The following is a 539,047-nucleotide window of genomic DNA, read 5'->3' as shown; positions in this document are numbered from 1 at the left end:
AATGAAAGTCCTTCAGACCTGTTTTCAGTCCCCTTTGAAACTTTAAATTTTTTTTTTGTTGCTGTTGTTCTCAGGGTCTGTAGGCAGTAGCCATTTTTCTAAGGAGGAATGGGATATGTAAAGGAGAAAAGTTGGACTTGCTGTGTAAAGAAGGCCCAACTTGTTCATCTTGCGTCTTCTAACTAAAAGCCACAACATTTTCACTTGGTATTTTTTCTGGAGATCTCAGAAGAGATCAAAGATCTGATAATAATTTTCTTAGCCCTCAGTTGAAGGGAAATTGTGTTGATTTTCTTTTGAAGGAGAGCTTTTCCTCCTAAAAGGGTCATATTCTCTCCTGACCTAGGTCTTTTAGATTTTGATGAAATATTAAAGTAGAAAATGAGGCCTTTGGTTTTTGCACATATTTAACAAACAGTGTGCCCTCAGCAGGCCCAGACTGCTGGCCATGGCAGTTTAAATAGCTCTGCTGCCACCAGGTCTCTTGTCCCACGAGGGCTTTTTCACCAAAAGCGGAGAGCGTGGGGGACGATGACATTTCACGTATCTCAGAGCCAGCGCTGGCAGCCTCTGCTCCCCGTCACTGCTGCTCTCCCCGCTGCATCCCCTCCCTCGTGCTGGAGCGATGCTGGTGCGGCCGCACAGCAGAGGGGACCAGGAACCGCTCTGCGCCGCAAATAGCCCATGCGGGTCGCGGAGGAATTTTTATTCAGGATTTGTTTCCCCTGCCTGGATCGCTGGAGGACAGGCTGACATTCATGCCAGCGCCACTGTGGGGATGAAGGAGAGGGGAGAAATGAGCTGTCACTTTAGCATCACCGACACACAAAAAAATATGCATCAAAATGAAGCTTGGCACCGTCTATATGGTTAAAGCGAAGCATGTGGCCAAGTATTTGCAGAATCTGGCTTTTCTTTATACAGTAACAAAATATTGTGCAGGGTTTGTTTTTTTTTTCTTTACCAGTCACCTTCCATGAAAAACTCCATCTGCTAAACACCACCTACTGCGGTTTATAGCTCTGCAAAGTAAACTTGTGCATGGGCTTTGTGAAACAAAATGCCCACTCGGTGTTGGAGCTGTTTGAAATGAAGCTCACAGCAAATGGACGCTAATGTTACAAAAAAAAAAGAGAAAAAAACCCAAGCCCCACTGTGGAGGAAACTGGATGATGAGTTTCTTAATGGTGTATTGAACACTCGGAGCTGCTCAACAGGAAAAAAGTTAGACAATTAAGGCTTTTATGACAGTATCTTCCCTTTAATTTTGGCCTGCTTAATTGGGTAATCCAATTGATCAGAAAGTCCTAGGGAACCGAGTTAAACCTAATGACACTTAATGACATTGGCGCTAGCGTAATGAGGGTGGTAATTACACAAAAGTTGGCTGCCTGTGGATGCCTTGGTCACGCTTGTGTCTCCATCTTCCAGTCTCAAGCTGATTCTGCCTGTTCCTCTGAAAACTCTGTCACATCCTTCTATAGCACATATATATATGTGTGTGTGTGTATACATATATATATATGTACACACACACCAGTATATACTGGATCGGCATCACTGACTTTCAGATTTGCGGCTTGCAGCTTCCACCGCAGCAATTTGGGGGTGTGGGAGACTGCCCCGTTCCTGGCCCTGAGGCTGCTCTGCTCAACCCCCTTGGCTCACCCAGGAGGACGGGCTCCACAGGGCTCCCTTAGCGTTCCTGCTCAAAAAGGCAGCCGCTCTACACGGGGGTCGCAGGCCTGGGGGACAGAAGGCAGGCAGCCGGCCCTGCGCCCCGGGAGGACGTGAAGCACGGGGAAGCGGGTGCCTTGTCTCAGGGAGCCCCCGTGCTCCTCCGGGAGCTGCCACTGGAGAGCAGAGAAGCCGGGACCCCCCCCCCCCCCCCCCGCCCCGGGCAGCTCCAGCTCCGGGACCCCCTGCCCGCCGCGGCAGCGCCAGCCGCGCCCCCACGCGCCCCGCGAAACCCCGCCCCGCCCCGGCGGCACGCCCCGCCCCCTCAGCGGCACGCCCCTCCCCTCAATGTCCGGCCCCGCCCCCTCCCCGCGGGGGCGTGGCCCTCCGCGTCCCCGCCCCGGAGCCGCCCCCCGCCGGCGGCCGGTGCGGCGCGGGGGGTGCGGCGCGGCTCGGCTCGGCGCGGCTCGGCTCGGCTCGGCGCCGTGCGGGCGGGGGGCCGCGGCCATGGTGGAGCGCGCAGACGAGGCGCCGCTGCTCTTCTGGGCCGAGGGCCCCGCCGTGTCGGCGCCACCGCCCGCGGCCGAGGCGGGCGGCGGCGGGCGGCGGCTCGGCGGCGGCTGGAGCGCGGCTCCGTGGGCCGGCGCGGGGCCGGCGGAGGCGGCGGGGCCGGCGCGGGCGGAGGCGGAGGAGGACCAGATCGTGGCCGTCTTCGTGGTCACCTTCGACCCCCGCACGGGTGAGGGGCGCCGGGGGCGGGCGGGCCGGGGCGCGGGGGGCCGGGCCGGGGCCTGCAGCGGCCGGGCCTGGGGCTCCCGGTGCCGCCGGCGTACGATGGATGCTGGCCGGGGCCGGGTGCGGGTCCCGCGCAGCGCCCGCGGGTTGCGTCCCTCCTCCGCGGGGACCGCTGCCCCGCCGCGTGTGAGGGCAGTGTCGCCGGACCCCAGCGGAGAGCGGCCTGCGGGAGCCGGGCTGCCCTGTGCCCCCACGGGAGCTTCACGGCACGGCTGCCGGTCCTCCGTGCCCCGGCCGGCCTCCCGAGGAGCGCCGTGCGCCAGCGGACCGGGGGCCGCGGGGCTTTGCTGAAAACGGAGTATAAGGGGGATTGCATTTGCTCTCCATTCTGCCGAGAAGAACTTCTGACGGGAGCAAGGCGCCGGTGCTGGTGCCGCTCCGAGGAGAGCCGGTGACCCGGGCAGGGACGGGCATAGCTCTACTCCACAGCGGGACACGGGACAGGGATTCTGGGGACGGCTCTGAGGCACCCCCTGCACCCCGCACAGCGTCCAGGCCTCGGGCAGAGCCTCTGCCCAGCGCTGCCTGGGGAACACCAACCTGTTAGCAGCATCTCGAGAGCGTCCTTCGGTCTCCGTGGCGCGGCGTAGACCTGCCTGCAGCTATCGGCGATGGATGGCGGTTATGGCAGGCGTAAATCGGGCAGGCACGCGGGGCATGATCCCCAGCAGCAGCAGCTTGGCTGTGTGTTTCTTGGTGACCTGTGCGTTTAGAGGCTGGCCTCTGGTGGGATCTCTGAGACTCTTGGAGCTTTGAAGTGGAGTGCTGCGATCCAGGAGGGCAGAGGAGAGGGGCAAGGGAGTGTATTTTCCACCTTTCACTGCCACATCCATCTCCCTCAGCACTGACGGACTTTGGTGTTGTATCACTTCTTTTACTGACAGAGGTTATTCATTAAGTCTGCAAATCAGTATTTCAGAAAACATCTTAACTTTGTTTTCTTAGTCTCGCTGCTCTAGCGGTATCTATGAAACAGGATGTTATGACAGAAGGTTAGCACCCGCCTTGTATCTGTTAATGCAGGTACTGTGCTTAGGGGTCTGATCTTCTGAGACAGATTGTTGGGTCTTTTGGCTGCCTGGAGCCAACTGGGGGTGCAAAGACAAGAGTGGGGCATAGCTGAAAGTCTTGGTACGATCAGAAAGTTTAGGAAGTAGCTTGGGAGATGCGGGAGCCCATTTGCATCCAGATCTGGGAGCGAGCTCCTCTCTCCTCTGTAGACAGACACTTTCTTAGCAAATCCATAGCAAAATTACTAGAGATAGGCAAGAGCTCTGTAAAGCATGGTGGGGTTCTTCAGTGGAAGGGGGAGGTAACTGAGCATGACATCATGCTCACAAGAGGGCCCTGATAGTGAAGACTGAATCCTGGTCTTGAACTGAAAATCCCAAGGAAGTAGTGAAGAGAACGGAGGCCCAAGTGTGTCAGAAATGCACACCGCCAGACTGCGTGGCCGCCATGTCCTGAAACACCAGAGGGCTTTCGAGAAGTTACCCGTTTCATACTGCACCAGAGAGAGGTGTCTTCAGTCTAGAGGTCAGAGGCTCTTGACTCATCAAAATCCAAAATGAGATTGGATGTCATCTTTCCAACAGGAGTTGGAAAGGGGAGGTGTTTCTCATAAGTATCCAAAACATGCAAGAGTCCGGATGACTGCAGCAACAGCAGCTTGTCTTTCAATCTGAGAGCATATGCGTTCTACGAAATGGTGAGATTTTCTTAGTTGGCAGAAAGCTGAGCTTTCTCAGGAGTTTGTCTGAACCAGCTGTTGCTTTGAGTGAAGTCCAGGGAAAGTTGGGAAACAGCTCTTCTCACATCTGATGTGCAGTTAATGCTGGGTGTCATCAGCCTTGGAGTAGTCTGTCAAGTCCAGGAAGATTCAGCCTCCCACTGCTGCTCAGCACTGATGCTGAATGTAAGGAGAACGATAGGACTGTGAGGAACACATCAACAAATGTCAGCTTCACAGGTGGAGGGCAAAGTGCCCTATAGAGGATGTGGACTCAGAATAAAGATCGTGAAGCTGCAGTGGTGTGAACTTGCTAGGGTCAGAAAGAGGATATGGGAATTCCTGGGTCAACCACATCACATGGTGTGAAGGACTTCTGTAATGTTCATAAGGGTGTCTGGTCCTTGTGTGTGACTTAAAGGAGATCACCCACTCAGTGTCTGAGCTGGAAACCTGCTTGATCCTGTCCAGGAAAAGCACAGCAGACCTCCTTTGGTAGCTTGCTCAGGCATGTGAAAGGCAGAATTTCTGGTGGTGGCTGGGCAGCTAGTTATGCCAAGTAATGTCTCCTCAAATACAGGTGAGCAGTTGGGTGAGAGGTGTTTTACTGTAGAAGGATGAGGTGGTTACTATGCTAATAAAGAACATAACAGCTTTCTTCCTAAATTTAGAAGGGCTTGAAGCAGGCAAGCTCAGTGTTGCACGTGATGAGTTCACTAAGGTAGGTTATGGGGTTGCCAGGCCACTGTTACAGTTCCGGTGTCCCTGAGACTCTGTCGATACTCGTGTGAGTGGCCAAACATAAGAGCCAGATGCAGCTTCTAAATCAGTGGTGCTCTCCCCACCTCCAGCATGGTGAACCTTGTGGCACTTGAGAAGGAGCTCTTCTCACTGCTATTACAAAGATGGCTCTTGCACTAGTACAGAAAGTGAACTGTAAATTACGTGCAGCATGGTGGCAGCCTGGGAGCCAACCGTGCCATCTTCCTGCCCTTTGTCAGTCCCCTCCTTCAGGGAGTGACCGATTGGGAATGTTTTGACACCTCAAAAAGTGTGAGCATGGGGTCTGTGCGAACACTGCCCCTTAAAGAGCACAGTCACAAGGGGCTTTAACGAGGCTGCTGAATTTCCTAGTGCAGGTGTTCCCTTGGGTGGGTAGTAACAGAAGACCCAAGACTGTCTTGGGCAGCAATGGGGATACATCTGGTAGGTGTGACCTACTTGGCATCAGGCTCAAGCACGTGTGCTTTCTGCGACTCATACTTGTTTGGGTAAAGCAAGTGAAAAAAAATAGAACAATAAATTTTGCTTTGGGAGGGAGATAAAAAAAGATGAAGCAAAGTCCATGGCCACATCAACTCTGTCAGATCAGCATAGTCGAAAAGAGGCTGAACCTTCTTAGCCCTTTTTCTGTGATGGAAATGATGATAGTCAACCTCGTGGAGGTCCCACAGAGTCTGTTGGCTTAAAGGGTGAGGTGAGTAGCGGAGGGAGATGAGGAGAGAAGAAATCTGTTTTGCACCAGTGAACATACAAATATTCTGTTTTTCTGTCCCGCATTTCTTCCATGCAGGAAACTGAGCCAGTGTGACGGCAAGGTCACACTTCGTGCTTCTTGTGTCCTGGCACAACATGGTAGCATTGCATAGCTGGGGACCCTCAAGATCTTGGGAAACATCTAGTGGTGAGGAGGGCCAGGTGATGACCACCAAATGCTAGTGCCGTCCTCATTTCTGTAAGGATGTGAAAATCCAGGGGAGAGAAAATACAAGAGCAAGAGGAAGAACATCCTTAACTTTGCACACCAGAAACTGAGAGTGCTGGTTCTGACCTGGCCTGGAGCTGGGAGATAGCTCTCAAGAGATCTCCAGATCTGCAGATTTGACTCTCAGCAAAACCACTTGCTTGCACTCTAACACTGAGCGACTCTCACTTGGAAAGTTCCCTGTGCGCACGAGAGCTGCTTTCTGCGCAGGGAAGGGCAGTGCTTCCTGTTTTTCTACAACATTGCTCTCTCCTCCCTCCTCCGGTTTCTTGGGCAGGCTGGCAGTCGCTATCGCGTCTGGGTGAAGTCTCTCCTTTGTTTGCTCTACTGTTTTGCCAGACTGACTTTCTTAATTTTTTTTTATCTCTGCGTTTGTTCTCCGACTGCCACGTCGCCTGTACGTTCATAGGGCAAGGTGGCGTGAGGAGCTGCCAAGAGCGCAGGTGTGGGTTGCTTGTGACAGATCCCAGAAAAAAAAAAATAGCTGCGTGATATGCGAGTTGGTTTTGTGGTTACACGTAGGGTAAGGATCTGTTTCAAGGCATCTTTTCCTTATTTACTGCTGCAGAACAGATGTTGTTTGGGCCATGTCCACTTCAACACCTCTGTAGTGGATATTATACCTGACAGTAGTGTTTGTGACTAAACTGAACAAAGTCAAACAGTTTCCTTTGCTCAATGGTGCTCTTGCATATTGATCTATTAATCTATAGGTGATGACCAGTAAGCGATTCTCTACGATGCAAGACTTAAAATCAGATCTGGCCTTAACCACTATTTTGTGGTTAAGAGGCAAGTCTTAAGAGTTGACTTCCTCACTCTTCCTTCCACCAAAAGGAAGCATGGGGGTCTGCAAACAGGATGTGTGGGAGTGACCTCTGGGTCCAGCCCATGACTGGTAGAGAGGAAACCACACTAAGCTGGGTTATCTGTATCAGAACCAGGAATATTGTTGAATTTAAACAAAAAAGGAAGCTTATCTCTATAAATGCTTCATAGCATGAACCGTGGTATGAGTGTAGTTTAGCAGTCATCAATTAGATACTGGTTTTTACAGTAGTTTGAGTTTTTGGATGCTGTAGACAAGAACCCTCAGTAACTCAGGTGATGCCTGCGACAGGAGGAAGCCAACAGGGCTGGAAGACCTAATGCTTTTGCAAGATTTAGGTGTGTTCTACAAATGTAAATGGGGTAATGAATAGATAAACTTCCACCAAACAGTACCTAAAATATGTCTCTGCTGGCCCACTACACCCACAAAGACCCTCTGCGGAGAGATGCTGACACTCACGTTCCTGTTTTACGTATTGAGCCAAATACAAGACCAGTATTGGGTCTTGTGCCTTTAAAAAGAAGACCAAACACACACACAAAAACCCCAAACAACAAAAGCCAACATCTATATATAATATGCAAAACCTACAGGGGACCAAGCAGGCTGACATGATGTCACTGGCTTTCTCTGCCAGCCTTTCACACGCCTCAGAGGCGAAGATGCTTTACAGCAGAGCTCTGTGGTTTCGTGTGTGATTGCACAGGGCTGTGCTTGGGATCACGAGGCTGATGCTGCTCCCCAGCCAGCCCGGCTCTGCAGGAGAGGTCTACTTGTGGACTAGAAGTGGTTAGTGGGCTGCAAAACCTCTCCTGTTGCCACGCTTAACGCTGTTGTTTTTTTGAAGTCCTTGCCAGGCAGGGTTGGGGGAGGTCTGCTGAATACAGTATCTATGTGAGAAGAAAAATAGCCTATTTAAATGTCAGTAGCTAAGCCCAATTCCTGTGCGAGAGTGCATGCATATGCTTGTGCAGTATGAGTAATGACACAACAGACAGGCTTCAGAAATGAGGCCTCATTTAAATATCTCTAAAAGTCTCAGCTGAGTGTAAGGCCCTTCCAAATGTACACTGTCCATGCAAGCACAGCTGGGATGCGTACCCCAAAGGGCAGTGGAAGGACTGTACCAGTGGAAAGCACCGTCAAGGTGCATCTGCCATTGCATTATACTGAAGAATATTTGTTTGCTTTGTTGTTAAAACGAAGTCGCATTACTTCAAATGCTGTTGCTATGGGCAGGCTGACGGAGAACAGGAACTCAGTGGGTAAACCTGGAGCACATCTCGGTGCAGTGGGAGCATCCAGATGAGCGGGTTAGGCTCTGAAGTGCTGGCATGGGAAAGCCTGAGAAGCCCCCCTTTTTTGTCCGTGGTAGACTTGCCAGCGGCAAGGACTTCATCAGCTTTAGGGACTTCTTGTGACTTCTCTGATATCATCTGAGATGATATCAGATGTTCCAGGATCAGGCTCCTCTGGTGGCCTTTTCCACTGAACAACTGCATGCTTTCTGGCTGGGCTGGGAGGTGACAGATGTTTGCTAATCTTGATCTAGCTTGTAATTTATGTGCGGTTTTGGTTGGTTATTCTAGCATGCACAAACATGTTGCAGCATTTGGATCACCTCAGCCTCCGTATAAAGCTTCAGCTAACTCCTCCTATCCTAAACTAAACATGAGACATTCCAGGGAGAAGTAGTGATGATTGGGATGCTGGCTTAGGGGTTCTTGTTTGACCAGCCCTGCCAAGCATGGCCGAAGGAGGATGTTGATGATCCTATGAGCTATCACAGAGACTCAGCCTAAAGAGCAGCAGTCTATACCTGGGGTTCTTTCTATAGCGGTTACTCATGTTGACAGCCTGAATGGAACAGCATTAATACCATAGCTCATCCACTGTCAGGTAGAATTGTAGCTGCTCTGTGATTAACCATATAAAGGATAAACCCACAAAATAGCACTAGCTTCAGAAACAGCTCCAGAAGTTCTGCAATATCTGGGTGTTGTAATGTTTGTAATGGCTGCAACAAGTAATGGTTGCAAGAGATGTGTGGAGTATAGTATGTCAGCTACTGTCTGTGACCGTTTAGGAGTTCAGGAGTTGCATTAGTGCACTGTTACTGGCATCCCAGTGATGTAAAAGCAACAACTTGCTGTTGCTGGTGTTTGCCCTTTAGAAGCGAGTACTGTCTCCAAGTTTACCCAAAGAAATTTGCTTCTCTGCAGGCAACATGGTGGAGTGGTGTTTACCCCAAGATATTGATTTGGAAGGTGTGGAATTCAAATCCATGGCAAGCGGGTCCCACAAAATCCAGTCAGATTTCATGTGAGTATGTCTGAGCTATATTACTTCTTTCTCTTAGCTATACATCTACACCACCATCCCTTAATTCAGAACATGCAAGAAAAATACCATCTATGAAGTTAAGTTCCTGCATAAACATGCTGCTAAACTGTATCTAGTTGAGCCAAAGGTACTCTTCAGATACTCTCAACATGATCTGAAGTACCAGCTAGCTGTGTGGGATCTGCTGTATGACAGCTTTGGCTGAGGAGGTCAACTGGTGAATGGGGCAGGCTGGCTTCTCAGTGGTGTGCAAATTTTAATACGTATTGGGCAAATCACACTGCGCTGCCACTATTGGGGCTGTCAGCAGAGGCCTAGGGTGAAGGGGAAAGAATGGCAGAACTGAAGTGGGAAGGATTTTGCAGGAACTGGACTTACAAAAAGGTTCTTAATTCTGCCAGTGCTTTTGGATCCTTTAAATGTTGTAATAAATAGTCCTTGCTCACTTTCTTCTTTGGAAAGGACTATTTATTTGGAAGGACTGTTCATTTTGTAATAAATAGTCCTTCTCACTTTCTTCACCTAGCTCCTTCCTTCAGTAGAAAGACATAAGCTAGGAATTTTCTGTGTTCCCATCCTTTTAGTAACCCGGTGTTGCAATGCAGCAATGTTTTGCAATGAATTGCAGTGTCACAATTCCTTTTGGTCAGGAATAACAGTTACTTTCTCAAAGGCACCTGAACTGAACCCTTGCACTAAGCTAGACTATGCTTCAACGTGCTGGCACCCAAAATTTGACTAGGTAGCTAGACTATACTCACAACTTCATGCAGCGCAGGCTCTTCTTCCTTGGGAGAAAGGCACTGCATTGATTGGGTTCTGCATCCTCTGTTAGTCTGCCTTTCAAGTTCTTTCCCTACCTGTGTTCCTTACTAGCCTGTGACACGGCTGGTAGGGGCTTTAGTGGAAGAGGCACTGGGAACTCTTCCCTTAAATGTCCTGTCGTGTTCCTGAGAAGGCTAGGACACCTGAAGACTGCCCGCAGCCCTGCAGATAGCAGGGTGGGATTTCAGGGGTTTCCCTAAAGAAGGAACTGTGTTCCCAAATTAGTATTTTTAGTGGTCAGTTACCTTTATTTCTTCTCCTTCCCTCTTTTTAACATTAACCTTTCTGTCAAATGTTTGTCCCCAGTTATTTCCGGAAAGGGCTCTGTTTTGGCCTGGCCTGCTTTGCTAACATGCCTGTGGAGAGTGAGTTAGAGCGTGGTGCCCGCATGAAGTCCGTGGGGATTCTCTCCCCTTCCTACACCCTGCTGTATAGGTACATGCACTTCCTGGAGAACCAGGTCAGGTAAGTTCCCTTGGGAATGGGACTGGCCACTCCTCGCCTGGGAGAGGTAACATTGCCTCGATGGAGAGCCATTTTAGGTGTGAGTAAGAATTTGGCTACAATGCTGAGCTATGATTTCCTTGAATGACTGCTTCTCCAGAAAGAGTTACAGGTTCACAATGGGAAGGAAAGAAGGAACTGATTAACAGCGGTCTGCTAACAGGCTAGTCAGATCCTATCCAAACCCTACTTACTTTGTGGGGATGTAAGTGTCAAGGGGAGAGTTGAGAGGACAAAAAGTTCCCCTTTTCTCGTTCTGAAAATCATTTTACTAAGGGCTCACAAAAGGCTTCTAAACCTACGATGGTGATCCTGGCTAGGTGTGTGCCTCAGCTGTGTTGAGTGGGCCTGGCAGGCAAAATGATGATGGTAGAAGGGAAAGCTGTTCCTACCTGAGCATATTTTAAAACAGGATCAGTCCTATGCGTACATCAGCTTGCTGTCTGCTTCAGTCTTGCCTGTATTCTCTGGCTGCACTGAAAGCTGGTGTTACTCCTGACGCTTCGGCTGCCCTCCTGGATAAGTCTGTGCAACTGAGGTACCCAGGGCTCCTTTGCTAGCTGGGAAGGCAGACATTGGCTGGGGGCAAGGCACTAAGTAAGTCTGGAGACATTACATTACATCTCCCCTTTTTTCCTTTCTTTTCCAGACACCAGCTGGAGATGCCAGGGCACTACTCCCATCTAGAGGCATTCTATGATGACAAGAAAGGAGTACTCCCTGATAGCAAGGGCACCCCCGCCTCTCAGCAGCCTGTCCACTGGCTGCCGTCCATCCACAGATACATGTACCCAGAGATGAAGGTGAGGCAGGTGCTCTGAGGCTTGCAGGAATGTGCAGTGTGCTGCTGCTCCTTGCTGGTGTCTCATACTTCTTTATATAAGCAGTCACTCCAGTGCTTTGTAGGCTGCTTTTAGATAAGATTTTATTACTTGGGCTGTTACAAGCTGCAGTTCTGTGTCACTGCTGTGTGCTGGTCTTGCTCCCACATTTAGACTTAGCATCTGTGCATGTGTCCCTGTTTCACCTCTGAGCTGTTTTCTTCCCTTTCCCTCCACCTGCAGATCACACACCCTGCTGGCTGTATGTCTCAGTTCATCAAATTCTTCGGTGAGCAGATCCTTGTCCTCTGGAAGTTTGCCCTGCTGCGCAAGCGCATATTGATATTTTCACCGCCCCCAGTTGGAGTTGTCTGCTATAGAGGTATGTTTCCAGGGACACCGCAGAGCTCTGATCTAGTAGGCTGAAGCACTGCAGAAATGCCTGTGGGAACTGAGGGGATAGGCATCGTGCAGGTCTTTAAAATGCATCACAGCCATTCCTTGTGAAGATACCGTTCAGCCTGCATTTACCCATTTCCTACAAAATGCTTTTCTTCAGGCCTTTTGGGTAGGGACATACCTGCCACTGTCAAATACAGTTCCTGTCAACACAGGAAAATAAGAGTGCTGAGTGAATTTGTGGAATCTAGAACATGGGATTCCTATGGGAGAACTGATTATTTCCTGTCCAAAACAGGACGTCCCCACTTGAGAAGTTCTGGTGTTCAGGGGCATTTCAAAGTTCTTACCATTGTTTTCATAGAAGTGTGCGGGAGAACTGGGTAAGTGGGGTTCAGAATGCCCTGGGAGGGAGTACCGAAAGCATCTCAGGATGTACTTCTCTTGTCCGCAGTGTATTGCTGCTGTTGTCTTGCCAATGTTTCTCTACCTGGTCTTGGAGGAACTGTCCCAGAGTCCAAACCATTCTTCTATGTGAATGTGGCAGACATAGAAATGCTGGAGACAGAAGTATCATATGTGGCCTGTAAGTATGATGGATTAGGCGTGATGTTTTTAACTTCAGGCTGCAAAATGTCTTGAGACACCAGGCTGTGGGATAAAACTGATGAGAAATAGGATGTGCATGGAATAACTAACTACGAAAGCAGGAGAGAACAGTTGGTCTGCTGGGAAAGCAACATGCTGCTCTGAAAATCTTCTCAACCTGATTTTGGCAGGTACAACAGAAAAGATCTTTGAGGAGAAACGGGATCTCTATGATGTCTATGTGGACAACCAGAATGTGAAGACTCATCATGAGCATCTGCAACCACTCCTGAAAATTAACAATGCTGACAAGGAGAAGTACCGACGGCTCAATGACCAGAGGTAATAATAGACATCTGGGTGGTCCTGGTCCTGATAGGAGAGCAATGTGATGTGGGATGAAGAGGACACTGCTCCTTTGTACTTTCCTTCTTGTCTTAGTATTTTCAAAGTTTCCCACCGCTTCAGCTCATCTCTTTGAGATTCTGGTTCCACTGTAGCTGACTGGTATGAAAGCCTCTGGGCACTCTGCACACATACGATTATTCTGCTAGTGAGCTGATGGAGCAGATAGAAGGCAGGAGGAGAAGCAGAGGTTGTGACTCACCATTGGTTCACCACTGATCAGTAGCAGAACTGCGAACAGCCTGCTTTCTAGTCCAGTGCCTTACAAAGACTACCCTGTTGCCTCAGATATCAGGGCAACGGTGTTAATCTGACTTGTCTCCAAGAAATGGATGTGAAGTTTTTAGTTGTAATCCTTGTCTTCTCATAATGCTTTGAGGTTCACTGTAGGTATGTGCATTTAATCCGTCTCCCTTCTCTCAGGCAGATGTTAATGTATTCTCAAGAAGTGGGTGAGGATTGTAGCTCCTGCGAAGAGGACCTTTTCATCTTGTGAGTGGCTACCTCTAATACTTTGTTGGTCACTGTTAGGTTTAGGGAGCCTCTTTCACTGATTTCATGTTGCACTGTATGGCATATTATGAAACATCATGGTTAATGTAATTCCATAGTCAGCTCTCTTCCTCAAGGGATCCAAGAACCAAACTGGCTCTTCCTCTTCAGATCATCTTCCTTTCAATTTGAGAAGCCAAATGCAGCCATATTAGTCTCCGCTGGGGTCTCTTAAGTGCTGGGAGGGAGAAGGAAATTTTAAAAACACAATTAGGAATGCAAGAATCCCCTCCCATTTTTGAAAAAATAAGCACTATAGGACTTTTCATGCCAGAACATTTGGCTCAGAAAAGGACAATATCCGTGGGAAGCAGGCACTGTACCATGCTGGGGGAGGTACAGGGTGGAGATAAGACCTGCATGTGAAGGATTGGCCCATTGATGTGACTGGCTTTGTACTTGGCAAACAGAGGAACCAGAACTGGGTGTAGAGTATGAGGTACAGAATTAGATGAAAACCACACCTCTACCACCTCTGAAGCCCTTCACTGCCTGTTGCTATTGTTCACAGTCTGCAGCAGGTGAGAAGTAATGGGATGAAACTGTGTGAAGGGCTGTCAGGGCAGAGCTCTGATCGTTGAGCTGCACAGACATAGTCAGAGCTCTTTTTGAACTGCCTTGCATATTCCTAGGAAAGCACTAGGTAAGAAGTAGCTCTCACTGCTGTGTTCTGTGCCAGTAATGGAGAATTTATTTACCGTGGCTTACTAGATGGATGACAACACTGTTTCTTCCTTTGCATTATGGGAGCTATAGGTCTGATGTGCCCACTTGATTACCACAAAGTACACATTAGTTGATAACGTGGCTTGCTTCTGAAGAGTGAAATGCCTACCATAAATCAGCCAGACAGAAGCACCACTGTAAATTAGAAGTTACTGCTTTATCTTTGTTTATTCTGGGTCATCCGTAGGGTAGACAGAAAACTACTACAGTATCACCTAAGAAGGTGGGGATCTATGATTAAAGGGGGTTAAATGCAGTTCCGGGGCTCCGCTGCCTGTTTGGTAAATACGCTATCTTTTTTGGGGTCCAATGCCATCATCTTAGCTGACTTTATCCTATAGGTTTTTCATGGAGCAGAACAACCGCATATTTCAGACGCTGATGGAGGTGTCAGCCAGCCAGGACAAGACACTGACAGCTGACCACGCACGAGGCATGGGCCTGGATCCCCAAGGGGATCGAAGTTTCCTTATGGACCTGCTGGAAGTGTATGGCATTGATGTTATGCTAGTCATTGACAACCCCTGCTGCACTTAAACCAAGGGCAAGAGAGATGGGGAGCAAAGATCACTTTTTAAAGACTACCAGACATTGCTTAGGAAGATCACTGGAACTCACCACAGCCACTGGACGGATCTAATTTTATTTAATAACTTTATATGGAGAGTATTTATAATTTTAAAACAAAATGTGATTTTATTTTCTCCCTCTCAACTTCCCAGTGAGTACCTGCTCCAGGTTTTTTGTTTGGTTGTTTTTTTTGTTTTGTTTAGATAGGACCAGTGGCACGTTTGCACCAGTCCTCACTGTTGCCAGTGATGGCTAGGTTTTGGCCTAGCCTGGATGCCTGAGGGGTGAAGACTTCAGGAAAGCACTTTGTCTGATGGGGACCAATGTGAAACGCTGTAGCTGAGCTCTCAAGAGTTGACTGGAAAACCCTCCTTTCGTCCTCTCTTCCACTTGGGGACTGAAGAGAGCTTCAGCACAGGCTGTTAGTGGCCCAGTCTCATAAAACATCTCCTGTCCTACCATGTTTATTGGTGGGGACAGTTAAACCAATGATAAAAAAAGAGGACTCCTCAAAACACCCCTCACCCAACTTTTAGCAGCTGAGTTGGAATAAAGCCACTCTTCCTCGTCAATGGCAGAAGCAAGTTTGGGATAAGGGGGTGCTACAGGATCTTATGACTTTGCTTACTGGAGTGGCACGGTTTCACTTCCAGCATTTGAGGTGGTATAAACTGGCAAAGACTATACCTACCTATCTCATAGCTGGAGAAGAGCACTGTCTCAATCCCTCCTACCACTTCCTCTGGTTTTCAGTTGTATCACATGTGCTGCTTTGGTTTAAAATCTTCAAACCAGCAAGATGGTCTCCCATTTAACAGGGACCAACATCACTGAGCCACCTTGCAGTCACTATCTTCTCCAGCCTCAGCTCAGATGGTGCTGGGCCGGGACTGGGTTGAATAAGTATGCTTTAACTCATGTCACTAGCCCTTCCTTTGTAGCAGATGCTACTTGTCACTCCTTTGCTTTAACATTGTCTGCTGATCCTCCTTTTGTCAAGCAGCCTTCAGCACTGCCTGCCGCTGTCCTTGGCTTTCAGTGTGAGACAGAGAGCAGTGTGTGACCTTTCAGCTGGAATGGCTTTGCAGTTTGCAGGTAGTTCCCTTGGAGTTTTGGCGTTCTTAACTGGCTCAGCTACTAGAAGCAATATCTAACAGCAAGCCTTTTTTTTCCTGGGCAGAGAAGCCGTAGAACCAGATAAACAGTGTTTCTTATTCTTGTGCTGTGGAAAGAATTAGATTCAGTTCATGCAGGACCAGTGGTTACCTCCAGGAAGACTATCCCGGTAAAGAGTAATCCCTTTGCCCTGTGAAATCCAGGAAGGTTATTGTGGGTTCTAGGTGTGACATACTGCTTTGCCCAAAATCCCGCAGCCAGTAGTTGCATCAGCTTTAAGCTAACTGTTCTTCCTGAACTGTGGCTATAGCTAATTAGCTGCTGCTTCTACCATAACAGACTTGAGCACCCTTGGAGCCTTTCTGCAGTTTGTAGAAATGCAAACTGTAGCTGATGTATCCATTTATCCTAGCATTTTATAGGATGAGACAGAGCCTGAACCATCAAAGTCTCACCCGCTAATTCTTTTTAAAGCAGGTGAAGCAAATGTTCTCCAAGTAGACCCTCTGTGGATTGTCTCCCTCTGGAAGGAAGGAAGCTGGCATGTCCTGTTTTTCCTTGAAGGCTATCTGCAGCAAAGGGGTAGTTTTGCTTGTTGTGGATTCAGAGGTTTTAGTGAGGTGTGGGATCAGGGGCCTCACAAGGCTTATTGCACAGTTCATGGGTATGAGCTTCAGCATATTATGTTACTGTGATCTGCCTGTCTCTGAGCAGTCGCTCCCTTGCCTGCTTTTTCAGGGCTTTGGATGTTTTTGTACAGGAGAAAACATGTGCTGCTTGTATTGCTAGTTGCTCAAAACTGTAACTTAATCATCCTTAGAAGGTTGGGGGAAAAAAATGGAGAAAGAGGAAAAAAACAGAGCTGAATATAATTTAATGGAAAGAACAGTCTTTTCTTTAGGAAAAGGCTTTGTTTTTTAAATTGACACCTCTAGTATAAAACTGGACCACAATCTCCATGCTTTTTTCTAACTTCCACTTCAGTTTTAACATGTTGTCTGCAGTGAAGATCCCTGAGGAAGTATAGCTGGCACTGTATTGCTGTCACTTAACTTCCTTCAGATATAAAAAAAGGAACTGAAACTAGTCTCTAGCAATTCTTCCTCTCACTTTCTTGAAGGTTTGCTACATAGTTTAGCTGTGGTCAGCTGTTAATGGCTTCCTGTTCTCTTCGATGTCAGTAGTTCTTTTGCTGAACTAAATAGAAACAAACCTTTAATTTGTCCTTGAAATTTCACACCCTGCATTAGAGTGCTATGTTCACAAGCTGTCAGAACATCAGGTCTACTAGACAGCACTGCGAGAGCCCACTGAGCAGAACCTCCTGAAATTACTATTTGATGTTTATTAAACCTCTGCTTTCCAGAAATGAGGTCTTCAGTTGCTAGCAGTAGTGTGGGTACAGAAGCATCAAAGCAAGTGGATTACTGCAAAAGTAGCATCCATGCTACATCCCAGCTGGATGGCTACAGCCTATTTTGCTCTTCCTTGTAATTTTGCTTCTCTACAGACTCTCTTGGCAGGTGACTGCTACAAAACAGACTTCTCTAACCCTTCCTTGTTTGATTTGCTGCAAAAGAACTTTCCACCTGCACTCCCCTTTTCTAATAGACATTGCTTTTTGTCACAGGTGGAAAATCCTTGATAAATGGGAACATAATATAAACAAATGGCTACAGCTTGGGCTATGAGGGCTTGTTCAGTAGGCCGTTTTTGTTTGGAAACGACTTCACTGAATCTTATCTTTCCAGGAGATAATGTAATTCAAGGTAAAACAGTTAAGTGCATACATTTAAAATCCCCTCCTTGGCACTTAATAGTTGCTTTTTTGAATGCTAGCAGCTGGGAGACAGTTAGTTGGTGTATTTTGAATTAAGAAGAGGAAGGAAACTGTGGCATAAGGTAGGATATTGCTGATTATGGCAAAAGTCCTCCATTTGAAGTACTTTGCCTTTACAGTGGTGCCTTTAATTTCTCTGGTGTGATGTCTCTGGTCTGTTGCTTGTGATCAGAGCCCAGACTCAACGGTGGTTACAGTAACCACGTATATATTCTGGTAGACACAGTCCGGTATGTTCCTCTCTAACACCCAAGTCATAGCACAACCATTGCAGGTTCTCGGTTGGTACTTGCTTTAAACAGGAGTTTAAACAGGAGAGGAAGAGCTTCATAGTTGCATCTTAACTCAAGTTGCACTAGAAATGTATAATCAAGTAATGAATTATTACTACTCATACTATCTGGATTGGAGGGTAAAGCTTGGGAGAGAAATAAAAGCTAGATTTTCAATTGGAACAAGGGATACCATGCCAGACATTTAAATCATGCAAATGTCTTCTCACCACAAGGTTAGGCCAAGCTGTATAGAGCCAAGTACAACTAAGAACTATAATGGATACTAGGAGAAAGGCATTTTACTGAATTAGAGTTCAGATTTGTCTTAGAGACATGCTAATACCTTCTTTTCTAGCATATATGGCGTAGTTACTCCAATGTATGTTAGAGCTAATGGTCATGTCTGTCACAGGAGATGAGCTCGCCTATCCAGCATCCTTAAGGGTAGAAGAAAGTTCCATCACCTTTTCAAGGGAAAGTAGCTTACCGTACAGCTTATTCTGTAAAGCAGTGCTACTGTAGTACTTCTTCCATTTTAAGAACTGCCAAAGTTAATGGGCAAAAGGCTAGGAGTAACTGTGACCCTCTTGGTGACAGACTATGCAAAGGACAAGCACGCTTTGCTCTGGGAGGGAGAAGGGCAAGAGCACTCTGTCCTAATGCAAAACTCAAGGTACAAAGCATGCAAACGAACCCAAATTCTCTCCTCATAGCTATTACTTCTAAGTTAGTTGCTGTCTCCTTTCCACTCCCCTCCCCCAAGCTAGCGGCCTAGTGATTATGGGAGAAGGCAACACATGTCTTTTGCGAGGGACTAGAATGTACTGACTTAACAGAATGGTATGTCTGTCTAAAAGAGAGGGTACTAAATGCCTATGAACCAGGATCTCAGGTCCTGGTTAATGCAACATGCTATTCAAATGGGAACGCTTAATTGTGGTTAAAATAAACAGGTGCCTTGGGCTGGTCCATCATTAGGTTGTTATCCTTCCTTTTTATTTATGTTACAGTATTTTAAGCCCTTCTAGACTGGACTGTAAGTTGAAGCCAAGATAAGTGTTTTCAGGAGCATGCTACTCCTGCTTCCTGTCTTGGAGTTCATACAAAGTTGTTTGTCTTGCTGTCAGACAGAAACATGAGAACCGAGTCCTTTCCTCAACACTGTAGATAGTGGGCTCAGCCCCTGCTTATTTTATGTAATGTTTTCCTCACACCTCCTCTCTGAACGTTGCAATTCAGAGGTCTAGAACCACTCCATAGTGGAAGACCTCTGAATTGTAGAGGAAGGGGAAAAATGACTTGAATGGTATTTATACAAGCTACTCAGTTTATGCTGATATGAATATTTAAATATCAGCCTGTGTCTCAGATGATCCTTGGTGCTTTAACATCAGAGCAGCATTAAAAATACCAATTCTGGAGGGAGCTCTTGGTTACCCTCAAGCAAGGAATCACATTGCAATGGGAGCTGTGCGTCTGATACTATGGAAGAGAATTAGTCATTTTCCCTGTAAAATGGTACAGATGAACCAGAAGCTAGTTCTTATCATCTCACCCCTTGCAGCAGACTGGTTGGAGTTCTAACAGCTCTGATGTTGTTTGCATCTTGCAGATGTGTGGTTGCTCCCATAGGCCTGTGGCTGTGTAGAGAAACTGCTTACTAAAACATGGGTATTTTTTTAATACAATTAAAGCTTACCTTTTTGAAATGGCTGCTGCCTTGTCTTTCCTGCCACTTGAGCAAAAGCATTGCTAATTTTATTACAGAAGCATCAGCTTGATGAAAAACCACAATTACTGAGAACTGCCCCTGACTCTGAATGAGCCAGTGGCTGCAGAGCAACGTTCCAGGTGTCTCTGTGGCAAGCAAAAAGAGCAGAGCACAGCCAACATGTTCCTTGGAGAGTATCCCAGGGATCCACTGGGCACTATTAATTGCTGCAGATCAGAACACAGACAGCGCAACACAGGCCCTATCACCAGCATAACTATTAAAAAGAACTAGCAGGCTTCTACTCCCCTAGATCTTAGTCAAGAAAGGGATGAGTGCTTGCCCCAAGAGCTTGGGTAATTAGTTTCTGCACACTATAGTCAAGGGAAGGACAGCATTCGGTTTGGTTCCGGCATCACCCAGAAAACCAAGCCTACTTCCCCTTTCAAAGCAATTTTTCCTTTAGCAAGTCTCCAGCAGAGGATGCTGTTGCAGCAGCATGCAGCCAGGATGCAGTCCAACAAAGCTGCTGGAAGTCAGTTCACTAATGTCCTTATTTTGATTACAGCAAAGAATTGACAGATGAACTTAGGCTAGATCACAGCATAATATGGGAATTCTGTACAAACAACAGTAATATCAGAAAAATAAGGATCAAATTTTTTTCTTCCAGTAAGCAAGGCAGAATCATGTGAACTTGTAAGTTATAATAAGAAGGGCAACAGATAACCTTGCCCAAATCAATAATATTTTCTTTCAGCAATTGAAGTGAAGCTATAAACAAAAGCTCAGAAAAGCAACAAAGCTAATTACAGTACTGGGGCTCCAGGGAATGTAGGTTGCGTAAGGAGTGATGAGCACTGTTTACATTAAAGAGAAGAGCAACCAGGGACAATGAATAAAAAAGTTATTTGGATGCCCTTATTTGTGTTATACTACTATAGGAATAAAAGGAATACTTACAAAGACTCATTTTGGCTTGTTAAAGAGTCTCTCCACATGTACTTCATACAGCTTTGGGTCAATGATGACATTTTCCAATTTGCTTCTGTATAACATACCTAAACTTGATCAAAGGAATCTATTTCTACTATATTACTAACTGGAACTCTGTGCTGTTGAATCTGGCAAGATGAAAAAAAATAACATAAATATCTTATTCAGATACATATGGGAATTTTCAGACTTCCTCTGAAGCTTTGTATCACCCATCTCCAAGTTATTTTGTGACAGAGTAGATAACCAACCACCTGCTTTAATGTGGCAATTCCAACATTTCATAGACCTCCTTCACATTACTCCCCCCAAATAAATTTTTCCAAGATCCCAGGTTTTGCGAGATTTATACATGGGTAAAGTAGACCTAAACTCTTAAAACACAAGGACAAGTATGCTTTCATTTTACTTTAATATACAATTGCATTAAAGCAGTAGCATCTGGCACACAGCACTCAGCCTGCAGTGCTGTAAATGGAACACTGATGACTTCTTTGGGGGAAAAAAAAATGCCATCAAGTTAACATGCATTTCTTAGAATTTTCATTTGCATTTTTAACCCCTTGGAGATTAGCCAAATCAGCTACTTCCAGTGGAAGTACCTTGTGCATAAAAATAGCCAAATGGCTTATTAGTCTGGTGAGGATAATCAAGTCAGTGAGGTCTCATGTGCCTTGACAAGACCTTGATAAGACTGGTAAACACTGGCCCCTTTGACATGAATTCTCATTGTACTGCTGCGTGGAGCACCTCCTCTCTCATTCTGGGGTCACAGAAGAACCGGAGTTTCCGGGGCAATAGCTTCACCTCCACAGGCATAGCTTCATACTCCTCATTATCAATGCCAAAGGATCCCTCAGTGCCCTGTGTACAGATAACAGTGCTGATCAGGGTTAAGCATCAAACAGACTATTGCAGAAATGCTGTAATACTGATACCTGATTTTACTAATAGACTACAGTTGAATATTTAGCTGAGTCTTAACCAAGATGACCCCCTCCCTATGCCTTCCAGCCCATTTGGTCTCAACAACACAGTGAGAGCTATCCCTCACTGCAAGTAATATATTAAGAGTCTGTTGCATAAGATGTTACCTCACTTAGTTGCTAATTGGTGATAATTGAATGCTAGGGAGCTTTAATGACCCACATTGTTTATATTGAAGGATTCTTTGCTATTGGAACTACAATTATATGCACTTAGATCTTGGTCTGCCAGTGGTGACGCAAACTAATCTGCAGAAGTGCCTGTTAAATAACTCCTATTAAATCCATGTTACAAATACCTTTTGGTATTGTTTTACTATATTGATCTGAAACGTGGGATGCAAAGTAATTCACAGGTCAGGAATTACTCATCAGTAGAATTTTCTTGAGCATTTTCTTTAACGCTGATAAAGTCACCAATAATTAAAACCATTCATCAAAATGGCAGGTTGAGTTTACCTAAACAAATTTGGTGACTGCTTTGCACACACTTGACTCAAGGTAGGGCTGTATTACGTGGATACTCAAACTAGCTCCAAGTGAAGTGGTACACCAGAACAGCACAGATCAGAGAAAGTAGCATAGGTCCTGGAAGTCAGAGGTATAGCAGTCCACCTGGATCAACATACCCACTTCTCTGCAAAGCTGGTGAGACTCATCCGAGCTGCCTCCAGTTCCTTCATGAGAGCTAGGTCAAGGAATTGAACAGCACTGCTTTGTGCCATGCACACACGCAGAATGTCTTCACAGCAGCTGCAGTATGAAGAGCTCATTTTATACTACAACCCTTACTTACGGCTCAGCTGTGCTTAGCCCAGCAGTCCGGACTATTCTTTTAGAATCACAAAACTGCCATGATGTGAGCTTGATTTAAGTATTAGGATGCTGGCTAATCATGACATCATAATTCATGATTTTCACTTTGTAGCCACAGATTTTTTAACTTTTTGGCATCTTCTATTCTTAGTAGGAAATTCTTTTGCTGAATGATAGATCATTTGAAGATAGGAATTATCTATGAGATTGATTTCTTGTTCTTGCAAAAACAAGAAACGGTCCTCCCCAAGGCTGCAATAACAGCCTCTTCTTTCTAAGAGGCAACAAAAGACTAATCTAAACTACACAGGCGGACACAGTTTTGGCTTCTTTTTCAGCCTCATCTATTCAAAGTTTCGAGACACTTCCCTGTAGTAATCTGAGCCCCACTGCCTTTTGTCACCCTCCTTGGTCTCCGTAAAGCTTCTAATATTTACCTTCTCTACAGCACAGTCCCTTCTAGAGTAAAAAGCAGATGAGGAATTCAGTCTTCAATACTAAGGAGAAGGTGGTGTGCATATGCAATGCACCTGAGTAAGAGACCCTTTACAAACACCACCATTGTCTACATAAAAGGTCTGTCACTATTTACTGGCAGAATGAAGTTTCCCCTCTGGTTTACAGACCACTTTCCAGTATGTGTCTCCTAGTCAGGGACTGCGTTGCTGCACTGAGAAACTGAGTGTCTCACTGGCAGCGTAATCAACCTCCCAGATTTGGAGTAGGGATTTCTTAATGTGCAGCATCAACTGGCACGAGGAAATAAAGTGATGGAGTTTTCCAACTCCCTCAGCTTCTCACCTCTGGAAGTTGCAAGATGCATCTGCTGGCTTGGATGCACTGATTCCCTTCAGGGCACATATACGGATCACGCATCTTTTGACTTCTGCTCAAACCAAAAGAGAGGCAAGGTAAGGAGATGATTCTCTAGGAAACAGCCGTCTTTAGGGATGACACGTCCTTGTGGGTTGCTAAGTCACTATGCATTTAGTAAACTTGGAGGTTATGTGTATATACAAATATTTGTGGGTTTAACTGTGAGAAAGTAAAATAGACATTTCCTCTTCTGCTGCAGTCAATATACGTAACAGTATGCACTGACAACCTCCAACCAGCTTCAGCTCCGAGGCTCACTGAATATATTTGAACACATAGTTTTGTATATTTGAGCATACAGCACAGTTTTGTGCTCCTCACTTACATGCTGAACTGCACAATTCCTGCAATGACTACCATCTCCTCATGTCCCATGCACCCATATAACTTACCAGCAACCTAAGCAACCCTAAGACAAAAAACCTGACAGAATTACAGTTATACTGAACCACTAAACTACCATCTAAAAAACAAACAAACAAAAAAAACCCCCTCTTCTCACATCAACACCAGACAGCATGAAGTTTCTTACTAGCTGCTTTTATATCATTCTTGTGAAGAAACCCCCAGAACATCATCATTTTACCCATTCCAAATAATACACCTGTTTTTGTCAGCTATGCACTCTCTTCTGGTGCTTGAGATTCTTATTTACACACTATACTTAGAGAAGTGCTACTTTCCTACTTCTGTGGATATCAAATGGAAGCATATAGAAGGCAGTTGCCTTCCTTAGAAAGCTGGCTGTAAAAGTGCCATGTGATCTTTTTCAAGACTTAGGTTGCTGTTCTGTCACTGAATCAATTGTTAAAGAATAGTGCATTGCAATTCCTTTTCCCAACGTGTACAGCTGCAGAATAAGCATAAGCTCTTGGGTATGCTGACCTACCTCTGGCCTCCTGACTGAAAACACACATAACCTTTTGGCTGACATTTGACAAAGGGTACACTGCACCCCAGGCAGTAACCCCTCAGTTTGGGCCCCTCTCCAGACAGGCAGCCACACACAAATAGCAAAGGGGACAGCAGAGAGTTACAGTGTTAACGTATCACAGCTCTCAAGCATGGCAGAATTATCACAGATATTCCCCCAACAGGCAATGCCAGCTGTCCCCAACTTTTCTGTGTATTCTGTAGACTGATATGAAAGACGACTGTATTTAAATATTGCCCAGGAAAAGAAGTCACAAAAACATGTCAGAAACTCCCTATACACCAAGCCTTCTGTGCCCTGAGGAATGCAAACGCCTCTTAAAATCACAGCAAATCCCAGAGAAAGAACATGAGAAGAGAGGGTTGAAACAGGAGATGATAATCAAAGATAAAGGAAGAAAAACTAAGCCATGAAAGGAAAGGGCAGGGAAGTACGGAAGCAAGATTAACTGTGGAAAGTTTGTTTTTAATCAAATATGTATATACTAAAAGATAAATGAATGAATGTGAGGGAATTAAACATCCTCCTGGCAATATAAATTATAAATCATTGATGGCATGCAATACTATCAGTTTATACAGTGCTGTACAAACAAGCAGCAAGACTCCCTGCCTAAGGTTTCACCTGCTCCAAGTTTGACAAACAAGGTCCTAGATATTGCACTCAGGTGAGCAAGTAGGTTTTTTGGTCCACGAAGGTAAATAAGGCTCTACATAGATGCAATTAGGGGGTCAAGGGAAGCTCAAAAGAGACAAGACATGGAACTAAAGATCAGTCAATGGAGAACACTGGTAGAAGCAAACAGACACAATTCCACTTGCCGTGATTGCCTCTTTAGTGACCCAGTATAAAAGGATCAGAAATCATTTCCATTTGATTCCACTCCTTACTTAAGACAAGCCAGCAAAGTTGAAACAGGAGCAAGACCAAAGCCTAACAGCAACAGTTCCAATTGACTGTTTTATCCCACTCCATAAGCTGAATTACAAAAATACAGGCAGAGAGAGAACCACAACACCTACTGCAGATAACACACACAATTTTAACCTAGTTCTCATCTCCAGAAGCAGCCAATGTGATATGATTCAGAGTAAGACTCTCTAAGCAAAAATCCAGTCTTCTGCACCATAGCTGGTAACTGTATTCATTCCCTGGAGTGACAGCTCTCCATACTTTCATATACAGAATCTAAGCTGGCTATCAGGATGTGGATTACTGATGCTACACTTCCCATTCCTGCTCTCCTTCCCTCCAGCAGTTCTTAGTAAGCACCACAGTGTAACCACCTGTTCTTCCCCCACCTTATCTTAAACATCAGCCCTACCCCTGCTGCAGATGCTCTTGTTCACACAAATCTGATCCACAGCTGGAGGGCACTTTTATACACCTGGGATGACTTACTCCTTTCTTTGAAATCCAACAGCAGTTGCCCTCCAGCACTCTGATGCACCCCCCCCCCCCCCCCCCGCCTGAGCCTGCATGGTAGTTTCCCACTGAATGTGCAGTTTCTTGTGTGATCCATCAGTTCTGATCAGCTCGTGTCAGTGCCCTCTTCAATATAAAAAAAAACCTTGATATCTGCACTGATAAGGTATTTTCCCAAAAAACCTTTTCAACCCCCAAATTCTGGTGGAGTTTAAAACTATGCATTAAAAAGAAAAAAGAAAGAGCTTCCTCACACATTTCCAAAGACAAACCCTGTTGGTGCTAGGCAATGGGGAGCCTCTAATAATGCGCTTGATTCAAACCTAGCTGCCAAAGGGCATTGTGCGGTGAAGAGCTTCTCTGAACACCCTGATCTTGCCTTGCAAAAACAGGGCACATTTTTTCTGTTCTGACTCCTCTCTGCAGGACTAACCAGTCTCTCCTGCTGCTCCCCCACCCCATGCACCCCTCCTTCTCTTTCTTTGTCACGTATGGACTTTTGGCACTATTTAATCAAAAGAGCTTGTTTCTTTGAACTTTGCTTGAACAGCAGCTCAAAACTTTTGGTACTGCCTCTAATTAGCTCTAGCCAGCAAGGCATGTTACCTCTCATCAGAGGCTTTTTCTGCACGACAGTGTAATTGCAGTCAGAAAATGCAACATACTACTGTGTGAAGCATGTCCAGTCCACATGGAAGACATTCTTTACAATGGGTGTACACTCGAATACCCCTCCCTTAAATCACACAAATTCATCCACATTTTTTCTGCTACCAAAGTGTCCAAGAACCCAGCCTAGCATCTCCTTTGTCTCCCTCCTTTAAGAGGCCAGATTCCTCCTGCTGCTAATGGGAGAATCTCCTCCTCTTTTCCTTCTGTAGCCTTCAAAGCAAAGATTTCAGTCCCAAGCAACCTATGGTCCACATGGCTCATACAATTTAAAAACAGTTGCAGGTGGTAACCAGACCTACTGTGTATGCATAGGTCAGAAGATCCTATACCCACTGAGGCTCATGGGATGCCCAAATAAGGGGCCTGCTGCTGCTATTAGTATCATAAACAAGACGTACATGCATGAATTATTAGGGTGATGACCAGCAGGTAAAAATTTGTTGAACTCTTGCCATTGATTTCACTAGAGGGAGCTCTAAGACTAGAAAACAATATTATCAACTAAAAAAGCAACATGCAGAAGAGCACTCTTGGACCTAGTAGGAAAATCTGTTGCTGGTAAAAACTGCACTGAAGGTGCAATGTGTTTGCTAGTGGGACTGTATGGAGAAGCTGGAAAAAGCAGCTCAGATTTGTGTCTGGTGAGAGCAGGAAGAACAAATGCACTACAAGACAACATTCCAAGCATAAAGGAAGCAATACATGTTCACTTTTTCTCTATAGGCTGCTTCTTCATACCTGCAGCCTTCTTACTCCATGTGCAAGTAGCACCAATACATTTGCTTAAAGTCCCTGTTTAAGTTCTCTTCCAAAAGGTCTTCCAGCTCAGACCTAGTTTCTCACAAGAGTTATTGAGTCAAGGGAGCCCTTCACTTAGAAGCTGGGCCTGTCTAATCAGAGTTCAAAAATTTCAGGTACCACTAGTACAAACATATCAGCTCTGTGACCCACCTCTCAATCCACTGAGCAGCTAGGGCTAAAAGATTCTGGGATAAGTCTGTATGGCTGTCTCTAAAACTTGGTTATGGCAGTATTATCCAAGTAGCACCGATCAATAGCAGTGGGGAAAAAGATGAAAGGTATAGCAAACTCATAAGCTAGGAAGAACTCCAGGTAGACTGCTCTGCCTTGTTTCCAGAAAGAGAAAATTAGTAAGAATTTAAAAGAACAAAATCAGTAATCCTCATGAAGCATTACTGATTGGTGTTCTTTGCAGTCCTCTGCTTCTGAATTTTGCAGCACAAGATCAGAGAAAAGCAGCACACTTCTCAGAATTAGTGTTCCAACTCATACAGAGACGGTCATCTTTTTGCAGCCTTCCCATACTCACCCTCTGTTTACAAACTGGCCTTTGCTAACAGTATCTGCTTCAATGCAAATATCCATGAAGTCTTCAGTCCGCTATGCAAAAAAAGATTCAGAAATGAAGCAGTTAACACTGGAAATGCCACACCCACGATACTGCAATATGTTCACAAAATGCCCAGTCCTTTGTCCCACAAAAGGAGGCAGAAGATGCATTTCTGCATTTCATGCTTTTTCTCACTCTTGACTTGAGATTTGGATTATAAATTATAGATAGTAAATTCTCATTGATGACTATTCAACAATAAATACCACAAGAAGTGAAATAATGATTCACACGTTTGACTCCCTGTTACACTTCACACACTTATTAAAGACAGTAACAGCAGATCACTTGGGTTTACTTCTGTTGACAAAGATTTCTAATCAATGGGTCTTTCATGACTAAGCAAAAGGACAATGATGCAAAATTTGGCCACCAAACACTACAGTAAGATAATTTTAAACAATATAAATTGGAAGTCAAAGTGTTCTTGGTATAATTCCTTTAAACTTCTTACTTAGCTTCTTTTCTTTTTATAGCCTGCCCTTAAACCAAGTATACAGTAAAGCTTTTGCCAGGAAAGCAACTTTGATTAAGATGCAATTCATTTTTCATTTATTTACTTATTTAACATTTCTGTCCTGGCAAAGGTCCTAATGCAGGTGCAATCAAAATGACAAAAGTAAAAATAAATGCATCTATTAGTATAACTTGTTTTATTTCTTTTCCGTATCTGCAGAGGTAGGCTTGGCACTGTCTGAGCTGCACCTGTATGACTTTATCAGCTTCTCTTCAACAAGGCAGCCTAGGCATGAATCTGAGGTGAGACAGAAAGATGGGAGTGGCTGACAATACTCTGCAGATATGCCCTAGCATCGATTCGAGAGAGCTGTTCTTCAGCTTTGATGGCTACAGGGACAATGGCTTCAAGAGTGGGACTTAAAAGCAGTTGTAAGAGGTCCATAGCTGTAGAAAAAAAGAAGCAGTATCAAGCTACTTCCAGCTCTAGAAACAGAAAAGTACAACTGCCCTAACAAAACCTGTCCATTTCTCTAGGCTATGCAAGAGATCTGAGAACCCTACATCACTTCTTTGTTCAATACCAGTATTAAAGTTCATCTTGAGGGCAGAAAGTCTGTAGCAATGAGATAGTTTTTCAGTTCTTGGTAGGTCTGTTTTTATTTTACATCACTGACTCTAATCCAGTTCAGCAACCAAAACTGTTTTGTTCAAGGGCCATCCAGAAACCACTAAAAAACCAAATACCCTGGTAGTCTCTGTCTAGTAGAAGCTTCTACCATTACTAGGACACTGGTGGTCCAAATCATAAGCCATTGATGAAGAAGAAACTAAAATTTATGTGGTACATTCTAAGGAGAAAACAGGAGGAAATTTTAAGACTAGATTTGCCTGAGGTTTTTTTTGACTGATCCTACAAAGATAACATATCAATATAACACAAATTTTCAGGTTCTTAAAGACCCTGAATTCTGAGCAAGAAACATGTTGTAGTAAGTTCAACACCTCCTGTTAATTTGGGTGTAGTGGCAGTGGTTTCCTGCAGCCATAAGGAAGACATGAAGGGCAGCTCACCAGTACAAGATCACTGTGTTAGCATTTTCCAGTAAAATTAAAGACTGACATCTATCCAAACAGCTTTCACAGCAATAAAATTGCACCAAAACACAGACATAAGCCAAAGACAGGTTTTAAAACAGTGAATGAACAGCATGAGCATGTTGAGAAGGTTATGACAGGAACAGTTCCCTTGCTCCCTTGGTTCTACTCTTCCACAACCACCTGCATTTCCTGTCCTTCAACTCAGTGTAGCCCCTGTCCTTTCTCTCATCCCAGTTCTTTTTAACTCTTTGCTCTGCAAGCCAAAAGACAGAGAAGAAGCCACAATTCCAGGCAGACATTCAGGCTCACAGCTTCCTTCCAGCACCAGCTGATAAAATAGAATCACTCTCCCATGGGTCAAGAAGGACAGGAGTGCCTATTTTGATGCCTTGTTTTCTCCTGGGCAATCCTAAAGCTTCTGTTTGGCTAGTGAAACCTTCTCGTTATACAAATTCTTCCTGATCCCACTGTGTCCCAGTTTTACATGGGTCTCCAGTGCTTTTACACTGGCTCTGAAACCTGCCCATTCCTGGATTCAGTCATGGGCCCCTCCTTGCATGGGGTAGTAAGTTTTAGTTATATAGACACAAGACTGGGAGTTTAGCAAGAAAGGAAAACTGTGTGGGCAGGCAGCATTTGGAATCCAGCTATACTATGGTCTTACTGTCAGATCAAGCTGCCTGTTCCGAGTGGCAATGGAAAGCTCAATCGTTGATAGCTTCAGTTCTTCCCAGTCCTCCGGGGTTACCTCCTGGGGGATTTCTGCAAATCAGGAAGAGAAGATATCATTAAGTGGAATTTAATTACACAGATCATCATTTCACTGCTATGAAGCATGAAACATCAATGTGCAAAAATCACTCTGACCCATTGTGACCACTAGCTTTGTTTGTTTCAAACGTCAAAATCTTAAACAAGGAAAAGGGAGCTTGTGAGTACTGAAGGAAAGAAAAAAATACCACCAGTATTCATACAGCACCAGGAAAGACTATCAAGCACATTACACGGCAGCCCTCCGAGTCCTTATGCCCAAGGATTAACAGATCTCCTGCGCTAGTATTACAGGAACATTTAGAAAACACATGAAGCACTGCTACCAAAAAACCAAGATTCCAATGTTCAGGATGCAGTGGTAACATGTATTTTCCATAGGAGGAAATCCCAGGGCTCAGTTCTCATATACAGGTCACTTAGTCCACACTTCTGTCTAAATCACCTCTGCTAGCCAAGAAGGAATGAGAAGGACTTTGCATCACTCTAGATTGTGCAAAATACACACTCCCCTTCCTTCTGCAGTCTGCCACATGCACTGCCTAGCTAACAACAAAACCCAAGAGAGGCTCACAGAGCACACAGAAGAAAATTTATAGTACCAAAAGAAATTTAATGTACTAAGACAAACTTAAGGCTTCTGCATGGCCCAAGTTTTATTGTTCTATTTTAAGTAACATTTGTTGCTCTGTGTCAGCAACTTCCCTCACCCAGAAAAACAAGGGCTGCTCCTCTCTCACCAGCCCGCTAAGAAGCCATTCTACAGGGGGAAGATTTCAAGAAGCTCGTCCATAAAGCCTCCAAGGATCACCTATGGAGACTTCCATAGCAATGGCAAGCAACTGTGAGCCCAAGGAACGCCCTGAGTTCTTTACAAATGCATTTTTGTTTATGAGACCACAAGCATCGACAGGACTACTCTGTTCCATTTCTGGCAGATATCACTGTAACTATCTTGACAAAGTCACAGTTTTAATAAATAATAATAATATAAAAATGAGAGAGCAGAAAAGTAAAGCAGAACCACCCCCTCCCCTGTGATCTGTTAGAGGAGGAAAGCCTGCCTGTGAGTTTATGCCAAAATACACACACCTCACCTTTTGGAGGAGATGACCAGTATAACCGAAGTCGTCTGTAAAGCCTCACATACAAAGGAGGTCTGGATGGTTTCTCCTCTGGCTCTTCGGGAGGTCTCTCAGTTGGACCCAGATACATGAGAGCAGCTTGATGTTTCTGAGGCCATTCCTTGGATTTACATGGAAAGGAAAGACAGAAGATAAAGGGCCTTTTGTTGAGCACCTACCTGTTTATTCTGTTTAGTCCTTCAGCCTATTTATTCTGTGCTCCCAAGTACTCCTTCAGAGCTACCCAGATCCCACCACTGTCTCAGCCTACCTTATTGCTCTCCAGCCTCCAGATAACATATGTGAGATAACATTTTTGCAGCTTGGAAAAGACTACCCACAGTTCCCAAGTCTACTAACCTACTCCTTCCCCACACAGAAGTGAGGTATTTTCCCCTCTATAAGCAGAGGGTAAAGGGATGTTTTCTTTGCTGCTGATGTGTGGCAGGGTGACACAGCTGCTTCTGGCTGGAGGGAACAACCAAAACTGGCAAGGTCAACATTAATGTTTGAAAGCACAGTTGGTTTCTGCACGACACAAAGGCAACCTCAAAGAGCAACTGCACAGCGGGGTCTAGTGCAAACAGGCAAACGCTACAGTGCTGTGTGCAGCCAAGGGGCACTAAAACCTGGCAGACCTTTGTTCTCCAACAACTCAAACAAAGATCTGACCTTATAGTCAGGTGCTTATAGACAGCAATACAACAGGTCTTAAGGCAAGTCAGGTGAGCTTTATAAAGCATCTGAAGGGGGGGGAGGAAAAAAAAAAAAAAAAAAAAAAAAGTACCACATTATTCTTGGTGATATTTCAGATTCCAATGCCAGAAACTGATGGCCTACAGAAGAACCTTAGCTCCTGAAATACTTCCAAGTGCTGACAAAGTTTATTTCGTCTCATTTTGTTTTAAAAATAATTTCTGAAATGCTCAAAACTAGGACTTATGGAGGGAATAATATGATTGGTTTTTAAATGTATATATTAAAACTACCCAGCCAAGAACCCACATGTACTCGATACAATTATTTTTCTATGCACAAAACGTTAGAAGTAGTTTTGGATCATATAGCACAGGTTGTGAAGCTCATTTACCTCACACCTCTGAGAGCAAGGAAAGACTCCACTATCATACTTACATAATAAACAGGGCAAACAGAGGTTCTATCAGTAGGGCAATACACGAACAATAAGTATTAATGATTAAAGGGAAAAGCAGCAATGCTGTGATAATTTAAGCCTGTATATTTTAGAAAAGATGATAACACTCATAACAATGCCCCTACCAGTATCAGAGGTAAGCTCTTTCCCCTTACACTGTATTCAGCTACAGGTCATCCTGTTTCAAAGGACAGCTACAGCAAAACCAGAAAAGATGAAGTGCACAGCAAAGACAAGCTAGGAAGAGATTAAGCTTAAAAGCCTGGAGCCATTTCTTACGGAAATTAACAAAATTATAACATAGGAGGCACATAAAGCAATGAATATCACAATTAGGGGAGATCACGTGAAAACTTTTCTATCTTAATAGGAGAAAAATCAGGCATTTCTCTTTAACCTTCAGCAGGTCAAACAGATCTTTTTAGTGTACAGTGAATAGCTCACCAGTGAAATCCACTATCGCTGCCACTAACTGAGGCTAAGGACTCAACAAAAGTGTGATAGGGGCTTGAGAGAAGTGAAGGATAGGTTTCTACCTAGAATGCCAGCACACAGAATCATCATCTCAAATTTCCTGGGGGCGGGTGGGTGGGGGAATCTTTCATGGACACATTACAATTTAACTTCACTTTACAGGAGCTGTCTACACAGGAAGCATTGGCACTATCACAGACAGCATGGCTGGACTGCACGATCTGATCTACTGCACCAGCTCCTGGGTATTTCCATGGCCTTTCATGAAGCTCCTTGTATGTTCAGAGAACAGGAAAAGCACGTGAATGAAAATGCCTCACCTTTCATGCAGGTCAAATTTTAATCTTTCCAGGATCAATTTTAAGCAACAGAGGAATTTAAGGTGAGATATAAACTATTAATCTTCATGTTCATTTTACTACACATGGAAGTCTGATTATCAACGTGCATGAGCAGTCCAATTATAGCCACTTCTGCCAGATGAATAAATCAGAATGAAAAGTTGTCATAAGAAAGACCTGAGAAAAGGTGACAGAGCACTTTAATGGTTATCTTCAGCACCACTACTGCTCTCTAGTTTCAAAGGTGGTTACTGGTTCCCCCTGGTGATCTTGCAGCAACAGATACTCAGTAAAGAATTTTTTTTTTAGTATTCCTCCTCCTCTTCATCTCTTCAGAAATTAAGTCTATCAATTGGTAGGTTCTTAGTAAGTCGAGTTTCACTCCCATTCTATATTGTTACCAGAATCCTTCACAAAAACTTGCAGATAAATTATACAAAACATAGTCAGCTTTTTAGTTTCCCAACTACAAAAACACTTTCCTTGCAATTACTCTTTACCTTAAATGTACTGAAAAAGTGAGCTGCTTTGGTTTTCAGAGGTCCAAGGTACCAATACCTGAAAAAAGAACACAGAACTTCTAAGATATCCAGGGGTCGATACTGGGAAAGAGAGAAATCTTGCATGAAGTCAGAGTGCACAAACTTGTTTGCCACTTAAGTTAGTGCTCCCCTACAACCTTTAGCTTTGTGATACTATAAGACAGTTTCTACGCTCACCAGCAGCTTAGCAGTGACATCCCTTTCCCAAGTTCCAGATCACCAAAATACAGTATATAATCTTCGCTACAGGCAGTGTGACATCTCAGTAGCAAAATTTTACCTAGTTATGTGACACAGCTGGGAATTATTTAAAGGTCTGTGGTCTAACAGCTGGTGGGATGCATCTCCACAACATGCAATAAAGAATGAGGTTGGAGGAAACAAACAAACAAACAGTCAACAGCTTCAGTGACGAGAGAACAGAGCCAGCAAACATCAATTTGCCCCAAAGGATTCTCAGATCAAAATCAATGTTTTACAAAACAAAAATCCTGCCAGCCATAAAGTATTGTATAGAATCTAAAGATGTGACTATATTTAGGCAGGCTTGGCACACATTTTGATCACTGTCTTCCACCAAAGAAGGTCAACAAAGCACATTAAACACCATCAGCTCAAGAGTACTGCAGATTTAAGTGTATCATTAACTACTAAAGCGTGCAAATGTCACACCACTCCCATCAAGTTGTGAAATTGTCTGTAAAATAATAAAACCTCAAAAACATAAACCAGCACCATACCTCCACCAGGACAGTGCTTAGCAGAGGGGTATCTAGACAAATTTCTGGAACTGGGGCTTATGGCTTGACTCCCTTCATAGTAGGTGCCTTCTTTTAAGTATATGATCAGTTGTGCTAGAATACACCAAATGTTCATTTAGCCCAATAACCCATCTCCGATAGGGACCAAAAGTGGATACTTAGGGAGAAGTATAAAAACAGGACAAGCACACATGGTCCTTGTCCCAAGCACATTCTGAGCACCCATTCATTTGTGGCTGAAGTGCTTTCCAAGCTAGGCACATCTTCTGTGCATTCGAAAACATTCATGGAAGAGAATGAGGTTTGAAAATGTTCACGCTGCCCCAAGTACAAAAGGTGCTGTCATACCTCCAGCACTGAGTCCAAAAGACCCTTATGAAAAGGAACTGCTGCAGGAAAAGATGTGAAGGCTGACACTAGGCAAAAAACAGGGCATGCGCAGGAAGCCTAGTGAGAGCGCAGAGGGGAGAGAAGTGCAATTCCTTAATCTTGGGGCTGCAATGAACAGGAGAGCCTGCAGCATTGCCAAGTCAGCACCTACACAAGCTACCAAGCATGTCCCTTGCTTCCAAGGGACAAACACCCTGCCCATTTACTGTATCCCCCCATTCCATAGCACCTCTCAATCCTACTCAAATATCTGCTCCAGAAGTCAGACTCCAGAGGTCTGCTATCTCTTGCTTCCTGACAAAGATACCTCATTCCCAAAACACATTGTATTTCCCTATAGTTGTGCAGCACAGGCATGTGCTGCAATTCCTCCATAACAGTCTGAGAAGTGAACTGCTTTGGCCCTGCTGCTCCTTCACCAGCTAGTGCTAGTCATTTGATACACAGACAGTGGCATATTAAATATCCATTTAGAGAAAGCCCAACAATTATTAGTTTAGCATTCAGAGAACAGTCATCAGACAGCACTGTCCACGCCATTTGTGGCAGGAACTGAAGGGCATTTCTACTGCATCCGATGTCCCATGTTGGAATTGAGTTACAGAGTCTGCGTGCGTCTTTTCATTGACAACTGATGAAAAACAATGGCCAATTACTTTACTTAGACTTTAATCAAGGGAGAGCTTTTCCCACTGATACAATCTGAATAAAGTTCCAGAAGTGGCCACCACAAGGCAAGCAGAAAGTAAATACTTAAAAGAACAGGTCAGCACCAAATAAGTGTTTATTTCAAATGACAAAAATGCTGAAATGTCTTACGTTCCCATGTGTGTAATGCGAGACCTAACAGGAGTGGGTGTCTCTGCCTGTCAAATGCCTACGCTCAAAAAAGACTTCTTTACAAAAGGGGAGTATGCCTTTTTAGGCAACAGATGCTAAAAAAGGTACAGTTTCAAAAACCAGTATTTTCTTACTTGCTAACTTTAACTCCTGCATCTCTGTAAGATCCCCATCTTAAACCAGTCACTGCAAACACAGGCTGTTCCTTTTCTCCCTGTAAAGAAAAATAAACATTGCAAAATTGCTTTCTCTTATCATGTTCCCAATTTTGTTTTTTGCAGCTAGGAAAATATAATTTCTATATAAAAATTGATTTCTGATTAATCCCAGAAGTGAAATTTCACAGAAGAGGTATGATAAATAGCTAACAGCAATAAAGATAAGCAGAATTTAAGTGTTATACATTCCATCTGCACCCAGAGAGGAATATAACAGGTGAAGTTTTGAAGAGGTTGATTGAGTTTGACTGCACACCCGGCAATAGCCATTTTATTTTGTGGGTATTGTCAGCCAAAAGCAAGGAGCTCTGCACAGTGACACTAAGTTCTTGCTGCAGAAATGTCCGTTCTACAACATAACAGAAAAATAATATTCAAAGACCATATGGGGCATAGTCAAAGTTTTCCCATTTCACATTTTTCAGTTCGTAAAAGAAAGCTATTAACTCCACAATACATATGAATGCATTAAATCAGCTCAGACAGCTATTGTTATCTCTCACCATTTCTACAGAAATATCGGTGTTAGTAAGTTTTGCATTCATCAATACTCTCTGAGCCTTAAAAGATGATGTTCAGGCATTCTAGTGTTTTCTCCAGTTTAGACTATCTGATGTCATAGCATACAGTGGAGAGATGACTGCCACCAGAACTGCTGATATCATAAATAAAAATTAATGACAGCATTACACAGAGGAAAAGCGGTCCATGCAAACAGAACAACATGAGAATAGGAAAGTTTTAGGAACACTGGGTGCCAAATAAGCAGATGCTTTTACCTTGATCTGCAAGACATCAAGTGGAACTGTCTCTCCCTTCAAAATGGCCAATGTAGCATTAGTAATATGTCTGCAAAACAAACAGGAAAGAAGCAAAGGAAAACAAACAGGAAGGAAGGAAAAGAGTAAGCTTTAAAATTACACTTTTTTTCAGCAAACCCCACTATGAGTCCAGGTGGGGCTTTTTTGCAGCAAATACAACAACGCAGGGAAAGAACACTGACAAAGTGCTGTACTTCCTTGAAATCAGAAAGCAAACTGAGTGGCTGCAACACACGACAAAGCCTGCATTCTAACAAACAGCAAAAGACCTGAAAAGCAAAAGGAAGTTCTCAGCCTAAGCTTTTCAGAGATTCCTCCTTCTTCAGCTAATCTGGCAGATCACACGCCAATTCTGTTACTTGCTGTTTCGGATACTTAACACGCTAAGGACCCAAATCATGGTTTTATTTTATTGGTGGCAAGTATAACAACCTGGGAGAGAAGGGGATGGTCATGAGACTGGTCTCAGTTCATGTGGCTAGGATTGAATTGCCTTAGTATGTTAATTTGTTTTGAAGTTTTTATTCAATGTAAATCTACCTATCAGCAGTCTCATGTGGTTTTGGTCTCCACTAAGTGATGGACAGTAGCTAAGGCACTTTCTCATTTCAAGTCGTAAAGCGTGGCACTAAAGATTTTGTAACCAAAGTGTTCAAGTTCATAAAGAAGTCTCTATGTTCAGACTTGAAGCATCTATTTCATTAAAAACCCCTTCCTTGTTTTCAAAGTTGGGTAAAATTTAAATTCCACACTGCGCACATTTCCAGTGTCTCAGCTGGACAGGGAAAAAAAAACCCCAAACCAAATGCAGTTTTCGGATCCAGCCCAATATTCATGTGAATCAGCAGGAGAAATTGCCCTTGGCTTCATCAGGTTTAGAATACTGAGACAGACAAGGAAGCTGTTCTTCCCTCAGCCCTTCTTTTCTCCTAGCTCTTATCTTTCTGTAAGACCTTTACAGTTCCTACACTCCAAAGGTAAGATCTAATAGTGCTGAAGGAACCAAAGCCCAAATATTTCTTTTTAAAATATCACTTCTGCACTTCTTAAGTCAGGTTCTGTTACTGGCCTGGGTTGTTAAGCAGCCTATTGACCAAATTCCTTTCAACTTCACCAATATGCTGCAGTCTCACCTGCACAGTTCATTACCTTGGTACGAGAAGATCATTCATTTCAAACAGCTTCTTTAGGACCCAAACATAAATTATTATTTTAATCTTAGCTGCTGATTACAGCCTTGTCCATCTTGCTGAGCTTCAAAGCACTCTGGTAGTTTTAATGAAGGATGTTATGCCAGTTGGCTCGTGGGTTTTATGTATGATGGATATCAGCAAGGGTTCCGCAAAGAAGAATGTTAATGAGTTACTGGGAGAACCAGAGTGAACAGATTTCAGGAGCAAGGAGAAATATATTCATTAGTATGGGAGGAGAGGAAGGAAAAAATTGAAAAGAAATGAAGTGTGGGGAAAAGAAAGCTCAGTTGACTAGCCTTTTTACTTTAGAAGTACACAAAACAAACTTACAACAAACTGAAATGCAGGCAACACATACTGCGAGACTGGATCATATCCAGGATGCCGATAGATAAGATTCAGGTTGTTGGAGAGTTCTCAGCATCAGTCCCATCACAGGGATGGGCGAGAAACCCTGCAGAAGTCAGTAGTGGGATCCAACCTTTCCCATAAAGATATTCTTGTACGCCTTACTTTGCAGGTGCTAACCCAGTTATATGTGGTTTCTAGAATTCTTAAACTGGAGAAGGGACGGAAAGAGGACTTCTTTTTTGTTTTATTTTGTCATATCCTTGCTATATCCTTGTCATATCCTTTCTGACTATTCCTAGGAGGCTTGATCCTTTTAATCTTTTTTTTTTTTTGAAAACTCTGAGCATCACACCATCACAGAGAAATTAGCCACAGCAAATTATTTCATATTCTAATAATACATACATTTCCTTCTTTTAATTTTAGTCAGTTTTTCGAAGTCATTAACTCAGGCAAATCCAGAGAATCATCAGGCTCTGCCCAGAGACTACCAACTTCTATGTAACATAGAAGAAAAGTATCAAGCTACTGAGAAGCACTGCTCCTTGAAAACAAACAAAAAAAAGCCCCCTTTCAGAAACATGTAATACTTACTGGACTTGGTTCGTGCTCTCAGGGTAGAGCGTGTGGCTCAGAGTGCAGGTCTTCCCAAGAGGTATGAATCCTATAGGAATCTTACTGAAGACAGCCTGGACACACGAGGAGAGTAAATTAATATTTGCATCAGCTGAATGAAGCTTCCTGTGTGGAGATCACAGCTGTGTCTGATACCACCCCTTTGGCACTAAGCAGCCAGGCACTTCCTTAAATGAGGCAGTAATACATAATGACTCAGAACATGGCATCCAAATCTGTGAACCCACCACTGCCAACTGGGTACAAAGGAGCTCTCTGTAATCATTAAGAGCATTGTTACATGCAGGTTGGCAGCCGTGTCCTAACTAATGCATGGATTCTGTCAGCAATCTGCCATCTTTCTTAATACTGACAGTGGCATCACAAGCTCTGACTCTCATTTACCATTGCAGAAATCCCCCTCTGATAGAGTAACCTTGCATGGCAAAGAGATTTTCTCAGTTAAGGAAAGGAAATTAATTGATTCCTCTGGCATCCAAATCATGAAGCAGCAGAAGGTCTAATTTTTGGAAGTCATTGACCGTGTTATTTTTCTGTACCACAGTTCAGCAAAAGGGCTTGTTGAAGGAGCAAGTTATTACACTATATCTCATAATAAACTGTGCTTCTTGAAGCGTGTCAGCAAATCAATGTAAACTACCATATATCACAATGTACCATCTCCCTCCTGGGCACTGCTACTAGCAGCGCCATGATACTGCAAATCCGCACCGCCTAAATAATACCCCTCTCACTTCATGCCCACCCGTTCTCCCTTGCTATCTCTTGTCACCTGCAAGTCTTAACACATCTCAAACACTCTTCTCTCATTTTCTTCAGAATTGTTTTACAGCGTGCAGATGACAGGCTATTTGCAGCTCATGCAGTCATGCTCTGCTCCCCTCGCTGCTAGAAACAGCGTTTTTGGAATACCTTGCACAGGCTCTTCTTATCCAGGCAATAGTGGTATGACATACCCGAGTAAAAAGGGAAGCAGAGCACAGAGTGAGGGGGCTGAACTGCAGATCTCTACTCCTACGACAGAGTGATATGAAGGACAAGAATTCCCTGACCAAAGACATAAAGTGACACACTGGCAATACTACAATGCAGTATTCCACCCGAAATAGTGCCAAATGCAGAATTTTCTACGCTACTGCTAATCAAGCTACATCAATGTCGTAAGTCAAAAAATAGAGAAGAAAAACTAGCCAGTAAAGCCTCTAAAACTTTTCTTCCAGTATCTTTAGATTATAGAGGTCTCAGGGGCCAAGTATAATAATATTAAATTTTAAAAAATGGTGTCTCAGAATTGATACAGCCAGCGCCCCTTTAAAAATATTGGCTTGGTTGCAGACTTTCTCTTGTCACATTCAGACAAAGCAACTGCCTAAACAGATACAATTCTAGCTGCCAAGGATATCATCATAATCTTGTCTGGATCATTTAATTGAATTTTTGCCAGCTCCTGCCAGAAGGTTTTGGGAACAATGATTCCCTCCTTTCTTCAATAACACTGTCCTCCCTCTTTAAAAAGAAAAATCTCTCTCATTTCCATTCAGAGCAATCCACCTTGAGAGGTTAAAATTTGCTTTCTGCAGCCATCTGCATAGGTAGGTATTCACCGCTTGAAAAAATGGCAAAGCAATCATAAAGCAATAGGAGCATGGCCATAACTGAATTCGTTTTCAAGCCTGTACAAATACAAGAAAAACATGTACTTTCGCCCGATGCTTCTGCCAAACAAAGCAGCATACACAGCTGGTCCACAGGTCTTTGAAAGTTGTGCATTTGGCTTCTCCACAATCCCTGCTCTGACGCTGGAAACTTCCCAAAGCCGTGTCTTGGGAGCAATTGCACTCCCTGAGAAAGGGAATGAAGAACAACGGGCAGAATTGCAGGACACTAGCATGGCTGACGTATTACGCAGCAAGCTGTCTCCAGATTAGTAAGCAACATATCTGTAGAAGACAGCTGAGGACAAGAGATCACAGTGGATGCACAAGACACTTCCTCTATGAAATAAACAAAATTTTAAAAATGACACTTCCTCACCTCATCTGCTCTGCGGAGAAGTCCAGTTATGACCTGAAAAACATGGGAAATGTTCAGCTCTGAGAATTTTGTTTTTCAGTTACACTAGAAAGCTACGGAATTCATACCCATATTTACTCTTTGGAAAAGATTTAAGGAGCAGCTACTCTTTTATGGAAGGTGCTACAGTTGCTTACATGGGAAAGGAGACATGTTCAGTGTGCAAACATGGTGGAAATAGCAGGGTTATGAGTGTGCATGAGTATATGCTGGCACCACAACCAATGCCAGTGTAAATGTTTTAACATTGAATAATGCTCTGCATAGTGCAAAAATAGCACTGGTCAGTGTGCAATTAACAATAATCAGTTCTAAGGCCACAAGAAACTTGCAGATGTATTCTGACCACTTTCTCTTAAGGTCACTGCATTCCATTTAGCCATTGCCTTATGAAGCCAATAGTTAGCATTCCAGGAAACACGTTAATAAAATACAGTCTTCCTTGAAAAATAGAATATCCCCCAGTTCTGCTGGTAGTTTGCTCCTGTCATTAATCATCTTGACAACAGGCATTTATTAAATATATACCATGCTTTGATATCACTCGCACGTAATTTTTAAATTATTTGATTCCCACTTAGCAAAACATGCATTCCTCTTGGGGAGTACAGATAGGAATGAACTTTGAAAATTAAACCATTACACAGAAAGAAAAAGTTAGAATCATGTCTCCTCAAATAATTTTCTCATTCTAGAATAAAATTCTGGAAGATAGTTATGTCACACACTCTTTCTGCCCCAAATCCCATCATCACTTTTAGACTAATAACAACTAGCAGAGTTTTCGCATCCCCAGAAGAGTATAACATTGACTGAAAATACAGATACTCAAACAGACAAATCTCTTAATAGCTGTTATGATGTTGCTACATTACAAAGACTCAATCTTCTCACCCTCAGCCCGACTATGATTCTCAACAAACCAGGACAAAGCTCCTGCAGTACCTCTTGTACTGTGCCATCTCCTCCTGCAATAATGATCAGATCTGTGTTTTCCATCAATTCCAGCAGCTTTTTTGCTTGTCCCTCATAATCAGTCTGAAGAAACAGAAATCCAAACATGAGAACTCAAGTGACTATTTCTAGGACTTCTATAGAAAAAAAAGAATCATCTATCCATTTGCTTAATAGTTATTCTCATATAGGCACACAGTACTGTATATTACTTACATTCACTGAAATTTCAACTTACAAAACAAGTCTGCTGCCTAATAAAATATGTGCAAGCAAACACACACACACAAAAAGCTAAATGAAATATCAGAGTAAATCTTATTCAATAGATCTAGAATATTGCAGCAATAATCACACACTGAAACAAACCCACAAGCAAACCATGCTCTTGCAGAAAAAATCTCAACATCTTTAGGAGTCAAAGTGCTCAAGTGCATCTCCTGAAACACAGAATCAGCTACATAAAAGGCTACTGCCTGACAGCAAGCTGTTGACAACGGGTTTAGCAGTAAAGAGTACACTGACTTTCTAAACCATCAAAACTGTTTTCTGCAAAACGAATCTCTCTTACAGGGACATCTCAGCCTCAGTTACTGGCCCAGCCCTGTTTTGGTAACTTGTCAGGTCTGAAGCTACAAAGCATCAGTTTAAGTCTTGCAAAATATTTTTTTCTTTTAGGGTGTGACTATGTATTTTCAATGATCAGAGCGGGGCATTAATAAAAACAGCATTTTAACACTAAACCTTGTGAAAAAGATTCCAAGACAGAAAGATACATATTAGACTACTTCACTGCTAGGACAGAGTGACTATTAAACAATCTACATATCACAGCCTCAAAAACCTGCAAAAAGATCAGAATCCCTTCATGTTTACTTTTTCTTCTCTTTCTAAAGAAAACCTCTCTGCTAATTCACACCATTTAGAGCTCAGTGTTCTGCTTTTGCTATGGGAATGTTGAATTATTTGGGGATACACTGAGATATTTTCAGTGTAAAAATAAAAGGTTATTTTTAATTAATCTGAACAGTTCCGCTGCACTTCCATGTTCCTCACTTCTGAATTCTGCAAGTTCAGGCAGAATTGACAATTTCAACAGCGATGGGCATGCACCACTAGCCAGCACTCAAATATTTAGAGAGTTCTCTCTTGAACATGAATTATAGAAGGGCTGCTTTAGACAGACAGACAAGTACATGTACTGCTTTAGCTGAAAATTAAAAACTCAGTACACAGTTTGTAAATTAACTGTGAATTAAAAAGAAAAAGATTAAGTACCAGCTTAATATCTCAGTATTTATTTCTTCCCACGAGATGTCTACAGGACAACTGAGAATTTTAAATGCATCCAGAACTGAATTTCAATTCTTCAAGAGGACAAAGCAGAGCAGACAATATATCTATATTAACAGAACAGTTCTTACCTTAACCACAGTTACATCCAAGCCAGATAAGTGCAAAATTGGAGCAGCATTCTTTTCAAAAAGGTTCCTGGCTTTGCTAGAAAAAACACAGTAAAAATGATTTCATTAGTCTGGTGGCTAAAAAAATTTAAAAAGAAAGAAACAAATGAATAACAAGAAGAAATCTACTTAAAAACAGAGCGTACAATCTATACAATCAGTCACTCAACCTGCCAGTCAGGAAAGATGAGATTTCATTTGGTTCAAATGTATTACATTTCTAGACTCATATCTCAGATGTCAGCTTTTTGTTGCAGTTTTAATAAATGCAGAAGGTTATCTATCTTTCTCCAAAAATAATAATAATAATAAAAAAGAAACAAGATCTCCAGAAAGAAATTTATTAGAAAATTAATGACTTACAGAAAAACAGGCTTTAAGACCACAAAGAAGGCCCATTTAGGTTTTCAGAAACATTTAAAAAAAATATTCACTGTTACATATTATTAAATAAGTTTAGAAGCAAAATTTTAGCTGACTTTCTTTTGTTATGGGACTCATGCATTTTCTGCCTATAACTGCATAATAAAATAATTATGCCATTAACTATAAATTGCTTACAACAAGTAGAAACATGAGACTAGGAGTCAGAGACTTAATTTATTAACACATTGAATTTTCCAGTCATGAGTGTTTTGAACAAAAGCACATAAGTCCAAGCACTTCCATGTCAGATATATAATTCCTTTCATATTGTTATTGACAAGTCCACACCCCTCCCCAAGATTCAACTGATACGAAGCTTAGCTGATCAGCAGAAACAGGCACGCATCATATCCAAGATAACTGTTTTTCTGCTAATGAGTATGCAAAAATAGCAGCCGACCTCTTCCAGGAGTCTTGCTCTGAGCCCATATTTAGCCTCTCAGTTTGTGGGCACATCCCTTTCAAGGACAGGTTCCCACAGAAGTAAGATCACTGCTGGCTAACTTCAAGTCTTGAGGCAATCAAGGTCATCTCTTATTTCTACAGTTTTTGAGGACAAAAATGCATCACATACAAAAGCGTGGAGGAAACACGAAGGAATTCCACATATGAAGGACTGACAAAGGCCGAAACACAGGATAAAAGAAAAATTAAAAATATACATATGTTTAGAAATCATTCTTTCAACTCAAGCATCTAGTTCTATTTCTCATCCCAATATTTTTGGTGAAATAAAGTTGGCATAGTTACATAGCACCAGCTTGGCATCAAAGGGAGGCAAAAATGAGCTAAAAAATCTGGCTGGCTTTTATAGTGGATAGCAGAGCAAAAATACAGAAAGAGTGCCTCACAGACGAGTGTAGGTAAGGGGCAATTTTACCCTTTGCAAGCTGCTGGGTTGAGGAACACTGTTGCTTTCTTCAATGGCATACTGGACGGGATCAGCTGGTTCCCAAAAGCCTAAGCGAGATAAAAAGAGCAGAGTTCAGTTTATCTTTTAAGCACATTGGTAGAACAGTTCAAAATAATGGATCTCTACAAATGTCAGTGGGCTTCCAAGCCTCACGACATTCAAATGACTTCCATCTTCAGCCATTGAACAGGTCTCCTATTCAAAGACCTGCACTCTTAGCAACAGCTCACACCACTATCACGAGTACTTTTTAGCTCATTTTTACAATTCCACCATCATTTCATTTTTGTCAACCTCTGGTTTTCTGCCATGGGCAGAGATCCAGGGAACTATCCTTGACTCCAAGGTTACTTGATTTTCCTTCCTTACACAATTTTTATACACCTGCCTGCCACCTTCTTTCTGCATCTTCTTCCACTTCCGTCCTTCAACTCTTATATATATCTTCTGCTCATTTTTGTATTTTCTATTCTTAAGTTTTTGAAGATATGAAAGATAACCACCAGAGAATTTGCCCAGACCTATAAGCAAGCTCACTGTTTCGCAGACATTTTTTTCTTCCTATAAAAAACACTAAATTCCTCTTCAACTTTTGATCCAATTCTGAATAGGTGCCTCGATTTTAAATTCTTTGAGAGTTGCTCCATACAGCCTCTTGTACCTTTTAGCCATTTGTACCTACTTCCATAGCTTTTCAGCACGAGAGGCAAGAAAAGGCAAAGCTTCCACACATTACTTCCCACTCTGTAAACCTCTTTAAGCTTAGCTAAAGGCATCCTCACTACCACACCAAATCAAACTGGTTTTGAGTACAAGGATGACAACGTATTCAGCAGTACCATCCAGAAGCCCCAGAAATAAAGTAGGAACAAAAGACTACTGCGCTGAATACAAGACACAGTCAACTGTCCCTGGTTTTTTTACCCCCTTTATCTTGAAAGTTAATCCCCCCAGCAGGAATTTTTATATTGAAGAAGGTGGACACTGTACACAAAGCACAGTAGATTTTAGTGAACATTAGCTGTTTAAACTTGTAATTAATTCCACTTGCCAACTTTGCTCAGGAAACCTCAATTAAAAGAAGTGCGCAGCTGGCTATCTTGCTTAAAATATTCAAATTCCTTCTTCAAGAAAGGAAAAGGATGAGAGAAGTTGCTGAGAGTAAAGGAATCTTCAAAGAAAGGGAAACAAATCAATAGCTCTTAAGCTTTACTCAAAAATCAGCTGGAAAACAGACCAACTTCTTTTATTGCAATTGTTGGGTGGGAATTGGGAAATATATGGGACCTCTAGCATTTTATAGCTGTTAGAAACAATTAATTATTTGCTTGGGGGGCACAATGTGATGTATTTGCTTGCTCTAAACAACCTAACAAGGCTCATAAAGAATTTATGAGTAATGACATAATCACTTCTTTATGTAATATACTTAGACATTTGTGTTACATACAGGGGCATTTCTAAAGCAAATGCTCATTTTTAAGACAGGAAATAAAAAAAAAATAATATAACATTCTAGAAGTCTTTTTTTCAGAGCACAACATAACGAAAGACAACTTAAAAGACAGACATTAAAAATGCTTATTAAATATATATATGAAGGTATAATTTAGGAACATCAATGCCTTTTTCACTTCCTTGTCAAATGCACACTTCCAGGTATTGCATTTCTGGACTTCTAGAGATGATAATCACTATTTTGCAACTATGAAAAACCCTTGATACAAAGGCTTTGTAATGCTTTATGAGTACTAACAGAAAAACTACATTCCTTTACAGAAAACTATCCCTAAAAACTAAACCTTGTCATGGTTTAGCCTCAGTTGGCAACCAAGCACCATGCAGCCGCTCGCTCTCCCCTCCACCCTGGTGGGATGGGGGAGAATCTGAAGAACAAAAGTAAGAAAACTCATGGATTGAGATAAGAAAAGTGTAATAATTGAAATAATAATAATAATAATAAATTGTAACAACTTTTGAAAACAATGAGAGGGGGAGAGAGAGAGAGAGAGAGAGAGAGAACAAAACCCAAGGGAAAAAAACAAGTGATCCAACTGCTCACCACTCACTGACTGACGCCCAGCCAGTCCCCAAGCAGCGATCGTTCCCCCCAGCCTGCTCCCTGCAGTTTATATACTGAGCATGATGTCATATGGTATGGAATTAGCCCTTTGGCCAGTTTGGCTATGCCCCCTCCCAGCTTCTTGTGCACCTGGCAGACCATGGGAAGCTGAAAAGTCCTTGACTACTGTAAGCACTGCTCAGCAACAACTAAAACATCAGTATGTTATCAACATAATTCTCATACTAAATCCAAAACACAGCACTATACCAGCTACTAGGAAGAAAATTAACTCTATCCCAGCCGAAACCAGGACACACAGAGCAAACTGTTTGCCAGCTAAATGCATCCTCTTTAACATGCCCAGAGTTCAGTAACAAGAAGGTGAATCAGCACAACAACATCTGCAAAGGAAGTCCACAGCCAGCTAACGCTGACTTATTCCAGAGAAGAAGGGGTAAAAGGTTTAAAATATGATAAATGGATTCTTTATTATAGAATCCTTCTATGATCATTTGCCACCCCAAGGCTGTCATCATAAACTGATATTTAAATTCAGACATGTATGGTGGAGTCTTTGCATGAAATACGGCTGTAGTGGATACTTTGGCAGGAGGGTGGGCGCTTCATCAATTTGGTATTGTAACAGGCTTAAAAACTTAAAAATCTGATGTAGAAATAATAGGGAAACCCCCCACTTCACTCAGACTAAACTCTTTCTTGGGTGAGTCTGCTTCTATTTTTTCCCAATGCTTATACAGCACTATAAATGCAAGTAGCATTTTTCAAACAATTACAGATTGTTGTTATTCTGAAGAACACACCAGACATTTAATGCCTTACTGCTGTATTGCTGTGTGTTTTCAAGCAGTATTTGGCACTGACACATCAGCAAGAATGGAAACTACAGCAAGGATTGATTACTAGGCTTTCTGGTTCACTCCTTTCTAATGCAGGAGTCTTCTGCAGGATATGTTTCCAGGCTTTAACCACTGAAATTGTAGGAAGCTCTATTGACAGTAACTTTTGCACTTTCATTTACAAGAATAAGCAATAATGGAATAGATCCCATCACTTAACAACTGGAATTAAGAAACAGGAAAAGTCAGAATTTCCACAACAGAACTATCTTCTTGTACCAGTCTTTCCTTAGCAGTTACACCTTTTTGACAGCATACACACTTAGGTCTTTTAACTTCTCCTTATATATCATTTCATCAGTGCCTTTTAAAAAAATTTTTTAATTTGGTCAGCATGCTTCAAATACTGAGGTATTAACTGCTATTTTTGGCAATATAAAAAACCTGTCACTTTGTTTTTATGCAGTAAAATTAATATTGAAAACATAAAAATCAAGAAGAACTGATACTATGAGTTGGAAATGCATTTGACTCTGAAGCTATAAGTATGATTTATGAAAGCAGTATTTTCAGGGAAAGATTTTTCTTATTCTTTCATGAGACCTGAGCTCCCTTACATCTATTCTGGCATGAAGTTCCATTGCCCAAATCAAGGTGCTGTGAACTGTGAATATCTTTCCCTCAACAGCAGGCAGGCTAAAATTGGGATTATTCAGGTGCACCACAGAAGCAGAGTAATCTCAAGGAAAGTTCTTTAATGAGAAAAATAATTTTCACCATTCTTCTCAGGCCCCACTACACAGCAATCATGGGAGCAGTGTTACACCCTGCAAAATCTTTAAGATCTGGCATAGAAAAGCAGGTTTAGAATAAACTTTATTTGTGGGAGATAAAAAGACTCTTAAAATCCTACACCACACCACCGAGGTAATCAGAGCCAGTAAGCAGTACCTGTACAGTGATGTAATCCATGGGCAACAGCACTTGAAAGTGCCCATGAAAGACTGCTTATTAAGGACAAGATTTCTTTATGGGAATACTGCAGTATGGGAATTTGCTCATAGCTGCCCATGCAGACCAATAACTACAAAATGCAATAGTCAATGTACTCAGACAGTAACTACCCCTTTCTCTCTGAATACCAGCTTTCTTGTCAGTGATCAGCAAATGGGTTGTCTCCATTAAATTCCCAGTAGATGGGTCTCAAAAACGCTAGGTCAGTCATCACACTTAGTATTCTTGATAAAGGCACTCAGGCTCAAATAGACAAGGGCAAGGTCTCTCCAGCCAAGCACTAACATGAAGCAGTTTGCAGTGCTTCTGCCCGACTACACCCGTTGTGGTGGATCTGAGATTTCAGTTTCCTGTCTTATCAACAAATCATCTTCCCACCAGACCTTTACGGACACGGAGTAATTACACCTGCAGAAATGGAGGTCTGGGTAGCTACAGCAGTAACTAAGATTACCGCAACGATAACACTGCACCATCCATTGCAACAGCAGTCAGGGCACGAAAGGTACAGTACCCCAGCTGCAGGCTGGAGGCCTCGTCCGCCCTTTGGCACTTTAGCAAAAGAACACAGAAGGCATCATTATAAGGCTTGTCACGTAGAGAGGTCCTGCTGGGAAAATCTCAGGAGCCCTGCACAACCAAGATAAGAGGGAGATTTTAATCTAATTTTATCACTTTAAATGGTATTACCTGGGCTTCTTGGCATGCAGCTCTTCGTAGCAGGTTATCGCTATTAGGTAAGACAGAAAAGAGAGTGGACATTAGGTTGTGTAAGTTTAAAACAATTTGTTCATTTTTAAAATGTAGGTACATACCCTTTTTACACACACTTTGACAGCACTAAAATAAAAAAATACAGATTATTTAAGACCTATTTAACACATTTTAAGGATGAAACACACCCATTTAAGCACACATGCATAATTTTTTTCTGCATGTGCACACGAACACCCTTTCTATAGTAAAGAAAAGCAGAAAACAAAGACCAGGATGCCAAGCGTGCTGAGATTACATAAGCTATGAGACACTGTATAACTGTGATTTATTTTTAAATTGCCACATTACTGTATTCCAGATGTAAGGTGTGGGTTTTTTCAATGTTAATACTGCCTGTTATTTACACTGAAGGGACTTACCATTCAGGCAGTATAGAAGGGATTTAGAGTAGACTTAAGTGTAGCTTCCATGGACTTAAATCTTTGTGTATTATAATTGTGAACTCCCCTCTCCATCAGTTCGTAAGCCAAACACATGCTAATGCAGCACCTACCACCCACCTAGGTCTGAGCATGGCCTAAAGCAGTAACTTTGAGAGGTGAAAATCACTCAACTCACCTAAGTGAAGTTTAAAAACAAAGAAGAAAATATTGGTATTAGATATGTCACTGATAGTCATTTCAGAAATAAATTCCAGACTAATCCTTGTGCTTGTCATTGGTGACAGACAGCATGAGCAAGGTGGCAAGCAGGCTATAGTTGGGCAAGCAAACTGGAGACAGAGCTACTGAGGAACAAAATTCTGTTCTTCCCCAGACCAAAAAATGCCCTATTGGTCCTTGCAGACAAAACAGGGAGTCCTGTTCTGCAGTGCCCGAAGTCTCACCTGTCCTCTAGATACCAGACACTCCCCCTCTCTGCTAAAATCAAAACACTCCTTCAGCTTGCCCTTGCCAATACCTGGCAAGACAGTATATTATTGTCTCAAAAATATCAAGTACAAAAAAAACCCCAGTTATAGTCAGCATACCAAAATGAATACACTACACCAGTTAAAGGGATTCAAGGCCGACCATGAAACACGATTGACTAGGAAAGCAGCACACTCCTGCCACAAAGTGTGTCTCACCAGGCCAAATCCTGCAATGGAAATGGCAGAAGAGAAGGCAAGGCCTTGCTCAGACCTCTGGACCCAAACACGAGTGAAATCTATTCAATTCCATGAGTTTACGGTATTTATCTGTCACTGGAGCTATGTAAGCTGCTCTTTTTGGCACCATCAAAAGGTGCTGCAATGCCATAAAAGGAGAAGTAGGGTGACTTCAGGTGAGATATAAAGTTGGGTTCTGAGAAAATAACTCTACAGCAAAAAAGCCACAGATTTATTCCTGCTAATAATAAAAAGACAAAGGAAGAATTCAAGCATGGAAAAAGAAAATACATGAATAATACCTCACCAGGATAACAAGTAACTGGAACGTATAAAAAATTTTCCTCAGAGGCATGCTTTTAACTGTCATGTTTGCTCCTTAAAACCTAAGGAATAAGTAATTTGTATTAAGCACCTGAAATACTACTTAGAGGAGCGACAGACTTGTTTTTGATTGCAGTAATATAATGAAAGTGCACTACTTAAAATAACTGTCTCTGAAAAGGTTAGCGTTCCGAGCTAAACAACATTGTCACAGCTAACTCCAGTTCAATCAAGACAGCATGACAGGCTAAGTCCACACTGCGCTGCTGAGGGCACAAGCCCTCATACAGGGACTTTTTTCCCCCTCTGTGACTATGTGTGGCCAGAGCAAACACAAAGCAATTGTGATTTCAATATGTAAAGTTGAAATATTATGGGATATCAAGAAAACCCCACCATCAAATGATGGCTGCACAGTTGATGCATTTGAGAATTACTGTCCTAACCTTATTAACAAATTCTAGTCAAATCCATGTTATCCGTTTACGTCACATTGATGCTATTTTGTTCAGAAGTCAAGCGGTGTCACATCGTCAGCCAGTATGTTTTCCTGGTGCCCGCAACCTTATGCTGCAGTGTTAATCGCCTTTGAAATGGAGTCCAGCACAACTTTTCAAATGCAAGCAAAAAGATACTGTGCTCTCTGTCCCAACCTCCAAAGACCCTCAAAACAACTGTCAAGGATGCAAGCTTGATTCAGCTCAACAGAGTCTTAACCATAAAAATTAGGCTTGACAGTTTAGATGTCAACATTTAAGCTTATTTTCTCCTGCATTGAAGCTCTTACAGAAACAGAAGTGTACTCTGACACATATCATTTTGGTGTCAAAGGAAAGGTTTAGGTTCTGAGACCAGGGGAACCATTTACTGTCCAGTAATTTATAGGTGATTTGTCTCACCTCCCCAGCAGCAGAGCACCCAGAATCCCATGCTATCTCAGCCATACTCATAGGATTCCCACTGATTCAACTAGGACATATATTTCAAAGTCATCTGAGTTTGGCTTAAAGATGTCCCAAGTTTGGCTCAAAGATGCCAGGTAACAGGAAAATTTTTATTTCCTTAAAATGTTATGTCAACACTTAAATATATTCACACTTAAGAAAAAAAAGCACAAGTGCACTCACAGGGTTGTATCTGTGAGAACAGCAGTCCTCCTCCTGTATCACAGCTCTTGCCTTTACTCATCTCATATGGCTCACCTAAAGTACCACAAGTGGGTCTGGAAGTCCTCTGTGGGTCATACCAATTAATAAATACAGTTAGAAAAATTTTAAAAATAGCAAAAAGGTAACAAAGTCTTCTGTCTCGGTACCTATTAGATTATCAAAATATGGCTGCGTACCAGCTCCCAGAGAAGAAGAGACTTTAACAATAAACATAAGATTTTGTTGATTTTTTGTACATTATTGACTAACATTACGTAGTAACAAAGCCTTTTCAACGACACTCCAACATGAGCAGGTGGAGGCTGAGGGAAATTGCTGCACTGCCTTAAAGAACACACAGAGATTTCTTCTGCCTTGCACCATATCCACAGCAAACTAAAAATCAATTTTTATTTTATGTTTCCCCTAAGGGCTCATGGACACAACTCAGGCCTTAAAGCAAAAGTGACGTGCAGTATTGCATCTGCTGGCCAACCCAGGGCTGCCTTCCCACTGTGAGAATTAAGCATCACACAGCTTACAACTGGGCCAACTTGCTTAAGCAGTAAAAAACTGGGAGACAGAAAGGAATGAGCAGTGGCAGTGGGGTATGGAAGAAAGACAATGTCCTAAGCTGAACCCACGGACAGAACTTTGACTGGTTTGACAAAGATATCAGTCAATCCTGCAAGGCCGGCAGCCACCGCAGCACAGACTCTTCGGAGAACAGAGCAGGCTTACGCCAAAGCAAGGAACCAACGCAGAAAGAAAGGAAGAGCAACTGTCCAGAGCTCACCATGCACCAGCCATGTCAGGCTGCCAGAACACACCGGGCTGTGAGAAGAGCACAACATCTGTACGACCTGCTTGAACACAGGCTGTTCTGATTTGTCTGCAACATCTCTGGCGCAGGACTGCTCCTGCCCTAAGCATTTTCAGCTAGAATAGGGAATTCACACTCTTACATATAAGCACACAGATCCACGCAACGTAGTACGTATGGTCCTCCAGCTGAGACTGCACCCTCTGCCCAAGTGCCAGCAGAGGTCAGGGCTGAAAGGACGGTTCCCACGATGAGAGGTTGGTTCCCACAATGAAAGGTCAGCCAGGGCAGCAATGAACTCAACAAGGAGAAGACAGCAAACTTGAACCAAAGAAGCTGTTTGAGGCCCACAGCTGCGGCAAGGGTAAGCCTTCATCTTAGAGCCAACCAAAGCAACTCCCTTAAAAGTGACCATACTACAAAAGTATAAAGAAGCTCAGGTCTGAGATCCCATTTCAAAAAGGGTTACCAGCATTAAATCTAAGACTATTAAGTACATTCAAGCAAGAAGACGCCTAAAAACTCTCCAGTTCAGTATCTGCATCAAAACACAAGAGTTTTGTGAGGGGAAACTTGACCAAAGCTGTGCACATAGGATCAGTCCTCAAGAGCTGTAACGGAATTCCTAAAAGAGATTTTATCTTAGCAGAGAGCTTTTTGGCTGCTTCCAATACAGCAAGAGCACAGCATCCTTTTTGCTGGATATTAGCATTTATTTCCAGCTTGGCTTTGGAAGGGCATGAAAGACAAATCTTAGTTTGCATCAGCTTTACCCAAGACTCAGAATTTATACTCAGTTCTTCTGACAAAGTTTTGATGAAATAAAGTCAGCCACTCAGGAAGTGTATGCAGAAAGGTGACAAAGTGAGTTATCAGTTGGCAAACACGCAGAGACTAACATTCAAATTATAGATAACAATAACACTCAGATTACTGGCAAGCGGTCAAAGGCCCAGATGCGTTGCCAGCATTTTCTACAGAGAAAGTCAATAACATATACAGAGTAAAACCAAGTATCTGAGGAGTCCACTGCCTCAGTACAACATAAACAGTCCCCGACCTGACAAAGTGATAATCACTTACCCACTGACACCACTGTAACAGTCTGGCCAAATCTGACAATCAGTTAAGCTGATGTCCATTATGGCAGAGATTAAATTTCTGCTGATTTGACATAGCTTGTGACTCACTGCACCACCTGGACATATAAAGAACAGCAGCAGCTCGATTCAGGAGAGGTGACCCAGGACATAAAGGTGAGAGAGGCTTCCAAACTTGTCGGAAATTTTAAAACAATCATATGGTATCTTTACTATCTGTAATCAACCTCATGCGCATATGTTAAACAGAAGTACGCTACTGTGTATGAGCATGTATCTGACAACCTCCATACCCTCTAAGCTTTGATCTAGTACATTAAATTCAGTGTCCCTCATATCTGTAAGTATGATATACTATAGATTAAAATTATGCTAATACATAAATTCATGCAATCCAGAGAAATTAAAGGGAGACAACTTATATGTGACAACATTGAGTGCTCTTCTTAATTCTCCAATATTACAGGAGTATTTGCTATCCCAAATTTAAGACAACAGATTTTGAAAACATTCTTTTATGAGAAACAAAGGAATTTCAAGGCTCACTAAAGTTTTGTAAGAATAGCAATAGGGTTTTAGTTAACAGTAGTTCAACCAGACATAATGTCTATCATTTTACAAATGAAAAACCTTTGCCACCTCCCGATCTATGTCTCTTTTGAAGAGGCACCTTCTGTTATATTACATACTTAGAAGGGCTGAATCACAAATGGGGATGGGGCATCAGCACAAGGTTTCCTCTTCACTCTTCCCTTTCATCCAAAACCCCCTTACTGTTAAATCAGTCAATATTTGAACAAACACCTCCAAAGATTAAAGGCTAACACACTGATCCAGAAACCAAATGCTGCATGAAGAAAGTATCATACAAGACTGGGCTAAGCAGCTCCTCGACCTTTACAGTTATCGTCATCCACAACCTTTAGACTAACTTGGCGATGAACCATTACACTCCAATGCCCCTCTTTCCTCTACAGCCTATGGGCCACAAGGGCGTCCACATCAGATCCCACAGCACAGTCTGCAGGGTGCAGGACGGGGACACCTGGGTCCACTTCCAGGCAGGGAAGAGGCACAGGGGACAACTCTGGAAAAGGTAAGATTCTTCTTGTCCATATTTGTCCATGTAGCATCCTCCAAAGTCCTAAGGAAGTACTCCAGAGCTCTTCTGTCCCTATGGGCACATAGACACTGACTATAGAAGAGTTGCCATTTATTAGCAGGACAGATTTTTATTTACAATGGCTCCACTTAATGCAGGCATCATAGCCTCTGCATCCAAAAGAAGAATGAACCTTGAGAAGTCAAAAAAGCGAATTATCTTCTCCTTGCAAGACAAATATCTTAGAAAATCCACAATGATGCAAAAGCGAAGAAGAGGGATGCAGGATGGGAAAAAACCCCCAAACTTTCTTCAGCTGCAAATAAATGAGCAACATCTCAGACAACTAATTCCAAGAAGTCAGAGGCTAATCTGAACTGATGCTGTGCTAAAGCAAGCCCCTTCGTCAGAAACTCCAGTGATGCCAGAAACCAAAGCACAAGACTTCACTAAACCTTTAATGTGTTCTAAAAGGGCAAATATAAGTCTAGTCAAGTATGCCTCATGCATAGTAATTTAGCCCCTGATGTCGATAACAGCAAGTCTCACCACCAACACAGCCCTCATTAACCTCTTCAAGTGTTGCCTGCAGCACTTTGTGCATGGGGTGAAAGGCACCTCTCATGCTCCCCCGCATAACTGGTACATAAACAAAAATACTGGGGAGAGAGAATGTATGAAAAAACCCACCAAAAGCCATTACCACATTTGGAGGCAAAACAGAAGCTGCAGAGAGGGATCTGGCCTATTCCCTGCTGTCCAGCAGCCACAAGGTAAGGCCTTCACTGTGCACAGAGTACCACGAAAGAGCTGCTGAGACCACCTTTGAATTTTTACACTCTTGCCATCAGGTTCTTCTGTCACTCCTCGTTTTTCTATTCCCTGGCTAAAACAATCCTCCACAGAGATCAAGAAATGGCTAAACGGTTGTCACTTTTTCCAAACAGTATTTAAATCTCTGAAAGTAGTACTTTACAGCTGTGCTTCAGTCTACGTCAAAGTCACACAGAGCTGTTTTTCATCACAGGGTTTCCTACCTTGCATTTCCAATGTCTGGTAAGGAAATGCTGTATCTTCCCTTACAGATAAAAGGAGAGATTGAAGAATGGGATGGGTAAACATTTTTGTTCTCCACTACATCATCTGGGTTAAACTACCATGCCTACACTCGGTGCAAATAACCTCTGAACACTGAAATTTAGACACCAAAAGTTCCCTTTCTGTCTGCCTTTCATATTTTCCTCCTTATTCACTACTCTATCATCTATGGTATGCTTCATGTTTAACATGTTTTCACAGGTACTGCACAGGAAACGAATACAGCTGAAACCAACAGTACACAGGCACATGAATTCCCAGAAACCACAGACATAAAGGGGAGACTGGTTGTGTCCGATGCTGCTCCTAGGCCTCCTCAAGTGCCCACTCTTCATGTGCACAAGGAGCAGATTTAGTCTTTTTCTTAATGCTCTATTTCAGTAGCTCTCTATAGTACCCAGGCCTGACGTGCACTTTGCTGTCATTAGTATCTGTGGCAACAGAAGACCAGTGAAGAGGCCACTTACATCAGCAGGGTACCTGGGAAGGTCACAGGCTGCTCTGCCCCGCCAGCCAGCCCCTCATATGAATGCCACTGAGCAATTTCTTCCTCCTCGTTTTGTACATGAAGTTTAGTCTTTTGGCTAAGAAGTATCTAGAATGATAGAACTTTAAATAATTAATTGTTTACATGTCACTATTTTATCTGAATTCAAAGTTCAAGTCGTCAGAGGGAAGAGTGGAATGTAAGCTCAAGGATCCATTGACATTACATGAAGGCATCAAAAAAACCCCCAACCTGTTTAGCACAAATACTTCTGCTTACAACACTGCAGTATAGAATCACAGAACAGTTTGGGTTGGAAGGGACCCTTAAAGGCCATCTAGTCCAACCCCCTGCAAGGAGCAGGGACATCTTCAACTAGATCAGGTTGCTCAGGGCCCCATCCAGTCTGACCTTGAATGTTTCCAGGGATGGGGCATCTACCATCTCTCTGGACAACCTGTTCCAGTGTTTCATCACCCTCATTTTAAAAAAATTATTCCTTATATCTAGTCTGAATCTACTCTCTTTTAGTTTAAAACCATTACCCCTTGTCCTATCACAACAGGCCCTACTAAAAAGTTTGTCCCCATCTTTCTTATGAGCCCCCTTTAAGTATTGCAAGGCGGCAATAAGGTCTCCCTGGAGCCTTCTCTTCTCCAGGCTGAACAATCCCAACTCTCTCAGCCTTTCTTATACATACTGTGTACTTCTCTTCTGTGTGTTGGCCCATGTAGGCATACACATGAAACCGTGACCTTGTTACCACCACTTTCACACAGTTATTCTCCATCTTACCACAGCCTGCTCTACAATTAGCAATTACAAGGAAAAAAGTGTGGAGGGAGAGTTTTTTTGCTGCTTGCCCTGCAGTCAACCGAGCCTTAGTGCTTCAGGTAACAAGTAAGCAACTAAAGCAGATGTACCATTCAAAACAAAAGTCCCTAGGCAAAAGGAAATAAAGAAGGAAAGTATAACAAACAACACAAATATTTATTTTTTATTATAAATAAAAAATTAAATAATTTTAAATAAATTATATTTCTATTTAAATAAATATTAAATTAATATTTATAAATATAAAAATAAATAAATAAATAAATAAATAAATGAAATTATATTTCCTTTAAATAATTTTCCTAAGTTTTCCACCGAGGCTTTGGCAGCATTTTAATGTAAGCAGAAAAGAACAGTGCTAAAATCATGACTTAACAATTAAAACATCATTAAGACAGTGACAGGATAAACAGCAGCATCAAAAGTAACAATTTTAAAAAATAATTTGGCTACACTTGCATTTTAGTCAAGTGTATTAACCATAATCTTAAAGGACAGGGATTAAAATATAAGCCTAGCTATTTAAAAATTGTGAAGGAGGATTTTGCTTACTATAAGGAACATGTGCTGCACAGATAAACAGTGGAAATGACACCCTGCTAGGTATGACTTATGTTAGCAGTACGGGCTCCTTCCAGCTAGGTGGGTGACAACAGCAAAGCACACGCACCAGCGAGGCACAGCACGTGGCCACTGCCGGCGCTGCACCTGAAGACAGACACAAGTGCTCATGCAAAACAAATCTGGCATCTTTTATGAGGTGTGTGGCACTGCTAAAAGAAAAAAAGGAGGTGGGAAAACCCAGGGGCACACAACCACCATGCTGTGATGGCTGCCTTCTGTGCATGAAGGTGGCTTCCCGTCAGCCTGGTACCAGTGGTGTAGTCTAACAGTGTAGTCTATCAGGAGCTGGTGGAAGGCCAAGGCTTACGTAAAGCTGATAAGGGGGATTCAGGCTGGAAAGTGGAATGTCTAAACAAGAATTACTGTCCTTGGGAGGGAAGCACATCCTGGAGAAATATGTAAGCTAATTAAGATGTTTTGGGAACCATCTGAAACAACTAGTAGAAGTGTGGTAAGAAGCACCCTCACACGAACTATCCTCGTTATAATACTAAAAGCCACAGCCCTCGAGCTGGAGACCCTGGCCCAAGCAGAGACCCCTCACCTCTGAGCGTGCGCAGAATATTAAAGTAGCGCTGTAGCTTTAAGTTGAAATAAGAGAAATGTAGACCAATAGAAAACTGCTTTGTGTAATTACTTATGCATATGTATAACTAGACTGTATAAATACTGTACCTGCATGACCAAACTTTGTGCTAGCTTTGTGGAGCTACCACCTAGCACCCACCTCTGCGCAGACATGAAATAAAATACCTCTGCCCTGTGTGTATATTGGCGTCTCGCACACCGAGTAAACGGTCTCACACCTGTGGGATAACAGTGGCACCATTTGCAGAGGCAGGGCCTCCACTTGCATTCACCGTTACAGTACTGGCTAAAAGCAAGCAACTGATGACACGCACTTGGCTGACGGCAGTTTTTTTTAAGTTAGAAGAGAGAAATCTTTCTCCTCTCTAACCGGCCCCTGAATGATTCAAGGCACCCTGACAACACCTCTGGTTAAAACTGCCGCCTGAACTAGCCCCAAACTTACAACCAGGCCAAGGTGGGAAGTCACAAAAAGGCACTGAGCCTTCCTAAGTGCATGGCTGGTGGAGGGGGAGGGAGAGCCATCCCCCCAAGGCGCCGGAGCCCCTCCGAGGGGAGACCCCCCATTTCAACAGCCGTGAGGAGAGACTGCCTTAGGCAGAAAGCCGGCAGCCCGGGCATCCGAGGCGATCACGGCAGCGATGCCCTCACCGTGCGGGGCCCGTCGCTTGCGGAGGCCCAGGGGTACAAGGCCGGGGCGGCGGCGGCCCCGCTCTCCCGCCCCCGCGGCCCGGCCCGCCCCAGCCGGCAGTTACCAGTGCTTCCCATAGAGCCAGTTCCCGCCCCAGCTCAGCAAGCAGACCCCGAACGTGGTTTTCTTCCAGTGATTCCTCAGCGTCGTCAGCACTTTCACCGCCCCGGCCATGCCGCCCGGGGCAAACCGGCCGCCCCGGCTCAGGATGGGCCGGCGGGAACCGACGCGCCGCCGCCCAGCCCGGCTCGGCTGGAAACGGCTCCCCCGGCACCGGCGTTCCGCGCAGCGACGCCCTCCCGGCCCGGCGGGGAGGCCAGGCGGTGCCGGCGGGGCTCCGGCCCTCGCTTTGGGGGGGCTCTCCCGGCCCCCGCCGTGCTGGTTCTGCTCAACCTTCCCCCCGCGCATGGAGCCTGGGGCTGACGAGATCTCATCCCCCATCCATGTTATTGTGCCCCCGCCTTGGGCCTTGTGTGCCCCCAGGTGCCGTCCAGGCACCCTACCTCAATTTAAAAAATAACAAAAAAAATCCCGAGGAAAGGTGTTTTCACACCCACCCGTGTCCCGGCCCTCGCAGCCTCGCTGCATGGTCGTCCTCCAGCCCGCGAGGCGACCCGTAGCCATGGGCTCTTGGCAGCAAGCCCAGCCACCACCAGGAGCAAGGGGAGCAGGAGACTTTCTGCGTAGCAAAGGACAAGAGTGAACAGGTGGTTTTTCCCACTGATAGAAATATCCAAGGTGGACCCCCCAAAAAACAACCAGAAAATATTTCTGAAGGTTCATCTAGAAGAAAAGTCGGCTAGGAAGTACCTGGGGTTTGCTGTTCAAGCCCCACCAACGGGACGACCACGTGCACCAAGAGAAATGTCTCCAGCCACGCGTGGAAAACAGACCATCCTCACAAGGCTGCCGACAGCCGTGAACAGCACCAGCGTCCTGCCGGGGAAAGGCAGAGACACGACCAAATGGCAAGACCTGACCTCATGATGGGAAAAGCTTTGGGACGATCTAGTGGTGGTGGCCCCTTCTAGCATTAACTCGGGCCGTGGCTTCCCATGACGCCTGAAAGATGAACAGCCTCAGAGATGTCAGAGAAGTGCTGAGTGGAGGCATGCGTGGCTAATATTCAGAGGGACCCTGTCCTATGAGAAAGGAAGACAGATGGCGGGCCATTCAAAATGAACCATTGGCTAAATAAGAGGTGTGAGGAAGCAACGCTGCTTTTGTAGACCACTGCCCTCCTCTTGACAGGGACCTGGGCTTGCGGACCCAGGACAACAAGGACACAGTTCTGGCAGGGACCAGCAGGTCAGGGTAATGAACATAAGGCTGGACAGAATTTTTTTCTCAGAATGTTTTTTCCCTCTTGTAAAATGCCATTTTCAGCAAAATCTGAACATTTACAAAACTCTCAAAGTCAATAAAATGGCTTTTCTGTAAAAAGCTTCCCCAAATCCTTCTGCTTAATGATGTCCGGATGGGATGTGAGTAGTAACATAAGGGGGCTGCTTGAGGCCAAATTTGGGACTCTGGGTATGCAAAAGTCTGTTCTGCAAAAATCAAGTTGATGCAGAAGATGGTCCAGAAGACACTCTGCTGTTAGAGATAAGGGAAGCAGATTAAACCCTATGGATTAGTTTCCCTACTTTTGGGTTTTCTTTTCCCTTCATTTTGTAGAGTAGAAGATTTGGGGTTTGTTTTTCTAAGAAAAACATTAAATGATCAGCTCCTGATGAATATTTCAGGCACACCCTCATCCAGTAGCCATCACGTCCTACTTCAATATTCTAGGTTCATCTGTCCAGTGCATCTCAGTGTGCTGAGTACATGCACTTGATGCGCTGCTGAATGTTCCAGGTGGTGTGGAGTGATTAAATGCCCTACTTTTTTTTTTTGGTGGTGTCCTACTTTTTGTGAGGATTCAGGTGCTGTGACCAACTGCTAACAGCAACGATAGCAACAGATACTAGTACTCTCATCCTGCTTTCCTTAGCTTATGAAAAGATTGTGTGCTGATAAATACTTTTCAAATTCATAATTCTCATGAGGTGCCACAAATAATTGACAAGCATCTGTAACTTCCTATTTCACAACCAAGTCTACTGAGTACAGTTATGTTTATTAACGATGCTTCCAAAACAAGCTTGAATTTTTAAAATAAAGCCTCTTTAGTATGCCAATACATGTTCAGAGCAGTCAGAAAAATGCTTAAATGTATGAAAGATCTGACTGTCTCTAAGATGGCTGAATGGAAATTTTCCTGAGTTCATATGCGTGAAAACACATCAGAGTTAGTATAAATGAGAAATTTTAGCTCAAATACTAGTTGTCTTTCAACATCCTTAGCAGAGGGACTTGACACTGCTCTGAGCAGGGTGGCTGGACTGCATGAGCTCCAGAGGTCCCGTCCCACCTCCACCATTCTGGGACTGTGTGATGTTATCTGAGAATTTGGGCTGGTGATTTAGAGATGGGGCTTTTTGAAGAGAACTGCCCTTAGAAGAAAGAAACACTGCAGACAACAACGACAGATCGTGCACTTGTCCCATTACCTGGCTTTACTTAGATGCAGCGTCCATTCCGAAATCCCTCCTGACAAACTTGTACATCCTAGTTTTTGGCTGTGGCCATCTGATCACCCTCAAGGTAGTCACACCTGCCACGCTGCTGCATGTACCAGCTACTTCTCTTTTAGCTCTCCTAGTTTTCTGCATGTCACATCAATAGAAGTAGGTATTAGAGTATGTGCAATAGAAAATGAGAGGATAAAGTGTTCATCTCGATCGTCCTCCAGATTATATGCTGTAGTCATTTTTTAGGCCAAGTAAAATGACTGCTACCTTTTTCAGAAAACTGCTCAGAGGAGGCTGGAATATGTGTTTTGTTTTCTTATGATTGCTAGATGGTTTGTGTAAAAAAGAGTCATTCGAAAAGCTGCTCTGCAACTCTAATGCTTGACTGGGGATGTGTCACCTAAAACTATCACAGAAGTTGTGTGTGAAGACAGGTGAATGCTTCATCCTGGTTACTCATGTCTGACCCACTTTTGAAGAGCAATTTTTTTATCATCCTGTCTCTACCATCAGTGCCAACCCTGTTAGCAGAAGAAGCCTCATACATGACCATGCTTCAGGGACATGTTTGTTTGTAACTTTAGAAAAGTCACATGCTTGACCATCTCAATTCTCTTCTTAGCCAGAGAATACGGGTGAAACAGTAGAGATTTTTCTCTGCTACTTGGCAATGCCCTACAATTGACAAGGAGAGAGAATGATTTAGTCTCCTTTTCTGTCCAGCACAATCTGTCCTCAAGTCCATCTAACTCATCTGGGTTGCTGTTTTTCTCTTGTGCTTGTTTCTCTGGGAATGGGATTGAACATATGTAATCATTTTACTGAAGTCACTGGTTTCATCACTTGGTATGTAGTTTTGAGTGGGACCTTTGAAATCAGGAACAGAAGTCCTGTTCACAGCCACCACTTAGTACCAGTGGCTTTCATGGTCTGAAAGCTAATTCTAGCGATGTGGTCTATAGGTAATCCCCGTATGGCTGAACTGGATGTCCCCATCCTACATCTCCAGGAAGCTCTGTATCAGTGCTGAACAAGGGCAGAGGAGAGTTTTTGCATGATGGTAACATGAGGGATATGTGCCTGTGTGTGCATAAAAGAAAGGGACAACCCCAGTCCAATATCGTCATTCTGTCGTCCTTACAGCAGCGGAGAATTGAGGCCCCTCTGCCTGCTGGTTATTCTGGCATTCGTGACTCAGCTAAGGATGGGCTGAGGGTATCAAATAGCAGTGCTGTCAACCACATCTCCTGCCATCATGGTGATCGTATGTCTTCAGGTGCTTCCTTACAAGAAAAATGCAAATAGCCGCTTGTATTGCAAAGAGACCAAATTTATTGCTCTGTAGGAGCTGTGTGTTTGCCACACCAACGTAAGTCCATGTTCCTGCCAGACCGAGGCAGCGTTGTCTCTGGTTGTAGTCTGCCACACACACCCCCCCTCGCTTTTTACACATGATTAATATCACTGTGGCCAGAGTGACAGGGAAGAGCATCTTCACACAACCTTCAAGCTTTTGTGCAGCTGATGCGAAAAACCCCAGACTCTAAATCTCTCCAGGCCTCTGGCCCAGCGAGGGAGGTTATAATTTGCTTTAATTCCACAACACCTGAACACCAAGCATGATTTAAGGTGGGGAAGAGCCCTTTTCCTTGGTGGATGGGAGCAGGACCGACCGAGTGTCTCTCCAGATCAGGCTGTGGGATGGGAGCTCCAGCCTTGCAGGTGCATCCACCTCCAGCTTTTCTCTCCCCACAAGCTGTGGGCACAGGGTGGGCTGCAGAGAGAGCTCTTCCTCTCCCTGTCTGGGGGGGTTCCTGAGCTAGCTGAAATCTCTGGTGGGCTTCCCAGTCAGTGTTTCTCTGCTTCTGTTCTCCAGGTTTTGTGTCCAGGGCCTGAAGCTGTTCTTCCACCCCGTGTCCCAGGTCCCTCTCCATTCCACCCCTGGCCACTGTCCTGTGTAAGAGAGGGGAGTGCTGCAGCCACTGAAGATAATCAGAGAAAGTTCCTGCCTGTGAGAGCACAGAAAGTTCATGATGGATTCTCTTGCCCTCATTTCCAGTTCTGCCTGGAGGTGCGAGTCCCCGGGGTAGTCATGTCTGCAGTCAGTGCCTGCTCTACTGGCTTGGAGAAAGATCTGAATCACACTGTCAGGGTTTTTGGTTGGGTAACTCAGAGAAACTCTGTGTGAGAATAATCTCTCCCCTTCCTTCCCCGCCACACTCTTCCTTGGCTCTTCTGTAAGCAGAACACGACATGAGCTTCACCCTCCCTAGAAGGAAATTCAGGAGCGTGCCTAGCATATGTCTACAGCACAACCCACCACCTTTATGCGTGCCCCCTCTTCCCACAACCGAACTATTACACAGAAATATTCCCTGATTCTCAGAGTTTATTAACCTTTTTTCCAAGGGAATGAATACAGATATTCACAGCTTTTGAACAGCAGCAGAAACCTATTAAGTTGCTCTGTGGCAATCTTGTCAGGAACTTGTTCCTTTAGCAGAGACACATTTCAGAAGGCTCTGCACTCACTCCCAGCCTATTTGGATTCAGTAAATGCAGGTGCCACTGAGGCACTAGGGTGAGCAGCCCTGCACCCTAAGCTTTAAAAGTAGCAGGGTGACAGGCAAAAATTTCTCTAAGCTTGTAGTCTCAGAGCTGGCCAAAGACATTAAGTAATTCCCAGCACAGTTAGATCTCCTCTGGGTCTGCTCCGAATGAAGGAACAAGGACAGCCCCCCAGGACCAGGACTGATCCATTCACCCAGCAGCACAAACCCAGGCACAGAAAAATCTGAGCAGCTTCTGTGTTAATACTAGCTGCTCCACACTCTGATTTTCAGTGAAGGTCTCAGAGCTACACTGAGGACATCAGTTTTGTTACTGGTATGGGTTCCGATCCTTAAGAAAGTCCTGCTGACCCAGGCCAAGGTCACTTATCTCTGAGCTGATGCTCTTATGGTGCTGCTACAAATTAAGGGACTCTTCATAGTAAATAGTACAATACAGGGAGGGAGAGAGACTGAGAGGGACAAATGGACAGTGCAGACATGCCCACAGGATGTGCATGCCTCTCTAAGCAGCATCTATTTGGAAGGGAGGTAGCTGTCATCCAGCGTGCTGGTAACACCTAACTTCTCCTGGGCTTACATCTGCAAGCAGGTATTTTCATTTCTGCAGACAGAACCTCAGAGTGGGTGCTTTAAACCGTGAGAATCTCCACTCAGGCATTTTGCTTCTGGCAGAGATTGATGGTCATTGTTTAATAATTAAAAAAAAAGTAAATTCATATTTTCTCTATTTATCCCTGTTGTACAGCTGGATGAGAGACAGGGTAGGAAATTAAGGCTTTTATACTGTTTCTTGATTTCAGTGCATCCAGAAATGTGATGTTACATACTACTTACCTATGTTTACATTAAGATATCACCTACCTGAAAATCCAGCTGCTGCTATTTACCATCCTGGTTACATCCTATAGCCTGATGATCTTATAATCAGAAGAACTCTTGAAAACGACTAATACATCTGTAGCAATGATTCATTTTTCACTGAGGCAGTGACATCCTAATCTACGGACCAGATGGAGTGGGGCCTTGGGCAATTGTAATCAAAGAGCAACAGCCACAGTTTGAAGGAAGGAGAGATTCCCAGTTGATTTCCTATTAAATGCTTCTATTTTCATTTTGTTTTGACTCAATCGTGTGCATCACCATGGCCCACTGAACACATCTGGCTGACATCTCAGATCGCATACCCAGCACATTACTGTGTTTGCTCAAAGTTTCACTTCTTCCAAAGTCAGTGGCAGTGCTCTGTGACGACAAGTTGTTTTATCCTTGTCCTTAAGTGGAGTTGGGGGAACAACAGAATCAGTCACAGGCAAAGGCGGGCTGAGAAAATCCATCACTGTAATGACAAACCACTCCCATTCCTCTTCACCAGCAAAATATCTTTGCCTCTGTAGAAGCTAGAAGATTAATTGACTTGGATTCTGGAGCACAAAATATAGCCACTTAGGAAAAGTATAATCCCGCTGAGTTACATAAATTGCCAAAAGATTTATCCCACATCTAATACTGACAATGACCTTTGCTTATGAATTGTTACTGGCCATTTCATTGGTCTGTGAAAGAAAGGTCTTAATGTTTTGAGGTGTTGATGAATGCCTAACTGTACTTTGATTTTTTTTTTAAATTAGTTTAATTAGAATAAAATCTGATATTCTCCTTTTTCATTGTCTCCCAGCTTTCAACTATTTCAAAGGTCATCTTTTTACTCTTCCCATGAGAAAAACTTGCTGGAATTACAGATACTTTTGTATATACTGTTTCCTTAGGTTTTGGAAGACATTTGAGAGTTCCTCCAAACACGTCTTCTGTATAAACTGTAGCATTTTCAGCAAATGTATTTCAACAAGCTCTGTGGCTAGTTTGGTTTTTGTACAGTTTTACATTGCATTTATCTTCCAGAAAGTTACTAAGTGATGTGGTTTTAAAAATTGTTTTTATTCTTGTGTTATTAATTGATGTGCTAATTATGACACAGGCATTGCTTTTGAATTCCATGTAGTTTCTTTTGCCTCATACAGTGTAGTTTCTTTGAATTCATATCACATTGTGATCTGGTGTTAGTTCAAAGGCTGGCTTTGCTTTTCGTGCTGTTTAGACATTCTTTTCACTTAATATGCTGCTTTGAGGATCTATGATAAGATGATGTTGAGGGCAGCATAAGACTCTGGGACTTGACTAGGCTCGATTAGAACAGCCTTGTATTTTACATTACATGAAAGCGGTTTGAGCCACAGTTGCCAGCCACTACTCATTAGCTGTGCTCTCCAAATGCACCAGTGTTATTGACTCTGTTTATATGACATGTTTTCTTGCTTTGTTTTCTTGCTTTCCCTTTCTAAGAACAGATGGGAAAAGTAATTTAAGTACTGAATGCCATAAGGTACCTGGAGTAAAGTAAATTAAGGAAATACCACAAGTGAAAGAATGAAGCAGTTAAAGCACTAACGGGAGATTTACAATTAAGAATTAACGGAGAAGATAAGCTTTGCCAAGAGACAGAAATCACTTGGTTAAGAGTGAATCTTGCAGAGGATGGACAGGGCTCTGACGTTACGGGTACGTGGAGAACCCCAAGTCATAGAAAAGAGGAGACTCAAGACGTCAAACATGTAAAACAGTTTATGGATTTATACACGCTGTAGCAGGTAACATAAGTTGGAATAATGTCCACTATATGATGAAAGATGCAAGGAAAGGAATACTAGGGATCACATCGCTTTACAAAAACATGTGAATACCAAGAGAAGGAACATACAGGCTGGGTAAAGAAAACAAGGACAGCACCACTTGCTTAGATGAAAATTCTGTAGCAAAAATGCACAATACAGCAGCCAAAGATGAAATGGTCTGACTGGAAGTAAATAGGACATTTATTTTTTAACTGTTATACAGAAGCAAATGGTTTGCCAGAAATACTTTTAGAAGATGCTTGTAGGAAAGTCACACATAGCAGAAAGTAAATATGGAAAACAGAATGGACAGTGATAAGCTTGTTAAGCACAAAGCAGTATGTGAAAAAAACTGGAAAACAAATGGGAAGTATATTGGAAAAGGCATAATTGGTAATGGTGACCCAGGAAAGATCTCAACTGAATACAGAGCAGACATGGAAGAGTCTCCCTCCCTTAGCCTCATGCTACCATCTCCTCCCTGCAATTCTTGACTTTAGGAAAGTTACCCTTAAATCAGAGGCAAAAAGGGGATCTTAACAGGGTCATTGGCGGGAGGTTGTTAGAACAGGTACTGTCACATTCCTTTTTGTAGGGACAAAGGATAGTATCTTCTAGTGCCAGAACTGCTAGGACAAAGCTAAGCAAACAAAACAGAAAATTCTAGATAAAGCAAATAATGTATGAATAAATGACATTAACATAAAAAGTCGAATGAGTAGATCATGGGTGAGATGACAGAGGAGGGTTTGTCCACACAGAGAAGGAAAATGTGTAAAGATACATTGGGAATGTCAGTAACAGAGACATTTGCCCCTAATCTAGCTGCTTGCAGCAACCACCTGGAGCACTGCTGCGTGGTGATGTTTAATGGATGTGCAATGTCGATGTTAATACAGAGTCTGAGAAACTGAAGGGGTTGATTAGGGGACTCTCTTCTAACGGTTCACAGCACAAGAGTTAAGTTATGCACTTATTTCTCCAAGGACACTATTAGTGGTGCTGCAAAGCTATGCTCAAAGCTGCGAAACAATGACTTCTGTGCCACAGATGCCAATGAAACGTGATGTTGGTGTGTTCTAGTAAATAAAAGAGATTTTGGCTTTAATTCACAGAAAACAGTGTTTGCTGAAATTGACCATGCCACACTCACTGAGATGGTCAAGCCATTTCCCCTTGGGAATTAGTTTGCAGTTAAATGCACAGCTGGCAGGCATTTTGGGGGCCCAGACCCACTCCCAGCTACCTGTGTGTAAATGCAGTAGGTGCAGCTTATAATTAGATTTTGTGTTTAATGATCTGACTTAGAAAAACAACTGACCAAATATCTCTGCCTACTTTGGACAAAAGACAGTCTGTGATTGCCAGAGATATAGCTGAGAGTGAGACCATGGAGGAAATAAATAACGTTATTAGCAGAATTACTCTTAAAAATTATGTAGAAACTCATTAGTTAGGGTCAAAATGGATGTGTGAAGGTCCTTCAGGGACTGAAAAATCTAAGCAAAGAGCCAGCAAAATATTCCACAGACCATTAGAGGCACTGGGGAAGCTGGTAAAACTCACCATATATACTGAATATGCAGGCAATTTAGATGGTTTACTTGGATGACGGAGGACAAGCTGGAGAGCTGTGCATCTGCTTGTGTGTGTGTATGCTAGTTGCCATCACTTTAAGAAAACGATGGGACACGACCAGCTGTGTATTCACGGGAGATTGTCACCTCCAGCACACCATTAGTTACGTGATCATCTCCAAATCCAAGAAAGGAGGGAGGAAGGGGGCAATGAGTCTGTTTTGTCCAGGAGAGGTGGGCAGCTGCAGGATCTGCAGGTTCATGGCTAGACTACTGCTTTGTCCCAAGCCAGCGTTGCAGATCCAAGCAGCAGTAGCAGATTCCTTGCACTAATGCTGATCCTGAAATGTCACCAAGCATCGATTTAGAAAGGAAGATATGGTCTTAAGACTACGGCTTTGATAGGCAATCATCCCTGTCACCGCTGTGCTGTCAGGCTTTTGTTGCCATTACACATGGGTGATGAGAGCTGGACAAGATGTAAGGCAGAGCTCTTGAAAGCCAGGCACAGTTTGATCACTTGGACTTGTCAAAACTCTCACCGTTCACAACCCAATGTATCTACGGGAGTCCCATAAATACGTTGGGTCATCTCAGGTGTGGGTGGTGAGTCCCACCTCCACCGCCGCATCCTGGGCTGTGGGGAACCACAGCTGCTTGCCCGCTTGCACCCCGGGCAAGGCTTTGTCCCACAGCCTCACAAGTGGATAGGAGAGCCTGGACCAAGCATCAGTCACCAGGTATTTCACCGTAATGAAATGTGTATCCTGGTAATTTCGAAATAATTGTATCTTAGGTTAATAGCTATTGATATCTTCCCTCACCAAGTTTATTTACTCCATGACATAGTTACTGTGTCTTAAGCAGAAATCACCCTCAAGGTATCATCTAATTATCTTCTCATAATTCTGCAAATCTGTTTCATATTACCAATAATCTTATTACTACAACTGCAACATTCATTAAGCAAACAGAGGACAATAAAAATACATACAATAATAGCAATCAAATTAAGTTTGAATCTCACAGTGAGTGATGGATAATTCTGGAGCAGATTGTTCTCATAGATTTTTGCCCATTATTTTCTGAGAAAGGTTTAAATAGCTCAAGAAAATCCTATTTCAATTACAGGGTTCTTTTCTTGAGTCTGGCCGTTTTACGTGACCCAGTTACTACAAAATGCCACAGTCAGGACCCAAAATGGTCACAGAGCCCTCCCCTTATGAGCAGGGAGACCTCTCAGCAGAGACAACATTGCTGGATTCCCATGGCAAACACCAGTCCCTCCACAGGGACTGCAGGGGGGCTGCTGGAGACACCGTGAAGCAGAACTCTGTGACAGTGATCCAAAATCTCTTGGGTACATCAGATGCTTCCAGGTGACATACTGAATGGTCTTGCATGGGTCTAGGAAGCCATCACTTTCTTCTTGACGTGTAGCAGCTCCTGACGTTGAACTGAGCAAAGCAAAACCACAGAGGAGTTCTGAGCCATCCATATTTAAAAGATTTGGGGCCTGATCCTCAGCTCGTGGAAGTAAATGGAAATGCATTCATGAAGAGCAGACGGCGAGATTTTCAAGCTGTTGTTGCCTATCAGCCGTGCCAGGTTATATTTAGCTCTGTTACACCTGCACAGAGCCACTTGAACGTGTATCAAAACAATTCCCATCCCTAGCTTTGATCTGAACTGTCTAGTCCAACAACAGATCATCATTTGTCTCACTGGTAAAATAACTGCTGACAAATGTAAGGGTTTTTTTTCAGCTGCAAATGCATGACAATATATTTGGAACATTTTATGGGTACACTGCACACCTGATGGAAACATTTATGACTGCTTCCTCTCTGGGTACATCAAAAATATCCTCATCTAACTTCACTATTTTTATCAACTCTACTCTTATACTTAATGTTCATTCTGGCCTGGAAGATTTTTTTCTGAGTATCACAGATGAGTTTGTGACCTCTTTGGTATGCTCAGCCAAATGGCTAAAAAAGAAATCCACCCCCTGAAGTAAAGTAGGTCCCATTAAATCAATGAGGGGATGGTGTGTTACATACATGGTATGTTACATGCATGTGTGTATGTGCAAATTACCATGTGAGAGCGGGCCAAGGCAGAGATAGGTGCCTGGATTTATTTTGGACTTGGGAGAGGTTACTGGTCATTGCCTTTTTGTGCTGGCCCAGCCCCTTTCTACTTTGTATTCCTCCAAATAATTGAAATCCCTTTTTGTTTTAATACGCAAGTTTGCATTTACCTCAGTAATTCAGTATTACTACGGCAAATATAATGGAAATCTAGAGGTACGCAGTTAGTTACATTTTTCAGTAAAGTGGGGAAAGGGATAACAAATAAAGGCTTTTAAAAACACAGAACTCTCCTGGATCCATAGAGAAAGAACAAAATGGGAAGTTGGAGGATAATATCCCACCTCTGCTGGTATAACTGCCTGTAAATCTCTTCTCCTTTTGCCATTCATGTTGTGTGACTCTCCTGTCTGGTCTACACTTGCCTATGACTAAGTTCCTGTGGAGTAATACATCACAGATGATGTATGCAGCCAGTTTCAGGAGAAACAAGGGGGGTCCTAGGCCACAGGGGCTCCCACTACACTGTTAGAAGCGACGCAAGTCTTCTGGTGTGTGAGGCAGGGCAAGAGGTCGAAGCTTCCCCTCTGCCCAGCTCCCCCATAACTCACGTCCTGCGTTGCATGCTGCCAGCATTTGTGCTGCTGCGATGCTGTCTGGGCTCAGTCAGGAGATGCAAAAATGCAATCAACTTAAAAAAAAAACAACAAAAACCCAAAAAAACAAATGAATGCCCCTGGTTTAGCATTTGCTATGTGGTTAGGAGTGATCTGTCAGCCCAGCGCTCCGCCTGGCTGCAGGTCCCACTCCGGACCCCGCTTCATCCTCCTCCTGCCTAGTGTGGGGGTACCCTTACTCTGTCTGCAGGTGCTGAGGAGAAGAGATGTTTCTTTTTCTGAGAGAGGAGTTTCTGATCTCCAACACCCTCACACTGCTTAATGGGGGCTCCCCGGGAAGCAGAATCTGTCGGAGATCCCTTTCTAGCCAGCCCTCCTCGGGGCTGCGGGAGGAAGCAGGGACAGAGCGATACCTTGCCAGCTCTCGGCGTGGTCCGCAAGTTTGGAAATGAACTGTGAGAAACTGGAAGTCAGTAACGTGGTTCCTCCTGGCTATTCTCTTGGTGGGATGGAAGCTAAACAGCAGACCTCGGGAATAGGGTTTGCCCTCAACCTCCTCTGATCTCTGCAAGCAAAAGGCGAGTGTTTTCTGAGCTGGCAGGAGCGAATGTGACAGCAAAGGAGAAAGGAGAGAGGAAGGAGAACGAAGGGCTCTGCACAGAGGTGACACCCTTGAGGGCAGAGCTGGCTAGCTGAGACCTTGGCCTGTTTGCAACAGCGTGCGCTATTTGTGACTCGATGCGGGCACAGTGAGGCAGTAAAAGGCTTTTTATTTAAGGCGCTGACACTTCAGGAGAAAATGAGAAAAAGAGAGGTGCTAAAAGAAAAATACATTGCTTTTCATTCTTCTGTCCTCTCTCTTCTTCCTTAAATTTTATGGGATGAACTCGCTCAATTTAAGTACTTGTCAGCAAAGGTCTGACAGGACAATCAAGAGCCATCCACAGTGCCGGCTGGGAAAACCGCCGGGGGACCAAGCGCTGGCAGCCACCTCGGCACTGCCTGGGGGTCGGGCACCGCTCCCCTCCGCCTCCTCCCCGCTCCCCACGCGCACCAGGCACTGAACCTGCTGCCAGGCACTGAACCTGCTGCACGACCTCCTGCACCCCCGTTATCGAGTCCTGCGAGCCCCCAGGCCACAGGAGCGCACTCTGTGTTCAAGAATAGATGAGCACATGACTAATAAATGTGTGACTCGGATCTAGCTCTGCAGAGAAGTCGCAAGGCTGGTGAAAATTAATTTGTTTTTACTGGCAAAATGGCAAAAGGTGGCTCTGGGACTGTTTTATACAGACTGGGAGTATGCCACCTGCAGCGTTTGTAGCAGCACTACCTTAGTAGCCCTCACAATAAGCGCTTGCAGACGTTAGCCTCCATCCCTGCTTACTGGTGGGCCAAGCAAGGCAGGCAGGTGGGCTGCAAGGTTTCCTGCGAGACTGTTCGGGATGGTGCTGTTACAGCTAGAGGTGGGAGGCAAGCGTGGCTGACTCCCCATCCTGAGACACAGCTTCCCTCCGGGCATCCTCCTGACTCTGCAGATATGTTTTAAGTTGCCAGGTTTAGCTTGGGAGCATTCAGATCCTACCTCAGGCAATGTGGATCTCTGCTCTGAGAGGGAACGTTTCCATATCATCCTCCCCGGTGGGCTCCTCTTCCGGGCTCAGACCCAGAGCGAAGGTCTCACCGACCGCAGAGCCGCCCAGCTGAAAGGCAGAGCCAACGCGACGCACCTTTGGCAGGAGCGGCGATGGCAGCTGCGGTGGGCAGAGGTGTCGCCCAGGACACGGAGCTGCTGCTGCCACCTGCGTCCACGGACTTGGCTGGGCCTCCCGGGAAACTGTGCATCTTCGTGGAAAAAGCTGGACTCTGAACATAATATTTTTAGCCTCATTTCCTGAGGAAATGAAGATTCTGTCACTTCATGTCTGCCCATCTGTCCCCATCAACTATCAAATCCACTGGCTACTTGCAAATGAGTTTGATGGAGCATTAGAAGTCTCAAAAATATTTAGATTTCTAATTGTGAAAATCAGTAGCTGGGAAGAGACGAGAAGTGCAAGGTAATGCATGAATCTCCATCTGACGGAAGGGAAGGAAGGGGGGACTCGGCAGTCAACCATTCTGTTTGGAAGCTCCTAATAAACCTCAGCACATGGTGTTTCTTGCCGCAAACATGGTGGGTAGAGAATTCCCAAAGGGAACAAGCTAGGTTAAATGAAGCAGAAACTGTAGCCTGTCAGAGACACCCCAAATGTGAAGCTGAAAGGTCGAGGCTTTGTTCAGTTCACGGAGCAACTTGTTTCACTCTCAGCCTCCTTTTCTCTGACAGGTCTGTGGGAAGCTTGTAAGAAAACACAACAGAAAAGGAGGAAATGTGCTTTTCTGTGAAGAAGGATATTCGATTTTGTTTCATGTTTTACCTACCAGTTGAGGGTGCGTGTGTGTGTGCATGTGTACATGCATGTGTGCGCTCACTTTAATTTAAATAAATTTATTTAGCTAGCTGAAGACATTGAAGTACTGAGCAGCTTTCTGTGCACAGTGGTTTCAAACATACATGGCCAACTCCAAGTGCTGACTGTCGCTGTGAAGGCTTCGCCTGTGCATTTTATTCCCTTCTCTCACCCTTCGGCTGCCTCCGCTTTTCCTAATCGCATGCTCCTTATGGCAGGGTTTATTTGTCCCTTTATGTTCCTGGCATACATTTTGAGCATTGCTGTGAACACTTAGCGAAAGCCAAAGCAAGATCCCTACCGCCTCCAGTGCTCCTGCTTAATAGCTCCCCTAATACCCACCACCACCTTTGGCTGAAAGGGTTGTCTCAAGGGACATGACTGGGGGGAGATGATGGCCCAAAGCTTAGACTCTGTGATCTCTCTCCAGCCGTATCTGCTGGCAGTACAGCTCTCATGCCGCCGCGCCTGCCCTTGGGCCACCAGCTCATTCCCCAGTAAAGAGCTGACCTCTGTCAGAGGGCTTTGCTATCTCGGCCAACGCAGGCTTCACTCTGAGCAGCCAGCTCCAGGTGAGGTCCTCGCTGCCAGTGACGGCCACTTTGAATTTCAGAACTGAGAAAACCAAGGGGTTATCTGGGGATGGGAAGAAATAGCAGGGAAATAAGCGATCAAGGGGAAAGTGCAGTTTCTTACAAAGAAGTGGTCAGTGGTCAACCTTTGCAAGTCAACAGCAGACGCAGGGTGGCTGAGGCGTGCTGGGGACCCCGGGCAGCATGGGCCCTGCGTGGTGAGCCATGGGGTGGCAGCAGTCTCTGCTGCTCCTGGCTGGGGATGGACTGACTGCTTTGTTTGACACAGGTTAGCAGGCTGATAAATTCATAACTGAGCTGGCGTAGTTCTTCCACTCCTGCCTGATGCAAATGAACAAGACCACACTCCCTCTGAGCAAGGAGGGAGCAAAAATTTTAGTAAATGTAGCTTGTTAGGTGGTCTGGTTTTGGTCTCTGCAGGAAAAGAGCTCAGCCATGACTCTTTAGAGGGCCCCTGGGGAACAGCCCAATAATGTAATGGAATAATGAGTGTGGAGCTATGAAAGCATTTCATTACCAGCGTCCTCACCCCATGCAGCCCCACTCTGCTGCAGTTATCATGTGCTTTTGACAAGAAAGGTCACTGTGAGATTATCCTGCCTCTGAAACAGAGTGGTTGCATTTCAGTGAGAGGGTCCTTGCTCCTGCGTGGGCACAAAGCGTTAGCAGATACCCCAAAGCAAAGGGAGAGCTGTGCTTTGGGGTGCTGCTCAGGGGCAGAGCAAGGGATTTCACTGATCTGAAGAACTGGAGTTGTTGCCCCCATCCCTCTGCTTGACCTGCTGAGGCCCCACTGTGTTGCAGGGGAAGCCGATGGGTAGACTTCTCTCTCCTAAACCCAATTCTTAAAATATTCACTACTTTCCTTCATCAGTCAGTAGTTACTTCCCTTCACGACCAGGTGGAGTCTTGAATAGATGGAGGTATCTTTGAAGGCGATGGCACTAATTCGAAGCAGGAGTTGGACCATGAGGGATGAGCTCCTGCTACGCTTCCCAGCTGCCAGCTGCCGAGCGTGGGCGCCCGGCGCGGCGGGGACACAGTCCGTGTGAGGCAGCCTCAGCCTTTGCCTTCCCGACTGAGACAGCCTAACAAGGGCACAGCAAGCCACAAGGCTTGTGTGGTGTCCAGTTAGTTATTCAGATCCCTCTGTTCTCCGTTTCCTCTGTGGCGAACTACATTTAATGAGTCTTCCCTTCTCTTGCTCGCTGTCTGCTTTGTCTAGCTGCATTGCAGGCTCCTGCGCGGTGCCACGGCACTGCCCAGCGTCTCCCCTCGTGCCACAGAGCGGGACCCTGAGAAGCGAGCAGCAGCCTGCAAAGCACCATCGAGCCTGCAGCAGCAGGGCTGGGCGGCCTGGGCACCGCAGGGAGCCACAGTGCACTGCGGGGTTAAAATTCAGCCCTCACGTGGCTAACGCAAACCTGGCGTTTTATGCACAAATCTTTCCTGAAGTCAGGCCACTTGCTTTCCGCAGCGCAGGCCTTTCCACGGTCACATCTCTAGCTCAGCCTTCAAGGAGCAGCCGGCTCCTTCAGTTCACATTCTTCTTCCCCCTTCCCCGTGCAAGCGCTGGGCAGCTGAGCCCTCTACCCCCGCAGCCACACTCCGAGGCTTTCCCTGCCATTGCTGCCACGAGAAAGGGCACCTGCTTTCTCCCTTGCCACAAAGCGAGCTCTGCAGACTTCCATTTTTAGCACCGATGAATCACGCTGCCTCTGCTGATGGCAGAGAGCAAAGGCCCGAGCAGCCCCTACCACCAGCGTTTGCTGCTAACCAGAGAAGTTTCACTAAGCAGATGCGGATGGCTGGGTGGGCGGCTGTGCCTGGTGGCGTGGGCAGAAGTAGGCAAGAAGAGGAGACTTTTAATCAAAAGGGTTTTAATCCCACATGGTGCCAAACATGCCACTGTACAGCCTTTGCTCCCTTCATTTGCCTTGGGGGGGTTGCCAGCTTCCGCACCCCCCGGCCAGCTCTTTCCTCCTCTTGCTCTCTACTTCGCCCCACAGACTTTATTCGCAGGAGCAGGCAGGTCATAAGCACTGGTAATGCAAGCGATTTCACTTGAATTGTGGCAAAAATAGGCACATGCTCCGAGTTCTGAGTTTAGTATATCACCAAGATTTCTCACTTCCTCAGCCGTTAGTGACAGGGAAGAGGTCAAGGAATTTCTGCTAGTACCGATGAGGTTTTTGACAGAGAATTCCCTTTTATGCTCCTCCATTCGGACCCTTCATTTGGTTCCTTACTGCAGTTGATATTTTAGACAGCACCTCTTTGGGGGCATGGACTCCATCCTGAGAACCGTAGGAGATTGTTTTTTGGCGCTACAACCTGAAGTCTCTTGCTCAAAAACATTCAGCTCGGGAAGAACTATCAGCTAGAAAAATGTGTCACCTGGCAGGACATTTTAGGTGCCTCCTTATATTTGACTGTCAGGTCTTGATAGGTATAAGTGCTAAATTAGGTAAAAACAGCCAATGCAGATAACTTCAATATTTAATACCATACTTGACAAAATAATTGCATTTTAAAAACATCTTGCCTGCATTTTTTGTAATAATTCAGTTCTAGGTTAATTAATTTAAAACTTACTGATTAAAAAATTTAAAAGTTGTATTTTTCTGTTTGATCCACTCATTTGCTTTTCCTCTGCTAGGACAGTTGAAAGCACTTTTGTCCATTCCTCCAAATGTCTTGTTATACATTTGGGGTAGTTTTTATACCTTTACATTTGTTACGAATACCCTGATCTTTGGGTGTTCAAGCTGGGACACCTGCAGCCCAGGTTGCCTGCAGCCAACTCTAGTTGCACGCTCAAAGCTGTATAGAAAATGTATGTCTGATTCGTTATTGTTGGCCTGAGGACACAAGTGCAATGAGGAAGCACTAATATCAGTGCAGTGTTGTGCCTGCCAGGTTTCCCGAAGCCTTTACAGCTGAGCACTGAAAACCCGAAAGACTGTATTTCATATTTGGTTTTGTTTGTTTATTTATGGGGTGAAGGTGGGGGCTAAACTACTGTGATGTCTCTATACATTTCAATCAAATCACAGACTTCTACACGTTAAGTGGCTCCAAAAGGGATTAATGGTGTTAGATTAATGGTATATGCAGTTCCCAAAGCTCGAGCAGGAATCAATCCCTTCTATGACAGGCAGAAGAACCTCCTCATAAATAGTCAGGTTGAGATACTGGTTGTTTTTGTAATGTTTTATACAGCATTTCTGATCAGAAGCCATATAATAATTACTATTAGTGGTTTTTAAAGACCATTTCCAATACCCCATAGCTCAGAGGGTACCCACCTTCCAGTTCTGCTCTTTGTCCTCTGTCCTTCAGCTGGGGATGGAGGTGGTGAGACGTATCCAGCCCCACTCCTGACACAAGCAGACACAGCCGCTTAAAACACACAACATGATTTTTTTTATTTGTTTAATCAGTTTACATTCCACAATTGACAGTTTACTTACTTATTTATTTTTTAATTTTCCATGAACAAGTTGTTTAGTTAGTTACCAGACAAGATTTTAATTGATGGAAATACAGTATTCTGTGTCAATCTGGATAAAACCAGAACCAAACAAAATCAAAACAAAAGGACAATTGTAAGATGTAGCCAGTTTTCTGGCAAAGTCCTGTGATGCTTTCTGCGACTTTTGTCTTTCAAAGTTACAGGGGTTTGTTCATTCCCCTGTTAGTTCCCTGATCTCAACCCTGCCACTAAAATGATCCTTCAGGACCATGGTCCTGCAAACACTGATGCACGTACACAAACACTTGTGTGTCTGCAGATTAGCACCTTGGAGCAACGGAACAAGACGTTTGGGTTTGTTTCACGTTTAAACAACTTCTGTTCACCTCTTCTGCAACAGATTACAGGAAGAAATGGAAAGCACAATACACTTGATAAGATGTCGCATTACTTGTGAAATTAGCCACCACGTTCAGACCTTACCAGAACGACCTAACGCAATAGTCAGTTGTTGTTGATGTATTGTTAGCACCGATGGCCACAGGAGCCACTTTGCCTCTTGCCAGCAGCACAGAAGTCCAAACCTCGCAGGACATGCCACCCTCTGACAAATGGATGTTACTACCCAAAACTTATTAAACTCTGCGCGGATTGACTAAAAAGTGCTGCACTTGGTTGAGCGGCTGCATACGCAGTTGAAATATCCTTGACAATGCCCAAAACATAATCAGAAATTACACATTTTTGGATTTTCAAAGTATGCCGACTTTAATATATTTTAATGTAATTCCCAATCTAGCAAAGCAATTAGGCATGTGCCTAGCTTTAAGCATGGCAATAGCATCATTAATGGGACATTCATGCTTGAAATTAGGCAAGTGCTTACGTGCTTTATGGGATCAAAGCTTTGTAGCAGTGCTCTGATGAAGTCAGGATCCTGAGTGTCCTAATCCTGGCTTTCGCATTTACAGTCACTGCAGATTTGGATAAACCAGCTACGGTCTGGATTTTCAAAAGTGCTGAAAACAGAAGGCTCCACCTGCAGCTAGTGGAAGTTGTGAGGGGGCATCAAACCACTAAACATCAGGTCTTTTCCCAGGCTTTTGGCTTCCTGTCTCTAAAATGGCTATAATACCACCTGCCTCAGACAGGTCTGGTGTGACTCATACTTGTAAAATTTTCTGAAGAGAAAATATGCCAGATAAATGCAACGTATCAATGCATTTATCTGAATATGCCTGAGTATTGTGGCATTCTAGGTCTTTTCTAATCCAGCTTTGATATGGGTGTACTGCACTTAGAGGAAACATAAACACCTGGCCAGGATGCATCTGCATGACAAATGTCTTGTACCAGTCATACGATTTTACTTGGGAATGTCCTAGAAAAGTGCTGACATACTTAAGTTCGCAGGCATTTAAGTGAATTATTATCCTAAGCCTCCCAAACTGTCAGTTAGAGACAGTGGTGATTGCAACTTTTGTCATCACCAAAGGATGGTTATGGGAGTTGTTTAATTTCTTTTGAGCAAAAAGATGCTTTTCCTTAAGGAAAAAAGGACCAATGAGGGAGTCAAGGAAGGGGAACCCTCCAAAAACTTTTGGCCAGTGTGGTAGCTCATGGCTAGGGCGAATATTACTTGTGGCAGAAGAAACCCTAAAGAGCAAATATCTGCATGAGATGCATCTACTGTGGATGGAGGAGAGTCCAGTGAGTCCGATTTCTCACCGACCCTTGTGCAAAACACTAGTGTCTTCACACAGGCGTGTGTTTCTCCATGCTTGCATGTATTTGCTATAGGAGTGTGTGATGGCACAAGCGTGAGCCCGCGAGGAGTCAGACCCACAGCTCTGAACTGGCCAAGTGGTTCATGAGCAGCACGGTGGGAGCTCGCAAGGCAAGGTGAGGCTTTAGCTCTCTGGTGTGAGATGGCCGTGTGAGCTGCACCCATCCTTCTGCCGAAACCCTAGGATCGCCCTGGTGCCAGGCGTTGCTGCTGTCCCGTGGGAGGCTGTGCGTCTGCTCCCTGCTGCAGGGTCACAGGAGTGGTTATGGCTTTCACTAGGAGGAGAGACAGGTTTTTTAATGAGAAAGTGGAAAATTATCCAAGAAGATAATCCAAGTGCGGCGTGGGGAAGAGGGGCCAGGCAGGCCCCTCATGGCAAGCTACACCCTTGGCAAAGTCAGCCCAGCAGGGAGGAGAGTGTGCGTGGCTGGACACGCAGGGCTGTTGTAAAGAATGGGAAAGAAAAATAAACTGGGACAGAGTCACCCTTTAGAGCCTCCTCCCATGCGGTGTTGCACACTGACTTTATCATCTTTTCAAAGGAGGTTTCCTTTGACAGTAAAACTCGGAAAAGTCTGCAAAACCCTTGTGGGACACAGTGATTTGACAGCTAAAAGAGCAACCTTTGAGAGTCCCACATCCCAGGACTGTTGCCATTCCTCTCACAGAGAGGGACTGAGGGAGGGCCATGATGAGAATTTAGGAACATTCTGAAAAGTCTTGCAGAAAAGGGTGCTGTATCCTTCAATTCGATTTATTCTCAAGCTCCTCCTCGTTTCCAGAGTTCACTCTTAAAGCCTTTATTTCTTTTTCACAGACATCTCAAATAACAAAACAGTCACATATGCAAGAGTCAGTATGGAATGGGATTTAGAGAAAAACGTCTTTACAGGAAGCATCTCTATATTCTCACACAGAAGGAGGAAAAGGGGGGAGAGAGAGAGAGAGATACATATCTGGCTCCTCAAAAAAGGGAAAGGGAGAACAGGAGAGGAATGTCAGGATGAAACAGTACAGCTTGGTCAAGGAGGTACCATGCTGAAAAGTAACTTTTGATCCCTGGAACTCAGTTTCATCTTCCACTTTCTTGCTAAAGTCTTTCTGTAAGTACTGGTACACAGTATTGAATCTTTACTTTACACATCCCTGCAGACCAGCTGAAGTCCGTTTTGCCATAATCTTAACAGTATTTTTAAAAATAAAGTGGTCCTGAGAGATGGGTGAAGATTGTCAAGTCACTGACTTAAATTTAGCTGTAGCAACAAATAGTAGTGACCATACGTTGGCACAACATCCAAAGTTCACTGGCTAAGTTCACTGGAGTGTTCAGAAATCAGTTTAATTCTCCCACTCCTCTGACTGTGTTTGTTTTATTCAGGTAAAATATGGGAATATACAAGAGCTCCAAAGTTCTTATACTGGATTAAATTGCTGGTCCTTCCAGACAGAATTGCTATCAATATGCGATTCCAAATTTTGGCTCTGAGAGACTCTCACCATGAGATGGAGATGTATGTTCAGCCTTGTCAGAGCAGCTTTCTGAATAATACAGTCACAGTTCATTCTCTTGTTGAGTCCTCAGTTTAGTTTTTCTGAGGACAACTATAATCCCAACAATAAGGGATGAACTTGCAATCTCTTTAATCTCCATGTAAGCTGTTTGTAAAGCAGTTATTAACATTGAAAAAAAAAAAGAAACTACCCAAATTGTACCTTGGAGGATAATTTTTTGATTGTCACTACCAGCTAGATGACTTTTTTCAGGCCAGCTTGGGGATGGAGCAAGAAAGTAACCTTTGAACAGCTTAGCTATTCAAAGTTTTAGGATGTAAATTTGCTCTTTGAACTGCTTCAGCAATGCCCAGGACTGGCAGAGAAAGGTGAAGAGTTCAGACCAAAGATCTCTGACCTCCAGCACTGGGACCACCCAGTAGTCTGTGGCTGGAAACCACCACGAGGAACTCACCTCAAATGCAATTTCCAGGGGTTGGGGAAAGCCCTGTCCTTTCCAGTCATGTTGTGGTTTGGGAGGGGAAGGCTGCTGTGAACATCTCCTTTTGCTCCAACAGTCTTCCACAATTAACATCTGCATTTTGCATGGTGAGCCAGGCCATGCACCTGAAGCACAGGGCCATGGCTGATCTCCATATGGATGTTCTTCTGCACTAGGTCTCTGATTCATCTCACCAGGATTTAAGATCTTTTAAGATCTTGGGACCACCCAAGATAGGTGAGTGGTCACTCTATGGAGTGAGAGGGAGCTCCTAAAGCTGACTTAGATGTCAGTTTTACAGGTTCACCATGTAGAAGCGATTGCCTCTCTTCATTAACTATACAAGAAAGCAAGGGACATGAGCCCCATTGACATAAAGAGCTCAATTAAGTGCCTAAGGTTAATGGGGACGAATGCAGGTCAGAAAATGCAGGCCTTTGTGTAGCTTGACTTCATCCACAAAGGTGCTCCTCACAAACGTACACCTAGTGCAGAAGAACAGCATCTGTACAAAGGGCCTCTTAATAAAGGATAAGTGAGTCTATTGAGAGAGCTAATGTGGAACAGAAATTCTGCTGTGGCTTTTTCAGTCCATTTCTTTTCCTTAAAAAAGCCCTTGAGACCCAGTCCTGTGACTGGATGTACATCTGTGGATGCGCATGCCGCTGACTTTAGTGTGGTACCCCTCCTCGACTGGCGCAATGGCGGAATGAGGATCTTCCTGGGAAATAGTACTTTTTAATTTGTTTTGATTTAAATCTGGGATACATGAGGATTGTGAAAAAGAAACAGTCCTTTGCCTGAAATTCTGTACATCAACCTCAGGTTATTTCAGGCAATCATGAAGCTATGGACATTTTTCATAAATTTACAAATATATATACATATATATACATATATACATGTATATGTGTGTCAGACTATGGGCTAGATTTACCACTGCATTATTCCAGCCACACACAAGTATAATGGTTGTTTTTTACAAAAAGAGATTGGTATAAAGTTGCAGTGACTTAGCAGTGACTGTTCCTGTGTCTACGCAAAAGATCCTTAAGTGGGCTGACATATAAGTACAGCCCCCTTACCTAAGTCCCCTCATCACATATACACATAAATAGGACACAGTCTTACAGTTGTTAATGAAGCAAATTTCCCATTGATTCCAATGACCTGTAATCAAAGCAAATTTTACTTGAGAAAGAACTGAAAGTTCAAGCCCATTTTAGGTACAGTTTACAGCTTTGAAAGTTGTAACATCTGTCATACTAGGCCTCAAAATACTTAAAAATAATTTAAGATACCGCAGAAAAATATCTTCAAAAGTCCTCAAATATGCTTTTCTGTGTAAGTAGGGGAAATTTTGTCCTGCAAAAGATCAAACAACAAATACATGAATGTAAACACTCTAAGTGATGGAAATTGCCGAGTAAAAATAGTAACAGCTTAAAGTAGATGTCTATGATTGTTGTTGGTGCCCAGGAGTTATAAATAATTCAGTACAGTCTAACTGAATAGTCTAAGGCTGCACTTTCATTTTATTGTTCTGATTACTCGAACCTTTTTCTTATGATCTATATTGTTAATGAATAACCCTTCATAAAAAAATACAGCCTTATGCTCTACAGTCACATGAAAACTATCCTTGAGATAAAATGTCACAAGAGCTTAAGCAAATTAGGAGCGTATATGTTTTTTTAAAAAATATGTAGGCACCAAAGGCATTTAGTGTTTTACTCCTATTCACCATCTAAGGAGGAACTGGATGCTGAGGCTTTTTTGTGTAGCTGGCCCCAGGAGACTGAGCCGTATCTGATTCATGCTCCTTGGTGTCTACATCACTTTGAAACTGGGGCAAAACCCGCAGGTCATGCAGCTTTTTGAAGACTTGACTCTTTATCTCATCTACTGCAGAATCACTGTTACCGTTTGGGTATTTCTGACCAGCTGGCAAAATAACAAGGCCACTTGAAGGAATTGCCTTTACAGAGATATTCCTGTGCTCTGCTGCCACAGGTAGGGCTCAGAGCCACAGGGATGTGAAGCTCCCTGCTGTGCCAGCAGCATTAACCGCGGTCTTCGTGCTGCCGACAGCCCACAGAAGCCCTCTGCAGAGGACAGAAATAAGACTCAGGTGGTGTCCTGCCATGGTGTTGCCTCTTGGCACAGCGGGATTTTTACACTAGGGGGTCATAAACTTCTCTGATTTGGAGATGCTGTGGTGCATTTTTTTCTCTTGTGACTGAGGCCATCTGTTAGAGAAGCACCTTGCAACAGCGGGTTGCAAGAACCAATCTTGTGAATACCAAGGCTGTCCTTCTGATGGGACTTCAGGTTTTTCCCCTCAGCCTTACACACTCAGAAGGTGACACCCGTATGTATTGCACACAAGTGGTTAGTACCAGGGCCTGTGGCACTAGAAGGTAGTAAGGACTTGTGGACACAATTGTGTTTTCGGAGGTAGGATGGCTAGCTCAGGACTGACTGGATCAGAAGTAGCTCTGTAGAAACCCTGTATTGAAGAGCACTGATGGTCAGCTCTGGAGAGTCTTGCTGGGGTGTTTCAGGATGTTACTGCCCTGAGCTGTTCACTGCCTCCCTTTTTGCTGCATGTATCTGCCCAAAGGCAAAATAGGCAGAAAGAAAAATGTATTGGTGTCTCAGCTGCTTCCTTTCCCTGCATCTCTGGGATCTGAACAACATTGGCAACTCTTTCTTAAATATCCAAATATATTTTGGTGGCAAATACCCAATTTTTCCCAGTTGTATTGTGCTTCCCCACATCTTTTTAGCAGATAGTTTCCATGCGATCTGCACAACCTAACACGGACGCAGATGGCATATGAATTGCATTGCAACTCCTGAGTTAAGTATAAAAGAATAGAAAACAAACTATTATGCTGCATTTTGCCATGTATTTTCTCACTATATAGTACACATATTTACAGGTTACTAGCACCCACATCATGTGGGGTATGCATGTGTGTATGTCTAAGGAAGGAGGGGAGTGAGGGTGTCCATGTGTGTACACCCTACACAAGAAAACTTTTGAAGTCGCCTTCTGCCACTCTGCAGGAGTGTTAATCAGTGAAGGAAAAAATATAAAAATGCAGCCCTAGAAGGGACTGACAATTCCTGCTGCTGAGGCTGCAGGCGACATTGGGTCACCCTCACGTAACTTTACCAATGCCCGTCAATTCTGACCTATAGCAACTGCTGTTTGGTTTCCTTTTTTTCATTCCCCCGCCTCCCCCTGGAGATAACCTATCTAAGCCTCAGTTATTTTCATTGCAAGTCTTCCCTGAGCAAGGAAGGACAATTGATCTGTGATTCTGGAGTGCTTTACTAGAGGTGACCAGCATTTCATTTCCCCCTTGTGCCCTATATTGAGGCAGTCATCTAAGCTCTTTCTCCAAGTTAAATCCTAGACATGGGCAGGGCATACTGCAGTTAAAATGACAGCATTGTATCGGGCTCCAGTTCTTCCACTGATGTCAACAGGGAGCTTGACAGAGCCCTCTCGCACCAGCAGTAGGTCATTTGTTTTAAAAAGTGTTGCAATCTCTATCTATGGCTCTGAAGACGGCTGTAAGATTGGGGTATTAGTGATTATTGGGGGCAATGGGGCAGACAGGATGGAAGCCCTAAATCAGGGAGGAAGAAAAAAAGGTAACATCTGATGACTGTTTCTTTCTAAAGCCAAAAATTAGGTTTTGTGAGTGTGAGCACACATTTCATTTTCAGTGTTAGCCAGGACAGCACTAAAATATTTTCTGAGGCACCTGATCCAAAACTCACTGGAGCCAAGGGAAAGCTTTCTAGGGACTTCAACAGACTATGGAACAGATGCATTATATTCCTGGCTCTTACTGGAAACAGTGGGGCTATAAGTTTTGAGCGAAGCCCTGTTTTTATGAGCTTTCCAGTTTACACTGGCAGAACCAAGATCTTATGGATCTGGCCTGGAATTTGCAATCAAACTTTAGGCTTGTTTGAAACTCAGTACCTGACCTTGGAAATTCATCCATCACTAATCTTTACATGCTGTTTGTGCTTCGTGCACACTTTTTACTCTGTCTCTCAGTCGTGCCTGGCAATTGTTCAGAGCTGTCTCAGTTTTTCACCTTGAGTCTTCCCTTGCTGGCTGGATGAGCACAGCAGTATGGGCCATGAAAGAGTGCAAAACCTGGGGGCAAGGAAATGCAGTGTTGGTTTGTGTGAATGTGCCTGAGCACTCCTATAGCCCTTCTAGGCCTACGTAGAGACACACAGAAGAAAGAGCCTGAATAATGTATGTCTTTATTTAAGCTATACTTGGTAACATATTATTTCCTCTCCATTTCACTGCTGGCAGTTAGCTTGGCACTCAAGAATTAAGGACAGATTACAGTGATTTTCTTCTGAGCTCTGCTTATCAGTGGGGCTCCAGGGATGAGCCTGATTCGGAGGCACTGCATGGTGGGTAAATGGACAGTCATGGAGACACAGTCTTCCAGGAACGCTTGGGCATCTGAGATACCCCCTGCATATCAATCCTCTCCCTCACCAACATTGTTTAATTCATCATCCAATGAACCGCACGGCTAACATACCGTAGCTAAAAGTGGCCCCAAATGACTCGCATCTACAGGAAAGCAGAATACCTGCACTCTCACGATTCTCTCCTGGGAGACTGAGGATCCTCTGTTTAGAGGACTTTGAGGTTTTTTTTTTCCTTTCATTTGTTACCGCAGCTGGAATAACATTTTAAAAAGTAATGGCAATTTTTCAAAAGCAATATTTCAAAGAAATTGCTCTGGTCACTAGTGGTTTGCGATCCAGTTGTGACTGTCCCTGGGGTAGAATGAAAGAAGAAAAAAGCCCAACTGGAAATATAACTGGAGGGACTACTATTTAGATCAGGGAAGATCAGTTGTGGTTTTGCAGAGAGGGAGAAGGGAGAGATGATATATACAGGTGGTCAATATGAGTCAGGAATTTTAACACGCAAACAGCTTTAGCTTGAAGAAGAAGGTGTCCTATACAGTACATAAGATACAGAGCACATGGACTCCTGACACGTAGAGCCCTCACGTATACAGTGCTCCCAGCAGTGATGGACAGCAGAACCTCCTGTAGCTAACTCGCTACGGTCACAGGACAACTTCACTGTACAATAACTGAGAGTCACTATACACAAAACCTCAGCCTGCAGATCGCAGTGGGTTGAGCCAATTCATCCTGCTTCCCTAGGACTGGCATTTCATGATGTCTGTGTTCACTGCAGTCAGGTTCCTCTGTGGTCTCTGGAGCACAGAGACGTGTTGTCTCAGCGGTGCAACATGAAAGGCCACGTGCGAGAGAGAGCCTGCCAGCTACGGACCCCGCGTTACCAGCCTCACAGAAAGGGAGACCAAACACCCACTTGTACATCAGGCTAGGACAAGAGTGTCACGTTATCTGCAGGGGTGGGATAGGAAAAGAAGAGCGGGGGCTGGGCTCTGCAGGAAGCTGAACATCATCCAGGAAAGCACATTCTTAACTTTAAGCATATGAATAGTCTACCAAAGTTAAGGGGATTAGTCACATGCTCCAAGTAAAGCACATGCTTAGGCGCTTCGCCAGAGCAGAGCTGAGGGATGGGGTCAAGCCCCTTAATGCTGGGATCAGAGCTAACAGATTTCTAGTTAACTACGCCTCAAACTAGAAAACAAGACACTAGTCAAAAAGCTAGAATCTCTGTTCAGAAAGATATTTCAAAGCCTCCCAAAAATGCAGAAGCTTAGACTAGATGGGAGTGTGCTTTGGCTCAGGATAGATGGAGACACTAACCACTGCAAATTTGGATTTGGATGTATTTTGAGTCAACCCTGCTCTAAAGATGAGTCTGAGCCAACAGAAAGCGTGGTGGGGCTGTGAGCCCCCTTCAAGGGTATCGAAGCACGCAGGGCTTCTCCCAGTTCTGCGAGTAGCACGGAGAGAAATGCACAATATCCCAAGGGGGTTTTGCCCTTATTTGAGGCAAAGATGAGAGAACTGGTGTTTGGACAAATGGTCCCTTTGGGGATCCAGTTTGAGATTAAGGTTATATGATCATCTGCTGCTTCAGACACTTACTCCCATAGTTTTTAAGATGCTTCACAGCCACACAGGCCTTAGAGAGCCTATGCTATAGTGAGTGAAAAGTCACAGAACTGGCCTAAAGATCCAGGGTTTACACTTTTCTGTTGTAAAGAAAAATAATCGTAACCCTCTGCCACCATCACCACACACAGACAAACACACAGGCTCATATACAGCGTGTAAACCAACACCATCAGAGACTACTTCACCAAGGCAGAACTATTTTCATGCCAGCTGCAGAAAGAAAGCAAAGCTTTGAGAATCCATGAAAGAGCAAAATTATTTCCATTTCTTTAAATCTTACTGCTATACCTCTTTCAAAACTGTATCTGGAAAAGAATACACCCTGTGACCAGTCACGGGCCACACCAGACCGTACATTGTCACAGGAGCTGTCGTACTGCTTTCCATGCCGCAGGGCCTGATGGTGGACACCAGCTAGATACCTCTGTGCCCTTTAGTTTACCTGAGTCACTCCAGGTATCTGTATCCACGTGAAACACCTTCCCTATTGCACTCAGCACTGCAGAGGAGGAAGAAACTTTGTGTTCAAAGCTGGTTTAATGAAACAATTACCATTTTTCTAAAGCGTTAATCTCTTAATAAGAAGTTGTTTTTTCTCAAAATTGCTCATATTTTGAAAAATTTCACAAATTTTTTTATAGGTCTCTTTTGGCTTTCAGTTATTGATTTTCTGCTTTCAGTTTTCATTTAGCTTTCCAAGAGCTGTTTTTATTTTTAATTTCCTTCTTCACTCCAGTAGTAATTCATCAGCCTCCTTACCTAGTAGGCACTTGCACAGTCAAATGGTTTCAAAGCTTTTCAAAACCACTCTATTTGAAAACCTTGCCAGAAAAAAGAAATAAACCAATGTACTTAAAAAGGAAGTTTCTTCAAGAGGCATTTTCAACATGAATAAATAAATACTTTCTCCAGTCAGATCTAATGGAGAATGAAATGACAAAACTTCAGTTGCCAGGGATGACACTTCAGTGGCAACACACTGGCTTGGCAGCTGGCATTGGCATGTTTGGGGAATTTGTAGACCGGAGAAAGCAAAAGCCAGGTAGTTGAGCAAGAATGAAAGAAACTCAAATCTACCCTACTCCAAAATGCCCTCCAGAAACTTCATTTCTTTGGGCACTGTTAATAAAGCAACATCATCACACAAGGTGTAACGAGGAGGGGAAGCAGGGCTGGAAGGGGAATGGCTGGCTATGCAATTGTATTGCATAAGAATTCTTTGTTGGTTGGATTTTTTTAACCGAGCAAAATACTGTTTCTTGCCAGCTGTGTAAAAGGCATGACCCGGAAATTTCTGTGGAGTAGGCACAGTTTCAACAGGTTGCCTCCTTCTCCTGGTAAGTTTTTGTAGATGCAGAGGATGATTTTTGTTGACTAATGAGGACTGATGGCATGCAGCTATCATGTAAGAAAGGATTGCTGGTACTATCCCTGAATTAAGAGCGTGTTGGGTTGGGTTGGTTTTGGGGAGGCCTTTTTTCTTTGCCCTGTCTCCCTTTGCCTGTGTGTTTGTCAGTGGTACCCTCACTCCTGCGTATGGCCATTCGGTCATCGCCTCTTCAGACTCCATTTGGTTACACCCTTGGACCTTGGCCCCACCTTCCCCTCAACCACTGTTATCCTGCAAGGACCCGCTGCCCCCAGCCAAAATGCTTTGCTTCCCCTAATGGCATTCACCCGCCTCTCCAGACTTCGCTGTTCATTTAGTTCTTCTGGGACCTACGACCTGAACGATGGGAAGAGCAGACTGAAGGAAAAAGGGGACAACGGGAAGAGGAGGAGCAGGAAAAAGAGAAAGACAAAAAAAGAGAGAGAGAGAGAGAGAGTCCCATTTGTGGATTCGCAATTATATCATACAATGCTTGAGCTCATGGGAAATGGATCTCCGTTCTCTGCATCTGACCTTTCCGCTTCCATCTGTACACAGTTCTCCCAAATGGAGAGTGGAGATGTCCAGTGAACCGGGGCAGTTTCCAAAGACAAGATGTGGGAAGGTCTTATTTGGCATACATGAACATAACAAGAGGCGTCTCTTACTTCTCCCTTACAAAAATTAGCTCCCCTTTTCTCCTCGGCAATGGCTTTTGCCCAGTTGTCTTAAACATCTGAAATGGAAACTCAATGAAATCCCACTCCAGCAAATACCTGGGAAGAACAACTGCCAGGGCTCCCCCCACCTCCCTTCTCCCTGGTCGGTCTTCACTTGGATCCACCACCCTGAACTCTCAGATGCTCCGTGGAAACAAAAAAACATCCTGAAATTCACCAGAGGAGACATGCTGTCTCAGACCTGACGGCTTTCCTCACGCTTCTGCAGTGGCGGTGCCTCAGTCTTGGGCCACAAACACAGCATGGATGGTTTAGTGGACAATCACATTGCAATGTTTTAAATTTTTCTTTTTCTTAAAAAAAAAATAAATAAAAGAAGAGGGAAGAAAAATTTATACACACATGTATCACAGCATTTTCAAAAGGCCTTCTGCTGCATTTACGTTAGCAGTTCAGCCTCAGTTGTAAGCCTGGATGTAAGGCAGCTGGAAGATTAAAACCGCATTGTTGGAAAGTCCGCTGAGATGTCCTCATGGAGTTTTTTTGTTGTTTTCTGTTTTTATTTTGTTATATCTGTTTATTATTATTATTATCACTTGTTTGCTTCTCTCTAAAGTTTGGCAGGCAAAGAGAAAACGCTTTTCTGCTTTTCCCCACACATTCTGTCCATTTTGTTTTCTGTGTTTTAAGCAAAAAAACCCCAAAAAACCCAAAATCAATGACAGGGCAGGCTTCTGTCATTTTGTTTTAAGAAAGAAAAAGGAAGTGGGTGGGTTTCTGATAATGGCCTTGAGGAGGTACATTGTAGAGGTGGCTTAAATGCTTGATTTGTTCCTTTGCTTGCTGTTTGCATTTTCCCTTCTGTCTGCAATGGACAGGTTTTTTGTCCCCCCCCATCCCACCCTCCATGTCCTGTACAGATTCTGGTTCCAGATCCCCCACACGGACCCCCTGTTCCCCTTCCCAAATGGCAGTAGGTAGGTGCAACTGGATGTTCATTCAACCTCTAAGGTATGATGCTGAAGTTAAGAGTTGGATGGAAGAGCCATGTGAGAGAAAAGCTTTCCCATCGCTGTGAGAAAGAACGAAGCAACACAGAGTCCGGTGGACATGTGAGTGCCGTGTTGGACTCAGCTCTACCTTGGCACTGGCATTAATTTGAGATTTTATATATATATATATAATTATATATACATATATATGCATGTATAGTTATACATAGACATATATATATATATGAATGTGTGTGTGTGTTTGCTGTTTGTTTTAGCACACTGTCCCATTCTCAGGTCTAGATTTGGGGCAGTTGGTCCTGGGGACAGGTTGGACAGAAGGGGCCAGAGTGCAGAAGAAGCCAGAGATAAGAGTGAGGCCCAGGCCCCCCCACGCACAGAACATGGACCAGCCATAGCCATGGCTGATGTCGTCGGGAAGTCCGTACAGGTAGCGGGGGTAGCGGGAGAGCTCAAAGTTGATTCCAGCCACGCACGTGCACAGTGAAATGATGCAGAAGGTTCCTGGAGGAGAGTGGGAAGGGGAGAAGGAGGGAGGAAAAAAACAAAGAGAAGTTAGAAGAGTGATAGACATACCACTTTCCAAGTCGCCTGAGAAGAGCTGGTGCAAGCAGTAAGGAAATACCTAAGGGAAGATGTTTGGATAGAAAGTGGCTTAGTCTAGTGGCTCCACAGGGAAAGAACTGAGTGCCACCAGAGCCTTGAATATTGAACTGGTGCTGAACAGAGCTGTATGGAGAAATTTCAACAGGAACAGTTTTTTCAATATGAGCACTCCCTTGGGAACCAGAATGCTTCATGAAACCATTGATTTTTCTGGAATTTTGCTTTAGACAAATACAGAGTGAATCATCACGTTTCAGTATTTTTTTGGGGGGAAAAAAAGCTTGCATTTTTTGTTTAATTTTAGTTTTTCAGTGATGGATTTTATAGAATAAAATTTTACAAAATACTTGACATATTCTGGCTCTGTTGAAACGTACATTTGAAATGACTTGGGAGATTTTTTCAGACTTTTCTTATATCAAAATCTAAAATCTTTCATTATACACTCCCCTTTTAAATATCACCGTCAAAATCTTAAAATCCCTCACAAAATTCAGGTTCTACCCTCTGCATGACTCCAGTCCCAATCTAGATGCCCTCTGCAGTGTTGGGGAAATCTTCAAAATATCCTGTTCTTGTTTTCCATCTCTGCAGCAATATTTCATTTCTTCCTGAGAGCACTGTGAGGACAGGCTTCATAACTCTGTCAGGTGGTAAGTGTTATGGAAAGACACACGTATCAGATGAGGCTGAACCTTAGCCCACCCAGATGAGTCTAATTTTGATCTTTGGCCTCCAGCTTCATCAAAGCTAAACTCTGAGCTCCTGAAATGTCATAGTTGCCACCCACACACGAAATAATGGATAGCTACAGACACTACACGCCTGTCTCAAGAGATAACAACTAAAGTCAACATAAAGTTGGTAGTTTAATTTTCTTCTCTAATTCCTCCCTATGTGGGCCTCTCTGAGTTGCCTGGAGAGCCCTAGGCACAGAAGGCAACCTACAGGACACATGCTATAGTAACACGCATGGTCAGCCCCGTGTGTTGTCCCACTGTTCATGCACACATCAGTAGCATGCTACATGTGCTACGTGTGCAGCATGTCCTGCATCTGTTCACTAGCAGCTGCTGGCAAGGAATCTCCTACTCTTCCTGGTCCCATCTCTAAGATAGCACGATCCTCTAAAGCAGTCACAGCCAGCCTGGTTTTAGTGTCAAGCTCCTTTCCTCTGGTGCCCTTGCCTCCTTCTACTCCTTCCTGCCCCCTCCTGCTTCTCTTCTACAACACTTTTCCTGTTGTTTCTCTGCTGCTCTGCTTTTTTTAGTTGCAGTTGTATTGAAGAAATGGATTTTACACTCCCCACTATGCAGACACAGGTAAGATTATGTGGTGAATTCACCTGGAATTAGTCTCAGAAACTGGGGGCATTTGTAGGAGCATATGTACACCACCAAAAATGTGTGGACTTTCTACCATACCCACCTCCTTTACTTAGTGGGAACATCACACAGGTCTAGAATCTGCAGGCAAATCTCTATCATGGACCTGCAGTGAGACCACCGTCACGGCCCTCTCTCTGTTCCCTGTTCTGATCATTGGTTTGTCTATTTGGAATGTCTTTTCTCCAATGTGTTTTGGAGTGCCACTTGTAGATACTCTCTGTTGTAAAGGTCAGGGAATGTGGGAACTCTGGGTGCCTCCCCTAATGCTATATATAGCTGCCAGATGGCCAGGTTATTCATAAGTACTCATATTATGATAGTGCCACAGGGTACAGTCAGGACCAGTGAGCTGCTGCGGTAGGTACTATGCCTATTTAAATGAAAACGACCTTCTTGCCTCTCACCAGCACCCAATTAGTCTATAGTCAGTGCTCTGGACTTTTGCAAAAGCCTTGTGAGAGCCCAGGCTCTGGAGCTGTCTTCAGAGATGCCCTACGCTGCTTCGAAGCACAGAGCAGGATAAACGGGGAGGTCTCCCTCCCAGAATCCCTTACTCAAAAATCAGGTTGGTTGATTAGCAACCACACATCTCTTTCCATGTTTTACCATGTCACTTAGGTTAGCCAGTAACATGAAGGTGTCTGGCAAGAACGTGGTTGTTCCTTGTGTGACATGTCAACATGACTAGTACATTGTGGTATCGGGAAAAAAAGGATCCATCAGAGCCACGGTGCTCTGAACCAAGCTCTGTGGTTCATTTCAAATGGCTGTGGTTAGAAAATGACATGAAAGGCCTCTCTTTGCTAGCAAGAACATGATAATTTCAGCTCTCTTGAAATGTAAGATTGTTAAGAGAGGTGGGTGGGAAAATCTGTGCGGCCAGACTGAAGCTGCATTTGCTAAGTACAAAAGGAAAGGAAATAACTTTGGATTTCAAATACTCCCCGTGCTTTCATGCTTTGTCCTGCCTGTTTTGATTACAAGCTCTTCAATGTAAGGAGCATTGCTTACTCTTTGTATTCGAACAGTGCCCAATATATTGGCACTCCACCTTGCTGGGGGTATTCTGCCCCATAACAAACGAACAATAAAGAAGAATGAGTAACAACAATAGAGAATAAAGCAATTCATGAGCATGAGACTTCTTTAAGAAAAGGCTGCCCCTGTCCTGCCCCTTCACTGGAGAATGTGCTTATCCCGCGATGATAGATAATGACCGCCGTGCACAACGTTAGAGGATGCATAGCATGGTCCTCAGCCAGTCACTGGGGTGCTTCTGCAGGATGTCTTGTACTGCACAGGTTTATCAGCCTCCCTAGTGCTATTCATTACAGACACAAAAAATGCCATTTTATACCACCTAGAGGAATCTTTATGGCCATTATACGAGTCCTATGTGTTGTTTGTATTCAGCCGAGCAAGGAAGTTCCCACTTGTAGTTAATCTAGCCTCTCACCAGGAGGGTTACTGATGAAAACTGACTACGGTTACTACCTCAGGACTGTTTGGTAGCTTTTCCTCATGAACTGGCAATCACAACACAAAGGATCATCCTTGCAAATTGCACAGTTTTTGGCCATCATAGTGAAAGAGTCGTGGTTGGAAGGGATGCAGAGACTGAGCTTACTCTTGGAAATGCAGCCTCTCCTAGTCCAAGTAAGACACAGAGCCGGGATGGCAGGAGGAGGGAGGCTGTCGCTCCTGCCCATGACACTGCCTGCACGATGGACATGGCGCTTCAGAGGCAGCAGGATTGCAGTAAGTCATGAGTATCCCCAACCCTGAGATTCTTTCTCTCCCCAGAAAATAAACTGAACCCTTATTTACTTTCCTGGTAGGCTCTTGCCATCAGTGAGGTGCCCCCCTACATGTGCACTAATGCCCCAGATCCCCGGGCAGCTGTAGCAATACAAACTTTTCTTTCTTTGTGAAAAACGCTTCCCATAACTCTGGCCTGAGCAGACGACCAGACCTGAAGGCTGGTCGTCCAAGGCTCGGCACTTGCGCTGTGGCACTGGCACACAGAATGGGAATGACAGGCAGTAATAAGAGCTCACCGGGGATGTGCTGGTATGTGAGCTGGACAGGGGAGATAAAGACCATCTCCTTCAGCAGCTGGGGAGAGCAGAACGCACTAAGTTCTTTGTGCGGGGATTTACATGTTATCATCCTAAGCGAAACATTAATGAATAAGACAAGGCAACAGCGGTGTTTTTGACAAAGGAAATTCACGTGTCACTGTGAAATGCTTCAGTCAGGTGAGAGACGAAATTTCACGTAAAGCCGTGTCTGTGCCACAGAAACTGCTGTTTGACATGTAGTCAAACCTCCACCCTGACTCCTCGTCAGACAGCCGCCCTTCCTCTCGGGCTGGTTTTGACAGTGCCTGTCCTGCTAACGGACTGATGATCAACAGTGGTTTGAGCACCTGAGCTATTAAATACCTCATGGCTGTCCTGTACTTTTCCTTCTTCTATAGTATGGAAGAAGAATATTAAACATTGAACTGAATGTCTCCTCCATTTAGACTGGAAGTTTGTTTAGGACAGAGATGAACTTATTTGCTATATATGTGTATAAGATTCAGGTCCTGCTGTCCTTGCTGCAGGGGCAGACATGGTCAGGAGAGGGATGGCTGGGAAAGGTAGTATTCTGTGTGGATTATGAGTCAGAGCCCTTTGCTGTAGCTGTTCTTAAGCATGGTTATATCAAGAAGACCTGTGGGCCTCTGCTGCTAGGAATTATTTTTTTTCCCGTAAACATCTCTTTTCTTTCCGATCAGCCCGGCTGTGCAAGGGGCTGCAATGCCTCCATTTGCAGTTTTCAAACCTCACCTCCAGGGGAGAGCAGAACTGCTTGTGAGTGAACTGATTTAAACACAAGCAGGCTCAAACCATCCATACCAAATATGTTTGAATTTTGCCTCATGCTAGTGCCCACCTGAACCATGTCAGAAGCCACGTCCTTTGCCTACAGAGCCTGCAGGCTCGGCTTCCAGAGCGATAGAGCTTGAGGGATTTCACAGGGTCCATGGTGTTTTGTGAGACAAGAACTGCTGCCTTTCTTAGATACGTGGCAAACGAAGGTGAGCCTTCGTGGTGCTGGTGTGCAAACAGGCCCCGCTATCAGGAGCTTCATCTAAACATCCCTGTCCCTGGTATTAAGGATGAGGAGTCTGACTGGAGCTGTGTCCACCCCTTCGGCTGGCCGGTGCCGTCCCCTGCCCCGCGACACAGGAACTGACCATATGGGCACTCCTTTCGTTTAAACCATCATTGGAGGCAATTTAAGGTAACGACTTCTCTTGGCTTGGAAAGGTACTGGGTCATTTGTGTGGTCCTTCACTCTGCCATGTCTGGAGGAGCAAAAACTTCTTATCTCACCAGAACACAATTTATAGGAGTCCACCTCACTACGCCTTCAGGGAAAGAGGGAAAGAAAAGAAAAAATACCTTTGGTGGATGTCCTCACCTTAAGAAGACATCATCAGTTTGAATCCAAATCCAAAAAGCCAGTCATTAAAATCACAGAATCACAGAATCGTATAGGTTGGAAAGACCTTTAAGATCATCAAGTCCAACTGTAAACCTAACACTACCAAGACCACCACTATACCATGTCCATAAGCACCTCATCCAAATGTCTTTTAAATACTTCCAGGGATGGCGACTCAACCACCTCTCTGGTCAGCCTGTTCCAATGCTTGATAACCCTTTCAGTGAAGTAAAATTTCTTAATATCCAGTCTAAACCTCCCCTGGCGCAACTTGAGGCCATTTCCTCTCTTGTTACTGGAGATCTCTAATCACTTGTTACCTGGGAGAAGAGACCAACACCCACCTTGCTACAACCTCCTTTCAGGTAGTTGTGGAGAGCCATAAGGTCTCCCCTCAGCCTCCTTTTCTCCAGGCTAAACAACCCCAGTTCCCTCAGCCGCTCCTCATCAGACTTGTGCTCCAGACCCTTCACCAGCTGCGTTGCCCTTCTCTGGACACGCTCCAGCACCTCAATGTCTCTCTTGTAGTGAGGGGCCCAAAACTGAACACGGTATTTGAGGTGCGGCCTCACCAGTGCCGAGTACAGGGGCACGATCACTTCCCTACTCCTGCTGGCCACACTATTTTTGATACAAGCCAGGATGCCATTAGCTTTCTTGGCCACCTGGGCACACTGCTGGCTCATATTCAGGTGGCTGTCAACCAACACCTCCAGGTCAGTTGCCAGGTTCTGCCAGGCAGCTTTCCAGCCACTCTTCCCCAAGCCTGTAGCATTGCATGGGGTTGTTGTGGCCCAAGTGCAGGACCTTGCACTTAGCCTTGACCTGGGCACCAAGCCCACCTCTGAGACCCTACAAATAATTTTTTTTATTATTTGGGAAACATTTCTTCCATGTCTGACAGAACGATGCTTGTCTTTTCCCTTTCCCCAAAACCAGGCAGAAATGACTCATGAACTAACTGTGCTGTCAGATGTACAAAGTAAACAAACTAAGAAAACCTGATTCTTTTCCCCTTCTGTTTTTTGCAGAGATAGAAATGTCAAGTATTACTTATAAAAACACCAGTAGATAAAAAGAGAAACACAAAGGTATGGATTTTAAGATGTCCTCTGAAACCAAGCAGTTCTCAAATAAATGCGAATCTCTGCCTTTTAAAGTATTTTTAGTAGCTGCCATTGATGGCAATTTGTGGCCACTAATGTCTTTGGAAGGAGTGCTGTTTATTTAACTATCATCACTTTTTTATTAGAGGGTTATAGGGGAAAAAAATCTCACAAGTGAACAACATTATCTTTACTTTCTCTCTGCCCTACTAGCTTTTACTATTTTCAAGGTACATCAAACAAACAAATAAAATGAGGTCTGATCCTAAAGTGGAGTGTGTACCATTAGCTATTTAAATTATATCAAAATCAAATGAAATTATTAAAGAATAAACTGAATTCCCTCCCAACACAGTGATGACAAAAGCCTTTTGGAGGGAGCAGCTTTGCAGTAAACTCCTTCTGTGCATGGATTAAACGCCTCAGCAGCACGCAGCTCTTGAGAACACTTTATTGCTCTGTGCATACACGCATAGAATATAAATTATTGCTTAATTATGTACTGTTCCAGCAGAAGCAGCTTGCAGCATCACCGATAGGTTGCAGAATAGCAAGGGGTTTACTGGAAAATTGCCCTTATAAAAAAAGCCGAGATGGAAAGAGAAGTCTGACTGGGTGATGGAGATCCAGTGCGGTGTCCTTGTGAGACCATAAACCCACCTGGGTTGGAACTTAATACATTTTTATTTTATACTAAGAACCAGAGTAAACTGCGGGGTCTATAGCGGTGCTATGATATTGCATTATAGTCACTGTCAGAATGCGGTTCGCATTTGGCCTTTGGCCTCATGCCTCAAAATGTACCAGCGGCATCCGTAACCCACCAGAGCTGTACACCTGCTGTGTGTTATTTCAGCAGCGGTGCCTGTCTGTTGAATTGCCACTGCACAAGCCGTAATATGTTATGGCATCAGAGGACTATGTATCCTCTGTCACAACTGCAAATACTTAATGGGTACCACCCTTAGGTTCATGCACATCAGTATAGTATATGGAACAATATTAATCAGTATAGTATATGGAACAACATTACAGCACTTGAGGGCTGATCTCCAGTTTGCTATGCTGGTACAACTGACAGTCAGAATATATTGCACATTACAGCACCCTGCAGATTGGCACATGGTGACATTTCTGCTATCGTATCCCACGGTGCATGGGACTGCACCAAGAGTGGATACCCCTGCTGTGTACTAGCACAGCCGTTGAGCACCAGCTATGAGCAAGCACCCTCTGAAGTTATGAGTTGGCACATAAGGCAAAAGCAACACTACTTAGCTAAAGGCACGTTGTCTTGATAAAATGGGATAGGGAGAAAGAGGGGAGCTGAGCAAAGCCTGGGTTGAATAACCGTCTGATTACTTTAGCAATGGTGATCCTATGCCCCACCCAAAATAACCTAGCAATAATAAAGTGACTTGACTACAGCCATTAAGCAAACATAATGGCTGATGAACTTGCAGCCACAACAGAGGAGGCAGCAAAAATGGTGCCTGTTGTAGTAGTGGGATGTGATTCAGTATTTTACTGGGAGCAGAAGGGAGAGAAAGTCAGAGGCTCTCTTAAAGTCAAAATGAAGAAACAACCTAATGAAAGGTTAGTGAAATTATCCCATCCCTGTGCTGACAAACACCATGCTCGGCAACAGACAGAGGCTGCCGGCAGGTTTGTTTCATCCCCTGCAGTATGGACCTCCCAGGAGGGCCCAGGCAGAGGCTAAAAGATTAAATCGAAAGGGGCACTGGAGGTCTGAGCAAACTCTAGTGACTCCATCACATCTCAGATTTGCCAGATGACAAGACACATAAGTTTAGTATCAAATCGTACCTCAGGCAGGTGCTTCCCAGCCTAGCGTTTGCCAAAGCTGAAGAGAAACTTGTGGGGTCAGGTTGGGTTTGCCTTGTCACATGACATCTCCCATAGCATGGAGAATCCATGCACCACATTGCATTTGGTCTTTTAGGAACAGGTCATTCTGCCTGTCTGCACATAAGGTCTTTTTCTTCCAGTCAAAAAATTGAACCTCTCTCAGAAGGAACCTCAGAAGGAGCCTCAAAGGGTTTGTGGAATCCTTCTTTTGTAGGAAACCTTAAATTGCTGAAAAGTCTTCAGACAGATGTTCTTCAAGACAAGTGAGACTGGAGAACAGACACAGCACAAACAACTTCAGTGCAGCCTTCTTCCACGTTGCCTAGTGTATGCCACTAAAAATACTCTTAGAGAATACTTTCAGGGCTGAAAGGACAGAGTTACTCGCATGCCTTTTTAATCCTTTTCTTTGCTGAAGACACTACTAAAGAAGACATTGGGAGCTCTGGGTGATGGTGGTGGCTACCCAATTTGGATATTTTCCCCTTCCGATGTTGGAGAGAAGCCTATCCATTCATTTTTTCAAGTGACAAAAGGACTCTTTGGTTGTACAACTTTCAGTTGTTTGTACTGAATGTGAGCTGAGGATCTTTGCTGCAAAAGGCTCTGGGGTCTATTACTATTTCCCTGAGCTGACCTGCCAGGAACAGAAAAATCCTTTCTGTATGTGCTAAGTAATACATTTATTGAGATATAATAGCCAGAAATCAAAATAAGATATAATTGTCTTGTCAACAAGGACCACTGAACGCATGCCACCCCTATGAAGTTTACATCATTCACGTGAATGCTTGCAAGCAACAAACTACCTGACCCCTTTGGTACTGCCTTAAAGGGTCACAGGCTGAAATCTTCTTTCCTGTTGCAGAGGAAATACCTCTGAAACCTCTGCAGCCCATACAAGTACGTAGGCATGACTTATCTCTGTAACCCTTGGAAGAGCCAGGTCGGGCAGAAACGAGGAAGGCCCCACTCATCTAGTTTCTGCCAGGTCCAGCTGCTTTTTCTGTGGAATTTCCAGTGGCCAGCTGGACTCTGTCCAGGCAGATTAGACCAAGCAAGCATAGCAGTGATTTGTCCAAGGGGACTGTTGTTTTTCTAAGTTGACAACCTGAGGAGCCGAGAAGCTGAATCTAAGCCTTGCTTCATCCTCTGCATTTAACAACATCTGCCACACACAGAAATTTGCTCCGCTTTCCTTCTGTAAAGAATTCTTCCTGTCTAGCAAATCATGACAGTATTACTCTTCCTTCTGTTGCATGTGCAGTCTTTCCTCTTTGATACCAGGCACACAAACAACTCAGCAAACATTTTTTTTTATAAAAACCAACCCAATAATAAATTGGAAAACAAAATGCCAGTTTTGTTTTCATTGTATTCCTTTGGCCTTGATGCCTCTTGCCATTGGAATGCAGAAGCCAGCAACAGATCACAGACCTGGTGACATTATTAAGGGATAAGGAAAAAACACAGAATTTTGAAATACACATAACTTGTTTTCCAGGACTGTGGGTAGGACAATCTTCTGTATTTCTATTGGATCTGTCTCCCCTACTTTGCTTCTACTTTAATTCACCTCTGTCAGCCCCCCAAAGACCTACTGACATCCTTGAGAAGCAAACTAGATTGCATGCCTTTACAAACTATGCTAGGTTTTCTGTTCTCGTAACTCTAGAAGGTACTGATACTTCTGCCAGTACCTCCCATCCTGGTGAGGGAGAAATTGCAAGTCAGTATAGCTGACTTAAAATGAACACACACAGGAGTATGAATAGTTCTTTTTGTTGAAAAGCCAGAGTGAGCTGACTCCTTAATTTACTATATGCCAAGTTCAGGGAGACCGATTTGAGTTAAGACTGAAAAACAATGTTTATAGGTACACATACACTACTTGCCCTGTCTTTTGCTCCAGACTATGAGATCTCTGCACCTCATAACGAAGCCTTTCCTCTCCTCCTAAATGCCAGTGCTCTTCTGTGGTCAGGTACAAGGTTGCTGGAATTGCTTGTGTTGGTATTTCTCCCCCAGCGTGCAAGTGCACATCTAGGAGCATCAGAAATGAGCCACAGGAAAAGAAATGCAACACATTTGAAGGTTGACTTTGAAGTCAGCTGATAATGTTTCCATGGAGATCAAATGCTATGGAGTTGACAATGAGTTCTCTTGTTGTGCTGTTCCTTCCAGGAAAAAAAACCACCCACCTCTAAATGACTATCCCCTGCAGTACCGCTGTGTTATTGATTTGAAAAAAACCATTTCTATATTCCACCCCACCTCCAGTCTCTTATGGAGGTGTTAATTCATAGGTCCCTGCATTTCAGGGTAAAATTTGTCAGTATTGACCTAAAGAATCAGCTAAATTCCTGAGGTATTGCAAAAAATGGCATCTAATGAAAATAGTATTCTGTGAGAAGAAGGACATAACTCTGCTTTCAAACTTATGCTGTAGGGGATGCAAAGAAGGGTGTTATGATTCCCCTTGAGGAGTATTACGACATGAAATTATAAAAGAGCATTTCAGCGGCAGGTACGTAGTGACACACAGAAGCCCGTACAGTGAAAGTAGGTGATCCTTCGTATTTCCAGAGTCTCGAAAGTAGGTGATCTTTCGTATTTCCAGAGAGTGTCCTATTTTGTTTTCAAAATGGGTGCCAGCATTAATAAATAAATGTCAAATGTGTTCTCAGTGCACCAGTAAGCATGGAGAAGTACTAGAAGTAAAGACGTAACATGCTACCCCAGCTCTGCCTTTTAAGCATAATGTATGGTGAGCCTTGCCATGCCGTCAGCTGAGCAACTGTTTCCTTGCTTGGAAGCGCTAAACAGGCCACCCTGACATCATATTAACACCCCAAAAGATGGCGAAGGGGATGTATGTTGATGATTTCCTAAATGTTTATTTTTGGAGTGAAAATAGGAAATTAGATAACATTCAAAAGGAAATTGATACTAATTTCTAAAGGGCGATTACTAATGGTTAGTCCGTCAGGACGAAGAAGCACCTCCAGCCCTATCCACGTATGTGGACTGGACATCTATCTGTCCAGTGGACCTATACCCATATATATATGTATCTGGACGTGTATCCATCAGTGTCCAGGTTTTGAAATACATAAGAAAAGAAGGGTCACTCTTTAGGCCCCAGGAGCATAGCCTAAAAATGGGACCAGAGATCATGACTTGCAATCCCGACTATGAGGGTAAAAAACTGTGTAGAAGAGAAGTATTTGAAAAGAGGGACTGACAAATCCTGAAATTGAGGAAAAAGGGCATTTTTTAAAAAACATATAACTCTTATTACCTTAATATGCAGTGTTCGGCCTCTTTACGTTACTGCCTGATGGGCACTGAGGCACAAAGCCTGCATAGCTGCTCCGAGCTTGTCTCATCACAGGTCCATAAAGACCTTCATCAGCTCCTTTTCTGCCTTCCCCAACACCCTTGTACTGTGTTTGACCGTTTTAAACAATCAAGAGCCTTAGAGAGGTTTAAACATTTAAAACCTATTAACGCTGTAAATTAAGTCCAGTTCATTCCAATTCAAGATCTTAAATCACTTTAGAGCGTATGCAAAATTTGACCAAAAGGACAAGTAGGAAGAAGAGCGTACGTGTGTGGTGTGGGAGGCGTAGCAGAGGGGGGACTGACCTTGTTCCTCTGAGGCTTGTTTCAAAGACTTTTGTAACAAATTTATGGCATCTCTTGATACAAACCAGCCTTTGTCTCCCTCTGGAGGTCAATCCACATAAATAAGTTCTTACGGTGGTCTGCAAGAAGTTTTGCTGAATTCTAAAGTTCCTCTGCAGTTACCCAGCAGGTCGAGGGAGGGGATTCTGCCCCTCTACTCCACTCTAGTGAGACCCCACCTGCAGTACTGCATCCAGCTCTGGAGCCCTCAGCACAGGAAAGACATGGACCTGTTGGAGCGGGTCCAGAGGAGGCCCACAAAAATGATCAGAGGGATGGAACACGTCTCCTATGAGGAAAGGCTGAGAGAGTTGGGCTTGTTCAGCCTGGAGAACAGAAGGCTCCAGGGAGACCTTATTGCAGCCTTTCAATACTTAAAGGGGGCTTATAGGAAAGATGAGGATGGACTTTTTAGTAAGGCCTATTGTGATAGGACAAGGGGTAATGGTTTTAAACTAAAAGGGGGTAGATTTAGACTAGATATAAGGAGGAAATTTTTTTAAATGAGGGTGGTGAAACACTGGAACAGGTTGCCCAGAGAGGTGGTAGATGCCCCATCCCTGGAAACGTTCAAGGTCAGGTTGGACGGGGCTCTGAGCAACCTGATCTAGTTGAAGATGTCCCTGCTCATTGCAGGGGGGTTGGACTCGATGACCTGTAAAGGTCCCTTCCAACCTAAACTATTCTATGATTCTATGATTCTATGATTATGAATTTAGTATCTCCCACAGGATTAAAACATGATTGGCATCTCATTTTTTCCAGTGATCCAAATTTTTTTGAATTATAAATACTTTTCAAACTGGCAAAAGGTATTATGCCTTTGCGAACACTGTATTTATGCCAAGCTTCACTGCTCAGATTGCAGGCACTTATTGTATACCTCTGTTTTAGTAACGATCACATGATGTTGCTTAAGCTCTGTATGCATATAACTGTGCACATATGTGTGCATTTGCACTTGCCTTTCCATATGGAAAAAAAAGATTTTATGTAAACTTTCTAAAGCTATTCCTTTTGGGAAAGAAGCACATGAAACTGGATTTTCAAAAAATAATGTTGTGGAAAATAAAAAAATAAATATGGTCACAGAAAATATCTTCAGTGTCATGACTGATCATGTCATCACAAGTAAACATCCTGAAGAATGGGTAGAGACCTTGATCATTACTGAGAAATAGAAATCCTAGGTGCCCTGTGAGACCCACCGTATTTCCAGATGAACTCCAAAGAATGTCTTTTACTTTCTCTTTTTGTTTATTTTTCTCTTTGTCTCCTCTTGGCAGCTGCTATGAAGGTACTTCATAACTGCCTAGGAGATGTCAATCACAGAGCTTTGCCTTACACTTGCTGTATTAAATTGCTCCGGTTTTGTTTCTTAAAATATTCAGCAGTAGCATGATTATTTTGAGATGGCAGGACCACAGTTGTGTAGGATAAACACTCTTATTTTCTACCGCTATGTGCTATTTTCAAAGTACAGTGAGTTAAATTTGGGACGCAAATGACTCAACAGCTGGTAATGATCCATGGCTGCAAATACACAGATGCCTCAGTTGTCATCTACTAACATATGCACAGCGCAGGCGAAGGAAGCACAGCACACAGGCTTGGGGATTTTGAAGACAAGACTCTCTGCGGAGGCGGGAAGTGAAAGAGGATACAGAAGTGTGCAGCGCATCTGTACTGACAACTGTGCTGCACGGGCTCCCAAGCCCTGTTTTGAAGTCCCCCTTTCTGATGGGGTTTGCGTCCCTCAGTATCAGCCTGGTCGTCAGCTCCTGAACACAGCGGGTAGCGCTCTGGCAGCTGCTGGGCTCTGGCACACATGTTGGCACACACCCCTGAGTGCGTCCTTGTCCCCCCGGCACCTTGCAACAGACCCACATGAAACATGGCATAGCTGGGGCAAGAGAAGGTGACCCGGTGTAAATGGTCAGTCCATCCTCTGGCTGCGGGGCTAATAAAGCAGGTTGTTGACTTACCCCTGGACTGAGGGAAGGGATATTTCTGAAAAGGGAGGAGGATGGAAATGATTTATAAAAGGTTGTTTCTCCCTAGATTACAATACAAAAGCAGAATGCACTCATACATTCGTAAGTGGGTTGTTCTTTATCTCTTTAATAAACATCTTTTCTTGCGTATCTGAAATAAAGCGTTAAATTGTGCCAGCACACCTGCATAACTTTATTTTTTCTTCCCTCTCACACATCTTTCCTGCCTGCTTATCTCTGCTGCAGCAGCCAGCATTGGAAAGAATAGGTCTTCACCTCTGCTGTGGGAAAAGCTTTGAAGCTTTTGTAACCCTGACCTAAGTCCTGCGAGTGTGGACGTGCTGCAAAGAGCAATGTCTCCGCAGCCCTCTAAGGTGGGTCAGAAGAAACCCAAATCAGCGGCAGAAGTGGAGCTGGCAAATGGCGCTTGAATCCCCCAGACTGGCAGATCATCACTGGAGAGAACGGAGGAGGAGAGGATGAAAGAAATCCCTGATATTTCTGAAATCAAATGCTAGGACAGAAAATCAGAGAGGAAAAACTCCATAGCACTGCTGTATGTGTACAGCAAGACTTCCAGGCCTTTCAGTGCCAGTAAAAAAGGGAATTTCAGACTCCCGAGCAAAGCCCCAAGCCCAGTATTTAATGCAAAAATGTCACTAGGCAAAGACAAGAAATGAGCTGCTATGTGAGACTACAGATCATTTTATTACAGATCTGCATGGTGAAGCTAAATCACATGAATAAGGGCATTTAGCAGCTGGAATAATTTCCAAATAGACTAATTAGAGACTGAATTATTAATGGTAAAATTTATAATTGGCTTAAAGCAAGGTTACAGCAAGAAACACACTTGACTTTGCAAAGAATAATGAATATTTGCAAGGCTAGTAAAATTATATGCTTCTCTAAGGAAACTGTTAGCAAACAGGGAAAAAACCCTAAAGTTATCCTAAAGTACATGTCACAAGACAAAACTGGCAGAGACCAGATAAGAGTGAAGAGAACAGGTAAAACAGTAAACAAGTGCAGAGATTATTTATTGCATTTATTTACCGTAAATTTGGAACAAAATAAGGCAATGCAGAAGTCTCTCCCTGAAGGGCTGCCTTGTTAGGCATGCAGTAAAACCCCTAACTATTTCACTGAAATGTGTTCTCAATACAAATTACAGACTTACAAAAGGAAAACAGATGAATGTGCAGCTGAAGGACAGAGCTCCGATAAGGATGATAAAACATCATTCTTTGTAGGTCTTTTAATACATTTACAAAGGCAAGTGATGTAGCTTTGGACAGGGATGTAATTTGGCCAGGGATAATTTTGTGCTGAAGCAAGTACCAGAACAAGATATTGGAAGTGCCATTTTATATTTCTAGCTGGGACAAGGGACAGCAGTTCAGCAGGGAGGTGCACTAGGTAGGGAAGGAGAGAATGCAACCACTGCCGAAACACTGGAGCGTGCCACCACGGGGCAGCCCTGCCACCCCACTTTCCCCATGGCAGGCACTGATGAGGAGGAAAAGGGCTTTGAAGCATTTAGGTACAAAGTCAGCCCTGCCCTCAAAACTAGAAATAAAGCAAGCCATGTGATGTTTCAAAACAGCTGACTGAAATGAAATCAGCGCTCAACTGGGAAAACAGCAGGCTATCAGAGATGGTCTTTAAAAGCTGATTTTATAAAGCAAGTACAATGACAGAAGGTGTGGTGAGGTTGGGTTTGCATGGTTGTGGAAGGACAATCAACCTAGCAGAATCTGAGATCCTGAAACAAGAAAATCGTATGAATGAATGTGTTGGAGAGCAGGTGGAAAAACCAATAGTTAGATGGATATATAGCTTGTCTGCTTATCATGATACAGGAAATATTCTTAAACAACTTAATGAAGAACTGAAAGGAGGGATTCCTGAAGATACAGGAACTTGCCTTGGTAGAGTTGCCAGTGTGCCATTTCATAGCATCCCAGCTCTTTGGAGCTGGAAGTAAAACTGAAATTTGGCCTTGACCTGGCAATAATATTAGCTGCTGTTGGGGGAGTGAAGACACCAATCAAATGAATTTACAGGTTTGCCATGCCACAAATGCCCCACATGTATTTCCTCAGATGTTTAACTGAATTCCTTTTAGACTACTACTAGGTACTTGATGAGCACGAAAGCATCAAGTTTGCCACAGGACTCTGACATTTGGAAGTAGCGTTACAGATGCTTCTAAAGTTCCAGAAATTATTATAAAATTACAAAATTACTGGACGACATGCCCAGTATGGAGCTTTTACTGGTGCACAGGTTTTCAATAACTTGCTTGTAGAGAAAACACAAGAAGCTGCAAGAGGATGTGCTTGGAGTCATGTATAATTTGAGTATGAGCCACTTCTGTAATAGAATTAAACAGTCTCAAATAAGATGCGTAAAATGAACTAGTCTTAATGAAACTTAAGAGCACAATTCCAAATGGCAAAACTCTCAAAAAGAAAAACTCTCCTACCTTACAGGATAAAATCATACTGACAATACTGAAATGAAACTACAACAGGCAGTGCGACTCTGGGTACAGGACGCTATGCAATAGTACCATCATGCAAAATGAGGTCAAAAATACTAAACATAATTTGCAGTATCCATCTGGCTCTGTACAAAATGAGGGACTGAAAAAAAATCCTACTGTGGTCAGGCAAATGCTATCATTCAAGATAAGGAATCCAAGTACAAATGCTACAATAAATACAGAAAATTATGCAAAAGAACTTCGGAAGCCATAAGAGACCTGTGATTGTTGTTGATACAGATACACTTGGACTAAACAGAAAAGATGAATTATTAATAATTTTTAACTTCTTACAAAACATGCTGAATAACAGTGTAAAACACACTGTAAATCACAGTTTACATGTCCTGGATTCCAGATGAGCTAATACCAGATAACGGCCTGCATTTCACAAATTACTTATTTCAGCAATTTGCTTGAGAAATTAGATCAAGGACACTAAAGCAAGTCCTTATTAGGCACTGCCACATGGGCTAGCAAGAAGACCGTTCAGTAAATATAATAAAGAACCAGAGGTCCAAGGAAACCACGTCTGGTCTTGTTAGATTATCATAGCACAGTGATTCTCAGTACTCCATTGAGATTTCCTGTTCAAAGAATAACGGGCAATAAGGGACAAAACCCATAGATATGGTAAGCCAGGAATGTTTAAGCATTACAGAAGAGCTATTTGTCTAGAAATTAAAACAGAGCAAATGCTACAAACATAGCCAAGACAAGCGGCGTGGCAAATGGAAGGGAAAGTTAGATTTCAGACTGATTATATAGCTACCAATTTAACAGTCTCATCCGTAATGAGGTCAGATGTCATAAGCCTCCCAAAGCATTTTTCCCACTATTGGACCAGAGAAAGAGTTAGGCAAAACTGAGAGGCACTCGGTCTCCGTGCATTTTGAGGACCAATAGGATGATAAGTTGACAGCATTCACGTCATGACAGAAGGAATAGCTTTGTATTCAAACACCGTCCAGCAATAAAAAGGTTCAAATTAAAAGATTCATTGGCTGTAGAAGGAATGACTATGTAACATATGACACAGTCTGAAAACATTGATAGCTACTGACCTTTAGATTAGATGGCTCTAGTTGTGTATTTTAGTAACTGACTGCTTCAGTTTGTAGATGTTACTTTATGCACATTTGCTGTTAAAAGAAATCAGGAAATGTATAGCAGTTGCCACTGACTTGTGCAAAACAAGAAAGAGAGTAACCTGTTGTAACCTTGATCCATGTGTCTACGCTGGAGCAGAAAATAAGTTTGATCTCTCAACACATCTTTATTAAAAATATCACACATCTTGACAGAATTTGGCAGGTAAAATAATCTGGTACCTCTCATTTCAATTAGTTTCAGATTCCAGCTGCTAGATCTTGTTATTATTTTGTCTATGCAGTCAAAGAGCATGCTACTATCAGATGGCTTCTTGCACAGGTACTTCCACACTGTGTTCAAGTCAATTATAAACCTTTTGTTAAACAGCTTCAAGCAATTGGCTTGCTGTGGCATGCTGTGTTTTTCTTGTTTTTCAGACCTTGAGTCATTCTTGTAGGTCTTCTGCAAACCTCTCCCAGTCTTTCCACATCCTTCTTTAGTACAGACACGAGATTAGGACGTCCAGAAATAGTTTTGCTTTCCCCAGAGATAACCCCACCTCATGCTCTTATTGTGTATTGCCATCAAAACTGGCACATTTAGCAGCTGCATTGCACTGAGAGCTCCTGTGCAGCTGGATGATCCCAGCAACCATGATCCCAGAGACCTTTTCAGAGCCGCTGCTTTTTGAAAGGCAGCCTCTCGTTCTGCAAGGATGACTGACACTTTTTGTTCCTAGTTCCATGACCTTGGATCTGTTTCCACTGAAACGCATATTGTTTGAGCATACCAAAAGATGGCTTTGTAAGCTATGAGTGACCCATCCCATTATGCATGGTTACACTGAGTCTTGTTTCACCTGAAAACTTTTATCAGCCATCTTTCAAATCACTGACAAACAAATAACATTAAGCCAATAAGTAATCTCTGCAGCTGCACTAGAAACTCTCCCATATATAGTGATAATTTCCAATCACTAAACAAAACTTAGCTAGTTTCTAATAAATTTAAGTTTTCTGTATTTATTTAGTATAGTCCTAATGTTTTAATCTGAATGTTGTGCTGTAGTAAGTTAAATACCACACAGATATCGGAGCTTATTAGAGCAAAATAGCCCCCTGTGCAAACTAAGCTTTTAATTACATAAGAAATACCAAGCTAGTTTGGCAGACGCATTGCCCATAAAGTATTGACACCCACAACAAACCATTTACAGGCATCCACACGTAGACCAGTGTGAAGACTATCAGACTTCAAATGTGTTTGTGGGCACCGAGAGAGCTAATGTCTAAGTCACCAGCACCAACAGCAATGGAACATAAATACTTGTTACTCAAGCACTTAACTCCTCTTCTGGGACTACAGAAGCTTTCCTGTATTTCACACACTTGCTGTGTCACACCACAGCTCAAATGAACAGGCGGCCAAATGCACTGAAGTGATGAACTGCCTGGGGGGCAAAACCCCAGCCAAACAAAAACCACCAGCAGAGAAAAGAAGAGAGAACAGAAATAGTGCTGTTCACTTTGAGACATTCACCCAGCACTGTGTCTGGGACTTGACTCTCACACCCTTCATTTTAAGTAACTGTGTGCCATGAAACCTGCTGATGACAGAAAGTTGGATGGCATCTGTAGTAAGAAAAGCTGGAACATTACATGGGAAACGTTGGATGACCTTGAGGGCTGATGTAGTAGAAATGGGAAGAAGCTCAAAAGCACAGAGTGCCAGGGCATGTATCTGGGGAGTAATAAACAGAACCTCTGCTGTAAATTGGAAGATCATCAGTAGGAAATTACAAAGGAGGAGAAAGGCCTGGATCTATTATCCAGCTGAAGGATGACTGTGGGTCTCCAGCATGACGCAGCATGAAAAAGGCAAATACAACCACAAAATACTTCAGGCAAGGGATTTCCAGCAGAGAAAGGGAACCATCACGTCACTTACACAAGGCATTGATGAGATCTTGTTTGGGAATGGTCCTTCTCGTCCGTATTTGAGAAAGGCAAGTACGAACAAGAACAGATGGCAGAAAGGACTGCTGGATTGATAACTGGTCTTACAGAGAAAAGTCTACAAGAAATAGCATATGTAGAGTGGGACAAGGAAAACAGAGGATGCCATTGCTCTTCATAGGTACATCAGAGAAAGAAAAGAGACACATGAACTAAAGGTTACATTTGACTCAAGAACAACTGATGAGGAATAAATATAGGTTAAAACTTTGAACACAGTTTCTAGTTATCAAAGTAAAGCGTCCCACTACGAAATAGGATAGTGGTGGGAATAACATCTGCATAATCTTCAGATTTTTATTACTAAATTTATTAAGCTTATTAAGTTTAAGGGTGACAGTGTTACTTGCAACAATAGAGCACTGCACTAAACAACTCAGAAGTCCATTTCAAGTCCTGTGACTTATGGACACTGTTTTGTGATAGAAGTAACATGTAACTACGGATGGGTTATCCTTGATGTACACCAGAAGGAGCTCGGAATGAAACCAAGTCCAGATCACCTAAAACAACTCTGAAAACATGTTTTCAGTGACTTAGAAAAGGAGGGACATGTGGAAAGAGGGATCATGAAAACAACAAGGAAAACACATTTCTTCAAACACCAACATGCTTACCTCCCATGAGGAAGAGAAGCCCCGCCACATACTGCATAAGGCCTCGATCCCAACAGCACCCCAGCACCCCGATAATCCATCCAAAGAGGATGATGGCCACAGCCATGCCCATGAAGCCAGCTGTCATCCTGCGCAGATCTGCAGTCGGGAAGACAGAAAAACAACATGCATGTGAACAGTGATAAATTAGCATCATCAGAGGTTCACAACAGTCTTAATCCAAAATGCTACTGATCTGCAAGGTCTTCAGTGTGTATTGGCACAGGATGATTTGAGTAAGGATGGTTCAGAGGGAGGACAATCCATAAATTAAGATACTAGCTCTGGCTGGGGAGAGAGAACAGCTGACCATGTCACCACACAGTGAAGCTCAGTGCAGATACACCCAAGTGACTTGTGACAATTTGCTCAGGAATTAGAAGTTGTAAAATGGCCTCAGTGCAACGCTATGCCTAATAGCTCTAGTCTCTAGGTACTAGTACAATGTCTGTTTAAAACCTGCCTTCTCATCTCCATCCATTACTCCACTGGATATACCTGCTCAAACTGATACGCAAAGCGGTCTCTATGCTTTGCTCCAGTGCAGACATGATGGGGGATTCACCTCAGTTCTGGCCCCCTGTGTGATCTTGGGCAAGTCACTGACCCCTCTGGGCCACAGCTTCCCATGTGTAAGTTGGGCCGTAGTGCCTTGCTGTCCAGCAGTGGTGAGTGTGAAACTCGGTACCCGCAGGATGGTGAGGCACGCAGATATTCTGGTGGCAGAGATAATAAATGCACTGCAGATCCATGGCTGGGGCATAGGACACTTTATTGCCCTCTCTTGTGTCTAGATGGTGACCTTGTCAGACGATTTTTGGTGAGGATGTTTTTGAGTGCTCCAGGGAGCACTGAGAGTAGGAGGAGGGCAGGGGGCTGGAGTGAAGCATTTTGTGCTCTGCAAGTGGAGACTGAGTACTACATCTGATATGGGTGCATGGAGTTGACCTGTATTTATTTCATAAGTAAAGGAAAAAAATCCCCAAGACCTAATAGAAGGAACCCTTAAATTAAGACCTGGCTATATTGCATATTTGTCTTCTGCAAAAAGGATGGGACTACTGGGATCCCTCCTCCTGCATGTGCTGGGAAAAAAATCTTCACAGCTGGTTTTGATGTGAAATCTGGGCAGGGAGACCACCTGGCAACCGAAATAGCAAGGACTATGAGAGCTAAAGAGCATCTTTACACCCTCAAGTAATGGAACAGATGGGGGCATCTTCACTAACATTTGATTGTTCCCTGTCCCCCCTCATACACGCACAGAAAGTTTAAGCACTGATATGTCAAAAGTATATGTGCAGGGAAAATTCCAGCCAAGTCAGCTCTCCAAACATTTGTTTCTTTCTTGAAACAATTTTTTTTTTTTTTTTTGCATAGCAATGATTTCACTTTCTTTCAAGAAACAGAATGCTTATGACAGGGGGAGGAAGATTTGAAAACTGTGAATCATCCACCAGTCTCTGTGCCAGCTTTTCTCCTTGGCTGGCCTTTGACTGTTTCTCAATTTCTGATATTTTTTACCCTTTTCCCACAGTGGATCAAAAGGACCACCAATACCAGCAGTACAGATTCAGTAAAATTTGTGAACAGTGATAAATTAGCATCATCAGAGATTTATAAAATTCGTTATCCAAAATGCTAAGTGTCCACAAGGTCTATAGGTGTGTTGGGACAGAATGATTTGATGCAGTGGAAGGCAGTTTACTCAGGGCTGTGTTCATTATAGCAATTCTCATGCAAGATCAAGTTGGAGAACGCAACCCCTCCCTATAACCGGTTCCTGTAGATTGTCACTGGTTTCTGCAAGGAGTCCCTCTGACAACATAAAGATTACCAGGCCTTCAGCCCACCAGTGACCAGGGCCCTTTTAAGAAGATGCATATCTTAAAATTCGTATTTTTATCTTCAGTTTTGTGACTGTGCCACCAAAACAAACAAACAAAAACTCTGCACAAAGCATTTGAATATGTTCAAGGAGAAAAAAGTAATGCATTTCCTGCAGAAACTCGTACTTCCCACAGGCAACGCTAGTCTCTGTTCCTTGGGAATTTCTCAGAGTGCTTTCTAAAACAAGCAGTAAGTGTTAGTAAGCATCTTTGATGGCAGAGTGTCTTCCTACTTTTCAGTCCATGAAGGACTGGGCTCGATTTGAAAGATAGATAACATAAGATGTTTACTGTTTCCTATGTCATCTTCAATAACAGCACAACATGTCTCTCAGAAGCACTGCACAGCTGTCTGTGTCAGCTCTACAAAACCCTTCCATTTTAACTTGCGACTGCTGACTCTGGGTAACACCACTTGCTCGTCCTCATGGAATCCTTCCTAGGAAGCATACCCTAACAATCTGCTTTTAATAAGCTGATTTAAATAGCTTTATTCAGCTGCAAGATGTCCATAACTCCTCAGACCTACCCCAATGACTAGCTGATGGAGCCAGTTTTCATAGGCTTCAGAATGGATGACAAGCATCCCCACATCCTATATACCAAACAAAGGAATGGTTTTTACCCCACTAAAATCAGTGTGAGTTTTGCCATTGAACAGAAGAGTTAAAGTAGCAGGACCAAGATTCCTAGGCCCAGTTTTGAGGTTTGCTTCCCTTGACCTCTCTTCCTGATGGAACCTGAAATTCCCTTTCTAACAACACAGCAAAATCCATCAGCATCTCAACTCTGGGCTTACATTATCTCGTGAAAAAAAACGAAAGCTAACCTCTGACAGACACTTAATACCACATATTAAAAAATTCAAAACTGAAATTCTTTATGAAATCTTAGTTCTTGCAAGTTCAGTGGGCTTAGTTTAAGATTGCCACTGCTTAGGCCAGTTGCAAATGTACTCCTCACAAGCTCATCCATTAGGGCTTACCTGAAATAAATAAAATACAAACTTTCTTTTCTATTCAAAACCATCTTGGCTTTTGTTCTGCCATAACCTTCCTCGAGGGCAGCCCTCGCAAATGGCAGTGCTGGCAAAGGGCGTTGCAAAGTTGGTCTCATAAACTGCCTGCGCTTGTCCAACAGCATCTTCCTGGTGCTCCTCACCTGTCAGAGCCCACATTAAGTCAGTGCTGGGAACAAGTCTATTCAAAGTTATTCTTCTGTGGGAAGGTACTTAATGTATGTAACCGAATCATTACCTTCAGGCTATTTAGTGAGGAGAAGGCCAGGGAACAGGAGCTTATATTCTCTGGACTCAAACCCCTATTAGTGGTACCTTTTATGATTACTGTTCTGTTGGTGTGGTGCTCGACATGGAAAGGACAGCAGAAAAGCAAAGATTTGCATTGTGTACTCAAGGCAATATACAAATTCTTTCTGCTAATTTAGGAGTAAGGGATGCCATATAAGTAAACAAAAGCTCATCAGTACAAATTGATGAGGTTTTGTCTGGGTTTGATTGGCACTGATAAGACCTTTCCTGAATACATCCTGCAAAGGTAAAAAGGGTCATGCTTTGTCATGTAACACCACTTTATGACATTTGAGCACATCCTGGGTTTGGTTTTTTTTATTTTTCTGAAATTGCTTTTATTTATTTTTAGACTATGAAATGAATGGTTCTCTACACTCTTTCTTTCTTCAAAAACCTCTCTGAGTAACTACAGCATCTGAGGATCATGGCGTGACAATCCCAATCAACTGAAGGAGTGACTATGCCAGCAAAATGCATTGTTGAATCTTCTGCAGCCAAATGGGAGCTGCAACAGCAAACATACCTTATCTTAGCTCACTCATGTGCACTGCTTACCTGGTTCTACAGCTGATCCTCTCCTGGATACCCATCCCAAGTCCTCACACTGTAGCAAAGTGCACAGATTGCAGGGGTACTATGAATCCCCCTTCTCCACCATCTAGTAATCCAAACTTTTAGAAATGTAGCTACATGGTGCAAGTAAGGAAAGTATTACATTGCTTGTTCTTTAAGACCTATAATACAGAAGTTGATTTTCAATGCCTTGCCTGTATGACCAGTAGTTTCAATGTTTTACTACATAGACTTAGATACCACCATCACTTGTGGGTGAAAGTGCAATATTATCTTTCCATTCATGTTTTAGAGACACCCTATTCCTCCTGTTTTCTTTTTTATATTAACAGACTAAAAGCTATGTGTGAGTATCTTCCCCTTGGGAGTACTTTTCATGCCTTAGCACTGCTACAGGTGCTGCTGCATGTAATAGTCAGGGAACTCAATCCTGACTCAAAAATAATGTGGATCATCAGGCAAGAAATACAGGCATCATGTTCATGTAGGCTGGAAACAACAAATTTCTTGATTGATAACATTGGAGAAGGGACAGGGAATGAAGTAATCCAATTCCCATGACTGAAACTGAAATGGTGAATTTGAAAGCCACAAGCTTCATGAATCGTGATGAAAAGAGAAACATTAGCATTTTAGACAACCTCCTTAAAATAGAGACAGATCCTCATAAAACAACATGCATTTCCTAAAAGCATTTTAGTCTTCCGCTGGAGAATATTAACTCTAAAGGTTTTCTGAAGATAAAGAAAGGCAGAAGAGCTGATTAAGATCCGTTTATTTCCAAGCAGCATGTGGTGGAAGGTTCTCTGTCAGTTTGCAAATGCCCCTGCCCTTCATTTCACCCTGATATCTGTCCATCTGTATTTGTTATGAGCAATAAAGTAATTCATGCTGGTTGTCACATCGTGGAAGAAGTTTCACACCCCAGCAGCTGCAAACATAACATGTTCTGAATCAGCGTTGCTTCTTGAAAATTTCAATATGCCTTTTTGACTTCTGATGTTCTGTCCTCTTCCTTGAAATCGCAAGTCATCCTTCTAAAGCAAGGTTTGGTCTTACTGTTGATATCTCTCTATCTTTCTTTACACAGAGGAGTTTAATAATACTTCCAAAATATTAGAGATTATTTTCCTTACAACATGAACAGGAAGGAAAATATGAGTCTCTTGTGAAAGATGGGGAAACCAAGACAAGATGAGAATAGTCAACCTGCCCATGGCTACGTGAAAAGGTTGTGAAGGAGCATATAATTGAATCTGTATTATCGGGCTTTCTGGCTAGCCCTTTAACCACACAGCACTGCTTTTGCTTTCAGAACTGCTTGTTCTCAAGCGTTCGTTACCAGATCAAACTACAGTGCTTGTTATCAGACCATCAGAAAGTGCAATACTGCTCCAAATAGTGTTTCAGATAGTCCATCCTACATCTCCTCCTTTCTTCTCCCTCAGGGAGAAGACTAATCAGGGACTAAGGACCCTCAAGTCTGTATCCAGAATATCTAGAACAGCTTAGAAGACACTCTGAGTATAGCGCCGTTCTTTCCTGAGATGTCCCAACAAAAGGGGAAACCGAAGAGGAAATCACAGATGTATTTCTGTGCCCCCCCTAGGACCAAATGTCAGAATATAGTATCGCCATGAGCAGAAATAGACTGGGATAGCATAACCCTTTAGCATAATCCTTCATTGCAGGTCACTTTGATCTATACCCTCCTGTACTAGATTCATTCTCATTTGTCTTTACCGGTGTGGGATTAAAAACATTTGTACTTGAAAATAGTCTAAATCACTCCTTTCTCATCTTTTTCCAAACAAATATATGTATTGGAAATTGTTCAAGAACTGCACACAGCCCAAGAGCACAATTTACCAGATTTCACTAAGCTTTGTTTAAATGACTTCTCTTACAAAGGATCAGCAGCACAGAGGTACCTTTCTCTGACATCATCCCTTCTCTTACCTCACCCCAAAACTACAAGGGGGGCAAGATGTAAAATTGGACAGATGTGTCTTTTACTGAATGCCAGCCCTAGCAGCTCCCAGCTACAATGAACAAGTGAGTATTAACACAGGTGATTTTGAGTGGCATCTTCTGGCTCTCACGATTGTCTCCGTACAGCTTAAGACTGTATTTTGGATGAGGTTGGCAAGTAGAGGGTAAGGTTTTAATCTTTTCTTTCCACTTCAGGTATGGAGAGATAAGAAAAGAAATACGTATTAGTCTACCTGAGACTCAGGTAAAATCTCTGAGTGCCTTTTACTGAATCATGTGGCAACCCAGTTTTCAGTTTAAAGATTACTCTAATGCAATCACAATGAGTACAACCCACTTCAACAACAGTAACAGTGGATTATATTTATATGTAAGTACTCTGCGCCAGAGAGTCACTCGGAAATATGCATATCACAAACACATACACTAAAACACAACCCTCTCAAAGCTGAGAAAGAGCAGCAGTAGGCCCTCATAAAAAGAGAAACTGGCACTCTGAAGGATTTAGGTGAGCCTTCATACCACAAGAGGTGCAAGGGTGTTTATAAGATATATGCGTAACTTCGCCTAAACCAGAAAATCCCATCATCTTCTCTTGACTAGAGCTTGTTGGTTGTGTGATGAAGTGCTAAGTGTTTGGTTGCCAGCACGTATGAACTTGCCTATATGGAAATGCTGATAGGAAGCTTCACAAACTGGCTGCGGTCTGTGCTAGTTAACATGTCCCTCAGGGCAGGGTGTAGAATGAACATCCTGACACGTGATTTATTCTTGTCAGGACAGACCACCTATCTGGATTTCCTCTGTCAGAGTTCTTAAGTGTTCTTACAGTTATTTAAAACAGAAACAATCACAAAAGGAAGGTGCCAGCTGTGCACTGCTGGCACTTCAGCCTGCCTTCCTTCATAAGAAATCCCACAACTCCAGAGTCAGGTGAGCAGTTCATCAGAGGAGGAATGAAGTCCTGTCTTCTACAAAGGCTGACACCTTCAGAGGTTCATGCTGACAAACAGCAAACTCCATATGACACTGCAATTTCTTGTCTCTGGTGAACCTTCTCATAAAGCACCAGAGAGGGAGGGGGTGTCCCAGACCAGGTCACACACTGGTGTGTTACTGTCTGAAAGCAATTCCTCCAGTATTTGGGAAAATTACAGGGGCCTAAGAAATTCTGCAGTGGCTGAAAGCACCATCTGGAGCTTGAATATCAAGTCCTGATTTTACTCTTGCCTTTTGCTCATGTAGAGCAGAGAGGAGACAAAAGAGAACCCATAGATAACAAGGGAGAGATTTAAGGAGGCAACAGAGAAGGAAGGAAAAAAGTTTGTTTAAGTGCAGGGAGAAAAAGGCAAGAAAAAGTGTCTCGTGAGGCTGAAAAGCTGGATTTGTCTTCAAGAGACTTTATGATATGGGTATTAGAGAGGTCAATGCATAAAGGAGGCATTTGCACAGAAGAAATTTAACACATCAGATGGAGCTCTACTGTAGAAGGCAGAAAACTTATGTTAGGTCTTCAGAGAAAGATGGCTATGAATACCATCCCATAGAAGGGTTCAGCCTTTTGCTCCAGTAGGGGAAGTAGGGGAAGTCCTACTTCCCCTTCTGCTGAAAAAGAAACTTTGGCCAGAGAAGAAAAAGGACTTTATTATCTGTTGTGTTGCTACTCAGCTCTGAGTGACAGCACGCTAGGAAGGAAACAAAAGCTTTGCTCTTACAACCCCTGATGTAGTGGGCCAGAGTAGCTGAGCCTATGACAAAGCATTATTCCACTCTACTCTACTCTACCATACCCTATCCTACCCTACCCTACCCTATCCTACTCCAAGCCATTCCCTCCCGTTCTCTGATTCTGGAGAGGAGATCTTTTTTCTCAGAAAGTACCTGGAGTTGAGAATTTCTACTTATTCAGTGATGTTCAAGAACTGATCTTGAAGAGCCTTTCTCTCTCCAGATTTACTATCTGGGCTTTTAGCACTACAATATATGATCATCTAGGAACATTTCCAAGCTTTGGTCCCAGCAGAGTACACTTGTAATTTGCCCAGTCAACCCTTTCATCCCTCCTCTCCCTCTCTCATTCCCTAGAAACAGGGAAGAAAGTCTGAGGCGTCTGCATTTTTGGCCATCCTTCTTCATATTCATAACTTTAATCCTTCCTGCTCCTTCTAGGTGAGGCCACACAAAGCAAACATTTCCCAGTTGTAGCCTTGCCAAGAGGCTTTTCGTTACACAGCTTTCATGGATTATGCAGGTGTTGAAGAATTTGAGGCACATGTAATAAAATGGCTTCTACTAAATTTCAATGTGAACTTTGGGACTTTATCAGAGCTGTGCTTTTTTCTTTTTTTTCCCTGCCTGTTCCCTTGAAGAACTCAGGGAGTACACACTTCTTTATGCTGGTCACCTCTTTGTGACCTCTCCTTTGAGCCACCACACCACAAGTACGATCTTGCTGGGAAAGAAGAACAACACAGTCCCTCAGCAGCACATTAACCTGGGCAGAGGGATCATTCCTGGAGGATGTGAGGCACCATCTCCCTGCACCCAGCACCTCCAGCCCCGGCAGCAGTGGGAGAAGCCAGGTGGAAAGCCCAGCTTTCTAAATGGAAGTTTTCCTGCATTCTCCAATGATCTGGAAGAAAGCTGCGATGGGCTCTGGGTTTCAGGGCGACACCCTTTGTTGTAAAGTGCTTTCAGTGCTGGTGAGAGAGGCTCTGCTCTGACACCACTGAAGACTGAACTACTCCATTTATCCCCCCCACTAGGTACAGTGCACAGGAGGAAATGCAGAGCAGGGCACCAGGGCAAGCTTCACCACGCAGCCCTGCCAGGGTGTCACAGGCACCTAGAGATGCCCTGGGGGCAAGCGGTCTCTCCAGCACCCCTGCCTGCACGGGACTGAGCATCTAGAGTGAAGAGCCCAGTGAGCCTGTGCTTTCCCTGAAATCAGTGGGAGGGTTGGGTGCTCCAAAGCTTTCCTCTGAAAATCAGACTTTCTCCTGTCTCCCAGGGGTGCCGTGGAAGCCAGTTCACTACTTTTTCTTCAGAGGCATTCAGATAATAATGATGTACAGAGTACAGTAACAGTTGTGTGAAAATAATCTGGATACAGAAAGCCCTATATCCTATTATGTATAGTAATGGCTTTATTGCCTAGTTTACAAAAGTCTCCTTCCACAGTGAGCAGACTCTGCCCTGTTACACTCTGCTTTTTATATGCCAGCCACCATCGCAGTATCTATATGTCCACTAAATACATGTAGGTTTATTAAAATCTAATCTTCAGTTAGTATCTCTTGAACCACTTCTTGCAAAAGTGGCCAGGGCTCATCAGGGCCAGAAAGAAGGAGAAGAAAAAACAGAAACACTTTTTTCCCTCCCTTTTTCTTCCAGTGATGAGAGAAGAGAGGACAAAAACAGATGGAGAATGGAAGAGACTGATGAGGAAAATTAAAGAAAAGTTTGTATTAAAGATGACAAATGGAGCGTGACAGGAAGCAAGAAACATAATTGTATGTAAAACCCCAGTATCAGGCAGTGTTAAGGGTCTTTTGTAAAACGCAGATTTACCCTAAGCTCCTGCTGAAGATAAATGAAGTTGGAGGTATGCAGGAATGGACCACAGGAGGAGCAGGAGGGGTAATCCAGAAAGAGACTTGGTAATGCCTCCTCTGTTTTACCTTCTTCCCTCTGCATTTGACTTCCCTCCTCTGCTGCCCATCCCAGCCCAGCACCAAAGCCTTGCTCACATTCAGGAGCAAGTAAAACATTATCCTAAAGGTTTTTCTTCCCTTTCAGCCCCTGCCCCAACCACTGGTGCAATATTATGCAGCACAAGCCTGAGAATAACCCCATCATAAAGCATTCAGAGCAGCAGGTTTGATAAATGGCCAGCATGAAAAAGGCTGGAGGTGGAGGGATGGTATCTCTGCTTTATCAGTGCCCTAGCACTCTGCTCAAACATACTTATTCCACGGGTCCCAGCATTAAACATTTTAATTCAGGAACTCTGAAAGGTGTATTCTTGTTTTTAAAAAAGACCGTTTAATGCAAGTGAGGCTGGGCTGGGGGCTGGGAAGAGAGGAAGAAGGATGGGGGAGAAGGAGGGAGGAAGTATAGAAAGACATTTAAAGCTGTCAGAAAACACTCTCCCTTATGGAGAAATTTTGATTTTGAAGTTTACTCTTCTATTAACATTTAAATTGAAAGGCGTTTCTTCCAAGCTCCACATAGGAAACCAGAAAATCTGCATTTAAATAGATACCATTTAAAAGTGGGGAAAAACATATATCAGCATTGAATGCTTCTCCATTTGTCTGAAAAGAACTTCTCTTATAGATGATTATTAATTTTTTTCTTTTTTCTTTGTGCATGCTAAAAAGAGAAATTGGAAGTACATTAAAATTCTGCTTGGCACGAGAAGGAGGTGGGGGGATGGATGCTTAATTGCTCAAAACCTGGGTTTTGAGCTCGGATATTCTGTGGGAGGGCCTCTGGAGCCTGCAGGAGGCAGTCCAGCCTGCTGCCAGGGACAGGGCCAAGTGGGTCCTCTCCTGCCTGGTCCTGGTGCTACAGCAGCCATGCCGGAGGGGCTGCACACTCCCACCGCAACGCCCACCTCACCGGGGACGTCACCAGGGCCCCCAGTCCCAGCTGGAGAATCAGACTTTCTGCAGTTTTGTTAGACACCTCTGTGCCTTCAGGGCACCATCTAGTAAACAGGGACATGCACCTCCCTGAAAACCACCTAAGCATGGCTCTTACGTGTGGTGTTGAGCAGCATGTCCTAGGAGGAGAGCTCACAACTGAGGAGTCAGTGGGGGTTTGGGAGGCTGCGCTTAGAGGGTTTGGAAAGAAGTCCTGGGGCAAGAGATTTCCTCCACAAGTTGATCCACGTTTCACGTCGTGCTCTCGTCATGTGTGTTGGCGCCTGGGGCTCTGCACAGTCCATCACAATCCCAGAAACCTTGTATGAGATTTGGATCTGGTGTTTTGCACAGCGCTACCTCCTCTCCTGCAGCAAAAGCAGCAAGAATGAGAAAGAGCAAAGGCAGCCTCCTGAGCACGTTCCCCAGCGCACACACAGAGGTGGAAAGCTGGGAATGAATAAAGGCAATATCCCCACATCGCGTGCATGTCCTCCCTACCTCCTTCCCTCACCTGTCCACCCCTGCCTCCTCTCTGCCTGAAGTGGCCAACCTGAGGCTCAGCCTTGCCACGTGCCAGGGCCCCACATCCCATGTGTTGGCTATCGGCTGACTTACAGAGGGATGGGCAGGAGCATGGGGGGGAGCAAGGAAGTTCCTGCCTCATGAGAGAGGGGCCTCTCACCAGCTGTGTCCACTGCAGAATCCCCATTTCTTGGGTTTTGTTGTGAGTGGTGAAATTAAATTTCACCTACGAGCAGCATTCAGAGAGCAACAAAGAGCAACCTGTGTGTGGTGCTCGCTCTAATGCCAGGGCACAATGCGCCTCGTTGCCGCTGAAGAATCCCCAGGACAATCTGATTATTAATATTCATTTCTTTTTCTCCGCCTCATTTTCAAGCTCATTCCTCCAGAAAAGGTCAGACACATACTACCCCCCAGCAGTATGTTATCGGCCACCTTGAAGGCCTTTTCTGCCATATCAAAAAGGGAATAATCAGGAGTGAAGGAGGATTGGTGCCCCAGAGGCTCAGCTACAGGCTCTGGTGGCTTTCACCTTTAGGTCACTGGTCTGAATCTAGGTCAAGCTGGCGCTGGCTGTGAGCTACAGTCGAAAAGCCAGGCAGTGGTTCCTGTGAAATAGCAGCTCCATACAAACCCAAAGGACAAGTACCCACACCGTGCTTTGGCTCTTTTTATAGAGTAACAGCACAACACAGTTTTAAACTTTTGGTAAGGTCTGAGCACTTCTCCTCCTCCTCTTCCTGCCTCTCTCATGGATGGCTCCAGTGCTTCCAGCTGGCCAGTAGGCTGACTTTAAAAAAACAAGGTGGAAAAGCCAAAGGAAAAAATGAGGCATGAGAAGAATGGTTCAGTGATCCAGATACTAGCGGAGAGTCTGTAAAGATGCAGATACTACTCTCTGCTGTCTCACAGTCTTGCATGGCAAGAAAGTCGGGCTTTCCGTGCCTCAGGTCTCATAAACTGGGATAATCTCATTTTACCGAGATGTTTTGAGGATTAATGCATTAAAGATTGTGAGCTAGGTTCTCTGTAGTGATGGTACCAGAAGCCCTAAAAATGCCTCGGACAGATAAAAACTTTGCAGTAGGATATGGGAATTTTTTTCAGTGGTGATTTTGAATACAGTCTGAAAAAGCACAGAGATGTAAATAAGCAAAACGGTAGCTCTCGTCTGTATACAGGCACCTGTAAACTTGGGGAGAGCAACTGAATGTCATGGCTATTTCTTGGGCCAAGATGAAATCTTGGAACCAAGACCCACAATCTCCCAGCTTGACACTGGGTTCCCATCAGACCCCATTTCTGCAGCGTGATCCTGTCTCTAGTCACTGGGTCGGTTGAGTGACTGGATTTCCTGTCACTCAACACCCGATCAAATTTGGCCAACTTGCTCTCATTGCCTCTCCATCTCCCCCTCCCAGCTTGCCGGGATCTCACAAGGAACAGCCTCGTTTTTCCTGAGGTCTCTAGCTAATTTTTTTCCTATGCAGATGGCAACCACTTTCTGAAAATATATACGTGACAAGAAGAAATGTTTAGTAGAAGAAGCAGGTGCCTGGAAAATGGATTCCCATTTGTCCTTCCCTCCCCCTCTCCAAAACCCAATCATTTCCCTGTTAATAAGCTTGCTGGCTATAATGTGGCACTAACCTTTCAGAACTGATGCCAGTGACATTTTGACAGTTCCACATATGGGCCTGCCGAAAGCAGAAGGAATATAAATTCGCAATTTGGTAAAAAGCTGGGTGAGCAGCCAAAGCAGCTTGTGGGAAGGAGGAGAAAACCGCCAACCAGCCAAACAAAAGCCCACTGCACAGATGTTACGCACAGCAAAAGAAAAGCGCATCCACAGCTGGATGTACCCCAGCAAATACGTGCTTGGAAAAAAAGCCTTAGGCACCCATTAAGCCTAGTCTAGCCTGAGATGCCTCCCAACAGATTCTCCTCACGTGGCAAATTTAGGGAAAGTCTTTCCTAGCAGAAGGGAAATGGGACACGGCATTCAATCTGTGCAAACTATCTGGTTAACATCAGATGTCACAGGACTCGGCAGTTGCTCTAACAAGGAATCTTCAATATTTCTGCCAATGTGATCAGCCGTAGGGAAACAACTGTTTTCTAACACTGTTTTGTGGAGTGTCTTTGAATTTACTTTTCAAGGTATCTCTGCACAAAACGTCACTGACAGTTCACAGATTGGCTTGGCTACTCGGTGCGTGTATCACACACCATACATCTTCCCCAAATTACATCTATATTGAATCCCATAACATTTGGCTAAAACCTAACTTCCAGAAAGAGGTCCAATCATCATGTGACAAGATGAAGATAAGAAAAATGTTTCACTTAACGGTTTGTTCAGGTGGTTAGTTAACCCCCACTGTTAGACAGGCAATCCTATTCTTTCATTTGGATATGTCTGGTTTCTGCTTCCAAGCACAGTTATTGCTATGTGCTGAAGTAAGTGGTGCTGTGATCACTCCCTTCCTTTCTGATCCCCATTTCAGCAACACTGAAATAACTTTTTTTTCTGAAATCAGAGGACTGTGGCTTTTACCATGGTTCACTGATGCCTTGGTGGAAAATGGGGAGGTGTAGTCACTGTATATGTGTATGTAAATAGTCATGTGTAGTAATGGTATAGCTGTTGTACATGGCTAACCAGTGATGCAAAATTACTATTTAAATATAATGGTTTATTTGAATTTTCTTTATGACAATGTGGGTCCTCTGGGCAGACCAGGCAGGGAGGCAGCACAAAGGTCCAGATAAGCATACCCCAGCTTGCAACTGAGAGGCAATGAGGCACGTTCTTCCCATCTCCAGAAACACAGAGCCAAACATGGTGCCCAAAAGAGCTCTAACAAACTCCAAAACGCTCCCTAAGCAAGGCAGTGGGAGCCACTGGTCAGCAGCTGCTGATGGAGGTGAGCTGACACTGAAAGCACAACTTCAGAAAGCTGGGTGTTTGCACAGGCTGGGAACAGCAAGCTGGATGAAAAAGTCAGATTTACTATTTTTGAGACATTTTCCCTGAAGTGTTTTCATGCTGAAGAAATAATAGTAGGGTAGCTGCTGGATCACTGTATTAACCACGCTCGTGGGGAGTGTGAAGCCTAAGACCTTTCTGAAGTAATGTCACTTGATAGGCAGGGGACTGTGGCCAAGGCTGGACCATGCGTAGGTGTTTCATGTGATTGATTGCAGGATACAGATGACTGCTTCCAGCATGACATTTGTAAGGGGTTATGCTTGATGGGATTGGGAGGATGATGGGGGTCAGAATTGCAGGGTGTCCAGCAGTTGTGACAGACAGCATGCTGGATTTCACCATGGCATGCTTGATCTGAAGTCATTCACCTGTCAGACTTCAGGAAACAGCATGAAGTTGCTTCCAAAGCCAGCATACCATACTTAGCTCTGACCGCTTCTGGCAACACATTCCTTCATCTAAAATAACTGGTAGGATCCAACTTGGCATGTGAGACTACCTGGTCTCATCAAATAAAAAAAGTGGGACTTAGTCATTATTTGGCCACAGCTCTGCAAGCAGGTAGGGTTTCCACACGCGGCATGGGACAGAGCGAGCCCCTGCCTTGTTCTAGCAATGCTGGTGACCCAGAATAGCCCATAGATGTTCATCCAAAGCTTTCTCCTCAAGTCAGCTTATTCCCAGTTTTGTCAAGGGCCTCCCTGCCCAGCACCCAGTTCCCACCCCCCACAGGGCCTCATTTGCTTCTCTGACTTCCTGAGCTGCTAACGAGCTGTGCTGCTATTTGTGCTTTTTCAGGAAAGACCTATCCTTGCACAGGCTCCCCTGATGGCAGCTGCAGCGGAAGCACCGGTTAGCGGCACATTTTTCTACAGCACGCGTTAGCACTCCTGCTGCTGCTATCATTACAAGAGCCTACGCCAAACCGGTGCAACTGTGGGAGATTTTCTGAGAAATGACCTCACGTTAGTGGAAGTTGGCCAGTTGAAACAGCCTCCGTGTGCTGACTGACAGGGTAGGAGGATGAAAAATCTTGCAGCTGTATGTGGTCTTACAGGACCTGTTACCTTTTCACAGAAAGCACCCCTCGATCTTTGCTAAAGAAAACAGTGAGTGCTGCTATTGCAGCAGAGTCCTACAGACAGCACTCTGCCTATAGCTCCAGGGTCCGACAGAGTGGTGTGGGGCCATGAGATGTGGCTTGAGGTCTCTGAAGGGACTGATGCTTGCATGGTAAACAGGATAGAAGGGCCCCGATTCCTGAGGATACCACTACATGTTCTACAAGATTATCTAAGATCCCCTAAAACCAACAAACTCCCTCAACACCACCAACAGACCCTTCTGGCGTTCCTTCATACCATGTATTTTTCAACTGCCATCCCAAACGGTGGATTACTGTTGCTGCCATATACCCACCAACCCAGAAACTGAAGTCCCTGTGCACAGTCGCTGAAGTCTGCAGGATGCACAGCAACATAAGGACGAAGGGTGCTATCTGGCTTTACCCTACCTACCTCATCAATCAGCCAGGAGCAGGGCTGATTATGTGTTTGGAGACACGCAAAAAGAGAGACGGGGAAAGAGGTGACAGTTATAAATGTTTTGTAACCTGAATGTGACATTAATATATGTATGCAGTGTGTTCACAACATTAGGTATTTATGCACAACCCTAATAAATACCATGTTTGACAGCAGTTTCACAAAACCACTCAATGATCTAGAAGAACTTGCCATGAAACAGTCTCTATTTTTACTGAGAAAAAAGAAATATCCCTGCACTTAGATCCTTGACTTACTGGAAATCTAGAGCAACTCCCATGAGCTCCATATAAAGTTTAATTACTCACAATCATATTGAAATGACCAGATAGCTAAGTGATCAAAACCTGCTCCATAAAACACATGCTTGATTTCTGCGCCCCAGAAGAGAGTTTTAGTAAGCTTCCAAGTCTAGAAATACTGATATAGGATGCATGGCGTTGTAACATCTCCACCCAAGGGACTCTTCTTTGTGGAAGGTGCAGCTATCCTGTTTCTTTCACTGGGTGACGGTCTGGTGGCTGCACTTGGAAGTCAGAAAGTTCGCCATACTACATGGCTTGCTTTATGCATTCACCTTAAAGGCTGAGTCTGTGATACTGGTGCAGATCAGAGATGTTTTTAACACAAGTTGGAAGCTGACTGCCAAACTACCTCGACTTGCCAAACTACCTCACACTGCCCAGGTGCTGTGGTGCTGCAATGTGGAGACATGCACACACGTGCTGTAGGTGGTCCATCCCCCTTGCATGGTACCAGAGCAGCCTTGAGGCTGCTCTCATTGATGCAGGGCTCAGCCATGGCCCCAGGATGGTAGCATGCTAGTCAGGACTGGCTGAGGCCAAATTCTCCATTTGGCCAGATGTACCATCTCCTGCCCCTCATGACAAAAACTTCTTTAAGACGGAGAGGAAGACAAGGTCCTATGTTAAATCTACACAAGCAGCTCAGAAACAGTCTGGTTGGTGGTGGTGAGGAGCAGGGAAATGCTCACCAGGGCTGACCCCCTGCCCTTGGCAGCTGCTTTCAGCCAGGGTGACAGCCCCAACCCCATGAGTGCTATGACCTTGCCACATCACAGCCAGGTCTAGGCCTGGCCAGGGACACCCCAAATCTCAATCCAGACCCTGCCTCTGAGCCGACAACCCAGTTGGCCGTCAGATCTTCCTGGCCACTGCAAGCCTGCCTGGATGCTGTCCTCCCCAAGAAGGAGCCAGCCCCCACAGCTCCCTGGCAGCAGAGCACCCCAAAAGCAGTGCAACACAGTGTCTGTGTAGTTATCTGCTCAATTCTGGTTTTCTACTGGTTTTGAGATGTCACAAAAGAGGGAAATTTAAGTATCACTTAAAAAATGTTGATATGTTCCATATAAAAAAATCAAAATGTCTCAATGTCTCGACACTGAGGTGCTTGAGCATGTCCAAAGAAGGGCAACAAAGCTGGTGAAGGGTCTGGAGCACAAGTCTTATGAGGAGCGGCTGAGGGAACTGGGGTTGTTTAGCCTGGAGAAAAGGAGGCTCAGGGGAGACCTTATGGCTCTCTACAACTACCTGAAAGGAGGCTGTAGTGAGGTGGGGGTCGGTCTCTTCTCCCATGTAACAAGTGATAGGACGAGAGGAAATGGCCTCAAGTTGCACCAGGGGAGGTTTAGACTGGATATTAGGAAATTTTACTTCACTGAAAGGGTTATCAAGCATTGGAACAGGCTGCCCAGGGAAGTGGTTGAGTCGCCATCGCTGGAGGTATTTAAAAGACGTTTGGATGAGGTGCTTAGGGACATGGTATAGTGGTGGTCTCGGTAGTGTTAGGTCTACAGTTGGACTCGGTGATCTTAAAGGTCTTTTCCAACCTATACGATTCTGTGATTCTGTGATTCTGTGGTATGGGCATTTTCTTATAATAAAATTTCTGACTTTTCATTTCCAACAGCATTTTTTAAAATTGCACTTACATTAAAAAGAAAAAGGAGAAAGGATTGGTAAGGGTTAAGTAAGACAATCAAAGCATCTCAATTCAGCCAAATTCTCTTGGCTGCTCCAAAATAAATTGTTGTTCATTTTGCTGAAAAACTTCTAAAAGCCACCTGCAGCCCTTTCACCATGCTGTTTTATTCACTTTGCCTTTCCAGCCAGAAAGCCCTTTATTTCAACAGCTCTGTCCGTCAGCGCAGCACCTGAGCAGTGGCAGAGGGCTAATAATATCACTGGCAAGAGCGAGAAGGCTAAACTTGGAAGCCAAGCTTTGACAGGCGAGTAAAAATGGAATTAATTCTCAAATATTTTGCTTCTGAGATGACATATGGTTTCATTTTCGTGCCTACCCACAAGTGATTCCATTGATTTGGGATCTGAAATCCTTGTAGCACATTTTCTCACTTTTAAGAAGCTTTTCAGTTCGCCTGTATTGGCTGGTTTGCTCACTTCCTAATGGGTCTCTCTGGATCTGATACAGCGTTTGAAGCTGTGATGGGTACATATGTGAAGGAGGGGGAACAAATGGAGGGAAAGGCCCACTGTGCATTGCTAACAGTCGCACGTTTCCAAAAAGCTGTGGTTAGGAGATTCCTAATTCCGTTAACCTCTTTGATCTCATCATGCAGTATGAAATACCAAAAGGTAATGAAAAGATAGTAGGCAGGTCTGCTACGTTTCCATATCAAAACACATGCCTCAGCCCAGTACAGAGCAGGAGACAGATACAGTAAATACACTTGTGATAGATGGAAAAAGCATATTTTGATTGGGAAAGAACAGCTTTCTTCCCGGTCGTGTAGGGCTCATGTATGTGCAATAAGAAAAAAAATCCAGAAAACTCGCACTGTATTAGGAAGTGATGCACGCTGGGGCCAGGATTCACTTCTGCTGTACTCCGCTAGGCTACAGGCATGATTCATCTCCCTTTTTCCCTTAGTTATTAGCAGCTGAGCAGAAGGCAGACAGATATGCCTCAGATGACAATGATATGCTCCTTAAAAGAGCCTATCCTGCCAAATGCTCAGTTGCCAAAAGATGGGATGCATTTTATCACAGTCCAGGATCCCATTCTCCTTTTCTTTAACTGGGGCTTATCCACCTAGAGAACTGAGACGCATGTCCAATGCATGCAAATATCTGTATTTTAAGAAAATATACCACCCTTCCCCTTACAGCTGCCAACCTGCTCCCTCCAGCTATCTCCCTCTGCCTTTCCTCCTATCTGTCCCTCTGTCCCCATCTCTGGTGCAAGTCCCCTCCTTTTCTCTACCTGCTGTTCTCTGCCTCATAGCGCTCTGGTTTTTCATCGTCTTTCACTCCTCCTTTCTTAACGCACACCTCCCTTCCCTTTCTAACGTTCCCCTATAATTTCCTCCCATCTCCTTTCTCTCTCTCTAGGTTGACACATCTTACCCTCCCAGTGACTTTTAAGACATCTGAAAAGCTGTAGTCAGGTATCGGATTCCTTATCAGGTCAAAAGAAAATATTAGGGAAGTCAGTGGCCAGATGTAATGATTACGGCTCAGTGTGGACAAGAGTGACATCAGCCTTTATGGTCCCAGATGAGATTTAAATTGTTGGCAAAATGCAACATCATTGATTTTCCACTTTCTCCCTTTGTGGTATCTCTCCAGGGCTGAGGTAAGAGAGCTTGGGTGCCTTATCTCTGCATTTCTTACCTTAATGTAGTTGCTTTCTCTTATGCATAAACTCAGCTATGAATATCCTGGATTTCTGCTGTTTGATATCGTCCTCTACTATTTTTACCCATAAGTTACTGATACTCTTAACTGTAACACCACTTGATGTTTTGCTTAGCAATTTTCTTACTGTGCTTGTTTTAATTTTTTTTTTTTTTTAAATCACACATAACAAGATGTATAGGAAATCCAAAGAGAATCCTACCTTCTGATATTTCTAATGGCTTGATGACCTGAAGTACCAGCTTGACATTGCTCCTCCTAATTTAACCTTTTTTAGGACCTGTTCACTGTGTTGCTGTGGTGTCACACACCCAAAGCATGGTAGTGACTTTGGCTTTTCACCTTCGATCAACATTTTTGTCTAGGGGCTCTATAAACGAGCCTACCACTACAGCGAGGGGTGCAGAGGATGCTCAGCTGAGTCTCAGTGTCTCTGTGCTCCAGGCTCCATTCTCCCAGCGGCCATGTCCCAGCTACAGGGCTGCCATCCCCAAGCCACAGTGGGTTTCTGTGTCCTGGCATACCCCTGCCAACCAAGACCTCTTCCTTCAGGGGAGGGACATCCCCAGTGCCACCGAGTCCCTGCAGCCCACCATCCTGCTGTGTTCAATAAGCCACAGAGGAAACACGGCGACTGCTTGCGCTCCTTTATCTGCACCTCCAAGTGACCTGAGTCTGGCACAGACCCTGATAACCACAACATCTAGACACAGCAATCATTAACAACTTAGCTTAATTACATCCTAATTTCTTTACGTAGAGCCTATGAGCAAGATTTCAATTAACTTTAACTATATATAAGTTTAATGCATCTCTATCATTCCATTAAGATGATTTGGGACAAGATAAAGATAAACATAGATGTTAACATTCTATAAAGTATGAGATTTTTAATTAATTTTAACAAAAAAATTAATTATCAAGTTATTTATAAAGGCTCATAAAATTCATTTTCCAGTCACAGAATGTACTTTCTGTACATTTGGGATAGGTTTGTTCTGTCTCTCAAACAAAACAGAGATCCTGAACCCCTTTTGATCTAATCTGGTCTTACCATGGAGTCATAATCAGCAATTCTTATTAAAAAGAGCTTTGGAATCCTCAAATCAAAGACCCATCTAAGTGCGAAGCCCTGTTAGAGTTTTCAGTGAACATTTTTATTAGCATGCAAAGAGCTAAATAAGGTTTAGCTCAGGCTGTAGCCTGTTTGACTGAACCAAAACTCTTCTTGCTGGGAGTAACAGCTGGAAATATGCCAGACCCTTAAAATTAAGCCCCTTTAAAGTCAAGCTCTGCTATGGCCCATTACAAAGTCACCACATCCCCGAGACAGGGTTTGAAGCTCTGCTGGCACATAATTCAGTAGGCATTTTCAAGCGAAGAATTCCATATGATAAATCTGAAGATGAATCCGTCTGTAGAAGAGGATGTGTTCTGAGTCGAGACTTTGGATTCACTTATTAAGCAGGCAGCTCGGCTTGAGGAAATGCCGGGTCAGGGTTTGCTAGCCATTAAAGCTGCCCTGTTTGCTGGCTAGTTCTTAATTTTAAGCATGACTGCATAAGCAGCCAACAGCCTCCCATGTGCTGTAGCACCATCCGCCGCTGTTCAGCCAGCAGCCAGGTTTCCTGGCTGCAGAGCTGTCACTTGGAGGGATGCTCAGAGCCCGGGGGTGGCATCTCATGGGCCCCACACAGAGACAGCCATTGCCCACATGTAGGGCAGAGTCTGACTGCACCCACCTGCAATTACTTTTACGGGGACATTTCTCAAACCACGGGGATGTTTGTTAGTCCCTGCCATTTCCCCACAGATGGTTTTGAAAATGCCTAAAGGATTTGCTCCAGAGGATGCTCCAGAGGAGCCAGACTTCTCTCTCTGGTGTATGGCAAATGCACTTGTACCACTGGGGTTGGGGCACTGGGAAGACCCATCCCTGAATCTCCTTCACCCCCCCAGACAGACATTGTGATAGAGGGAATGGCTGGGCTCTCGGGTCAGAGGCTGGGTGCTGCCTTGTGGCAGCCATGCTAGCTGCCATCCCTGTAATTAGTGCCGTTAGCGGGTTGCTATGGAAGTTTCCTCTCCCTGGAGAAGGTGTTGGGGCACTGCTCAGAGGAGACAAAGAAATTAAGGAGGAGGAAGGGAAAATGCAGATGACTGAAGGAAAAACAACATTGCCCATCGAAATTCCCCCCAGAGCATTATCTCCTTGGCCAGAACAGACCACACACTTAAAGTCAGGACTCATTGACTGTGTATTTTGTCTCCCGAGAAATGTTCGCCTTGGCATGACTAATACAACAAGCAAACCCAGCACAGCAGAAATGTCACCAAAGTCCCTCCCACACAGGACCTGTGATTACCATAAACGAACACTCTTAACCTGCTTCATCTTTAACTGATAGCTAAAGAAAGCCAGGAAGCAGGAGGAAACTATGCTGAATTTTGGCATCTTCTTGACTCTCAGTAAAAACATGGCTTCTGAAAAGAAAAAAAAAACACCAGGCAAGTTCAATTCCGTTTGTACTACTGATTCCCAGCTTCCAAGCACTGGAGAGAAACAGAGCAAATCCCTCGTGCGACCATACCTCCCAATTCGGAGGAGAGTGCAAACAAGACTGAGGGAGAGATTTAGTTCCCAGCCCACACCAACTGCTGCACCGGTGGGGAGAAGCAGCTGGGGGGAGAAGCTGGGAACGAAAAGTCTTTAAATAGTTTTTGTTCCTCCAGAGTCGCAGGGGGTGAGAATCCATAGTCTAGGTAAATCTGGATGTAAAACGAGCAGGGACCCAGCTGGAATCAGTTTAGTGATATAAAGACACATAGTCTTAATTAAGGGAATTGTGATTTGCCAATGAAATCCCAGCAGGGCGTCTGTCTGCCTGATCAAAGACTCGACTTTCTGATGGAATCTTAAGTGCATGAGCCATGAAATTACTTTTTGAAAAGGGAACATGCGGCACAAAGAGGCAGAGCGAGAGGGGAGGAGGTGGAGGGGAGGAGGGAGGGAGGGACAGGGAGCGGAGCAGAGCTCCAAGTGATGCTACTGGGAGCCTCCATTCCCTCCCTCCAAACAAAGCTAGAGCGGGGCACGCTGAAGAAAAAATGACGCCAGACTGCCAGCAGAGTCAGCGTCTAAAATCATTACCCAGCTCGCTGAATAAAGACACTTTCCTAATTTGCTCTTCAAAATTATTTTTTAAAGTGCTTAGCAGAATTTGGGGGAAAATGGTTACTTTTCTTTCTAAGTAAATTCCTTTTTCCCACCCCCATGCCCCTCCTTATTTGCCACAGACTAGACAAAGGCACCTACTTTTTCTGCTCTGAGCGTGATTTTCTAACAGCCCCAGAGATCAAAAAAAGCAAGGCTTTCTCCAAACATTTCCATTTTGTTGCAAAGGAATGAATCAATAATAAATGCTTCAAACTACCTGCTCCAAAAGATATCAAGCTTTTCAGTGTACATGGGAAGAGTTTTGGATCAAATCCCAAAGCAGGCAAATTCTGCATGATCTGGAATTATAATGCTGTGGGGCCCTAAAACACTGAAAGCTCTGTAAATCAAGACACAAAGTTGACAGAAGAGACACAATCTACCAGCTTCATTTATCATGTCTGTACCACATGAGCATTCCCACAGCACTCAATAAACTTCCCAAATCCCATCTCCTCACGTAGCAGACTCAGCACAAAGCTACATGGGATTAACGCAGGACAGCCTCAGCTCTGTTTCTGAAGGTCTGGTGAGGCATCCAGAGGACATCACGTTTCCAAACATCTTACACAGGTCTTCTCTCCTCTGACATTTAAATGTGTATTTTTTAAAAAGCTCTCTTATTGCCAGACTAAAACCCAATGTAGTGATTACGGAAACTATTATATCAGAAAAAGCCAACTGTCACCTTGCCATGCCATCTTCCTCAAAAGTGACTACAGCAAGTGCTTCAAAGGAAGAAATAAAACACCCATATGCACCTGCTGTGCAGGGCAGGACTCCATTTAATGGAGAAACAGTCCCAAGCAAACACACTGGGCTGTTTTACTGGTCAGGCAACAGCATGGACCTAATAAATCACAATTGGTGTACTGACACCATGCCAGGATCTAAAGTAAAAGAGACAATAAGCAATCAAGCCCTATGAATTTCTAGCTGTGTTCAAAATATCTGGAGGAAAGCAATGGATGTGTAAAATAAAAATAATAAAATAAACATTAAAGCAGGGTGGGAAAACACTCCATTTTCAAGCATCTCCAACAGTTTGTGTAGCAAAAAGCCTAAGGGTTTCTGACAAGTGGCTGCACAGCACAGAGTGCAGCTCTAATCCTAGCCAGTGGCATAAGGAACATGGTGCCTCCACTGCTCCCCAGTTTGCTTGGTTCTTACTAATGTTGCTAGATCTAAAAGGAAAACAAATCTCAGCATCATTCACTGAGTCAGCTTTAAAGCTCTGCTTTGGGACTGTGTAGCTCTTGAGAAAAGCTGCAGGTTGAACAAATAAATAAGTGGGTCAGAGAACACAAACATTTACCTTAATTACCCTATTTCAACATGTGGGTGTCTCCCTTCATGCCCCACTCAATAAGTGTCAGTCACCCAATTTATTTAGTAAGGTATGGTTAGCTATGCAGCGGCTGCATACTGCCCAGTTCTTGAGCCTAGAGGAGGCTTCCCCAAATCAGAAGTGGGCCTCCTGGGCATGGGTGCTTTGCTTGCAATGATGGAAGAACTTTTGAAACTTGCATTGGTGAAAGAAATATTTTCCTCACTGCTTTTTCCCCCACAACATCTGCTATCACCAGGCCCCTCTCTGCACAGCTTCACCGCCGTGGGATGAGCGAGCCTCCCTCACCGCAGCTGCGGCCACCAGCTCCCTTTCATTCAACCACCTTCTCACTTCTCGATCTTTTCAGATCTCAGAGAAATGGATTTTCTCTCTTGCCTCTTTTCTCTCTCCCCTGCCACTCTTACTGCATGCTGGCTGTTCCTATACTCTAAAATTTCAAAGAGCAAGTTTATGTAAAAATACAGCTCAATGTATAAAGGAAGGTGTTTTCCAGGAGACTATAACAAAAAATGTGGGGGTTTTAAGGAGGATTAACAGCCATTTCACATATGTGGCTTCTTCAAAACACTTTCCTTCTCGCTATTAGAACAGGCTTCACAGCGAAGCAGCAATTCACAAGCTCAGGTTTTCCAAGCAGGTTCTGTGTTGTGCTTGAGGGGCTAATTAGAAACACCAAAATACACTTTTAATTCATGTATCTTGAGTCATAAACTGCTTGCTCTGCTGTTCACCCCCCAGCATGCTTGAGATCTAGAGGAAAGCATCCCAACCTAACAACTCCACCAAGTTCTCATCTCAGTTGCTCACACTTTATTTTCCAAGCCAAAGAGCAGTGGGTGACAGCTCAGTGTCAGGAGTAAATCTGAGTTTCAGGCTGCCTTGACAGACAGAATTCCCTGTGCCTGGGACTTCATGTTTTCTCAAGGTTTCTGACTCGGGAGCACCCAGCACCAGCTGCTGAGCCATCACACAAGCCAGGATGCTGCACGTGGCTGGTTACTAACACCATGAGCGGTTAGATCCTGAGTAAGGGCAGATCAGCACGGCTCCACTGACTCAGCGGAGCTAGAGTGCTTTACAGCAGTCGAGCATCAGACTCATGACACACAGCTAGATCTGTGTGCATGTGTACACAGCAGCTGCGCACATAGAGCTATTAATGCTGAAATAAGAGACTTGCAGATTACGCAGCCTTTCAGAAGTTTCTTTGAAACGTTTCCTTTGGGATACTCTTCTGTATTTCCCTGAAAAACCTAAGTGGCCAGAGTCTTGTAATGCCATGCCAAGTGCTCTCCATCACTATAGGACCAGATCAGCAGGAGGATGGTTTTCTAGTTAAGGCAAGGAATGAATACTTGGGAGGGCTGAGCCCTGCTCCTGGACTTTGGCCCTCCACCCTGGAAAGTGCACTTCCCTCCTTCCTTCCATCCATCCCTTCTTCTCTCCTTCCCTCCATCCCACAGCATGAGGCTTGTCTCCTTTTCAGATGCTCCAGTTACACCAGACCAAAAAAACCCCAGGAGTGAGGTGCTCCTGCCCTTCACAGACCATGGTTTTTTTCTGCTCTCCTGGCTATGTATCTCTGAGTGCTTCTGCTTTCTCAGAACTCTATCAGTTCAGACAGCAATTTCTCCTCTAACGGGGCTGCTTGTAGAGAAGATGTGATCAGCAGTCGCTCCCTGCTCGCAGCTTCTAGCTCTGCTGGAGTTCATACCTGTTTTTCTCATCCGTGGGGACCTCCTCTACAGCAGATTCCCCCTCCCCTTCCTTATATAATGCAAAAGTCCTAATCCATCCCTCCCCACAAACACTCTGCTTAAAATCAGTGCTCATTGTAGTTAGTCCCCAATTCTCAAAGGGCATTAATTGCTTTGGGCTTCACCTCAGAGCTGTTGAATACTGATAATAACAGGTTTGCCTGGGCTTACTGCCTAAATAGCTGATAATTACAGCCCAAGAACAGCAAGGAGCATGCTGTCTTTCTGCCACAGCCGTCTGTCTATCTGGTTTGCTAGGCATCTGTCCACCTGTCTCTAGACAATTGTTCCTATTTCTACTTGACTTTCTTCTCCTTCTCCATGTCTCTCTCTCTTTTTTATATATTTTGCTTTTCAATCTCTCTTCTTTGTCTTTTCCAGAGCTCTGACATCTTTGATCTCTTGTCGACAGGGAACACAGCGTACTGGCTACACGTTCAGAGATCCAAACATTTTATCACCCCCCAGAAGCAGCTCAGGATGTGACAGGTGAAACGTCAGAAACAATTACAGAAAGAGAGAGGCTTTCCAGCCCCACAGGGGAACCATCCGGTCTGCATTCTGCGCTTCACCTCCCGACTCTGCAGGAATTGGAGAGCCGAGCTGCCGCAGCACCCATCCAGAGAGACAAGTGGAGAGATACAAACATACAGGCAAGATGCTGAAGGTTTGAGGTGCTAAAGGGGGGGTGTCCTGCAAGGGAAACCAGTTGGATCCTCATCTAGCTTCCTCTTTAGCTGTGACAAGATGCAGTCATCTCTGTGCATCTGAGACAAATGTGCCCCCGTCAGAGGCAGTTTTCATATAACCTCATTGTGCTATTGTGACCATCTGCTCCCTCACCCTTGCCAGGCTCCCGTGGACCATGAGGATCACCGTACACTGACCGGGGAGCCAGGCACTGAAATAGAAGCACAACGTTACAAGCCAGAAGGGCGATGCGGGAATTCAGTCTCTGCTGTAGCCCACTGCACTGGAAACCCAGAAGGATAAAAAGAGCACAGAAGCCTACTGGGAAAGTGGGCCAAGAACCAGGGTTGACATGTTGGTTTGCAGACCATGGTACGAGGCCCACAAAAAAGCAGAGGTGTGTGTAGTGGCACATATCAACAGTGCCTGAGGCCCCTATAGCTCACAAAAATGCAGGTGAAGAAACCCATGAGAATAAAGGCACACGCAGGAATCGGTGGAATCTCTGATGTCTCCAGAGTCTGCTGGGTACAGTTGAGAGAAGAAAGGGTTGCCTTGACACAGCTCTGTCACAGCATCTGAAGAGCTACAGGCCATCTGGGACTGCCGGGATACGTTGTTCGTACAACCCGGAGCTCCCCTACTAGGACTGCCACATGCTGAGGGCTTTTCTAACAAAGGAGCTTACGGACCTTTCTATCCCCTCCTGGTTGCCCGAACAGTGCAGATGAGCAGCAGAAGGAGCCCTGCACACTGCTGCTGCCAGAGAAGAACTGCAATGTGTTTACACACTTAGTTATTTTGGATGAGGAACTGGATGGATTTTGAGGAGCTCTGGGTGAAGATCTCTCTCCCTTCCATTATTAACTCCCTGTTTGCAGGCCAAGAGGCCAGAGCCTGTCCCTGAAAAACCTTGCTGTTCTGCACTGCCTCCTACCCCACAAGAAAATCACTGCCTCCTCCACTGCCCTCCTGGTCAGAGACCTCAGGCACACGGCAATATTGCTTTTTGCTGAGGCACTAGAAGGAAGACCCACCACCAGCCCTTCCCAATGGCTGCTATCGAGCAGCTGCCTCAGCTCTGGGAGGATGGGCAGAGACCCCTCCAGCTCACTCTGCACCAGGTAGGACCGAGCTATGCCCCATAGGGTGGCACAGAGCAGGGTGCAAGATTAGCAGTGACCACACAGCAGAGGCGTAGTTGTACTGGTGTTTCCTAACAGGGTACTGTGGGATACCGCGCACCTCTGGAAGAGTGATGCCGCTGCGATGTCACCCTGTCAGTCTTCACTAGTGCAAACAGAAAGGCTCTAGGCTGGGAACCCACAGGCATGTCAGGGGAAGTGTTATACCCACAGGGAGTCAGCCACCCACATGTGCTGCATATGTATTAGCCACCAAAGACTGGGAAACACAAGTGTTCCTTAAGTGGGCAAACAGTGAAAGGAAAAACTAGCCCAAATCTTTCAAAAACTCTAAAAAAGCTGTCATTTAAATTGTCCGTGAAAGTTCAGCTCCTAACTCCCCTCCTGCCTCCACCTTCTCCTCTGCATGGCTTCTAAGCAGACAGCCGCTGGGTGCTGGAAGGAGCAGCTCACCTCTGCCCTAAGAAATTATCTCACCCAGCTCCTGCTCCTGCCAATTGTACAAAATGGTTTTCCTGCACCCTCTTCTTCCCTTTCTTTTCCTCCATAAAACTGATCCGGCAAATAATCCTTTTGCTTCCTGACAAATAGCACCATTTGCCTCCCGTGTGCGTGCACCCTGCCAGATGGCAGGGTGAAACAACTATCTGCACAAGGAAGCGTTCTGGCTCTCTATGCACGGGAAACAAGCCAAAAGGAAAAGGAAAAACACTTTCAGATGATGTGCCTCCTGACACAGACTGATGAAAATCCAAGAGACCAATAGTTCAGCCTCTTCGCACTTGTCCCTCATTTAATTTTTTCCTGTGCTTTGATCTGCAGGAGTAGAGGACTGCCAATCAACAGAGGCTGGAGGAGAAGCAAAGATAAAGGTCCAAGCCCTTCTGGATGCTGAAATAGTGCTAGAGCTCCATGTCTTTGCTGCTGTTTTCCAGCCCCATGGCTGTTTTAAAAAATGGATGGGGGAAAAGAGAGCCCTTCCCACTCTGGCTTGACAGGCCTTCTCTGTAAGTCATGCACCAATGTCCAGAGGTGGGATGGAGGCTGTGCTTGCCTGAATATTTGTTGCAATGTCATGGACCTTGTTCCCTAACGTCATTCCTTGTTCCCTAACGTCACTCAGGGTATCTGGGACATGAGAGATGTTTAATCACATTCTTGTCACAACATTGTGGTCCTTTGCTGCAACTAACTGTGATGACACGGATTGTGTCTTCCAGGTCTTCTGGTGAAAACAGCCTCAGCAGAGCCTGTATCTTCATCCAGCCTGACCGGAAAGACTTTACCCCAGATTCAGACCTGGATCCACAGCTTGTGGGAACAGGGATTTAAGCTGATGCTGCTCAGTGTGTATACAGCAACATCATCAGTGTGGCCTAAGGGTAGGCACCTCAATGATATCCTCCAGTGTCCTGATTTAACCAGCTCTCAGGCAGCCTGCAGAAAATATTCCATATTTGAGACCCACCTTTAAAAATAAAGTTATGGTCTGTGTGTGTGTTCAGATATGACTTTTCCATGTTGTTACTGAAAGAAATTCAGCTTGAAAGTCTCCTTCAGTTCACACTGTACCTAGGAGGACAAGGATGAGTTGCCTGGGGAGTGCAGATCTCTGTATTCCTAGGCCGTCTGGAGAAGAAAACAGCCTAGCATCTTAAAATTTTGAATGATTCAACCTTTAACAGCAGTGAATGCAAAACAAAACGAACCTGTCACCATTTTCTCCAGTGATGTGCCATGGCTTATTAGGAAGGGGTTATAAGCTGCTTTCCAGTGAACTTGTTCTCAGAGAGATAAGCTGACTAGTGGGAAATCAATCACTATGAATTTTGATAGCAGTGCCTGCTGAAGTAATTACTTCAAACATCAATAATTCTGCTCACCTGCCTGTGCAGTTTTCAGTCATGCTGAAGGTTAGCTTAACGCCATGGAGCTCCTGGGGACTTTGTTTTGTTTTGTTTTTGTTTCCTCTATCCTTTTCCATCTACTTCCTTAAATATTTTTTTTTAAGCTGATGTAATTGAAATGTCATGTTGTCCGTTCCTCTCTTTCTCTGTCTTCTCACCCGAGTCATCGACATGAGTTTGCTCATATCAGAGAAATTGTCTCCGCAATTCTGTGTGCGCAGGAGCTGCCGCTGATCCTTCCTGTCAGACTTACCAAGCATTGAACGCTCACGTCACATCTCTCCTCAGGTGTTTCTGCCTGTGTTTAAGTTAATATGTATTTAGAGAGAAGGTCAAAACAACTTCCGTGCCAAACGCTCTTGAATTGAAGACCATCACAGTGGCCTCTGTATGGTGTGATTTTAGTACCCACGCAGATAAGCGTGTTGGTTCAGGTTTTGCCACGCAGTACACAGACTAGGTGCACAGACAATTCATAATTTAAAGCACATCTTTCTTACAAAAATGTTAAGGTGATACAACATCACCTAAAACATCCCTGACTCAAAATTAATTCCCCTTGAAAGCAAAAAGAGAACGGTTGGTACAACATGTGTGTACATGCTTGTGTGTTCAGCAGATGGTAAATTAAAGAGGGTATTACTCCACAGAGAGGCCTAATATTTCATCCAGTTACTAAACACCATGATAAAATTATAACATCACCCAAAAAGTGTATCATTTTCATTTTAAATATAATGTATGATCTGAGTTTTGGACTACTGTGCTTCACAGACTGCAACCTCCTCCATTTGCCACATCTCCTAAGCTCCTGGATATCTCCTGCTGCATTATGCTAAATATCCTTCACGTCTCCCACTGCTGCCCCTTTTATACCCAAATTTCATGCAGCCCCAGTAGTTCTGCTCTCTCTGCTGGAGCAGCAACATATTTATTACTATATTATTATTGTATTTCAGCTCCCAGCTATAGTAAATTCCATCCTGCTGTAACCCCTACCTCCATCTACCATTAGACAGCCTGGGATTCCCACAGACTTGGCAAATTTGATAGATTTGTTTATCAGCTCATCAGAACTGATGCATGCATGGACTTACTGCCTGACTGCAATTGAAAGCTGGCAGAGATGTGCTAGGGGGTACTCTTCTCACTTTCCTTTCCTTATCTTTCTCCATCCTGTGTGGGGAGCAAACAATGGTGATACTCCACAGACTATTTCCTATATATGCAGGCTTCATTCCCATAAACAGCCCACTCCTCTCAAATTAAACATTTTAGAAGTTCCTTTTAATGTCAGTTATACTGAGCTGTGAGGCCTAGCTCATACAGATGTCCTTTGTTTACGACAGTGATTGATTGAATATGTGTCACGGCTTTCAGCGGAGAAAGCCCTCCACAGACCCAATTTCAGATCCAAAAAGTGTCCTGCTGACAATTGCCCGCATAAATCCAAGCAAGGAAAGAATGAAGACTAAAAGTAAGTGCTTTCCTGTCCGAATGACAATTCACACTCCCGGCAAAGGATGACATCCATCACTCTAGCACCACTTAGCCGATCGTTGCAGCCACGGTGGGAAGGGGAGAGCAGGCCAGGGAAGAGTGCTCAACACCATGGATAATCAGGACTTCTTCATGCAGGCTCCTTACTCGTCACTTAGCTCAAGGCAGCCACATGCAAAAATAAAAACTGCACCTTTAGCTAAATTCTAGTCCCATTATCTTAATACGGCTTTGCTGAAGTCAGGTAACTGAGAGCTGAATTTGGTCCATATTGTCCATAATGACAAATCAATATTTGATGACCTCCTGTGAGAATGTCTTTTCAGTTTATCAACAGGAAAGTGCTCTTGGTTGATCTGACACTGTTTATCTCATTGTTATCAAACCTCCTCTGAAATTAACTGTTGGGAGACCTTTCTCTCCACCTCTCCAAAGAGAAAATGAAGTGAAGAAGAGAGAGGCTTTTAGTGGCTGAGGAGAAGGGGATTTCAACACAAGGGGAGTTCAGCCAGTGAACAACAGGTCAGCAGAATGGTTCCTAACTCTGTATTTTAAAACAGAGTTTACACTGCTCCAAAATACATTTTGGAATCTCAAAAAAATTATTTTCTGTCTTTGAAGTAGCAGGAACATTGCATGGCAAAAGATCTGAGATTTGTGATAATTGTTTAGTACTTTACATCAACATGTTTAGTAGGGATCTATGAAAAGGAGTGAAGAGGGAGGTGATTAAACCTCCAAAGGATGCCACTTATTCAGTTTCATCAAGAGTGAAGAAGATGATACAGACTTTCAGCTGAACCTGGCAAAGATACGTGAATGAGCACAGACGAGAAATGAAACTCAGTGCTGGGCTGACAAATGCGCGGTACCAGAAGGAATAATCTGAACTTATTGCACACATTACTGGTTTCTAAATTATCTAGGAACTCCACAGACAGTTCAGTGTGCAACAAAGGCAATCTTCAGGACAAATTAAATATCAAGATGTATGAAGAAAGGAACAAAGAAGAACACTTGAAATATTATAATTTCATGGTAGTAATCCATGACAACCATGCATGGGGAAGAATTTAATAAAAAAAAAAATTGAAGGATATGACTGTAAGAAAAAAATCAGGGGGGTCAGTTCCAGAAACTGCAATTGTCAGAAGACTGGAAACACTGAGGGGGGAAAAAAAAGATATTTTAAAGACTGAGTCTATGTTCAGAAGAACAAACTCCATCCTGGAGGGGAGAATGGCATGAAAACAAGAAATGGTGAAGAAAAGTTAAATTAAGAGATCATATTTCTCTCTTTTCTTCCTATGAGAAGAAGATAAATTAATCACTGGATTGAAAAACGACAGTTGCCTGGAAACCCACTATCGTGACCAGATTACATTCAATAAGGGCAACAAAAGGTCAGCACCTACTAGTAATACTGACGTATACATCCCACACACATACAGAGTACGCAAATACCTACAAATACTGTTAAGGCTTCAAGAGAAGGTATTTGAAGAAAATGAAGAATTTGAGTGAAACTGATAGGGACCAAAAATTAGACAGGTAACATCACTGAAAAGTGGAAGCACTTTATAAAGAAGAGTTAATTAACTAGTCAAAATGCTAGTCTTACAGTCAAGAAAGCTTACAAACTTGGATAAGAAAACAATGGTTGTTTTGGTGGCAAATAAAGCAGTAATTAGAAATAAAAGCAACATATGGCAAAATGTAAGGCAGCAGTTACAGGTAGCAGTCAACAGAAATGAAAGTTATGGGGCGTAAGTAATTGATAAGGGAAGCTGAAGACAGGGGAAAATGCCTGGCTGACAGAGTTAAGAATGACAAAATGTAGGTGTCTGAAAATACTCTGGGAACAAAAGAAATCTGAAGAAAAGTGTACGTGTGATACTAGTTAAAAGTGGTAAAATTGTTAATGCCGAGGTAGCAAAATGTCTTATAACCATTACTGTAGCTATGTAGTATACCTGTTCTGAGTTGGCAATAATTAATTCCATTAGTAAATAATGAATATATGGGGAACCAGGGGAACCAGGGACAAGTTCTGTGGGCCAGACAGCCTATACCCACAATTCTTAAAAAGCTGGCTTACAGACATCCCTGGCCTCCTGATATTAATTTTTAATACACTGTAGAATATCGAGGAACTCAATATGACCAGGAGACTCCTAATGTTGAGTCAATAGTCAAAAAGGGCAGGGGAAGAAGTAAGGGTTCTCAGCCTAACAATACTCTCAGGAAAGATCAGAGAAATGCTGAGTCAGTATAAAATACTTAAAGAATTAATGGGTATCAATAAAATTCATGCCAGGCAACATAGGATTATGGGGACGAAGTCTTTTTAAAGCAATATGCTTTCATACTCTAATTAAATTACAAACTCGGTTGACAAAGGTAAATTAATACCTACAAAAATTTTGCCTTTTGTAGAGCTTGTGACTTATTGTCTCGTATCATTGTGATTTCAATTGCGTTATACATTAACAATAAAGTACCTATTCAATGGATTGAGGACTGTCTGAGGAATCTCAAAAGGAACAATGAACAAGGAATCATCATTCAGTAGGAGGATTTGGTGTGAAGTTCTGCATAGATCGTGAGTAAACAGAAGATGATTTTACATCTCATCCCTGATGTGGAAATAAATGCACAATACTTGAGGTGAAGTTTGCAGAGATTGGTAGAGGAGCAGACATATAAAATAAAGTGGATCACTTCTAAATTATACCTGTTCAAACTGAATATATTTTAATTCAGCCAAATACAGAGTAATATATCAAGGACCAAGGAACGCAGACCACATCTACAAAGCAAGAGACTGCAACTGGGAAAGCAGGGACCTTGAAGAAGATTAAGGTTCACTGTGGATAAGCACAACTATAGAAAAATGGGTGAATGCAAGCCTGGAAAGTGAAGCAAGACACCAAACTACAAATGAGGCACAAATTACACTGCAAATGTTTAACTACTGGAACAAACTACCAAGAGAAGCAGTAACTTCTCCATCTCTCAGTCTCCTCATACCAAGAGTTGATGTCTTTTTGGAAGATATGCTTTCACCAAACATAAATTATCAGCCTCCATACAAGTGGAAGTCAATGAAATGAAATAGCCTGTGCTCTACAGAAGGTGCCTCCATACAATGTCGTGACTCTTGTGGCCTTGAGCTCTTTGACTTTGCAAAAGGAGGCTTTTCAATGAACCAAAAGGGTAGCAAACTAAAAAATGCAAATAGGAGAGGTTTTCAAACTCGGAATGTGGAAACTTTTTTCCATACACTTTTGGCTGACTATGCTATAAGCTGCTGAGTTCTTGGTCTCAGCATGGATACTACCTGGAAAGTCAGTGCTCCCCACAGTTCTGGTCTCTTTGTGGGCTTCCAGAAAAACTGCTGGCTCTGTGCAAACCCTGACCCTCTGTAACCTGCCATGACTCAGGTCTTAGGGGTGAGGTAAGCCGAGCCTTCTTGCCATATCATAACAGAACTTGGGTTTGGTTGTTTTTTGTTTTGGGCAAGAAAGAAGTGTAGTGGGAAGGCACAGGAGAAGCACTGCTACTCTCATGACTGAGTCTGTACCCTCACAGCAGCGTGGCCTTTGGAAAGGCACTGAGGGCATGGGCCACCTGAGGCAGATAAGTAGGAAACAGGAGCCATGGGGCAGCTGGGAGAGCACATGTGCCCCACAGCAGAGAGCTCAGCAGGATGTCAGTGTGTAGTCCCATAACCAGAGGAAGAAAGGGACCCTGGCCAGCAGCAGATGTACATCTCAGGGCAACTTTCCCAAGCAGATTTTCTGATGTTCAAGAAGGTGTGGCCCCTGCAGCACCCTTCTCCACAGGGCGTTCTCTAACCAATTTGGCCAAAGAGCTTCAAACTTAATTAAGAAGAAGAAGAGGCACTAACTCTCTCTCTCTCTCTCAGTGTTAGTATGTAAACCCTGTTTCCTTAGAAAACCAGAGTAGAAAAATTCAGTATTTATAGTCTTGCTTCACACCTATACTAAGCCCCCAACAAAGTAAAGTGGCCAAGGAGTGTGCGCGTAGATGTAATTTACTCTTACTGTAAATGCCTAGAAACAACCTGTGTCTACATATAGTAAATACAATCACCTCAAATACACATTAAGCTATCTAAATGCAGTTTTGACAAGTATAATTCAAGGTATAAAGCACCAAGACACACAGGCCTTCAGCACATATGCTAAAAGGATGTCTTATTTGCAGTACAGAGAAGAGTTATCTCTGTTGTCGGGTGTGAGGGCAAAGAAGAGGTTAGTATGAAGAGGGGTGGGCAAGAGGGAGGAGTGGGGCTGCAATGTGTGTCTGACGCTGGTGTGATTCATCATGACAACTCACACTGCCCTATCCTATTCTGCTAGATCCACTTGACAACCTTTATGCTGGTATTGCACTCATCAGCATGGGGCAGCTGGGTTTCAGGAGTCCTATCTCATGATGTTAGTGCTGAAGTAAACCAAGCCATGCCCATGACACCATCCTGCCAAGTCATGGGCAGTTTCTGGGCGTGAAAGGAGTATTGTGAGAAGGCACTGGAGAAACTCAATCATAGCTTTGAGACTGAATCCTCACATTAAAGCAGGCAGCTCGTCAGCTACAGTAACAGCAGCACCCAGGCTTCATCTTATGCCCAAGGACAGATTAATTAGCTCTGGTTTGGAATAATTTTTATATATATATAAAAAATATATTACTGTGATATACATATTTATATACATTATATCTATCTGTGTGTACCTATAGATAAGTATATGTATATGTATAACAGTGGGCCCTGGCAATGGGGAACCCCAAAGCAAGAACCTCTAATAACTGGACAATGAAGACAAGTCCAGGAAAAGAGCAGAAGTGGGTAAGAAAGAAAGTGTGAGAGAAGGAGAAAAAGTGAGTAAGAGAGAAAGGGAGACACTGGTTATGTGCAGAGAGCCTGTGAAAAGGCAGGAAGGATATGAAAGGGGAAGGGGTTTGGAAAAGGGCTTTTGGCTGTAGCAGAACATGGGGAAACAGGCAAAAGGGAAGTACAGAAGGAGCTGAACATAAAGAAATGCCAGGGAAGCCGGAGAAGTAAAACAACAAACATCAGAAGGGAATTCATGGATGAAAAGATAGGAAGGGAAGAGGACATCTTTCCCTCCCTGCTCACTGGTATAACTTCCCCATTACATCTCATATCTTTTATTCTCTCTCATGCACTTCCTTCTATTCTTACCACTCCCTTATAGATGTTTCTCTTTAGAAGCATTAATCTGCAGAGATTCCTTCACTATGCCCCTGCCCCTCCACTTCCCTCCCACCCCAGCACACAGGCATGATAAGAGGAAAGACCTCTCACCTCTACCTCTCCCCAGCGTGAGCTTTTGTCAGCTTATGAATCACTGCCAGGTACACGACACAAAGACAGAACAATTTACCTTCAAAGAGAAAGCCTCATTCTGAGAAACCCAAAGTTTGTTTCCACCAGAAGATGTCCCCCAGGGGATGGAATTTAGCAAATCATATGCAGTGTAATATTAATTTTTGTGTGTTATTTCAAGATGACATGCTGTCTGTTACATGACTGTTTTTTCTTAACAGGACTATTCCACTGGGAAGAAAATTAACTCTTAATAAGCATTTCTCCTGTACTCTGTCACGTTCCCATTTTCTCTCTTCTTCAGTTTCCCTCATATACTCCTTCCATCTGCCTTCCTCATCCTCTTCCCTGATCTTTGTATCCCACTTCCATCTTTCTTATTCCTACCTTCATTCTTTTTCTTCACTTCTCTTTTTTCTTCCTCCATCCTGCCTCTTTCCCCTTATTTTCCTATTTTATACTTTCCTTCTTTTATTTTTTCCTTATTCTTTTATTTTGCCATTTTTGCCTGCTACCTCTCCTGTCCCACTCAATCCATTCTCCACAGCCTGCACCCAGAGAAGTGCATGAGAACAACATTCAAGGCATTTCTATAGCCACAGAGCCATAAGGGGAGCCAGCCAGCCTATTTAGAAACCCACCCAGCCAGCCCTATAGAACCTTCAGTGTGTCAATGTTATTCTGCAGGCCAGTAATTTCAGCTCCATAAGGGAGCCAGAATAAAGGAACCAGAATAAAAACCAGCACCCTCTGGCACTGGGTGTTCAGCATCTTGGGGGACCCAATGCAAGAATCTGGCTGGGGCTACACAGCGCTCCAGGCTTTGAAATGGATGCACAGAGAAGAGATTGGGCAGGATTCATTGCCCCTAACTTCAGGTGACTTTAGGATAGGTGTCTTGTCTAATCCTGCTATATGTTTGTGCTATAGTCAATGGGAAGAGACAGGGGGCACTTCCAAAGAATGAATTATTCCATAATAAATAGTTGTCTCAGATGAGGTGGCTGTCAAGATAGCCTCAAAAACAGCTTAAATTAATAGCCTAACTTTCAGACAGTAAAAGCTAGGTAACATGAAACACCTGAGATAGAGAAGAAAATAGAAGGGGAAGTCTGCATGAGGGCAGAAAAATGGCAGAAACTGGAGGAAAAGCAAAAAAGATGGGAAAACTACCTTGTTTACTAGTGGACAGACCAAAAAAAATCTTTGCTAAATCAGCAGTACATCGAGGGCCAGAGTTGCAGACAAGCTGAAGCCCCACAGCTCCCATTGATTTCTCCCACATTTTGGACTGCTCAGCATTTCTAGAAGCCAGAACCCTAACACCTCTCCTGAGCTGGGGACTAATCTAAGAGACTTGTCTTTCACGGCTAATGCTCTGGACGTCACCCCCAAAATGCTGACTTCATTACATTTTGCACCTAACCGCTACTGAGGAAAACACTGGAGTGAAAGAACAGAGAATTAACACTAACGGGTCTCACAGAAAAACGGTCAATATCTGAGAAATCTCTCAGGCTATTTCCCTCACACCATTTTCCACTAGTATAATTTAATCTCCTGACAGCACGGGCGGTCAAGTCCCAGAAGGGAGTGCATGTGCGCACACACATGCTTGTGCGTCTGGCTGCTGAAGCGTCAGCGATTTAACTCTACAGCGATGTATACAGCAAATTGCCTCTTGCCAAAACTGGAAGCGCAGCGTCCTTTTCTGGGGGGTATCAGTGCTGCCTTTTGCAGCTGGCGGGATTTGGCGTCTCCATGTGTTTATCCACAGCATATGAAGATATATGATTTAAATCATCAAACATGGAGTGAAGCTGAGTGCAGTGCTGCTTAGCCAGTGCTACAGTCTGCTCAGGTTCATATTCAAGGCTTCTGTACCAGGCAGGATACACAAGAAGCACGTAGGAGACAGGGTGACAGGCAGGAGATGGAAATTTCAATGAAATTAAGGAAGGAGGAGGCAAACATAAACCTACAGTATACGCTACCAACAGTTGTCTGAATAATCAAGGCTTTCTACGTGCAGCACATCCCAAACCATTGCAAAATTGGTGGGTTTTATAAATGGCTTAGACCGAAGCTAGTGCATAGGAATGATTTTCCCTTGTTTTTTCTAAGTGAGGGACCAAAGACGATGAGGGTAGCATGGTGTTTAAAATGTTGACTCTGACTTAGAAACAGCATGCCTACATGCTGACTGTATCAAGCCTTTTGGATATGCCCAAAATGTTTGGGGCCTACAGCCTTCAAAACTCCAGATACTGGCTTGAGGATGGCTGGGAGGAGAGCTCAACGGAGATACCCTCTTCAGCTCTTTTAGTCTACAGAGTATTTGCTGCACAGTACCTGGGGTGTTAAGGATCAAACCCCTTGTGAAGTACAAAATGTATCTACAGAAAGAAAAGACAAGCAATTTCCAGACTGAATGTTTTCATGATGAAAAGGGGATATAAAACGCAAAAAAGAATCAGTATAGTGTGTTTTTTGGCTTTTTTTTTTTACTTCAGTTGTGTATAGCAGCTTCAAAATATCCTGTGGGCTAGTAAATCAATACAGCCCCTTTGCCCAGGAGTGCTTTTGGTTTGGTTCCTGTGCCTAGCCTCTCAGCTACGCTGCCTTTTCACTGGTCTCTGACAAGTGAGAACATCAGGGCTTTTGAGCTGATTTCCTTAGGACATAATTGGGGATGCTGGGAGAGGGCATCCTAACAGCAGACCCTCAACCCAGGAGCTCATCTTCTTCCATGGCCCTGCCCAAACTGAATTTGATCAGCATTCATTTACATGATTTATAAGGAATTCTGGAAATCTGATTTTAGCATAATGAGAAGGTCGTTTCAATTTTCTAATACTAGCTGGTGGGTATAACTGTGTGCTATTCCTACCATAGCCTTATTGATCAAAACCAAGTGACTTTTCTGTAATTGTATATTAATCCGTGCTTGAGACTTTATTATGTTCTCATGGGTTTTCTGCCATAAAAGCGATTGCATTGCAGATACTTAAGAAAACAAAACAATAAAATGAAACTATTTGAGAGTCATGGATGCCTCTAACTACTCTGTGGTCACATGTAATCTCTTAAGTTAAAATGTAACTAATTTGGAACATTAATATGACATTTCTTTCTTTTAATTCCGTGTTAATAAGTTTGTATAGGAAATTTCTGTCTTGGTTAAGAGAGCCAGGGTTCGAAGGAAATGCAGTGGCTGGAAAATATCTCAAAGGAAGGAACAAGGGTGGGACAGTAAACATTTGCCTCACAAGCAGTGGTAGCGCACAGAAGCACACATGCACACAAGCCCAGAGACACATAGAATCAGAGAATCGTTTAGGTTGGAAAGAAAGACCTTTAAGATCATCAAGTCCAACTGTTAACCTAACACTGCCAAGTCCACCACTAAACCATGTCCCTAAGCACCACATCTACACGTCTTTTAAATACCTCCAGGGACGGAGACTCAACCACTTCCCTGGGCAGCCTGTTCCAATGCTTGACAACCCTTTCCCTGAAGAAATTTTTCCTAATATCCAAGCTAAATCTCCCCTGGCGCAACTTGAGGGCGTTTCCTCTCATCCTATCGCTTCTTACTTGGTTAAAGAGACCGACCCCCACCTCACTACAGCCTCCTTTCAGGTAGTTGTAGAGAGCCATAAGGTCTCCCCCTCAGCCTCCTTTTCTCCAGGCTAAACAACCCCAGTTCCCTCAGCCGCTCCTCATAAGACTTGCAAGACATCCATTCCAAGTTTAATTTGTATTTCAGAGGAAGTGGTAAATACAAACAATAGCAGTGATTTCTCTATTAAATGTGCTTTTCTGAAAAAATTTGGCACCAGCGATGAGAAAATGTGAGAGGGAAGAGGAAAAAAGAGACAGTGGTCAGGCTGGATCACCTTGCTGAGTGAAAGGAGCCAAGCCAATGTATGTGTGTAGATAATTTAGTGTTTTGTGGCAATTTTTTCCCCATTTTACCTTTTCTCTCTCCATTTTAAGGCGAGGGGTGATGTACGCTCTAGCAGCTACGATGACAGCAAAAGGTGTTGTCAGCAGCCAGAGAGACAGGTGAGCACCCACGCAGCCAGCGACTGCCTTCGCCCTGTGTCATCACCCCCCGCACTCACCAGCCAGTTCCAGTAGACAGGGACAGCTTACTTCTACCATGTCAAGGGGCATGTTAATTAATTAATAATGTATAATCTGTACTGATCTGCTGATTAAAACACACCTCCGCCGCAACCTTTAAAGAACAGCATGACTCAACTCAGAACTTGCCAAGTCTTGTCTTCCAACTCATCCCAGTCACCTCCAATGAATAGGCAATAGAGATCTACCAACTCATCCCAGTCACCTCTGATGAACAGGCAATAGAGATCTACCATTCCAAACGATGTGATCTTTTTCCAGATGTATAGCTTCAGAGAGGTGTTTCAGCAGCAGGAGACAATTAACACAATTTTTCTTTCTTTCTCACCCATGTTGTATATGCATGTCCTACTATAAATATAGGTAATGGTGTAAGATTCTGTCCCCTCAAATTTCCCCACATTGTACCCGATTATATTTTTCCTGGAACAAATGGAAAAAGAGATTATTACAGAACAAAGAACCCAGAATGGCAGGTACTTTTTGAAGCCTGACAGAAAGTAAAAAAAAAAAAAGGGGGGGGGGGGGGAAGTAGGGGTGGAGTAGGAGCGGATAGGAGAGAAGGAAGCTGAGCAGGTTACCCCAAGAGGAAAAAAGCAAGAACAGAGACAGGATTAAAAGAATGAAAAGCAGGGGGAGAAGCACTGTTAATGGAGACAAAACTGATGGAAAAAGGAGTGTCAACAGAGGGAAAATACAGAAAGCAACACTTGCAGGTGGCATTCAGGGAAAACACAGTGGAAGGCAGGCACGGATTTACCTGGAGAGGCTGAGGGGATTGAAACCCCTTTGGCTCTACTTCCCTCTGTGCCTTTCCTTCCAATGAAAAATACTGCTTGTGGGCCAAGCTCTTAAGTCTCTTGTCACAGATGAACTGACATGGCTGAACAAGACCTCTCCCCACTCCTCATTCAGGTCAGGGGGAGTAATGCAAGGAGACAGAAAGGGAAGAGGTGACAGAAAATGGAGCAGAGATGGGGAAAAGACAAAGATGGAAAATAGATGATAGAATGACAAAGCTATTGTACTCAGGTATAGAGAACTTCACTCTCAGGAAAGTAGGTAATTTGGGGCTGTTCAATAGAATGATTAAGGAAAGATAAAGACTATTACCTAATCTCATTTATTTAATAGGGAAAACTGAAAAAGCTAAATAGGATGGCTAAATAAGGAAAATCAAAAAGGTATGTGCATAAGGTGTCCTTTGTACAGCAGGATCATAGAGGATGCTAGTCAGGTACCTGGAGCCCACTGTGCAATATCATGAGACACAGACCTCAAAATGCTCTACGCACAAGGTGACCACCTAAAAAGCACGTAGGGAGTGCAAAAGGCAAGCAATAGGTGGTGGAGGATAAGAGAAATTCCCCAGGTGGACACAAGTGGGTGCACATCTGTCTGCATGATTTTTTTCTACCATATGCACTTAAGCAAATATTTAGGAACAATGGGATGAAAATGAGCATAATAAAAACCAGAGTGATTTCCATGGAAGCTGTTCTGACTCTGAAGCCTGCCTCTGACCCAGGCAGAAGCTCCCTTACTTCCATATGTCATTTAAACTAGAGTGAAGACTGTATTTGGGGAAACAATCGTGAAACATGTATTACGTAGGGAAAGGACATGCGGTGATCACTAGCCCTTGGAGAGGAACCTCCTAGATCTTGCTTGTTCGGCTATGATTGGCACCGTCTCCCTCTCCTCCTTTCACACACAGGCTCATGAATGATGTTGAGGCTATTAATCAGTATCAAGTCCCCAGAGCTCCTCCTGCTCTGGAATGCCACTGATGAGCAGATGGGATTTTTGGCAAGAAGTGACCTGGCATGAAAATGAACAGAGGAGGAGAGTACTAGAGGGGAGGGGAGGGGGAACTGCCTGAAGCTCTCCATTTAAAAGAATGGAGGAAAAGAGATTTTTCTTCTCTGCTGATACCATATTCCAATCTACAGTCATATAAGGAATTATCAGAAGCCACCTGTGCACATCAACACGAGCCAATTTCCCTCCTTAAGAGCCTGGTATATCTACATTTGTGTAGACATATCGAACTTAACTTGGGTAATGCTAGCACCTAGTAGCTATAGTAGCTATAGTAGCTATATAGTAGTATAGTATAGTAGCTCAATACAGGTTAACTAAAAAATGTTTACTCAGCATCTTGGGTAGGCTTTGCTGCTCACACTGATGTCCAGGCAGATGCCATGCTAGGAAGACCCTATCTGGCTATTTTAAGCTAGTGTGGCCACATCTGTATGAAATGCAGCAGTGGCAGCCTAGAAAAAATGCCTGACCCAAAGTCTTTTGAAGCCTATTGCTTCTTGCCCTTCCACATATCCTTTTGCTCAGAAGATAACAGACAGGCTTCCCCCTGACACTCCCAAAATTCACATACAGGAGGTGTGGGCTCACAAATCCTTCAGTCATGAAATGCGCAAAACACCTCAAGAAGGTTTTCCACATTAGGAATTACAGGAATTAGTGTCACTGTAAGTGCAAAGAAGATTCAGCTCTTACAGGTCAATGGACACTCAGTTTTAACCCTGTAAATCTCACCAGTGGTAGTGGAAGCTGGGAAGACACATCCCAGGTTACAATCTGCACCTTTAGAGCGCTACAATACTGAAAATCACTGTTACACATCTTGGATTCAAATGTGAATATAATACCTGAAAAGGCAACAAAGACTATTTATCTTATTCACATTTCTTCCTTTTTGAGAAATCTTACATCTTGTTGCAGTTACTAAATTAAGAACACAATGGCAGAATGCAGAGTTAGTCTGGCAACAAAGCAGTCTGTGTGCAGGCAGCCTAGGAGATGAGCACCTGCTCAAGGATCATTAGTGAATGGAGATGGAAATACTTCACTGCCCCACGCTCTCACTTCAGACGCACTTTGAAGAGACGTGTGGTGCATCGTTTGGTGATGCATATGGCACAGTAATGCTTCTTTCTATAGCTCATGCCATACAAGGCTCACAAAACAGTTTACAAATACTAACAAATTAAGCCCTGTCTCTACAACATCAGCGTTATCATCTCGCTTGATTTTATCATCAGTCTCACCACTTTGCTTGTTCTACTCTGTTTCATGTGAAGCCCTGATTCTCAGAAGTCAACTGATATCCAAGATCCGTAGCTATATAATTGAGCAGGGGTTGGTAAAAATCAAGTCTTATGATTCAAAAATCTGAAGGTAATTGAAAAACAGTTTCCACTTAAGAAAAAAAAGTCTTGCTTCTTAAGTCAATTCTCTTATTGCATAGCTAGCTTCTGATTTCTAATTCTTGGGCTGGTAAATTGGAACATTTCTCCATTAATGGGCAAGTAGTCTTATCCCGAGCTGGCAGATCAGAAAATTACAAGGCAGCACTAAACCTGGCCACAGTGTAAGTGAGTTTTCAACACAGCTAAATTCTGTTAAATACTGCAGGGTTGAACTGTGCCTATAAAAAGGGCAAACGATGCATTTAAGAACAAAGCGTGGGCAAAGTCTGAAGTAAAATCCAACTGTTTTACTCTCAGTCCAGTGTCTCAACCAACAAACATGCTCTTGTCTAAAGAAGGAATTCAGCAAAAATCCTCCTATTTTTAAACAAAAATCTGCAAGCCCACCTGCAGAGCTATTTGAGGAAAGAAAAAACTAGTGAAAAACATTGGAGCTTCTAATATCTAATTAGGGAGCTGAAGAAGAAAAGGAGTACATTTTTAGATATACATTTGAAGATATTGCCTCCTATTTAGATTGCCATAAACTAGGAACAGTTTCCTAGCCTGAGCAAGAACAGCAACTGTTAGAGACCTTTATGCTGCGAGCCAGTTCAAAAGACAGGAGCAGATAATAGCAGGAGCAGGGAGCTGCCTAGGAGCTGAGGAGTTAAGCAGATTTCATTCCCATTCATTGCACATCCTTAAAAAGTCATTATAGATACATCTCTGGCATAGCTGGGACCCGGAGGCTTTTTGTTTAGCTTGCAGCGTACGACACGAGATGGAGCCCACACCGTGTTGTTTAGTGCCCACTGAATAGGATGATATGAGTTTTTTCATGCAGTGAGAAGGTTGCACATCATTCCCAGTGAGTAGATGGCTACTGACTTTTCACAGATGATACCTTGCTGTACAAACAAAGCAAGAATCAGACACTCTCCCCTGCCTTGTCCTGCTGTCCACCTCCGTCCCACTTCCCCCTGCATGGGACTGAAAGCTGGAAATCTGGAGGAACAGAGCAATTGATTTATGCCATCTGAAAGTGAAGGAAAAGAAACAGCAAAACAAAAATTAAGCACATGCAAAGAATAAACAAACTGTCCCTAAAAAAGCTTCAAAAATAAAGAAGCCTTTGCAAGCAGTTTAATTTCAACACCTATCTTAAGGGAATAAGAGGACTGGATGGCGTCAAGGTCCATAAAGCAGATTATAAACAGTTACACAAGAGCAACACCATATATTGTAACATGCAATTTTATAGAGGCCTTCAACGGAAAAGAAAACACCGGGTAGTTGAGGCTCTCTTATGTGCCTGCAAAAAGTCAGGAAAGAAGAGATTGTGTTAGGAATTTATAAACTGCAGAGGAGAAAGAAGGCACAAGAGAGAAAGAGCTAGTAAACATTTTATTTTAAAATACCATTTTATTTGTTTCAAAAATAATTTGGTGGGTTGCTTCAATTTATTTCCCGGTGAAACAAATGAGTAAGGCTTCTGTGAGCTCTATTCAAGGCGTAGCTGTTAAGTAACGGAAAACACCCCCTTGAGTAACATGTAATCAAGGCAGGAAACGGGGAGGGATTTTAAAAACAAAATGCCCTACACAAATTAGTTACTAGCCATCTCTTAGATGTCTTCTTTTCTCTTTTTAGCCCTAGGGAAGAGAAGGGGTGAAAGAGACAAAGAAAATAAGAACAAAATTAGAGAGAACAATGTTTTGCCCTTCCTTGCATCTGTCAGGACAAGAGTGAAAGTTTTTCTTGGAAGGTGAAGGTCCGGGGAGACAGCTACGACATACGGGTGTGCAAGCCCAGGAAACCAGTTTCCTCAGATTTCTCATGATGGAGGAGCTTGACCTCACGTACCCTGCATTGATCTGCTGGCTTTTCCACACATAAAAAATGATCAGATTGAAACTAGGCAAGCTCACCCAGGGGATTCTGCCTCTAAGCCACTGCTGTTTGCTCCCAGATCGGCAGGCAAGGTAAGCAAACTTGTCAGAGCAACAATACAGACACTATGGCCAGGCTCGCTGCTCGTGACTCTTGCGCTTGCTGCTGTAGTGCCTTTTGAACTGGGATGTTCACAGATCCCACCTCCTCACTAACCAGAGCTGAACCCATGAGAACGAGCACTGAGTTTACGCCAGATAAGGAGGACATTTACAGATTGTAAAAAACTCTGTGTGAGCACAGAGTACCCCTCCCAAACAACCTATAGCTTCCTGGGATGTCAGCATTATCACCAACACTACACATATCGGCCACACAAAACTGTGCAAAGTCACTGAGGACAGAGCGTGGGCACTTCTGATCCCAGAAGCGTAGCCCCTCGTAAACTGAGCCAAAGAAGCTTTCCCTGAGTGAGACCTACCAAAACACAGACAAGCAGTTTAGCCTCTCTACAGCAGTTGGTGGCAACTACTGGCACTTCATTACAAATGCATTACTGGCTGTAAAATGGTGATAGACTGAGACAAGCACACCGCTTTATTACCCTGGGCTGCGTGACCTCCCCATCACCAGAAGCATTGGAGGGAATTGTAGTGGGGGATCCAAAGGCTGCTGAGGACACGACAGGATGGAGAGGACTCCTACAACAAACAGCGCTGTCTCTTATTCCCCCTTGGACTCCTCCTCCTCCTCCCCCAGTTTGATCAGTGGTGCCCACGGCAATGTGACACCAGGAGGGGCCCCATCCCCACAGCGCTGCGGGATGTGCCCTGTTTCACCTGGTGGCTTTGTCTCCTCCGTGCAGTCCCCAATGGACCACTGCCATGAGGCTCAGGTTGCACACCCCTCAGAGCAGAGGTCTCTTCTGGTACCTCTGTGAAGAGCCATGTATGGCTATAGTACGGTACCGGCACGACGGTGGCACTGACACTGGACGACTGAGGAAAGACCAGAACCATCCAAGTACTTTAACCTGACTCCTGTTTGTTGTTGTGCTTTCTCTTTGATGCAGTTTCATTACCTGCAAATCCCAGTACTGCTGAGCTCTCCGCTGGCATGGGAGTACTCTGCAAAACTTGTCTTTCAGAACCTTTTGAGAGACAAGGAGCAGATGTAGGAAAAGGGCATTATTTTCTAGAGGAAATGTTACCCCTCAGCTGCCTCTGAATATAGTGAAGGAACCAAAATACAGGGCGCTGACTATAGCCATCTGGAACATGTGGACCGGGTTAATGAGAGGAGAGAAACCATCCATGCATGTAAGGAATAAAATCTGTCCTGCAGCTGAACAGTTTCATAGACTGAATCCCTTCTTAAGAAAGTTTATGGTTCCCCCTTTCCACAATGGGAAACAATAGTCTTTCTTCTTTTCTCTCTTCCTTTCAGCTTCTCTTTTTCTCTCCATTGGTGGCTATTTTGTGCCTGTGTGGACCACATTCCCGTCTAGTGTAAAATCCTCTGACTGCAAAACAGAAGGTTGCAGCAGAAATACAACTGGCACCGAGTGCCGATTCCCTCATTTCCACCTCTGTTTCTTTCTCTCCATGAGTCAAGCTCTTGCTCCCTGCTTCCACACATGCATACAGCATGGCACAGCATGCTTTTGCATAAAAGCAACATTTTGTTAAAGCAGCCCGAATTCTAAGTGACTTCCTACTCCAGCTTTTACCCTAATGCTACTCTCTTGTCCTAAAACATGTAGCTTTCATGTAGCTTTTCTCTAGGTAGTTCCAAAATAACACTTCCTAACTGTACCATATGGCTGACAAGGGACAGCCAGCCACAGGTCACATTCAGACAAATTCCAGCAAAGGCTTAGTCTCTGCAAAGAAACATTTAAGAACCTTTTATTAACACTGCTATTTGCATTAAGCTATGGGGTCACAACCTCAAATAACAGGAAACATTTGCCAAGGGGGCAAAAGGCAAGACCAGCAGCCTAGCTGAGGTCTAAATCCCCCCTGTTTTACTCTGGGTTATGGTTTTGAAGCCTTCATGCCCCCTTTTTTAACTAAGTAGCTTTATACACCTAGTAGTCCTACTACTAAGATTAATTTCCTTTCTTTAATTCTAACCACCAGCTCAGTATTCCCAAATGCACTTACCTAGGAAGAGGTAACTATGCAATGACAAATCTGTCCTTTTGTTGTTCATGTCATTTCATCTTTCACAGATGCCAGCCCTCAATATCATATGGAAGATAAATCATCATCTCCCAGGAGTCCATAAGAACAGAGCCAAGAAGCTTATTCACTTGAGACCTTGTTTATCTCCAGTTCTGATGAGTAACACAGTGAGCAATGCATAGCAAGGAGGGACTGATGCAATCTGGGTTAAAACCAATATTCATTAGGTGACAGTAATGACCCTCACTCCTTCAACAGAAGCATACAGATGCTGTGGGTCAGAATGTTGCTTTACTCGTGTCTTTTATTTCAAATGAGATAATGCTGGTGAAAAGTGCTATGCTGACAGCCTTAGAGATAGCAGTCCACCATCTGCATATCGCAGGTAACACAGGAAAGCAACGGCGGTGATGAAACGTCTGGAAAACATGACCAAGAAGGTCAGAGTTTGAAGGGAATTCAGGGTGTTTAGCCTCCAGGAAGCTGAAAGGAGATACAGCAGTCTTCAGACGTGTGAAAGGTGACTGCAGAAAGGCAGGCGATAAGCAGTTCTCCTTGTTCACAGGGAACAGGACAAGAAACAAGTTTGAATTGATTGTGGTGAGCAAGATGTGGGTTAGACCTTAGGAAACTGTCTCCAGTGGGGGCTCACCATGGGAACAGACTGTCTAGGCTGACTGCAGGGCTTCTAGCGCAAAAGAAGTCACGCAAACATCTGGCAGAACCGGTGTGAGTGTGGCTGGTCCTGCCTCCGTGCAGGGTGATGTCCTGCCCGGCCAGCGGAGATCAGATCCAGGCCTTTTTCCTGTGGCTCTCAGATGCTGTCATTAGAACCTTTGCCTTGCCAATGTGCTTGTACCCTCAACCGGAGACGCCAACACCAAAGTTTATGGGCTATCTCCCTGTCTATACCATTCAGCCCGTGGTCATACTGGTCAAAGTGCTGCCGGAAACGCTAGCCAGTGCAATTTGCACTTTAGTGTCGTTGGCATCTGTCTATTTGCAAAAGAACTGAGATCAACTAATGCACAATATGGCAAGTGATCATTACAAAATGCCTGAGACAAACCAGAAGGGAAAGGAATCACTTCCAAAAAAATGGCTCATGATGCAACCAGGGAGTGTTAAAGGACACCTGGACTCCAGGGGCATTCAATCCACAGTTTGGCCCAACGAAATTGCTGTGCACAGCTGAGAGAGAGACTTGCCAAGAACTTCTCCAAATCTGTCTATAACCTTATCATAATCCTGGCAACTCCAGATAGCTCTGAACTGCACTTGGTGGCTATGGACCATAGTCCTTCCCTTTTGGTTATGTCCCTTGTGCCTAAAATATGAGATGTAAGTACCTACAAGCCAGCAACTCAACTTTATCCCAGTTGCTTGGTTACAGAGACTTACTGGCCCCTTTCCTCTACAGAAGTACTTGGAGAGACTTTAGTGATCACTTGCAACTGGAAAAACAGTGGCCAGCAGTGGAAAAACTGGGTACACCTACCCATGCATTGTGGAATGTGTAGTGGAAAAAAACTGATGAGAACACAAAAAAGCACAATTTTTTAGAGCTCCCATTTGATTCCAGAAATGTTACCATCAGCCTCAACAAAGTAAAAAATGCCTTTATTTTTACCAGTGCCACCATCATCCCTGCTGTGATTGCCACTGGGACTCAGTGCTCCTGGAAGCAGAGTGGTAGGAATAGTGTCTGTGATCTCTGATCCAAATTCCTCTGGCTCCCAGACACCATGTTCTGCCTTCTGACCACAGCGTGTTGGGAGAAGCAAGAGGAAAACAGAAAGATGTTGGTGTCAGTGACAATGGTCTCTTTGCCAAGAATGATGAAAAATAAAGAAGATGGCATTGACACATCATGACTATGGTGATGATTATATTGCTTGGAGTTAAACAGAGGAGGGAATAAATCAGTCTCTGTCACTGACAGGCATGACAAGAGGAGTCTGTAAAGCACATGTAAGCAGCACTCAATTTTCCATTTTGACTATTTCTCCTCTTCCAAGTTCCCCCACCTCTGAAGTTGTCTGTGAGTGCAAAGAGAAGTGGTACTCTCCAGTCAAGGATAAGCTGACAAAGTTAATTTTCTTTACTTGCTCCCAAATCCCTGATTCATCCACTGCATCTTAAAAGGCAGTTACTAAGCCACTGGTCTAACTACATTGTTGTTATTAAAGCACAGTCTTTGGCATTGTGGTGCAAATTAGCATAACGGCATCACACCCTGTGGGGGCATTAAAACAACTGCTTTTATCGTTCCAGTTTAGGTCTTCAGAGATGGAAGCCTCTGCTTGTGAAACTGCTCTCAAAAGTCTCATTGAAGTTATCCTGCTGTGTCCTATTAGGATGAGCCAAACTCCAAAGACCAAATTTGTGATTTTCTTTAGATAATACTGAAAAGACTGAGCATGTCCTAGCTCTCTTAAAATGTTAACTCATTTACAACTACCTTGGTTTTCCAGTTCTGTAAATACATTCTATCACAAAATGATGATCTGGTTAGTTACAGTGACTTGCAGCAGGCAAAAAGCCAGTATATAAGTGGTTGGTCCTGCACTTTGTAAACTGCCTAAAATGCAAACTAAAATTATTCTTGTACACAACTGCAAGAGAGTGAGTTCCAAATCAGCAATTTTTCAGTTGCTAAATAGCTATATATTATGTACACACATGCCATCATTAATTTTTTTGCAAAGAATAGGAATTCCCTCCTCTGAGTGCATGAATGTGAGGATCTCTGCTACACAGTGAGACTGAGAGTTCCCTGCTTACAGGAGGGACCAACTCTATGGAAATGCCCTAACTGGAGAAGGAGTTCCAGCTCCAGTTCTTTGCAATGACAAGGTCATTAGAAAGGCATGGTCCACTTTAATTACCTGCAAGTAGACTACTTGGTTTGCAAACATACTGGACAACAGCGCAGAGACATGAGTTGGCTCTGTCTAGCTCTGTATAGATCCAGCCAGCTTACCAGCAGGGGTAACCATCATGCAAACACACTGTCCTGCTTCCAGACCAAGGCTGAAACTGTGTGCGTGTTCAGCACCCAAGTTATGAGCCATTTGTTATGTACATAGCTCAAAAACAAGGTTTTCTCTGCCCTGTCAGTTGTGTAGCGGATCCTTCCTTTCTGTGCAGAACATGTCTCTGCTGGTGGAGCAGCCAAGAAACCTTCAAGGACAGAAGTTCACCCTGCAGGATGAGGCCAGTCCTAACTGCCTTCCCAAGACTCACTATGCTCTTTTTAGGCAGCTTTTCCAGCCTGGCTGCTCTGGGAAGCCCTGCCCAGGGGTGGGATATCCACCAACAGGCTTCCTGTTTCACTGGGTCTGTGCATCTCAAGAACTGGCTCATCCCTGGGTAGCACGTACTGCGCAGGACAGACCAAAAAGCTTGGTCAAAGACACCCAAGCTGGGTCTGGAGCTGGTTTGCTTTTGAGAGTGGAAACTGTAATATGGTCTGTGGTTTCCCATACCTGGAATTCACGTTAAATGAGATATTGGGGAGTTTTCAGTATAGAGTTAGCATCAGTACAATTAGAGGAGTAAGCTTTCAGTACTGTTCCCCTGACTATTTCAGCTGTATCCACTTCAAAACAGTTAGTTCTTTTTCAGGCCAGACCAATTCAAAAGACTATCAGGCCCTTCGATGTAGGGATTTCTCTTGAAGCCCGGCCCTTGGATCTTGCTGAGTTTAAGTGGTTAAAATAGCAGCCGTAGCATTTCTAACTCTGGCCTGGGGACTCCCTCTCCACCGCAGTGCTCCACTTCTCAGTGCTAGAGTGAATATCGCTTCTATTCCTGTCTTTTGAGTGAGTCTCCCAAAAACACTGAATTCCAGCTGTGACAGTACGGTACTGGGTAGCAAACTTCAGCACACAGGTTCCCCAGAGACGTGCCACAAACCATGCGTGTCTTGCTGAACGTCAGCTCTTTGTTTGTGAAGAGCTGCCTGTTCACAGAGTGCATATACTCCCCACCTAAAAATACATTGCATGCCCTCTTAAAATTACCTTTTTCCTCAGTAGGCAGTTGCTACTGCTGTCACAAGGAAATAATGCGCTTTTCAGCAACTGGGGGAGCTTGTGCAGGATGGCCAATTAGAAGGAGGAGTCCACAAGCCACTGTCTTTACATTAAAATATGGTTTACAGTTGTGAAGGAGACTGAGAAGACCTGTAGTGCAGTTGCTTAGAAGTGGTTGATGTTGTGAATTACACCTAGTCCAAGATGAGTAACAAGTCCTACTGTAGTCCGGCTTAAGTGGACCAGAACAGAACACGTATCGCACAAGGCTAAATGCCATTTCCACTCTAATTTGAGTGTTTGGATGAGAACATCATACTGTGTGCTTTCTAAGCTGGTAGGTGGGTGATACAAAGTCACTTTTATGCTGCTTGCCCCTGCTTTCCTCCTGCCTTGCATTTATGTAGCTGAAATATACTGTTTTCCTGTTCTGACTTTGCCAAAACAACCATGAGCAGCTCCAGTTCGCATGTGTATCTTGCAACCCTAACAATTAGCCCCCAAAAGAACTGAGGAGGCAAAGAGGCAGTATGTCCTACCCCTTTCTTCAGCTGTCCCGAAGCCTGAGAAGCTTCCTTAAGAAAACACATCTCACAGACTAGCAGCAGACCAACCACTCAATACTGCTACCTCTGTAACCTAAAATCCATGATCAAAACAGCAAATACTGGCCTGTGGTGTCAGCTCTCCCGCTACTGTAATGACAGCTCCGAATGAGCTGGCACCACACACAGCCTTGATATGAAAGTAGAATAAAATATGAGGCGGGAAGTGAGAATATCAAAAGGAAACATGAGAGGATGCTATGCAAGGCAAGGCTCTTTGAAAATATGCTGAAGGACTGCGTGTGAAATAAGAAAGGTTTTCAGCTTCCCACTGTGAAACCTCTCTCTCTTGTCCTGCAACGGGGGCTCGGTAGGGACTGACCCAAGCTGGGTAATTTCCATCCTATTGCCTGCACAGCTCTCTCCAAGAGTCTGACAAATTATCTTTATGATAGCCTTGCAAATATAATGACAAATAAAAAACAACTGCAACCCAGACGAAGCAGTGAAATGTTAAATTCCTGCAAAGTGTGGTAGGCAGCACTAGTGGGGAAAAGGGCTTCGGAAAAGGAAGCCGAACAGAGAAGACCACAGGCAGAGAGCTGAATGGGGCAGGTGAGTTGGGTTGAGGGAGTGAAGGAAGGCTTGTGGCATCTGAAAATGAAGAAGAAAGAGCTGGGTAGGAGGGAGGAGAAGGGCAGGGCAGATGCAGCCACACAGCCCGATTCACTTAAATGGTAGCTACAGTGGCATAAACCTGAGCAGTAATGGAGTGGTGAGTCAGTCCCTTGTAATTAGCCCTAATTGGCAACATAGCTAAAGAAGGAGTGGGGTAGAAATAGCAAAGCAAATTCTGTCCTATTTGCACTAATTCAAATCCATAATGTGTCGTTCTAAAGAAATTCATCTTACCAGTGTTTTGTTCAGAAAGACTAAATAAACCCTATACTGTATAGGCAAAGGGCTTTTCAAACCACATGGAGAATCCTTCAAGCTTGCCATTTTCCTTTTACAGTACAGCCATTTTCAGATCTTCAGGATTAATATCATGGGGGTTTCCATATTTCTAGTAGTATTGCAGGAGGCGTCACAACTGGAAAGGAAGTTATTTCTCATGGCACAACACAATCACTAAAAAACAGCATCAAACTATTTTCCATTCAATACAACCTATTTACTTGACAAGTTAAATGTTTCAATGGCTACAAGTTGAGAACTATGTTTCTTTGAAGACAGATAGAGTTTAGTGGGGAATTTTCATCAACAGCTATTTTACAGAAAAGAGATGGCCCTGTGAGTCAGGACACTGGCCTCTGGGAACCTGAATTCACACTTTAACTGAGCACAATGAGTTTGATAATTTCATTCTCAGCCCAAAAGAACATTGATACATCTCACAAACACACATCCTTATCCAATGTGAATGGCAACTTCTCCTCAAGACCTAGGAGTGGAGCACAGAAGCAGTTACTGTAAGTGAAACTGCCTGGCAGATTTATTATGTTTGCAATGGGGTCTTTCATCTGGCTACCACATGGTAGCATATCAGTGATATTGCCTCTGTTCCCTAGCTAATTAATGAGAACTAAAGACAGTCATGATGTACTTGCCAAAGAAGAGACACCTTTCATCCTCATGGTGATGAGGCCATTTAACGTCTATGATCCCTCATGGAAACTGAACTACAGTTAATGTTCTGCTATCAGGAGTAATGGGGGAGAGGTTGGGTTATCGCAGATAACACAAAATTGGTCTTGCTAAATCAGTGAGGAATGTGATACAGAACCTGGGGTCTCTGTATGGAGCCAGCTTAAGTCCGAATAGGCTTACTAACTCCAGATGAACATTATCCCTCCTGGACTGGACTACTTGCCACACAGTCTCTGGGGTGGGGTTCCTCATGGTTTGTAGTGTTCCTGGTGCCAGGAATCCTTCTACCAGGTGGAGGACAGAGCCTCTCCATGTGTGTGGAGCCTGGCTGGGTCTGGAGCAGCTGGAGCTTCTAAAACCAGCTGGATCCACAACTGCTCCATGCAGAATCACTCTCCTGCCACCGCTCCCTACCCCACTACCCCCAAGTCCAAGAAAACCCCAGAGACACCCAAGCAATTGCACTCTTGGTGGAGGTGATATGGCCCTGGATGTAATGCAGCTTCATGCACACAGCACTGTGCCTCACTTAATAACCTTTCTGGGTTCAGGCTGCCTCTACATCCAAAGCATGGACAACCAGCAAGCCAGCAAACACCTTCCTACCTGTTTACCCTGTATCTTGCAGCAACAGAGGCAAGGCCAGGCTCTCCCAGCCACTGAACTCACAAGGGGAAATGGGAGCCTTCCCAAACTGCTCCATCCATGCTGACAGACCCCAAACAACACCTGCCAACATGCAAAGCTGAGCACAAACTTCTCCCAAAAGTTGAAGAGAGAAGCAGAAATGACACTGAGGTAAAGGTGGAATTTATCTCTTGGAAAGTGGAAAAATCAGCACAGCATGTTCTTTGCTGTCAAGCTCATCAGCGCTGGGAAGGTATCTGTTCCAGAGATGCTACCCAAAGGCATTTATCTCACAGTTGTAAGTACAAGCCAGTAGCCTATCTTGGGATGACAGTTTTTGACAAAAAATATACCCCATCCTAGCAGAAGGTCTGAGCAGAGATGCGAGGGGAAGGAAAGGAATGGGAGCAACAGAGCAAGGGAGGCAAGTGAAGGGGCAAGGACAGGGAGCAGGGGCTCATTGTTTCACTCCCACACTTCCCATTGGGAAGGACAAAAAAGTGGAGAGGAACTTTTTTTTTTTGTCTTATATCAATTATTCTTCCTGACTTCAAGCCTTCAAAAATCAAAAATCAAATGGGCTCAATGGTGCAGGCTACCTCCTGAGCCACAGAACGTCATGCCAAACTGACCTCCAAATGTACAGGTTATTTACAAACTAATGGAGGCAGCAGGCAATTCCACTGCTGCAAGGGCTCTTTCCAGCAAGAGGCAGATCAGAAGACATCACAGGCTGATTTAATAGATCATTGAAGGCCAGCGATTGAATTACCACGTCAGACATCAATCTCGCTCCTCGGTCAGTCTTTATTACAGAGAAACAGTTACAGAAGGACCTCTGTGAAGAAGCCAGAGAAAGACCTGCATTTCAAAGCAGTGGGTGAGTCAAGGTGGAGAAATTATACCTGTGATTCACCACAAAAGAAAACTGCTTGTTTCACTCAGGAGGAATTACTGACCAACCTAGGCAGAAGGGGAGGCAGGAGAGCAGGGTGGCGAGGGAAGCAGTGCTTAACTGCTCTTCGGATTTTTATCAGTGTGTACATGATTTCCTTCTCCTTTACTAAAGATCCGGCAGCATCTTTGGAAAAACTTGTAATGGGGTGTCCTGCTGGAGAAAAGGGAAACTTAATTCCACCTGAAACCCTTCTTCCTTCTTTCTAATTCTCCTCATTAAAACAAGAACAGATGTCAATAACAAATGCATCTCTGTCTCTTAAAAACACTTATTTCCTGCTTGGGCCCCAAGCCTGGGAGATAACAAATGTTCTCAATCGCTACCAAACAGTGAAGCTCAGAGGAAGGCCTTGGGGATGATTAGACACCAAATGTCACCAGTCCTGATTATCTCCCCACCACTGACTGCCGCAGAGAGGCTGCGATTGGGATTCCTGGGGGTGGAGAGGAAAATGCAGACTAGAGAATGCAAAAACAAAGATCTCAAACAGGTTAAGGAAATCTTTCTTCAACCCAAATATGGTATTTTGATAGGTCTGGAGCTAGTCCCATCAAAAATGGTGAAAGGGGAAAATTAGAGCTATATGGGGGCCTGGGAAAACAGAGGCCCCCATTCTGACCTTCTATATTTCACCTTCCTGTACAACAATTTTCTTGTCTTCTTTGTCTTTTCAATCCAGGGCCTACAGGGTGATTAAAATGATGTGTATTCATGCACACACTGTATGCTGCCAATCAGCTACCTGAAATACCCACTCAGAGATGCGTAGGTGTGGGGATCAAAACAGGAGAAGCAGGGTTTGGAGGAGTGCATTTGGCTGAAGTCATGGGTGGGAAGTCTAGGCCTGACTCTCGGCGGAGTGTAGCTTCAGGAAGGCTGAAGGCTGAGACTAAAAATCCTTTTCTACAGGATGTTGCATGCTAATGAAATACTGGCAAAGTGTGGTATTCGGGGGGAGCCTGGTCACAAGTCAGTAACTGAGTTTCACCACCCAGCCCTGGCATTCAAGCACCAAGGACCAACCTGGGATATTCTGTGGCAAAAGAGTAAATATAGAAAGGTCTAACAGTATAGAAGCCTAAATGGAAAACGAAAGAATCATTTTTACAGAACACCGAAAGGTCACTTTGCCCTTTGGCCTGTTGTTTTTGCAGCTCCTAGTTCCTCCTAACCCTGACAGCACAAGACAGAAGAGGCATACATGTAAAAGACATGTGGTTTAAAAAAAAAAACAAAACAAACACCAACATTTGGGTAAAAAACTGGCTGGATGGCCAGGCCCAAAGAGTGGTGGAGAATGGAGTTAAATCCAGTTGGCGGCCAGTCACAAGCGGTGTTCCCCAGGGCTCTGTGTTGGGGCCAGTTCTGTTTAATATCTTTATCAATGATCTGGACGAGGGGATCGAGTGCACCCTCACTAAGTTTGCAGATGACACCAAATTGGGCAGGAGTGTTGATCTGCTTGAGGAAGGCTCTACAGAGGGACCTGGACAGGCTGGATCGATGGGCCAGGGCCAACTGTATGAGGTTCAACAAGGCCAAGCGTCAGGTCCTGCACTTGGGTCACAACAACCCCATGCAACGCTACAGGCTTGGGGAAGAGTGGCTGGAAAGCTGCCTGGCAGAAAAGGACCTGGGGGTGTTGGTCGACAGGCGCCTGAATATGAGCCAGCAGTGTGCCCAGGTGGCCAAGAAGGCCAATAGCATCCTGGCTTGTATCAGAAATAGTGTGGCCAGCAGGACTAGGGAAGTGATCGTGTCCCTGTACTGGGCGCTGGTGAGGCCGCACCTCGAATACCGTGTTCAGTTTTGGGCCCCTCACTACAAGAAAGACACTGAGGTGCTGGAGCGTGTCCAGAGAAGGGCAACGAAGCTGGTGAAGGGTCTGGAGCACAGGGTCTATGAGGAGCAGCTGAGGGAACTGGGGTTGTTTAGCCTGGAGAAAAGGAGGCTGAGGGGAGACCTTATGGCTCTCCACAACTACCTGAAAGGAGGTTGTAGCAAGGTGGGTGTCGGTCTCTTCTCCCAAGTAACAAGCAATAGGAGAAGAGGAAATGGCCTCGAGTTGTGCCAAGGGGAGGTTTAGCTTGGATATTAGGAAAAATTTCTTCAGGGAAAGGGTTGTCAAGCATTGGAACAGGCTGCCCAGGGAAGTGGTTGAGTCACCATCCCTGGAGGTATCTAAAAGACGTGTAGATGTGGTGCTTAGGGACATGGTTTAGTGGTGGACTTGGCAGTGCTAGGTTAACGGTTGGACTTCATGATCTTAAAGGTCCTTTCCAACGTAAACAATTCTATGATTCTATGATCAAGAACTTCTCCAGAATAATGGGAAATCTCAGATAAAATTGAAGAAGAGATAAAGGATAAATACACCCTGTTCCACCTCCCTCCCTCCTCTTCTCCCCCAAACACAGCCGACAGGAAGAGGCAGGTAACAGACTTTGTCAGCTCCTGATCCACATGCTCATTTTTGATGGCAGAGAGAGAAATTAGAAATTCAGCTCTCACCCACCTCCACACACCCACTGGAGCTAAAAGCGATAGTTCAAATTAAAACGATGATACTTCCTTTTAGTCTTGAGGGGGGTGGAAAGTTTTGGGGATGGGAAGAGCAATTTCACACTGTCTTTTTCTCTTTTTTTCTTTTTCTTTTTTTTTTTTTGATCAAGTGTGAGACAAAAAAAGCTGTATTTGTTTTGTTGGGTTGTGAAAGGTGTGGAAATAAGCATTCCATGGGATAAGTAAAGAGCTGCCTCCCCCTTCCATCAAAGCTTCTACACCTACAGCCCGTGAAGAGCAGAAACCAGCAGGAATTGGGTTATGGGAGTGCGAAGGGCAGGAATACCCTGTTTTTAATTCAGAAATCGTTGTCTCCAGCAGTCTTTTGCCTCTCTTGTCTCTGCTGGTCTCCATGGCAACAGCAGCCCGGCAGAAGCATCCTTCTCTCACCAGCTCCAACACAGACGAATTCAAACAGGGGTCAAAAGCAGCCCCTGCTTTCAGGAAAGCAAGAAAACATGCCGTCTTCCTTCCTCTTCCTTTCCACTGCTGTCCTCTTTTCCAATTTTTTTTTCTTCGTGGTGCATTTGGGCAGGGGCTAACGTATCACACTCCTTTTCCTTCAGAAAACAGCAGAGAGAAATTTGTTTTCTTTTCAGGCATCTCTCCAGACAGCCTGATCGGCCATATTGCATGCAAGTCGGGATGTTTGTGAGAGAATATGCCAACAGAAACCCAGGACGGGACAGTGGGCTCCAGCTTGGCTGCCAGGACACGCGTGCCTTGCGACATGCAGTGGGAGGGCTGCCCAAGCAGCACCCACACTGGATTTATGAATAAAGGCTGGGGATGCACCGCTGAGCCATTAATAAGTGCTGCATTGTTATTTGTTGCCTTGTTATTTAAACATCTTGTTTGAAAACCCAGGAAGCTCAATTGACATTGTCCAAATCGACAAGAGAAATTTGTTATTCTCTATTCTCCCTTTGCATTTCTTCTACTGAAAATGTTTCAGACATCAGCTCAAAGAGCAAAAACACTACTGGAAAACCTATTCCAGGGACGAGTCCATTGTGCAGCAGATAGCGGCAACCTTCATTGAGCAAAAAGTCCCACACTACTTGGACAATACTCAGACAGAATGTATTAGCCATAATCAGAATCAGTTTACAAACAGAAATGAACTATATTCACTGAATATTTTATCTGGAGCTAAAAATTCTCCCAGTTCTTTTTCTGATTTCTTTGGGTTTGACAATAAGCTTTGCTTAAGACTGCAGAGACATAAAGATAAATGGCTAAACAGTTCAGTGTTTTCTGAACACCTCTGTCACCACAGGGCATTCATGAATATAAATATAAGGGAATAACATTAGTCCTACACCCAAAACACATCACCCTGTGCTGTTCAACATCTTGCTTTATCTGAAAGAGTCCTGGGAGAGACGAAGGTGTCTAAATTGCACCCTTGCTCCTCTGCCCCTTCCCTCTCATTTCCACTTTGCCTTTTATAAACTCACCGGCCCTCTTAATCCCTACCAAAGCCTCTTGCAAATTTTGAGCTGGTATTATGGAGAAGGCTGGAGTCAGAAGATATGTCTAGGTCTGCTCTGGCTCCAAGGCTGAGCTGTTTTCTCTCCCACCCTCGATCCTTGCTTCCCTTGCAGGGGTGGGCAGAAGGAGCTGCTGCTGCTGCTGGGAGTTGGGAGAGCCTCAGGCCAACTATCACCCGTCCGCATGACGGGGAACCACCCCCAGGCAGCGGAAAACTAAAAACTGTGAAACAAACATTTTTAACGCTGTCACCACACATGATGCTGTGAGGCTCTGCTGCCAAGAAGCGTGGTACCTGATGGCATCCCCGTATCTGGTTCCTTGCTGGAGAGTGAAGTATTTAAATGGTTCTGAAATTTCTCCTTCCCTTACCCCTTTCCGGGCTGGGAGATGCTGCCAGCTGCCTCTCCCCATCCTCTCATCACCTCCAGATGTGCTCCAGAGAGGACACTGCTCCCCCACACCAAAAAGAGAGGAAAGCTGTCAGAAATGCGAACGTGGTCTTTAAGCAGCTGTGGGCCCTACCCACTCTTGCTCCGTTCCCACTTGTTCCACCCGCTCCAAAACTTGTTTTCACATGTCAAAACCACTCCTACTCCACTTCCACAGGTCCCACGTAGTCTTCCTTAGCTTCCACCTGCCTCCCCCTTGCTTCCTCTCCATCTCCACTCGCCCGACCCACTCCTGTTCCGCTTCTGTGCGTCATCCCAATTCTGGCGCGGGGAAGGGTTGACAACCTTAATGCTGAGCTATTGCAGACTCTCCTCGCTCCCCTCCCTTCTCCCTTTGCAACCTTGCACATATCTATTTATATTGATGATATACTTTAATCTCCCCTTAAGTACTGTCTTGATGGCCTGTTTCTCTAACAAGCATGCATAACTACTGATTTTGATTACCCGTCTGGTCTCTGCTTCACAAGCAACCGTCACGGCAGAGACTGTGAGAACATTTTGGAAAAGCTTTAAAAAAGCCAGTATTTCTTTAGCCCAGAGGTCACGCCAGGGGTACCTTTACAGCATTAAAGACAAGACAATCCCAGAACTAGCATGGGTTTCCAGGTTTTGGGTAAGGTCAGTGATGCCACTAGAGAAAGTAAAACATAGCTTTGTTTCCCCAAGATAACCAATATCAAACAAAACCAAGATGGGATGAAAGGGGACACGAAAGATAAGAAGGATTGTGGCAAGCTGACAGGATCTTATTCACTCACTATACAGCTACGTGTGTGCACGCTGCAATGAGGGATGCCTTTTCATGTGTGTGGATTTTGACTGACATCTAGCATACCAGTTAATAACCTCAAGAATAGAAAGCCTTGGATGTTTGGTCAGTGAAGCTTTCACTTATAGGCATCCTCAAGCTGCAATGGAAACAGATGTCAATGTATCTCAGAAGGTTTTATTGTAAGAGACACTTGAGATGTCCTGAGAGGGTATACTGAAAGACATGAACACACACAAACACACACAGTATCACCTTTTGCTTTTAAATAATCAAAATGGTGTGGTGGAGGTTTTAAATTGTCCTGCTGTTGAAGGGAGAGGTGAGCTGACTGGAATGAGGTTGACCTAGGAGATGAATTTAGAATTAGAAGCCAAGATTAACATGTCTGTTCTTCTGATTTCCAAAGTAGAAAACAAGGTGGAGAATGAAGAAAGAGGGAGGCTGGAAGAGAAGTGGAGTATATAATTGCCTAATTAACAGGATTTTCTCCACTGATTATAATCACTTTCAAATTAAAGAGGGTTTAACTGCATCATAACCAAAATTTTTCTTGTGCTTTTTTGCATTAGAGAAGTGCCAGCAGTGTCAACAAGACTGCTGCAAGGTTGGAGCTCCATGACAGAGCTCTCATTAGTGACCTGGGGCCAAATTTTCACAGCTGGCCTGACCTGGAACAACTCCAGTGAAGTCAGCAGATTAAATATAACCTCAAGACTCACTCACCTACTGTGCTGTGGAAGAGAGAGGGTGGAAATACAAATCTTATCTGGGTTGTTTGGCAGTGTCCAAGAATGTTCAATCAAACTGCAGAAAGTATTTCAACAATTATTTTGGAAAAAGATACTCGGTAAACCAGACATTATTATGCTATGAGATGGGAGAAAGGGACATGTTTTTCAAGGCAACAGTTCAAACTTCTTGAGATGAAAATTTCATGTTATGCTCCAAACTGCAGCATTTTCCTGCATGTTCCTTTGCTGCTGCAAACTGGTATTTGGGCATCCAAACTTTGGATTAATTGCATATTCAGCCACCATTTACTAATGTAAGTGAAAACATGCTCCAAATTTGCATGCATTACCTTTCAAGCCTAGTCTGATGTTGCTTAGTTTTTCAAACGCAAGCAGGTAATACTGACAAATCTCTTCAAACTTGTGTCTTTGCGAAACTTAGTTTGGAAAAATTAGTTAGTTTTTTCTTAGTTTTGGAAAAATTTAAAAATGTTCCAAAAATAGTTGGACATTTCTTTGCACCAAATCTCTGAACATTTCAAAGTGGAGAAGAGACCCCTTGGATACACATGATATCCATGAAAGCAGCAGCATAGAAGGTGCTTTGCTTGCTCTGGTTCATTTTTTTCTGATGATAGCCACAGAAAGATCCAATGATAGCTCTTTTCCAGCTGAGGAGACGCACTGGGCACTTTAAATTAAAGTCTTTATGGGTGAAATGGACTTTCATCATTTAGACGTGAAATGACCTTACGCTGCAAAATGAAGAGCCATCTTTAAATAACAAACTGATGGCTCCCTGCGGAGAACATAATGCCATACACTGTACTACACCGGATCTTTCTCTTCCTTTGAGAAACTAGCACAAACATTATTAACTTCCCAGCAGAAAAGAAAATGAAAGCAACCTTAGGAAAATATACTCATAAGTCTCTATATTTTACAATAAAAATCCACCTATATGCATAACAATATTTTTTACAACTCCACAATATATGGCAGGTTGCCCCACCTAAGCACTTATCTTTGAAAAACAGAAGAACACATGAAGACACACATGTATGCAACGCCTAGTGTAAATATGTATATCTTACATGCAAAATTTTTACCTATAACTTAGACACCCACAAGCACAGACTTGGACATATCTACACATGCATGACTAACATACATTCCCATTTCTGAAACTCACACCTTACCCTAACAACGAGTAAATATGATGGTAAACGTTCACATGCTTATACAATAACACATCTGCACTCCTGCCTAACCCTGTGCACACATCTGTAGTACACCGTGTTGTGATCACACAGCTGTAAGGTGAGTTACCATCGTTATGCTCTGTGCACCATGGCCACATAGAGGCATATGTAGCATTAAACTCCTACAATGCCATGCAAGGATTCCGTGCCCTTTGCTAAAACATGCACATGCAAACAATCCCCAAGGAGTAAAAGAAAGGTGTTACAAATAAGAAATCTCTTCAGGTTACCTAACCCATTCTCTGCTAGTGTAGCGTGACTTCTTCTAGATTACTTGCTACTTACATTGTAGATGACCGACAGGCTCATCTGACCATACACAGAGATGCAAAGCACCTCTGAGGAGCACTGGGAGCCCACAAACATCAAAAAGCCAAGTGCACCTATCAGCCCTGACAGAAGGCAATATACAGAAGCACACTACCTATGTCTCACATATAGCATTTCCTGCTGGAATAAAGAGATATGATGAACGTCTGACCCTGGTCTCCCTGGGGAGCTGAAATGACGTCTCTAGCTGCCCGTTTATCGCCTCCAGCCCTTCACAGCATTGGCAAGGCCATCCATATTGCTGACATTTTTCTCCTCCCTCCCCTCACTGCCACCCTTTCTTGCTATGGCCGGGTAGTCCTGTAATGTTGCCATTTACAAGAACAGCTGAGACAGTAGTGCTGATCAGGCATTTCTACAACGCCATTATCGATTCAACAGGCATACAAAAAGCCGAGGGGTGCTCACAATTTTTCTGTGCACTTACAAAAAGGAGGGAGAGTCGCAGAGCACAGAGCAGCCTCTCCCTGCGCTAATACGCCCGGCTCGCTGCATCTCCTGAGCATACACCATACCCAGGCTCGCCCTGGATGCTGAACACGTCTGCCAACCCCATCAGCAGCTTGGCCCTTTGCCATAAATCAATAAGTTCTCTTTAGAATTCCACCTTCCAAAAATATTTACTGTACATAATTTAATATAATACTCTCCTGGATAAAGAGCTGACATGTTTAATTAGCTGGCTCAAGTGCTTTCCTTCTACAGAATACTGTATGCCCAGCCAGGAATGAGGACAAACACACAGAAGATTTTTAATCTGTTGGGACCGCGGGGTGGGAGAAATTTCAGTCTAGAGACTCTCCTCTGACAGTGTCCTTCCACTCCTAGGGCGAGTTTGGGTTTGACCCTAGGAGGGAGCAGCCTCCTGCCCACACAGCTTGAGCAGACTCTGCCTTTGCCTTACCAACACCTGAAGGTTTTTTGGGAAACGAAAGGGTGCTGAAAAGAAAGCCTGTATCTTAATCAGCTCAACAGATCACTGTTGCCATTGATTTGATGGTAGGACCACTTATCCCAGTGGGACTTTTTGACCAAACAGCACTGGCAGAGCTCTATCACCCACTACTGCTTTGTAGATATGAGTGTCCAGGACTCTGTTCATAGGGCAGCCTAATTACACAGAAGCAATCCACCATTTTTTCCTCACAACTTTTAGACTGTAGTTGTGTTTGAAAACAATTTTTTTGGTATCTAAACCCGCATTTGCCCTTTCTTTTTATCTTCCATCTCAGCATGTACATACTGCCATTTGTCAAATGTGGCATCCTTGCTAAATGCAATGCATCCCCTCCTGTGCTTAGGATGCCATCCTAGAGACCACCACCACTAACTGGGGCTTTGGTTTAGCCTTTCTGCAGTCTCCTTATGAATACACAGCCTAGCTGGGGAGTTTTCATTTCAAGGTCAAGTTCTTGATCACTTATTCCATGCTGCCTGCTCCAAGTTGTATAATCTCAGTGAAAGGTGTGCTAGGAACCAGGTATAGACTGCTGAATACAGGCACGTGAAGTGAAGGTGGCATGTGAATGTGAGGACACTCCTAGGAGTCTCAGCAAGTACAGTTCACACAGCTTTGTGCAGACTTAGACTTTTGAATATCCAAAACTTAGGAAAACTCACCAGTGCATACAGATACAAATTAACTTACATTCAGATTTCTGGGAATGAAAATATCCCATTTCACATATGCTGCTGAGAAGTTCTGGGCGACTTCTGCAAACTGTTTCCCTTTGATGACTGATGAAATTGCAGCTCTGCACCAAAAGCCAGAACCGAAGTCAACTGAAGCTTAGTCTAGGTATGTTGAAAGAAGTTGTCCTTTCTTCCCTGCATGATACCTATCAGCAAAGTTTTCTTGAGAAATATGTATATCCCAGTTCTACTAGGTTTGTCTCACTTTTTCATGAGGAGGTCCCAGTGATCAAGGAACATCACTGCCCTAGTTTTCATTTACATAGCTAAAATATTTGTGGCTTTTTTAATGAAAAAATATTTCTCTGAGGCTTATTGCTATACTGAGTAAAATTTTCTCTACAGTTGCCAGGAACAAGCAATCCAGGGGTACAAGCGTTTGAAGTGAAAAGTTGAGTGTAGATATTATCAAAGCTGTTCTTTTGTATGTTAATGATGCTTGTTCAGCAATTCAGAATGGCAAAATATCCTGGATTGTTTGGTTTTTTGAAAATACAGTCAATGTATTCCTTCAGCTAACCTGAAGTATATCCCCTGTTTGAAACAGAACCCGAATTTCATCTAGTTCTCATAAGAACCCTTTTACCTGACCCTCAGTGACTTCTGATCTCATGCAGTTAAAGCCTGATGATCACTTCCAAATGCAAATCAAAACCTACTTCTAAAGAGGCGGATATGTACTTTGAGCAGAAAGGTATAAATTTAGACCCCAAATGTTTTCACAGTAGGGATTTTGTCAGGTTTTCAGACCTGACAAATTTACTTCCTCTCTCAGTAATTAACATAGGTTCTCAAGCTACATTTTACTTTTTTGGTTTGGTTGCTTTAGTGTTTTTTGCAGCAAGGCAGGTCTTGGTTGATCAGATTGGTCCCTAACTTGAATACAGTCTAAATCAAAACGTTAGTAAAAGTCTCCCTACCTCCCTTGTCTCTGAGGAAAGGAGAGTGTCTCGCACAGTACTGTGGCGGATCTGACACCTCACGTGCAGTGCTGCTGTGATGCTGCATTGGGTGCAATGTTGTCACGCGTGACATCCCATGGTGATGGCAACAGGCATGCCCACAGCTCACAAAGCTGTGAACAGGAGTCACTACATAGCTCTTGAAATGCAAGAAATGTGGAATAATTTGGAACCCCTTCTGCTAAAAGCAGAAGTCTGAAACCTTCAGAATGGCATATCTCCGAAATGGATACAGAAGCTTATGTTACATGCTCTATCTAGTCATGCACCGTGCAATTTTTCTACACGTAATAATAGATCACTGTCAATGTTCCTCAGTCTTCATCTGCAGCGTTTTCTGCTATTCTTGTCCCCAAACTGTCTTACGCAGAGGCTGCCTATCACGTCAAATTTTGTGCTAGTGACAAACATCTTGCATGTAAAAATAGCCCTGAACCAAATATCCTTTTTCTGGCCAGTTCCACAGGACTGAGAGAATACAGATTGAGAACAAATATTTGGATTTCACAGCTGAAGTTAAAAAATCCTCCTGTCTGAGCACTGTAAGAATCTAGTACTCTTGTAATCTAGATTCAGATCTGTTGTCTCCAGATCATCTCTGATGACCAGGTCTACAGAGAAACCACAGATTTGTTTTGCTTGTGACCTAACAAAAGTTAGTGAAAGCAAAGAGTGGTTTTCTGCTGTCTTCAGAAGTCTGAATCAGGCACTATATCAGATTATAAAATAGATCTAAGATGTAGCCAGTGTATTCACCACTCTGTATTCACGTATCCTTGTCTCTGGTCCCTCTCTAAGAGCAGAGAGCTCTGCTCCTCCGTGAGACACTGCATACCAGCTCCCTGCTTTTCACACAGGCTAACTCCTACTCTCCCCAGGAATAGCTTATCAGAGTCGCCGGCATTGTTTAGCTGGCTATAAACCAGCAAGCAACTTCTGTCTCCATGGTGAATGATTCTTTGTCATCTTTTCCTCAAAGCTTTCTAATTAGACATCCTGTAATTTGCAGCTTTTCTGTAACATATTTGCAGTGGTGTGTGTGTGTGTGCACGCACGTAGAGAATAAAAATTAAAATGTGGCAGTGAATCAGCAGTCTGTAAATAATTGCAATAAATAAACAAACAATTTTTTTTTTTAATGAGACATGAGCTCCTTTCAGGCAAGCAGCTGGTCATTTTATTGCTTCATCCTTAAATCCCCAAAGCCAATCTGCTGTAACAAAGAATGACATCAGTTTCCACCTATTCTCAACATTATGGGATGACACGTCTGATTTTGGTGATCTGTCCCACAGCCTGTAGGTGAAGCAAAGAATGGATGCAGAGAAAGTGAGAGCACAATAAAATAACATGCCATTTAAGAAAACATTCACCTCCAGTTTAGCATTTCTTCTCTAGTCCAGAGCTGATCAAAATCTGTTAGCATTTGCTAGACTTCTAGCATCCTTTGTGAAATGAGCTGCTGATTTCATCTGGTTCCTGCTGGACAGGTATTTACCTCACAAAAGCAATCTTTACAGCAGGTATTACTTATCAGGCCATGGAGACATGCCAAAATAAAAAAGGAGCTAAAAAAAACACTGAGGGGGGAGGGTAGTGGGACAAAGGAGAAAAGGGAAAAAACAGAACTAGTCATTCAAACAACTGCTTTTTCCACTAAAGATCCAAATAGCTAAACTGCTTATGGCTGTGTCCCCATCCTCCTCACGATTACTTGGCCACCCAAAACATGGAGACCTGAACACTGGCGCAGTCTCCTCTGATAGAGCTCCTGGGCTGCACCAAGGGAGTGAAGAGTGCACTGGCTGGAATACCTCCTTGGGAGTCTCCAAGCATGAAGCTACTTCAAAACCTAGACCTTCCCCATGGCATACTCACTCCTGACAGAGGAATACTTTCTATTACCCAAATGAATGATTGAGGAGTATTCAACGCTTATTCAAAGCAATGAATAAGTCCTCTACTACTGCCTTCTGGCCTCCTCAATAAAATATTCACATAAAAAATAACGCGCTTTTTTTACGTTACATAGGCTCATACATACATCATATATGCGCTCTCAAACTTATTTGACATCGCTAGGAATACTGCAAAGAAAAACTGAAATTTCATCAGTGTCTCGCTCATTCTCTGGCTGAAGTTGTAAACCCCTGCTTCTAATAACACAATCAACTCCACAGAAATATACTGCATTGTCACAAAGAGGGCCTTATGATTTCAATTTGGGAATAATTAGATGGAACAGATGTGAATGTCAAGAGTATCTGTGTCTGCAAATTCCTCCAATAATGCATCTGATGACCACAAAATGTTTTATGAGGTTCAAGCCTCATCCACAGCTAATGGCTCCCAGTTAATAGAAGCAGTCAAAGGGCAAAGAAAGGAGAGGGGGGTGTTCATGAATATTTATGAAGCAAAACAAGCAGCAGAGATATTCCCTTTTAACAGGCTTCATTACTTCTTCTTGCACTCTCCTGATGAAGTAACTGCATTAAAATCCAGGCATTTGAGTGTTTCTCAGCTGCCACTCACAATCCGACTCATAAAATAATTTGAACATATATATATTTATATCTACAAATGGAAACAGGAAGAATCAGACACACTCTTATTCTTTTTAAACAATTTTGTTGCTTGAGGACAGGACCAGATTGACAGACAGCCCTCTTCTGTGCCTAATTCTGCAAGCTGCTGAGTGCCTCCTGAAAACACTTGAGCCTTCTCAGAGCCATGAATGGAATATGAGAATGCTGAACCTCTCTTCAGAGATTGCTCTGTTTGCAAGATTGCTCCCTTCATCCTCAGAACAAAGGCAGTCTGGGAAGGCTTTACCAACATGGCTTGCATCCATGCCCTTGGTCAGCATGGCTAACTTCTAATAGAAGGGTAAGTCGTTGTCAGCCTTGGTTGCTCCTTAACAGTTCTGGTGAGAGGACTGTTTGGAATGGACCTAAATGTCTATAGGCATGTAAAAACTTAGTAAGATCAAGGCCTACCAACCTTTATTACATCTGCCTATCAGTAGCAATGACTTACAGCTCTCAGCAGGTTGGAGTTGCCTGCAAACGTATCAATCTACTTGGTTTAAGAAGTAGGCTAACACCAGCAAGCAAGTCTATAGTTGGATTTTCTAAACTTCGTATGGTCCCTGAATGTCACAGATTACAGGAGGGCTCCCTCACCTAGGTAGTGTGCTAGGCAGCCATCAGCATGCTGGAAGGCAGAAAGTGATGGGTATAGGAGTGGACAGGCCCATTGTGTGATGGCGTTTCTGCACAGCACTGTCATAGTTCACCACAGACTGCTGGCAGAAACTGGAAACGCATCAAATCAGGAAATCAGGAAGCTCTGAGTTCCTTCCCAGGTCTGCAAGACTCACACTGCATCTCTTGTAGGCATGCCACAGACTGTCAGACAAGTGTACATGCAGAAAGCATACTCCATGCACCCCTACAAGACACAGAAATGTACCTAAATTCCAACCATAGCACACAGAGCTTTGTCATGATTGTAACTGCAATGTGCACCTTGTCCTCTCTACTGGTCTTGACTGCACATTCAACAGAGGAATGGCTCGGCAAAAACAAATTTTTGCAAAATCTCAAGGAATAATACTCATAACCAGTAATCAAAACAATCTAATTGATACAGAGAACATTCCCTTGGATGAAGTTCAACCCCAGGACCCTGGGAAATGAAGCCTGGTCTTCCAACCAGCCCTTCTCTGCCTGCCAAGCAGTCCTTTCATAGTTTTGATCCCGAAAACCTGTGGGAGGAAGAGGGTAATGTGAGCTCCATATATGCAGCCACATCCTTGCAGACCCTAAGGACCGAATATAGGACATTCAACTGTCAGTACCAACAGCCTCTGAATCTTGAGCTTTGAAAATAAGTCTCTTAGTTGGGTCTGATTCCCGACTTTTAACCTTGTGGATGAGCTGAGACAGGAGGACCTCAAACTAAGCCCCTTGACAGCAAGATGGTTGTAGCAACCATGTAAAATCCCCACATGCTGACCTGGCACTGTTAGTTAGTCCTACCAACTCTGTTATATGAAGAAAAGTAAGAAGGAAGACAGAAAAGGAGACAAAGACCATAGCATCTTGTCTCTTGGTTATTTCAGTGTCTTGATTGCCATGGTGAAATCCAGGTGGGAATCAACATATTTATGCTCATTTCCCCAGAGAGTGCTGCCTAGACTACAGTGTCAGCGATGCAGAAAGTTTGAAATGGCATCCTGAGAAGATGCTGACTTTTTCACAGCTCAGCAGCATACACACACGCAGTCTACTGACACAGCCTGGCAGTTCCCCCATACACCAAGCCTTCAAAAGCTCCCAAAACCATGGTGGCCCACAGACACATTGCTCAGATCAAGGCAAAGCTCCTCACTGAGTTCTTTAGCCTCCAAGCTCTACAACATTGCAGGAGGCTGAAACATGGTTTGTTTGTTTTTTTCCTGTGGACACTTTTAATTACAAAAAAAAAAGAAAAAGAAAAAACTTCTCATCAGAAACTTCTACTACTTCTACAAACTTTCCAGAGAAAATAAAACTTAAAAAATTTTAGTTTTGGATTAAATGCTTGTCTGTATGTTCTTGGTTTTGACCAGTGATTTGTAAGCATAGGTATATTCTTGTAAGGAAGTGTATATTTTCTGGAAACAAAACCAAAAACATGGTTTAGGCCAAAATCAAGTTTGACATCAAAGAAAGCCCTTGATAGAGTTTTTTTTACCCAGCCCTACCCAAAATTTTGTGCAACAGATAAGCATTTTTGGCACCTCTTCCACATGGGGATAAATTTGTACATATTTCTAGCACTTTCCCAGGGAACCTTCTCAAGCAGATTTCAGCATCCACGGCCATGTACCTGACTGTTCACACCTTCTGTTTGTAAATCTTTCAGTCTTGATTGCTCCCAAATTATCAGTGCCTCTACTTTTTCACAAATGTACCCAGTCCTTTTAACAGCTTCTTGATGTCTAGTCTTTACCTGCACATGTAAAACACATTAATTCTGCAGATTTCTAGCAAATAGTAGACAATTAATGGATATTTTAAAATTGAGCATGGATCAGCAAGTCTATGGTATTTTAGTGCCCTGCCATTACATCTGCAATGCCTTAGCAGGATACATACCCTCAAAAATCCCACCGGATCATATATGGTAGAACCAAAATTGTCCTTCTTGCAGTAGGAAAATGGTCCTTCTTTCTTTAAAACTCCCTTTAGTACATCATATTTGCTAAATGTAAATTTTTTTGTCCGAAACAATGAATTTTATCTTCGTCTTGAATTAACATAATAAGCGTGAGACTCCCATGATTTCATGCAGCTATTTTTAATTTATTCCAATAGAATAGAAAAGGCAACTAGGTTTTCATCCTGCACTTATTTCCATACACAAGAGATATTTTTTCCACATATTCATCACTCCTGAAAGCCAGTTCAAACCTGATCATCAGATTATATCACTTATTTGTCTAACATGCAACTTTTTGCCAAGATGCGAGGAATAAGAAACAACCCGTGCTTCAGTATAAATTGGGATAGATTTGGTGTTAGCAGTACCCATCTGTTACACTACACTCAATACTGCAATATTGCAAAATGTATGTAAGTCACTAATGAATTCTGAAATATATACATGTGGCCTAAACTAGAGTTCATCCATAACGTTTTGTTCCCAATGGCTACAAATATTTGGGGTCAAGTGAAGGTGAAGGTTATTAGTCACTTCTAAGCTCTCAAACTGCACAGTTAATTCCAGTCTGCTCCCAGTGATGCCTAGCTGCAAGCAGTGGTGGCTTCTCCAGTATTTGTGCAATTGTCTGTATTGATCTCAAAATTGCCCAGAACCCTTTTAATGAATTTAATAAAAGTAAAATGTTTTGTTAAGTACATTCAAATGGATGTTTTGTAAATTTTCAATGTACAAAGAAAACCTTAAGATTTCCTTTTGACTTGCAGTGGCACAACTATTGGGTTTTATCTACTGACAGTACTGGAGCTTATGAGGAAACAAACAATTTCCAAATTAATAGAATACTGGAAGTCACACTTCTACAATTTCATTTCTGAAGGACTGTTATGATGCTCAAGCTCAACAGAATTGTTTCCATGGGGTTATATGTTAATTAAAAAAAGAAACATAACAGTGGAGGCATTTTAAATATAAACTAACAATCTGCTCTGGCGATTGCATCTCTGTGATGCTGCATAAAATCTAAAATTGAAACTGAGCAGAAAATGACTATATAGGCAAAAATGAAAATCACTAGCACCTCATTAACAGAGGAAACTGCATTGTGGTCAAACAATAAGAATACTGACAAATGAAAACTATCGTTTTAATCTTCTAAGGTTATTTTAAGTAACAAAGTAAGTACATTTGTTTTATTATTACTTTTAAATACAGAGACAACTTCTTTGCTGGAACAGCTCTGTGGTGTACTAGCAGCCCCATGATTTTTACCCTGACCAGACCCTTTTAACTTCCCTGTTTGTAGGGAAATTCTGCCCTCATTTTGACAGCACCCAGCCCCTCTTTAGCCTGAAATTGTATGGGGTTTTGTGGGATTGAGTGTAGGACACAGTTCAAGAAATAAACTATTTAGAGATCCAGAAACTGACTGTGAGAAATCTAAGGTCAAAAGTTTCTATCAGAGCTCACTAGATGATGTATCAAAGGCGCTCCCCAAAGTAGATGTCTGAATTTCCTTTGAGAACTTCTTTACTTTATCAGAGACTGTTCCTATGAGCTCCTTTAGAAGTCTGTGACATCTAGACAAAAGTGCAGGAGAAGCATTTCCCTACTTAACTTTTTATTCATAAACCCTTTTATAAACCTGGGCTGCCACCTTTCCGCTCCAGAAGCTGGAAAGTGCCATTGCAAGTAGTTGTCATACTTCATGAAGAGGGTCACAGCACCCGGAAGGGCTTCACGGACTAGGCTTCATGGACTAGTGCAGAGGAGAGTGGCTAACTACGGTCACCTTCTGTGACTTTTCCTCCTAGCTGGATGGGAATGGAGAACGTATTAGATGTCTCTCCCAACAGAGATGATGGATACCTGGTTTAGCGACTGAAGAATCTCGTATTAACCATTAGGCAACTGGGTGCTACAGAAACCATACTCCACACGAGCAACCTCCCAAGCCACCAGCCTCCCTTTTCAAAGCAAGTTAGTTGAGAACCTGGCACAAACCCAAACTCGTGTCAGGGTGCTGGATGCTGTTTGGTCACCTTTGGACCGATGCACAGTCCGAGGACAGGACCTGCTGCATTGTGGGATGAAGGGCAGGCAAAGTGCACCTCTGTTCTTCTGGGTTACTTTGTCCTGTGAGAGGTTGCAGGAGTGTACAGGGCCATCCCTGAAGCAAGGTTTATAGAGAGAGATAATATCTTTTATAAGACCGACTGATATAGCTGGAAGAAACACAGAAACACTTTCAGCCTGAAAAACCTGTTTTTTTCCAGCCATACCAGTTGATCTAATAAGATATATTCTCTCCCCGTAAAACTTGCCTTATGTATTTTAGACAATCATGACTACAGAAATCCTACCACTGCTTATTTTAACCACTCTGAAATGGCCCAGGGTACTTCATCTCAGATGAAAGACAGATGGTCACTATGGTTATTTTTTTCTTCCACCTCCACAGCCCCTTTGGGTCCATTCCTCCTACCTAGGCTGTTGGTATTAGTGATAAAACCATACAGCAGGAAATGCAGATGACTCCAAGGTGTATTATCTTCCTTATAACTAAAATAAATAGCATTGTTCCCAACTTTTTCAACATAAGGCTTGCAAAAGGAAGGAAACACATCAAAGACCTTTCTTCCTTTAACACTGCAAGTCTTCTACCAACATGTTAAACCCACATGATCTCACAGTCCACCTCCACAACAGGCAGCCTTGCCTTCCTGTCCCCCAGCCATTCATCCCCTTCACTGCCCTCTCCCTGCTGTCAGGGGACAAGATTGAGAACCAATCTGGATTTAAAAATATGCATCTTGTATATCTTAGGGTCACTGAATACCAAAATAATGAAGTCAGGAAAAATGTAACCTATATCCTTTTGCTGCTATAAGGATTACGTCCCATCTCATCAGACATATCTGGCTATTATGGTTCAGGTATCCATGACATCAATATTTGACTGTGACAACTAGCTGTGCTTAGTTATCCAGCCACATAACTAGAGAAGCTTCAGTGCATGTAAAATGAACCTGCTTACTTATTATTAGGTCATTGTACACATCAAAGACTCCTCACTAAGTTTGAGGCCATTTCAATTTTTCTGTCTTCTGCTCAAGTTTTTTTTTTCATGGTACTGACAGTAGCTACTCAAGGGACCTCACTGTAACCTCCAAGATAACTGCACCGCACCTAAGCAATTACACCACTGACCAGCAGTGGGAGACTCATGGGATACAACTTTTACACACCATAGCCATCAATCACATATTCGTTAAAACTGCAGGTCTACCCACGTTCAGTGCTGAACACAAAACACATCTCTATAACTGCCTTTCTCTCTACGGAATTGCAAGTTGTGCCTTTACCTGCTGCAATATACTCAGATACATATGCATGTACATGCACCGTCTGTGGAATGGGAAAAAAGATTATTAATATTATTTCACTTTTAATACCTTAGCAGAAGTTTGCACACTTTATTTATGAGCTCATATAAGCATTCATGTGATAGCTTGATCAATCAACAGATCAATAGCTCAACTGATCATCTGTCACCTTTAATTCTTTCAGGATTATATCTCTTAACACATGAGAAAGACGCATACCTTACAGAAAATACCTTACAGAAAAAGCGGATGTATCAGCTGTTTCTCTGGACTAAATGAGTATTAACAATCACAGGATCCTTATAAGCCTCTACTTGTCTTCTGCATCTTCGTCATTTCTAGCAGCACATTCAGTTACTGTATGGAAATAGATGCATTCACATTGTTCACTACAAACACCAAGGATTTGAATGAAGCCACACTTAAGGTCTTTGAAAGATGCTCAACTCACATGTCGTTGCTTTTTATTGTAGTTAATGTGGTAAACTGAGTTCTTTAGCTGGGTTACTTGACCAGAAAGGAATCATCAAACATTGATGCTTCCTAAACTACTTTACACCTTCCAACCATGAGTCAGTCCAGCAATTACAGGAACAGAGTTTGTATTCTCAGGTCCTCCTCTTCTTTCTGGAATTGATTGCCGTACATCTTTGGGAAAAAACATCCAGCCTTACTCTGTCCCAGTTATTCAGCCTGCAGAATGGATGTGTTGAAGCACACTATGCACAGCACACATTGCTAACCAGCATCAATGAAACGTGGGATGCCGCAACCTGCATGTGAAAACCTCATGTCTGGCTTACAGCAGGAACTGAACAAGGGTCTTGCAAGCACTGAAGGGATTAATCCTTCTGATTTCAGGAAGACAAGGTTTCCTATACTGCTGTCTCACCCAAAGTAGGCACAGAGAAAGGATGCACCCCATACATGCTGCCCATGGATCACCCTGGCACAGAAAAGCCAAAGCTCCTACAGTCTTCTGTGGCTATAAAGGGTCCTGGCCCCGGAGAACAGCAACATAGTGATGCAGCAGCAGAGGCACAATTTGAAGACACCTTTGCAAAGGCAAGTCATGCTCTGGGGAAGCTCACAGAGTCAGGAAACAGGAGGATCTGCAAAGGGCAGGGGTGCAGAGCAGCGGGAGCTGTAACACAACCAGTGGTATGAGATCCTTCATTCACAGTGAAGGAAGAGCACTTGGGGTAGAGGCTGGCACTTCTCCAATGCCAGAAGAAAATTGAAACATGGAGAAGTGATGGCAGGTCCATCCATCATCTTTGGATTTCTAACCACCACATTCAGAGTGGAGGGCCCATGGTGAAAGAGGCTTACCATGTTTCAAGTGGAAAGATTCAATAACAACGTTTCTTACAACAGAAACTGCTGCTTCTTTCAGTTCAGATCACATCTTGACATGAAGGTCAGTGAGGTGAGGCACCACAGGAAAGAGTTAAAGTAGTGTGGTTCACTTCTAGGAAAGTTGTGTAAGGAACAGAGAGAGCAGTACGGATAGCAAGGGAATCCTCTCCAATAAAACTTCCCCACTCCTGCCAAAACAGCTCTAGCTTGTGTTTTTCAGGAATTCATTTAGTCTGAATAAAGTTAATGCAGAATGGGCCAGATGCTCAGGTCAGCATAAATCGGTGCAGCTCCCCTGACTTCTGGGCAGCCAAAGCTCAGCACAGGGTACACCCAAAGTGCCAGACATTCATCATTGCTAACATAACACATCACTGCTCACTGAAGTAAAGGTTTTAGTGCTGCTTCAAGACCCACCCAACTACAGTACATTTATCTTTCCTGCTGTTCAGTTGTTCTCTGCCTCCTTGAAATTAATGTGCAGATTTGTTAAACTGTTGTTGTAGTGATGTGCCGTACTTCTACTTACTTCTGGAAAAAGTTACACTTTTTTCATTTATCTCACAACACACAGAGCCATTCAGAGTGTGTACAATCAGTTTGCAAAATGGCGTGTGACCTAGCTGGCTGAAAGGTGCTCTATGAGTGTCATAAATCATTCTTTATCTGCCTTGGCTCTTTTTATAAATAGCACATCTTGGCTTTGTATGTCTTAAATGCTTTGGACCATTTCTTTTGTTTAGGGAAAAAAAACAGTGATAAGGATTTGTTTATTAACAGAGAGAGAAAGACAGATATTAATGTTTTTGTGCTGTTGCTGAAAACACAGTCCCAACAGGGGCTGAATTTCCAATCTTTTGTATAAAAGCCATCAACAACTTTTTTCACTAGGCTACCCAGGATGTTGTTTAAAGCTCAACGCACACAAGAAATTTCACGTAAATTAGCCACCTGAGGGTACCAACATGGACCCATGATTGTAATAGAAACATATTGACATGGGCATAAAAAAGGCTAATTAACTGCTTCCTTTCTACCAATTGCACACTAGATGCACGCTGCTGCTCAGCATCTCCTGGGCTGCTGCAGATACGCCGGCAAATACTCTCGTTCCATGGAGCTCAGCAAAACGGCTGCTTAAAAGGTCTGCACAGAAGCGTAGGGGAACACCAATATGAGGGGATGAGTGCTCCGCAAGCAAAGGGATAGAGAGTTCAGAGTATATCTCCCCTTCCTTCATATGGAGCAAAGCTTTCTTCATGCATGCACCATTTCTGGAAAATCAGACTTGACTTCCTATGTTTTTCTTCCTCAGTACAAAGAGCCATTGAAATGCTGTAGTCCTATGCAGCATGTTTTGGGCTGATAAGAATAACAGTGTGTGGGGAATTTAGTCCTTCATTTCACACAGAGGAAAACAGACTTTGTGGCGTATTCTGACTGAAAGACAACCCCAAAGAAGGATGTGAACTCACAGCTTCTAGAGGTTAAAGTCAGACAATTCATCCAGGGAGTTGCACACTCTGATTAGAGGATCTTAAGGTGTTAAGTAAAAACCTGTACACTTCGATGAATGCAGCTGAAATAAACTGTGAATTACTGAAGTAATTCTCAAGCGGTACAGGGCTTGACTGCCTTGTATAGTGATTTGCACCCACACACTGTGAGTATCAAGCAGGTGTAAAATGTCTGCAGTGGAGGAATAGGGAATGCTGATTTAAGAGCATTTTATACACACGTTGCCCTGAACTTAATAGATATGACAGTGTCCTACAAGGTAAAGTGGAAAGAATTCAGTTACCAGAACTCAAAAAACATGTCCTTTGTGGCTATTAAGCCCTTTATATTTGCAGATGTCCTGATATTAATGCTTATTCTTACAATACACTAGAGAGAGGTCCATACCAAAACCCTGTTTTAAGTCCCACAAGGATCTGGAATACCTGAAACCCATTCCCAGGCTTTCCTGTTCACCCCCTTTTTTCCAGTTTATAATCTTTTCATTCTTTTGACTTGCTTTTTTCCTCTTTTATATGCAGTAGAAGATGAGCTCACCCTCAGCGTTTTCCCTGTAACTGTTCTGCATCCACAGCATCACCTCACACAAAGAAAACCTTTATCTAGCCACGAAGATGACGTAAGAATAAGTGACTGCACAGGTCAGGTGAGTGGTAATGGGACAGTAAGCCTTTCATCTGAGGTCACCGGAAAGAATCCAAATCATCTCAACGCGAAATGAAAGCAAAATGAAAGTTGTTCCACTTTAATGACTTTTTGGTCAACTGTGAGAAAGGATTTAGTGGTTTCACAACAGATTAAGCTTCATGTCGCAGCAAATAAATAAATAAAATACGTAAATAGGAAACAGTGCAGTCATCTGATGCCAGTGCTACCACCCAATAATGAAATCAGGTCTGAAAACCAAACTAGCTTCTCACCTTTTACCTTCTAGTTAAGGATGGAGGTGCTCTGGTGGGAGCCAGAAACGTTCATTTCTGTTGCCTGTGCTGTCCTCATTCTGAAGAAAAGCACAGGAGTCAGGTCTGGGGATGTAAAGCCCCCACTAAAGCCACCACAAAATAAGGGAAGAGATGAAGGGAAAGCAGGGTACCAGAAAGAGAGATTGTCTGTTCAATCCTCACACAGTTGCAGCCCAAGGAGGAGCAGAGGACACTTCCCTGTAACATCAGCTCCTGCCTACTTAGTATTTTCTCACTCCTAGATGGATGTGCACACTTCTAGGGTAAAGCTCTTTATGTGTCAGAGAGCACCAGAAGCAAAAAGAGTAATTTATAAGCAGCCAGCACCCCTACAAAGCTAGCTCATTTCACATTTTTACTTTCTCCAAACTCATCTTAGAGATAACACTTTCCCCTCTGGCTAGAAATTAAAACATCTTTTTTCTCTCCCTTTTATTTCACTGGCTTCCAAAAAAAGCATTGGGAGGAAGATGGATGCTGTGGCAAATGCACACTGAAAACATTAAGAGTTAACAAAAACACTGGCTAGGAATAGAAGATAATAGAAGATTAGGTTAAGGGCAATGACCTTCTTTTTGGTCCTGAAAATGTAGAACAAAGGTTAGCTGTTCTACTAACACTGCTCGCTGTTAATTTTTGACTCCTCACGGCCCAAAGAAGGCCTTGAAGCAAAAACAGTGCCTCAAATCTCACGGCCTGTTTGAGGTGTGCGTTCTTTGAGAATCTCTTCCTTTCATCAGACACAAAGCAGCCGATGAATGAAGCCAGCTCTCCCCGCAGAAATGAGAGATGCACAGCACATACACTGGGCTTGGGGTGCTTGGAGCACTCCAGCAGCCATCAGCAACAATTAGGCAATTTATTTCTCCTGTTACATCCCTTCACGTTAACCACTGCATGCCCAGTTGGACTGCTCCAAAGAAAAGGGCCAGTGCTTAATTCCATTAGCCATCACCGACTAAAATTCCGATAAAACAGGACAGGAAGATAATGCTGGAAGGCATACTGATATGTCACTATCCTAAAAAAACCCTGTAGCTGACTGTAAAATAGAAAAGGAAGCAAATCTCTTGCATACCACGTCCTCTAGGCCTTCAGACTCATTCAGACTGGTATGGCCTCTCTGAATTGTTTTCCTATTTTATTAACAGCAGCAGTGACGATCTGCTTCCCCTGTCTCAGAGCTCTGCCTGATATTGGAGACTCACTTTCAAACTGCAGACAGCTTTTGTGCAAGAGGCTTGCTTGCCTCTTTTCTTCTTAGATCTCTGTCTTTAAATGAAATTGTAAGGCTGGCAGAATTGGACTGAAAAAGAACCATTAAACCTTGATAATTTTCTGCTAGAAGAAACACTTTAAGCCAAAACGACAGTCAGATCAGGAAAAACATCCACTTTGATAAGCTGGTAATTAAACAGCAAGCAAGCTGGTGAGGCAATGTGATCAGTCAACCATGCTGGCCAAGATGTTACTGTCAAGTGGGACAGCAAGTTTTAAAGGCAGATTTTGCTCATCACCTACTTAAAAGAAAGACAGAAGATGCCACAGATACTCCACTGCAGAGGAAAGGTCTTGTACAGAAAAACAGGAAGGATCCTGGTCTTGCAAGAGAACCTAAAACACAAGGCACATGTCAAAGGAATGAGAAAACTGAAGCAGAGAAATGTTTTTAGTATTTTATTGATTTTGTCACGTCTTGTGATGTGTGAGCTGAAGGGTAACTGACTTGGAATCCCTCTGACAGCGTAGTAAGTATTTCAAGTGTCCCAGGACAATAAGCCATTAGCTGGAGCAATCATAAAGCTGAAGATGTGGGAAAAGATGGGTTTTACATGGTATATTTTGTGAGGACCAGAACTGGCCCTGGAGACCTAGGAGACCTGGAAGTGGTATGTGCCAGAGGAGTCCAAGAAAAGGACAGTCCAGAAATCTATGCAGAGGAAAGGGTTTAAAATCACATCAGCTCAGCCTGTGGAAACTGAGCAAAGGCAGGTGGGAGAGTCCAAAAGACTCAGGCCTGTAAAAACAACCCACTCACATTAATTTAGCTGTTAGGCTTTGCAAAGCTCTCCCACCCCACTACATTTGTTAATGCTGCTGAAGCTGTTGCTACCAGTCCCTCCATCTCCTTCCTTGGCACCAGTCCCTAACATGAACAAGGGACATCTAGGGACCCTTTACTTCAGGGCGGAAACCCCTGCTCGGGAAGTGGTGGTCTGCTGGCCACCACACAGCCCCACATGTCTACCAGGGAGGAGTGCGGGGTTGCGAGATGCCACGTGTTGGTTTTGTTTTGGCACACCACATGTTCAACCGTGAAAGAGGCCACTGCAAAGCCCAAGTGGTACAACTGAGGAAGAACGGTAAAATCCCACCTTTTGCCATTTTTTCCTCTTTCTACGCATGTCCAGCCCTTCACTGCCCAACAGACACTTGGCATGCGAGTCACCCATCAGTGTGCATGCCAAAGGTTCCCCATTCCTGGCAGGTTTGAGGGAAAACCAGATGTGTGGCTTTTGCAACCCACATCACATTACAATTTCGGTATGTGGCTACCCAGATATCTCAGTTATCACCTATCAGACAGATGGACAGGTCAGCACCTTTAGCAACAAGAGACAATTTTTCATGGCACAAGCTAAAAATACAAAATTCTATTCTTTATAACAATATTAGGGATTGCAAAGTCTATATATATAACAAAGACCACCACAACTGGTCTATCACCTATTTAATACAAGACACAAAGAGTCCAGAACAGGTTTTTCAGAAAGCCCAAATGATAGAAAAATAAAAAAAGCCCACTGAAATCACTAACAACATTAAGCAATGACCTCTGACATCACTGGAAATTTGTATTACCTCCAATGGATGCTGGATTAGACTCTGGTAGAGTTATGTGAGTTACTGAAAGTAAATAATTTATTTAGAGGTTGATACTCTGGGGTTTTTTTATTTTGTTGTGAACAGACTAACTCCTAAAAATATGTTTCCTAGTCATACTGATGAGTGAAGGTTTAGTGCCAACAAATCTGACCTATGAAGTGCTTATTAAATGACTTTCCTGGACAATTGTTATATTTATGTGATTGATCACTTTCAGTTCTCTGAACGAGATGAACGTAATTGTTAAGAAGAAACAAGAAGTGTTTTAAAGACAGTGATTGGAGAGAGTGGGAAGTCTGTCATTCCAGAAGTCTGTCTACTGACAGATTGTATTGTCTTTCAATATATAAAAAAATTGTCAACAGGTAGCAAAATCATATTTACAAGGAAAAAAAACCTGTGTAATGCATGGAAGAGGAATAAATATGAACCAGAATAAAATTTGTCAAATTGTTTCTGAATACTTTTTGCTACCACTCAACTACTTCTGCTCATAATTTAGTAGCAGTACAATTCCCAGACCAATTCAAAAAAGAACAAAATATTTTGAAGAGTATCCTTAAAAGGTACCATAATCATATGCAGTGTGTATTTAGGGAAAGAGCATTTTAGAGTCTTTGAATATTAACATGGCATGTTTTGATTCCTGTCACTTTAAGTTATAACAAATTTCCCTAATAGTCAGCGAGACCAGCCATTGGAATAGCAGGGCATTAAACAGCATCCTCCCAGGTATAGTGGTCTTTCAACCAGGGCTCAAGACTGTAGACAAAATGACAGACCAAAGATAGTGTCTGAAAAGAAAATTACTGACAGAAGTAGGGACAATCACGAAAATGAAGACCCGTGATAAATAAAGCCAAGCTGTCACTGTTCTCAGTTATTAGCACAGGAATGAATGACATTCAGTTCCTCCTCCCTTATGATTTGCCATCTCTGGTCAGGTCACTAGTTCTTTGAATCTTGAACCCCACTGCTGACTGACGCTTCAGAAGAAGGTAATAGTGTACATGGCCAAACAAATAATAAGCTATGGTGTGGAATGGGAGTAAAAGGACATCCGTACTGGCTTCTGCACATGATCAGAGTTCACATGTTGAATGAATTTGCCTCGGAGCCTTCTAACATGCTTAGGTCAGATTCACATATTGAAAAAGACCTCAGTGGAGAACGAGGATGGACCTGTACACCTGTTCCCATCATCAGTGTCAGTGCTCCTTTACCTTTAATTGACACACAAACCCCATCACTAGTATATTTTGCTACAATATTTCATCAGGGCTGTAATAATAGTAATTCTGACTAGGCATTGGAGCTGGCCAGTAGCAATCTCTGTTGCCTTCATAACTTTTGTTTTCCCGCTGTAGCTACACAGTGGGGAAACAGTCTCATGAGCTCCCTCTTAACATAGCATTAAAGAGTCAAGTGCTTTTCCAGAGCTCTTCCTGAACCTATCATAGTCCAGGATGTTATTCTGACTTACACCAAATCTAGTGCAAAGCATATGGCAGAGCCTGCTGCAGAACCATAGGAAAGAAAAGGAACTATGGATGGATCATGGGGCAGGGGAAGGAAGGAGGGGGGGAAAACAGGAAAAAAGCTTTGCAAATGTGTAAGGAAGCTCCAAAGCTACAAGGTTCAGTCCAAGTTTCAGACCATTCCAAATGCACAGGGATTTGAATCTGTAAAATGTAGCTTCAAATTCATAATCTAAACTTCCCCAAAACCTCCAAGGATTTTGAGATTTAAGGTTCGTATTCAGGCGTATGGACTTCAAAACTGGTAGAAGTTTCCTTGTCGCTCTGAATAGTCTAAAACATTAACAACCAATAACATTTTCATTATCACTACTACAGTTTCTCCCAGAGCAGGCAGTAGTTTCTCACTCCCCCCTCTTAGATAAGCCACAGAGCTTCTTGAGTGTTGGCTGCTAAACACTTGATTATTACCCTGTGGGCTTCTCCTCACCTTTTCTTTTACGTACGCTCACTGTGTATCTGCACAGAAGATAGGATCTATATTTTGCAGTGTGGTGTTTTAGCACATGGCTCAGCATGCAGAACACATGCTCTCTGGTTTGACTGTCAGTGTTCCCAGCATCAGGACATAGCTAAATAGCTCTCAGGATAGGGCTCATTAGGATCCACCGAATAGCCAAGAGGAGCAATAGATTTTGTAAGTGAAAATATTCACCAGGTGGAAAATACACATCACTGGATTTGAGCAAGGACACATATTGCTCTTAAAATACTTCCTAGTAGCTATAAAAAAAAAAAAAGGTAGAAAAACACATCTGAATTAGTTCTCTATGGCTTCATCTTCACTGTAGGGAAGGGGCATTCTGCAGCGCACCCTGAAGTCCTAGGGTCCAGCTAAGCGGGGAAACCACTGCAGCCCTGTCATTCCCATCTGCCCAGGTTTACTCCCCAAGGAAACAGGAATGAGTTAGGAAAGGACATCTGCTCAGGCCCTACCATGACAGACAGTTTTAACATTGCCAAAGCACCCACTGCAAACAGCTATGAAGGGTTCCCGATCCCACTTTTTAGCTATATGGAACCAAATCTTATTCCTGGATACGCTGTTCCTGTACAGCTAAGAGCCGCTTCCTGACATAAAGCTATTGCAATGTCTTGATTCATAAGGCGGAGTTTTCCCGTACTTACACTAATTTGAGAATCTTTCATGCCCCACTGAGTAAATTTGCATGATACAGAACTAATTTATTAAAGGCAGAATGATCCTACAGAATATGTTTTTGTTTGGTTACCATTAAACCTTCTCAGGATTGCTTTAGTACAGAAACACATCTTTTTTCAGACCATGAGGCTCTTGAACTGAATTTCCATTTATTGCCAGTGTGAGCACTCGGACAAACACCAACAGACAGCAGGAGGAAAGCTGAGGGGATCTTCTCAGGGCATCTAGTGAATCTAGACTGAGAGGGATCTTCTGCAAAAAACGGTTCCCAGGACAGCTTATGTTTGCAGGGTGAGTGAGAGGCTAGGAAGTTCATGCTGGAAGGCCGTGCACCAGCAGGACCTGCAGCTGCAGCACGAGGGACACGGGAGCTCGAGGAATTTGCCTTCAGAAAGAGCTCTACCCAAACGGAGCTGGAGCAGAGAGCTGGTTCCTGACAGCGAGGGATAAATAACAGCTTGGAGACAGTCTGAAGGAACCACTGAGAGTGTCAGGTCAAGAAATGAAATCTGTGAGGAGACTAACTGTGAAGTGATGAAGACTGCCACGCCAGAGGCCATGTCATCGGCGCCTTCTACCGCATCCCTGCAGAGGAGGCACCGCCGGTGCCCCGGCACAGACAACACCCTGTGTCCACAGGGAGAGGGACCAAGGGAGAGGGATGCGTTGCTGCCTGGCCCTCCTCGCTGCCGTAGTCAAGGGGGTGGCGTCAGGGCTGTAACCAGCCCTCTGACATCAGAGCTCAGTGCAGCACTGCGTTCCCAGAGGAGCCTTTGCCCTGCTGCTGCCAGAGCAGAGACAAGCCTGCAACGCATATACTGAGACAAGGAACGCCGTTTGTTATACTGACACTGTCCCTACTTTGTGCTTGTTGTCTTTTTACTGCTGATGACTGCCCTTGCTGAGACTAGAAGTCCCATGTTCATATGACAGTGGTTTCATTTCAGGATTTATTAAGCATGTTTAAATATTAAATAGGCAATAAATGCCAAATCAAGACAAATATTCATTTAAAATGTAAAAAAGAGGTTTCAAGTCAGCAAAAGCCAATGATACATGAGCTCCCACTCAGGGGAGTGCACTGGCCTGATAGCACCAGAACAGATGTCCCATCCCAGAAGCATTGTTTCAGCTTCTCTTGGCACCTTAGGATTTCTTTGTGGTTTTTGTTTTGATCGCAGCCCCAAGTTTATCCTTCTGTTAGAAAAAAAAATAACAACAACAGAATTGCACACATACAAAATGCATTTCACCCCCCCAGGTCCTGAGGGGATTTAGAAATAGCATATAAGTCATCCCACACCAAAATCTTCGAATGAGTAGTATTTCATGGATGCACGGGATGTGGCAGGGCAGCACTGAAAAAGCCAGGTTTTGCCCTATCACCACCAGCTTCAGACACGACTGTAGGATGGCAGGAGAGTTCAGGCTCCGCAGCTTCCCTGCAGGCTGCACTCAGCCTCTGCCACCTCACAATGGATGTGGTCGATACCAGGCATCACCAAAAATCCCACAGCTAACGTGAAAAGGTTGCTGAGCACAACGTTCACTGCCAACAGAAAAATCAACACTTTCCAAATTGCTCTGCTTGTAGTGTTCGAGGTACCATGGTGTCTGCTCTTCACTGTTGCTCTCTTATTGATATGGCAAAGCTACAAGACCCTTTAAATTGCAACCATGATTATCCATGCCATACCTAGCACTTGGCTGCAGTTAGGTTTCCTTGAGAATGTATGGGAGGCCTAAAAATGAAAGACGCTGTATAGAAAAGTGTCATGCTAGAGAAAAGTCCTTCTATAAAGGCAGTCTTCTTGGCAGAGAAATACAGTTAGCACGTAGGCTGACCAAATCGCTGGAGATCCATGGTGAGAATCCAGTCACAGCTGCAGTTAGAACTCAATGCCGGGGTGAGGAGGAGGAAAAACACATGCAGGGTCTGATTGAAACCCCAGAGGATTGACTTCAGAGGAGTTTGGCTCAGGCTCTTGCTTTACAAATCCTCCCAGGTTTGATTTCCACACCAGCCAGGTCTGCATGATTTTACATCATTATGCAGCACAGTGTATGAGTCAGAACACATGCAGAAGCTTCCTAGAGGTTTTCTCTTAGGTGTCTGTAAAGCACCACGCATTTAAACTGCATTTCCTAAATCATAAACAAATAAATACGTAAGACTTCCTGATTTACGTTCAAGGTGGTTTTTTTAATGTGAAGGTCACCTTGAAAGCTGCAGTGTAAAGACCTAACTCATTTTATCTCTAGCATCACAGTCCTGCCTCTGCCTACAGTAGCAAAAGATCCTCACCACATGAAAAACTCATTTTTAACTCTTGTGCAAAATTGACCTGTCACAGATTTTGAATATGCAGCCTTGATCAAAGGGTACCCGCCTGGCCACATCGAAGAGCTGGCTGGGTAGAAAAGTGCAAGATCCCTTGGTGCTTTGCAGGCTTCTGAAATAACTTCGGAGAAGCAATATGGTTTTGGAGATACGGTGCTGGCCCTGGCGTTCAGGAGACCTGGATTCTATTTCTGGCTCTGCCGCTGACCCGCCGAATGACTCAAGATAAATGACTTCAACACATCTGCCAAGTTTCACATAGCAAGTGCAAGACTCACACTCTCCCATTCCCCCCCAAGCTGTCCCTTCACAGCACCTGCATCCCACACATTTGCAGCATAGTCATGGCCTCTCATCTGCCTCTTGGTCCCTTATACAAGCTGAAGTTTACCAGCCCCCTCCTGACGTGTCAGTCTGCTGTGCCTGGGGCACAGGGTCCCAAAGCAGGAGGGAGGGTTCAGTGCTACAAGACACGTTTGCCAAAAGCACCTACCTGAGCTCTTTCTCCACGTCTCAAGGCCTGATGTTTCCAGGAAGGCTTCCTTCATGGGACACAACTCATGGACTACATCAGCTGTGCACACTCAGTGCTCACCTGCATGTATCGCACAGCATCGTGGGAAGTCCAGAAGTCCACTTCCATTTGTGGGCCTCTATTTTTCCTTCTACCACTTCCACTGACATGAAAAATCAGTGGAACACACAAGGATAACATTTCCCATGGTCTGCACAAAAATAGGGTCCACAAGAGTATTGAACAGAGACCATTCCTCCCACCGATCTTCATTCACAGGGAAGGCAATAGCAAGAAAACACTCCAGCCCAAGCCTTCTTCCCCAACCTTGCATGCACTCATCACCCTTTGGGAGGACTGCTCAGTCCATGCTCATGCTGGCCCAAGGAGCCAGGAGCTCCTCAAGCCTGGAGCTTGAGGTCCCCCTCAAGCTTACTCTGTGCAGGAGGAGTTTGTGCCTCTGTCTGCAAAGTGTATGTCAGCAAGGATGCAGCAGCCCTTCTCAGCAAGATCCCACCACTTACCAACAGAGCGGATCAACAGGAAAATCCTATTCCCTGCTTCACCCCAGTCCAACAACTCACAGCTGAGTGCCAGCGCAGTGGTGCTCTCCCCAGCATTCATTTAGGCATACGTACTAAGTGTCTAACTACTTCCTATTTCATGATCTTCTATTTCTGTAATGCTGCCAATCCACACTCACTGCAGACTGTCCTCAGTGGACTCGGAGATTTATCTAGGGAAGCTTCTGGTTGCTCAGTGCACGAATCTTAAACTCTGACCTTGGGAAGGCAAAGAAGCGCGCTGGTAACTCTGTCAATATTTCAGGTCACTAACATAACAGAGGTTGTGGTCTTCCTCTGGGGAACGCAGCCACAGAGCGGTGAGCAAAGGCTCCTGTGGCTGGGTTATTTAGGAGAGTCAGGATATGGTTATCTAAGTGTTTACAGATAAAGACCTGTAACCAGGTTAGCTGTGCATGCCAATAAGAGGAGGGAAGAGCAGGCTCCAAGGTCCCCTGAGAAGCGAGAGCACTGCGGGTCTTCCCTGGGCAAGGCAGCATTCCCCTCCAACAGGCTTAAGGCTTCAGACTCCTTACTCAAAGGCGAGAGAGTAAAACACAAGCACCGAAGAGATGGGCATGACAGAAAGGAGAATGGAGGATTACCTGGCTCTAGCAAAGCCACAGGGAACCCATCCGCTTGAAATGTGAAATGAACAATTCACAAAAAAAATGTGCTCTGGATATAGGGTCTTGTTGTCAGCCCCTTCACTGTTAGCTATTGATTTTACAGTATTTGTAAGATTTATTCCCTTTTATATTCACCAGGGGAAATTAGGCTGTCAGGATCTATTAACCCGAAACAAGCCATTATCCCTCTCATGATTATCACCTTCCAGGGCTGGCTGCAAAGTGCCCCCAGGCTCTGTCTGCCGGGGAAGGAGGCTGCCAGCTTTTACGTGCCTCTCGCAGCCGCCCTGCCTGTCCCGCTCAGGGTGCGGGTGGATCCAGCTGACTAACCTGCAGAGGACGAAGCCAGCAACGCCAGCAACGCGTGCCTGAAGCGATGCGTGCGGCCCCCTTCCCTGCTGCTCGCCCAAGGTCCAGCAACGGCGTGCCAAACAACTCATGCAATCCCATTGAAAATGCATCTCCCTCTCACACCCTCGTAACAAACTGTGACATCCCCAGGGCGGTGCGTGCCCACTGCCAAGCGGCAGCACTCGGACCAGAGGTATGAGCGCGTGCATGACTCAAGATGACTTACGCAGTCAAACTCAAATGCAATACATGCTTTTCCATTTACTTTCTTACAGTGTTTTTATCTGCTTGCTTTATGAGAAAGAAGCAGAATATCAAAAGAGATAATCTTAAATCCACAGGGATATAAAGCTCCCCAAAATACAGAAACTAATTTGCTAAACAACACCAGAATGGTGCAAGCTCTCACCAAATTTTGTTTGAAAAGTGTGTGCAGGCTCATTAGTGGCACTTCCGAGGAAATCAGGGACTTCAGTCTGCACCTGACCTCAGTTGAGGCACTTTTATGGAGCACAGCCATCCTTAGGGGCTGTGTTAATGCGCTTACTAAAACCTCTGCTCCACACATTCAGCATGGGATTTTCAAAACCCCTTAAACTGGTCAAATAAAAATCAGTTGCAGTTGGATCAGAGCCATACGCTGTTCCCCAGTGGCGACTATTTCCATAACGAACCGCAGCTCTCCAATTCCAGCCGGCTCGGCACCAGCCAGACGCACTAAACAGGAGTTGTGAAGCACAGAAAATTATGAAGCACAGACCTGGAAATAGGATTCATGCCCTCTCGACTTCTAAAGCTGAGTGCATTTCCCCAGGCAACAGACACGTTTTGACTGGTGGAGTGGCAGGCACTATGGGACACACTTTTCTTACCTTAAGTTTTTCAAGCCACGTGAAAAGCAGCCTGTGCTTTTAAAGCCCTTCTGAGGTCTACCCAGCTGACTGCAGAGTGAAGTTATTCACTCACGAACAGTGCCTCATCCCTGAGATGCACACTTAAGCTCAGCAAAAACACTCTACAGTGCAGGCTCAGTATGTGATTTTCAGTGCTAATAGTGTGGTCAAATCAAACCAAATTTCCTCTGGAAAAAGGCCACACATCACTCTTCAGTGAGGAGCATTTCCACCCTAAATCACAACTTTCAAATATCTGCCATTACTGCTGAAAAACAGCTTAAGAAAACCACCACCACCTAAAAGACATCCCCGCCCCTTTTTATTTTTCTCAGGAATAACTAAATTAACTTTGCTCTTATTTGAAAAGATGGGACAGAAAAGAAAAAAAAAAAGAAAGAAAAGAAAAGAAAAAGCTTTATTTCAGACCAGAAACCAAGTATGCCAAATCTTTGCCAAATGCAGAATGCCTCCCAGGCTCAGTCTGAAAACAGGATTTTAAAATGTAAAGCACCTTGATAATCTTAAGTGCAATTCTAACTGCACCAGCCCCTGCTAAAAATGTTCATTCTCTAGCATTTCTATCACTTAAAACTCCTGGTGGTTACAGGAAGAGAGAATGTGGCAAGTACATCAAGGCAAGGTGTGTCGGCCACCGCTCTGCTAAGCAAACAAGAACAGCCAGCTTCCTCCTAACAGCTGGTTACCAGACCTGGTGCTGCAGGCAAGAGCAGATCCAACTGGGGACTCAATCACTGCAGCCAGGCCATAACTCCTTGGGAAAGGCTGAGCTGCACCATCTGGGGTTGGCTCACATCTTGCCATGGGGCCATCTGCATTCCTCTGATGTTCAGCCTTGCTCTGCAGAGACACATGCAAGAAGCTAAAATAGAGACTGCACGTCCTGTGGATGTGGTTTGGGTTTTCCCTCCTGATAGCAAATGGGGATCAGCCCTGTAAGTTCTGTCTGGGGGCAGGTATATTGCCAAGCAAGCCACCAAGATAGTGTGTTTGCATGCATGTGATAGTGAGCAGCAGGGGGACTGGATTAACAATAAAACTCGTAGAGCAAGCTCTCATCATGCATTTGAAGCTCTACAAGCTGTGAGCATTATAGCCATGCTCATGATCAGAATTTGACTGCTTCTGCAAAGAAAACAGTGTCCTGGAGTCACTTGTAATGAGGCACTCCCAGTGCAGCCCTGATGGCATGCAGAGTATGTAAGAGCCCAGCTGGGAACCTCAAGGGTAGCCACCACCCCAAAGCCACTTTGTCTTGGAGATGTTTGAGCTAGGCCTAATGTGTTGTGGAGCTTGTACCACTGAAGTGCTCTGGGGAGACTGGAAAGCAACAGTCTCTGATACACCATTCCTCATTTAATTCCCTCTGGAGCAGGATGGTGCCAGAGCTGGCCAGAGCAATTAAGCACACCATCTGGGCCTCAGTGTCTCATGTACGCACAGACTAAGCCCGCATCTTGTTAACCCTTCTGCATCCACAGCCATTCACTGAGATAAGTTACGCACTAGGATGAACAAAAATTTGGAGCAGGCGTAAGGGATGCAGCTGCACAGCCTTACGCAGGTGCACTCAGCACTGCTGGGCTGAATTACTCTCCAGTTCAACCATTGGAAGGAGCAAATGATCCAAGGGTGAACCAGGTGCAATCTGAAAATGATCAGCCACAATGCTAAAAACAATGGTTGTGATCCTTCAGACTTGTCAGCAGAGGCAGTCAAGCCTTTTTGTAGAGTGAAATTAAACCAAAAAACAACAGAAGGGACTGCATCAGCAAGAGCAGGAGACTGGCCAGATCACAGCTGTCTCTACTGAAGGGTTTCCCAGGTTCAAATGTTGCAAGTCAGGGGATCAGCCAGTGTCCAGATGATGTACTGAAGATAGAAAGCAGCAGAAGTCCTCACAAGAGAAACCCTGAGTGGAGGCAGCGGATGGACCTCCTTGGGCACAAAGCTCATCAGAATGAAAAACTTTGGGGACTTCTGATAAAGAAGCTTCGAAAACTCCCACTGTAATTTGTTTCATTCTAGTCAGAGAAACAGAATTTGGTTTAATTATCTTAGATAGAAATTAGGTTATTCCAAGACTTCTCTTAATTTATTCTACTGACTTCCCATCCTACTAGGAATAGAGTCCTAAAGAGACAAATTTCAGCTAGCCACAGAAGTAGCAGGATACCATTACCCAGGTAACGCAGGTGGTCTTCAGGAAAACCTCAGCTAGAGGGAAGGACTTGTTTATTAAAACACATGCATTTGATCACACAGAAATGTTTGTTAGATTTTTCAGAATGACTGGCTGGATTCAAGAAAGTGGAGACGGCAATCAGAGAGATGTTGTGTTTACCAGATTACGCAGAGAGATTCAGGATTGAGGACATGACATAAATCATGTTAAGAGACTATGGGAAGACTAAACAGTAGATAGTTAACATTCAGGATTGAGGAGAGGAAGATTAAGTTCTGGCAGAAAACCCTACAGAGTCCTACTTGTGATGTGAACTTTCCTTAAATGTGCAAATACCACAGTTCATTCCAGCAGTAACAGGCCAACCCATGACAGTATCACGTAAGAAAAATACGTCTTAAGCCCTGCCTGAGTCAGAAGAGTGCTAAGGCTTAAGGAACAGACCTTTGATTCCTTGCCTTCCCTCCTAAAAATGCTTCACTGAAAAGTATGTAGAAGCATCTTGGCACTGCCCCAAAAAACAAGTACCCCTGGGGAAAATGAGACAGCACATGATAAGCGCACAGAGCTCTTAACCAGCTGCGAAACCCCGCTGTCCTTTCCGCCTACCTTCAGACATGCAGCAATGGACAGGCAGAGAAAAGGCAACCAACCAGTTTATGAGTGCACCCACAACATCTCCAGGCCACATCACACAACCTTCTAGCTAATCAAATATTCCTTAGTGATTCTGGAAGAGGAATGATAATAAAATACTGGGTTTATGTCCTGTTACCACACACTGCATCTGAGCAGCTTAGGAAGTCAGACAGCAGCTTCCTCCAAGGGTCTCTAGGACCACAGCCTACACATGCAAGGGAGGGAGAGCACTATCTTGTTTTCTTCTTCTACTGCCAGGGAACACATTAAATGCATTCCTTTATTTTAATAAGATAAGAAGCTGCATCTTACTCCCTTATAGTCTTGTTCTTCAATATGTGCTCTGCAGTCTTTGACATGGTTGGGTGCCTTGACAAAAGGGAAGAGCAAAAGAGAGAAACATGGAGCTTTCAGCAAGGGAACCAATAAATGATGTGCAGTGGCAGACACTGCTGAGGTTGCAAAGAAAAAGTAGAGCCTAGTGGATAAAGCAAGCAAGGTCAGAAGCAGGCATTCTTCCCAGCTTTGCTACTGGCTTATGATGTGGTTATGGAGCATCCCACCTTCTTCACCTATTAAAGGAGAACAATAATGCTAACTTACCACAGAGCAGCATAAAGATGAGCAATTAGGCTTTGGAGAATGCTTTGAGATCTTGAAATGGAAGTTATTATGAAACACAAATGAAACACACATTGTTTTCCACAGAGGATTGTACAGATGAATTTTAATGGGAACAGGTATGTATATTGCCTTGTGTACTACATCTGTAGCATGCCAGGATCTGTTTAGATCTATATTTTATTCCAGTAAGATGAGAAGGGAGATTTAACAGTGGTAGCACAATAGGAACAAATGAAATGCCGGGACCTTTCTTCATTGCCAGAGCTTCCTCTGAAATTCCTATTTATTGCATTTTTCCTGCAGCAACAAAACCACAGCAGCAGTAGCTATTACTGTTCCCATATACAAAGCATATTAGACAGCATTTACAATATTAGCTGCCAAATAATATCCTTCTCCCTACCACCCACTCCTTAATACACACCCACTGATGTGAGAGAATTAAGATTTGGGTATTGGGAAGGGGGGCATCTCTCCAGGCAGGTGTGGCTGCAGACTACAGTATCATAGGGATACTATCTGCAGGGCACGTGGGGAGGAAACTCAGAATTGAAAAGGAAAGATAAAAGGGCAAAACCTGAAGTATTTTCTGTGGAGATGACTCTGCTTGAATTTTCTAAGGTATTTTTCTGTCATGCTGCTACCAACTGCCTCTTTCAAATGATGTGAAAAGCTGTGATCTTTATTTGTATTCCTGCAAGAAACTGATTGCTCAAACAACACGCAATTAAAAACATTTTTTTTTGTTTTGCAACAAAATATAATAATATGTTTTATATTTTCATAATAGCTTTCAGCCTGAGATCTCAAAATCATTTGCAAATATTAAGAAGAATTTGACCTCTTAGTTTCAGCACAATACAGCAAAAAGCTGTAGTCCCTTTTTATCAACAGGACAACTGAGGCACAAAGATGTTGTGCTATCGGGTTATGGTCGCAGGTTATGGATGGTGGCAGGATTAGGAGTGGAATCCCAGTTCCCTGACTCCCAGAGCTGTGAGCAAAACAGGACCACATCCCTCATCTTCCATGTGTTTAGCCCTGATCAATCATACCCCCCAGCCCTGTCTGCTGCCACAAATACACCAACTCCAGTGCAAGCACAGCTCGCCTTGGACAGTCACACACTTCAAAACACACCTGCAGTTCCCCATATGCCCTCACGTATCATGTAAGCACACATCTGCCTTCCCTTGTGTACAACCACTTGCTGAGAACTTCCCTATGACAAGTGAATACATGAAACAGCTACATCATCTACAGCAACAAGAAGGGAAAAGGACCACCTCGGGACTCTCAGACCACACAACAAAGAAGTCCTGTACTGCTGCAAGGGCCATGCAACAAAACGGAGACCAAGCTGAACCCATGGCCCCAGCCCGCAGTGGCTCTTACTGATTATTGAAGGGGCGAAAAAGGAGTGATCTGCGTTACTCAGCAGCTCTGCAGGCTGCAGAGCAATGCTTACCACTGGAGCCATGTCCAAACTCTATTTTTCATGTCTGATTTCTCGTGGAGTCTTGTGGAGCTCTTTCTTCTATAACAAAATGCTAAAGCAGTTTGTTTAAAAAGAAAACCAGACTGTCTCCTGGCACTGTGTGGAGCCGTTCACATGGGCACACAGTGACTGCAGCACTTTGAAGTCCCTTTTGCAGTGATGCAGATGACCACACATGGCACAAGGCAGCAAGGGATCAGAGTCTATCCCCCAGCCGTTTTCCCTGAAGAAGGTAAATCTGCTGTCAGCCACTGAGAAACTTCTCACATCTAGAACTACCAAAAAAAGGGAGTCTGGCTAGCGACTTGCACGCACTCCTGCAGTCCTGTACATGCCCGTCCTTTCACGTACACCAGACCACATGGATATATATGGTCAGGAAAAAGCTGATACCTTCAAAAGACAAAGTTTCTGTGTGTGAACACGCACAGTGAAAGACACCTCTAGTTGTGCTGACAGCTTTTACACTCTCCCAAATTGCTTCTGCAAATGCAATTGTTCATCTTCTGTCAAAACACAAGGAAATAAGTTTGCTCTTTGGTGGCAGTTTCTTAATGGGGAAGAGGGATTAGCATCAGCCTTTAATACAAAATGAGGGTCCACTTCATCATCACAGTCAATTCCACCCAGGACGATGGGACCTAAGTGGCTGTCATGGTTTAACCCCGGCCGGCAACTAAGCCCCACAGAGCCGCTCGCTCACTCCCCCCCAGTGGGATGGGGGAGAGAATTGGAAGAGTAAAAGTGAGAAAACTCGTGGGTTGAGATAAAGACAGTTTAATAGGGAAAGCAAAAGCCGCGCACACAAGGAAAGCAAAACAAGGAATTCATTCACTGCTTCCCATGGGCAGGCAGGTGTTCAGCCATCTCCAGGAAAGCAGGGCTCCATCATGCATAACAGTTACTCGGGAAGACAAACGCCATCACTCCGAACGTCCCCCTCTTGCTTCTCCTTCCCCCAGCTTTATATGGTGAGCATGATGTCATATGGCATGGAATATCCCTTTGGTCAGTTGGGTCAGCTGTCCCAGCCGTGTCCCCTCCCAACTCCTTGTGCACCCCCAGCCTACTCGCTGGTGGGGTGGGGTGAGAAGCAGCAAAGGCCTTGACTCTGTGTAAGCACTGCTCAGCAGTGACTAACACATCCCTGTATTATCAACACTGTTTCCAGCACAAATCCAAAACATAGCCCCATACAAGCTACTATGAAGAAAATTAACTCTACCCCAGCCAAAACCAGCACAGCAGCCTCCTGCTCTCAGTCCATTGATCCACTTCCTACATCTTAATGAAAAACTGGACCAAGGAGGAGGAAGGGGTGGAAGGAGGAAAAACAAAGGCATAAGGTCAGAAACTATGTCAAGCAGACATTATTTCAGGGGACCCTTCCACTGTACTGGGATTTTTTTTTTCTTAACTGTTTCACTGCTGGTATTTCTACAGCATGCTGGGCTGCTGTTCTACATAGGAATAAAATAGGATGATGTGAACTAAAAAGGACGATCTAATATTTAGGATCTTAACCACCCATCCAGATAACATCAGTGTCATCATTATCTTCATCTCAGGAATATTAAGGTGGAAGGAACTTCAAGCACTAGATTCAGCTCTATGAAGGGTAAACATGTGACACCCCCTGTGTTACAAAGTTGCAAATGTACCCAGAAATCAGTATTCTTGTTAAAACTAGATGAAGTTAACATTCCAATTTTACTGGTAACTATAACCACCAACATTTGAAATTATTCCAAAAATAGATGTAAAGAAAAAGTTTTAAGATTAACTTTTCATTTAGAAATTAAGTTTTCTTCAAAATTTCTTGGGGAAAAAACCCCTTTCAATTTACAAAGCAATGCTTGCAGGAATTTCCATCCATATATGAATCTATTAAACTTGCTGATTTTGCTCACCTGGCCACCTTTTGATAGAATTTCTTTTTTTTCCCCAAAAAAGCTAACAGTCACACAAATGTCCACAAAAGAGTGCTGGATGCTACAGCTGTGGCATGGGCAGAGGCAGCAGCTTTGGTGACTGGAAAGCCGGAGCCTGTCCATAAAGCCTCTGCATGAGCCAGCCAGCAGAGGGGAGTACCTTGCTTTGGGTCCAAAAGCTGAAGCTGTGCCTTGGGCTGCTGACCCTGTGCTCCAGTCCTGGCATGGGCTGCAGACCTTCCACTCCCTCGTGTTGCAACCACTGCCTTATCAAAAACTGTGCTTGAACTCACTTGTTAAAAAAAAAAAAAGGTGTTTTCAATTTCCTATAGCTAAATGTCACTGACAAGAACAAGTTTAAAAAATGCTTCATGAAGCTCTCTTAAAAATGGCAGGAGTTTTTTACGCCTAGGTTAAAGCACAGCTCTGCACCATGTCCCAACACTGGGACTTCATCTCAGTGAAGGGGCCACCCAGGGAGACGACGACCAGTGTAACCACTGCCCGCCTATTCCCCAGTAAATCCTCTCCTGACTGTGTGATTACAGGAGAAGACACAGTGAGACAGTGAAACCATAGCCTGAGTTGAGGTGAGTGATAGCCATCTGTGTCTGCAAGACAACCCGATGGGCACCAGCTGGGAGGTGTGCGACTACCACTGCTCGCAGCTCTGGGGATCCCATGGAGTGGGAGCTGCGAGCAGTGGTAGTCGCACACCTCCCAGCTGTCCAGGAGGTGTACAAAAGGAGGAAGGTGGCACAGCCTGGGCCAGACAGGCGGTTACTTCCCCCCCAAGCAATAATATAAACCTTTTTCTCCATGTTACAGATGCTAGCAGTACTTCCTTCACTTGAAGGAGGAGCGTCGCAGCGGGGAAGAGGATTCAGCGTTGTTGTGCTCACTTCTGCAAAAAGGGTGGGGGTACCCACCAGGGACCTCTGAAGTGGGGGCAGAGGTAATTCAGGCATGAGGGTACAGCTACGAGTCACAGCATGGATATTGCCCCAGCTCTGGCGTGGCTACAGTCCTAGGTTCCTCATTTGAGTAGCTATATTTTACATCTTCCTCCGAATAATTTTTTGGATTATCTGTGTCCATTCCCCATGCCAGTTATGCAGCGCTTTACATTATAACATGCCCAGCATAACAAGTCACACCAACTCCTCCAAGACAGCTTCCTTGCTGTTTTTTAATCCACATACAGTCCCTGAATATCACAGTGATAAGCACTTTATAAAGGGCAATAAATAGAATCTATGGATTCTGACACTTGCTAGTGTAACAGGCACTTTTCAAGGATGAGGAACAGCAAAACATTCAGCAAATTGCCAGTATCTGAAAATCTAACATAATTCTCTAAAACAGAACCTGATGTAAGAAAGACAAGGCATATATTTTTGAGAGCTATTATCACCAGCAAATCCTTTCTTTTGACCAAGAGAAAGACACTGGGCTAATGGATCTTTTATAAAATACGCTTTCACTAACAGATTTTTTTCTTGTGACAATTTCAAAGCCATTACAGGTGCATCAAAGTCGCTTCCAGAAATTACTAGTTTAGACTGAAAGACTCGATTCTTAAACTGAATTACTATTTAATAATTTTTTAAAGCACCACTGTCTCTTTATTTATGTACCAACAAAAAAGAAATTAAATGCTTTCTAAAATCTTGGAAAATCATACAACAAAGACATTTTGACTTAAGCAACACTTACGTTGCTAAATGACAATGAAGTATTTATTCATCTATAAAACATGGATATCAAGGGCTGAACTTGGGAAAAACAAGCAGTGATATTTTCTAAAGCATCACTCACAAAGTACAATACTAAGCTAACTTGGAACTGAGTACTAATATACTTGAGACAACAAAGCAAAACATCAACCACAAATCCTGCAGCTGTTAAAACTGCTTTCATGCATGTTCTGCCAGGCATCTCTTGGGAGAGTTTCAGAGATGGGACCAAAATTAAGGAATATTTAAAACCGGCCTGTGTGGAAGAAAATTCCTCCCTGGGGTGCCAGGTGATCCTGACACGCCAGTTGAAATAAACAACTTCCACTCCTCATTGCAGAGGAAAAAAAAATAAAATTACAAAAAAGCATCTGTTTATAATACGTTCATCCCTTTATCACACCACACGCTGATCAGCAGTGCAGCATTTTGTGCTGTTACCACTGAAATTATAGTAACCAGGCACCAGACTTGCATGCTACCAAGACAGCTCCTGCCATGTCCACAAGCTATGGTTTCAGGCTGCCTGCAGACTCAGGTGGACACTGTTGACTCATTTTCATAATTTTCTTCATAGACAGGAAGATCAGTGACTTCCTTTAAAAAAATAAGGGTGTGAAACTGGAGAACAAATATGACCCAGCTCAATTTAAGCCCCAGGAAATAAATAGCTAAGGACTTCATAAATTGCATTCTGCCCATGCAATAAACACATTATTCTTATCAAGTGGTAAGAAATACCTTTCATCACAGCTCAGCAACCCTGAAGGTGACCTGTAAAGGGACAGTGAGCTTGGTCTTAAGCCCTTTTTTAATTGCTCTATGAACTGTGAGAAGATTTTTTTTTTCATGCATTTGCATTTTACAAGGTATTTTCCTGCTGGTATCTTATATGTGAAGTCTGGATATTTTCTGGAAGATGTTATAATGACTTGAGAAACTGTGAAACGTTATTTATCACAAGTCTAAAGCCAGGGAAATTGGAAGAGTGATTAGTGGAAGGGATTTTAATCAGGCTATTTAAAAGTTTGGGGATTTGGGGGGTTGTGGTTATGATATTTGGGTTCAGATGTGTGAAGGAGGTTGCTTGCTTATTAACATACTTTCTAATATCAGAGTTATATAGCATTTGAAGGAAAGCAAACCATTTTTAAAGATTCTGCATCCTTCTCTATTCAGTTATATAAAGCAGCTAATACGCTGCTGGCCCACTGGATCCTGTACTTGGTCCTGACACAGGAAGAACTCTGCACGTGCACCAGTGTCCTTAGAGAAGATCAGAACTTATATTTTGCATATATTCACAACTACTCCGGACTATCACAGGTAAGCTTGAACACTCTTCTAATTTATGTGAATCGCCAGTGGTCCCAAAAGGTTAGTATGACAGTCAAAAAGCAGCACTGCACAGGAAAAAGATGGTAATATCCATTGAATCTTTACCTCAACATTGCCAGCAGGAGGAGAGATCAGACAGAGAGAAGCCAAAAGGCTAGTATCACCCAAGACAACAGATATTACATTTTCTGCTGCAAAACTTGACCAGGTGACAAGAAGCACCTATGTTAAAGCATAGGATTTAGGCCATTACTACTTTTCAATTTCTTAGTATTTGTTTCCTTCTGAATGCCTGCATTTTGTCTGCAATGCAGGAAACACACTTTCTCAGACCTTAACCAACTGAAGGAAGCGTTTTGGTTTCAATCTGTTTTGCATACCCAGAATTACAACCTTAGGCACTTGCAAGGCAGAGGTTTAAATAAAATTTATCTTTTCTAAACAGCAGTTTGCTAATGACCTTGCTTTTCCCACCAGAGACCTTACACATGGCTCAGAAGTTAGAAGAGGAAGCAAGTCCATGAGTACAACTTTCTAAAATCCACAGCTCTGATATGAACCACAGACACACAACACAGAACAGAAAGAACAATGTTTGGATATACATCAGGCCAGAGCTTGTTCAAAGGCTCTTGGCTTCGTTGGTAAAATCTGAGTTTTGAGCAGCAACAGAGCAGGTTCCGGGTTTGGGAGTGAGAAGCAGTGGATATCAGAGGGCTGAAGAGGGCTGGGAGTGAGCTGAAGGCTCTCAGGAGATGGTGGATCTAGGCAGGGGCCAAAAGAGAAGAAAGGAGGTTTAGGGAACCTCTTTATTCGTATACAGTCTGCTCTTCCTCCTTGGCCCTCTCCTCCTATCCCCATCCTCTGGGATACAGCACTTGCCTTAGTCTAACCTGAGACCCCTAAGCTGTTGCTTCCAACCCACTTCTGCAATGAAGTCTCCTCCTCCAACCTTTTTCCCCACACAAACCTCTTTTTACTCTCCCCTGCTTCCCTGGCTGCTAGAAAGGGCTTAAGAGGAGGAAAGGGCAGGGCTGGCCATCAACTCCACTCTTGCATGATACAGGGCAAAGAAAGGGCAGGATCAGGAGGGGCAGGGTCCCCACAGAGCAGAGATTCCTGCTCCCCTTGTGCCAGGAGTGGGGCAGGAGCAGAGGCGGGGGCTGTGATTTTTTGCAGTTAGGAGATATGACATCTCACAGCAGTTGTTGTCCCCTCTCATCTCCCCCTGTCCCTTCCCTGGCAGCCCAAACAGCTGGACACTGCTTGGGGTGGCTTCTCAGAGCAAAGGGGCTGCTCTGCCTTGGGGCTGGTGGAGCAGACTGCCAGGAGGGGGACCAACCTGGTGACAGAGAGGCCTAGGAGCTGTTGCTGGAATAAAGTATAGCAAGGCAGGGGATGGAAGTGCAGGCCAAGAGGAGCTCTTAAAAGGCGTTGCAAAGCGGAGGTAGGGGCAGGATGGAAGAGCTCCTCACCATTTCTTCAGGAAACCAGGCCAGCTGCCATCTCAGACAGCTGCCTACTTGTCCTCTGCCCTGGGTCAGCTCTGGACAGGCTGACTCTGGACAGCCTGGTTCAATATAGGTTTCATAACACTCAGGCTTTGAGAGAAGTGCTGCTTCTGCAAAGTACCCCACGGTGCCGGGTGGGACTGATGCCAAGCACAGATCATCATGTACGCTCCAACCACCGGGCTCAAGAAGTAACAAATGGTGAAAGAGTGCCAAACAGGAGGCATCTCCACAATGGGGACTACACAGTGCAGGAGATAAATGGGCAACATATTAAACCAGAATAAATCCAACAAACTGCAGCTGGACTACACGGAACCTATTAGAAAACAGCTATTAGCTGCTCTGATCGAGCCTGGCCAAATAGTGCTGTGAAGCAACCCCTCCTTGAGAAACAGATATGTAGGCAGACAGAGCTTGCTGTGAGAAATGAAAAAACAAGAAAGGGTAGAAAGAAGATAGCCAACTTTTCCAGAAGCTCCTCCAAGTTTTTTGTGTGAGAGAGAAAATATCAAGTGCCATATTCCAGAGCTGGGAGCTAGGGATCAACTATCATCTTGTCATGATCACAGAGGAGCTGGCATCAGCCCTGCAGTCACGTTAGCTTTTAACTGCTTCTTCTTCTAGCTCTACAATTGATCTGTTTTATGAGATTGTGCAAAATGTCTAAACTATATGTGACTCAGTTTCCCTAGCTCCAAAATACAGGTTTTGCCTCTCTCCTTCATTGGGACTTTTTAATTAATGTTTGGAAACTGCCTTGGCAACATAAGTGCTAACTATCGGTACTCTCTGCAAATGTACCCAAGAGAAAAATATTCCCGCTGATGGTGAAATTACATCTAAGGAATCAGGCAAAGAGAGCCATGTAGTATGTTCATCACAATTTTTTCTTCACTGTTTGGCAGGCCATTCTCTCCCTAGCTAAAGCCACTAATGTTAGGAAGGTTGCACTTTCTTTTTTGTCCAGCACAATGAGCTGTTAAAAGGGCTTCTTTGCCATACATTCTTTTGCTGAGGGATGCAGAGGCCAACTCGAGGGTGCAAAGGCACAGTGGTTGAAAAATCCAAGAGGAAGACTACAAGGTCAGTTACACTGCTACTCTGCAAAATCCACACTCTCTGGATGTTTGTAAAAAATGCATGGAAAACAAATAAAAAATACCCAGTTTCATTCTAGGAGTTCATATAAACTGGAAGAGGTTCCTACCTTCCCCTGCCTTTATTTAAAACAGAGAAGAAGTTGGAAAGGGAGTGCAATGGGTTTGAAGGCTCTCAGCAGGTTTGGAAGGTGCATGCTTGGGAGGGCCCACCACCCATTTCTAAGCCAGCAAAACCCCTTCCCAATCCCTTCGCACTTGGTTCATCTGCCTTTCTGTTTCCTGAAGTTGACGTCATTGAGAAGGAGAAAGGCCTCCTATAGCCTCTAAAGCTCAGGTCACAAAGTGCTACAGAAACACTCTGTCGGTCCCCAAAGGGAAGCAGAATGCAGTGGCTTAAAATTCACAGTACAGGAAACAAAAGCACAGGCTGGGGGGGCAGCCTGTGGACACAGTGACTATTAACAATGTACCAGCTTGGCTACCTGGAACCAGCCTGCCCAGAGTTGCATGAGTAGAGGGAGGTTAAGTGAAGAAGAGGGGATTTAATACTCTTCCTTCCTTCCCCCCTCAGAGCAAAAGATCAGCAGTGAAAAATGACATCTGTACCTGCCCTTTCACTGCCGCCTGTTCCCCCGGCTTTCCTCTAGTGCATCATGTGACAGCCTGAGCCCTGTCTGCTACCCCCCACTGAAGGTTTGGACTTCTGTCCATGCTGCTATTCCCAAAATGGGAAAAGGGGGTGGAAAAATGAGAGAAAGCAGCTGCTTGCAAAGTGAGCCATTCTGGGAGATGCTCCCACTGCTCATAGCCCAGGGGTGACCATCTCCAGGAAGGGAGAAAAAAAGAAGTGGAAGAGGAGAAGGAAATGAAAGAAGAGGGGAGAAGACTTAAGACAGGTGCGGAAAGACAAAAGAACCATAAGGAGATGGAGAGATGGAACATAGGAGAGGAAGAGGAAAAAGGGGGAAACAACAGAGACAGGGAGTGAGACAACAGAGACAGGGAGTTATCTACTGAATTGAGAGTATGAGTGTGGCAGTCCTATTCCCTGTGTCAGTGCATTTACCAGTGAACATCTGTGGAGTGTCTGCAGGTATTTTTTAATATGAGTGGTATACCCCTTAAAGGGATACATCTTTTAAAGGACTGAGCACAAGACCAAAAAGGATTCACAGTTTCAGTACTAGTTCTCTGGATACCCCTGAGCAAATCATCTAACTTTTGTACCTCAACCTTTGCATCCTTTGCAGGAAATAGAGAATATCCCATTAACCTCACAAGGGGGTATAGTGAGCCCACATTCAACTTTTTGTTCCCTAGGAACCTGGAGGTCAGTTCTTAGAATCATAGAATGCTTTGGATTGGAGGGGACCTTTACAGGTCATCGAGACCAACCCCCCTGCAAGAGCAGGGACATCTGCAACTAGATCAGGTTGCTCAGAGCCCCGTCCAACCTGACCTTGAATGTTTCCAGGGATGGAGCCTCCACTACCTCTCAGGGCACCCTGTTCCAGTGCCTCACCACCCTCATTGTAAAAAATTTCTTTCTTAAATCCAGTCTAAATCTGCCCTCCCTTAGTTTAAAACCATTGCTTCTTGCCCTGTCACAACAGGCCTTGCTAAAAAATCTATCCCCGTCTTTCCTATAGGCCCCCTTGAAGTACTGGAAGGCTGCTATAGGGTCTCCCCACAGCCTTCTCTTCTCCAGGCTGAACAACCCCAGCTCTCTCAGCCTTTCCTCATAGGAGACGTGCTCCATCCCTCTGATCATTTTCGTGGCCCTCCTCTGGACCCGCTCCAACAGCTCCATGTCCTTCTTAAGAGTTTCTTCTTCTCCAACAGCTCCATGTGCTTAGCTTTAAACTTGTTTCAGAACAGCAAAAATGAGTTGACCTGTACTAAAATCAAGGGACCTACATTTTCCACAACTAATACAGTCATACCATTAGATGGCCTGAAAACTTAATGGATTAGCCCTGAGTAATGCTAACAGATGGCATGGCAGGGCACACACATGGCAGAGCAGGCAGGCACCACTTGGTCATCTCCCTGCTCTGCTGTTACACTTATGGTGCTCCAAAGCTGTATTCAGCAATGGGCATTGTCCCTAGTTTGCTCCACTGGCAAAGTCAGCTTTGCCTGGGAATAGGACAAAGACTGAAGCCCTGTGCTGTCAAGCAAAAGAACTCGGCTCAAAAGCCACTCTGGGACTCCTTGTTATGGTTCCTGCTAAGAGGACTGTAAAGTGAAATCAATTAATACCAGAAGCAGCAAAGTAACTGGAAGAGACAGGGAGCAATTAAAGATGCCAGTCAGAAAGGGGCAGGGAAGGAGGGAATAACCCAAGTCATCGTTAAAGGGTCACAAACACAGAAAGAAAAGGGCACAAAGCCCCTTCAAAAGGGAACTGCAGATAATTTTCCAAGACAAAACATCTGTTGAGAAGACACTGCCTATATGTTGCTAGGGCAGCCTTGGAAGAAACAGAGTGCCAGGGGAAGGGAGCACCTTCTCTCTAGCCAGAACGATGTGGTAGCCTGGCAGTACAACGAACCAATATTCAAAGCAACTTCTGCCACTTCTCCATTTCCCTCTGCAAACCCTCCCCTCCTCTCCACCTGTACCCCAGCAGAACAACCTAGCACAACAAGCCCTACTAGGGGGCAGATTCATTATCAGCTTGCAGAGGAAGCAAGAAGATGGTCTTTCACTTGCCTCTGAAGCAGTAATACTGTGGGCATGGGGTGGGAAGGTCTATCAACCCCACTACCTTGTGAGTGAAGTGCACTGATTTTCCCTTCAGAAGAGTTTTTTTTGTCGTTGCCTGCAGCAGAGCTAGTGCAGTGCCATCTCGTGGTACTTTTGAATGACTCATGCTAGCTAAAAAGCCAGTCTAAAGCTTAATAAACAGATGTCAAAATGGAGCTCATCACACTGCATTTGTGCTGGGGCCTAAGCAGTAACACCAAGGACCACGAGCAAAATGCCAGCGTGGGTGAACAGTAAGACAACCCCTGCCATTGCCATAAGCAGTGGTACCAGGCTGTGGAGACGGCTGGTTTCAAAAAGATCTCGTTCCCCCCTGTTCAGACAGCTCACCAGGCACGAACCCAGGCAAATGTAGCCTTTCATTTCACACAGAGATCCCACACGGACCAGGACCAATGACACGAATTTGGGCAGCAACATGAGGTGGAAATATCTGACAGCATAGGGCAGGCTGTATTTATCCCAGATAGTAAGCAATGCTCTGCTCACTGCCCACCTCCCATAAAACTGACTTTGTACTGCAGTGTGGCACTGCATTAAAGCCGTCTCTAATCATCTCTGATTACAGCCCAGGAGCACGTGCAAAATCCAAAGCCCTAGAACTGTACCTATACTGTGGAGAAACTTTTTTTTTTCAAGACCAGCACCTTCCTCATCTGAGATTCTCAAGATCCAGAGAGCTAATATAAACCAGCAGCAAACAGAGAGCAAAGACCTTGCGTATAAATATCTCATCAGTACATAGAAAGACAGCTACGCAAAAGCATAAGGAAGCAGCCTTGTACATCTTATTAAATTTCATTCAGCAAAAAGTATTTTTAGGATACAGGGGTGACCCCAAAGATTTTCTAGAACTACTTTTCCTCCTCAGGATCAACACTGGATGAATGGGTGCACAGGAAGCAGACTTGCACATATGCTTTGGTTATGCTCTGTTGTTTTAAGCTACTGGAATGGTACTAAATCCCAAATTAACACGGCCCTAGAGACTTCATTTCACCTTCACACAGAAACCTGAATTCTGGGTCTCACAACTAGCAAATAGAGCTCATTGCTGCACCTAAGGTGAGAGCCTCACAGACCTTTACTACCTGCACGATGTCCAGTTCTGCTTCTGCAAAAATACAGCTGCCCACTCACCACTAACCCTTCTAGCCTCATCCATTTTGTGGATGAGCAGACCTCCCTACAAAGCAGTGAAGGTAACATTAACTGAAGTTCTGTGGTCAGTGAAGGTAGATGGCAAAGCCTGAAAAGCAGAAAAAGTTTTCTTCAGTTATCTGGGACTAGGCTATTAATTCTCCAGAAAACAACAAAGAACATGAACTGTGTCCCCACATTTCCTCCTCTTCTCACATATGCCTACAGAGTCTTTCCTAGGTAGATGCTACTTTTTTTTTGTCCATGCTCAGCACAAACTTGACACCAAACAAACTTCAGGGATGGGAAGAGTGAGCCCACTTGACTCTACAAAAGGCTGTATAGATGCACTGCTTGTCTCTTCACCCACACACACACACGTTCCTCACTCCTAACTCTCTTGCTAATATATTCATACACCCATTGTTTCAATGCATCATAAAAATCCATGTGCTAGTAAAACAGTGATAAGTCAAGATCTATGTAAGTAACTCAGATTTGAAAAAGCTTGAAAAGACAATAAACATGAAATATGAAATAATGGTGGCACTGGCCTATGGTTGAAAAGGAAAATCCTAAACTAACATTTTAAAGGACCTTCTAAAAAAATTTCAAACTGTTCACGAGCCATAAATTTTTTGTCCCTTTTATAAAAGGGACAGAGACAAGAGAGAGAGCAAAAATCTCGAAATTGGTGGAGGAATGGGATTGACAGAATGACCACAATGCATGCAGGAACACACCCACACCCCCATACACACTGTGTGAGGGGGCTTCACGTGATCTGCAGCTTACCAGATAGAAAATCCTACACCACATCTCATATACAGTAGGCTTCAAGGGTAAGGATTCCCTGGATTTTGTGCTGGGAAGAGACGCAAAGCTTCATGTACCTCAGGGGTGCAAGCAATCAGCAACAGGTTAGAAAAGAAATCCATACAGCCTCTGAGCTTCATCAGGTTTGCAGCCAGAGGAGAGAGAAGAGGAAACTGTAATGACTTTCATTACAGTTATTCTCTTCCGTATTGAAAGCTATAAAAAAAAAAAAAAATCACTAAAGGGGGGATGAAGATGGTGGCAAAGATTGCCAAAATTTACAGCAGTCTTAGAAGATGCCTAAATCAGGCTCAGGGCTCTTTCAGATCTCAGCAATAGCTTAAAAATCTATGGAGTGCAACAGTAAAAAAAGCCTCTTCTGGATGTACAGCACAATCTGATCTTTTATTACACATTGTCCCTCCATGTACATTAGCATACATGTATGCTATATTAACAAATACATATATGTACACAAATGCCTATATACACACATATAAAATGTACTTATGAAATTATTTCAAAGCTTTACAGTGAGAACCACTGTAAACAGTGAGAACACTATGAAGTTATGTCAGGTGAAGCTTATTTCAGTGTGTCTCACCAGAGAAAAACAATTCAGATGACTCCCTACAAAAACCAGGCAGTATGGAATATCTACAGGTTTTGTCAGAAGTTTGTCCTAGGCACGGCTCAGACTTACAGACCAAGTCTCCTGGTGACCCACAAGACACAGATTATCCACCAACAACCTGGACATGTGCGAGACCTACAGGATGGTGTTCCTCTTCTACAACCTTAACCAGCCTTTTGCTCATGTCACAGAGGAAGGACATGATGCTGGAGTGAGGGCAGTGCCCTGCCCTAGCAGGCTTTGTCCCTTGTGAATGTTGGAGGATATGGACTGGAAAACACCTCAAGTAAATATGTCCCTTCATATTTAATAGACACAAAGGAAAGTGTGGAACAGACATAGTCTCAAGGAGAAGATGAAATGAGTTTATTTTCTGCCTGGCAGAGGGTACACAGAAGGCCAAACTGAATTTTTTTTTGTGTCCTACTGGCCAGTAGGGATGAAAGTAAACATGTTGGTTTACTGGGAATAAGTGGCTGTAATCCTTTAGTGAAAGTGGTTCCATTATGTGGGCTCAAAATTCCATTTAATTTAAAGCCGTCACATTCTGGTATGGGTCTTTATACCTTCTCCCTTGTTCACCTGGTTATATATCCCAGTGAAAAGCAACATGCAGATATGGCAGACCAATACCAATTCAGATGCCAGCGTGCATGAGCAGCCCTGCCCTGATGCCGCAAATCCACTTCCCCCTGCTCCCACACCACTGCCCCATTGCACATCACGTGGGCTGTGGGCCTCTGTAATAATCTGGGCTGGGAAACAGATTCAGAAGAAAAATAAGCATTTGCATTTTCCCCCTCTCTGGGTCCTTATGAAGGGGGATCAGCCAAGGTTTTGCACTGTGGCACCACTGAGGAGATGGTATAGAGGTAGGAACAAGTGGACAGGAAATAGTGCACTACTGACAGAAATATGCACATCACAGGACTTCTTAAGGGACAAAACTATGAACTGCACAGTGTCTCTCTTCCATATCAAGTAGACTTCGTAGCCTACTTCCAAAACTTTATACTATCGTATATTCTCTATATGCTCCATGTTAAAAAAGGTCTTTTTGGCACAACACAAAGAGCTTTTTAAAGTGCTGCTAGGACTGTGTTACTCATTTTTTCAGCTTAAGCACCAGGTGCCTTAGTTACAACAACCTCAACCACAGAGGGCTCAGAGGAAGCCATTAAACCGGGGGGGGGGGGGGGCGGAAGTCTTAAATATAGCTTTCCTATATCTAAAAATATCTTAACTCTTATCTCAGACCTTCTGAAAGCTGTAGGAGAGAGTTTGTCCCACTGGGAAAAGAGGGTGACTTCCCTTCCCAGTGGCACAAAACTCGTCTCAAGCTCTGTAGGTCTGCAAGTTATCTGACTTGCACCATGTCATATCATTATGTCCAAAGGATCAAAGACAAAACAATGACCATTTTAGGCTATGTTAGTAACCCTGAAGGAAAAAAATATAAGCTCGTGGTAGGAGAGGAAACACTACTCTGGCAGGCTGATTATTTTTTATTTAGTGTCAGATTTTTTTTAAAGATGCTGGAATACACTCAGAAAAATAAATTACTGAACACAAGGCAGTTGATATACGTGTTTAATTGGTATCACATGACTTCTCAGTTTAATATCACCTCTACATCTGTGAGGGGACATCCATGTGTATCTAATCCACAACTGCTGCCAAGAAGCATTGAAAGAGTAATTTTCTCTGTTTATGTAGGTCCTACCTTGCGTTATCTTTTCCAGCTTCAAAACAAGCAGAGGGAGCATCTGTTAACTGAAAAAAACAATTCTCAGGGCAGAGAAGACGTTATCCAACATTGTGCAGGTGTTTCAATAATGCACTAAAGCCAGGTTAATTTTACACCTATTGGAAACAAAGGATTATGGAAAAGACTTTAAATGACACTCGTATAATGTGTCTCTATCCCACATATACCTCGTGGCATAATGGCAAGGGATGGAAATGTTATTTATATCCCTTGAGAAAGTTTACAAATATGAGAAAATATAAAAACCCCAAAATAAAAAGCAAAGCAAAATCTTAATTTTCATGCCAAAAATCTGACTCCACTTCATATTAGCTCTTTCACAGTTAGTTATACAGGTGTTTCAAAGCTCTCTTTACATTCCAGAGACAGAATTTCACTAGTGCCCATAAAGCCTCTATGTAGGGCTTTTTTCTCCGGCTGTCCAGCCATAATCTGAAATTCAGTCTGAAGTGCTGCATTTTTACCATCACTGCATATTATATGAATGTAGGTAAGAAATCAGACTGAAGAATATGCTAGCAATTTACCACTGGGATTAAACCGACTCTCTTATTTTTGTTCTTTCAAGAATGCGTTGCTTGCACGGAAAAAAAGCAGCGCTCCTGCCTCTATTGTTTTTTTCCCTTTGAACAGTTGGCAAACAGATCTATTTCCCTGTTCTTCCAAAGCCTTAGATGCCAACGTAATTCCAGTTTGGTTTCAGCTATGTCCATACATAAGTGTTACTGATCTAACTAGCTGTTCCTTGGACTTTATGAAGTGCCTGTGACAGTAAAAGAGCAATAAAAATTTTAATGGAAAAGGCAGTTCTTTTTTTGAAGAGCAACTGACAGAAATGAAAAAAACAAGCAGCACTCAGGAACGCAACCCCTTCTCCATGGGGGAGACATTACCTCTTCCTAAAGACATTACCTCTTCCTACAAGACTTCATGCAATTAGATCCTGAAGCCATCATACCTAAAATGACATTATCAAGAGTATTTGGTGCTTTTCATAGATTATACTCAGATCACATTCACATAGGACTGCCTATGGTTAAGCACTTGCTTTTGCCTTTATACTCACAGCTAGATTTTTCCAGCTTCCCTTTAGGGAAGTTTTCAATGAAATGGCAAGTCCTGCAGTGAAACATGAAAGCAGCAAAACTTGGATCTCTTCTTGGTGTACCGCTGGAAGTTTTCACAGAGGATGCTCCCCACTGTCACTCTTCATGTACTGCATCTACATGATAGACTATGTTTATCTCTTGCAGGTTTATAACCGGGCTCTGTCTGCTGCAATACATTGAACAACTGCAGCCAAGTCCTGGCAGGCTTTGAGATCATACAGCTGCCCCTTCAACACAGGACAAGGCTCATCACACCACCAATCCACTTCATAAGCAGAGCCATAGCTTCAACTTGAAGTTGGTGCTGTCCTGGAAACTATGGTGTATTTAAGTTCTTCAGTCTTTGAGTTCACTCAGCAGAACTGAGTGCATTATCACTGAATACTGTTTCTATTCAACAAAAAAAAGAACAGACTTTTTAAATGTTATTTTTAAAAGTCTGCCACTGTGAAAAATATACTAGTAGCAAATTTAGCTCTGCAGCTCCAGTTCTTGCCAATATCCCAGAGAGCTGTGCTTGTGTACCTGACAGCAGAATTTAGTCCCTTCAATTTAGAAGCAGGCCTAGATCAAAATATAGGTTTTGAACCTAAGGCAGACTCTTAGAGACATACTTCTTAAATAACTCAAATGTCAGAAAATTAAACTGAACCAACTAGATAAATAATTAAAATGATTTAGCGCTAGAGATTTATGTCTAACTGACTAGCTCTACTCAGAAAATAAGTACAGTTTATGGACTCCCCATATATATTCACTAGCAGACTGGAATTCTGCTTCAGGTTGAACTTTTCATTCTACTCATCTTCTCCCAGTTACACTCATCCACACTTCTGCATTATTTACAGGACCTTCATTTACATACTATTTAAGTACCTTATAATTTATAACATCAATCAGGGAAGCAATATTTACCCCAGTTTTACAGATAACAGCTGAGGTGCTGCAGTTACATGGCTTGCACGCAGCCACATCGGCAGGCATCAGTGATGAAATCTGAAACTCGAGACTAAAATCAAGCCTGCACACTGCCTCTCCTTCCAGCTTGTTTCTATGAAGGTCATTCTTTTTTATGCTCCTGGTTCCCTAGTTTCTATCCTGATTGTCAGCAAGGTACGTTATCAGCATGGTTTAAAATGCAGTGGATCTGATAGCAATGATATCTGTCCAGATTATCAAGTGGTAGTGATTGACACCCATTACCTCTGGGCTGGACATAAACTAAAGACTTAGAGATGAAAGTTCTTCATCCTTGAAAATTAAATAAAAAGATGGAATCAGCAGCTGACCCTATATTTCTACTACACCACTATGTCCATTCATCAAAGGTCAAAACCTATGTCACTGAAAAATGAGGAACAGGGACCCTCTTCCAGAATGCCCAGATTGTTGCACTGGTTTGCTGGAGCCATGGAAGAGAAACAAAGGAGCCGGAGGCTGACTCCCCAGTGCCAGACCAGTGGGTTGGCAGAGGAACCAACCCTTTCTAGTCCCATCGTAAGGAATGTGCCAGGGACACAAGGAGCTGCAGTGGAAGTGGCTTCTGGGGTGAAAGAGATTCAATAGCCCCAGAGCAGCTTCTAGGGCTACCCTAAATCCTGTCAGGCTACAAAGTCATCTCTGTTTTTTCCTGGTTGAAGCTTGTGTGCTGCACCCTTCCAATTCACGAGTGGCTTTGGTAGGAGTGGAGTTGGTCCCTGGCACTGCATTGCCTACTTACAGCAGCAGCAAACACAAGGATCACAGATGACTGCAATACCTACAGCAGGGACATGGAAGTGCATGTTACCTCTTGCAGAGAGTGTTAATGAGCGTGACAGGGAGTGGGACCGCAGCAGAGCATCAGAGTAAAACGAGATTTTGTCCAGAGAAATCCCCCAAGCCTCCACAGGTGTCAGCGTTGAAGGAAGTAGCTTAGAGGCATGAACCCAACCCCTTATGCCTCACAGATGTTGTGTAAACAGAGATGTGATGTGCAGCGTGTAGGTTTTGGGGGTTTGTTAACGAATAAAACCAATGAATCAAGCAACTCACTCCTAGGTGCTTCCTAGGAGTGTTTCCAGTGCTTGCTATGTTGCCCCTTTTGGCATGGATGAGACCCCCTCTAGGCATTGTATAATACCAGCATCTAGATGATAGGCATGCTAGCAGCTCAGCTTGGAGAGTGGAGAACCAGCAGAGAAGCAGGGACTGCTCCAGCACACAAGCGATGGCAGAGCAGAGGGCTGTCTCTCTTTGATCAGAAATCAGATTCAATTCCTTACCACTTTTTAAGCAAAGGCTTGCATGGAGCAGGGCAATTGCTGGCTCTCCATCAGGCAAGTTTTCCACCACTTTCAATACTATCAGATAAGAGAGTTGTTAAACTCATTTTCTTCCTCTCCTCTTTATTCCCTGACTCACTCTCCCTTGCCTTCTCCTGCACTTCGACATTCCATCCTTTGCAACCAATTTTCACTCCCTTCACTGATTATTTTTAGCTTGTGCTACTGAATATGTCTCCTCTCTTTTTGCGCTTTCCTTTCCCCTCTATCTCACTCCACATACTCATTGGCTTCTTCTCTGTCCTTTGCCGTCCTTCCCTCCTCTTATCTCTGCCCACCCCTATAATGACACAGAGAGACAAGTCTTTTCCTCTCTCACGCTTCCACTGGCTCTTCTAGGAGAGACTGTTAAAAGTGAAGGATGTAAGTAATTATCTGAGCAAAACCTTGACATGCTAAATTAAGAAAACAACCTGGGAAGCTTTTGGCAGGTGCATCTCATGGGCAGGAGTCATCTTCTCTCATTCACTAATGTGCTGAACAGTGCAGAGTGACCCAGACGCGGGAGGCACTTCAAGGCCTGCCACTCTGCCACAAGTTCATGTACTTCTGTAATGCTGTAAGACATCAGCTAATCCACCTGACTGGAAAGCAGGGTCTTTACAGTGTTCTGGTAAATCTCTCTCCTTTGAAGCAAAAAGCAAGAATTTTGTTTCTGTTTCAGAACATTTCTTGCTTTGCATTATTAATAACATTTGGCACACTATAGCCCTTAGGTAACTAATCCTTACAGCCACTTCTCGCCTCCAGCCTGTCAGGTAGGGAAGGGCTATCATTTCAATTTTAACATTACAGGCACTCAATCAGAGATAGCAACTGAGCTGGTAAGAGGCACTGGAAGAGCAGTGTCAGTGCCGGGGGAGAAGCCAGGAGTCCCTGCTTCCCAAAACCATTATTCCATCCAACTCTCTGGGGAAGAAGGTGGCACTAATAGCATCTTATTAGCATATGTGTAGGAAAGCTCAGTGGGAGGTATGGCTTGCTATACTCCCCTGGGGAAAGGCAAGGAGATGACCTAGAAGAGGGATCTAAGGGCTTTGACAGGCCTGATATATGGCAATCTAGAAGCAGCCTAACTGGAGAAGACTTAAGGGTAAATCCATCCCAGGGATGGAGAGACCCAAGCTGAATCTCCACATTAAACCCAGAAATAGAAATGCTGCAGAGCATCATGCAGAGATAGTGAAGGCAGCAGGACACAGGCTAGCTCAGGTCTGGGTGTTAGCGGGCTCTTTAGTGCAGGCACGGTGCCATGGGGAGGCAGTTCTGTTGCCTCCAGGTGCAAGACGATGCATGTATTTCACTGTGCTGTACCACATGAAATAAATAGCATTGGTATTGCTTGGGGGATCCTGCACCATACCCCATCACACAATGTACACGTGATCTTGGATTCAAGCTGGTGCTGTATTATCTTGACCACCTTAAAACCAAATCTCAGGAAAAGATAAAAAAATAAGTACTAAACAAAATCCGTGCAGCCTGTGTTAGCTTTATAGAGCATCTGATTGTTTATACATGCCATTACAGCTTGCTGGAAAGTACTGTCAAAAAATTATTATGTTTTAAAATGGAAGCCTTTTAACTCAACATTACTCATCAGAGATTGTCAAAAATTTTCTGTTGAAACATCTTTTTAAATAGATAATTAGATTTTTGACAAAAAGCGATGTGGAAAGCATTCACTTTCCTTGAAAAAAACCAGGTTTTGTTGGAGAAATAAACGCTAAAGACTTTTCAGCATTTGTCTGCAGTTTGGGAGGTTTTAGCAGTTTGGAGTTATAAAAGATCAAGACCCAAAAATTTCTTGCCTGAACACTATAAAAGAATTTCTGGGAAAGGCCAACATTCTCCTCCCAAAACACACATTAATTTTTTTTGTCAGGACTTCTAATGAAAAAACATTCTCAAATCACTCTTATTAATCATACTTGGAGCAGTTATAGCTTGATTAATTTAAACAAGTGGCTCCAGTTCATGTTTTCTCTTGCACATGATGTTACACTACCTGCTTGTTTTATTCATGCAAACAAGTTTTGTTCTACTATGCTAACACAAAAATTAATAAACTAAACTGCATTCTGCCTTGCACAACAAAGTAGCTATTAGCTAACCTCTTTCTGGAAACTCTCCTTTGTGTCTTTCTGCAAAAAGCAAAGGACACCCACTTTGTATTTCAGAACAAAGGTTTGTTTTAAAGATTTTTGCAATTGGCTTATATCTTAAGTAAATTCAATAGGAAAACCAGAGCAGGTAGGGAACACCGATGCTCTTTCCACAGCTCCTTTTCTGTTTACAGATTCCCTCTTTACAGCTCTTTCATCCCCTATCTCATTGCCAACAACCTGTGTGGAACTGAGGAACAAAAACCTGGTATCAGATTTTTATGAATAATAAGGGTTTGTTTAAAAAAAAGGTAATCTTAGAGGTGCATTTCACACAAAATCAGCTTAAATATGGAATTTTGAAAGCTGTGGCAGGAGAATTTTTCTATTCAAGTGTATTTATTAATAATCATTTTCTTCTCCTTGTTAACATAGTGCTACTGAAAGCTGCCAGATTGAAAGCTCTAGAGGCATAAGTCCTATTTATTCACAAAATAGGTCAAAAATAGTCATTGAAGCAAACACTTTCCTACACACACATCTCAGCCAAGAAGGCACTGTAGTTTGTGCAGATTCAGTGATGCCAGTTTTCTGTGCTCAGCTGCTAGCAAAGGTATTTGCTCTGTTTAACTGTGCTATGGACAACTCACTCCTGTGAACTATATTTGCATATCAAATCTTTAAAGAGGCATCACATTGTAAAAGCTTTTCATTAATTTATGACCTGATGATGTATCTTGAGGCTCAAACGCCCCCTGGGAAGATGGGAGATGTACCAGTCTTCCACCCCTCACATTTAATTCCAAACTTGTCTGCAGTTTCTGAGTTGTTGGGGTTTTTGTACAAAACAGGTGTACATACAAAACAAGAAGACATCCTACTGCTCCTTCTAGTGTACACACCTTAAAAAAGTAGAAGAAATAGTATGGTCACCTAGGACCCAGGTTCCTCCATAAGAATTCCCAAGCATTAGTAGCATCCCCAGTCTGCAGTTGACAACAGAGACAACCTTCATTAGAAGACATTCACTTCCATTGGTCCTCAAAACACCCCTGGTTCAACATGAAAATACCATGTTGCTCATCTAGCATTTCCACACTCACCCGCTCTTTCTCTGTGTATCTTTTATAAGTATGTACTGACATTCAACAACTGTAAATTAGGGTTGGCTGTGAAATCACAGCAGGAAGCATTAAAGTCACAGTGGGAAAGAATTCAGCTCTGTGTTTAAAAAAGCCTTTCTGACCAAAAAAAAAAAATCTACTGGCAATAAACAAATTATAAGGGAAGTGATAGCATACCAGAAACTGGTATCCTCTGTCAAAGACTATGTGTGTCAAAAATGGAGGTACCTTCTCTACAAGCATCATGTCACTAACAAACATGCAAAGATCTTCATCTGTACAATGACGAAAATGCAAGGCCACTTTCTGCCTCCTGTGACACAACCTGGGCCTCAGCAAGCGTGCAAGGAGCAAGGTAGGGACTACAGAGCAGCACGAGACCGCACTGTGCTGTTCTCCTCCTCCTCCCTGCATTTGGTGAGCTGTTTCAGTTTTCAGAGACTAGTGAAAAGTCAGAAGGATCTCTCATGTTATTATAAAGACCCTGAAACAGTTTACAATTAATAGGCTTGAATGAGGCACATAATTTTTTTTAATGTAATTCTTTGTGCATATCTTTTTTTAACAGCACTAACCAGAATGCCTGCCAAAAACTTTCAGACAGATGAGATGCTTTCTAGTTGCAGACAAGTGAAAAGATGGATGATGCCTTCATGCCATGACACTTTTACCTCTAAAGTAGTTTCTTCAATACTGCTGACTCCTCATAATTTAAAAGCCTCAAAAACTGCAGCTATTTCAGGATCCTGCATACAAGTACTCACGGGCCAAATTCAATATCCATAGCATACACACACCCAAGCCTGTTTTCACCAGTCAAACTGTATTTTAAGAGGACTAAAAATCAAGGTATGTGGGGAAAAATAAATACCTGATTTTCACAAGACATCTTTCATATACCCATATATGAGGGGTGCCTCAATATGCCACTCAGGTGGTACAATTTTATTACCAGTTCTATTTCCCAACTTGCTCAAAAACACTGTGTAAAGAAAAGCCACACTTCCCTCCTGCAATCTGCTGGGGGGTGGGGCAGGGGCAAAACCTCAAAATTAAATCCTAGTTCAGCTCAAGCCTGCTCTCTGCACTTCACGAGAAGGCTTGGGAACCCTCTTCAGAACCCAGTTGCTGGGGTTCATCTCAAGCAAAGTTATCTCAAGTCCAGTCCCTCTCTCTCCTTGTATTAGAAGTCTCTCCCTTCCACGCGCCAGCAGAATGAAGATAACCTCTCCTAGCAGCATAAATACCTGCAAAAAGTACAGGATTGTGCCAAAGAACATTGTCGAGTAACTGCTGTTTGTGAAGTTTAGTGTGGATGAACATTTGCTGTACTGAAGTCCCCAGTTTATTCACATAGCAGAAACAGCTCACGGAGTGGCAGCTTGCAAGTACAGTTAAAAAAGACAAGAACTCATCTCAGCTGTGACCAGGAGGGAGCTTACCTGCCAGACTGAAACCAGCGCAGTCTCTTGACTGATTCAGCTCTTGGCCTCTCTTCTGAGACTGCTACAAGGTGCTAGCTGCATAGGTAGTTGTGTGAAAAGGTTGGGGAGCTCATGGAAAGAGAAGGGAGAGTGTCTCTCTCTCCACACTGAGGCCCTTGCTCTTTCTGTCTGAGCACAGGGTAACTCAGGGATGTTGTATTCTCACTGACAGCATTTGTATATCAATGTTAAAACACTCATTTAAGGGCACTAAACCTTGAGAAGGTATAGAGAAAATATGCAAGATGTCAACATACATGTGACAAAAGTTACAGATACCATCAAGCGCTCAGACTATCCAGTTGCATTGACTTCCACAGTTTTTCAGTGCAGACAACAGTATCCATAGTTAGCATAAGTAACTGCATAACAACTGAATATTTATTTATATTCACCTCTTGCACACATGGGACACCTAGGCAACACAACGAGTTTGCCCTCACTCCCATATATACGCACGTGTATGCTACAGATATAAGGGAGACAGTAAGCAAGGATGACTGGAAAGAGACACAGTCTATCAGGAATGGAAACCGAAGATTGTAGTCCTTGAGGGGGGTGATTCATTAGTTACACTTCTACTCAGGTGATCACATCACATGGAAGAAAAAGTTGGAGCATTTTGAGTTCTTGCTTGAAACAACAAAATACCAGCAACACAGTCCTGTGATCAGCAGAGCACTGGGGACCAAACACCAAGAATTCTCTTGGTATGACTGTCATCCCTCAAACTAGAGGATATTTAGGACTCAAGGGGACATGATACAGCAGAAATGCAGGAGGAAAGGCAGCCTCATTCTGCATGGACTAGTTTAGGTAAGTTCAGCGGGAAAGACAAACCCCTCCTCTGGAGATAAAATGGGATGTGAACTGTGAGGAGAAAAACGCAAGTGAATATCCTTAGATGTCAGTATGGTTCTGCTCTCACTGCCCTGTGAGAAATCATATTCAAATACTTGTAGGATGAAAAGGGAGTATTGAAGAACAAAAAAAGAGAGAGAAGTTCTCCTGTAGAATATTTATGGCATAGAGAAAGCTAGACAATTGCAACATAAGGAGATCACTGGAAACTGAAGAAGAGATTATTCAGACACTATAAGGCTCCTGTCACTGGGAGAGGGGCAACATCAGTCTGTGCCCAGAACCACTGAGACTGTAGCTGAAAATTTCTGCCTGAATAGACTAGAAATGCCTCGGCCAGACTGTTTTTAAGAACACTCAACCCACACACACTTCTGAACTTGAACTGATGTCTGTGGATAAGGAGCTATACTTCTAAATTTATCTCTAGCCACTTAACTAATTCCAAATAAAACATCTTTGATATTTTGTGCAAGCAGTCTGTTTAAATCGAGTGTCCTGAAGAAACCCCTGACTACAGATTAATCCCTCAGGCACTCCCTAGCTAAGAGTTGTTGTTTCTTATGCTTATGCATTCTTCATGGATTTTTAACGTAAAGCAAGGTCTGTCTTCATTTACCAAGGGGTTAACAAAAATTCCAATAATTAAATAAACAGCAATCAGCTAAGGAGCTCCCCAGTGCAAAGGCTAGTAAATATCAATTCCTTTTCTCCTCCAGGATAATGGACCAGCCAAGAAAACTTCCAACTGTCCCCTGCAGGGCTGTAGCTAACAGGCACAAATGTGTACATGTACTGCCACACCTCTCTCCTTCCATCCACAGCATGACTCCAGCTCCCTGTGGCAGATGTGACATTACATAAAATGGGCCAACTTGCTTCTGTTATTCCTGCTTTCTCCAAGGCTGAATCTGGTCTAATATGACACAACTGCAGCAAGCGATTAGAAAGCGAGACCTAACACTTTTTAAAAGTTTTAAAAGATCCAAAATACATATTGGTCCCAGAAAATCAGAACTGACGTGTGAATTCAGCAGAGCACTGAGAATGGCTCTCAAAATCCTCCCGACTCCCTGACATGGGCTTTCCTTTCACCATCCCCTGTGAGTGACATCTCTGGGACAGACAGTCTTTCTCAAAGAGTCAATGTTCTCTCTATCCAAGCAGAGAACATCCCCCTCACCCCCTAGATGTAAAACAGCCAGGTAGGATAGTAGAGTGGGAAATCACCACCACAATGTTAGATCAACCACAGAAACTTCTCTCTTACACCCTTTGGATGAGGCATGATGTGTCTTGCTCTGATTCCCCTCCAAGGGGGGCCACAAGTTGGGAAACAGAGCTAACAGGAGAGTGACATCTGTGTTGGGGAGGCATCCATGCCAAGAGCCCAGTGCAGCATTTATGGAACAACGCCACCAAGATGTTCTTGGTCAATGATTAAGGGAATCATGCTGCATCCTGAGCAACTGCACCACCAGACAAACTTATCAAGACTATTTAGGACAGAGCAGGATGCAGTCCCAGAGGAGGAGGGCAGCTGCTTCTTTCTCCAGAGAGGGAAACACGTGGGGTTTTTTCCAACCAGAGATCCATCGGCTCACTGCTGCCAAGGGCTTCCCAAAGACATACTGCATCATCACGTTCACCCATCAGTTTGGTTCTGCTACTGCCCAAAATAGTCTTGTTTATTTGTGAGCAGCCACAGCTGGAACCAGGGGTATTTGTGTCGCTTGTGCCATTATGTCTTAATCCTGGCAGTGAATAAAATCCACAGCGATTATGAAAATAATTTGCTCTTGTGATGTAAATTTATAAAGCGCAGCGCATGCCATTTGTTTTGCACTAGAGAGTATATGTTTGTTACTGAAAATACAAAGGTGAAAAATTATTTGTTGATTTCAGCATTTACAAGCTGATTTAAATTTTACATCCAATGTTTACTATAGCAATTTTGAAATTTGCAGGAATCAACAGCAATAATCAATACTAGCTGAGAACATCCACCTTGCCACATACTTAAAGGATATTCAGAAAGTGAAGCCTTACATTTGTCCCTAAGGGAGTGTGAGGTGACACACGAGGCACAGTAATAGCAAACTAACTTGATCTTTATCATCAATATTTTTAACGTAAACTGAAAAAATACAAGCTTTTTTCAATATTAACTACATCAAAACAGAAGTGCAAGCACATAAAAAATGAATTATCTGTACATTACTGTTAATAAATAAATTCTGTGCACCCTTAATAATAAATATGCTAATAACATTCAGTTCATAATGTTGATATTCCTCAGATACTAGAACTATGTGACAGCTGTGTCTGAATTTTATTCTGTAAGTGATTCAACTAGAATAATAACTAACTAGTTATTTTCTTCTCTTTTGTAAGTAGAACGTAACATAGGTATCCCTGTGATAAAACTAGCACAAGGTTAAGGAAATTACATCAAAAGATTACAAAAAGTAATTCCATAATTTCATGGTTTAACCCCAACCAGCAACTAAGCCCCACCCAGCCGCTCGCTCACTTCCCCCTGGTGGGATGGGGGAGAGAATTGGAAGGGTAAAAGTGAGAACACTCCTGAGTTGAGATAAAGACAGTTTAATAGGTAAAGCAAAAGCCGCACACACAAGCAAAGCAAAAAAGGAATTCATTCACTGCTCCCCATCAGCAGGCAGGTGTTCAGCCATCTCCAGGAAAGCAGGGCTCCATCACGCGTAATGGTTACTTGGGAAGACAAAACACCATTACTCCAAATACCACCCCCTTCCTCCTTCTTCCCCAGCTTTATATGGTGAGCATGACGTCATATGGTATGGAATAGCCCTTTGGTCAGTTGGGTCAGCTGTCCCAGCTGTGTCCCCTCCCAACTTCTTCTGTACCCCCAGCCTACTCGCTGGTGGGGTGGGGTGAGAAGCAGAAAAGGCCTTGACTCTGTGTAAGCACTGCTCAGCAGTGACTAAAACACCCCTGTGTTATCAACACTGTTTCCAGCACAAATCCAAAACATAGCCCCATACTGGCTACTATGAAGAAAATTAACTCTACCCCAGCCAAAACCAGCACAATCATGCAGATAACCTCCTTGTTGTTAGACTTTGCAGCAAGCATGTGTTGAATGCTCTCTCTACAGTTAATGCACCTCTAAAACTGAGGTTCACAAACTCAGACAAATTTTCCTACCCAAGAAATAACTTGCAATGCATTCAAATTCAAATCACAGCTTGCTCTACTACCCGCTCCATAAGATGTTATGACACTGCAGTACTGGACTTTCTGCAGCTCTAAAGATCGAGCTGTGCAGTCAGAGTCTGAGAGCTGCCAAAGCAGTGCGTGAAGGACCTGAGCAGCCCGGGGCAGGAGCGCGTGCAGAGTAACTGTTGCCTGCAGGATCCTGAGGCTTGGGGACAGGGTCAGGATGCTGACATTATATTGTGTGCAACATTAGATCTTGCTCAAAAACTTATCTTGTAATCAAACTTGAAGAACAAACCTATTGTAGGTGTGCTCTGGAGCTTGGCTGGTAAGAAAGCAGAATTCCAAGTCACCTCTCAACTTGGGTGCAGGCAAGCCCCTGCCTGCCCAGCCACGGCCACCACCATGTAGCTTCTGCTGCCTCCCAGGGACATCACAGGGCTCATGCCGGGCAAATGCATTGACAGCATCTCCTGGAAAATGCCCCAGCCTACGTGCTGCAAGTCTTATTAGCAAGGTGCCAGTCTGCCCTTCTACAGAGGATACACACACGGAGAGAGAACATAAGGGAAACAGAGCAAAGACAAGGTGTACAGACATGTTTCATCCACATAATGTAAGAAGTTCACAAGAACTGCCCTATTACTTTCTAGTAGCAAATTGCTGACTTGGTCTCCCTTAGGGAAACATGTTCAGTAAAAAAATACCCATATCTGATGGATAAATATCCAATACTCAAACATCAGAGAGATGATGAAGCCAATGAAAGCACAGGAACAGGGCTGATGGGAAGCAGTATGAGAATTTAATAACCATATTGACTATTATAGCAAGGATTCACAATGACTTTTTAAAGGAAGGGTTTTAGAGTCTGGCTGTTGCAACTTTTCACAGTAACTTGTAAAACCTATTAGTGAGTTATAGAGGAATTTGTTTGTTTCTTTAATTGCTATGGACTAGAAGCCAATAATGGAAAAAAAACCTCTGAGTACTAGTTCATGCTACGGTTTGGAGAAAGCACAACAAATGAGTATGGTTTCTTTTTAAACATATACATTTGAAAATTCAACTCACTGCAAATATATGCTATTTTGTGTAATTACAGTCCTCAATCTTCTCTTGAAAGACAAGTTGTTTTTCCTACGTTTGGTCTACAGGGAGTTCTGAAAATAAGCAGTCATCTTTTTCTAAAAATTCTGGATTATCCCAGATTTCTCTAATGTGTTCTCATAAAAATGAAACTCAAGAACTACATTTTTATACAATAATGGTGTGACTTGATGACGATACTATCAAACAACTTGCTAGGGCACATAAAACATCCATGTGAACTCCACAAGACAGTAAAGCCTATGTTGCCTGAATAAACGAGACTTTGCCTGCAGTGTAATGGTGTTCCATTTGGACCTAACCAGTTTTGCATTACTAACCCACTCTATAATCCACAACAGGCCTGTACAGGTAATCATGGTAGTCTGAAAGAGACTGTTTCAGGATTGAAAATGGGGAAAGGGGACAACAGTATATTGCACAGCCCAATAGGACATATTAAGGGCTGTTAGTCCTTATACACTTGCTAAGAGCTGATACCAGGCAGGCTGCTACCTGGAATAGCAGCCACACGCTCCAGCAGCAACTGCTGCCACCAAATGTTGCTCCCAAGCCCTCTGCCAGCCCCGCTAAGGGCCACCACCATACTTGAGGTTGTCCTCCATATCCCTCTGTGAGATATGCCAGCAAGCAAATTAAGAAGGGACCATGTGCCTTTAGTTGAATGTTGCCTGCCCAGCTCCAGCTGGTAGTTTAAATGGTTCATACCAAAAATTATCTAGAGCTTTTCACCCATTCATCCTGCTGAGAAGTCAGCTTACCACTACTCACCTCTCTCAGATCAAAAGAAACTCAATCTCTTCTCTATCCTTTGACTGTCACCACAGGCAGAGGCAAGGAAATGAACCCATGTATCTGAGATACCATTGTTCAAATAAATAAAAATTCTCTTACAGATACTAGATAATTTAAAGTGAGAAAGAATTAAATATATAAGTGATGCATTTGGGAAGGAAGGAAGGAAGGAAGGAAGGAAAAAAGCAGGAAAGGTGAAGAAACATAATTCAAAGTGGTTTTTGGAAGGTGGGAGGGAAAGGGAATTCTACCTAATGAATGACCCGCTCCCCCAGACCGATACACTCAAGCTCGTGCTGTGAGATCATTATTTCAAATAGCATTTCCAAAAGAATCCCAGGTTTTGCAATGCAAGCTACAGATGTAGCTGTAATTATGACTACTCATCTCAAGACAGAAACTCAGTATTCAGGAGGTCCTTTGACTTCAGCTGCCATTTGCCACGTCTTCCAAAGCCAGTTCACACCAGGACAGTTTGCACCCATCAGTTTTTGTGCTGGTTCATCTACTCTGGGAACAAAGTATGAGATTTTCAAGATTCGCCTGTGACTTCCAGGGTCATCTGGGATCCCAAGTAGTCCAAGTGCTTTTAGAAATTGACACAATATGGTAATTTATCCCAGACTTATAGTTCTCCTGCTTTTGGAACACCAACATCCACTGTATGTGTGGAGGAAACTTTTCACAGGTGGCAAAAAATATCCAGTACTTTGGTGCAATTTTGCACACAGCCTTTTCTTCATGAGTTGGTTCCTAGCCAAAGTCCTCTCCTCCAGTGAGAAAGCAACATCTTCACTGTAAACCTCAGGTCTAACTAACACAGAAATAACAAATACAGCCAAATCTACCAAAGGGACACCTTTGTTGGGCAACTGCCTATACTAGGAGGTGTTGCTACACATAACCATAGCCAGATACTGACAATCTTACTCAGGCTGCTGAGGAATGCTGAGCCCTTTCCCACTGACCATCAGGCCCTTTCAAGCGTACTTCATGTCAGACATATCAAAGTCAGGTGCCCCAATTCATTTCCTTCTGAAAAAGCACATGCTTTTATAAGTACATATCTCATTGGTGTCAGAACCATGCTCCAGATACATGACTTTACCAAAGCTAACAGGGCAGCTTTCTCCATGTGCTTTCTGATGGCTGCCTAAAGTTCACATTTTTCTCTGCAGCCACTAATTTTGCATGTGCAACAGAGGGTGTAAAGTATGTTTATGAGGCTTTTGTCTCTCCTTTGTAAATATAGCATGGAATTCTAGTATATGCACCTACTCTTGGCACTGAAGAGTCCAAGGAGTTGGAAAAAAGACCATCCTGCCTTCCCATTTCAAGGCACAGGGCTCACCAAAATGTCATGACTTAGAAATGGATGGAAAGCAATGCCAGCACCATAGACAAAAGGATTTACAAAAGAATTAATAAATGACTATCACTTCTCTCGCCTCAGGACTTTTCTGGGTAAATTATTACTCTTTAAAGCAGTGCACTGGGAGTAAGCTGCCTGACTCCCATTAACATTAGTAGCAGTGGCATAGCATAAGCTTTATGTGCCAGTTCTGAGGATTAATCACAGAGTCGTATCTGTAGGGCACTCGCTTTGAACTCAGCAAATCTGCAACAGAACAACTCTTCTTTGTCAGACCCTTCTTTGAAGAACAATCACAAGGAAGTGGGTGGGCTGCTGGCTAAGCCTCTTCTTAACCCACCAGCGCTTCCCCCGTAACTCTAACAAGAACAGTAAAGCAACAAGTGAAAACATTAAATAGCTTTCTCTTGCTGCATCTCCGGTAATATTAGCCAAGGTAGGGGAGCAAGAGGGGATAATTTTTTTTGAGCAGGAAGAAGAAAGGATAAAAGAAATCACACAAAAATAATGCAATAAATTTGCTATCAAGATGAGATTTTTTTTTAATACAAGATGAAAGCTGGAACACTTGAGAATAATTTCCATGTATGGATTTGGAAATCTAAAAATAACACCTCATTTAATACGAAAAAATGGCGAAAACTGACCCTGGAATAGATGGTGATGAATACATTCAATATGAAATTTTCTCTATTCTCTCTTCCCTTCTGTGCTTGCTGGCACCTTTCCCCCAGTCCACCCCTTGTCATTTCCCTAAGCAGGAAGGAGAGGTAATAGTTTCTGAGCAGCCTCAAAGCAGCTCTGGCAGAGCAGGACAGCCGCGACAGCTAAGGCTTCGCAGGAGGGCAGCTCCGTCAACTCAGGGCTTGTTATTTTTTGCCTGAGGTGCTGGGATTTTGTCTCACTTGATGCTACAGTGAAAAATTTCCACCTCCTGTGGTTTCCACATGATGTTGCTCCATAAGCTTTTAGACCTCCCTTTTCACAGCTCTTTTGTTCTCCTCTACTCAGCAGCATTATGTCTCCCTGGCACAGGCTTTCAGTTTGGTAAAACCCCCAGAAGGACCCACACAAGGGCACCACCAGGGAAGAGGGGAGTGCAGGGATGCAGCCGGCTGTTGAGCCTCAGCCTTCCCCTCCCAGGGGCTGGATGCAGGCCCATGGCACCTCTGCACCACTCCAGGTGCCCCTTCAGCCCACTCCTTGGGCAGCTCGTGCACCTTCAGCTTACAGAAAGCCAAAAATCACTCACTCTATGCTAACTCTGTTTCTCCCAGTTCACAACTGAATAAGACCTGACCGGTCCCTCCAGAGGGCTCTTGCGCTCCAATGAAATCTACTGGTGCAACAAGTTCTCAGGGACATGCCTGTCAGGCCAGTTACAACACACTTGCATCAGGGGCCAAAGTGGTCCTAGATAGCTGTGTGACGAGAAGCATATAAATGCATCACACAGGCACTCTTTGCCCCCAAACTAGGGGCTGGATAAAGCCAAGGACCTAAAGATTGGGGCCATGAGTTGAATTCACACCCTACAAATGGACACTAGTCTACAGGATCTGACCTCCTCCAGGAGAGCATGACATTGAAGCAAGACATGTTCTGGTGTGAGTGGCAGCCCTGAGAGCAGACCTGCATGGCTGCAGCTGCAATAGTGCTACGTTTTGGGAAAAGCAGCGCAATACTGCAGGAGAAGGCTTGAGACACAGCAGCAAAGCTGTCTGAAGACAAGAGAGTGCACCGCACCAACAAGGGATCAACTCTTGCTAGAACAACAGTTTGTACACGGTGATTAAGCACACTGGCGTGGCTGTAACTGGGAAAAGTGCCCAGTACTTGCCTGCAGTATGCCTGGTTTTAGCTGGTGCTGTCAAGTCTCTTGCTTTCACAAGCAATACATTATTTCAGCCTTCCCACACACACACACCCCCAAATAAAGAGAAAACTCACCTTATGGCAGGAGCCAATGTTCTGTTCCTACTGTCTGTTCATTCACACCAGAGGCACACCAGAACGGTCACATCCAACTGAGTCTCATTTACTTTTATTGATGATGCCAGCATTGTAGCAAGAGAAACAACACAACACATCGAATTCAGGACAACTGAAAAATCAGTTTTCTACTCCATAACAGGGAGGGAGTCAAGCATCAGCTATTGATATTTTCTAGCAGTAATATTCCACTTACACTGCTCACTCTCCTGTGCCACCTGTTGTATATCTATCCCAGACATTCATGTACAGGTGGGTATAAGACAGGTATATATAGTAGCTCCATGGACTAGTGCTTACAATAGCAGTTTTATAACTTGGTGCTCTAAGTAGCCCGTGATCCTACCAGGACAACTATTTTCTTGACAATACTGTGTACTGACACACCTTTTAAAACTACTTCACCAAGACCTATGTTTTGATACTTGAACGCAATAGTGAGCAAGCCTTTCAGTATGCAGCACTTGATCAGGAAACAGAGTCCAGCGAATCTCACACACTGTCTAGTCATGCTGCCTTCAAGCTCTACCTGTAAGGTTTGTTGGGGTTCAGTGCACTGGTGTGGCTATGTCCCACATGGTTGATTGAATGATCTAATAACACCTAAATGAACTAATCATCCCACTCCTAGACTTTTATGTAAGTCAGTGCACCAGATGTAATATATTACTGGACAGCTGCATGTGATCTGGTACCAATCGATATTACAGATGTTAACTAACACCATAGTCCCATCCTCATGTCACCTGCAGCTCTGCCCTAGATGCTGTGGTCCCCAACATACAAATGCCCAAAGCTGTATGGCACTGGAGCCAGTGTCATGGACCACTGGTAAATAACAAAATAACAAACCTAGCCCTAGTCAAATAGTTTGGCCAGGATCCTCCATGCACACACCTCAAGGCACATCTACCTGTTGTGTGATTCTCACGTCTGTGCTATCATCCCTCTGATGGGGTCAGTAAACATAACATGCAGGCAAGAGCTATCCTATGTATCCCTTGTGTGCTGGTTTTGGCTGGGATGGAGTTAATTTTCTTCATAGTAGCTAGTATGGGGCTATGTTTTGGATTTGTGCTGGAAACAGTGTTGATAACACAGGGATGTTTTAGTAGTTGCTAAGTAGTGCTTATCCTAAATCAAGGACTTTTCAGCTTCCCATGCTCTGCCAGGTGCACAAGTTGGAAAGGGACACAGCTGGGACACAGCTATTCCATACCATATGACCTCATGCTCAGTAGAGAAAGCTGGGGAAGAAGAAGGAAGGGGGGGACGTTCGGAATGATGGCGTTTGTCTTCCCAAGTAACCATTACGTGTGATGGAGCCCTGCTTTCCTGGAGATGGCTGAACACCTGCCTGCCCACGGGAAGGAGTGAATGAATTCCTTGCTTTGCTTGCGTGCACGGCTTTTGCTTTACCTATTAAACTGTCTTTATCTCAACCCACGAGTTCTCACTTTTACTCTTCTACTTCTCTCCCCCATCCCTCCAAGGAGGAGTGAGCGAGCGGCTGTGTGGTGCTTAGTTGCCGGCTGGGGTTAAACCACAACACCTTGGTACTTTGGTTTTGGGAGCTGTCTGCTAGCTATAGGCATCAAACATACTTTTAATTGCTGTTTTTGTTTTGTCATTCAGTCAAAATGAAGAGATTGATCTCTATCGATCTGTGGAAAGGCTCGCTTTGTTTGTTCAACCTTTCTGTTGCTTATCAGGGTTGTGCCAAGAGCTTGACACACACAGACTGAGAAGTAAAGTTAAAAAAAAGTAATGAGTGAGTGATGGCAAACTCATGCCAGTCTCATTCACTATCAGACTTTGCTGCAAAAGGAAAGTGACAGAGGCAACAGCTTCGGGTTATTGTCTCAGCAGTGCCAGTGATGTCAGGAATTTGTTTGATTTTCACATGAATCTAATGCATCCACATTGATGCATAATAAACAGAGGAGAGAGGTTCTCTATACACAGAAGAGCATCTAGGCATCGCATTTTTATTTCCCCCAGCAGCTTTTCCATTATTCTCTGTTCTCTCTTTTAGCTTCTTCCCAAGTGTTTAAACACATCACCTTGGCTTCCTTATTCATATTCTTAAAGGCACCACTAAAAGCTCATCCAATTGCATCCTCAGAAGGAAAAAAAAACACATCCAAAAAAGTGTCCCAGTCATACAAAGAGTTCTTCTCTTCACTCACCACTCTCCAAGGCTGTAAGAGTCCTGCTCCTATACCTGGGAGTGTTTTCTCTGCTCATGCCTACAATACAGGAATAAAAGACTTGGAAAGTAGCAGTGTTCCTCCAGCTGCCAACCATGCCACTCAACAGCCACCCACCAGATGTCCTTCCCTGTCTATCAACACCAGAATGAAGGCAGCTGTCAAAGCAGGTGGCTTTCTGCCTCAAACTAGTTCCCCCCAACCCCACCAAGATGAGATTGCTGTGTGGGTCAGAGCCCTCTGCAGATAACTTTGGGGCACATCAGCATCCTACTTATATCCTCTTTGCCTGAAGCTCCTTCTGCCAACTTCATAGCCAAGTTTGCAATTCTTATAGGCCACCACTGCCTGGGGATTAGCTCTCCCTGGTCTGCCACTCAGCTGGAACCCTTTCAGCTAATGCATCTCTTCTGGGGACTACACCACCAGGTTTAGTGGCCTCCCAGATCTTACTACAGGGTCTTAGCCCCTACAACAGTATCTACTATGCCTTCTCTAAGCATTGCTTTTGTACAGCAGCAGATCAACTCTTCTGCTCTGTGAGAAAAGGACAGCAAAACACTCATCATGAATCCAATAAGCTGATGACAAATGGCATCTCTTTTCTGGCTAGTAAAATATTGAGTCTCCCCCAATAGTGATAAAAAAGACAATATCCTTAAATTGCACTTGGTGTAATCTGACTGCCATAAAATGGGGATTCATTTACCTCTGGAACTCTTTCTTACTTGTGTAGGGGCTGCCTTCCTGTGGAAAGCCAAGGCCAGAACCGTTAATCAGAGAATCCTATGAACTAGCAGCCAGAGAGATACATCAAGTGATCTAATCCATCTGTGCATCACACAGATATTCAAAGTGCTCCTGCCTGTGCTACCCTTGGTCCGTCAAAAAGCTTCACCTAGCAGAGCTGTTAATTCAGCTCTTCAGAGAACCACTAATTCCTCCTGGAACACTTTGGGAGGACTACTCTGAAAAGCTAATCCTATTGCCATATCAACTAGTTTTTGCATTTCCTGCCCTGTTCCTTGTTACAAAAGGCTTTTGCATGAATTGTCTGCTTTGCAAAAAAAAATTCTCAACTCCTTCCACATGAAAAATCTAGTCCTCCCTGGAAGTGGTGTCACCACAGACTTTTCCACTTCATCAGCTGAAGTCAGTACAGAGGACTAGTGCTCCAGTGAAGGGTTAAGTGTCAGAGCCAAGGCTTATCTACTGAATAAAAATCCTGCTTTCATACAAAGACCTAAACAGCAATAAAATACATCAGAAATAGTCAACACATACGTCCTGACATGCCAAGTTCTGTGAGGGATGAAGATATACCTGAAATGAGCCAAAGACCAGTTCAACCTAGGTTTATGTTGGAATAAATCACAGGTAGCTCTAACATACCCTAGCAGTGGATGCTTCACAGCTAGTAATCATGGTGCAGGACTATACCTGTCAGTTAATCAGTTTCTCACCCATGCCATTTTGGGATGAGGTGCAGAGCTGGCTGTGGCCACTCTGCTGGTCAAGAAGGATTCGTCATACAGGACAGGTTCTCCGCAGGCCATATCAGGAAGGCCATTTTGAAATTATTTGCCTACAGTTTTCCATTCAGTGTGCATTTCTTCCAGATTATTTTATGGCTCTGTAATAGGACTGATAATTATTTCTCAAAATGTACTCGTTTGATTACTTTTCAAATAAAATGACAGTTAAGATTACTTGCAGGTAAAACTCCGAGTACCAGTATGTTATTCTTGCTGTGCATATCAGTTGTCATGACAATCAGTGAGGACACTGGTTTAGAGTCCAATTCATATGTGGCAGAAAATCCACAGCACCTACATATATTCTAATGGAGATAATTTTTGAAATTATTATTGATTCTAGTTGTTCACCCTCAGATATCTCTGAGGACCTGGTTTTCAGCAGGTGCTGAGGAATCCCCACTTTGTCTACCTTAATTCACTACCAGCCTTTGAAGGTTCTTTTGCCATTATTTCTAAGAGAAAATCACCACTAATGTATGTAATGGGTTCTGGGTTTGGCCAGTAAGCTTTCACTTGAAAATTATATTTTTTAATATCTTTAGAAAAACCATTATCCTTGATATAGGGTTTTGCAATGGTCTTTTCTAGGACGTATGCTGCATAATCTCTGGCGCTACAGGAGGCAGCATTGTCTAGCACTTACAGCAGCGGGAGTCCAAAGACCTGAGTTCTGTTTCTGGCTCTCCCACTCACTCTCTGCATGACATTTAACAGGTCAATTAACTTCTCTATAACTCTTTTTCCTGCATGTGAAATGGGTGTACTTGGGTTGTATTCCTCCTTCAGCACCCTGTTTAAGTCGGAAGGATACCGAGTGAAAACCATTGCCCAAGTTTCAAGATGCTACGATGGAAGGTGCACTACACACCTGTCAGCAGCAGCATTAACAGAAAAGTGTAATTGTGGAATCTGTTCATTTTCACTGAAATATCAAAAAGTCTAAAATATCAAGGAACACTTCTCTTTCTGAAATCTACTGAGTATTTTGCACCCAGATTATTCACATTATTCATCCCCTGATTTCACATTATTTTTATCTCAGAATATCTATTCTTGCTTCAGTAGAATTATTATTCTAGTATAAATACAAGCAGAACCAAACTCTTCATCCCCAGCCTATTGCTCCCTTCTAATTAGGATCTTTGTGTACATGGGTTCATGCCACTACTGACTTCCTCCCAGTACTGGAAAAAAAGATTAAGCCTTGCCTTGGCAATTTAACACTTTTCTTCCCATGGCAACACAATCAGGCATGAGTGTGAGTTATAAGGAATGGCATTACATCATGCTCAAATATGTGATTATAACATGCTGCAGAATGGATTCTACAAGGAAGACTGATTTAGTATGTGCCTATGATGATGAGCAAAGAGCAGCTAGTACCGAGCTAATGCATTGCTAAAGACTGTATCAGATAAAACCAGTAATTCAGGCACCTCCATGTCCCCTCCCATAAAATTTTAATAAACCCAATCTTATGGGAGGAAAGAAAAGACAGGGACCCTACTGAATTATTTACAGCCTTAGTTGTGTATGGCAAAGAAGCCCCTCTTAGGTCAGTAAGTGATATTCTTCCATTGATTTCCTTCTCTCAGAATATCTAGGTGAGAATCAAGGGGGGGGGGGAACACATAAGAAACAGGGATGCAAAGGGCAAGCCAGAAAAGACAAAGCTGATGGAGGCAGAGATAAGAGAGAGTTTGTATTTATGAAAGAGATATTGATCAATTGCACACACCAGCAGCAGATAGACTCAAATTAGCTGTCATAATTCCAGTGATGCAGAGGGACACGCAGGCTCAAGCTCCATTAAATATAACCTACATCCAGAGCAGCCAGATGAGATTTGCGAGACTGAACTCTGAAGTCCCACAGGAGATACCTGCAGTTGATTTATATTCTTGATTTCCTATTCCCTCACCAACTGTGCAATCAGTTCCTGGAGGTGGGCAGGGAATAACTGAACAGCTAAACTGTGATTCACCCAGCCAATTAAGGAGTCTTGGGATGGGCCCTAAGACAAATCCTTCAGCTTCATCCAGTCTTCCTGGGCCAGAACTACATTCAGCTCTGACAACGTGACCAAAACCATCATGGCCCAGTTAACAGTATAAGAATCTGAGGATGTAAAGCTGCATTATAGTTTTCACACATTAATATTCACACATTTTAGACCTTTTCAAAGTAGCAAGTAGGAGGATGTCCTGGTTGTACATGAGGATCAGGTTTATTCTGTAATTCAATGTACTAAGAGCATCACTGCAAAACAGGAATTAAAATGGCAACCACTGCCTAGTAGCTATCAACATATAAAAATCACCTACATGTTTCAGCCTGCAGCTTCTGTCAGGGTCAAAGCCAAGCTGTTTGATACAAAGTTTGTTGGCATCTATCTCATGCTGGCTGCTGTGATGTTCCCTTGTGGATGGTGTATGGCTTTGTGGACAAATCACAATAATCTCATTTCCAAAATGTTCCACTTAAGTCTTTCTTCTTGCACTGAAGCAAGGAAGCTCTTACTTCTCATTACTAACCCTGTGTGTAGCATGTGGCATGTAATCACCTTGAAATATTTAACTGGCTGGCTTTCATCTCGCTAACAGTGTGGGGTGGGGCATCAGACTGGGGTATAAAGAAACTGCGACATAAATCATCATAAACCAGGCATTAAATTGGTATATAAATCAAAAATTATAGAAGTCAAATGGAAGAGACCCATTAGATCATCCTGTTTGTTCTTCCCTGTGTTCTCACCCTAAGAATGCACAAGGCATCATTCCTGATTAGCCAAGAGACATAGAAAAACGCCCATCTCTCCCCCTCTGTCTCTCTCAAGAGGGAGAGAAGGGAAACAGAGAGCTCTGTATGCATATTAATAAAGCTATATTTTGACTGTCTGAATGACTGGAAATGATTAGGCAATGGTATGTTTTACCTGTCAACATCTCCACACTGCAACAGGCAAAATGTCTCTAATACTCCTTTGCAAAAAATCACCAGTAAGGCTGGAGGGGGTTTGCTCTCAATTTTCCTGCACTGAGAACAGCTCCATAAATACCCTAAGACCCTTTTCAATGATGAAGATAAAAACATGTCTTTTTTCCAATAAAACAGTAGGAGACAACATAAAATATCACCTAAGCCAAGGTGAATCCAAGTGCCTGCACTTACAAATATAACAAAAAACAAAAGCAAACAAAAAATATAAAAACATTACGAAGGCTGCCGAGTCAAGCATGCCAAAGTTAGGAAATACAAGAATGTGACCCTTTGAAAGGGTCGGTGTGAAAGGCAAGAACACATGCAACCCTCTAGCTAAGAGCAGTACGAGCTGAGATCAGTCAGCTGACATACAGCTCCTCCTCCCTCTCACACAAGCACTTTCCTCTACACTTACCCCAAAAGTCCTTGGTGATGATAAGTCAATTAGTCTAATAAATCTCTTTAGAGGTAGTCCCTAGCCATGTTTTCCTCATTTACTCTGACGCAGTGTGAGTTGGGTGACCATATGAAGTCCAATTTAAAGGGTGTGGAGCACTTACAGTTGCTCTTAAAGTCAATGGGAGCTGTGCTCTGAACATACAAAAGGCTATTCAATGGTAAATACTGTAAAACCCAAGTCTTCATCATCTCCAAGTGGACACCCAAAAAAACCCAAAACAGTTTACTTTGATTGCCAGGCCTAAAAATGGAAGTTATAGCCCACCTCAAAATATTATTAGTTATTAATATGTTTATCTATGTGCCATGCTTCGGTACAATAATTAGAAAAGTGACAAAGCTGATGAAGTGGTTAACTCTGTCTTTGGATCAGGAGTTGTGTATTCTGCAATAAAAAGGCCAGCAACCGTACATTAAGCAATGAAAAATAAACCAAACACTGAAGACATCATTGAACGGAAATAGAATATCCCAAATGTATGGAACAAGGCAGGGGTCCTGTGGAAAACACAGTATGTGATTACAGTAATTAAAGACTTGATAATGAGTGTGATCAGAGGAGGTAAGTTAAGGCCAAGTATGCAGCCTGAACTGTGTCATCTCCTAACTTTACATGCTTGTGTTTGCAACCTTAAAATAAAATCAGTTGAGCATTTTTAAGTTCTTAACTTTAAAACAAACAACAAACTGCAAAAGCAGGAATTCTAGTGTGGGGTTTCTTACTGATTCAGAAGAGTGGCAAGTGGTTCATCAGCAGAATAAGACTCTTCTGATTCACCTAAGCCCCCTGTTATGTGAGCTGGTGGAAGAACCTGCTGGCTGAGGGAGCAGGATGATACCTCCCCTCTGTCAGTGTTTCACAGGTGTGTTACAGTAAGACTCTTGACTTGTGCACTTTGAACAGAGCTTTAGAGGGGATCCTTCCCTGTTCATTCCCCATTCTCCTCCGACACACAAACAGAGAGCTTGGCCATTTTTGCACCTTCCTTTCCAAATTGTTCCAGTCCACCACTCCAACCCTTATCCCAGTCTCAATGTTCAGTAATCGCTTGTCTCACTTCTCCCAACTCACCAGCACAAAGTTTCACCCCTCTTCCTGTCCTCATTTCCTCCTTTCCCAAGTCTTGGCCATGTTTCCTACTCAGACGCCCCTGTCAACTCGGGACTTGGAGGTCTACTGACCTCCTACCTTACTCCTGCCCTGCTCTTCTGTCTAAGAAGCAAATGTAGTATGGGAAATAAAAAGTAGTATGCAGTTTGGAAAGCTATTCACTAGTGGAGGTATTAAGGTCACAGCCATATTAGTAGATCCTAAGATGAAGCCTAGCAGAGGGCAAGAGAATCCCTTACAGATTTCAAACTAGGTCTTAGATTTTGATGCCAAACAAACATTTTTATATCTTAGCTTGAAATAGCAGGATATGAAGAAAACCCTACAGCAGAGAGAGAGAGGGAAATGAGAAGGTCTGTCACTACCACCTGGTCATTAGCTATGGGAATGATGAATATGATGGAGATCCAACAACACTAGACCTCCAGGCATGTGAGCACCTGCTGCCTGACTAACCTCCAGGATGGTTGCCCCGTCTGCTTTAATAACCAATGCATTAAGGAATTACATCATATTGTCAGCCAAATGGCACTGACCAGCAGGACAGTGTCGTACTTCAGGGTGTACCTCCATCTGGGGGTCAAGGTACCTAATTAAAATGAAACAGCATTTCCTTGTTGAGGAAGATAGGAATGGAAGGAGACCCGAGGGACTATGGAAGAGAGAGTGGAAGAAAGGAGAAAGAAAAGTGGGATGCTGCCTATTTATTATTTCAAACACTGCTTTCAGTAGTATCCAGGAAAAAAACAAAAGCAAAAATTCTCTCGGGTCAGCACTTAATACAGATACAACAATGAAATATTTATTGTTGCTTATAAAAGCAGACAAGGTCAAGCCCATGAGCCTACTGGTTACTAATGCATTGTCAAACTATCAACTGAGCTTCTGTGCAAACCTCAACATCTTGTTCCAGGGAGTGAGAAGGCTTGGGAAGCCTGTAGAAATCAGAAGTACAGACATTACAGTCTTTTCCAGAGTGCTAATTGTTGTCAATGCCATCAGTACCATAACTGACCTCTACAAAAGGAGATTTTTCCAGCCTCCCCCAGTAGTTTTACTGGTTATAAGGAGGTATTTGAGTGCTTTGCAGACCTAAATGAGGAAGCATTAATCTCCTGCAAAGTTCGGGCCATTAAGGCTGATAAAATCCATTCAGCTTTCAGCGTAGATGCCATAGGAATTAAAATATTACCACTCTCTACATCCTGTAGAAATCCTTCATTTCCTCCAATACTTGCTCCTCTCAGAATGTGCCAGGCTATTACTTTTGACTTTACAATTCATTTTTTATGCAAATGGCTTTCAGATCACCACAAACACAGGATTATTGCAGTTTTCAACAGCACAGGCGAATGTTATCATTCCAATTAACACAAGGCACTATGGTTCCTCTTCTACTGACAATGCAACTCCCTATGCCAATGCTCTAAATTCAGAGCCCATATCCTGTGGTCCCGCAGTAGAAGGGGGGGGGGCGGGGGGGGGTAGGAGACAGGCAAAGGAGGTCACACAGTGCCAAACATGAAGCATTTCCAAAAAAACAGGAAATTCTAAACATTTCTCAGGAAGTATCAGCTACTTGTGTGTGAACTGGTTCTCTCTAAAGCAGTCTGGTGACTATTTCCAAGCTGTGCAGGAAAAGATCCGTTTCCATAGCAATTCCAGCCACTTTCTGTCCAGATGTAGCACACACTGTGTTCCTGGACACAAAACACGGCTGCTGTGGAAGACAGGCCTAGGTGGCAATGGCAAGCTGGAGAAGAGCAGACAAACAGAAACTCCCTCTTTTGTGGCTGTGTTTAATCCAAAGTACAAATTCAGGTTTCTCATATATAGGGAGGAAGGAAAAGTAACAGACTTAACCCAGCTATCTACTTCACATGATAGGCTCCGAGTCAGCAAAATAAAAGCTTTTGGAGAGAAGGAAGAATTTTTCATCTTTCTTCTGATGTGGAGACTTTCATATGATATAGTGCAAGACACTGGGCGCTCTGCCATACAAAGGCTCCGAGTGCCACACAGCATTTGTCCCGTTTCAGCTACCGAGGCAGGAGAAAGGTAAGAGGCAGTGGTTTGACTTGTTCTCCGAGAGAAAAATAAATCTCACTCTTCAAGAACACACATCAGCAACTTACTTGTTTGCAGCACTTTAAAGCCACAATACTTTCTTCACCTGCCTTGGAAAAAAGGTGGCCCTGGAAAAGCCCCCTTTTACCCTTCCTTTGCCAAGACCACAGTGAGGAAAACTGCAGAGTGACCCACAAGTATCAGCCCTGTGAGCCTCCAGGCAGGTCTGAGCCCACAGCAGGCTAACCCACAATCCTGTAGCACCTACACAGTCGTTCTCGTTGAAATCGTTCAAGGAATGGATGCACAAAGAAGTCCCATGGCAAATACAAGTATGTTCAAAGGTAAAAATGAGCAAGGAAGCATAAGGTCTAAACAAAAGAAGCTAGAGGCAAAAATAAAACATCATCATGCTAGACTGGCTCTAAGAAAGTATGAAGACAATCCCTCTCCTCTTATCTGTATCTTCCTCCCTTTTCTGCACTATTTGGCTTCCTCAAAATAAGTTTCGAATCCTAACTCTCCCAGCAAGACAGTGAAATGTAGATAGCTGGCTTAAGTATACTTAGAAATTCCTCTCTGCATATCTTCTATGCTGTGGTTACACTTTTTCACAAGACAGTCGTTTCTTAAAGACTGCAGCAGAAGATAAATTTAGAGCCTGGGTTGTCTATAGCTTACTTGTGGGGAAAAAAAAAAAAAAAAAAACAACCATTGAATGACCTTTCTACAGTCCTTCTGATGCCATAAAACAACACCAACCCAACAGGTTTCTGTTTTGCTCCAAGGAGTAAGCCAGTAGACTAGTCCCTGGGCTTTGAGTGCCTTACCCCTCACAGTGGCTTTAGAGAACAGCACTCTTGTTTCCTGGAAGATGCCAAACTGGATATAGTACATCCCCTCATTGCCTTGGTGGTACTCCCATTTTCAAAGCAAACACAGCCTTTCACCTTCTTTGCCATAATATACCTGATAATGGTTTCCTGAAGTTTTTGGGACAAGAGAAAAAAAATTAGCATCAACATAGCCTCCTTTTTATGGTCAACTTTCTTAAAGTACAAGCATCCAGTGAAAGTGCTTATTCCATCATCTGAAAATGCCTCTCACCCCTCCCAATGCCTGTACCATATTCAGCAGCTCAAACCCCTGCCATGATCGCTTTCCCCATGTTTTGTGAACACAAATCTGTAGCACACTGAAAGTGAACCTACAAGAACAGCATCAAACACATGGAACTTAATATGCAAATACATATAGAACTCTTCAGATTATTTTTTTTTTCTTCTAATAATATATACCTCCATTTCTAAAAGCATCAGTGATGCTGCTGGAGTTTTTCAGAAGCCAGAACTATGGACCAAGTTTCTGTGCACAAGACTGGGGCCAAAATGTGACAGAGTAAATGCCTAATAGTGACTCAATCATATCATTACACTGACATCTTTCATAAAGACACAGATACTCATGTTCAAAGTTGTTGGACACAGCTTTCCTTCCCTTCTACCTTCCCCTCCCAGCTCATACAGACACTCATTTTGTCTAATTAGATTAACACTTATCTCCTGACAGGCAAGAGCTGGCAATACTACAATTATCCTTCCCTCCATCCCTGTTTACCCAGAGATAGTTGAGAGGAAGTGATTGCAGGGAAGTGAAGTCCTATTTCCCCAGCTCATGCTGCCATAGGCAATCAATGTGGAGCAAAGGTTCCATCTTGAAAATGTCAAACAGAATGAAAAAAGATAAAATCAAAAATTATAAAGGCAGCTCCAACCATTCCTCCAGGTCCAGCTGCTCCCCTGGGTTCTTCTAGCATACCCAACAGCACAGCTAGAAGAATATCTGCTTTCTGCTCTGACTGGTGCCATGGAGTCCTCAGCCTCAAATTAATTGCCTCTCACCTACTCCTGCAATTCAAGAGAAACTGCTGGAGCACCAGCCCTGCCTGCCAGTCTGAAAAAAAAGCAGTCTGCTGGGCATGGCTGGAGCCCTCTCTCTCTCTTCTGCTCCCCCACCCAAGTACAGAGGCAAAGCAACAGATTTCCTTCCCAGGCCCATGGTTTGCTGCCCATGCATCAGGGAAGGGAAATAACCACTACTGAAATACAGATATGTCAAAGAACAGCAGTGGCTTCAGCCTGGAAAAGGCATTTTCTTTAGTAGGGTGACCAGACACTCTGGTTTCACCTTTCCAGTTCCTCTGAAATTCTCCAGGATGCCATTTTGCCCTAGTGTTTCATTAGGAAATAGTGGGGTTTTTTTTACTTCTTCCACCTTATGCTACAGATCTGAGAAATTACCCATGGCAAGAGCATAAGGAACAGCAGGCCTGGGCCCTGCTCCTTCACTGTTTGTCGCAACACTCAGTGAAAGGGAAGTTCTGAATAGCAAATTGTTCAGAGGAAAATAATGGCCAGGTTGAATTGCAAATGCTATTCTGCCTCAGGATGAGCAGTGGTGAGCTGAAGTAGCTGTGCCCTGGATGAAGCTAGTCCAGAGGTACAGAACCAGGTCAGCTGCTAAGGCAGGGACTAAAATTATGTCTTTATGTCTAGTCCATTGCAAATATTTTCTAGAGGAAGAACATCCCCCTCAACCAAAACATGATTTCAAAAGATTGCTATTGCCCTTGTCTTTTAAAACAGATGTTTTACAGAAAAATAACAAGGTTGCTGTTCCTACACAGGAAATAGTCATATAGGTTCAGTTCATTCTTAAATGCAGTGACCTCCAGATCCTCCAGTGGCTAACCCATATATCAAACACTCACCATTGCAGCTAACTGCTCTGGAGAAGAGAGCGCTTCAAAGTATTTCTTTCCTTCCTTGTCTTTAGATAGAGAGATTCAAACTTCGGTTCTATCTACATCTACCTACGCTTATCTGACTCATGAACTAGCAAGAAAATCTGGGTCAGAAATACGTATGCACACCCCTACGCTCAGTGTACCCTCCCCAGGGAGGGAACAAACAGCCTCACCCTGAAAGTGCCTCAGACCAAATCAGATATGTAAATGTGTGAGCACAGTGCGTCTAGACTGCCACTCTGGAGACTGACGAATGCCCTACTGAAGGCTCCGTCACCTGCCAACACACCAGGTTCAGGAACTTGCTGATCCCACCAAAGGATGCGCATGCCAAGGGACTAACATGGCCAGTCATATTAGTAATTATATTTAAGCTGAAAAAATACAAATACAGCTTCAGAATAGCCTTTTACCTCAGACATTGCTGAACTAAAGATGAACTTTAAGACAATAACTCCTATATTAATTAGTGAAATTCCCAGCAGATGGATGCAGAAAAGTAATTGCTGCTCACAGCAGTGGCAAAAGCACACATACACAGCCAAAAGCATAAACCAAAGACCCTTCCTACTGCCCTATGAACCCTAACAGAAGATTTCTTGGGTGGGGGGTGCATTTCTTTTTGCCCACAGATGAGCAATAAAACTGACACCAGCAGAGATGACAGGTGGTAGCAGAAAACCTGAAGGGAACCGAACCACTTTATCTTCTGATTTTCAGGGACAAATGAGCACAGCACAGTATTTTGCAAGACCAGCCTCTTACAACCTTCTGAGAGGCATGCATGTCCAAAGAAGGGCAACGAAGCTGGTGAAGGGTCTAGAGAACAAATCTTATGAGGAGTGGTTGAGGGAACTGGGGTTGTTTAGCCTGGAGAAAAGGAGGCTCAGGGGAGACCTTATGGCTCTCTACAACTACCTGAAAGGAGGTCGTAGAGAGATGGGGGTCGGTCTCTTCTCCCAAGTAAGAAGTGACAGGACAAGAGGAAATGGCCTCAAGTTGCGCCAAGGGGAGGTTTAGATTGGATATCAGGAAAAATTTCTTCAGTGAAAGGGTTGTCAAGCATTGGAACAGGCTGCCTGGGGAAGTGGTTGAGTCACCATCCCTGGAGGTATTTAAAAGATGTGTAGATGTGGTGCTTAGAGACATGGTTTAGTGGTGGACTTGGCAGTGCTAGGTTAGCAGTTGGACTTGATGATCTTAAAGGTCTTTTCCTTTAAGGTCATCCTAGGAATCCTAAGCGATTCTACGATTCTATGAGTTCAATATTCCTTTTCTTCATCATGTCACGATACGAATATGTATTTATCCACACACAGACACATTTCCAAAAAAATTAGGAGTTTAGCAAGACCCTCTAGAACTTTCTTAATGCTTTACCGGATTTGACCAGGCAGGCCTACAAGCACCAATGAGTCTCAAACCAGGGCTGACCTTACCAATGCAGGAAGTTGACTATATCATTACACCTTCTCCTTCCCAGAGCTTAAAAGGGCTTAAAAGGACCCTCCCAAAGCAACAGCCACATAAGGCAGGAGTGAAACAGGGACTGAAAGTCCTGGGAACACTGGAGGTCTTACACATTTCTCAAGCTGACACAGTCTGGACAGTAGCTGCTCCCTACCACGTTTCAAGGTTTTCAATCAGAATTAGCATCCCTCAACCCCTGCCATCTTCAAGGAGCTGTTAACTGCTTCCACTGAGAGAAAGGAGCTCAGGACATTCGTCAGTCCCCATGACTATGTAGTAACTAGAGCAAGTTGCAGTGGCATCCTTCCTTGTGAAATCCTACCTCTTCCATTTTATCAGTGAAAACCCTTTTCCATCGCCAAGATGAGAAGGATAAAAGCTTTAAGGTCAGCCAATACATCTCAAGGCAATTCCATCCCTGACAGATCTTGTTGCTTCAGCAAATGTTACAAGTTGGTGACCACTGGCTACAATTATCGCTAAGGGCTAAGCTCCTTCCTTGTGCCTTAAAGGGTGCAGCATTTCTCTTTCTAGATCTTCAAAGGAGAGTGATGCCACACTCATCCAGGAGCTGCAGGCAGCAGGACATTCTACAATAAAAGCCAGCAACGAATTCTGCTGGAAGCAGGAAACTCAGCAGCAGCATGAACTGCATGAGAATACACTCACGTACAGAGCATTCTACTGAATTAAAAAATAGGGCATTGATTTTGTTATTCATTTTTGCATTTAACTCAATATTAATCTCTGCATATGAATGCTGCTTCCCACCACCACTTTTTCATGCCTCAGCAGAATTTCTAGTCAGCAGCAGAAACAGAGATGTAGGTCCTAAGAACAAATCGATCAGTCTGCTACAAAAACAAACTGTGTGCAAGAAGAGGGCTCTGAGCAGGTTGTCAGTCAAAGCCTCTGTTCGCATTTATCAGTGAGTACCTCCCTTAGTCCACACGTGAGGAGAACAGAGAAAAAAAGCCATCAACACTTACGCAAGGCATGCCACTCATCCTGGCGGATTGTCTTGGTGATGTTGTAGGTGAGGTTCTTGGGAATGGTCGCTGAGGAGTAGTGGTACTTGATGTACGTGCACCGCTCAATTGCTCCTGGGAAGGGCAAAATGCAGAAAAGAAAGTGCTGTTAAATGAATGCAACAAGTCCTCCCAGCTGTAGACCAGATGGGCTTGACAACCAAGAGCAAAGGCTAGGAGCAAAGCAATCCTTACTATCAGTCCACTGTGACAACTGATACTATCTTTGGCCCATGACAGGCACGAGCTACCTGTAGGGTAAGCTCACATTCAAACTTATGATACACCAAAGGCCCTGCAGTAGCTGCCAGGGTGTCCGCTTTCACCGTCAGATATATATGTGGCAAATCACCCCTTCTTTCATTTCTTTTCTCTGAACCATGAGCTAGCAGCAGGCATACCAGCATTTACTGTGTAGAAACTGTAAATTCATGTCTTAGCTTATCGTGCAGTAATGTGTCTCAATGCTCATACTCCAGGACACATACAAAGCAAACATCTTTGATCTTTCCTTCAGTAATAAAAAAAACAGCACAGGAAAAATAATATATATAGATAGTGAACAATTTCCCTGACCTCCTTCCACCCCACAGCCAAGAAGCAAGACAAGAAGAAGGATGCGTGACAGGCTATGGTATGTCTCTTGAAGGTACCCAGACACTTTCATAGCAGGCTCAGAAACAGAATTTATTGGCACCCCTGAATAATGAGCCTCAGATGGCAATGCGAATGGCTGAAATGGGCAGGTTTCTTCCCCTGTAGTCAGGATTTAATCTACGTTCCATGGAAAAATGCACCACGTGCTGCTTCTGTTTGTCTTCTGGTCACATTATTACATTCTCCTTTTACAGCCACTTTCCTTCCTCTACAATAATCACACCTCCAGGCCCTGATCTCCTGGCATCTTTTTGAGTAGTTAGTGTCCTTAGAGGAATGGGTCTGGCATAGCCTGATGCTTTCCATGAATTATAGCCTAGCCAAATTTCACATCTGATCAGAAACCTGTGATAGTGCAACCATTCTTGCACTGATGAAAAACAGTAACATTTCCTACATCCATTTTGCCAGCATCCTCAACTAACACTGGCTTTATTAGACTTTCTCACTAAGTAGTCAGATTCAAAGCTCATAAAAGTCATTTTTCCATTAATATTATGGTATTTTGGAGCAGGCTTTTAATAACTAAATAGGCATCCTTAATGTGGTTGGCCACACTGTTTGCTACTAGCTACCACTGGTCAGAGAAGCAGCTATGCTGGAAATGCTTTTATGTATTAAAAATACATTAAGACAGGCACTCAATAGAATAAATTAAATGAAGCAATGAATTATATAAATCAGAAAGAGTGCTATACACCAAGAGGCAGGTAGAGAACACTTACTGTCAGCCTGAACTGAAAAGGCAGAGCCATTAGCCTTATATCAACAGCTCCAAGGGGTTAAATACGCTTTTATGCTACTAGAAATACAGGTTTCTACCTCAGGTTGTAAAATATTATTTGGCATGAACTTAGATCATACACCAGGAATTCAAAGCATGAATAAGAAAGCCCATGAAACAAAATTATTAGTTACATCGCAGCCTACTAGCATCTTCCAAAGTTAGTGCAATACAAACATTTGAGGTCCTCATTGTTTGCTCCTCTTAAGCATTCTTCACATTCTGTCTTTGACAGCAATTAGATTAGACAAAGCCAAATATTATAGGGGAAAAAGGCAAAATATTTACATATGTATCCGCCTGCCCTGACAGCATGATGGGCTTCTGTGTGAGTCTGCACCATCTGGGCACCAAATGTACGCCCAGAATTAAAGTTTCAAACCAAGAACAGTATTTAAAAAAAGACAGCTAGTGTGCAAAGAGCTTTAAAAAAGCCCGAAATCACAACCTTGCCTTCTTATAGGTTTTCCTATCCCCTTTTGTTCAGCTGCTTTCATGGATCAGAAGCATTGGCAAGAAAATGGAAAATGCTTATTTGTCAGGAAATAATCTTTAAGTTATCAGATACCTGCCCAGAGAAGAGATTTATATAGAATAGCAGACAGGGACACAGAGCCAAGATTAAAAATAAAAGCATACAGAAGGAAGGAAGAAAAAAGTCCTGTTCCATTTGCTATAATTTCTTAAAGTAATCAGCAGAAAGCACCTCCTCTTACACCAAATAGGCTAATTTCTAGCAAGGTCCATCAAACTTTTTATTCTTACTGCAAATACTGTTAGTAGCAATGCAGTGAGCTGTTCACCATGTTATATCACCAAAGCCTAAAGCAGAAAGTGAGATTATGGTCTGAATTCAGGTCATCACTTCACCATATATATAATTTTGGGCTTATGCTTACATCCCCATGGCTTTAATGAGACTTAAGTACATGTTTAAAGACTGTCTAGAACTAAGAGTACAACTGCAGTGGCAATGGTTCAATGGTAGCTGAAGTACAGGCAGATTTGAATGGTAAATTCCATGATGATCTCCTTCCCAGCCACACAATGTATTTCAACACTGTTCCCACCTCTAAATAACATGCTATTAGCCAATAAACATCATGACTCCAACCAAGAGTTTGTAGGGAGCAGAAGGTAAAGTGTCCTTCAGTGTTCATGGTGAGATATGTTCTCCTTTTTTCCCTACCTGTCTGTGAAATATCGGGGCTGGACACTGCATGCACTCAACAGGGCTGAGTAGAGTACAGATAATTCACTTGTACCTGGGAATTGTCCCTGCTACTTGCCTTACACGGGGAAACAGACCCCCCAGGTCAGACAGACAAGGATGCTGCTCCTGGATTTTCACCCTTCTCTGAAGCATTAAGCATAGGTTCACTGCTAGAATGGGTAAGCCTAATTAATTTTTTGTTACAGGGCTCAAAATACTTTAGTCTAATCCAAGTTACTGGGCTCAATAAAGGGATGAACAGGTGAAACTTAATGGTCTGATATACTAGAGGCCAGCCCGCATGAGCTAATGGGCCCTTTTGGCTTTAGGCTATTAAACTCTCCTGTGAAGACAGAGTTTAATACACTCAGGAGAATGTAGTTCAGAGTGTTTCAGAGCTGTCTCCTACTAGCTTCCAGCACTTCAATTACTTCAGACTCTAGAACAGCAGCAACCACTGGAGAGAGCATGCAGCCATCTTCATCCAGATGGCCACTGCTGATAGGAGAGGCAGGTGGGATCTTACTGGGAACCTCAAGCTTTTCTTGGCCCAAACTGACAAGGTTTGCGATTGCTTGGAATTTAAACATGAGGCATTTATCTAAACCAGCTCTCACAGGTGCAGAAGACTGACCCTGTTGAGTTAATGCAACTGCATCAGCATATATCTAGCTAGGGGTGAGAATTAGCTTTTGAAACTTAGAAAAAGGCTTTCATTTGCCTGGACCTGCCAGTAAAAATTAGGAAAAGGATGAGTCTATAGCAGTGACAATTTCATACTTCAAGATGTTTCCCTACTTGTCCCACACAGAGGAGGACTAGGTTCAAGACCCCGCCCCAACATCCAGTTCCTGGAGGTGTCTGGGACAGCAACTGCAGCAAGGATCAGAACTACTGCTCTCCTGGAAAGTCCTCTCAGAAAAACCCAAAGAAATCCTTACCTTCAGATGAATGAATAGCTATGCTCACTCCAGTCTTTGGGGTGGGAGGGGAAGCAAGAGTAAGGGAAAACACACACCAACTTTCCCTTCCATACCCTCAATAGCGTAACTGCAATTTATGGAGCATCTCCAGCCTTCAGCACTAACTTAGAAAGACCAAATGCAACTGCAGCTGAGCTCTGCACTTTACTCCAATAACTGGGAACAGTATTTATAGAACAAACCAGTGAGTAGGTTTTTTCACCTATGCAGCTGCCACAGCAAGTGTTATAGCTGACCACAAGAAACACGAAGCAACCACAAAGCTGCTCCACTGACAGATGCAGTATATTCTATGTTCCTCTGATCAAAGGGAAATGTTTGCTGAAAATCCTAAAGAAAAGTGGCTGACATCTTCAAATAGAGTGCCGGGAAAGGGATCAGCAGGAAGATGCAACTAGAACCATGCAGAGCAAAACTGCCGTACCATCCTCACGTAAGCACAGATGCTCAGAGGGGATTCGGCAGCTGTAACTCTGTGGTTGGCAACCCCCTGTTCCAGCAAAGTTCAGATGCCAAGTAAAATTGAGATAAGGAAACTAGAGATAGCTTCATCAAGAGCAGCTAAGTATTTATGGCATCAGACATGCCACTCTTCTTACTGATCCACTTACCTGCTCAGTTCCCCTCCCATATCCATTGAGCGTTGCTCCACACTCCCACCTTATTATTCTACAATATTTCCTCTTGCTTCCATTACAAGGAAAATCCTTAAACTGTGCTATAGCAGGAATATGACCTGAAAACATTGTGCAGTTCTTTTCCATTCAATTTTCAAAACTATCCCAATATCCTGATGTTAGTTCAGCTGCTAGTGAAACTCAGCTCCCACTGCATTACTAGGGCTGTAAACACTACCCCAGTAGAGGCCCCAAACTGTTTGGTAATGCAGGGGGTGACTGAACTGTTCTCCCACTCTATGCTGAACAGGGTTGAGATCAATTAAAAGGAAGGTCATACTGCTGGTATCCGTACTGTATTCATCTGTTGGGAAAACAGACAACTTTTTTCAGAACTTTTGGACCAGTGTCTTTCTTCATCACCAAGGGCCCCCCGCCCTCTTTAAGTATAATATTTCAACACTTTCAAACTACTCCAAGAAACAGTCTTTACCCATGGTTAATTTAAGAAATAGAATGAAAATTCAAAATGCCACCAGGGTATTGGTCACATCAGTCCTAAAATTTGGATCCCAGAAGTGCTCAGAGGTATTTGCCCTGTAAGGTCAGCTTGACTTTTGCAAATGTGATTGTCAAGTTTCAGGAATTTACACGGTCACTGTGATCATATAGTCTTCTGTATAATACAGACCAACTCATCTGACACATGGCAACAGAAAGTAGTCCTTCAGATGGTCTTTCATGAAACTGGTAATCTGTGAGAGCACTTAGGTAAATGTCAGTAATGTCACTTCAGATCTGGCCCAAGATGGCACACAGAAGAGTTACTTACACAGGTTATCTGACTATACTCCCCTCCTGCCAGGGAGGGCTACAAGATTTCACATTTTTCCCCCACCAACTTCCAGGGCTGCAGACTGTGGAACTATCCATAAGGCTCAGGTACAGACTAGCCCAATGCCTGTGGACAAGTTACCTTGGTAGCTGGAGGGCTTACAGCTACACATAAGAATTTCTCCCACTCTAAGACTCTTCGCAGCAATCCTTGGGTAAAAGCAATCAAGAATCTCAGACAGATGCAGGGAGCCAGGAGCTCACTTGCTCTGGATGAACTATACTGTGGCCACTCCAGACTTCGCAACAAGCCAGCACTGACATGACAATCACCTTGCTTTCTGTAACATGCAGAGATCTGAACCCAGGTGGTACCCATCCTGCTTTTGTAGTATGTATGTTGATTTCTAAGAAGGATCCAGCTGTACAGCTAGTATTTGTTTTATTACATTTCCTGCCAAGGCTTTTGATATGATGAGCTTCCCTGAAAAGACTGACATGGATGTTCTGAGCCTTTGCTACCTCCAGGCAGCTTTTCCTCCTTCTGTGTTGTAGATACCTCTGGATGAACTGTTTGTAGCAAGCAATTTATTCCACAAAATTCACCCTTTGTGCTAGCTCTAATTTTTACAAATCTGTTTGAGAATTACTACACAAACATTTCCTAGTAAAAGGAATCTTAGCCTCTGGCTTGCAAACTGCACTCACTACATATATTTGCTATTCATTATGAGAAACTGCCTTCTGTATGAGAGATTGCCTTAATCCCATGGTTTGGTTGCTGTTCCCTCATTGGGTGATTATACCCATACCAAGCAGACAGAAGATGTAGATTGGTCATTTAGTCTCTAATTGTTTCACATTATCTTCAGAAAATCTGTAGAGCAGAGAAAGTTTACAGGTTTTTCTTAGCATAACATTTCAGTAAGGTTTCCAGGGGCTATAATGATACTTAGGGCTAGGATCAGGTTACACAAAGCAATTGCATGTAGCATATATATCTGTTAATGTTCAGTCTTTAAAATCTTGTCTCCCTTGGAAAAGTTCACTGTTAAGTTGTGCTAGCATTTTATGCAGCCTCCAAACCAGCCCTGGCCATTCAGGCTGGTGCAACTTAAGAATTATTGCCCTCAGCTGTATGTGCTACCCTCAGTCTCTTAAATCATTTAATATGAATCATCAGAACTCATCTGGAGGTACCTTAATATAGGCAAGGTTGTTGCTGAAATTTCAGCATGTATTAACTGGTCAAACTAAACCCTGGAGGAAGGTAAGAGGAGAAATTGGGCTCTACCTTGACCAGCTGCTATGACAGAATTGCAATCAGATATGCTGACTAGTTAATGAACTCATGATGAGTAACTATCTTCTTAATGAAGGCAGAGACTTCATTAGAAAGTATTGCAACACACTTAACAGGATTATTTCATTACCTCTGGAGTAATACTAACCATGAAAGTACTGGTTACATATTTGTGCCCATCTATAAATATATTAATGCCAAAAATGTATGAACATTATTCTTCTGCATTAATTGTAGAATCATTTATGTTAGAAGGGTCCTCTGGATGTCAACCAGCCCAATCCTCTGCTCCGAGGAGGAACAACTACAAAGTTAAAATCAAATTCAAAGATAGTTCACATTGCTCAGAGCCTTGTCCAGTCAAGTTTTAAATAACTCCAAGAATGGAGGCACACATCATCTTTGAGCACCTGTTCCAACATCTGACCACCTTCATTATGAATTATTTCCCCCTAATACCTAATCAGAATTTCCCTTGGTGCCACATGAATACCTTGAATACTAGAATACCTAAGGGTAAAGGTTTAAAAATCTAGGAAGAGTATGCAAATAACATCACCTTAATCAACATGTCTGATGAATATTCATTAACTTATATGCATAAATAGAAGCCAATGTTCTAATTAATGGAGCTCAAGATAGATTTTTCAGCTGCAGCATAGGCCAGATTTTTAGAACAGGAGATCATATTTGTTCCTGGCTGGCTCTGGCATCATCCTGAACTGAGGTTCAGCTTGGTCTGCCAGTAGGACTTGTTGCTACTTGCCCTAGATAAAGTGGAACAGCTTCTGCTACTGGTTGTTGCTTGCTGTGGGCTGCAAGGAAATTGGGCTGATGCCTCCCTTCAGTTGACCGGTTGGGATTTGTGTATTTTGGGTTTAAGACTAAGTTGCTAGCCCCTAGCTGCTACCTCTACAAATGGGTAGAGGTGCACTATCAGCTTCTACTCACCATTTACAGGTTCATATAAAAGTCCGAGAGAGGGATGTGATACAGTCCCCTTCCCCATTCACAGAGAGACCCAAGGGTCACATATTGGGAGACACGTCCGTTGTCTATGGTAACACTTAGCATGTATCAGGAGTGCACTTTTGAAAATTACCTCCTGATCATCTCTAGTTACCATGCTTTGGTTCATAACATTATGTGCTGTAAGACCACGCCGACTAGATTCTTCACAAATAAAGCTAAATTGGAAGATGAGCTGATGGGAATTCAACTAATGGTACAAGAGCAGAGCCAGTCCAAAGTAGCATCCCCTCCCTGAAAACACACACAAAGTGAACATTAGGTCCTAAGCACCAATTGTTTGTTACAAATCCACCTCTGTTGTACCACACTATTTACTAGTGGAGATCCAATCTATGCTGTGTGCATCTCTACAGTTACAATCATCCTAGTAAGGACTGCCAAAGGAAGTTCAGCCCTGAGTGACCATAGCTCTAGAAAAGCCAGCTTATCTACCTAGATGGTTGATGTCCCAGACTGGAAAAGCGTATGGAGCAGCCACCACAGCATGAACAGTACCACAGCAAGAAGCACAGGTCTGCAGTCAAGTTCTGTTGAGCCACAATCCCTTCCCTCCTAATGCAGTGGAAGAAGTGCTGCGGTCATCACTGATATGCTCACACCAGCCATGCTCACAAACACAGGCAGACAAATAGTCTGTGGTTTGGGTTCAAAGGCCAACTTTAAAAACTGAGAGGGGTGACACTGACACAACCAGGAAAAAATGAACAAACCAGAACTTCAAATCAACTGAAAAGTTTTGTACATCCACAAAACTGAACTCATCCGTAACTTATTTTGACACCTTTTAATAATTATTTTTAAAATTTCAATTGAAAGTCTTAAAAGTGTATTTTGAAAATTCTAAAACATTGACATCTTTCTTAAATTTTCATAGTGTTTTTTCCAGCAGAAACCATCAGCCACATTATATCAAGTTTCACAAGTGGTTCTGCTCCCTTGCAAGCTCTTTGCTTCAGAGCCAATTTTCTGCATGAAAATAAATAACAATTTTCTAACTGTACTTACTATAAATATACTTACAAGCACACTAGGCACCTATATCTTCCCTGTTGGGTAAAATGCAGAAAGCCTGCCAGGCTGCCAGTGGCAAAAGGATATTTCAATAGCCAAAACTCTACAATATCACCTAAATTTGCTTTTTACATGTAGATGTATTTGTATTTATTGACCATCAGAATATGTAATGAACACAGAACTTCAGTGAAACATACTCAGAAGATAACAGCATCCTTTGTTTTACCTGAAGGAAAAGCTTGCTTGTATTCACCATGTTGGCAACCACTGAAAGGATGAGACATTCATAAGATAAATAATACTTCATCCCTGAAATGGCACATACCCAGCAAATACATTAACAGAATGTATGGCTTAAAGATTTTCATTAGGAAAGTGTGCAAAGGTTTTTTCAGAGTGACAAGCAGAACCTTCCTGCTCTTTTTTCCTCCCAGTTTTCTTTTACAGTTCATCTCACTTGATTTCCAGATAAAGGTTCTCTTAGAGCCTCTAGCTTAGTAAAACTTGTTAGACAATGCTCAGCTGGTAAAGAAGTCTTGTAAAAACCCAGTGAAAACACAGCAGGGGGTATGGTTGAAAAGATCCAACGTACTGTACTATACTGTACTATCCATGCAGAAATGGGGTAATAGATGACAGTATGCCATTCCTATTCTTCCCAGGTCATCTGGGATGAAAACCTGCCAGCTCACTTTTTCTGTACTGATCCATTAGATCTCTAGAGATATGGGGAATAAAAATCAGATACAAAGCGCACATGAAATGGAAGCAATCCATGAAGCTTATGGATCTCCAGACACACACAACAGCTTTGTCATGCATGGGCTGTATGGCGACCAGATTCCACACAGGCACTTCCAAGTATTTGAGACTGAAACACCTACATTTCAATTTCAACTTCCATGGCCACACTGAAATATCTAAATTTCCTTTACAACCACTGTGTGAGTAAAGAGAAAGGTGCAGACGTGTGTGCATGCACTGAGCAGACAGCAACGTTTTCAGAGTGGAGGAAAAAGAAAGTGCCTGAACAGCTTTTGCCAGGCCTGTTCCCCACATGCTTTATCGATATCCCAGCAAATAGCAGCTTGCTTAAAGCAACCAGCTGGCAGAAGATAAATATTCCACCCATAATAAGAAAAGAATCCACGTATGAGACCAAAAGCTGAATTTGCATTGGGAAGCGATGAGCTCACGCTTTCTCTCCAGGGACCAAGGAAAGGGGGCTGGCAAGGAAGCTGGAGCAAGAGGATGGTTATGAAACACTTTTTTACTTCAGCTATTAATAACAGTCTCCAAGCCACAGGGCGCTTGAGATGAGAAAGGCATCTCCTTGCTTCTATTAATCTTTTTGTCCACCTATTTGCATTGGGCTGGCCACAGGGGAGAGGGAAGCAGAGCACAAATGAAAAGTTAAGGAGGTTAAAAGGGCTGAAAAATATTTGCTCCTACTTGTTTGGAGGCAGAAATTAAATGATCAATAAAAAGTCACTGAGACAGCAATTACCAGTAAAAACTCACTGATGACCCAATAACTCATGGAACAAAGCATTATCTCAGCACTGCTGTCACACCAAAGAAAAAGCACAGCAAAGGCTATGCCATGGACAGGTTTCTTTTATATGAATGTACATCTTCTGATTCTCATAGTAAGATACTCCCATGAAGCTTGGTATTTATTGAACCAGCTTTGAAACCTATTTCCAAGAGATGTCTGGGAAGCAGGGTCCCAGATTGCCAAGAAGAAAATAAGGATGGGTCCACTGATATCACTAATTCTGCTGAGGATCTCTGATCACATGCAGTGAAGTCTAAGGATGCCTGTCTCTGTACCTTGGAAAGCTATTTTATATGCTGCTTTACAACGTAAATGTGCCTTTTGATACACATTTACTCCTCTACTTCTTAAAGTGAGAGGAACATAAGCCCTTCTGTGTCTCTGTACTGTTAGTTTACAGTTAGCTCCACAAATTGCTGAGCTGGAGAAAGCACTTAGCTTTCTTGTAGCACTTCAACCTCATATTTAAACAGCAGAAATCACAACATGACAGAGAATCATTCAGATGCTTTACATCCCACGTTAGGGAACTTAAGCTGAGACCTAACACAGACTAATCTCCCAGAAGGTTCCACTTACAGACTCAGCCTCATCCAGCACCTACAGCAGTCTCTTAAGAACATCACTTAGATGAAAGGACCTATGTGGGCTATGCAACATATCTATATGACACTATTTTCCTGTAGGTTTTGTCCCTCAGCTGAGCTTGGGGCAGGGGGAGAGTTTCACAACTTTCACTTGAACATAAATTGTGGTGAGGAAAAGGATAAGGTTCTTGGCAGTGCACATATATTAGGGATTCACAGGAATCAAAACAAGGAGACCAATTTTTAGAAGAATAACTATATTTTTCTCCTATCTTAAGGATTGGCGCATAGTCAAAAAGCATTTTGCTTGTATGCTCAAGTTAGTAAGATTAGTTAGTAAGATGCATTTTCCTAACTCACATGGTTAGATGTAAGAGGTGAAGTAGCTTGCCTTAAATTTTGTGAAGTACACCACCATTAGCATGGATCCCATTTCACACATTTTAAGGTAACTATGAGAAACCACAGTATTTGAAAGGATTACAGTTCCAAAAAAAAAACCAAAACCAAAAACCTATCAGCAGGAAACTAGCCTATCAAAGAAATAAGTGAGGAAGGAATCCAGCATCAGCTTTTCAGCAAGGCTGGGTTTTTTCACCATGAGAAGACTACAGCATGGATAGACCACAAAGGGTGCACCCTGCTATGCCCATAAACTGTTCTCTCAAACTACTGTGCACTGAGCTTGTAACCGCCTTTGATGGTAAGACAGACTATCTCCATCCATCAAGGACTCTATTAAGAGTTTAAAACTACACAAACAGAAGAGTTTGGGCATATTGTCTCTTTGGTGAAAAGATTCCTTTCTTAACTAATACATCTATCTTCTGAGTTCCCTAAGATTCACTAGCCTTTTTTTATGCTGTCCCATTCTAGTCATTTCAAATAACTGTTAGGGTAGTGTGACTGGAAGAAAGGCATTTTCAAGACATCACTTCATACACAAAAAAGTATTTCCCAGACAAAGGTACCCTGCAGTTATTAAATGTATGTGCACTGTAAAGATAACAGACAAGATCCCTAAGTGAGCAGAGTTTCCCCTGCAAGTCCATAATGTCTCTTGCCCCATAAACTCTACCAACTGAATTCTCTACTCAGATCACGCAGCCTGACGGACAAAAGCTACTAAAACTACCTTGAAATAAATCTTGGGACTGTTTAATGGCAAGTAGAGACCACTAAATTATAAAGATAGTATGTATAATGGCTCTTCAAAGTAAGGATTAGTTTCATGTTTGACCATGTTCTTTCCCTGTAAAGTCATTTCCTGGGTTGTCCTTGTTCAAATTAGTCATTAACTGGTGAGTCGCCATCACTAAATTACAAGGATGCTCCATCTTCTTTTGTAAAGGAGTATGTATTCAGAGGGACAAAAAATTTCACAGCTGACTGCCCTTTCCTTGCAAGGCTGTTTGCTGCACTATTGTAACTGGACTTACTATCATACGTGAGGGCTTGAATCAAATAAAGGCCTTAAGAAATTGAATGTTGTGTAGATATTTAAAAAGTAGTCCTTGAATAGTCAAACAGACTGAAAGACACAACTAGAGGGAAAGGGAGAAGATAAAGATGGTGGCAAGAAGATCAGACAACTGTACTGTGAAAACCGAGATGAGCTAAAGCACAATTTGGTCATTCTAAAACCTATGAACCACAGATATTGTTAATCTCTCTGCAGCTGTCTGAAATAATAAGTAGTGTCTCCCTTACAGAAGGAAATGATTCTTGAAGAAGTATTTGAAATAGGAAAGGTTGGTGGATGTGATCAAAAAATATTTTTCCCATTGACTGGACTGTGCCCTTACTTATCCAGTGATGAGTTTTGCAATACCATCATATGCCGTTGTGTCCAGAAGGCTTAGATATTGAGTGCCTCTTCACAAATGCTACAATAAATCATTTTTGGTGCTAGCGTCAAGTTCTGGCTGCACTCAAATGTACTTAAGTCAACAACTTAGAGCTAGAATCTCAACATCACTGCAGACTGCACCAAATAAGCAACACATGTTTCAGAGTGGTTGAAAATATTGAAAGGATAAACAACCTTGTATGGGAGTAGAGTGGGCCAGAAACTGAGAAGAGACCAACTTACCTCCAGCCACAACCTTCCCTTTGCTTATTCCCAATACAAAACTGGGAGGACCAGGGTATGCCAATAGCTGCCAGCTACAGGAAAGTTAGTAGTGAGAAGACCTACTCCCAGCATGGTCTTCAACTGGGAATTAAGTTGCTCTAGCCAAATCCCAAAGGCATCTAGTCTCCAAGCACGTTAGTTGCGATTCATGGCATTTCTTTTAAGACATGTGTAAGATGTGCCATTTAATGCAGAAATAAAAAATGGCAGAAGCCAGCCCAGCTTATGTAACAGGGCAGCAAAACAGAGTAGAGAAAAGCCAAGTAACTCTAATAGCATCTATTACTTTTTTTACATGCCAAAGAAAGTTAGAGGTTGTTGTAAAACCACATGACCCTAGCTTAGACCCAGAGCTGGTGTATATTTAAATGTAGAAAGACTATTGGGGGATGAAAATTTCTCATCCAGTAGACACATGTCTACTGCTGGGTCAGTGCAGACTGGGGAGCAGACTGGGCTTTTGCTGCTGCTGTTGGGTTTGGGTTGTTTTTTTTTGCAGGGAGAAGTAGATGTTGCTTTGCTCTGGGAGGGTGTTGTGGTATAATGTTCCCTTGCCTGTAACATCCTCTTGTCATTTGGTAAAAGTAATCTACCACTTCTTGCATCTTCCTGTCTGAAATGTCAAATCACATTAGAGGGTCACAGTATAAAAATCTCCCACTCATTGAAATGTAAGATGTTCCGGCCAGGGCAAGCTGGACTAAATATTTCTGCTGCCTGTCAAGAAGGATTCGTAGCTTGAAAAAGATGCTTCAAAATGCACATAGAGCCATTAGTTAACATAAATCTATTGACGGCAGCAATAACATTATCTAAAAGGTAAATATCACACCTCTGAAGAGATTTGTCCTTATCCATCTTGTCCCACCACCCCTATGCCTGAAAGGCCAGCAGAATCCTACTGGGGCTTATAGCCCTAAGTGTTATTCAACCCTTTACAATTCAAGAACCTGCTTTATGATCCTCATTCTGAGAGTGGAGGAGCCAACTATATCCCAAAAGACCCATCACCTTACCTGGGACCAGAGAAGAAAGCACTTCCTAGCACCACTTGCAAGGTACAGAATAGGCCTTTAATTCCACATTGGAATTTCACCAGTTTTGATCATTGCTTCACATTGCTTCGCCCCCTGAAGGGAAGGGGCTATGGAAACAGGCATTTAGTCAGACACTGTCAGCTCAGGATTTATTTTCCTTTAGTCCTTACTCCTAGTCTAAGCTGTAATAAATGCCTGTGTCTCAGTAGCATCTGATAACACCCAATGGGACAGAGGTACTCTTGAGGCAGAATGTTGTACAAATACAGTGAACACAATCTGTGCCCTGGAAGACTTTTGCTGTTCCTCTGTTTTGTACCTTCCCTCCCCATCTAGTTGCTCATTTTGTTTAATGTGTAAAGATAAGTCTTGAACTGTAATGTTTGATTTCAGAAATTATTAACTCTACAATTCAGTATCCTATGTGCTTCTGGACTCCTGTTTTCATCCATACAGTTAATTCTAAATCCAAGTGTTATTATAGACCGTTGCATTCTATTAATGCTATGCTTTCTATTCTAATTACTACTCTTACAATACCTTGCACAGTATATTTCTCAATATCTCAAAGCATTTAATAAGGACAGTTTTGCTGCCCAGCTTTAAGTTACATAGTATCCCCCCCAAAAAGTCAGGCCTTCTGTTTCCTATCTTTGTACACTAAATTGTGGACAGTACAATCAATCCCCTTTGGAATAGGTCTAAATGCAGACCTTAATCTATCATTCTATTAACTACAAATTATTTAAGAGACAGCAGATCTCTATTCCCCTCCTCAAAAAAAACCAATTAAAAATTAAGGCAATAAAAACACGGATAGCAAGTAATCACTGCTTGTCCCAAGTTAGGGACCAACATCTTATTACAATATGGAATTCTTACTACACTAAATTACAACATGGCTTAGGAGAAGGACTGGGCAGATGCTAACCTACCCCCTAATTTTCTTTCTTCTTATTTTGTCAGAGGCTGTGTTCAGCCTCTCAGACTCCAAAAGCATGAGGCTTCAGTTCACTGACTGCAGGATCAGGTGAAGAAGATCCAGGATGATTCTTAACATGCCTCCACTGGGCCGTCAGCCACTCTGGTGAAGGGTACAAAGAGAACACATCAACTTAATGGAAAACACATAATTCGGAAAACATCCAAACCTTTAAGAAAATATGCCATTAGCTTTATTCTTATCCCCTAGGGTCCTGCAATATCAGGTTTAATTACAACAATTGTGACAAAAATCATAGTAAAGAGATATAGCTGCAAGCTGATATTGCCCAGAGATTCCACTCACCAGGGTAAGAGCCAAATGCAGCACTAGGAAGACACTGCAGTACAAGCTCAGTGAGCAAGCTACATTCAAATCACTTGCAGCAAAAATATTTCTAAGTACAGCCTAACTCAAAGGGAACAAGAGATTAAGGTGGCAGGTACATGGCTGAGATTCTGGCAAGCACTCCCAGGACAAGGAAACTTAGGAAGGAGAAGCAAATAGCTAGTCCCATACTGCAGTAGAAATACAGTGAGGGTAGACAAGTGCCAGACTCACTGGCAGAACAGTCAATGCCCCAGATTGTCATACAATAGACTTGTTTTCATTGCTGGAATCAGCTAAAGAGACAAACATTAACATGGCCTCCTCCAGCAACTGATTAGTATGATCATGCCTAGAGAAAAGAGCACCCAAGCTTACATGGTTAACAAGATGGGTTACAGCACTTATGCTGTAGCTACACAACTGTGCAACAGGCAAGAAAAAGGGGCTAGCAGCACCGAACTCTGAACGAAAAGGGGAGAGGAATAAAAGACAAAATAGCCCAATTTCTGAAATTGATAACATCATCCTACATCTTTTTATACTCATTTGCAAATGTGGTGGATTTTACACTTTAAAGAATAAACAGCTTTTCTAAAGACATCCACAGCAGCTGCAGGATACAGGGATAACCGTTCTCAGTACAGGGACATAGTTTTGGTAAAATACTCCGATCCTGGGATACCAGAAAGTGAACAGTTTGAACTTGCATGAATGTGACTTCATCCACACAAAAGAGAAGCCTGTGCCAAGAGCATGCACAGGGGTGAGACTGGATGTCAGCACTTCATAATGGATTACATTAAAGAAAAGATACCTCAGCAATATAGAATCCCAGAGGTTTAATAATTATCTTTCCCAAAATGAGTGAGCAAGTCGCCCAGAAGTGGAGAATCTCTCAGCAGGTAGAAGACAGAAATTTCTAGGTAGTATTTCCACCTTCCAGCAAACGTCTTTCCTACAGGAAAATAACCAAGTTACCTTAAGGGGCGAGAAATAACAGTATTCATCCATTCCTCTACAGCCCTTCAGCTATGGAAGAAAGATTTGGCTATGAAATTACATGACAATAAGTTACTTTAAAGAAAAATATGCAGCACTCCACATCATATAAACTATAGTATTTAAGAACACTTAGGTTGTCATCAAAAGGAGGGAGCAAGAGAAGATACCTTTGTTCTCTATTTAGGTTTCCTACAGACTTGGTGACATTTACTGTATTTCAGCAGTGCTGTGGCAATGCCTAGGAGCCTCAGTCTTGGACCAGGTTCCTATGAGGCAATCATTAAATTAAAACTGTCCCAGACCCAATTCCTTTACTATTTCATAAAAATTTCAAGTGCTGCTGAATGTTTCCAAGACCACACCCAATAAGCTGATTTCACACTGGGGTGAGGAGATGTACTTGAAAATCAGTGAAAGAAAATAGCTGTATATATTACTAATATTCAAGGTCCAAGAAAAGGCATAACCAGGTAGAATGGTCTCATTATGCTCAACCATACATCTCACCTACCCACAGGACCTCTTCCCTGAGGACAAGCCTGTAATTTTATTATTCATATTATAACAGGGCAGAAAACAGTTTGAAATAGTCCTGGTTGTTTAGAAGACTCAACATCCTGTACTTCAAGAGGAAGTAAGAATATGTAGACTCTTGAGGTCCCATGGAGAAGTAGTATATGGTCCTGTAAGCTGCAGATTGCCACCTCTGCAGCCTTCTTCGAGACCCAACATGGTCCTCTGATTTAATCTTAAATCTGACATCAGATGCCTTTTTCTGATTAGGATAAATTAAGTCTGAGGTTTTGATCGTTCTGGAGCCCTGATTCCATGCCACAGAGTACAAAATCAGTAAGGGGGTTTACTGCAAATGATTGCACATGACCCACGGCAGTAGCATAACACTTGAAGCATTTCATCACTGACGGCTCTGCAACTTCTTGCCACTGACACTGCAGAACCAGAGACCCAAAAATGCTGCCCTGGGCATCAAGCTGAGCATGATTTCCTCTCAGCTATTACTCCTAATCCCATAAAGTGAATTTGAGTAATGCCATGTGGCCTTTGTGCATGATAGTCGAAGGATGCCAGTCTCACTTCTAACAGGAGAAGAGCAGACTCCTGTCACCACAGATACTCTTAATAAGAGATTTTTAGGAGGAGATTTTCTTTTTTTTTGGAAGCTATGCTAGTATAGTCTGTTACTTATCTCTATCTGGAGAATGTTGGTGCCTGCTGGATCCTCAGCCTACTGTTAGAAAGGACAGGGATAATCACCAGAGTGTTTTGTCAAAAATGGGTACCCTCATACTTGCAGGAATGATCTTACGATTCCTGCAAGACAGCTGTGCTGCATCAGGGATGCAGTCAGATAGTCCTAGGCAGGGAGACAAGATATTCACACATGAGCTGTACTGCTCTGCCACATCACATATAAGACAGCATGATGGAAGGTTTTGAGAGTATCTTTCATTAGGGTTAGGGCTATGTTGCTCCTGTCAGTCAGAAGGAAAGCAATGGGAAAAGCTTGAGTACTGTCCTGCCAGAGTGTGTCTTGGCAGGCAGACCCAGTCTCCTGTGTCATAAATTACCTGATCAGAGGAAGTGCAAGTTGTTACAAGGCTGCAAGATTAAAAACAAGTATCTCCTTCATTGGTGTAACCTTTGGTTCCTTAGCCCTGCAGTTCACCTCTCTGAACTACAAACAACAATCACAAGCCATGAGCATTTAGGAGAGGGCAATAGCTTCTCCCTATTCCAGAAAAGGAAGTTTAGTGTGAATTGCACTATTTAGCATGAACCCACACCAGATGATTATGAAATGAATTAGCAATAAACATTTATTTCATGTATAAAAGCCTTTTAAAAGAGAAATAAGCCAGGCTCCAAATTACCATTAAAATTAACTTTCATCAACGCTCTGCCAGTGCTGCTGAACTAGTGTTCTTTGCAGAAGCCGAATGGATTGTTTGATGATTGAGTGATACCAATCAACATGAACTATTGTGCTAGTTGCTTCATCTGAAGATCAAAGGGTTTTGTTTTAAGGAGAGCAGAAAAATGCAGCACCACTAAGGGCTACCCCCTCTGCATCTCTCTCCATTTCCAATACATAGTCTCTGGCATGACTAGCATTCTTTCCCAAGCAGAACTCTCTGTATTTAAGTAACCACCAACCATAAAGGCAAAATAAAAATCCTATCCTGTGAGAATTAAAGCTCTGAATAGGACAGCTCATAGACCACAGGCAACTGAAGTGTTATATTACAAAGCTATCACGCAACTAACCATGGCTGAGTGATGTTCAGGTGAGCGGACGCAGCTTGTCCTGGTTTCTTTCCCTGTGGCTCCCTGGCAAGAAGTCAAATCTCTTTTCAAGGTGGCTGCCTGTTTCTTTCATACATTTATAAGCAGTGCTATGGGTCTTTTTCAGCCCCCTCCCTTGTCAAATATCAAGTTGAGATAGCACGATGCTTATATTTTCCTCAGCTTATACGCCACCCAATTTTTTGATCCATGCCAGTGAGCTGCAGCTGGAGGCAGGTAAGCAGTGAGCTGGTTGTGGCAACAGTGAAGGCGCATCAAGAAGGGGAAAATTACGTATGACAGAATTCTGACTGCCCCAGAAACTCACACAAATTCTCTCAGGTCACGTAAACCACTCCCATCAGCACTCTAAACTGAAGCAAGAGTCTGGGTAAACAGTTCAGGAACTATTCTAGCATTTGTGATTTGTGCCCAGATGTCGTCTGAGTATTTAGCCTTTGACTCACACAGGTTAGGACAAGTACACAGCTCCATCTCAAGGCTTGGCATCACCAGAATTTCTCTGCACTAACTGCAAGTCCCACTGTAGTAACCAAATTCAAATAAGTGGTATACCTTGATTTCAAAGTAGTCAAAGCCACTACAATGCAATCCAAATGTGGGATGTAAGCAAACACATCTACTAGAACCACAGGAAACAGGTTCATGAGATTTGTTAATATTAGCATCTTAATTAGCACAAAAGTTATGCCTGAAAGGACTGGACCACTTAATACCTAAAGTGCATCCACTGCTTCCCTTTGCTCTTTAAGGGCACAGAAGGATCTACTCCAGCAGCTGTAGCAAAACATGACTTCACTTGGTTATAGCATGCTCTCCATGCTAAATCCCAAAAAACCCTGTAGAGGCAAATAAGTAATGGCAGGTACGAAAGGAGTTAAGGGACAAAGGGTACATTCTCTGCTGTGTTTTGAGGTGAGGTGGAAAGTCAATGAGGCAGGAAAAGCTCATTCTGATGGCAAGTACTGTAAAGGAGAAGACTCACATCAGTGAGGTAAGACTATCAACTATGAAAAGACAGAAGGTTAAGAATGAGGCCAAACCTAAAGAAAAAAAACACATAGGTGCAGTCCTATGTTTTAGTGGGAACCAAGAAGAAAGGGCAAAGATTCTACTTTTTCACATGTAGCTTAAGGCATCTATGGCTAGGATTATACAGAGCAGTTGCTTGCAATAGCAGAGGATTACACTGATTCAGCAACTCCCCCTAGTCCTACACAGAGCTGTCAGAAGACAGTAGGAATGATCTGGATTTCTTGGAAGTGAAGAGGGAAAATACACGAGTAACTAAACATTTTAATTCTCCTCTGTATATTCTGCCACTATGACCACACTACATTATTTGAAGAATTCTCTACTCAGCTAACATTTTTAAGAAGGATCAACCACCCCTAACCTCCATTCCACTATACCCACCCTTCCACACCCATAGGACTAGCTCAGTACAGTCATTCGAAGCCTTCTGTACAGCACTAGAGCTACACTGCCTTGTACAAAAGAGCAGCAAGGAATACTTTAATTAGTATTTCCTCCTGAAGGGTAAAAAATGATTCTGAAATTACTTTGCCTAGTAATGAACTGCATCCTCTTTCACTCTATTGTAGATCCAGAACAGTGATTCCTGCTTCATATATTTGCCTTATTTTTATTTTTTGTTGTCGTTTCGTTTGTTTTGTTTTACAGATTTGTTTCCTATCATGATGAAAGCTAGACAAAATACTACAAAAGCGGGGGAGAAGGGAATGCCAATATTAAGGGAAATTGAGTTTTCTCTTACCTTGCTAAAATAAGTTAGTCAAGATGGGTGGGAACAATCTCAGTGGAAACAGAAGACCTGCAAACTGTTTTATTCTGGGGGGAACTGAATTCATTGGTATGATTAGAAAGTACCAGGGTGAAAAAAAAAACCAAAACAATCAATGTATTTCACTAGTTGAATGTTCTCTGCCCCCTTATATTTAACATAGGTACTTCTAATAAGGTAACTGGCTGTGTAAGGTAACTGGTAAAGAGTGAGGACTGGCTTTTGGAGTGGAAACAGTTGTGTTTAAAATTACTTTCTTATGTTTGAAAGGTGGATAGTGCGGGTGAAATCTGGGCAACACTGAGGACCTGACTCGGGCTATGTCCTCTCCATGCCTAACTCACCTCAGGTAACAGTCAAGATCTGAGTTCTGTGCTGATCTATTTTATTTCCCTGACAAGGAACAACTATTTAGCAGGATGGGACCTGCTCAGGTTTATACTCTTAATCTCTGAATGACTCCATAACATCTTAGGAGGCAAGATTCACGCACCTTGATCATTAAAGCCAACCTCTCTTTCTTGTTTTTCTCATACTCATTTCTCCCATTTAGACCTTTCTCAATATTTCCATTGCCTCATTCACCAGGTGACTTGGTTCATTGGCTCTGAACTCTGAGTGAAGCAAAGGTCACTTCCACCTTTCAAAGCAGGTATGGCTCACACACGCATGCCAACACCAGAAGTTTTTACATGGGTCAGGTTCTGAAGACATTCCCCTCACAGGCTGAGTAGCCATTCACCAGCCATCTCAGTTAAAAAACATGAAGAGCAGTTATAATCTTAGATGCTCTGTGTGTGCTGCACATGGCAACTCACATTCCTGAAAAGATGCCCAGCAATTACAGAAACAATTAAACACATCTTCTCCTGCTATGCAGTGAAGTGCATTTTGATAACACTCCTGTGTACTTATTAAATGTTTTCCCCTGGAAGATCTCCAGAATGATAAACATTCATTAATCACCACAAGGTATCTGTAAGGTACCAAACTACTTGAAAACTACATCAAACAGGTGATCAGAGACAGAGCTAGAGGCAATTTTATATTAGAACAACTTCATGCTGCTCTGCTGACACACAGCCAACTTGCTGTGAGCCATTCCAGCCCCAGAAGAGTTACTTTTCTTCTAAGAAAACATACCTTGGCCAACAGCACCCTTGCATTTGTCAATCATCCCAAAAGCTTCAGCCAAGGGAAGAGAGGGGAGATCCAGGCATCCATGAACCGATAATCCTCAACTAACCCAGCAGCTGAGCCAGACCACAGGCTGTCAGCAGAAGTGACCTTCAGCCACCTCTAATGAGTTCTCATGGGCTGGGATGGAGAAAAGCAGGGTGGAGGGGAAGAAAGGACACAGCCAGACCCCACATTTTCTCACAGGCCACAGGATCACAGAATTACAGTTTAGCTAGCTGAGTCGCCCACGTCTCAGCAAAAGAGGACAGAGACTCTTGCCATTGTAGCAGGTGGCTCCCACTACACACAGCTGACACACAAGCTTCTCAGTGAACAGCCCATAGCATAAGACTTCACTGGAATTAACAAAATGCCCTAGAACAGACTCAAGGGGTAGGCTGTATTTAAACAAGGTTTTCACATTATTATTGCAGTAAAGGCAAGATTTCTCCTGAAAAATCATACTAGTGGAAACTCCAGTACACTGTGTTAGAGGCAAACCACCCAGTACTAATATAGCTTATTTTTGTTCCAGAACTGGAAGAAGCTCTTCTATTGGAAAAGCTGGAGGTTAACTAAGAAAATTCAGACACCAACATTTTTTGCTTATTTCTCAGCACAATTGCCAACATATCACCAGACTGTTTGAAACTCTGTACTGACATAGAAAAAAAGACTTTAAACAAAGTTTATGGAGAATTTGCACTGCAGAGTACTACTGTCTCTGATGCTCAATCGGGAGAATGTAGAAGTTTTGGTACTTTCATTTGTATACATGAGTATGCGTGCATATACATGTTTTAATTAAGCCTTATTAATGTACTTACTCTGTTTTCTTGCTATAATTGTACAATTACACAGACAAACATTCAGAAGTCTAGATGACTCAGTTCGACAACAAGATATGAACTACCAGATTTAGTCAACAGTACAAACCCAGCTACCCAGCTTAAGTCAGTAATCTGGAGCAGACTGAATAATTTAAATACAACTTTGACAAGTTTTGTCCTTTTTTCTTTGTTAATTGTCTGCTAACAGGCTGTAGAAAATCTGAAATTTATTCATTATTCAAAATGATTCACAAATGTCTTCACTGACTAACTCTTGGCCTACAAATATCTTAAGCTACAACTGTCACAACTAAGTAAACAATTTGCATTTCATGGTGTAACTTATGTAATGAATTTCTTCACCTTACATAACTAGCTTGAACAGTTTAAACAGCTGACAAGCACAACATACATTTTTAATTGCATGCTCACAGTTAACAGTTGGGTGGTTACAGGAATCACCCTCCCAGGAAACAAACAATGCCATGTGACTGAGGTTGCAAATACCAAATCTTTCATTTAAGGACGTGCTGTGAAACTCACTTTCTTTGCCCACACCCAGTGAAGTATGCAAGCCTTCAAGCTATTAATGAGTTTTCCACATACCCTTATGCCATAGTAGTAATATTTAAAAACTTCCAATTAAGCATGATTTTCTCAAATTCTTGAATTTGAAAGAAAATGACACTTCCCCTTATTCCATCTTCCCTATAGTACTCCAAGATTTGGAAAATGCACATTTACCAAGAAGCTGTTGCCTTTTTCCTAGCACCACAAAGCATGCACAACAAACTCTGCATCAAGCATTGCGGTTACACTCACATGCTCTCTTCCTGACGCTGCACTTCATTTCAGAAGTTTAAGATAAATACATGAAACTACATTGCAGAAGATAGCTTTAAGCAGTTTCTCAAACAAATTAAGAGCTTCAGGCAACCAAGGTTTACCATTTATCTCAGAATCCAATTCCACAGCTTATCACCACAGTCAATTCTGTCTTGTATTGAACTAAAATTTTACATTTCAGTTCATTATTAATTACTTCCTCTATGTGTTTCTCTAAGCTTTCCTTTTACTAGAGACATGGAGAGCTTGATGAATTCCTGTCTTTCCCTCCATTTTTTGCATCAAGGTACAAGCCAGATTTTGATACCATTAATCTGGCTCTCAAAAGTAACTCTTTTAATTGTGTGTAAAGTCAGGAGAAGGAAGGTGACTTTAACGGGGCTACTACTGAACATGAATAGAAGCTCTGGTATCTGGCCCTACTGATTTAGCTTTGAAAAAAATTTAACTCCTAAGCCAATCATCCCAGTGTCCCAGTTTTTACTGTTCTTTGATTTCCTCCCAGTATTATTCTGATAGCAGAGTGAAATATTTCTGTGCAGTCAGAAAATAGCTATCAACAGTTCTGGGGTACTCTGATGCTTTGCCCTCTTCTATGCTTAAAATACATTTTAAAATCCTGACAGTTTAATATCTATTCTCACACAGGTTACAACTGTTTGTATTTTTCACTAAAAGTAACTATTCCCAGACAGGACTCTGCCCACCAGCAACGAGATCTTTACAGAGCCCAGGCTTGAAACAGCGAGGGCCACCATGAAGGCTCTTGGCATTACATCTGTGAAGCATGTCTTGCCAACAAGTATAGGGCAGTGGTGAATCAGATCCCAGGATCATTGCCTTCAAGAAAAAACACCTTTCTTCACTAAATTATGTAAGTCTTCAACGTTTTTTATTTCTGCTACTTTCCATGACAATATACTTTTATGGAAACATTATTGAAAATTTCAATTTAACAATTAGAAAACTAGGATTTAATTGTAACAACTTTGAAGTTTATATGAAGATGTCACTGAAATTTAATGGAGGAAAGACAAAAGAAAATGAGCCTATCTTGAACTACCTAGAAAAAGCCTACCTAAAAAGACTGGGACTATCTTTCCACAACTGTCCTCTCATTTTTCAGACAGCTCTCACCTCTGGGACTCCATCTGTCCTCAAGACTTTCCTTTGCCAGTGGTAACACATTCCTGATGATTTGCCCTGAATGTATAAGCAGCCATGTGTACTCCCCCCTCCACAACACACACACTTGTCTTTTGTTCCTTCCTGCCCATGTTCCACTGTGCTATTTTAGTCTCTCTCTTCTTCTGTCTAGACAAATTTTACAGCTATTCATATTACAGCGTTTTCCTAATAAAAATACCCCTGTGCAATCTGCCATCACAGGGCCTATGTGCCATTTAAGATAAATTTAAACACCCAAAATAAAGCGGCAAAGGCACATGGGCCTCATATCTTTTGGATATGCAAGATTCACACAAATATAAAATCCAAAGCAGGTTATTCCAATTCTTGAGAGTAGGCTTTATTAGATTCTTTTCTGAAGAAAGCTCCCACCGTATAGATGATGGTCCCACCAACCCCAACTTTAACAGTATATCTCAGGCAAAATGATCTTTTTTGATAAGACTACAGTACTTACAAAGAGTAGTATCAAATTCTGTATTATAGTCCAACTGCAAATCAGTAGTCAACCTTCTATATTTTACCACTACTTCCCGCAATATTTTGACTTTTAAAGGCTCAGCTCCAGGAATCTAGCAGTTATACTCATGGATGACAGCTGAAAACATACCCTGAATACCTGGTTATTGATCAATAACCAGAAGAAAATAAAAATTAAGCCAATATTTGCTGGCCATGTATTGTTTTTAAATCTCAATTTTTTTAGCACTAGATTGACTTTTTTGCACATTGGAAGTGGATATTATCAAGTAATGCACAGAATAAAATTTAGATATGAACAAAAGTATTAAAACCTAGACCTCAGACATAAATCCTGCATGAAAGAGATGGCCTTTCTAATACTTTCCCCATTTATAATATTCCTCTCAGCAACACTCAGCACAAAGTAGCAGTTATCCCCCAAAATTTCACACAATGTGATACATATTATAATAGGGTTCATTTAATATTTTCACGTATAATACATAAAAAGTCAATTCAATTAGGCTGCTACCTTTATAGCTTCCTGGTGATGGTTTGGTCTACAGATGTGTGACCTAGTGCTCTTGCTATTTGTTACTCTGGGAAAAAAAAAGTGTTGCTATTGCATTATGTAAGGGACCATCAGAAGGTAAGAAAGCTGTTAGAGCCGCGGGTTTCAACCTATTTAAACTCATGGACCTATAAAGAATCTCAAATAGAGGTATGGATCCCTGGATAATGAATTTAAGCCTAATGACAATAGCCTCACTTTTCTCATTACCTTTCACAAACCTTTAGAAATAGTCCCTGGACCATTGGTCGAAGACCATTACTTTAGGGCAGCGAAGAATTACATGCTGACACATACAGTACTGCTGACCAAGTCATAAGCTGAATAATTACACATATTGCAGCAAAGCAGAAACTCCTGTGACCGGCCAGTCCTAGGCTCTGTGCCCGCATACAGGTACCTGTGCGAGCAACTGCCCCAGTAAGCAGTGTCAGTGCCATAAAGGAAACTACACAAAGGTGTTAAATTGCACGCGGAAGTATTTGCTGGGTAAAGACCTAAACAAGGATGCAGCGTGAGAACTTTTAACTCCCATTCCCCCCTTGGCAAGTCACCAACCCCACATTCGAAACCCCCAAACTGGAAAAACAACACTTACCTAAAGAACACAATCAGTCCCATTAATTCAATGGAACCCATTTTTCCTGATCCATTTGGCCCCTGAACCAAGACCTTTCTTGGGAACTTGTTGATAAATTCCTTGCTTGTTTAAATCTATTTCCACTCACTCATAAGTAAACGTAGACCAGCACTTTCCCCTCACTGCTCATTCAGCAGCTCCACTGGCCCAGTCACGCTGGGCTCTGGGTCCCCTTCAGGCCCACAAGCTCAGAGCCGTCGTGGCCTGCCAGTGCTGGGACAGCTTCAGTGGAAGCTCTAGGACAGATGGAGACCCCACACTACAGCCTCCCCAGACTGAGAATAAAAACATTTAAGAGCCAGCCTGCATGAGGACAACCCTTTGCCCTCCCTGCCCAGCCTCAGGCACCCACAGGGCAGGGGGTCTGTGCGGTGCCTCCCTCATGGGCAGCCAGTTTCATTACCAGGATCACACACAGCTGCTTTACAAGCCAAGCCTGCACTAGTGCATCACCCAGCCCAAGCACCAGCACTCCTCAGGTGGGCATCACCACATCAGGTGGCTCATGCGAGAAACCCCCATAGCTCCTCCTAAGAGGCGATGATGCCACAAACCAACAGCAAAGTCTCCCCAGGCCAAGGGAAGAGCCATGGAAGAAAAAGACGTCATGTCACCCCTAAGCTAATGCGGTGTTTCATTTTCTCAGGCTGTACAGCTGAGAGCTGCGCAAGCCATGCAGACATGGGGGAGGTCCCTGCAGCACTAGCAGGTCCCATGCCACATCCCAGACCAGGGGAGCTCCCCACCGGAGGGAGGTGCCACACCTGTACCCACAGAGCCACACTCCAGGGCGCACGAGCAGCACGGCCTCTTCTGCTCCTGCCTCACTCGCCCTTCACCACTGTGGGGTCTCAGCCAGCTGCTGCTTGCCTTCACGCAACCTGCCTGCAAGGAGAGCCATGCCCAGTCCAGGACACTACTGAAGCCCACGCTGCTGGTTCGGGCTGTCAGGGCCAGAGCACCCTGGTCCTCAACCTGCGGGGACACCCCAGTACCAGCTCCCACCAGCCACAGGGGACTCCAGGTGCACAAAAACAGGTCCTACATGCACCACAGGGCCCAGCCAAGCACCTGTGTTGTTCAGATGGTGGGCAAAGCCTCATGAGGGGGCACAGCCCCACAAGACTGAACATGGGGGGCTGGTAATGGGGTCCATCAGCACAGCAAGGAGGGAGCCAGGACCATGGCACACCCCAGAGATGGAGCTGAAGACCACTACCCCACAGCAGAGCTCAGGAAAGGGCTAACAGCCCCAGGGCTGAGCTAAAATGGCCCCCTGGTGTGTGGGGGGGAGGCCCCAGGTGGGGCCAAGTAGGGCTGGTGAGGCCTGTTAGTGCCCCGGGCCAGCACTGCCTCTGCTGGGGGGAAGCTGTGCTGCCAGGCTGCCATCAGCCCCATGTGGTGTGTGGGGATTGTTTTCCCCACGGAGACATGGAGGAGCCATACCCGAAGTGGTGCTCCCCACCGCTGCCTCAGTGGCTGCCCACAGCGGGGGTCACTGGGCTGAGGGATCGCAGCTACTGCAAATGGTACCGCCGGCATCTGGTCAGGATCTGGCCCTGCGACGGCAGGGCTCGACTGAAATGTGATGTCTCCTTTTCCCTCAAGAAAACTTTGAACTGATAAAAGGCAAACAAATCCCCCCATAAATTTTCTCAGGATTATTTACAACGTTCACTTGGCAGAAGCAATTAACATCTAGGGGCCTTATGTATCTCCCCCTCCAGTAGTAAACAGCCACTGAAATAAATGAATTGTCAAGCAAAGAGCAAGAGAAAAGCACCCAAAATCTCCACCCCTGCAGCAGTGCTCAGAGGATGTGCACTTCTGTCTCTTGCTTGCCTCACTCCTCCAGAAACCGCCGGCACCCACAGCCGGCTGAGGCATCCTGCTGCTCATCTCCTTGGCTTCTTGTCCTCACCCCCACTCGCAGCCTTGCGGCAGCACCCGGGCACATTTCACGCCCACTGAAAACACCCTCTGGAAATATTTAGGAAGCAAGAACCAAAGGTCTGATCCAGAGCCACTGTCTTCAGATGTAAACAGTCTGCCATGCTGCGGATGAACAAGAGGAAAGCAATCTGAAGTTTACTTGGGGAAGAAACCAAAATTAAAAGGAAAGCAGATCTCGCCCCCGAGCGCGTGGGGGCTCCTGCTAGGGGCTAGGCTACAGGTAGAGAGGAGCTAGGCCTCAGGCGATGAAGACATTTGTGAAGTGGCACAAAGGAAAAGTTTCACCTTTAAGGAAGAAGACGACCTTTGTTCTTCTTAATTGTGTGGCAAGGCACGTGATGGGTTAGCTCACCAGATTTTCATGTGTTTAGACTAGATATTTAGATAAAACATTTGCAAGATTGGGCTACATTAACAAGATTCCTAAAATGTGTACGCTCACTGGGAACATAATATGGAAGTCATAACCATGTAGCAATAAATTAATATGCAAATTAGATGTGTTGGGTTAGAAGAGGACAGGTTGAATGAACGCTGCATTTGCAAAGAGGATATTTTTAATATTTCTTGATCATCTTGTTCTGTCAGGCCAGAAGTTCACAAGTGTGAAAGGGATAAAAAGCCCCTACAAGATTTGTGGCATTAGAGGGCTTCTTTGGTGGTACAAATGAAGCAGGTGACTGTTACCTCTGCGACTTTCTGTAATATTAATTCTCGTAAAAGTAACTAGTATTGATCAGTCTCTATAATCTCATATCTGACAGTCAATACTTTACTTTGGCCTATTTTTGTTTGGGAGAATATACGGAAAAGAAACTGACAGTGAGGAAGAAACAAAATGTGTGGTAGATGGAAGTTGTCTCAGACAGGTGAAGGGGTAATCTCCAGTTCACTTCTCTTCTGGTGCAGGCTGACTCCATGCAGTAGAGCCTCCAAAGTTTTGCCTCCAGGGCCTATTACCTACCTCTGTAGATACTTTTACTGACAACAAAACCTGAAGAGAAAGTTAGTACTACATATTTTGACAGCAGAAAGTTCTTTATAGTTTTCAGACTAATTTGTCACTTCCTTGTGTGTCATTTCCAATGATATACCCCTTGGAATCACACAAAGGAATTCTTCTCCTCTTAGCATTAACACCCACCAAATATTTGTAGTCTCTTAGCACATCCCCACCTTCATCATCTCTTACCCACATTTAGCACTTATAATCTCCACCTAAATCAATCCTGAAGCCATCCTGATAATTTTTATTGTTCTTCTTTGAACTCCTTTCAGTTTGCCGAGACACTGCTAGTAAAGTTTTGTGCAACACTGGATGTGATGGTTTTAGGTGTGAATGCATCAGAACTGTATAGAGTAAATCTATTACCACCTTGAGCTGCGATATGGTGCTTCCATATATGCAGCTCAAAACCATATTGTCACTTTTCTGCAAACACGCTGCTTTACAAATTAACATGTGATGTCCTATCCCAAGTCTCAGAGCTGATCTCCAGGCTTTTGCTTCTTTCTGAGTGGCATGAGTTCCAGATTATTTTCATACCTTGCTTTTTCCATTAGTAGACAGATACAGAGCTCATGGGCTCAGAAAATCTCAATAGGAAAAGCATCAGAATACACTATAATAATCAGAAAAGAAGGCTTCAAAATGTTTTCCAAAGTCTCCATGGCATTTTGCCCCCGAAGAAAAAACAGGCTTGGCTAAATCCTTGTTTAGTTTCTGTGTACACAGAGATTGCTCCTGGGACAGCAAAGGACCGCCAAATCCCACAATCACACAGTCCTGAGACCACTGTGGAGCAGCATCCATCGCTATATACAATCTATATAGCCTCAGATTATGTATAGCTGCATTCCCAAGGTGAAGAAAGCTGCTGAGCCTCCAGTCACAGGATCACAGGAGACACATGGTACAAAGTCTTGCTGACAGATGGACAGGAGATTCAGAAGACAGTGAGGAAACAGTACTGGAGCAGGGGACTCAAAGTCACCCAACTTATACACAGGACAAATCAAAGAGTACACAGCGGAGGATCCCCCCAGCCCTCTCTAAAAGCCTCCCAGCCTTGCCTTGTTGGTAAGGTGTAAGTCTCCTCTCTTACCCTGGGCTGACTGCTGCCCACTCACTGTCCTGAGGCTCCCTGAGAAACCAGTTACCTGCATTTTCCTGCTGTGGGAGGCCAGGACTGCCGTATGCTGGCCACCTCTGGCTCTTCAAAGGTAGGGAACCTTGTAAGGGACACTGTACAATTTGCATGGGAAGGCACAGGGTCAATGCAAAATGGGCAGGGGATGAAGGCTGGGATAAATAACAGGCTAACTTAAAAGGACAAGCGTAATAATAACAAAATGGGACTAGGGAAAGGGACAGAAAGGAAGGGAGCAGAGAAGAGCAGGATCAAACGAGCAGGAAGAATAGCAGTATAGAGGCAGAGAAGAAAGGCTGCTCAGCCCCAGACTGTCATGCCGCAGGGCGGCAGACTGCATCAGGCCATTAGGAGCATGATCTCGTGTCACTCACGAATGCAATCCAAAGGAAGCCCTGGCAGCTTCCAAAGGGACACCCTCCGCATTTCAAACACCACTGATGCAACACGGAGGAGCCCCAGACTGAGCCGCTAGTAGGTGAGCAGGTATTTGAAGGCAATAGCCAACAGCCATTTCTACTGAGATAAAACCCGGCCACACGTCTGTTCGAGAAGACAACAAAATCTCATCTTTCTCCAGACAGAAACTGAGTAACTCTAATAGCGTTGTGACAGTAATACTCCTTCCTTTAATAGTGCACTCTTCACTAACAGATTTCAAAGCGCCCTACAAAGGAGGTATCTCCATCGCCAATAACAGGTGAGTAGGCTGAGGCTCAGGGGCGTGAAGTTGCTTCCTAAGGGAGTCTAGCAGCAGGTCAGGGAATAGAGACTGGCCACCACTCTCCTGCTCTAGTGCACTAGTTGCACAGCAGTGCTTCCTATAAGCATGATCTGCTCACCTCTCTACTTAACGGGGATCACTTCTCCTTCAAACTGAAGAATACGCTTCCTCCGGTTTCTTATGCTTACCCTGGTGACAGGATAAAAGCCAGGTGACATCCACTCTTTCCTTTAACATTCATCATGAGAAGTGAGGAAGGTAGGTGTGGTTAAGGGGAAGGACCAAAGCCCTCCCAAGCAGAGAGATACCCCGCTTACCCTGCGCCAGCCCAGCTCCCTCCTCACCTGACTGCTCAGCATGCTAAGTACGTGACAAGTGGATGAAAATAACATTTAAGCAAGACTTAACACTCATTAAAAAGAGGTGAGATCTCAAAACAAGCTCAAACTGCATCTTCACCTCACCCCACCCCGAAGAGATGGAAGATGGCCGCAAACCACAGATAGCTGGCAGTTTCTGTCACAGCCCATGTCAGGCTGCCACACACGTACATTAAATACACAAATGCACATGTCAAGGAGCTCGGGAGCGTGTTCAGTGTTGTGCGCCAAACCCCATGCAGTACCATGCTCAACAAGGAGAGCTCCGAGGCTGGAAATCCCAAAATCTGACCGCATCTTCCATTGGCCAGCTGATCACTTTCCAGAGCAGAGCCCCACATATTCCTCTCTTGCCCCCCCACTTTTGATCCCACAAACCCATTTTGCTTTGGAAGCTAGCAGATGCACACAAAGGTGGGGGGAAGGAAGGCAAAAGGGATTTCTTCCAGGCTTAGTATCACAGGGGCCCACTGGGTTTGTCTGGGAAATATTTTGCTAAAATGAAATGCATTTGTGGTGGGGGAAAGCACTACGTAAAAACAACTCCATCTTAGGACATCTGCTCTTCAGATCATCCTGTTCTGGCTTGCTTTACAGATAGCACACATTTAACCAATTAATGATGAAGAGTCAGCCTAGCTATGGATGAATGCCTTGGATTAATATTTTTTATCTTGTGTATTATAAACACCAACTTGTCAGCTAAATCCTGTCTGTAGAAACTTTATTAAGGATGATTACGCATGAGTCAGAAAGGACACAGCTTGACTTTCAGATCCCAATTTGAGTTTAAGGGCTGGCTGGTTAGAAACATCACCTTGAAAACCAAGTAAATTTGATCTGGATGCCACTGAAGAGAATAAATACGGAGCCTGGTGATGTCATTTTTCTCCAAAGTCACTTTTCTGTCTGCAGCAGGATTTTACCTTTATTTGAATTAAGACTTTCCTTTTGACTTTTCTTGTCTTTGCACTTTATAAACAATGTAAGAAGAAAAAGAAAGCAAAAGAAAAAAAAGGAAAAGATAACTGTCAGTTTTGTGCAATGACATTCTTAGCTGTGACACTACATATAGCTGCAGAGGACAGAAGCCAATAAAAGTTATTTATAGGGTTTTTAAGTTGAGTAGATAGAGGTCAAGATGTTTACCTGACCCATTGTTACAGTCAATGGGCTGGAGGATGTTTTAGAGAAACCAAAGTGGGATGAAATATTTACAGACCTGTAATAAAATTACACATTATGAAAATTTAATGCATTTAATTTTCAAATTATTTTTGCCTTTTTTCACATATAAAAATATAAACTAGAAACTGACAACCAAAAAGATATTTAATGTCAAATTAAGTGTGCAAAATCAAGCTAGCAAAAGTAAAGATGCTGTTTTAGTAAAGAATGATCCATTGGATACAGTTGGCTAAATGGAAAAATCAGGAAATATTAAATTTGAATCAAGCTGGATAAAATTTTTAAAGCTTTTCAGTGAAATGTTAAGACAAAAAATTTCATTTCAGGTCAACCCAGAATGTTTTGGTCAAAACACAATGAAATGCTCTGATTTTTAATATTTTTAACTGGATCAATTTTTCCTTGAGAAATAGTCCCTAAAAAATGAAAGTCTATTTTAAGAATACTAAAAATTGTCATAATTTCCACAATGATATTTTTCATTATGAAAAAAAATTATGTTTTCACCCCTTTCTTTCCCTCGACCCTTCCTTACCTTCTAACACTATAGTGACTATTTTGTCACTATACTTGACAGAAATTCACAAGAGCCTTTGATTCTCCCCCAAATTGATACGCTTACCTTTTATGAAAAAATATTTGACCAGCTCTGCAATACCAGTAATTCAACCATGTCATAGAGACGTCATCCTTCTTTTTTTCCGTATGTCTGATTACATTGGCCTGAGGCTTTATTCAGATTTATATACTGGAGACAAGAGTCTACATTTCTCTTCGTTCCCTGGTTAGACAATTACTTGAGCTATTTAGGAAGGAAGGATGCTTTTATAGCTAAGGCATAAGACTAGGAGTGAAGATATTTGGACACATTTCCAGCTCTAGCTCAGATTTTTGTGAAATTGTGGACAAGGCATCCTGAGTTTCTTGGCAAAATAAGGAAAACAGAATATCTCAATAATTATTTCACTGTTTAGATTTTATGCTTTGAGGCAGTCTTTTTCCTCACCATGTCAGTCAACCCAAAATTAGATACACAGTCCTTAACTGGGGACTAGGCCTTCTGCGGGGCCCCTTGGTAGAAATCTCATGCTGAAGCTCAATTTTAATGCTTTTGAGTTAGATTTGTTTTATTTTCGGTTCTGCTTTTTGGGAGGTGGAAGCTGCGTATTTTTTCCCATCAGCAGAGCTTACCATAAGCTGGCAGCACCGTCACCAGCAACCTGTACTCCTCCAGTTTGGTGATGCCCTTCTCATTTACCAAAAGCACTGTTTGTTTCAGCTCTCCCAAGCCCCAGCTGCCCGGATGAGCTGCACCTCGAGGGTTCCCAACTGGCACCATGTGCCAGAGCCACGCGGGCCACGTGCTGCATCAGTAGATGCTAAGAGAGGGCTGCAGCTCCTGCAGGCTCCCCCGGTGTATCTATGTCATGCTGCAGCTCCACTGAGGTCCATCAAGATCCTCCTGCCCACATTTTCTGCTCATTTTGGAGAATCTCTTTCAGTAAGCCTCACTGCCACCATACCACCTCCTTTCCTGCACTACGGTGACGCTGATGGTCGGGGGACACAAACACCTCCATGCAACCCATGTTCAGCTACGACAAAGATGGCCTTGCTCTGAAAACCCAGTTAGGAAGAGCCCCATTGGCCTCTGCTCAGCATTTACGCACAAGGAGCCACGCGAGGCATTTTGCACCCCAAATCACCCCAATGAAGAACATGAAGGGTGCTGGGCAGGGGTGTTTCTACAGGGATGACCAGGCAGCAGGATCCAATTCGTACCCACAACTGCAGGACTACACACAGCTGCAGAAGTAGCAGGCATGGAGCAAAGCTTTCCCCCACTGTAAGGAGAGCTATAAAGACACGATTAAGTAATGTCAAAGGGTCAGCCTCCAAGGCGGCACTTTCCACTGCTATTTTCCTATAGCTATGCACAGAGACATTTCAAGCATGGTACAACTGTCAGGACTTGGGGAGAGGAGAGTGGTGGAAGAGAGGAGTCTCTGGAGATTTAGCAGCAGGCAGTAGACCACACGTGCTTACCAAGATAAACGAATAAATAAAGCAAAATCAAAATTAAATATCTCAGTTAATAAAACAGGGGCTTTCAGTTGATTGAAACTGAATGTCTACTTTTGGTGGTTTGGTTCTGAGAAATATGCGCTATTTTGACTTTCCAGATCGGTTCTTGCAAGCCTTCCCCAGCTTGGAAATCTGCTGTCTGTAGCTTCAAGCAAAACGGCCCAACTGCTCTCCCTCCTCCTGGGCCATGGCTCTGGCTCTGCATCTCACCCCATCTGTACCCCAACAAAGCCAAGTACCTCTCGGTAGTCATATCACGTCTGATGGTGCTCTATGGCTTGGAAAGACCTGGCAGACAGCATCCCTATTTGTCCACAGTGTGATACCCCGCATAGACCAAGGCTGAGCATGTTGTCACATTGGCACACTAGGTAAAAAACGATGTGTTGAGTACAGCCTGGGCTGCCGGTCTCTGCCCAGCCTCAGCAGAGACAGGGGCAGAGGCTGCCAGAAAGGCTTTATGCCACCTCCGTGCCTCCTAAAGATGGAGGCTGTCTGGGGAGCAGGACCATCCCATGCGTAATTCAGAGCAGCCCCAGAGTCTGCTCTAATTTATGCAGGCCTGAAATAGCTTTTACAGCTATTTTACAGCTTGTGTTATTTTCATTCTCTTGAAAGTGAATAAGCACAAAACTTAAAGCCTGTTCTCCTTGCACTTTTGCTGAGGTTTCAGTCCAGCCATGCTGACCCTGGCTCTGCTTAAGACTTCCCAAAAAAGCACCATTTGTGATGGTGGTTTGGTAATGCAGACAACTGTCTGCTAATAATTGACTGAGACCAATACATTTCACGTAAGCCACTTATGGTAATAACTTTTGGTCACTAGTGATGTGAGCAAGGTCAAATTAAAACCCATGGGTGAGAGACTGCATAGTCCATTCTGAGTCCCTTAGGACATCCATCCTCCAGTGGTGATAACTGAAGTAGCAGGGTGGCTTGCCGAGAAAACTTAATTTGCAAGCAAGGAAATATCTTGGTGCTTGTGCGGGGCTGTCAGCAATGTGACTCTGCTGGGCTGCAAATATTCTGAGCGAATATGATAAGGTGAAATTGGCCAGCACCAAGGCCTCAGCGCCATGTCACTCCCAGAGCTCTATTTCAAGAGTTTAAGACAGATTTAAGTGGTGTAGAAAAGTGAATTTCTCCCCAGAGACAGAAACTGTCTATCCCAAAACCAAAACAAACACCAAGTAATTTTAACTTCTTTTTCCTTTTACCTCCCTCCCCTCCTTTTAACTGTTTACATACCTTGCTCACTCTTCCAACATGAAATGAGGTCTGAACCACGTGTCCCATAATGTCACTATACTAAGAAAAACTGTCCGTCCATGACCTGAATTATAACTGAATGCCCCCAATCATAAAGCAAAGAGTTCAGCTCATCTGTGTTTTGAAAGGAAGGGGTTCTTCCCTCCCTTTCACTTCTTGCAAAGCACAACCACGACGCTATCTTAACCAGAGGCCACCGGCTCCTCCCGCAATAGCCCAGAGCCCGCTTCTGCAAAGGAGGTGCCAAGGGCAGGAGATGTAGGACCTCAGGAACTAAATATGGAGCCCAAAAGGGCTTGTTCTGAAAAAGCAGTTATATGGGTTACTTGAGAGGGGCTGGGCGGTGAACACTTCTGAAGTTTTGGCTAGTAAGTGCTGATTCCCTGAAAATGGCATCCTGTGACTATCTGCAGGCTAAGGAAAAACATAAATGAAGTTCTTGCTTTTTAATTGAAATACGGCATCGATCTCTGTTTTTTCAATAGTCTGTTTTCCCATATGGTATAACATCTACGTAGGAATTTTTAAGTGACATGATGCAGCATGTCTGTGTTTAAAATAATAATAATAACAATCTTATCTCAAGCCCGCAGGATGCTGAGTGGTTCAGTGTTGGGTGAAATGTCACCCTTGCAGAGGATAGGCTGAGGAATTTGTGTGCAGCGGGAGCTTGTGATCTGAGCACAGGGGTTTAGAAGAGGGCTGCATTTCATGACCTACAAAAGAGAAAAAAATGAGATTTACATTCCAAATGTGCTGAGCAGCCCTTTCCCTTTAGTTATTAGAGACACTCGGCATATAATTCATAATCACCTAATGGCAGGGTGGTGGGGGGAGGTGCACCATTGCCGTTCCACATCAAAATCCCTCCAGGAACAGCAGTAACGGGGTTCTGCTCTTATTTATATCGTGACACTAAATGGCTGGCAGGAAGATACCAGCAAATATCAGAATAAATAATTCAGTAAGTGTAACGGAAGGTCGCAAAGACTCACAAACATGTTGCTGTTTCCTCCCCTTTTCTCTCTCCCCACTCTTTATTTACATGCTCTTTCTCTTCTAGTCTCCCCCTCCCAAATCTCCCTTTTTTGTGCAATACTTCTCCCCCTTTTTTTTCTTATGTACACAAAAATATGGCTTAAAATGCAGCTTTCCCATTTTTCTGCTTTCTAGCCTCCATCATGCTCCTCACAGTTTTCCTCCATCTGTCCTTCCTCGCTGTCTTTCCCATATATTCTTTCCCTCTTTTATTGCCTGCTGCTGTCATCACCCACCGCATCCCTTCTTGTGGGACAACTGACAGCGCTGACTTGCCAGGGTAAACTCAGCTCTGAGTTACACTACAGTAAAATGCTGCTGAAGTTGATAAAATCCTCTCGGCTTGATCTCAGAGCAGCAGCAGAATATGGCCCTGCATTAAGAGAGCTCCTAGGTTATTGCATTGCTACACCACCAGATCCCCCCAGTGACCCAAACTGTGGCAAGGATGTGTGCTTTGAAGTGGATGTATTTATGGCTTTGCGTACTGATGCACATAAAATACTCCAAGTTTTGATCTACATTCAGGAAAGCCAGAAAACCCCTTGGCTGACACATAAAATCTGAACTCCTGGTGTCGGGCACTCGTTTTCCAGTGCTGCAACTTCTATGTAATGTTAAATCACAAATTATGAGCCCAGAAGGCAGCTCTGTGATTATTCACTCAGATACCCAGCACAGGACAGGCCATGGCACTGTCCTGAATTCATTTCTGTTCAGAAGATAGAGTCTAAGTTTTCAGTGGAGAATTTGCCACCTCTGAGAGCAGGCTGTTCCTGGGGTTAATGCCTTCCTCGCTAAAATGGTTGGCCTTATATCTCGTTCGAATTCAGCTGGTTTAACCCCAGCCTTCCACTTGTGATGCACCCAGTATCTGCCTGCTAGATACAGAGCCTTCTCTGAGCAGGTTGCCTTTCCATACGCAGGTTTTATAGCCTATGATAAAGCCACCCCTCAATCTTCTCTTTGTTAAGCTTGGCTGGCTGAGCTCCTTAAGCCTTGCATTACAGAGCGTACCCTCCTGGACGGCACCATCGCTTCTGCCCTGAACCCTCTCAGCTGTCTCAACCCTTCCTGAGTGGGTGATGCCAAAAATGGAAAAGCCACAAAACTTACATCATTGCAAAACAAATATTATCGGCCTTATGAAGCCTTTGTAGCCCAGTGGAGTGCTATGCAGGGATGATGTCTGGGCCAGCTGTACCCCAAGACATGTCATCTGAGGCACAGCTAAGGTACATAATTTGCTTCCAGTACAGACACTAGGATACATCAACTATATCTATACGCCATCTCACTGTCCCAAACACAGGTACCTAAAGTACACATTGTTTCTGTCCACTTTACAAAGAGATCCAAACCATTTCCACAGAGTTACCTGGTTTTCGTTATTATTTATCACTCCCCAAACTATGATTAGTATATTTTATGGATCACTTTGTCATGGTTTTTTCTAGTTCTTTAATAAAAATGATAACTAGCCTAATGCAAAAAGCTGTTACCTGTAACACCCTGTGAAATCTGTTTTATGTCTATAGAAAATTTCATTTTAAACTCTATAATTTAGCCAGCTTTTTAATCCATTTAATGTGCATCATGTTGGTTTCTGTAGCTTATTAATCAAAATGTCATCTGGTACCGAGTCAAGTGCCTAAAAGAAGAGAAGGAATATTCGATCAACACTAGCACCTTTATCAACAAAAATTAGTTTAATGAGATCTATTGTTATAAATCCGTGTTGATTAGCATTAGTCAGCATATCTGCATTTAATTCTTTATTAATTAATTACATTAGCTGCTACATTACTTTTCCCAGTATTGCTATATTTACACTTTTCAAGAGTTTGAATAATACCAGCTTTCTCCTACATCTTTGATATTTCACCAGTATCCTGACAAATTCTGAAAATCACCATGTATATGAATTAAGTCTGGAAATTTCCTTAGCCAGCTCTTTAAAAATGCTTGGTATCAAATTATTCATATCTATTAAATTAAAATGACTGACTTTATTAACCGTGCTCCACCTGTCTAAATTACTACTGGAGAAGAAAGTATTTTGTTGTCATCATATGGCAAGAATAACTCATCTAGCTTTTTTCCAAAGGAAGAATAAAAATAATTATTAAACATATCCTTGATTTCCACTTATTTTTTTGATCATTTCCATTTGGCAAAAGACAAATACTATTGTTAGCATTTCTATCATTAATATGCTTTGCTATTGCAGAGTATATAATAATAATTTACTTGAAGTGTCTGCTTTTTAATAGCTTTTGGTGCTTTGTTTCCTGTATTAACTCAGCTAGACATAGCTTTCCCTTCTTGTACTTCTTTCCCTATCATCTAGCTCTTACCATTCCTCATTTCTAATTTCCAGATATTTCAGTATGTTGCCCTTTCTTCTTCCTGCATGTGAGAACAGGCACATTCACAATTTTTATTTCCTGCTACTTTTACTTCCTCTCATAGCGAAGTTATTGTCGTTTTTAACAATGGGATCTTCTTTCTCATATACAGCACCATGGCTTTTTGCAGACATAGTAAAATGTTGTCAATACGTTCCCAATTACCTGTGAGGATTGTTTAGATTTTATCTCCAAATTAATTTGGTCCTTCACCATTTTCAGGTTTTTGAAATGTTACACAGGTCTTTCTCCTTTTGCCTTCAACCTTCAGGGCTTTATTTTCTTCAGTACACTTCATAGTTTGGTGGGATCTGTTTCTCAATAGGCAAATATCTGGAACTATTTGATGTTTGCCTGTCTCTGTATACGCAGTTGCAGACGTGCAGGGCAGGGAGATGCTCATGCAGAAGGGATAGGAACAGTCCGGATCTACTCTTCCAATGCCAGACCAGCAAGAAAAAACTTCACAGGCCTGAACGTGCCGTCATCGTGTCACCATACGGTCTGACGTCCCCCCCATGCCGTTAGCACCGCGCTGACCCCAACAGTCAGCAGCCTGGCTTTAACTTAAATCCCCCGTGCAACACTATAGAGTCATCAGAGTGTACTGAGAGCTATGAATCTGTGCTGAAAGGAAGAATTTAAGTGAGTTAAGCAGGATGATTTAAGTCACCCCTAGCTATGCAGTGCTCCGCCACCCATGGGTAAAGCAGGCAAGTTCTGTAAGCAAATCCTTTCCCAGTGCACAGACTTAGTCATCAGTGAAAGCTGCTGGCTCGCTCCCATCCCAGCTGTGGTTCAGCTACTGCTCGGAGGTCAGCTCTGCAGGCACTTGATAAAGCTCCAATTAAGTGCTCTTCTTGCAGCACTCGCTGATTTACACATCTTCTGCCCGCATCGGCCATTTTGCTGAATAAGCCCGCATAACAGCAAGGACCGCGTGCACAGAAGTGTCGAACTTTCCCTGCCTACAGCAGGAGTTAAGCTCCTCGAGCCTGGGCATGACCAGGCAGCTTAAAATAAATAAGAATATTCAAATGAAGTTTTTAAAAGGGTGGGGGGAATAGAGCTGCAGAGGGCATAGTACAAATATTACTGTAGATGCTTCAACTGGGTAATTAATAATACATGGCATATCTATTCCAGACAGTCTCTGAGCTGTATTTCCTTGTGGAGATATGCATGTCTGTGTTTAGATGCCACTGTGACGGGATGGTATAAAAATTTCAGTGACATGAACATCGTGATATGTTTCTCCACCCTGTGTAACAGCCTGTCGGATCAGCCCCCCAAAGAGATAATGATCGAAAGGCCTGTCCTTACCTGGTCATTAACGGGGATTGCACTTAACTGCAGTGAGCAGTTCTTGTACCGAAGCCTTGCACTCGTGTTCAATTGCTTAGGCTACAAGTCAAAATGGAAAGTGACTCGTAATCATTGCAAATCCCTCTGGGAAAAATGAAAAAGTAACAAGCATAAGACGATGGAAACGATTTGGTTGACACAACGTGCATCAAGGAAGAGCTGCGTTATTTATTTGTGAGTGACACTGTTTGAAAGGGAACATTTACATTTGCAGCTTTCACAGAAGAAATGAGTTCTGCAGAGATAGCGATGTTAGAGGCATGGTGGACTATTCAAGAAAAGACCCAACATTTTAATTTGTAAAGGTAGTTATATGAATTGATATAAAGTCTCACATTATTTTTCCTTGGACTTTTTTGGGCAGTGGTTCAGAATAACAACTTTTAAAAATTCACTTGAAAATTTATCGGCCCAGGCACAAAATCTTCTTCCTTGCCAGGAGCGTAGTAAAGAAACAAATTAACATCATTTTACTCCCTCCTCAGGAAAAAATACATATCCCAGCCAAACAGGCAAGTGGAATTTGGCAAGACTGAATTGTTGACGTGCTTTTATTATACCAACAAATAAAACGTTAACTGCAAGTGTTACATGGCACTTGCCTTGTATGTAGGTCGTTTTCTCTAGGCAAACCTCCTGCTCAACTCAAGGGAATATTTCAAGGTACTCACATGGCAGTGAACCTGTGCAAGAAGGAGTGATTAGTAAGCCCCTGGGAGGCTTGGTCTAGAAGGCCTTTCTCCATTTTTTCCTCAAGTCTTTTCACAAGCAAAAATTAATGCTGGGCAAAATCCGTGTCCCACTGAAGTCAAAGGCATGCTTGCTTCCAACTTCAGCAAGACTGACTTTGCTCCCCTGGACTTAAAAGCAGTTTTGCTTGAGCAAGAACAGAGTAAACGCTATGTGTGATCTTCAGCACATTGCCTTGGGCTAACTCCAGGGAACATGATCCTCTCAAAGCCCAGCTGCAGACATGAGAGCTTATTTAAGACTACTTTAAAATGCAAATTACACTGGTATGCTCATCATATGCCGATGGATCCACTGACATGGAAATATGCACAGTCCACAAATATCCGTGATCTGAGGAGCCTCACCAGAGCCAGGACGCTGAGAGTTAAGAGTGAAAATCCCAGATAAGGGTCCATCCTGAACTTACGCAACAAAGAACAGACTATCAGCATGGATTTACTCTGATTTTTCATGCTTTTCTTGGTTTAAGTCAGAACCCCTAACCTTTTTTTAATATGGATTTTCTACAGGCTCACCAACAGAACAACTGACAGGCAGCCGTGAATTGCAAGGATATAAATACATCCGAGGGCTGTGGTGGTCAGAGCTGATACAGTAAATGATTACTCTAACAGATTACTTCTCAGCGCTGCATTTTGTAGAAGCAATCTGATCGCTGATTATTCCAGGTAGCAAGGAAAAAAAAAAAGGCACCGTGATTATTCTCACTTCATGATTTTGGCAACCTGAGCCTGTCCTGTCGTGTCGATGCCACCCACAGTGCCAGATGCATGGCAAATTCCCAGGGCTTACACTCAGGGCAGAGTTACACAGGTCCTATGGATACGGCCGTCAGCAAAGCGGGAGCAGCTCTCCCATGGGCAGCAAGAGCCCGCGCAGGCAGAGCACTGCAGGGGGTCACGGTGCGTGCAAGGAGGGGATTTGCGGCCGCTTCCCCACCACGTGCCGCGGAGCACAGGAGGCACCGGGCAGCGCAAAGGGGAGCCATCAAGCCAGTCTTCTTCCATAAATCGTCCCACAGCGATGGCTGTGGAAGATCTGCATTGCCAAATGTGAGGCATCCAAGGGCGAGGGTGACTGGGTGACTTTGGCAGGCGTTGGTGCTGCCTGGAGGCTATGACCTGTCTGCATTGCTGAGAGTGCGGGTAACCCTGGCCCTGCCTCCTCTCACCCTTCCCTTGCTTCTTGGTGCAAGGCAAAGCCATGGGGACCACAATCTCTTGGAGGTCTTGACCCTGGCCTGAGCTTATTCGAAGGGGTTAGTTGTAACAGGCTCTTGCATCCTCTCACTTACTCCTCTGTACACACACCCTGTGCTAGTCACAACCTTCTAGCAAAGCTGTATGCTTTGATACAGGCTATACTCTGCCCATGACGGCAGAAGGGACATGTTCAGTTATCTGTCCTCGCCCCTGATGGAAACAGGCTGATCCCTGCTGTATTTTCACGAGAGCTGTGTCCCATCTAATTTTAAATGTCACTTGTAATAGCTGTTTTTTCTTCCCCAAATAACTTTTGCAGCCCTGCAGTTGAAGTCATCTGAAACCACAAGATTGGAGTTTGAATGGCCCTTGATATTATCAGTGAGCCGAGGCATTGCTCTGTGCCTCAGCCACTGTTTTCCCTTTCCATCGTTCACTGAGATGTACACACAAATCCGAAGGAACCAGTCAGTCAAATGTGGTGAAGCCATCAAACATACTGCTCCTCTTCCTTGGCGGAAGAAGCCTCCCTAAAGCCGGGGGGATATCTAGGTAAGTGCAGCCAGTGGAGGGATTTAGGGCCTCCACAATGCGTGGCAAAGCTGTCATTAAAGCAACAGAGCAGTACTGGGATCTTGAAAAATGCAAAGATAGTAGCGTAACCAACGAGGAGGTCTTGTTTTATTATAAATTATTCTCAGCATACCACAGTACGCTCTTGAGTCTCCTGAATTCACTGTCATCTGCAACACTCGTATCCCCTTGGAGGAATTGCTGCGTTATCCAAAAGCTCAATTACGCAAACTTACTCAGGGTCCCTTATGATGTTTGGGCTATAAGGCTCGTGCTGTATATTGATTTGTCTTCTCCTCCTCCCTGCCTACCTCAGGGCCTCCTCTCCCATTTCATGTACACTGGCTTCCTGGATTGCAGAGGGAATTGTCTCAAGGTCATACCAAGATGCTTCAGTATGGCTCAGCTATGAAAAATGTATGTAGCCCAAAATATTGTTTAAGAGCAATAGACTGAAAATAATGCCTGTGGCCTAAAGGAGCCTTGATTTATTTAAGATACAGGGGTATATATGCACACTTTTAAAAACTGCCTGTACTTCACCAGTTAAAACAATGAGAACAAATGAGGCTGTGATCTGTCAAGCGATCCTTCGTCACTCCCAACACAGGCCCATAATCCTTCAGTTGTGATTATGCAAAGGAATATTACATTGATCCTGTAAAATATCTCTGATTGGATCAACGTTATTTTCTCTTGCATTGACAAGGTCTTACCAGAGAATGACTATAATTCCACTGCTAACACTGTCTTAGTGAAATCCCCCAATAAATCCTCCAAGCAGCACTGTTAGTAATACTTTTATTAGACTAACTAAACAAGATATTTATATGCAGGGCTTTCCAAAGGACTCTGGCTCCTGCTTCAGTTTCTGGAGGAAAACTTGATCAAAAGCGCTCTGCTGGAAGCCTTGCCCCCAAGGAGGCTCCGCACAGACGTAAGTGGCAGGTGAAATTACCCTTTCAAGACTCACAAGGTTGGTCACAGATTTGCCCTTGTCTGCCCATACTACAGTGAGGACCCAAATGTATCTTTGGCTGAAAAATCTCATAGCGAGCCTGGTTCACAGGCAGGATTGGAGTTCAGGGTGTCCCCACACCTTCCACAAACATGCTGTCAGTACAACCGTTTGCTAACAGTCAAAGGGGAAACATGTTCTTTGTGTACCTGCTATCATTTCAATATTTGTTCAAGGCCAAATCCTGCCCTTCATACTCAACCAAAGACCTGCTCCCCTTCTAGCCACTCCTGTCTCTGCTCACTGGTGCTTCTGTTCCCGTCCTCTCTTCCCCTCCACTCTTCGTGTAAGTTTCCTCTGATTTTGTCTCCATTTTCTTTTCTTCACAGCTCCAAGCTTTCAGTCCCAGTGGTTTCATTCCCACACTGACCTCTCCTTCATTACTGAAGTTCAGTTGTCACCGTCTGGCTTGAAACGCGATGCTCCAGTGAGATGAACGGCAGACTCCAGTGATCACCTTGCCGAGTAATTTTTTTCAAGCTGCCTGAGTGCTCAGGTACTCACTGCATCTCTGCTTTCCCTTGGTTCATTTCGATAGTTATCTCCAAAGCCGTGAGAGCTACAAACGTACCTCTGTCTTGCCTTCCTAAACCTTTAAATAGGACCATAACAATCATGAATAAACAAAGTACTGTGTCAAACATAAAACTCAAACACAGCTGAAAGACCAGTGTATACAGCTATACATCAATTAGCAGATGAAAACGCTACGAAAACAATATGTCAATAGAAGAATATCAAACAAACAGCATAGCAGACAATATGCCTTCTTAAAACCTTTGAAACCAGGTTGGCATCTGTGGTGGGTAAACGGGCTCTTATATGTTTCATGTGAAAACTTTCTCCATATTCTTTACAGCGATATACTGAAATGTCAGAGAAGTCACTTCTCAGCTCCCAGGCCCTTAGAAACAAAGGAAAAATAATTGATATTAGCCTTTGAAAAGGAACAGCCTGATGGTAAAAGAAACTGTGACTATAATGACTCTATAATGACTATAGAGAGGACTCCTGACCTATTTCCTCCATGCACATCCAATTTTTTACGTGTCCTCTACCTTCTGGTTCAAGTGTCTGTGCACCAGATGCCTAAACTATGGTGTCAACTTTGAAGGTCATTGTCATAGCGGTGATGGATAGCAAAACTTTCTCAAATGAAAGTTTAAACTCAGGAGCGCTGACCTGCCTTAAGGGGTAGATTCTGTGATAAATGTTACTGCTGTGAAATTGCACCATATAGGCAGCCCAGTCTGCAGACCCTGATGGCCTTGGTTAATACACTGTCACATGGATGGGGTCCAAGATGCATGAGACAAGCTCAAGGACTCCCACCCATTCACCAGCTAGGCTCCACCAAATCTACCAGAAAGTTTCTGTGGCCTCTTCCAATGCCATGCAGAATGATATGCTCCTGCTCTGGCAGAGGGGTGCAGGTCAAACTGGCATTTTAGCACAGACCAAAACCCTAGAAAGAAAGTGTTTAAATGAATGGAGAAGTGCTCATATCTGATCCTTAAATGTTAGGACAAAGTCATACCCTACCCTACCCTAACACCCACCCTGGTGGAAATTGCCACCAGGATGGACAGAAATGGGGCAATCTCTGCCTTCTGAGAGCTGGACAGTTGGATCTCATTTCAAAACATGGACACTAAAGACAAGCACTGAAACATTATCACAAGCAGCCTGAAAAGTCTGAGTCCCCAGAGGAGGTATTTGAGTGCCTAACTCACGTGCCCAAGATGAACATTCAAACAACTTAATTTTCTAGGTGACAGATACAATTGTACCATCCCACCACAGCGATCAAGTGCAGGTCACCTCAAAATGCAGGTCCAAGAACTCCCAAAATGCCATGAACTACACTCAAAGGGAGGAGCATCTTTAAAGAAGACATGTCCTTCCAGTCATCCTAATGCCACCAGCCAAAAACTACACCCTGGCTGAAGTACGGCAACACTACTAAAAGGATGCCACGACCCCTTGGTTTGAAGCAAGGCTGGCAGTGGGTGAAGCAGAGCTTGGGCCTGAAGACTTGCCCATGGCTCAGCACTGCAGGCAACTTTTTGCTAAGAGAAATCCTGCTTCTTTCACCTTCCTCTCCCTTTGTACTTGTATTCTTAGAGACAAGCACAGGAAAAGAAGACTTTGGTGCTGAAGAGTTCATCTGCTCCGGCTGCTGCTTCTTCATTTGAAGGCATTGACAATGCAATTAGTTGCTGTGTCACAGGTGGGATGCTAACAGTAACTGGTGAACAAGAGGGGGAAAGATGTGCTACCAGTTCTGGTGTGGCACAGAGTGTGGGGGACTCCGGTAAGGACAGGACAGGCTTCCTAACTGCAGGGATAAGAAGAAAAGGCTGGGGGGAAGGCAGAAGCCACCACTGTAGTGCTATCGCTGTTGGTGTGAGGCCAGACCTTACGCTGACATACACCTCTCCTCCCTCCAACCATTCAAGTAGTCTCTCCCTCCTTCCCTCGAAGGCACTTAAACAAGTTGCCCCACTTTTTCCCATGAAACCTCCTGTTTAAAAGCCTCTTTCCCAGATTGGAAGCAAGTCCCCATGCTTTCCCCAAACAGAATTTTCCAAGTCCTGAGGCCAAGATGCTGCGCAAGCCCATTCTGCAGCCACTTCATCACTGGGAAACAGGGGACCTTATGGAGTGGTCAGTGTGAGACGGTGTTGTCATGCTCCCGTCCCCACAAAGCTGATGCCACCTCTGGGAGTCTGTGGCTACCTCTCCCAGTTTCCCACTAGGATCAATGAATCGCAAGGAATAGCATTTGAAAACTGGAGGCTCCTCAGGACGCCAGGTAGAAAGGATTCCTCTTTCCTCTTCAATATGAAAGATTATTTCATAGAAAAAGGACAGATGGCTCAGGTCTACATAAATGACCACAGAAAACCATGTATCTCTGCCCTTCTTCCAAACCCTCAGCAGCGTATAGTGGCTTAGCATAGCATCCCCCTGCCACATATATACGGCTCCTAAAAAGCAGCTGTCTCGCATTCACACAGCTCAGCGCACAGGCAGAGGACCTCACATCCAGCTGCTCCCATGTATGTGACACGCCCATAGAGGCAACACCAACAACCGCTAGTCTCCCTCCCTCGGTCTCTGCCACCACCCTTTCTGGTTCACCCGGAGCAGAACAGGGGCTGCTCTTCATAAGGCTGTGGTCATTCCTCAACAAAAGTAGAAAACAGAAACTCCTTCTCTGATCCACCTCAGATACAACCCTCCTTCTCCAGGTACTCCGGTGCAGAGCCGGGTAACAGTTTCTTCCAGTAACGCAGAAGGCAGCTTTGCTACTCAGAGTCTCAGGCAAGGTTCCCCAAACATCCAGACAGGCAGAGCATCCCAGCTTGTCTTGCTCCATCCTGATTGATGGAGCCCTACTTCCACCTTTTCTGGGAGCTGAACTATAGCCCAAAAGGCTATTCTAGATGATCCTTTCCTATCTTTAGTGCTGTGGAGCCTTTCTGTTCCTCGTAAGACCTTTCCCCAAAACTTTTGTGAGAATTGTGGTCTGCTGCTGCACACGCAAGTGGACAAAGCCCGGGAGTGGATGCCTTTAGGCCTCATAAGTTGGTGGATCCTGTGGCAAAATCCTTCCTACCATAAGGAAACTCACCCAGCATCACCAGCCAAATGGCTGAACATTTTGTGAACTGAAATACACATCTCATGGTAATTTAAATATGTGCAAATATGAGTTTAATTCCGCTGCTGCCAGCCATCCTGAATGTTTAAATATAGTACGGAAATTCTCTTTTATTTTATATAAACTATTTTAATGAAGAAGTTGAAGGCTCTGCATTCTCCTGGCTTATGAATACAAATGGCTGAGAATCTAACAGTCCTTTGCTGTCGTTGAGCTAAGGCAATATGAAATGCAAGCAGACGGGGGAGCCAGGAAACAAAGACCCTATTAACTGCATTATCTAAAGGAAAGCTATGTAAAATGTGCATTAAGTGCACACAGTCCTCATCCCCAGTCCTTCCTGGATGTGTGGGGTGTCACAGGAAGGAAACAAAGTGCAGCTCAGATCTAGGTGAAAGAGACAAAGCAGCTGGGATGGTGCAGCTGGATTTGTCTTCGGTCCCTTCCCTCTCCCCAGACACCCATGGCTGGTATCAGGCAGCCTGGTGACAAACACTCCTTCCATCAGGTCCTGTTTGATACAGAGCTGAATATGCTCCTCCTTGGGGGAAAAAAGAGGAATTAATAGTAATAATAAATTAATCCTTCACAGTCCTATGGCATGTTTCACAAGGACACAGCACTAGAAAGGACAGTGTTCATTTTTCTTGCATAGCAGGCAAGTATATCGTATAAACCCTCTTCCTAAATATATCCATCTTCATCCTTAAAACCTGTTAGAAGTGCTGTGGCCTCATCACTCCTTCCAGAGCCCCACTTCAGCACACCTTCCAGCCTACATATATTCATGGCCCTGACACACTGTTTTCCCTGCTAATGTTGTCCTTAGCTTAAACACATCTTCCCCCTCTCCTGTGTTTAACCTCATTTCTTCTGGATAACAATTATATTTGTAAAATAGATTTTCCATTCCTCTCCTCACACTAGTAACCCCACTCTGGACCTGCTTTGAATTCATCTTTCTCAGAGGTGGTTAACAAGAATAGCAAAGATTATAACAGAGAAGGCTTGATTAACACCTTGCCCATGACTTTAACATTTCTCTACTTGAAATATCTGGCCAGCTCTGTTCTTCAGTCACATCCACCTTTCTTCTGATCATGGCTCTGCCACTCTCTGTCTGCACTTCAAGATAGGTGCACCTGAATGAACTCCTTGTCCCCACTGAGGTGTGCTCTGTGGTCACATCCCAACTGCACGTTGGGTGAGATTCAGGTATGCACCTTTCCCACTCTGAAAGGAAACATGCTGCACTACCTGGGCAGGAGGAAGCCATCTGAGCTCCAGTCTTCTCATAGCCTGGATGTCTGGGGGACCAGAATTCCAGTGTGCAACACAGAGGGTATTTGCCCAACAACATAAACACGCCCTCCAGGACCAAAAGTTCACACTGAAAGAAATTTCACATCTTTACTATCACCAAGTCCTCAACATTACCCAGTTCTTTGTATATAATAATCCAGGCCTTCTTTCTCTTGGCAATGTCTCATTCTTGCGGCAGCAGCAAATGTCATAACTTCATTCCTTTGTGCCCAGCCCAATGAGAGCTATCACCTCCCCTTACAGACCCTGCTCCAATGTCATTAATGACATTATTAAATAAGGTTGGTCCCATACTTCAGGAACTCTACTGTTGACCTTCATCTTGATACTCCCTCTCTCAGCACTTGTTGCTTTCCTTTGATCAGTTCCTTAAACACATGGTAAATTGTGTACTAATTACCTTAACATTGTAAGAAACCGTTTCCTTACAAACAGAATAAAAAATCCTTTACCAAAATCCCGATAACTTAGGTCTAATGCATTTCCTTGTCTCGAAATCCAGTTATCTTCCTACCAAAATATATCAGGGTAGTTTGGCACACTTCAAATAGAAAAACATATCTTGCATGTTTATTTCATTTCCCCCCGTGCATTTAATTAATCTTTCCTTTAGAACTTACATTAAACTCTGCTTGGTATTATTATGATCAAACTAAAAGGTCAGCTGTGGCCCAGACAACTTTTTCTCCTTTCTTTAAATATAGATTTGCTACTTTTCATTCCTATTGTACCATCCTAATTAGACAGATTCATTGAAAATCCTTTTTACTGGACTTGCAATGTCACTTACCACATCTTTCAGAAGTCTGAGATGGAAATTATCCAACTTCCCAATTGGAGCCCATTAAGCTATTTGAGTTTTTCCATTTCCCCTGTTCCTGTTACCTGGCTCCTTTGTCTCTCTGATCAGTGTAACATTCCCCCCTATCTCTTTAACCATTATGGAATATCATACAAGCAGAACTGGGTAATCTTGAGGACTGGTGAATAGAAAAGGGATGAAATTTAAGACAAAACACCAGCTCGTGCACTTAGAGAATAACAATGAGAAATTTCTTTCCAATGTGAACTTTTGTCCTGCAGGATGTTTGCATTGTTGGGCAACTGTCCTCTGTGTAAAACAGGGACAATTCCACTCTTCAGAAGTCCTTTATGTTTAAAGACCAAGAAGTACAGTATTCAGATACTGTCTCAATGGGAACCACCTAAGTACCTAAGACAAAGCAATGCAGTTGGATCATCAGCTACCATAAATCAGCATCGCCCCTTCAAAGTCAGGCTAGTTACCTTAATTTACACCTTTAACATCTGATTGAAAAATGTTTTTGTTTCTTTTTTTGTTTCTGTTATAATATTTATGTGATTAAATGACCACTGGGCAGAAAGCAAAAGTATCTACATTATAAAGGCTCTTTTGCATATTCAAAGATATGTGCTGATTAATGGAAACACAGAGACAAGCACTGTACATTCATATTTCAGCAGAAAGATCTTTTCAAATAGTTTCTGTAACCCAATAAAATTAGCATAACTGTTTCACCCTATTAGAAAGTCTAGAAATACATTTAGGAAGCCTTTTTTTAATTGTCTGCTGTTAAAACTTAAAACCAACAAGAGGTCTCAGAATTAAATAAGGGCTGCGACGAGAGATTCTCAATGACTTTCACTCGATCTGGTGGGATATCTTAATGGGACCAACTTTGCCATATACATGGGACATCCTGGAACCTCTGTTCCTTTACGGTGTTTCAGCTTGCATGCTTATGGTAAGGAACAGAAGAATCAAAGAAAGAGGACTTTTGAACAGGTAGGTCAGACACTTAGTTACACTGAACAGAGGTGGCACAGGGGAATGAAGCAGTTTCAGAGCCTGAGCGTGTTCCCTGTCATCTGACGAGAGACGCTGATAATCACCCAGCTCAGGACATATAGTTTCCTTCTCAACATTGAGTGCAGAGTCCCTCCAGGGATGACTGAGGTGGAGCTGCTGGAAAAAGCAGCTGGGAATACTAGGAAAATCCTCTTGGCTCTGCTTTAAGGAGGTGTGAGTGCCAGTTTTCCAGCTTCTCTGGCACCCCCAAAGCACATTAGGCTACTGCAGCTTGTTCCAAGGTTACATCTCCACTGGAGTCAGAAACAGAAGTGGGCACAGACAATAGCAGGCCACTCAGTAAGGAGAAATCTGACCGTGAGCCCAGCAGAGCAGTACCTGGATGTGCCAGATTGCCACGGGGTCTGAGCAGTTACTTCTGACCCAAGACTCCCTAGCTGGCCTGACAGTTATTTGAGAGACTGCAGCGCTTTAAGTGCAGAAGCACTGGGATGGGGGTACAGCAGGCTGAAAAGACCTTTTCCATAAAAGCCGCTCAGCTCTGTAAATACCTTTCTCCACCCCCCACTTTGTGGAAAATATCCTGAATTTGTAGTTAATATTTGTTTATCTGCACTGGAGGTTCCATCTGAGACTGGAGCGCAGTTGTTCCAAGCATTGGACAAACTCGTTGACTTCTGCTGGGGAGAACCATGCTGACACCTCTGTATGACACAGGATGAACTCGCAGCATGAAGGCAGGGCAAATTATAGAAGACAGTCAGTGGCAGTGACCTCTCTGCCCCTTAAGCTTTATGTTTTAGAGTCTCCTCCATTCAGACTACAACCCTGTTTGATCCTGTCAGTCACCAAAAAGACAGGGCTTCATACTGGGCCCTGCACTCTCCCCCCATCTTCCTGCTCCACTGCTTGGACCATGCCCTGGCCTCTTTCTGCAACAACCATTGGCCACCACCTTCACGCTAAGCTTGCTTGGCCTTTCTGTCACCTCAGATCATCAGTATTAAGGACTTCTAGCCAGCTCTCAGTCTTTTATCACCCTCTATGATTTCTTTCCTTTCTCCACATGCTGATGTTATCCATGCTGCACTCTTTCAGTCATAGACTTCTTGCCCTGCATTCCCCTATCTACTCCTGCCCTCCTATCCCAAATCCCAACTGACCCTTACCAGTTGGTCTCCGCTGTCTCACACAGCAGAGCATCTCTAATGGCAACCCCGCTGCCTGGCTAACTTTCTCCACTATAAACGCATTGTTCCCCCATTCAGTTCTGCTCATTTCCTAGACTTGCTACTCCAGCTCAGCTCCATTAAATCTCAGACTCACAGTCACAGTCACCTCTTTGCCACATTTGGCTCATTCCTCAGACCCTCCCACCTCCTCCAGCCCCCACTTCAGCTGTTACACAGGATTTCACCCAGTTCTTCCATGAGAAAAATGACAAACTATGATCTTCCTCTTCCAGTAGCTCTTCCTTCTGTTTCCACTTCCCCTCCTACAACTCCTTCCTCATTCTTCTCTCCCACAGATGAAAAACCTCCTATGCAGCTCTCTTCCTTCATTTCTTTTATTTGCCACTGAGCCAGTCTTATCCTATCTCCTGACTTTCCTTATGGCCATTCTTGTCCTCTCATTCTCTCTTCTCCTTGACCTCTCACACTCCTCTGTCTCTTTACTCTGATAACTCAAGTACCATTCGATCTCTTTCCTGTTAAAATATTCTCATCTCAAAACATTATTTCACCTTGAAACATTTATTTTCCTCTCTAAATACCGTGTCTTTTTCTCTCCTCCCTTTCATCACCAACCTCTCTGAATACAGCAGGTACAAACGATGCCTGGACCACCCACCCCCCACCAGTTCAGTGCAGCTTCCTCTGCCTTGCAACTGCTGCTGCCAAAGTCTCTACTTAACACAGTGGGCAAATTTCAGCATAGTCTGAATACTCTGTTCTCATCTGCTGCGGCATGTCGGCTACCTTCACTAGTCTCCTGTGCTGTTTTAACCTGAAATGGTGTCTTTCTTCAGCTACCATGACATTACTCACTTCTCTTGCACTGCCTTTGGATCTGCTCCTTTTGCATGTCCTCCAGAAGACACTTTTCCTCTCCCAGCTCTGCCGGAAGTTCATGGGGCTTTTCTCTTTCTATATTTCACTCCTTGGTAATTTCTATCACAAACATAGATTCCACTACCATCTCCATGCAGCAATTTTCAGATTCACTTCTCTAACACAAACTTGTCTTCCTAGGTCCATACCCACAGTCCCTCTAATACTCCCTCATAGACATACAGATATCAAACTGAGCTTATCGTAGCTAAAACAGTTCCTAATGTTCTTCTCCCTTCTTTACTATATGCTCTCTTCAGTAATTCCCCTCTTGATCATCACAGCTAACACTATTACTTTCCTTGTTGTTCTGGTCAACAACTGGAGCAACATCTTCATCTCATGTCTCTCGCTACATCCATAGATCCAGGGGATGTCTAAGGTTTGCATATTCTTTCTCCATCCGGGCTCTCATTATCTCATGCCTTTATTACTACAATATTTCTTCTTCTGACCTTTAAAAATGTGATCTTGCCCTCCGTGTATCTTTTCAGGATGCTGCTAGAAATATCATTTTCCTAACACATCACTCTGACCACGTCATTTCACTTAGCAGCTGTAGACTGCTGTCCCAATATCTATCTCATTAGTGTAATCTACTTGTCTTCATTAAGGAAATGTCAACTTCTTCCTACAGTCAACCAAAGAGGTCAATCCCCATCACCTACTCATTAATTTTTCAAGCAGACATGACCCATGAATTTTCTGGTGCCATCCCTCAATCTTTGGAAGACCATCTTGTAAACATCTGCACCTCTTATTCATTATCCTTCTTTACAACTCTTCTAAGAATCCCGCATTTCATGGTGCTTACAGGACTGTGTTTAGCCTGCTGGTGTTTTAAAACCACTACCGGTCACGCTGAACATAATTACCTTGTCATGTCCTTGTACCCTCTCATAAGGCTGCATTACTCGCCAATATTTAAAGTGCAGCAACATGTCAAAAGGACAGGGACGTTTTTCTGATCCATGATTAAGGCTCATAAATCCTACGGTAGAACTCTAACTGGTATTAATAATAATGAACAAAATCCCTATTATACTGCTACTGAGCTGAGGTATGAGAGATTAAGTCACCTGCCTCAGGTCATGAAGAAAGACTATAGCAGAGCTTGGACTGAATTCTGGCTTTGTAAGCCCTGCCCTAACTGCAGTACTACCTTTCTTCCATCTATTTTGGTAGTTATCTGCAAAGGATTATGATTTCAGCAGGCTCAGCTGGGCAGTTCTGAATATTTATTTGTGGAAGAATTAGGCTTTATGAGAAAGAAAATGGGGAAATTTCCATTTTATAGTCTGATTTCTCTCCTGCAGAGAAAATATGTTAGTTTACATTATTTTCATTTAAGTGGATTCTATTCTGAATGGTCTGTTAAGGGCACTTGGATGCCGGAATCCACATTCTTTATTTATTTATTCCTTAAAAACTAAGAAACACCATCTCATTTCTTCCTTTTGCTCTTAAAGAGGTGAATATGTACTCAAGGGTTCCAGCAACACTTTGTTAGCAATGAGCCATTAAGTAACTTACATTATAAATGATTGTCATTATTTTTGCAGAACCTACAATACATAAAGTCTTCCTCATTTACTGGCTCTGCAATAGTTAATGAACTCATTCCACTCTTGAAGTTATTCTGAGTGCACAGAAAGACTTTTTCAATGAGAAAAAGCAATATTAATATGGATTTTTATTGCTGGAGATGACAAAATAGTTCAGATCGTTTCACCTCTATTTAAGTAAAATAATCTTCTGTATTTTTATTTTTACAGTAAACAGAACACATCTGCACTCATGCAATCTTTCCTCCACACTTTTTAAAAAGTTTTTAAGCAATAGGCAGAAAGGATAAAAATGCCGACATTTCTCAAAAGGATTTGGATGCTCAATTAAATGAACAGGAATTAAGTATGCAGTCCTGCAGGCAGCTCTGCAAATACCAGTTTCTCTTGAGAAGGGCATGATCCTGTCATTTTTACTCAGGCAAAATTTCCATTTGTCTTCACCGGCAATTTTGCTCGAAAGCCAACAGCTTGATTGAAATTTGCCCTTTAAAACAGCATGATTAAAAACAGTTGCAGCTCTGTTAAATTACATATATGTTCTTAGTATTTTTAGCAGATATATATTATCAAACTAATTATCTCAGATGTGTCAGAGGAACGTGTCAGGTTCTCATTACTTGTGGTAGAGATACTTTTTAATGAATTGCTATTTAAGTTTGATGCAATTAAAATATTAAAATTGGTTATTTAAAATATGATGAGCCAAATCCTCCTGGAACTCACATGCATGAAACACCAGTGATTTCATCCATTAAATGATTTTAGAAAATCTCTGAACAAGAGGATGTCTTTGCCGTATCTTAGAAACGTGCAGTTGTTTGACTTCCAATCTACATCGATAGACTAAGAATAATTACGGCATTGAAAACGGTGAAGGCTAAATACCTGGGTAGCCTAAGATTAACTCAAAGGCTCTTTACTGCTTAAATTTCACTGGATCCCTCCAGCAGAAGTCTGCTGTGACAGAAGGGAACACAGACCTTGTGTTGGCCTTTCTATCCAGGGACAATTTTAACCTCAAAGGAAACACTAAAGGCCTGAACTTGCTGCATCACCACGTTCAATAAAACATCTACTATTGACTTCGCTAGCATCAGAATCAAGACTTCAATAGAGTCCCTTTTATAATGAGTCCATTTGGAAAACAGTTGGGATTTCAAGCACAGATTTTAAACAAAGCATTTGGATTCTTTAATGTATGAAGACTACATGAAAAAATGGCTGTCCTAATTTACCTAGCAAAACCATTGCATTTTAAAAGTCAAATCTACAGCATTGCAAGGTATTGCAAGTACTGTTACGAAAATAAATCTTTTTACTCCTAGAGATAGCTGCAAGTAGCCTCTCTTCAGGCTTTTCCAATTGTGTATAAATAATCCCTAGTGACGGCCGGAGTAGTCCTGTTAAGCCTTTCTTCCTCAGTTGTGCCGTGCATCTGACAAACCAAAACAGAGAATGCTTTCATCCCAGAAATCTTGCGTATTAATTGGGGTGGAGATAGGCTGCACAGGAATTACTTGCTTTTTTTTTTTTCACTGGTGGCATAGTATACTTGCAATAAAATGTTTTAAAAATAGGATTTACTATGACTTCCGCAGATATTGGGGGAAGAAGGAAGGCAAAAGGGGGATTGAAATAATAAGGTCATTGTAATTTTTTTTTTTTTTTAAATAAAATTGGATTCCAATGGCAGGCAGCAGAGCCCCATCCAGACAGGTTTAACTGACAGCCTTCCAAAAGCGAGATGAAAGGTCCTCTGAGTAGTCATTGTCTAAATGGAACAGACTCTAGTTTTTGTGCAACTTCTTCATCTACTTTATTGTACCTTTATAATTAAATGATGTAATTCCTTTTTTTCCTTTCTTGTTTTCCTCTTGACTAGTGCAGGAAAGCATCTAAGCAATGTTGCTGTAGGATGCAGACTCACTCTGGGGCTTCCCGGTTTTTCTCTGGGTCACTACGAGTCGTATACAAGGAGTTGTGAGCTGCTGATTGCCAAAGCAGGACATAAACTCTGCCTTCTCCCGGCCACAAATGGGCACTTACCTGCATTTCAAGTGTCTGCTTGCTTAGTGGTGGAGGTGGTTGGTTCACTGGGATTTTTTGGTGGGGTGAGGGAATGACACTTTTGCTAGAAACTCAGTGGTAAACAGGCAAACAGTGGATCTAATAGGATATAGGAAACACTATATCCAAAGGGGTGTTAAGCAGCAAGGCTATTTAATTCACGGAGGAGACTGGACAGACACCTGAGAATCGGAAGAACCTTAGAGTATTGCGCTGAGCAAACCCAGAGCCAGCATTTCCTGACTGCAAGGCTTTAGGGATCAGGAGTGAAACACTGGTCCCAAGATGCTAAAAGACTTGATCAGATGCGAAAGCAGAATCAGAGGACCAGCTTTGTAAGCTCTTTCTCTTTGACTGGTCCTTCTATACAAGAGTGCTTTCCTTCAGTCCAAGTAGTCCATTCACAGGAATAAGGATTATTCAGTTGAGTAAAAGTTAGCAAGACTGGGCCCTGGGTTTGCATGTTCAACTCCAATAATTTCTTTATTGACTGTAATTTCTGTTGTTTCTGGTTTGTTGGGGTTTTTTTTTTTCATTCATGATAATAAAGAGAACAAATTAGCTGCCTCATTTTGACGCAGCTTTAGAATATTCTTCAGGCCTTTGGTCTCATGCCTGCCTGCCTCTCCCTGAGTATGCTTACTTGTGACAGTCTGTTTTAAGTAATTGCTTTTTTATCTAACAGTATTATTTTGAAATAGGCACCTGGGTTCTATGGAAATATAAAAAAAGGGATAGGAGAAATATAAATAGGACCAATTATTTTATATATGCATTAGCATCTATTATATCTATCCATAAGAAATATGAAGTAACAGATCTCCAGTTTTTCTAGCAAAATCCAACATAAAGGTTTTGATTTATTTGCCAGAAAGTAAAAACTAATAAATACAGAGTAGAATTACAGAATTCTGCCTATTCAGAAAGAGAACTGTTTTTTAAAACCACTGGCATCAGAATACTGCCACGTACCATAGGGCCTGATCCGGCCACAAGCCATTGCCTACAGCTTGTATTAATTTCAGCAGAGTTCATAAGCAGAATAACTGCAGGGTATTTGCAAAGCCAGTTAGGCTCTTAATGACCATTTTTTGTTATCCTTTGATAGACAAACCTACCATTCTCAATACTAGAAGTTTTGCCTAGGGAAAAATGTAGGATCTGTCTCAAAATAAATGGATCACTTAGATCCTGTCCAGCTTACCAATTAAAAAACAAAACAAAACACCAACCCTTAATAGCATTTACATTCAATTACATATAGCATTACCCACAATATTTGGGGCCAGAACCTGCATTAGTTTATCCGGTTCCGGAAGAGGTGTGCTAGATTAAATTAACAGCCCACAGAGGAAGGAGAGTAAAAGGCCGATGTACCAAAGACCATCCTCTTTTATATGGTATTTGCTGTGGTGCTCAAACAGAGAGAGATTTCATCTGTGCAGGAATATGTACCCCAGTCAGGGTATTTGATTACTACAGGTAGAGAACATCTGCAGCTCTTCACATCTGCACAGGGCATGCTCTCCCAGGCACCCACCCCTGCAACCTCTAACTCCAGACGAGCGTCTGCCACAGAAGAAAAACTAGAAAAGCAAGGTGGTGCTGTTGGGATGAACCTCAAATGCCTGCCTCATTTTGAACTCATAGCTGTTCTCAACATCGGACAGCGACGGCAAAGGCACTTATTCCACTTTCATCATACAGCTGAGGATTCTAAAGAAACAGTCTAGTAGCTGGCCTTAGGTGGGAACAGGGACACTAGTTGACTACCCATGTAAAGCTGGCTCCTTTTAATTCAGTGATTGCAGCATACAAGGATTTTTAACAGACGAGTATTTTACGCTACTTTTTGGTAAGGGGAGAGTAAAATCCATTAGTTCTTTTGATCTAACACAACATAAAGTCGATGGGCAATCCTAGAATATCTCCAGTTTTATTTCTGAGCAGGTCAAACACTTTATTTTATCAAATTGCCATTATACTTGCTTTTCTATCTTTTAATCTGGAGGTGCCAAAGCAACACACCTCTATAGCATTAGTGCTAACACGTGTGACTCTTCATCAGGGCTGAGAGTTATAGTATAGGTAGATCCTCACTCCAAAAATGAACTATAATGTGGTATTCAGTGTTACGAGTCTCCCTCCTTTAACATTTCTCTCAGTGTACAATGAAGTTTGTTAAATGTGTACCGAAAACCTTTAAAGAAGGCAAGGAGTCACACACACTGATACTTGCACATACCTCCTTCATGTGCACAATTTGCACTTCTGACACTGGGGCAGCGACTCTGCGAAGTGGCTATCGGGCCATCTGCACACACATATGTCCAGGAATATGTGTGCAGGAATGCACGCTGTACCTGAGCCCGGGAATCCCTTGCTACCAGCTGAACGCTGTATATTTAGAGTTCGTTCACTACACATGCACGCACACACACTCTCATTCACACACTCATACACACACACACAAACACACACAGATTACAGCAGGATCTTTTGAAGACTAGCTTCTCCGGCATTTAACCACCTCAGCTTGAGTTTCCACATTTTCTTTATGGCTAACACTTAGCAGAGCTGCCCTTACACATAACCCAGTGCCAGGCAATTTCGGCAGTTTCTGGCAGGAAAAACGGACGTTCTGAGGACAAGGCAGGCAGTGAAAGAGGAACGAGTCTCACTTATTTCAGCATGAAAAACCTCTTTAATTACTGAAACTCCATTTGCCAAAGGTGAGCTCTGGTAACATGTTCACCCGCTGTCAAGGTTGAATTTCTTTGTTTATGCCCTGAGCACAGCGAGCACACATGGCAGAGCAATCCAGCCCTCCGCGGCCAGCTCAGCACGTCCGCGCCCTCACCTAGGCAGAGAAGACAAATCCCTCCCTCGGCACTGAAACCAGCAGCAGGGTGCCAGGGTGCTGACAGGCTTTGGACATGTTCACTTGACAATTACAAATGTGACTGAAGCCATCAATTCATTTCATAGGGGTCGTTAAATAGCAACTAGACATTAAAGGGTCACTAGCAACACAGACAAGATTCCAACTAGTGATCTAGGTTCCCTGCTACACCACCTGTTTGTACTGTTTCAGTGCAAGTCTATACCATGCTACTCACCTCTACTGCTCACTTTTAAAACATACGGAACAAAATATATACATTGGCAAACACATGTGAAAGTATATCCCTTGTGGATAATTAGCTTTAAGCAATAATTCTGCTTGCAATGTCTGAAGAGGGAATGAACACAGGCTATCAAGGGAGTTTGGGACAGAGAACACACTTAGAAAACAAGTATTTTTAAAGATTGCATAGTGTAAGAAGCAATGATTTCACTGTGATGGAAATAAACGGCTGGGGAATCATCTGAATGCAACAGAAGAACCATGGGAGGGAAACGTTATTTTGTTGTATGGAGTAACCATGCCGTGGGTAGCAAAGATGCTGTCATCCTTTACTGAAACCTTCATCACCCTGCAAAAATATACATCTTTTGTAGATGGGATGTTTAGGCTAGGTTTTATGCATATCTCCCCTTCCTACACTTCGGATCAAAGAAACATTTGAGGCAAACTGACCATCGCCTTGAACAGGTACCTTGGGGGAAAAAAGAAGAAGAAGGACCAAAAGACAAGAAAAAACATAGCACAAAAATGCTACAGGCAAACAGATGCATCTCCACCCCAAGAGAAAATTATTCCTTTCTAACACTCCTAATAAATTCATGTAATGTTTTGTAGACATTGAAAATATTCCAAAACATAGCTCAGTGTAAACAGCAAGCTGGGTTTCCTCCTGCTCTTTAGTGTTTCTCTTTGTTTACTCTCCATTTGAGGACAGAAAAAGCCTACATGTGAGCACTGCAAATGGTGTATTTCGGGACTGATGGGGCATTCGGTAAGGGAATGATGAAATACAGACATATGTAGCCTCCAATAAAATAATATGTACTTTGCCTGAGTCACCAGGGTCAAACAAAATTAAAAAAAAAAATCCAATTTCTGCTTTATTAATACTTCTTATTTGTATGTGGAAAATAATCTGATACCATGGTGATGGGCAGACTATATTAAGCTTAGAGAGACAGACACAAGAGAGACATTCTGGGGTGTGTCTGCTCTCACCCCCACTGCCTTCTTGCTCCCAAACCTCATGCCTCAGCAGAAGAGACCCCATGGGAAACTGCCCTGGCAGTGCTTCGGGAAGCGATGCCCAGCCAGGCCAGTTCACCCATTGCAAGGAGAGGTACTTGGCTAGAGATGCCAGCTCCCATCTGTGAGCCCAAATGGCTCTGCTCAGCTTCTGCTCAGCTCAGGAGGGCCTGGCACATTCATTTGGTAAAAAACAGCCCTTACCTTTGGCAATCAGCTCCTCCAGCTCTTGGTCGAATCCTTGTCGGTGGCATTTCCTCCAGAGCCCCATGTTGGTCGAGTTGTACTGTCTGTTGCACTCGTCGACTGCGCTCATAGCAAAGATCTGCCTCCTGTTTCTTGCCAAGAGGAGTTTCCCTTCCCAGCGGTCCAACCTAGACCTGCTGGCCCTGAGAGGCAGGTTGTTGTTGGAGTTATAAATGAAGCCAGGATCATTCCTCTTAGTGGTGATGCTCTTGCACCTCTCTCTGTGCTTCCTGGCATCAGTTTCGTACCAATGGTCAGAGCAGATTGCCACAGCCAGCATGCCCAGGGCACACAGAGCTAAAGAGAGGCCAGCATACAGCAGTAACCTTCCAGCAGCCATACCTCAGCTTCACAGAAACACCATGGACATCTTCACAACAGGCAAAGCCCTTGAGCGTGAGACCACGCAAAAGCCTCCGGAGCAGCTGCTAGGTGTCACTTGGCAGAGACTGCCTCAAACATCCCCAACTCCTGTGGCTCACATCCACGCTGCGGAGGGATGCTGAGAGCGCTACAAAGTTCTGCCCTGGAGGCAGTCCTGAAGTCTCATCTGCCTCTTCTCCTCTGTGGAGGAGACCTGGAGAGGAGAAACACAGCCTTCCACCTCGAATGGGAGCAAGCCAGCGACCCACCTATATAAAGATGTCCTGCTCCCCTCACCACGAGCACCTGAGCGACAGGGGCTGAAGGGATATACCCCCCCCGAAGAGACCTGAAAGCTACGGCTGTTTGATCAGTCCATTAATCTCTTTCAATCTGGCCAGCTCGGAAATCCAGAAGAGATGGCTTTCAGATCAGCCGGCTCACCACAGCATCATCGCAGGACAGAAAAGTTCAGCAGCTAGAGCTCTCCCGCTTGCAAGCAGCCGGTTATCCCGGTTTCAGGAATGGGTGACTTGCCTTTTCTTTGTCAGTGGCTCAGCAAGAGCATCATCGTCTGGACGGTGGGTCGCTTGCTTGGGTTTAAAGCGGGGTCGAAGGGGAGGGAGCATGAGGGGGGAGCAATCTGTTGTTGCTGCTGCTGCTGCTGCTGCTTTAAATCGTGGCTAAAATACAGCCTCCCCGGCTGGAACTGCAAAGGCAGGCAGGCACAGGTCTCTCCCTCAGCAGACTTCGCTGACGGTCACTGACACCTTGGCTCCAGAGACACCTCGGCTTCTCTCTGCCAGCTTTGCCATTCACTCGCCTGCTTTTGTCGTCTGCGCTGACATCCAGGCAGCGTAACGCCACGACGCCTCCTGCCCCGGAGCGCCCCGGCAGCGCTTGGGCTCTCCCGGCGAGCGCGGCGCGGCAGCCTCCCCGCTCCCGGCCCGGGGAGAGGCGGCGGGGGCGGCCGCAGCCCCGGCAGGACCCGCCGCCGACCGCGCACCTCCCGCTAGGCAGCACTGGAAGCAGTCCTCGGCCCCAGCATCGTTTTTCCACCACCACCCCCCCCCTTCGGCTGGGATCTGAGAAGCTTCCTTCGTCCCCGGCGCTGGGATGTGTTGTGCACAGTTTTCCTAACACGGCGGCACGTTAGCCATCTGCAAGATGAAGGCAGGCAGGCAGGGCTACGGCTGGCTGAAAGGATGCTAAGGAATGGGGAGGGGAGGGAGGTCGGGGGAAATCACACCAAAACAAACCCGGGGGGGAGAAAAAGCCACACACCTTACACGGGGAGAGGAAAGCAGCCCCTAACTGTTGTCAACAGCTTTCGGTCTGCACCGTTTCTCTGCCATATGGCCCGATCTCCACGTCGGAGCTGAGATTTTTAGCTCAGCAGCTTCATACGAATCGTATCCCCAGCATCAGCAGTTATATATTCAGACATATTTTTTTTCTCCTTAAATTTCCACTCTCTGTCTCTCTAATGGGAATAACTCACCCATCTTGTAGAGATCAAGTGCAACAGAAGGCGAGCTGGAGTCCCCAAGCTTTAGAAATCTCATTTCACCGTTTTCAACCCAAAAAAGAGCGAATCCAATCTTCTGTACACCTGGGAATCTTTCCTTGTTCAAACACCGAGCCCTGCAGCCTTGGCTAAAGCCTACAGACAGAGAATACAGAGCGCTGAGCCAAAAGCCAGTGATGTCACCCATGCAACGTGAGACTCATTTCTTATTTCTCTAGCCTCCTTAAAGATAAACTGCACCACTTCCCAGGCAGGAAATGTAGAAGCCTTACTGTCTTAAGAGGGGAAAATGTAAAACCTGGATTTAACTGGATCCTGCTCATTCTTGGTCACAAGCCCTTACATTGTGTCAACCAAATCCAAGACAAGCGGAGCTGTTTCTTACTGCACCAAAAAATCCCACCCTACTACGTAACACTGAGCATGAGCTTGAAAAAACCCTGGATTCGAGACCTTCTGTGTGATCCAGAAAACTGAGGCCTCCAGACTCTGAACTGTAGTGTTTAAAAAGGAAATAAGGACGGTCATTTCCCTTGTATCAAAAAGCTCTGGGTCCTGGCACATCCTGATCTGTGAGTACCACAGCATCCTGGAGCTGGCAGAGGAACCTAGTTAGCCCCATCCAATATTTGGCTGCCACACACCAGCGACTCCACAGCATGAATAACAAGCAACGCGGTCGCTCTACTGCACCAAAAAGTCCACAGCCCGATGCCTCTCCAGGGACAAGTGCCGCAGAAATCTACATCCACGCTGGATCCTACCAGCTTTTGGCCCCTGAAGCCCAAGCTGTGTCATCTGAATAGAAAATAAGCACAGCCTTTATTGGAGCCCCTGGCCTGGGGATAGCCCTTGGCCCCAAGACGGGAGCACCAGGATTTTGCTAGTTTTTAACCCTAGCCACACAAATTGTACTTGCTGCAGTGGGGAGAGCAGAGGGGGTACATAGTAGCTCTTTGTGTATCAGAAATACATACCTGGATTTTCTTCTGGAATACAGCTGCATCAGAAAAAAACCCCACACAGCTGGATCCTACCAGGTTTTGGCCCCAAACTAAATTGTATCATCAAAAAAGGCAAGATGTCTCCTTCCATTTTACCTGGCAAAACCAGGTCCTAAGTCAGCTGGGATTTTCAGCTATGGAAGGGCATCTCTGCCATTAAACCATTTTTGGTTTGAAATATCTAACCCCCTTGCATGATTAGGAAACTCGCAAAGGAAAGTCAATCATCCAAACCAGAGACATTGTGATCATCCGCATCCTCTGAAACAGCTCTATCACAAAATTTCAATGTCATGTTACGAATATTAACTGCATCTGGAAAGCTCTAGATAAAGTTAATTGTTTTACAGAAACAAGGCACTGGTTTAAATTTTTTTTAGCAGTAACTTCCCTTTGTTGTTCATAATAGAGGCAAACATTTAAGGATCTAGGGCTTTTTAAAAACAGTTAAGCACAGGTGGATCCATTTCTATAACTGGATTTTTCAAGCAACTACATGTCAGTACATAAAAATAATTAAATTTTACAGTGGGCTTGGAGCAGCCATACTTGTTGTCTTTTCAGAGATAAAATTAAAGAGGTTTGCAGTCAAAAAGCTGCTGGCTCCTATAAGAAGATGGCGAACAGGTTTCTTGTATTGCACCCACAGAGAGATGAGTGTGCACCTGGATTTCTTTGTTAATTTTTAGCATCAAGTCCCAAGCTGAAGGACGAGAACAGGGAACAAGCCTAATTTTACCAAATGTGTTTTTTGGCTGACAGGACTGTTGGATTTTCGATTTAAGCACGAGTCTGCTACACTTATTCTCTATTTAGACTGAACTGGAAGACTGGGGGTAAGAGCAAAATGGAGGAGCCAGCTACTAGAGCTATTTTTCTTGTGATGATGGCCAAAGATACATTAGGGGACAGGCAAATCATATAATGTAATCATACCTACATTTCTTTTCTAATTAAACATTAGGATTACAGTCCAAAGAGCCAAGATTTGGTTGGACCCAGGCCGGTCCAGGTGCCAGGTTTTTCCATCATACTCCAAGGCAGTAAGAGAGTTTGGGGCAGGGGGACTTTTGCACCTGGAGAAGCCAGACTTGTTCCCTCTTCTTATTCTTAAACATGGGTCTGAAAGCCAAAAATTGGCATGCAGTTCCAGGTTTTATCTTTTTCTCTGAAAAGGCATTTCAGTGGCAGTTTCCATGCATTTTTATTTTTTTGCTTGCATTTGTAGCTTTGTCAGATGGCAATCTATATCCTCCTGCAAGTCACCTTAAATATATAAATGTAGGAGAAAGTGTTGGATTTCAGATGAGTTCCACTTTAACTCTTAGAATTAAACATTTCTCTGCCTCATCAGCATTATCCCCTTCTTTTTAGGAGGGGCAGAATATTGCTTGCTGCAGGCGTTAGGAACCTTTCCTCTGTCTCTTCCCAGGATTATTACAGACAGCCCCTTCTCAGCGCAAACAGATCATTATTAAATTCTCTTCCTCCCACCCCACCCCCGCCTCGCCACAGGGGGAAAAAAACAATCCTTGTCGATCTTCAGATGAATGTAAGCTGGGAGAAAGACATTTAAAAAAAAACTCCACGCGCACTTGGGCACGCTACGTGGAAACCGCTCCCTACAGAGAATTAAGGGCATCTTGGCAAAGGCAGGTAATTCATTGGTCTTAAACGAATCGGGGAGTGAAAATGCAGTTTTAGTAAAGGATTGAAAGCTGAGGCTTTCCTTTCTGACGGTTACGATTTCAGTGATCCAGAGGGAAGGCTAAAGCACATGGGTGCACAGGAAAAATGTCTGAAGGCATGGGACAGAGAGGCAGAGCCCGGCAAGTCTGTTCAGAGCAAATTCCTTGTGACAAGCCCTGTGCGCTGCCTGCTAGACCTCACCACGGATGTTATCTTACAGATAGGGCCAGTCTCCTCTCCGTTCCCTACCAGGATTGTTTCTGCTTTCCTTAGCATCCTCCAGCTACCATTGCCCACCGCCTTCCAAGAAAGCTTCAGACACAAAAGCAAAGAGAGCTCCTGTACCAAGGTACACACAGGCGGGGTGTTGGGTTAGAAGGGGGGAAGGGTAGAGTTAATGGACAACCAATTGCAATTTGCTTTTCTTCTTTTTTTTCTTTTTACATCAGAATGACCTCCACCATATTTTTCTTCTTCCTCCTCTTTTTTTTCTTTTAAAGAAAAAGAGTTCAGTGCCATCTAGTGGGGGAGGGGATTGAGCAAGTCAATGTGCTTCCCACATTCTAGGGATCTGTACCGCTAACTCAGTTATTCAACAGGGAGAGAGGATCCTCAGTATTTCCCTTCTCTCTTTGTGATCTTCATTTCCCAAGAGGTGATGTTTAATTTACATGGGCTCCAGCCTTCATTCTTTGTAATGAACCACCTACTGAAGCCAAAGGAACTTGTACTAGTGTTGTATTACTTGGACTAGCACTGGCTCTGGAGGCAGTTCGCTGCTCTAATTACAGGATTTCAAATACAAGACAGTAATCAAACCAAACACAGATATAACAAATTATATCTACTAATATTTTTTATCGTTCCAATGCACCTTGTATACTGATGTGGGTGAATCCTCAGCATGCCAGCCCTCTACTAACACAGACATAAAAGATGCTGCCTATCCCATAGAAGCATCTTACAATAACTCCCACAAACACTTGACCCACCAGTCAAACAGATTTTGAGGTGTTCAGGTGACTCAGAACCAAACAGAGGCTCTATAAAGGAAGACCTGGACCACAAAACACCATATAAAAGTTTGTCATCTAAAACACGGGCATCTAAACCAGTTGTTAATGCTCCTTCTATTATTTTTTTTTAATAGAGAAAGGCGTTTTCAGAGGGAAACATCAGCCAGCTGCATAAACACGAGCTAGCCATACACACACACACAGACACACAGAGATTAGGCAGACAGCTATGTACACACTAGTGTTTAGCTGTGCACACACTAGTATCTAGCTGCACACACCAGCATCTAGCTGGACCTCTTCTGCCCTCCCCACTGCCACTCTGAAAAGAGATTTGTTTTGCTCTCTCTAAAAAAAAAAAATTTGGATTGCAAAGTTAAGCACGTTAGTGAATGCCAGATTTAAGATCACCTGTGCAACATTAATTCACCCCTTATGCAAACACATTATGATACAATCTTTAATTACATGATTTTTGTTTCCATGGGTCTCCTGCTTTTTTCAGTGCAAAGGATGGATGTTGCTCACTTAATGAACGCTATTCAAATTTTCTCCTATCCTTATCATCCAATGTGTGGTGCATGTACTATTTACTGCAGAGCATCCAGATCTTGCATTGAATACAGAATTATCAATTTCCTCATGGGCTTTTCTATAGTGGTGTTCTCATTGTAGTGTTTGAGGGTTGTTTTTTTTTACAAACATCAATTAATTTATCTTCACAGCTCCCTGCTGAGGAACAGAGATAAAAGCCAGTATTTTCAAACACGTCAGTGTATTTTGGGTGCTTAATTAAAGAAGCTTAGAACCAAAAATTTCAGAGCGCTTAGCACATTCCTTCCTCAGAGAACAGCTCCGAGTCACCTTGGCTCTAGACACAGTGGGCAGTATTTCTACAAATTAGTGCATGGGTGACTGAAGCTGGATACACAGAAAATGGAGACCACATGGACAGTAGCTGGGAAGAATCTCATTTATTTGAGTGACCTAGCTTCATAAAGGGTGAAACTCACAAAGGGTGAAATAAAATCCAATTTTCAATTTCAATTCAATTGCCTTAACCATGTGACCATATTTTTGCTACCTGTATTCATCTGCTAGGCTCACTACACAGCCTCCAAACTCTTCACCAAACAGCCGCCATCTCAGGACTGCAGAGTCCTGGTTCATCCGTCATCTACCATGAATGGAAACAGAGTTTGTGTAGAAAGTAGGATCTGATAATGTATCTTACTTCATGAACACAAGACACAAGTAAATGGCAATTCATGGGCAATTTTTATTCTGGTGTTTTCTTAGAGTCTTGATTTAGTGACCTGAAGTTGTGATGAACAGAAGAAGCATGCATGAGGTGAGAATTAATCAGGGGGTCAGGAGCTGAATGGAGTGTAGCATCAAAAGAACAGATTTGTTTTGGGAGGAAGCAAAATGAATTGCTGGGCAGAAAGCAGGAAGACATGTAGGTGAGCAGTCCTATATCATCTTTTTCAATAAAGCTGAGGGAATGGCCAACACTAAATGGCCTCACACAGAGACAGGTAAAAGACAGTACCCAACTAAAAAGAACAACAGTATAATGTTGTTTTTCCAAAGACAAAACAAAAAAAAATGACTGGGGGCTTTTCACTAAAATTGCTTCCTCCTGTGAAAACTTACTCTTTATTATTTAGCTGTCAACTGTCAAAACCACATCACTGTTAACAACCTAAGGCTACACTGTGGACACAGCTAACTATGTATGATAACAACTGCTTCTCATCAGAACATCTCCAAGAACATTTTTGAGCTTGGGCAAAACAAGGATGAACTTTTTTACAGCAAATTATAATTAAACTTTCCCCCAAACTGCCCAACATGGACATCATGCTTGGAAAATGTCAGCCTAAGCAGTTAAAGTTTAGCAAAGCTGTAAGCTACTAAAAATAAGGCCTGGTAGGCAAACTTAGTCAACTGAAGACATTATCACTGCACCACCTCCACATAGACTGAGTGTTCATGGGCACTGTGGTAAACTGCAGAATAACTTGGAACCTATCGCCCCACCTTTAAAGGTGTTGCCATGAGTTTTATCTTTTTCAACCAGGTGGTAGGATCTAAATGGGTACCACACTCACAGGTGAGCACTAAAGAGACTCCGGAAAGCCAGCCTTGTCCCTGTCTCTGTTGAGTCCTGAGTAAACACTCAAGCTCTTGCAATGTCACAGGAGCATCAAGAAAATATTTAAGAAAAAGAAAAGGCCTAAGTGGCACATGTATAAGTCTCTGTTGATTGAAGGAGCTCTGCTGGGCTAGGAGACAACTCAGCCAAAGCACACAGGCAATCTTTAACCCTCAGAGCTATTTCAAATTCGTCTCCCTACAACAGAAAACACAGCTCAGACCTTGCTTTTGCAAGCAGAGATCCAGCTTCACTCTGGTGCACTCTGATCACAGCAGCCACTCTGTTATTCCTCCTGCTTATTGTCTTGCCAACTTGGTAGTCAACATCTTCATATTCTACTGCTTCTTCTCCTTTGAGCTGGACTAGGTTTCACATGAACTCTCTCCTTGAACCCCAAATGCCTGGCTAAGAGGACTACTGTTTCATAAGAGGACTACTGTTTCATACAAGTCCCCCCTGTGCTTCCCCCAGTTTACCTTATGGATACATCAAGCCCAGACTCCTACCCTAAATCCTGCTGCAGGAAAAGCCCATTGCCTGCTGCAGTGATGAAGGTGACATTGCTCTGAATGCAGGAGTTATACAGCAAGGTTACTTGCTGCCTAAAGCCAGCTACAAAAGGAAGATGGCTCTCCGACATCACCATCATTGGGCTCAGCTGAAAACAGGAGATATTACTTCTCATTAAAATTCATAGATCTTGTGACTTTTATAGAAATAGCAAGAAGAATCCAGGATGACAGACATGAGATATTAGGGCCAAAGAGTACTGACTCAGAGCAAAAACTCAGACTTCTGGCTGCCAATAATAAGCATATTTTGTAAGAAGTTACTTTTATTCTTAAAGCTACATCTAACACATTGATCTTCAATATATTAAAGCCTGAATAATTCTGATTTTGCTGTAGTGCATCAATATTTAGTTCATATAGGCAGTCTTATGTGAAGGTACATCTGTAGTGCTGTTAGTTTGCTTGACGTGGCAAGTCACACTGCACAACCTTCCCTAAGCTTCTGACAGATTTCAGAACCCGTTGTTCATTCCCAGAGAGATTTCTGGACATGGGTTCTATCAGTCAGCAGTGTTTTGTGAACTAATCCACTAAAAGACAGAGCCACAGTCTTTGTAGACCAATAATATGGTCTTTGGTAATGAATGTATCACATCTGTGATTGGCTCCCAGCTGCCAATTCAATTTGTTGCTTCTTTTAGTCATAAAAGAAGAACAAGGATTAGTTAAAAATCAGAATTCATAGATCATAAGAAATCATCACAGAAGGGACTGGGAAGAAAACCAGTAAGCAAAACCAAAAATAGCACCTGCTTAGAAAAACTATATTCTCTAAAAACACTCAATTTTGGAGCATGACTCAGAAGTAAGACCTCAATCTTCATGTATTTCATTTGGCTGTGAAGTCCTAGCAGAGTAGATTCATTTAAAATCAAAAAAGAAAAAAATGTATGTACATATACATTGTGCATCTCTGTAAAATCAGCTGACATCTAGGATGATAAACTCTCTTTAGACATAAGTATGCTGCTATCTTCAACAGTTTTGCATTTACCTCTCCTCATTTATTATCACCAACAATATTTGCATGAAAATAAAGTATTTGGTTCTTCAGAGTTCATTCATTTGTGTAGTTCATTTCCCCACATGAAACTTTAGTACTGTGATATTGCAATTGATTGTTGAGGAATTGATTAGATCACAAAGAGGGGATTAGGGCTCCAGGTGGGAAACATGCAGCAGGAGGAGATGAATGCCTAAGCAAGAAGACCTAGTTTCCATGCAATTGCCATTGGTTTGTTAGTCTTAACAAAGAATAAAGGAAAGAGGAGGAAAGAAAATCTATACATTTCAGCAGAATTGCTACCAGTGCTCATTTTCTAAGAGATGGCAGCAGCTCCTTAAGGACTATTCTTCTTCTGTCAACACTGAGTTGAAATCACAACAGCAGTTAGTTTCACATGCCATTGTTATTTTTCATTGGAAATTGCAATCCAATATAATGTACCACTAAATCTGATATACCAGATGAAGCATTTACAGAAACCTACAGCTTGTTGCCTCTCTTCTAGAGCACCTTCCAGAAGCTGGGCATCTCAAAGTGCTTTACAGCAACAATGTAGATGATTACAGTGCAGTGAATGGATGCAAACTCTGTAGGTACAACGCGTTTGAGGGAAACTCTGTTTGGAGTGTCCAGCCAGGACAATGAGTCGCTTTCCTCCCCACATATCTGACTTAGGGCCAGAGTGATCTCTGCAGTCCTGTATTCAAGAGGATTTACAGTTGGAGACCCCATGCAGCAGCTGACCATTTGCCAGTTACTTGCATGCCGGCAGCAGCAGCTACGATCGTGAAGACCCCATGGGAAGCTCAGTTCTACAGGCACAGCCCCATGTTGCCATTTTTGGAAATCTTGTTCAGAGCAGAACCGACCCATTACTAGGGCAGACTGGGGCCATTGCAGCCAGGCTGGACACAGTTGGATTTCAAAGCTCAGTAGTAGTTAGGTGCTTGTCTGCTTAACTGATGAAGAGCACTCCAAGGCATCTCCAGCACTTCCAGGAAGCTCAGTGTAACAACAGCTGAGCAGGAGGACATCTCTAAGACCATGGCAACAAACTTAGCCCTGCTTTGAATACTGTGTTAGCACTGAATACAACAGGGCCATTGACACAGCAGGATTGAGCCTCAACCACTTAGGGCAAGCAACTGACAACAGGAGGTCTTAATGCCTCCAGAGAGTAGTTTGTGCAGACCACCTACCAGGGCAGGGCAAAATGAGGAGTTTGATATGCTTTTGACAATTATTTGGGGTATTCGCTCATCTGCAACATAGTCATTACGGCTGATACTCTGAAGTTGTTCCAGTGAGAACTGCTGTGCCATGAAAGACATGCATTTATTCACCTTTGCTGTAAAGCTCTCAAGTAAGTACTCACCAAACAAGAAACAACAGAGAGTACTAAGCCTTAATGACCATACTCTGATTGCCCAACAGATATGTTAAGAGACACTGGCCTGCAAGAAGCTAATTCTCTTGATTGTTTCCAGAGAAACGGACTAAGGAAAAAAATTTCTCAGGACAGACAAAAATGGAAAAAAGGAAATTTGGGACTCACAGCCATAAAATCTGAAGAAGGATTTTTTTGCAGGAAAAAGGGAGCAGATGCCCAGAGAGCACATGTAGGAGCAGGGCTTGTTCAGCCTGGGTACTGGCAAGGTCAGAGAGAATGAGCTGAAGGTCAGAGAGAATAAAAAAAAAAACGTTTGCAGATCAAAAGGCAAACACAAGCTGCAAGAAGAAAGATCCTGAATACCCCCCAAAACCTGCCTGCCAGACAGAAGAATGCTCCTGCAGGCTGAAGAAACTGAGGCTGGGAAGTGCATGCAATATTGATTATGTTTCTCTAGACAGGCAAATTCTGAAGCAAAGAGTAATGTTGGTTACTAGTGCTGTGCAAGGTCGCTGCATGTATCCTGGGGCTACCCTGACATAATAAACAGCAGCTTCATGTCACCCACCAGGACTGGAGCGAAGAACTCCAAACTAAAACCAAAGACTTAGCTGTTTCCATGGCTCTGCCTCCAAAAGACTACAGAAGGGGGAAAGGCTGATCAATGATGTTTAGGTCTACAAAGAGTGCTACTGAGATGACAGGGTACCTGTGAGTCCAGTCAGATCTTGTAAAACCTGCTGACTGAGGCAGTCAGAGAGGGGGTGTCTAGAGTACTCCCAAAGACCTAATGATGTATCCTGTGGGCAGCATTGGTTGGGATACCCTAAGACAAGAGGGGACCTAAACCAGGAAAACATGGAGAGAAATCTCCATTGGAATGCACCACAAGAGGTCAACAGGGATATACAAGATCAAAGTCTGCCGAAACTCAGGGGAGCCAACAGCTCACGAACCCAAGAGGTCTAGATCCAAAACAGCATCTGGACAAGAGTTCAGCATGCAGAAACAGAAATGTGAACTCAAACAGACCTGACCAATCTCCTTGGATTTTCTGTTTAAGGGATTGATGTCTTCCTAAAAATGTTACTGCTGGAACATTTTTATTCGCTCTTCATTTTCACACTTGGTCAAACAGAGTTAGAGATGGACAGCTGTTTTGACTGCGTTTGAAAACCTTGGTGGATATCCTTTCAGATGAGTTCTGCAAAGAATGATGGAAGAGAAACTACAAGAGCTTTTATCAGCAGTGAGCCAGATGTCTCCATTGTTTCTTCTCTTTTCAGCTGATTCTGTCATTTTAATATTTTTCCTTTTTTCCTCCCCCCTGCAATACTTTGTTCCAGCCAAGAAAGATGCATCTTTGTTACTGTTGCCTTTAAAAGTTTTATGTGCATGTTGTTGGTAAAGTAACAATAATACTTTACTTGTGTAGTATGTTTTTCACTAGGGGAAGCTGAAGCATTTTCTAAGAATCAATTATTCCTCACAACCCATTTCTAAAGCAGACATTATTATCCTCAGTTTACAGAGGGATGAAATGGCAGATAGGTTAATTAACTTGCTTAAGGTCATCCAGTGAGTTAGTAATAGAGCTACGAAAAAACAAGATTCAACAATTCTCACAATTCAACAATTCAACAATTTCCAGATAGCTAGAGTGGCAGTATTTAATAGCTGCATCTTTGTAGATTTCACTCCATGGCATTAGTTTGATGAGTTATTTTAAAGTCAAAATATCCTTCAAATGCCCACCCAAAGTCTGTCAGTCTCTTAATACAACACATTCTCTCCAGAGGGATTTGCACTGCTAGACATCTCCATGGCTCAGCGTGAATCGCTGCGCAACAACATGCAATTGAAGTTCACCAATTAATCATGATCACATAAAAAAATGAATAACAAATGTATTCTAAACACAGATGTAGCCAATGCAGTTTTACCAAATGCTCAGATGGTCCTTCTACTTGACTCAGATGAAGATTATTTTGCTCCCTCATATAAATATTTATAACAAGAAAATGTTAGAGATCGTCTTTCAGCATGAGATGATAGTTGAAGCATAAGACTTAGGAGTGAAGTTGACTACTGTGTCATACAGGAACTACTCAAATGCCTTATTTCCAAGATCAAATGGAACAAGTTCAGACTCCTGTTTTGTCCTAAGAGTCAATAAACAAGTGCCAATGAGCAAACTGGCATCCTGATCTTTTTTTTCTTTCTGGGTATACCTTTGTCTTCTCAGGACAAACTCACAGTGGCTCAAGTGTTGCTTTTTGTCAAAAACCTACCTTAAGGCTATTCAACATTCAGTGATAACTAAAATACATATAGCAGAGAAATTAGCCAGATAAGTAATTCCAGATCACTATTGATCAAATAAAATAATTCCAGATCAAATTACTTCCAACTCTATAAAAAGGTCTTCCCTGTACTTTATCATGAGGTCTCTTCCCCTTTTTTTTTTGCTGCTCTGCATGTGCTCCATGCATGTTTCTTCACTCCCATGATTTCCTTCCTTCACAACAGTCCCCATGCAGAGAATGCCCATGTTGTCTCCAAGCTCCATGTCAACCCACTCTCCTTTAACTCCTTTCTAGGGTTTTACCTTTTTCACTCACCCATCTGCCACTGATTTTCTTCTAAATAATTGCCAACAAGTCCAAACGCTTTGCTCTATTTACAACAAAAAGCTCAGGAGGATCTAACAACATCTCCGTAGAATTCAGCTCATCACAAGCCCGTTCCTGCTGTCAGCCTCTGCTGCTTCCTTCCATTCCCTGTTATCATCAACCCTTAGCATGTCAAGTCTAATTTGGACTGTGAAAACCTCAGAGTGGGGACGTTCATTTTATGTGTCCAAAAGACTCCACACGCACTTACAGCGCTACATAAATAGTATTACACTGGTCTGATTAGACAGGTGGCTTTGCATAGCAGTCCACCAGCTTAGTCTACCAGCAGTCTTAGTCCACCAGCAGTCTACCACCAGCTTAGGAACTGGAGGTCTAGCTCTTGTGCACCCCATCTCCATAACCACCCCATCATTCTGCACTAGTATGAAGATGGATGAGCTTCACAGAGATGAAGGAGTGAGACATAAATGTCTTCCACTCCTGTCACCTCCTCACAGTGATAACTAAAAAATTAAGCAAAGAAATACCTTCTGTGACTAGTGGCACAATAGTAAAGAGCTTAGGCAGCAGTTCAGCCTTCATCCTGAATGTTAAGCACTAGCAACTAAAACCGGAGTGCAGCCACCCGTATACCACTGATGGTAATTATTGCCAGGGATGCATGTTACAGCACTGCTAGGCAGCCAGAAAGGTGACTGGCCTGTCTAACCTGTTCTCATGACAGGCATCATCTCAGGGAAAGTGATTTGGACAATGTCCTCCACAGTGAAAAACATCACCCAGCAAGCTTAAACTCCCCCTCAGAATCTAGGGAGACACACAGTCCCTCAGATGAGGTGTGCAAGACCATTTATGGCTACATGGGTTGCAAAACAGACCGTGCTCCACCTCTGCAAATTTGCAGATGTGTTGAGTTGTCGCTTTGTTGACTGTTGTGACTTTGATATTCCTTCCTGAGTGTCTGTATGCTGCCTTACTGGCTAACATGCTAACCCTGGCTGGGTGCTTTTGCAAGCAATTCTCCTCATAACCGCAGTAATAACAGTGATATAACAACAAAAATATCCTCTTGTGAGTGCACATCTTTGCTTTATTCCTGACCTCAGATTTAATAATATTTGCATGTTATTGCACGGCTGACAGGAGAAACAACTTATTTTAGAGGGAAAAAGGCAGAAGAAATGAACTAATGCAGACCTGCTCATATACGCGCACTTCCATCACACCAAAAGAGCCATGCTGAAGCTCCTCACATCCACAGAGTTATAAATGTATATGCCTGCAAAATGTAGGCAACAACACTGGGTCTCTGAAGAGAAAATCTTTGTATTGCGACTCCTTCCTAGTGATCCAGAGCTCTGATGTGTAACTATGAAAAAGAAAGTCAATTCACCTACTGCCCTGATCAGGAACAGCCATAATTCTCACATCAGCCTAGTCTACTAAACGTCTCTGGTCTGAAACTCAGCAAAGTAACTTTAGACAAACAGACACCAGGCTGATAATGTTGCTGGAAAACAGAAATGGGACCAGAACCACGCTATTTGGTCCATTTTTAGGTAAATCAATAGTTTGAGGGAAACCAGAAGATGTTTTTCAGTGGTCTATATGCCACTTCTCTGAGTTTGTGTAATATGCAAGAAGAATTGGATATTTTCATTGATGAGGAGAAATGAGTTCAAACTGATGTAATTACTGAAACAGGCAGGATGATTTACCAAATTGGAATATTAAAATATTTTGCCACAATCCTTTCAAACAAATAAAGACATTTGAAGATGTGAGAAGGTAACAGTACGTATTAAAGCACCGTCATTATTTTAGAGATGCAGAGACAGTAACTTGTCCCAGTCCAACCCCCTAAGGAGAGGGGGAAAGGAGTGGAGATGGCTACAGAGAATCAGACAACTTATCCCTCCAATGTACAAAAAGTGTGCTCAGTTTGGAGGTGTATGAGGAAAAAGCCCCAAATAGCCAGCAGCTGTGTTTCACTAGAGTTTCTAAAACTTATTTTCTATGACAGAAGTTATTCCAGTCTATATGGAATAATTATTTTGGAACTCATAATGTTTAAACAATTTAATCCTGGGACAAGAAAGTGGTGGTTGCTTAGGAGCCAGCAATCACAATTTGATTATAGTAAGTGAAAAAGGACAGTTCCAGCCAGGGAAATACTTTTCCTACACACACAGAGATGCTTCAGAAAGACTACCTCCATCAAGATGAGAGAAATTATGAGAAAAATACGATTCAAAAGTAGAAGTAGAAATCTAAATGAGAATTTGTATGATCTTACTCCATAGTCTAAAAGTAATGATTGTATAATTAAGAAAATGGCCAGTTTTGGCTGAAGGACAATTTTGGCTCAGCAGCAGGGTGAAGGAAACTCTCAGAAGTTAAAAGCATAGTATAGAACAATGTGGAAAAGCAAAAATACAGGAAAAATGTTCTGGAGTGCACAAAAAATGAAGACTACAGAAAATGCATGAGTGATGTGACTACGGGCAGTAAAATGGGGAGGGGAACAATGCCGAGGTGCATGACTAGGTAGAGATGGTAAAATGGCACAGAAGTGGCAGAAATGGTAAAAACTTCTATTCCCTCCTTAGAAAGATTAAGGAAGAGACATTCTATTATCTAGTAAAAAAAAACCCACAAGCATTTTTTAGTCCGTTAGTGAGTAATGAAGATGGTAAACAACTTCTACTAGAACAAACATTTTAATGTCAGGGTATCTAAATCTATTGTTATGCAAATCAAGTTTTGCATAACAATCATTGAAGAACAGGCAAAAGAAATCTCAAGAATGTTAATTTCAATAAATCTTGGAATATGAAGGAAATTACAGAAGATCATGCCAATGTGCAAAAAGAGCAAGAGAGGCGCCCGGGGTGCCTAGGCCACACGGCTGATCAGCCCCTGGGAAGCATGGAAAAGGTGACAGAAAATGAATCACAGAAGGACTAAAGAATAACAATGTACTCAATGTCAGTAAGTACACACTCTTCTAGAAAACAGATCCAGCCAGACAAACCCGTTTCATTCTCTGATAGCATTACACGTTTGGCTTATAAATGTAATCACATAATTGTCATTTACTCAGATGTTTGCCCAGAGCCTGATTCAGCACCTCCTGGCACTGATTAAAAATTAGCGTCAATCGAGCACCGGGAAGGCTCACGTGAAGTGGGCTTGGGAAGGGCTGACGACCTGCAAAAAGGAGCGGTGGCGGGGAAGCGTTAGGAAGCCCGGTGCCCGCCCTTACGCCTCAGGGGTTTCCCGCTGCTCCCCTGGCCCACCGGTCCCGGTTTGGGGGCATGAGGGTGAGTGACCACGAGGCGCGGGCCGGGGACCTGCATCGCCTCCGAGCACCAAACGGCCACTACGCGGTGGGGGGAAAGGGGAGGTGGCTCCCCTCAGGCGGGCGGGGGCCGCGGGCCAGCGGACGGCCACAACCGCTCCCCAACGGCCGCCCCGCCCCGTGCCTCACGGAGCCCGACGTCACCCGCCGCGACGCCTCGCCGGAGAAGCCACCGCGCATGCGCCGTGGCGACCGCCGTCCCCGCCGCCCTCTGGCCGTGCTGTGCCGTGCCGCCCGCGGGTCAGCTCGGGGTCGGGCCGGGCGGAGGGGTGAGCGGCGGCCGGGGGCATGGCTGTCCGCTCTCGCTGCCCGGTCGGGGGGAGTGGGGCCTGCGGATGTGCGCGGAAAGGGGGGAAATGGTCTCGGGGGGTTCGACCGAGCCCGCGCCGCCTCCCGGGCCCTGGGGCGGGATCTCGGGCTCCGCTGGGTAGCGGGTAGCGCGGGCCTCTGTCACCGGGGAGCCGTTGGCGGTGGCTACCCCGAGGTGCGGTTGCAGCCCGCGGGTGGGTTTCTACGCTTGCCCTCCTGGAGGAAAGGAGCTGGAGGCGGCAGGGCTTGCAAGAGGGCTGTGCTGGGCCGTGCCTGGCTCGGGTGCCCCTCTGGCCGGGCGGTGGCCCGGGGCAGCCTTCTCTTCTCTGTGTGGTCGTGGGAAAACCAAAAGGAATTATGGAAACAGAAAGTTCTCCTGGCATATGCTAAGTGAGAAGGAAGCGGTCTGAGACAAGCTAGCAGATCTAGAAGAAAAAGCCCAGCCTAAGATGGGAAAGCAAGGCTTTGAGTAGCAATAAGGAGGGGGAGCAGGTGAAGAAGCAGCACTGTATGGTAGTTTTGCTTTTGGTTTAGGTGTGTTAATTACCAGTAGGTGATCCTGAAAATATCATCGCTGTAAGTGACAAGGACAAAACTGTTCTGGTAGCATCTCACAGAATCAGAGATTGCCCTGAAACAGCCTTTAGATAGCTCTGGCACTTGGGAGTTTGTAGCCTTTGCCTTTCTTATCTCTCAAATGTTCTTAGACTGGCAAGGATTAATGGAGGTCTCCAGCCTTGGCTTGGGCTATTTAGATTCCTTTAGTGATTCTGAAGTAAGAAGCAGGTCCCTCAGACCACTGGTTTGCATCGTTTGGGAGCTAAAGGCATTTTCATTTTAAGGCTGCAGTTGGAAGAGATCAAGCAAGCTTTGTGTTTGATTTGCGTCTGGTGGTATTTTCAGAGTGATGATGTGATGAAGGGTTTTGAGGACAATTTGTTGCTTTATATTGAATGTAGGAATGAGGACTGGCTGTTCTGAAATGGATCGTTTAGCAACACTTAGTGATCATTCCCCCATGTAATAGATGCTCAAGTTGAAGTGCTGCCATGCAATCATTTAAGATCTTCTATCTTCTCACACTAGACTGGCTGCCTTAACTTGAGGTCTCTGACACTTTTCCTTCCCTTTTGTTAATCTTTCCATTACTCTCTTTGACTCAGATTACTTGTGTTATTTTCCTGCTTCCTTTCTAGTGCTTTGCTAACAGGAGTAAATCAAAGTAGACAGTGGTGCATCAAGTCCTCCAGTGGGCAGATGTATGTAGGTGAGGTTATGAATACTTCAGATCTGTGTTATTAAACAACAGGCTCCCTGTTATCATACTAAAATGGGCTTAGCCCTGTCCTGCTGATTACTCTTGTCCTTGCTCCGTGCTCTTTAATTTTTTTATGCTCATCTTCTGGAATCAGCTGTGCAATACTTCTTAAAACAGGAATTTTAAACTTTAATGTAAGTGTAGTAGTGCACCTGAACAAACCCTGCCTAATTTCTCTGGAGATTTATGTAATCACTTATTCAAAAAGGCACAGTACAGGCAACATACAGCTTCAAATACAGGATTATGGGACTCTTATTTTTGCCTGTTACATCCTATTCTGCAGAGAAAGAGTAAAGTAAAGATGCAAAGAAGAGGGGGAAAAAAAATGGAGAGGGGTAGGAAAACTGAGAGAAAACCCTTCTCCACACTCCTTTAAGAGAATGTGGATGTTGTCTCTGGTGGCCTAGTAACAATGGTTTTGTCCTCAGCATTTTTGTTGCAGAGGTGTCTTTAGGTGGGAGATGGCTGAAAGAGAATGGGAAGTTGCTGATGTGGGATTTTCTTGGAAAAATAATCTAGTATAGGGAAATGAATTCTTTCCTCCCTTAAAAAGAATAGGTATCAGGAGAGACTGAAAAGAGAATGGAGAAAAAAATTGATGGAAATGATCAAGGGAAGGGAGTTGAGACGGGAAAGATCTGTGTGATTCAGAGATCTGTGTGAAACATTTATTTTATTTTTGCAGTTAATAGGCCATTTTTACTAGTTGGACTGTAACAACATTCATACAATGTTTTAAATAGAGTGAGAAATTTTCATGAGAAAAACTTCCAGGTTGCTTCCTCAATATGTTTAAGTGGTGTCTTACCTTGTGCTTGTGTAGAAGTCAGAGGTATCGCAGTGGGCACCATTTTTGCAGAGTTCACACTGTAATTGTTCCTGTGACTGGAGTTTAAAGGTAGCCTTAGGCAAGCTGAGTGGGATCTGCTAATAAACTAGCCATGGTAAATTGTAGGTACTTTTATAGTCCATGTTGCTGTCTGTAGTGTCCTAGTTAGGCTGCTAGTTGTACCTGAATTAGTGTAGACGTTCTTTATATGCAGGGTTATGTACTAAGAATTAGACTGATTTCATGCAAGGAATGCATGACTTCAGATGTGTGATCAGTGTATGATGAGTTGTTTTGTTTGTCTTAATTCTGGGATAGCTTGCAATACTCAATGATCTTAGAGTTGTGTCTCTTTTTTGTCTTTTCTTTTGCAGGAAGGTCTGTTTGTCTATGTGTGCCTACTCTTGCTTGGGAGATGTCCAATGTTTCCAATTATGCCCTTCGAATGGCCCGGCTTAGTGCTCAGATATTCGGAGAAGTTGTCAGGCCAACTGACTCCAAATCTATGAAAGTAGTAAAGTTATTCAGTGAGCAGCCTATGGCCAAGAGGAAGGAGGTCTACAACTGGTATCCTCCTCACAACACCTACTATGCCCTCATGAAGAAACTCCGTTACTTTGGTCTCTACAGGTAATCTCTGTGGGAGCAGGACTGGAGACGGGAGTGGGGTATGAGTTTTGATACAGTTGTGTTTTTCCTCAAGGAAAAGAGGAACATAGAAAAAGGTTTAGTTCAGAATATGGTGTATATGGAAATACACGCTTGATTGTTGCACTGACAGCAAGGAGAGTAAAGTAAGTGACTACTGTCTAAGTAACTTTTACCATAATTAGCACCTTTTGTGAGAGACTTTAGGTGTAGTTATGGGCAACTAGTTATATAAGAAATAGTTCTTGCTTTGGCTTTGTGGGGAAGGGGAGAGAGCTTTCTCACAGAGAAGAGATGGGTTTGTAGTTCTGAATATGGCAAATGAATGTGCTACAAAAAGGTGATGTTACCTTAACGCAAAAATTGCACTAAGACGGTCTTACCATATATTCGTCAATCATTCAGTAGGCTGTGTTAGGCTGGAGGGGCTTTTATCCTTTAAAATAAATTAAGTTAAATTAAATTCAAACGTGGTTTAAATAGCCTTGTTAAGTCCAGCTTCATCCAAACCTGTTGTCTAATTTCTAAATGAATTTTGACAGTCTCGAGTAGGAAAAACTGCACTGCTAAAGAACATCAGCAGGCATCGAGTGCAGTCCTTTGACTTCAGTCAGGTAGCACTAAAGAAATCCCTTAAAAATGAGGCTGTTAACCCTGTCAAAACAGATTAATTTCTATTGCTAGTATCACAATACTAGCCATCAAGGATTGCATCCAGGATGCTCTTGGCTTAGGTGGGCATGCAAACACTTTCTAAAATAGCTGTTTGTTGACACAAAAAGCTTCAATGACATGATAATGTTCTTTACTCTTCTCTTTCCCCTCCTAATCTCAAGTTCCTTCTCTAGCTGCTCTGTATACTGAGAGCTTGTAGAGGATCAGGTTTGCTGGTCAGAAGTATGTAATGAAGAGTTGTAGAGTAAAAGGGGCCTGATAATACCTCGCAAGCTTTTTGTTTCTTTTTTAGAAAAGTTGTATTTAAAAATGGCAGTGCAGCAATCTTAGGCCACTTAGAATGCAGTTGTGACTTTTGAAAAATACCTTCGCACTGAAAAATACAGGGGCAGAGATTAAACAGAATTTATTAGAACATTATTGAGGATTCATTATCTCTGCCAGCCCCTTAATCCTCCTTCCTGTTTTATTCTCCTATTAAGATTCTACCAGTAGCTGATGGTTTCTTCATAACTCATTCTTGAAGTCACCTGAGAGCAGTGTCACGTACTGTAATTACTGCTCAGCATGCCCCTGTTTTCTTAGATGCTAATGACCTGAACTTAGTATCTAGCACAGAAGCATGATGTGCTATTGCTAGACTGCTGATCTAGATGAGAAGGGGGAAATTCTCATTCTTGTTTCTTGCTGATTTTTATATTTTACTGCTCATTTAAACATAATGGATCAATAAATGCAATGGAAATAATATATACTGTTTGTTGCTGAAAAGGGCAGCCTTATTAGTTCTGAAAGTACCAGAGGAAATCTTTCATGTTATTCAGTCCAAAATTACTACTAGCAGTAACACTGAATACATTGCAGTGAGTTTCAATATGGGCTTCACTGTTAATGAAGAAAAAAAAAAACAAAACTCCACTTTGAAACTTTTTTTATCATACAGTTCAAAGAACCTTTCACATCTAAGTATTTCAAGAAATAGAGTGAACTTTTTTCTTTCCTCCCCCATGTAGGGATGAGCATCAGGACTTCAAGGAGGAGATGAGGCGATTGAAAAAGCTCCGTGGGAAGGAAAAACCAAAGAAGGGCGAAGGAAAGAGAGCTCTCAAGAAGAAATAGTGCCACTTAGACAATATAACGAACTACTCTGGAAATGCTGGAGAACAGCTGTAACCCAGGCTTTCTGTTCTCAGTTGGAGAGGTCTTGGCATGTGAGCTGTGTGTGGGGCACAAACACATGTGAAATACTGGAGTCCATCTTGGGAGTGCACTTGAGTCTTTGTGGTTTTATTGTTTTTGAATTTCTATAGTTTAAATATACTGTATATTGGAACACATGAGCTTGTCAGAGCCCTCTCTGTCCCAAGTAGTAAAAACAATAGTAAAAAATAAAAGTGCTCAGTGTTTTTCTTGGAAACACCTGTAGCTGTTTCAGTTTTTCTGGATCTGGAAAATTGTTTGGGTTTCATTGTCTGCTTTACTTTCTTGGATTGATATCAACGTTGTTTTGCATGTAGCCACAAAAAATAAGGTTTCCAGCTTCTACTGCTGCTTGTCATGTTGCCTGTTATAATGAGTTTCACTTCAGGTAGCTTTAGTGTTTTGTGGGTTTTTTAAAGTTGCTGTTAGAATCTATTTTTCTGCATTTTGGACTGGACAATACTTCATGGTCCATTGCCTACCCGCAGCACTCTCATTGTACCCTGAATATTTAGATACTGCAACAGAAGAGGCTGAAATATGAAACTGTTTTCCAGTTTGAGACCCCCTACTAATGAAAATACAATATTTAAGTTTACTGTAAGAAAAGGATTTTGAATTTATTTTGATTGCCTGGAGGGCATGTATGAAGTACTTCATAAGGTGACGAACAGTTTTACTGGTACTCAGTATGTGGTTTTATTGCTAGGCTCCTTCAGTGTTGCTAATATTAATGACTGCATACATCTACCATTCTTACCTGTCAGTTCCTGTCAGGGAACAGGAAGTAGAGAATGCAGCTGTGCTACTCTGCCTGGCCATATGTGCATCTTGCCTGTGCGTGCCCTGAAATGGCATCTTTTAATTTCCAGACCATGTAAGCTTAGAGGAACATCCTTGAGGTAGTAAAGGAGAGCTATTAAAACCATAGAGTGGCTGGAGCAGAAAGTATTTGCACAGTTAGCTTGGGGTATGCTTAATTTTGCGTACAGAAGCAATCTGAAGTAGGGAACAGTACTAACCTACTGACATTTCTAAACCAAGCTTGTTCAAATTTAAGTGTATTTGGAGGGATTCTGATCATTTAAATCATCAGACATAAACTTGTAACAGCTCAACAACTGTACTTTGCCAAGTTTATTAATTGAAGAGGTGCTGATTGTATTAAAGGGGTTTATGGTGAGCTGTGTAGTTCTTGCTCAGTATCCTTACTAAGTGTTATCTGGTTTTCTAAGCTCTAAGAGAAGCTGAAATTAGGAAATCCGCAGTGTTGCAGGAGAAGCGCCTGAGGTCTTACCACAGTCAATGAAATGCTGTAGAAGTTAGTAAAATATATCTGCTCTGTACTCTAGTGGTTTCTTTTATTCTGATTTAAAATCCTTTTAGTAACTTACAACTTTTGCTCAACTGTGACGTGCCTACGGCATTTTAGTGCTCTGTGTTGTCCATAGGTTGTGACTTGTCTGGTACTGAAGTATACAGAGCCTGTGATGGGCCCTCTGTGAAGTACTTGGTTCCTGGGACATGTGCATGCAGCCAGGGGAAGCGGTCTGGTTCCCTTGAATTCCTCTTCAGGAAGAAGAGTGGCTTGGAGCCATGTACTAGGTAGGAGAGGGAATTGCCTGCGTAGGAAGGCTGCTGCTGCCTGACTGTTTCTGGCTGTGAGGGGTGAAGTTGCTCAGTTGCTTGCTTTGGTGGAGAAGACCAGTTCTGAACCTCTTCAGCAGAATTGCTGCAGCAGCTTTGGACAGCTGGTGATTGTATTTACAACAGCTTTGTTGGCAAGAACTTGATGTCTTCTAAAATTAAACCAAAGATCAATAAAAATGTTTTCCCTGTAATTTAAGATGAAAAATCAACAGTATCTTTTTTGTTCCTGTGAAACACTTAAAGCTTTGACAGTATAAACATGGAAGAGAAAGTGTGCGTGCATCAAAGTGAATTATGGTCCTGCTCCAGTAAAATAAGTATGCATGGCCTTAAACTTTGTATGTGTGGGCGGACCTGGTTATGAGTATACATATAATGATACATAAAATACTTATGCAGCATGATTGGCCATGGTTATGCTTCTGAATCCACATTTAGCCTACTTAAGGACTGAGGATCTACAGAGCCTCCTGAGGGCAGTGAATACTACAGGTATTCTGTATTTGTGTGCCACCTTGCTAAACACAGGTACAGACTCAGCAGTGTAATATTAGATAATTAGGCTTGGGGATCAGATCTGTTCTTCCTTGTCTACTCCAAGCCACCTAGCTATTTGGGGATTTTGAGAAGTTCCTGTCATGAAGAAGAAAGCAAAGCGCTTGTTTGACTAGTTGCCTATAATGGTCCCCTTTGTCTGCGACCTGCCAGAGCAAACCTGTGAACATACTTTGGGAAGATACTTATAGCAGCATATCCAAAAAGGGAGAAAAACTGATGAAAGTGTCCGTGAAGTAAGCTGATATGAAACAAATGGACTGAATTGTTGATTTTCATTTGTTCTCCACAGTCTTTACAAAAGCAAAGTAGATGGAGCGAAAAAAAGGTAACTTTTAAAAAGAGCAGTCTAAGTACAAGAAAGGTTCCCCTGCCTAATTCTTCATGATCTTTCTTCTGTAGTACTCATTCACTAGAACTAGGTCTTCTCAAAAATGGCCTTTTCCCTTCCCCTGAGACTTCACCATAAAATAATGATGATTCAGCCATTATTGGAGTGTATCCTAGTATTAGGATAATCCGTTGCTTGCTGGGAGTGTTAGCATAACAATTTTGTTCTGGAAAATACAGCCTTCTCTCCATAGCTGGGGTAGAAATAGGCACTTTCCTACCTCCCTTCTAACCTGTGCTCTGTCATTTAGCAATAGACATTGCCTAAAGAAGACCATGTTCTGTGAATCACAGGGTCTAGACAAATTGGAAGTCAATCCTGAAACATGATGCCAGGTATTAATGCAGTATGTGTATTTAGGAAGGGAAGGAGAGTTTTAGCCATATTCTGAGGGGTAAGGATGGGAACACTTATGCTTTATACAGCTATTGGTATAGTGGCAGATCATTTTATGTACAAATAATCAAGTTCAATTATATTTTTGGTTTTGGCTTTCCCCTTACAATGATTCTTTTCACCATTCAAACTCTGCTGTGTTGTTACAAAATTCACTCTTTTCCTGAGGGTGCGAGCTGACTGACCTCAGCAGATGTTTAGATGGATGTTTTTAATTCTTGATCGGAATAAGCGTGGTTAGCTGATCTCCAAGGGACTAACTGAGAGTCAAAACCCTAACCTCTTCCCAATCCTGAACAGCTTTATTAAGTGCCACTGCTTCCTTATTTTACAGTGCTTTAAGGATGTCTGTCTTTAATTATACTCTGGTATAATACAGTCATAGCTGCTGAGTACTGCCTTGATAATCACAAGTTATTTCATAAACAGGCTGACCCAGTTGCTGTATATATCCTATAGGGAGTGCAGCTATTGCTAGAACCTCTTACTGTTGAAAGTCCTGCAGACAGGCGGTTCACTTGCATATGATCATACTCTGTAATGGTGGAAGGCGGGGTGGGGGGGGAAGCAGTCTTGCTTTCTGGCAAAGGTACCAGTGTGTTAAAATATATGTGCTCTGCTCAGGAAAGTGTTAACTTGAAAAAGTTTCTCCTGATGTGGAAAGAGTTTCTTCTACTTATTAAAGCAATGTGCTGAGTTTACACAGGTCAGCGAAATGCACCTAAGTTACTCTATGGTTTTAGACAAATGCTTTGTCTTACTTACCTACATTTCCTCAAGAGTAAAATTAGAATGATGATCACTTAGTGAATAGTGTCACGAGGGTAAGCTGCTTCTAGGATGGGAATTTACCCCAGGAGAACCTTGTGTAAAGAGCAGCTTAGTCTGGCTATGGTAGAACTTGTACTTCTGTGTATTTCAGAGAGATGACTGTACGCAACAGTTGATGACATTTTTAACACATAAAGTAAGCTGTGGTAAGTTACTGTGTTCACTGTTCTGCTTTAAATGTTAGGTACTTCAAATGCTGAAAAAAATCTTGATTTGGTCAGAAAGTAAAAATTAAAAAAAATTCACAGCTATTAAACTGTAAATATTTTTGAAAATTTAAAGTATCTGTGTACATATTTCTCTACCACTTTGAGTTTGAAGGCCATTTTAGGATCATTTTAAAAAAACAACAATCAACAAAGTCTGTATGTTTTGGAAAAGCTTCACAAATCTGAAAGGCTGCTTTGATGAGGGAATGACTGTGGTTTTCTTTCTTTCAAAGCACAAAGAATAATATGCAAAGAAAACAAGTACTATGGGGATCTCAGATTGATTCCTTTAAACTCAATTCTCCTCTGTAACTGTTTGATTGTGGCACTTCTTGTACAATCCCTTGGGAGTAGATCCTGGAAACAAAATCCTTCAAGAGGAGACTCTTTCTTCATTATCTTGAACGATACCCTTATCATAAATCCTGGTTAAGAATTAAATTATGTGTGTGGGCCAGGTATTTAGATGGATCTTCCTGTGCCCGCACAGCTGGGGTAGCATGAAGAAAGGCATTTTAGTCTCTTCATTTCTTTCTCCTCTTCACTTTTCCTTGTCCCTTTCCTCAAGTGTAATAATAGTGTCTCGAGTACAGAGAGGAAGGAACAGACATGAAAACATCTGAAAGAATTTGCTTGTGAAGGCTCAGTCGCAGCAGAGCACAGCTATAGTTTGTCCAAATGGTGAGGAGCATGACTGTAGACAGATGTTAGAGGGACATCACCACCACGCTGGCTGAGAAATTATTTAGGGTTGTCTAAGGGGATAAATATGAAACCCACAGGATAACAATCATGACATTGAAGTGTCTTTATACATACTATGTTTAACTGTTCTGGGTGGAATACTGGGGAAAATTCCACAAAGTGAAATATTTAGAAAAATTGACAAGATTCCCAAGAAGTGGGTTTGGCTTCTGTTGTCTGAGTCAGGCGGAGCTAGGCTGAGCCAAGTGTTATAAAACGTAGCACAGGGACCACTTCTTTCCTGGAAGAGGAGGAGGCAGACTGCATGACCTCATACATTTTCTCATATCATAGCTAGGCCTGTGAAAACAAATCTCACCAAGAGCTAAAAAAGGATGTTTATATCCATTAGGTTTTCTGTCTGTGCTTGAAAGTACTTTACTTCATCCCAGGGCTCCTAAAGCTGTTTGTAAATATTTCATGGAGTTCAGAGGGTCTCTCCCACTTCAGTTGTTGTTTCTGTGGGTCTGATGTGTTGCCTTATGGGCTGTTTCAGTAAATAGGCTTTTAATGGTATTAGGAGCAAAACCCACCTGAGGTCCAGAAAGTCTAAAGGCCATTCTACTGCCACACACACTGGTGTGTTGCTGCAAATACGTAATTGCAAATCACAGAGTCATGAAATGGTTTGGGTTGGAAGGGACAAAATGCATCACATTCCTCAGTTTCCACTGCAGTCTTGCCTGGATAAAAATGAATGGGGTCACTTGGCCCCCAGCTTTTAAAAGTGGATCTCTAAAATTTGATTCCAGGTTCAAGCACCTACAGAAGTGGTCTAACTTTAGAAGCTGTGTGAATATGGCGTATCTCCAACTGGTATCAATGGGACTTAGCTCTGAATAACAGCTAGGTAAATCCTATGCCCGCATACACTGTTGTAGTCCCCTTTAGCCTTTGACTGATAGTGGTCTCTTCAGGACAGGACTGATGAAACATCTCTCTAGACACTGTCATGCCTCTGCCTGCAATAGCTGCTTCCCCAGTGACATTCAGTGCTGATCAGAATATTATTAGGCTGTCTGCGTACTATGCATTGGTTTCCGCAGAGAAGAGAGGTGCAGGTGGCTTAAGGAAAGTCTCAACTACTGAGAGACTGGAGCGGTGCAGCTGAAGTGTGCTGTGCTGACATCTGGGTGATGCTGTCTTATTTACAACCAGCAACTATTATGGGCAAGGTGCAACATTTCTAATTTCTATACTTGCATGCGAGGGATACCTGCTGCTTGGTATCTTTCTGGGGGAGCAGCAGGCAATGACAAGAGATGATCTGAAAGGTGTGAGGGTATTGCATTCAGTATTGAGCTGGCTAGTTAACAGAGTTTATTATATATATATATATTTTTTTTTTTTAAGATTAATTCTAAGATGTCAGAGTTTATGCCGGCTTTTTATTTAAGTAAAAGAGATATGACTGATGTTTCAGCTGACGTTACTTAGTATTACGTTTAGTTTGTAGGCATAGGAGCATTTACATGAAGGCTCCAACCTAAAGCAGTATTCAGCTGGCTTGTCCAAACTGGCACATTTATATCAAGAGATGAGCCTGTGAATGAGGCAGTGCAGATGCCACCTAGACAGATGACATTTCGTGCGTGAGTGGATGGGAGGCGATTGATATGCAGGCTGTGTGTGAGGCAGCATGTGTTATTTCTTGGCTGTCTGTCCTGGGTCTGTTTGGTGCAACTGATGTGCAGGTAAGCGTTGTTCACGAGCTCTAAACTTCACATATGCTTTCTGAATGAACAGCATAAACCAAAAAGTATTAATTACGCTAGGGAATGTCAGAGTTGTTACTGACAACTAGAAAGTAACATTGCAGCCTCTTTATTTTTCTGCTTTTGCACTTTGTCATTCTGCTTATATGCTGTGATGTTTGCCAAAATACTGCTCCGTTGCCTGACACCAATACAGCCAACAGTGTGATGTGTCTCTGTATTTTCAAACTCAAGTTGTTTGATAGCATCAAGTTTATGAATAAACATTAATGCCCTCTGAGGACAGATAGTAGGTTATTGACTAGGCATGCAAACCACTTAAAAATAAGATAAAACGAAGATCTAAGCTGGAGCCTTGCAGAATTCCTCCAGAGGGGGGTAACAGAAATTGTGGTCATTTACCAAAACAAATGTGTCTTCTGGAGACAGAAGTCATATTATATTAAAAAGGAATAACCATGTCCAAGTGCCTTTAGCATAACTGTAAGCTTCAAGCAATCCACAGCATCAAAAAATGTTGAGAGGCCATTGACCACTGCACCAGAAATTTTGCCTTTGGCCAAGTGCATACTCGCAGGAACGATGAGAATATAGCAATGTGGTTCAGAGACTTGTCCTAATTCCCACATGCGTGGCAGGCAGCTTACCTTTATAGGAGAGACGAAATGTCTGTGAGGCTTGTGTTGTCTCAGTGGTAGTGAGGATTAAAAGACAAGGATGGATTATGAACTGTGATACTGACTCCATCAGCAAAAGACACTACGTTTAAATGCATATGATATGTGTATGTATATTACAATGTAAGCATTCATTTAAAAAGGTTTGACCTATCACTGAAGAACAATAACTCTTAAAACTCCAGCAACGTGGGGTATTGCCCTGAAAAAACATGATCGGTCACCATGTTCTCTCTGTCCCACGTCAAAGCTGTGGTTTCTGTATTTGTTTCCTATTATCGATTTAGCCTTTTTGGACTCTTAAAGTTTCCTTACTCCAGGCCAATACCAACCCTAATGGACTTTTTCTGCTCAGTGAAGAGGCTAGAAACCAAAAGATGCAGTTACTATCTAAACTGTTATTAGATCAGAGATGTAGAGAGTTACCAACCTGTCTGTGAAGTGCTGGAGAATCAAATTACAGCAGGTATTCAGGCCAGGGGAAGCTCAGCTAGCCTGGATATTATGAAGGAAAATCCTAAGACTGGAACATAATTGAGCAGTCACTTTCTGAACAGCAAAATAACTTCTTTGAGGTGGTATCCTTTCCTGCCCTTTCTTGGAACTCAATCATGTTAGTGGTTTTTTTGTGGGATGGTTTTGAGTTACAAAATGTGATTGTTCCCATTGGAATAATAACGTGAGGAATCTAAAACTATTTAGTCCTTAAAGCTGATCAGCTTATCACTATCCAACACAAAGGACTCGGAAATCAGATATTCGAACAAGCTGAATGCGTTAAAGCAATGATGAGGGATGCTAAGGTAACAGGAGGGTCTTGACTAATTTTCTCAAATGTGAGATTTGGTCCCACTTTCTGTAAAGTACGTCAGGCAGAAAAATCAGTGCTCCTTATGCCTCTGTTTCCTTATCTTCATCTGCTTCTCATTTCCTAGGAGAGCCACGTCTTCTCCTCCAGTGTCTACTTCTACTACGTTCTCTCTCCATCTAATCTTTTGCCCCATCCCTCCCCTTCCTTTTCCACTGGCTGCTACTTCTGTTCTCTTAATAGTGGTTTCAGGGCTGATGCTTTCTCTCGATGGTCCCTTATATGCCACATCTCTCAGTATTTACACTACTGTTCAATAAAAAGTGTAGTTTTCTCAGCTTCCCATGCTAGTACGCAAGTGAAGGTAGGAAGCCAGCAGAGAGAGAGGCAGAGCACTTCGATGCAGCACGTGCATTGCTGGACCATGAGGTCACTACTAAGACAGCAAAGGAAACAGGTTAGCATTTTGCTGTTGCAGTGCCAAACAACGTGCAGAGTACGGAAGGGACCTATATGCAAAGTCACTCCCATGTCCCAGTCCCATCACCTTTCCTGCTCCCTGCCTCCCACAGAACTGCCTCCAAAGGAAAATGTTTTGCCTTTTACTTTCTGAAGGTCTGGGCTGTGGTTTAGGGAGAGAAGAGCAACAGTTTCATAAATAATGACTCTAGAATAAATCACGCTTGAATCACATGAAAACTGTATAAATATTTCCAATATAATTACAAAAAAATCCAGAATATGTTGTTATTTATATATAAAAGAAAGCTTGTTAGATCAACATTGCTTTTAAGGGTAGAATGAAAACTGAGTTACGAACCTGGTGGATTCACATTTTCTTCTTTTTTTTCCCCTGCCTCCTTTTTTCTCTTAGTCTCCACCCATCCCCATCACTTCTGCTCATGTATTTAACTCAAAGGCAAAGCGTTATGAAGTCTCCACAAAGTGAAAAATATATAGATGAGACTGTTCAGCTGCCAAGTTCAAATCACCACCTGAATATTACCTAATTTCTCACTGAAGGTATGAACGTTTGAAGTTCAGCAGTGTCACAGAATGGTAAATCTCCTGAACTAGAAGTGCTCAAGAAGCTACCAAAGGAAAAAATACATATGATCTGTACAGGAATGGTTTAAAGAAAAAAAATTAAAATGAAAAAAAAAAAAAGCAGCCTTGCTTTCTCTGTTGCCTCACATTGGAGCAATCAGACAGCAATCCCTAGAAATATGAAAAGATGTATAGTGTATCTTAAAGTGAGTGGGATAATATACCTATATAGCTGCTAAAGAAAAGTGGGAAAAAAAAAAGTGGGGTTCTTTCCTCAAAAAATATCTTCAACATTCTTTTCCTGGAGAGCAAACTAATTTTCTTAAGTATGTATTATTCTGACTAGTAATCAAAAAGCAACTGAACTTTGGACAAAAGCCTAATTTTTGTTCTGCTTCACATTTTCTGGCCGAGATTACAGGGAACGTGACTGTTGGCATTAGTATGTGTTCCATCAACATCTGTATTTCTGCTGTTAAGACTGAGGATTAATTTGATCTATAAACAGTACCATTGCCGTAGATACATGAAGTGCACTTTCACTTCATACTACAGCATTTAAAAGTGACGTGTATATTTTAACACACTTTAGAAGATCTGTAATTATTTTCTCATGGTGCAGAATTTAATCCAGCATTTTCAAATATACATGGGCCAAGCACAAATGCTACAATGTATGGGACAAATACTGTTTTTTCAGTGTATTAAAAGACTAAGCAGTTTTTGGAAATTTGGGCAAATTCTAAGGGCACTTTAGACATCCAGAGTTTAAGATACGTCGAATTTTCACCCCACTTAAAAAAATCAGTTTCTATTATCATACCAATATGCAAATTATGTAGTTTTTTTATTAAGAAACTGGAAGGCTGGAGTTTTTTTGAGACACTGTCTTCTATTGAAAGAATATAATAAATGAGACCAGTATTAGGTTTCATCTAATATCTCATTTGGACGTTCTAGTTTTGGAGCATTTCATTAAGATTAATTCTTTTTTTGGGGGAAAGGATAAAGATGTGTTCAAATGCTCACAATGAGACAGTTGCTGTCAGGTAGACATCTAATTTTTTTTACTGACTCATTGAAACATTGTTCTCTGGAAGTTCAGGTGTTGATTATATCAGACAAATGTTCTGGTGGTGGGCAATCTAGCTGAAGAGTCTTTGTCATTTAACACTTGGACTTGTTTTCTGATCTGAATTAAAATAAAAATATCCTGAGGAGGATCCAGCCCCAGTGCATAACTCAGAGTTTGATGGGAGGTGGCAGGTTTTGTATTTACAAGTATGCATTACCTGCTGCAATACCAGATAAACTGGCTGTGCTGCATTGCAGGAATCAACCAGCAACTTTACGGAGTGGCCTACGGATCTGATAGCAGAAACCAGCCTTTTACATCTAGGTTATAAGCTTGATTTTGACCTATGTTGATAATGAAAGCTAGTCTTTGTAAAAAATGCTGATGATATCAATTCTCAGTAGATAACATTTCATATCACCAAGAAATAGTTACAGTTAATAATGATTTCTCTTCCATCATGCTAGATTAAGCAGCGAGACCAAACATGCCACCATGTAAAGGAGTAGGAAATTCCATTTATTCCCCCAAACAAAAGGAAAGTATAGCATAAGTAGTAGATTTCTGTCTCATTCCAACACAAATATCTTTTTAAATAGTACTCTGTTCTTTATTTAAAAAAAAAAAAAACATGTGCCACCTATCTATTTCATGTATTCGGGTGGTAACTGCTGTGTTCCCAGTTTTGGTCATCAGTTGTCAATATTAGGGTTCAGAATTGCAACTCTGCTGGTGGTACGTCAAATGTAATAAAGTCTAGCAAATACATTTTATATGAATGCAAATCTTCTGAAAAATCAGAAGCTCGGTAACAAAGGCACGCAAGATTACTAAAAGCATTGGGAAAGGTATTACAAGTTATAGATTGATAGTAGCCTACTAATTCCACTGCTAGAGTTATGCCCTGGACATAAATTGCTTGGGGAATAAAACAAGGGCTATGACTATGTTCTGTACATTGAGACTAAATTATCCCTTGGTATAAATTTCATTGAAACAAATGGACTTACTCTGTTAGTTAACCCTAGTTAACCCATGTTACTCTGGTGGCTTTCCCATTAACATCAACAGGCTGTGTGCTGGGAGAGCCATCTCATATTACCTCTGCCCCCTTTTCCTTCAAAGATCAGGGATATTTGTCCCAGCATTTAGTCCCCGGCATGTGTGTTATTTTCCAGAGTCTGTCTATTACACATTCCCATCACATAGCAGGAATGGCTGATAATTATCCTCTTCATTAATGTGGCTATTAGAGAGAAATCTCTAAACTTGGTGAGCCGCTTAGTTTGTACACTTGATTCTTATATATTTGTGCAGCCTTTTTGTTGACTGCACTGCAGGCCACCAGTCATAGGAAAACCTAGGCTCCTATCTCAGAAAAGCATAGCCTGTCAGATAATCAATTAAAATCCATTTAAATATTAACTAGATTATTTTGCTTATTTCTCATTTGCGTTCAGAAGGTGTTTAATATTGCGTAGGTCTCTACAGGAAAGACCCCCAGCCCCAAGTTCCCTCCCTCCGTACCACAGGGTCTGTTATTCCTGACTCCATCGTGTTTTTGCTGTGCCCATACAGTAAATTGATGCTGCATTTATTTAGCAGTTACAGCACTGCCAGTATCGAACTGAATTTGAAACGCTTTTACACACCAGTGGCCCCAGTGTGAAAGGTGAAATATAAACCTCCAATCTCTCATCAGGATTATTACATTAAGAGGTTGTATGGTTACATATTCACAACTGAAGCGAAACAAAGATAAGGATGTTTGTGCTTGCATGTTTCAACTTAGTGTTTTAATTGACTACCATAAAATATATCAGGTTGTGATAGAGCAGCCTTTACTTTCTCCGAAATCCTGCTGCTGTTCTGATACGTTAGCTTTTCTTTGCAATGTATTAAAATACTCTTACCAATTTTGTATTTATCATAAAAACCTTTTCTGCAAGAAAGCAACTTCAAATACCTGATTTAGTGAATGCTTTAAGTGTGTAAGCTGCATTTCAATGGGTGTGCCATAGAGGGATACGACACAGGTCAATTTTTTACTTTAAACGGGAGTACCCTGCCACTTTGGGGGAGGTTGGCTGCGGGCACTGGGGACACGGGGGGAGCAGGCTTTGGGGGGCAGCGGTGGGTGCTGGCTCCAGCTCCCCCTCGTTTCTGAGCCGGAGGGAGCAGCATTTCCCAGCGCATCCTACCCACCACCCCGGCTCCTCTGTCATTCGCACCAGAGGACCGAAGCCCACGGCAGGTCCTGCTGTGTGAGCCCACCTCTTTTCCTTGGTAAGCCAGGCTGTCAGGAAGGCGGTGCAGGTCCCGTCATGCAGACAAGGTGCAGATGGACGCACGTATTCGGAATCTGGGACCTGCTCCCAAACCCGCAGATTGGATAAAGCTGGCCAGAGGATAAGAGATAGGTGTTAACGAGGAGGATGGGGTCCCAATTTCTCCTGAGCTCGTGATCAGACCCTTCACTCACTTGAAACACCGTATATAAACAAAGCACCAGCTTGTGGCGGGTCGAGGCCTAAATGCTGTCAGTGGAAAAAATAAGGACGTTTTATCAATTCTAGCAATCGACTATTTTAGTTATAACTAGAGTAGGCACAACATTTTCAGATGAAAATGTGATTTTTGGAAGTATCTCTGCCATTGCCGCATGGTAGGTGTCTATAAAGATTCACCCCAAAGGCACACTGCGGTTGTTTGTCAAATGATGTCAGACCAGTCCTGGGGTCCGGCAGCCCCTTTCCGCCCTTGCCTAGTCACCGTTTTCACCGCGACCCTGTTCCAGCTCCCGATGAGCTCGCACGGCACGCAAGATCCCACTTGTTCCTAATTTTAATTCTGCCGGCACCTCAGACCTCCCTTCCCTCCACCCGCGGTTTGCAGGGCTCCCCGCGCGGGCCCTCAGGCCGCTGCCGGGACGGGCCCTCAGGCCGGCGAGTGGCGGCACCCGGCCGCCGGCCCTCCGCCACTTGGCGACCGACCGCTCCCGCCGGCTCTGCGCGGGCTCCTCACGCCCCCGCGCCCGCCCGCGCCACCAGCTGCCGGCGCTGCGGGCCCGGCCCCGGCCCCGGCCCCGGCCCCGGCCCCTGCCCCGGCCCCGGCCCCGCGGCGGGAGCGCGCTGCGGCGCCGACTGCGCTTCCGCGCCGCCAGGGGGCGCTGCGGCGGCGGGGGGCGGGGCCGCGGCGAGGGGGCGGGGCCGCGGCCCACGTTCGAGTTCCCAGGGCGACGGGTGGTCGCGCCGTGACGTCAGGGTGTTTCCCGGTGACGTCAGGCGGCTCATGCGCAGTGGCGGCGGCGGCGATTCTGGGTGACGTCACGGGCCGGGCGTGACGTCCCGGTGGCGCGGGCCGCTGGGAGCGGGCCGGGATCTGCGCTCGCCCCCCTCCCCCCTCCCACTACGGGTCGCGGCTGGGGGCGTCCCGGCGGCGGGGACGCGGCTCCCCCCTCCCCCTCCCTCGCCCCAGCGCTTCGATCCAAGATGGCGGCGCTGAGCAGCGGCAGCAGCGCGGAGGGGGCCTCGCTCTTCAACGGGGACATGGAGCCCGAGCCGCCGCCGCCCGCGCTCGGCGCCTGCTACCCGGCGGGCAGCGGCGACCCGGCCATCCCGGAGGAGGTGAGGCCACACGGCGGCGGCTGCAGCGGCCACCCGCCCCCCGCCGCCGATCGCGCCCCCGCCCCCTCCGGCCGGCCCCCACCCGGGGGCCGCCGGCGGGCCCGGCCGGGGCGGCGGCGCGGGGCTTGCCGGGGCCTCGCGGGGCAGGGTGAGGCGCGGGGCCGCCGGCGGCGGCGGGGATCCCCGCTGCGGGGAGGCCCCGGCCTCCTCCCCCCTCCGGCGGCGGGGGCGCCGCTCGCTCCAGCCGCCGGCGGTGATGCAGTGTCGGGGCGGGGAGGCTCCGCGCCTCGCCGCGGCCTCGCTCCCGCCGCGCACCCCCCGGCGCCCGCAGGCAGCGCCCGGGGCCCGGGCCCGCTCTGTCCCGGGGGCGGCCCGTGCCGCCGTGAGGAGGCGGCGCCCCCGGGCCTGCGGGGGCCGGGGCTTCCCCCGCCCCGCCGCGCTCCACCTGGGGAGGGGTGGCGGTCGCGGTCTGGTTTCAAACAAGCCCACCTCCGTGCCCCTGCTGTCACGCTTGCTGTTACCTGGCGGCTGTGGCCGGCAAAGCTTTTGTGCGGGGGTTTTGTAATCGGTTTCCCCCGGTGGTTCTGAAACACTCGAAACATATTTAAAAAACAGGAGTGGGTATGGTTCCTGTTATGGATGTGGGCCCGGCTCACCGTTTCTGCACGAGGAGTCTGAGGAAACGTTAACGGACAGGGCGCTCTGCAGGCACTGAGGATGTCGGGCCTCTGGTTTGTGTCTCTCTTACATGCTTCCTGTGTTTTGGGGCATATTACTTAACTTCCCAATCCCACGGAGAGCGAGCGGTACTACCTGTTTTCCTAGGGTTAAAGTGTAAGTTGCTAACACTTCTGAAACGTTTTCAGAAGGTGAAATAAAATGTGCCGTAACAACACAAGGCGTTTTGCAGATTCGAATAGTGTAGGCATCGAAGTCAGAACAAATTGCCAAATGTCATGCATCAAGTTTGTTCTGGAGGTAAATACAGAAGCTCTGCCCTCTTGTTCCGAGCGTTAGTTGCTGAAGATTATTGCTGCTCAGCTTTCCTGAGCGTGTCTGTGTAATCGGTACAGGACCTCACATCTGTGAGCAGAGTCTTGTGGCCCTGTGAGGTGCCGAGCCCACCAGGTTACGGCTCCTTGCTGCCCTGGGGGGAGAGCCTCCAGCAGGGAAAGTGAGCTGGCTTCGATCATCAGCTCACAGAGGGGTCCAGTTTGACTGCAAACTCACCAGCAAAAGACTAACTTTTAAATCATTTTATTTATTACTAGCATAGTGGATTATAGTGGAATTAATGAGTTGAGAAGTTTGACAAGTGCTAGAGCTCATCCTGGCCAGAAAGGAGAAACAGGGAAGGAGTCTGCCCCTATCGATGTTAGTGAGAGGTGAGATTGATTCCCTCATCTTAAGGAGCTGCTGGCTTACTTGCTGAAGGAAGGCAAAACTCAGCAGTATATATGTATTTTGCAGCTAACCAGCAGGGTGATTAAATGCTTTGAGTGATGCAAGTCCGGTCTTAACTTTCCTGAGTAAGGAGAAACTCTCAACTGGTTGAGAAACCTAAATACCTAAAGAGTGGGGTTTAACAAATGCTTTCTTCCAGCAGCAAAATGAGGTTAAAAAGCTCCTCGCTGACTTTTATCGCCCAGATTGTGCTGGTGCAGCTGTGCATGGAAATGAATTTCTGTTACTTCTGCCACAAAAAACCTAAATCTCTGTGGAATTATTTCAATAACTGGTTTGTATTGTGGCCCTAGAAACAGTACTATCAATACAGCTGAGTTGGGTAAATAAACTGCAGTGCAAGAGAGAGGAGAGGGGAAAGCAGTAGCAGGAGGCAAGATTTTTTTTAATCAGTTTTCATACCAAGGGAGGCGTTTGTGAAACTGGCATAAGTCACTTCAACTTCAAAAATATTTTAGCCTGTGTCAGTTATTAGATTTGACTCCAGATGCTAAACTACATAGTGTAGCTTTCCCCACATCCCCTGAAGCTTTCCCCCCATCCCCTGAATATCTTGCATCCCTATATGAGAGCAAGGGCCAGAGAGGAGCAGTCTGGTATCTGGAACACCTGCCAGCCAGAGAGGTCAGTATGTCACAAGTACGGGTGCATATATTCAAGGTTAGGAAGTGTGGGGGGGTATTCTTGTATTATTTAAAAGCAAACTTCTTATACATTGGAAATACTGAAACATGAGGTCTAAGGCAGAGCTGGTGCTAGAATTTTTATTTTCTGATGTGGTTTTGTTCTTAGTTAGCTAGTTCTTCCTCAAGTCGTAAGTCATTAAATTTTGTTTGCTGTGTAAGTACGCCTATTACTTCATCTAAAACTGTACTTTTAATAAAGTTCAAGACCAAAAAATTGCTGATACAGTTAAAATGGAAACTATCCTTAATACAAAAACAAACCAACCTAAAGTATAATGCAAATTCAAAGTGACATAAGTCAGAAAAATACTGAAGTGCTTCTAACTGACTCATGGCTCCAATGTAAGTACATGTTCTAGTGTTTTGTTTTGTTCCTTCAAGACAATGTAAATCTAAGCTTTAAAAGTAACCTTGCTGTGGAAGCCCGTCAAGGAGCATAATCTCACTTACTTTGAGGAGATACCTGGAAAGGTTTTAGTTCCCTGTAATCTTTTGGGAACTGCCGTCCTGATTTCCAGAAGGAAAACCTTCAGTTCTATACTCAGTTTCTAGTTTTAAAACAGGGGTGGACAACAAGAATCTCTGACAGACCTTGAAGTAGTCTTACACAAACTTGTAAGTTGGAGCCCTCTGGTAAAGGAGGTATTCTCTATCAAGATAGTCAAGTCCTTCTGTGTGGGTTAAAACTACATCAGTGTTGCTTACGAATTCAAGGGTTGGGGTTTTGAAAAACAAGTTTGAGCCATATCGTTCAACTCATGGCCAGTTTTTAATCAAATAATGAATTTAGTTCTTCAGAAGTTGCCTCAGTAGCCTAACTGCTGGTGCTAAAAATCTTCCATTAATAATGAAGTCATTACATAAGAGTATAATAATTGCTAAAGCATTTTTTTCTGTATTACAATTCAAGATTAGTAAGAGTAGCTTGCACTCATATAGTACATTTAGGAAATAGGTGTTCTTGGAGGCATAAGGATTTGAAAAGGGTAGGGGCAAGTGAATTTAGCAGAAATTTTCCTGTTTTGCTCACCATTCAGTTGCTGGTGTTGGGAGGCCTAGTGAGTGCTGGCGTCCAGAGGCATGTAGATTGGCTTCTTCCCCAGGATGAATTCTCGGGACAAGAGATTGTTTGGATGGAAGGTTTTCAGAGTATTACAGGGTTGTTGATATAGTAAGGAGTGTGTGACAGCTGGGAGGAAAGGCTCTGTTCTTGTTGCTAGAGATTATTTACAGCAATATTAAATAATTCAAATGGGATTTTCTGTACTCGGAGCTTTGTGCCCTGAACTGCTCTTTGGAAGATGAAAATGACTTTGAAGGTTGTGAAGTGAGGGTCTGAGCTGTTGGATGGTTGATCGTTTTCTAGGCAGCAATGCTGGAATTTATCCTACATGAATATTAGTTATATATTTAGAAACCGTAATCTTATAAAACAGATTTAAGAAGAAGAATAAAATGCATAGAATGAAAAGGTGCCTCTAACCTTATAATATGAAGTAAGTGGTGGGTTCTCATAAAGTAATATAGGTACACCAAAAAAACCTGGGGTTATTTTTGTTGCAATAACATTTAGGGAACCTATCACGCTGGGAATTAGAATAACTTTCCTTTTAAGTTTCTATTTCTCTGAAGAGTTTACAATTAAATGTGCTATTTATTTGGAAAGTTGAAATGATATAAGCATTTTTTTTACTTCATTGCTTTTGTAGTTTTGGGAATACATTTAATGTTGAATCTCAGTTATGTTTTGTTGTGCATTTGTGTTCAGTGATTGAGCTAACTTTATAGTCTGTGAATGACATCCTGTTCAATTGCGAGGACAAGTTAAGGTTTAGCTACAAGATGCTTCATATCCAGCTAATATTCTGCAGGAGTATATCTCGAAAGATAAGTAAAATAATTATTTTGTTTTGCATAGCATGGGAAAGGCCTTAGCTGAATACTGTGTCTGACTTTGGGTCACAGCTTCAAGAAATACATGATCTAGCTGAGGGGAGTCTAGAGAAGAATAATAACTGATTTGAAGTCTGGAAGGTCCGAGCTTTGAGGAAAGACTGAAAAAAAAAACAAACCAGAGGTTGTTTAAAAAAGAAGGGGAAATTGTCAAATCTAATGCAAAGAAGAATGCAAATAACTTGTTCTCCAGGCTTGTGGCAATTACTGCCAGCAGTAGTGAGTTTAAATGGTAGCAGAGAAAATGGTTTCATGTTACTATTAGACCTTTTTCTTTATGGCTAGGTATAGTGAAGCATGAAAATAGACTTTCTTAACTTATTTGTAAAATGTCCATTAATAGATTCTGTCACCTCCACAGGCAAACATATGTCAGGAGTGATGGGGGAAAGTTGATCCAGGTGTAGAAAAGGCAATCACTTCAGTAACCTCTAGTCTTTTTTTCCTTAGGCTTTTTATGATTTATGTGTGGCAAGGTAGATCGAACATTAGAACACAACCTTGAAATACTTGATTTTAGTGGGGATATTAAAGAAATTTCTGCTTATGATGTTTTTCCCAAAAGGCAATAGGATTAACAGCTCTGTCCTGTAGTAGCTTGTTTGATTACACAAAACTTGCCTAATAGAGTAGTAGCTTCTTCTGAAAAGTTTTGATGTCTCAGGAGGCTTGTTTCTTTTCTCTGTGGATATCCACAAACTGGTTGGATACGAAGCGTTTGGTACTGAGTTTTTTGTTAATTTGTGTTGTTACTTGAGCCACTGGTGCTATTCCCATTTGTATTTTGTTGTAGTTGTTAAACTCAAAGATGTCTTATTTTTAAGGCTGTTCTAATAATATCCTTCTTGACACTTGTTCATCCAGGAAAGGCAGTTCTTTTGTTGCATGTAGTTAAAAATACTGTAGACCAAATGAGATTTGGGGTTTTTATGGCAATATCTTTTGATGGTAGCTATTTTTTAAAACAAACTGAAAAAAACTCCTGATTTCCTTAAAGCTCCTATATTCCACCGTTTTGTTATTTTGTAACAAATCTATAGTTCAGTTTTATTAATTATTGTATCTGTAGAAAATTTGACTGCATGAAAGATTTTGGAGGGAATTTCAATGAGAAGGAAACATAATTTCATTTGTACTTCCAAGGGAAACAAAAGAAGGTTTCAAATGATCATGAAATCGCTAATTCTCTTCCAATCCAGCCTTACATAGAAGCTACTTCAGGTTTAAGAGGTTTTTTCGGCGACGCTTTTTGGCCAAGCATAAGTTTTATGTAAGTTTTATTTTCAGCTTGAACAACTCGCTTTTGAAGGTCAGTGTAATGTACAATATACTAGAAATGCTCTGTCATACCCATAGTCCCTAAGGGTTGATGCTGCTCCCTATTGCTGCAGTTACTCTGAAGTCAGTCAAGTGGTGCTCTGCCACCCAGAGAGGGAGGTTTTGCTGTTTCCTGTACCTACGCCTGGCTGCTCAGCCAGACCTACTCTCTTGTGCCAACTTAGTACCACGTAGGTCCTTTCCTGAGTTGATTCAACTCACTAATGCTGAAGAAAATTGGCATCGCTTTTGCTGGGTTAGTTTTCTGCAAGCTTAGTGAACTGAATCTCCTCAACGTGGCATACAATGAGCTCCAAAACTCTTGCGAGGTAGGAGACAGAAGGAATGTGGTTAGGGAGAGTAGTGGTAGTATGGTGGATTGTCAATTTCTTTCCCCTCCTCTTTTTTTTTTTTTTTTTTTAAGATCATCTTTGTCCCATGAAACTGCACTGGCCTTAAATATTTTATATTTGAAGGAGGAGTCTTGTTCATCTGAGGCTTCCTTAGCTGGACTTGCCAGGCTTAGATCCTGACATGTTAGATCTCTGTGGTCCTGAGCTTACACATGCTAGGTTGTAGCAATCTTACTCGGTCTGTCACAATTACTTTTGAGCATACCTTTTACAGAAATATGATTACACGCCATAGTTTTGCCAGTGTACCAAGGACATGAAGGTCCTCTATGAGCTTCTTGTATAGCAAGTATACTTTTCCAACAGCTTTGACCACGTTGAGAGTTCTATGTACAGTATTTAGTTTTTTGAGGTGTGAGATTGTTTTTGTAATTTTTAACTGTTCACACATCTGTGTGTGTGAACACAGCTACTTTCTCACAGCTAGTGCAGGATACAGAAGTCAGTATGCAATATATGTGTTTCTTTGCTTCAGCTTTTTTATTCCAGTTGCTTTTGAGCTTTTTGGGTGTACAATGGAATCCCTTAATCTTCCCTCCTGCGCACAGCTTCTTTCCAAAATGATGAAATACGTATTTATGCAACTTATTTCCTCTTCTGTGACCAGTACTGAAGTTAAATAAGGCTGCTTGATGCAGAATTACATGCCTTTTCTTCTTTTTTTCCTGTTTAAACCCCTTACTGCAAACGTTTGGCTTGTTACTCCACCTTTTTAGCATTTGTGTGTTTTGAAGGAGTTGCAACAGTGCCTTTCTTTATTCTGTTTCTGACATTTTATGAATGTGGACCCTGGCAAAAAAGGGCGAAACAGGCAAAGGTCTCATTTTTAACCATTCCCATTGTCTGAAGGTGCTGTCAGTTCAGGCAGGGCTTTTCAGGGGACAGTGCTGCCAGCTATCATTCCACCATGACACTCCTGACCAACGTGAACATTAAAGATCAGAAGGCAGAACCTGTGCTCTTTTCAAAATGGAGCTGCTTGTGCAGTGCAGGTGTAGTGCTCAGTATCAGATGAATTCTCCACACTATCGATATTGAGTTCAGGAGATCATAGGAGTGTGTTTGGGCACTGAAGGAAGCTTTTATTTTTCTAAGGTTCTGATCAAGTGAATTTTTTTTGTGGGTTCTCCCAGTATACCTGCACAAAATTTAGTATGAAAAGGCAATTAAATTTCTACGTGGAGGGTACCAACTTTCTTTAAAATCTTTAATCTAGGAGGCAAGCAAGTAAGGTTGTTAATGAACAAAATGTACTTACTGTTCAAAAATATGTTGCGTAACTAAGTGGCTAGGAATTTTTTTTTTACCACAAAAAGGGGATACCAGCTCTAATATCTTCATCTGTTACGTAGTGAGGCCCCTTAAACAGTACAGTCGTTAATAAAGCTGTTGTTAAATGTACTGATAAGTAGTAAATGCTTTTCAAATGCAGTTACATTGTGTTCAGTCAACATTTTCTGACATTTGGAGCACAGACTTTAAATTTATTTTTTTTACTTTATCTCAGATAAAGGGATTGTTTTGAGGGTAGGCATTTCTGAAGTCTGAGTAGGGTGTATAGTTTTTTATCTCTCTAGTACTAGTTATTCACTAATGGTGTTTGAAAAGCACTATAAAATCAACACAAAGTAAAATACGTCATTATGACTAAGAAGTTGGTAGTTTTGAACTGGATGGTTGTATATTGGTGCCTCAGTCTTTGAACTGGTTTTGTAAATTTATTCATTGAATCTCAATAGGTCAACCATTCTCTCTAATTGTAAGTAATATAGGTTTAAATGTGAGTCTCTAGTATCATCTGAGGTAGCTTTCAGAAAGAATTTCTTTAAGCATTTTCATAATTTTCCTAGAATACAGTTTGCAAGTGCTAATAAAGTCTCTTGTGATGTTTTTAAGCTTATGTACATTGTTGAAAATTGATGTAACTTTTTCCAGTCTCTAGATTCAGTAGTTACAGGTTGTAAGTCTTGCAGCAGGTTTTATGTACTAAATGGTTCTTCAGTTTGATCAGCTGAAGTTTGACTGAGTCAAATGAAAATATCTTTTTCAGCAGCGGGGGTGGGGTTTTTTTGTTTTTCCCCCCTCCTTCCCCCCCAGTTTTCTAAACTAGATGGTTGTTTACAACTACAACTACTAGGATGTTTACAACATCCTACTGTGGTAGCTGTTGTATCTTGGTTTGGATTTTTTTTTTTTAAAACTCTCCTAACTCTACAATGAGTGGCAAGGAGCCAATTCTGCCTTTTAAATTATTTCATTTTTCATGTTGGTACTAGGGTTACTAAGGCAGCATGGTCTGCTGAGTAGAACATAGAATTCTATTTAGGAGAATGTGGTTTCTGTGGCAGTTTCTATTTGTGACTGTTTTCTGTGACTGGGAGCAAATTACTTGTGTTTTACAAATTTAAAAAAAAAGTACATTTGCTCTGCTTCAGGTTTTGAGGCCTCTGTGATAAAAATGGGATACCTTAGTTACTTTATTGGATCACAGATATTTCTGAACAAACAGAATATATTTGTACTTGACTGACAATTCCAGCTGTCTTATATTTTCTAACCAGTTGGTAGAAAACACATGCAGAGTGTAGTAATAGTTTAGTGGTGCAGTATTGCAAAGTGTATAACAAATTATTTTATAGATTGATAACATGAACTTTTAAATAGGTGCTGATTATCTTTTCTGGATAGTCTAGTTAATTGTGTGCTCTGGCAAGGAGAGAACAGAGTAAGTTCTGTAGTTCAGGCGAGACTGAGTTTATTTGTTTTGCCATTTTAATTAATGTGATCCAAGCTGTGTAAGAGCTCTGCTCGACTAGTGTTTGCTTCTTATAAGCAATTATTGTAATTAGCTGGTTGGCTGCTTGCTTTCCATCACAAATATGACTTGTCTTCAGCTTAAGGTGTGTGGAGAAATAGTCTGGTGTCTTTTTTTAAATTTCACTGCTGTATGCATTTAACACTTGTTGAGAGTCTGTGGTAGTTACCTCTCTAAAGCAAAATTGCATTCTTAAATAAGTTAGGAAATCGGGATAGGGGTTTTTTTCCACTTTTTTTTTTTTTAAACCTGTGACAGTCTAGGGAGAAGTTGTTAAATTCATAAATGTAAACACAGTGAATTGTACCAGAATTTGATCTGTGCATGATCCTCATGACTACTGAATTAGTACCAAAGTGAATAAAAGGGACTAGTAGTAATGCAACACAAAAGCCTCGAGGAATGTGGAATTAAAGATTTAGTTAGATCAAAGAAAGCTGTGCAACTGGTGGTTAATGATTTAAATGAAGGATACAGACACCTCTTATTTTTCACACTCTGCTGTTCTAGTGTGGTAGAAAACATTTGTTAACTTTCCTTTTTATAGTACTGGGAGGCAAATTCTACTTAGCAGCAAGCAGCAAAGATGGCAGGTGATGGAAAAAGTGGGGGAATGAAAGAGAGCTGAAACTTAAACAGGAAGGCTGCTGCTTCATGGTAGCCTGAATCCATCTAACTGTGGGCTGTAGAGAGGAAAGGTGAGTTTTTGCACCAGCTCAGGTGGTCACTGGGTCCTTTGTCAAGCTGTTTCAACACACTAGACTGGCAGAAAACTAACCTTGACAAAGAGAACAATTTTCTGCTTGTTTAGCGTACTGAAATGGTTCAGCCAAAGCTTGAAGTTTTGGAGAAAGAGTTAGGAAGGGACCAGGGGTAAATAGCCAAGGACAATATGATAATTGCACCCACCTTCTAGGTTGGTGTAAGCTGCAAAGCAACCACTGCCTAAGACTCTTGGTGACTTTGTTCTTGTAGAGAAGCTCCTTGGTTATGTTACAAGGGTAGAATTTATTGAGCTTTATCCTTTACAATTTATCATTGTATTTAAAAAATATTTTTAAACACTTAGAAGAAGTAAGGAACATTTGAAGTCTGAATTCCTTTTTGTTAAAGAGGAGGCAACTTAAGAGGCAAAGGCCTGACAGACTGAAAAGCTATTTATTCTGCTTTAAGAGTAGAGCCGAATGATGAGTAATTCAATTTGCATTTAGAATCAAACAAAGGAAAAGACACAGATTACTCTCAGTTGCAACTGACGGTTTGCAAATAAATGAGAGATGCAAGAATATTAAGTAAAAACCAAGTGTTAGTAATACCAGGATCTTGTGTGGTGGAAGTCCTCTGGTAAAGAAAGCAGGTCTTTATTGAATGTGTTTATCTTAGAATCTCAGAGTTAGTCTTCCACTTATTTTTTCAATAGTTTCTGCTGCTAACTCCTCAAAGATGATACTCTGATGCTTGAGCATTAACTTGGTCAGATGTTTCCTAGTTTTTTGGAGTAGGGAGGGAGTTGTTGGGTGTTTGGTTTTGTTTTTTTTGCTTAATGGGAACAGTGTCACAACAGACACAGTTCAAAACCTGCATTACTGGTTATGGGGGATTAAGAATTGGCCTTTCCTTCCTAAAAAATGTTACCTGCTAAGTGGAAAACAGTTTTAATCTTGAAGCCTTTTTAATATTTTACTAACTGCTGTGTTACAGCAGATGCCTGCTGACCACATTACTGTATTAGCTGACCTAGTTATGATCCTAGTCATCAGATGGGATGGTACAAAAAATGTTGTACCTCTTCTTGAGGATTTTCTTTCTTGAATATACTATTATACATCTTCATCAAGGCTGTTCTTCAACAGTCTAGAAAAATATGTTCATAGACTTTTGTGGAAAAAGGGATACCAGATCCTTTTTCTCTTGGCTGCAGTAACTTCTGTAGATATTGTTGTCCGTAACTTATTTACTAGTCTGTGATCGTAAATTTTACTGGACTCATTCTGAACTGTCCAGTTAGCCAACAATGACAATACACTGTCAAAGTTTGTATCTCAGATATTGTAAAGGAGTTGCGATAAAATTGATTCACCAACATAATGAAAAGTTGGGGAGGAGAAACTAGGAAAAGCACTTCAATGTTGATGTTCATATCGCTTGTGTAAACTCTTATGTGGAGCCCATTGCGAGCAGGTTTTCAAGTCAGTAAAGTTTTTCAGCTGTTAGTATTTTTTATACTTGTTTTAATAAAAAGTTTAACTACACTGTTGAAAATGTGGTAAGCATGAAGAGCCAGCAGAGAGTAGGAAAAATGCAAAAATTAATATAGTGGATGTGCAAGTTGAGAGAAGCTTCAAGTTGAGAGATGGAGAAGAGCTAGAGCCTGAAGTATATGAAGAAGGAAGGGCCTATCATTCCTACTGTATGCATGTGTTCCAGCAGATGAGTGCAGAAAATGAAAAGCTTTGTAAGAGGCAAGAAGAGGACAGAACCATTCAAGGTTGATACTGGGGGAAAGTATCTCAGGAAAAGATACCAAAATGTGAGGAAGATGTAACAGGGACTTTCAGCAAAGAAACTGGGAAAATGCAAACTCTCCATCTTGACATGTGAATGCTGAGGTGGGATGCTGAGTTATTAACCCCATTCATATGTCCTCTTGCCTCTCTTTCACTCTAACGCTTCACTTTCAAGTTAGTTAAGGCATTAGTCCAGCTAAGAACAATCTCATACATGACAACTTTCTAAAGCATTTTCTGACAAAGTGGATTCTAGCTCAGTGGACCAAACAATTGAATTGATTCTGTAAGAAAGAAGCCTTAAGGGACTGATTAGAATAGTACTGGATAGGTATTGATGATTTTGTCCTCCTTATAAAACAGTTTCCAAATCAGACGCTTAATTATTTTTTTTTTTTAAATTACCTAGTTGGTTCTATCAAAGTATTCTCCCATCATCACCAAGTGTGATAATCCAAACGCAGGATATACTGTGCCTGGACAAATAATGGCTTTTTTTTTTCTTTACAGAATAGATTTGACCTCTCGGGTGTCTTCTACCAAATGTGAATCATAGAGCTTAGAGCGAGGATGTGCTGCAAGATTTGAGTACTGATGCCAGGTACAAAAAGTATAAAAGATAGCTTGCTTTGTGCTGTCTCAGGCACTGTGTGTTTTGACAAGCAGCAAAGGATGCGAAAATAACTTTGTGGCTTATAGCCTCGCAGTTGTGGAGCCATAGGATTCCCTGAATAGAATAGATTTAGGCTTCTACTGTATCTGACTTTCCTCTGGCTTGAAATAGGTCATCATCTTTATTACATTGCAAGGGAGTGCTTATTTGCAGAATTAATGCACAATTATCCGCAATAGGCAGATACAAGTTGATATATTCCAGTATATCTGGAATATTTCCAGTCTTCTGGCTGCCTGTGTCCATGTTAGCCTGCGTCAGCTTCCTTGTGTCAGCAGCACTAAAAGGAGAATCAAATCTAATCTCTTGTGATAGAGAATAACCTTAACCTAATGCTACCAGATAGGACAGAAAAATTTATTTGAGGCTTTTTTTGGAAAAATGATAAGGTTATCCAGGCTGTAAAGGATTCATTACTTTTTCGTGGAACTACAATGGAACAGGGTGTCTCAAATAACCATGCTGCTTCCTGTGGGAAGGGACTGGACTTGCATGTGGACAGTACTAGGTGCATTGCAGTTTTACTTCAGGATACATTAAGATTTCTAGCAACTGTCTCTTAGGCTGGCATCAATTTTTGTATTTCTGCAAGATACTTGGCAGTTGTGGTTTTATGGTTTCCTACAGGTGAGGAGTTTCATAAGTGTAGTGGAATGCTCATAAGGGTAAAAAAAAAAATAGGTCTGTTCTTTCTTAATGACCAGGAAGCTTTTGCAGTTTTCTTTTACTTCTAGAGACAATGTGAATAAAGTGTGGATAAAGGGGTTACTGTGAGATCTCGAGGAAGGAATGGTATTAGTGTGTACGCATTTACCTTGAAAAACTTGGTTTTATTCTGTTCTCTAGGAACAAGCTCTTTGGTCCAGAACTGACTGCTAAAAGGATTCTATATTTAATGTTTTTGCTGTCTTTCTTGTTAGGTAGTTCTCTGCTGCTGTCCTGTAATGTACGTGCTTATGGGGAATGAGACACTAAAATCCTAGGCCATTTTTGTATACTTAAGTTTTACTTGGACAGTTGAAGGAAACCCATACCTTTGCGAGTGCTTCTGAACTCAAGAGATTTAATTCTTAAGTTTTTTTTCCACAGAGATGATGAGGGTATGTCATGGCTCAAAGTCTGTAAGGCTGGGCTCATGCACATGATGCAAACTTAGCTGAGTTATCTGAACGAGCAAGTCTGCAAGGAGAAGACAGGCTGAAGTTGCTAGCTCTGCTGGCTGTGTAAGTGCAACAGGTATGGTGTATTTTTTGTAAGGTGGAAGCTGTGGGTACTGTGGTGTGCAGAAGCAGACATTTTTGAGTCGCATGAGGTCACTTGCACAGAGCACTGCTTCCAAATTCCAGTTAGGAAAAGGCTCAAGTTCCTTCAATTGAATTGAAGTAGTTGTAGATCCTGTGTAGTAGAATGCAATATACTTGCACAGGGGTTGATTGTCAAGGAGCTAGCTAGGTAAGGAATACTATGGACCACAAAAAACTGTGTATAAGCATATTCACTGATATGGGAAGCCAGAAGGTAAGTTTTCTGTAAGTAAAAATAAGTAGAAGTTGCTACTTAAAGGGAAATTGTGACGCTTGGAAGTTTGCCATGGTGTACATGTTCTTGTGCGTTCTTGATTAGGGATAGAATATGCTAGTCAATACTAGATTTGTGAAAGTTTTTTCAGCTTGTCAGCAGACTTTTGATGAATATGGCACACAAAATAGGTTTTCCATTTCTGTGAGCAACAAATAATGATTTGTTGCTATGGTTGACTTTGATAGATTTCCTTCTGCCTTCAGCGTACTTTTAACTGTGTGAATAGCCTTTCTAAGATGATAGAAATCCATATGAAGTTTGCCTAGAACATTCACTTGTGGAAGGGCTCTTGGTTTAGTGCACAGATATATAGTAAGTAATTCAGGGCACCGTTTTCAGCTCCTCTGAGCAATGTTGTCTTCCACTGGACTTCAGCTTCTTCAGGTGAAAACATTTTTGCCGTAGCCCAGCAGCTGGCAATAAGTTTCAAAACTTTTTTGTTTTCTTCATTAGTCACTCAGTTTTTACTCTTGTCATTATATTACCTTAGCAGGAAGATTTCTGCCCTCGTTAAGGGCTGGTTGATTCTCTTGCCAACATCTCCTAAATAACATGCTTCTGTTGTGAATATTGCTGTTGCTCAGTTGTATTTGTTATTCTATATCTTTACTGTAAGAGAAGACAGAAGCAAGGTTGTGGTTATGGCACAAAATAGAAAATAACATATAAGCAAGGAAGTTATTCATTATCAGTCTTCAAAAAAAGTATTTGGAAACTCATCTGGCAGGGGTTCATTCTACTCGGCACTGGTGAAGCCACACCTGGAGTGCTGTGTCCAGTTCTGGTCTCCCCAGTACAAGAGAGACGTGGCCATACTGGAGAGAGTCCAGTGACGGGCCACAAAGATGATGAAGGGTCGGTGAAAGGAAGACAGAGCCAGGCTCTTTTCAGTGGTTCCCAGTGACAGGACCAGAAGGAAACACAGGAGGTTCCTTCTGAACATCAGGAAGCACTTTTTTAATGTGAAGGTGACTGAGCACTGGCACAGGTTTCCCAGGGAGACTGTGGAATCTCTATCCTTGGAGATATTCAGAAGGCATCTGGACATGGTCATGAACAACCTGCTTGAGCAGGGGGTTGGACTAGAGGTCCAGAGGTCCCTTCCAACCTCAACCGTTCTGCAATTCTGGGTTACTTTGTCAGTGAAGCATCTTTCCTCCCCACCTCTCCCATTGCCAGGCATTTAAGTATAGTAAATTGTTGATATTGGTTGTGGTACAGTACATGTTGAGGAAAACTTTTTGGTGGGTAACATTGCCAGAATGACCAAATAATAGAAGTTGCATTAAGTACTAGTGAAACCTGTTTCTGAAGGTAATCCTGAGATGATTCCTTAGATTGGCAAGAATTTTCTGTATACATACCCAGCTTAACAGCATGTTACCAGTTACACAGTAACTAAACATCCTAAACTCTTACATTGAACGGGTTCATTGAAATACTGTTGATTCCAGCTTGTTCTTTTCACCAACCGTACAACTAGCTCTTGCCATCTTGGGAAAAGCTAGCAAAATACAGAAATCCTTCTCTTTGCTGGTTGGCAGTCCTAGCTTCAACCTGATAAACTGATTGCAAGTTGAGAAGCAAGCTGACTTCCACAGTTGCCTCAAGGGAATTTACATACAGAATACTTGAATAGCACACTCTGTTTGGTGTCCCCTCTCTCCTTGTAGTTTGGGTTGCTTGTTCCTGAGCAAACTATTTTTGCTTGACTGTAGCTTCTTGATGAAATCTTTGTTCTGATATCTGTTCTAAAACTTGGGCTAGAAGTGAATCAATTATTAGTTTACTTTAGGAAATCACTGGCAAATAACTGATGTCTAGAATTAGAAGGGGTAAATCAGGTGGTGTGCAAAATGAGTTCTGTATTTTAGAGTTTGTTTCTTTGTGAGCCTCTCAAGTTACGTAGTAAAACTTGTTTTGACCCAACTTGGATTGGATACTATTATTGGTGCCTACTTTAGAATGCAAAGTTATTTGCATCATCTTTTTAAAGAGGTAGGCTGTCACAGTTTGTAAATCCAGACCTGGTCTGGAGGCTGTATATATTATAATCTGTGAAATAGATAAGAGTTAAACTGAAAAAAGTAACAGGAATCTTTAAAATCCCTTTGGAAGAAGCACTGTGTATATTATATTTATTTCTTCCACCCTGGGTCTAACAACTCTGATGTAATCATTTTTTCCTGATAAATAGTGTGAATAACAGTACCTATGAAGAAGAGATTCTCCTTTTCCTCCCTCTTCCCCTGCTATAAATTTCTGAATTTGGCTGGACTAAAGTAGCTTCTTAAATCAGTGTAGCATTATTGCTTTAAGTGTTTGGGTTTGTGCTTCACTGCCTGTTTAGGTATAAATTAAGATTCCTAATACTGTTCACCTACAATAGTCTCAAAGTCCTAAAATTGACTCTTTCAAGATGTTGTGAAGAATGAGTAACAGCCTGAGTTGTTTCACAGTATAATGCCATAAGTTTTCTCTGTGCACTAGAGGTAGATGTCTTTTTCAGATCATGTCCAAGGTCAGTAAGAAAACTTGCAGGGTAGATGGAATATAGAATTCAGGTATAGAAGATGCTCTTTATGATGAAGATATCCTATTCCCATGCAAATAGAACACTAGGTCTAGATTTTGTGAATGTCGTTTACACAGATTACTTAAGATTTGGTAGAACAACTCCTTCACTAAGCTTTGTAGTACTGTAGAAATTGAGTTGTAAAGTCTTGCAAGGAAAATACTTAATACAGTTTTGATAAACATGAAAAATAAACTGTTCTTAAGTTGTTTGTTCAATGGTTCCTGAGTTTTAAAACCAAATTTAATTTTTCTGTTTATCTCAGAAGCAAGCTGTGTCTTACTGACAGTGGATGAATGGGATAGCTTTGTTCACTCTTTTACTGATAATTAAAATACTTTTATTGTGGACTTCTGTTATCAAATATCAAGAAAAGGTAGCTTGTTTGTTTTAGGACAGATTCCCTAAGCTCCTTTTGATTATAAAAATTTTTAATTTTCTGTTTTAGGTGTGGAATATCAAACAGATGATTAAATTAACACAAGAACATATAGAGGCACTGCTAGACAAATTTGGAGGAGAGCATAACCCACCATCAATATATTTAGAGGTAAGTTTACATTCAAATGAGTGTGGTTAGATTAATGGTGTGTTATCTTAATCTTATATGAAGAATCTTATGTTAAAGCTGAGAATACCTGTAGTAAAAGAGAATATTCTCCCTGTGTCTTAGAAATTTAACTCTTGCCCTGGAGATAGAAAGGAACTGTATGGGATTCCTGATACGTATCAGTAGGGGAAGATCAGTGGCATGGTCTAATAGTTATGTTGGTGCAACTGAATTATAAAGCATTCTTTTTAGATGCAGGGCGTGGGGGGAAGATTGTGTGTGTGTATAATAACAGAGCGTGCCTTTTTCTAAAAGCAAATATATACACGTACACATGAAAACATCTTATAAGACTAACATTGCCTTTAAAGCAGTTGACTTCACTTTTCTCTTTGAAAAATGATCATCTAGAATCCAAAAAATTGTATTAGTAGAAGGGAACTTCTTAAAGAAATACATAAAATTGTAGGGTGGAGTAATATTTTTAAGCTGTGTTTAATTTGTAAACTAACTACAAATTAAACTTCTGTATTCTTTCATCACTCCAGATTCATAAAGTTGTGTTGACGTAGGGCCATTAGGAACATAAAAAAGACTGCATGCATAAGTTACATCTATTAGGAATTGAATGGGTATCACTTGCTCCAAACCCTGCCCTTGTCTTGGTGTTCTCAAGTATTGAAATAACTGGAGGTCAACCAGACTTCTTTTGTAGTCTTTTTAGTTGTAATTGCTGCCTAAAGGCACTGGGTAATTAAAAGTAAAGATCTCATTATTTGAGGTACTTCTAGCTTTTATCTTAATATGTCAGAGCAGGGCACTAGCTTGATTATACAAATGTTGACATAACGTCCTTAACAATTAAGGTCAAATGAGGCCCTCTGTAGTGCTTTACTTACTGCTAATGTGAAATGGGAGTATTGAATGAATGCTAATCACTATTTTAACCACTCAATGGTATATAAACACACCTCTGTTTTCACATGAACTGGTTCATTCCATATGTCTGGATTTAATGTTGCCACATATATATTGGTTTCATTAGATTGTGTATCAAATTGCAGTAATAATGAGCGTAATCTGTACTAAGTCTGGATTACAGGTAGTGAAATCGTTAGTTCATTACAGCCATTTGTCATTTGCTTGCATCTAAATTAAAACTGAGATCCCTACACTGGGAAGCTTTTTCGATTAGTCTGTATTTCATTGATAAGGAAGAGGGCATTTGCAGTCATAAATATGTACTAGGAAATTATTATGATAGTGTAAAGAATATGATAAGTCTGAAATAGTTGGTGACTACAAACCATGAAGCTTAAAGCAGATTTGCAAGTTCGATGGTTCCATGTGCCGCTGAGATGAAACTGCAACTCTGGCCCATCAACATGGTAGGGAAGCTCTGCAAGACAGAGCAGGGTGATCCTCTGCTGCAGTGAGTTCTGCTGAATCATGAAGCGGGTCTTGTGACAAGTAGTGCTGGTACTGACTAGGGAGCAGTAAGCCATTGGGAGGAAGGTGGAAGTGACTGGGATTCCGCTTTTTCAGTTGAATTATCCCATGAGACAGTGAGTCCTGTGAAAAGAGCCCATCATCATTGAAATGAAAAGCCTTGATTTTCCCAGCTCTTCGCTATGTGGTTTCTCCACTTCCTTTGTTCAGGTACTTGCAGTACCAGTAGTGGCTAAGCCACTTCCAATCACTAACCTGGAAGGAAAATACTCTGCTTTTGCTGGATTAGTTTGCCATCCAGTTAGTGGATTGAACTTGGTCGTGATGAAGTCCAGTGAGCCCCAAAGCTGTGGTTAAGGTTGGGGAAGGGGAAGAGCTTGCAGCTGTGAGCCAAGAACCAGAAAATGGGGTGAGAGGGGAGACTAATTTCTCTTTGGTTGGTCTTTATCTTAGATTAGGTCATCCTCAAATGGATTGATTTAAGTGAGTAGAATTAAATGCTGCATATCTGTCATTTGTTTAGTGTGTAGATTTCCTGTGGTAGAACTAAAGTGTGAGGGAAAGAAAAAGAAATATGTTACAGAGTACCCGTATATGTAACAGAATACGTTACAGATAAAGTCAGAAGCAAGATTACTGTCTACCCTTGACTGTTTCTTTCAACCCAGCAGCAGTTGTCTGGTGCATCCTTTCTGTGTGTTTCCCACCTTTTTGGCTGCTTTTGCCTTGGTCAAGAACAAGGGTTGATTTCTATGATCAGAATTTACTTTGCAGCAATTTATCTGAATCTAATCTGTCACTGCTAGAGCTAATGTTTTGACTTTCTGTTTTCCTCCACCTGTCAGAAAAAGGACCAGAACAACCCTGGTTGCAGCATGAAAGGACAAAGCTCAATGTAAAAAGCTCTAAATGTAGTGTGATAATGTGTGGAAGAACACGTTTGCTTCTAGGAAATGCGGTACTAAGAAAATACAATACTTTTGATATTAGTGAAAAGAACAGGAGAGTATGTAGAATACATGTGCTTAAGTGGTTCAATAGATAACTCATCCGTCTGACATCCATTAGAAATAGCAAACTCCCTACGTACAGAGCCGCTGTGCAGTATTGGGCCTGTTGCTCAGTTTCGTACCTGAGCATCATCACAGATTTCTATGCATGACCCCTCTTTTCCCCCAAGCTTTCACATCTAGTCTACGTCTAAGTCTTGATGCTATGGTCTGTGTACTATCTCAAAAGTGGTTGAACGGGAAGGTAATGTAACTTATACTCTGTCCATCCTCTTCTGACTTTTACATTTTGATTGTTTTGCTGCAGTGTCATTTCTGTCTGTAAAGTGCAATATTGCCCTGCTTTTACCCAGAATCTGTATGGGTAATTTTGCTAGTCTGTTACTTGGACTGCATCACCCTTCCCTTTGTTTCTTTCCACTGCTCTGATCTCTTTGCATCTTCCATAAAATGTGAGGGACTCCTAAGGAATTCTGTAGATTATGCCTGTTAATAATCTCTTGAGTGTTATCAGCAAGCACCTTGTCTGCTTCTCTTGGCAAAAGTTGGAATTAGCCAAAGGTAATTGCTAGATAAGTACCTGCAAGTGAACACTTTTGCTTTCACCCATATTGCCTTTCACTGTTGTAAGCATCGTTTGTTATTGTAATGCTTTCTGCAAAAACATGGCTTTTTGTATACCTATGAAAAGCTTGACAGCTATCCATCCATCTTCTGATGTGTAGAGTTTCAGTAAAATAGGATTTGTTTGGTTCTTTTGTACTCCTGTCTGGCTTTATATCCTTTGTTTCTTATGCATCTTACTAACTGCACATGTTCACAGAACTTAGAGTGCCCCGTACGCTGGCTCCTGGCCTGTGTTGGAGCTGCCTCTGTAGACCTGTCAAGTAAAGTTGTGGTTGAACCTGGTGACAAAATTGCATTTCAATTAAAAGTGGAAAGGAAGGGGTTGAGGGAGCGGAAACACAGATAGAAAAGCTGAAGAACTGAACAAGGAAATTAATTCTGAAAATTGAGTATTCAAAGGATGTAGTAAAATTATTTGTGCATTGAATATAAAACACACACCTCATTTAAAAATAAAAACGAATTTATGCCTTAGTTATAGTTGCTCAAGAAAATAGAATCTAACAAGCTTTTGTTTCTGTGCTCATCTGAGAGTAAGAAGACAAAACGGTTTTTTTTTGTGGCAGACTTTTTTTTTTAATTCTGGGGGGGTTCAATGTGTTTTACATCAAAAGAACTTTAAAACTGACAGCTATTGTCACAGTCATCATTTCAGGATTCATCAACTGACTATGAAAGAGGACTGGATTTCTTGAAATATTGAAAGTGATTGACCTGTGCTATGTTGAATTCGGCGTATATTTAATTATTCCTACAAGAGGGGGTAGTTGGATTCAGGGGTATCTCCTTGCCTTGATCCATCACTCCTCAATGACAGTCTTAAAGGTGACTGTAGAGCGCGGAGAGTAGGACCTGCAAGCCTGGGCAGCCTACTTGGTGTGCAGCTGCCCAGGAGTGGAAAATGTAGCGTGAAGCTGGAGGGCAGCAGGTAGCTTGTCTCCCTCCTGTCAGGGCAGGAAAGCAGGGGCTGAGGAAAGAGACCAAAACTGCAGGGAGACTTCTGAGTGTGTGTATAAGGTACAGGGGTAGGAAACAAAATGAACAGAAGAAGGAAAAGAACATTTGTCATTAACCACACAATTTTCTTCTAATTGTTATAATTAGTAATAGATTTGGGAATCTTATCAGGGTTCTCTAATATGATTACAAGAAAAGCTTTTCTGTTCTGCCTGGAAGAAATAATAAATGTAGTAAACAATGGCTGTATTAAAATCTGAAAAGGGCTTGTAGCTAAAATTCTTTCTTAGGTAATCCTAGTTCTTAACTTCTTCCATCCCCTGTCTGTGAGCAGGCATCTCAGATCTAACAGACACCTAGAAATCACTGTCAAATGTTTGAAATAACTGCTTGACTCGGTAGATGTAGAAATATCACTAATAGCATTTTTATTCTGGAAAAGAGGTTGCAGGAGCTCCTCGATGGGTTTTACCACACTTTTTGGAAGCTCTCTGTATCACAGCAGCTGAAAACATCAATGATTTTTGTCTTCCCACATAATTTCTTAGTGCATTATATCTGTCCTCGCAGTGCTGTTTCCCAAAATATGCAGTTTGTGATTCACTGTGGAAAAACCCTTTTCTTAAGGGTTTGTCTAAGCATTGTGAATATTGGAAATCTTTACTGCCAAGAAGTCTAATATTATGAAACCTGGAAAAGCTGGCATTCAGTTAGCAAAAATGGTTAAAATATGCAGTTGTGTATGCCTCTATAATGGCCATAAAAATTTTTTTTTTTGTCCCTACCAACGAAGTACTGATGATAACCTAAGCTAGGGAAAAGAGAATAAAGATCGGTGCATTTCAACTTAGCATTGGCAACAAATGCTGTTTACAAACTGAAATGGGTTGAACAGATCCAGACTGGCCAAAAGCAGTCAGCTCAAACTTAAGAGAGATGGTGCTTAAATGACTTAATCAGATTTGTTAGCCTTTGTAGACTCTTAATGACTGTTCAGGGAGGCCTTACCTATTTAAACTTCCAAAATGCATTGTGTGTCCTTCTTGCCTCGTAGTTGTGTGTACAATATTATCAACAAACACTTCATCTGTGAGAACTTAATTGAACAGTATTAGCCCATTTGCATATAAATAGTTCTTCGTGTGGTGTGAAGTTGCATCCTGGACCTGTAGGTTACTTCAGATAACAGTACAAGGGTAAGCTGCCTGCTTTTTTTTATTCAGACTCCACACAACATAAAACAGTGTACAAATGCATAGATAGAATGATAGTGGTATCAAAATAAGTTTTAAAATTCAGTCAGCTTTCTAGTATTGTCTTGAAGGAATCATCCTCTTTCCTACTCCTACTGTTGGAAGCAATTTAAAATGAGAATCATGGGGGTAGAGGTATGTTTGTCCCCAGTTACTGTGATTATTTTTTCTTTTTTTTTCCCTACCTTTGTCTTTTCCTGGGCTGTTAAATGTATTTTATTCAGAGGCCTTGCTGTTGCCATTTTTGAGTTTGGCTGTTCAATTTCAGGAGAGTATTTCATTCCTTATTCCTGTATATCTGATGAATCCATGCAGGAGGTCAAATTAATTAATTAAAGAAGATTACCTCTTTGCTGATCTAAGGTATGCTTATTGCAACAGCAGGCAGATACAGTCTGAAATGGATCTTAGTGCTGAATCTCAGGCTGTTTCAGACTTTTGTGGGGTTCCAGGAAAATGCTAACTCTGGGTACAGGCACTGGGAAATGTGGTGGTTCTCTGGGGAAATTCAGATTAATTTTTACTAGGCTCCTAACAGATGCTGATAAAGTATGTTGGACCAAAACTGGAGTGTCTAAAGTTAGACTAAGTACAGATTTAGGAGTCTTACTAAATGAAGAAATCCTGACGTACGTTACTGTCTATCTTCAGCTCCCATTTAACTTAGCGGGATTTGCATTTGATCAACAGCCTAAAAGGTCAGGCATCTTTTAAATAGAAACACAATCTCAGTTTCTAAGACCACAAAACTGTAGTTTAGGCTTTTAAGAGTCTTGCAACATGTGGATATTATCTAAAATTGATTGAGGAAGGGAGAGGGCATGGTAAAACCAGTTGGTCTGCTTGAGTTTAGACTGGGTTTCTAACCAGATGTGGTAGGGGGCAGGGAGAAGGAGAAACCATATCTTGCTACTTGGTTTTGTCCCAGATTACTTTTTTTAACTTGTTGCTTTTTGTTTCCTTAGATGTTATTACTAGAATGTATAGCCTGGTTATGGCCCAAGAAAGCAAATTTCAAATATAATATAAATTATATGTAATACAATAATACGCATATTTTTGAGAAAATCCCATGTCATCATCTTGTCAACAGAACTCTACTGGCACATCTGTGTAACATCATGTGAATTCTTTTGACTTCTGAGGTCAGTTTTTATTTTGTCAATAGATTGCAACATTTAAGAAGTACCTTTAACTCCTGAGTGAGTAGCAGTTGTGTTATGGCATGTATATACATTGTATATAAACATGCCAACTTCTAATGCTTTAGGTGGACTTGGCAGCTTACCAGGCCTTTATACATTTTACTTAGTTGAAGCCTCGGGAGTATTCTCATGTGTATGAGACTATATGATATGCATATATACTGATATGCAATGTAATTAAAATTAACTGTTTGTTCTATTTTAGCTAGCCATAGAGTTATGTGTAGATTGACAAGATGTGGCAATCTGAATCTAACATTTAGCTTTTCAAATATATATTTTCCTTTACTTTTGTGAAATACTGTAAGTTCACACTGAATTGGGAGCCCTGTAGCAATACAGCAAACAAATTAATTTGTTGAGGATAATATATGTTATTAAAGACAGTCTATTTTTGGCAACTGATAAACAAGCTGGAGGAGTTGAAGAACACAAGTCTCATGACAAGAAGCAGCACAAGGACAATGACGAATGCAGCATCTTGCACCTGGGACAAGGTGGCTGCCCATGGGTGCGGGCAGGCGGCTGGCTGGGTAGTGGCTCTGCAGGAAAAGTACTGGGGAGTGCTGGTGAGCAACAAGTAACCCACCCTCACAGTAACAGCAGCAAACTGCAGACTGGGCTGCATTAGCAAGTGCGTAGCCAGCATGAAGAGGGACCCATCTACTCCCTGCTTGTGCAACTGCATTGCGGTGGCGTTTAGCATGGGGAAGAGAAGGCTAAGGAGGAATCTGCAGGCTTTTGCAACTTAAAGAGAGGGCCAGACCCTTTTCAGACATGCACAGCAAAAGAGGAAGAGGCAATGTCACAGATAGCATCAAGTGAATTTCATAAGAGAAAATTCTTCATCATGAGAGTGGGTTTTGAGCCCTGGAACTGGTTGCCCAGAGGTTGTGGAGTCTCCATCCTTCAAGACTTTCAAAACTTGCTTTGGCAAGGCCCTGAGCAACCTGATTGAACTTAAAAATTAACTCTGTGTTAAACAAGTGTTTGGACTAGATGACTTCCAGGGATACCTTCCAACTTTTTTTTTTCTTTTTTTTTCCACCTGTGATTCTATATCAAGCTGAAAGCAAGATTTAAGTTTTCTTGTAGAACATTACTCACTTCTTAATGGGAATATGTAAACTGAATGGATTTCATTCTAGATTTCATAAACTTTTCCTTCTGAAATGTCTTTAAAATCCTTAATTTAATGGATTGCTTGAATGTTCAGCTTAATCTTTTTCATGCTGTAGATGCTGTACAAACTTAATCTTAAATTTTTTTGTTTGTTTTTGAAAGACAATGTTAGAAATCAACCTTGTAGTTGACCCAGAGGGTCTTGACTGACTTGAAGGTTTGGGTAGCTGTTGATGTTTGTCTGCTAATATGGCCGTGCTGCTGCAGGTTTCTCTCGTAGACAGGCCAACTCTGCGGCATAATCTTTCTTTTAGCTAGAAATACTTGCCGTAGGCTGTCCTTGCTGTTGTAATACTCTTTCACTTTAACTCCATGGGATAATTCTATGTTTTGAGTTGGTGCTGTTGGCTGTGTAAGGTCTATGGGTGCTAGTCATCATCTGAAACCAATGTCTCACCAAAGTACTTAATCTTTGTGAAAATTAGATTTTATTGGAGCTATTCTGTTTCTGCTGCACATACTGTTGCTCCTTCTGTATAAAAGGAATTTATTTTTTTAAAAGAGAAAAATGTATTTAAAGTCTACTGATGCATTTCTAGTTCCATTATGTTTTATTACAGGATCTTCTACTATGACACTGAGTAACAGTATAATACTTGAGAGCTTTTGTCTCCATAAAAAATAGAGCTTTTCATGCAGAATTTAATGGTATAGAACCCAAAGCCAGCAGCAGCTCCCAGTGTTCTGTGCTCATTGTTTATTCTCTTAGGATAAATCATTTGACTTTGAGTTTGCATTAGTGACAGATTAAGCTGCTAGTGTAAACATTGTAGGGTTGAGTATTTTGAAAGACGTGTGTAATTTTGTGAAGGAACTAAGCTCGCAAGTATCCGGAAGAGATGTAATGTTGCATGTGTTCAAATAATATTTTGCAATGTTCATGAGAAAAGGAAGTAAGTATTTAGAAAAGTATTGGTGAAATGGTAACAGTTTATGATTCTTAATTTGTGTTTACTGAAAGTAATTCTTGACACATGGAGCTTTTACTGGAATTCACATGTAAAGTTGATCCTGGAAGTAGCAGAGACACACTTGTGTTACTGTATAGCCAAAAAATGCCATTATTTATAATTGGGTAACCTTTCAATTTACTTTTGACAGTAGAATTGGGCTAGAGTGAAAATATTTTGGGTTTAAGTCTCTGCGTTTTGAGGTCTATTCGTGAAACGCTAGACACCTTTGGTTTTTAAAAGAAATAGTAAGTAGTTCTCAGTTTCCTGCAACTTATATCTATTTATTAAAAATGGAACCCATAAAATTTAGAATTTGAAATTGTGATGTTCACCAGCATTCTTTAAAATGCTTTTTCTTTCTTAGTCCTCACTGTCAAATTATCATTCTCTTTGTTAACATTGTGGGGATGATGACACAAATTTTGAACATAGGTCCATCCTGGGGGATGCTAAACCTTCATAAAAAGGGAGGGGCCAACCACTGTTTACTTGAGAAAACCAGTCTGGGTTAGGTGAACCTGCACGTACAACCCGGAGAAATAATTTCATGGTAAAATGTAGTATTTGTGGCAGCACTACTGAATGCTGGTTATTTTTTCTCTTAGCTTTAGTACTTTTTTTCCACATGTAGACCCTGCAGATTTTTTGGTCAGTTCAGTTCTATAACTTTAATTAGCAACATGTTATGCACAGAAAACTTGAGGAAAGCAAAAAAAAACAAACAAGCAAACAAAAAACCAAAACAAACAAACAAAAAAACCCCCAACCAACCCCCCCCCCCATCTTTCCTTAACATAAATGTCCTTCGTGGCATTGAAAATTTATGCAGCTTGGCATAGATCTTGGGCTTGCTGGAGAGCTAGGTAGAAAATTCTGTTCCCTGCTGCTTAGATGTTAGGTTTGTAAGATCCTTGTTTTGTCTTGTCTGTAAAGGGCTAACATGTCCTTGGTTAATACTGTCATGTTTATGTAGCATGAAACACACGTTCCTTAACTGATTCAGATTTTTGAAGATACTCTGTACTAATTTATATGCTGAAGAAATAATTCTGATACTTGGATACAGATCAAAATTTTCGTGTTACGAAGACAAACAAAGTTGATGGAAACCAACTTTAAACAAAAAAATACACCGATTACGTATTTGTATTATAGAGCTTGGCAATAATGTTTAACTTGGCTACATTTAATAAAAACTTAATGGGCAAACTTAATGTTACTGAATTTTTTTGTTTAAGAAACTTGGTCAGCGTGTAATCAGGTTTTACATAAACTTGGTGGAAAATCAAATTAATCTCATACAGATGTTAAAAAAATTCTTTCAAAGGATCACTTTTACATGTTTATGGATGACTTTGTAACAGGGCAAACTTAGTTGTGTTCTAGCTGTAATAAAGTTTTTTGTACTATCTGGTATGAAAGGATAGTGCCAGAGGTGAAGGATGGTGAACGATGAGCTAGGTGAGTTGTCAGGTACAGATGGTAAAAAAGCAGATTTCAGCTTTCTCTTAATTATTGCATTAGATGTGTTTAGCTGTCATTCCAACAGAATGATAAATTTAGCTGTAGCATAGTAATTCAGCAATGCAGCTGACAACATTTGTTAAAGATTGCTGCCGTCTTTAAAGTAGTTTTGAATTAGACTGTTTAGTGCAGGTGCATTAAAACTGTGACTTATGATTTCTTTTATCCACTTATCTATTTAATCTATTTAAAAATTAGTTGTTGGTTCAGAAGATTTAACATAATGAATTGAAAGCCATTTCTTCTTTGACCAGACCATTTTGTTCATATTCCTGAGAAATTTGAATTAGTTTAGAATGCGTTTTCTTTTGTGTCCATTCTGAATTTAGATTTCTGGTTTTGTCTGAGGCTACTACATGGTTAAAGCAGCTGCTCTTCCTTCACAGGCCTATGAAGAGTACACCAGCAAACTAGATGCTCTACAGCAGAGAGAACAGCAGTTATTGGAATCCATGGGGAATGGAACGGATTTCTCTGTCTCCAGTTCGGCTTCAACAGACACAGTTGCATCATCTTCCTCTTCTAGCCTCTCTGTAGCACCTTCATTCCTTTCGGTTTATCAAAACCCTGCTGATATGTCACGGAATAACCCTAAGTCTCCACAGAAGCCTATTGTTAGAGTCTTCCTGCCCAACAAGCAAAGGACTGTGGTGAGTCAGTTTCTATTCACATACTTGTAACCTCAATATTTCCTGTATCTCTCTCCCTCTGTATGCAAAAGTTAATTTAGGAGCTGAAAAAATACCTGTGTGGAGGTCAAAGAGGTGGCACAATCACTATTTGTACTCTGCCGCACTCACTTGTTTTGATATGTTGAATGTTTTCTACAGGATTAACACAAAGATATCCATTCTAGCAGTAATACAGGATACAAAACTTTTAGGAGTTTTATAACAATGAAGATACCTCAAGAAATATTTTTCTCAAATCAGCTTTCTTGGATAAATAGTAATCTACCATTTTACAATGGTTAGGAGGGGGCAGGAAGCTCTGTTTCTTGTACAAAATTATTGATTAGTTTAACAGGGCAAGATTGGGGAAAGTAAGTGTTTTCCATGTTGTCAAAGTTACCAGCAGCAGTGAATGCTTTAGAACAAGTACCAGCATCCTGCAGCTAAGGAGGGCTGTGCAGAATCACTTGGGGTTTTTGTGTTTTGTTTTGTTTTTTTTTTCTTTTCCTCCCCACTCACTGTGGTGAGTGTTTCATGTTGGGACTCTGATGCTATCAGGCCCTGTGTAGAGAACTGGCTACGGGAGGGACATAGTTGCTATTAGGAGGAGCAAGAAGTGTTGCCTGCAAACTGCTCAAAAACTAGTGTTTATCAGTTTTCACAATGTTACAGTGATTCCTGGAGTCATGGAAGAAAAGTTGATTTTTTTGGTGGCTATTTAATTGTCCATTATAGGTGGGATCTTTTCATCAGTTAAGAGCTGCCAACTGAAGAGCCTTGATACGTGCTTTAGCATAATACACTGCAAACTGTGATACATGAAATTACTGGCAAGCCATAGTCTAGGCTCTGTTTTGCAAGGCGGTGCATTTTCCTCACTTAGAAGGGGAGCCGTGGTTCCAGAGGAAGTGGGAAATGAATGGATAGCACAGCCAGTGTCCATGTGAAACCAGTGCTTTTTGTAGCAGTCAGTCAGGTATTGGCTGTCACTGCACTGTGACTGCCTGTGGAAATGGAGTGCTGCCTGTGGAAATGGATGCTGGCAAAGAGAAGAAAACATGAACTGAGTAGTGCTGGGCATTGGGACCATGTCCTCTCCCTTCCCCTGCTGCTTTCCTTCCATCCCTCCCTCCCCTGCCCCACCGAAGGAAAGAGATCATAAGACTTATAGTGGGAACAACAGATTAAAGGGCAGTTGTTTCACCTGTTTTTTTTTTTTTAATATTGCTTAATTGTGAAAGATATTGCTAAAGATTGAAAGTAGTATTTGGTTTTTGACCTAGAGAACAGGGGTTTAATGTAAACTATGAGCACTGTGCAGATGTACAGTTAAGCAAGTACAAGTAAGTTAACAGGTAAGTAACAAGTAAGTTAAGCAAGGTGATTTTGTTGTCTGCCTGTGAGGTATGGCTAGGCATGTAGCAATAGCCACACTGTGAAATTTGGAGAGACTCTGGTTTCTTCTTCATGTCTTCTGTCCCACCCTGTCTGGCTATTGTAGCCTCAGCCCCTGTGATCAGGCTGTTCCACAAGTGGTTTTTGTTTCTTTCCTACAATGGGTCACAGTATGTCGCTTCCTGCATTGTTCTGTGCATTTCCTTTTGTGTCTCCTATGTGTTATCTTGTCCTCTTCTCTAAGCCATACAGTATATTTCTACTCTTATTCTTTTCTCCTCATCTGCAATATTCCTCTTCTGCTCCTTTCCCTCTCCTCTTTTTCACCTCCTCCTCAATCCGTTTATCATAGGTGTAGTAAGGCTTTTCTCAAGTCTGAGCTCTGTTTTGCTTTTGAAGGAATCACTTTATGTAAAGAATAGTTTATAATTATGAAATATACTTTTGAAATATCAAACTTGTAGGCAAGAATGAGTTTTTTGGATGTTCAAATGTGTGTATTTCACAAAGTTTAAGTTATTTCTGAATATGCAAATCTGATTACAAGTTAGGAAAAAGAGGCAACTGAACTTCAGTGTGAACCAGGTGATACAATTTTGGGCCAGTACAGAACTGTCTTGCCTCATCTGAGACATGGTTTTGTGCATGTTGCTGGTCCATTCTAATCAAAGTAAAACAGGTTGTCTTCAACCAATGCATCTTTAAGTTCTTAAGTAACAGTAAGAGATCAGCTTGGTATGCTCAAAAACATGTGTGAGACTGTGCTTTCCCGGACGAGTATTTCTTTTCACTTTTATCCTTAAGCTTTGGGTTTTTTGGTGAATGTTGTGATTCTGTGGTATCAGCCATGCTTATTAAGAGCTTGCAGATTTAACCAGAGAGATTAAGTTCAAGAATGCCAGTTTGTCTGTTGCCATGTCTTGACTAAGAGTTAACTTTGTAGCTTGAGGACGTGCTGTCATTTGATGAGGGAATTGTTGCACTTAGCAGTAGTACTCAGTGACTGGCAGCAGGGCGATAGGGTTTTTTTCCAGCACTGACTGTAGATGCTCTTTGCTGGCCATGGGAGGCAAATGTGGTTTACGTTGGGTGTAGCCAGGGAGAGGCTCTTGCTCCTGTCTCCAGCTCTCTACTGGAGCCTAAACACCATTTGCCTTACCAGGTTAGCCCTGCAGCTTGTTTCCAGCTTGCTAAATGTGGGACACTAAGAGTAGAGCTTCAGGAAAATCTGTAGTCTTGTGCTGTGGTAAGAATAATAAAAAAAAAAGTGGTACCAACAAGAGTAGGAGCCAGGCTAGTGGTGGGGGGAAGGTGCGAGTCCCTTTAGTCTCAAATCTGGTATAAGTGTGTCTGTAGATGCACTTACTTAAAGGAAGAGGCAGATGCCTGCAGATGCAGGGAGGCATGAGCTACACATATGGGATTGCTGGCTGAAAGCTCAGGTTGACAGGATTCGGCTTTATACACTGTATAGCAGGGTGGAAGTTGGCTCCAGTTCTGCTAGGAGAGACCCATTTTTGGTTGAAATTGTTATTCTAAATAAGCAATTGGAAATATATACTTGGGTCTGGTCAGCAGATACTGCAAATTTATGGTTCGGCTTTGGGTCAGGGAGAGAGCTGACCTCTTTTTACTTCAGTTTTATACATTGCTTGGATCTAGTTATGTTACTAAGTATGAACTTTTTTTTTAATAGACTTAGTACGTTATCTCTGTTTTAGGGCTGGGAAATGGTGCTTACAAGAACTCTGAGCGTTGGGGTTATTGGCCTTAGAGCTGAAGTTCATTTCTCTGAAACCTGAAATATGTTATTGAGTGCTCATGTTATTGAGAAAGTCAGGAATTTCTTGTATGGCGACTCTTAATGTAGTTACTCTGTTTTCAGTATTTATTGATCCTACACATAGTCTGTTGAAAACGAAGGACATTCCAGAAGGAAACCCAGTTCAGAAGGAATTGCAGCTTACAGTGCAGTTTTAACTGTAAGTAGTCAGATGATAGGCTACCACCCAGCAGTTTTCAGTGAATAGTGGGATTACTTGCTGTGGTACACTTCCTTCTTTCTCTCAATGGATAGAGAAGTCTTGCACATGTCTTAGTCTTCCTTCATAACCTCTGGCTTTAAGAACAGACCTGTTGTGTCTCACTTGTGCCCATTAACTGACCCCTTTGCTTATGTAGCCATGACAGTAGTTCAGGGTTTTCAAGTATACAGGATAGCATCAGATGTGGTGGGTTGAAGTAGGAAGGAGATTCCTTGTGAAAATACATGGTACCTGCCATTAGGGCCTCCCCGCGCCCAAGTCCCCGTTCCATATGGCTGTTAAAGTAAGGATAAAATGTGTCCTACAACCGAGTGTGTAGCTGGGAGAGGAGAGATGCTCTTAAAGTTGCAGTGTTGCAACAAGCTTCCCCCCCACCCCAACCTTAACTGATTTCAGTTAAAATCTACTTCTGAAAGAAATCTTTTATAATATCACAATAATATTTTCAGTCTCTACCTCCAACCACAGACCCACTTCAGGAGGCGAGAAATCTTATCAGGTACTAGGGAGTCTTTGTTTATTTTTATCTGGGAATGCAATGACAGTTCTTAAGCTGACTTAATTTAAAGCAACTGGAATTAAATTGGAGAACCAACCTCCTCGTTTGTCTTTGATCATACTCTGAATCATTCCCAAGTACTACAACAGCCTTCTGATACTTGTTTAGAGCTGTTAAAACTGCAGGAAATGCCGGGGGGGGAGATGCTTACATTTTTGACTAGCAACTGCCTTGTTACTTGAGAGTTGTCTACGTTTTTTGTTTATTAGTGGTATTGTTTGTGTGTAGGATCAGGCAAATACATCTGTTTGAGTTGGCTCCAATTAGAAATATAATGTGGGGAAACTGATGGAGTACAAAGAAATAGGACCACATTGATCAGTGTAAGTGATTTTGGTGTAGGGATAGTGTAGCTAACGTCAGGTTTCTTTGTACATGTCATGATAAAGCAGAGTGTTGGATAGAAAGCTTTTCTTAATGTAGGAAAAGGTGTGAAGGTGCTTCCTTGAAAGCCTAGGTAGTAAGTGGTGGAGCCTCCTGCTGCTGATCAATTAGCAGTTGAAGTCAGCATCTTGATTCAGCTGGTTGCACAGCAGGGTTAGAATGTAACTTTTTTGGAAAGCAAAACCAAGTTTATCCCCATAATGCAGAGAGATAAATGTCTAAAATATGTATGCTTCCTCTTTCCTCAGTGGCATGGTTCAGCTGGCAAGTTAAATGTCCTTTGGAGAAGCATTCTGCATCGATGTGACAAGGTTAAGTCTGTGTGGGGTTTTTTGTTTTGTTTTGTTCTAGGCCGGAGAAGGATGTTGAAATAATAAAAGTGCAAGATGGTGAAAGTCTACCTGAGATTGTCAGTTATTTTGCAGAACAAATTGACGAGGCTTATCCAAACTGTGGGTGGAGAATATGTAGGGAAAAATTAGTTTAAAGCTTGTTTGGGTTAGGGATCTAAATGGCTGTGGGGTAGATAGTAACAAAACTGCTAATTAAGGGAGAGCTGTTGGGTGAGAGAGGGAGGTAAGAACTCTGACCTTGAGCTGGCTGGTAGAAGTCTGAGAGATTATGTTAGATGCTGAGACTTGATTTTGGTGGAAGGGAGATAATCTTGAATGGGAAGTGGATGGTAGTGTGTCAGCATAAAAGCATAGATTACATTTACTGGTGAGATTTCTGAGAAAATGCGTGGAGCCAGAAGAGAACAAAACCTTGTGGGATCCTTAGATAATTGTGTTGTGGATTAGGATCTTTTTTTTCCAAATTATATGATTACATGATTGAAGGTGCAAGCAGAGAGAGAAAAGAAACAGAAGACACTCATACAAATGAATGGAAAGAGACACACAGCTGATTGTTGGGGAGGGGTAGTAATTCAAGGAGAATGAGGATTAACAACTGATCCAGAGGTATGGGAAGACGTCATTAAAGATCTCAATAGGATAACTTCAGTTTAATGTAAGAGGCAGAAGACAGTGAAAAAAGTTTAAAATGAACTGGAGGAGTTCCAGCCAATGAGCATAAACAGCTTTCTATAAGTGTAAAGATTACAGGAATATGGTATTTGCATATAGGACAAGATTTAAGCATTTTTGGGGATTGCTTCTAGTTGTGTGATTTTTTTTTTTTTTTTGAGGGTTTGGGGGGGTGTTGTTTTTTGAGCACCTGGGTAAAGTATCTTTTGCATGTCTTTGGGACTGCCAATTTTAAACTGGTAGGCTTGGGTTAAGGAAAAAAAATCCCCATTCCCAGTTGCAAAGACTGTTGCAATTTTTGCCTTCCTCTGTAAAAGCTGACAATACAGTTAAAATTATTTAGGAATTTCACCTATTAGATTGCTTGGTTACTGTAGACCTTAAGACATTAGTAAGACTTTTTAGACAGGTTTCCTGTGGCACATCAGTTGTGGCTGGTTCCTTGCAGGAAAGTGTTCTGAGACCTTGGATGGAATAATTATTTTGTGGATGTATCTGGAGTGTATCTTTGTTGCAATGAAAGAGTACAAGAATGAGGCAGGCATATATGATATTTTCCCTGAGTTGTCCTCCAAATTTCAGCTATTTGTCACTCAGGAATTTTATTAGTTTAAGTGTCTTATATGTGGTAGCCTTCCATCCAGTCCCCATTAAACCCATCCCGTGGGTACTTGAAGTTTGTGTCTTGTGGTAAGGAATTCCACAGGCATGATTGTATGTGGTGTGAGTAATCATATTCTGTGTTGGTCTTTGTCTGCCACATGTTAGCTCTCTATACTTTATACTGGAGGAAATAAAGGCTTCTGAGAAAAGCCATTTAATACAAGGCCTGATACAACAAATGCCTAAAACTAGTCATAACTTAGGAACAATATTAGGAGGTTTCTGATGTTGTAGGGAAGTCTAATAGGAAAGAAGAGAGTGGAGTGGAGGGGCTTCTAACTCAAGTACTTTATGAACAAGATCCTATAACTTGCTTATATTAGCAGCCCTGAATAATTTTGATTACCCAGGAAATCTCTTCCAGCCAAGTACTTACAATGTGGGAAGACACAGTCTGAAAGCAAATGAGCAGTCCTGAATGCTGGTATGCTGGAGCGTGGAAAGTTAGAAAAAATTGGTGTTTAGGTGTAAGAAATGATGGGCAGTTGAAAGGCATCAGGTTGTGATGGTTCTTGCTCTTAATCTGTATGTAACCTGTTGCTGTCTGCCGCACACTGCTGGCTTCTAGAGGAAATGTTTGCTTCATGTCCTCTGACCATCTTGGTGGAATTGTCGTAAGGCTGGTAAGGAGTCTCTGCTGCTCTGCTCAGTGAGTTTATAGGGGGTCCCTTCTCACAGCTCCAGCGCCTGCTGTCTTTCTGTGAGCATGAACAAGGAGTGGATTTGGTAGTTTTGAATTTCATTTCTGTCCGTAGTGGTCTGAGTAGTGACAGTGAAACTAGGAAGGAAGGAAAAAAAAAAGACTGGCAGGTGCTGTTCCTGCTTTGGGAAAGCTTAGAGGCCTCCAAGTATGTCAGCTCTGCAGATTCTGGATAGGATCAAAGCATTATGCATTTTCACCCACCATGAGGTCTAAAATCTTCCTATGGCAGCTTCTAAACCAAAAGTAATACTTTGGTAAAAAAAGTTTCCCTTTCTTCTTTGTTCAACTATAGAAGATTGTGTGGTTTTTGGTGGTTCTTTGTTTTGCCTTTTTTTAACTTTAAGAGTAATTAGAGGTGATTTGTGTAAAAACTCAGCATAAATTTGGGTCAGTAAAGTTATTTTCCACTTTATTATGTGTTGGTATGCTTCATATAAGTGTCATAGGTATATATGTATTAGAAAGTTCATGGAAGTTCTCAAAATGCAAATGTGAGACACATTTTTAAAAGGGAGAATTTGTATTTTTAAGACTTACAGAAACTAAACAAGATTGAGTGCTGTGCATGGGGACAACTCTTACTTCAGGTTTTTCACTCTTGTCACACCTTGGTTAATTAGTACCTCTGCCTTTTAATTAGACAAGCAATCATGTGGTCTTCTCTGCAGTCATGAAGACTGGAAGAATCAGATATTTTTACCCTACCTAATTCTTAGCATAAATTAATTCATCATGCATGCACAACTGGGCTCCTTCAAATGTTCTGGTTTTAAATCTGGTACTTGATGCATTTCTTTTGACTCAAGATTTGCATCTTACTTTCTGGAGTTTATGCTGTGAGTTTGTGCCTCAAGCTTACCGAGTAGTAAGCGCTGGATTTCTATAGGCATTCAAGCTGTCCTACCAGTTTCACCTGTCAAGTATAACGAAAATTCAGAGAAGGGATGTTCAGGCAGCTGAATAAGCTAGTTTCTTACTTTTAATTGCACACCTGGTTTAACATGATTAGGTTTTTCTAACCAAAAACAATTAAAAATTCTCATGTCATATCAACCATGCAGCAGAAATGGAGTTTATTTGTAGCCTATGCCAGTGGATGCTCACTGAATTTATCTGAATGTTTTGGAATTTTATGCATCATATGAACAGACTGGTAGAATGAAGTAAATGGTAGCTTACTTTCAAGTAAACTTTACTTGATACTTTTTTTTTTAATACTTGGATTGTGAGGGAGAACTGTTGGCCTACTTATCCTATTGCTGAAAGGCAAAATCAAATTAGAGACTAAATTACCAGTTTTCTTTGGGAAGACATTTAGCCGTGGAAGACCTCTTTTAGTCTGTCAATAAGCAACCAAAATGTTCTTACCTCACAGGAGTTGTACAATGAAATAGACTTTACAGCTACCATGAGACCATGAGTAAGTCCTTCATGTCTAGGAAAGCCCGAAGAATGCGTCTTTGGGAGGTATTTAGTGAAGCAAGGTGAGCAGTAGTGCTACAGCAGACTATATCGGGGTCTGGCTTGAGTGGAGTTAATTTTCTTCAGAGCACTCATATAGTGCTGTTTTAGACTGGTTACCAAAGTTTAGTGCTGATAACACAGCAGCGTGTTAGCTATTGCTGAGCAGTGCTTCTACAGGGTCAAGGCCTTCCCTATTTCCCAGTGCTGCTCCCAGCGAGTAGGCTGAGGAGGGGCCACAGTGGGGACAGCTGACCCCAGCTGACCAAAGGGATATTCCATGCCATATAACATCATCCTCTGCAATAAAAATGGAGGGGAGTTTTTCCAAAGTCGCTATTGCTCAGGGACTGGGCATCAGTCTGCTGGTGGTGAGTGATTGCTTCTGCATCACTAGGAAATTTTTTTGCCTTCTTTTTTTCCTTCACTTATTAAATTGTCTATATCTTGATCTAGGAGTTTTCTTGCTTTTGTCCTTCCAATTCTCTTCCCCCATCGCACTGAGGGGGGAGTGAGCAAGCAGCTGGGTGGTGCTCAGCTACCTGCTGGGGTTAACCCACCACGCAGGCTAAACTCAGTGTTGGATAAATTCAAAGTAGTATGTGCTGAAAGGAGAATAATTTAATCTACTTCAATTTTATTGACATACAGTCTTGGATTGCAAAGTCAAACAATATTGAAAACTTGCCATTATAAAATTGATGGCTTGTCATCTCAAATGCCTCGTGCAGCATTGATTACTGCTTTTTAAGAGTATTCCTCAAGTAAGGAGAGCTTAGTGATTTCTTACCTTAAGAGACGCAAAGTCTGTCTGCAGAAAGTAATGAATGATAGAGGAAAATATTGTTTGGTTTCCTTTACCTCTTGATGTGCTGGGCAGGCACTCAGTGAAATGGAATGCAAGTGACAAATCTGAAAATAATCAGAAGAAATATTTTAATTCCATGTCTAGTAAGTCATACTTAAATTGGTGGCTTCTTGTGTTAAGTAAATGAACCAAGCAAAGCTTTATTATGTGTATACTATATGGAGATTAAATTGTCCATTTGTTTTTAGGATCAGTTGCAACAGTTTAGAGAGGGATGTGAATTCTAGCCTGTCTGTGGTGTGGTTTCTTGCCCCTCTGTCTTTAAAGCAGGGTCTGCAACAGAATACTATGCAGGTAGACTCTGGGTCTGACCTATTAGAAAGATTTATTTAAACTATTTTGTAACTTAAATTTCCAGTGTGTTTGGGTTTTGGTTTGGAGAACAGCCAGCTGACTTTTTCGTCACTTGAACAGAAACCTCAAGGTCTTGGGTTTTGATTCCCATATGGTGGCTACAGATATTTTTCTAGATGAGCATTTCTCTCAAGTCTGAAGTCTAAAGCCGTATTTTCCAAACTTTTTTTTATCAGCTCGTCGCTGTCAGCCTTCACAACTTCTGGCACTGGTATTCACCCTAACTAAAATTTTAAGATGGTGATCCCGCTGTCTACTATAACCTTACAAATGGTCAGTGCTCTTCTGAAGGCACTTTGGGAGCTGTCCCTCAAAAGCTTGAAAAATGATAGTGTGGAGGCTGCTGTTGAACTAGGCACAGCAGGCTTGGTCCAGTGTGGTTTAGTGATGGTATACTCTTGAGCAAATATTTCTGTATTGACATAAATCAGTCCATTGTGTCCTACAAATAACTACCCCTTAATTGTGTTGGAGGTGTGAGTGGGTGCCCAATGTCTTTGCAAGTTAAATGGGATGCTTTTGATGGGATGGTAACAGCTTTGTAAAATGGGTAAATTCTCTTCAGCTTCCCTTGGAAACAAGATTTAGTGCAATGGAATTGTCTCCCATTTGTCTTACTGATGTGCTCCATTAAGAATGTATATTCTTAAATACTGCTTTCTCCTGGAAGTTCATCGGAGGATCATGCCCTGAAATCCAGAACAGCTGCGTCTGAAAGCCATGGTTCTTCGTGTTATAGAAGATGTGATGTTTCGTATCCTCTTATGTCCTCTTTGCCACAGAGGGGGTTAATTTTATCTGTTAGGGCTGTAAAAAGTGGCTGACTGATTTGGTTAAACATTCGTCCTTCATACCTAAGATGAGAAACTAAATGTGGATCTCATGTTTGGACTTTTACCAGAAAACCTAATATATGGGAAGGCAAAACTAGTTATTTGACAGTAAGATAGCTTAGCTTATTTCTTTCCCAACACATTGAATTCTGTGAGCATGTTGCTGTCATTTTTTAGTCATTTAGGTAGCGGGGGGGAAAAGCGTGATCTTTCAAGGTGTATGTGTTAAGTAAATCAGTACTTGGAAGTGATATTTCAAAATCCATACTACTTGGAATATTCTCGCTATTGTACCCACTACTCTGTTTAACTGTTCAGAATTTTTCTGCAGCTCTAAGGTATGTTACACGTATCTTACATACATAACACTTGGCTAAAGTGAGCTGAACTGCAGTGCTAGGCTGAGGAAAAAACAGAACCAGCTAACTAGTTTTGAGAAGTATAATGCTAGATATTCAGAGCTGTCCAGCCTCTCCACTTTCAGAGAATACCTTTACATTGATTTTTGAAATGCTTTTCAGTCTCTTCAGTCTCTTATTGCTATAAAATATTGGAAACTGCACTGGTGTAAGGAAGCATTTTTAACTTACTGAGATTATGCCAGTTTCTGCTCTGATGTTAGAAAAGTGATGCAAGAGTTATTTAGGGATGTAGCCCTGAATTTCTTACTGAATCGGGAATGACCTGATTTACAGAAAGAAATTATTTATCATGCATTGCTTAAATGCTTGTGGCTGCAGTACTAAATATATATCAGCAACGTTGTTATGAATACTTAAGGTCCATAGAAATAGTTTACATGAGTAAAAGAAATGAGGAAATTAAATGCTATAGTTCTGTTTAATCTGTTTAGGTAGTAAGACTCTACTGTGCGAATTTTTGGAGGCACTGGAATAATTTTCATTTATTTCCTTGAGACTTCACATTTGCAAAGTTGAGCATGTGTTTTGGTGTCTTCCTGAATCGTTACTTGCCCGATTCAAGATGCACAAGTAAATTACTTTCTTTGGTATATTAGTAAGCTATGCACTGAACACATCTTGCAGTCTGTATTGGCAGCTTCTGTACTGTTCTGTAGTTTTGTATAGCCCATGCTCTTCACTTTTGAAAATTTTTGCTGAATCAACTATTCAAATTGTTATAAAAACCTAAACCTTTTCTGATCTACAAATCTTAGGCATATAAGTAACTTAGAAAGAAAACCCTTAGCAATTAGAATTTGGAAACAGATCCCCTAATTGAGTAGCACGAATTTCTAGGTGGTAACTCTTGTGAAACATTTAGCTTCTTTTAGTAACAGAATAGAGGGATCAAAAGATAATGGATAGACGTGGACGAAATGTGTTTGAAATAATATTAAGCATTCTTTGGTTCAAAAAAATGCAAACTTTGTTCAGTTTACTGGATTACAGCGATAAGGCTGCGTATATTGGAGAAGATCAGAAATTTTCTCATGGGGAACCGATTTTGTCAAAGAATGCTGATGTGATTCAGTTAAAATGCTCTGTGGGAACACTGTCAAAACTCTTGATGGAATTGATAAACCCATTTTGGTGCCTGCCTGCCAGGCTGGCGCTGCCGGCTCCTGCCCGGTGGCCTGGGGGCTCAACGGGTCGGGGGCTGCTCCACACTGGGACTTCTGCTCCCTGCGCTCCCGGGCTGTGGGGCTGCACCTTCCCTCCGGCCGGGGGGGAGTAGGAGGCTGTTCTGAAACTCCTACTTCGGGGGGGCTGCCTGTTAGCTGGAAAAAAAGAACTTGGAGTTTTTTTCTTAAGATTGAGTTGCTCTCCAAATCACTGTCTTGGAGCTGGATTTTTCTTTAACTTTGCCTTGGGTGTGAGAAGAGGATGGGGGCGGGGGGAAGAGGGCTTTGAGGGGAATGCTTTGCAGGGTGAGATTTCTGCTTTACAGCAGGTGCTGGTAGGGACTGAAGGAGGGGGCTGAAGGGCTACACGCACAGATGGTGATAGACCGAACTGTACCAGTCTGGGAAAATGATTAATCAATACTACAAGAATTTATTCTAGTATTTAGTTCTTTTAATTTAACCTTCTGTTTCTCTGCTCAGGAGTTCTGTACAAGAATGTTCTAAATGTGATGCTGATTCAGGATCCTGGTGATTTTAAGAGAAATCAAAACAGTTCCCTAACTGTTTTTTAGCTGGATCTTGTTGCAAATGGCAGTGAAGAGAACAAATGTTCTATCCATGTTTCTAATGGCAAGTTGCATAAATACGGCTCAGATTTTAATGAAGGGAACTTGGGGAAGTAATACTGAGGAACAGTGAATGATAAGTGAGGGAAATGCTTAATGCATGTTTTTCATAGTCCTATTGCACTTGCGTAGCAGTAGGCAACCTTCATTCTGATACTTCCCAAGTTTTGAGAGCTTACTTTTCTGATCTTAATGATCTCTTAAAAGGAAGCCTGAAACTTCATAAGTCTCTTGTTTTCAGCAGAATTAAAAAGAAAGAAAGAAAGTTAAAAATCACCTGAAGTGGCATTATTTACACCACTGTAAGTAATTAATAGACTTGGAACTTTTCGGTTCCTGATGCAGACCTTTGCTTCATGAGGTACTGGAGAACGTTGTTGCCCTTTATGGAGGATCAGTGCTGGAGGAAGAAAATGTCTTCCAGTGAGTGCAAGGCTCCTTCCCTCTTTCTCTTCATCTCTTCTTTAATGTTAATCACCTTTCCACTGCTTGGCTTTTCCTCCTTGTCCTGTTCTGTTCCCTCACCCAGGTCTAGATTGTACTACTCTGGTTTCTTTTAATACTTATTGCCTTCAAGTTTTCTGCCTGAGCTAGGACCTTTCCCCTCCTCTATGCTCAGTTCTAATGCTTTGCTTAGGCAATCCCTTCCCCCTGGTGCTCCTTGTCCAAAATGAGCCGTCTTTTCTCCTAATCACAGCATGAAAGCTTCCTATTCAGGATGTGCTTCCATTGCCTCCCCAGCTGTTTCAGCCAGTTCTCCTCTACATGGTAGTTCATGGTATCTTTGTTTCCTGCCCTCTGCCTTGTTTAGCTCTTCAGTCTGCCTTCCCTCCATCCTGCTTGGTTGTGTCCCATCAACCTGCTGATGGTGATCCCCTCTCCCAGTGTACACATGCTTTCCCTGGTCAGTTCTTAAGCTTGTCCTGCTTCTCTCCTCCCATTTCTCCTTCATGCCCAACCACTTTCCTGGTTCTCTTCATTCCCCCTTTTTCCCCCCACGGTCTGTCTGTCACCCCCTCAGTATATGAATTTCTTCTTCCACTATGGATATCAGTGGTGAAGTAACTGAGGTTGCTGGAAAGGTAGACCTGAAGTGTCTGTGGGGGCTCTACCTCAATCCAGTGGGAGCTGTACTTACAGGACAAATAGCCTTGAGCCCAAGAACACTTGCTTGCTCCATCAGAGTGGCTCATGATTGGACCTGACGTGTGTGGGAGGTTGGAGTGCACCTCTGAAATCCTCAGAGATTTTAGTCAACTTCTTAAAAATATTTACTCTGTATTTGTAAATATATACGTTGGAGGCGGGGAGAACTTATCACCTGACACTGAGGGGACAGACGGGTTTGTTTAGGGATCCTTGGTAGCATGATGATGGCACAAAATCATGGTTACAATTAAAGCTTTATTTTCTTAACATGATATTATGATTAGTATAGCATGGAATTTATTATTAGAATGGTACAGGATTTCTACAAGCAGAATCAAGATAGTGCAATTTATAAGTAGTATAATACAGAATTTGTAATACAACTTAATTTTTAATTTCTAATCACCTGGATCCTTGGCAGATCGGGTCAAATCTTAATACATAGTTTGCCATATCAATATAACAATCATAATCTAGACTCTAAATTCATATAAAAGAGATGAGTTGCTCCCTCAATCCTGGGAGGAAGCAGAGGATGGTGGAGGCATCCCTGGCCACGGCAGGCCCTGGGTCTCGCTGTCCAGTCGCAGCTCTGGTCCACGTTCCCCCCTTAGGACTTGTAACCGGTTGACTTTATAGACAGTGCTCTGGGTGCTGTTATGCTTCCCTGCTCTGTGACAAGGCCATCACCACCACCTGGTGGCCCTGGGTGCTTGGGACCTTCAAGTCCAGCAAGGAAGGGAGTAATCGGCCTGGCACCCAGGAACCTTGAGGCCGGTAGGGAGGGGAAGAAGAAATCTGTTCGGTTTGTCTACTTGGTTTGCAGGACCTTCAGGGCCTCATAATGAGGGGGAAGAGAACGAATACGTGACCCACCTGGCCACAGAGAATGGCTGCTTGCCTCATAAAATGGTGCGAGTTATGCTAACCACATTCCCAGGGGTGGGGAGCAGGGGCTACCAGTCACAGAACACCCTATGAACAGTTGGTTTCAGTGTGAACAATTAGTTTGGTAGAGGATTAAACAACAGAGGGCTGAGTTTTACAATGGAAAGTTGTTGACAATATTGATGAAAATAGGTGCTCCCAGGCTCCTTGTTAATACCAGTGACAGGTATTAGTAACAATTAAGGATGTTTAATGCTGGAGGAATGACCTACAAGTGATTGAAAGCCACAGTGTTAACTTCTAGGATGGGAAGAAGTTACTTAGATTAATAAAAAGATGCATTAAGAAGTAATGGAATGCGTAAAACAAAGTCACTTAAGGCTGAATATCAAGATTGTAAAGCAGTATGCTATAGGATGTTTTTTCCAAGGAATTAGTAGAAATTCTCTTTTTTAAATGTTTACGTGTTGACCAGATGAAATGCACAAATATCCTGTAAGAAGCACTTTCATATTAATGGGAGGAAGATTGTGAAGCAAAATATTCCTTTAATTTGTCTCCTCTGAGAGAGCATATGTTTGAGTTCTAGAAACGCAATATATAGCGTAACCTCAAGTGGTGTTCACAAAGCTACTTGAAATAGACTGCTACTTTTAACTGTCATCCTTAAGTAGGACATAGGGCCCCTAAATACCCATGGAAATTTAAGTGCAAGGAGCAAAAACTAGGCTCTGATCCAAAGCCAGTGGAAGCTGATTAAGAGACTGCTTTTGGCTACCAGGGGCTCTGGCTTAGGCCACTAGCAAGCTAGAATTGAGTCTCAGGTGTTCAGACAGACTTTTTTGGTTAGTTAAGTCTGTGGGTTTTTCTTTTGATTCATGTTTGAGGTGCTGTCCGTGATTATAGGAGATGTCCCAGTGTGTATACCACCTAAAGTGTTAATATATTTTCACTATTGAGTTCTAGAAATAGTAAGTGGGTAATACTCAACACCTTAACTACACTTAATCACCAGATTATGTATTGTTCTGTTTTTATGGCTTGACACTATACACTGTTAAATCACAGGTATACCTAGAGATTATACACTTATTCTTATAAGATATGCCTACAGCTAGAATAGAGTAGAGGCAAGAAAAATATGTTTACTTTGCATAGTTTGCAGTTCTTTGGCTAGTTTTAGTGTGCTTCTCCATTCTTCCCATCCTGCTAGCCATTTAAACTTTTCAAATAGTGAAACAGAAGAGAGGAATATGTTTTTCAAATAGGAAGTGTCTGTAGAGTTGCAAATACAGGTTAAAGTGAGAGGTGATGGTCTGCCTGCCTAAGATGATTGTTTTGTTTTACTTGTTTGCATGCTTAACTTCTATTTTAGAAATAGAAAATAAAATGTTTACATTTTACCATAATGTTTTTCTGAGTGCAGTCCAAGTTAGTTCTTTCATTTTAATTCCACTTGGCATATTGCCCCACTTAATTTTACAGCTTGGCCTCAACTTTTTATAGATGTACATAGTTATTAGCTATCTGTGTGCTGTGTCTCTACTTTCTTCAGGTTGAGAAGAGTTGTAAAGTCATTTTTGGAGTTGGGTCAAGATTTCATTCCAAATGTTAGTAGAAATGTAGAGCTTGTTCTCTCTTCTAGCTGAACTAGATTGCTTATATACTATTCACTAATACATTTTTCCACAGTGCAAAAAAGATTCTGAAAAACTCTTACCTACCATTCTGTAAAGCATCATGAAAAGTAGGTTTTAGCACTTGAGGGTCAAAATGTTTGCATTGGTTTGGGGGGATAAATTAGAACTTGTTTTAATTAATTTCTTTTTATATTTGACCTTTAGGTTCCAGCAAGATGTGGAGTGACAGTCCGAGACAGCCTAAAGAAAGCTCTGATGATGAGAGGTCTTATTCCAGAATGCTGTGCTGTTTACAGAATACAAGATGGGTATGGTTTGTGTGTGATGGTTTTTGCTCTTAGAATCTCTTCTTGGAGTTACCCAGTACGGCTGATTCTCTCCAACGTTGTGGAAGTTGTTTTCAAAGTTCAGAATGATATGATACTTTGCACTAAAACAATTTGCGCCTTGAAGACATGTCTAGAAAGAATGGCAAACTCCTAGAAAAAATTTAATCACTTCACGAACAGGCATAATACAGTGTAATATGAGGTTATAGACTGCTGGCAAAACACTCATAAATCAAACTCATGCTAACCAAACAAGTATTAAATAGAGTTTATTAACTTTTTGGTTTTATTTGACTTAGTTATAGTGCATTCTTAACTGAATATAGAGTTCCTGTGAGGGGGAAAAAAATTGAGTTTCCAGCCCTAAAAAGTTTGTAGATTATCTTACTGCACAAAATTAGCCATCTCTTTGGAACTCTCATGGAACAGGTACTTTCACAAGCACTTTATTTGATCAGAACGGTATCTGTCACCTTGGAACCAAGGAATCAGCTGCTACTGGAGCTGATTGAAAAAGTCCATTTCTTTCATGCAGTTTGTCTGGGGAAGGTGTGCTTTCCTTGGTACGTGCTGAGCTTAATGTCTTGCCTTTAAAGTTTCCTGCAGTTAGAGACTTCGTAGCAAACCCCCACAGTGCAACTTTCTACCTGATCTCACATCTTCAGCAGGAGACCTGCAAGGGCTTCTGCACTGGTGCTAATGCAAGGCTTATTTACACTTTAGAGAGAAGAAGCCAATTGGCTGGGACACTGACATTTCCTGGCTCACGGGAGAGGAGTTGCATGTGGAAGTCTTGGAGAATGTGCCGCTCACAACACACAATTTTGTATGTACTGGTTTCTATGAAATGTTGAGTAGGGTTAAATCAACTTTGTACTTTCAAATTCAAATTAATAACTTTGAATAATATTTTGTATGTGTGGGATGTGGCGGGGGTTGCAAAAGAAGTTTTTAATCACAATAGCTTAAGTGAATTAGAATTGTAATTGAAATAAGTGATGTTAGAGTACTTGATCGTCCTTAAAACTTTCACATTTGGACGGAATACACCCTCTAAAATCTATAAATGTAGGGAGTTTAAATCAGCACTGCATTGCAGAGCTGTAATAATAATCTACTATTTTTGTATTGCTGTATCTATAAAATGTATTCTGGGCCTCCCTGCTGGCTCTGCAGCAGCAATTAACTAATGAACTAAATATTCCCAGAGCGGTGCTGACATCATCAATGATGCTAGTGCACAAATATGTTTTGACCTGATAAAGCACCAAGTAAATGGAAGCTGCTAAACAGAATCCATCTAAATGGTTCCAGCTACATACAAAATCCTGGAAATAATGTTTGTCACATTGAGGAGAAAGACCTTTTATTTAAATCAAAACCCAAAATTCTATTTGCAAGCTGCTTAAACTATTTTACTCAAACAAGCTAGTTTGGCTATGGCTAGTTAGATGAAAGTCTAGTAGGCTTAACATTTTTTTTTATATCTTTCTGAAATTTTGATTATTACATGTAGTAATACAACTAGAATGTGTTTTTATGCCAAGTATTGCTAAATTTGAAACTGAAACTAAATCATTTTTCCCCTGTATAATATGGGGATTATATATATTCACCCTTTTTCAATTTTACATGTTTCTGAGTTTCAGTAGTCAAAATTACAAATATATATGTAACCATCCATAGAAGCCATATGTGTATTTCGAGTCCTGTGAGTGTTGGATAGAAATGTCTTTTGGCTCCTGGAAAAATTAGAAGATGAGATAATCTTTCAGCAGCTTTTGTTTTTATAGGTTGTATCCAATTAAATTCTGAATGTTTGTCTCTAGCATGATAATAGTACACTGTTTTGCTTCAGATTTGTTGCTGTTTTTCTTAGTGCTAATGAAGTGAAGCATTAATTCCAATAAATAGTTGAAAGAAAATTTTAATTCATGAAGACTATTTCGAAAAGGAGATAATCTTTTATGTAAATCTGTTTGATATATAAAACTGTAGCTCCAGAATCAAAAAAGAGGTTTGTAAGTGTATTTGAGGGAGGTAAAAGCAAATAGGCTATCTCAAGCTTACAGAAGGACTCTATTAAATTATGATTATTTTTGACAATGTAGGTACGAAAAACATTCTTCACGTTAGCATTCTGCGACTTTTGTCGAAAGCTGCTTTTCCAGGGATTCCGGTGCCAGACATGTGGCTACAAATTTCACCAGCGCTGTAGTACGGAAGTGCCACTGATGTGTGTTAATTATGACCAACTTGAGTAAGTAATCACAATTGGTTTTAAAGTTGAGCCTTTTGTTGAGCTTACAGCTGTCAGTGATTTCTTACGTTAAATCTGTAATTCAGGAAGTCAGAGGAGGTGCCTGAAAAAAATATAGGAGTTCAACTGTTCTTGTGAGACTGCATAATTCGTATTCTCTCTGTGCTAGCTCGGACAACCAGTTCATATTTTTTTTGCTAGACTATGAAATGCTTTCTTTGAAGCATGAATGGGGTGGCTGAGCACTTGACTGTATCAGACAGACTTCTCATTGTTCACCGTTGTTATTCTTAATCAAAACTGGTTCTTTATTATGTGATGGCTGCGGCCCTTAAATGTTTAGATGTGGGTTTAGATGCGGGTTTATTCTCTTGAACCTGGAAAAAATGTTAAGAGACACTAGTTTAATATGGTAAAATTGCAGTTGGTTTTACAGTGAGTGAAAATAAATCTGTTAGTGAGTTTGATGCCTAGGTAAGAAATGTAAAAAAGAATGTCCCAAACAGTCATGTGTTCTTGAATTTAATTATTGATCTATTTGTGTAAGTCTTTCATGTAGGTTAAGGATCTGGTGTAAACTGGCTCTGTGTTCTATTTGATTGGTTTCAGCAGAGGCTATTAAGTCCTTTAAATAGACTTTCATATAAGGAATCGTTTAAAATGCTAGTTTTTCCTCCAAGAATAAATTTAATTTCTGCTTATGTTGGTATTTGTAACTGTTCCCTTGGGCACCTCTAGAGTTTGTGCTCAGGGCTTATGGATAACGTAGTTCTATCCATTTGGCTTTTGGCATTGCATCAGTGCAAACATTAAAATAAGTTCGTGTACTCAACATATAGGTATAAGTTGTGCATTCTTGAGGAACCAGATGTTTGCAATTTCAACTAAAAGATTAAAAAAATTACTTTCTGCAAAGGTATGTTTAAGGCATGATCTTTTGATCCTTTGTCAAGTAAATAATATTTTTAACAAATCTTGCAGATTAATGTGTTAGTGTAGTCTTTATTTTAAAATTTAGAATTTGGTCAATGAGGGTTTGGTTTTGGGTTGGGTTTTTTTTGTTTTTGGGTTTTTTTGTTGTTGGGTTTTTTGGTTGGTTTTTTGGGTTTTTTTGGTTGTTTTTTTTTTTCCCAATCTTTGGGTGTTCTGTTGTGAAGCTTCTGGTTTTTGCACAAGTTAGGTTGTTTTTGTTTTGTTCTTGCCTCACAGTTTGCTGTTTGTCTCCAAGTTCTTTGAACATCACCCCATACAGCAGGAGGAGGCCTCCTTAGGAGAGACCACCCCAGCATCTGGATCGTACCCCCCAGTGCCCCCCTCAGATTCTGTTGGGTATGACCTTATTCCTGCTGTTTAATAGCATAACGTTTCAGTACTGTATGCTTAGAAACACTCAAAATACTGCTTTGCAACTCTCTCTACATTTTTGTATTCTGGCTTGTCATGCAAATATATCCACCTATGCTTAACTTTAAAGAAGTGAATGTTTTCATTCACATGAAATATATTAGTAATGAAACTAAGTTAAACATGTGCATAAGTGTCTGTAGAATTGGGGCCTGACCTGTTAAACTGATTTCTTCTGCATGGTAGCTTAGACCTGGTCTAAACTGGAAAGATTTTATACCTAAAATTAATACAAACCAAAACTATATCCTCACAAATTCTTTTAGTTTGTGTTATCAAACTACAATTTATTTGCCTTGAAGTGACATACCCGTTTCAGAATAAGCCACACCACTATAAGATTGGTGTGAACAGATGCCAATTCCAGGTTCATAATACTGCTTTAGTAGTTTTTCCACGTACACATTGCTTTAGTATCCTCCAGATCAGCTGTCTTCCTCCTGTTTAGATGTTGGGATATATCAATAGCATCTGTTTGCTGCAGATCCAGGTTTTGTAAAATTAGACTTCTAAAACTGACCACAGCCTTCATCCCCTGTATTTCCAACAAAGATTCTGGACCCTCTCTCTGTAAAGAGATAAGTGATCATATTTAGATTATGTTCCCAGTAGCTAAGAGATCACTGACACCACCCAGCACTAGATAGTTGAACAAATCTCCAGGAAAGAGTAACTCGAGGATGTGTATCAAAGTCAAGAAACCTCATGCAGATTTATTAAAAACACCAAATACAAAAGCCTTCAGAAAAACATTCCTAGGACACGTGTGCTGCGCGGAGACGAACTGAATTTGGCAGAGAGGCTCTCTTGGAGCGGTGAGCATTGTGCCCCAACTAAAGCAGAAATGCAGCTGGAAGCTACGCAGGCACCTATGGACTCTAACTAGAAGAGAAATTCCCTGGACAGCCAAGACTATTTTATGAAAGATCAAATATGATGCCTCCCAGGAAAATAGTTTGACAGTCCTGCAGAGGGAACCTCATTTGGTAAGTACAAAGAGAGATGGTGTTCTTATTTGTACTATATTGTGCAGTTTCAAGTAAATTTGGAAGTGCCTCTTCCAGGTAGTGGATGTTGCCTTTATATCTCATGGATGTTAGTACAGCAGGTTGTGGACAAGGCTGCTGCTGTGGTTTTCTAAGCTAAGCAGGCTCTGCCTTTCTTATGGTACAGCTGAAATTATAACCAGGCTAGAACTATTAATCTATGAAGAAGCTTGTTCATACCAACTGTGTTAAATGCCTGTGGATGCCAAAGGCACTATATAGCCCCAATCCTAATACTGGTATATGCTAAATTTTCCTACTTTTCAATTGCCTCTGCCTCACATTTGTGCTTTCTTAACAGTTTATGAGGATACAACAGGATCAATTATCTTAATTGATACATGCACTACTTCAGGCAGTCTTAGTTTTGTGAAGTAAAAACTGGAAGGAAAAACTGAGACCAAAGCTGGTTAATGCCTTAAGGTTTTTAACTTCACATATATAAAATTGTTAACACTTAAATATATTTGCCAGTTGAGGTTAAGGAGCTTTTCCCAGGTGTCGCATCTGTAAATGTTTGTAGTTGCAGGAGCTGTAAAAGGTTTCTAGCTTTCTACTTTTTTCTTTTTTTGCCTTGCTGTACACTTCATTGTTAACTCCCCCCCCCCCCCCAAAAAAAAAAAAAAAGGCATACATCATGCCTTCAAAATTCTGTTTATTTTGAAAATGGTTTGTGATTATCCTCTGGTGTTCATAAGTAGTATGCATGTTACAAAGTCATGCAATTTTCCCCAAGCATCTGTGTTTGTAGTATTTCCTTTCCAGAAGCAGCTCAGATGCTATTGTATGAGCATACAGCACTGTCCATACCTTTCTTCAGTTATCCTTTTGCCTTTCTTTAATAATACTTCTCTTCTTTTTAAAGACATAATTGTGGAAATACTAATTTATCTGAATTTTTTTTAGAGTAAAAAAAAAATGCAGGCCTTTCTATAAAAATATATACTTACCCACGGTTTTGTTAAAGGGTACTGCTACAGTATGGGACAACAGTTCAACTGGAATTTAAAAAAAAAAAAAAAGTCTGACATTTGAGATTATCTTGTCTGGGAAGAGAGTAAGGGATTGAAATTTGAGAGTTGGGCAATGGGATTGAAAATATGAGGAACTAGCGCTTTATTAAAACTTACTAGTTTAATAATTGTTCCTTTGATTTCTCTGTTCTCCTAGCATCTTGCATGGCACAGCCCACAGAGGAAGGGATGTTACTAATCTTTTGGTAAACCTGAGGAAAGAGAAGGCAAACATCCTTCTTCATCTTCAGCCTCGTGAAGGGATTCCAGCAGCAGGCAAAGTGCCCAAAGAAAGGAAGAGTTTGTGTTTCGAGACAAGCTCAAGAGCAAAGGCGTGTGTGACATGCTGAGAAATTGTCAAGGGATCAAATGGAGAAGTTGGAAAGAGAAAGGGACATAAAGGAAAAGACCATTGGACACAATGCAAAAGCTGCTAAACATGCTGGAGAACTTTGTTTCACTTTGCTCATGTGTAACATCCTAAAGCAATCCAGTCCTGTAGCCTTTCATTCTTCCAACTGTAAGCCATAGGCAGTCCCTCCAGACGTTCCACCCCAAGATAAGGGAGCACATATGATCCCACTTGCACATTTCTGAACCCCTTCTAAAAATGTGCCCAGCCTCCACATTAGGTCTTTTGTCACATTTTAGTTCTTTCAGTTTGCAGTATCCTCTTGTGCCAAAGCAGTCATTTTAGTTATAATCTGCACTTAACTGGAAAGAATTATTAGAAGCGTAGGTCTTCCTAACAATAGCCATTTGTAATAAAATTGAAGTACGCAAACTGTATATAATACATTGTATTCATTTCATTCATTGCATTATCATAAAGTTTCTTCTGTATCTTTGCTCATGAAATATGAGCACAGAATTTCTGTGAACCCAGTTCCCTGAATCTTACAGATATATGAAAAGGGGAGAGATTAGCTATTCAAAATATTCCAAAGTTGTCTTTTTCAACTTCCATCTGTTTTCTCAGATGTTGTGATGTTGGGGAAAACTCATCAAACTAATGAGGTAGATCTTATGGCAGGATAAGTAACCTGTGGAGTGGGTGGTAAGGGGGCACATGGTCAGACTTTGAACAGCACAGAGGCAGGTTGGACTCGATAGAAACTGAAAGCGTCTGCTTTGCTTGAGGCAGAACACTGCTAGTAAGCAGGTTGGCAACATCTTGGCTCTTTGAAAAACAACATTTCCCAACATTCTTAATCTTCTAAATTTGAGGAAGAAAGGGGGACTGTCTGGTGCACCATTCTTGGAAGCTTGCCAGTCCCTGCCTTAGAGCAGGCACCAGCCTTGTGATTAAACACCTCTGCTTTCCTTTCTGTCTTCCAAATGTTCACTGATCATTCTGCCTCAGCTGAAGATATTTAAATGTCTTGAAAAGCTTCTGAAAAACCAGGGAAACAAAGACACAGTCTTACAATATTGTGTTTAGTACTACAACACCATTTAGATCCCCATGTGTTTAAGCGGGCAAAAGCTTTGTGTTTTATTGCATTAAAAAATGATGAACTTTTCCCCCTAAAAATTCTGGCACCAGACCTTTTCCAGACCACTCCATGTAAATATTAGCAAACTTCCTACAATATCCAACTTGATATGCATTCTTGCTGAGCAGAAAAGGCCTGGTATCAGAATCTTTAGAAAAATAATCTTTAGTCCCTACAACAGGTGGGGGAAACCTCTTTCTCCCCAGAAATTTATTTGCAAAAACGTGCTAGTGAACTGAAACCTGGTTTGGAGAGCTGAAACAACAGCTCTGTGTGTTCTCTTGATAGCTCCTGGTATATGAAGCTATCAGAAATTTTAGGAAAGCGTTGCTAAGCTTTGATCTGGGTCCAAAGGCCAGTATAAATGCACGCTGCTGTGATAATCCTGGCAGTTGTTTTTCACCTACAAGCCACCATGGATGAAAACAAGTTATCATGGTATAGAAAAATGCACCAATCCATATGAAGTTATGACTGTTACAGATCTGTCCCATGACGCTTTTAGACTGACTTCACAGGATGCTGTAAGAGTGATGTTCTCTAGGTTGTAGTTACAAACTTGTACTGCTAGTCTTTTCTCCAAATCAACATTTGATTTGGGGTTATTGACTACTTCCAGGCTGCAGAGATGGGGAAAGAAAAATTACTTTGTTTTCTGGCAATATCTATGGAGTACCACAATAATTAAATTAGAATGTGTTTGGCTTCCAAAATTTGCAGTTTACCTGCTTGCTAGCATAGCTGAAATATTGTATCCCAGATCCTTAGCAGTCCTTAAAACTGCTTGAAAACAGAAGTGCACTGTGTTCTTCATTAACAACAGTAACAAAAAGCAAAGCCAATTATACTCTGTTGTAACCCCTCCTAAAAAGCACCTTGGTATACGTTTTAGCTTGCAATAGGTTTGGCTTGGGTATGAGTATGCAGTCTACCGGGTGAATAGTGTGTACTACACTGAGTCCTGTGGCTAAATTGAGATGCGCTTGTTCAGGCTGGGAGGAGGAGAAGAAAAATCTCAGTCCAGTAGAGATGATGTCATTTTAAAAGGGAAGTGTCACAAACCCTATGACTGAAGCTAGGTGAATGTGAATTTTCAGTTTAAGTATTTACCTAACTACAGCAAAATAAAAATCCAAGCAAAAATCTTAAAGCCCAAACAAACCTCTTTTAAGAAAAATCTTTCCTGAGTAGACCAGCTCTTAAATATATGAAACATTACATTGGTGAGTTAAAGGAAATTTAGGAAAATCTGTATTAAAATTTGCTTTTGTATTTGTAAAGTGAACTAACTTGTATCATTGCAAGTTCTAAGATCCGGTGGAGGTACTGTATATGATTTTATAAAATTGTTTGTTTATATATAACGTAGCATGTGTGGGCACTTTTCTGAGTTACCTTCCTCTTTCCCATGGACCCAATTTTGTAGAATAGTAAATCTGTGGACAGTTGGCACTTGCTGTGATTGACAAAGGGTAAAAATCTACATTTGTCTGCAATTATTCTTGTCTCCTGACAAAACCTCTTTCTGTTTTGTCTTGATAAAAAGGGAGGGAACAATGTGCTTATCCCAAATACATGGTCCAAGGAAAAAGCATGTTCTGTCATACTGCCAGGGAAGGTTATAACATATTAAATCGAGATTTGGCAACTCTATCAGCTTGTTGCTTGGGAAGCTGAGAATAGTTTATTAAAGGAATGCCCACATCTAAGAGGCTGGAAGAAAGTGTGCAAGATGAGGTGGTATAACCTCTCTAATATGTCAGAATATTGACCTTCTTATTTGTAGAAGGTCTCCTCTAGCTAGCAGGTTGGCTGTTAAGTGCTCAAAGGCCACAGGAGCAACAGAAACTCAGATCCTGGTATTAAAACTGCTGCTCCTTTAGGCCCCAGCCTGCTATACATGTATGCCACAGTAAACAGTTCTTACCTCTTGATTTTTTTTTTTGTTTGGTCAGTATGTTTGCTGGCTCTATGTTTGCATAGCCTACAGAACTAGTTTTGTAACTCGCCTGGAATAGACAGCGTCACCCTTTTTCAAATGATGATGGCTGGTCCTTTTTGCTCCAGTGTCCCTTCCACCCTCCTGGAGTAATTAAAATTTAGGAATACTATAAGAACGGGCTTTTGGTAGCTAAGAGGATTGCTCTATTCTTTGTGGTGATGTGTTTTCTGTAGATCAAGATCTTGATGCACTTCAAGATATAGCTTTTGCTGCACGCAGGCAGAAGCTGGTGGTAATCTCTTCTGAACTTGTGATCTCGGTAGACCATCTTGGCTAGCAAACAACTTGTGTCTTTCTCTTTACTTGTTACCTTTTTCAAGCAAAATTCACATTTAGCAAAAATAACCTACCTTTTTATAAGTGTCCCAAGGACACCCATTAATGAAATCCTGATTGTATAGATGGAACATACAGCTAACTGCTGATGAGATTCCCATCTCTGGATTCTTTGGTGTCTAAAGCCCAGAGATCCTCTCTTTTTTTGAGTCTCTAAACTATTATTGAGAGTTCTTTATCAGCCTGTCATTGTTTTCTAAAGATCTGAACTTCCCCCATTTAGAATTTAATGAGTAGAAAAAGCTATTCAAATTGTTTTCAAACATGGTATGACATAGTGTGCTGTCTGTGCTAGCAACATGATGGGCATGATGACCTGTGACCAGAAATACAGAAGTATTTGCAGATTCCCTTAGCAGATTACTGTATATGACTCAAAGAAGGATGTAATTGAAATTATATTTCTGCAATTTGGTTTTCTCTTCCTTGGTTTACTCATGATCACAGAAAATTTGATTGCCTCTGTTCTTGTCATGTGGCAGAGCTCAAATGCTGTCTCACAGTCACTCCTAGTGCAATGATCTGATGTTTCTTGTTACACATTTCCCTTAATTTCATAATTACTGAGAACCCTCAGGAAGTTTGAGCAGGAGTTAGCTATCCCAACAATGACAGTACTGGCCTGGCTGAGACACTTTTTAGGCCTTTCTTCTGAAATCTTTCTGTGCAGCATCTGACACGCTTGCCTTAACATGAAAATACAGTGCCTTAGAATGTCAACCAAGTCCTGCACTTGTATCTGTGCAGTGTCCCATCTCCTGGTGGGGGTTCTAGTTGCATGATTTCCTTACGAAAATGTTCAGGAGTTCAAAACTTCCTCATCCACAACAGAAAAAAAATGTACCCAAAGTCACTTGTTAGCAATGAATGAAAACTTTAGCTTATGTATATGTACATCAACTGCATTTTAAAAATGTTTCTGAAATTCTGAGCATCTTCTGAAATGCTGGGCTGTTCAAGGCCCTTTCTCAGAGATTTGTCTATTGGCAGTTTCAGTTCATCACTTCCTAGTATCTTCCCAATATTTATATTTTGTCATGTGACAACAGATAACTATTTTTTTAAAAAGTTCGGCAGAGTTAAACCCCGTACCTATTCTTCCCCTGCCCCACTTCCCAAACATAATCTAAGTATTTTTTTACAAGACTTACTAGACTGTTATTTGAATGAATTCGCAAGCACTCTTGCCATTCTCAATCGTGAGACTTGGCCAGGAAGGAAAAGATGACAGGTACTTAGGATACAGATAGCACTGAGTTCTGGGATCAGTGCCAAACTGTATAAACTCTTCAATGAAAGGTAGGGTAATAGTCTTTCAAGCAGACCCGTTTCTGAAAAAATGTCAAGAGATCCTGTTGAAATGTTAGTTGCCCCTAAAGATCTTTGGAGAGGCCAAGGAGCATTCGCTTACAGGAGGTGGCACCAGGACCTATTGCTGCTATATGCTGCTGTATGGTTTATTTCTGAAGCTTCTCCCTGTGGGCATTGCCTTTGTGGGCATGGTAACTAACCCATGAGTAACTGAATGGCTGGAGGACTCCACTCCTCTCTTAGGAGTTGTGTTTTCTGTAAGTTCTAAAAACCTTGTTGTCAGATATCATGTATGTTTTAACAAAGGTTTCTTTGACAAAGGTGGCAAATGTTTCTCATTGACCTTTTGTCTTATATCCATTAAATTGAATCATTAGACTTAACAGTGACTGACCTTGACTTGAGTAAGAGATAAATGCCAATTTATTGTACTTTAACAAAATAAATGGATAATCAAATAAGTGACATTCTACCTTCTTACAAATGAAAAAGCAAGTGTTTAGATGTTTTCTCTTTTAAATATATGATTCATGATACCATAAATTAAAGACTTTATCTACATATATGACTGGTAGCATTTGTATTCCTTCGGAAAACTTGTCTGTATAGTCTGAACGCTTATCTTTCAAGTCAAATCTATTGCATTGCCTAACTGTAGCACTGTAAATAACATTTGAAATGTTGCACTATTCAAAGTTATTTCTTAAAGGTTGAGGTTAAGAGGTGATATGTTTATTTTTAGTATAAATAATGCATATTACATTGGCCATAATATTAATGAATTATTTTGAGGGTCCAGTATGTAATTTTCAGTCTTTTGTCATTGAACAATAATCCCATCCATACAATTGGGTTTGTGATATCTTCTGACTGTAATGTTGATGTGAGATGTTAAGCATTTTTAGTTCTCAGTGGGTTGCCATTAAAAAGTGTATTGCATTAACTCTGAAGTGAGGAAACTGCAGAGTATCTTGCTATCTGCATGTTGGGCTACATGAATTTTTCAGATCAGGATTTATTATTATTAGTTTGGTATGGTATGTTAGGGGTTTTTGTTTTGTTTTAACTCAAAACACTTCACAGCCATGTAATTAGGTAGTTTGTGCAGCAGAGAGTTGTTGCAATTGATCATAGGGGAGTAGAAATCATTCATTATAAATTGTTTTTATGCAGGCCTTTAGATCAGTTTTTTTAATGTATGTATTATTATAGTTGAAAAGGACTTACCACACCCACTACGCAGTATTTGAAGCCATTTGTAGACCTAAATCCTCTTTTTCCTTGACTTTGTTTCTCAGACCACCAATTCTCCCTAGTCCTTCTCCTTCAAAATCCATTCCAATCCCACAGCCCCTCCGACCAGCAGATGAAGACCATCGGAATCAATTTGGGCAACGCGACCGATCCTCTTCAGCTCCCAATGTTCACATCAATACAATCGAGCCAGTCAATATTGATGTAAGTATTAATGTTTGGATCAGGAATAGTAGATTTGATGCTTCCCTTATGAATATCAGTGCGTTAAATTTATCATGTGTACACACGAGTGCCATGTTTCTAAGCTGATCCTGGTGGTCTGTCAGAATCTTCATAGACCCCACGTGAGACACTTTTGCTATGGAGAGCTATAAGAACGCAAATAATCCGTTCTCCAAAAGCAGAAACTGCCTTTTGACAGACCTGTCCTTTCATTTTCAAATAAACATTCTATCACAAACCACTGTTCTTTTTTTTTTGTCGTTAGTCCCAACGCTTGTGCTGCTGGCTGTACCACAGCGTTAAGAATATGAAAGCCAGTAACCACTCTTGCAAACCATTATATGTTAAGCATATTTTTCTATATGCAAGATAGGGATTTTTAGTATTTGTGATTCAAGTAATATTTCTGGCATTGAAGAAAATTAAATTAATGCAGTAGGCTGAGTTCAGATTTACTGAATGTTCCTTAGGATTTCAAGAGCCCAGTATATATTGTTCTGAGCATTCTTTTGGAGTGTTCAGAAACTGCTACACTTAACTTGTTTTCCACATCTTTGAAATTTCAGGATGCTGAATTGTAAGTAATAATAATGGTTGATATTAGGTATAAAGCCAGCTAGGACCTTTCAAAATGTTGGTCACAACCTCTTTGTGATTTTGCTAACGTATACAGCTTGTATTTTACCCTTACGTCTACTCTCTAGAAATTAGTCATTTGTCAGGTGAGCAGTCTTGAAGTTTGCCTGGACAGTGAGGCACAAAATCTGTTTTGCATGTGAGCTGAGTGAAAGGTGAAATGTTAGTTGAATATTAAGAGTGTGGCCGTGTAGACATTTGCATATGGTATATGGCAGTGGCACAGCTGAGAGGCAGGACCAGTGCTTTTGGCAGCAGTGCAGGTGTATAAAGGAATAAAATAATTGTGTAAACAAACAAAAAAAAAGCTTGACGATGAAACACTAGAATTTTCTAATTTTCTTCTGATTAGAAAATCGTTAGTGTAGTTTGCTTTTAGTCTAGATATTTTGTAAAAGATACTTTCATTTCACAGTGGATTGCAAGTGAAGGAAACCTTTTGCAGTTAGTCATTTCTGAGAAGAACAGAGTGCGCCTCGCTATGCAAATGAGGTGCTTTGTTACAAGAAAAAATGAAGCAGAACTCATTTGACAGATATACCTCAGTACAGGAAATTGGTGTCCCAGCTTCTGATATGACAGTTCAAATAATTTATGCCACAAACACTAGCTAGAACGTTTGGTTCGATATTTCTTTATGCATTTTGGCCAACTGAGTGTTTAAATCAATATTTTCATGTCAGCATCTATTTTGGGTGGTGTACATTTCACTTTACTACTGAGAGATGCTGTTTTAAAGCAACTAATTTTGAGAAGTTTAGTAGTTGTTATAAATAGTTCTTTGGAGTCACTGCTATTACTAAGCCAGGGTAGGAAACAACTTTTATTTCATGGACAGCATATGATGTTATAGATTCTCAGTTTGATCAATCTCAATTGATTCTGGAACGTAAATGATAATACCTAAATTAAACACTTTTTTTTTTAATTTATAGGACTTGATTAGAGACCAGGGTTTACGAGGAGAGGGAGGTAAGTAGTGTTTAAACTAGCTACTGTGCTATATTTAATTACACAACCGCTCTGTCCCTTCCCTTTGTTCTACTTCCTTCTACAAAACACAGGCACAAAGGAAAATATGACTAGAACAAAAAATGAATTTGCATTTGCTTGTCCATGAACTTAATATTTGTCTGACAAAGGTTTGAGTCATTTGCCAGTCATTCTGGGAGTGGGGGAGACGGAAGGAGAAAAAGTTTTGAAGTGGTATCTAGTTTTTTAGTTTTAAAATAAATTATCTTGCACCATCACTTTTTTGTTCGCACACACACACACACTCTCATTCACTCACATGGCTGTACACAGATATGCTACAACTTCCCAACTCCCTATCAAAGATTTTTATGCCTGTTGTTACCTTTCCACCCATGGAAACAACGGGGGTTTTCATTGAAAAACCATCAACATGGTAGATGGACCTTCCATATGAACTGCTGCATCCTAAAGCAGCATAAAATACTCCGGTTCTTCTCCCCCTCTACCCCTGCTGAAGATGCTGCTTTGCTGTACTGCATGCCTGTGCTACTCTTGGAACCAGGTTGTTAGGACTTTACGCTAAAGCCAGGTCTTTTTATGTACCCTTCAGTAACACACAGCCCTAATTCACAGTTAAGTCAGAACTAGTGCCAGAAGACTTATTTTTTCATCACATGTTATGCACGGGCCTGTTAAGTCACTCCTCCCACTAGCTGTCAAGGTCCTGAGAGAACTTCTTATGTGCTGTATTTACTCCTACGAATATAATAGTAATAATATAGAAATAAAGAAATAGTAAGTAGGGCAGGCATATGACAGTTTTTCCAACTCCAAATCATTAACACAGTCGTCTCCTACTAATTATAACTTACTTCAGCCATAAGTAAAGTCTGATTTACCTTAGTGCACTCTATCCTGATCTCTAAGGTTTTGTGCTGTGGGCTATCACTGACTTTGTTTCTCCCTTCCAAATCTGGTAGTTGGTAGGATGGTACCTACCTACTGCGTTGTGTTTGATGGAGCTGTTTTTTCTTATGCCAGCAATAGAACACTTTTTAAAAAGAAATTTCCTTTAATTCTGCAAGCCTACTAATTTAAAGTTGCCAGTTTTAGCTATTTTTGTATGTGTTGATAGGTGTGGCTCTCCACAGTTTTGCCCATTTTGTCCAGCATTTAAATGTTGTGCTATCATGTTGATTTTAACTTTTGATCATAAACTGTCTGCTTGGCATCTGAGAACAATTGGCTATTCCCAGTCCTGAAACAGTGTTATTAGTAATTTACTTTTTTTTTTTCCTTCAAAGTACAGAAGCAATCTATGAATAGGAGTCAAAGCATCCTAGTTATTTCCCATGACTTCTTTCATTTCTTCTATGTGTCTGTCTTTCTGTCTCTGCCTGCCCGTCTCTTTCTCTCTAACAGCCCCTTTGAACCAGCTGATGCGCTGTCTTCGGAAATACCAATCCCGGACTCCCAGTCCCCTCCTTCATTCTGTCCCCAGTGAAATAGTGTTTGATTTTGAGCCTGGCCCAGTGTTCAGAGGTAGTTGGGCTCTTCTTTCTTGTTTTCACCCAAACAAAATAAGTAAAACCACAGATGCTGTTTGTGCCTCACCCTCACACCGTGTGTATGTAAGTGTGTGAGTTTATCAAAACACCTCTGTTTTTTGCTTGGCCTGGCTGGAATGCTTTGAATGTGCTTTTCACACATACTCACTTTCACCTTTACACGCTTGAAAATGACTATAAATAAAGTCTGACTTAAATCTTCAAAAGCAAGGAATTTCATAGTTGAGGTTTTTATGTGGACCTTAACATATTTTTTCTAAACAAAGGTCCTTGGAATGCATTGCAGTGACTTTAAAGACAAAGTGATGTCCTTAACTCAGAATTTCCTTGACTGTTCAGTTTAAGTCAGTTCAGTGCTTTAACAGTTTTCTATATTTAATATTCTTTATTTTGAAAAGTAATCTAGGAAATCAAATGTGAATTACAAACATTTCCATTGATATCTTGTTAGGTCTCAAGCTTTTCAAGTAATGTGTCATGTCAACTTTCAACAAATACTTCATTTTGAAAATGTGCTATTGATGCCACATTGGGGCCCTAGATGGTTTAGACCATGTAGTTTTCATTTAGTTAGTAAATCTCCAGTGAAACAGTATTTGTTTGTGTCCTGTACCGTGTAAAATAAGACTGTTCCATTTCCACATCATTGACTCTGGGGGTAATTCAGGCCTAAAGCTGTCAATGGATCTGTTGTATTGCACAAAATCCCAAAAAAACTCTGTGGGATTTCATATGCTGGAGAAACCAACTATTGAGTAATAGCATGAAATGTAGATATTTGTGTCTATACATATACATGTTGAAATGGGTAGTTCAGTGCATGTAGTGTGGTTTTCAAATGCTACCATCTTGGCTGTTTCAAAGACTTTTGTTTCAGAATATATCAAGAGCAGTTCACCTTATAAACTTGTAAAGTTCTTCCAGAAGTCTTTTTTAAGAAGACAGGTGTTCCCAACAAGCAAACTGGCTACAGAATGGAATACGTTACGTACAGCTTTAGAGTCCAAGCTAATGACTTAAGTCCAACATTATCTGAAGTATTCTACTCTAATAACTTGGAAAACAGGCCATCTGGTATTATTATGAACAGATTAACTATAATGTTCTACCATGTGCTGTAAGCGTTTTTGGTGAAGGGTGAATATTGTGCTAGTGTTTCTATATCGTGGTATTAAAATTTAAGTAGGAGACTTTAGTTACCTCTAAAGAAAACGCATCCTAGTAGAGCTTTGCTATTCTAGAGAAAGTCTGTAACCCAGTAAACTTTTGGAAAATTGCTCATGTTCTGGGAACATCATACATTTAATTCCATATATGTGTGATTTCAGACAAATAATACAATAAATATATGACAGTATAGTGACTGTAACATGAATATGACCGAAAGTCCATCCTTCAGGTCACTGGCTTCCGGCTGCTTGTAAATGTAGGCAGGATCCCAAATATGCATCATTATTGTTGCTTTAGCATGTGGGACAAAGTTTATGGATGCTCTGTCCCATTTTTGATGTGTTGGTATGTCATTATTTTGTGCTTCCACTTCTAAATGTATGGATTTTAGCTCAATGAGGACAGGCAGTGATGGATATATTTAGCCTGATAAATTAGCACGCACTGAGTGACTGAATTCCAGCAACAGTTTTAAAAGTCACAAAGTCAATTTTTGAACTCAAGTTGGCATTAGGAGACACTGTTTTGGTAAGAAGGGGGCTTCTGAAGGAATATGAGGAAAAGTATTGTCTTCTACCACTTCCCAGAGCACTGATGTGACAGAAAGCATTGGAATGTTGGAGGTCTGGTACAATGGCATACATTGTTCAGCAGAGCAGCATGAATTTAATTAACAGTTGACCCTATTTTATGTCCTTTGCATTGGGAGGGTCAGCATAACCTTGTTATGAATAATTATGGTGTATTTTAAAAAGCAGTGTCTAGTTGAAGTGCTCTATTTGTAAAGAGCCATTGGGACTCTGAAACACAGCTCTGTTAGTGATATTTTCCTGCATAGATTTGTTTAGATAACATATAGGCTACAGATATACTGTTCTTTTTGTATTTAATAGATTATGCTTCAAATAGCTAACTAAAGTATTTGTTCTTTTTTAATCCGAAAAAGTTTATTATAAAAAAATTTTAAAATTTTTATTATAAAAATTAAAAAAAATATTATAAAAATATTACAGTCTAATATTTTCATTTAAATAAGAGCTCTCTGCTAACAGATAGCTTTAAAACAGCCAAATGGTTTTCAGGTGGTACTTGGAGACTCAACTAGAAAACATATCAGTTTTTTGCATTTAGTCTATTTTGATTCCAAAGTACAGTATTTCAGCTATTTGTTGGGTCCCTAAAAGGTTAGCTACAAGAAATCTGAGAGCTGCTAACTAAAATGCTACTACTTTTTCTTCTCAAAGAAACTGGTGGAATTCATGAACAAGAGACTGGGGACTATCTGGTATACAGGGATGTTTGCTATAGACTTGTCTCTACCTGAAATCTGAGACTTGAGCACTAATCTAATGTTAGGACAATATTCCTATTATAAGTTTATTCCCTCTTAACATTTACATTGATGTTTGGAGATACTGCATCTTAAACACAATTTTTGCACCTAATATCGATACATTCTTATAAGCTGGCTTCTTATAGATAAAATTATCCTGTTTCTGAAATTTAGGTTCAACTGCAGGTTTGTCTGCAACACCTCCCGCCTCTTTGCCTGGGTCACTCACCAATGTGAAAGCATTACAGAAATCGCCAGGACCCCAACGGGAAAGGAAGTCATCCTCATCCTCAGAAGACAGAAATAGAATGGTAAGGGAAAGATCAGCTATTTTCATTCGTAGTATGGTATATTCATAGTATAGAAATATTACACAACCATGTTCCTCTCACTTTTTTTTCATCCAAGCCTTCTGAATTATTTTGAAGATGAGTATGGTAATGATCAAGGACTTTAAACCAATAAATAATGGAATATTGAAATTGTGGAACTGATATATAAACCATTTAAGTAATTGACTGTACTCACTTTTACTCCATTGCACCCAAATGTCTTGGTGTGCTTCATATTACAATGACAATTTCCCTTCAAATAACAGCTTAACTTTTCCCACTGTGATTCATGAACTTTGAAAGTTCTCTAGTGATTCTCAAATGTAACAATACCTAAAAACATCTGCATTTTTTTTTAATTAACAATTTAGCATTATCATTGAGTAAGAATTGAAAAATAAATGAGACTTTCTTTTTGGTAAGAGTTTCTTAATATTTACTGGTTTTAACACTGCCAGAAACCTGTGGCAAATATTTCACGCCAGGAAATAATTTAGTATACCTGTGTGCTGAGGTTTTGTGTATGGCTGGCTTGAAAAGTCAAATGCAATATCTGAAAAAGAAAGTTATCTTAGGACTTGAACAATATGAAATGCTGATACCAAATCTTTAACAAAGGAGCTGTTTTCACAGACATTAATGCACTTGCTTTCTTCCTTTTTATTGTTTATGCATATATATAAAGAAAACCCTTGGTCGACGGGATTCAAGTGATGATTGGGAGATACCAGATGGACAGATCACAGTGGGACAAAGGATAGGATCTGGATCATTTGGAACAGTCTACAAAGGAAAGTGGCATGGTATGTGGCCATCAGGGCAAAGTTATTCTAAGCAAGTAATATTGCCTGCTGGGGGTCACCCAGCTGGAAAGCAGCTTCGCAGAAAAGTGCCTGGGGATTCTTGGATACCAAGTTGAACATGAGCCAGCAGTGTGCCCATGCCACAAAGGCAGCTAATGATATCCTTGGCTGCATGAGGCAAAGCATTGCCAGCAAGTCGAGCGAGGTGATCCTTCCGCTTGACACTGGTGAGGCTGCTCCTGGAGTGCTGGGTCCAGTTTTGGGCTCCTCACTACAAGAGAGACGTGCACATACTGGGGAGAGTCCATTGAAGGGCCATAAAGATGATTTTTAAATTAATAAGTAGTGTGCTAAATAGGTAATGTTAGAACTTCAAACTGTTTAGAAACTCAACTCTTGCATGTTCTTCTGAATTAAGTAATTATTAGGGTAAAGATGAAACGCAGTTACTAGCAAGGCTGAAGTATCCACCTTGAAGAATGAGGATTTCAAATGTGTATTTGGAAAGCTTTGACTTGACTAGGATTTCTCGGAGTAATATAAGAATAGTGTTTGTACATTTTACAGAATATTCACTTATTTTAATATTGTAGTGGTTTATTTCACAAAAGCTAGAAAATAGGGTATCTCAATATTTCTGATGCTCTATATAGCATTTTCTCAATATAGGAATATGTATCAATGGCACTTACTAAAAATTGCTATTTTAAAGGTGATGTGGCAGTGAAAATGTTGAATGTTACAGCACCCACACCTCAACAGTTACAGGCTTTCAAAAATGAAGTAGGAGTGCTCAGGTAAGAATATTTTTAATGGCATAAAATAATATGTGTAGATTTATGCTACATTAATCATTGAATTTTAGATTTCCATTAGAACACATCGGTCTTATTCCTCCATGAGGATGCTTTGGGCAGAAAATATAACTTGCCATTTTAAAATATTTCTTTGTATCCACTGCTAGTTCTTCCTTTCCCTGTATGTGTCTGTACACCTATGCTGTGGATATATATATGTCCAAACACTCAAGACAGCACTGGTTTTTGCTATTGTACTACCCCCAGGGCACAGTCAAGCCTAAGTGTGAACTGTAGGCCTTTCTTTCCCCTCATCCACGTTTTGAGATTGAAAGAGAGCTTGACTAATTGTTAGTTTTGAGCTACAGCACTGCCCATATTATCCGTTGTTTAATAGTTTCTGTTCAGTAGCATTGACTTCTCTTTGAGGTTTTTTTTAAACGTATTTCTCATAAAGTCACTTCTTGATTTCCTTTTCTCATGTCTACTGCTTGTACTTTCTCAGAGGAAGTACTTGTCTTGGGTTCAGTTCTTAAAAGAAGATCCATCAACATGATACAATAGAATATTTATTGGGGAAGACCATTAGCATCCAAGTACAATCTTGAGCAGTCTCCAAGCATAATTCTGTTTTAAGAAACAAAATAGAAATAAGGTTTTTGCCTCTGGAAAACTGATGTGTTGAGCTGGGCGGCAGTGCTGGAGGAGCATCCCCAATAAGCTACACGGTGAAAAGGGGATGGTCAACCTTTTTCCCAGGAAATGTTAGTTCTGAAAACTCTGAAGCCCATAGTTGTGGAAATAGAGGCTTTCTGGGGTATGCTACTTTGGATATCTCTGCATATTTTTGACATACCTGCTCAGGAGAACTTAATGAAATCAAAAATCTTATATTTCATACCTAGCCCAGGTTTCTGCTGGCAGTCCGATAGCTGGAGTCCAGCCTTTCTCTGTTGTTGATTGTTTCAGCACTTACAGTAAATAGTCAGTTGTCCTATCCTTTGACCCAGACAAGCCAGATTTACCTGAAGTTGTGCCTTTTCCATTATGCTTCATCATTACTTTCTTAGCTTTGAGGTAGAATTTGCAAGAAACTGCTTATTTTTTTGTTCACTCAGCAGTTATTCTCAGCATCACTTGACAAATCCTTGAACCTGAAGAAGGCACAGTCACGTAGTGTAGAACTGTCCTAGTCTGCATTGCTGAGAGGACAAAGGGGTTCACAGTCTAGGCTCCCATGTTAGTTTTTTAATATAAGAAAACATAAAGAGCTCTGGCATCTTCAGCAGCAGCATAGATTTAAGAAGCTACCACAGGTTTTAAGCTTGGTCTGTCAAGTTTCATCAACAGTGAGCTGACTGCCTTCGGTACCGAGCTGTATTGGAAGAAGATTGCCTTTGTTTTTCCTCAGCCCCTGGGAAAACTAGGAAATACTCCAGAATTCTTAGGTGCCTCATCTTTGTAATATCTCATTGGTACGTTTGGAGGTATCTAGTTCTTCATGTCCATTTGATGACAATAAGAATGTGATTGACTTTTCCTGGAGCGTGAGGAGAATCTTTCAGATTTCACAGTGTGTCAGTAGATTCTTTCAGGCCTTGAATCTACTGGGATATCTACGGAGATAATCCTTTCTGCATTGTTCATTGTGAAGTTTTTCTGTCTGGACTTGCTCCATCTTTGAAATAGGTTTGATTTAATTTGGCCAAATCTCTGTGGTGAACTCCAGTCTCTCCCAGCGCTGTTTGGAAACAAGTTCATATCATAACCTTACTGAGGTACAGTTTTCATACTTGTTTCCATCCTTTCTTGTACGCTGGCTCAATAGAGAGTACAAAATTCTTGTCAAATAAAGCACTAAGAAAAACTGAAGCCTTGTCAAGGAAGTGTGTTGATGGTTTCTGAATGAAACGGTTGTCCTTCCTGGAAGCTCCTGAGACTGGAATTTCATTTTGGATGTTCTTCTCCTTATGGGCAGCAACATCTCATAGCTGGACTGGGGTTACACAAAAGCAGACCTGCCCACAAACTGTCGCTGTCCCATGGGGACCTAGTGGTAACAGCATCTTCTGAGCAGTACTGTGCTGGGTTGCCTGCAAAAGGAAGAGGAAGCGGTGCTTACCCTAGAATAGCTATTCCATGTCATTATAAGAAAGGCTAACTGCTGGAATAATTCATTAAACTGAATCTAGCAAGAGGTTATGTTATGTTAGTAAAAGTTGAGATTCTGTTTGGAAATACATATTTAGACTGTGATAGATCTGCTTGGGTTTTTCCTGATTTCCTGATCCACCTGATTTCCTCCTGATTTTTTTTTCAACAGGAAAACACGACATGTGAATATCTTGCTTTTCATGGGTTATTCAACAAAACCCCAGTTGGCTATTGTTACACAATGGTGTGAGGGGTCCAGCTTATATCACCATCTACACATCATTGAGACCAAATTTGAAATGATCAAACTAATCGATATTGCACGACAGACTGCACAAGGCATGGAGTAAGTGTGGTATCACTGGTTTGCAAATGAGCGTTGGGGCAATGTTTACTTAACCCCTTCACACTCTGACTGACATTGGCAAATAAGGCCAGCTATCTGCTCACCTTGCCAAGCCCAGGGTCCTGTATTGATAATCAAAGCATTTGGTGAAGTGTTTATTATTTTGATTAGTAAAACAGACTTCATGTTATTTTTTTGGAACGTAGGGAAATACAAATCATCAAGGAAATATAGTCTTAGATAATAGATTAAAGATAATTACAGTGTAGTTAAACTTTGAATCTTGTGAGCAAAGACTTCTGTTCCAGGCTTTACAATCTTCACAGTGCAGATAGTCTTATGGTAGGAGGTAAAACATAGTTTAAAAAGAAACACCCTGTGAACGAAAGGACAGAATCCTGTAAGATAATGCAGAAGGCAGGCACCCCTGTTAGCAAAAATAAATTTTTTTTTTTCTCCTTTTCTTATAAGTATTGTAGCTCTCTAAATAATAGATTTCAGCATTTGAAGAAAACATACCTATTTTGTTCTAAGGACTGTAAGTAATCCTTACTCCCATAGAGGGCAATTGAGCGAGTTAGAATTCACAAAACTAGCCCAATGTTGTGCATCAAAATCGGAACACTGATGTAAGATCAGATAAATTGCCCTCCAGCTGGAAAACCACTATGATGATTGCAGTTAATTGTACCATTTTCCTACTAAGTATTCTATTACATTTTCAGTCAAGAGGTGGGGAGGTGTTTGCAGCAACCAGCCTCAGCCTTCTGTTAGCCTGCTCATCTCCCCAGGCTCCCTCTGTAGGTAGTGGAGATGCAGAAGCTGTTTTATGAGCGTGATTCAATGCAGAGACATAAATTGGGGCTTTTCCAGCAGGTTTGTGCCAATCTCATTGACTAAACAAAGAGCCATGGGAGACTAGCTGCCTAATTTAGGCTGTATCTGCTGTGGGGCAGGTACTCTCCTCTGTGTTCCCTGCAATCTGTTTATCCAGTCTGCAGTCGGGATCTTTTTTCCAGTCCCATACTGAAAAGCAGTCAGCGTAGTTGAGTACACACTGAGACTGGGAAGCACATTTAGCTCCCACAATTTAGAAACACCTTACCTAAAGCTGTGACTAGCCCACAAAGCGTCTTGACAGTCACCATTAAGGCTGGGAGGCAGAACCTTCAGCACTGAATGGCATGTCAAAAACTACTGAAGTTCCTTTATTTTTATTCTGAATATTGAGTTAGAACTGAAAAGCAGAAGTTGGTGCATAATTGTTATTTCGTTCTTCAGTAGCATCAGGTTTGAGCTGGAAATCTAAGCTTTATTTTATTTTTGTTTTTTTCCTGTCACTGTTGCAAGAACTGTCATGGGTAACTGAAGTTTTACCACCTTGATAAATATGTTCAGTTTGAATATCTACAGAATTTGTGTTTCAGTAATACAGTGAATTTTGAGTTGTTGATTAGTGAAATATCATTTAACCCACCTAATCTATGATGTTCCTTTTCAGTTATTTGCATGCCAAGTCAATCATCCACAGAGACCTCAAGAGTAATAGTATCCTTTTCCAGAGATGTGACTGTGGAACGTGACAGCATTCCTCCGGTTTTTTTCCTGCCAGAAATGAACTTAACTGATGTGAAAAGCTGTTCACTTGTAAATATTTGCTGAGTTGAAATTTCATTGAGAAGGGGTAACATCACTAGTAGCAAAGTAAGGAATACTTATTATGTCTGTTGATGTGATTACAATAATGTAGCAAGTTTTGTTGTGGTATCACAAAGATTTTTGCATCATTTGATTTCTACATGTAATGAAAGATTACACCAGTTCACTCATGGAATATTTTCAGCTTTTCTCGTACTTGGCATTTCAAGAAAGCCCTTGGCATTTCAAGAAAGTCACCTGGGCCATGGTCTGTTCAGCACTGGCCCAGTCATTACTTAATGTAACCCCTAAGTGCCATAATCCACCATGCTGGCTGCTTAGAACCTGTGTTATATGAAAACCTTCTTCAATGGTGGTGGATGGTTAAAACTGTTATGTCTAATTTTGCAAATTTGTAGCTGTTTATTATTCTTGTAGGACATGACCAGTACTGCTTGTTTGTTTTGCCTTAACATTTCCCCCTTAGATATTTTTCTTCATGAAGACCTCACAGTAAAAATAGGTGATTTTGGTCTAGCTACAGTGAAATCACGATGGAGCGGATCCCATCAGTTTGAACAGTTGTCTGGATCTATTCTATGGATGGTAAGCAAGGGAGGAAGTGGTGTGTTTGTTTCAACAAATTTAATTGCCTTTGGCTAAGGTTTCTAAGACTATCACTCCAGCACACTGACATATACAAGCTGTCTTAAGCTGGAAAAGCAGTAATATGAAGTACTAAATGAATGCATTTTAGTTCTTTAAGCATCTCTCTTCCAGTAGTCGGCAAAAAAAACTTTAATGTCTTTATCCCTTATTCTGAGGTTTAAACTGAAAAGAAAATGGTGGCTAAGGAAAGGGGTATGATTAATCCAGGGTTGAGGAGAAGGTGAGAAAAGACACGGAAAACATCCCGCAAAGGAGCAGAGGAACTAGCTCAGCCAAAAGTAGATGTTCTTAAGTTGTAAGGATTCAAGTGTGGTTACTCTCAAGAGGTTGTACAACTCGCTTAAGTCTTAATAAGAAGTATAGTTACAACCTCCTGTGCAACTCCACTTTCTCCTTTTCTCCCTGAAGAAACTGAAGGCTCTACTAGTTGGCATTATTTTCAATGTTGTTATAATTCTAGTTTCAAAATAGCTTCTCAGCCTGGACAAGGTCATTTTATTCTGTCATAGAGGAATCAAGGGATCACCAGGCTGAAATGAACTGATGGATTTTGAGATTCATATCAACATTGACTCTATATTAGGACCCAGTAACATCTGAAGGCAGGAGTGGGCCTTGCACCTGTTATACTCTGGACAAGTCCTTGTTTTGTTCCTGGTATGTGAGGCGCAGCCCAATGTGGTGAAATAAAAACTAATTCTTTGCTTTCATGGTACAGGCACCAGAAGTTATTAGGATGCAAGATAAAAACCCATATAGCTTTCAGTCGGATGTGTATGCATTTGGGATTGTTCTTTATGAATTGATGACTGGACAGTTACCGTACTTAAACATCAACAACAGGGACCAGGTAAGGGATGGGAATGGATTGACTTCAGTCAGCTGGGGCCTGAAACAGAGATTGATTCAGCCTTGTGAAGTGCACATTCTGATGTTTTGGGTGTTTGATTTGTGTTTCTGATTCTGATGTTATGAGATTACGTTTCTACATTTTCTGGATCTGCTTCAGCCATGTAGTGCCAATTTACTTACTTCTCTTTAGTTTTCTTTTTTGTTCTTTTTTACTTTAGTAGAGATTTTCAGCTTCTGAGCTGGTTGCCAGGATACTTACTAGGGAGAGAGCAGGTTACTTAATAGTAATCTAGTTTAGAATAGTTCTGTGAAGGTGAAATGATCCTCCATATGTTCAATTATTCCTCTCCCCCCACCTTGCATTGAATAATAGTTCAGCAACTGGATTGGCAAAATGGAACAGCAATCATCTCGCTGAATGTTTTATATTCATTTCAATCTTGAGAAATGCATGCACCATCTAATTGAATTTCAGGATATCAGCATTTCTCAAATCCTGCTTGATGGAGTATATGACTTTCCAGAGTGTGTGAATCCTGTAAGAAGATTACTTAATTGTGAACAAATATTTCTTAAGTCTAATGATACCACATGCCTGTAATATATCTCCACAGGATAGGCACATTTGCGAAGGCATATCTGATTAATTATTTCCCTGTCTAATCCGAAAATAGTATCTATGCATCAAGATCTTTGGTGTAAACTATTCCATGTCTGGGCAGTGATATATTTATGTTGTATCTGTGTCCGCATCCCTTGTTTTTTCACTGTCAGTACTTGAGAATTGCAACCATAGCAACGTTCATCTTTGAATGCCATTTTATAAGTCTGCTTCCATATTTGTCAGAACACTTCATCCCAATTCATCAAATTTGGAGTGACTCCTTTTTTTTTTTTTTTTTTTTTGCCTTTCCTTTAGAAAGAAGGGAAATGTCCAGATTCCTGGCCAGATGGATATAGCCTTCTAAAAGCAGTATTCGGGCATTGTTTTATTTTTACCTTTTGAGATTTGAAAGATGAACCCAGTGCTGTGGGTGCTCACAATTGAGTGGTGAAACAAATTTTAATTTGCAAGTGAAGCCAACATATAAAAAGTGATCTAATGTCTTGAGTCTATTGTCTGAAAAGACGTAAATATGGCTCACTCTGTGTTGGTGCATCTACATCAGCTACTATGACATAACTAAGAATCTTAGTGAGCAAAGTATCGTTCTTGTTACACCTGAGTGTTTCTCTCACCTTAACAGATTTTTCTAGACAGACTAGGACTGTTCTTGTAGTGATATTCTCTTTTCTTTAGTTAAAATAAAAGTTTATTCCCTATATTACTTGTAAAGATAGTATTGGAAACATAAATAATAACAAATTTGAATAATTTCAATTTAAGTAGTGTAATTAGTTAAAAAAGAGTAACTTCTAGATGATGTTAAGTCTCATTGCAGCAGAGGTAAGGGATGGGGTAGACAAGTCTTTACTATAAAATGCTGCTCTGGCACATGGGGATTTCGAAAGAAACCATATGGGAGTTTTATACTCCTCCTTGATGCCAACACAGATGCAACTGAATCAGAAAGTTGAAAAAGGACCAGGATTGTGTTAGTATAAATAACATGTATAGCTTGCTTGAGATGTGGGGTTTTTCTGTTGTGTTTTTTTTTGCCAGTGTTAAGATATGGAATAGTTACACTTCGTTAAATATAAGGTATGATACACCTGCTGGGTCTGTCTGAGTATTCAGAAAAGGTAGTGATTATCTGCTGCAGCATGAATGGATCTTTGATTAGCTAGTTTGAAAGGGCTTTTTAGTGTCAACGCAACTACAGTACTCAAACCACATTGCATTTGACCTTGGCTTGACATGGCGATGTTTTTTTATATATCCAAGAGAACATTAACCATATTTATGCTTTACTTTCTTGCTTTCTATTAATTTACTTTGTTTTATGCTTAAGTTTTATCCTCAGGTGAAATATAAGCCTTCCATGTTAAAAGAATTACTGTAAAAATACAGTAAAAGCCTGTCTGTCCCCCCTTCTACAGAGGAGAGGCAGTTTCTCTTTTTCTTTTGTGTTTTTTTGGGGGGGGTCTGGGGAAGGTGGTCAGATGTCAAGAATAAGCTTTTGTGGTGGAAAAGTATATGAAGGAATTTATTCTTGAAAGGTAAGGGTTTTTAATATCTGAAGTCCATGTGTTTCTTAAAACACCTTTTAGTGTGAACTTGCTATTCACTTATATTATAAAACAGAATATTTATTTTTACAGAATATTTATTTTTAGGCATTCTTTTCCTGCCACAGAGTTGCTTATTCTTGTTTTTGTAACAGTTTTTGACACCGAAGAACCGTTCCTTAGATGATTATTGCTATAAATGGTAACCATTTACTAGTGTTCAAGTTTCACAGAAATCTCTCTTAGGAGGAAGAGGAAAAATCTAATTTTTCTCTGTACTGAATAGGTTAGCAAGCATTACTCTAAGAAATTTGGCAATTTCAATACCAGATAATGTTTCCTAGGAGCAGAAAACTTGCTGCTGGGACTAAAATGGTCCAGCAAAATGTTCATCTTTTGTTACTGTTTGTTTTATGGACTCATCTTCTTCCCCTTTCATCTTTTTTCGCCTTAAATAAAGATAATTTTTATGGTGGGACGAGGATACTTATCTCCAGACCTCAGCAAAGTACGGAGCAACTGTCCAAAAGCGATGAAGAGACTAATGGCAGAATGCTTAAAAAAGAAAAGAGATGAGAGACCCCTTTTTCCACAGGTGAGAAATGTTCCTCTTTAGTTCTCAGTAGACTTTACAATTCACATATTAAAAATAAAGATCAGTTATGAACTCGCTGCCCAGTTCAAAATTTTTTTTATTAGTGCTGTAGCATGACTTCATAAGAGTATGTGTTCAGTACCTGGCTAGTGCTGTTTAATTAGAAGTATTTATTTTCAGTTCAGAAGGCAGGTATTAAAATTACTTGTGTAGTTGGAAAAGCATTTATGTGTTGGAGAAATTTCAACTGGGAGACAGTGAAATTAATAATCACAGTTAGACACACAAATTAGAACTTGCTGTGTATGTTCTCAGAAATCTTTATACCCCCTCCTTGCTCTCCCCCAAGCTTTATGATGGGGAAACTGATAGTTTTGTCACAAAACTTGATTTATCATGCCTGCTGAGGAAGGTTTGGATTCTAAAAGCTTGGTGGGGGACCTTATTTTTTTTGTTTTGCATGTAAACCCAGCGTTTTCAAAAAATAAGGAGCTCCCCCTGCTGGCTTTATGGTAAATGGTATTAAGCAAACTGCAGCCGAAGCTGTGTTTATTTGCGGCCATGGTAGGTATATGTACTAGTGCATAAGCAAGGAGGCAAATAAAAGGCAACTATATTCATTATGCTTACAGAGGGAAATCAGTATGCCCTTTTAAAGGGGAAAATGAGCCAGTTTCTTCCCAAAATGTCCTTTTCAGCTTTTTGTGGATATAAACATCAGAGTGCAATGCAGTCATCTATTTTTAAAAGTTTCTGTTTAAATTTGCATATAAATATTTTTTGTAGTTAATTGATGTTCTGCCTTTGGTTTTAAGAGACTGTTACAACTTTGGAACAATGTATTTGATCACTTATTTTCTACTTGTTTTAGATTCTTGCCTCCATTGAGCTTCTGGCCCGGTCATTGCCAAAAATTCACCGCAGTGCATCTGAGCCCTCATTAAACCGGGCTGGCTTCCAGACAGAGGATTTTAGTCTATATGCTTGTGCTTCTCCAAAAACACCCATCCAAGCAGGGGGATACGGTGGGTTTCCAGTACACTGAAAAGAAATGTGAAAGCATGTGCCTGTGTGTCTGTGTGCTTGTGTGTTCCTGTGCGTGCAACACACGTGTACATTCTCGGTTCCTACCAGCTATGTTTTTAATGTTTACTGAGGGAATGAAGACTCACTTCCGAACACTGGGCATTGAATGTCCCGAGCACAAAGTCTGTGTTGGTAAGGAATGCCCTAGGAACAGCTGGCACAAGAAGAATTATAAGATCACATAAGAGAAATGGGAAAAGTCACTTCAAAACAAGCAAAAATCCTGTTAAGGTCATTGGATGTCATTTTTGCTTGCCTGTGTGATTTTTGCCTAGTTTATTGATGGGAATTAGTTACTCAGGAGTGTATTTGATTTTAATCTACTCAAGCTATAGTGGTGTTTTTTTTACTTCATTTGAGGTCATTATATTTGAGCAATAGGCTTTCGATTCCTCAGTTAGTAATGCTACTCATATTTGGGAAACAATTGGAAAAATAAACTTAGCTTCAAGGCTGAGCACAGTCAAAACTTCTTGTGGTCAGCAGAAGCAAGCAGATACAACACAGAATCCAAACAAAGAACTTAGTGACGTGTGACTCTTATTTTGAAAATTGAAGTTTAAAATAGTGCTGTTTAGAGAACATATCTTCCTGCAGAGGAGTGGTGGTGTGGGGTTTTTTTTACTTTTTATTTTTGCCTAAATACTCTGACCAGCTATAGTTTAGACCATCTCAAAATGTTCTATTACAATGCAACATAGAAGAAATTCTGAATCTGCTTTTGCTGAACTGCAAGAATATTACTGGTAATGGTGCCTGTATCCTTCAATTAGCATGGATTTCAAAACTAAAAAAAAAATTTAAATCTCGAGCATAACCAAATACTTTAAGAGAAAAAGGCTGCTAACACCCGTAATAGGAAAATAGGATTTGAAAGAGCAGTTGTTTTCATGGAAATCAGTATTATACCATGAATTCTGTTAAGATGAAATGTTTTAATTACTTTAATATCGTTAAGAATACCACTGAACATGCTTCTGTTCAGTGACGAATTGGTTTTTTCACTTCCATATAAAAGCTGCTAGTTTGACTAGAAGTGAATCAGTGAAGCTAGATATCTAAATAAGAAAGCTAGACACCTTACCAAGATCCTGTCAGCTTACTTCAAAGATTGTGTTTTTCTCTGGAGCATTCCTCTGGAACAGGTGAATCAGAGTAGTGGTTCAGGTTATATCAGTCTTTGATGTCAGATATGAAAACAATAATGTTATTGACTGTGTTCTTGCGTATTTTGAAATTAGTTATGTGGTTCTGTTTGTTTTAAACTGCTAAGCTATTAATTTTCACAGATTCTTCTGCATCGGAAATGAGCTATTGCTGCTCTTGGTAGGACTTCAAGGGCCAGGAGTGTTCTTAATGGCTTCTGATTTGCATACTTACAGAGAAGTTTGCATGTTGCTAGCAATAGGTTTTTGAAATAGATCGGGAATTCAAAAAAGGTTTTCTTTTCTGCTGTCCAGCAACTGAGCCTTTTAAAACAGGAGGCAGAGTTAGAGAGCTTGAAGATATGTAGGCAATTTCTACATTTTCTGGCTGGATTCTAATGGTCTTTTTGGCTTCTGCTGTTGGAACAGTTTGGGAACTAACTTTTCTCATTTTGTTAGGCAAGAAAATTCAGCTGTTATTCAACAAGTTAATAACAAGCTGTTATAAAACAAGTTATTCCTTGCAGTAGTGTTACCCTCTTTGTTGTTAAGATTGTTCTTCTGTGCTATAGGAACTACAGTTATGGGAGCGGGGGGAAATACTGCCATCCTGAGACACATTTGGCCCCATTTCCTGCTGTATGGTCAGTGCATTAGAATTCTTCCTGTGTCACCTGTTCTTACACGTTGAGTGTGGTTTGGGATCCATGGCCATACCATGATCTTAGTTTCTCACTAAACATTTTATGAAGCCTAAAAGGAGGCTGGTTTTTGTGGATCACTAGCTTTAACTGACAGAAAGGCATTTAGGGCTTTAACTTCTGTAGTTTGTCATTGCTGCTTCAATGAGATTTGGGAGCATATGTAGGATGAAGATGCCTAAATACACCTGTGGATTTGGGTCAGTGTTCTCAATGATGCAACTCAGCTATATTGTTTAGAAACAGATACCTGTCAGTCCTGAAAACAGGTCTGTAGGATCCCAGGCTTTTCTGGAGGGGTAGTTTATATGCAAGATTCTTTTTTTCTTTCTTCTCTGCATCTCAGTATAAAAACAAAATCTGTCTTGGTACCTTGTAGAAGGACCAGATCCTCATAAATGCTGCTGTATATTCTTCTGAGGATACTAATTATCCACATCAGGGTATGTTCCAAATTTTTGTTTAGCCGGTGGATGATATCCATACTAGAAGAACAGCGTAAGATCCAACAGAAAACGGCCTCTTTGTCACTTTTTTTCTGTGTCTATGAATGGAATTTGCTGTTTCCCTTTAAGTCAGTTACTCTCTACTTCAGTAGACAAGGCTGGCATGGGCCTGGAATGGAACCATTCTTTTCCTTAGGATTCTTCTGAGAAACATGGCATCTACCCCAGGATAAGGAGTACATCTAAGATGTCTCACGTATACCTTAGTGACCTCAGGAATCCAGATTACTTATAAATTTGTGAGAGTAGAGATTGGTAACTGCATCCTGAATCCTTCCAGGAATAAGGGGCAGCAGCTTTGCTCAGAACATGCCCTTATTATATATTGTTTGGACACAACATGAAAGAACTTCTTCATCTTTTTTAGTACAGATTTTTGAAAGTGTGCATTTAAAATAGTTTCCACTTGCTTTGCATGTGATGAGTATGAAAAGACTGTAGCAACTAGCTTGAAAGGGCTCTGTAAGAAGTGTAGATTTTCAAATGCTATCCATCCTTTAGAAAGGAACTTATTTGTCACCAGTCAAAGCAAGTATCTGAAGATCTGCTTGATAAAAAGCACACCAGCACGTCTGGCTCACAAGGAATAAAGATGTCTGGGTTTTTCACATCCCAAATGGCTAAGTATGTGGTTTCATAGCTTTGTGGTAAGCTAATCTGATTTGGAGCAGCCATGGCCCAGCTCCTTACCCTTGCACTGGCAGATACTCTCCGATTCCACAAGTCCATTCCACGCAGTTGAGCGGGTTCCCCCCCGACACCAACAGAGCAGCGCTTCAAAAACTGCTTAGAAAACTCTCCTTGCCCACCAGCCTGAGCTCGCATTTGCTAGGTGAGCTCTCTGAGCCATCTTGCCTCAGGGCCAGTGTGACCCAACGGGCAGGTCATTGCTCTACAGCTCAGGTCAGGAGGCAGAGTGGGACTGCAGTTAAGTCCCAGTTTAGATTAGCATTGGCTGTTACAGAATGGTGTCCAAAGACTTAGCAGGGCAGAATCAGGATGATCCTGTTCCTGCAGGACAGGGCATATCAGGGCAAATTCCTAAAGCTGTCTTCATTTTGTCCGTTCATTGCTCTCAGGCAAGACCTTCCTGTCCTGCTAGAAAATGGTGAATTCACAGTTCAGGTTACTTCATTTATCTGTATGCATCTAACTCTCAGGAAGAGGTTGCCTGTGTTCTCTCTCCCTCTCCGACAGATGGGGTTTCTTTCAGAAGATAAAAGAACCAGCTACAAATATTTTACATCTTCAGAATAGAAAGGGTGACATAAAGCATTTTAGCTACTCCTCAGAAAGTCCTGACGACACCTAGCAGGATGAAGGATTCCTGTATGTGGATAGGTATAGCCATCTACATTCCTCATCTAGGGAAAGCTGTTACTAGTAACTGCATTTTATACATGTTCAATCGACATAATCCCATTATTAGATGAACATGTTAACCTCTTTTGGTCTCCTATTGATTTGAGATCAGATTAGCACCTGAATTTTGAAAGGGGAGATTTAGCATTAGCTTGTAAAAAAAAAAGTCTTTGCTAAGGTTTTATTTAAATGGAAGAAAAGTCTGAAAATCACCTTTTTATAGCTACCATTCTATCTGAAATGCTTCTTGACTTCTGATCCTGTTTTTCCATTGCCCTTTCCTAATTAATGGTTTATCTTTAATCTTCTGAAATCCCTGTATGACTATTAAAAGCTGAATTATTACCAGAAATGGGCAGAAGGACAAGATGAGTAATGAGGGAGCAATCTCTTGTTTATAAATTGATCTTTAATCAGCAGTTTAGGAAAGCAGACTGAAAAATAAATTAAGTAGAGCATGTTTTGAAAGTGTAGCTAAGCATGAATGTCATTCTTAAAAATCAGCCTCGCAGGCAATACTTGATGACTTTTTTTGTCCTTCTCTTTAAAGAAAAAAAAGTACAAAAATTGAGGTGTTTCTAGAAGATACTGTAAAGAGCATTAGGAGATGGGTGAAATATGCCAGGGATAAGCAAGAAAAATTATCAAATATTTAGAGTATTTTAGGGCAAGGGGTTTTTTATCTGTTGGTGGAAGTAGTAAAATAGGCAATTAGATCCATCGTAAAGTTTTAATTCTTTTGTTGTTATAACTTAAACCTACCACCACTGTCTATCAAGACACATAGAGCTTGACGTCTCTCACAGCCCCCTGTGCCAGCCACCCTTACTTTAGACCTTGGATGTACTCCCTTCTTATTTCCTATGGCGCACAGAGCCCTCTCCCCTCTCTCTGCTTTCTTCATGTTCCTTTAGATCAGCTGGATCAGCTGTGCCTACCAGGCCCTGTAGATGCCTTTTCTTCCCCCTCCCCATGCAGACTGCTGATCACTCTTCTTGGTTCTCTTTTTTATAGAGCAAGACATTCCAGGGACTTAATGCTATCAGCCTAAAATTCTGTTTGCAGGGATATTTCTGGTTTGTTTCTAATATTCAGAATAAGAATCTTAAGAAAAAACAAAGCAACAAAACTTGCACTTGAAAGGATGGAAGGACACCAAGATAGGGAGCAGGTGTTTGGATGTAATGGCATTCAACACGCTCCTGTTGAACGGACAAAGGGTCTCATGCCTGCTTATCACTCCTTCATTATAAGGAGAGCTCTGAGGAGTGCTGTGAAGAAAGGGGCATAAACTAACCCAAAATTCATGTGAAACCCAACACAGGGAAGTTATGTACATTTCTTTTTCTCTCGTTCCCGAGTCCTTTTGGTTAAGCGTAGTTGGACACCCCTCCCTAAAAATCCTATAGAATACAATTTATTTGTGGGTGGCAGGGAATTTTTTTGGCTAAAGTATAAGATGAAGAGGATGAGTATCAACTTTAGCTTCTATTCAAGGCTCTGGCAAACTTCTTAAGACTTTGGGCAGCAATTTTACTCTGTGCCATAGTTTCATCATCTCTGAAATGGGACTACCATACCAGTCAATCTCACGGCATACTGACACTAAATAAAGTATGTAGAGTTTCAGGAGATCATTGCATGTGAAAGCACTGCATAGAATTATTGTTTATTCAGCAGTTCTGAAGGAAGCACAGGGTTGCTTTATTTGTTGTGCCTCCCTAGTAGCGAGGCCTAATTTCTGGTCTGGGAGTGAGTACACAATCTCACCATTCTTATTTTCCTCACAGTAGGTTGCTATGTTGCTCTCTAAACCAGATCCTAGCATTCTTTAATACTGGTTTAATATTCAGGCACTTTATATAGTCTTTAAAGGTTAACGGGTATGTCAAATAGTTCTTTGTTATTAAATCAGTTTTACACCAGAATAGAAATTAGTTTGCAGTCTGACACATTTGTTGCAATTGTTGCTTTTCAGGAGGATATATGTGCAATAAGGAGTTCAAAATGAAATTTAACTGACATGTTTTATTTTCAAATGCATGATGAATTAGACTTTGCTTGAACTTTCAGACCTCTGTCTTGGGAAGAATGGGTACAGCTTGCTTCCAAGAAATTCTTTTTTGGTAAAATATGCTGGGTCTGTATTCAATGTTCTCTCACTATATATTCTTTTGTGCTTTAATTTTAACAGTTTGCATTTTTTAACATCTTTTATATTGAACCTAATGTTCAACCAGTCTGGAGAAGATCTCTGACCACCTAGTAACTGCAATCACCTTTTTAAACCAAGCTCTTGTCCTCCCTCTGCAGGAGAATTTGCAGCGTTCAAGTAGCCACAGCACCATGGCAGCACCCACTCTGTTATTTAAGTCTTGTGTTCCTACAGTTTCTTAACATCAAAACTCTGTTCTGCTCTGCAAAACCTAAAGTAATTTAGAAAAGATATCCATAAGCTTAAAAGTGGAGCAGAATGGATCTGCCAGTCCAACACAATGGGAAAAAGTACCTTTTTGGGAACCAGAATCCTCTGCTGCCAGTGTTTCTCCTTCAACACAAACCACCACGTGCATTCGGAGACCCGCAGTGGCTGCCTGTGCCGTTGGCATCATTCCCAGGAGAGAGGAGAGGAGAGGGCGCTCGTGGTTTGACTGTGGTGCTCGGGCATGAGGGATGGAACTGCTGCTGCAACTTAGGAGACTTGCTTTGGATGGTCTGCCAGTTGGCTTTCTCCCTCTAACAACGTACCATCAGAGGCTGAAAATCTGATGAGTGCTAATTTAAAAGAATCATCCTCCGTTCTGATCTTTTTTTTCCTGGTGTACTCACTGATTTATGGACAATGCAGTATCCCCTTTTCACTGTATTACAATGTCAAACACGTAAATCTGTCTATATTATTGGGTTTTATTCCAGTAAAATTAAAAGTGTGGGGTGATGGGAGCTGGAGAAGATGTTACTCTAAAGGCGAAGAGGTTAATCTGAAGGAAAAGGGGATGCTGCTGCACCTTGTTTTAGATTTACTTTATCACTTCTTCAAAAAACAAACAACAACCACCAACCTTAACCTTTTTCTTTTTCCAATATTTTCTTGGTGTGTGCATATACAACATCTTTTAGAAGGATTTGGTAGATCCTTCTTTTGTTGGTCCAGCAACAAACGGAAGTTTAAAAAAAAACAAAATGTAGCGAGATTGTCCTCTCTCTTATTTTTTTCTTTTGTATCATATGATACAATGTATTTATCAAAGATGCTACCACAGCATCTGAAGTCTGTAGAATTCCTGATACAGACTGTGAATGATGTATGTACCTACTTTAAAAGTTTTATTTTAAACGAGGGTGCAGGTTAATGCCAGGTACCTTACCAATATGTAATGTTTTCATAAATGGGGAAAAAGTTCTCAGGTTGAATTGAATACAAATACAAAACCCCCTAGAATTAGACATTCCGAAAATTATGTTTTGGTACTTTCAAGAGCTTTTTTTAAAGGATTTTTATCCTGTTAACTAAACATCCTCTGATAAGTGTGTGTATAAATGTGGAGCATCTTGTCCTAATGGCAAGTTGTTAGATCAAAACAAAACGGTACTTGCTGGATCCACGCTGACTACTTCTCCTCTCATTGCTTTCTTCCCTGTCATCTCTACCCTTCCGTTTGTCTTTCCCGTTTGTACACTTTGCAAACTAGGATGAAGGTGGCGGTATCTCCATTAGAGTGCTTTGTTTTCCTGTCCTCCAATCCTGGTTTTCAAATAGTTGGTAGCTTTCTGACAAGTTACCCAGTCAGGGAAAAAACAACTCATAAAGTTCTGCACATCGTTTACCTCTAGTAGAATACCTTGTGATGTGATCTGTTTGCAGAGTTCTCTGGTATGTGGTATTACATGTAAATTATCTGTACAGAGGCAAGTCAGACCACATTAGAAAGAAATTCAAGCTCAGACAGAAGTTTTCAGAATTTGATTCATATCTGCCCTGTACCACGCCAGGTGAGGCAGGAGAACCGAACCCCCTCTAGCAGGGAGGTTCTTGCTGGGGGAAGGTGAGGGGTGTTAAACAAAATCATGACAAATAAATGAAGGAGTTAAATGTGTGTGAATGTGGTGTCCGTGCTAAACATGGGTGTATTGGGTGAGGACACTGTCCTTCCCTCCCTAGGAGAGTTGGACTATTTCTGTCTGCAGAAGGTTTCTCCCAGGCAAAGGGAGAAATGCACATCGGTAGTGGAACGTGCTTTTAAAACCCTGGAGTTCCGCAGTGTTGCTGGTAGCCTGTTATGTTTGTCAGGAAATATTTACTGGGGTTATAGGGACTGGACTAATCTGAAGTGGGAATTATAACTGAAATACTGTGTATTCATATTAATTCCACAAACATTAGCAAGACAGCAATAGCAAATGACTTAATAGTCACTACAAGAATGAAGTAATTCATGTTGGTACATGAATAGAATCGATTCTATGTACAGGATGCATTTTAAAAACAAAAAAAAAGAAAGCACAAATTTTTTCTTGTCTGCTGTGGGTCTTCAGATGCTGTAAGGTTTTTTTCCTTGTTGAGATTGACAGGAATTTAAATATTAGCCATAGCCACTTTCCAGTGTGGAGAAGCTAATGGGTGAGTGGTGGTGTGCGGACCTGTGAAATCAGAGTGCTCCCTGGTGATCATTGGAGGCCAGTACCTAAGAGGTGGAAAGAGCCTGGGGCCACTGGGGTCAGCAGGCAGGTGAGAGCATTTACAGATATGGACTCCCAGAGGGGGTAGTAGTCACTGCTCATTCTCCTTCCACCCCATGCATTGCCCCAGCCCCTGTATGGGCTGTGGCCTAATTTGTACATGTCGGGCATACTGGAAATTAATGTTCTCTCAAAAGAAATGGTTATCGGAGCAAGTATGTACAGGTGGTTCAACAGTCATTTGTTTCACAGAGCTTGTTAAAAGCCCTAGTTTCCTTCCGCAAGGTCATGCTGGCAGAAGATTGTCTGCTAAAATATAACTGTTAGGAATTTCATTCTATCTTTGCTTAAAATGAACTTATTTTTGTGAAGATTCATTACCCATTAGTCTACAATATGCTTCTTGAGCCCATAGGAAAAGCACAAGGAAAACTGCTATCCTTGTCCATGCAAAGCACTTTATAAGTAACACATGATCTCTGGGGTTTTTTTTATTGGGGTTTGTTTGTTTGTAGTTTTGTTTTTCTGTTTTGGTTTTTGGGTTTTTTTTCCCTGAGGAATGTGCAAGTTGTTTGGCTGCTGTTTAGAGAAGTCCTTTCAGGATGCATTTCTACTGGTTTTCACATTTGTTTGTTTCCCTCTAGATAGCTGTAGTAATGTGTGTTTGTCTGTAAGAGGTCCCACGTAATTCTCATGCAAAACTTTGGAATAAATTTGGTTTGTAAATAACTGGGATTATTAATTTTTTTAATCTTTTCCTTCAGGAGTTTTTCTGGATGTCTTGCATGCCATCAGAACCAGTCTTAAAGGTGCCCCGTAGATGTTTAGTGAATGGGGAGATAAGAGTAGACAAGCACTGAGTGCCCTGTATAGCAGCGGGATGAAGGAAGTAAACTGCAATGACCAATACGTTCATGTCCATTACACCAGATTTCTTAAGCTTCTCTGCGGTGTCCCAACCACAACCACATGCCACAGTATGGAAATGTTAGTACATATTTTGTGTGCGCGTGTTGGGACAAACATCTAGACAGTCATGCTGCTTTTAGCTCTACAGTGTCTAGTATCTAGTAATTTGCAAAACTGCCAGCATCCAGTGCTGGCTATTTATGTCTTTATTAACCACACATATACCTTCCCCTCTGCCTTTCCTTTTCCGTACAGTTAGAAGAGGCCTGTTATCTGTTACATCTTCCCTGTCAGTACGTGATTGTTTCCTGCAGTGTATTTGCTGGAACTGGAACATTGTAGTGGAGCTTAAACCAAATGGTATGAGTATAGAGGCCTGGTTATTTTGAAAGTAATTTCTGTGTGAATTAAGTCCTACATGGCCCCAGATACAATTAGCCCAGTCATTTCTTTTTTGCTAAACTCATGCAGGTCATTAAATGAATCCATTTCTGCTTTTTATGCTTACCTAAAATCATATTTTCTTGTACTGGAATGCTCTAGCGGCTGATGGTGATACAGAATGTTTGAGGCCAAATACTGCCATCTTATCATGGCCTCTCAACATCACTTGGACTAGTATGTGCTCATTAGAGGGAGAATTTGGCCTTCATGACATAAAATGAGTGAAATGCTGACTGTTGATAAATACCACGTCTTTCCACAAACGCCCAAATCGGGGGAAAAAAATACACTGAAGATCATGCATAAATAGGTTTGCTTCTGTGTTTGCCTGGTGATGTAAGTGCATCCAGCATTTTACAGAACATTTGGGGAATCCAGATCCCCAGAAACCTCACAAACAAGTACAAGTTGAAGTTTTGATAGCTGGAGGGGCTAAATTTAGGGAAGAAGCATGTAGACATTTCACACTTCTGCAGCCTATAGATTTCATTCCCTTCTTGACTGTGAGTACAGCATGTGTAGCACAAACTATTCATAGTACTGTAGACAACATGTCTTCTGTCTGTTGAAAAAAGTATCACCAGTAGCACAATACGACAGGCAAAGCTTCTAGGTACAGTCAAGTTCAGTTAAAAAGCAGTTGCATGAGTGGACTGTTACGGCATCACATTGAAGGTGCTGGGTGTTCTGGTTTTCTGTTACGCATTTTACATCGAAGTTTATGAAATGAACTTTCTGTTTACTGCAGCCTTGTTAATATGCATTTGCACTTCATATTTGTTTTGGCATGCATTTTAAATATCTTTCTTCATTGCTTCATTACTTCTTAGCTAGTAAATAAAATTATCAGAAGAGCGGAGCAGAGCAAAGTTGTTAAAACTTTTCCTTTGCATTTAAGTTTCAAGGATGCTAACACAGAAGCTACTAAGTCAGCACCATGACAGCAGTAAATAACTATGAAACTGTGGAAGGAGGAAACTTTAAAAACTGCAGAATATAGAGTACACCAAGACCTAATTCAGATGAAAACTAGCATATCTCTTTTTCTAAAGAAAAGAGAGCTACCAAGACCCTCTGTTAAATGGTTTACATAGGGATCCCCCAAAACAGTCTTTGCAGTTTGCCAAATGATCATGTGCCTTCACAACCTTAAAAAGTACAACAGAATGTAAACCAGGTGCTTTAAAACTAGAGCAGTGGCTTTGGTTTACTTCTGATGCAGTAGTTTTGTATATAGCTATTACTGTAGATAAGTAGTTTGGAGTTGGTAAACTTCTGTAAAGGAGCAAGGAGGGCAGAAAGCATTCCCCAAAATCCCTATGATCATTTCAAAGCTAGGAATTGAAGGATACCTAATTCAGTTACAGTAAACCTGCTGCTTGAAATCTGCTCTATCGAAAGTTAAATGAGGTTCATTTAATTTAAAAATAAGCAAGCCCTCCTCCCCCTCCAAAGACACAAAGATCTTGTTAAGGAAAGGTAATAGAAAGCTCCAAAGAGGCCCCAAGTTACTGTCATAGCATCTTGGAATGAGGTGGTAGATGAAAAATGAGAGCTAGATGAGGAGAAATTGATGGCTAGTACTCATGTAATCAAAGTCCACATATATCAGACCATACAATTAATTCCCTGGCCCAGAAGTGCAATTAATTTTGTTTTCTGGAATATCAGCAGGTTTCCTTAGTTCTTCCTCAGGCCTCTTGCAGTTGCTCTTCAGTGATCGCATACTGTTATTGCACGGTAACCATGGGAGATGATAGGTGTCTTGTCAGCGGAGAGATAACCAGTATGTTTGAATTTGATTTGTTCAAATTTCAAACAGGTTACATAGACTTCTGGCAGTACCTACATACCAGTGTCATATTTAACCTACTTGTCCATAAAGGACAAAATAATGGGGTTTTGGTATTAGTGCTTTTTCAGATCTTTTTCTTTTCTTCTCTGGGGCAAGACTTTGGGCATAATTGTAAATTATAAAGTTATGCCTAAATGCACAGTTCATATGAAATATCAGACCAATTTTAATTTGGTTTTGTTCCTTTTAGGAAGCAAAGTGTAAAAACATTTTACTAATGTTCCAGGAACTATCTGGAATCCTTTTACCTACCCTAAATTCTGCACTAAAAGTACATGTGAGATGATGTTTTGTCTGTTTTTAAACAAAATCACAAAGAAACTATTTCCCTAAGAGAAGGGAGCTGATGGGAGTGTTTAGAAACTTCTAAACTACCTAGGCATTTGCTTCATAGTATCACAGCAGCAGTGTGTTCAGCACATCCAGCCTCCTTAAGAGCCAACAGTGGCCTGTCCAGTCATTTTGTCTAGTTTGTCGCCTTTGCAGCAGCTGTACTTTAGAATAAGCCTTGTGTGACATTTACTTTTGAGCGAGTAAAACACAAAAAATAACTATGTTTTCTTTTTTGTTTGGGTTTGGAAAATGGTTGGGTTTTGTTTTGATAAATGTCATTCTGTGTTGCATTTGTGTATTCACCCTAGTTGAAAAGAAAAGCTGTGTGTTTGAGAGTTCAGTGGAACATTAGGAGAAGAAATGAAGCCCACCATCTGGGCATGGATCTTGGGTCTAGGGGGCAAAATGGACCAAACTTGGGTGTTGGGTTATTTTGGGAAGGTGGGGGGTTCCGAGGGCATAATTTAAATTAACTCTGTCTAAAATAAAATGTAAGTGCAATAAATGTGCTTTTTTATTCAAAGCTGTGAACCTTTAGGAAAAAAAAAAAAAACACCAAAAAAAAATCAACAACAAAAAAAATGCACATCATTCCTTCATGAGCCTTGTGTCCTACCTGCCTCCCCTTACTCCCCCCTCTCCACACTTCTCCTCAACTGACAGAAACCTGACAGTGGGCAACCTGCATGTGTTGGCAACCCAAATTAGTGTTGCTTTTCTTCTGGTCTCATTTGTTGGGATTGGGGAAAGTCCTGCCCCCTACTTCTTGCCACCCTTGAAATCCTTTGGGATCCAGTGCTGACCTGTGCTGCTAGAGCAGGGTCTGCCACTATTCGGGATGCACGAGCCAGCCCACCTGTGCTGCGGTCATCCTGACTGCGAGTACAATACAATGCTCCTCCTGGTCCTTTATCCTCCAGTTGTAACTTCCCACCTCATTTCAGGTGTAGTGATGGTCTCGCAGGGCTGGGCAGGTGACATTTGTCTTAAGCAACTGCAAAAGTAATTAGTCATCAGCTGCCTAATTGGATCCCTTTTTCCTGTTGTCAGAACACACATGCAGGCTGGCCACTGCTGCCTTCTGTGCCTCTGCCTTGTTTTGAAGGAGCAGGTATACGTGTTTGTAATCTGTTGTGCGTTATTTGCACTGTCTCTCTCTCTTACTTGAGCGCAGGCTGCTTCTCCTAGATTAGGAAAGGCGCACCGGTCTCCTGGGGGGTTTCCACGTGAGGCGCAATGCATATGTTTCATTAAAAAGTGACGGAAGGTGTAGCACTCAGTAGTTGGAGCCTGTGGGGGAGTAAGAGAGGACTGGCTTGTTTAAAGTTTATAGACATACAGATCTATATCCTTTAAACTTGATTTTTATATATAGTCAAGACAATGGCATTACCTCATAATACAGAGGCTTGTTTATGAGAGGCAAAGCATCTAGTAAGGAGAGGAAAGGGAAATTTATATACAGATTTGATTTGTTTGTTTGTTCCTTAGTGCAATGAAATGTATGTCCCACCAATTTAAACTCTGTGCTAACACATTCCTTTCAGCTTTTTTTTTTTTTTTTTGACCACCAGAGGTTCGCAAGGGGCTCATGACTGCAAAGTAGAAGGTCCAGTCTGGTTACTTAAAAAACCAATTGTGTTAGTAGATTTCCATAGCTGCTTTTTAAAATCTACAATGGAGTAATTGTTTTGAAACTTGTATTTATTTTTTAATTCATAAAAAATGTTTATTTTCGGTTTCCTGTTACATAGGTCATGGCAACTCCCCTTCTTTCCTTCTCAAGTTTCCCTTGTAATTCCAATACAACTTATTTTTCTTGTTTGTTCCTTCCCCCTTTACTTTTGTTGTCCCTTCATTTGTACTTCGGAGTTTTTCTCATGTAAATTTGTACAATGGGAAATATTGTCCAGTTTGGTTAGAGAGCATGGAGACTTAAAACATATTAAAATTTGATAGCTGAATTCAGATTGAAGAAAACTATTTCTGTGTAAAATTATTTAAAGAACTCTGTATTATATAAAAGGCAAAAAGTTCTATGTACTTGATGTGAATATGAGAATACTGCTATAATAAAGATTGACTGCATGGAAAAGTCTGAAGGAGATTGTTTATCACGTAATTCACAACTCCTCTTCTCCATGGAGTTCCAGAGGTACAACTAAGGTGGTTAAGGGGAGGGAAAAATTTACTTTGATGTTGTTGCTTTAGAATGTAACTCTGGAAGGAGGAAAAAAAAAAAACAAAACACAAACACACACACACAAAACCAAAACAACAACCAAAGGATGCCTGGAGCACAACCCACCTCCCTTCATCTTCCTTATGCTGGACCGCTGCCTCCTTGACCGCTGTGCTTAGCCCTTCAGCGTTTTTACCTTTGCAGAGAATTTCACTTCACAAGGATTATTCTGGACTTTGGTAATACCCAAGGGTGATTTCCCCCTCAACCTGGGGAAAGCTTGGCACCAGTTGGTCTGGGTTTTCTTCAGGGTAACTTACCCTGCTTCTATGGCAATTGTTATTCCAACTGTTATTTGGTGACAAGATTTCAGTAAAATAGCTTTAAGTTAGCTTCTCTGCAGTTCTAATGTGGACAAGTTTTATTTCCCCCCACCCTTTTAGTGGTTACGATGGGAATGATGGGATTCTTACCTACTATGCATTCATGGAAGTTTTAAATCACTCTCTGAACATGGATGTATTGCCTTATTTCTTGGGGACAGCACATTATATATTGAGCAAACATGACAGAAGCTCATGTGGACTCAAGTACCCCACCTCTAAAGCTGTAATGTTAATTCTCCAGAAAGCCTACAGCACTCAAAAACAAAGTACAATTTAGAGGTTGTTTACAGTTCACTTTTATTGAAATAAGGACCAAGGAGCCAAAGCTTTAGTTCCAGGGACCTCTTTGGTTCCAGGGACCTGCAAGTAACAGAAGAGAATCCTAAGAACCTTTTCACCCATCCTTTTCTCACCACTGAGAGCAGGGGAAGGACCTCCTTGATAGCACCCATACTGCCTTCAGCAGTAGTTGAAGCTGTTAGTTTTAGAGCCATAATGTGGCACAGCAGCTTATGAGATAGGATAATTAAAGAATTAATTCTTTATTTAACATAGCAAAATGCATCTTGTTAAGATTGCATTTAGCATCTTAACAAGCAAAAGCCTCAAACCTTCAACTGCACAGGTCTCTCTAGAAACAGAGAGAGCATGTCCTCAAGCTTAGGTAATGCTGGGTCTACAGAACAGCATAAAGAAAATAATTTTGAACTGGTAGCCGTTAGGCTACAACTCATCAAAAAATAAGCTGTTACACTGCAGGCTTATATTGCCAAAACTAGACGACCTGGACTCGAGCGTTCAGGTACCCAAAAAAAGTGTGTGTGAATCACAGAATCATTAAGGTTGGAAAAGACCTCTAAGATCATCTATTTCCAACCGTGTGAAGGCAATAAACAGTGCAAACAAGTATCTGCATTCTGTACAACACATCTGGCACATTTACCTTTGGAAGTGCACAAACGATTGCTGAAAGCAGGGTACCTCTCACAGTACCAAGAGAAGGCGGCCAGTAAGCAGAGCCGGGCACGGTGCCCTGGGGCTGTTTCACAGCCGGGAGCTTTGAAGCAAAGGTAAAGCGCAATCCAGGCTGTGTGTGCGCTAGTGACTGGGTTTATTGCTGTTCAAAGCAAAGCCCAGCCTAGGTGCAGGCCCCGGGGGCCGCCGGGCCTGTGCGAGGAGGGGCGGCAGGAGGCGTACCGGTATGCTGCCGAGAGCGCCGGCACCCGCGGCTGGAGCCGCCTATTCCGCGTCGTCCGGAGGGATGCCGAGCTCCTCGTCCGTCCAGGCCGAAGGGTCGGGGTAGGGGAAGTGGCCCTGGGAGAGAGGCACGGTCAGAGCTCGGCCGAGGCCCCGGCCCCCGGTCCCCGCCCGCCCGTCGCCGCCGCGCTGGCCTCACCAGCACCATGTCCGAGCTGTGCCAGAAGTGCCAGAAGATCCAGAACCACATGAAGCCGCTGAGGAGCTCGCTCCGGATCACCTGCGCCCGCGTCAGCTCCGGGAACTGCCGGTACCGCGGCTGGATGTGCACCCCGCCGCCCGCGCTGCAACAAACGCACCACCGCCGCCGCCTCACTCCCGGCCCCGCCGGCACCCGGCCCGCCCGCCCCGCTCCCCTCGCCCGCCCCACTCACTGCCGGAGCCCGGTCGCGCCGCTCCCGGCCCGCAGCAGCCGCCCCGCCGAGCGCCCCAGCGACGCCAGCATGATGGCAGCTCCGCCGCCTCCCCGCGCCCCCAAAGTCACCCCTGCCACCTCCCAACAACAGCCGCGGCGATTGGCCCGCCCCGCCGCCCGGCGCCTACCAACTCCGGGTGCGGAGGGGCGGAGGGGCGAAGGGGCCGTGGGCGAAAGCGAGACAAAGCGCCCCGCGCCCGGCGGCGGCGTGGCACCGAGACGCCTCCGCACCGCCACGCTGCCCGCGCCCCGCGGGTGGGCCCGCTGTGGCTGCGAGGGCACCCCTGCCTCCCCACCTCCCCCGGCACTTGGGAGCGGCGGGACGGCACCAACGCACCGGCGAGGGGTTCCTCGTGAGTCCCAAAAGTTGGCGTCGCCCACAGAGGCCGCAGAGGAGGGAGGGAGCGAGCTGACCCCCCCAGCCAAACCGCTCATTTCGGAGCGGGGGAGGAAGGCGACGCCGGCTGCGTCATTTAGGAAGGGGCTAAAGAAATAACCCGCCCCTCTTCTCCCCTGCCAGGCGGCCCACTTGGTCCAGCCCAAGGCGTCCGGTTGCGTAGCAACGGGGCACGCGCGCGGTAACGGCCGTGGCGCGCGGTCCCGGGCGGCTCCGGCTGCGCCTCCCCGCCATGAGGGAGCCGGGCGGGCCCCGGGCCTCGGGCCTCACCTTCGTGGTCGGGATGCGGGCGGGCGCGGCCCCCGCGGCGGCGTTCCTGAAGGAGCGCCTGGTGCGGAGCCTCTTCCTGCTGGCCGGCGGCCCCACCCGCGCCCTCTTCAACGTCGTGGCGTTCTCCGGCAAGGCGAGGCGGGCGGGGAGCGGGCCGGGTGGCTGGGGGCACTCGAGGCGGGAGCGCGCCAGCCGCCGTGGGCGAGGCAAGGCCCTCGCTGTAGGCTGGCTGCTGTTGCGGGAATGCAGGAGCGAGCTGTAGGACGCCTAAGCACAGAAATACCCGATAAAGAATCTCATGCATATCCCACGTTAGCAAAGAGCTGCATGTGTGACTGGGCTTTTGTTCTTTCTCTCTATCCCTTTCCTTCCTTTCCTTCCTTTCCTTCCTTTCCTTCCTTTCCTTCCTTTCCTTCCTTTCCTTCCTTTCCTTCCTTTCCTTCCTTTCCTTCCTTTCTTTCATAGGTGTTAAAATGGTGCAACTGCCTGGTCAGATGTTCGCTCAGTAGTGTCACCAAAGCAGCAGCCTGGATTCGATCCCTGCGGTTTGAGAACGGCACGAGTGCTGCGAGCGGCTTGGCTGTGGCGCTTGAGGACCCAGCCTGCCAGTCGGTGTATCTGTTCACTGACATTCTCCCAGAGCAAGAGACAGAGGAAATCTGCCAACTTCTTATGGAGAACAAGTTGCATCCAGTACATGTTGCGTGTTTTCTGGGAGATTCAGGTGATCATGAAAGAAGCAAGCAGAAAATAATGGAGAGAGTAGCCAGACAATCTGGGGGGTCCTTTCAAGCGATCAGACTCCCCTCTACTGCTTCTGAAAAGGTATACCACTAATATAAGATTAGTGCATACTAATTAGTTCCTCCTGAATCTTTATTGGATGACATATTTCACAAAGTAGAACTGGGGAGGAGTTTCTGTGGCTCTCTGGAATGGTAACCTTATTTGCCTGGCAGTGTATGAACAAAGCAGTCTGTGGACAAAGATTTAAAATAGGTTTGGCATCTCTGTGACAGGCTATACCTGACATCCCGAGCTGGCATATCCACCCTTCTAACTGTACATTACTTGTACCTTAACTCTCTGCTTGTGAGGAAAGAGCACTTCACATAGCCCCTGAGCAAAAGGGATCATCGCCAACACTTCTGGTCAAATTCGGGTATATCTTGGTCTAGTTCCACTTACTTCTGCAGGGAAAGGCTCACCCTGTAAAGTGATTTAATTGAACTTTACAGACCAGCACTTGAAAAGAGGTGTTTCTGACAGGTGAAGGTGAAGATCCCAAAGGAAAGAACAAATGCCTTGCTTTGATTTTACTTTTTCTTTGCTAGGTGACTGTACAGCTTTGCCTACGGCCAGCGTATCCTGATTCACAGACTTCAGTGTTGTTTTACTCTTAGGCAGGTGTGGTCAGACACTGTATTTTAAATAAATAACAGTATCTTCTAAATCTGTTAACATCCCAAGTAGCTGATGTCCTTAGCTGAAACAGCATAGGTTTTGCGTGTCTACCCTGTGGACGTCCTTGTAGCTAAGGGATTTTAAGTTCCCTGCTCTTCTGAGTCTCGTAGCGGCCCTAATGCATTTTCAGCAACATTTTAAAGGGAATAGCAGCAAACTATTCGACCATTGTTTTTACTTAACACACAATTAACGCAACATGAGTTTATCTCTTTCCATAAAAGCTGAACGCTTTAATATAAGGTTCATAGTTTTGTTTTTGACTCCACCTCCCAACTCCCTTGCATTTTGTCTTTCTCCCTTCTCGTGGTCCCTGGCATATTGTTCCCTCTCTCATTGTTCTCAAACATTTCACATTTTCCATCCTGCTCAGGCCAGGTGGCTCCACTGCTGGCTTTGACCTGCAAAGGCAACTTTGTCTTCCTAGACTCAATCCCCACCTTCCTCATTCTTCCTCGACTTCAGATCCTTTCATTGGCCTTACAGCTCTTCCTTGCTTGGAGAGTTTGGGTAGCTGCGTAAGAAGCAGGGTACAAGAAGGAGCAATGCACACGTGACCACTGGCTGCCCATAAGCTACTGTTTGAGAGCCAAGGGCAGACAGACTGGGAGGAAGCCAGCAGGGCTGATATGCCTGCATCACCGCTGAGCACCTGCTCCTGGGGATGGGAGAGGCAGCTCCAGAACCCCCACCCTGCCTCCATGCTGCTGCCTGTTTCCAAGCTGCACCTGGTCCTGAGAAATTGGTGTATTTTCCAGGTTCAAAGCTCTTTACTAAAATCAATTAAGGTGTAAGAATTAGTAAGAAAGTAAAACTGTTTCAAAGTTTTGAAATAGTTTGGACTTAGATTTTAGTAAGAACACAATTAGCACGCTAAGGCAGAACTTTACCAGGAAAACCTCCCATCAGAAAAAGAGTCGCCAAAATAAACTGCTGTGTATGATGCAGTTCGTTACATAGTAATCAAAAGATAACAAACCAGTAAAATGTCATAACTGTGGTAAATTGAAATGCTTTAATTTAAGCCTTCAGCAATGGGTGTGGGGAAGATCTATTACCAGAAAAACTATTTCAAAGTATTTTCAAAGTAAGAAAGTAAAACTGATTCAAGAATCATATGCCTAGTGCCTCCTTCACAGTAGAATAAAATGATGATAGGATCTGAGGTGGGCCAAAATGGCTATCTACTATAGCTTTGTGTATAGTTGAAATGACACGTTGTCCTCCGAACAACGTATCTCATCATGATTGAAGAAACAGTGATAGACCTGCTCCATATCTAGCAACTGAATAGAAGGCAGGTGAAACACAAGGGGTTTTTTATCATATAGTTCTTATATTTTATTTTTTTATATTTCTTCTTTCCAAGCTTGATTTCTTAAAATCAAAACCATTTGTGATGAGCTTACAGATAGACAGCATAGCACCACAAGATATGATGGAGGAATTAAAACAGAGAGAGAAGTAATATACTGGAAAGTAAATTTCAATTTTATAAATTATATTCCTGTTTAAGGATTTAAGTGTTCAAAAATAATGCTCATCTTCTGCTTCCGTCTCCTCCTTCCCCCCTTCCAGCTAAGCTCCATGTCCATGTCACATGTCCAGTGTTGTCACACAGCTAATAAAGATCCCTGTGGCTCTCTGCTGCCAAGATGTCCAGTAACATAGTAAGTTCAAAATCTATAGATGGGTCACTGGAAATGCAGAGAAGAAAAAAGCTAGGAAACAAAGACAGTTATTGCTGGGTGGGGTGGATGTCCCATGTGGATTTAGTTTGTTTTCGTTGCAGCAAGTTGCAGAAGTTCTGTTGCCAAGGTCTTCATTACTTCTTGTATTTTTGTTTTCTACAGCTTTCCTGTTTGTGCATGGAACCTAGATTCCCTTTGTATGCCCTGGATTTCCTCAGCAAAAAGGAATTTCATTGATTCATCCCCAGAGGCTTCCAGTTTCATGAGGGGGGCTCGTGTGTTGGCAAGGAGAGAAGCTGACGGCTATTACTACCTGGGCCACATTGCCCAAGAGGTGAAGGTAGACATTTATTGGGAACTATGCTTGTAAAAGGCTCTCCCTAGGATCTGTGTGTCTTTTTCCTGTTCTTCCCATGCCTCGCCAGTCCCATGGCCTTGCTGTAAGGTGGCTCTCCTGTGATACACTTCTATTCTCTCCCCACATCCTATTTTCATCTGTTTCCTGATGATGACCAGCTGTTTACTGTGAGGAGTCCTGCAAGCAGAAGCAGCCTAGAAATCATTTTAGTAGTTATAATAAGTTGTTATTCAGAGACAATCAAACAAAGCAGGTCCCTTATTCCTATTGTCTACTTCCACCCAGTCTAGCAGCAAAGTCAATTAGCTAAAGAGTATTAGTATTAGTAATCCAAAATGTCTGCCTCCAGGCACCTCCTCCTTACCAAACTGAGAGCTTTCCTCGTTCTCTTCCTTCTGTTTCTGGGATTTGTGAGATGATTTTGGATGCCAGGCGGAAAATCCCCCTCTGCAGGCTTTCTTTAAAAATCTGGTGCATTTCCCAGTTTGCAGGTTAGTTAAAGAAACAGTGATGCTAGTATAGCTGAGGATGGCTGTAAGCTCCACTGTGGGGTGGAACAGATGGGCACAGCTAACGGCATGAGTGACGTTAGCTGGAGTAGGGGCTGACAGCATTATTTGTGTAAGTGCACTCATAGATCTGCAGAGAAGGCTGGGATTTTGGTAATGTTCTTCCCCACACCCATTGCTGAAGGCTTAAATTAAAGCATTTCAATTTACCACAGTTATGACTTTTACTGGTTTGTTATCCTTTTGATTACTATGTAACAAACCACATCATACACAGCAGTTTATTTTGGCTACTCTTTTTCTGATGGGAGGTTTTCCTGGTAAAGTTCTGCCTTAGCGTGCTAATTGTGTTCTTACTAAAATCTAAGTCCAAAATGAAAGGAAGAGAAAGGCTGTCAGCCCTTTAAGCCCCAGCTTTTTAATTACTTTTAAAGTCCATATTGGACACAGTGCAGTGAAAAACATGGTAGAAGAGGAAAGCTACATTCCCAGATCATGTTCCGCTTCCTCGGATTTCTGCCACTTCCCTCTTAGCACTTATGTTTGGCCGTTAATTGGACCCAGATGTCTGTCTTGCAAACTGTATGTTTTGCTCTTGTAGAGCTCCAGGGAACGCTTTTTAATTGAGTTTGACAGAAGTCACACTCTGAAAGGCAAGGTACAGCTTCACATGGAGGAAACGCCTCTCTACGACATTGTCCACTACGAAGATGCCAGGCAACATCCTCTTGCTCCAGGAGACAGGGTCTTGGCACCATGGGAGGCTAAAGCTGAACGTTTTGGCCCGGGCACTGTGCTAAAGGTTATGGAGAACGAGGAGGCATGTTTAGGTATGGAGTATTGGCTTTCTTAATAGTGCTAGACTCGCCACAGTAGCTGATCACTATACAGGAAAGAGAACAGTCTCAACCATGGAGAATTCACCACCTGCTGCTTGGGTTCTGTTCATCACCTTTTTTGTTGTTGTTGTTGGCACTAAGCAGCCTGTTCTTTTTCAGTGCCAGAATTAATGCAGCTCTCAGCATTAGTCTTTGCTTTGTTCTGTGAGTGGAAACTTCCTAAAAAGTGTGTGTGTGTGTGTGAGCATCCTCCCAACACAAGGAGAAGAATGTTCCTGGCCCTCAAGAGTATTCACCTGATTATCTGTTAGTCTAGTTTCCAGCTTCTGCAGGGTAAAATCCTGGCTTGCTGTGACAAGCAAGAATTTTGCTATCTGCTGTCTCTTCAGAGGAAGTTCAAAAGGTGGTAAAATTTTAAACCTATAAAGAAATAAATCATGGAAGTTGTTACAAAATTGTCTGAAACACAAGCTGTTACTTTTATCTCCTGCTTTCCAAGAGATAAATCACACAGGTTGACATACTTCTAATACATTCTTTGCCTTTTTTTTTTTTTTTCTTTAATATGCACAGCACACACCAGAAGGGGAGTGCTTGTGAATTTCTGGAATGGGCAGACTAAGGAGGTGTCTTCTGACCAAGCTCTGCGGATTCCTCTGCCCTTAAGTGAACGCATCATCCTAGAACTGCAGATGCCTTTAGCAGCCAGGCAGATGGTGGTAGATTCAAGCTTGGATTACCCATACATCGTGACACCGGGATATAGAGCCTCAGGCCATTACAGACAGGGTCACTCGGACTTGGACTACTGGCCAAGGGGTCTGTATTCGACTCAACCATGTGCTAAGTGCAGCTGTAGGTGTACCTTGCTTCCCCATTGTTGCCTTGCAGCCTGGGAACCCACACGGCCTACAGGGTACAAAGTGCAGCAGGAAGATGCCTTCATCCCAGGAACAAGCTTGACTAAAGAAGAGGTCAGCAAGAAAATAGAAGAGCAACTGTATGAAGTGAGGATTTCATCTTCAGAAAGTGTTTCCAGAGAGGAAGAGAAAAAGGACGATAAGAGATTGAAGACAGAAAATGTTCCAAAAGATGTTCAGTCTTGTTTGGAAGAGGACAATGAGGTTATAGAACCTAAGAAGGTAAGAAGTGCTTCACCCTGGCTCTTCTGTTAACATGTGGTCTGCTATTTGTATAATGTCTGCTTTGTTACCTCAAGTTTTCTGCTCTTGGTACCAAAAAATTACTAGAGGTTTTAGGCCTGGCCCTTATGTATGCCTGCTAAAGAATGGAGAGACTTTGCTCTGCACTGTCTTCCTGATCCTTTGACTGGGGAAAAAGCTAGAAGCTGTCATTGTCACTGGCTGCAGCAGACTCCTAGAACCTCTTCCACGGATGCAGAATATGAGAAGTGTCGCATAGCCCAGTTCCTCTACATCCTGCCTCTGCATGAAGGCTGTAAAGGCAGGAAAAAGTGTCAGACAGAAGACTTTACACCAGATAAGGATTACAGTAAGGATTGCTCCATACCAAGGCAGTCCCTGGCATAATGCTGTTAAGATATTTCTCCACCCATGGTAGAGGCGTCACCTCTCCCAGTCAAAGACCAAAAGACACTTTTGAGATCCTCGGTAGTTGATTTGGTGCTTGTGAACAAGGCACTGGATGAGGATCAGTAAGGAGGAGGTTAATATGCACCAGCTGCTGCCAAGCTTTTCTCCATTGCTCTGCAAGGGTTAGAATCCTGATTTCTGGCAAGTGCCAGAAACATGACTGTCTTTCAGCCAGAGCTCCTCTGGCCTGATCTCTTTTGTACCAGTTTGGACCCTTCCAGGCAGAAGTACTGCCAGTTTTAGGTCATTTGAAGATGTAGAGAAACCCACAAAGTGATCAGAGATTTCTCTACTTGAGAGTTGTTTCTTTAGTAAAGAACTCCCCCAGAGGTTTTTTTTTTAATTCTTTCTTCAACTTCAGTTGCAACTTAAGATCTTACACTGTAAGTTCATGAAACTAACCTGTTCTTTCCCTTATCAGGTCTGGATTAAGATTACATTTCTTGTTATTTCTAGAGTCCTCAGAGGGACATGGCTCATGCTACGGTTGATACTGCTGTCAACACAGACAGCTGGTTAATGGAGACAGTCCACAAGGAAGAAGCAGACAGCAGACAGCAGGATGCTGAAACTGAGGCTAACTTTTAAACATGAACATGGTATTGAAATTATAGCTGTTTTATCCAAACATAAGACTTGCCACACAATATCAATGCAGCAGGCCATCATGTCTAAGATCTGTTGCCATGGTTCTTTATGTTTCAAAAGAAAATGCCATAATGCCATGCTGAATATAGCCACCACAATATAGTATCATTATATGTAGGTATTAATAGTAGTATGGCTTGAAAAGTTATTCATCTTCTTCTCAAGGTGAAAGTATTTTCAGATGGAAGTTGGGGTTTTTTGGCTTTTACAGCTACTGCAGTGGTAGCTTTTGGGTTTTCTTAACCTTCATCATAATGCTCACTATAAATATTATTTATTATAAAATTTCCTTACTTTAAAAATTAATCTGTAACATTAATTATGACTGCCTATAGCAAAAAGATTTCACCAGGACTGTTCTGCAGAACACTCCTTCTCTTATTTGTGCTGCAAATGTGCTTTATAATGTCATTGAGTAAACTTTTGTTACCTTATCATCCAAAAGTGGCTGGAACATGACTTTAATCAAATTGTTGCTGTTCTCATTTAAGCTAGTTTTGTGACAATTGCAGGCATTTAAGTGAGGACTCTGAAAGCCTAAACCTTTCTCCAAGTGTTATTGCTTTGCTCTGTGTCACTGCCGGTAGAGGGAGAATGAAAAGTCAAACAGAAGTGCACGTTTCCTCCCAGCTGGTGTTCCAGCATCATTCCATGCAACAACTGCCACTCAGCTCCATGCTGTCTTTAGCAGAAAGGTGCAAGCAAACTCTGCCCATGTTCTCAGTTACTCAAAAGCTGTGTTAGTACAGTGTTGTGCCCAGGCTAATTTCTCCTGTCTCTCAGCAGGATGTAGCTCATCTTGTATAGGCTTTGGACTATCAAGAAATTTATAATTTTTGCTTGTCTCAGAGCATTGGCAGAAGAAGCTCATGTCTGTCTGAGAAATACCATGTGAACAACCCCTTAGCCTGAGTAGCTGTAAGTGCAGTCAGTGATCTTGTGTTGCCAGGCAAAACTCTTACTTGACTGCAATGGCAAGCTTGTTTTTTGAAAGCTGGGACCTGTTTTGTGGAGACTAAAAAATGTCCCGCTTCCTCAGAGGAAAATGTTGGTACTAAGTTATAAAAGTCTTGCCTGAATATATTTTATATGAGAAGACCTTTTTTTTATTTCAGTTTGCTTTCTTTTTATAAGCTCTCTATAACCTCTTAATGTCCCTGCCCTGAGGAGGAATTAGGCATAGCAGGACTGAAAGGGTTAACAAGATTGAAGTACTGAGGGTCTGGGTTATGTCTGAGGGAAGGAGGCTGTGTGTCAGGAGCAGGGGTGGATGGAATTGGAGAGAGATAGGCGAGCGCGTGATTTTTTGTTGTGAAGAAAGGAACTGCAAAGTTGCAAAAAGATAGCCAATTGTATTAGCTGAAGGAACGCATGAAGGACGCGTGAACAAGACATATAAACCAATAAGAGTTCTCTCAGTAGCGCATGTACAAACAATTAGAAAGTATATAAGCCATGTAATAGTTCAATAAAGGGTCTTCGATTTACCCCTCGATCGGAGTCCGTGCATCAATCCACTACACTGCCCTAATTTATTTGAAAGGTCTTTTTGAGTCCAGAGTGGCAGAAGCTCCAATCCAGCATTCCCAAAGGAGCCCTTCCCTGGGAACCAGTGCTTTGGTTCCTTTCAGGCGCCAAAGCTTCTTTGACCGAGTGAATCAATCACTAGAGAAAGACAGCCTGACCATCAAATCAGCTCTACATGTACAGAGGCTACACAGTACCTCCCATGTGCAGGCTAGGAGATCCACAAATCTTCTATATCTCCTAAAAGACAAAAGCATTACAGTAAGTATTTGGTCCAAACTAATTTAGCTATTGGGATAAAGAGATTTGTTTATGTCATGTGAGATATACTCTCCTTTGACGTCTTTCTCAAAGGCTTTTACTGCAACAAAAGTTATGCCTATGTAGAATAATGGCTATGCATAAATAGAAACATAAGGTTTCCACTTGGGAATCAGTGTTGTACAGGAACAGGGCACTTCTGGTATTTTTACTCAGCACTTTTGATAGAGTTTTTTATTTCAGATCTAATCTTTTCTAAATAAACCTCTCTCAGACAGCTCTACTAGATAGCAAAAAACCATTCCTCTTCTACAGATACTGAAAGCAAAAAAGAGAAAGTCTAGGTAGCCAGCTGAATCCCATAGCAGTGAGTGCATGTCAGGGCTGGGATGGAACTTCAAGTCTCCTAATCCTTAGACCAGTCCTTTACCTGCTAGGTAACACCATTTGTTCACCTCCCTCCTATAAAACACCTTTGATTCTTTCTTTGATCTCTCCCTCTGGATGTCATTAAACACAAACCACCCACAAGGTACAGTTTTTGCAAAGATTGGTAATACCCTGTAGAACAAAGGTGTTTACTGCCCCCAGGAAGCCGTACAAATCAATGTGTTAAAAGAAACCAGTCAAAATGCTACATGAGACTGGCAGGGACATTATTTGAAGGTCCTGTAGTGTTTTCCAGCTTGTGGTATTAGAGATGTCCTCAGGAAAGAACTGGAAGGAGTCACTCTGTTTGCAGAGGAGCAGCTAATGGCAGGAACATGCTAATTGCAGCTGGGAATAGGAGAAGGGAGAATGCATTCGAGAGAGGAAAATATTTTGTGGAAATTGTTCCAGCCCCAAACAGCTCTAGCAATGTAAACTGGAATGCATGTCTAAGTTTTGGTGATGTTTCCTTTTTCCTTCCCTCATACAGGGCACTGTAAGGAGAACAAAAGAAATAAATATTGCACCATGGCTGTGAAAAGAAGCCTTGTAGGTGCTCCTTCATCTTTTTACACAGCACAGTGCATTTAAAAATGCAAATTAGGAACACGGCTCAGCATTGACATGCAGCTACTACTGAAGAAAACACAAAGACTGCTTGACTGTGGGTAGAAATCTCAGACAACAGGAAGTGAAGAGTTAGTACACCTGCACAGAACTCCAGGAAGATTTTGTGTTTAGCCAGAGGGAGGCAGATATTTCTCTTTCTAATAAAATCTAATGAGGAATCTGTACTATGATTTGTGGTCAGAACCTGTATTTTCCATCCAAACCAGAAGCTGACACAAAAACTGGGCAGTTTTAAGCGTTGGCTCAACACTGGAACAGCCAGAACAGCACAGCCTACTGACCTATGAAGAACCCTTAAAATTGTATTTTCAGGCACCCCTTTCTTGGTTAAGCCTAATCTTTTGTACACATTTTAGCATCATACTCAGTGTTTTCATGGATGGGAAGTGACACTATAGTATTCATGAGCCAGTGTGGCTTCCAGAGCTCAGGAGTGACATTAGAAGAGTAAGCTGTTCTGGTTTTGTATGTTTACAGTTTACATTAGAAAAATATACTAATGAGATTAAGGGTTTGGTTTGTTTGCTTTCTCTTAGAAATCAATCCTTAATGGTGCATCTCAGGAGAGAAGGAAAGAGATGGACTTCAACAGAGCCAAGACTGAGCACAAAAAGTGGCAAGAGGAACAGAGGCAGCTGAAGAGGGAGCAGCAGCAAGAGGCAGATGGCATCCAACGCCAGCTGCGCAGGGACAACCAGAGGTGATACCTAGGAGCTAACTGGGTTTTGTAGTAAATGTCAGAAGGTCGGTAATGTCCACTCCCTGGTGTTCTCATTCAGTCTCTGAACATCACACATTGTGCCTCATGCTACTGTCTGCAGAGTGGTCATGGTGGTCTACTAATGGGGATAAAATTAATGCTTGAGGTATGGGCGAGTGGGTATGCATGGACTCATTGCTTTTAGCATTACCTCCAAGGGCCAATTCCCTTCAATCTCATCCTCAGACCCAAAGTCCTTTTGCCTCCAAATCCCTGTTCCTTGCCCCTGGCCCCACAGTCCACTTAAGCTTAGCAGGTCCTTGCCTCCATGACCCACCTCCTTCCATGTCTTCTGTTGCCCCTGTGGCTCCAACCACCAACACACATAGCCACCCAGCTGTCTGAATTAGTCCTACAGCCCTGTCCACACAATCCATTTCCTTGGTTCCCAGTCTTCAGGGCCAAGAACTCACAGCCACACCAGGTTATGTAGTCAGGTAAACAGATTACTGCAGTTAGCTGACATCAGGCACCAGCCCATTTGGGTGTTTTTCCATCTCTGCTTAGGACATGGGTTTAACCCTCGTAACTAACAAAGAGTCCTGGAATATTAACTGAGCACAGATTGCCAGAATATCTGCTTTGTGTCTTATCCACTGTCTTTTTCCTTTATTGCTCTTTCTTTCTGAGAAATTTGAGAAATTTTGTTTTGGAAACAGGCAGCGATTGCGTCAGAGAACATTGCAAGGGCTGGAGAAACAGCTGGAGGACAAAGACAGAGCTTTGCAGCACATGGCACTGCTCCAGGCTGCTGGGGCAGAGAGGAGCAGGAAAGAATCCTTCTTGCCAAAGGAGGAGAAGAGGAGGGCAAGTCAGAGGCTGCAGTTCTTAAAGACACAATGTTTGCAGAGAGGAGTTGCAGGCAGAACACAATGAAAGGAGCTTTGAACAAGAGAAAGAAAGGCTGGCAAGGGCAATTCCAGAAATGTCTTTCCTGGACTACCGTGTTTCCAGCAGTGGCACCATCCAGAGTATTTGTCTTTCACCTGTTTTCTATCCAATATAATTATATCATTTAGAGATAAATAAATGAAGGGTAACATTTTTTAATACATGTATAAAGATGAAAGATGGGAAGTAAAATTCTCCATCTCTGTGGTAGAAGGAGTCTTTCTGCATGCAAGGAATGAATTTCCATAGATGAATGAATGAATTTCCATTTCTGACTTCTGCCAGTGATAATTGCAGGTGAAATCCAGCATGAAAGCTGGCTGTACAATTGTAAATGTCTTTATTTTTATGTAGGATTTTCTCAGGAGCAGAACACAGTCACGGCAGGAAATGTTGGAACAAGAATCACAGGAGCAGGACAGGCAACAAAACCAGCAGCAGGCTGCCAAAGGGAGAGTATTCCAGAGCAGAGACTGTTCACACCAGAAGATGGAAAAAGAAGGCCAAAAACTCTGTGACCTCCAGCAGTATCTCAGAGAACAGAGTCTTTTGATGCTGCAGGCATCACTGCTAGCATAAGGAAGCTGCAGAGTGGGTAAGCAGGCCCTTGAGCAGTTCACAGACCTGATCTGTATCTTGTAGGTGTGAGTCAGTGTGCTGGAGCTTGGGTGCTTGAGTGCAATTGTGACAACTGGAATTATGATTCCTGGAGAGGTCTTCAATCTCCTTTCATTGCACCCAGAGTGCATTTTCACTGCTCTGTCCTTTACATGCCTTTCTTTTTGGCGTTACTATTCTAGTCCACCTCTGCCAAACTGTTCTTCTGTCTTATGCTTGTGCAGTGACCCTGCTGACAGACCCAATTCTGCAACCAAGAGCTACCTTGGTGTTTAATATGAAACACAGCCATAGCACCGAGTTTCTGCCCCAAAGGCATCTGAAGGGGGCTGGCTCCTTCCATAGGACTCCAAGGAGTCAGTGCCGGTAGTGCTGAGTGTTGTAGTCTGAGGCTGGTGGGGCAATCCTATCATGGGGCAATCCAGAGTGGAGCAACAGAGGACCTGGGAGTTACAAAAGTGATTCAAAGCGCACAAGACCTAGAGCCTGGCAGAGAGGCATCAGGTTGTAGCTGCTTTCAAGATGCAAATGACAGAGAAAGGAATTAGTGAAGTGAAGGCATGGGCCATACAATAGCGTAGGAGGTGAAGAACAAGAATGAAGGTCAAGAGAAATACCCTGGGAATGGGTCCTTCAAGTGAAGTGTGGAAGCACAGGCACAGGTTATATCCTGCTAATACAAGCCTGCAGGGAAATTAAATACAGGCCTGAAAAGGCTACTGCTGCTGAATTCTGGGAACTTTCTGCCCTGCTGTGTTTCTTCCAGAGCAGCGCCAGAAGAGCATATTTCCTACAGATCAAGGACCAAATAAAATAGGAAGTGTAGTTATTTGATGCTGTCATCATATGACTTACCTTGCTATGTTAATGTTACATGAAATATGGGGAAGGAGAGCTGGAGACCAGCTGGATGTTAAAAAAACCCAACAACTGCAGCAATGAAAATGTACCTGCTAAAACACAATGTAACTTACCCACTGCAGTTTCCATTATTAACAACTGACTCTTGCAAGTGTCCCATTACACATGAGTTGCAGAGATCCATAGGGAAGAAGTCTCCGTACATATGACAAAGTTGTAGGGGGCAAAACTGCTGTAGGGGGCAGGGCAGGGATCCAGCGACATGAGGTGCTTCAGAAAACCTGACAAGACACCTTGGAACCCTCCAGCTTGGGCTTCAGGTAAGTGTAGATCTTCTGTCAGGGCATACATACTGCTTGGAATATGTAGGCCACTCCCCTAGAGGAGGAATGACTTAGCCCAAAATGCAAAAAGGAAGATTTTTTTTGGTGACAAGCCACCCTTTCTAGGCATTGTGATGAGAAAAACATATGTTCTCTGAAATACCTGCCTTTGGAGAATCACCAAACCCAATGGTGAGCTTGGGGGTCTGTTTTGCCTACAACCTTACTTTCAGGCTGGCAGTCTCCAAAAGCAGGAAATCTTATGTCAGAAAGATACTCAAGTATCTTTGCAGGTAGGGTGCCTGGATCAGAATAAACAGACTTTTTTGTTCACCATGAATAAATGAGGAGAATGCTACAAAGACAAACGAATTGGTAAATTGACAGTTAACAAATTGTGTAAGAAACCGAGGTAGCCAGTAGCACTATAGGAGGAGAAGAGTTCCCCATTCAGGCTATAGGGTAAAATATAGTTACCACCTGAAGTCCACAATGCAACTTGCTCATGACTCCCTTGATTTTCTAAGTGCATTACTGACTTTCCGTAACGAAGCCTGTGGTGTCAGCCACTCCCGTGGACAAGCTACTGGCTTCTCCCCTCCCCTGAAAGGAAACAGTAAGGCACATCAGTTTTCTGCAACAGGAAAGGAGAGCAGAGGTTTTTTAATGCACTGTACTCTGATGAGTGGCGGTGCCTTCATTCACAAAGGGGAGGAGGAGCTTATGGTTGTCACATCCTGAAGTGCTGTCCCTATTCCTTGTATCATCAGAAGTACCAAATACAGTGGCTGTGTCACAGAGAATGCTCTTACCAGCTTTGGGTAGCCAGAAATGTAACTGTTCTTTTCATGTGGATATTTAGGAAAGGAGAATGGATATGGCACAATTTATTTGCTGGAACCCTCAGAGCTATATCGAATGATGTTCTTATTTTACAAAAAATTATGCTAAAATACATATCATATTTATGACACCTTGCTTTAAGTAACAAATACCTGGAACCAAACTAGATACAAAATTTAAATGTTGTTGCCTGACATTCTATGTATGCTTAGAAACATGTTACACATTTTCTGGCACATCACTCAGGAAAATAATAAGTATTATAAAAATTCACTCCTTTTACAGGAACACAGCACCAGTGATAACAGCAGTTTCTAAAAACAAAAAAAACCAAAAAAAACCCAAACACCACAAAAATTAAGAAAACTTGTAAAAGGGAGCGCCTTTGAAATTCTGCCAAATCTTTTGAACGGCCAGCAGTTTCTTAGCATTAAGTCTCAGACTGTGTTCCTCCAGAGATAACTGAGAGCCTATCCCTTCAGTTTTCCCCAAAAAGACAGTTAAAGTTAAATCTCTCATCCAGATGGTTACAAACCATTCTAAGGCCTTAATAGCTAAAAGGGGTATTTTTAACTTTAGGATTCATAATATGCATGAACCATCCTGAAATTTTTGTTTAAAAAAAAAGGGAAAAGGAAAGAAAGATGAACCTATATATAAGGTGAAGGCTTTGACATTTTGTTTATTTGTTTAAATTAAGGTCTGAAAAAATTATAATTGCTGCATATGTGGAAACTACACATGAAGCAGAGTTTTGCATTTTAGACATGGGATTCTATCATTTGGTTTAAGCTCTGTTTGGCCTCTGGAAAAGTTGGCTGAAATCTGTTCAGCAAGAACATGGGTGGCTGTGCCCAAGACCTGCATAACTGATAGACTCAGCCCAGGCTGCACACGCTGCAGTGCTGTGCCTGGCACCTCCACCCCCCACCTGGGTGGAAATGGGAGGGGGCATGCACACTACTGAGGGAAAATGGGTGCTGGCAGGACATGGAGATCTTCTTTAATGTAAAGTTTGGGGGTTGCTTGCTTTTCTTCTTTTTTGAGTTCTCTTTTGAGCAAAATCATGAGCTAGTTAGGACAACAGTGTACCTAGTTACAGTTTAACACTAACTAGACTTACAGAAACAAGCCTAAAACTTAAAAGATATTAAACTCTACTGCTGCTTTTGTCCTTAAGTATTTGGAAATGGAATACATAATTAAAGTACATTAAATATATTGAGCAGAATCTAAACTTATTTTTCAGACTTCATTTATATGTAATTAATCATTATTTTATAATCACCATAAAACAGCAGATTGTCTGCTTATGTGCTTTCTCTTCATTGCTTAACCATCTGAAAACAGACCACTGCAGACACCCTATGCTGCTGCAATTTCACATACAGTGTATCTGGGATTATATTTAGTATTACAGTATTTCCAATCATTCATAGACTCTGTTTCTCACTATTAAAATACAGCCATAAAATAATTTTAATACTACTATTAAAATAACTGACTGTAAAAGCCATGTATGATCTAGCTCTTTTGCTGGCTTTATTTAATTTTAAACATTCACAATGTGTTTTCCATCCACTAGGAAAATGCTTGGACTCCTTGTTTTGCAAACAACTGGAAATCAAACCCAAAACTTTGCATATTAGTTAAGGTTTTGAGTTGACTAGGGTGAGACTAGCGGGGGGGGCGTAGTAGGAAGGAAGCACACAAGAGAAGGAAAAAAAAAACAAAACAAAACTTTTATTTAAGCTTCAGGAAAAAAAACCCTTAAGACCAGTACAAATATGCCTAAAAGTTGTTTTCTGCCTAGGCAGAAAGCCTTCTTTTGCTGTTTATAATCCAAACTCCTATAGAGTTGTGCTAGAGTATGGAAGTTTGAAAAAAAAAAAAATTCAAATTGACTGGTCTGTTTTTATCATCAAAAATGACTAAGAACAGACCCCTCCCTGCAGGATCTCAAGGACACTTCTACAATAAAAGTAGAAGTTAAAAATACAAAAGACAAAAAGGTTTATTGGCTTTTTTCAGCCTGAATTAGTTGCTTAGGTGGTGTTAGAACATCATTTCTCATACCACAGTGACAGCTAAGTCTGTAAATTAACTTTAAATATTTAACCTGATATATTTCAAAACAGACTTGATCAATGAATATCTTTTTAAAAGACTTTTAGACAAGTAAGACTCCTTTTCTCTTCAGGCTGCAGTGATCTTGTCCACCTAAACTACATGATATGTCACTTTAAAAACTACCAGAGCTCATTAGCTCTTAGAACTGTGTAATGAGTCAGCACTCTCCAATTGTGCAAAGTCTTCCTGGTTTCTGGAATGGACCTTCTAATATCCCATGCCTGGTGCTTGGCTGAAACAACTGAAGGCAACATTAATGGAGAGTAACCACTGCATGGTGTGTCCCCAAGCTACATGTGACTTCCCACCTTCAGTTTCTTTCTCTGTCAGCTCACAGACAGCATAGGTAACCCTGCACAGTGAGAGGGCAGCAGCCACAAGAGTCTATTCGAGGACAGAAGCTGCAGTTTTGATGAGCAGTGGTTTAGCTGCCTCTAGGATGTCCAGTTCAGGGTCCAGTGACCGACCAAGACCTTCCAGAACCATGATGGCAAAGATGATGGAAGCAAAATTGCTCTCGAGCTTCACCTAGAACCACAAGAGATTAAATGGACTCAGCAGACCTTATTTTCTTCTGAGCCCATTCCACAGATGTACCAGCATTGGCTAAGCTGAGAGGGAAGGGGAGAGCACACGCACACCTGAAACTATACTGGCAACTCCATCACTTGGAGTTTCAGAACTCACCGAAATCCAGCAGCAGGCCCAAAAATAAGGTGACGGTTTCAGGGTAAGTGCCCTAATGGAACCCGAGAGTTTACTTTTCAGTTCCAAGAAGGGGAATGGGATTTTTTTTCTTCCATACTGGAATAGCAGGAGCTTAGGAGTGCCCACCATTGCTCATGTAGTTATAAGCTGCAGTAGTATCCAACATACTTGAACACATGCACTTGTGTAAGGGGGAGCTCACCTGAATGGCCACAAAAGACCCCCACAGATCAGAGGAAACTATCCTCTGCTCTGCATGTGAGCAAACTACTCCCCAGTTCCCAGCCAGGCACCAGGATTGTTTCAAGGCATACCAGGGCATTAAGAATTCATGGAGTTGGGAGGACTTGCTTTGTAAGGCCCTAAATTACATTTCATGTTATTAGAAACCAGCTTAATGAGGTCTAGAATTAGATAATTAGAAACCAGCTTAATGTGGCTTATTAGAAGCCACATTAACGAGGCTCAATGACAAAAACCTCTAACTAAGGAATGTTTAGATGGCCCTTTGCAGGCTGAGCAGCCCTGTGGCTGACAACCTTCTCCTCTCCTCTAGTTCAGGCCACCATAGCTCTGTTTATTTCCAAAGTTGTTTGCAACCACACAAACTTGTCCCCCAAATACTGTCAGTTATAAGAAGGAATCTCTGTTCTGTGAGCAGCTTCTCACTTTTGAGGCCTCTAACAAACCAATGGCCTAGTGCTGGTACATAACCCCATATCAAGAAAGAGGTCCAGGGAAGAAAGCATGCAATGATATACAAGTGGAACATACATTAGATTTCAGTTTCTGCTTCTAAGGGACTATAAAAAAAAGATAGGAAAAACTATGTGTTACAGAAACATTCCTTTTAGTAAATAATATCAACTGTTAAATGCAATATTAAGACAAAACCCAACAAAACAGAAATTGGTCTTGATAGGGTGTGTATCAAGACCTGAGAAACAGCATGCCTGCAACACTTGGATGCATTCCTGCAGTCCCCCTCCCAGCATCCCTTCGTGTTCCCAGTAGTTCTCCCTCCCCAAATGAACTTCCATGCTGTTGAAGGCAGACAGTGACAGGACCTCACCTTATGGGTCATCAATAGTTTAAAGACATTCGAGAGGAGATTTGCCACCTGAAGCTGGAATACAAAAGGAGAAGTTAACAACTGATGGAAAAAAACCCAACAACCTGTGGTCGAGAACACTGAGCCACATGAGTGACAGGCAGGATTCTTCTAAGTGTTTGTTAGCATTTGGTTCTGGTGGTGGGACACGATTATCGGGCTGACAACAGCCAACATCAAGGTATGATCCCTGCCACCGTGCCCAGGATAAGGAGTTCAGCTGTGACCCATGGTTCTGCTTACTTGCCAGCCCAAGAAGGCTGAGAACATCTGACCGCACAGCAGTACACAACATGCATTCATTTGCTCAATACCACCATACTAGACTCTCTGAAGTGCCCAGGCTGGCCTTAGCTAACAGGATGCAAGCTGTAACATCAGGCTCAGCAACTCCTCACAGGGAGCTGCAAATGTTAGAGATTTAAAACAAAACAACAAAAAAAACCCAACAACTCACAAACACACACATGCTTTTTTAATTAGAAGGAAATAAGAAAGGGTTTTATAGACTTTTGTGGCACCTGAGAGACTAAAAATGCCCAGTACTGGTTGGTGGTGCCGATGAGATCAGAGCTGGCCTTTCCACATGGATCATTCTAAAAGCCAAGTTGCACTGAATTACAGGTAAGTGAGGGTGGGACATTGTGCACTTGCCTTTCCTAGGGCAACGGTGTTCCCCCGGACCTTGGTCACTAGTTCCGCCATCTCAGCTTTGAATCGCTCGATATCTTGGCACTGGTTAGCACGGGCGTGATGAAGGATCAGTTCTGCCACTCTCTCCCCCTGTGAAACAAGTTGAAAAGGAGAATCAGAACTTGATCACTGGTGCCAGCAGGCCTACAGGGAGCTGCACGTCATTGTCCCTGGAAGGCCTCTGCTGCAAAGGTCCCTGGAGGAGGTATACTGCAGAGAGAACTCCCAGGGCCATGCTTTCCCATTCCAGCAACAGAGACCCAACGAATCAACAATAGCGGGTGCAGGAAGAGCAGAACTAGTCCAAAAGTCTTAGCTGGTATCTGGCAAAACCCTGCCTATTTTTCTTGCAGGTCTTATAGGGTAGAACACAACAAAGATCTCTCTTAGGCAGTCAGGAGAAGTTTCACGGGGAAAAAATAAAACCCACAGGATTGGCATTTTCTTCTTAGCAGAGATGATGGTGTAAAGAAGGGCATCTATTAGCCTCCCTTACAGGCTAAGTCCAACCTTCCATTTGGAAACTGTGGGGAAAGAGTGAACTGATTCTACACCAGCAGATGCTTGGTGAGAAAGGGGGGAGCCATACCCAAGCTTCACTTGTGAGAGGCTTCATAGCTCTTCTTGGAAGACGTGTCTGACAGCAACGTACAGAGCCAGAGGCCCCAGGTTTGGCAATGAGACAGTGTAGAAGTTTTTCACCTGTAGATCATGAATTACACCCAGCCTGAGCCATGAAGGACTTGCAATCAAATGTTTGCAGTTTTTGCTTAGTAGCCAAGAAGTACGTTTGGCAGCACAGGATGGGCCTGAATACACGGTTTAGCGCTGACTCCTCAGTATGCTTCAGCAGATTAAACAGACCAAGTTAAAACGTGTCCCTCTCTTGAGATACGCTGGTGAGCCATCCAACCCACAGCTGAGAAACAGCAACATGCCAGTATGAGCAAAGATGCTTGTTCTCAGAATGAACAGGAGACATCAGCACTGGATTCTCTAATCCATCTGACAGTGTATTTTAAGTAAGTGGGAAGGAGGATAAAGTAGTTCCCCTTATACAGAGAAGCCTGGTAGACAGACCCCCCCCCACCTGCACCTGTTTTGCTTCCTCTTCTCTACAGGCACTGACACAAAAGCAAAATGAAAGATGGCATATGGGCTTTCCAGCAGCAAGGCTGCAGAAAGGAATGTGTGTGGAAGACCAAGATGTTAATCCATTCCCTCTTCTTCTCTAGCAAAATCTGGCAGATTCTGCAACAGTCTCTGAAATGGCGAGTGGCCCCCAGGCAGTCCTAACTTGCATCAGAAGCACTCCTAACCAGGGAGTGGCAGCCAGTGCTTCCCGTTTAATACCTTCCATTTCCTGGGCCACTGAAATTGCTCCACTCTGGCACCCTCCTTGCTGTAGCTGAACATCTTATCTCTGTGTCAGGTATAGCTTCCACGCTAGCAAGTCTCCTACTCCTCTCAGGGAGGATTATAAGGGGAAGTAGAGAGAAAACTATCACTTCAGCCATCGGACTCTTCAGCTGTCTCCCTTCCCCAGCCTCAGCTCCACAGCCCCCTGACAGACACCTCACCTGGCCCTGGACCACAGCTGTGAAAACTGCCCGGAAGTTCTGCATGTCTGCACTCTGCAGCTCCGCCACGATCCCCGCGTCCAGCAGCACCAGGCAGAGCCGCCTGAGGGGCGGCTGCACTTCCACCACGAGTGTGTCACACAGGTCCACGATGGCTGTCTGCTCCTTGCAGCTGGTGCTGACGTGGGCTGTGCCTTGAACCAGGATGTTCCCGGGGTGCAGGTCAGCATGGACAAAGTTGTCAACAAAGACCTAGAGGACGGGCAAGTCTTAGAGCAGTTCATTCCAACCAAACCCGCCCATGCCAAAATTCCCAGGCAAATAGTAGAGGTTCATTTCTGGTCTGTTCACTGTCATTACTAATGTGCATCACCCTAGGCAGCAACACAGCAAATGACTTCTGCTGGAGACCAGCTGTGCTGAAATGGCATGGGTGCTACTCTAGGGGAGTCGGCAGAGCTGTGTGAAGCAATTCTGTTTGTTTCCTAGAGGTCAGGTAGGACAGCCAGGAGTCCCAGCAGGGAACGGTAGTGCTCTTTGGCAATTTACCCTAAACTGGATGCGTGCTGGTGGGCCTTGGCAAAGAGTAATGCAGTAAGAATAGGCCATTTGCCATTCAGTGGCATGGGTTATAGAGAACAGTAATGTTTGTCCAGTCTGGGACATCAACCCACATTACAACTGTATTGAAAAGTGAGGAAAACAAGAGAAGAGGAAACAAATGTATGTAGCACTTCTCTGCCTCTGCTAGTGGTTAGTCCTAAAAAGGACTAGCAAGAGGGCAAGCACAAGGTAGTACTTCCCCACTAACCCTCCTGGCAACCTGGGACTGCAGGACTTCCTGCCCCACGGAAGTTATCTTTGTATTTGATGGATTTCTCCTATGAATTTGCCCAATTGCCACATAAATAATTAGAGCTGTGTGAAAAAGGGAGATTTTTTTTTTTAGGTGTTGCCTGGAAAAGTGACCTCTGATAATTTTGTTTGTCCTCCTCATTGTTCTGAGGAACCATACACAATAGATCCATATTCACTCTCATGTACCCATGACTGCATACATCTCTGTCATAAGCTACTCTCATTTCTCTACTCTCTAGAGTTATAAGTCCAAATTATTTCACCATTCCTGCATGGAAGCCATTCCACACCAGTAATCATCCTGGCTGCCTTCTTCTGCACCTCTTCTAGTTCCATTACAGCCCTTGAAATGGAGGGTGCTGGATAGCGAGGGACTAGAACTGCACAGAGTATTCAAGAAACAGGTATTTGTTTTACTTACAGCCATTATGTTGTTTCTTTGCTCTTTAATTCTTTTCTACTCCTAAAATTTGGGGGTTTTGCTTTACTCCTAACCATTGAATCTAATGTTAGCATAAAACTATTATAGCTCCACCATTGCTTTTCTGAGTGGTAAAAGCTATTTCAGAGTCCGTCATACTACACATAGTCAGAACTGCAGGCCTCACCATCACCCGAGCATGATGTTGCAGTGATCAACTGAATTTCATCTGACACTTACAGCCCACGCACTCAGTACTGTGAGGTTCTTTTGCAACTCTTCCCTGCTAGTTCTCACAGCTCCTCACAAGCCAGTTGTGTCACCTCTCAACACTCCTTTCCAGATCATTTGTGGCTATTTTGACCACAAAATAACTAGACAGCCAGAAGCTGAATCATAAGCTGAATCTGGCCAGGTTTGTTTTCTTTACTCCATATTTAGTTCTTCCTTAAAAAAAAAGGCAGTTTTGGAGGAGGGGTCAATAAATGAAGAAACTAGCTAGCTCTTTTCCCTGTGAGTCGCATCCAGAGTCTCTGCAGAGAGCATGATATTTGCTAATTACATTGCACTTTATAGCACTTGGGCAACATGTGAATATTCATTAAATGGATTAGTGGGTTTCCTAAGCAATGCACTGATCAAGCTGCATAGGAGACTCTGCAGTGTGCAAAGCAGATTGTGCTTCTGCAGTGGAAGAAGCTCCGTGTCAAAGTCTACAGTAGTGGTATATCTAGGTGGTATACCCAGGCTTTACTCGGACCTTGTTACATTGCACATGAAGTACAGACCCTCCCTCTGCCAGTTCAAGAGCTGCACAGTGCCCTAGCAGCCCACGTCCTGGGTTACCGCAAGATACCTGGCATCCACGGGCTGGCTCCAAAAGGCACAGCTCTATCTTTGAGTCCATGGGGAGAAGGGTAGGAGACATGGGAAGCAAACAGGTTCTCTCTTTAGCCATATTTTTACCCCAACCAAATAGCTTCTGCAGGAAAACAACCTTCAACTCCCAGCCTCAGCCAAGTGCCTACCATCTTTAGCAGCATGTCCATGCCCATCTTTGCAAGTCTCTGCCTCAGCTCTGTGGCAATCTCTGCATGCAGGTAGTGCGAAATAGGCTCACTCTCCTGAAACAAAGATGGAGCTGGAGTCAAACACACACTGTGTCCCACCTTCAACCACGCCTTTACCTAGGTACTGAAAGTTGAGGGAAGGCAACAGCAATACCCTAGAAAGGACCTGCTTGATAGAGGCTGTACCTAATGTGATGGGGAAAATGAGAGAAGCAAGGATTTGTTCTTTGGAAAGAGGGTGTGATACAGCCTGAGGCAGAAATACTCTTGCCAGGATCACATGCACGAAAACTAAGGCCGATAGTAGCTTTGGTCTGTGACTCAAACATCCACAAGGGAAGTGAGGCAATCATCAGAAAGTGTCAGATTGCTGAGCTCCTTGCTTTGACCCACCACAGAGGAGAGCTGAAGCGTGGTGTTGGTTTGCAAAGCACAGGCAAGCACATGGTGGCTGGACACACTGCTAGTCCACTTGGTTTCAGGCCAAGTGTTCACTTCCATATGGAGTTGTCTGCCACCTGTCTTCTGGGATACACTGCTTACAAACAAAAAGAGTGGAAGAGACCCTGAGGAAGGACACCAATCTCTTTAAGCAAATAAGAGAAAAGCATTCTTCTGCCTCTGATTGCTCCTTCTCAAAAAAACACCTCCTTGGCATGTTCTCCTAAGGGCCTTCTCACTGCTACCACTGATCCCAGACCCCGCAATTCTTACCTCAAATGTTTCCACTAGAACATCTGTCGTTACCAAAGGCCGAAGGGGAGTTGGAAACTTCACAAAATCTACATCTAGGAAATTTTGTCGGAAGCGCTCCAGATTTCTGGCTTCATAGCGTAAGTCAATCTCAAAGGAGAAAAAGAAAAAACAGGCTGGAAATTAGATTCAATTAGAATTAGATCTTCAGGATCCCGTATGAGGATATGACTGTACGGTGCAACACTCAACACCAACAAAACTAGTCAGAAATCCAGAATGAAAACAGAAGTGTTTTCATGTAAGAGTGGTGCTTCTTACATGCTTATAGTTTTCCTGATGGAAGAATAGAGTAACAGACTGGGTAATGCATGGCCCACAATCCAGCACCTTCAAAATATGAGTGACTCTTACTATAGGCATGGTGTCTCAAAAAAGTCCAGGACTGCATTATTTTCAAGGGTAAGACAGATCCTGAACCAAAGCTTACTGTCCAAATAGCAAGGCAGGCAGACAGGGTAGAAGAGCTGCAGCCCCAGCCTCACTTTATAGACAGGCAACCATAGCAGGAAGAAATTTAATGTAACACGTACAAAATAATCCACTATGCAAAGTCCTGGCCCTAGCTCTTCAGTGATTCAGTGCCTCGACACAAGACCCTCTCTCCTGCCCATTGCTGCTGCTCAAGGAGGCAGGATAACCTTGCCTCACCTCCCTCATCTGGCAATAGGAAATATCCCAGGAATACTTCTTGTTCTTTCAAAGAGAAATGAAAGGAAATTACAACAAGCCTACCAGATGCTCTTCTAATCCTCAGTCTTCAGTGCATCCACCAAAAGCTCTGTCGGACTAAACTGGTATTAATGACCTCGAGTCACATCTGAATACAGTTAACAACATGGATTTACTGTTTACGTTTTTTGCAACAGTAGAAAAGAATTAAGGCTTTCAAAAGCTTATAACAGACTTCAGACTCTGCAATCTGGACACAATAATGAAATTAGCAGATAATGGTTCATTTTAATAGAAACATAAGCCTAATGAAGCCTGTAGTGAAATCTTTGTAAGTTTGGCAGTGAGGACATTTCAGGACTGTGTCTTTAGAAGACATTAGTGAATCAGGACATGTTTTCAGATCTATTTGCAAAGCTTAACTTTACCGATACTATGAGTCCGATGACAATACGATATAGAATGTCTAATTAACTCATGTGAAAGTATATTACTTATGCCAATATATATACCTCAGTGCTAACAAACATGACCAGTGAGTACAGATTGCAAACATACATGTAGGATTAAAGAGAAAAAACACATGTCTGAGCACTTGTTTGGAGAGATTATTTTCCTAAGAAGAGGTCTCTTACCAGTGCTCATCTTTCACAATGCTGCAAAAAGGACTGCGACTATGGCTAGCTAGCTGTTCAGGCTGTTCACTAGAAAACATACTCAAAGTCTAAAAAAGATTTTCAAAGTCTAAAAAAATTTTTAAGTCTAATAAAGATTGTTAATTTTTTTCATTGCTTTGCTTTTTTACTCTGTGAGCATATAAGCCTTCCTACAGTAACATTATGTGACTGATTAGAATAAAGAACATAACTAAAGAACAAGCAAGCCTTCATCTAACCCTTTAAAAAGTAGCAGTATGAACAGAGTTAGAGACAGCCAGTAGCAAGACAAAGGGCAGTTTTGTTTCAGTACGTGGGGACCATGGCATGGCACGCACCTGCTGAATCATAAGCTTCTCAAACTCCTCCACAATCTCTGTCAAACTGAGCCACTTGAATCCAGGGAGAAGTCCAATGATGTGGCTACTCATCTTCATGAGAAACAGATCCATCTGGACTTGGTGGACTAGGCCAGGGTGCAGGACCTGCGCAAAAACAAACAGTGGCAAGATCAGCTCCCCAAACACTGTAAAGAGGACGGTCCATTTCAGTCAGCTGAAGTGATGCATTCCAAATAGACAGAACCCAGCCTATCAAACTGGGAGCTAAAAAGGCTTCCCCAGCTAGCCCTCAGAAGAATTCACATTTTGCCATGGATTAAGCTGTAAAGAAATACATTATAATCTTCAAATTGAATGAATATATCTGTGCTGGAGCCTACAGTCTCACCCAATACCATTTCCACTGCTTTTGCACTCCTGCCCTCTCCGTGTCATGCAGTGCTGGCTAGTATTCGGAACAGCTCAAATGTAAGATTTCTTTACATAAACTTTGCTGGAAAGAACTTATCTGTTCCAGATTTCTTCATGTGAGGAGAAAAGAGGTTTCATTTTCTGGAAGGTGAAGCCAAGCTGAATATTCATTATTTTAATATGAACTGGGCCCTTGCAGGCATTTCTGGCATCCATATGCCACGTCAAAGGTGCCATAGGCAGTATGTGTACTCAAGCTCTCTGGGCTGGGAAGAGCTGGGGCCACCGCAAGTCTGGATTGCAGCTGGCTGGAACCAAAGCACTGAGAAAAGATACTGAGGGAGACAAGCATCACTTCGCTTGCTCTACCTGGCCCTAGCCAGCTACTCATCTCCATGGGAATTAAAATCTGACTGGCTTCATCCAGCACACTCCATTTTCACACATCTACCAGCCAGATGTAGGACTTACTTTAACGGCTACAGGCACGAGATGTCTGGCTGATGAAGGATTTGCATTCAGGAGTGGCTTGGCCATCTGCTCCATAAGGGACATCCCACTCACAGGACTTCCCTGGGAGTAGTCTGCTGGGCTCAGCTCCTCCCTGCTGCTCTCATTCCACATCTCCTCGCTCTTCCTCCTCCTCAGCCACCTGAGGAGGCCTCTAAAGCCTGACACTTCCCATGCTTCAAAAGCAGACCGTAACTCCGAGCGTTGTGCTAGCTTCTTGGCCTGGGAGCCTGTGATAGCTGTCAGGTCGGCATAGGCTTTATACACCTGGGCGACACAGCCTGAGCCAACCGGCTCCCAGCTTTGGAACTTGAGGATGCCTGTCCAGTCCTCGCCGAAGGCCTTCCTTAGGAGCTCATCAGTGTGGCCCCACGGGTGCGGGCTCACCTCAACGTGCAGCTTGGAAAACTCATCGCAGAAGGCCTCGGAGAAGAGGTCCCTCCGGGTGCTGGCCCACTGGCCCAGCTTGACGCAGGTGGGGCCAGCAGCCTCGGCCGCCCTCCGCAGCAGCCGCAGCCACAGGGCGCCCAGGCTGGGCCACAGGCGGCTCAGCGGGTAGAGCAGCAGCAGGGGGCCGAAGCGCAGCAGCAACCCGCAGGCCCGCAGACCCAACCGGAGCACCAGACCCAAGCGCCGCAGCAGCCCCCGGGGCGGTCGCTCCGAGCCCCGCTCCCCTACCCACACGGGCCCCCGCTGTCCCGGCCTCTCCTTCCAACCGGTCCCAGCGGGCACCGTCGCGGGCACCGCCAAGGCCACCGCGACCCAGCGCCCGGCACGCAGCCCGCCGCGCCCCGCGGTGGCCCAACAGGGCAGCACCCCCCTCGCCCCGGCGGCCCGCCCGAGGAGGGGGCGCGGGAGCGGCAACAGCCGCACAGCGCCACCCGCCACCATCGCCCGCCCGCCGCCGTTAACGGCCGCTAGCGGCCTCCTGGGGGGGGGGGGGGGCGGGGGGAGGGGAGACGACCTTCCAATCAGGCCATTGGCTGGCCCCTTCCCGAGGGACGGGGGCCAGCCAATCAGCGCCGGCGGGCTGTGGCGGCCCGCCCTTTAAAGGGACAGGAGCGGGAGCCTTGAAGGACTGTGAGGTGATTCTTAGTGCTTCACGGATGACGCCTGAGCACTGTGAGGGGAAGAGCTTGACTGAGCTGTAGCCTCCTGAGTGGGAGCATCCCCTCAGGTTCGGGCTATGCCGGAGGAGAACAAGAGGCCCCTTCCGTCTGGTCACCGGGCACCCGCAGGGATGCGGATGCATCCCTGCGGGTGCCCAGTGACAAGAGGGATGGGGCCCATGCTTGGGCTAGGGGCCTTCAGGTCTCTATCTGTTTTCACAGTTGAGGTGGGCTCTTGCCATCCTGGTTTTGAGCCTACCTTGGTTTGGACCCATGCAGTGGAGTGAGCTACAGGTGAGATGCGGGGGGTACTTCAGCCATTGCAAAGTGGCAGCTGCCTCTCCTTTTTTTCCACGACAAGAGAATTTGGCCATGATCTTTTTATTTTTAAGCAAAAGCCAAGGCTTTCTAGTGGTAAGCCTGACACTGGTAGGTGAAGTGTTGCTGCTATTAGCTATTTCCTTAGCAGGGTATTAACAAAACAGTCAGTGCTTTGAGTAATGGAAGTATCTGAGGGCACATGATGGCGCATCACTACTAGCAAAAGAAATTAAAATTGAAAGGAAAAGCTTGCTGAGGTGATGATGGTATTTCAGTAGAGCTGCTGAGTTGTTTCCTCTTCCAGGCTTGCTCTGAACCCTGGGCTTTCTGCTCCACAGAGGGGCTGCTGATGGCAGTGTTGGGTCTCCTGCTTATTCCCGAGTCAGCTGGCAATGTATCAACTTTGTTTGTAATTACGCGGCTACAGAGGATTGCTCATTTCCTTCGCAAAGGACATGTGCCTTTTTAAAATCGAAACTAATGAACCTGCTGCCAAGGATGCAGCTGACAACGACATCATCCGTCCCTCCGTTTTGGGAGCTTTTGTGTATGTGACCGCAACCTGTCAAAGAATGTGTTTTAGGGGACAGCCACCGCAAAGGTGATGCTGCAACTCGCGTTGCTATCTGTTCAGCAAAGCTACTGTCTTGTGCAGGGAGGCTTTCAGCTGGGAGCTGTGGCCTTTCACACTGGGAGTTCAGCTGGTTCCCAGCTTTAGGTGTATGTTACTAACCGCATATTTCTACTCAGAGGAAAAAAAAAAATCCCCTTTCTGTTATTTTTAATGTACCCTGGGAACCAAAAACCCGTATGAAGAATTAATCCACTTTCCAATCCAGATCCCTCCCTCTCTTTAGTAGGTAGCTCAGATCTGACCAAGTAAAATTCTGTGCCAACAGGGAGCTGGATCATGGCCCTGTGCAGGTGAACAGTTCTGCTGATGGAAATTGTTTCGCAGGCTTGAGGCTTTCCTGGCTAGCCGCTTTCTCGTGAAGTGTCTGTGAGCTGCCCAGGTGCCGTGACAGGTTCCTTCAGCAGCGGGAGGCTGGTGGAGTAACCGGTGCCGCTTTGGGAGCGAGAAGGGACTTTCTACTTCCCCTCGGGGAGTTCTGCTTGCAACCAGAAAGGCGCCTTGTGCACCTCATCTCTTTTTTTTAATTTCTGGCCGTGCCACAGGCAGGCCCCCTCACCTCCGTGCACCCCCTGCCCCAGCCTTGCCGAGCGTCCCACCGCCCCGGCTGGATGCCGGCTGGCCGGCGGCACCGGTCGCGCTATTCCCCCGGGCGGAGGGGCGGGCGCGGTTGCCATGGCGGCGGGCCGGGGCGGAGCGGGGCGGTGCTCCCGCCGGAGGGCGGCCGGGGCCGGGGCCGGGGCCGGGGCCGGGGCTGGTGCCGGCGGGGGGCGGCGGCAGCGGCGCGGCGCTGCATGGCGCGGCGGGCGGGGAGCCCCCAGCCGCGCGTCCGCACGCCGCCAGCCCGGCGCCGGGCGCTGCCGCCGCCATGCCGGGGCACGGCCCCCCACCCCCGCCGCCGCCGAGGAAGGTAGGGGGGCGCGGAGAGGCCCGTGGTGGGGCCGGGGCAGCGGCGGGCGTTACCGGGGGAGAGCGGGCAGAGGTGCCGGGAGGCGGCCTCCGCCGCCTGCAGACCGCTTGTCTACCGGGGCGGCGGTCGGGGCGCGGGGGATCGGTGCCGCTCCAAAAACCCGCTAGTTCTTTTTTTCCCTTCACCCCCAAATGGGCGTTTCTTCCCCCGGTAATGTGTTCGGCTGCAGAGACGGAAACCGGGGGGCGTGAGCCGAAACCCCCCACCCTCCCGGCTGCTGAGGGCACCGCCGGTCGCCACCGCCGCTTTCCCGCTGGGACGGGGAGCGCTGCTGCTCCCTCCGTCCTCGTCCGGTGCGGGTGGGAGAAGAGCCTAGGGGACGCGGGGAGGGCGACGGCCCCACTGCTCGAACAGCCGGCCCAAGTGGTTCGGGAGCGACGGGGTGGAGGAGTGGAGGCAGCCCAACTGCCCGGCGTGAGGCCCCTGGGCGGACTCAGCGCTGCCTCGGTCTCCCGCAACAAAAAAGACAGGGAAACGCTGAGCAAATTCGTTGGGGGAAGCCCGGGCCGTACCGGAGCAAGCAGCAGAGTCCCACTCAGTTTCAGCAAAGCCCTGATTCTCTCTCCGTGATCTTAGTTTTGGTTTTCTCTCTTTCTGCTCTGGATAGCTTGCTTTTCTCTTGCTTTGCCCTTGGCAGGAGGAAACGCCTGCACTTGGGTGCAGCCCATAGCTTAACAGGGTGGCATTTCTGACTCCCACATGGGATCCATGAGAGTATTCACCTGTCCCGAGGTGAGAAACACCAACTCACCGTCCTGTTGTGGTACCCAGGGATGATGGGTGCTAATGGATTAAGCACAGAGTCAGGGGGAAGCAGCAGCTGGGAAGGGAGCGAGGAAGAATTTACAGCTCTCTGCTGCCTTGGTCCCAGTGTGTCAAATGCAGACTGGAGGGTAAACTGTGCAAGGTGTGTTTGGGACACTTTCAGAGGGCTTGGTTGTATGAGTCTCCAAGGAGCCTGGCTCTTGATGCTCAGTGCTGGAAAAGGGATGGTCTAGGGGGATTGAGGCTTTCTGACTGCTTGGGACTGCACTGGAGCCTTGCAGGAGCAGGTAATAAGGGCTAAGCACAGGGTGCTTAATCCTGCTCTTTACAAGAGCACAATTTGTTTCCTGGACAGGTCAGCAAGTTGCATGGGAGCTGTTCCTGACCCTGAGGTGTTCCCGGCCACCTTTGCTCTTGCCATTTAAGCAGGGTTGTTGCTTTTGGAGAGGAGCGTCTCTGGTGCGGAGCTCAGCTGGGAGGATGAAGAGAAGGGCATAGGGATTTCCATGGGGCTCTCATTTGCTCCCAGGAGGGGAGCTGCTGCTGTTGCTGATGGATTAAAAAGCTGTTTTCTGTGTTGGCTGCCACCTTACTGACCACTCATTCTTGGTGTGTGGTAGCAAAGTCCAATAAAGTGTACTGGCTCCATTTCTGAATCACCAGAAAGGGAGTCGTTACTGTATCCTGCCAGAGGAAAGGAATGCGTTTCCTCGACTGTTGTGTTGTATGCTGAATTGTTGTCATCAGGGTAATATTTGTGGGGTTTGGTGGTTGTTGTTGTTTTGGGGGTTTTTTTGTTTGGTTGGGTTTTTTAAAATAATCCAAAAAGTGTTTTGGTGTGTGAGAATGGATGTCTACCACTCTGGGACAGACTTGGAAACAACTGAAAACTCTTAAGTATGGTAATGAGAGGAAAGCCACAGGATTTCCTAGGGTAATACAGTGCCTCTTCGAGAAATGGAAGAGAAAGCACTGAAAACAAAGGGCGCTGGAGCGACCTGGGATGTAAAAAGCAGGCTAAAGATTTATAGCTCGGCTGGGACCTCTCTTTGCCTATGGGTGAGAAGGTTGTGTGCCGAAGCCTGCGTTGTCCTTTGGCACGTTCCCTGTCCTGACAGGCAGCACAGAAGTGCTCCCTGTTCATCAGCTCGGGTCCCCAAGGACAATCCTCCTTGTAGACTAGAAGTGCATGTGGAGTGTCCCAAAGTGCTGCTTTTGCTAGTGTCCCCAGCTCGCTGCCGTGGGAGATCTTTTAGGACATTTTGTCTGCAGAGACAACCACGTGATGCTTTCTGTTCTCCAAAAACAAGTAGGGCATTTAGATCCTTTGTCAAGTGCTTACAATATGCTTGTCTTTCTCCTATGCCTGGTGTGTTTACGTGTTAGAAATGTTCATTTTGACGAGGAGATGATAAAGACCACGTAAGCTGCAAGGCTGTGGTTTTCAGAGGTGGTCTTAACTCAGTAGGAGCTTTTCCACTGAGTTATTCTGAGTATCAGCCATAACAACTAATTCATATGGAGAGGAATTAAAACCTCTGTTGTGCTGGGTGCTCTGGGGACACAGAGGCAAATGCAATCCTTGCCCTAAGTTTAAGAAAATCTCCAATCAGATCATGCAACAGAGCCAGACTGTTAAACATGGGGAGATGCTGGGCATTTCAGAAGTGCCCAGTAAGTGCTGGATCCCCCTGAATGCATCATCCAAGGCAGCTGGTTCTCTCTTCCTTTTGTAGTACCTGACATTTATTTCCTGACTGGAACTGTGCTGAAGCTGCTCCTTTCTAAGTGGAGGCCAGACCAAGGGGAGAAAAGGCTCTGTAGTGCAGCGTTAAGCCCATGAGGGTGGAGAAGAACCTCTCTTAAGCTCTTGTTGAGGCTGGTTAATTTTGATGATCAGCTCTCTTAGTCATCCAGAGCTGGGGTATAAGCTCTTTAGAGAAGCGTTTTTTAGCAGAAGGATTTAAGTACTAGTGGCTGATATGTCTGTTGGCAGGATCCCAAGAGCTGGCTGGAAGAGGCCTCTACTATGAAGGAAATGCTGAAATAGGACTTTTAATGAACTTGCATAGCAGTTCCTTAAGGACTGAGAAGACTCTCCACAGGGAAGAATGGAGTGGGATGTAGCTAGAAAGAAATTCCTTGTTGCATTTGAGTTCTGACAGTAAATGAGTGAGCCCAGTTTTGCCTCGATACAGCTCAAATAACATTGCATCTGAAGGGTACTGATCTGTAAGCACTGTTTTACCCAGGCAAGGCTGGAGAAGAGACGTTTTCTTGATTGTAGCTCTGAAGTGCAATGGAAGGCACTTGCTTCTGGGATTTTTCTCTGGTTTTCACCTCTAAGCAGCTTTGCCAGCTACTGGAAATGAAAGCAAAGGCTGGAATGTGTGACTCTGCATGCTGTTTGGTGGTGGTTTCAGCCGAGGTTTTAGTGAAGACCACTTTCTTTCTCAGTGTCCATGGTCAGCCTTGAGTACACCATAAGATTGAACTCCAGGCTCCTGGCTTCATGAAGGCTGTGCTTTTGAAATGTAGGCTTCCGCAGGGACCTTGGGTGATCTTGAAGTTGGGTGCCTAAGACAAAGAAGTTAGAGTCCGTGGAGCCGCTGACCCTGTACAACCTGGGTTTTCAAATGAGGGCTGTGTCCTTGGGTGGAAGCTTGGCACAGAACAGGCTGAGGACCAGTTCAAGGTCTCTGTTGTCGGTATAGCACTAAAAGGCATCATCACTATCTTACATAAGTAAATACTTAAGGTCCTATAGGCCAGTCCTATTCAAGATCTGTCCCAACCTTTACGTTCTTCACCACCTAATTGGGTCAAGGTACTCTGTGTCTGTAGATGTAGGACTGATGAGGTGAAAGTTGTAAGTCCCCAGTCCGGTTCCTCATTGGAGCAGTGGACACTTGCCCGCCGCTCATGCAAGTCTTCACCAGTTCATGTCTTTTAGCGAGCCAGGAGCTCAGTGGGAGCTCACGGCATAGAACCTGCAGTGAAGCACCTTTGGGGCTCTGCCATCAGGATGGTCCTGTCCCTCCTGTGCTGAGACAGCTCTGAGCAGCTCTGAACCATGTCATGTGGTTCCAGCCTGTCACTGTTGCAGTTGCTAACAGAGGTTGTGCTCTTGGGTGATGACCAGGGTAATCCTGTGCTGAACCCCCCTAGGTTTGTACTGCTCTGAGGTAAATACGTTGCCTAAACATTTGCTGGTCGAATGTGGGGTGCCATGTATGTGCGACAAAGACTCCAAAACTGGGCTCATGAGAAATCTTCCTTGCAAGAAGTTTGAAACACTAGGACTCCTTTCTTTAATGCAGATAACATATATTGAGAACCTTATTTCTGTCTTTTCTGCAAATAGCATTGTCCCATGGTAAAGCTGAGGGGAAGTCAAGCATAATTGGAAAGATGGAAGCTCGAAAGAGTAATGTCCTGCTGGAACGAATGCTGTCAGAGCTGGTATACTCTTCATCCTTTGTTTCAGTGCTGCTTCCCCTTCCCAGGTTAGGGAAACCAGCTGCAGCTGGCATACTGTTAGTTCCAGGGATCTAGCAGGGCAGATTCAATAGTTACAGTGGTGATTAAAGGTCAGTCATTAAACTTGTTAGGAGTTAGTACATCTCTGAGGCCTTCTTATACATTTTGGGTGAGGTCATCATCCCACTGCTGGGACACTGCCAGCCAGGTTTGCTTAGGGTCTTTGGGTTTTCTTTATTCAGTTGCTCATGTGAATGAGAATTCGGCTTGAACGTTACCTGTTATCTTTATGTGCTGTTACACGTGGTCCTTTGCTGTACGTGAGACGTGTCTGTGTCGGCCATCTGACAAGCAACTCATGGGCGGTTGGGGTAAAGCCTTAGGTTGCTCATCAGGAGCAGGGGGGCCAGGAGAGGAGGTGGTTGCCCTGTGGCCAGGCTGCTGTGTTCAGCCCATGCAGGAGTTGCAGGTCCTCAGTCCCCCTGCACTGCAGCCAAAGCTCTTGCGCAGCCCTGTGCTCCTGGGCTGGGAACCAGCAGTGTTTATGTGATGAAAGGGAGCAGAAGATGGCTTTGCCTGAGCACTGCCTTTGCCCATACATGTGCTGGCCCAGAGCCAGGATGGAAACTCTGTCCTCATGAGCAGAGAGAGGGAGATGGGAGGGGCAAGAGACGGAGAGGGGCCCAGAAGCAGAGGGAGTTAAGATAAAAACACCAACCCACACAGAGAAAAGCCTCTAACAGATGGGCCTGGCCGTCCCCAGGGTTCTTCACGCAGTTGGCTTCACGTGCAGTGCTGACGACATCTCATCTAGGAGTGTGGGTATGGGACATGGATCATTTTGAGATGTGTGATGGAAGATCAGAGTAAAAGGCAAAAGGAAAGAAGCTAGACGGGTAAGTTAGCTGTTGGTTGGCTCTCCGTGATGCCTGAAGTGGGGTTTGTGAGTTGCTACTGGTGCTGTGCCACTAATAAGGCAGATGCTGCTGTGTGAGCCGTTGGAGGGGCATTACTTTGTTTTCAACTGTGGCATCCTTCAACTGCAGCAAGTCTCGTCAAGACTCCTGTGCAAGACTCTGCGGCAAGACTCCTCTGTAGAATAGTCTTGCTAATGCTGATGGAGGTTTGTTTCACTGGTCTTGTTCCTTCTAGCACACGTACAGCAGAGAGCTATTGATCTGGATTGAGACTAGTGTAAAGATAGGTTCTGCAAGTAGGTGCTGGCAGCTGTATTTTCCTATACGCAGCTCCTCATTAGGCATCATGGTAAGTAATCAGATTTGCTGAACAGCAAAGGGATGCTGACCTTGCTTGGAAGGGTTTAGCCTTGGTTAGGTACTTGTGCAGGAGACTGTGCCTGGCAGAAAATCTGGTCTCAGAGAAGCAGTCAGAAAAGCTTGGCTCTGAGCTCATTTGAAAATCTGGCCCAGACACTTAAAATGTCGAGAGCTGAGGATGGTTAGGGGCAGCTCAAGTGGGGAAAGGTACCACCTGACTTGGAAGTGGACGAAAGAGTTCTGGGTGGGACCCTGCCAAGCACTGGGACCTGGCCAGGCACTGAGACTCCTGGTCCTGCAGATCCCTGGGAGCAGATGGCTCCTGACGAAGTTCAGGCATGTAAGTTGTGTTTCCAGAAACTTACTGGGAACTGCAGCAATCCACCAGAGAGAGTGTTTCAGGGGGTAAGGACTTCCTGCTCTTTGTAACCAGAATTATTTTAAATGGCAAATGGTCTGTGTTATAATTACATTTCCCTTTGGGAATCAAAGTGGTGAAGTGTTTCTGTGATCCTGCTATGCTTAAATATTCTGTACAGTGCCCCCAGTTTGGCAAATCGTTTAAGCAGACGTGTAGGTCTAAGTGCACACTTAAATCCACCCAGCAGAGCACTTTGGCTCCCAGTGCAAGTACATCATTCCCGCTCAGGAAAGTCTGGACTGGACTTCATGCAACGCAAGCTTCAATCTAATTGAAGATAGTGGGCTTTGAGCACAGGCTTAAAATTAAACACCTGCTTAGGTGTTTTCCTCATCACAAGTGGTGTCTCACACACCCAGCTGTATTCTGTAGAATCATTTTATATTAGCGATGTCTTTGAACACTGCCTTCCTCTTAATATCCTGCGTGACTTTCTTGCCAAGTGCTTGCTGACAAGCTGTGTTACTGTGAGCAGTTCAGGTGAGATGCTGTCACAGCCCTGGTATTTTGCTAGCATTGTGAATAGGCACGCATATGTGAATGATTAAATCAACCCATCAGGGTGTCATCTGGAGAGAAACAAATGCTGAGCTTGCTTTGCAGGCGGGGGGAGGATGAGATCCCCCTCTGTATTTTTTGCTGAAAGCTCTTCTCCTCTGCAGATGTGCAGCTGCTGAAGTTCTTTGCCAAAAGCCGGCCGTGACTTACAGGGCTGCGGAACGTGCGCACATCTGTTTGCAGAGGAGAGCAGTGAAGGGGCTCGGGTCTCCTGTCCTAGGGGATTATGTTCTTGTGATAGATAGCACTTATTGTCATGGAGGAAAATGGCAAATTTCACAGGGCACCATGAGGGCACTTCATAAATATGAGTTTGCTTGCCAGTGTCAGCCAAACACCACCTTGCTAAATTAAAAAGGAAAGAGCTCCCAGAGATTTTTCAGACTATTGGAGCTTTTTCTTTAAAAACGTTAAGCCCCCCAGAAGATGGGTATATTTTCCACATACAAAAATACAATGTGTTTCAGCTGCAAAGCATGCTGTGAATATAGGCTTTATGTTTCCTTTTAGGTGAGAGTTGAGTCTTGGGTTATCCAGAGCTCAGAGTGGCATAGTAGCAAAGGGAAATAAATGCCTCTTACTAAAATCAAGAAGGGTGTCTTCTTTAGTACAGGTAGCACTTCAGAAATCAACATCTGGCCAAAACCAGACCCTGAGGCATCCTCCACAGTCTACTGAAGTCCATGGGAGCTTTTCCATTAATTCAGTGAGCTTGCGATTAAGCTGTAATTGACAATCTGTTTTTACCTGCCTTGACATGCTAGGCTGTATGTGTGGCAACCTGTAGTTGAATTCTGCAAGCTTACTGAAAACACATATGTAAGGTATTGAGCTTTTTCCAGATGATGTAAGAAGCCCTGATCTAGCTGGCTGCCATTTTTCAGCTTTGTCAAACTCAGAGAGGACTGAGAGGTCTCCTACTGGGCAACTAACATGTGGTAACTGTTTTTTGCATCAGATTTCTGTCTCTGTCCCCCAAGATTACTATGAGTGACTCCAAGTTGAAGCTGTGCCATGGTGTCACCTCTCACATATAACAGTCCTGTACTTGAGTTGGTGAAGGATACAGACAGCTATTGCCACTTAGTCTGTGCTAAAGCTTGCCCCATCGGTATCCTCCTGTTTGCACTATAAGAAACTTTCCTTGCAAGATGATTTAGCATACACAAATTCAGTAGGAAACCAAGGTAAATTCCTAAATTCCTCCACTAGTCAGAGAAAGACACTTTTGGGTGTGTTTCAAGGAAAAATAGGATCATCTCTAAAAGGCACAAATTTAATAAAACGTTGTCAGAATTTGACGAGGTTGGGGTTTTTTTTAAACTTATTCTGACACATAATATATTGCTTCATGTCCCACTTGCTTAATGTTTGCTTGCATGGGGTAAAATTATTTTTCTGATCCTGGAAACGTTATCAGAAACAGAGGACTTGCCCTGTCAGAGCACTGAAGGACTTCAACTCTGACCAACAGTCACTGCAGGAATAAAAATTCCAGCTTTTCTGTTCTTCAAACCAAACTATTCACACACACCGATCCCAGTCCCTCTGCTTGTTCATGCTCAAGGCGCCCTTCCATTTAATTTTTATTATTGGTAGTAGTACTTTATTTTTACTTCAGGCTCCTGGTAAAGATCTGCTTTTTGAAAAAATCAAGCCTGACCTTGGATTACATTGATTTTTCTTTCTTTATATTTTTAATTAAAAAGAAATTTTCAAAAAGGCCTGGAAACTGGTAATCACCAAACCATTCTTTTTTCCCAAAGGGCTTAAGAAGTTCAGCTGTCTCACTGTCTCTGTTGCACATGTAACTTTTTTTCTTTTTTTTTAAACTTGTGAACAGTATTTTGCAATAGAGGACATTTTGGTATGACTTGCCATGAAATCCTTGAATGCAGAATTAAGCAGAAGATTATATAATGCAACTTTTCTTAAGCAGTTGCTTCACAGAGTCAGCATAACTTGGTGATATGCTGATGAAGCACAGTGAGATGCATGTGGATGAGATCACCAGAAAAACAAGGTTGTGTCAACTGTCATTGCTCCATTAACTTTAGCTGAGCAGTGACCTGGAAGTGAGGTTCGGGGCTTTTTGGTGCTTTGGAGGAAACTTTGTGGTATTTCTTTTTCAGTTTTGTGGTTGAATAAAAAATTTATATAAATAACTATTTGGAGAAAGGTGGCAGGGTAGCCCTATCTCTTCCCTTTCCCCCTTTTTTCCCTTCCAAAAAAAAAAAAAAAGGTGGGAGGAGGGGAAGCCTAAACAAAGTGTTTCAGCTCCTTTTCAAGGGAAGGTTTAACACACACGCACCCAATCTAGCTAAATTTTGGTAGGTAAATGTCATTTCACAATAAAGAACCTGACTCTTGTATGCTTCCTTCAGATTACGTCAAGTATTTTCTTGAAAGTTTCTCTCTTTTTTTTTTTTTTTTTTTGCATACTGAATTTAGATCAAACCTGGCAAAAATTATTTCAGTTGATCAGAAACCGTAAGTAATTTACTCACCCAGCAACACTCAAACCTGTTGGTGGTTTATACAAATTGAATTGCTGAGACCATGCAGCTGTATTTTGCGTATGTGAGCGGGATGCACCTTGCCCAGATAAGTTAGTTTCTGGACCCTTTCTGGTCAAGTGAGAGAAACAGGCACTTTTACAGTATGGTTCAGAGTTTGTGAGACGCCTGCCTCAGAAAGAGAGAGTGCTTCTAGAGCACAAATTACCTCTTGCGAGTATTAAAGAGGCTAAAAGAGTAGCTGACATCTGGACATCAAGAGTTAGTTGAGGTGGATCTGGCTGTTCCAGTTTAGTTCCTGCATAGAAAATTATGTTAATCTGAGGTATCTGGGAGCATATTTGCTGTATAAACTGCTTACTCTTATTTTAGTGTACGGTATTTTGAAAAGTCAGTCTTGCCAAACATATGAGCAGAGATAGGACTGATTTCTTATTCATCATCATTTTTACCTGTCATCAAAAGTCAGATTTGTATGAAGAAAGTCTAAAGAAAAGTGATTTCTTAGTTTTATATGATAACTGTATTTAAAAACACAATGCATCTCTAATATTCCTTTTGCTTGGGAAAGCATATAAGCAAAAATAACTTATTTCTAACCTATTTCTAGTGCCGAAATTTCCCCTCTGTCTTATTTTTCTTTTTAATATGAATGCAGTGAACCCACTAGGAGAAGTGAATGGCAGATTTTTATTAAGTAAATGCTATCCAATGTGAATGTTTGAGTTACTACATGTGGAAGAGATGGGAAGAAGAATGCCTACTTGAATGCCAAACATTTTTCTTACCAGCCAAGAAATAAATCAAGTACAGCATTACGTAAGCTCTTCTTGCACCTCTTCTAGTTGAAGAAAATGTTTGGGGAATTTCCCCTAAATGATTGAGTTCAGGTTTAGTTTGCCAGTAATGTCTGTAGACATTCTCTTTTCAATAAAGAAAATCTGGTTGTTATCAAAAGATCCATTTTGTTCAGCCATGGATAACTGAAACAACACAGTGCAGCTTCTACTTTTACATAAAGAAGGTGGTTCTGGTGAGGAGTATCTGTCTAACTGGCCTGTTCATAGGGTATCTAATCTAGAGAACATATGCATTTGTTAAAATCACCATCTTCTGCCGGGAGAAAAACATTTATGGAGAGCCTCTTTCTTGACCTGGACCTTTAGAGCTGAGTGTGTAATGCTGATATTTTTAGGGCGGGGGGGATGGGAACTTCACAGAGGAACCTGTATATCATCAGGGCGTTGTACTGGGAAGGTCACCTGTCTCCTAGTGCTGGTCATCTACTGGGGGAGAACTCATCCCTCACCCTGCAGGAAACCTTTGTATTCTTTAACACCACGTGAAAACCTATAAGACTTGTCCCTGCAGGAAAGACTTTATGGACTTGAACTGAGGGGGCTCTGCTTAGGTTTCTGTGGACCTGTGTTGGTGAGGAGCAGAAATGAGGTCAATGTGGACAGCTGAGTGGGTGAAATGCAAGCTGCACCAAAATCACTGGAGTCAAATCAATAGGTTCAGTAGAGCTAGGATTTTGCCTTGTGTTGGACTGGAAACTAGATGTTTATAAGCATTTAAGATGAAAGGGGATGATGTTTATTGAATCATTCAGGGGACAGGAGCTTCTGCAAAGGGTTTGACTCCAGAAGACTCCTACTTTGATATTTTGTTCTGGGTCCTGTAAAATGCGCCCTTGTGAAATGCATTCAGTGCTGGCTGCTTTGTAGTAATGAGTTTTTCCTGTGCACAATAAACAGTATCGGGGCTCAGTCCAGGACAACATTCAAACATCTTGGGTGGAGTATGCCCTTGTGGTTACCCTGGAATACAAAACTTGGATGCATGTTCCCCGGGTTGGAAGCTTCTGTAAGAATAGCTCTGCTTCAGTCATGAGCTAAGGGCTTGATGGAGGAAATCGTACATGGGTGCTCTGCTTTTGCTCCATTATCAGTTTGATGTATGTGAAAGAAAGTAGACAATGGAAATTAAAGTCCTCTAGAGTACATATTGCCTTTAGCACATCCCTTGGAAGAGAGTAGTGAACAATATATGCCTGTTTGGTAACTCCAGTTTCTAGGTTTTCTGTCATGAGAAACCCAAAGTAATGCTTCAGCAAAGCAAAAAACCAAATCTCCCAAGTAAATGCTTTCAGTATTTCTCAGGTTTGGGTTGTTTTGGGTTTTGTTTTTGTTTTTTTTTTTTAATTTAGTTATGAAACAACTTTAAGCTTTTCAAAAAATTGTACCCTGATCTCTCTGAAAGTGGAATGAATTTGAGAAGAAAATATTTTCTTTTTCTTTTACAGTAGTGAGAATTTACAGCTGCCAAGGCAGCCTTACTGGTGGATTCATGGCCTGCCTAATAGCTTTCACTGAACTGTTGAAGTTTGTTAGGCACTACAGAATCACTGAGGACAAAAGACCGTGGAAATGTGTTAGGGATAGCATAATTGTATCTCTTGTTTTAGCAGCCATTTTTTTACTGCTTGCTTGCTGGTCAGTTGGGGAGTTTTAAGAGATGAAAGGCAAAAAATATCTCTTGAGGAAGAAAAGGTACCTAGTAATAGTGTTTTGAAAGGGAGTGGAGTTTGCAGTTTTTTGTTGATTTTTGTTTTGTTTTGTTTCCCACAGAGAAATTGAGAGTGAATTCTCTCTTTTACAGTAATTAACAACAGGTTATCATAGGATAACCCAGGTTGGAAGGGATTTCAGGAGGTTTCTACTCCAGTCTCCTGCTGAAAGCAGCTTCAGGTTTGAGCTCAGACAAGGTTGCTCAGGGCTTTGTCCAGTTGGGTCTCAAAAACCTCCAGTGATGGAGACTGCAGGGCTGTTCCAGTGCAGTATTATCCTCATGGTGAAAAAACCTTTTCTTTATATAAGGTCTCTTCCTTGTTTGCAGTTTTTCCCATTGTCTCTCATCCAACCAAGAGAGAAGCATCCAAGGCAGTGGCTTCAGGTCACACGCTGTGCTACACCGATGGTCTTGTTTTACGAGAAGTAAAATGTTCAAAAAGTCATGACAGAATATGGAAACCTGAGTCTTGTTTCTGAAAGGCATTGAGATGTGTGGGTGGCAGACCAGATCTGACTTGGACACGCTAGGTGCAGAACATCACTGGGTCGGTCGGTCTGTCTGCCAAGCTGCCAAGACATGAGGAAGCTCTTTAGACCATGTCTGTTTTAATCAGTTCTTCTGGAAGTGCCTTTGTCAGGACTGTGACCTGTTATCTCAGACATCTCCCACATGAGCAAGTTCTGCTGGCTCTGTGGAGCTGGATCTGGCACCTGGTAAGTGCAAGGTATGTAGGCGCATGAAGATGCAGATAGATGTTTTCTCAGTTTGCCCAGCAATACCTAGACAACATCTCCTGTTGCAACCAGTGAAAAAAGAATGAGTGCTTACAATTCTTTGAAAATGTTAGCCGCTTTTACAATGTTTGTTTAAAAAAAATCTGATTGTCAACTGGTTTTGAAAATGGGTCTTAAACTTCAAAGTCATGTAGTGACTTCTGAAAATTTTACTTTTCTTGATTTTATTTATTTTTCTATTTATTTATTTCCCTGGGGCTCTTCTGCCACCAAGGTGGCAGAAGAATGTGCCACCAAGCCATTGTAGTGTCTTGCCAGCATTTTTACCTGACAGTACCAGAAGATCAGATCTTTTTTCCTGCCTGTTACATACTTTTCTTTTATAGTCGGAAGCACCACCAAAGCCTGTGGGGGAGAATGTATGGCTGGTTATAAGCAGTAGACTTGCTCCTTATGCTCTAGCCTTGTCTGGTGGGTCAGGGAGCCAAAGAGCAAAGGGTCCTTCCCCAAGCTGTTGGGTTGCTAAATGCCTGGTTACTGAGAGGGCGTGGGCAGACGAGCAACACAGTGATGTGAGCCTATTTTCTGTTTGTGTTGCTTTCTTGTCCGGGAATGCCAGTGTCAGTGCAGGGGGAAACCCTTGTGTTTCCCTGGGCCATTGCCCTCCCAACACGCTCCTCTGCCGAACCCGTTCAGTGGTTCCTGTGCTCAGGATCACCTCCCAGTGCCTGGGAGGCAGGGAGTATCGAACAACATGTGACAGTGAAAGGGCGGAGGAGGAAGAGCAATTTTCACTAGGATTTGGGGGTTTTGGTTAGGGTTTTTTTTCCCACTTTTATTGGCCGTGAGTGCAATGACCGCTTAACCACACGGACCAGGCTCGCTCCCTCCCCCATGCTTCCTCTCCCTGGCAGAGCACAGGCTCTCAGATTTCCTCCCAGCGTGGGCGGATGGCGGCTCTCAGCTACATTCCTCTTAGGACAAAAGAAAAGGAAAAACTGCTCTCCACGCGGGCAGATGGCCGACTGTTTCCTGGCAGCTCCGCTCCAGTGTCCTTTTTCCTATTGTCCTGACAAACACACGCACACATGCACGCACACACCCGCGGAGAGCAGCTTTCCTCCTGGAAAAATAAATAAATGCAAGTCCTCTTTGCAGAGGTTTTTCTTCTTTGGAGCTGTGCAGGTTTCCTCCTCGTGATGGGTAAATCTTTGGCAGCTCATGTGCTGCCTGGCCCAGCTCTCTGCTGAGGAAGGGTGAACAAGGGGGTGGTGTGCTGCGCCGTGGTTGTAAGATTTCGATAAGAAATAAGATCTGCGATAATCAGATTCTGCATTTGTAATGGCCAAGATATGTGGGAGAGTGAGGGTGGGAAGAAAGAGGAGGTTGAGCAAGGCAGGGGGAAGCGGGGTCTCCAGAACCAAAAAGCAATATACGGGTGACTTTTTGCTTGAGCTCAGAAGGTGATGCTTAATAGAGACACACTGTAGCAGCAGGTCATGGACTTGGTGCTAGTACAGGAAGGTCTCCTGGAGCATGCAGCTACCAGGGCTCCGCAGATGGTGCCCCAAGGTTGTGGTCATGGACACTTCAGGAAGCTGTGTGCTAAATCCTCATCAGGAGGGGCAAGAGTCAGCATCCTGCAGGGTGAAGGCCACCGAAGGAGAGATTTGCTGAGGCTCCGTTTGTCTTCCCTGATGATAACTTATTTTGGAAGAAGTTGAGGTTCTTCGTTTTAATGCTCTCATTTCCTTTCTGAATGTGAGACAATTTGTCTTCCTGCCAGGAAACTCTTTGCAGAGCTGCTCTTCGAAGGGACCTCTTTGGGTCCCGTTTATGGTAGTATAGCAGAGGTTATCTCACCACATCGAAAATGAATTCCAGTGTGGTTCATGAGCTGAACACTATATTTTAGTGGCAGGTTGTTTCCTATGCTGTCAAATGTTTGCGTTTCTTAAAAGCATAATAATAACCCTGAATTCTTTCCAATTCTTTTTACACTAGAAGTGATTTACTGTTGTAGTAGGACTGGTATATTTGTAACACAGCATTCCTGTCAAAGGAGGGAAAGTATCTACACCAATTGGCTACACTGGTAGAAGTGCGTATTTGCCAATGTAGTTTTGTCTTTGTTGGGGACTGAAGCCAGTTCCACTGCATCTGCTAGGAATCCTGCCTCTTCGTGTGGCTGGTAAACGGTTCTGCTGGCAAATGTCTGCTTGTGTAAATCTGGTCCATATTTCTTTTGTTTTATTCCATATTGACTACAGTCGTCTTGTGTGTGGGTAATTTCAAAGCCAAAGAAAACAGGTATGAAACGCTGGCTCCACTGATGTCATCAGCAAGCTCGTGTTCGTTTCAGTAACACAGGATTCACCACTAATGTCTTCTTCAGCCTTAAAGTACCTGAACTTTCATTTATTAGGCTGCAACACATAAGTAAATATTATCCCACTTTGAAAGGGGCTGAGCAACCCCACTGTGTGCACATATGCGCTAATGCAAGATCTGAAACACAAGGAGATGCTCTAGTATTGCCAAGAACCGTCACAGAAGAGCTGTCCTCTACTCCTGCCTTGACTTCCCAGGGTCTTGGTTTCTCCATCTGGAATTAGATATTTTTTTAATCTTTTGTTCATTACTTCCTTGTAGAAAGCTTAGCCTGAAACATGTCATTCCACTAAACAGTGTAATTAGACTTCATTTTAGCAGCCAGATTGGGAAATACTGACTCTTTCTCTTCCTTCCCATGTGAATTTTTTCCTGGTATTTGTTAACCTACCTTCAGGAGTGAAGGCTCATCATGTCTCTAAGCAGTAATACAAACCATACTTGCCACCACAAAGAATAACAGTATTTACCTTCTATATATACAGGACTTAATCTGTGCTTGTGAGCAGTGAATTAGGAAAAGAGCGTTGCTGGTTTGTTTGACATGGTCATGTAACATCCCACCACTAACCCTGGAAATGGTGTGTTTCCAGCTGAGGGTGTGGTTGCCTGAAGGAAACTGGAGGGATGTCGAATACCCTTTGAGTTGTTGAGCTTTTCGTCTGTTTGTTATATGTTTAGAGGGAGGAACAAAGGGAAAATAAGACAATGGGAAATGTGGGACAAGCTTAATAATAGTGGGTGCAGTGAGCCCCACCTTTAACAGAAGACAATTCACATTGTGAGACGCTGTTTTCGATTTCTGCCTTCAGGTCAATTTTTTTTGTTTCAGTCTGCAGTTTTCCATGCTGAGCATTACCTCTGGCTGAATTACTTTTGAAAGCCTTCAGCCAAATGTTTCAGCTGTTTCAAAGAGTGAAGCTAGGGGAGAAAAATGTGCTGTTTCCACTGTGTTAGAAAGTACATCAGGCTTTTCTTTTGCTAAGACTAATTTTATGCTTTGAAACAGAAGTATTATATGCTGTTTGGATCAGGAATTTGTCCTTTGCCACTCCTGTGTCATCTTTACCTTAACTTTCCCAAGGCTCTGTGGGAAGAAAATTTCAGTTGGCACATGGTCAGCAGAGGTTTTTCCTTTTAGTAGCTAAAATCTTCAGTAGTTACCTTGTGCCCAAATGTGCTGTCCTTCCAGCTCCCTGTGTCAGGCAGGTGATGCTGGATGCTATCCCTGTGGACCGTCACCTACAACCTTCAGCAAATGGGTGGTGGAGGGAAGAAATGGACAGGAGGTGAGGGTAGTTTCTCAAGGGTTCAGCTGCTTTACGACAGAACAGGGATGGCCTAAGGATGCAATTGTGACCCACCAATATTGCCCACAGCAGGTCCTGCTGGTTTCCCTCTTCTCATTGTTGAGGGTTAGCTTCTGTCCAAGCAGAGCCTTGTTGCCAACCCAGTCCTAACACTGGTCCTATAATAAAGCCCCAACCTGGGAGTCATATGTGAATGGATACATGCCATCTGCAGGTCAGAGCCAAAGGCTGGCCTCCTAACCAGTGGTACAGAACACGTTTCTGGGATTTAGTAGGACCTCCTTGTAAATCTCTGCCCAGGAACAGTGGACTAGACTACCAGGAGTTTGTTTCTTCTGTGCCATCGATTATCCCGCTGGCACCGTAGCAGAAAAGAGGTGGAAACAGCTTGATTTACTAGTGTCCAGAAGAGGCAAAGCCTGGGCTAGGAAGGAAGGAAAAGGTCCTCGGTCCTAGTCAAGGTCAATGATTTGGACATAAAGATGCAGTCATTCTGCTTCTAAAGAAATAATTGTTACACTGTGCATGCGGGGGTGTGCAGTGAGTGAGAGGTGTGGGATCCACTCAGGATATTGGTAGTGGAAATGCATGTGTGGAATCCAGTCTCTTCAACATGTAGGTGCAGACCGTCCATGTAGGGCAAGCGTTGTCTCAGATAAGCACTGTGGACATGCAGAAGCTGTATCCAGGAGTTTGGGATATTTGGTAGCCAGGGGAGAGCTGTAGTGGACCTAAAACCTGGGGAAATGTGCAAGCTCCTCAAGTTCTGCCCTGTAAGGGTGGGCAGAAAGGAGGTGCTCAAGCCAGCCTGGTGTCAGGTGGCTTTGTTTGGGTGAGACTAGGCCTGGGGGCAAGTAAAAAAAAAAACCAAACTGGAAGCTGTAGGGAAGCAGCTTTTAAGGTAGTAGATTGAGTGCTGGAGGCTTCCTGAGGCTGGAAGTGTGGAGGGGAGACTGTTTCTGCTGGAGCAGGGAGGTAGGACAGGGGTGAGCGAGGAAAACTGAGGCAGGGCTGAGGGCCGAGTAGATCTGGGAGAGCCCTTAGTTTGGGCAGGGAGGGGGAAGTAAGGGGAGGAAGAGTCTGCAGCTAGGAGCCATCGTACAAAGTCCTTAGGATGGAAGGAAGGTATTTGGACGAGCTATGGGTAGAGAAGGACTGGCTAAGCAATGATTTAAGGAGACAAATCTGGAAAGAGAGGGATACAGGAAAGTGGTGATAGGGAGGATGGGGAGGGGCAGAGAGGGCTGGGCTGGGACAGCTGATAGTGTGAGATTAGGAGTGCGTGAGGAAACTGGGACTTGAATAGGGACCTCATAGAGCTAAACCTGGGCTGTCTGGGTGAGAGGAGATCTGGGAAGCAGGGACTGGTATTGAGTTGGTGAGGAAGACTATATGTAACAAGGTTCTAGTGTCAGGAGGTGAGAGGACAGAGGACAAACTTAAAAATAATGGTGTGCCCCTGATAACCTCCTTCCTTCCAAAGCCTGGAATGGAGCTTGTGATTCCTGAAGGTCCCTGTGCCCCTCCAAGTGTGTGCAAAACCCCTGGCAGAGTATCTGTCCCATTTGCTGCTGTTACCAGCTGTTCCACTAACTCAGGTGCCAGAGGTCCCTGTGGTGGAGCCAAAGCATCCAGCCGACCTATGCTGTCCTGCACCTTGGGACTCCAGTGAGTATTTTTTCCAGTTTGCCTTTAAATCAAACCAACCAACCCAAAGCTGAAACTTTGTTTGTGTTTTCCGAATGTAGTTTCTGTATCTGTGAAGTGGAGCACTCAGTAACTAAGAAGTGCCACATTTACGGTTGTCCATGCCATTTCCATTGTATCTTCCATGCATGTGCACTGCAGCGGTCAGGCTTGGCTGGGTGGTCACAGGCGTCTGTTCAGCCCTTCTGCGGTCTCCTTCAGTGCAACAGAAGGGGCCTGTTCTGGAGGCGAGTCGGGGTGATGTAGCGAGTGAAATGGGTGCCTGCAGGTGTTCCTTGCTTAGTTTGGCAGGTAATGAAGGAGAAATGGCTAGGAACCTCCTCACCTGCCCTTCCCAGAGCTCACTACCATGTCGGACAAACCCTGATAGTGGAGTTTTTGCTAGCTGTAGCCAGCTGTGTGTTCCCTGGCCTGGGTACCAGACATGGGGCCGTGGGGCTGGCCTCACAGCTGCTTGTGAAGGTGGTGGGGTTTGCAGTTGGAACAGTTTGAAGAATCAAGTCTCGCTTGTCCCTGTAGTAAGAGCAAATTGTAGTTTTGCCTGTAGTCTGTGCAACCCAGTTTGCTATTTATATGGTTATATGGTGAGCAACAAACGTCCTTGAAGGGAAGCAGTGAGGAGAAAGCAAAATATTCAGTGAATCTGTCCCAGCAATATGATTTTTATTCCTTCCCTTCCATGTGCTTCAATGCTCATCAGGTTTTCCATGACAGGTGATTGACATCACTATCCGAGCAGAAAACTTTTTGGTTTTCACCCTTTTTATTTCTTTGCTGGTTTAGCGAGTTGAACTAGCTAGCTTGCTAGCCCTTGCTAGCTCAGAAAGGGCTTGACAAGCATTGGAGCTGATACAAAGGAAGCAGGAGCAAGAACAGAGGAAAAAGTAGGCACACCCTTAGTCAATGGCAATTATTAGATCTGATCAGGCATGTCCTTTACCAAGGACAGGGATGAGACCACATTGCTGGCAGCCAAGGGAGGAGCAGGGGCCCAGGGAGAGGGAGAAGCAGGGCAGTCCCTTTAACCATAGTAATCCTTTAAATCAGGTTAGTGACATATAAGTGGGCAGAGTTTGTTCTGTGGGCTCAGAGAGGGAGAAGGTCAGTAGAACGAATTATACCATAAAATTAAAGACATACCATAACACACAACACAGCTTTTCTGCACGCAGGCTGAACACCGACACTGCGAGTTTCTGCATTCCTTGCATTGCAGCGTTGTTCTTCTGACATGGGGTGCTTGCACAAAGAGAGAGGTTGTGGTATGTCGATTCCTTGGGTTTTTTGAAAATACAGTTTGTTTTGACACATGGGATTGTCCTGACTCCCTTGTAAGCCCTGTGGCGTAAGATATGATAGATCAAAGGGAAAAGTTAGGACAGAGTGGGGCAAGGGGGGTAGGAGGCTATGTGGGATCTGGCTCTAAAAGATATAGTAGGAGCATATTGCTTCCCAGTCATTGGCCTTTCATGGATATGTTTACGTAAGTTTATCCTGCTTTTTTTTCTTTAATAAATGATTTGGGACTGGCAATCTACAATTAGGATCCCATTATGAGTGTGGTGAACAGAACAATCCTGCTGTTAGTGTCTTCAGTCTCCATGGCCCGCAGGAGACTTGCATGGCCAGGACAATCAGTGCCTGCAAAGAGGTGACAGCTCACCTTGCCGCAAACTAACTGTGCCCAGCACAGGGTGGCAGAGAATCTGAGGTGGGAAGGCACATCTGGAGATGGCCACGTCCAACCTCCTGCTCAGAGCAGTGGTCATGTAGAGCAGCCTGCTCAGGACATTGTCCAGTCGGGCTTTGAGTATCTCCAAGGATGTAGACTCCACAACCTCTCTGGGCAACCTGTGCCGGTGCTCAGTCAACCTATTGGTAAAAAAGTTTTTTCTTGTGCATAAACTGAATAATCCTTTCACTGGATGCCACTGAAGCCCTGCTGGTCCAGAGGTAGCCCGTCCTCTCAGAGGTACGCTCATGTGCAGGGCTGACTGGGAGAGGAAAGAAGTCCTCTGAGGAGAAACTGTTGCTGCTGGCAGCTGGGGAGGGCTCCTGGCACGTGTCGTGGAGCTTTGGGTCAAACACCCTGAGCTCAAGTTTCAGAAAACCCTTGTATCTGCCTGCAAACACCTTTCTCCCTACCAGAAACAGCGGGAGGGCAATTAGCTGATGTCTCGAGTTGCTGCACCCTGGTACATGAGACCAGAGCACCTGGCTGTGTGACCAGCATGAACACATGTGGGCCTGGGGTCTCCTGCTGGAGGAGGCCACCCAAGTGACTGCTGCTGCCCAAAGGCGCCAGGCCATGTTGGGGAGGCCGGCCCGGGGAAGTGCTTTCCAGCAGCATGTCCCTGTGCTGCAGCAGGGAGTTCCTGCCTCCTGCTCCTGGGAGCCCTTACAGCGGAGGGAAAGAGGCAGCAGCCCAGGGCTGCAGAGGGGTTAGGAGCCATGGCAGGAGAGCACGAGCTGGGGGTCGGGCCTTCGTGTGCGAGGCTGCCAGGTCAGGGCAGACTGGCCTTGCCTTGCCGCTGGGTTGGCATTGGGCACCCCCACTGCAAGCATCTTGCTTTGCCGAGGGAGCCTGCTTTTGGGTCCCATTGCCCTTCTGGGCTTTAGCTGCATCCCCACTTGGCTAGTGTCCTCCCTGCTCTGTGGGGGCTCGCCCCCTGAGTTTGCGCTGCTGCTGGGGACCTCGGGAAGGCAGCATGCTTGTACCTGGGCCCAGGGATGCTGCCTGGTGCTGGGACTGTGCACAGGGGCCCACACAGTGGCCTCTGTGTGTGTGTTCGTGCACAAGCACGCGTCCTCATGCCTGCTTCTTCCCCCAAAGGGAAATGGACTCCAAACAGAGCGAGGGCTGGGGGAGGGAGCCTTGAAGTCTTTAACTGTTGGCTTCCCCTTACTCACGATTTTCCTGTTAGTGTTTTGTCTTCTTGGCATCCTTCCTGTTCTTTATATATGTATGGTATATATTGTCTCGTTGTTGCTGTCTGTATGTTGCATCCTTTGTTCTGTAAAGCACAGGAGCGGAGAGGTGTCACTTGCAGGCTTTGTCTGGCTGCTTGGGGTTACTCGTGAAAGTAACTGGAGAGACTGTTTCTGTGAGCATCAAGGAGAAGAACGCGTGTGTGGGCTTTAAACGCAGCGTGTCTTTTTTCTTCTTGGAGGAGAGTTTGACCAGCTGCAGGTCACTCCTGGTGCTGTGAAGCCTTATTGTTTATATGCACCAGCAGTGTGGCTAGTATCCCAGTTATGGACTTGGATCCAATTTTTGTCCGAGGTGCAGAGTAAACAGAGCAAAGAAAATCTTGAGACATGGCCTCCAGCACGCAGCAATGGTAATACCCATCCCCAAACCACAAGACCCTTTGAGGTATGCTTGGTTTATTCTCCACAAACAAAATAGCAAAGAAGGGAGGCCTGGGAGGCTTGCTGCCATCACTGCCTGACCTTATCGGAGGCAAGACTCCACGTGTGTGACCCGCGTGCTGGCTGCGTACGTTTCTGATGATGTAGACTGCAGGACATTTGGTGCTCCTCTGGCTTTTGTCATTGTCTGGTGGCTGCACCAAGTGCAGCAGGCAAAGCTGGTTTCTTCCTCTCCCTGAAGTTTCGCTCGTATTTCTCTGGAAGACTTCTCTGTCCTTTGGGGGTGGGAGCGTGCCTACTGTCAGCGCCTCTTTTTTATTCACCGGTTGCTTTGGAAACATCGCGTAGTATCTAGTGCCCTGAACCAGATGTGCATACTCCAAAAGCGTTTTGATCGGAAGTGGGGAAGAGGGCATTGGGGAAGGGGGGTTGGGAGGAAGACTTAAATTAGAAGAAAGCCAAACAGCTATTGCTGGAGACAGATGATTACAGCTCATTTCAAGGCTGTTTCCTGCATGCCAATGATAGATCAGTAAACAAACGCCTCTTTGCGAACACAAAGCAGGCAGGAACTCTGTTTGGAAGAGAGAGGTCGGGGTAGGTCTTGCTTAGCTTGGTAGCAGGAAGCCCCTATCACATGGCCCTGGGAATTGTGAGGCCGGGTGCGTGTGGGAGATACGCCGAGAGGCTTCTGCTGGGAGACTTCACATCCTTCCCAGGGTCCGGCCAACAGGTTTGAGAGCTCCCTCCCCTCCCTCTTTCCTCCCGCCTCCTCCCCTGTCCTTCCTTTCCTAGTTTGATTTTGAAACGATATCAGATGACTGCTTTGTTCCCCCAAACAATGGCAGGGATTACTGAATAAATTGCCGTGTCGAGGCTCTCCAAATGGGGCTCGGCGTCTTCTCTCCCCTTTTATGGCCTTGCTGCTCCAGGATGTACGTGCCAGGAGCAGTGGCTCTGGGCTTGGGTTGCCACAGGGCTGTGCCTCCCATTGCCAGTAGAACGTTCTTGTGTGGTTTTTAGAGAAAGCAGCAATCGGTCAAGAAGTACCAGCTTGATGTATGTATGTCCTTCTCGGGTTGCCTGCTAACTGAACTCAGCCCTGCTTGTTTCTTCTAGGCAGTTTGTAGGGCCCTGGTCACATTGCACATGAAGCAGGAAAGCAGAGCATTTTAGATAATGCTTTTGAGCCTCTGGCAGGTCTCCCTTCCCCATCCCTACATGCACTCTCTCATGCTCTCTCTCCCCACTTCCCTTCCTGTTTCCCTCCTGTCCACACAGTCTCATCACCTCCCTTGTACCAGATCGGGTGTATGTTGGTCCCCTTCCGTGAGCTGCTTTGTCTAAGACTCTCAGTGACCTGTAGCAGGTCACAGAGGTGCTCCAAAGAGAGCCCGAGCCAGCACACAATCAGGGTAGTGTGTGGTCGATCATAGCAGAGATGTGGGGAGCCAGGAGGAACAGGAGCTCCCCTTGCCCTTTGCAGTGAACTGTCATGTTAATTCTGGGTGCCTTGTGGAGCCAAACCTTGGTAGAGAAGATCTACCTTTTGTTTTCCTACTGGAGGCAATTTTCCATCACTGCCATCCCAGCTTGCTCTTGTCAGGTGTTGGTAACGCCTGTGGGTCAGGCCTGCAAGTTGTTTCTGGTGACCTTATCAACAGAAGAGATGACCCCATCACCTTTGACATTCATTTGGGCTTGGGATTGGCCCCAAACAGATTATGTGACTGTTGGAGTAATTGGGAGGTACCTTATTATTTTCTGCTATTTTATTCCAGAGGAGACTCTTTTTTTTCCCCTCATGTCCTCCAGTACGTTTAGATAAATATTTACTCTTTTGGGCAGGACCAGCTAATGTGCTACAGTAGTCCCCTAGGTGATGCTGAGGATACCCTGTATACCCTGCTGCTCAAGGGTGAAGGCACAGCAATCTGTGTATCTCCTAGGAATGACTTTACTCCCCTGAGCAGCTTGTGTTGTCAGTGGGTGTGTCGGCGTCAGCAGGTACCTGGTTGTTGTCACGTTGCAGCATCTGATGTGTTGCTGCTTTGGAAGCTCCTGGCCTGCTGACTTTAATCTGCCTAGTGTGAGTGCGTTGCTTTGGTTACTCCTGCCACACGTGGTGGCTGGGGGGGACAGATGTCCCTCTGGCCTTGGCTCCAAGTCATGCTGATCTGGTGATCGCAGCGGTGCTCCTTTCACAGGAGATTCTTTTGCAGCACTCAGCAACTGCTTTGTGCCTCACTTCTGCTCACCAAGGGCGATAGGGTCTGTCCCATCCACTACAGATGAACAAACGAATGCACCTCTTATTCTGTATTATCTTCTTTTTGGCCTCTCCCACAGGAGGTATGTCAGGTACATGACTGTGCTGAGCACCAGCACACATTTGTTCATACCCAGACGTTCGTTTTCAAGGCAGTGTTTGTTAGGGGACTATTGGAAAAGGCTGAGAGATGGAGTTTCCTGATGGGGAAATTGTGTGATCTTATCGAGACAGAGGAGCTCATCCCAAGCAAACATTCGGTGTTGCAGTGGAGCCACAGGAGTTGTGGGTATGCCAGCTCCCATTGTTGTTACGTTTCTTACTGCTAAAGGCAGTGCCGAGGAGCTCTGGCCACTGACCCTGCTGTGCGAGGCACTAAATGAGTGATGAGTGAAGGGACCGTCCCTGCTCTAGGGGTGTACTAAGCCAAGTGCAGAGCAGCCTCTGCTGCAGCTTTGCAGGAATCTGCTTTGGCTGCCTGGGTGAGTCATTCTTTGGCCAGGGATGCGAGGGATCATTAGTTTTTCATTATTCTCAATCCATAACAGTTAACTGATGGATGAATAGATTTTGTTCCTCGGGCTGGTAAATTTTCTTGACAGTGTTGCAACACTGTTCTGTGTCTAAAAGTGAAGTGGGTGTTTGTTCCACTAGCAAGGAAGAGAAGCCAAGGGGGTTTATTGTCTGGGGAAAGAGAGTCCGCTAAATGGTTAGCAATGAGCTGCCCCGAGTGTGTACACATAGAGTTGACCCAGAGTTCACTCCTCGCCTCAGGAACATTGCCAGTGTGGGATAAAGGGAGGGAGAGAAAACTGCGAACAAACAAGACTGATTTTTTTTTTTTTTTTTATTTTTTTCCTCTCTCTGCCCAAAATACTTGAACAGTGGAAACGAGAGATCCTTTTGTTCTTTACTGCTTCTGGTGTGGTGGTTTTTATTTCTTTAATGACAAGAACCTACTAAATTTCCCAAGGTAATTGGTCTTGTTGCCAAATGCTAAGCATGGCAGGGCAGTATCTGGCAGACCAGCCAGTGGACAGTTTTGAGAGGCTTCAGATTTTCCAGGTATTGCCTACGAGATGGTGAGCCCCTTGTCATTCTTTTATTCTTTATTTAACGGGAATAATAATAAGATTAATTCTTTTATTTTTTATTTAATAAGTAAGAGTATTGTGGGGCAATAAAAAGAGGACGGAGTGTGTTGCATTGACCAGGTAGCAGCAGTACTCGAAAGAGAGGGACAGTCACTGCATGAATGCTAGAAATCAGGAGGCAAACGGAATCACTCATTTTTGTGACTGATTTATCTTACCCCACGAGGAGTTGTCCTCTGAAATCAGATCAGTAAGCAGCCTAACATGGCCCACAAGAGAGAAGGAAACCAGTGGCTGCAGTGCAGTGTCTCTTCAGCCTAAAATGTTTTCTGTCCCAAGCTGGGGACGTTGTGACAGTGTTGCATGCACAGGGACCACTTTGGTCATGTGGCCTTTAACACAGGTTGTTTTAAAATGTTTTTGGTTTAGTCTTCTGCGAGGAAAGAAAATCTAAATCCGCTGAGACTTTGGCAACAATAAAAGCCTTCATAAAACGTGCTCCATATTCAAGTCATGGTACAGCAGTGGAAGATAATTTTTGCCCTCAAAATCCGTTGACTCCTCCCTGGGCTTCTGAGGGATAATGCTATCACCCCTCTTCCCATTTCGCAGAGGAGGAAACCGAGGCTATCCTCAGAGAGCTGTCATGTCTTGCTTCTGCTCTTCTCCTGGATTTCAAGGAGAAACATACGTGTGTCTGTGTGTGTGTGTACAGAAGGAAGAGAGAAGGGTGCTGAGCACAGAGCAACGCCTCTTCCTTGTGTCTGTCTGCAGGTGACCTGCTGCCCTGCTGTGTGCTGACATGATGACAGCTAGCAAGGCGGCCGATGTGAGCAGCAAGTCTGAAAGCAGTGTCTGCAAGTCTGTTGAGAGGTGAGAGCTTTCTATGTTTCAGTGCCAGGGTGCTTTGCTTGTGTTTATTATCCCCAACAGAAAGAAAACCAAAGGAAGGAAACATTCTCTCTGCTCTGCACTGTCCCTCTCTCCTCACATGTTAAAACACAATCCTGTAGGTCTCGGGTGGTTTTATTGCCATTTCAGGACTGTGACGCTGTGCATTTTAGCATCCAGTCAGACTGATAATGTTCTAGACTCACAGTGCTAGAAGAGGTCTGACCCAAGGCAAGACTGTTTGTACTGATGATATCCCTGTCAATGTTTGCCCCTCCTGCACTTGAAATCTTCAACACTGGAGACTCCACAGACTCCTCAGGCAAACCCTACTGTCCACACCCACTGCAGGTTTTTCCCAGTGTCCAACCTTAGTTTCTACTGCACAGTCCAACCACCAGTTGCACTGCGATGCCCTGCTCCTTGGGAAGGGTCATGGTGTTCACAGTGCCAGCTCTTAACCAAAGCTTGATGTTGTCACTGAGACAGCCAGGAGTTAAATATCTGTGAGGCTAGGGAAGAACAGTATCTGGCTCGGGTCCCATTTCTGCTCAGAAACCTGTCCCAGACTCAATTTGCACTACAACTGGGTCTGCAATGGCTGCCAGCATTGCTTAACTCCAGGACAAAGCTCAAGGCCTGCCAGCACACAGGGTATCCACATGGATGCTCCTACAAGAGCACTAAGTTCTGGAAGAGGGACACTTGATACATTTAAGTTAATGGAGCAGTTTCCCAAGTTGAATCTCCGTGTTGGGATCGTGGTTAAATGGATCTAATGATACGGGTTTGCATCGTAGTAACTACCTTGTGTTGTCCTGGTGCTCTTTCCCAAGCCCAGGAAAACCCCAAAGACATGGCTGAGTGCTTTGGTTCAGAAACATTTTGTGTTGGAATAACTGTCTGTTCAGCTGGAACTTTACTATATTGATAAAATATCACAATATTGATACTGTGATATCACACACTTGGAAATCCCTAGACTAAATATATTAGGGATTTTTGGTGCAGTTTGGACTCAAACAGTGAAGACGTTTAATCCTTTGCTCTAAGAATGTTCAATCTGGTGTCTGGGTGCTATGTCACATGCTCTAGGCCAAAGCAGTGTGTCTGGGTGCATGGGAACCCAAGCCCACGTGTGGCCTGGGATGGCAGGGCCATAGAAATGTAATAATAAAAGTGCAGTCTTTGTGCATTAATATGCGTTTGGGGAACATTTGGATGGACCGAGAGAGATCCTCTGAGCAGGCACTAGAGGAATGCCAGCTGCATCGTATGATTTCTCTTCTGTTCAACAGCAGCAATTTTGCTATTGTTTGCAAATGGTCCATTTTGCATTTATTTGCAGTGGACCTGCTTAATGCCCTGACGATGTCCAAAACTCTACTGCACTTCTGAACACACACATAAAAATGCTGGTAAACCTCTCATGGGTATCAGCATGTCTGATGCACGAAAATTACTGCTCTCACCTGCCACCTACTTCTGCTAGAAGTAAGAAAGACTTCATTTCAAACTGTGTCTTAATTGTAACAAGAGGGGAGAGCATTGTGTTCTGGCTAGGAGGACCCTTCCCTGAGTGTCCTCCCCCATAAGCCCATCTCTCGAGTGCTTGGTTTGAGCATCCTCTGCTGTTGTCAGCTTTAGGAGTAGAGCTTGTGGAGCTGATGGACTAAATCAAGGGTTAGCAATGGCAGTGATGTTTCTTCTCTTTTTGTCTTTGGTGTGTAGGATCAAGCTTGCAGATAAAAACAATACAGCAGCTGTGAAGAAATTAGAAAGACCTTTGTGTGGATTTTTGAGTGAGAGATGTTCTGAAGGTGCCTCTGTCACCCTGGGCTTAACACCTGAAGCTGAACCAGTTTCTTCTGTGGTGAAGAGCCCACTGGGAGCCTTGGAGAACTTGATGCTGGATCCAAGGCTAGACTGCTTTCAGCAGAACATGCTTAGTCCCAAAATGATCATCAGTGACCCATCCGTGGATCTGAACATTAAAGAAAACAGTAAAATCATCAGGAGGCAGATAGGAGGCACTCAGAATATACGGTCACCTGGAAAAATTGGCTTGAGGAATAAGTCCTTCAGCATCAAGGACAAAATTTCAGAATGGGAAGGGAAAAAGGAAACACAGTCTGCTCCTCGCAGAGAGGAGGAGCAGGGAGTTAAAGAGGAGCACAAGATGCCCTATGTAACTGAGAAGACAAGTGGGGAAGCACTGGTGACTCGGAAAGTGGAGACCAAGAGACTTATGAACTGGGAACTGGAGTGCAAAGGGGCAGGCAAAGAGAATGAGCGGAAAGCAGGAACTCCGAAAGGCACGGGGCAGGCAGCAGAGCGAAAGGGGGAAACACAGAAGGATGAGGAAGTGGAGTCCAGCCCTGGAAAATGCAAGGAGGTGAAAGGTGGGAAGTGGGAGGTCCAGAAGGAGAACCTTTCAGTGCTTAGTCAGGTCAAGAAGCTAGAGCAGGCTTTGAAAGATGGCTCAGCAGAGCTGCAGCCACAGTTGCCTGGTACTTACTACTCCCCGCAGTGCTTGCAAGAGAAGGCAACACAAGGACACACTGCTCCTGAGGGCCATGAGAGCATGTGTGGGGCTGAGCTCAACAAAAGGCTTCTTGGCTTAGACTCTGAAATCAGTGAGCCAATTTTTGGGACTCTAGAAGAGGTAAGAACTTCTCATGCGAAATCCAAGGATGGCACAGTGGAGAATGTGTACACAGAGCCAGGAGTGCCAGAGAAGAAACCCTTCATCAACCCGCTGCCAAAGCCCCGGCGGACTTTCAAACATGAGGGGGAAGAGGACTGGGTGCCAGCAGCTAGGAATAAAAGAAACTTACCCCCTCTGCCATCCATTCCTCCCCCTCCTCTACCCTCCTCTCCTCCCCCATCAGCTGTCAGCAGGAGGCTCTGGAGTGGGAAGCACAAGAACAATGCTGACCACAGGTACTGGGCTGTGTTTCACAAAGGCGTTGCTTTTGATGGTGGAGTCCCACCTTCCTGTATCTCTCTGGGAGAGATGGATCTTCCCTGGTTACTGATAATCCCCAGGGAGCCTTGCTGGCAATAACCAGCACTCAGTCATCTCTCTGAGAATGTATGAGTGGCCAGCACAACTTCACAGGATGACTGTGAAGGGATAAGTCACAGCAGATTTGGGCTTTAAGGTCACTGTATTACGTGGCTTAAGCTTCAAGCCCAAGATTGAGGGGTTTGGGGTTTTGTTTTGGTTTTCTAGCAGAAAATCTGTTTAATTACAAAATGACTACAGCTGGTCTGGAACAGGGTCTGGAATGATAATCTCTAGACTACCACAGCATTTTCACTCTTCATAGTAAGCCTATTCCTCTAACTGAATCTGATATGTAGATATTCTTCTAGAGTGCTTTCTTGCCTTTTCTCCCCTCCCACATGATTGTCACACATTTTTGGGGTGGGGAGCATAAAATGCACAGCTGTTTCTAATTCCCTCTGCATAAACTGTCACCTAAAAATTCATGGCTTGGGTGCAGGAAGGAAATTGAAACTTTCCAGGTTTGTTAGTGGAGGACACTTAATTGTTTTTACCCTTTCTACCATCCTGCATGCAAGTATTGCTTTCCTGTATTGCTCAGAGAGAACTGATTTTGGGGCTCCCCTATTCCTGCCAAGGGTGGGGTCTGTGCTGAAAATGGGACCTCTTATGGCCTAAGGTTCTGTGCAGTGTTGCAGGATGTGCCACTTAACACTTGCATCTTCACAGTGTGCTATTGTCATGACAATCCAGATTATCTACAGCATCCCCAAAATGCCACATTTATTTGTGTGGCTGATAAAAATAACCAATCTCAGTGTTACTTTTTCATGCTTTATATGGGATGAGGCTGTGAAACGTTCTCTTCTCAGTAATTCATTTTGCCAGCTGTGTGGCATGTTGGAGAAGTGCATTAGCTGTGATTTGGTTATAAATGCTGGTTAACTGTATCACTCTCCTGTTTGCTCCTTCTCCCCTCCCATCAATGGTGCAGGAAGTCTTATGAGTTTGAAGACTTGCTGCAGTCATCGTCTGAGAACGGCCGGGTGGATTGGTACGCGCAGACCAAGCTGGCCCTCACACGCACTTTATCTGAGGAGAACGTCTATGAAGACATCCTGGGTAGGAGCTTTGGACAGGACATACTGGGTAGGAGCTTTGGACAGGGGAGGGATTTGACTGCTAACGCTGAGTAACTGAGAAGACTTGTGGTCAACAGGCACTCACCGGAGGTGCTGAATAAAGTATGTTTATTGTCCAAATGCAAACCAAGACACATTTTACAGGAATTATTGGCAAGTAGTAAGAAAAATGGATGGAATATTTCAAAATTCATCAGCTTCAAAGATGAACCTGAGGCATGTGGGAACCAGCTTTTATTTTTTGCTGGCATCTCTCCTCTGTCTTCCTTTTGTCCTGTGGATTAATGCTCACAGCTCTGGTCTGTCCATTGTGGTAAGCTTGTCACTGCTGAGATAATGCGAACAGTCTGAAAACATAGCCTCGAAGTCAATTCCACGGTTCAGAAATAGGATTGTGTATGGCTCCAGGTGCCACTGAAATTAAGAAACTAGCTCCCACAATCTTTGAAACTGAGTTTTGTTTCATTCTCTCACTTCGATGGCAGATCAATGCCATTTTGAAGATTATTTCCTGTAACAGTCTCAATTTATGTAGTGTGTTTTAACATTGTGAGTTAGATGGCCTTTTATGGAACACAGAATAGAAGTATCCCTCTTGAAAAAGCCTTAAGAAGTTTTAGCAGCTGTAGGCTGGTGCTGTCTAAAGCTCTTGGCTGAGTTTAGCAGAATAGGAAGAGGATAGCTACATCAGCTCTCGCCATACAGCTGTAATCCTACAAAGGTGGTCTGTGTTGTTTGGCGTGGGAGGAGCTGCGCCTTCTCAGGAGCAGGCAGGGCATTATTATTTTGATAGGAATAAAATCTGATCATACTTGATGAGAAAGATCTCTCAAAGGAATCATGTTCCTTTGGGACTGATAGCAAATGAGGTGATGCCAATCCATCTGTTTTGACATTTTTGAAGCTGTCAGCCTTGTTTGTGGAGATAGAGGCCCCATGTTTGCCTTTTTTTTTTCTCTTTACTTGGGGGAGGGGGGCAGAGGAACAGGGAGCGCCTGAGCAGCTGCTGGGTTTTTTTGTGTTGGGGTGTAATGGGAGGTCTCAGAAACCACTGAGTAAGGGTCACCTCATCAGCTGGAATAACATGGATAGCATTACAGAGTGGCTGTATAGGCAAATCCGTCCATTCAAACACAAGCATACCCCTGTGTCCCAAGCTTGCAGAGAACTCAAATACCAGGCTGAAATTCCTCTCCGGGCCAGCTTTTAGTTGCAAAGATCAAAAGAAAACAAAGTTATGGGTAATTGTTAGCTAATGGAGCATATTTGTTTTTTTTGTTTTCTTGCTGCATGTTTAGGCTTTGCCTGGAGTCAGTGATCTTTAATTGGTTCCTGCAGTCCTGGTGGTGTTATGATGGAAGCTTGAGAAAAGGGGTGGACAGGGATAACTCAAAAAAAGCTAGTTTTGTTTTGTCCATGAAACATAAACAACATGTGAAAACCTCACCAATGGAGGGGGAACCAAGACTTGCTGTTGGTGGGAGAACCGTTCCCTTTCCCAGCAAGATTCCCTTCATGCACCATCTTTTTACCCATTTGCCATTGCTTACCTGAAATACTGGAAATTGTACTGGGCAGATGGATGACAAGGTTTATTTGTCAAAAAGAGGGAAACGGTGTTCGTTCTTCTGGACTGAGGCTGATTGGACATGCTGCCAAGCAGGCTGAGGATGGGGCAGGCAACAGAACCCAAGCTTGTTCTTTTTTCTCCAGTCTGTCCAGTTATGTGACAGGTGAAGTATATTTTCAGTACTGAAGTGTGCCATTGGAATTAGAGAGTGGAGCCACTTTCAGGGAGAGGAGCATGTTTGCTGACAAAATGTTCTCGCAGACTTGCTTTGCTGGTGTCACACATGCTTACCTTCTCCTCCTTGGTGAATTCAGAGCACCACTATAGTGCTGGGTATCACCAAGCCACTGCAGGAGACAGTGTTGGAAAAGACTTGAGTTTCTGTCCTTGTCTGAAGACTTCAGCTACACTCCTGCCCCAGCAGGGCAGGCAGGTGGGAGCATGCCAGTTAAACAGATCCTACAGCCATTATCAGTCCCTGCTCCAGAGGCCTGCACCATCACTGACCTCCAGTCTTTGCTCTCAGCCAAGCATTACATGACAATAAGAGAAAGGCAGTTGCTTCGAGTCCCAGCTGTCCACTGGGATGGCATGAAATGATGGCAATGAAGAGAGAAATTGCCTGCCCATTGCAGATGCTTGGGCTAAGCCTTTGTCATTGGTTTCTTAGATGCTCGGATGGAGATGTCACAACCTGCTTTTTCAGAGTTGTCTGTTCTTTTTGAACACACTTATGTTTGCATTTCCCAGCACTGCTGAAGAGTGGGATGTAAGAAGTTCATTATATGTAATTTTGGATGTTTAAAACTTGGATTAGTTGAGTGCCTCATCTCCAGAATCACTGGAAAGAAAGGGACACCTCTGTGTGGTCATTCAAGCCTTGTATTTTTGAGGGGATCCTAGGTAAGAATGAGCTGAATGTTACTTCAGAGGTGTCCCTCTCCCGCCTCCAGGGAGAGAGCATCCTGACTTTGGATGGCCTGGGTTAGGTGAGGTGAATCCTTCCCTCTTTCTAAAGTGAGGCATGTGAGATTGAGGCATCCGTGATTGGTAGATGTGTTTTCAAACCTGTGTTGTGTGACAGACATCCACGTTCAGAGAGTGGATTAAATCTTTCTGCAGAGTCAGCCCAAGAGGAGTGCATCGCTTCAGCCCCACTTAAATGATGACCAGAGGTCCCCCTAAATGTGGAGTTTAAACAGAGGAGAGAGGACCCTTATGCTGGTCTTCAGCTCACAGTTTCATTTGGACAATTCTAAGAAGAAGACTGGAAAGAAGGAAATGTAATTACAGACTGATGTGGATGAGAACGTCACAGCTCCTCTGAAGACAGGGAAATGAACTTGAGGACTTGCTGGGTCTTTTTCATCTGTCGTATCTGTGATACATTCCTATAGCTGCATACATCAGTGTCAGGGTTTGGATGCTGTCCAGCAAGCAGCTGGACTTCTAGGGCTATGGAGAGAATGAAGCAATTGCAGGAATGCTTGAGAACAGGTCTTTATGACTGATGTGGGAGGTGGGAGAAGGCCAGCAGATCCCCAAACAGATTTTTATGGCAAACCTCAAGGATTTTCTGCACTTACAGTCTCTTGCTTGTGGCTTTTTGCTGCAGATCCACCATCGAAGGAAAACCCTTATGAAGACATTGAGACCAACAGCCGCTGTTTGGGGAAGAAATGTGTCCTGACTTTCCCAGCATCCCCCACCTCTTCTGTACCTGGGACTCCCACTAAGGTACTTTGATTCAAGTGGTCACCTCTCCTGCTCCAGAAGGTTTTTGGGTGAAATCCAGGTCCTGTGTGGAAAAAGTGGAGTTTTGCCAATGACTTTCATCATGTCAGGGTTTTTTCCTTTTTGGCTTTTACCACAGAGTATGGTGTGATAAGAGAGGGTTTATTGCCCTGTAGCAAGGTGAAAAAACAGCATTCCCTTATACAAATGTTTTGTTGGCTTTCATTTTTTTTTCACTCCAGGGTTACCTTCCCCTGGTAGGGGGGAAAACCTTTTGCTAATATAGTGCAGGAAAGGTCTTCCTCCCCTCAAAGACAGCATTTAAGTGCTTGGGTAATCAAGCCCTGCAGTGGTCTTGGCTCAGTGTCAGTGGGCAGTACACAGTCTGCCTGTGCTGATGCCAAGATACCTCTGCAGCCCCCTCCCTTAGGATGCCTCTTTTGCTCTCTCCTTGATGAGACCGGGTGCTGGTAACTAATGCAATGCCAGTCCCCTGGTTAGGGGGCCAATACTAAAAGGATGTCCTCACCAGCAGCACAGCTCACAGCCTGGTGCTGTTTTTCTCCTTGGCAGTGAAACCAAAACAAGAGGTAAAACATTGGTCTGCACCTCTTGCCCAGAGCTCAGGGCTTACCAAGGCCAGCCCTGCTCTCAGCCTCCCAAGCTGTAGTTCCTGTTGTCTGTTTAGATAGTTCAACCCTGGAACAGCAGGGGCAATGTGACAGCAGAAGTCATCCTGGCAACAGCTGGGTTCAGAGTGGATAGCAGGGATCTAAACACGGTTTTCCTAACCAAAGGGTTTTCCCATGCTCTCCAAGTTGCAGCTATTATTAGAGCTGTTACCCAACATTTTCAGAAGTCTGACGTGCAGTGTTTCTTGATGTGTTGCTCTTTTCCAACCAGCTTAATCAGCAACTGAGGTTTCTTTGGATAATTCAACACTTAAAAGTGAAAATTGTTCTCTGGTTCTCAATCTGTTCTCCTTGTTGCTAGTTAGGTCTAGAGCAGCAAGGGTCTATATATGAGTGTTGGGATGAAGTTGATTTCCCTCAGAGAGCTTTGCAATCACCTGTGCACCCTGATTTCCCACCTGTGCTATCAAAAGGGGGCTGTGGTGTTACACAAGAATGCCTTTTACCATAGATACGGTTCCCAGCAGGAGACACTTAGTGAAGAGCTGAATAGGATTAATTATGTTACACTACAGTGCTTTGACATCTAAAAGCCATGATCTGCATCAGTTGGAAAAGAAGTGCTGCAGCTCTCTTGTCAACTAATGGGTTTGCAGCTGCAGTGGGAATCATGCTGAAGAGCCTGCCCAGGCTAGAGACAGATGGGGAATGGGTCTGCACAGAGTTTCAGTAGTAGCTTATATCACTAGTGCAGGATGAGATTCTTCAGAGTGAAGGCTCTTCCCAGACTCATTTTAATGTGTGACTTCTCTGTAGGTAGTAAGTGTTTTTGTGAGTTGAGCATCTTCTGCCAAACCATCCAGAGGCACCTGAGCTAACTGAATGAATGAATTGGTCTGGCTAATAGCTCTGCTGAGTGTGTCTGTTGATGGAGACAGACCATTATGCTGCCTCAGCTATGGTGCTGCTGTGACTTGTTCAGAATTAGCTTGGATACCTCTCCCCCACACTGCTTAGCCTCACATAGATCCATCCTCTGGGAGTGCAGATACAGTGCCAACAAAAGGTGTGACTTAACCTTGTCATAACTGCTGGGACATTCTGTAGGAGATGACAAAAAGAGTTCTTAGTGAGCATCTTTCTGGTGAGAAGTGATTTGTCTTTTGTGGTGGGTTGACCCTGGCTGGATGCCAGGTGCCCACCAAAGCCGCTCTATCACTCCCCCTCCTCAGGTGGACAGGGGAGAGAAAAATATAACTTAAAGGCTCATGGGTCGAGATAAGAACAGGGAGAGATCATTCACCAATTACTGCACGGGCAAAACCAGACTTGACTTGAGGAAATTAGTTTAATTTATTACCAATCAAATCAGAGTAGGATAATGAGGAATAAAAAGTAAATTTTAAAAAACACCTTCCCCCCCCACACCTCCTTTCTTCCCAGGCTTAACTTTACTCCTGAATTCTCTACCTCCTCCCCTCCAGCGGTGCAAGAGAATGGGGAATGGGGGTTGCGGTCAGTTCATCACACGTTGTTTCTGCTGCTCCTTCCTCCCCAGAGGCAGGACCCCTCACACTCTTCCCCTGCTCCAGTGTGGGGTCCCTCCCACGGAGACAGTCCTCCACAAACTTCTCCAACGTGAGTCTTTCCCACGGGCTATGGTTCACGAACTGCTCCAGCGTGGGTCCTTTTCCATGGGGTCCCAAGTCCTGCCAGCAAACCTGCTCCAGCATGGGCTCCTCTCTCCATGGGGTCACAGGTCCTGCCAGGAGCCTGCTCCAGCACGGGCTTGCCGTGGGGTCACAGCCTCCTTCAGGCATCCACCTGCTCTGGCGTGGGATCCTCTGTGGGCTGCAGGTGGATGTCTGCTCCACCATTAACCTCCACGGCCTGCAGCGGGACAGCCTGCCTTACCATGGTCTTCACCACAGGCTGCATGGGAATCTCTGCTCTGGCCCCTGGATCACCTCCTCCCCCTCTGTCTTCACTGACCTTGGTGTCTGCAGAGTCGTTCCTCTCACAAATTCTCACTCCTCTCTCCAGCTACAATTGCCATTGTGCAGCATTTTTTCCTCCTTCTTAAATATGTTATCACAGAGGCTCTACCACCATTGCTGATGGGCTCAGCCTTGGCCAGCTGCAGGTCCATCTTGGAGCTGGCTGGCGTTGGCTCTATGGGACCTAGGGGAAGCTTCTAGCAGCTTCTCACAGAAGCCACCCCTGTAACACCCCCCGCTACCAAAACCTTGCCACACAAACCCAATACACCTTCCTTTATCTGGAGCTGAGCTTTCTGCTTCTCTGATGCTGTTTTTGGTCAGGTACTTTACGAACTTTATGCTGGTACTTAAATATCTACTGTTGTGCTCCCACTGAACTTGCTAATGGGCTTTGGAGGAAACTAGTCTCCATAATTGTCTATCATGGCATTTCTTGTACCCTCCTCTGAAATATTTAATTCTGGCTACTGTCAAAGACAACTATTCTGACAGTGCACTTTGTGTGGTCTCACTGCTTCTCTGTTCCTCCTAGCTAGCTGCTCCTTATCCCAAATGTTTGTGGTTGGCTGGTTGGTTAGTCTTGTCCTGTTTACAGTCCCAGCCTCTGGATTACACAAGTCCTGTGAGGTTTTTTTTCACGCTGGAGCAAGGCTTCTTGGCCAACCCCTGAGATTGCATTCTGGTCTGGAATGAATATGGGATGGTTAAATTGCTAGTCAAGATAGTCCTGGTCTAGCCTGGCAGCTGGGCAAGTTCCTTGTGTGTGCAGAAATCTGGGAGTGTTCTCAGAATTTGGGCTGTTTTGCCAGCTGAGTGCTGTGGCTGCCCCACTGGATTTACTGCCATGACAGTGTTAGCAATGAAGCAAAGGTACATAAGGTGCTGTGTTCATTCATTCCTTCTCCTCCATTTCCAGTTGCTTTCCAAGCCCATTTTTTTCCGGCAAAACTCAGAGCGGCGGAGTTTCAAACTGCCAGATATACGGAAACTGAGCCGTGATGGGACTGGGTCACCATCCAAAATCAGCCCTCCCTCAACCCCCAGCAGTCCAGATGACACCTTCTTCTCCTTGGGAGACCCTCAGAATGGCAAGAGGAGAAGGAAGATTCCCAAGGTAAACCTAGGGCTTTCTCTCTTTTGCTTGGCTTCTTCCAGGCAGGAATGTGAGTATGAGATGATGTTTTCTTTAGTTTCCAATGTGGCATCCCTGCAGTATAGCTGTTGTCCTGGCAGTTGACCTAACTTGTGTTTAACTCCCTTTCTGCCTGAAGGAGAAGGCTCACAAACATCTCTGCAAGTTTTGAAGAAGTTATTTTTCCATCTGAGATATCGTGATTGTCAGGAGAGATAAAATAAGAAGAAAAAAAAGGCATTTTAATTTTTGGATAAAAGTTGAAGTTTGTTAGAGGGGAAAAAAGCAATTAATATTTTTGCAAAAAACATACCCCATCATATTTCCTTCTTTGCTTGATGGATAAGGCAGTCAGATTTGTCTGTATCTTGTGTTGATGTTCCCTCCTGGCAATCTGTTGTTCTTTGCTAGGTCTGATTCATGCATTGGCTGTTTCTAATTCAAGGTGGCGTGTGATTGTAGGTGAACAATGAAAATATTGACATTTGAGTGACAAAAGGAGTTGTCTGTAGTCACGAGCATTTTCTGGAGCAACGTTTCCTACTTAACATTTGGATACAGCATGACTCCGTTGCAATTTTATTTTCTTTCAGATCTAGCAGGAAGTGTATTCAGTCCAAATAAGGTTTGGCAGTAGTCTGTCTATTGAACGTTTCAAAAACACAGGTATAAAAACATAGTTGCTTATCCCAGTCTTTGCAGGACAAGCAGAGGCTACCAGGGACTTTCTGTGGTGATTTTTTTTTTTTTTGAGCCCACAGTTTTTATTTGGGGAAAAAGGGATGTGTTTGTGTATCTTCTTTGTTTCCTCATTGCCAGATTCATGTTCGTGTTTGCCTATCTGATTTTTGAATGCCCTCTCTGTATACCTCAGCTCTTCAGGAATGAGCCAAAGACTACAAATGTCTAGAGTTTTCTTTCCCAGTATGCCTACACATCTGTGCATGTGCTTGAGCTCTACCAGTGTGTTCGCACATACTTTTATGTCAACTGAAGGGGAGATTACAAGTATATATTTACCAAGCAGTGCTCCTGAGCAGTTTTGCAGAGCAAGCTCAGAACTGAGATTTACTGTGTCAGTGGCAGGATCAAACTGAGACTTGAGCTGGGCAGCTGGGTGGAGGCTGCACATCCACATCAGAGCATCCTGCCTCTCACTTAAATATATGGATTCAGAGTTCCCTGACCAAGTGTGTGGTGGGCCTTTCTTACCTTGAGCTCTAAAAACATGTGTGCAGGGATCCCAGACTTTCTGGAATAAATCTGAATGCTGTGGCCATGTCCTGCTGCTCCTGCCTGGGACCTTGACAAGGAGGCAGCTCTGCTCAAGGAGGTTTGAGGAAGCCTGGCATGGTCCTTCTGCAACTCCACTCCCCTTCAGGGATGGATAGGGAGATCTGAGGCACTGAATGAGCCACTAAGCCCAGCTGTGCCCAACGCTGAAATGTCCTGTCTCCTGGTCAGCTAGGAGGCCAGAGATTAAAGGATTTGCAAAGAAAACCACTAGTATAAAGTACTTCAGCATCATTGGCTCCCACCCATCTCGGTTTCTTCAGCATTCTTTGTATGATACGTTTCCCCCACGCTTGGTATGAAGGCTTTTCCAGCACATCCCAGAACAGATGTTAAAGGCATAAAGACATTAATGTTTGCTGTCATCCTCCAGCCAGTTTTCTGCTTTTCAACCTGGAGACCAGGGCAGGTTCCCAAGGGACCCTCTGGTGCTCCCTGGAGTGTGGACCACAGTATGGAGAGGCCCAGGTGGGCACCATCAAGCTCGTACAGCCACACAGTGTGGAAGTCCATTAAGGCCTGACCTTTCATCAGGGCTTGTTATCTTAGGCTCCTGCCATGCCAGCATGACTGTACTGCTTCTGTACCAGAGTGAGCGTGGCTGTTGGCAGCGCAGGTGCAGGTTGCTGTGCAAGGTAAATGCTGGTAATTGTCAGTTCTGGGCCATTGGGTGAAGAGTTTCAGTATGGCCAGGGTTGGAAAACAGAGCACTTCGCATGAAATTCTAACTTTCTTTCTTTCCTGGGGAGGAAAATAACCTTGTTTGTTTCTTTGTGTGTTTGCTGAGCAGCTTGTGTTGAAAATCAATGCCATTTATGAGGCACGAAGGGGAAAGAAACGTGTCAAGAGACTATCGCAGTCTACAGAGAGCAATTCAGGGAAAGGTAAAGGAACTTTGAATCATCATACATCTAAGACTTTTTTAGGACTTGCCTTAGAGTTTAGGCTGGCTTAATGATTTATGTGACGTTTTCTAGTGCTTCTTACAGTCCAGGGTGAGACTGAGTTGGGGCTTCCACCCTTTCTTTTGGGAAGATAAAGGCTGTTCCTCTGCCCAAAAGACTTTCATTAAAACAGGATTTTTTTGTTATTCTTGCTTCGTTTTCATTCCATGGCTTTACATGATAACCTTATAGGTCACACCAAAAATGTCCCCCCTTTTTGATGTTTATTTCTGGACCAGGCTGGAAGCTTTGGAGAGGAATGTTCTGTCCAAAGAGTCTGATTTGTTGAGATCAAAATATTTTGCGGCAATGTGTCACTTTACTGAACTGTCCAATGGAAGATAGTAGATTTTGAAACGGTCCTGGTTCCTTCAGCATCCCAATAAACAAATAGCCTCAGTTGGGCATCAGGGTTTCTAGACTTGACTGTAGGACCATCTCCATCATAGCAAGATTGAGACTTTAAGTCTCCTACTGTCAATCAACAACTTGTCAGAAAGGTTCAGGTACTTCAGAGCAATTACTTCTAAACATCTCATCTCTGTAAAACTTAAAATGATATATTTCCAACACAGTATTTTTTCCCAAGACACCCTAATTTCCAGTGAAAGGTGACCACCAGCTCTATTTGTTTCCCACAATTACTTGTTACTGTTTATCCTATTTTATATAGGATATACACCCACAGGGTGGACAAGTGTGTTTATATGAACCTTCAGGGGAAGCATCCCAGACTTCTCTCTACATCATTTTTATACTCCTCTCTGAAGCGTCTAAGGCATCATTAACAGGAACAGGCTGTTGAACCATATAGATCTTGAGTCTGATTCAGTCTGGCAATTGTTTTTTTTTGTTTGTTTGCTTGTTTTTATCCCTTATCCTGCAAACTACTGCATATTAATCAGTATTTTGCCTTGGTGTCGTGCTTATACAGACTTGGATAAAATACTACTCTGCCATTTTATTCTTTATACAACTCTTTTGGCTGTGCAAAATTTATTTTGTTGTTTGGTTTTTTTATTATTATTATTCTGTGAATGAATGGGAAGATACCAAGGTCGGTAAGCTAAATGTCTGTGGGTATGTGCACCCTTGAAAAGAACGAGGCCCTTGGGATCTGTACTGTTTTCCCCCTGAAGTTGCCAGGCCTGGCTTTCTCATGCCAGTGATAAGAAATGCACAGTTATAAATAGGCTTTACTTACTTCATCTTCCCCTTTCTTTTTTCCTAGTTACAGATGAAAACAGTGAATCGGACAGTGATACTGAAGAGAAGCTGAAAGGTAAGACAAATGTGTGAAGAGAGCAAATGGCTCCTGATACACTCTGCTCTGAGATCCTGGGTCAAGATCTCTCCTCTGTGTTCTGCCTTTGGAGAAGGAGCTTGTTTCCACTTGGAACACAGTGAGAAAACAAAGATCTCAGTACTGCAGAAGAAAATTCATGGGCAGAGGACTACAGGAGTCCAAAACAAACATCTGTTCCATTTCCCATCAAAGCTCTTTGCAGTGCCTTTCCTAGGAGATGGTTTGGACAGTGTGGAAATACAGTGAGGTTTTTCAACGTACACAGTCACAAATGTGTGACCAGACTGACAGAGGCAGTATTGCATGGGAGAGGGTGTTCAGAAAACCCACTACGCTTTTACTAAGGGAGAAGATCCACCAGCCAGACTGGCTAGCTAGGAAAAGAGAATTGCACTATAGGATTTATTGCTAGTTAAACTCTTCTGTATTGTCTGAGTTGGGATAAAGCACTACATTCCTTGCTTCACTCCAGTAGAGCTATATGGCATACTGGTCTCCATAATACTCTTCTGAAACCTTCTTGTACTGGTAATTAGCCCTGTGACATGCTGTTGGCATTACAGTCTTTTTGGAATTTATATGGCAAATTCAAAGTCCTGGCAAAGTTAGAATGCAAGATGGAAACTCCCTCAGATTCCAAAGTTTACTGACTCACGTGCACACCTGATCTGGGTAGCAGGTCAGTTCCCAAGCTGAAAAGACAGGGATAAGCAGCAGTTCCCACTCTGTGTCAACCACAGTGCATTGTGCTTAGGAGTGCTCATCCTTACCCTCTTTCAGGTTTTCAGAACAGAAACCTCAGACTGAGTACCCTCATGTGAGCACAGCTTCCCACACAAGCACTACTGTATGCTCTTGCTCTCCTCTGCATTGGGAAATCTTTTATCTGTACTGCTGTGTTAGCAAGATCAAGCTGAAAATTGCTGCCACCACCTACCTTTTGACAAGTTCTCAGGCTAGCCTGGAGACAGGGAGAGAGGGTTTGCACCCAGATTGCGCAGAAATTACATTCACAACTGTCTTGAAACACAATGTTGTGAAATATAGCCCATGTTCAGATGTAGCTGAGAAAGACAGTGTAGATGTGGCCAGGAAGACTCAAACTCTTGTCTGTTACTGGTTGCCTTAGTGAATCATGTGCAGCACCTTGGGTTTCTCTGTAACATCTGTATAACTGCAGCTAGGAACTGCCTGTAGAGGGGATGATGGAGATTGCATGAAGTCACCTTAGATCCAACAGCACTGGACTCTGAACCATACCTGGATCTGAGTGATTGTGCAAGTCTGTGTAACTGTGAACAGGAGCTCTGGCACTTGCTGTTTGCTCTAGCTACACCTGTATTTTGCTTTATGCCTTGTGGAACTGTCGACTTTCCTATTTTTAAATAGGAAAGTGAGATGATTTAGCAAGTCTCTTTTATCTAGGACTTTCAATTTTGTATGTTTTGCCTAACAGACCAAACACACTAGCCAGTTACCTCTGCTTAGCAAGTCACTGTACATCATCTGAGACACAGTAAATCATCAGGCAGCAATCATCAGACTGCATGTCAGAGCCGTAAGTGCTGACCCTTGGGAAGGAAAAATGTTCAAAGACAAACTCTGCCATGATGACAGCAGTAAAATCCTGGTATCTTTAGTAGGTTGCACAGAATATAAACAATGCAGAGCTTGAGCGAGCTTTTCAGAAGCCCTCAGCATTGCTATGACACTGCTGCTTTTGAAGTCCCTGGTAAAAGAGAAACCACTTCTGAAAACTTTTGAAGAATTACAGCCTTAGAGCAAATAGCATAATAGGTGATGAGAGAAAGGAGTCTAAGCCATCTTTCCAGGGCTTTAACTGTCCAGGGATTGTTACACTCTCTGATTTAAGAGGCACCTCAAGATTGCTTTAAATTATATTGTCTGGAATAGTCCCCGACTGGCACAGCTTTACCAGACAAAAGGTCAAGAGTCTGTCCTAAAGTATATACCATCTCTCAGGAAGCCCTGTCTCCCAGGCAGACATCTTATGTATTTGGAGTTCCCGCAGTACCCCTGTGGTTGTTGTTTCTGTCAAAACGTTGCATTGCCACCCGCATTCACAAAAAGCACAGTTGTGAGAATGTGCTGTAGTCTCTGCTTGTAGTTAGTTCTTTCGTTTGTAGTAGGGGTAAGGGAGACATCATGCAGATTTAATTTGGGATGCGACTGTAAAACAAAGCAGGGGGGTGGTCTTAGGGAATCTCATCTGGTCTCTTCTCAGCAGGCAGCTTTTCATTACTTTCCATGCTGGAATGTTTATTGTCCCACAGCTCATGTGTGTTGCAATTACAGCTTGCTTGGCAGTTTTTCTTGTTTTCCCATTGTCTTGGGTGAACTTGTAGAAACATGGTCCTGAGAGATTAGTTTTAGGCACAGGAAGGACTGGCATGAGCCAGCCTTTTTCATTTGTACCTCTCTTCACTTTTTTTTTTGTTGTTGGCCTACAGCCCAGCCTGCGTTACTGAAGCTGGGAGTCCCTAGTGTTACTGAGCCAGTGGAACCCTAGCCCGACCAATACCCCAGTGCTGGTCTTGTAAAACCATGGGGATCACTACCCACAGCCTCCTCTGAACAAAGGTGATCAATCACCTAACTGTTCTGGCTTTGAAAGATGCATAAATGAATGCTAGGATGAATGCCCAGACATTATCTGTTACACCATGTCCCATATGGATCTCAGTTTGGGTTGTCTTCAGCTGTAAAAGCTATCCATGAAATCCTTATGCTGCCAAAGCTCTTCAGGGTGATGGCACTCACAAGATTATGTCCTGTCTTTGTCAATATTTATAGTGCAGCTTCCAAATGGTTTCCACTTCTTACTCAGCCACTGACAAAGTAAATGCAATGAGGTGGTTTCAAGTTTATCCCTAAGTCTCTGCAAAGCGCTGTTGGTGCTCTGTGCAAAGAATTAGACAAAGTCACGATCTCTAATCTTTTTCTTCGTAGCTCACAGCCAGCGCCTGGTGCATGTGAAATCTCGCCTGAAGCAAACCCCGCGGTACCAAACCTTGGAACGGGACTTGATCGAATATCAAGAGAGGCAGCTGTTTGAGTACTTTGTTGTGGTGTCGCTGCACAAGAAGCAGGCTGGGGCTGCCTACATCCCTGAGGTTACCCAGCAGTTCCCGTTGAAGGTGCGGTGCCTGTCAGGAAGGTCTGGTTGACAGGTCTCAGACTGCGTGGTGCACTTGCAGAGCTGGAGAAGCCACAGCTTCTTTGTTGACTGGACATTATATCAGTAACCCCTCTGCTGTGTCAGTGTTCAGTGAGACTGAAGATAGAGGGGCTGCAGTCACCCCTTGAGAATTGTCATGATATTCCTCACTGTTGGAAGAGCAGCTGATTTAGATCTTTTGCTGCCCTTGGCTATGACTTTTATGTAGCTATTCCCTTTCTCCCCCTTTTCTCTTTAAAGAAAACCAATGCTTGGGAGAAGACTCGTGTTATTAAAGGGAAGGCACAGCTTTCACCAATAGTCTAGCTCAAAATGGGGAACAAGGAATGGGAGGAACACAGAGCCAGTGTGACAGAGTGTTTGTAAATGGGACGTAACCAGAGCTCCCCTCAGACTTCAGTTCTCTCACCCCTTGCTGGAAGATGTGTCCTAGATTGGAGGTGCAATATAGCAGGGGCAGGTGCTGCAGATGCAGGGCTTGGTGGAACTGGGAGCACAAAGTTACTTTAAGATACCTAAAGATTAGGTGAGCCAGAATCACAGAAGTTTTAATATCTTCCAGGCAGAAGCTTAGCCTCTGTCATCACCTCTTCATTTGTCACAGGAAAAATATTTGAAGTCATTCCATCCCCACATGACTAATTGGAAACATTCCTTCTCTCTGTTCTGCTAGCTCGAGCGCTCGTTCAAATTCATGCGTGAGGCAGAAGATCAGTTGAAAGCTATTCCCCAGTTTTGCTTCCCTGATGCAAAGGACTGGGCCCCCATCCATCAGTTTGCCAGGTAAGTACTGTACTTTGTATCCCAATTCATAAGAAACAGATTTATATATCAAGCTAATTAAATATGAGACCTGTTACAGCAGAAAACTGGGCAGAGCCCTGAGCAGGCTGTACTGCAAATGCAAAAAGATTGTGGGTTTATTGGGTTTGTATGTCAGAGACTTTTCATGTGGGTGATGGGTATCTTGTCATTCTCGTTTCTCTTTCTGCAGTGAGACGTTCTCATTTGTCCTGACGGGGGAAGATGGAAGCAGGCGATTTGGATACTGTAGGAGGCTGCTGGTAATTATTCCTATTTTTTTCTTTTCCTAGAGGTGCAGCCTTCTGTGGGGTTGGTGTTACTGGCACCCGTTCTGGAAAGTGGAAAGCTGCTGCTCTTCTCTTTCAGTGTGGAAAGAGCGAGCGGTAGCAGAGCAGCTTTTCTCTCTTCTGCTCTGCTCAGTGCCAAAGTCCCTCTCTGAATACCATCCTCCACTCCAGGCATAGTTCTTTCACCTTTTCTTTACACCAGTGCTTAACGTTATGACCATGGACTGTTGTTCCACCACTAAGCTGAAGATAGGGTTTGTCTCCCTTAGGTTTAGACAGCTACCGAACAGTTGTCTAAACCTGTGCTAGTCCTGTAAGCTGAGTTGTCTCTGTAGAGCAGTATGACCTGCCTTAGTCATTTGACTTGGGAAGGTTGGGATCATACTGTGGATGTGCCCATTTCTCCCCACTGTTTCTGGCGTACCAGGGATTGAGCCAGACTTAAGGTATTGTCATCAGCAGCATGCTGTCAAATGTCTGCGAGTTTCTGAGCCAGGCGGCAAGCTGCAGAACTAAGAGACCGGTCACTCTGTCTCTACAGTAGTTGTAACGCTGACATTTTCTTGGTGTTTCTTGTGTGTGTATTTGCGTTTGTCTTGAAAGCCCAGTGGGAAAGGGAAGCGTCTCCCAGAAGTTTACTGCATTGTGAGTCGCCTTGGATGCTTCAATCTCTTCTCTAAGGTGAGGGGGGAGAGAGAGGGAATTTGTGCTGTAGGCCAAGAGGGACCTCAAAGCGAAGTCAACACCAGAAGGATGGGGATCAGGGAAGCTGATGGGTGAAGAAAGGGCCTGAAATGGTGTTGGCAAGGCAACTGCATGCTAGTTCCAGAACCTAGCAGAAACACTGTTAAAAGGAAACCTAGATAGTCAGCTGTTGCCTTGTTCCTTTAGCAGAACTACTGGAACACAAGCACTGAGAGATTAAAAGGTGGAGTCCTGACTCCGAGGGTGGTGGGGAGTTTGCAAATTGTAAGCTTTCCATTGACCTCACTGGAGCTGGGTTTCTCTTGCTGAAGGAAATATAAGGTGCAATTGAAGATCCTTAACCTTCTTCCTTATGATTCAAGGCTCTGTGTTGATGCTAGGTTAAGGAGAGAATGTAGATGCTGGAGCACTTTATTCCTGGTGTTGCCTGCCTCCTCCTGATTTACATGTTTTTGTGTCTTCATGCTTTTATTTCAGATCTTGGATGAGGTTGAGAAGAGACGGGGCATTTCCCCCGCCTTGGTGCAGCCTCTCATGAGGAGTGTCATGGAGGCACCTTTCCCAGCTTTGGGCCGGACGATTACAGTCAAGAACTTCTTGCCAGGCTCAGGAACAGAGGTAGAGACACCACCTTAGAGACAGGGAGACTTAGGCCAGCAAATGGTGCAGGACTGGCAACTGGAAGTTGAGTCTGTGACATAGCACTGGGGATCTTAAGGACAGATTGTCTGGCACCTGTGTGGGGAAGCTAGGGAGTAAAGTAGGGAACCAGAGGGGATGGCATGGAGACTTCAGTGACCTCAGCATCAAAAGGGAAATCATATAGTAAAAATTATAAAGGTAAATAGTAAAATATTGTATGGTATTTTAATATATATTAAAATAGTAAATGTAGTAAATTTACTACATTTAGTAGTATACATAGTGAAAATTAATGTAAGGACACAGCCATGCTAATATGGCAAAATGAAACAGGGCATTGGCCTTGAGGCCAAGTGGCACAGGCTGGTGGGCCCCATGCTGTATAGCACATGACCTTGGTTCTGCTCAAGCCCTCCACACTTAACTTCCTGAAGACAGGATTCATAGCATGTGCTCCAGCATCCTTAATACAGAACCAGTGTTCATGTGGGACAGGACACGGGGTTCTGGTCAAAAAATACCTTAAACCACACAAGAGCAATGTTGCAGCCTTTCAAAATGGCATTTTCACAGCATGGAGGTGAGGGTACATGTTGTTCTCCCGCAGTGTGGTGTGAGGACAGTGGGAGGGTTTTAAGAGTGCAGAGCTTTTTGGAGTAGCATTGAAGGACTGTGGGAGGGTGGATGGAGCCAAATTGAATGTAGTCTTGTTGGGCATGGTATGCCTTGAACGTGAGAGAAAGGAGAGTGAGTTGATAGAGGTTGTGTCTGAGGGCTTTCAGCATAGTACTATGTGATGACATTTTTCTCAACCAAACTGAAAACGGTCCAAACTGAATGAAATCACTGCAGAACACATGCATAGCTGGTTAAAAATCTGCACTCGAGGAACAGAGTCCCAGTGGTGTGCTGTCAGGCTGTGAGAATGTTTTGGCTGTTTTGTTTCTAGGATCCTTAATGTTCATTAATTATCTGGTTGATGGCATAAACCCCACATTGACACAATGGGTAGATGACAGCATTGGGATGGGTTGCAGGCACTTTGGAGAGTAAGGGATTAAAATTCAAAATTACCTTGCTAAATTGAAGGTTTGGTCTGAAATTCAATGTCAACAAGAGCAAAATGCTGGGAAGAAGAAATGGGTAGTCTAATACAACATGGAAGTAACTGAGTGAGCAACAGTACTTCAGAAAATGATCTGGTGGTATAGTGAGCCATAAGTGAGCAGAAGTAACAGTATGGTATTATTTAGACAAACTCTGGCATTGTGAAAGAAAGTGAAGGGATGAATAATAAATAAAAGCCATTTTTCTGCTTTCTAGCATTGGTGGAAATTTATTTAGAGTATAATTTTCCAAAAAATGCAGCCACTAGGAGAAAGCCCCAGAATAGTAGTTCCACTTATTAAGTGGTTTAGAAAATACAGGCAAAGCTTGAGAAAATTGTTTGCTTAATATAGAAAACAAAGGACAAAGGAGGACACGTAATAATGACCTTTCAATATACGAGAAGTTTCCTCCAGAGAGGAAGGTGCCCAATTGCTCTGAGTGTATACTGTGAGTAAGATAACAAGTAGTTGAAGTAATTCGCCACTGAGATGTTTCACCTGCAGGCTTGGGCTTGGTTAGGGTAGTTCAGAACTAGAGTAATTTTCTTGTGGGATTTATGAAATGTGTGGTGTTGGAGGCTTTCAAGAACAAATTAGATAAGCATCTGTCTAAGATAAGGAGTATGAAGTGCTACGGTGCTGTGACAGAAATTATTTAAGTAGATATGAACAAAGGAAAATACCCACAGGCTGCTCTTTTCTGTAACTGATATAAAAAATTTATAGTCAGTAGGTTAGGCATCCAGATTCTTGCAGTAAAAAAAATAAATAAAACGTAACTGTAAAAATAAGAATGCAGATTTGAAAGGCTCTGTGTCATTCTGCTGCTTGAATGCCAGAAAGCCTGGAAACCACTCCTAGCTGGACACAAACTAGTTTTCCTCCTTATGAAGAGCTCCCTGTCCTCAGTCCAGCGGGGAGAACTTGTGGTTGGTCTCATGCTGTGCCCATTGGAGTGGACTCTGGATCGTCTTCAGCTTCATCTGGAAGAAGGATTTGTGGGAGGTAACACAAGGAAAGACTGTTTGAGGGCTTAACGCTGTGCAGTGTTCACCAGCACAGTCGGTAATGCTTGTTAGCTGTCCATGCTTGCCACAGTATGGGTGGACAGCAAGCTGACCTGTGGTCTTTTTCTCTCTGACAGGTCATCGAGCTGCGGCGGCCTCTTGACTCCAGGCTTGAGCATGTTGATTTCGAGTCCTTGTTCACATCCCTCAGCGTGCGGCACCTGAGCAGAGTCTTTGCCTCCCTGCTTCTGGAAAGGAGGGTGATCTTTATTGCAGACAAGCTCAGGTACCCTTTTGCATTTCCTTAAACAAAATGCTGCCAAGGAAGGAAGGCTGAGAAGACTGCAGTGACTGATCTCTCTGCCTTGTTCTTTTTTCCTTCTCTGCTCTTTTCCAACTTCTTATCTGATGTGAGTAGGGCTGTACTTCCCAGGAGTGGGAAACTCAGGCCATGCACCATAATTTCGCTTTGCAGCTTGCAAAAAGCAAGCTGCATCTCATCCCCAGGGAGAACCAAATTCCCTTTCCTCCAGATGGTTTTAGAGCAGAAGCCTGGTGCTAAATAAATGAAACCCCTCCTTTTGCTCCATGATGCTGCAGTGTTTCCCACTGAGCTGTGCTAGAGTTTCCAAGGAGCAAGCCTCAGGCAGAGATCACCGTCCCTTCTAGCTTGTTCCCTGATGTCACAAAATCTTCTTAAATCTTCAGCTTGTATTTTAATATTGGTTCCTAAATACTTTTTTCTTGTGAGAGATGAAAGTAAAGGATGCAGTGAGGGGGAATGAGACAGAGGACTCCCCTCTTCTATTTTGAATCTGCTCCATTTGTGGTTTGTTTTTGTTTGTTTGTTTGTTTGTTTTGTTTTGTTTTTTAATTTTTTTGTTTGCTCTCCTAAATTATGAAAATGGGCCCAGGTTTCTTTAAGATCTTGTGCAGCTGGTGGCTGGCAGCTCTCCAGCCCTTGAAGCACTTGAGGATTCAGGGAGGAGAGTTCGCCAAGGCTGGGGAAAGAAAAGCTGCCTGGATGAGTAATGACACTTAGGAGCACGCTCAGGTTTCAGGAGTGTACAATGCCCCTAAGCTGTCTGTTTTCACAACTTCCAGCCAGCAGGCTGCAGCTCTGGGACTGAGCGCTGGGGCAAAGGATGGGGAGGCCCCTTCTACAGGAAAGCTAAGGGAAAAATTCATCCTGCAGGGATCCAGGGCTCTTTGCAGGCAGAGCTCAGGCAGTCTCATCACAAGTATAGAAAGGCTGGAGAGAGGGAAACTGTAGGATCCAGGCAGCACTGGCTGCTTGCAGTTTTTGGCAGCTGCCTTGGATCAGAGAGGGGAAGATTTGCCTCTTTATAATCACTGATACATTATATGTGTAGATATTTAGTCTTCTGGATACTTAAGCCACACATTTCATGCAGAGCATTCAGACTTGCATTGAAAATGAGAGAATTCATCCAAATGCTATATTTCTACATAGCATATATGATTTATGTGATAATTTATGATGACAGGTTTTGTTTTCAAAGGTTTTTCTCCTCTGTAGGACAAATTTTACATTCTGAGAAAACCTGTTAAGGACACAGATGACATTGTAATCTCTACATGAGGGCTGGGTGGTAAGAGTAAATGGTAGGGAACTCTTTTTTTTTAAGACATCGCTTTAGAATGAACCTTTATTTACCAGATCTTTTCCTATCACCTTTTTATATGACAGCACACCACCATGTATTCTGAGCATGGTGTGTGTTACAAAATATCTCTTATTCAAAGCACTTGGATGGGTTTTGGTGGTTTTTTCTTTTTTTTCCCCACTGTATCTTTTCTCAGTATATCCAGGGTCTTTAGGAATGAGTCCAGCTGCCTAGGCTTGTAAAAGAGAATGGGAGAGAGCTATAGAGTCATAGTTTCTAGAATCTCTAAATATACCGTAAACAGCTTTCTTCTGTGAAAAAAAGAATTGTCACATTTTAAAGATCCAGGGTCTGTTAGGCCACAGGGCTCAGATTCAAATATTTACCATAAACTTGCCAGCTCTCTACAAGACTTTAAATATTTGATGTTTCTGAGAAGACCTTGCTCTGAGCAATTTCAGGAGAGTCTTTTTCTTTTCCTGTAACAAAATATGAAGTTTGTCTGGCTCATTTTTGTGGAGAAAAAACTTGAAAATTACCCCAAAGGACTGTAAGGGCTTGAAAAACAGAAAACAAAGAAAATAACCCTCAAAGTTAAGTAAACTATTGTATTTTAATCCAGTCCAGTGACTTGAGTGCACTGGATTGGTGAGCCTTTTATAAGGTCAACAGTCTCTTCTACTTGTTGGTGGAAGTTCCATGTTTTGAAAGCTGATGGTATTGTAGATACAGGATCTTCTGTCCAAATGGTACTTTTCCTGGGACAGGAACACATTGAACTCAATTAATATTAAGTAGTATTTACTTTAGGGGTGAAAATGCCAATTTCAGAAGAAAGAAAAGAAACACTTTTTGGCAATAGCTTAAGAGAAGAAAAAAAACAATAAAAGCAGCTGTTGGAAACTGCTCAGAGGTTAGGAATGCCAGAAATAATCCAGCTGAGATGGATTAACGGGGAGAGTGCAGGTGACATGGTGAAAGATGCATAATAAATTACATTTGTTATTCATCTTTGCAGTTCTTCATGAGGGCACTATCAATAGCTATCTGTATGTGTGTGTAAAGGTGTGTCTGGGTGTGAGTGACAGAGAAAATGATATATGCAATTTATTTACATCTTTTAATTGCTATAAAATCAGTCTGTGGGAAAAGAAAGCTGAAAGGTCTCTTGCCAAATACTGTGTGAACTGTGAAATGTTTTCAAGCTGAGCCAAAAAATGCATCTAACAAGTGTACAGCAAGTGAAATACTTTGTCTTTTCCATCTTTAGAATGAACATTGAGTGTTTTTTAAAGACCTGTCAATCCAAAGCTTGGCAGCGGAAAAGGAAAGAATTTGGTTTATTAGTTTTTGGGTGTTTTTTTTTTCTTTTTCCCCTCTATCGCTATGGGAACTGGAGTATACATTGCCTCGCAACCTAGGAAAATGACTTTGTTAAAACTGTGTTGGTCCGTGTAGTCCTCCCTAGCTTTTGTTCGCTTCTGCACTGTAAACTCTAGTCCTGGGGCAGTGGAGGCCGTGGCATGGGTTAGGCACTGCAACATGAGAGCTGCTTTTGTTGCCAAGTGATGCTGCCTGGCACGCAGTTTGAGGCACTGAAGACCAATGTTTTAGAAGGCATCTTCCAAATAGAAGTGGCCTGATTTCACAAGGTGCCTAGAGCTGGGCAGTTTTTGCTGGCCTGAGGGGGAGATGTGTTAGATTCAGAGGGCTTTTTAAATCAGGAAAACTTACATGGTCTTAAAATCAAGGCACCCTTTTTCCAGATCTCCTCAAAAGCCTGTTGTGGGTCTGACCAACTCGAGCAATTGCCTCTGTCCCTGCCAGAAACCACAGCTGTGTCAACAACACAAAGTGGTCATTGTTATCAAAGGCAGATCTGAAAGAATTAGAGTAGACACTTTAAATGTGGTCATCCCCAGTAAAAGGTAATTAATCATCAAAAAGAAGCCTTTTCCATGTGCTACAAAAACAAATCTGGGACTGTGAATACCAGCCTCCCAGATTTCTCCTTTTTGTATTGTGGTTAGGGAGAAGAAGAAACCCAAGGATGAATTTTGGATGTCAGATAGTAGCGTTGTTTCTTCAGAGCATCTTAATGCTCGCTTCTTCACCTGCACTAACCTGCCACGTCAGTGGGAGGCAGTGACGATCCCCACAGCTGGTGGAACTTGGCATTGTCCTGGCGGGATTTGCAGCAACACTGTGCAAAGTCACGGGGCAAAGTTTGGAAGCTCCTGCGCCTGTTAAATGTTGTAAACCAGCTCTGTGATCCATCATAAGTAAATCCACATGTGACAGAGTGTCAGAAATCCAAAGGCGTTTGTAAAATTAATCCTATTGTAGCAGAGCTAATAAAAAAGAAAAGAAAAAAACACGTAATCAAGCCATCTTAAATTGCCAAATGCCAGCATATTTTCAGCAGTTTGGTTACTTCAGGGAACAACAGACTTCCTAGAATTAAACTCCAAAAGGCTGATTGATTCAATAGTGTTTTTCAGAAATCATTAAGTATCCTAAACCCAAAGAGGGATTCAGCTTGGGGGGCTTTTTAGCATAGGTGCTTGCCTTTGGAGCAGAAAGCTGGAAACCCTGTAGTCAGTCTGAAGTTTGGGAGGAAAGCAACCAAACTGAGCAGCCAGTATCCTTCCTTAGAAGCTGTTGCAAGTTGTCAGGGTATCTTTTTCGAGCAAGTCAAGCTAGTCTTGGAGCAAGTTTTCCCAGGAGAGGGAGAAGAGTTTGTATGTAGTTGCAGCTGTTGTGTTCAGATTCTGTATTGGCTGCCTCTGTGCAAGGTGGCTACCAAGAAGCAGCAGGTTCACAGGGTGCTGTGTGGTAGATTTTTGCATAGGATGCTGTGTGGTGGGAAGGCCTGCTGTTCGAGCAAAAAAATGTCACAAATTGCTGCAGTATCGTTGTTCTGACCAAGGGAGTGCTCAGCCAGAGAGATCTTTGTGTCAGTCTATATCCAAATCAGCCCTTTAGGGAGGGATCTGACACGGTTCTTTGTGTACATCAATACTTTTTAGCCTCTATATTAGCGATATCTCAGTGTCTCCTGCAAGCTCCCATGCAAGTGACATCAGACATGCAGCTCAGCCATGTTCCTTACAGGAGGCTGAATGAACCCATTAAAATATGCTCAGGATCTTGAAAACGTACTTTAAAGACCTGCAGTATTTTAAGGATTAGCTGTTGAAACCAAAAGCCTTAAAAAGTGGTGTCTATGTCCCATGTGAACAACTGGCATTGAACTTCTGTGGCCTGAGGGTAGTGCATGGCACTCCCCAGAGCACACTGCAATCACATTGGGTAGATCTTTTCATTCCTGGTGGCATCTGGAGTGCACCAAGCAAAACACAGCACCCTGGGTCAGTCTTATTCCAATGGCAGCAGTCGTCATCATGGTTACAGCACATACGTCCTGGGATATCAGGATTTCAGTAGGGACGCTAGCTGTAGCTACCCAAAGGCATTGGCTGCCTGTTTGGTATAAGAGCCCTCAAAGGGCTGACCAACACTCAAATAGTTAGTGCTTTGAGAGTGCATTAAACTGTTCTGGTTGTTTTGTGCACATCAACTGTGGTTGATTACGTGCACATCTCACGGAGAGAGGCATCCAGCTTGAGCAGCGCCCAGAACTTCAGTGGCCATATTCACCTTCTACCCAGAGAGGTACCTGCTGTATTACAACTGTGATGTAGTTCAGGCAGTCGCCTCCATCGCTGCTGGCTGAAGAGTACACGGTCACACAGATGGCATAAAAGGAATTTATCATACTGGATTCTTTTGCAAGGCTCAGTAGCCGCGGTGTGAATCAGCAGTCCCTTAGTGCTTGGTGCAGTGCCATATGCAAGAGAAGGAGGGAGCTCAGGCTTGAGTCATTCCAAAGAAACAAGGTTCTGCTGGGCTCCTGGCAAGCTGCAGCTCCCTGCGACTATCTGCAGAGCAAGTCTGACTGAATCACATGCGGAAGAGATGCTTCAATGTTCCCTCCTCTGTGTCCATCTCTGAACTGCTCTGTCTTCAGAGGAGGCTCACAGACCTCAACCCTATCAGTATTGTTCCCTGAAAATGTCTTCCACAGTGAGAAATGTTTCAGAGCAGAGATCACTAGGATCTATCCTGGAGGTGATGAGGTATTCACAGATGGAAAGATGGAAGGGGAAGCTTTCTTTTTCACTTCCCACTGTGTGGTGCATACAATTTCAGACTTACACAACTCTGTGACTTCTACTTACTGAACCTCAGCCATCTTTCCTCCCACTTAATCTCTTGCGTACCATGTGTACTCGCTGGGACTTGAGAGCAGGGTTGAGGGAAGAACAAGCCACCATAAATATAGTAGGAGACAGCATGCCGTAATATCTCACCATGCCATAAATAACCTTGTACTTCAGCTGCTCACTGTTCCTCTGTGGAGCTACCTGGAATCGCAGAGATCCTTTCCCTTGGTTTTCAAGTGCTGTCTATAAAGGCAGTTCCCACCTTTAGGCAGGAAAGTTTGGATGTGCCTTCAAGACTGAGGATTTGTAACAAAGGTGAAAATTCTAACACTTCCACCTCCAACCTCTCTTCAAAGAAGAGGAAGTCCAGTGGTGGTGGTCTAAGAGCAATGCCACAGTGCTGCGCACAGGTGATGAAAGGGAGTTCTTTCAGCTTTCACCATTATGTTGTTGTTATTACTGGTGCTATTACCAGTCAGAAATTGAGGAGTGGAAAATATGCTCTGCAGTAATGGAGGGGAAGAGAAGCTCCTCCTTTTGCTTCTGCTAACATGGCCCGAAATGTATGGGTGTACAAGTAACACCACCTTGAAAGAGACAGTTTTTAAAGGATGTCATTAACTTGGAGTGCACTTCTAAGATGGCACATTCACTTTTGCAGTTCCTTTCAAGATTAGCTTGTATGAAAGATACAAGAAAAATAATCTACTCTGATACTGTTCCCACATTTTTTCTGGGTGGGGTTTTTTTTTAGGTAAATGTTCCTGTTTCTTACTAGCTCTGTGTTTTCTCATTATTTTCACTTTGTTTCTCTCAGATTCATTATCTACCTTGCATGTGTGGTAGACACAGCAAGATATGGGCTTGCTGATGATGGCAGGCACAGCTTGAGAGCAGCAACAGAGGGGCAGCCAGCAGGAATGTATGCAGAGAAGGGAGGGGGATACTCTTAAGACCTTCCTAAACAAGGATGTGGAACTGAGGGTTTTTCCCATCTAAAGGCTTAAAGCTACCAGAATGTGACACAGCCTTTGAAGTGTCCTCCTCTGTTTTTATAGAACATCCCCTTAAGAAAAGACAAGCCTCTGGCAGTGCAGGGAGAGGAAACTGTCCCCATCTTGTGAAGAGACTTTCTCAGCGCACGCGTCCCAGGTGTCCCTCCCAAGCGCCCATTCCCTACCTGTTGCAGCCCTAGATAAAAGTCTCACATTAAGCAGATTCCAGCCTCTCCCCTGGGATTTGCTTAACTCCAAAAAGCATAATGTGTTTAACAATGCTTACTGCCTGATTACTTCATATGGTCACACTGATGTCCCAGCAACCATAATCGTGTTCTGCTAAACTGAACTTATCTGATGAATGCCAGTCAGCTGTAGCCCAGCTCAGCGTGTGTTGGTGTTACAGCACAGGGATTCAAATCCACCAGACTTAGCTGGAGCAGGGGGCAGGGAGGGAAAGCAGGCTTCGCTTTTCAGAGTGAGCTCGAGTCCACACCCATCAAACCCCTTCCCTCTCAAGTCAGCAATAAACTGCCAGATCCGGGTTGCTGAGTGTAAATTCCCCCGTGGAGTTTACAGGAGCCAGCTGCGCGCCCTTCCTTGGCGACGTGAATCCTCCCAGCTGCACCAGCCTCCCTCCCCTCCTCCAGCCTTTCGAGATCTGGATGCTAGTAAAACAAAATGATGTTATATATGGGGTTTATAGTGGCGAGCCTTCCCCCTCCCTTGACGCATACAAATGCTTCCAGACCCAGAATGGATGAGTAAGTGGTGCCCTGCAGTGAGCTCTGCCGTGTCTGACTGCAGACCTTGCCTGCCTCCTGCCAGAGAGCTGATGGGGTTTCTGGACGGACCCTCTTGGAAGTTGTCAGCAAAGGCATTTACAGCCAAGCCGCTGGTGGCATTTGAAGGGGGAAGAAGGAAAGCTGCAGTCCTGTGAGCCAGGGGCAGCATCCCACAGAGGCTGGCCGTGTGCTCCCCTCCTGGGATTTCACTCTCCTGTGGTTTTGAGTAGCCTCAGCAGGCTCCACAGGCTGTGGGGTGCCCAGTTAGCCTCAGCTGGAGACTGCTGCCTTCCTCCTCCGGCATGGCTGCTGGGAGCTATCGGTATGATTGGGACTGATAGAAAAGCATACCACTGGCATGTGATTACTCCTGCTAAGGGCTGCCCAAAGGCAAAGCATGTATCCTGCACAGGTAGCAAGCCAAGGGGCAGGGGTGGACAGACCATGGCAGGAACAACCTGCAGGAACACCTGGGGACCTTGTGGCTGCAGGTTGCGCCCAGGGCTTTGCCAGGGAGTCCAAGCAGGCCATCCAGCTGTGCTGACAAAGAGTATGGCCAGCAGGTAAGTGGGCCACAGTGCAGCCCAACAGATAGTTGCTGTAGTGGTGGAGCCATCTTCTATGTCCCATGGCTGCGTGCTGTCTGTGCTGGACAGTATAGTCCCTGTGCATTCAGACCCGTGGCTTTCCCATGAAAGAGAATAAACTCATTTCTCTAATAAGAGGCAGTGACATGCAAGACCCCATGTCTGTGTGGTATTTTCCATCAGAGCACTGGAGGAGCAGATGCTGCATTAAGTGGAGCCCGTCTCTTGTCACATGCACATGGGTCAGGATTGTCTTTCGAAACATGGGCTCCTGTTATGGGTCACTGCTCCTGAAGCTGAAAAATGGGGTCAGAAATTTGGGAAAGCCCCTAGTAATTACAGAGATCAGTTAGGGAACAGTTGAAAGAGCCCTGATTTCTAGGAAGCACCACTCATCTCCTGACTGACCGGCCATTGCCTTTGGTTGTGTTTCATCTTCCAGCACTCTCTCCAAGTGTTGCCACGCCACGGTGGCCCTCCTGTACCCCTTCACCTGGCAGCACACCTACATCCCTGTGCTGCCGCCTTCCATGATCGACATCGTGTGCTCACCCACCCCCTTCCTCATCGGCCTGCTCTCCAGCTCCCTGCCCCGCCTGAAGGAGCTCCCGGTGGAGGAGGTGAGCCATGCACCCGCACCGCAGCCTTGCTCTCGGTTGCTTCCGTGGGCTGAGTTGTCTTCTGTCCCAGAAAGGCTGCTCTTGAGAGTCTGCCTTGGCAGCTGGCGGCGTGAAGGAGCTGAGGTCTCGTCCTCTGGCTCCTGCAAGCGTGGGGTGAGGGAGGAGGCGGACATCCCCCAGGGAGGCAGAGGGCTGTGCTCTGCCTTGTCTTGGGAAGGCAGGGGGCTGGGATCTCCTGCTGTGGGGCTGCTGTGGGTAGGAGATGATTTTTTAAAGTTACTGTTGGTTTCTGGATGGTGTTGTCTAGGGGCTAAGCGCAAACTCTGCCAGGCTTGAAGTATGATTGCTATAAATTGACCAGGATAGCTGCCCCTCTAATTAACACAGGTGCCTAATGAAATGAGTAAACAATTAGGAAGACCAATTCATGGTGCGCAAGGGTGAATGCAGCAAGGCTGAACGTGGTCGGAGAGGCATTTCTATCCCTGCGCACCCAGGGCATGGCGGTGCAGCACGCGGGGAGAAAAGCTCTGACCCCCACGTGGTGGTGAGGAGCGGTGGGCTGGGCTTGGAGCACAGCCTCCTGCTGTCCAAGCTGTTCTGCGGTTTGCAGTGAAGTCGTTAGAAAGCCGCAACAAGGGCTCCGCTCTTGGCTCACGCTGGGTGCCTGCTCCAGCTGCGGTGGTGGGTAGGAGGAGCAGGGGCAGGGCTGAAGCATTTCCTCCAGAACAGTTACAGATTAAGATAAACTCTGATGATGGAAATAATGACTTCCCCTTTTTATTCTTGCTCTCTCATTCTTAGGTCCTCGTTGTTGACCTTGTAAATAACCGGTTTCTGAGACAGGTGAGCAGAGCTATTTCATATCCTTCATCTTCTGTCCCCTTCTTCCACCACACCTTACCTCCATCTGTGTTTGCTGACCTGCCTGGCTGGCTGGATCACTTACTCCCCATGCAAACTGAGGCAGGATTTCTGGTTGGCAGTGTTATAAGGGTTGCTGTGTACGTATGTAATATGAGAGTCCCAAACCACAGCTGTTGAGGACTGAATTGTTGCGCATTATCTCTCTCTCTGTTTTTTTTTTTAAAGAGGTGAAACGGTGGCACTTGAGCACTGCAGGTCCTTAAGTGGCATCCTGTAAGGCTGAGGGCAGAGCTGGAAAGCCTCAGCTTAGCACTGCCGGCTGGGGAGCAGCGCGGGTTCTTCCAGCCTGTGTCTGTCAGTCCCGCTCCTGTCGCATACCCAGCCCTGAGCAGGCAAGGGAGCCTTGATGATTTCTTCAAATCCCTTCCTGCCCAAGGAGCTTGTGATTCCTTGTTCCTTGCAGTGGATGGGTCACAAGTAGGAAGCTGGTAAATGGGAGCCTAGCAGTTGCTCTGCAGACGAGATTGCCTGCTGATTTTTACTTCCCTTTCTCGTGGAGAGGAGGAGTGGGATATTGAAGGGAAGAGGATAGATGAGCGAATGTGCTCCTGGCCCAGGAAGCTAATTTTGCCCCCAAGCTCTTTGGCAGATCGCTGAGCAGTGCTGGCTGCGGTCTCTGCCATGCCTCCGGTCCCACGGGTGGGACGGGACAAGTGCACCTCCTGCTGCAGGAAGTAGCGTGTGGGTGAAGGCCACTCCTTCGGTGCAGTTCTCACTTGCCAGCTGCCTTAGCTGCAGGGAAATGCTTTACCTTGCACCTCTCTTTTGGAGGTTTAAGCTAAATCACGCTGTCTCAGCCAGGGCTGGTAGGAGCTCACACACAGTCACCGGCAGTTCCCTGGTCTACGGGAACTCGTTACGCCTCTGTAACACGATCAGTGCTTGAGCAGAGCTGAGCAGGGGGGTTGTGCTCACCTGGCTGCACGCCAGCATTGTTCAGATATGTCCTCTTTGTGATGGTGCGAGTACTCACAGGCAGACGGTGGGGCCACAGGTGAGCACTGCCTGGTAGCCTATTGGATTGGACACCTGAAATTCTTCGAGAATAGGAGAATATTTGGGACAAGACACCCCCTTTCTCTTTTCTCTCGTGCTTCTTGATAGTCCTGCACTGGGAGGTGCTGGGAACGTTCCAAGCATATTACGCCTTCTCCCTCTTCCTCTCCTCAGGGTTCATTTTTAGTGCTCCCCCTGCCGTGCTGGGGATGGGATAGGAGCTGGAGAGGAGAAGGGCAGAGGCTGGCCGTGTCCCGGCCCCAGGCCCTGAGGAGGTGGCTCTGTTTTGCAGATGGAAGATGAGGACTCCATCCTGCCCCGCAAGCTGCAGGCGGCCCTAGAGCACATTTTGGAGCAGAGGAATGAGCTGGCGAGCGACAAGGAGGAGGGCCCTGTCAATGGCAAGCAGGGTAAAGCACGGTGCCTTTCAGCTTAAAACTATGTCTCTTCCTGCCTCTTTTTCTCCTGTTGCTTCTTAGGGGAGAACTAGGCTTGTATTGAATTTAACACCACAGAAACTGGACGTAGGTGAGGTTGAAGCTGTGTTAAACTTCCCACTGCACCAGGGACAACTCTCTTTGTGTGAAGAGAAACAGTACTTACCCCTTCCTGGCTCTGTCGGTCCTTCCCTTACAGCTCCAGGGAATACCTGTATTCCTTTCAGGGGGGGTCCCACAGGCTTCTCTCTGCTGCTGACCATGAGAGTGATGCAGGCTCCTTCGAGGGACAGTCCATCCGCAGAGCTGCAGGCTCGGACGCGGCCATGTGGCTCACAGGCAACTGGACTGAGACAGCTCTTTAGAGGGTAGTATAGGCATCTCCTGGTTGCAGGGGAGCCACGACAAAGCTTGCTGGCTTTCAAAGTAGTAGCAGCCTAGTATTCTTCTATGGCAAGCACTTCCTAAGGTGCTGTCTCTCTTGAGCAGCTTTTTCTGCTCAGGCTAGATCTTAAAAAGCCAGGGAGTTTGTGCCCGGGGCTTTTCCTAGCATGTCCTCACTGCTCCCTCTTTCTTTTCTCCTTAGAGACTAGCCCTTTGAATGAGGTGGTGTCCGAGGCCTTTGTCCGTTTCTTTGTGGAGATTGTGGGCCACTACTCCCTCTTCCTGACCCCCACCGAGCGAGAGGAGCGGACCCTGCAGCGTGAGGCTTTCCGCAAGTCCGTCTCTTCCAAGAGCCTCCGACGCTTCCTGGAGGTCTTCATGGAGACGCAGATGTTCGGGGGCTTCATTCAGGAGCGGGAGCTGCGGAAGCAGGGGGTCAGAGGTGAGGGGCTCTGCCTGAGCTCTGCAGTCATGGAAACCCCGCTGTTGCTCCCACGAGAGCTGGGAGGTGCTCACCAGCTGCCAGCTCCATCCCCAGCACAGTGGCTGGAGGCTGCAGTGTCTGTGCAGGGATGCCAGGAGGGAGGTGCTAGGGCAGCGCTAGCGCAGGCTGACAGTTTGTTCTGACACCCCTGTGCAGCCTTCAAGAAGTCACTAGGAGATTTTTTGTCTCTTGTTTCCTTATCTTCCCAAAGGGGTGCATTGCCTCACAGGAGCGTGGTGAGACATAGTGTTCGCACAGTGCATGGGAACCGGCTGCTGGAGAACAGGGACTTTTTGTGCATGATCTGATAGTTTCTCGTTGAGGTTGGGGTTACAGGCACGCTTCACCACCGCAGTCAGGGACATAAGCAGTACCCTCCATGTGTGTGCCTCTTCCATTCCACGTTGAATTCCCATCAGGACCATCACAGAAGGGGTACACTACTGGAACGACCCCTTCCCAAATCTAGAGGCTGGACTGGTTATGGCTTCTTTTGGCTAATAGAAAATATGGATGCTCATGTCCTTCCCAGAGCTTCTCCTGTTTTTTCACTCCTGTTACCCCACAGTCCCAAAGGCTCTACGGGCAGCTGAAGTTTCTCATCCCTGCTGCTGCTCGGTGCTGGTTTAGCAGTTTCCTCCCAAGCACTAATGAGCAGTGGACGCTTGACTAGGTAGCTGAGTAAAAGAGGTTTTGCAGCGTGGTAAATCCCGTGTGACAATTCCCCAGATGATCTCACTTTCTGGACTTAGCCATGTTCGTAGCAGAATGAACGGAGGTTTTGTCTCTCCCTGTGCGAGGTACAAAAGCTCAGTCAGCCTTGCAGTGGGGAGGGAGGAGGCGGACCAAAGCTCCTGTCCCATATCTAGGCTCAGCTGGTGGAGGAGGTGGGGTGAGTTGTTCCCTCTTGTGTGCAACAGTTTATTGGTAAGCCAGGACAGTATGCTTTCAGATGGGCGTTCTTACTTTTATTTATAGGGAAGCAAATTAGTAGTTGTTGACTTCTTTCTTTCTGCAGGTCTGTTTGAGGTACGGGCTCAGGAGTACCTGGAAACACTTCCCAGTGGGGAGCAGAGTGGAGTCAATAGGTTCCTGAAAGGCCTAGGTAAGGAACCAGCAAACCGCTTGGCTTCTCAGGAGGCTTGGGCTTCTTGTTGCCTGCAGGTTTGGCAGCAGAGAAGCTGCTGAAGGGTGGCAGGACTCTGCTAGTGGCTGCATGTGCTCTGAACCTTGAGTGATCAGTGCCTGGCCATGTATCCCTGCTCTGGCACGCTGTTGGCTCTGCCCTCTGGTCTGCCACTTGTCTGAAGGCTGGTGGAGAACCAAACTTTGGGCAGTGAGCTACATCTGTGTCTTCCAAAGGGTCTGAGGAGGCAATGGAGCAACCAGTGACTTGGGGGTGGTGGATGCAGTTCCTGATGGGGGGAGTGACACAGTCTCCATGGCCTTTAGGTTTGCCCTGAGGGATCAGCGGTGGGAATTGCCCAGGAGTATCCTAAGGTTGAATCCATTTTCCAGTAAGAGGAGCTAGACAAGAGCTCCAGACTGAGGTTAGAAGTCCTTGATAAGTCACCATGACTAAGAGAGTTTGATCTTCTGTTCAGATCACATCCCTGGCTCTCTTGTCTTTTCTTGGCCATTTAAGAGCAGCAGCGTCTGTGGGGCTGGTGTGCCCTGCCTCTTACCCACACACGCTCTGGCCAGGTGAGCTTAGTAATACGTTCACCTTCCAGGACTGCAAATGGGCTCTGGAATGTGTGCCTGGGGACTTGCAGGGTCCCAGTCTGCAGCGCTGCTCCCAGGGGGGTGGGCAGAGCTATGGCCTGCTCTGTAGGCACCTGCTTGAGCTTTGCAGGGCAGGTGGCTGTGGATAAGGACCCAGGGCTAGCAGCAGGGGCAATTCTCTGCATAGACTTGCTTGGCTGGTGGTGGTGGGGAGAGCGACACTTGTTTTCCCTGTCACTGTGGGGACTCCATTTTCCTTTCTCTGTCTCTCCAGGTAGCAAAATGAAATTTCTCCACAAAAAGTAAGAGCGAAGCACATCCTCGTTCCCCAGAAGAGAATGGCTTTACCATTTAACAGCAATAAATCAGACCATTATCAACCATTCCCATTCAGCCTGCTCCCAGGAGCCAACAGCCTTGGGCGAGCTGACCACGGCCGGGACGCACTCGCACAGACGCGTGCTGCCGCAGGAAGATTTGATGGCTGCAGGGCTGCCGGGACAGGTTTCTGGATATTTACAGTACCATGCACTGGACCAAGCACTCTCCGAACTCTGCACTAGCACGTTGCAGGCATCCCAGCAGATTGGATCTCTTAGCTAGTCAATTCTTTGTTTTGTTGTATTTTTCTATTTATATTGGGGTTAGAACAATTATTAACCGATGACTCTTGCCCTGCCTCCTCTCTCCGCCTGGTGCTGCAGGAAGCCAAAGCGGGACTCCCACAGCACTGAGCAGGCAAAGCTCAGGCGTGGAGGAGGGTAGGAACAGAGATGTATGGAAATAGGTCTCTGCAAAGCAAGGATGCCGAGGGCTGCAGGGATGATGTGGACTGACCAGGAGGAGCTTCCAAGCAAGGAGAGGGGTGAGGGGGAACCACTAAACCTACTGAGGACTTGATGGGCCAGCCAGCTCCCCAGGTGGCTGTGCCAGGGGGTCCTGGCACGAGGTGAGGCCTTTCCTTACGCAGTGTAATTAAAAGCGAGTGGTGTAAAAGGCGTGTGGACCCTTGGTGTTTTGGGGAGGGGGACGAGCTGTGTCTGCTCACCGGCCCGCCTGGTGCCGCGCGTGAGCCAGAGAGGACATCTAGCAGCTGAGCCCTCGGCTTGGCCAAGCCCTCGGCTTCCCTGTGAGCCTCGCAGCCTGGGTGGCCTCGTTCCCTTGCCTGGCTGCTTGCAGGGGGAGCCCAAAGTGGAGCTCACCTGCAGGGTCTCACCTGGGAGACCCGCTTCCCGAAGATCAGACAGGCTCTCCTCTCCCGTCTTAGGTATTGCTGCTGGGGAGCGCGGTAGGAAGCAGGCAAGGGGAGCGTGCCTGCTGCTGCCTCCCGAGCTCCTGGTTGGGGAGGAGGTAGGACCTGCCGTTGCCCCCCTCCTGCTCATTTCTCCTCTGTTTTGGTGGGGAGGTGTCAGGGGAGGCACATGGAGGTTGGGGGGGGGCAGTGAGGGCTCTTTTCCAGCTGGTGCAAAAGCTGTTTCCCTTGCACTGCTTGTGAGGGCAGAGTCAAGAGCAGCTGGAGCATCCCTGGGAGAGGATGCTCCCTCTGCCCTTTGGAGAGGAAGCTCTTCTATGGGTAGCCTTTCTATGGCCTGAAGGGAAATCTCTTCCCAGCTCCCGAGGGGTTGCAGGGTGGGAGCTGCCTGCGAGTACCTCTCGCTGTGGGCGGCAGCGCTACGCTGGGCTACACAGGGCTGCCAGAGGCTTTGAAAGTGGTCCGGGTGCCCCTGTGGTCAGCGGGCTTTCCCAGGCGAGAGGGCCTTGTTGACCAGCAGCGGGGTTCAGAGGAGTTGACCTCCACTTGGTAACAGAGGGGTAGCTGTGCGTCCCGTGCTGCTCTGTGAATCTTTTGAAGCCTGTGTTTCCAAAGTTTCCTACAGTGGCAGCCTCTTCCTTTGCTGTGCTTAAGGACAGAGGAAATGGGTTGTGATGGGTGGTGGCAGGAGCAGGCAGCTGGGTGGGTGGAGAGGTGGAGGGGTGAGTGCTTGGGGAGATGGTGCTTCGCTGGCTCCCGGTGTAATGGGGCTGTTATGTCTGTGACATGTGCCACTATCTGGGGACCAGATAAGCTGGGCAAATGGCTCCAGGTGGAGGGGGAGTTGGCCCAGATGACCTCCAGAGGTCCCTTCCCACTTCAACCCCTCTGTGGTTCTGTGGTGAGCACCATAAATGCAGGACAGCAGTCGTGCCATGCCGGGCAGGTGGGCAGCACCTGCAGCTCTACGCTCCCCGGCTCGCGTGCAGGGACAGTTGAAGCAGCGATACCAGGGTCAGAGAAGCCAACAGCATTTATCTCCCTGCTGGGAGTCAGGCTCCTGCAGGGGTGGCCAGGCAGGGGGCCTGGGGGGCTGCCCCTCGGGTGTGCTGAGAGAAAGTGGCACTACTTAAAGCCTAGTCTGTCACAGGAGGCGGTGGTGGCCCGCCAAAGGAAACTGTGGTGGAGTTCAAGGTGAATCAAATGGTGTGTTTTGGTTCTCTTTTAAAAAGGTGTTTTTAATGGTAGCAAAGTGGGGTTTTGCAAAGCTGGGATGCACCCACACATGCAAAGGCAGACAGGGTGCCTGCAAAGCTTTGTGGGGTGCTAATGAAGCTCATCCTGTGGCTCAGCTCAGGCATCCAGAAGCAGGTGTCCTACATGGTCCCCCACTGCCAAGCCTGTGCCCGGGGGCTCTGCGTTCCCCTTATCAAGTGACGTTTTCAACAGCGTGGGACTTCACCTTCCTCGGCAGGTGCCGTGGTAAGGAGCTGGGTGGGTTTCTGGGGCTGCTCATGCCGACAGGCTCCTTAGCTCAGCTTGAACCTGCACGTGAGCATGCCGAGATACTGGCAGCTTTTACTGCAACATCCTACTCGCTCAAATCCAGATGGGCTGTGAAATAGCCCCGTTTGTCTCATTTGGGGGCTCCAAGTGGGCTCTGCCAGCACGGGGCTCTGCGGCCACTCACTGCTTTCGTTAGCAGCTCTCAGGAAAGCGGGAATCAAGCCTACATAGCGTACAAAATCCAGGGGAGTGTTAAAAAACAGCAGCATGAGAAGTCAAAGAAACATTTACAGCTGTGTCATTAAGGATTTAAAATGAAACTTGGACAGAGAGCGTTGGTCTCCAGCTGCAGGACAGCCGCCCCAGCTTTACGTCGAGCCGTGTTGTTCCGGGATGAGCGGGTCCCTGTGCCCCTCAGGGCTCTGGATGCTTTGGAGGAATCCACCTGCGAAGAAAAGCCGTAAGACTGGCTGTGCTGGGCCTGACCACGGGTTCCTTTGCCCTCCCCTGGAGGCTGCCAACAGCAGATGCCCAGAGAAGACCGTGTGAACAGAGCACATATATGGGGCGCACCCTATATATACTGTATATACTATATATACTATATATACCCAGAACATTATACTTGTCTACTGTACGTCCCACAACCATGGGTTTCCTGAACCAGAGAGCTGGTGTCTGTGTGTTCAGTAGCCTTGGATGAGTTTCTCCTCCGTGACCATGTGTATGTGGGTGTAGACAAACGTGCTGAGGCAAGAGGCCAGTCCGGGGGCAGTACGGATATACCGAGGGGTACTGGAGAACCGGGACGCTTGCTCTGCGTGGTTAAATGTTAAAAGCTGTGATCTCTGCTCCCTGATGGTCCCTGGTTAATTAAGCAGCTCGCACACACCACCGTGAGCAGCTCTGAGGGGCTGGGAGCCCGTGATGCCCGGGAGAGCCATGCTTGTCAACTCCCAAGCCACCGGCTAAACCCTGTTCCCCTCCTTGGCTTCCCCTCACGGGCTGTCGGCGTCCTGCGAGGGCTCAGGGTGCCGGGCAAATCCCAGCTCTTACAGATACCTCTTGGAATGTCCCATGCACCATACAGTCGTCCGTTCATCGCTGACAGTGGCCAGTGCCGGCGGGAGAGTTAAGGGGACGAGACCCTGCCCTGCGCAGGGTAGGTCCGATTTGGGTTTGGAGGGGTGTAGCCGAAGGGCTGTGCTTGCGGGTGGCTGCGTGTGGGGGCCCCTGGTGCCAGCGGCTAGGGGGCTTGCAACCTACCTCTCTGCCTGGAGATGGCTTTCAGGTGGCAGGTGCCGGCGGGCGGCTTGCAGGTGTAGAGCCCCAGGCAGCCACCGCAGTCCGAGGGCTTCTGGCAGGGCCGGGACTGGATGCTGTGGCAGGAGTGCTACAGGGGGAGGGAGAGAGGTGGCTGTGGTGCCGGCATCCAGCCCTGCCCAGCCCTGGCCTGGGACCCCCTCCCAGTCACAGCGTGCCATCGCTCTCAGCCGTGCTCACGCTGCTGAGAGCCCCGGCCCCGAGGAGCCTGTGCCATATGCAGAGGTAGTTTCTGTGCAGGCTTGGGCTGCCTGAGAGCAGCCTCTCATAAAGTCAGAAGGTTTTATTTTGGGTTGTGCGTGCCCCACAGCCCATTAGTCAGTCATTTTGGGGTGACGTGAACTGCTCTGCCGTGGGACCGTGCTTGTCAGGTCCAGCATACTCGAGCTGACAGCAGTGCAATGCCTGGGGGTGAGATGAGCTCAAAAGAGCCTCTTCATCTCCCCCAGACGGGCAGGCTTGGAGAGGCTCTCGTTAGAAAGCAAAGCCAAGTGGCAGAAGATTATATGATATACTGGGATGAGCATTTGCTGCTGGATGTTTGGTTTCCATTTAAAACAGTAAAATAATGCAGTAAAACCTGCAGTAGTGGGACAAGCTGCTCACCAGGCTATAGAGCAGCAGCTTCATGCAAGGAGCTGGAGAAGTGGGGGCCCAAGGAAGCAGTTGCAGGGGCAGCTCGTTACTGCTTTTGGCAGAAAGCGCACGAAGCGGCTGTGCCCCATGGCTGAAGAGCTGCCGCCTGTGTGGCACAGGTGGGTGCCCCTGGCCCACCTCCTGGGCATGGCGTTTTGGGACACACACCCAGACCTGCACTCGCCTCCTGACCTGCTCACCGCCTGCGTGCATGGCCGTCAGCTCTGCTCTAAGCCTCACCAGGTACCAGATGGGGTTTTAGGATCGTCGCTGCCCACCACCCTTGTCTGCACCACAAGCTGAACAGGGCTGTGAGGCCGTGTTCCGGCCGGCACTTTCACACTTGGCTCATGAGGAATGGCCCGAAAGCGGCTTTTCTACCCAATGTTTGCAGGGACATGGCACGCTCGGCAGCTGCTCCTGCTGCCCTCAGTCCTATCTGCTTTTTACATCGCCACGGTGCCATGAGGACTGCCGGGCAGCAAGGCTCTGCGCGGGGGTGCTGGGGCTCAGGTGTGCACAGGGGACCCAGTTTGGAAGCTGGAGAGCGGGCTGACCTGCTCAGGCAGGTACCGCCAACGTGAGGGCAGACAGTAGCAGCCCATGGGTCACAGTGCGGGTGCAGCAACCCTCTGCCTGGAGGGGAGGTGCCACTCCAGTCCTGCTCTCCCGAAACCCCAGCCTTGGCTGCCTGGCGTGCGTGTATAGCCAAACGCCTGCAAGCGTTTGGGTGCTAAAACTGCTGGGAGCTCAGGGCATGGGGCTGTGCCGGGAGGGTGCTCTCCTTTCCCTGCATTGCAGCGTGGCAGCGCATTTTGGGGCTGTCCTGCCTGGTTTCGGTGTCTCCGTGCTGCACGGACCTGCCAGAGCCACTGCTGGCTCCCCGTTATAACAAGTGCCGGCGGCCAGCGACATCCTGCCCGCCCTGGAGGAACCCGCGGAGCTGGGAAGGACCCGTTTCTTTGGCCCCATCCTCTTCGTCAGGCGCTCATAGCACCATTATGCGCAGCTCCTCCATGCCCTGCAGACGGATCAGCCGAAGGGGCTCACCGAGCTGCCCGAGCCCGGGGTCAGGAGCGGGGGGCTGGTGCTTCCCCTCACTCCCAGTCCCCCTGCAAACCCTCCGTGCAAACCCTCACCCTCGCTGGCCGAGGGTAAGTTGTGCTTACCGTGTCCCCGTTGAACTTCCCGTGGCCCTTCAGGTGATGGCTCAGCCCCGGGCTCCTGCTGCGGGAGGGCTGCGCTCGCAGGCTCCGGGGCTTGCCAGGGGGGTCCTGCTTGCTGCTGCCCAGGGGGGGCTTGGCCATGGCCTTGCTGGGGGACCCAGAGCTGGGAGGGGCCTCTCCCACCAGCTCCCACACACTGGGCGGGGGGCGGCTCCCCTCCGATCCCTGCCCGGGTAGGTTGTCCCCTCCATCTCCCGGTGGCCGAGGGTCTTCTCCATGGCCCCCAGCTCCTGGCTGCCTCTCTGGGGCACCGGCCCGGGCCCCCAGTGCCTCAGATGGTGCCGGGGCTGAGGAGAGCAGTACCAGGAGGAGTGCAGCGACCGTCAGTGCTGGGCTCTTCATCCTCGGGGCCTGGCTTCGCTTGGGGTCCTCCTGCCTGGACGATGATGTTGGAGGCAGGAGCAGAGGTGGAAGCTGCCTCTCTTCCCTACCACTAGATCCAGCCGAAGTAATTTTTATAGCGCAGGGACCTACCCTGGGGGCACAGTCCTTTTCCCCCGCCCCTGCTGTGTCCCACCTCCCCGCATGCGAGCAAACCCGGCTGCTCGTGTGGGCCCCCATCCCCCTCCCTTGCAATCCCAAACGCCCCAGCACCCTCCCGCCGCAGCCACCCTGTCCCCGCTTCGTGACGGGTACGCGCTGCCTGCGCGCACGGCGTGTTTGAGCTAAACCACGCTTGCAAGCAACGTCTTTGTAAAGGAGGGGGCTGTCAGTAAATGTTTGTGTGTGGGAGAGGGAGAGAGGATGTATAAGATCAAAATGGGTCCCTTTGGCCTCTGAAAAGGCAGCTGTTATATTTTCATTTTGGTTTCCTAAGGAGTTAGTGCTGATGTGATACAGCTTTGTCAGTTCTCCAGCCCACCCCTTGTGCCTTCTCAGCTCTTCGCCCAGTTTTAGCCAAACCTGATGGAAAGGCAGCAGCTCAGAGGGAAGGAGTTGCTACGAGCCTGGTGAAAGTGGTCTGGGTCGAGGGAAGACACCCACTTAATGCCTCCATCCATTGCAGTGGGAGCTCATTTCTTATTAAAAAGCAGAGCCCGCATGGGAAAGTTGCGTTTGACCAAGCTTTGGTTGGCTTTTGTGTCGTGTGAGATACCAGTGATCTGCTCCTCAGTCACAGGTCCTCGCCAGTGGGTGACTTCTATATGAAACGAAGGGTGAGTCCGTACTCCAGGCTTACTATCCATCAAGTTCAAAAACCAGCCAGCACCAAGACCCAGCTCCACTGGAAATTAGTTTTAATGAGTTTCAGTGTTCACCAAACTGTTGGCTGATTACCCACAGCGACCGCAGTTGCATCCTGTGCACATCAAGTGTGGGAGAGAGGGCATCCGTCCTCATTCCTTCCATGGGACATGCCCTTGCTCCCTAACACTTGTCCATATTTGGCAGTTCTCTTGGCTGGGGAAGGGATGGCACCCTCCAACACGTCACGGCCTCCCCGTCAGCACCTTCTTGGACGAAAGGTTGCAGTCACAGTCCTGAGCATCAGGACTATCCCCTTCCCCTCAGCCCCACTTATGAGCAGGGAGGGTCATCCCCAGAGCCTTTTTCCACTGCATTCTGGCTCCTTATCCACCAAATGGCAACATCTGCACGTGCATGGGGCTGCAGGAAAGATGCTTTTAGTTCAGGAATGTTCTGTGTACCTGCTGAGGAGGGACTGACAGTGCTGGCTTTGGACACAGCATTTGGGTAGGATGCAATTACCGCTTCCAGCCAGAAGATAGCTCTGAATTAAAGAGCCGGGCAGGACGGTGCAGCAGTCACGCCACTGCAGCCTCCACCGCCTCCAGCCGCTCCGAGGACAGATTTCCAGTGTGAAAAGTGTCTGTGGTCCTGCCTGCTGCGCTGCATCCTCCTGCTGGGAGGAAGGACCCTGAAGGGTGTAGTGAGTGTTTTCGTGCCTGTGTAAAGCTGAGAGACAGTTCCCCCTGTCCCTCCATGGCTTACAAGTTAAAAAAGAAAACCATTAGCTGCAGCAGGCTCCTCTGCAGCATTGCCAGCCCATTTCCCTGGGTGTGAGCAAAAGGAAGGTAGGAGACCATGCAGGAGACCAGAGAGCTGATTTCTATATATCTGCTGCTATTATTTTCTATATAGTCAGCAAAGGTGTACTAGCAAAACTAGGTATTTTCATGCATGGCTCTTGTGACGATGAACTGGGACATCGCAGCTGGTGTAAGGCTGTACGGGAGAGGGAGGCCATTTCACAGACACTGTACCTGAAGCCTGTGCTGGACCCTCTCTGTCCTGTCCTCCCCAGGACATCATTTCAGTGTTTGTAATTGCACAGTGGGCATTCCCCTGTGGACAGGGATGAGTTCACGTGGTCACCGGCCGTCTTACCTCTGATGTCGGGAATGGCTTAGCAGCCTCGAGCCAGCAAGCATCCCCATGAGACCCACAGAGAGGTCCCCTTCCACTTGCCCACTGCCAGCCCTTGTTACTCCCCTGTCAGCCACCAACGGTCCTGTGTAAGACTGCAAAAACAGAGGCGGAGCTGGTGTCTTCCCACCCTTGAGTTTAGTCACTCCGGGGCTGGAAGACATCTAGAAGAGGTATCTCTGGGAGATAAGTTA

At 43.5% G+C, this 539,047-nt stretch overlaps 9 protein-coding genes across 18 annotated transcripts; 5 read left to right on the top strand and 4 right to left on the bottom strand.

Moving 5' to 3' along the window:
• The first annotated feature begins 2,084 nt into the window (after positions 1-2,084).
• DENND11 (DENN domain containing 11) lies at positions 2,085-20,874 on the top strand. 2 transcript variants are annotated; one of them, XM_072872202.1, is made up of 9 exons: positions 2,085-2,416; positions 9,021-9,120; positions 10,273-10,431; positions 11,120-11,273; positions 11,535-11,673; positions 12,145-12,276; positions 12,470-12,620; positions 13,107-13,175; positions 14,303-20,874. In XM_072872202.1, exons 1-9 carry the CDS (start codon positions 2,185-2,187, stop codon positions 14,496-14,498), a joined length of 1,332 nt encoding a protein of 443 aa, XP_072728303.1. In that variant the 5' UTR covers positions 2,085-2,184; the 3' UTR covers positions 14,499-20,874. The 2 variants fall into 2 exon arrangements, with proteins under 2 accessions (XP_072728303.1, XP_072728313.1); XM_072872212.1 differs by lacking the exon at positions 12,145-12,276.
• Positions 20,875-20,911: 37 nt separating this feature from the next.
• AGK (acylglycerol kinase) lies at positions 20,912-59,479 on the bottom strand. 3 transcript variants are annotated; one of them, XM_072872183.1, is made up of 16 exons: positions 59,280-59,410; positions 51,848-51,953; positions 49,220-49,259; positions 44,561-44,640; positions 43,216-43,291; positions 41,783-41,875; positions 40,799-40,831; positions 38,723-38,817; positions 36,543-36,612; positions 35,680-35,759; positions 33,513-33,570; positions 31,015-31,162; positions 29,811-29,908; positions 27,509-27,579; positions 23,073-23,157; positions 20,912-21,333 (listed from the first exon to the last, which is right to left on the bottom strand). In XM_072872183.1, exons 4-16 carry the CDS (start codon positions 44,608-44,610, stop codon positions 21,196-21,198), a joined length of 1,095 nt encoding a protein of 364 aa, XP_072728284.1. In that variant the 5' UTR covers positions 44,611-44,640; positions 49,220-49,259; positions 51,848-51,953; positions 59,280-59,410; the 3' UTR covers positions 20,912-21,195. The 3 variants fall into 3 exon arrangements, with proteins under 3 accessions (XP_072728284.1, XP_072728274.1, XP_072728292.1); XM_072872173.1 differs by lacking the exon at positions 51,848-51,953 and having other exon boundaries at positions 59,280-59,479; XM_072872191.1 differs by lacking the exon at positions 51,848-51,953 and having other exon boundaries at positions 59,327-59,439.
• Positions 59,480-90,929: 31,450 nt separating this feature from the next.
• Positions 90,930-316,024, bottom strand: TMEM178B (transmembrane protein 178B). Of its 2 annotated transcripts, XM_072849656.1 has the most exons (5): positions 315,666-316,024; positions 313,977-315,541; positions 252,996-253,109; positions 111,220-111,357; positions 90,930-91,306 (listed from the first exon to the last, which is right to left on the bottom strand). In XM_072849656.1, the coding sequence occupies exons 2-5, from the start codon at positions 314,356-314,358 to the stop codon at positions 91,056-91,058; spliced, it is 885 nt and encodes a 294-aa protein (XP_072705757.1). In that variant the 5' UTR covers positions 314,359-315,541; positions 315,666-316,024; the 3' UTR covers positions 90,930-91,055. The 2 variants fall into 2 exon arrangements, with proteins under 2 accessions (XP_072705757.1, XP_072705746.1); XM_072849645.1 differs by having other exon boundaries at positions 313,977-316,024.
• Positions 316,025-330,878: 14,854 nt separating this feature from the next.
• MRPS33 (mitochondrial ribosomal protein S33) lies at positions 330,879-337,531 on the top strand. 2 transcript variants are annotated; one of them, XM_072872132.1, is made up of 3 exons: positions 330,879-330,984; positions 333,578-333,833; positions 335,540-337,530. In XM_072872132.1, the coding sequence occupies exons 2-3, from the start codon at positions 333,619-333,621 to the stop codon at positions 335,643-335,645; spliced, it is 321 nt and encodes a 106-aa protein (XP_072728233.1). In that variant the 5' UTR covers positions 330,879-330,984; positions 333,578-333,618; the 3' UTR covers positions 335,646-337,530. The 2 variants fall into 2 exon arrangements, with proteins under 2 accessions (XP_072728233.1, XP_072728240.1); XM_072872139.1 differs by having other exon boundaries at positions 330,938-331,013; positions 335,540-337,531.
• An 11,566-nt stretch (positions 337,532-349,097) lies between these two features.
• BRAF (B-Raf proto-oncogene, serine/threonine kinase) lies at positions 349,098-435,247 on the top strand. The gene is made up of 19 exons (XM_072872061.1): positions 349,098-349,450; positions 365,883-365,984; positions 376,531-376,794; positions 393,204-393,307; positions 394,052-394,154; positions 395,440-395,588; positions 396,798-396,917; positions 405,495-405,654; positions 407,247-407,283; positions 411,532-411,668; positions 412,375-412,492; positions 413,205-413,289; positions 415,613-415,789; positions 417,291-417,337; positions 417,915-418,033; positions 418,815-418,946; positions 421,578-421,712; positions 422,584-422,737; positions 428,826-435,247. The coding sequence occupies exons 1-19, from the start codon at positions 349,316-349,318 to the stop codon at positions 428,846-428,848; spliced, it is 2,301 nt and encodes a 766-aa protein (XP_072728162.1). The 5' UTR covers positions 349,098-349,315; the 3' UTR covers positions 428,849-435,247.
• Positions 435,248-435,886: 639 nt separating this feature from the next.
• On the bottom strand, positions 435,887-439,084 carry NDUFB2 (NADH:ubiquinone oxidoreductase subunit B2). 3 transcript variants are annotated; one of them, XR_012044077.1, is made up of 5 exons: positions 438,933-439,084; positions 438,698-438,842; positions 438,499-438,615; positions 438,245-438,358; positions 437,574-437,661 (listed from the first exon to the last, which is right to left on the bottom strand). XR_012044077.1 is itself a non-coding variant. In XM_072872117.1 (4 exons), the coding sequence occupies exons 1-3, from the start codon at positions 439,001-439,003 to the stop codon at positions 438,541-438,543; spliced, it is 291 nt and encodes a 96-aa protein (XP_072728218.1). In that variant the 5' UTR covers positions 439,004-439,084; the 3' UTR covers positions 435,887-436,023; positions 438,499-438,540. The 3 variants fall into 3 exon arrangements, 2 of the variants coding, with proteins under 2 accessions (XP_072728218.1, XP_072728206.1); XM_072872117.1 differs by lacking the exons at positions 437,574-437,661; positions 438,245-438,358 and adding an exon at positions 435,887-436,023; XM_072872105.1 differs by lacking the exon at positions 438,245-438,358.
• Positions 439,085-439,561: 477 nt separating this feature from the next.
• On the top strand, positions 439,562-455,300 carry LOC140656415 (uncharacterized). Of its 2 annotated transcripts, XR_012044076.1 has the most exons (9): positions 439,562-439,773; positions 440,106-440,465; positions 442,683-442,774; positions 442,958-443,135; positions 444,264-444,492; positions 445,075-445,643; positions 446,571-446,713; positions 450,120-450,309; positions 451,615-455,300. XR_012044076.1 is itself a non-coding variant. In XM_072872091.1 (7 exons), the coding sequence occupies exons 1-7, from the start codon at positions 439,603-439,605 to the stop codon at positions 446,700-446,702; spliced, it is 1,731 nt and encodes a 576-aa protein (XP_072728192.1). In that variant the 5' UTR covers positions 439,562-439,602; the 3' UTR covers positions 446,703-448,252. The 2 variants fall into 2 exon arrangements, 1 of the variants encoding a protein (XP_072728192.1); XM_072872091.1 differs by lacking the exons at positions 450,120-450,309; positions 451,615-455,300 and having other exon boundaries at positions 446,571-448,252.
• A 331-nt stretch (positions 455,301-455,631) lies between these two features.
• ADCK2 (aarF domain containing kinase 2) lies at positions 455,632-466,728 on the bottom strand. The gene is made up of 8 exons (XM_072872075.1): positions 465,781-466,728; positions 464,896-465,042; positions 463,191-463,319; positions 462,435-462,530; positions 460,128-460,379; positions 458,509-458,637; positions 457,816-457,869; positions 455,632-456,563 (listed from the first exon to the last, which is right to left on the bottom strand). Exons 1-8 carry the CDS (start codon positions 466,708-466,710, stop codon positions 456,420-456,422), a joined length of 1,881 nt encoding a protein of 626 aa, XP_072728176.1. The 5' UTR covers positions 466,711-466,728; the 3' UTR covers positions 455,632-456,419.
• Positions 466,729-468,690: 1,962 nt separating this feature from the next.
• Positions 468,691-531,507, top strand: DENND2A (DENN domain containing 2A). Of its 2 annotated transcripts, none has more exons than XM_072872049.1 (20): positions 468,691-468,790; positions 494,093-494,191; positions 495,941-497,152; positions 498,214-498,341; positions 501,547-501,668; positions 505,214-505,411; positions 507,513-507,606; positions 508,898-508,948; positions 511,943-512,130; positions 512,845-512,954; positions 513,166-513,235; positions 513,866-513,943; positions 514,445-514,585; positions 516,863-517,011; positions 525,392-525,569; positions 526,374-526,415; positions 527,785-527,902; positions 528,516-528,755; positions 529,816-529,902; positions 530,797-531,507. In XM_072872049.1, the coding sequence occupies exons 2-20, from the start codon at positions 494,121-494,123 to the stop codon at positions 530,826-530,828; spliced, it is 3,309 nt and encodes a 1,102-aa protein (XP_072728150.1). In that variant the 5' UTR covers positions 468,691-468,790; positions 494,093-494,120; the 3' UTR covers positions 530,829-531,507. The 2 variants fall into 2 exon arrangements, with proteins under 2 accessions (XP_072728150.1, XP_072728141.1); XM_072872040.1 differs by having other exon boundaries at positions 498,214-498,368.
• Positions 531,508-539,047: the final 7,540 nt, after the last annotated feature.

The sequence above is a fragment of the Ciconia boyciana genome, chromosome 1 (genome assembly GCF_034638445.1).
Source record: "Ciconia boyciana chromosome 1, ASM3463844v1, whole genome shotgun sequence".
Taxonomy (NCBI): domain Eukaryota; kingdom Metazoa; phylum Chordata; class Aves; order Ciconiiformes; family Ciconiidae; genus Ciconia; species Ciconia boyciana.
The sequence above is the reverse complement of the archived record's forward strand: the minus strand, read 5'-3'. Positions and strand labels throughout refer to the sequence as shown.

Excerpts from the sequence above, each read along its gene's own strand:
- DENND11 (XM_072872202.1), top strand. The coding sequence starts at position 2,185 with ATGGTGGAGCGCGCAGACGAGGCGCCGCTGCTCTTCTGGGCCGAGGGC. Across the intron at positions 11,274-11,534 it reads ACATGTACCCAGAGATGAAG|ATCACACACCCTGCTGGCTG; the intron begins GTGAGGCAGGTG and ends CTCCACCTGCAG. Across the intron at positions 13,176-14,302 it reads GAAGAGGACCTTTTCATCTT|GTTTTTCATGGAGCAGAACA; the intron begins GTGAGTGGCTAC and ends TTTATCCTATAG.
- AGK (XM_072872173.1), bottom strand. The coding sequence starts at position 59,389 with ATGGCCGGGGCGGTGAAAGTGCTGACGACGCTGAGGAATCACTGGAAG. Across the intron at positions 35,760-36,542 it reads TTGATGTCTTGCAGATCAAG|GGAGAAAAGGAACAGCCTGT; the intron begins GTAAAAGCATCT and ends TTTTCTTTACAG. Across the intron at positions 29,909-31,014 it reads CTGGTCATCTCCTCCAAAAG|AAATCCCCCAGGAGGTAACC; the intron begins GTGAGGTGTGTG and ends CCTGATTTGCAG.
- TMEM178B (XM_072849645.1), bottom strand. The coding sequence starts at position 314,358 with ATGGCTGCTGGAAGGTTACTGCTGTATGCTGGCCTCTCTTTAGCTCTG. Across the intron at positions 111,358-252,995 it reads GGATGAGTGGCATGCCTTGC|ATCTGCGCAGGATGACAGCT; the intron begins GTAAGTGTTGAT and ends TCCCGACTGCAG. Across the intron at positions 91,307-111,219 it reads GCTTCTCTTCCTCATGGGAG|GAACCTTCTGCATCATTTCA; the intron begins GTAAGCATGTTG and ends ACTCTCCTCCAG.
- MRPS33 (XM_072872139.1), top strand. The coding sequence starts at position 333,619 with ATGTCCAATGTTTCCAATTATGCCCTTCGAATGGCCCGGCTTAGTGCT. Across the intron at positions 333,834-335,539 it reads CGTTACTTTGGTCTCTACAG|GGATGAGCATCAGGACTTCA; the intron begins GTAATCTCTGTG and ends TCCCCCATGTAG.
- BRAF (XM_072872061.1), top strand. The coding sequence starts at position 349,316 with ATGGCGGCGCTGAGCAGCGGCAGCAGCGCGGAGGGGGCCTCGCTCTTC. Across the intron at positions 394,155-395,439 it reads CGCTCACAACACACAATTTT|GTACGAAAAACATTCTTCAC; the intron begins GTATGTACTGGT and ends TTGACAATGTAG. Across the intron at positions 405,655-407,246 it reads TCGAGCCAGTCAATATTGAT|GACTTGATTAGAGACCAGGG; the intron begins GTAAGTATTAAT and ends TTTAATTTATAG.
- NDUFB2 (XM_072872117.1), bottom strand. The coding sequence starts at position 439,003 with ATGCTGGCGTCGCTGGGGCGCTCGGCGGGGCGGCTGCTGCGGGCCGGG. Across the intron at positions 438,843-438,932 it reads GGCGCGACCGGGCTCCGGCA|CGCGGGCGGCGGGGTGCACA; the intron begins GTGAGTGGGGCG and ends CGTTTGTTGCAG. Across the intron at positions 438,616-438,697 it reads ACAGCTCGGACATGGTGCTG|GGCCACTTCCCCTACCCCGA; the intron begins GTGAGGCCAGCG and ends CCTCTCTCCCAG.
- LOC140656415 (XM_072872091.1), top strand. The coding sequence starts at position 439,603 with ATGAGGGAGCCGGGCGGGCCCCGGGCCTCGGGCCTCACCTTCGTGGTC. Across the intron at positions 440,466-442,682 it reads CCTCTACTGCTTCTGAAAAG|CTAAGCTCCATGTCCATGTC; the intron begins GTATACCACTAA and ends CCCCCCTTCCAG. Across the intron at positions 444,493-445,074 it reads GAACGAGGAGGCATGTTTAG|CACACACCAGAAGGGGAGTG; the intron begins GTATGGAGTATT and ends TAATATGCACAG.
- ADCK2 (XM_072872075.1), bottom strand. The coding sequence starts at position 466,710 with ATGGTGGCGGGTGGCGCTGTGCGGCTGTTGCCGCTCCCGCGCCCCCTC. Across the intron at positions 462,531-463,190 it reads TTCTAGTGGAAACATTTGAG|GAGAGTGAGCCTATTTCGCA; the intron begins GTAAGAATTGCG and ends TCTTTGTTTCAG. Across the intron at positions 458,638-460,127 it reads CAGCTGTGGTCCAGGGCCAG|GGGGAGAGAGTGGCAGAACT; the intron begins GTGAGGTGTCTG and ends CTTGTTTCACAG.
- DENND2A (XM_072872040.1), top strand. The coding sequence starts at position 494,121 with ATGATGACAGCTAGCAAGGCGGCCGATGTGAGCAGCAAGTCTGAAAGC. Across the intron at positions 494,192-495,940 it reads GTCTGCAAGTCTGTTGAGAG|GATCAAGCTTGCAGATAAAA; the intron begins GTGAGAGCTTTC and ends TTTGGTGTGTAG. Across the intron at positions 517,012-525,391 it reads TTTATTGCAGACAAGCTCAG|CACTCTCTCCAAGTGTTGCC; the intron begins GTACCCTTTTGC and ends TTCATCTTCCAG.